Below are 504,071 nucleotides of genomic sequence, written 5' to 3' on the forward strand. Positions count from 1 at the left end.
CATTGGTGGGAACCCATTTACTAATCAACACATTCAGTTAAAAATATAAAACTAATGAAAAGGGGGAAAAATGATAAAAAAAATCACTCCGAACTGATTTAAGCATTTTTACATTGGGCTTAAAAATGAAGTGGTACCTATTCTTATTTATTAAAGGAAACTCTTTAAATATCAGTGTACTACTACAAATTCCAGGTAAATACTGCCTATGTATTTTGCTTTGACTGTTGTTCAAAAATCTGATTTAAAGGGACCTTAATGTAATTAAATCATGTTTGTTTTCTTTGAAAGCGGGTGTTTTTTGTTTGGATTACATTTTTCATTCATCTCTTACAGATCCAGGGTATCCTTTATTGAATTACCTGCACAGAAACAAGCAGGTAGGTCACTTTAAAAAAAGGTGCTACTGGTGACAGAGCCAAGACATACAGGGTTGTGTCTGTCAACCATCCACCTGCAGCTCTGCAAATAAAACCCAAGCAGCACTAACATATTCCCACTCAAAGTTTATCCAGCCTGCTCCTTGCTTTTCCATCTTTACCTCCATGTGAACAAATAAGGGGGGGGGGGGGGGGGGGGGTCCTCTGCTCAGGCACAGATTTTCCCATGTTTTTGTTTGTGGAAGAGGTCTACATGTATCCATAAGTGGCTCAGTTAGACCATGAAATAAGGTTTTCAGCTAGAGGAAAGTTACCAATTCGTTAAATAAATACATGAATTACACTGAAAAGAACCAGCGATAAAAAATATGTTTTCTGGGCCTCTAATAAATGCTTTTGAAAGTGCAGATCGGAGGCAAAAAACAGATCATTAAAGACGGGCTGCCCATGAAATCCGGGAGTTACTTATGAGGTGAGAGAAACCAAAAGTGTGTGCACCTTAAGTTCTTCACTCGTTGGGCAAAACACCTGCAGCATATATTGTGTTTGCATCCCCCCCAGCACAGCTCCTTCTCCCCTTTGTATCTAATACTGTTTTTTCTGAAAGGCTTGCCCTCTTTCTTTCTCCCTTTTTTTTCTTCTTTTTCTTCCCCCCACCTCGTTTGTGCTGCACATCAGCCTAGATTTTCTCCTTTTGGGTCCCCCCAATTTTTTTTGAACGAGGATTGTGCGTGTTCTGGGTGAATGTGTGTGGCTGTGTCAACGGGGTACAGCTGGATGTTACAGGGGAACAGAGAGGTAAGAGGGGAAACAGGGAGGGGGGTGATGCGTATGAAAGGAGAGGGAAAAACAGGGGGGCAGGCCGAGAGCGGGCCTCAGGGTTGTTGAGGTCAAGACGGACAAACTCAGATGAAGGATAATCTGTGGAGGTCCTTTGCAGTGGGGGGTGAGGCCCCGGAGGAGCCCGCCCATTCAGCCGCTCACACTCTTCCAGACACCACACACTCCTCTATCCTTCTCCACCTCTTTTTCACCTCGGTTTCTACACCCAAGCCCTCTCCCCCATCCTAGTTTCCCTTGTTTTGTTTTTCCACCAACATAGTTACAGCTGGATTTCAAAGTTGGCCAGCAGAGAATGCTTAGCAGGCAGACGCCACAGTCTGGCAGAGTGGAATTATGGAATTCCTGCCTTCCACCTTTTAGGAACCGTTTTTTGCCCCTTCAGGGGCCCCTACCATAACTGTCAGCGGCCTCCTCCTCCAGCCTGGGCCTTGTTTGCAAATTGAGGCTGACAAAAAAAAAAGAGAGCAAAAGATGAGGACAACTTTCTTATGCTGTGGAACATCTTCTCTCCTAATCCTCCTGTTTTTGTCGTCTTAAATGCGCTTTATTCCAATAATGATCAATTAGAAGATGAAGTGTCATTGATAAGCGAACACAAAGCCTTGTTTATGAGTTAAATGCAAAATGGAATGAAGCTAAACAACACTGTAGATGCCAAATAATGTCATTTTTTTGGATTATGAAGGTCAGAACTAACTTCGTCTGTATGGAAACATCACAAATACATCAATGTCTTTCCAATTCGACTTTTTGCCAAGTGCATTTTTTTTTCTATTTGCTAAACATTTGCCAATAAAATGCAGAGATAAGGAAGGAAAAAACCAGGCAGGGTCTTCAGACGGCTCTGCAGTCCTACAAAGGTGAAACAGAACAATGTGTAAGGTTCTAGGGAGGCATTGCTCTGCATTCACTTCCTGGCATGGGGAAAATTTCAGAAATGCCAGCTATATGACAATGGTAAAATCCTAACAAAACTTTAACACAGACCAAAAAGAGTCATTTTTCTTTCCTTCTCTTGACAGATGTGACAGATAGATAGTTATTTATTGCCGTAGCCACTTGTACAGAGAAATAAAAAGTGCTTTTTTGGTTTGTGCAACACTCATACACCAAAACAACAATTTGCTATGATAAAATTTACGATTAAAATAATAAAACATGCATAAAAATATCTTCAAGTGCACGAGTCAATAAAAACAGGATGCACAAAAAAACGAAAAAATACCACAATGATATATAAATATAAAAGAAAACACCACATGATGGTAACATTTCTGACAGTGATCATTAATTCTGTAAAGTCCAAAACATCAAAGAATAGTCAGATAATTTTGGGAATTACAATGGTAAAATCCACCAAACAAAAAAATCACTTTTTGTGTGAGATATAGAACAACAATGTTAGTTTAGAATGGAAAATAATTCAAATGAGAGTTCAGGGGGGAAAAAGGCCCTTTTTAAGCCACTGTCTCGAAGTTTAACCCACATGGTGACTGTATTATAAAGAATAAATTATCAGTAAATGTTGTATTATTTCAATACAACCAGTAGCCATTTTTAAAAATGAATACCAACAGATGAGGTTTTTTTCGCTATACAGTTTTAAAAATTAGCACCAAAAAGTTCCAAAAGTTTTTTTGAGATTTCATGGAGGCAACCATCTTAAAATGAGCTTGAAGGGCCCTTCTACTGCCCCTAGTGGATTGATGTTGAACTACAGGGCAGAAAGTGTTGACCTCCTAGTTATATCCCTCGTGCTATCTTAGATGACACCACCCTAACATAGACGTGTTCTCCCTACCATGACAAAGGTGGATAAAGGTGGAAAGATTTCATGTAATCCATGAAAACCAGTGAGGTTCACAAATCATTGAAGAAAACGGTTCAGCGCACTGTCTAGTGGGTCTAGATGACCCAACTCCCAACGTTAAAGTGCCTAGAATAGCACAAGGGTTAAACAATGGAATTTTTAAGGACCATTTTGATCATGCTAATGAGGTAGGGGACTCAGAAATGTGTGTATTAAACATGACATGGATGGTTATGTAGGGTTAATTATGCTAAGAGTTGCAATGTGCAGAATTGAATCCATTGAGACAACCTCACTGAACCTTTTAGATTACATTAAGTGTGAATCAATAAAACAGAACCCAAAAATGAATTTGGGGCATGCTCTCTTTCACTTTCCTGTTACCTGCTGCTTCCTCTCCCTGCCTGGCTCTTCTCTCAGCCTTGGCTTGGCTCAAGGAGGATCTCCGCACTAGACAGGTAACATATTTTGAGAGGTCCACTTTCATGTGCAAGGCAGATGTTGCGCCTGTCTGTGCCTCACCAGCATTTAGACCCAGAGATGAAGCGAGGCAGACAGATAGATTAAGTAAATAGCAGGCAAGAGGTAAAATATGAAAGGTAAACAGCAGGAGATGGGGTTATTCAAACTTTCTCTATATTACTTTGGAGCTGCACATGCATCCATACGCGTGTGAATGGGAGGAAGCCAGACGGAGGACTTGCGAAGGGGAGATCAAACACATTTCTCTTGCTGTCCTAGGTGCAAACCCTCCTCTTCCGACCTCCATCCCAGAGACCCCCCCCCCCCCCCCCCCAAGACATTCAGATTAGAATCAAAGCCTTTTATCCTAATTTGCACTCAAGAACACTACAGAGGATGTTTCTTTTTTTCCTTCTTCTTAATGGAAGCTTCACTAGTGTGAATTTTTAAGCACAAATAAAGAAAAGCAGCTCCACCTTTACCAAAGGACCCCAAAAAACCAACACTAGAATGGAAATACAATTTAAAAAAATTGATTTTTATGCTCATGTGTCTGGAAATTATTTCTATTTATTCATTTGAGTGTGATCGACAGATACCACTTTGTTTGAAAAGAACCTATTAGAAGTAAAATCTGGATATAAAAAGCATGAAGAATAGCAATCTGAGACCCCCCTCCCAAAAAAAACGGAAAAAAAAACAATACCGGGATGAGACTACATTTAAAAATGTAGATTTCTATGCTCACGTGGAGTCAGTTTGTTAGGAAATGATTTTTATTTATTCATTTGAGTGTGATCGACAGATACCACTTTGTTTGAAAAGAACCTATTAGAAGTAAAATCTGGATGTAAACTAGGAAAAGCATGAAGAACAGCAATCTGAGACCCCCCTCCCAAAAAAAACGGAAAAAAAAACAATACCGGGATGAGAATACATTTAAAAATGTAGATTTCTATGCTCACGTGGAGTCAGTTTGTTAGGAAATGATTTTTATTTATTCATTTACATATGATTGACTGTTGGCACTTTGTTTGAAAAGAAAATAATGCACCTAAAATCTTTTTATAAAAGCAAACAAAAAGCAAAATCTATCAAACAGACATTTATTAAAAAGAATGTATGGATGTAAACTGTGAAAAGCAAAAAGAAGACCAACCTTAGAACCCCCCCCCCCCAAAGAATGCTGGGATGGAAACGCATTTTAAAATGTAGATATCTATGCTCACATGTGGTCAGTTTGTCTGTAAATTGTTTTTAATTATTCATTTATTTAAGGTTCCCCATTGCCACTTTTTTTTTTATTAAAAGGTATCTAAAAGCTTCACATAGGGGCAAACGTAAATCAAAATTTGTAAAATAGACCCTATTTATTAGAAAGAATGATGTGAAGTATAAAAGGCAAAGAGAGGAGCAATCAAAGACCAAAACGTCTTCTGCACAAAATGTCCATTTGACGGAGCTTAAGAAGCTCTATGATGTTGTTTCCATGCAGTCTTCTGACAGGACACTGTTCTGCCTCTTTGACTTCAGTCAGTCAGGTAAGCTGGATGTTTCTTCCCCCTGGTGCTGACAGAGGGATGGGTGGATGGATGAGGTCAGGAGCGGCTGGAGAGCTGCGTAAATAAACTTTACAACCTTTTTCCTGTCTTCCTCACTGAATCACAGCGATGCACAGACGCTTGCAGGACTTGGGCAGTGAGGGGAGAGGAGAGAAGAGGATTTCCCTCAAACTCAAAAAGTGTGAAGCAAGGACAGGCAACCCCCCCCCCCCCCCCCCGTCCTCCTTTACACCCCCACCCCTTACCTCCACCACCACCACCACCACACTTCCTTTACTGGTGATGTCAGGGCGGGCAGGGGCTCCCTGATAAAAACCTTTGGACTTAGGGGGAAGGAGAGAAAAGGGAGGGAAGGAGAGATGGAGGACTGAATGGAGGAGGATTTTACTACTGCATGGGCCGGTGCAGAGCAGCAGCAGCAGCAAAGAGGAGACGCTCTCTGAACGCACACAGACGCAAAAAAGAGGAGCAGACCAGCAGATGTGACTTCATGGACTGAAAGCATTCCCCTTCTTTCAGAGATTTACCTTCTGTTCTTCAAGTTGGGCATCTGTTTTAGGGCTGGCACTTTGCACTACCTCTGGAGCTTGTTGATCTGAATCACCTTGCAGCCCTGTTGTGGAATAGGACGTTCTAAATGATGCCACAATGGTCAGGTAAAAACTTGTGCAAAGTTCCTTTAGAGTAAAATCAAATCAAATTGTCAAAATAATTGAAAAACTTCTTCCATAACTATCTAAAGCAGACCTCTATTTTATTTTGAAAGTTGAAAATCAATCAAAAACTTTGATTTTTACACTTGGAGTGAGTTCAAAGGACCACACAAGAAGTAAGATAATTTTTCCAAAGGAAATCCAAGTTAGACACTTTGGATTTTTTTTTTGTGCAAGAAGAAAAAGGAGGCAAAATACTATTGCTTCTTTTAAATCAGATGCAGATAATCCGAGATGTGCCAAAAAAGGACATGGGATTAAATTGATAATTTAAATGTTTTTCCCCTTACATTTCAAATATTTCCAGTCATACGTTTATTAGATAGGCGACAGGGTACTAAACCAACAGTTATTAAGTGTAAAAAGGCAAATTTTATTGTGTGAGGGGCTTTTATTTTATCAAATTATTTTGACCATATTCATTGCACTGAATTATATCTGATAGTTGTTTTAAAAAAAATCACAATTTTTAGTTTTTTGTCAAGTAAATGTGCACACACTCGTAGTTTTGATGTGAACACTTGCTGCTGATCTTTGAGTTTTAAATGTTTTAATCTGAGAACGATGTTGTTCATCAGACTACTGGCAGTATTCCTCATCCTCATCACAAACACGTGGCTGCTATTCCCGGTTCGCTCCAATGCCCTCTACCGATACAAGCGCTCTTTGGCCCGGCGGGCGGACTCTGAGCTCTCCCGGATAGCAGGTGAACCCTGCACCGTCTCCGGCGTCTCGCTGTCCCGACGCCAGCCAAGCTTGTCGGCTCAACACCGCCCTTCAGCGGCCAGCCCGAGAACTGCAACGAGTCGGAGAGCGCCGTACACTGTCGCGAGCGATCCGGCGGGTTGCGCCGGTGGTTGTCGGTTTGACGCGCCGGAGGAGAAGGGGAACCGGGGCAACGCCGGAAACGGGGTGGTCAAGGAGGGGGGCGAATATCTTTTCCCCGAGAAAGGCTCCAGAAACCACGCGAGACCCTCAAACCACATTTTTGAAAAGTACGCCGGGAGGCGCGAGCCCGAAGCAGCAGGACACGGGGCTCCTGGGGGACACGCGCGCTCCAGGTTTGCCCGCAGCCTCGCGGGGAGGCTCCGCTCCGACGAACAGGGCAACTCCAGCTCGAGGAAAGTTTTCCTCGAGCGCTCAGCGGACGCCGGTGGGGTCCTCCGCGGAGCCCAGCGGGGAGATGAAGACAAGCAGTCTTCGAATGACACCCAGCAGGAGGAGGAGGCGGCGGAGGACTACTCCGGGGAGGTGGAGCAGGCGGAAGGAGACAGCTGGGAAAACCCCGTGCCCAGGGTCCCCCCATCATGGATGACAGCTCTGTACTTCAACAGGCGGCAAGAGCATCTCCAGGTGAAGCTGCGCCCGGGAGCAGACCTCCCAAAAGCCCAGTTCAGCCTGGAGCTGTGGGTGAAGCCGGAGGGCGGCCAGAGTAACCCAGCAGTCATAGCAGGTGGGTGTAGTCTGCCTATTACCACAGTATAAACACAGCTGGAGAACACCTCTTCAGTCACAGAAGCATCTCTGCTAAACTGAAGGGCCTTTACGTCATCACCAGCCTCAGTCAGTTGTTTGTATGTCAGGTTGGAGGAGTTTCCTCTGCTTTATATTGGATTTGAGCAGGTTATTAAGCCCCAAATAAACCTCCGAGTTATGGCATAGCAATAGTTATGACCATGACCAATTTTGATGCAAATAGTGCTTGGATTATTTTACAAATGACTACGTCAAAAGGGTTAATGGAAGGTTTAAACATGTGATACAAGAAGAAAGTGCAGCTTTAGATGTGATTTGATCATATTTTTGGTTATGAAGCTCATCGTCTTCATCTATCTGATTTAGGAATGTAACGATTCATTTAAACAATGATTCGATTCATATCATAGTTTGCGGTTGACAATTCATTTTATAGTGATTTTGGTTCATTTTGAGTGATCCGATTTGATCCGATTCACTGACGTAAAATCGATCCAGGACATCTTTAGCTAAAAATTCAACCAGTGTGACTCAAAGACCTGGGTACCGAACAAGGCAGGTGAAGCTTCTAGATTTTTTGTACTTCTTGCAAGATAATCAAGTGTCAATTAAATATGCGTAAAAACACACAAGTAAACAAGAATTACATTTTAGTTTCCCTAGTACGCTGTTGTTTTTCCACATAGAAATAATACAATGTTAGAACATTCTACCACACTGTTTGGTCACACATCGTTGCTAAATTCAAAGTGTTTCCAAGCATTGGACTGTAATGATGGACTGACCTTTTTTGTGTGCCATCACACGTATGTTGTTCGCTGTTATACCATGGTCCGGGTGAATACTCGATTCTGATTGGCTGCTGGGTATGCGTTAAAACCTGATAACCTCACGGTGAAAAAAGAAGTTCCGGTCGGCTAGCTTAAATGATTTGTATCACTGCGCCGGCTTCTGTAAAACAACCTTTTGCTTCATCATCTGGGCAAAAACAAGCGGTAAGCGATTAACTTTCCCTCTGAATTGATGCTTTATTCAACCCATCGGGACGATCAGCATATATATATTGCCGAATCTTGACTGCAGCGGTGGTGCTGCGCGACGCGGACTATATGTTATATATATGTACTATATGTACGCAACATATAGTACGCTGTTTATGAGAAAAGTGATCCAAATCGAAAAAAAAAAAACAAGAATTAAGGAATAAAACCTGGTTAATATGTATTGCTTTTGTAAGTGACCATGGTATAAGCGGGTTAATGGCCTTCGAAGTGTGCAGTTACTACTTTTTAACGCACTTCGCGGAAGCAACCGTCCGACGCGGTTCAGGCTTCCACGGCGTGCGTTAAAAAGTAGTAACTGCACACTTTGTCGGCCATTAACCCTTACTTATATAGCGCTTGGTCATTTTTCGTTCGACTGGAATAAGCTTACTGTCCCCTCTGTCCAAATGGTGTTTTCTATTGATATATAATCAGTAAAATTGGTATAGGTCAATTAAGTTCGATTCGATGAACAACTTGCCTCAGACAGATCGATCTGGTTGGATTGTAGAAATATAAATCGATTAAGTTGATTAATCATTACAAATTTGATGCATGAATCATGTTGGGTGTATCTCATAGCTCTCTTTCAGTGTGTGTCAAATTTGATGCTGGACGCTTGTCCACAAAATGTGTTCATAAACTAGAAGCTACAGGTTAATTTGATTTAAAAAGCACTGCAAAGGCATCAGTAATTATGCCTCCATGTCTGGGTTCATGAGATCATTCAGAGACTCTCGGAGTGCGGCGAGCTTCACCATCTACTGCAGGAGCTGCGTCTGAATGACGGCCGCTTTCAACGGTACCTCCACCTCTCTTTGACCCAGTTTGCCGACTTGTTGTCCTGCAATAGTCCAAAGATGAAATTAGAGGAACTTTTTATGATTGTCTCGATGAAAAAAGAAAAACGACCAGTTTCTTCTTCTCCATGTTTAGTTTTGGACTCCTATCACATCAGCAGCAAGTGACGGGACAAAGCTGAGTCCCTAATTAGTTGACAGTACACGACTTTTTTGCTGAAGTTCAAATATTTGAGCCCTCAATGCACTGCGACATCCAAACGCACCTCGCCCGACAGTCCAATCACACTGCAGAACCTCTGATCGCATCTGTACAGTGACTTTACAGTGCGCGCATTGCGTTTAGTGTGAACGCAGTTTAACTTCATGAGATGCTTATTTAGCTTCATGGAGTATAAGAGGAATTTAGTATATTAGCGCAACATACTAACAATTATTCAGAAAACATAGCATTTGGAACGTGCAAATGAGTCAACTAAACTCTTAAATCCACTGAGCAACTCTTCTTCTGCATTGCTGTCATTAGCAAAAACTGAACACAAATCTGCAGTGCCCTCTAGTGGCTGTAGCTATTTAATTTTTTGAAACCATCTGTTACTTGAGAGTAAGTCTCACCTCCGGCCAAGCTATGCAAAAACTCTGTAAAATGTGGGTAATTACAAAAAAACCCCCTTTATTATTGCTTTATGTGCCCGCTCTACAACACAGCAATTCTTGACTTTTTCAAAGCTGCACACGTGTCAGAACAACACATACATCAAATAAATAGAAAAGGATCAAAGCGCCGTAGGGTGTATCGCAGCCACAACCGTTCAGATTGAGACAAAGAATTCAGACAGCTCACATTTACTTGAATCAAATATCGGCCTGTAACTTTAGCCCCCCCCTCAATTGCTTCCTTGTGTGAGGACAGCATTTCGTGGCACGGGCCCTTGTCTTTATAGTGTCCTACAGGGATTTGACAAGTCAGTAAAAAAACAAAAAAAAACACTCTTATTGTTTCTGCAAGACTCTGACATCTGTTTGAGTTCTAAAGATTTTTGGTTTGTTGATTTTTGTTGCATATCCACTTTAATGTGGTAAACAGTGCCGCATCGGTAGCCAAACAAACTATTTTACCAGAGATTGAATTTATTTAACCAAAGCTCCACTCTGAATTGTTTTAAATGAATGGAAAGGACACAGGCACACACAGGCATTCACATCACATACACATCATCTGTGTCCAATGATGTAAATATATGTTGCAGCTTGTTTGCGAGACTTTGACATATGCATCAGGTTCATCAAAATTGATTATAGAATGGAAAAAAAGAGACATTTAAAAAAAAAGATTCTCATGGGTTTCTGTTAAAAAAAGATCATGTTTTGAACTTATATGTGCTCTTAGAGACTACATACATGACAAAATTAAACCATATCATTATGTAATGGCATGACGAGACACTTTCCCTTCTTTCAAATATTATGTGTTGTGCAGAATGCGAAACATTTATATATATATACAGTACACACCTTCTCATTCAAAGTGTTTTCTTTATTTTCATGACTATAAAAATCGTAGATTCACACTGAAGGCATCAAAACTGTGAATTAACACATGTGGAATTATATACATAACATACAAGTGTGAAACATTAAAAAATATTTCATATTGTAGGTTCTTCATAGTAGCCACCTTTTGCTTTGATTACTGCTTTGCACACTCTTGACATTCTCTTGATGAGCTTCAAGAGGTGGTCACCTGAAATGGTCTTCCAACAGTCTCGAGGGAGTTCCCAGAGATGCTTAGCACTTGTTGGCCCTGTTTGCCTTCACTCTGCAGTCCAGCTCACCCCAAACCCATCTCAATTGGATTCAGTTTCGGTGACTGTGGAGGCCAGGTCATCTGGTGCAGCACCCCATCACTCTCCTTCTTGGTCAAATAGCCCTTACACAGCCTGGAGGTGTGTCTGGGGTCATTGTCCTGTTGAAAAATAAATGATGGTCCAACTAAACCCAAACCACATGGAATAGCATGCCGCTGCAAGATGCTGTGGTAGCCATAATGCTTCAGTATGCCTTCAATTTGTAATAAATCCCCAACAGTGTCACCAGCAAAGCACCCCCACACTACCACACCTCCTCCTCCATGCTTCACGGCGGGAACCAGGCATGTAGAGTCCATCCGTTCACCTTTTCTGCGTCGCACAAAGACACGGTGGTTGGAACCAAAAATCTCCAATTTGGATTCATCAGACCCAAGCACAGATTTCCACTGGTCTAATGTCCATTCCTTGTGTTCTTTAGTCCAAACAAGTCTCTTCTGCTTGTTGCCTTTCTTTAGCAGTGGTTTCCTAGCAGATATTCTACCATGAATCCCTGTTTCACACAGTCTCCTTTGAACAGATGTTGTAGAGATGTGTCTGCTGCTAGAACTCTGTGTGCCATTGACCTGCTCTCTAATCTGGGCTGCTGTTAACCTGCCATTTCTGAGGCTGGTGACTTGGATGGACTTATACTCAACAGCAGAGGTGACTCTTGGTCTTCCTCTCCTAGGGTGGTTCGCATGTGAGCCAGTTTCTTTGCAGCACTTGATGGTTTTTGTGACTGCACATGGGGACACTTTCAAAGTTTTCCCAGTTTTTCCGACTGACTGACCTTCATTTCTTAAAGTAATGATGGCCACTCGTTTTTCTGTACTTAGCTGCTTTCTTCTTGCCTTAATACAAATTCTAACAGTCTATTCAGTAGGAATATCAGCTGTGTTTCCACCTGACTTCTACACAACACAACTGATGGTCCCAACCCCATTTATAAGGCAAGAAATCACATTAATAAACCTGACAGGGCACACCTGTGAAGTGAAAAACATTTCAGGTGACTACCTCTGGAAGCTCATCAAGAGAATGCCAAGAGTGTGCTAAGCAGTAATCAAGGCAGAAGGTGGCTACTTTGAAGAACCTACAATATGACATTGTTTCAGTTGTTTCACACTTTTGTTATGTATGTAATTCCACATGTGTTGATTCACAGTTTTGATGCCTTCAGTGTGAATCTACAATTTGAATGAGAAGGTGTGTCCAAACTTTTGGTCTGTACTGTATATATATATATATATAATATATATTTATAACATATATAATCTGCAAATGTAAGCCCTTCTGTATATTCTTTTGTCTTCTGGATAGGACATTTTTGGGGGTCCAAGACTAAAACAAGCAGATAGCCCTTCAGTAAAAATATAAATTAATTCATTTATAGATGTTCTACTTCACCAATAACGATAATATTTAGATTTTTAAATCGTTACTTAACTCTTTTCCAAAATTGAAGTACACGCCTCTTGATGTTAATTTGAACGTGTAAAATATTTATCGTCATCAATGGTTTTTGTTTTCCAGCAGGACATTTGTTGGAAGCTGACGATGAGCGTATTAATTATATAAAAATTAAATTCTAAAGAATCTTATGTTATAACCAAAGGCAACAAAACATTTTTTTGCAAACAATATGAGCAATTTTCAGTTCCCATTTAGTGACTTTTAAAAATGACCAGACCATTATTGCATACACCAATTATTTACAAGATTGTTTATCACCTCCAAACCTAACTGGACAGGTTGCTCACAAAATACTAATCGATTGTTTTCATTGTGACCTCTTGATTATTTTTAGTTTTTATTCCTTTTTCCTTTTATTTTTAATCTTCTAAATTTCAATGTATTTGGGTCAAGTCAATAATTATTATGGTGGTAATTATTGAGGTCAATTTGGTTTCGTTGAAAGGAAAACATTTATCCTAGGCACAAATATTAGTCTTAGATTTTAAAAATAGTTATTTTAATTTGCTTAAGGTCATTTTGAAGGCCAAAATTCACAAGTGTCCCATTGTTGCAGTGTGTTTTTGTGGCAGTACTTTGCATTTTGCTGGTCTGAAATGATGATTGATGCACACATTCAGATTGACAATTACAAAGAAAAAAATGTAAAATTTAATTACTCATTTATTAAATTTTAAATTATTTATTATCATTATTGTAAGAAAAGCTTTGTTTGAGGAAAATTAAGACAATTCTGTTAGTAATTAAACTTTGATTTGACATTAACCCACTTTCAAAGCCCTGATTTTGAAAAATGATCCTTTATAACTGATATTTAGATTTGTTTTACTTCAATTAGCCTCAAACTTCTGTTTATTTTTGGTGTCAAAAACAATTTCACAATTTCAGGAATTGGAAAAACTCAGTACAGTTATTTTCTTGGGTGCTGGGGTTTGTTTTGAATTTGCTGTGCAGACTAATTTCTGCACATTTAGTTGACATTTAATAAAAACAATACACAATATAGTGTGTAAAAATTCTATCAACCAAAAACTATGATAATATCAGTAGAAAAAAACAACAGAAACAATCAGCATTTCTACAAACTATGATTTTGTGTGATAAAATGATTTAAACTAACAAACTTAAAGACTTTGAACCAATGGAAAAATATATTTTCTCAACAAGAAGGGATCCTCTTCAGTATATCTCTGATACAGATGCTAACAGTCCTACAACAGCTGACAGATTACATTAGAGCCAAGTTGAAGAACACACCATTCACAGATTTAAGAGCCAAATGTTCTCATCCAGAGTTGGAGCAGTTGAAATTCTGGGTAATGATGAAGCATTAGCCAAACCATGGGCTTTGCCAATGTTGTATGGCCCACGTTCAAAATAAATACAGCTTCAAAACATCAGCATCTAATTACACTCAGCACAATCCTCATGCTAATGTGCGGTAGTGCAAATGTCGGACAGAATTAGGACCACATTTACCATTAACTTTGTTGTTTGGCATTGCAAACAAAAATGTTCTCATCGGGTGTCGAAGGAACCACTAAAAACAACAATGGCTTCCTGTTATGTTCCGTTAAATAATGTATTCACCACACCAGTGGATTTTCCCACAAGATGACACACACGTCCAGCAATGTCATAAAAAAAGGCTTCTCATCTTCATGGTATGTCGTCTTTGAAATTCTGATTTAATAGTTTTCATGAGCACAAATAGATTATTGTCCTTTTTTTTTTACAACATGTGCAAACATTTTTTTTATTACAGTAGCACGCAAACAAAAGTTTTACATTTGAATTGTACTGTTATGGGGCTTCTATATTTCAGTTTTTTTCCCATGTAAAATCCTCTAAATATTTATATAAATGAACACATGCTTGGAAGTTTGATCCTATGCATGCAAGCATGCAGCTCTGAGGATGGTAAAGGGGTTCCCTGACCTTCAGCTGTCCTAGTGTTTCACATCTGCGGAGCAGATGTTGGTCTGTGTGTGTCTTTGCAGATGGAAACATCAGGGCCTTGCCTTGGCTTGGTGAAATACCTTTATCCTCTCTGTTCCTCTCCTGCTGTCTTTGGCTCTTTGTATTCCTAACTCTAGCCCCATTCACATTGCCTGTTCACTGCACCTCTCTAGCCCCCTTTTCCGCTGTGGACTGCTGTGGGAATCACAGCAGAATTCTGTGTAGCATTTTTTTTAAAAACACCATTTTAAGCCCTGTAATGTCGTGATTTTTTTTTTTCTAAAAGAGGATTGCTATTTTATCAAAAAATGGTAAAAAAAATGGCCCTTTTTTCTCGTTCGGTCATTCACACAGAGCACAGAGACATTACAGTACTCAACTGCTGTGTGTTTTACACACCGGAAGCACAGAATACAGGTTCAGTAAACTGACAGCACCCCAATTATGTATGTTTTTGCAAATGACCGAAGGTAATAGAAAACATTTATTAACTAATTAACTGCCGTGATGCAATCATTGACTGTTTAAGAGAACAGGACCGACGTTTCCCTTAGAAAATGGCTTTCAGGTAGTGGCTTAAACAAAATGAAGTCAATTCAGTCGCCATCTTTTCCCAATACGAACGTCTCCACGTTGGACCCAGAAAACGCCAGTTAGCAGTAACTGGTCCGTGTCGGTCTGAGTCAACATTTCACCAGTCATGAAAGAGCTTGTTGGAAGTCCACGCCTCTACCACTTTAGAGTGGGCTCAGGAGAATCTGTCAATCATACGTTTCTAATGTTTGATGTGAGACAACAAACTTTCATTGAGGCATCTGATTGGCCAGTTCATAACTTTGATAACTTGAACTACAGAAAATAATCTTTAAAAAAAGGTATCACAAGAATTGTTATTCTGAGAAATAGAATGACTGAGTAAAAGCTGTTTATTTCTTTATAGTAGTCTATGGGATTTTGGCTTCTTGGAGCCAGGACATATTTCCTACTTGGATTGCGGGGGAGGAGGGGCTGCTCAGTCCAGTTCTCATACAGTCAATGAATACAATGTACTCAACAGAAGTAACAAAAGCACCAGTGAACAGACAATTTAAATAAAGTATTTGATGTAGGTGATTGCTATAAAGGAACATCAGCACTTTAGAAAGTATTTTTAGCCAGTATTTGAACTCTATCTTGTTAGTAACCGGCAGGATAAGTCTGTTTGCTTTAACAATGTCCTCTTATTTCCATATGGAACTTTGTTTTGTCCCAGGTGTATTTGACAACTGTTCCCATTCACTCAATGAGAAGGGCTGGTCAGTTGGCATTCGGACCGTGGAACCCGACGGCAACAAAGACGCCCGCTTTTACTTTACCCTTCGAACAGACAGGGCTGTGAAGTCAACCACTGTCTATAGCCACCAGCGGTACAGGACAAATGACTGGACTCACTTAATGGCTACTTACAATGGACACAACATTACCCTGTATGTAGATGGAGCCAAGGTGTGTATCATCCATAATTGTTGGAAATTTCAAATTTTATGGTAGCATTTTAATGACAATCACAACACTTTACTAGAATATATATTGTTAAACGTCTGAGTTTTAAGCCTTTTGACCTATATAGCTTTTCTTAAGCTTCAAAATAACAAACTAGAAAAATCTGACAGTATTACCCATCACGCCATAAAAATGACTGTGCTTTCACAGTCTCTGTTAGATTGGAATGGAAATTGTGTGAAAAAAGAAAAGATGCAGATGAACTTTGAAACATCTAGCCATCCATTACATTTTTCTAAAGTGGTGTGCGGTCATGCAGTGGCGGCGCTACAACATTTTGTATTGGGGGCCGGCATGGGGGCAGAAGACATTGCAAGGGTGGAAAATAAAAACATCCAAATTGAAACCAATTACAAATGAAATAATCAAAAACATATATATGTAAAAAGAAAACACATGAAATACATAATTTGAAGGGCTTTGAAGGACTAAAAATATAGCTTTTGTTCTTTAAAGGAGCTTGTATGGATAATTTCTTTATCTTTGTCAATGATGACACTAATTACTGTCTGTACATACTTGTGCCAAACTCCATGCTACTGTGACAAGGAAATTTCCCATTCGTGGGATTAATAAACAAATCTATTGTCTATTGTCTAATATTGATTGAAACATCGAAAGGCAAATGGAGCATTTCTTTTTACTGGGTGGGGGGGGGGGGGGGTCAGTATGTGCAGTTAGTTATAAGTTATGTAGATTTATGCATTTAATTTTTCAAATGAAAAAAAATTAACATTTTGGCTGAAAAGAAACCTTTTATTGCGTGATGACAGCTGGTAAACAGCTGAGTGTTGTGAATGCTTTCTAGGCCTTGAAGATTCAGGTTTATTTGTAATTGGAGTTTCTTTCCTCATTATCTAGTCTTACAGTGCATCATTCCAGTCTTTTAGATTTAGATTTTCATCGGATTCGACAAAATATCAGTTTAGGCTGTTTGACTGTTAGCTAACAGAAAGTAATTTAATTGAAGGACTTGTGGATGCCTTGAAATACAAAAGTCTGCCTGTAGAGGGGATGCTAGTCCGCCATGTGTTTGTCTGATTTCCTTTTTCTTTGCCTTAGGTTGGAGAAAGTAGTCTTCAGTCAGGCGATCTCTACAGTGACTTCATGAAAACCTGCAGAACCCTGTTTCTTGGTAGCAAACCTTCAGATCAAGGACACAGCTTCAGGGGCTACATTGGAGGTGTGATCTTGTGGGGTTACGCCCGCTCCCATGAGGACCTCCTGAAAGGACCACTTCAGATTGACCTGAATGAGCCAGTGCTGGCCATGTGGGCGGATCTTACAAATGTAAATGTCTTTTTTTAAACTTTCATCTGTAAAAAGTCAAACCCTTCAAAATCACATTATTAGAGATTACGCCTGGCAATTCGTATATTTACTGTATTTTTCTGCACTATAAGGCACACTTAAAAGTATTATTTTTTTTCAATAATGCCTTACAATGCGGAGGATAATGCCTGGATAAAATATAGGGTTGTGTCAGGAAGGGCATCCGGTGTAAAATTCTCTGCCAAACCACCTGTGTGAACCAGTGAAAGCTGATTCGCTGTGGCGACCCCTGCAGGGATATGCCAAAAGGTGAACAACAACAACAACCGTTAATTGACGGTGTATATAATAATCTGGTGTGCCCTACAGTGCGAAAAGTAAGGCATTTGAAATTGTTTTAAACGTCATCTAAAATAATATTTGTTATCACCACCAAACTGTGATGTCAAACTTTATTTTGTTATCCAAATGACAATTTTTGCTTTTAAGGTAAAACGGCTTTGGACTCCATACAAAATGGGCCTTCATCCAAGTGTGGTCACCACTCCTGTCCCTGAACAAGAGCTTGTGTCTTCTTTCCTGCCTCCACCTTGTGGTATGACTCAGTGCGACAACACGGACATCATCTTCGGCTACAATAACCACTGGCAGCTCCGTGCCCCCAAGAGAGTTCGCTACCGAATTGTCAACCTGGCTAACGACGATGGTGGAAACCCAACAGTGAACCCCTTGCAGATTCTGGTCCAGCATCAAGCTCTGAATGACGCTTTCCGACCTTACAACATTTCCTTGGATCTGACCGTGCACACAGTGAAAAACACCAGCCTCCGACAGCGGTTTATCCTCAGCAACTGTCGAATTGGAAAGATCGGGAACCGCCAATGCGATCCTGAGTGCGACCATCCGAGGACAGGCCACGATGGAGGAGACTGCCATAGGGTGGGGCCCTGCTACAACTGGAGGAGGCAGGATGGAGTTTGTGACATGGAGTGCAACAGCATTTATTACGACTATGATGATGGCGACTGCTGCGATCCAGAGATCACAGATGTCCTTAAGACCTGCTTTGATCCTGAATCTCCTGACAGGTGAGATTTATCACCAGTTATATAGAACAACTTACTGTAAGTAAGCCAGATAGGAGTGTTTAGTGGATCTATGTCATTTCTATCATTTTATGGGGTGATAGGTCATGCTGCTGGGTGGAAATAAAAAAGAAAGGATCTTTGCCAAAAAGAACAGCACTTTTTCCACAAGAACATTTTTTGGAAGCCTGTAGGATGCAACTACTCGATATATGTTAGCTTGCTGCATTTTAGAAGAAGTTAAGTGAACTGCTTAACATGCTACGAATGCACATTGCTGCTTTTTTATGTTTTTTTGGGAAGGCTCTGTGAGGTGGGAACGATGGGCTGTGAAGCCAAAGCCACACTTATTCTATTCTAAATACCTCGATCAGCCACTTGCTGCTTTCCATTTTGTCTGACAGACAGGTTCACACTGAGCTCCAAACAACTTGCATAAAGTCTTGCCATGAGGTCACAGACCCAGCGTCTAAAGACTTCTTAAAGACCTCAGTCCAAGTTTTTTCTTTTAATCCGCTGTGTAAAAATGGACTAGTCCAATCTTATTTTATTGTTTCCATCTTAATGGAAAGCATTGCATAGATATGAGTGATTTCATGCAAAAGCACCAAAAATTGAATTCAGTAATTTGTATTTATTCACACTTTCTAAGTTAACTTCAAGTTTTAGGAACTAAACAAACACATTTTTTCTTAATTTCTTTCCTCAAAAATGTTGAAAATCATAATAAAAAGTAGTCACTGCACTGTTGTCAATGTTATAATGTCGCCATGCTAATAGGAACTTATTTATTTTACCTACTGACCCAACTTAAGGGGTTATTTTATCATCTAAAAGACTGGCAACGTAACATAGAGCTCAAGTATGAATAAATCACTCAAACACATGTTCCGAAACACTCTCAAAACTGTTAAAAAGCAAAACCCAAGGTTCAGCATACTAAAAAACATTTCTGGAGCCCTATTAACACTGTCATGAAAAGCAGTCATACAGACGTTCACTTTGGGAACACATCGCTTTTAGAAGAGCTCAGCAGGTTTGTGTAATCACCGACAGCGGGGTGAGTGCTGTTAAAAGCCGGTAGAACTTGGAATAACTGGATCAGACAGGCATGCTTTGGCAACCTCCTGGACTTTGCTCAAATATGTGCTATTGTTAACTTTAATGAAGAAAAAGCCACGACTTTATCCCAAAAAACTCAAATAACACAAAAAAAGTTCTCCCCACCAAGCTAGTGAAAATAGTGTCCTATTGTAGTCCTTAGTACAGTTATTTGGCTTTGAATCAGGCTTGGAGAAAACCGTCTGAACGTGTTACATCTCTTAAAGGACACAAGTGAACAGTTATTTAACCTTAATGTGTGAGGTTTCTTGTTGTTTGGCCATATTGCTGTGGGCCTACAAGTCAATGTTAAGTCGGGCTTTTCCGTTTTCAAGCTTGGTGAGAGAGACACTGCAAGAAAAAGAAGAAAAATATGTGGCTGGTAGTTGTTACGGTCAAATGCACAAGACTTCATCCTGAAACCTCCGTCTTGCAGAGAGGAGATTTGCACACACACACAAAAAAAAGTGCAAATAGCATTTTTCAGAATAAAGGCTCATCATTGAAGAGCTAAAATCTTCTAATCGGTAAATGTTTTATGCTGTAGTACTTTTTTTAAAATGAAAAATTAATCTTTATCCTCCCTTACATTGTCTGGTGTTAAGATACCAAAAAAAACCTCCAAACTGTGTGTGGACTTAAAATACAGCAATGGAACCCTTAAAAAGTCCAGCCCTTAACTAGAAGAAACTCACTTGGGCCTGGAAAGTTGTAAAAATTTGGCCCCAATGGGCCAACAGTAGTGTAGGTCTTCTTGAATGGTTTTGACCCAAACGTTGTGGAAAAGCTTGTGCGTGAGAGCATCCACATCCCGGCATGCATGTGTGCATCTGCGTTCCTGGATCGAGACCCAGGCGGAGAGAGAATTAATGTGAAGATGACATTTCACTGGCATTTGTGGAGCATTGGAGCAGTTTTATGTTTGGGATCTGGGTTTTTTGATATCTTCCCTCCCCTGAGCTCCTGGACAGCTATTCAGATCGCAGGACCCTATGTGAGTGCAGCTGCTTCTGGCGAGTGAAGGGGCCAGAGATTTTGTTTTTTTGGAGCATACTGCTTTCATGACACTAATTTGTTGTTTTGAGTGAGTTCAACAGCAATAGCCAGGTACGCTGCAAATCCTGGCAACACAATAAACCTAAAGGTGGGAAGGGAGAAGATGGAGGGGAAAAAGGGAATGCCAATCATGGAGTACATCATTTAAGATCATTACATGTCCAAGACTTGCACATACTGTTTTTGGTCAGTTTAACCTGGGCAGATCATTTGTGTATGATGACATTCTCTTAAAGTCCCACTCCAATCATCTTTTGATCTATTTTAAGTCTTCCCAGTGGTCTTTTAATTATGATTATGCAGGTTTTAGCCAAAATAAAGTGTCTGAAGAGCAGCAGGAGTTCATCAGAAATTCATCTCTTAGTTATGGGCGGGACTATTGGTGCAGAGCAACCCCGCCGCCTTCTCTTTATCCATAACTGAGTTATCTGTTTACACGCTCTCCTGCTAGCTTACAGGCCCTCACAACAATAACACTACCACTGCAACAAAAAGGGTGTGCCATATCAGAGTTACAGCCAGATGCCAGCTTGGACAAAAATGTTCATGGATCTAGTCGTAGCTTTTTCCAACTGCATTTCTTCATCTGCTCTTGATTCACCGCCATTTGAATAAAGAATTACTCAGAAATTCAATTTTAAGCTTCATTTTCTTAATATATGTCCTCCATCATGAGAAAAATGGCACAAGAACATGTTAAAAACACAAATGTTTGCTCATTAGATACAGCTCATAAAAGAATTTGACAGATTGCTACATTATGCCCAATCAGCAGTTTACCTTAAATACCGCTGTATGTAATTGGAAAGTAGGCAAAGAAATTGGAATATCCACAAAAAAGTTTAATAAACTCTTGTGGATCCATTTATTATTATTGTTATTATTTTCCCGTTTGGCAGCTTTTTCTTTAAAGGAATTCTCTCAGTCTCAGTACTTAAAATAGTCAACTCTGCTGCGGTCAACTTTCTGTCATCTGTAGTCGTGTTGCCTATGATGATGGACTCTGGAAACAGCCTCAGTTGAACCCTTGAGTTACTGTATGTAGTGAGAGCAGGGTTTCCCTGAAGCATCCTAAATCTTAAGCATTATTTATCCAGGCAAAGTGCCTTAGACAACATGTTCTTATTTACTGTGCAACACTTGCACTAGAAGACGGAAAGAACTGGATTGAGGAATACCCATAAGCAGGGATCTTAGGCTGCATTTAGAATATTGAATTTATTTAAAAGTGAAGGACCTTTGTCAAGTCCGGATTTTAAAATTGTAGAATTTGTATGGAGCAAAATCTAAAAAACCTGTTTGATGAATTCATATAGAAAGAAAGAAAGCATTTTTCAATTTTTAAAGGATATAGATCTCTCTTTTCTTGAATAAAAAAAAGTTAACTTTAAAAGCATTGTTTTTAAATAAAAAAACTAAACAAGGAAAGAATTAGTTATGGGGATTTTATTTTCTTAGAGTTAAAGCTCCTCTAAAACGCAACTAAAAGTTTTGCAAAAAAAGAGAAAAATTTCATTTGACATCATTCATCTGAAGAAGACCAAATTTGGCCTCTCACATCAAAGTGCATCTGGGTCATTTATCACTGACAGAGCTGGTAAGATGTGAGAATAGTGAGAATGAAAGGAGCTGCAGTGATGAGATGTATGAAGGCAGAGATGGATGATGACAGACTGCAGATTTGCCCCACATTAAGCATACAACACATGTTCCAATGTGCAACATGTTGGAGTGGAGTATATTTCTGCATTCTTGAGAGACCAAACATTTTTTTTAAATAGACTTAAATGGGGAAAAGAACTTTTTTTGTTATGGAATCTTAGTTTAAAGTCAAATATTTTAGCATTGTAATCAATTTACTCTTAAAAAAACAGAACTAACTTGTCTTTATTCAGGTCTAACTTAGTGTTGCTTACATGGAATTCCTTTTTATTCAGGGAAAGATTTTAAAATGTCAAAATGATGTCCCACTTTTTCCCCTTTTTCTTCTGTAGAGCTTACATGAGTGTGAAAGAGCTGAAAGAGGAATTGAACCTGAGTGGGACGGACATGCTCAATGTTTTCTTTGCCAGCAACTCGGTGCGAGAAGAGCTGGCAGGAGCTGCAACATGGCCTTGGGCAAAGGAGGCTTTAACTCATCAAGGTTAGATTATATCAATTTGTTAAGAAGTTTTTGTCTTAGCTGTGTGTTCTGGGGGTTTTTGTTCTCTTTCTCTTCCTTAGCTTTCATTGTAGAATAGAAGAAGAAAGTGTATGATTGGTTGGAGTAGTTTTTGTATTTTCTGTAAAAGATACCAAGGGTATAGGAATTTCAATAAACTTGACAGTATTGACCTTTCCTGCTTCCATTCCCTGTCACTTTTGAAATCTTTTGTTTCTTGACTTCTTTTGAATTTTGTAATGTTTTTGCAAGATATATATAGTGGCATTTTCATGTCACTATTGTTTTCAATTTCAAGTGCAAATTTACAAAAAGTGATCAATAAATTATTTTGACTATTGTCCCATCAGGGCTCAATCAAAAAATGCAAAACAAATGAATAATAATGCACCACCATCAATCATGTTTTTTTAGGTGGGATGGTCCTAAATCCATCCTATTTTGGCACAATGGGCCACCACAACACAATGATCCATGAGATGGGACACATTTTTGGCTTGTACCATGTTTTCAAAGGCGTGAGTGAGCGTGACTCTTGTGATGATCCGTGTCAGGTGGGACTGATTTAATCTGCTTTTTATTTTTATTATTTTTAGGAGTTTTGTACTTTCATTTCACCTTCAAATAAAATGCAAACATCACCTGAGATCTATAATATGCATTTATAGGAGACTACACCTTCTATGGAGACTGGAGATCTGTGTGCTGACACTGCTCCAACAACTAAATCTAAAGCCTGCCATGACCCTGGAGCTGTCAATGACACATGCGGATTCAACACCTACAAAGACACCCCATACAGCAATTACATGAGCTACACAGGTATTGATCCCTCATTTCATTTTGATCAAAATACTTTGTATTGCACTTTATTATTAACAATAAAAAGTTATTTGCATATCCTATTACTCTTTAGATATTGTTAGTCATTTTACATCATCCAAATCATTAAATAAAACAAACCAACAGTTCTACAATGACATCTGTTTGAATCCCACCAGATGACAACTGCACCAACCACTTCACCCCGAATCAAGTCGCCAGGATGCATTGTTACCTGGACTTGGTATACCAGAAGTGGCTGACAGACCGTCAGCCTTCCCCCATCCCTGTCGCCCCCATCGTGACAGACCAAAATGCCAATTCTGTCTCCATATACTGGCTTCCACCTGTAAGAGGGCCACTGTATCAAAGGTATGATTGCATGGGTACATACAAAAATGTGTGCTAATATTGGAAACAGGTATAAGTAAAAAATCCATATCAGGCTCTATTTATTTTGGTGAAGCCAATTCCAGTTGGACTTTCAATTGCCTAGTATACTGGTATAGTATTACTTTATTTTTTATCAAAAAGCAATAACCCAATGTAAAACACAGCTAGCAAAAAAGGCAGTTTAGTAGACACAAAGGATGGTGTTAAACATTTCTTGTGGGTGATGCTAAGGATGGCCGCTAAAGTTAAAAGTTACTAAATCACCATATCGAATGGACTGATCCTTCAATGGAGATGTTTTTAGAATATAGAAGTCTGGACCTTTTTCTGGTATTTTTAAAGAAGAGCCTTGAATTGTCAAGAGTAGGTCAGACTCATTCCTTGTTTCTGTTGGACTTACAAGGCTGCTCTTTGCCATTGATTCTATGGTAAAGCCAGAGAATCAAGGATTTGATGGTGTGCTCCTCCTTTCTTCATCAGGTGGCTTCCAACAGGCTATGAAAAGATTTATAGCAGCAAAGCTGCCATTGTAATCCATCTCTAAGTCCTTAGATGTGGTTTCAAATAATAAAAAATGTATTTTAGATGGGAACTATTTAATGTCTTAAATATTAGCTGAAGTTTTGATAGAAAGACTGAGTTGTTTAGGACTGTTATAGTCACCTGTGCATGTTGACATTTACCTTCACCATTTCAAAGTCATGTTAATATTGTCCTCACGTGTCTTCTTTTCTGAGAATGGATGTAACGAGCTGCCTTATCTTGGAAGGTTTTCATTTTATTTAGTTTTTAGGTAGCTGCAGTCTGTGAGAACTGTTTAAAACACAGACAGACATGCACATGTACTTCTTTTTCTCAAAAAACAAAACAAAAACAAAATAATCCTTAAAACCAAATGAAAAATGATTCTATCTTAGACACTGTAAAGTGAGAATGATTAGAAAACTGAGTCTACAGACCTTTTTTAGATGTTTTTACAGTTTATGCTTTTTGCTTTCAAAATGCTATTTGTGCCTAAACGGTTTGTGGAACCTTCCTTTTGTATGTCCTTCATTTGTGGCTTTTTCTGCAGAATTTCCAGTTGACTCATGATGTTTGGCTGGCGCAACTAACTTTTCTTCTGCGCCCATTTATTTTTCTCTTTTGTCTATTTCCCTTATTTTTTTGCCTAACCTTTTAAGAAACTAGCGCCTTTTTTGCCTTGACGGACAATTTCTGCTTTTTTCCATTTATTTGCTCCAACTTGGTGTTTGCCAGGTAACCCTTGTGCTATCCTAGGCACTTTAACATTGGGAGTTGGGTCATCTAGAACCACTAGACAGTGCGCTGAACCTTTTTTCTTCGATGATTTGTGATCTTCACTGGTGTCCATGGATTACATGAAATCTTTCCACATTTGTCCACCTTTGTCATGGTAGGAATAACATGTCAATGTAAGGGTGGGGTCATCTAAGATAGCACAAGAGATAAATAAATTGTGACACCTTTTCAGGCTTCATTAAAACCACCTATTGTAAAAATCTGTATTTGGTCACTATTGGTTTCTTCCTACTCATTCCTCTGCTCAACTGTGGACCAATTTAGTTTTGCTCCATTTAATCTGGTTCCCCATCTTTGTGGGTGTGCAGGCTTTTCTGTTTCCTTGCTTGTGCTGCCCCTCCCTCAGCATCACACTTGGGGAATGAACATTTAAAATGTGTGTACATTATTATTAAAACACCTTATTTAAGGTGAAAGAAAGCAAAGGGATCTGTTTTAACTTTAATGGAACACTATTTCTTATCTGTAAAGTGCTTTTTATATTAGCTATCTGTAAGTGAATCTTGTGTAAACTTTGTAGAATTTGATTTGACAGTTTTCTTTGGTTTAATGATCTTTTTTTTTGGTTCCAGCTCTTCGTTCCATGGGTCTGGCATCAGTTGTGGAGACTGTGAAAAAGATGGTGTCTTCCACCAGTATGCCTATGAGGCGTCCTCACCTCGCATCTGTGATACGTCAGGCTACTGGACCCCCGAGGAGGCAACTGGTCAGTCCAAACTTTGGTTTGAAAATTTGTGTCTGAAAGAGGGATTCATACAATTTCATTTTTAGTATTTGCAAGTGTTTTTTTTTTCAAATAAGACAATTTTAAATTAATATTTGGTTTTCAGAAAATTAAACTTAAAGTCAAATGTGTATATTATCTACATATTAAACAAAGTTGAGATTTTTTTAAAATAAAAAGATGGATATTGAAGATTTGAGTTTAATGAAACTTTGATCAACATTGAAGAAGAATAAAATAATCTAATTAATGTTTGTTTTATTAATCTCCCTTGTTAAAAAAAAGTTGCAAAATCTCCAGTTTACAAAGTTCCCCTATCACAATTTTCTGTCACTAAATTTTGGAGGGGGTAGAATGATGAAAATATATTTTCCATCCTATTTTTGTTTTTCGTCAACAGAAAATGTAAAATTCCCCAATCTCATTCATTTTAAGGTGTGTGCAAGGTTAACAGATTTTTTTCTTTTGAAATATGTTTTAATTCTATAATGGAGCACTTTGTCTTACATTTGTATGAAAAGTGCTTTATAAATAAAGTTTTATTTGATTGAATTTACAAACAGAAACTCATTAACTGATAATAAAGCTCTGTGACAAACCTTTGTCCAAAAGTGAGAAAAGAATCAATATTGTAAGCGTGTACTCTGGCTCATGCTTAGGTGCTGCTCATGCAACAGCTATCATAAACTAAAAAGCATATCCTGATACCCTTTCCCTTTGAACATTACACTTTATGTGCACCACATGGTCCTTGTTATTCCAGATCATTTCTGGGGAAGTGAAGTTTGTTTTGACATGACATATGGAGTGAGATGACAGAAACAAGAAAGACAAAAGTACACAATTCAGGAGGCACAATCATGAGGGGTACAAGAAAGGGATGGAGAGATGTAAAAAAAAAAAAATTAAAAATTGTGTAAACATCAGAACACTGTCTGAGTCTGTTGTGGAAAATCTACCAAAATATGTGGAAATCCTGCTCTGGAATTTAAGCTTTGAAAATAAGCGGCAAAGGAAAAGGAAGGATTACGGCTACTTCATTCGCTTTGGGATCATAATGATGATAAAGAGTCAATTACAGACTTACTCTAAACAGTGGTATGCACCTTAGAGGAGACAGCAAGTCTGCTGGCTTCCCTCTGCCCCTTCTCACTGTGTCCCCATTGTAAAGACCATGATGAGCAGGTTACTTCATCCACAAAAGAGTTGTGCAACATCATCTTCAGCAGTTCTGCTAAAGCTTGGCTTTCTGAAACCAACTTGCTCCTGAACGGATCAGAGTTCATTTTTCTTCAATGTCTCGCATACATTCAAATTTGCTTCAAATGTGCATGCTATAAAGCTAAAATGTCTTGCCAATAGATTTCTGAAAAATAGGGTCATGAGTCCGCCTTTCAAAAATAGATTTCCATTTTAGATGAGTTGAATCATTATTTTGGCATTGTTCCGTCTACAACATGTATCTTCATGCACACAGGTTTTTAAGATTCTATTACTTCCTCCAACGAGATAATCTCGTTTCTAGGTCTTTTCACCATTAAAAAAGGAGATTTATACTTGTCTTCACTGCTCATGCCTTGGTTTAGTGGTCCAACCACAGACCTTCACTACTAGACTAAGAGCCGTTGCAGTTGAAAGAGCATAATTTATGTGTGAGTGGTTTATGGTGAGGCCTGAAAGGCTAATTAGTCATCAGTTTATTTAGTAGTTTTCAGAACTTTGTTTCAGCGGTTTGTGAATTGAAACCGCTGCATTCCCTAACTTCTCTGTATTGTTTGTTTTGTTGGATCCATCCAGGTCCACCTGATGTGGAGCAGCCCTGTGAGCCCAGTCTGCAGGCATGGAGTCCTGAGCTTAGTCTTTATGATACTAACTTGACGTCGCCGTGCCCTGACACAGAGGGCTGCACGCTCACTCTGAGATTCCTGCATCACGTCGTTCCACATGCACTCACGCTCTGGGTCACCTACATCTCATCTAGTAAGTGTCAATCCAGGACGAATGTGTGCATCACTTATAGCAAACCTAAAAGCAAATTTAACAAATCAACAGATATGTTAATGCCATTTGAGTGTGTGTGTGGACAGGCCCCACCCCTTCTAGATTTGTATTACATCTGAACCCAACTGTAATGATTACAAACATCCAGCAACTTGGTGCTTTATGCTGTTTCATGGTCTTACCCCCCCCCCCCCCCCCATTTTTTTTGATTTTACAATCCCCCTCCTATCCCCCCCTCTTCTTCCCTCCTTTCCTTTTCCATCCGGTCCAACACAAAAATGTTACAAATATTATTAAGATGAATAAAGTTTGGCCTAGATTACAAAAGGGGTTTATTCAGACATACCTCTATTGTAAAAGTAAAATATTTCCAACACAAGAGGCCTTCGGCTCTCATCTGTTTGCTCGGCTGTTGGACAGGACAAGTTAGAAAAAAAACTTTAAAAGGTTATGTTACTTTCTGCACATACAGGTTTAGACCTATTGACTGTAAATGAGGACTGGATGGGACTGAGTGAGTGTGACGTCAATCATAGACTTACTTCCTGCTCCAGTGAAAAGAAGTCAATTCAGTCACAATGTTTTTGCAATACAGACAACGCTGGGTTGGAACCAGAAATAGTCAGTAAGCAGTGATTGAATCAACGTTTCTATGGCAACCACTCCAGTAAATCAGAGTAAGGTTGTTGGAAGGCCACACCCCTACTGATTGAAATTAGGCTCAGGAGAATCAGTCAAACATTTTGAACGTTCCACTACGGAACAAAAAAAACCCTAAAAATAATTAGGATCAACTATAACATGTTAAAAAAAGACAAATAGAATGAGTAATTTGTATTTGTCAATAGAAGTCTATGGGATTTTGACTACTTGGAGCCAGCAGGTACTTCCTATTTAGAATGTGAGGGGGGGGAGAGGTCACACCGTCCAGTTTTCACATATAGTCAGTGTTTAGACCCCAGTATTGCTTATAAATCATTTTAAGGAGAATACATCTAACTGCAGTGACAAGAAGTCCTCGTCAGTAGGTTTATTTATTATATCTAGTGATGACTGTATCATATTTTCTATATTTGAATAAAATCTTTAAAAAAATTAAATAAACATAGAAATAAAGCTAGAATTCTAACATGCAATAAAAAAAACAGCTGATGGTATTTTCATGCTTCCTTCTTTGCTTTCTTTTAGAAAACCCAGCCATAGCCAACGTTGAGTTGATTACAGAGACTGGGGAAAGTATCAAGCTTGGACCGCAACATGTCTTCTGCGACGTGCCCCTTACCATGCGCCTTAACACCCATAATGCTGCCATAGAGGCCATTAAACTCAGCACCTTCGATGAGAAAATGGAGATTGATGCAGTCATGCTGTCTTCGGATCCCAGGAGCCCTCTTTGCTCTGGTTGCCAACCTCTGTTGTATCAGGTTCAGCGCCAGCCGCCTTTCACCAGTAAATTCCACTCACCTCAAACCAAGCAAACGTTCACAGACAGGTAAGATCTTATTTTAAAATCCAAGATTGTTCTTTTTTTTCAGGACTGATAAAGCCTGAACTGTTTTTGTCCTCAGTTTTTTATGCCAGTGAAGCAATAACTGATTAACCTTTTGATTAAATCTGTGCCTCTTAAGGTAAACTTAGAAAATGACCTGTGTGACCTAAAAAAATTATCTATACATTTATTTTAGTTGAGAATTCTTATGTAGGCGAAAACTACAGATGTGTTATTTTAATGCTCGAGTCACCCAAAAAAAACCTTGGATGACTCTTCACTCCAGTTCTCAAGCGTGTCTTGTTGAGCCAAGATGAGAACCTCTCTAAAGACCATGTGCTTGTCTGTGTGTTTGAGATCCAGCAAATCTGTTGTGTCTTTTAAAAAGTGTGGACCTATTCTCTTTGCAGTGGTCAGAACTTAAACTTGGGGGTTCAGGGAGTGTAGCTGATCCAAATCGGTTTCAACAGCCATATACTTAATCAGAGCTTTGCTGGAGTTTTCTTGGCTATCTAAAATCAGGTTTTTATCCTGTGTGGTGTTATGGAGTAACCAAATGATTACTGGAACGCAAAGCCACGAGCTGCCTTTTTATTCTCATTCTCAGCAAAAAACGGCCAAAGTTTGATGTCTTTATTCAAACTTTTTTTTTTTTAAAAGACCAAAAGATGACAACAACCTGGCAGGTTTATGACATGTCTATTACATGTTTGCAGATCATTTGGGACCACTTTCAGATGTCACTGTTTGGTGGACGCAGCTTCAAAAACAGCAAATTTTTCAAGGAACACGTCTTCTATGTTACACAAGCTGTGTCTAAGTGCAAAAAGATACATGAACCAGTGGGACTTAAGTTATGTGGGGACTAACGAGGGCAACGGTGGGGGAGGCCGATATGAGAGCAGAGAGGCTGGAAAAAAAAGCCTCTGGTTGTGAGATCGCAGCAGATAATAAAGAAGAGGGGAGAAGAAAACAGCAGTAATTGGAAAAGACATGACAGCAAGCACATGAAAAAAAGGTGCAGACAGAGAAGTGGCTTGAAAAGAAGAAATTTAAATGAATATGGATGATAGTAGTCGTGGAGGAGGGAAAAGACAAAGGTTTGGAAAAATAAGAGGTCCAGAGGTAAAGTGGGGTGAACAGAGAAAGTAATTCTTCTTTTTCTTTTATTTGAACTAAAAGATGAACATTTTCAAACTGTTCTCATTGTTTAAAGTTCAAATCCAGTATTATAGAATGAAAACAAAGATCTGCTAGCAGTTGGAGATTAATGTGGATTTGGCAAACTGAACGGATTCTGTACAAGAGACACAGCACAGAGGAGATTAACTGACAATGGTCTACAGCCAATCAGGATGCAGTACACAGTGCGCTGTCAAAAAAAACAAAAAAAAAAACAAACAGCAGGCAAGATAGAACCAAAAAAGTTTTTTGCGGTTCACTGCGAAAGGTCAACCGCAAAATACCACTGTATAGTTATCATACAGTAGGTCAAACATTACATGAGAAACATCATTTAAGACATAAAAAAGTAATTACATTTTTAAATTTGTCATCTCGTTTTTTGTGCCAACAATCAAAAGTTTTCCTCCAGGTCATGTGTCTGAGGGCTTCTCCTGAATTTCAGGTGGGTATTTGTGCCATCAAGAGCCCAAAGCTGTTGTACAAACTGATCATATTGAAGCAGATCGTTCTCATAACTAACAGGGATTGTTTGATATCAAGTGTCTGTTACAGAGCAGTAAAAGTTCCCATTCAAGCAAACGAAGCTGGTGTGTTTGACATTGTAATCTAAAAACTATATTAATTTGCATTATGTTTCTGTTTTCCTCTTTAGCTCAGTTATAGTGGGAGTCAAGTATAGGTATACAGTCCAGGTTGAAGCAGATGGTCTCCTCAGTGAACCCTCACCTCCTCTCATGTACACTCACAGGCAGCCCTACTGTGGAGACGGACGGGTTCAGGGGTGAGTACTAGCATTTCTGATGCTCATGTGTCACGCGCTTTAACACAGAGTTTGAAACGAAGTTGCTTTATGATGATGATGATCCTCTTTTCTGTAGGATGGAGGAATGTGACGACAGCAACCTCTTAGATGGTGATGGGTGCTCTAAGAAATGCCGACAGGAGCCAGGGTTTAACTGTAACGGTGAGTTGCAGGAGCTTGGAAACTGAACCAGTCTGCAAGCCAGACAATTGATTTAAAGTAAAAGCAATAAAAGAGAGTAAAAATTATATAAAAGTATAAACGTTTTTCAGAAATCATTTCAAATTATTGCGTTTTTTTCAGAGTGGCTAATATCACAAATACAAAGCCAAATGCACAAAATGGATGTGTGTGTTAGCCTGGGGGAATGCCCAGAGAAGCATGAATGGAGCAAAATACCACTTAGGGGTTGTTCTTTGTGAAGACTTAACATTATAATACACTTCAAAACTCAAAAATTTGATTTGGCACGCTATAGGTCCTTTAAGTGTGTTATACAATCTGATGCCTGCATAGAAAATAACGTGCATGAACATTTTCACTCAACTGCCTCACCAAGTGGCCCTGTTCAGGTATGCCCATTTTTTGCGCACAGACAGCCTGTATCCACCCGTAAGGTCAGTTGTGACTAAGGCATTTGATGTCCAAGCAGAAAAAGCATTATTATCCAAAGATTAAAAGCACTTATAGTGATGATAGCGACAAGATGAAAGCAGAAGCCCTGAGAGGAACTCTTTAGTAAGACTCAATGAAATTCTACTTTCATCCAAAAAAGAGTAGACATTGGTCTGAATGAAAAATCTCAGCAAGTCTATTGTTGTGGCTTGTTGTTTTACAACAACCCTAAAATTTCTCCTCTGCACAAAATATTCTCTCTTTTACTGCAGCTTTGCTGAAAAGCTGTGGCAGGTCAGCCCTAGTGAAACATTACATTGCTTTCTTCTCCGGCTGTGCATTGTTTCCACTGGCAGCTCCGTGGTTGTTATTCATGTGTGGTGGAAGGGCTTGGGTTACAAGGGCTTGTTACAAAACCGAAGTTTCCATCATCCAGCCAATTTATTATTTAGGGGGTCTTCACCAGGACTCACCATGCCGTGACGGAGGCTATTACGTCTCTTGTTTTACAATAAAACACATCAAGATGAGGAAAACATTTAGGCAAAAACAGCTTCTTACAAATTGCAATTCTTAAAACCAATTATTCCGTTTTCCTTTTGAGTCATAGATGGAACATTTGTTTAGCTTCTCGGGCCACATTTGCTCGACCCAGTTAGCCTTTGCGAACCCTGCTTTAGGAATTCAACATCCTCTGTGAATTCACACCAGCAGCTGCTTGAATCAAACACAGACAAAACACACTTTTAGAGTTTTCCTTTGCTATTCCTCAAAGTTCTGCTCACTTAGTTTGACAGATTTTATTGATGGCTTGATTAAATAAAGGTTAGGTTGCACAGTTTAGCACCACAGAGACACCAAACAAAACACAGGTGCCTAAGATTTTTAACGTTGAGTTCACTCACTGTAGTCTGGCCAAATGAACTCAGCAATACAATATGAAATTGAGTTGTCTCAGCCTGACTTGTGTTTGAAAACACATTTCTGTTGAGTAATTGGAGTCATTTGTGCAGTATTTGACTGACTGTCTTTTTAATCTCTCCAGCTGTTCGGATGTTAAGGTGGCCCAGTGTTTACAACACATGGTGGTTGCTGCTTTTTGTTCTCTGTTTTTCTAATACCGCCAATTTATATCAGGTTTCCTTTTGCTCCTTTTGTGGTGCATCTGTACTTTTACACAAAAAACTCAATTCAATATAGTCCGGGAGCAACTTTATGCTACCCTTTAATCAAACTCCTCCTGTATTATTTATTTGGCCACTTTATGGGAGTTAATAGCAGAAGCAGACATTTGATTTTCTCTCACTGCCCCCAGATAAGTTCATATGGGAGTTTTTATTATCTTGATGAAAATACTTCAACTTTGAATAAGCACAAAACAAAAACAAGTATTTTTATTCATAATTTAGATATCATGTTCAATTTAATACAATTTAAGCCCAGATGCAGTCATAATTGTTCATAAAATTTCATGGTGGGAGTGATTGCTGTGCTGGACCTGTTTGACTGGAACTAAAGCTTAGATCACAAGTCCTTTCAGTGAACATTGTGGACTTTCTTTAACTGAGGGGTACCAACAATTTTATATATATATATTCAATGAGAAACGAAATGGAGAGACGCAGTGAAATAGCTACCAAGTGACTTTCTATCTACAAAGTGCAAGCTCAGGGAAAAAGTGACCAAAAAAATAAAACAAATTGTTTCAAAAGCAAGCAAAAACAAAAAAGGTTCAATTGATATAAGCTAGTCATGAATACTCATCATCATATTTATGCAACGGCAACAATCTTAAAAGAAAATCATCATTAATGTAGATATAAATTACACATCAGCAGCCCCTCAAAATTAAATGACTGAATTGGATCAGGGCCAGCAAAATCTGATCGGGACGTCGGGACACACTGTTTGCGCTGCTGCTGGACAGTTTAAATAGGAAAACAAGAAAAAAATACAGGAGTTAATACCCTGGAATTTCTGAGGTTGCAGACATACAGTGGCCAGCTACCGCATTTCCATATGGATTGTTTAGACTTTGAAAAAAAAAGTGTTTTTTTGGCAAAAGAACCACATTTGCAGGCTAGTTGTGGAGAGTACCAAATGACTGGAAATACACCAACAAGAAAAAGAAAACACTTTCAGACTTGAAATGTCATATATCCATTTTTTAAATTGAATATGCAAAATGCAAGCTGTGACATCTATAGTATCAAAAGGCAATGATATCGAAAAATAACCATGTAGATTATACCCAATAAAAAAGGGACCATTTCAGTTACCGTACTTTTTAAATGATATTTTTTAGCATCAGTTTTTTTTAATAATCTTGAAATTAGGGGAAAAATGATTTTGACCGCCAAAAAACAGAATCTAAATTCATTTAGAAATGATTTGTTTCTTTCTATTTCCAAAGGTGAGCCCAGCCAGTGTTATGTTTTTGACGGCGATGGTGTTTGTGAGGAGTTTGAGCAGGGCTCCAGCATTCAGGACTGTGGCTTCTTCACACCATTGGGCTACTTAGACCAGTGGGCCACTGCTGCTAGCGCTTCTCACCAGGATCCCCACCACTGTCCTGCCAGTGCCGTCACAGGAGAGCCACCTCATACCAAGGTATGAACCCTGATGCATACTTTTTATTCATACATCTGAAAGGGTAAAATCATAAATTAAAGTAACATGTAAAACCAGAAATCAAGTAAATTGGTATCAGAAATTATGAAAATTAATGTTTTGCATTATAAAATGGCATGGCCCTGTAAGTGATGACAATTAAAACAAATGAAAACATGCAATCACAAGGTGTAAATGGGCCAATTAGTTGTAAATTAAATAATTGCATGCAACACATAAAAAAAGCCCTATTGGTCCTTTTTCTTATCCCTTTGTCTTAAAAATGCTCAAAAACACATGCAAATGGAAGAATTCCAATTTGGAAACCTTCTAAAGACTGCTTGAAGATTTTTGTGTTGTTGTATAATATTTTAGATTTTTGTCAACACACAGTTGACTCAGACTCTTTTGTTTCGTCACTCTGCATCGTCTGCAGCCTCATTTGATCCAAGCAATTGTTGAAATAGAACCAGAAGAGAATATTTTGGGCAAAATATTTCTTAAGTTTTTAAATCTTATTTCTTACCTTTTTTTTTTTTTAAAGCTCTGCAGATATCAACACCTGGAAGTGAGTGAGAGATTACCCCCGGATACCTGGTTCCCATGCACGGCTCAGTCTGACACAAATAATGGCCTGGAACATTCATTTTGGCTGAAGGTTTGAGTGTGTGTGTGTGTATATACGTCTGTGTGTGTGTGTACACATTGTATCTGTTTTTCCCTCTGCTGTGCGACTGTGGGTGGCGAGCGTCTTTAACAGATTCCAGCTCTTTCCAGTATTTCTTTAAGTACAGATGAAGGGCCTCCCAAACAGACTGCTGGCTCAAAGCTCCCCACACGCACACATCCCAGACTTTCTAAAAATTGCATGATTCATACAATAAATTAGTTACTGTAATTACTCATTTTCTAGATCAATAATAAATTGTGAGGTCCAATGATTACGAATCATGACTAACCCGGTACTTATCCTTTATTTACATTTTGTGCTTTTATTTTGTACCTAATAGGCATTAATCATCAGAATGCTTGAATAGCAATCACTGCCAGTGCATTAATAGTAGGAAACCAAATTTTATGTAATGAATTAATTCCTCATAGCTAAATACTTCAAAGGTTCATGTGTTGCTGAAATGCTGGCATCTGAAGGAATAATATTAGTGGAAAACAGAGTTTGAAGTAGATCTCTTAATCATAATTATTTCAGAACTCATAATTAAAATGACCGTTTTAAACACACAGCAATGATAAATGGATTACAAACAAGCATTGCATTATTTAAAAATTAAACTGTTTAGATTACTAAACAGTATTTAATATCTTTAGAACTGTTCTTCTTTTTTTTAGGAAGGATAAAGTTGTATTTGTTTTGCTAATGAACTGAGTTGCAGTCTTGATTTCAACCCAATTCAAGTGCCTTGTACAGATGATAAGATCTATGTATGAACCTGAGTTCTGACACCTTAGACCGATGTCTGGTTCTTATGTTTTGGGTATCTCTCCAGAGCCACAGTTCCCAAAATCAGATCAGCAGATCCAGACTAAAAGTAGTCCAGCTGTTGAACTGACAGATGTTTCCACAACTTTGCCTGTCATCTTTAAGATTATAAGCTCCTTCACAATTATGAGCGTTCTTCCTTCTATCTCATTGTTTCCACTTTGGCGTTAAGCTACTTATCCTTCCACCCCCTAATTTTTTTTTAGGCTCCCTCTGCAAAAACTTTCATAAAACTCCCACCATGTTTGTGAAACATCTCTTTCACTTCTCTTTGAATCCCCTCTCATAGTGGCAAACCTTGTCATTCTACAGTCTTTTTTTACGCCTGGACTGTGTGTGGACTGTGCACCGTCATTCTGCAATGTTATAAGCCTTGGTTGCTTCTCGGATCTTCCTCTAGATGTAGTCTGAGAGACGAATCAGAGAAGGGAAAGGGTGCATCATGACTGGGTTAAATAGCTGCAACACCCGAGTGAGGCTGCAGAAAGAGACAATGCTTTGATCACTGTCTGCTCAGAAATACTGTTTCATTTGCATTTAAGCTTTTTTCTGCGATTTTATGTTTGTTTTCTTTTCACAGTGTGCATACGATTGCAGAGGGATTTTTAGAAAAGAAAGCAAAAAACAAAAACAAAAAACAAGATCAACGCAACTTGATATAAAATAGAATTAAATTAATAATTTTCAAGAATACAAAACATCTGAGAGATCAACACAAACACACACATAATGATAATTTCCCATGATGCAGCACAAGGACAGTTGAAGTTAGTCTGATCCAGTTTTAGAGCTTTCAATTTTTTTTCTTCCCAACAACCTGACGTTCACGTCTCCACTCTCAGGTCTGCTCACATCCTCGTCCTTGCGCTCTTCTTGAAAATTATCAAGACTGATCGTAGACATCAGGATAACACCCCCTTGGTTTAGCATTAGGGTAGCGCACTATGAACGCACAAACAATGAATTGAGTTTTTTTGTTTTGTTTTTGGCCCCGGGGTTGTCAGTATAAATCAGCCAGAGAAGGAGCAAGGACAGATCTTAATTGCACGTTTATTACGCAACAGCACTATGAAATGGACTCACGTTTCAGAGACCTCGCTCCTAAATATTCTAGTTTCCAGCTCACTGAAAAGCAGCTGTTTTTATTATTTCCCCATTTTGTCCCGTGTCTTCCTTTTTCCAACTTTGAACGTGTTTAAAATTTCTTGTAATTGCTCAAAAAATATTTTCTCTGCCTTTTTGCTCATTTAGTAGACCACACAGGTGGCTGCAAAGACTTTAGGGTACCTCTCTGTGGTCTTGCAAACAATAATGAACTGGCCCATTGCCCATTAGAGCTCATGTACGTAAGTACTCGCCACAGAGACAGCTTCTTCCCCCAAGCTGTCACTCTAATGAACTCCTGACTCCAGACCACTCAAGAACACGGAACAAACCACAGAAACTGTCACACCTAAACTACTGCTACATTTTTTACTTTGACTGTTGCATTTTTATCTAGTTGTGTTTAAATATTCCTATATCCACCTCATAGGACTTCTTTTGTTATTTATCCTCTCTTGTCTTACTCTTTTAAACTTTTTTTCATATATTTTGAGTTTGCACGAGAGCACAAGACACTGAAGCCAAATTCCTTGTACATGCACTGTACTTGGCCAATAAAGCTGATTCTGATTCTGATTTTTTTCCATGGAAACAGGTGGGGTTTGCTCATCCTGGAGTAGCAGCCTCAGTGATGGTGCACCTGGCTTCAGAGGGTTTATTGCCAGGGGAGCAGTGTCGGCCCACAGTCACCGTCCTCCTGTCTGATGTTAATGGCAAGAATCACTCCCTAGGTAATTTGACCTCTTCTGCTGCTGTTTTTGAATATAACTGTGAATATAATTTTTTGTGAACTGCATACTAAGCACAAGACACTCAACACCAACTGTGACAGCTTAAAGTTTAAGAGCTGCCTTTCTCTCTTTCTTTGTTCAGGAACTCATGATGTCTCGTGCCTTCAAAACCCTCTCGTGGTGAACGTGACCCATGACCTCACTCAACCCTTCTTCCTCACGTCTTTTGTCATCCTCCTCTTTTCTTCCCCCTCGGTGGCAGTGAGAGGGGTGGCTCTGAGGACCTCCTGCCACTTCAGCACCTTCGCCCTGACCGGGTGCGCATCACAGGGTGGGCTCTCCCACAGCTAACTCATTTAATTTGTTTTTTAAAAAAAAAATTCAAAAATTGCAGACGAGTAGTTGTAAACAAAATGCACAACAAACATTTTGACTTTTTTAGAAAGAAAAAATAATACTAAAATTGTCATTTATTATTGGACTTACTCTCCATTAATTTATGTCATCGATGTTAACTACAAAACAATGACATTGTAAAATTTGGAAATGTTTTAAACAGGAGTAAACCACCTGTAGTTAAAAAACAAGACTCAAAAAGGATCTTTCTTTTAAACTTATACTCGTGTTTCCCTTTAAATCTGTCACATCTGCCATAGCTGTTTGCGGCAGCCATGTCAGCTGGATAGCTGCAGTCCTCCACAGATAAAGCACGCCTCTGTCAGGTAGGCTCTCCAGATCACAACACGAGAATACCAAAGCAGCAAACAAAAGAACTTTCTACACATCCGTGTGTTTTCGTAGGTGTACCGGAGGAGGGGAGACTTCTCACTGCTCTGTTCAGTGTCACCATGGTTACAGCATCTCTGTGCTCAATAGAAAGGCCAACTCATCCCACCAGGTAAACATCATGTCGTACTACACCTCCAAAGCAACAGCAACTATTGCTACCCTGGGAACTTACACGAGTAAAGGGGTTAAAAATAAACTATTAAAAAATAAATAAAGGACAAACAGGTCATCAAAAGGCTGGCAGACACGACAAATGCCTTTGGCCTGTTTATTCTATAACTTTTTTATTCATATAACAGTGAGGATCAAATGTGCTTTGTTACAGTCTGTAAAAAGTACAAAAATTTGGTTTTGGTAGATCTGTTTACCTTTGAAAATCCCAACTTTTATTATCTTTAACTAGTGCTACATTTGTGTTGGATAAGCATCAGACAAAGTGGGTTAGCTCCTCTGCCAATACCATAAGTCTTTTTTATTATTATTTTGTATTTGGATATTTAAATTTCGAAGAAAAAAGTCATATTGGTGATTAAACAATGTATTCAATTACAAAAAAGGAACCTCAGCAGCATGAAAAAAAAAACGATACCCAGCCACGACAGCCTGCCTCCTCTTTTGTTGCAAGTCAACATCATTTTAATGGTGACTTTGGACTGAGCAGCACGGCCCTTTTCCACAAATGTTCAATAGGTTTTAAAAAAGGACCATCATAAAAAAAGTAAATAAACACTCTCTGACAGTTTAGGACTTTTTGCCAAGTAACAATATTTAAACAAAGATGTAAATCAACCAAACTAACAAACAAACTCCCTTACTTATCTCTCTTTAATTGTATATTTATAGTGAGGCAAAAAACTATTTGGTATTTATGCATTCTGCAAGTTGTCCCACTCAAAAAATGAAAATGGTCTGTAGTATTCATCTTAGAACAACTTTAAATGTGTGAGACAGAATAGAAGAAGAATTAGCCAGGAAATCATGTGGTATAATTTCTGAAGACTGTATTTGTTAAATGGTGGAGACGATCAGTATTTGGTCCGTAACTTAATACTTTGTAGCAGTTATTTTGGATAACAAACACTTTTTTGCCCCATTTTATATACCCTTAAGCAAGTTTTGATATGCACAGCTACACATATGTTTTGGATAAAACAAATCTTTTCCGTCTCCTTATCCTGACAAAAATCACACTTTCCTAACTTGTGTTTTTCTATCAATCTACCAGAGAATGACAGAGCTCGAGTGTTTTCATGGATCGTGGGATCGTGTGGTGACCTGTCAACCTGTAGACTGTGGCTTCCCTGATCAGTCTCATGTCTACCACGCTATATTCAGCTGTCCCTGGGGAACAACTTTTGGCAAACAATGTTCCTTCACCTGTGGGCCGCCTGCCATTCTTCAAGGTAACTCATAGTTTTATCGCATCAACTCTGTTTTGGTGAACTGGAATCTTGTCTCCGAAAGTCTCTAGTGAATAATAAACAGTCTGAAGAGTTTTTTTATTTTATTTTTAATTTATCACTAGATGTCTCTGGAATACGGTTCATAAAAGGTCACAGTGAAAACCACATTTCCAGTGAGCTGTACATTTTAGTTTAAGTCAGAATGGGATGCTAGTGGAGTGTTGATTTGCCTCACGTCTCCACTGCCAGGTGTGCTGGCCAGTGGGAAGCTATGCAATGAGAGTGACATCATACTTGGATGGCATCTACTATTCATAATTTTAATTAAGAAAATAATATAGACAAGGCAAACAAAAGGTAGGACATGCTATAATCAATTTTGTTTATGCTCAACATTTGGATAACCACAGACATTAAGTTAAATGAATTTTGGATGTAATCACAATATATAAAATACTGTAGGTTATAAACCATAGCACACACTAGATCAGAGAGTGCATTAAAACAAAAACAGGCACATTTTGTGGGATGACTACACTTCCCAAAACTCCTAGAGAGGCTTAGAGCCGATTGGTCAGATGGGTTGATTGGAGGTTCTGTCCATTTTTAAGCTAACTGTACTGTCAGTCATGTGCTGTGATGCTCAAGCGGTGTGGCTTTGTAGGAAAAGATTTTTACAGATTATTTCTGTGCACCGTGTACCACATAAAATCTGTTTGGAGTTGGCAAGCATGACCAAAATTCTCACATAATTCACACTAGATTATAATTGTTGATGTTCATCGATTTTAGAAATGTAGGAGTGCACTGTGTGATCTGAATATCTTAGAATGCTAAAATGTTTTTGATGGGCCTCATTGCACAGAAGCAACATTTCTCACACAGAAACATTTCATGAGGTCTGGAATTTAAGCTTCAAACTAAAAAGATTCTTTTTTTTTTTTTAAACACTGGAAAGGGCAAAAGATTCAAGTTCCACTGTATGTGTTTTTCAAAAAAAATGTGTCCCCACTTATTCTTAATAGCCATTTGAGTTTCAAGTATGGGTTTTTGTCGCTGAGATTCCACCCGAATCCATAATTCCACAGACATGCGTGTAAATATTCCCTTCCCCTGCACATGTTCACAAAAAAACATGTTCCAGTTTCTCTCCACTCAGATGTCGACCGTGTTTTTAAAAGAACAAATATGGCCTGCTGCATGCGTAACTTGAGGGATCACAGTACGCACATAAGTGAAAAATCATTACTCTACTTTGGTGATCCTGGTTATGCACTGCCATAGATGTCTCCTGAGGCAGAACAGGCACAGGGTCCACAAACTTGTGTTAGCGGTTGGAAAGCCACAACGAAATGTCACAGCAGAGTCAGCAGTCAGAACCACATACTCCAATATTTAAAAGCACAAATATAATTCTATTTGTGGCTTTGATTCAGAGAACTATATTTTAAGGCCGTCATGCAACACTCAGCAGTGAAGGCACGCTCAGAGACGTGCTCGACACACATCGGCAGCTGCAACAGATTTTAATAAGCTCAACATCGCTCTGATTTTTAAGTATCACATAAAATATCCAGCGCCACGGTAAAAAGGATTTACTTTAAATAGACATTATAAAAATTGTAAAGGGGTTAAAAGTGTTAGGATTCAATCTATACTTAGATATGTAGTTTTAAGTTTAAATACTTTTATACGTGACCTCTATCATGAGAAAAATGCAACAAGAAAATGTTAAAAATCAACAAAAACACAATTTTTACTGGAGTGGGTCTTAACTTGCCTTAGACAGATGGATCTGAGTGAATTGCATGAATATAAAATGATGATCGATTAAGTTGATTAATCGTTGCACCCCTAAATTACTTTATAGAAAAGTTGCTAACATCCTCATTGTGTGAACGCTTTGAGGCATACACACACGAAGGGGGCGAGCGAGCGAGAAGAGGTTCGTTTTGCCACTTTTCACATGTTTTTAGGACATACTTAACTCTTCATGTCCTTCACCGATTTACCTCATTCAACTACCAAAACGTTCAGCTCTTTTGGGAGATTGGTGCTGAAAAGTTTCAATTTTGTAAATCTTAAATGTTGGAATTTATCCGAACAAAATGTTTTTTCAACTCCATTAAAAAGGAATGGCGGAACCTTCAAATCCCCCTAATTGGACTAAATGTTTTGAGCTCTGGAGACCATAAAACCCCAAGAAGTTGTTCAGCTAGAAATACCTGTCAACTTTTAAACAACTCAGACATTGGGTCCTTGAGGTTTTTTTAAGTTCCTACCATCTTTTTATTGGTTTTCTGATGGAAGTCAATGGAGTGAAACATCCAGGAGCTAGAATAGTGACATTAAAGCCATGTCACACAGCCACACAGTCACACAGCGCAGTTTCCTCGTATGAAATGTCGGCCTTTTGTGATACATGCGTGGCATGAGTAATTCACAACTGTTTCATGCATTTGTCGTTCGTTGATGTACACACATGCCTGTCGAGGGTTTCGGTGACCCGGCTGGTCATGAGCTGTTTTGATTGTTTGAGAATTACGCAGTTTACGTGCATTTTACGTAGTTTATATGCAACTTTTACATAAGTCTTACGCAATTTTGCAATTGTGACTGAAAGTCAAGATGCACACCCAAACTTATGGCTTTCCACGACAGTTCCACGTATGTCCAACTGGCTTTTCACGCATGTGGTTTCAATGTGGTTCATTCGTGATACATCTGAACATTTCACACAACTTTTCTCACCTTTTCCACGTATATATTAGTGTATAACCAATTTTCATCCTTTCAATATGTGTAAAATGTACATAGTGGCTGTTACCACGGCCTTTAGAGCTGAATGAGGGAATTTTTTAAAACAATTTTTTTCTAATAAACTGCCAACAAAACAATTCAGTCATACTCAAAAGAAAAAAATTACACACTTGCATTATCATAAATAAAGACTTGTATACACACACATGCAATATACAATTTTGATGCATCTTATTATTCTAAAATTGTGTCTCTTTCCCCTCCATATAGGTGACAATGACAGGTTGGTGTGTATGGAAGACGGGTTGTGGTCTTTCCCAGAGGCCTACTGCAAGATAGAGTGTCCAGAGGCTCCGAACGTACCTAACGCCAAACTACTTGGTACAAACTGTCTGGCTTCAGGGCACAATGTTGGCTCCCTTTGCCACTATAGATGCAAACCAGGGTTCTATGTACTAGGAAGCCTGAAAGAGGATACACCAAGGTAGGTGTCTGTGGGAACTCAGACAGTACTTTTCAGGTTGTGGGAATTCGCATTAGAAGTATTTTAGCTGGTCCTCTACCACTATTCTGTATGCACAGCATAGCAAAGTGTTTTATTATACTTACCTCCTTGCTTAATGGAGGAAATACCTTCTTTTCTTAATTTTACAAGGTTTGTACTACTTACTACCCAGTAGAATTTGGATCTTTGATTTAGATACTTTACTCAGAGGTGAAAAAATGCCTTATATGAACAGCCAACCCCCCTAAGGCCAAAGTTTTAAATATCAATAGGTAGAGTTTTAAGAGGTATTTCTCAGCCTGTCAGCCGCATAACTATATCCAGTTTCGGAACAAACTCCCATTAGGGTCCAATAAAATATGTACCTCTCCTAACACGGCCTTCCTCAACACTTTGCCAAATTGTATTCACCGAATAACTGCTCATTACTGAGCACATTTCCTATGTTAGTAAAGAGATGGAGGTTTCCCAATATTAGACACAGCCTCTGGGGCAGTTTATATTCTCCTTAATATGGAGTCAACAGCAAACAGTTTTACCTCAAACATTTGATTGAGTAGAAACTGTGGAGTCGTTTAGATCATGCTTAACATGTCATACATATGGACCATACCATTACATTGTGGATTAGCTAACACGTGCTGCCATGAGAAGCCAGTAAAAAAAGAGCATATTTTATGGCTTTACATTAAATTTCCATCCAACAAGGTGAAAAACAGCCAGGTATCTTTATGAGCTACACCTTCTCAAACATATATTGTGAAACACTGTAATAACCCCTGATGCTTTATTAGTACAGCATGTGCATGAGCATAACAGCAGCTATTAAAGAGCCTTAAACAGGCTATTTAGGCTCACCTTCGAACTATGCACCAGTTTGAATAATTATTATAAAAAGTCATTTCGCCTCGACACACTGTGTCTCACATGGAGATCCTTCAAATGTATACTTAGAATTCAGTGGTTTTCTTTTATTAAAATACTAAGCTAACAGTAGAGAAGTATCTTTGTTTTTACATTAACAACTACCAATTGTCCAAATCATGTCCATCATGAATACCCTGTAGTACTAGTATGCCATTTTATCAGAACTTCTTCTAGTGCAATGTGTCCAGTTCTTATGTTGGGGAAAAGAATATCTGTGGTAACTTCTCAAATGAGTCAACCATCCTCTCATGATCTGCATGTTTTTATTTAACCAGTCTCTTTGCCTTGTTATTTTAATTAACACAAATACAGTTAGATCTGAGCAGTTCGTGGAAATACATCTGCATTTTTGATTGAAGAGATTGTGGATACAACATTTTTTCTTTCTTGAAGCATTTTTGCCCATTCTTTTATCTTAAAGCCTTGGCTCAATTTATGACCCAACGTGCGTCAGACTGGGTTTAATGGCAGGAGCATTAAATATTTCATTAACACATTTAAACATGCAAACCCAAACACAAAGGAGAGCAACACAAGCAGAAGCCCTGAACATCAGACACTTAAATACACTGAAGATCATTAAGTCAAATGAAAACAGCCGTGGATAATTACCAACCTGAACCTGGTGTGACTGACAAAAGGGAAACCTGAAAACAGAGCACGATAAGAACCAAGTAAACAGACATGAAATGAAAATTAAAGGACACCATACTCACAAGTTCATGGAGATTTTGGAACATAGATAAACATACAACTTATCTCAGGCTCAATCAAAGAATTTAAAATGATTCTTTTGGGTATTTATTTTAGCCATCCTAATGTATGGCTGAATCAGAGCTGAATGACAATCTTCATTGTCAAGAGTCATCCTAATTGAAATTTGCTGTAGCTGCTTCATAGATTCTTGTTCTTTATGCATCTATCCAATTAAAATGCCCGAACTAATACTAAGACCTGATCCTTCTTTGAATATAATAAGGAATTTATGATTTATCCGTTGGCTTTTAAATCCAATATATATAGATGTATGTGTTCAGTAACTGAATGACAATTTTGTCTTCTGTAAATTGATGTGAGCACTGACAAATGTGTCAAAGTTTCAACTTTAGTCACAGACAGGACAGGACAGTTCCCATCCGTTTGGTAAATAAATGTGGAAAATATCAACAGTTACATAACAAAACTTTTTTGAAACTTTTCTACCTTGATTGAGGCCCGAAAGGTTTTACAGTCAAAGGTCCCACTCACCCATGCGCATTCACAGTGATGCTGCATTCACACTTAGCACAAGAGTGCGTCAAGAGCGGCCAGTTTCAATATTAAGTCAATGGGACAGACGCGATCTGGGGTCAGGTGGCATTTTGGTCCTGCAATAGCGGGATTTAGGAAGCTCCGTATGCATGGTTCAAATATCTCAACTTTGGACATAGGATGTGTTCAGTGACTTGATCAGCTCTTAGGATCAGCTATGCCGACCCCGGGAGGCTAGCTGGCGGGCAGGGACAGGGGAGCAGCTGGGGCATTGGGGAGGCAACCTGCTCGGGTCTCCTGAACTTTATTATATTTTTCCTCATTTTCATCAAGACAATGATAATTCTTTAAAAAGTTCTTTCTAATTTTATTCTTGTTTTTATTTTTTCCTCGGGTAATGCGAGACAGACAGTGAGTCTTCAAACTGGGTCACAGAGAGACATTGCGGAAGCAGCTGTCATTCAGATGCAGCTCCTGCAGCCGGAGTGTGCCGGGAGAATCACTGCATGATCCCATAAACCAAGACATGAGACATGATTACGATGTTTTTGTAGAGCTTTTTTCAATAACTAATCCTGATCTCACGACAATTATTTTTCTTCCATGAAATGGAAATTAAATATATACAGACACCACTCCATGCAGCGATCAAGCTGAAAACATTTGTTGTCATCTGTTATGATTAATTCTTTCTGGAGAAAAGATGTTTTCTTCTCCAAATTCCTTCAAATAAACCAGCCAATTTCTAAACCTGCCAAATCCCTTTTTGGGGTCACTGGGTTGCTGGAGCCTATCCCACCCATTTTTGAGACGGGGCACATCATGGACCGGTTGCCAGTCTGTTGCAGACTGTCATTTATTTTAACATTGAAACACAGATCCAGTGAACAAAAAAATAAAATAACTTCTGCTAGGTTTCTGTAAGAATTGAAACATCAAAAGCAATTTTATATAAAATGGGGATTAATGCACAGCAAAAGCTACTTTCCTTATGTCTCTTTGGTTGGCTAATTAAAATGTGGAATATGCTTGAATCTCTTGGTTTTTAACATTTTAATCAAGCACTGATGTTTATCAAGCTGCAGTTTCTTTAATAACATGACTTTTAAGTTGTCTGATTGTATTATTAAGAGCCTCTGGTGCCATACGACGATTTTTACAGCTTGTAGTCGTAGCAAATTATGTGAGATGCATGTGTTTATTTTTGTCGTCTCTAGGAAGTTTTTCCAACTGGAATGCTTGGAGGGAGGCCAGTGGGAGGAAAACGGCTGTGAGCCGATATCCTGCCCGGCCTTGCCTGACGTATTCCAGGGCATGTACAGTTGCACCAATGAGCTTTACTTTGACACCCTCTGCACCCTGCAGTGCCCGGACGTCACAGAAAATGTGAGATTTCCACACACTTAGTGACGTAAAACTAAATTCTGAAGAGAGGTTAAGTTTTTGTTTAGATAGATGGACAGAAAATACCTAAACAGACATAAATTATCGAAATACATTTTTAATTGATCAAATGTTTGAGATCTGGTATGATGGTGATTCAGTTTAGCGGGGATTGTATTGGGGCTGTAAAAGGAGGGCTTTAGAAATATATTATTTTAGGCACAAAAAGTTGAAATTCACTTTTACTTGTTATACATTTTCGTTTAGTTACCAGAGAAATACTGGAAAAGTTGATTTCTCCTTTTTATTTTACTATTTATTTTATGTGCTAAAATATGTAGAAGAGTCACATGAAGTCTCAGCTGTAAATAGATAAAACCATTAAGTTGTGGATAAACTGAGCAGGAAGAGTGTGGACAGAGCACAGAAAATGATAGACTCCCATTTCTTTTTCTCTCTAGACTGAAATTCGCTGCAGTAAGGATGGTGAATGGACGGCAGAGTTTACCATGTGTTCCGCGCTTCGGGGTTCTTGTTCTGCACCGTCAGATCTCAATTCTGTGGAGTACAGCTGTGACCAGGGAATGGATATCGGTGAGTGACATTATTATTCCTCTTCCTGTCTCTCAAACTAAAGAGATGGAAAAAAAAATCTTCAACCAGATCTGACAATATCTGATCTTTAAAATCAGATTTGTTTGGGTGTGTTCCAAATACCAGGAAGGTATTATTGTCTCATTTATCACAGTAACAAGTCCATGAAGCTACAGGAGTTTCTTCTCCCAAAAGGAAATTATGCTCCATACTAAACCAAAAGAAGAAATATGGAAAGATGTTTTCATAGAGAAATATAATTTAGCCTATTCTCTATTGCATGAATTTCTTTAATACTGGTTGGAACAAAGACTTTTTTTCTTTCAATTTAATATTTTGAATGCAACACAACCACAGAGTGAGGCGTAAGGTAAAACCAGGACCTCACCTTATTATTAATAGAATATTTGAAACTTTAAGGTGGTGGGAACTAAAACTAAAGCTGTAAAAGTCATTGCATGTCATTGTGGACAAACCTTTTTTGTTTTGTTTTAATTTTTGTTGCAGGTGCTATGTGCTACCCAACATGCATTTTCGCTCAGGATGTGGATTTGTATGACGCGGTAGTCCTGCCTAATGGCACCACAGCTGACACTTTAAAATATTGGACTCTGCCGACCACAGTCCAGGTAAGACGACCACGAAAACCAGCCGGGTGTGTCATTAAAGCCTGGACACCCGCACGGCGGGTCAACTCTTGCCATGTGGCGATGCAGCGGCAGATAGGACTCAATTAGGGCGATTACAGCAGATATGAACCATCCAAAAAATAGTATTGCGTGGAAGTCAGACATTGGGATTTGCGCTGCTGCAGCTGAGCAGCGTAGCAGAGACAGAACATCAGGAGAAAGTAGAGAACATCTTCATTATCTTAAAAAGAAATGTGTACATTTCTACGATTAACAGTTGAGCTGCTGATAGAGCAATTTGATTTGAGTCTTTGTGATCCAGACAGAACAAAAACCTTTGGTATTGGACAGTATAGCAGTAAAAAAAAAAACTTTTTCAAGTTTTTTGTGCCACATTTTTAGTAGTTGTTTCAAGTCCTTTCACCTCAACTCGTCATTCGGCTTGGTTTTGTTTATTTTTCATTCCACTTAAATGGCACTTCAATGTTGGTGGCCTCGTTGTAGCATAGCGGGCCAAACACTAACACCTACCGCTGTCTCACGCTGGTTTTTGGCATCATGGCAGAATTCGGACCACTGGTCCTCCCGTAACGACCATGAATGAACTTGAAACCACAGGTGAAGAGGCATTAAAAATTGTGGCTGCTTTGTGGTACGCCACCTAGTGATAAAACAGTCCAGGCATCATTCGGCTCCAAAAGAAATGAGCATATCATTGCAGTCTAATATGTGGAAATGCAAAGACATGTGACCATACAGTGTGGTCGAATTTTCTGATAATGTTCCCTTTGGATTATTTTGATGTGGAAAACCAATAATGGGCTGAACTTTAGGAAGCTAAAATGTGAATGGATTTGTCATTAATTCTTGTTTGTTTGTTTGTACACATATTTAATTTAGACTTGATTATCTTACAAGAAATACAAAGAATATATAAAACTTCAACTACACTGTTTAGTACCCATATATTTATTTCTGAGTCTCACTGGTTGAATTTTTGGCAAAAGATGTTCTGGATCAATTTTAGGTCAGTCAATCGGATCAAATCTGATCGTTCGAAATGAACCAAAAATGACTATGAATTGTATCAAATTAGGATATGAATAGAATTGTTCTGAAAATGAATTGTTAGACCCCTACTTTTTTACTAGGCAAACATTACAATTTGCTCTTCTTTTTTTTTTTTTTTTTTTTTTACTTTATCAAACTTAAACTTGAAATTGTTTCCATAAACATTATGTCTCTTCGGTTGGAATGATTTATGGTTGACATGAATAATCAGTTTGTATAAAAATCCGATTAAAATGGTCCAAATTCTACACTTTTATTTCTATCTTTTTATGGACTTTTAGTGCAGTTTTTATATAAAACTCAAAGCCTTAACCAACATCTCACATTTAAAATAATTTGCATTTATTTTTTGGGTTAATCTGGAATATGTTTTAGAGTATGGGGGGTGCATCTGATTAGCCTTTTGTAATAATGGGGAAATCCATATTTGGTATGAATGAACAAAACACTTAAATGACCTCAAAGACCTTATTGAACCTTATTTGCGATGATGGGTTTGAAACGGTTGCAGTGCTGCAGTTGTGCTCTTTAAAGGTCGCTATGGGTTTAGTATTTCACCAGATGTCCCCATCATTAAAGTCTTGAAGCTTTGAATCTTTTTCGACATAATTGCGAGGAAAGCCTCAGTGCTTCGTGAAGCCTCGCTTCTCCACGCACACCAGAGCAGAATCTGAACCCGCATTCTGTCAATCAGAGGTCAGCCATTCTACCTTTGTGCTACAGCAATTTTGCTCATTTTAGAAACTAAATAGGCAATCAAGAAAGTGAAACTGCAATGTTTCAGAGTGCATACCCTTTTAGATAGGACTTTTTCCATCTCATTAACTTTAAGGATTCACTTTTTGGCCACTAAAATGATCTGGTTGTTCTTACACAGAAACGATGATTAAACATAAGCAGGTTTTTAGACTTTAGTGAACTAGAAAGTGTTTCTGCTGAGGATATATTTTTTAAAGGTTACCAGAAAAATATGACATGCTTTCTAAGATGTTGGTAGATGCATTATTCAGGCACCTGGTGGAAGCGCTGCTTGAGCTGATGCCCCAGGGATGACCCAGGACTTCTTGGGCAATTTTATCGCCCGCCTTGAGTGGGTGCAGCTGGGGACCCCCCATGATTATGTGGAGGAAGCTGGAGAAAGCAGGGAGCCGTGAGCCTCCCGTGTGCTACCACGGCTCTAAAACCTGCTGATGCTTAAAGAATAGATGGCCAGATGAAAGCGCAAATGTTTCTCATATCGGATAATACCTGACCTCTACCAAGTTAGTGTTTTTTTAAGGTTATCTGGAATTTTTTTTCTTCTTATATGGGTCAACTAATAGTCCTACAAAATCAAATAGTGAGCGTGTGTTTGTTATCATTCGAGTGTTTTTACATTGCAAAGAATCACAGGGAGATAGCAGGACTAAAGGTTCAGATTGACGTCAAGCCTTCTAGGAACTGCTCTCATATCTCTCACACACTGTGTTTACACATCAGTAAAAAAGAAAAAAAACAGGAATGGCAGATCTTGGATCAGACTACCTGTGCTGTTGTTTTCCCTAAAAGATGGATAATGTTTCTCAATATCGTATCTTAGGAAATGCGCTTGCGTTAATGATGTGGCAAACAGCGCGTCAGTTTTGCCTTAACGTTGGGTGGTCAGTCAGTCTGCTCTTGCCAAAGTCAAATAGTTGGGCTGATCTCTTATTATTCACAACATATCTTTGACGATACTTTGTGAATTGTGTTATCTCAAATTCTTACAAATCCCTGGACCTAATCCACTTTCAACAATTTAACTTTTTTTCTGTAAATTCTAATCAAAATAATGTTGCTCAAGTAAAAAATGGTTTGCCTTAAAAGTACAGTTTTTGTCTGTAAATCATGATTTTCTTCAGCTGTTTTCCTTTTTCTTTGCGGTTTTTTCTCCTAAAAGATGTGCTCTTTTCTTTGCTTCTTAGAGCATAGTTTGCACCGGGAAGCTGAAGTGGTATCCCAACCCTCAGAACATCCACTGCATCCAGTCTTGTGAGGTAGGAAAAGCGAGGCATTTGCAGACATTTGAATGGTACCGTTTTGGTTTTCCCTTTATTCTATTCATCTTTCCAAGGAGGCTGACACAGGAGGATTATCCACAGAGATATCAGTCTCACCCGGATCTTGTCAGCTGTCAGTGAAGTGTTTTAGTGGTGAATGATACCGTTTTGGCCAGAAACTAGTAAATCCCTCACAGGTGTTGAGAGGCCATGAAATTTGAAGTTGAAGTTTTCCATGACCCAGATGGTTTTTTTTCTCTATAAATTTGGAAAAGACCATTTATTTCCTTTAATATTTGACCTAATTGCTACATTTAGAGTGGCCTCCAACTCATGAATGTCTTTTGGTTGTATGCAATTATAATTGTGTTCTTTCACACAACAAAGTGCATTAAGTTAGCTTTTATAATGCAAAATGACCATATCTGGTAAAAATCCATTTAGGATTTATTTTTGGAGAGCACTAGGCAAAAAATAAATCTTGTGGCATCTTTATTTTTATCTTTTCTTAAAAAATACCTGTCCGTCTGCATTTTTTTCATAAACACAAATCTCCGGCAGAAACGCATATTCCGTCAAAGGAGCTTCTGTTTCTTTCTTTTTTCTTGCTTTCCAGAAACGGTGCTGGAAATGTCAACCGATTCTAACGAAGTATCCAACAGACATTTGTGGTTACTTATTTTATTTGACAGAAAAGACAAACAAATGAAAGCTCACAAGGTAATGAAAGGTCTTACCCTGCTGTACGGTCATTTCAAATGATCATTATCTGTAAACGTCTTAGTGTGTTTCTCTCAAAACTAGAGTGATAATTTAGGTTCATAAAATGTCAGCATAAAACATAAACAAAAAAAACATGTTTTTGCTATGAAAAATCATTTAGTAAGTAGGCTTTATGCCCTAAATTTAGAGTAAGTTGTATGGGTCATCCTTACATCTCTTTACATAAACACAGCTTTAGACATTTTACTAGAGGCTTGTACTTGTTTGCTTGTTACTGGAGTGTTCACTTGTATCCAAAAAGTGTGTATTCATTTTTGGTGAATGAACACATTGAAGCTGTGGTTAGTATTGTTTATTTGTTTTAATGTACCCCATCGTAGTTCATTTTGAGTATGGTGACAACATACTAGTGCAATAAGTTGAAATGAATTTTAGAAAAAAAATTGGAATACGATCCTAGTTCTAATTGGCCCATCTTAATGAATCCTCACAAAAGAACTAGCACTTATTCTTAGAACATAAATCTAAATTTTGGTTTCCAAAATAAGGACAATACATTTATTGATAATAAACTAGTCAGTATTTATTGGACTTTAAAATAACATGCTTAAAATCAAACCAAAAATTACAGTGCAATTTGAGTTTAATTTGAGTCTTAAATTAGGATGTTCTTTCATCAAGAGTTTGGAGCAAAAGGATCTTGACTCATATTAAGAATAATTTCCTTAGCTTGGAAAAATGAGGAGCAAAGAAAATTTAAAAAATAATTTAAAACCTGCTGAAATTTCTTGAACGCCAAAAAACAAGGTTTTAAATGTTTGAAGTATCTTTTTGTATAGCTTTGACGTTTGCAGTGTTTCCCTTCTTGACTAAAAGCAACAAAAATCACAACTTGTCTGTTATTGGCCGTGCCAGAGAAGTGTTGACTGATCCTGAGGATTGTCCCTAAAGTCACCCGCTTTTAGGATGACCATTGACGTGTTCTCCCTACCATGACAAAGGGGGATAAAGGTGGAAAGATTTCACGTAATCCATGGACACCAGTGAAGATCACAAATCATTGAAGAAAAAAGGTTCAGCGCCCTGTCTAGTGGGTCTAGATGACCCAACTCCCAATGTTAAAGTGCCTAGGATAGCACAAGGGTTAAGGCAGACCCATGGAGGGCTTTGTTTTTTGGAGAAAGCGCTTGATAGATGTGGAACAGCATGACATACAGATCTCAGTTTATGCTTTTTGGGACTAAAAACGACACCTTTCATCAAATCTTACATTCATAGTTCACAGTTGAGCACTCAGTTTCATATTTTGATATGTTTATATAATATATGTAATCAATGGGAGTTCTAAGTTTTGAGATAAAAAGGCTCCAATATGAGAGAAACACATCTATTATTTCTCTAAATAAGTCTACAAATTCTATTCAGAAGCTATACAAGTGCGACTTTGCTCGTAATATTAAAGACAGTAACATAATCTGACATTAAACTTTTAATGGAGCCCTGCGATAGACCATCAGTCTTTTTAGGAGGAAGCCTTCTTCCTGGCCAGCGACACCTGCGATGAGCCTTGGAGATCCTGAAACAGATGTTGCGGGTATCAAAAAATCTGTATGCACATTTTAACGCCAACAGTAAATCATCTCAAACCGCAAACGCCGTTAGATTTGATATGACATTCACCCTCCGGGTTCAGAGAAAAAGGCTGGAACTGCCGATGGAACACATAAACTGTTGATGGCTCACAGTATTCAAATATTCGCTCCGACCTGCCAGCACTACATTTTCCCCCTCCACTTTGCCGTGGCTGCTGCTAGGCAAAACAGTTGCTTGTGACCCACTCCTCCACTACAACTCTGTAAATTATACTAGACCACATGTGTTGCTTGTGATCTGTGCCAGATTTCCTCCAGATGTCATTGCTTCCCTCTCCGTATCGAACCATGCATCCCTTTCCGGGTTGACAGTGTGAGTTGGCTAAAACATCTACCTTGGACTCCTGTCCAGCAAAGAATACTTTTTAAATGTTTTTATCTCACCTTTAGTGCTAGAAAGTAAATGCTTCCTACTAGAAGCTTCTTCATAGAAGTGTCAAGCTTAATTACTAGATATAAGACTGGACCACTAGCCAATTAAATGCATTAAATTATGCATCGTTTGATTTGAGGTATTTTGGCAGAAATGATTAAAACAAAAAAAAAAGTAAACTCTGCTGTTCTGATTTGCTCGATCCCACGGTGAAGCTTTTAGCCTGAATCAAATTAAAACTGAGCGAGTATTAATTGTACAAAAATGCAGAAGAAAAGCAAAACGTTTGATTACAATCTTTGTTCCACAAAACTGATACCGCTGTGACACACAGCCGACACCTCCGATCGGGACTCACGGAGGGTTGTTATGTCTGACAAACACCTGCTGCGACTTAAAGGTTGGAGCGTGAGAAAACGTTTCAAAAATGTTTGCTTTTGAAAAACAAAAATATGCAAATAAAAATGTGGGGGTTCAATTAAGGCCACTCATTTACCCAACCTGAGCCTTTTTTTGCACGACTGTAGACTAAACATAAGAGGCTGATTAAACGTCATTGCTCTGCTGATGATATCTTTCCTGGATTTTTATTTGATCAAGTTCTCCTCCATGTGTCCACCTTTTTTCGTTTGGAGCTCAGTGAAGATAACCTCCCGGCACGCATGCCTCTGGAAACACTTTCTCCACCACTTTGAAGGCGGAATGGCTCACTGTCTGCTGGTGAAGGTGTGCACATCCAGGGCTCTTGGCTCCTCACTGCAGGACACGCTCTCCCTTTTGGGCGTTTGATGCTGCAGGTTTTATGGGAACAGCGAGATCTGACTGCTTTACAGCTCATAACCACCCACTGCCGTAGTGACAGTTATAACAACAGAACATACAGTTCTTCTAAATAGGTGTTTAAATTGGATTCCGATTAGACCTGAATTGCGATAAACTGAACTGTATTTGATCGGCCTTGGACTTTCCGACATTTCCCCATAAAGTGCTTTTGTTGTGAGCTGCAAAAATACATACAGAAATAATTTGAAAAGTATTAAAAGTATGCCACCAAAAAGAGAAAATTTAGAAGGATGACACTGTTACATTTTGTAGTGAGGAGTTGAGGTGGTAGATAAGTGGTGGAAATAAAATAAAACTAAAAAAAGAAGAATTGGGTGTTAGTAGGAAAAAAGTGTATTTTCATGTTTAAACAAAAGAATTCAGTTTTCTTTAAAAGACTCATGACAGTACACCAGCTTAAAGTCCCATTCCGATCTTCTTTTGATCTATTTTAAAAGAGTTTATATAAATCTTTTATTTATGATTATTTCGTTTTTAGCCAAAGTAAAAAATAAAAACTTTTTGTAGGGGGATCCAAATCTACAATTCCAAAATTTAGTGCACTAGAAATTTTCTAGAAGTCTGCAAAAAACCAGTATACATTGATGCTCACTAGATTGGTGAATATAGACCATTGCGTTTGAACAAGTTAAAAAAAAAGTATTTTAAGGGGCCTATATCATGCCTTTCTTACCCCGTCAGGGTAAACTATATCCACATGTATGATAGTATTTTACCTTTGGCACACTAAAGAACAATTTTTTAAATATTTTTTAAATTATTTTCACAGCTCCTTTTTTCTACTTGGAAGTAAAATGACTACATCTCTGAGGCACTGCCTTTCATTACTCCAACCTAGATTAAACTGCATTTCTGCAATTCGCCCACGAAAAAAACAACATCATCCAAACTTTTGCAAAGACGGATTTTCTTATTGTGCAAATAAAATGAAAGGTTTTTGCCAATCACTGCTAGCTCGGTGGAGAAAGCGGGTGTGTGTGTTGGCCCTGGGGCGGTGCTGGCCACACAGACTCTTCCTGGAAGGGGCCGGTGACATCACAATGTGAGAATCTGCTCTTTTTTGTGGAATGGGTGGGGCTGGTGCTCAGAGCACAGGTTTTTAGAAGAATACTCAGAATACTTTGAATGGATCAAAATACCACTAATAGTGAGGAATTAATATAAAAAAGTAGACTTTGCATTATGTAGGCTCTTTAAAGTATTTTTGTGCATTTTGTATGAAGTTTTCATCTTCAGAACACAGTGGATTCATAAATAGTCTTTGTAAAATGCTAATATTTATTTGTTTTTTTTGAGTAGTGAGCATGGTTTGTAGACTTCTAAGTAGGGACCCATTGTATTTTCAATGTAACAAATACAATCTTTTTCAAACTGCTTTTTTTTTTAACTTGTCCTGTCCAACAGCTGGGCAAACAGATGAGAGCTGAAGGCCTCTTGTGTTGGACATATTTTACTTTAAAAACAGGGGTTATGTATCTTCTGACAAACCAGAGGTATGACTGAATAAACCCCTTTTGTAATCGAGGCCAAACTTTATTCATATTAATCATATTTGAAAATACACTCAAATATACTCATTACGGTGAGGTTTAGATGTAGTACTATAAGGGCGGGGCCTGTCCACACATACACTCAATTGTTATAAACACACCTGTTGGCTCAAAAAATGTTCACATGTCAACATGTACACTACACAAATAATGTTCACACATGCATACTTATGCCTTCAAACCAACTAGTGTGAAATATTTCATTCAGTCATGCTAACTAGGTGAGCTAACACCTGTACTCAAGTGAGTGTTTATGTTCTTCTAAAATGGATGATGGAATGCAAAAAGAAGGAGGGAGAGTTCCCAGCCATCCCCACACCAAGACCCCCGCCACAGCAGCAGCAGCAGCCAGAAACCCCCCCCCAACACCCGCATGTCAGCAGATAGAGAACAACCGCCCCCCGGGTGATCACATCCGCCACCCAGTCCAGGGCCAGCAGGACCGCCACGGGGGCCCCCAAACTGCATTTTTTGTTTGCTCCTGATTCCCCACGATTTGCATAAAGCAATAATACGCTTCACTTTCTTTATATATGTTCTCCATCATCAGGAAAATGCTAAAAAATAAGTTAAAAACAGCAAAAACACCCTTTTCATTGGAGTAGGTCTTTAAAGAGTCAGCACCAGAAGGGTGCCTGTCAGGAGCTGCAAGTGGATGACCCAAAATTCAGGAGACCAGGCTTGGTGACACAAAATAAAACATTTCATAAACAAATTGAAAAAGCCAAAACCCATGGAGCAACAAAAAGGTGACACAACAGAGCAAATGACCTCAAAAGCAGACACTAAATAGGCTGAGTGCAACTAACTAAAATGATGACAGCTGTGGATCATGATGGACCGGGAAACCGTGTGACTGAGGGAAACTCAGAACATGACCAAAAACCACAAAAACCAAACAAAACCACAGAACCCTTACAGTGCCTCGTTGGCCTGCGATTTGTTTCTCTGTGTTTTTCTTTGTTGTTGTTTTTTTATTTTTGCTCTGATTTAAGGGCAAGTCACCGCTCAAAGATAACAGACAAACCAGCTGAACTTTTAATTATCCGTTTGAGACTGAGGTGTGCAGCCAACTCTGGCTGCTCCAATCTTCTTGGTTGGATGCATGTCTCTGAAGAGTTATGTATATGCAGCCTGGAGGGGAATGAAAATGCTAATTAACCTCAACATGGACCTTAGCCTTTCAATTAACCTCAGAAAAGAGAGGGGGGCAAAAAATTTAAAAGGCTTATCCTAATTTGCAGAGATTTGACCAAGAGGCAAAATGCATGTATTGCTGGGATAAAGGCCATTTCTGGAAATGTTTCCAATCATTCAATGGGTTTTGAGGCTAGTGAAAGTTAGTGCTTTGTGCAGGTATTCATAAATGTACACACAAGAAGTGATTTGTTTGAAGCTTGTGTTGTAGTCGCTGGTAAAGTATTTACTCAGACACAGAGCGATTAAATGGATTTATCCATGCCACGGCCATTTAGTTGGGAAAGGTAGGGGGTTTCTTCAACCAGGGAGTTCTTTGAAGAGAGGAGAAAGCTGGAGAAATCTTCTCAGCAGCTGCTCTTTCCTTCTGCACAGGTTCAGGCCTTTGAAGTGTCTCCATCAGCCCATCGGATGAAGCCAAAACTAAAACTGACATTCTGCACTCATTTCAAATTGTTGGCACCTCGGGGAAAAACCTTTAGGGTTTTCCCCTTTAGTCTCAACATTCTGCGCGAGTTAAATTCCGCAAACGTGCGTGCCACTCCTGTCTTCCCCCAAAGGGAACCTGCTTTGGCCAAAGCATTACACAAAAGTCAGGGACCACCAATAACCCCCTACATAAAACACGTTTAAACAGTTATCAAGTGATAAGTGCATCTGCTCTTTTTCTTTTTGATCAAGTCATTTTTTTCGGGGGGGGGGGGTGTTAAGGCTTTCTTGTTAAATCACATTGAATTCATCGATTTCCTTCCTCAGTCAGGCTGGGTTTGCCAAAGCAAACAGTCATTACTCTAAATCCTCACAGACACACTCCAAAGGCAGAGGCAGATTTAACTTCTACACCAGGGCCCGGGTCGTTCATCAGTACACTGGATGTGATGTTTCCGTCCACTTCAGACTTTAAACACATACCTCTATCTGAATGACCACAGCAGGAAACATCAGGCTACGTAGCCATCATTCTTAAGTGCCAGAGCCGGTCACACTCACCTCTTACCGACTCCACGTCTGCATTTTTTTGCTCCTTTTTTTGGCTATTTATTCTCTGTCGGGCCACAGTTCAGAGGATTCTGTTACTGAGGTCATTAGCAGGTGCCGGGCAGAGCTGATACCTCATCAGTAGATCGGCTCCATCTCTGGATCTTCCTTAGAAAAGGAGGGAACTCTTATCTTTGGAGTGAAGACAGACAAAGCACTTGCTGTAACTCTTTCAAAGAGCAGCAAAACACTTCTCAGCATAATAGTTTTTGGACTTAGCTACCTCAAAACTGCAGGGTTTTTTGTGCAGGGAAGTTTACAATAGCTTTATGTAAAATAAATGAATTGTAAGTTAAAATGGAAAAAAAAGGTTGTAGCAGGTAGTATTAAAATATTTTAAGGATACCAACTATAAAAACAAAGATCCTTCAGGAATTAGAAGAAACAATTTAAATGTCTGCCTGAAAACCCTATAGCTTTAATACTCTGTATTTAGGTTTCTGTACTGTAAAATATTGTCAGCAGTACTTTCCCACAATAGAATTACAATAATTGAGAAAGCCATTGGTAGGATTCTAGTAAAGGGGTCTGCAACATGCGGCTTTAGAGCCACATATGGCCTTTTTGCCCTTTCTATGTGGCTTTCTGGTTAAAGAAAATGTATTTTAAAAAGTAACTGTAGAGTCAAATGTAAGCAAGGAGTGGAGTAAAAAAACCTCAAACTTTATTCAACAGTTGAAGGACAGTATAAATCAAAGTGGAACTAAAACATGTTGACAGATTTGTGTGCAGTGTAACACATAAAATCAATTGGAGGTCAGTAAGTACAACCAGAATTAAGGATTTTTAGAAGGATTTTCTATTATTGAACACATTCAAGGATTTCAAGTGCGTCTACAGTTAAAAAAATCCAGTATGGGTCACTTCATTTGCTCTGATTTGATTTTCGTTTGTTTGATCTATGAATTTTTCGCAGAAAAAAAAGTGAAATAAACGTTTTTTTTTTTAAATCACTGCTGCCATTACGGTTCCTACTACTACATTCCAGATAATCCTATGTGGTAAAGGGTGTCATTTATTGTGAAAGTAAGTCATGTGAACCTCTGTCAAGTTAGAAACATTCATATTTTGGGAAAAAAAGTTATTTTCTCTTTGTTAATGTTTTATTTTTGCCAATAAAAACAGTAGTTAATTTAAATTTATCATGATAGTGACGATAACATAGATACAAATGGGTGTCTTCTTTTTCTAAAGGGGGAAGTTGTTGTCAGTGAGAAATGGACCCAAATGGCTCTTTAAGCCTGAAAGGCTCCAGACCCCTGTTTTAGAAAAAGTAACTTTGAATTTAACAGCAGCATCTCTTGCAATTTAGCATTGATGTCTGTCATGAATGGTAATTCATAAAACCTAAATGTAAAAAGCTGACAGATTGACATCAAGTTAAGTAAATAGATGAACATTAAAAATGTTAAACACAAATTAAATTGAGAGAAAAAATGAAAAATCCCCATTCACAAAACAATAAAAGTATTGTATTGATTTTTAAATGTATATCTACTTTTCCATTTAGGATTGGAAGAATGCATTTTTTTTCAGAAGCAATAGCACTTCTCCTGTTACTGAAGCAAACTTGTCAGCGCTGATGAAAAGTTTCCCTCATAATTAACAGTTTTTCAGGCTGGCCCCGTGAAAAAAGAGAGAGCGAGGAACCCAGATGAAAGGAGCAGCGGTTAAGAGTGGAGTTTATGGAGCTGAAATGTGACGGAGAGCTTACAAAGTGCTGTTTTTTACTGCTGTTTTCCTTGCTGGCTGTTACGTCATTTCAACATTCCAGCGTTTTAACAACCTGGAGCAGTTCAGTGGCAACAACACGAGCTCTAGCAGGAGGATCAATAACAACAGTCTCAAATGACCTGCCTTCTTTAAAACTGTCTTAACTGCAGGAAGCTTTTTTTTTATCATCAGCATGTTGATGTTTTACAGACAATTATAGTGTGGCTTAATTTTACAACTGCTAATTACTTTTATCCTATATTAGGTCACAGATTGAATGCTTTTGAATCATTACAATTTGCCTTACCTTCTTTTTGGGCTCTGCAGACTAAATAAAAAGTGTTATATCTGCCACCATGACACGGTTTCTTGTTTACATCTTGCTCCTAGCCTTTTGGAGGGGACGGCTGGTGCGACACCAACAACAACAGGGCTTACTGCCAGTATGACGGAGGGGACTGCTGTCCGTCCACACTCTCCACCAAGGAGGTAAACACCCCAATGCAGATTTCACTCTACTTTGGATTTTAGAGTCTTTTCCGATCGTCTCATGGCCGACCGAGCTCCTACATTCAGATTCCTCGTGTTTGCAGCGGCAGAAAACGGTCCGTTTTGGCCCGAGCCCTGCACCACATTGCAGGAGACTTCTGCTACGTAAACAAACACTGATCCCTCTTAGCTTCCCCTCTCCGCTGTTAGCGGCCGTGCCTATTTAGTTTCCCTCATCTGTACTTAAAATAACATGGGAAACTTGTGCCTTCCAGAGTTTCCACTCAGGCTGTAAATAAGCAGCTTTTCATCACCCCAGACCACTCTACGGTTTCTCGCCTTTCCCGCTCAACTGTCGCATCTTGCAGAACTTGCAAACCTGTTGAGGTGGCGGCCGTGACGTTAAAAACAACCTTTTTTTTTTTGTTGTTGAAAAAAAAAAATCCAATCCATTTTAAGGATTAAGTGGGATATGTTGTGTTTTTCTACCCCGGCGTACTCGCCCATGATGACAGCCGGTTCGTGCTCGCTGCAAGTTGCAAACATATCACATTACGCTAATTGCCTAAATAATTGCTCCATATATCTGCTGGCTAAGAGGAATGGTATGAATAATAATGAGCGGGCCCAGGTCACGCCGCGGTGGAAAACAGGCCCTCAACTGCTTCTGGGTAAACACATCTTTTTTTTCCTATTTTTCCATGCTTTCATGAGAACCTCCATCCCGTGTAGACACTGGGGAAGGGCCCCCCTTCTCAGCCTCCAATATACCCTATTTGGCATCCGTACAGCCATTTATTCTTTACACCCATTCAAGAGGCCCTATGTCTTCATTTCTATGGCCCACATTTGGCTGGATCCTCGCTGTCTCCTGCATGTCCTGCGACACGCCATGAGTCACAGGCAGCTCCCGCCACAACAGAGAGAGAGTTCAGCAAGTCTACCACTGCCGTCATAATAAACGAGCTGCCAGACGGCCACCACTTCTCTTTTACAGGGGAAGGGGGAGCAGAGAGGTGTCTGACGGTCTGCGGTTTGCTCGGCCACCGTAAAAACCGGGAGCTGAGCGAGCCGGGCTTTGAGGAAGTGAAGTAAAGCGGAGTGAGAGTCAGCATCCTGACTGCCACCGTGGCTCCCGCTGGGATGAAGCTGGCGGGGGGCAGTAATGGAGCCTTGTTTGTAGACCGCTCAGTTTGGATGGGACTCTACTAATCCAGGTGGAGAAATTATTGCCAGTCCAGTTGTTTTGGAAAAGTAACACACTGATATTCCTTCTAGTTTGCCACAAATCCAGAATTGAAACAAAACGAGGTGATGTTTTCTGTTTAGTTTGACAGTTTTTCGGATATAATCCCAAATTAGGTTTTAGTCACATGCACCCGTACAGGGGATGGAACCGTATGGGTCCGGCAGATTTTTGGGCAGCCAGGAGCTGCTGCAATCTCATGCCTTAGTCCCAACTGCCCTTTCTGGTGGGTATGCGCTTTGGGCACGGACACCCCAAAAACCCGTTTGGGGTTTACCACTACGCATGCGGCTCTTTCATTCCTGTGCTGTGGCTCTCTGTGTTTTTGTAAAGTAACGATCATGTTCTAAAATTGCCGTGGTGCCTTTAACACCGTCAGGTAGTGAGAGCAGCGTAAACGCGCGGAGGGGCCGTGTCTGCAGCTGTGCACGCCGACCAGAGTCTGTTATGAGATGGAAAGTTCTTCTGAAAAGACAGTCAGCGGTGATCTCGTAGGGTCACATGAACGCCCAAAAAAAAGGCTTTTTTCCCCCCTAGACTTAACCCTTGTGCTATCTTATATGACCCCACCCTTACATTGACGGGTTCTCCCTACCATGACAAAGGTGGATAAAGGTGGAGAGGATTTCATGTAATCCATGGAGACCAGTGAAGATCACAAATCATTGAAGAAAAAAGGTTCAGCGCACTGTCTAGTGGGTCTAGATGACCCAACTCCCAATGTTAAAGTGCATAGGATAGCACAAGGGTTACACCACCCATTTCCGCGTAAAATTAATTAAATTTGCGTTAGGATGCTCCCACTATCCTGTCACCTGTCTGCTATGATGAACGCATGTTGCGCTATCTGTGTAGAACACGCTGGAGGGGGGGTTGCACGCGGGGGAAAACAATGAACAGGTAGAGAGGCGGGGGCGGGGCTTAGACTCACCGCTCATGATTCCAGACCCGCAACAAAACAGCTGCTTCCTAATAAAAAATAGTTGTCATCCATAAAAAAAGAATTAATATAATTTATTGGGTTTACTGAATTTAAAGAAAAGAAATAAATAGAAAGGAGTCTGCATCAAAGTGAATTTGTTTTGAAAGACCGAAAAGTCTATTCAAGGTTGTGGAAATTGGACAAAAGATCAAAGGAAACATGACGCTCATAAAGAATAAAAATAATTAAAATAAATAATTAAATAAATATCCTGACAGTATTTTGAATCAATACAAGTATTGCCAAATTAACTATTGCGATATGTTGGCAAAAGAATTTTTTCTAACACCTCTACTGTTGCGGCTTTAGTCTTTAAAATGGCTCTTTGAGAGGTCCAGGTTGCCGACCCCTGGACTAAGGCATTAAAAGGAGAGCAGGTGTGTCTTACAGTTTCCAGTGACGTCATGAAAATGGAACGTATGATTGTCGTGCGTGTGGTATGTGAATCACTTCACGATACGAATCACCCATACGAGTGATGCTTCCACGCTGTGTCCTTACGCCGCACACTAGCCTTTAGTCAGGTGCGCATACTGGCACCTCACTGATCACGTTCAAATGCTGCATTCATGTAGTGTGCCTACAGGGCGCCCGTAGGATGCCCACATAAACTATTCTCTCTAAAAGTCAGCATTCATGCCAGGTGCCTGCCCTTATGTGACACACTGGCGTCTCACCCACTTCACCCTTACTTTACCCTTGGGTGTTGTATAAATGTTCTGCAGACTGCCCATTGATAAAAATATGCATGCACATTTTTGCAACGGTCTACAACTCCAGGCTTTGAGGGCCAGCCTCCTGCTGGTTTTCCAGAAATCCTGTCTTATCTGCCTGGATCCGGTGTGTCCGGCCAGTAAGGAGCTTCAGTGAAAGGACACCGACCCTCGAAGTCTGGATTCTGACATCCCTGGTCTATAACCTTGCGTGGATCACTAGGGTGACCCATGCAGGTTTGCCCATTTTTGCCTGCTGACAGCCCGTATCCAGTCATGAGGGCAGTTGTGACTAAGGCTTTAAGGCATATTTGCATGTTTGGGTTGGTCTTTTCCTCACGGGGGGTTTGTTCCTAGCAGCCCCTCAATAATGATGGGATTCCCTCAATGACTAAAATGGAAAAGCAATAAAAGCAGCATTTGCAAAACTCGCTACTTTAATTATCAGCCAACCAGGGATGAGGAGATGATGCAGGAAAATCAGGGAAGCTGCTCTTCGCTGCTCCACAGATGGAGGAGGATTTTGTTGCTTTTCATTGCATGCATGGCTGAAAACATCATCTTAAAGTTTCCTCTTTCCGTGCATTCTGTTCTGCAGCGTGCTGCGTAAAACAGCAGGGAGTGAGCAGCCGGGAATCTTGGCTTTTGTTTTCAAAGGAATGTTTTGCAGTGGGTTGTGTGTAGCCTTTAAAGATGGAATATTCCATTGAAATGCCATCAGCGAATCAGGAATCAGCCTTTTAGGTAAAGGTTAAGCCATGGTGCCAGTTCTTCTGACTGTGGAGGCAGGCCTTCTGCTGCTTCTGCCGCCGCAGTCCCCTCTCGCTCCAAAAGCGAGTGCAATGGTCGTCAGGCCGCTGCTTCCCACTTGTCTTCTCGCTGCTCTCAACCTTTATTTTCCCTTCTCCTCTTCACACTCTCTGTTCTTTCTCCCGGCCTCGCTCTCACTCGGGGAGCGAATGTTTACATTTCTTGCAGCAGACTGCTTTGCGGGGCACCAGAGTTTATTTTGCAACCTGTGGTGATGGCTTGCTTCCTAGACAAGAGCTGGCAGCCTCTTGTTGTTGATTCTTAACATGTGTTCATCCGCTCACCTCCACGGTGGTGTGATCCTCCTCCTCCCTCCTCCTCCTCTTCCCTCTTACCCCAGAACACCAACAAGACTTTTTTTTTCAAATTTTGCCCTTTAAATGCCACGTTGAAGTGTTTGACGTGTGCTTTATTGCCGTACGGGGAACTCCCCAAAACTTGGAGTAGAGAACACGTACTAAGAAATGAATCGCTTTCCGCTCAAACACAACACGACTCATTCCGGTCAAACAAATGCGTTTTTATCGTCTGGTTTTGTCATTTAAGTTGATCCCAAAACGAGAAGTTCCACTCCATTTTTCCCAAACTCTATTTAATCTGTTTTCTCCACTTAAATGTCCGTCGTCTGACGTTTCTTTGAAATTTCCATCCTCAGGTGATTCCGTTTGGCGTGGACTGCAGCGAGGATGAGTGCGCGTGCCGTGATCCGGAAGCAAAGGAGAACAAGAGCAAACTCTCCGACGGGAGGGGCGGAGCTGCAGGAGGATCGCATTAAAGACGGAAAACATGTGTTAAACTACACAAAAATAGATCCTATTTTAACATTTTGTAATACAAAGTCAACTAAACCTAAACTCTGTACAATCAAAGGTCATTTCTATTCCACTGTTAGATCTTTTTATTGTTAGAATGCATCAAATTATCAGTCTTGATGGTGTGAAACTTTGATTTCTGCATTCAGCCGAGTTGCATAAGAACCTAAGATCGCAGACGGACAGAGCGTAGGCGCTGCTGAGGAGTCGGAAAACGTTACCAAGAAGAGAGCCTAACTGACTGCAGCTCCTTTTCCTGGGAAATCCCGTCAGAATAACTGGAATCACTAGTACGCACGTACTTTTCATGGACCAGATTTGTCGGGGGAGGGGCAGACAATCGGGGCAACTGTTCTCACTCTGAAGGCCACACGGGGCAGATATTATCACCATTATTATCGCCATTCTGAAGTTGGACGTACCAAAGACACCCCCCCCCCCCCCCCCAAAACATTCGTTAGTTTCAAAGACTCGTCACTGTTAAGAATTCTAGGTCACATCTGTAAAAACTAACATATATAGATAATATATTTGGATTATCTAACATATCGTCTGCAGTATCCACAAGTTAAATGTGTTATTTTTTGTTAACAATGATCACATATTAGAGACGTTGAAAAGCAAGCGCTAGGTTTCTGAGATTAATTATTATTTGTGATTAAATCCAAGATTACATTGAAATTTGAATTGGGTTAAAGGTTAAGTCCTCTCTGAGACGAATGTTTATACCAAACTTGTGTGCAGCCAAAAAAAAAAAAGAAGAAGAAGAACCCCACCAGGCCTATCCGTGATTGTATAGAATTTAAAGATGGTATTATCCTGTTCTATGTGATACCTTTCTGTGCTTTATACTCTATGAAATAAATATGTACTTTATATTGATTGATTGTTTTTCTTTTTTTACAGAAAATACGTGAATTTCCTTGCATTATTGATTATGCTGATTTTGACCAAAATCCCCAAAATCGGTGTCGCATTCTAGGACATAGTTTCTGCAGAGTGGGGCCATTTGCAAGGAGCATACCCCACCCCCCTTCCCGTCTAAAACTAAACCATTCTAAATCGTTTAGTCATTTTGAAACTACACCATGTGATTCAGTCAGTACTTAAGAGCAGGAAAATAACAAAAATAATCTAAAGATGTGATGCTGAAATCTGACAGAGAACAGTTTTTATTTACAGACTAAATAATCTAAGGAAGCAGCTGTAATAATGAAACAAGATCCTAGCAAAATGAGACACCTAAGAAAAACTAAGAATTAAAGATAACTACAAACCTAAATCTAAAATGATAAAATTGGAACAAAGAAACCAAAAGATAGAAAACCTTACCATTTTTGAGGTGAAATGTTTCTGCTCGTATTGCCTTTTTTATACCAGGAAATCCTATTTAAAATGCATTAAGTTTAATCTCAGAAGGGATAATTTTCCATTCAAGGCAGCAAGAAAATAGGGTTTGTAAAACAACTTGTGCCGGTCATGACGACAGCCTTTCTTCCTTAAAGACTCACTCTGACAAAAATCCTATTTTTGGTGTTTTTAAGATGTTCTTGTAGCACTTTTCTCATGATAGAGGAGTGAGAATTTAAATATCATGAACTTCTCTCTAGACGGGTATTTTCCCGCCGGCTTTTAAAATGGCAGTGGTGAAACTCTTACTAAAGAAATCCAATTTAGACCCTTCAGTTTTTAATAACTACAGACCTGTGTCCAACATGGCATTTTTAAGTAAGATTTTATAAAAACTTCTTTTTATTCAGCTGAATGAGTTTCACTTACAAAACAACATTTTTGAGGTAAACCAGTCTGGCTTTGGAACGAATCACATTGAGACAGCCTTGTTAAAAATCGTTAATGATGTCAGGTGTGCCTTGGATTCAGGTCAGATCTCAGTACTAGTTCTACTAGATCTAAGCGCAGCTTTTGATACTATTGATCACCTGATCCTTGTAAACAGACATAAAAATCTTGGCCTTTCAGGAACTGTTCTCAAGTGGTTCGAATCGTATCCCGTGGAGGGAAACTTTATGGTTAGCATGGTCACACATTTTTCTGGGGTCCATGAAATTAAATGTGGTGTGCCTCAATGTTGGTTGATGATAGCGTACAAGTCACGGATCAGAGGAAGCGGCATCAAATATTCTCCAACTTCTTCAGTCAGTGTGATGGGCTGTACTTCTGCAACGATGTTGCCGGTCTATTCCAGGCTATAGGTATCGCATGTAATCCTATTGAATGGTGCCTATTCATAGACAGTTCATCCCGGAGCCTCAAAGCCATGTTGCTTCACAATGGAAACAACTACCCGTCTCTCCCGATGGCCCACTCTGTGCATCTCAAAGAGGACAACACCAGTGTCAAGATGTTGCTGAGTGCATTAAAGTATGACGACTACGGATGGGAGGTCATCTGTGACTTCAAAATGGTATCATCGCTCATGGGTTTTCAAGGAGGTTTCACGAAACGTCCTTGTTTCCTCTGTCTCTGGGACAGCCGTGAGACTAAGGCGCATTATCGCAAAAAGGACTGGCCACAACGGACTGAGTTTTCTGTTGGGAAGAGCAATGTGAAGTGGGAGCCGCTGATACAACCTCATAAAGTGCTTATGCCACCGCTGCACATCAAGTTAGGCCCCACTAACCCTTGTGCTATCCTAGGCATTTTACCATTGGGAGTTGGGTCATCTAGACCCACTAGACAGTGCGCTGAACCTTTTTTCTTTAATGATTTGTGATCTTCACTGGTGTCCATGATTAAATGAAATTTTTCCACCTTTATCCACCTTTGTCATGGTAGGGAGAACACGTCAATGTAAGGGTGGGGTCATCTAAGATAGCACAAGGGTTAAGCAATTTGTCACTGCTCTTGACAAGGAGTCAGCAGCATTTAAATACCTCCAAGATCTTTTTCCAAAGCTGTCCGAGGCTAAGGTCAGGGCTCAATAAGATCATAGAATGTGAAGATCATAGAATGTGAGGATTTCACAAAGCTATTGAACAGGATGGAGAGAGCAGCTTGGAGCAGTTTCGTTGCAGTTGTTCATGACTTCCTAGCTAATCACAAAGCTGAAAACTATGTGGAGTTGGTGCAGGCTCTCATAGAGAATTACGCCAAAATAGGATGCAGAATGTCTCTGAAAGTCCATTGATCCTGGATTCGCATCTCGACAAATTCAAGGAGAACACGGGAGCTTACTCTGAGGAGCTAGGCGAGCGCTTTCATCAAGATATATTGGACTTGAAACGTCGTTACCGAGGACAGTATGATGAAAACATGACTGGGACTACATTTGGGGGCTACTTCGAGAAAGTGATTCACAGTACAATCGTAAACCTAGAAAATCAGAAAATCTACACATTTCTGAACCTTGTTGAGTGGCTTCCGACTGTGTTTGTCTGCTCCTTGTGCAATTTTTGTTTTTACCTGATCATATGACGAAAATGAATAAAAATCGTTGAAAGCAAAGTTTGTGCTTAATGAAGTCATTTTTTCACATACTTTAGACATAAGCAATCGAAATATAACACTTAGAAGCCAGGAACAAAAATTGTGTTACATATCGTTTCCAACATCTTGTTTTCGTGCTCAGCCTATTTCTCATTGTCTTTCCCCATCAGTTAGGGGGTGGGATGTGTAAAAAGAGTAGGGGGCTGTGTGTAGGTACGGGGAGGGGGCAGTAGTTTTTTTATTTAAAATGTTGTGCTTGTTTTTATATTATTTGGTTTTGTTTTAATGTAAAGCACTTTGTGTTATGCTTTTATATGAAAAGTGCTTTATAAAATTTGTTTGATTAACTGATTGATTGATATATATAAACAAAATTAAGCTTAAAAGCGCATTTCTGAGTATTTCTTTATTCAAATCGTGAATCAAAACCACACTGCTGCTTTCCCCAAACAGTATGGAGATGTAATCCTTCCTTCCTTCCTTCCTTCCTTCCTTCCTTCCTTCCTTCCTTCCTTCCTTCCTTCCTTCCTTCCTTCCTTCCTTCCTTCCTTCCTTCCTTCCTTCCTTCCTTCCCTCCCTCCCTCCCTCCCTCCCTCCCTCCCTCCCTCCCTCCTTCCTTCCTTCCTTCCTTCCTTCCTTCCTTCCTTCCTTCCTTCCTTCCTTCCTTCCTCCCTCCCTCCCTCCCTCCCTCCCTCCTTCCTTCCTTCCTTCCTTCCTTCTTCCCTCCCTCCCTCCCTCCCTCACTCCCTCCCTCCCTCCTTCCTTCCTTCCTTTCCTTCCTTCCTTCCTTCCTTCCTTGCGTACAGACAGACAGACAGAGATAAACTTTAATGATCCCGAATGAAATTTCAAGTGGCCAGCTGCCCACACTTAAAAAACATAATCATTCGTAAAACAAATAAAAACACATAAATAGATCAAAAGATAAAAGGATAAGATAAAAAGCAAATATGAACAATCACCTAAAATCAAGTCAAGTATCCCAGAATTTCAGTCTAATCAAAAAATAAAGTAAAAGAGTAATAGTAAAAGTAAAACTAAAGTAAAAGTAAAAGAGTGTTGTGCAGTCTGATGGCTCGTGGGACCAAAAAATTGCAGGAACTTCTTCAGGCGATTCTGTTGTCGGACGTTTGTTCGTGGCTTTTGCTGCCTAAAGATTAAATCTACAGTCGGTTTGGTGGGGATTATAAACACACTCATTAAAATGTTGAGCAGCGAACTTACGTCAGAAGCTTTTTCATTTTCTGTCATCAGAGGACAAACATTATGACTATTATCATGATGTTAACAGGCGTGCTGTCAGTTAACCCAATTTTCAGTACTTTAGAGGCCCAGTTTCCATGACCTATCTCTACACAGCACTGTGATGATGCAATCGGGAAGTCGGTCAACTTTGAAGTTTAAGTACCTCTAACATCGAATAGTAAATGTAAACTTTCACAAGTTTTGGTGTGTGTGTGTTTTCCTCATTAGCATCAATCAGAAAAGATATTTTAACGGCAAGCACAAAGGAAACATTTCTACCAAAACTAAAACCATTTTGAAAAATAGTGGAACAGCAGACAGAATATTTACTTCTCATTTTTGCCAAAGTCAATGCTTTTTTAAATCTATATTTCTTTATGGCAGTTGTCACGTTTTGGCTGATGTACGGGGTTTCTTCTGATCCACCTGTGGATATTATAGTTTATTTTTAATGAACACTAAAAGAAGAATACATGTTTACATTTAATTTTCTTTTCTTCATATGGAATAAAAATCTTGGGTCAGGAAAGGGATTTTTCCTTAAGTTATGGAGGCGTTTTGATTCCACTGAATCTAAAGTGAAGATCGGACAGAAAAAAAAACAGGTCAAACGTGTCCATTAGTACACTTTTATTATGCATTTCTGAATGTGGACAGCAGTGCAGACCTTTCACAATGCTCAGTAACTTCACTCCTTGCATTTTCGTAGAGAAACAACACTAAGACAGCAGAAATGAAGTCATTCAAGAAGCAAATATTAAGAAACAAACAAGATCAAAACTTTCAGAGACTCAGAAATTGGTGGAAACCATCAAGTTCATATTATTTTAATTTTAGCAAAGTGAAAAAGTTTAGTAATGCCACAAATATTACACAATAAAGATCGTGCAGATTAAAGAAGCTTGCTTACAGTTTTTTCCCCCCAAAAGAGTCTGCTGTTTGTTGCTTTTACTAAACTTCAGTTGGAGTTGAAAGTTGATCTCCGTCCATTAAGCCCCCAAAGCGTACGACTTCAGCAGCAAGATTATTACAAATATTACAGTGTCTATCGTAGCACAAGCAGATATTGCAATATATAACAAGTTTTGTAATAATATACAGGATAATAAAAACACTAATATAATGTGTTTATGTTCTGCATCTACAAGCATTTATTATTCACATTAGGGATTGTTATTTCAAATCGAATCAAGAAAGAAAACAGGCGTGTATTTTTATTGACACTTACCATCGATGTGGCAGCTGCACAAATAAGTGAACGTAGTTGAGTTAAAGAAAGGCAAAGAAATCCTCATTATAGACAGTTTTTGGGGGGAAAAGTTAGACATTAAATAGTAAAAGATGCAGTTAGTTGCAGTTGTACAATAAATCCTTACTTTGTACTGCCTAAAAAAGACACAAGCTTTAGATAACATTCTCTCCAAAAGGTGAAACGCAACCACTGTAAACTGGAAATTTGTTATTTAGTACAAATGTTTACAACTACGTCAAGTCTAAACTATCCACACTACATTCAGCAGGTTATAGCGGTAAAATATTTTATTAATGCTATGTACAGGAATTTACAGAGCTCCTGACGGAAACATACAAGTAAAAAATATTAGAATTGGTTTCTCACGCACACAAGAAAATAACTGGTGCATACACAGGAAACTGAGTTGTGTGCTCGAGAAACGACCAGATACTTTCTCACGAGCACAACAAACCAGGACTAACTTTTCTTTACGTCTATGTTCCCTTTGGGGACTCCGTAATAATTCTTTCTAGTCTTTATAGTAAAATAAAATCCCGTAAACTGTATTTTTTGTGTGGAACATTGACGTTTGATCTGCTTACAAGTGTCGATCTGGAAAACGAGGACACTTTGTGACGATCTCTCTGTTTTTTTTTTTTTCCTGGACTGCTTTTATTTCTGCTTATAGAAGACAGCAGAACAGGAACTTTTGTGTTTTTTTACTCACTAAAGCGGCTGAAACAGAGCAGAGGTATCCACAGCAAAATGATGCATCTTGATGAGAAAACAAAGTGCACAGCTGATATAAATATTACCATGCTTGAAACGTCACACGGATCTGAGGCTGGCGGGCTGCAGCTAGCATCACTTTTGTGTATTTGGCCAGCTGTTTAACATCAGTAAAATATGACGGACGTTTTATTATTTGAATTTAAACAGGCAGGTTTGCTGGAGATGGCAAATCTGCTTTTTAATGTTTGGTGAAATGAAAGCATTTCTGAATATAAGTCATGCTGGATATTAAAAAAGAAAGATTTCACATCAAATTTTCCAAAACTATAATTTTTTTTTATTTTTTCCCATTTTTTTGGGTTGTGTTTTAATCAATTGCAGTATAATCCAAAGACAGCAGCTGTAATCCAGATTTTTTTTCATCTTTAATGCTTCTTGCCATGAGCTACTCTTGAAATGTGATCAAACTCGACAAATGCAGCGTCCCGGATTGGAGTTGTGCTCTGAAAGTGCTCAAATCTGTCCAGTTCCTGCTTGTTAGAAACCCAACAGGGTTGATCCATGCAGGATTCTCCTGACATTTGGGACAATGTGTTCCCGTCTAGCAATATTTCACACAAATCGTCAGATCTTGGACACACAGGCCTCGGCTGTGTGAAGCTGCTTCATAAATGATGACTCCCAGCAGTGCTGATGTGTATGAAGGGAAATATATCTCATTACATTATAGTCGAACACAAATCACCAAGCAGAGACAACTTTGACTTTCTGCCGTTCAAAGGCTGGGACGGATTTACGGCGGGAAAAAGACACTTTTGTGTTACGACGACTATTTTTTTTTTTTTTTTTACTTCTGGAACAACCAGACATACAACACAGAGATAAGACTGTAAATGTAAAGTCTAATAACAATAATACGTTAGCTCAGAAGTTAAGGTAAACAGAGTAACCAGCATTTCATAGCATTAAAGAGGGAATTCTTCCCAGACTTCCCCACAACTTCCTAAATCTATGAAAATGACATTTTTAAAAAATGTTTATGAAATCTCTTTGTGCAAATCCCCTCGAAAAAAACAAAAAACAAAAAAAACAAAGAAAAAAGCTCAAACCTTTAAAGCTCCCTGGCCTCGCCGTAGTCATTGTACATGACTGTCAGCGTCTGCTCGTCGCAGGCCTTGTGAATGTCCTGGCCCATGTCGGACCAATGGAGCCCGAAGGCTTTAGTGTCAGTGTAACGGCACGAGAGGAACTTCAGGGACATCCTGCGAAGGCCAATCTTTGGCTCCTGCAGGAGGCCTTTGCACCACGGCGACAGCTCATCCAGCTGGGAGAGAATCAGTCCAGCTTTCCTGCAGAGGAGAGAGGGCGGGGTTAAAGTATTGTCCTGCACGTCCACTTCAGTGACTTTGGTTCAAAACCAATGCATGTGGCGATCACTGACAGAGAACTGGACTGAGTGACCCCTCCCCCTTTGCGTTCCTAATAGGAAGTACCAGATAGTCCCAAAAAATCCCGAAGACTTTACTGAGAAATAAAACAGCTATTAGGACTGTGGATGATAACTTAGACGGTGATCCGATTCTATTCATGAATCAAGATAAAAAACATACAGATCGAACCGGGATTCTTACTATTTAATCCAACTACCGTATTTTCCGGATAAGTCGCTCTTTTTTTCATAGTTTGGCAAGGGGTGCGACTTATACTCTGCAGCGAATTATATTAGAAATAAATTGAAATAAATACATTGTTGACCCTCCTGTTATGTTCATTTGTGAGGAACAGAGATGATGGTCCTGGGTCAATTTGATGTATGAGGTATGTTAAGTGTTAAGAGTATTATGAGTGACTCAGAGAATCAGCAAACTTTTTTTTACAGTAAGATCTTGAAGGTTAAAAACATAATATTCTATTTTCCAATGATTTCATAGATTCAGAAATGCTATAAAAATGACAACTGTTTCTACAAATACAGCATGAAAACAGAGTATTAGTTGGCCAATGATGCTTCATGAAAGGAATAAATAAGTATGAGAAAGAATTACTGTGAAATTATGAGATAAACAGTCTGCTATGATTGTGTCATATGAGGTTTGTGAAAGTTATTAGTTCTTGGTTTCAGATTTTGTCAAATAAATTTCCCGTCAAAATGCGACTTATAGTCCAGTGCGACTTATCTGTGTTTTTTTCTACTTTATAATGCATTTTTGGGCTGGTGCGACTTATACTCCGGAGCGACTTATAGTCCGGAAAATATATAGGTCTTAAGAGCTTCCATAGGTGTGTCTTTTAAATGATGTAATTAATCCCCATCTTTATTTAGAACAGGAGATCAGAATCAATAAAATGTAACAGATGAAAACACAAAGATTGTGAAAGAAAAAAGTGATATTTATCATTTTTAACAATGTCGTCAAACTCAAACATTTTTTCTGGTTGACTTCAGCTGTAAACAAAACATAAACATCTCTGTTGCTTAGGATCATTTGACAACTAAGCCTGAAAAGGTTTTTCCATCCTCAAAGTTTTGCTGACTGCAGTTACAAGTGACAACTGACAAGAAGATCGTAAATGAAGACCCAGCAACGCCTGAATGAGTATGTAAAAACTAGAAAACACAACCTTTTCCTCTAAACTGACGACAGTGTTTCCAACAGACGTGCTTTACAAACTGATTTGTTTTCTCTTTTGAGGAAATTGTAAGATTTTTGCAATATTCTTAAATTCATATAGATTTTTTTTCTATTTGACTATTTCCTGTTTTTAAACTCAAAACTATTTCTTTTTTTCAATATAATTTAAATAAATACAATTTTACAGAACTTATCTGCAGTCTCTTTTTTTTTAATCTAGGAAAAATCACTCGATAGTTTTACTTTGAAAACAAGAAGCTTCGCCAATTCTTTAGTCGAGCATTTGGTTTGTTTGATTTATGACCTAGAATTCAACATTATTCAGCATTTTAGAGTGTTTAATGGCTGAAGTGTATTTTTACTGCACTCCATTAGACTTATAAAGGTTACGACTCAGCGATCTTAGACTGCGTGAATATTTGTTCACATAATTTTGGGAACAGATCACGAATGTTTTACGTATTCGGATACTCACTACAGCATACAGCCCTAGCTATTACGCAGTCGTATTTGTCAGAATGACCATTCTTGCTCTGCTACCTTTTTTCACGTGTTCTTGCTAATTCTAACTTTTTTCACAATATTTTTTTGTTTTCGGAGTTCAAATTAGAAACTGACCAATCTTGAAAAGCACCTGATCTCACATTCTTCACAGACGTTCAAACCATTTGATAGACAGATTCTCATAACTCTGCTTTCAGAGGTAGAGGTGTGGACTTTCAACAAGCTCAATCCTTATTGGGTAAGAGTGGTTGCCATAAAAATGGTGACTCTGACTAATCACTGCTTACTGATGATTTGTTGTTCCAACATGGCAATGTCCATATCCCCCCAAAAAATGGCGACTGAATTGACTTCCTTTGGTTAGAACAGTCGAGGGTGGTGATTTAATCTGGGATGAACCAAAACGAACATCTTTCCAAAAGGATGAGGTGGTCCAAAAAGTGGTTTCCACAGTAAGGCCATCATCTGACATCACATGACATTAAAGTAACTTCTTACTTCAGCTGACAGCTGAGATTGACCGCTCAGTGGCAACAAACCCAGATGAAGTGGCGAGTAAAATGGACATCAAGCTTTTTCACATTCTTTCTGACAAAGAATAAACAGACACAGGTGGTACTAATGACGCTAATGATGCTCTGGTCCTATTTGAGGTGCAAGCTGCAATTAACATGATTAATGCCACCTGTGTTGACCCACTAAATCATGAGAAAACGGCTGCTGGGAGAATGGACAGAAAACGCAGAGGTGGTGCATGCCGGTGGAGTTCAAATGGAAGCCTACGGTTTTTCCAACCGTTGCCCCTGGCTTCCTTTGGGCCAGCTTTGACTCAGAGTGCACCTCAATGAGACATGGGGACAAAACGGGTTTTTGTCAATGACGTGACAAATTCCCTGCACTGTTGCCAAAAGGTAGCGACTGGAGCTGCAAAAAAACATCATACATGCACAGACACAACAAAAGACGGGAAACTGTTGGATGAAGAGAACTACACAAATTAAAAGTCCACCCATGGAGTATTTTGTGGTTAAAAATTGATGTTCAAGTTTTCCATCTGCAAACAAAAATTACACATTTTTTAATGCATAATTATGCCCTTTACAATGATGTTTTATCCTTATGTGGCTGTGAGAAAAAATGTTTCGTGCTTTTAGAAATCCTTTATTTCAGGACACACACAGAACTACACAAATAAACACAAATTCAAAAAACGATTCCTTCTGTGCTGATCAACCTACTGGCCTTTTTTATGTCAGCAGCCAATTGGTGTGTTGCATCTCACAGGCCAATCAAATGGCAAAATGTTAAGGTGGACGCTTTTATAGTTCACTTGTGGTAGATCTTCTGATGGGTGGGAACTCCTAAACATTAAAAAACAAGCCCCTAAGATTTACATTTATCTATTCAGGGATTGTTGTTTAGTGATTGCACGGTGCCTAATTGGCACAAACAGCAGTATCTAAATGGGAATTCAGTGTAAACTGGAGTTTGTGCACATTAAATCAAGGCAATGGAGAGTAGAGAAGGAAAGCAATGTTTGGGCTGCTCCTTTAGCAGATGAAACAGTCTACAGTGCACAAAGTCTTTTGCAATGGGAGCACTAAGCCGTGGCAGTGCACACTCAGCAGCTGGTCGGGCTGAATCTATACTGATGATGGCCAATAATTTCACTGCTGGGATCTAAAATGGAGTGCAGGCCATAGTGCAGAGGGGCAGAGAGAGTGTGGCTGGGTCCAGTTCCCGCCTTGCCTGCCCATCTGTTGAAGTTACCCTGGGCAGGACACTTGAGGTTGAATGTGTCAAGTGTTTGGTTGAATGAGACTGTAAAGAACTTTTAGCCTTAACCCCTTTAACGCCACTTCAGCTCCAGTGTTGACATTCTTTCGACTAACACAACTCCTCAACCGTTTATGCGGTTAACGTAATTCCAGTGGATTCTGAAGCGGAAAAAAGCAACCCTGAGCTGATATGCAACACATTGCAATGGTACAAAGTTTACACAACCAATGTAAAGCTGATTCTGTTGAGGAGAAAAGCGTTGTGCAACATTTTGTTAGTTATAATGTGTTGTATATCGGTACAACTCTATGTTCTCTTCTAGTGTCTACCGTTCTTTCTCCCACCAATGACTGCAACCACTAGTGTAAAAATTGTGTTGTTCTTTTAGACCACATGTGTCAAACTCAAGGCCCGGGGGCCAAATGTGGCCCTCCATGTCATTTTATGTGGCCTTCGAGAGCATAAAAGTTTGTAATTTCTTAAAAGAAAAGAAAAAAAAATGGTGTGTATTTATTCATATCTAGGGGGAATCAGACTTGAAATATTTGATTGGGCTACTATACATTAGGACTTAAACATTGTCCATATAACCTACACTGACAGAATCAAATTTAAAGGGATTTATGCTAGAGTAACAAGCAAACATATGCTTCTATGCAACTGTAATTGTCACTTTAAAAAGTTATAATAAATAAATAAATGAGTTATTTAACATTAAGGAGTAGTTACATTTATTTTTCATTACATTTAGTTACATGTATAGGTTTTGTCTGGCCCTTTGAGGACAGCCGCTATGCTGATGTGGCCCTCGGTGAAAATGAGTTTGAGACCCCTTTTTTAGACATACCAAGTAAAGACGCAAAACAGGGGCTGCAATCTTGCTTCACATTTCTGAAACCCTATTTACTGCATCATGGTCCACTAATTTATTTGTATCCTCCCAATTTTTCATATATTCTGCCACAAATCCCCACATTGAATATTCATGAAAAGCAAATGCACATTTCAGATTTACCTCTCACAAACAAGCCAGTCGACGGCCTACATAAAACTTATTTTACACCCATGCAAGCCTTTAGTAAATGAGGCCTTAAATATTGTCACATTTTAGTTGTTGGAAAGGAAAATAAAGTTAGCAAGATGTGTTCATGCTGAGCTTCAACTGTTTGTTCTATAATGCCACCATTTTTTAAAGGTAACCAAAAACCAACACTGCTTTCTAACCAAATGAGCTCGCAGTGCAAAGGTGCAACAGTACTGACACGTTCTAACTTGGACCCAAAGTGTGCAGTAGCTATGGAAGGTCCCTGATGGGAGGAGTGACAGATAATGATTGGAAAATAAGTGAAAAGAGAAAGTTAACGGCTGTGGGAAACAAATAGCTGCTTCTATGAAAGAAAGCACATTTAAAGCCATAGAGAAACAAAAGAGAAGCTGCTGAATGCTTGAACTTAAGTCGTCAGCCAAACCAGGCCACCTGAAAAATCATTTTCACCAGTAACACAAGGCCCAGAGTCCAAATAAAGATGTCTCACAGGGACTTCGGGCGCAATAAATAACCATTAACCTTCATGTGGTCCATTTATCCTTTGCAGTGAGATCTTGTCAAGAATTTGTCTAAAGACTGACACTGGCAGTGGGGGATAATTATTCATTCTTTCCCATTTTTTAAAACTAAAATCTCTACACCAGCATGGCAACACTTTCTGTTAACTGGTTTATGTTACAGGAAAAAATCTGCTACTAAAAGGTGGGAATGTTAAATTATGATCCAAAATGCCTTAATATTTTAATTACTTCTTCTTTAGGGTCACTTCACAAACATAAATTTGCAGCAGAGTCTTTATATTCTCCTCTGTCCACTTTTTTTTTTTTCAAAAGAAGTAAACCAGCCCAACTGGATTATACTCCCACCACCATGTTCTCATGTAGTTTCAGGGCCTGAGGAATCCTCTCCCAAACCAGTTCTTTAAATGTAAAACCACAAGTTGGGTCTTAAAAGATAAAAAGGCAAAGAAAACAAGCTTCACGTAGCCTCGATACAAGCATGTGACATGCCCTCTAGAATATGGTGATCTTGGACGCTTCTTTTTCTACTCTTTACCAGCGCATGTCTACCACCTATAGTTGAAGGATTGGTGTGAAATGTCAAAGCGGTGTAAATCTTGTTTCTTCTTTCACAGCTCAATTCTGATATTTGAAGACTTGGTATCATACAATTCTGGTCTGGCACAGACCACAGTTATTCATTTCTCCTCTGTGATCAATTTCGGTTGGTTGGTTGGTCGTAAGTAGAGCGTAAAAATGGTCGTAGAAACTTGCGTAGCTACATGTGAAAGCGAGAGTTTATTAACGCAGATGCCCAAAACACGCTTTTACATAAACTTGAACTGGCTGCTTGAACTCGCGTTGCTAAGATTACATATGATTTTATTGATTTAATTGACTTTACTGATTGTATCGATTTTATTGATTTTTAACCACTATCACTGTTTCGTGTGTGTGCTGGGTTTTATTTCTACATACTGTAAACGGTTTTTAATCCTGATTTTGTCTCGTATTATTTGTACAGCACTTTGTAATCTCGATTTTGAAAAGTGCTATAAATAAAGTTTATTATTAATATTATTATAAGGGGAACATAGCTTGATAGTAAAGGTCACAATCACCCATGCACACACACATTCACACAATAATGCTCCGTCCACTACCAAACCCTAGACCAACCTGTAATCGCCAGGAGCAATGTGAGGGTTAGTGTCTTGCCTAAGGACACTTTGACACATAGATGGACAAGGGGGGAACCAAACCTTTTACCCTCCGATCGGATGTCGACCGCTCTACCTCAGCAGCACCTGTTCAAACAATATGATAAGATTCCAATGTTTCTTAAGGGATAATACATTTGTCCTTTTCTGTAGGTGAGCTCATTTTATAGAAATGATGATAAAAGCAATTCAATTGGAAAACAGATGCAGTTCAATCTGCAGGTAATGACAACACTTAGCACGTTGTTTGGACTCATACACAATGGGATGTAAATCTGAGCATTCTTCTCAGCCGTTCAGTGAAAACAAAAGCAGAATTTGTGGGTTCCGGTCAGCATGGCATGTTCTTTTTTATCTAATCACTTCTGATTTGTCTGATAAGCCCCAGTTTCTAGTCTGTTTTGAACCAACTGACACACTAGAAAAACACAGACACTGTGGCTGGTGGGTTCTCCAGTTTGTCATCTCCACATTAGTTCCGGGAACATATAGCAGACCACCCAACATTGAAAAATGCAATCATGTTATTCCTGCAGAAGGAGTGCACTCTTTACCCCTTTGGATGCTAAAAGTAGGTACAAAATAATAATAAACCATATTCGTGTCAATCATGTTTTGTTTTCAGAACGTACTCTGAGATGTTACCAAACTATTTTCAGATTAGGATTATTATCATTGAGAGCATATAGACAGATTTGAGCTTTAAAAAGAGAAATCGTGGCCAGAAAAGATCCCCCTGTCTGCTGTGACATGGGTTCTGTCATTTATATCATATTTCCCCCCAGAAAAAGCTTCATTATTTTGCCACAGTTTTTTGTGGTTTAAAAAAAGGGACATATTTTGTTTAAATAAATATATAAAAAAATGGGGTTGTTGGCCATACTTTCATAGCTTAGGAAAGCTGAGGAACATAACTAACTGGCAACCACTGTCACCATAAATCTCAGCGCTGGGGTAGCGATCAGATGTCCATTAGTTTGGATTCAGTTTGAGACGACTGAAACAAAAAAAAAACCAAACAAACAAAAGAAACCCATAACCACTGTAATGGTGTTACTGGCCTGTGTTCTGGCGTGTGGTGTTTACTGACTGTTTTATGGCGTGTTTGTGATGTTGAATCTGACAGATCATTTCCTAGACATCCAGCGGTACTTAAACTGAAGTTTCCAATTTCTGAGCAATGCTTCTAATTTATATCTGCATTTAAAGCACGATTTAGAGAAGTGGATCAAAGTTTGATCAAATGGAGGCCGGCAAACTGTTAGAAATGTGTTTTAGTGCGGTAGAAGTTCATTCTGACAGAATTACAGAAGACGCAGTCGTATTGGCACCCAGGATGTCCCTTGGTGACACAGAAGAAGCATTATTAGGTATATTAAAAGCTATGTGTCTTCGTGTTGACATGTTTTTAGTGGGGCTTTCTAACAAGTGTAAAAATATTTATATTGTGCTGTTCACACTCACAGAAATGAATAAATCAGTGCTGGACTAATAACCAAAAGGCACTTCTCCTTTAAGCTCTGTTGCCTTCTTGTCCTTCACTTAGCTACAGAAAGTCAGAGAGCAAAGTAAACACTCTTCTCTGATTATGATTATGACTTCCTGACAGAAATTCCAACCATAACAACACTTATTATCACAAGCACTTGCCTGATTACAGACTGTCAACTGAAAAGAGAGAGAGAGGGGGGGTCAGAAAATGATTCAGTATTTTTCATTTCATCAAAGGGCACAGAGTCAAACCAAGGCCACAGTCCAGCCAGAATCGACGATTTTCTTTTAGTCCAGCCAAAACATCTAGCATTTCAAAGTCAACAGTGGAGCAGTGTGACTGGAATGATGGGTACTCCCTTGGCGATGACAGGGTCTGGGCCTCGGGAGGAGACGTGTCGAGCCTCGAACAGAAACTATGGTTTGAGTTAAGACATCACGCGATGTTGCTTCAACTCAGGAACAGAAATGTCCTGAGTATCCAAAAGGCTTGTCAGGGAGATTTAATATGTTTGTAAAAAAACAAAAAAACAAAAACAAAAAAAAAATCACAAAAAGTAAGAGAGATAAAGCTTCATTTGCTGCTTCATTTGTATACTTGGCAGAAATATTTACACCAAACAAATATTAGCTTTTGTTATCTATATTTTCCTAATGAAAGTCCCAGTTTATTTGGCCCTTACTGTTCCATCGTAGAATCAGCCAAATCACAAAGATAGGCAAACACACGCAGTACAACATACTGGCACTAAAGGGATTCAGATGTGCAGGACATGTGTGAGATCTGTAAGACAGTGGTGAGATGTGCTGTTTAAGGTGGAGGTGGGACTACATCAAGGATCAGCTTTGAGATCCTTCTGGTCAGACTATTAGATGATGTCAGACAGGAATCTCTGTGGATTATGATGTTTGCAGATGACATTGTGATCGGAAGTGAGAGGAACATCTAGAGAGCTGGAGGTTTGTTCTGGGAAGGAGAAGAATGAAGGTCAGTCGCAGGGAGCCGAGGGGAAGACGGTGGAGGAGTTAAAAGACTAATGGTACCTTCAAACCGGGCTCAGAAACACGCGTTCAAGCAACCACTTTCAATGAAAAGCATTTTAGGCATCCACGGTCAAAACTGTGACTGAATACCTGGAGTTGTCTGCCATGTTGGATCGAATTGGGAGCTTTTTGTTTCTCCTTTCACATTATTATGTCATTTGACCTGGCCTGTTGGATATTTTCCTTTCTGGTCCCAAGATTTTTGGATTATCTGAATTCCTTTTTTGGATTTATGGGGTTGCTTCTTAAATCTTGTGTGAGCGAAGAGGATTGAGTTTGCCTGGAACTTTACCTGTTATTGGAGTTTCTTCTTTGACTTCTAACCCTCCCCCACTTCCCCAGAGGACGACTTCTGAGGCATCTCATTCCACGTTCTGCTCCTGCAACTCGTACAGTACGGAGCGGCCAGCGGTGGTTCCTAGTGTCTATTAGCCATTCTCATTCTTCTCATATTTACTTAACTTATGACATTTCTGTTATCACTTCCTCCTGTGTTTGGACTGTTTTGAATTTTCCTCACAAGAACCTTGCATGGATACAATCAGGAATGTTGATGTTTGGGTAGTAAAGTGAAAGAAGCCAGAAAACCCTTTTGGACACCTTCAGAGGAGGGACAGTGGACATGTTTGGTAAAAAGATGCTGAGATCGGAGCTACCAGGAAAGAAGCCTAAAGGAAGACCAAAGAGGAGGTTCATGTCAGGATGGCTGCTGTGAGAGGAGGATGGAGAGGATAGATGGAGGCAGATGATTCGCTGTGGCAAGAAGAAATAATCTTCCATTTTAAAACTATACATTTACTACAGGGAAGAAGCAGTTACTTTTTCTGTTTTGCTCTCTTTTAGCAACAAAAACTACAAAAAATAAAAACATTTAAATTTTTAGATTTAGATTCCTGGCTTTTTCTTTTTTTCAAATTAGTGCTCAGTACCTGGGATGAGTGAAGATCCTGGCAACAAAGAGACCAAACATGAAATGAGTCTGTCAAAAATGTTTGCAACAACTAGTGAAAGACAAAAAAGTTCTTTAAATTTAGTTAGAATAATGCTAAATAAAACTAAGAGAATAACAGCTCTTTCTTTGGGAGCTAGAGCTCTTTTTTGAAATATAAAATTGGAAAATTTATAGAAACCAGAAATGCACATTTTTCAAAAATGTAATGGTTTAGGGGCTGCACAGTGGTATAGTGGTTAGCACTTTTTCCTCCTGTTTTAAATCCCAGCTGAGACTCTTCTGTGTGGAGTCTGCATGCTTGGGTTTCTCTTAATGATTCCAATTTGTCCCTAGGTGTGAATATGTGTGTGGGTGTGTAATTGTGTGGCACTGCGACAGGCTGGCGACCTGTCTAGGGTGTACCCCGCCCTCACCCGACAGCAGCATAGCTAAAAGGGACCCAGCGGGTTCAGAAAATGGATGGAATTTGGATAAAAGGTTTTTAAACATGATCAATTAATGGCAGAAAAAACTTTTCTAGGAGAAGGAGCATCGACTTTAATGTTAAGATGACCAATAATGGCAGCCATTTCATTCTTAGAATAGAACAAATGCTTCTCAAAATTAAAGGAAAACTGGTCTGGTCTAGATGCAAACATAGTAGAAATCAGAGACTGATAACTAAGGTTGCATGAGAAGAACTTTTGCAAAGAAGAAGAAAAATAAAAAATTATGGAAGGAAGACGGTGACTTACAAAAAATCACAACGATTTAAAAAAACATGGCTAAGTATTCTGATTGGATTAAAAATAGAAACCGAGTCTTTATCCTGATATTTTCACAATGGGTCTGGGGTGGAGGAGGTTCATATTGTCCTGACTTTAGAGCCAGCTTTGGTTCAGCTGAATGACAATGATCCATGCTGATCTTCAGAGCAGAACCGGGCCAACGTCAATACTGGATGCCTGAGCAGCCAAAAACTTAGCATGGCCGTTATTTTTGCTTTGCTAAAAATGATATCAGGAGTATTTCTGTCCTGGCTGCAGAACTACCATTTGCTTCCTCTAGGTTCTTTACCCAGAGGTGGAATAGTGACATTTTCTCTGTGGGCTCGGAGCTGTGAGCCCGTTCACATCTCTGCGTGATCGTTACAGTAGACTATGCCAGAAAGTGCAACACTAACTTACTGACATAGCTTTAAACCAAACTGGTTTACACTTCCTTTTCCTGGTTGCTAGGCCTCACCTCGAATGCACTTTTCTGCTACGCTTCCAACTCAGAGGTGCTTTTATTAACAGTACCTCCCCCTCCCTTTAACTAAATTGGGGTGTTGTTAATCTAAGTGTATTTTAATGGAACACTTCAGAAGCAACTCCCCCAATTACATCAACTATTTTCAGCTTGGTCCCTATTAAAAAACAACCTTTTCATTCAGGGGGGGGGGGGCAGAGACAGGCAGGGTGGGGGTGGAAATAAAGGGAGCCTCGGCTAATTATTTTCACCTGTTGAAATGAAAGCCTGCACCAGTGGATGCTGTTTATGAGTATATTTTATATCCGACATGTGGCTCTGTTTAGGAAACATTAAACTACAGTCGTACAAAATCTGCATTTTAGATTGGGGGGTGGGGGTGGGACTCCACCATGGCACAGGAGGTGTGACTTACTGTTTTCCAATAGCTTGCACTAAAGCACATGATGTCCAGGGTATGTTTGGGAATTATTTTTAAATGCTCAACGCTTCAAAAAAGTGGAAACATTTCTGCAAAATCCAATTTTTACAGTAAATTAGGTTCAACTTTGCAACTGTTTCCCTAACAACAGTTTTAAAGGTCCTGTGATAGTTGAATCATCATGCTTTTCCTAAGAAGTTGGTTGTAATCTACAAATTATACTACTGAATGGAGTTAATTTCTACACACTGATGCTTAACACAAGTTTTCCAAAGTCAATAAGACTTACATTTAAAATAGCATTTTGGAAAAACGGGGAACAATTTAAGCACTAAGTGGGACTTTTTGAGGCCTTCCTAGTATTTCTAGTTATTTTGTAAAATAGAGCTTTTTAAATCAATACAATCATGTTTGAAAAAAATAGCAAAAATCTGCTTCATGAAATCTAAGTCTTCTTTTTATTAAAGTTTTTTTATCACATTGTTACAATTGGAATAAAATAAAAATGTTTCAAACAATCTGGGTTATAAGTTCGATGTATTACTATTGATAAAAGTGGAGCCTGTTTAAATCTAAAGGGACAAAATCTGCTACTTTAAACGTTTTGTTATCATAATCAAAAAAAGTAACCTGTAAAGAAATTGTATTTCATTTTTCTAGCTTTAATGTTTGTTCAATGCAATGCCTTCGAGGGAATAAAGTGAACAAAGTTAGAATTAATTAAAAAAACATTTTTTTATAGAACAAAATGCAGAACAGAAAAAGCGTTTTCTGTTCATTAAGTTATTGAAAAAAAAATTATTTTCTTTAATTGTCATAATTGAACATTGGAATCAAAGATGTCTATTTTTGAGTCATGTGACTTTCTTACAAGTTTGATCATAATTTGAAGACTGTATTTTTGGTTTTCCACTCTTAAAAAAAATTATTGAATGTCTCAAACTAAAGATAAAAGAAACGTTAAAAGAGCCCCATAAGGTTAAGTTTACCTTGGTCCCAGCTCATCCTCACACCTCCAGGTGAACTCCCCGAAGCTTTCGTAGCGCTGGTTGTAGTGGTAGAGCACGCGGTGCAGGGTGGGAGCCCCCAAATCCATCAGAGTGTTGTAAGCTGTCTGCTGCTCTTTCCCGCTGGTGTAGCCGTTGAACAAGTTATAAATCTTGTCTGCGATTTCTGAAAGACCAAAAGTTGAGAAGTCAGCGTTAAGCTGGTCTGCCAAAGCACACAAGTTCCCACAAGAGATCTACGTTTACAAGAAAATTTACCACACAAAACATCTATCTAGCTACTACTCATCAACTTAAAATGACCAGAGAAAAGGATTTAGCTTGTTCTCTAGACTCCATTATGGATTCCCTAGTCCAAAAAGACCAAACATTTGATCTTATTACCAATTTTGTAGGCAGCTGAGACCTAACTTTCTACTTTAAACTCAGCAGTACGCTTTAAATTTATTGAGCAATGTAGTCTAATCGTGTTTCAAACCCTTATTTTTCCTTAGATAGTTAAATGATTATTTATTTCCTTTTTTATGTTTTTCTAACTTGTCATATGCTTATATTTCAGGCTGTCAGGAAGAAATACAAAAAGAAAAGGGAGAAAATAAAAAACTAAAGTAGAATAAACTAGAAAAAAAACACGGTAACCTCCTGCCAAAGCCATTTCTGTATCAACATTTTTATCTTAGGGAGGATTTTTAACGTGTTGAGTGAAAGTTTGCAGGTCTGTGGGCGAAAGTCAGTGTTTATTTTCAATACTGTAAGAAACGTTCTGCTCAAGAGTTTTTAGGTCACATAACTTTCTTTGTTGATGACTGCTTTTTCTACAATTACCCAGACACACAACAAAGTGCAGTTTTCTTCTGCTATCAGCTCCACACATTTAGAGTGAGTGACGGGTATGAGGATGTCAGTCCTATCAACAGCCCATGAGCGCATATCTGCTGCTTTTTTTGCAACTACTAATTCTAAAAGCCCTTCAAGATAAACCACAGTTTCAAGTTTTTTTTTTAAACTGGGCAAATCAAAAGTAAAAAATCCTTCAATATGCATTTTTCCAGGATTTCTCAAGTTTCACTAAATTAACTATTAGAAAAAAAACAATTTCATTTATTTAATAAACAATTAAAAATCTCTTTTTTATTCAAGTAGGCCAACAATACCAACTGAAAGCTACTTTTGCTAACAGTGAACATTTTGCTGTTGGTTAGAGCAAATACAGACCTTTAACTTTGTGTTTGACATTAAAATGACATCACAAACATTAAAGTTAAGAGAATTTTAACCGTTCCATTATCCACTGAAAAGCTTATTTTCTTCAAATTGCAGTGGTGCTTCAGTAACAGCCTGCTTCTTGAAACCATCTAAATCCCATTCCTTCAGTAGAAAAATGTTAAAAGTCTAAGTTCTTTATGCTGCACCATAAAGAAAATATGTCAAATATGTCATATGACCGAATGTCAAAATAATGTTTCTTCAATGAATGTTTTAATTGCATTTTCTGTATAAAACAATTACTTCAAGAGTCTCTTTCAGAAAGTGGCTACCAAGAACAACTTGGCTTTATGTTCATTAAAAAAAAACTCTTTTGTGAGGGTTAAAATCTGCAACATTTAAATTTTATATCAACAATTTGGGTCAGGGTCAGCTGTCCGATCCCAGTCAACTGTCGTTGTGAGAATACAAGTTAAATAACAAAAACTAGATTTTCAATAATGTGAATACGTAAAAAGGACCGGAAAGAGTTTTTTTTCCGGTGATTCATTTATGAATGTCTGGCAATTATGCATTGCTAATTGAAGTTATTAAAAAAAATGGGTTCTTAGACATGAAAAAAATCGAGGAATGAACATTATTATACGCTTAAATCTCCAAAAAGTTGATTTTGCATGAAATTAAATCCTGAACCAACACCAAAAAAAAAAATCTTTTTTGTCTTTCTTACTTTTAAGGCTGATAGACTTAAAGCAAAACTCACAGGAATTTTACTTTGGTTCTGCAAATGGATTTTCCACCATTCAAGTCCTCATATTAGTGCTCTTTGCTTTTTTTTTATACTGTTTTCTCACTTTTAAATGACTAGCACAGATGCAATTTTTACGTGCATATCTTGGTATAAGTACTATTTTACAAAGAATAAATCATCCTCAAATAAGAGACGAGAGAATCTTTTAGACGGAAAATGTCAAAGAGCTTTTCATGGATCATCAGGTTAGGAACGTCTCTCTGTTTTTCTGGATAATAAAGTCAGTTCAGTACACTGGAAGTATTCTATTTAAAACCAGGCATTAGAAAGAACAACATAAACCCAGTCCACTTCACCGAATAGAGTGTTTTTGTGATAGTTGATTCAAATCAGTGGGGTACTTTGCACTGATGCTGAAGGTAACCAGAGATTTCAACTCCTAGACTTTTCTTTTCTAAATGATATCCTTTTAGGGTCAGTATCCTGGTGGAGTTGTATTGTATGGTGTCCATAAACAGTCCTGTTGCACAGAGGAAAACTATCTGCCTCTGATTTTATGACTCACTCCATGAACTCATCTGACATCTATTTTGTGAGGTTTGGAAACAGAACCAGCAAACTTCTGTCCTGTAAATGAATTCTTCACACAGTTTTAAGAACTCAATGACAGACTTTAACATCCCCCTTGATCCAACTATGCTCCTGCGATTCAAAACAACCATGATGTATGAACGTGGCCTAAAGTCAGGTCATTATTTTTTTTTCTTGTATTACATTTTGCCTGCAGGTCTAGTCAAAAAAAAAAAAAAAAAAGAACCCAACCGCAGAGCAGACATTCTGTGTGTCTTTCCCCACCTTGTGCTTTGACATCATCCACAGTTGGACATGGAGTTTTGATTGTGACCTCACTTGGACTGGAGCGGCGTCCTGTATTGTCTACAGCCCACAGCCGGAACCTACACACAAACACACACAGACACGCACACACAAACTGCTTCAATGACAGAGCAACAAAACTCTTGAGGCACCAGTTGGAGCGATTGCATATCCCCACCTAGTGGTCAAAATGCAAGACACATTTTAACCAAAAATATGCACATTCTTTTGGTCATTAGCCAATGTCTTTATTTTTATATCCTTTTTTTTAACGTCGTTTATATCAATAATTTCATTCAAAAGTTAAATAAACATTTTGATTGAGAAACTTGACAGCACAAGGTCATACAGAGAGAGATGGTCTTATTAGAATAGCATGCAGTTGTATTTTCTTCCATATGCATACAGATATAGCGTTCTCCATCTTCCATTTTCCTCCTCCATCTTTTTTTCTTCAACATTTTTTTATTTGTTTCTCTATGTAGCACTTATCCCTCATTTTTTCCCTCCTCTCCACCATGATGTTCCACTAAAATGTGTGTGGCTTTCCCTCTGGCGAGCTTTCTGTGAGATAAGTGTGAGTTCGCTTATGAGAGCATTTAGGCATCCGGTCTTGATCACAACATCACATCTTTACTTTGCGGGCATTTTCATTAAACGGTAGTGAAAAGAGTGTTTAGACGTAACATAGGAAATAATGTTTTTATTGCTTTTTGATTTCCGTCTATTTCTTCCACGGATTTTTTTCTTCCCTCAATATAAAAGTCAATCTTTCACCTAAGCTGTAGCCCGGCTCTAACACGGTTTTTGTATTGTTTTGTGACTTAGAATAACTAAAGACTCATAGACTATAAGACAAATGCTTTCTTAAGTGATGATTTTAGCATTTATAGTGCTTTTTCTTAAAATGACATGGCAAAAAAGATGATTCTGAAGCTTCTATCAAGGCCAACTTTTAAGGTGTATGTAAGAAAAGAAATTATAAACCAATTAATCTCTTTATGAAACTTTTTCCATATGTAATTTGTCTCAAAATTGAAACATTAAATCAGTGATATCAAATGTAAATAACAAAAAAATGTTTAAAAAGCTGAAAATTGTGTCAGTTTATAAAAAAATTAGAACAGAAAAAAACCAGTTTTTCTAAAAACTAGGTTGTTTTTTTCTTTTATTTTGAAAAGCCATTAGAACAGGAACAAATTGAAACATCTAAAATCTTTTGAATTTCCCATTTTGCTTTTAATTATAAAATTCCAAAGCTATGTGTGTTGCTTGTTAGGGCCAACATCTGTAAGTATATCTGACTTTTTTTTCTTTCTATACAGTAAGAAGTAGTTTACTTTCAAGTAGAAAGTAAATCATTAATTTTAAATCTCCTGTAAATCAAACATTATAGCAATTAAAAAAAAGTACATATTTGTTTTTGTTTTGCCCTAACGCAGGGGTATTAAACTCAATTTACCTTGGGGCCACTGAATGCAGGGTCTAGCTAAGGCTGGGCTGCAACTTTAGCGCACACACATGCGCAACTTATGAGTGTCTGAGAGCCATAAATTTGTATGGAACATGTACTATACTATTAACTGTTTTCTGTCTCGCATTCAAATAAAATAAAATACTCAAATAAAAAAAATCATTAAGTAAATAAATCAATAATACATTTATGTTTATTAAGTCTTCTATATTTGCTGTTTTCTGATTTAAATGTCCTTATTAAATATAAAATATATAAATATAACTATTAAACACTAAAGAAAACTCAAATTTTACAGTTCCGTATCCTCTATCAATGGGTTTTTCTGAACGTGGCTTCTCTTGTCTACTTCTTACTGCTGGACACTGGCAGCACTTCCTCCCATACAGCTGTGACCCTCAGTATGGCTTGAAGATGATTGTCAGTAAATCTGGACTGGACTTGGACTTATTGATATTTAAGGGGAAGAAGTCAGAGAGTATGTGCTCCCAACTTTGAGTGTGTGTTGAATGTTTTTTTTTTTTAAGTTTGCTCTTTAAAACACAAATCAGTGAAAGAAAAAGAAACAAAAGAAGAAAGTAAATTCCATTTTGGGATTTTCTTTCTTAAAACTTTTTGCTCATTTAAACCCCGGTCACAAGTTATTGTAGAGCAGCCGGTCAGTCACTCCTATGTTTTCTAGTTGCATTCAAACTGTGGTTCGTAAAAGAACGGGCGTTGTTCACTGGAGATCAGAACAATCGATACAGATACCTGAGATCAAAGAGGCTCAAAAACGGATGGAAATTCATGTTGGCTACACCAAATAGGTGCAGCCAAGATGCACAATAAGCGTGTTTGAGATCACCCAGGTGGACGCAACACTGCGCAGATCACCTGGTGTGTGACGTATGTTTTTGTTTTTGCTCCAACATCACCTGTCAATCATCACAAAAATATCACGAGAAAGGGGTGGGAGCAAGGCGCCAACCTACGCAAATGCAGCTGGAATATGTTGTACTGCGCTGACTGCAAGCCGCCTGCATGACTACAAAACAATGCATTATGTGAAACGTATCCTGACGGTTTTTGTAGTTGCGAGATCAATTAAAATAATTAAAAATACCTATTGATAAAAAAAAAGGCTGCCGGTACATACATTACAAAACATTAAAATAATTATAAAAGATACAATAACACAGATCATACTAAGGGGGAGAGGCATATTAAAACTAAATAAAATGTTAAAGACAACTCCAAGTTCTCGTTCAGTCTTGCTGCAGCTTCGCCTTCATCTCAAACACGTCTATCGTTGCATTTTCTCCACGTGTTTTAAGTGTGTCTAAGACTAAATCTTGTTGTCGCTCGCATGTGTTTAATGTTAAAGCCCCGTTAGCTGTCACGCATGTAGGTGTGTGACATTTATTCTCCTCAGCTGGCGCACCTCCTGCTGGAGCGGTGAGCTGCAGTCACAGCCGTGCATGAGAACCGTTTGGTTGGGGTTAATACGCTGTCGCACGTAACCGTAATCATAACCTTAACCTTTCTCCAGGTCTGTGCATCCTAGAAAGAAGTTCACCACCTGCTGCATGTATTTAGAAAATGAATAGACGCTCTCTAAAAAGGAAAGTAAGGAATTCTTTAATGTGGTCTGGGGAGGGGGCTGTCAGGTTTCCTGACTTACATGTCCCCCTGCTTTCAAGCCCGGTCAATGTCACGCCCCCAAGAGTCAGATACCCCACTGTGAGTGGTTGGTTCGTCAGCTCCACGCACAACATTGAAAAAGTATCATTTATAAAAAACTGGCGAGACACATTAATATTAAACTTTTATATTAAGGCGGGGGCCGTAAATTATCATCTTGGGGGCTGCAAGTAGCCCGGGACTGTGAGTTTAAGACCCCTGCCCGAAAGGGAAGACCAAGACTTGCCACCTGATTTGTGGATTATACTGAGCAGCAAAATGTCTACTAGAACACAGATCTCCAACATGCACTTTACCTTATTTTTAAAACCGTTTCCAATTTTTGTTTGCTCTGCCAAATAAACATAAGAGGAATCGTAACAGTTTATTATCTTGAAAGGTTTGACATTGATCTAAAGCAGAATGAGCTCCTGCATCACTTTAAAAATGTACTAAATATAAACAGATTCATTGTAAAAAACCAACCCTCAGCATAAGAAACTGGCATTTTTATTTTTCGGTGGTTGGTTTATAAAGCTTAATATCCTAAGATCTTAAAAGATTGGGGATAAACTTACATGTATGTGGCGTCAGGCTCCAAACAGCGAATGATCATACTGATGGAAGAGGACAGCAGGTTAGGAACGTCCCCCAACATCACACATGGAGACCGGGCGCCAGACAGGATGTCATCCACAAAGCTCAGTAGGGTTTCTGCAACAAGACAAACAAGGTTTAATGGTTCGTACCAATATAAAAGGTGAGAAAAGGCTTTTTTGGGAGGTAAATACATGAGAGTTACTGTTGAAACCCGTTTTAGGGTTTCTTTAAAAAAATATATACATCAGAAAAGTGCAGTAGTTATAAGGTTTTTTACATATTTTTTTCTTTTTTACATCTTATATGTATATAAAAAGTTATTTTGCAACCTTAAAATTCTTTTAAGCACCTGAAGCATCACAATTTTCATTGAGCATAAAATGGCAATAATCTGATTCTTGTGCAGTTGATATTTTATTTTTATAGATATTTATCTGTTTTGTGACTACTATGAAAATTAATAATTGACAAACATTTTGTGTTTGATTTTTAATTTAAAAAAAACCTTAATAGGACTTAAATACATGCATTTTGACACAACAATCATTAATGTCATTTGACAATGAAAAATGTGTTGTCCGTTAAAAAAATAATCTAAAACAGCCTTTAAAAATGCACAGTCGTCAAAATTTGGATTAAGAAACAGATCTTTGTTGTTGTAGTTATAAAATACTGACTTTTGGTTTGAAACAATAAACAAAAAAAACTTAATTACCATATATATGTGTGGGCTGATATGTTCATAAGCTAGGAAAATATTAATACCGGTCAAATTACCTATCTAACCAACTCAAGCAATCAATCAACCACCTAACCAGCCACCAATGTATCAGGAAAATGGAAAGAAAAAAAAATCCAATCAGTTGATCAAAATAGGCACCCCGGCTCCCAATGTTTTGTCAGTAGGTGCTTTCATTTTCACATTTCTAGTCTACAGGCTTCATGGACGTCCTTTATCAAACACAGAATCCCCCCCCCCCTGGTTTTTTTTTTAAATTTACCTGTAACGTGTCTGTCAAACCAGTGAAATTTTAAAACAAATAAGAATAACTCTTTTTTTTCTTTTTTTTTTTTTTAACAGCGCACAGATAATGAAGGCTGTAATGTGTATCAGTGAAAGGTGATGTGTTATCTTAAAGAACTGCAGTGCAGATGATGAAAACCAAAGAGCAATAGAATGAACCATTACACTGGGCCCAAAGAAGGTCCTACCATCAGTGAGATAGATGGCAAACATGTGTGACAAGGAGGCTTTATTGACTCCATGATGCAACACATGCATTGTAAGGTACATCTGAGATGGATCACACCTGCTCACAGGCAGGGAAATGGGTTGAGATTATAGCAAATGTACTTAAATCGTTGTTTAAACTTTATTTCTTTGAATGCTTGAAGTTTGAGACACAGAATATTTTGGCAAAGTTAAAAAGGCCTAAACAAGCAATCTGGCAGTGCAAGCATGCAGTTTTAACACCATCTTCCTATGCAAGGCGTGTAACAAATAATCGACTTCTTCAATTTATATTCATACACTCCAACCAGATTACAACGGATTATATCAATATTAAAAAATACCATTTGGACTGAGGTACAATAAGTTTATTTGACGATAAAATAAAACGACCAAGTTACATCACAGTGGAAAACACACATGTGATGTCAGCAAAAAAGGATCAATCCATCATTACAGTCTAATATATGGAAACACTAATCCTAACCCTAACCATACAGTGTGGTAGAATGTTCTAACATTGCGTAATTTCTATGTGGAAAAACTACAGTGGACTAAGGAAACTAAAATGTGATTGGATTCGCCGTTAATTCTCGTTTGTTTGTACACATATTTAATTTACACTTGATTTTCTTGCAAGAAACACAATGAATCTGGAAAATTTCACCTGCAATCTTCAGTACCAAGGTGTTTACCTCTGAGTCTCACTGGTTGCATTTCTGGCTAAAGGTGAGCTGGACTGATTTTAGGTCAGTGAATCGGATCGAATCAGATCGTTCAAAAGGAACCAAAATCGACTATGAATTGCCTCATCAACCACAAATTATAATATGAATCAAATTGTTAAAATAAATTGTTACACCCCTTCTAGCCACTGACCTGATGCTATAGAATGGTATCCCATGCTTCAACTAATGTTGGTTGTAAGTCAACAAACATGGTTTGGGGTTTCTGGCACAAAACCCAAGTTTCATGTCAAGAAATGGGTACAACTATCAAGCCATACCATCATGGCCACTGTTGGCCCACAGCTGGCACTCTTGAAGAGTTTGGACTAAGACAGGGAGCCATGTGATCTCCTCAAAGGATGCTGATACTTTGTTTCTTGATAGGGAAATGCTGGCCCACACCATCACACTCCCACTTATCACACACCAGGATGTGTTCCTCAATTAGACAGTCCCTCCAGGAATTCACGATATTGTGATGGCAACTATTTGCACACATTCAAGGAAATCCTGCAAATTGTTGCTCACCCTGCAACCTTACATCCGCTTTGACCTATCACCTGTAACAACAGTCATGGGTGACGACGTAGCTTCGCGAACATTGCTCCTTCCTGGGAGCCGTGCTCTGAACAAAACACAAAAACGCCACATGTGAAAGGTCATTACATACGTATTTGCGCTGAGTGCGCACGCGGGGGGTTGAACTGAGCGCAAAGCTGGGCGGAGGGGTCTGTTACACGCCCAGCAGCAACAAAACATGAAATGAGTAGGAGGGAAAGACGGAGAGAGCGCCAGGTGCAACAACAAAAAACTACATCAACACAAAAACGTAAAGAAATTGAGGGACACTGGAAGAAGAAGCAAAATCTGGAACTATTTCCCTGTTATTGACAATACAAAGAAGAATGTAGAGTCTGCAGGAAAATAATTCCACAACAAACCTGTACAGACACCGGAGAGAACCTTCTCCAAAACAGGGCAGTAGTAACCAGAATAACTCACTTTAAAGTCTTGTTTTTCCTCTACCACCACCAGTGATTCACCAGTGGTGCTTTTGAAATGAATAAAGAGGAAGATTGTGTGGAGGACATGTAGATCTGAGGCTTCATCTGCTTTTTGTCCCTCAAGTATTTTTAAACCAATTCAAAACTATTTGGGTTATTGTAAGCAGGGAAGACCTAAAGTTCATTTTTTGTTTTTACAGTTCTAATAATGTTAAATGAAAGCACAGCAATGTTGTATATGGTGCGCACAATGCCAAACGTCAAAGCAAAAAGTTAGAATATGAAAATTAAATTTAGGATTTACATTTTTGAGGTGCTTTTTGAAAAAATTATTTAAAAATCATGGCAACTTTTCACAAAAGCCAAATCAGGCGTTTTGGGCCGCAACTATCATAAATAACTGCAGCAAAATCCTGGAGGGTCTGATAGTGTAGCTTCGAAGATAATGAATGGCATGTGGTTCATTCCAGAATTTAAATGTGGAACTGTTTAATAATGAGAATAATGAGCCTTCGACTTTTAACAGCTGCAGATAAATAATGTGTTTTTAGATTCAGGGGGACAAAAACACAGCTTTGTGACCTCCAGCTTCTTCGTCATCTCCTCTGTTTGGTGGTGAAATGCAGTGAATAGCTGTTTTCCCAGCTGGTAGAAGGCACATCAAAAGGGCAGTAGGCCAGCGGGATGTTTCTCTGTAAAGAGGAAAAACCCCTTCTACCTGGAAAAGGCGAGCCTGTGTGCGTGCAAAACTGTGTGAAGTGATGGGTGCTCTGGGGTGGTCATCTGTGACCCTCTTCTGCACAAGCAGAGCCTGTCTGTGTGTTTATCCAATATTTGTGAGTGTGTGTGAGATGAAGTGATGGACGGCCCGCGCTGGGCACGCATGCCTTTCCTAGGCAGCGGCTTATGTATGTTGGTGAGTGACGAGGGCTCGGAGGTGGTCACCCCATCAACCCCCACCCCCCAGCCCCCACCCCCGTGTCACCAGCTGGCAAACAAGTGCCATGGAATCAGTGTGAGAATTTAGAGATATAAAAAATGTGTGTGGCTGCTGAAAGAAATAAACATTTGGAAGGCAAGTAAATGAAAAGTGACATTGTGAAGCTTTCCACTTCTTAGCTTTTTAATTGGAGAAGTGGTTGGAAGATTTTCAGAATGTGTCAAACTTGTGTTTTAAGGGGTGCACTTGAGAGCTCCATTTGAAAAAAGTCTTAGGTAATTCTTGATAAGATAGAGAAATACACAATTTCCCCCATATATTTTCCAAAGTATTCTTTTTTTAACCTAAAAACAACAATCTGGAAAATAGCTTTATTTTCATTTTGGAATAGGTTCAAAATAACCAGTCACTATAACTAAAAAACTTCTAAAGAACACTTTTAAACATGAATTCTGCTTTCCAAAAATAATGTCCAGCATTTGTTTTTAATTATGTGCAGCCACAAGAGGGCCCCACGTCTGGGTGTCCCTGTGCCGGGCCCCAGCCCGGATAAAATACAGAATTGTGTCAGGAAGGGCATCCGGCGTAAAAATCTCGGCCAAACCATCTGTGCGGAACAGTGAAAGCTGATTCGCAGTGGCGACCCCTAAAGGGATATGCCGAAAGGTGAACAACTTTTTTTGATAATGTCAAGCAAACCCCCAAACCACACCACAGGTTCTGTGTTAAAATTAACAAAATGGTTTTAACCAGCTTGCCAAGTCATGGTCAGGTCTTTTGTGGGGAAAAATTACTCTGTTCAATTTTGAAGCACTCACACAAATATAGACAAACTCAAATGAATTGCAAGTTCGACTGCACCAAACTAAGTTGCGTTAAAGTGGAATTATCCCCAGCATTATCCTCCTCAGTCTGGGAAATCCATTATATTGCTCCCTTGAACCCCACTGCACACTTGGCCTTCCCTCAATCACTGATCTTTAGGTGTGTACTTTTCCTCTGGCAGTGTCAAATGCACTATGATTGGAAAATTGTTAGCAAAGTACAGATGGATAATCCATTCTCACAAACTGACATACCTTGCTGCTGGCTCTCCAGAACTGTCTTTCTTACATGCTGTAAATCTGTGCAGAGGAATGAGGAGATTGACTTCAGACTTGTTGTATTTGTGTCTTTCCATAAGGTTTTATTAGAATAAAAATAATAAAGAAACAGAGCAGTGGGGAAGATTTCAAAATATACTTGTAGACTGAGTTTACTATTTTCGTCTTTCAGGCATTGTTGTGACGATTTGTCGTTTTTACCTGTAGTTTTTCTGCTGTAAATCATAAATTTATGCTGTGATTCGCATGAAGTAGCAAGACAACAGAGCGGCTCTTAATAAAGTTTATCGATCTCAACAAGCTGCAGTAGTAATGAGTACAAAACCTTGATGTGGGTGGTCCACAAGCTAAAAGAACTGAGAGTTCACATAAATTGTTCTAAAAACATGTCTCATTTAAAGCTTAGAGATAGCCGAACACTGTGTACTGCCACAGCATTTATGTGCATGATTTAACTCAAAGGGATAATCATCAAAAAACCCAAAATGTTCTAATCAATATTAGATAACTAGAAATTATAATATTTGATTTGTTTTGGAACTTTCTTGAATTGTTTCAAGCTGGTACTCCATTATTAGGATTCCACATCCTTTGACCACCTTTATAAATCCTTCCAGCTTAAATAGAAGATAACTTTGATTTACTTCGGGCAACAGTACATGAAATAAATCCCATCTACATTATGCAACTGTTTCCAAGTCACTGTCACTCCTGATTTGGATTTCCAAAACTAACCCTTAGAAAATTCCCCTTAAAAACCTGGACCTTTTAAAAACATTTTAATGTTTTGTAATAATATCAAGAAACATGAAAATAAGCAAATTAATTTGAGTTGCCAGTCAAAGTGAAATCCTCTACTAGAAGTCTGTTTTATTATACAGAGGAAATGGCAGCTGACTCAAAAGGGGGAAGCATGATATAATAAAAAGATTATGCATTTGGCCAAACCGGCGTCGGACAATAATGTGAAATTGTAAATGATTGAAACAAATTTATGCCATCAGGGAAAAAGACAAGAAATTACGAGCAAATTTTGACTTACTTAAGCTTTTCAGAATGAAAGTGAATGTGTTTGAAATGTGTTTAGTAGCAAATTGGTGCATATTCTAATGATCATGAGCATATACTTATTATTATACCATCTCTGGCTCTGCTTATTCCTTATGCACAACTGCCCTTAAGGGTGAATACGGGCAAATCTGTACGCAGGTGGCCTGTACAAAATTTAAAGATCCTAGACCGCTTGGTAAGCCTGTAGAGCAACATTTTTAATGCACATTTTTTTCCACCGCCATTTTTTTTAAACCCCTCGAACCTTATGCATTGTGCAAGGGGCCCGTAAGTGCAGTTCAAGTGATAAGTGCATTTTCTTTGTGCGCCTGTTTGCTCGTTTCACACTTAGAATATCAGAATGAAGTTTGTGTGGGGATCCCAAAGGGAAAATCACCACATGTGCGCAGCATTGGGGCACAGTTAATAAGTGACCAGTAAGCGCTCCTTACTAAAGAAACAGAGTGCAGCCTTAGGGCATTGTACAACAGCATCATATCATAAGTGCATGTATCTTACTTTAGGATTACTTATTGATACGCGACAATGGTATGTTCCCTTTTTTTTTTTAAAGTTTTTTTTAACGTTTTTTTTTATTCAGGCCAAACTCCAGGGCTCTTATCGCAACCGGGAGGTTTTTGAAAAAAATTCCAGTGAAATGGCCGAGCGTGGTGTTGAACCTTCCCCGTGATGACTTTTCTTCCTGTCCTACCGTGGTCAGGAGCGGGGGGGAGACCTTCTCCAGGGCCGAAGGCGGATCCTCCTTCGGGGTTCACTTTCCGGTTCGGACCCTCAAATTCTCCAGAGTGGGTTAATAAAGAGTCAATAGTATTTATTCTGGGGGAAGCCTTCTTTTATTATCGTTCTCCTTCCTCCGTTACACACAGCATGAATGCGAGCCCCCAACACATTTCCGCTGCCCCTTCTTACTCTCTCCTGCGCTGCACACGCTCTCTCCTCTCTCTTATACACACATGCGCGACCCCAACACACACACATCCCCATTCCACAACAGTGGGTACAGACGATCCTGTCTCCAATGCCTTCTTAAAATGAGAAGATTGTTATTGTGCTGGCTCCTTTGTAAAAATAAAAGAGAGCTCTGCTGTTGATGACACTGTTGTTGACATCCATTGTTAACGTTGGCTAATTCCGCAAACAACGAGTGACGTCGTTCACCGTTGAGTAGTCTTCTGCGTATGCGGGTCACTTCTAGGTCATTTCACGTTCACACAGGAGATCACAAAAGTTAGCATTTAATTGGAAATTAGAACGGCCTTGCAAAAAGATTGAATTTTTTTAAAAGATCGGAATTGAGCATTAAGTCCTGCAGTGTGAACGTAGCCTAAGGTCTTAGTGACGGAGATTAGATGAGATCAAGCGTGTCTAGAGTGGCACATTAAAATAAGCATTTGAAATTTGAAGAGCAGAACGAATGTAGAGACAAACTGATGAAATAGTTTCAGTTCAACACAAAAAAGCTGTTCAAAACAAAAGGCTATAGAGCTTTGACCATTTTACCCATGATGCTGAGGCAGACAGAGAGCACAGCAAAGAGGATGGAGGATGAAGATCCAAAGGATTGGGTGAATGTTGCGATATGTTAGAGGTCAGACAAATATAGAGGAGAGATGAATGGCTATGAAAGGGCACAGGAGGATTTTGAATTGAAGTCTGAAGTGAAGAGGGAGCCAAAGGGTTCTTCCAGGATGGGAACAGAATGACAGAGTGCTGTCTGGGGTGACCCTCATGACCCAAAAATCATGGCGGTCCAGGTCTCCTTTGACTGAGATATATCTCTAGTGTTGGATTTTTTAACTAAGGTGCTCAGTTTAAGTCCTATAAAAAAGCCAGGGATAATAGTAAACACAGAAACATATTTGTTGGAGGTTATCTTAAGCCAAGACTTAAATCAAAAAGAAAATTGTTTTCTAAGTGGAGCGCACGCCACAGAGACTGTGGAGGTCAAGTTTTAGAAGGGATCAAGAACAAACTTGTCATTCAGCTGGAGATGTTTACTCTCTGCATTCTTAAAGTATGATTGGTTGGAAAAGTCACAATTGCCAAGAGAGTGATTTGAGTTATGGAACAACTTTTGAAGTCTTGCCTGCTGTTGTCAGTTCACTTAGCAAGGCCTCTGTGTGGGTGTGTCTGTTTTTGTGTAGCACTGTTGTTTTTCTCCACGTCTTAATGGAAAGGACAGGTGCTCCAAAGATGATAATGTTTTTGCTGTGAGATCTGAGTGTGTACCAGACATGGGATACTTTTAATGAGGGATAAAAAAGTCACAAGTAATTTCAGTCACTTTCATGTGTGTGTTGTTTCACAAGTGGTTCTCATATCTCACATTTTGCTTTTGTAGTCTGCAAGAGGTCACACCATTTAAAAAACATAAAACACCTTGTCAAGATTTTGAACCAAAGAGTTAGACTTGCTCTTCAAAACCCAGGCCAACAAAAAATAAACTTTCTTCTTCAGAAAAGGGCTGTTTTTGGACCATTTGATGTTATGCTCAACACTTTGGCAAATTCAGAAAGATTACCTTTGGTAGTGAAAAGACTGGGGTGTGAAAAGCTTTCCTTAGTAAAAGCTTAAGCAGCAGAGGGAAACAATTACAGCTGACAAACTATGTCCAAAGTCCATGAAGTCTTTAAGAAGAGATGTATCTTGAATGCAAACTCACTATTTTGTCGTATTCACGAGTAGGGGTATTAATGTCAATTCCAAACAGCAATCATTAATTTCTCCTACATGATCAAAGTTTAAGCAGTTGGCACTTAATAGGGGCGCCATCAATTGGTCATTGCCAAATCTAGTTCCTGATTGGTCAGTTTGACCTGGTTTAACTTTCAATGCGCACTCAATTGCCACGAGTTTTGTACGTAGAGCCCAAAAACGGTCTTGAAAATTTGCGTAGCTAAGCGTGAATTTTGAGTTTGAATGTGGAAGCCCAAAACGCGCAATTACAAATATTTACATTGACTTTTCATTGAAAGTTGTTGCTTAAACATGTGTTACTGAGGGTGATATGAACATAGATTTACTCTCACTAACTGTAGTTTTTAAGCAGAACATTTGTACTTACGGTACCTTAAACATTAACACGTTTATTTCATTGTAGAAATGTCTCAGACTTAAATACTTACAAAACATGACAATACAATAATGCAGAAACCAATTAAACTCTGTAGCAATAAACATCTCTACAGTGTTTTTTGTGTTTTCAGGAGGTAATAATTGAAAGGCCTCGGTTGACAGACTGCTTTTGTTTTGCTGGACGGCTGTCCTACTTTTACACACAATCACAGCTGGGATGGAAATGGTGGATGGTGGTGCGTGAGACGCTACTCATGTTGGACTTGTTGCAAAGCTGCCGAGAGCACACTTTTTTTTTTTAGCATTAGCTGGCAGCACTAGCACTAATTTCTGCTGCTTTGGAGGAGGGCAAGATAGTGATTGGATAGTTTCTTGAAGGGAGGGGAAATTCTCTGTATCCGACTGGTGTAGTTAATAGAGCGATAGCAAAAGGCAAACGATACACAGAGTAGCAAAAACGTCTTGTTCTGAAAATAATAAAAAGAACAAAATAGTTCTTTTAAAAAGCATGTTGCTCATGATGGCATATTGAACTGTGGAGGACTCCGTTGTAAGATTTGGTTTTATAACTAGTATTTTTCATCTCTAGCCCCTCATTAAACAAAAATTGTGACAAATAACTAATTTAAAAGTCACACCTTAGTTTTCTTATATTCACTTTTCCACAGTCTTCCACATGTTGAAATGCTACCAACCAATACGCTAAACTCCTAAGCTAACTTGTTTTTGCTAAGAGGTCTTTACAAAACAGCTTTATGATATGCTAATTGGGATTATTTTGGCCCGATAAGCATACAAATGTAACCATAAAAACAAGATTTGAACTTGTAAATGTGTTGGTAAATAAGCCAAGCTTGTTTTTTCTACTGCTATGTCTTTAAATCAAGCTCGGCTGACCACAACCCAATTTGGGCTTCTTAGCTAAGTACACTATAAACAGCAGCTATGGAAGTGATGTAAGTTTACTTATTACACTCATTTTACAATGAAACCAGTCAAGCATGTAAATGGAGGAAAATATATCCTGAACCTGTTGAACTGGGAGGTAACAGTGTGGTAATTAGTTGGGGTAGGAGGCAAAGACAAAGAGGTGGAAACGACCAAACGGGAAGTTTACTATCTTTCATTAATGCAGAGACACACATTTGTGCACACACATTCTTTCTATGAATGCTACAGCTTGTTTTTTTGTTGTTGTTTTTTTTGGCTGGTTTGTCTCCTCATTATACCAGGTCTACCCTTCCACTAAAAAGACATTCACAAATGTACTCGCAAGCACAACTTGTAACAAAGCTTTATTACCATCTGGTCCCAGTTTAGACCATTAACACAGTATCACAGCCAAAAAGCCAGTGCTAATCTTTACAGCTGTTTTTGGATTTGTACCACCCTTAACTGATGAAGGAGGAAGCATGGAATCCTGCGTTATAAAGTAGGCTATGGTACAGTCTATTGCTCTAAAAAAATAAAAATAAATAAATAATGAATGCTGATCAATAGTCAAATGTTTTTTGATAGATGTTTTACAAAGCATCAGAAATGTTTCAGAAGAGTTTTTGATGAGTAAAGATCGGTGACGGACATTCTTTGACCACTGGGGTGGAGGTGGTTCTCCATATTTGTGTACTCGGGGGTGTCTCTGGTCCCTAACCTCCGCGAATAAGGGGGGAATACTGTATATATTTAATCTGTGTGAAAAAAAATTGGGAACAGCCCTAAAGTTTCTTTGTACTTCCTTTCGAATTTGGTGTTTGGAACACATGTTTTGGAGATCCATTTACATCAGCGCAGTGCAATTTATGTCTTCAGAGGGCCGACAAATTATTTCATAACCAACTGATACCGTGAGAGACGCTGCACGCTAAGGATATATTCAGCCAAGTACGTCAATCAGCCAATGAAGCCCTTCAGACAAAACAACGCACAGAAACACATCTTGAATAAATGTTGCTCGCCTGTCAACCGAAAAATAGTTGTATCTCCGTGTTTGCCCAATTAGTTTCAATTATGAACAATTCCCATTTACGACATCCTTAAGTGCTTCTGGAGAGCTCAAGCAGCCTGTCAGGTGTTTATCTCATACAACACATATGCTTCCACATCTACCATTTAGCCAGTTAACCAACGTGGTCCAGATGTTCCACTTCCTTGCGTGCCTTTTAGTGCAAAATAGTTATAGCACATTATTCAGGTCACGAAAACGCCCCATTTTTGTGAGCTTGTGGAGAAAACACATCCATGGTTATAAACGTCGTATTGTCTACACCTATTCTCAACTACTCTTTTTGAGCATAAAGTCACTTAACAGATGTTTTAACCCTAAAGCAAAGTGTTCAAAATGTGAAGCTTCATAAAGCTCCACATGTTCCAAAAGTGATTGTTTTGGTTTCACATTTGAACTCGAGTGCTTTTAAAGCAGCAAATGTTTGGTATAGTCCCAAAACAAAATTAGTGTAGTGATGCATTTGCCATTGCAAAAAACATTTTAAACACATTTTTTTATTTATAGCAAAAGCTTCATATTCATAGTCTGAAAGTTACATAATTTTTAAGATGTAAAATAATAAACTTTTATTTACTTTTCAAGGTATTTTTGCTATGGTAAAACCACTTTTTCTTTAACTAATAAGTGGTAGTTTACCCGGAATTCTGGAAGATTTGCAGCTTAAAATTCAGGAAACAAAGTCGATACAGTAAATAGAATATAGTAACCATTTTGATGCAATTTTTTAAATAAATTGTGTTAATAATCCCACATTTTAACCACAAAACTAACAACTGCTCACAATTATAAAAAAATATTTAGCATTGTAACTTTCTTGTATACATGTAATAAATTTCTACTGCTCATGAAATCTGTCACTCCGCCTTATTTCTAAAGGATTGACAAAATATATGTGGATAAAAAAGGAAACAATCTAGTTTTGTCTTGTAATGAGCACTTCCATTCTTTCTCGGGAGTCGATTTAAAAGAATCCGCTCTTTCAACTTTCAACTCTAGACTCTTTACGAAGTATTTTTTGTGTATTTTTATTTTACCACATGTGTTCAAATATTATTGGTTTGTATGTAAAAAGCAAAGCTTTAATGTGTAGTGTATTAATGTGAATGTTTTTGCATTTATTCCATTATAAACCATCCTTTATATATATCAATAAAAAAATTGAATAAAATGTTTTTTTGCTAAGATTAATTTGCTAAGATTAATTTTGATTACTTAAGGTTTTTATTTTTTGTTTTAAAGACTTAAACGACAGGGGCAGATAAAAAAAAGCAGCCTCCTGCATGCTGTAGCTACATTCCCATGAGCCTTGCAGAACCTGTCCAGGATGTACCCCGCCTTTGCCCAACAGGAGCTGGGACATGCTTTGGCCCTGAAAGGGATATAGCCGGTTAAGATAATAGATGACAGTTCAGGATAAGACCGCTTGGATTGATCCTCCATCTACTCCACCCGCTGATCAAATCACTCAACGTGTCCCTGTTTAGTTTATGCGGTGCTGAGACCTCGACAACGTTCTGATATTAAACTCTGGCCGCACATTTCAAATCTTGCTGCTGCAGACTTGCTGCGCCCGGCACTCAAACTGTGCCACAGGATCTCAGATCGCGTCTTAACATTGAAACTCGACGCCCCTGACATGGAGATACTGTGTGAACAAGCAGACAGAGAGAATGCAGCAAAAAAAAAAGTAAAGAATCGGCTCCCATCTTTTGAAAGTTGACTCTTTCAACTCCCAACCAGGCAGCGATTCTTAAAATCGTTGCTTTTGAGCATGACGCATCACTAGTTTTCAATCTTACTAGGAACATTATCACAATAAAATGGTGATCATTTGCTGAATAAAACGTTTTATCACCTACAACAAGTGATGCACTGTGACCCAAAGAAACAGGATTCAAATGACAGCATAAACCTAAAACCACAATACAATGACACAGGTAAATATTGTACAAATTAAATTAAAGTTTGCACTTTATGAGGATTATTTGTTTTCTTCAGTTGTACTATCATAGTCTCAGTGTGTACTATTGTAAATGTAAATATAAATGAATCTGGGAAATCAGAGATGGATCCAAATCCTTCAAAAATCAAACTGCCTGCAGATAAAAAAGGAATAAAAAAGTTTTAAAGACCCACTTCAATGAAAAATTGTGTTTTCAACATGTTCTTGTGACATTTTTCTCATCAGAGGGACTTATATAAAGAAATTTTTTTAAATAATATAAATAATAATAATATAATAAAATAATTTTTATTCTTTTACTTGTCCTGTCCAATAGCTGGGCAAACAGATGAGAGCTGAAGGCCTCTTGTGTTGGACATATTTTACTTTAACTACAGGGGTTATGAATCTTCTGACAAACCAGAGGTTTGTCTGAATAAACCCCTTTTGTACTCTAGGCCAAACTTTATTCATTTTAATCATATTGGAAAATCTTTTGTGTTGGACCGGACACAGGAGGAAAAGAGGGAGGAAGAGAGAGGGATATTAGAGACGGGGGGATAGGAAGGTGATTATAGAGGGGGGGGTAAAATCATGAAGCAGCATAAAGCAACAAGTTTCTGGATGGTTATACTCATTACGGTGAGGTGAGATGTTATACATGTCTATGAGGGCGGGGCCTGTCCACACACACTCAAATGTTATAAACACACCTGTTGGCTCCAAAAATGTTCACATGTCAACATGTACACAACACAAATATTGTTCACACACGCATACTTATGCCTTCAAACCAACTAGTGTGAAATATTTCATTCAAACACGCAAAATATTAGTGCAAAGGTGAGCTAACACCTGTGCTCAAGTGAGTGTTTATGTTCTTCTAAAATGGATGATGGAATGTAAAAAGAAGGAGGGAGAGTGCCCAGTCATCCCCACACCAAGACCCCCGCTGCAGCAGCAGCAGCGGCAAGAACCCCCCAACACCCGCACGGGAGCATATCGAGATCAACCACCCCCCGGATGATCACATCCGCCACCCAGGCCAGGGCCAGCAGGACCGCCACGGGGGCCCCCAGAGCCAGAAAGCAGGGAGGCATGGGGGGACAGAGAGTGCAGTTCCGGCCCAACCAGGAGAGCAGCCTCCCCCGCCGCACCGGGAGGGCCCAAAGCAGGGCCCCCCAGAAGAGCGCCCACAGCCCCAGACGAGCACCCCACCACCACCCAGGAGTTCTGGGCATCCCCCCGCCCCAACCCTAGGCACGAGCCAGGACCCCCCAAGGGAGACCCGCCCCACGCTCCAGGTAGCCACCCACCCGGCCCACGGTTGGTCCAGGAGAGAGCATGGCAGGGGCCAGCCCTCCCCGCCCAGGAGGAGGACACCCAGGGGAAGAAGAAATTTTAACTTAAAAGAGCATTTTTGATTGTTTCTTTATCTAAATCGTGGTGAATCAGGAGGAAACAAAATATGCTGTTTAAAAAGCCTGTAGCTGTGACGTAGAGGCTACAGTTGGCGGGCCACAACTGAAAGGGCGAATTTCAAACCCCTACCACTCTGAAGAAACTATATCCTAGAAAACGTTTATAGATTTTGGCTAAAAACACATCAATCATACTTAAAAAAACACTGGGAGCACTTTAACAATAGATCAAAATGATCAGAGTGGGACTTAAATACTCTTTTGAATATAAAAATGCACTGATTTATTGTTATTCTGTGTGAAGTGATTGCTGAGGAACTGTCAGCCAACTGTGAGTTGGCCTCTGTTTAAATTGTAAAATTATTTGTTATGGCAACACTCATTAGCTCCTTGAAAGGTTTTGACATACTATAGTAGAAGATGAGCACCAGTTGTTATCTGTGCAAATCAAACGTAAGATGTGTGCAACCACAGAGAATTGAAAGGGGACTTTTATTTAGCATCTGAAGTTCTACGATCATCAAAGGAAAAAGTGAGCAGGTGGGAATGGTTAAGCAGTGGCAGATCAGAGGAAGTGTCTGGTTTTAAAATGAACTCAGGCTGCTGCAGGTTTAGACTCCACCACACATGTCCTGCCCGTTCACCCTGTTGTCTGTGTGCGCGCCATGTAAATAGGTGAGTAATGCGTGTGCTGATTGCATTCTGAGTTTTGCTGACCCCTGAGCAAACGTTGCCCTCGTCAGGTGATGAAAGCGGTTACATCACTGGGTGGCTTCCAGCTCAGGGGATGTTTGCTTTCACTGCGAGTCTGGTCCGGCTAAACGGTGCCCTGACTAAAAGCAGACTCTCTAACTGTGAAGCGTCCACACATCTGCTGGGGATCCAGCGCGTTCGTGAGTGAATGTCTGCACTTACACTATGATCTCACCTTGTGTGCATGAAACTTGTTAAGGGGGAGATGACTGAACAAACAAGCTGTTGTCAGCACCAGGATCCAGCTGAGTGCTGGATCCTTTGGGACTCAACTGTATCTTTGTAGATTTATCAGACCTTCCATTAAAAAAAAAAAGTAATTGTCAGTGCATTCATTGCCTTGTGTATCAACAACACAACTCTCAGAATGTTTTATCAGAAAAATGTGTTTTAAAATAACCCTCAGAGCCAGTTAATAATGTTGCTCTTTTGTTTTTTTTTCTCCTTTTTTTCATTTAATTAGCAGAGTCTGCATAAATTCTTTACTGTACATGGGCGCTCATGTTTCATGGTGCTACTGGCACTTGTTATTTATAATTTATATATCATCAAAGATCAAAAATGGATTCAATTGTAGAGCAAAATGTTTACAATTCTGTTTTGGAGGTGCAAACAGAATATAACAGGTTACAATCTAAAAAGAAAGAAGTCTAAAGGCTTAAGAAAATAGGGGAAAAAAACAATTGCTTATACAATTTGTTTATACAATTTGACACCTTGGACATTCACAAAATCCACCTAAAAAACCCCACATTGCCCTAAATTGAACAATTTATTTTTAAAGACCCACTCCACTCCAATCCTCTTTTGATCTGTTTTCTGTTTAGCAATCCAAAAACCTGTCTGGTTTAGAGTGGCAGGAGTTCTTAGAAACTTGCCTTTTGATTTGTGGATGGTTGACGTGGAGCAACCCCCCCCCCCCCCCCCCCCCCCTTCCTTTCCTGTTGCGGAGTGGAGTAGATCAGAGCTTTTGCCGTATTTTCTGTGTCACAAATACGTTCTTTTTCAAACATTTATTTGAAGAAATCTCTTAATTAGAGCTTATTTTTCTTTATATATTCTCTATTATGAGAAAATGCCACAAGAACATGTTAAAAACACTAAATGAAGATCCAAGAATGTCGATTTCACAGTCAATTACAAAATCTCTCCATGTATCTTTGCCATAAGAAGACTTGGAATAAAAATGCCTTTAAAAACCATACTTTACCAACAAAGTTTTCTAACTACAGCATCTGATGTCAAAAATAAAATAAGGCTACATGCAGTTAAAGCCTCCAACTAGCTGAACACAGGATTATTATTATTATTATTTTGTGGGGGAAGTAATACTTTCTTTGAGGTTGAGTTTAGACTTAAATCTTATTTTTAGTTCACCACACATTTATTCCTAACTAAAAAAGGTCAAATCAGTACAATGCAGGACATACTGTATGATAAATAAAGAAAACGTCCAAGGTGGAAGAAGGAAGAAAAATAAAACGTTTATTCTAAAAGTATTGTCTATTTAAAGACTTTTTAAGCATATTTTACTAAACGAAAAGCACATATACCCTATTAAATGTCCTTAAAATAAATTAGAACATGCATTTGATCTAATGTTACACAATTGGATCAATGCGTGTTGGAGTCAAAAAAGTTAGTTCAATGCACCCATCACAAGTCTTATCTTATTAGGTTGTAAAATGTCATAAATACTTCATCCACTCAGAGAGGTGAGGTTTATGCAGTATCATGCCTTTTTCGTAAGGGGTAACCTTAATTGCTCAAGCTCCTAATCGACTCCACATGATCTCAGAGGAACGCCAGGAAGTGCAGGGGCAACTTCTATAGCTGAGGAATTTACATCCAGCAATGACAGTGTGAACGGTGTCTTTTCACACCTTTAATGAAAGCAAAGAAATTTCCATAATTGGAACACAAAATAGAGAAAAATAGAACATGCATTAAAAAAAAAGGAGGCCAGATTGTGGAAGTTAATTTGATTTTGTCTATTCATAAAGTATATAAAGTAATAAAGAAAAAAAAGGACTAAAGATCATTAGCTAAGTCACATTCCATTTTAACAATGATTTATTAGGGCTACCATAAAAATAAAATAAATAAATATGTATATGAAAATAAAGTCATGAAACTATGAGAAAAAAGTTGTAAATATATAAAAACAAGTAAAAAAATGTACAACAATAAAGTTGTAAAATTATTTGAAAAGAATTCTTAAACCTTTCCAAGAATAATTTCATAAAATGAAGAGAGAGAAAAAATCTTACAGACTTATAAACTCTTAGAATTATAAGTAAAAGAGTCAATATTTTTTGATAATAAAGTATAAGAGATTGAAGTCTTTATGTAATTTATGAGGCAATAGTCTGTTTCCTAAGAAAATATAAACAACTGAAAAAAGAACCAATATTGTGTTTCAGTATTAGAGAGTTAGAGTGCATTCTCCTTCATTCATTGCTTTCACAAATAGGAAAATACTAAATATTTCAGGGAGTTTTAGACACAAGGGGGGGCCCTAAGTCTGGGTCCCCCTGTGCCTGTCCCCAGCCTAGAAAATTACAGGGTTGTGTCAGGAAGGGTATCTCTGCCAACAGAACACTGGAAATAATTTGCAGAACACTGGGCCTCTGCAGACGAAGATTCTTGACCCACAAGTAGTGGATTTCAGGGCGAGCCGTTTACGCCGTCGGCAGCATATTAGCAGGGGTTAAAGGATTTGTGACACATAGATTCCTATGAAAAATAAAACAGAACAGGCTGCCTTGTGCGTTTAGTCTGCATGAAATGTGGATGGAGGCTTACACAACCCACTGTATTTTCCCGTGTAAAATTATTTTCTCATAATTGTATGACTTTTTTTTTGTAAAATTACGACTTTAACGACTTTATTCTTGGAATTTTTTTAAAAAAAACGCTTTTTTGCTGAAAAAGCGCTACTGTAAATGGTATTGGACTTGCTGGCTGGGTGGTGTCCTTTTGTGGTGCTTTTTTATGTAACACTTTGCAAAAAAAAATCAAATAAATAAAAAAATACACCTAAACTCCTTAAAAAACAATTAAATGTCTAAACTGACAGTTGATTTATAACAAATTTCCCAAGCGCTTTAGGGATAATAAAAACAGTGTAATAGATGTGTAACAAACGAATACTCCCAAATGTAAATGGTGTTTTTTAAATTGAAGTAAAGATTTCCTTACAGGAATTCACAAAAGTGCCTTAAACAGATGAAAAATGAATAAGCAAAAGGAAGACAAGATTAAAAATAAGACTTGACAATAGAGAGCTGCAGAACTGTCCAAAAGGAGGTTTGATTATAAAAAGTAAAAGAAAAAGATGTGAGAAAAACCATCTCGTGCCAGAACACTTCTCTGAAATGACAGACTGTCAGCTGAAAGTGAAACCACCCTGCACAAGGGGGCTCTCCAGATCTTAAAATCCCCCCAACCTAATCCAGTTTCCCCCCACTTTCTCTTTATTTTTGACCCTGTTTTGTTTTTCTAGTTAATTTCACTGTTTCTTTTTTCATCCCCCCTCTTTGTCATTGTGTTCTACCTTGTAAGTCCCACGCAACAAATGCGGTGCATAAATAGAAATTTGTAATGAAACCACTTTATCTGTGTTTGCCTGTCATTTTTTTAATACAACTCTGCACCAAGCAGAGCTGGATGGCTTTCACTCAGTGCAATTAGAGGTGCTCTGTGCAATCTCTGTGCAATTTCACACATGAGAGAGTCCAAATGGAAGCGAGGGGGGAGCTGCTGAAGGTTTTGACAACCTCAACACCCTTGAGATATGAAATGTTATTTTGGTAAACTGTGTAATTCTCTGACTAATACATTATCCTGGCAGTGTGAAGTTGCTGTGAATAGGGTCAAATGTTAAATGCGTTAGCAAGTTAAACTTTCTTTAAACAGGGAGACTCGGCATGTCGGTTTTTGAAGACGGCAATGTTCAGATACTTTGATCGGTTTTCTTGTATTGGAAAACTTCATGCAAACGTTTGCGTTTCAGTTTTGTTATTGTGGAAAAAGTGTGAAACGTACTTTGACATACACTGTTTTTTCTTTTTTTCTTTTTCCTTTCCATTTCTATTTTATGTAGCAAATAAAAGTTTTACCGTATTTCTTGATTAAAAGGTGCACCATTATGAAGCCTGTGTCCTGACATTAAAAAATTAAAATATATCTCGTTCGCACAGATTAATATCTTGTTCCCACGAAATACTACTATACTATTCCAGAGAGCATATCCGTGTTTATGAACGACTTATGACGTGAATAATTATTGCGTTGGAACAAATTAATTATTTTGTTCGCACGAGTTAATCATTTCGAGGGAACGAAATAGTATTTCGAGGGAACACAATATTATCTTGTGGGAACGCAATTTTATCTTGTGGGAATGGAATAGCATTTAGTGCGAACAAGATATTAATTTGTGGGAACCATATATATATTAATTTTTTAATGTCAGGACACGGGCTCCGTACACCATCAAGGAATGGTCTATTTTTATATTTTTAACTGCATTCACTCTAGAACTTATTTGTAACACGCTACACGTTAGCCACGTTAGACTATTCACAATACTAACTCTCAACTATGTTGGTAACATTACATGTTAGCCATGTTAGTGTATTCACCATACACTCAACCTTATTTGCGACACGTAATATAAACGGTCTGATACTTTGACTATGCTAACTCTCAACCTGGTTAGTCACTTTGAAAAAAAAAAGTCTGACATCACCAAACATTAGCCCTGGCATCGTATGTACAATAACACCCGTGTTTATTCTAAACACGCTTGATTTTGTATTTTGTTTTAGTATTTCTGAAAGCTGGTTGTTTTAGGTTTTCAAATAACTATATATTTTTTAAATGCTTGAAAATATAAAATAAGTTGAAAAGCTGCTTCAAAACATCTGATTGTATTTTCTTAGTTTGGAAAAGTTTAAAAACTTTAGTCAAAATATGTGCCTTACTGTAGATTTCGGTTTAGTACTGCAAAAACATTGCATTTTGAGAAAACCATAATTGTATTCACTCTGTAACCAGCAGCGCAACAATTAAGTCTTTGTGATCCTAAAGTCAAGGTTGAATCCACTTACAGAATAAAGCAGATGGGATTCAATGGAAACACCAGTTATACATCACAGTAGGCAAATGGTTATTTGCATGCTACATCTTTCCACAAAAAATAGTTTTGTTTAATAAAAAAAGCTTAGTGCCCTTCATCTATTGATTCCCAACTGCTTAGCATTTCCGCCTGACAGTCAATCTGTTACAGAAATGTATGCGAAGTGTAGTTAATTTGGCTAACATTTAACAAATGTTCTGACCAGAAATTGTTGCCTCATGTAACTCAAAGTGCGTTTGACTGTTTCCAGAGTGGCTAATTACCATAGAGGACTTTAAAAATTCTAATCTATTAAGATGTAGCAGAGGCAAAAGCTACGAAAAAGGACTTTATATAGTGCTGATAAATTCACTGTCTGATAAACTCTCACAGTGATGGATGATACCGGCAAGGCAAGGGCTTTATTTTGGAGTTTGTTCCTAAAAAGTTCGCAAAGGTAGAAAAAGGTTTAGTTTCAAGCAAAACACCCTGTCATCCCATCTTTAAGAGCCTTTGAGCCCTTCTATTGTCAACTTTGAGCCTCGCTTTGGACAACTGTCATGGTCGGTAGAAACTATTCTAAAGCTAAGGTGTGCTAGTGAATCTGCAAAATAAGCTCCAATGATCACCACTTCATCACGGCGGCCATCTGTACAAATCTGTTGTGTTTGGTCTTCACAAAGTATGAATAACAAGGATAAATATCACATTAAAAACAGTCTGACTTGCAGCCTAAGCTAAACCTAAAACCAATAAAGTGCTTCCTGAAAGTAGTCATGTACCAGGGGTATAAATACTTGCAGGGAGCTCAAATCTCGACACCGGTACAATGATAGCTTTAATGAGAAATAAAGGCATGGAAAGGAACTTAGAAGCAAAGAAAAAGGGACTTCTGTATTTTTTTTCATTATTTGCTGGGAAAATCAGTTTGGTTTGCATCAACACTGTCCTCCACATATCTGCATTAAGATCTGTACTCAGGAATAACAATAAGTTGTCAATTGGTATGATCTGTTTATCATCTCTTTATGTTTTGTCTGGAAATTGCAGCACCCGTATGGGTTGACCTGAACTGGTGCTGTGGGTTTTTGTGTTGTTCGGCCCAGTGAAAGGTTGTAGGCAGGAGCTGCTGCATCTTCCGGTATATAAACAACTCCCTCTGCAACATTCATTCAAGCCATCACTTTCAATAAAAAGTCTAAGAAAACGTGCGCATTTCGGGCTTCCATGATAAAAACTCTTGCGTTCATGCATGGCTACGCTAGTTTTAAGCCCATTTTCAGACTTAACGTACAAAACGCTTGGCCATTAAACACAGGTTGAAAGTTAAATCAGTTGAACTTTGACCAATCAGGGACTCAAGTTTGGCAGCTTCTTGAATGTACGACGCATGCCTGGTGTGAACGCACCATTAAGGGGAGTGCAGGTGCGTCTTGCACTCCCCTTTGACTCGAGCTGCCACCTTAAGGACGAATACACAAAGGAACGATTGTCGTGCATGTGATAAATGTATTGTCAAGTGATGTTATAAGTTGCATGCACTTATGACATACAAATGATGCCATTCAATGGTACACTTATGTTAAACTCTAGTCATTAGTAGGGTGAGCGGACTGACTCAATGCTGACAATGCGTCATGGTGTGCAGGGGATCCGTAGGTACCCGGAGGACGCCAATAGGATGTTCACACAAACTATGCTCTGATAGTCTCATTTTCACGTTTCTAGCAGCCAGGCTGTGCACAAGGAGTGTGCACTTATCATGTCAACTGCAACAATGGCAACAACAGCAACTACAGGCTCACCAAGAAGTCTACAACCTTAATATTTGGAGCAGACAACCTACTGTGTGTCCTGCAATTCCTCCAATTTTTGTCTGTAGACAGCTCGTACCAACCCATATAGGCCGTTTTGACTAAGGCTGTAAATCTAGAGCTGATGTATTTATTTCTGTTGTATTTACATTTAAATACAACAATTCAGATTTGCTTTTGAAAAAGGGAAAATACTCTGAAAAGTCCGTTTCTTTTCAACGTTTTTGTAGCTTTAGTAAATAAGACACTCCAAGCTCAATCCTTCCATTCACCCAAAATCCTGCATCTGGATTTTTTTGTCATTCCAAAGGATAAAAGCACATTTCTATCGGTAATAGGAAGCTGACAAAAAACAATTTATTTTAAAGAGTGCATAAAAAGAGATTTATTTTAATATTCAAGAAATAAAAGTAATGTTATATTTGTCCTTAAGCTTATAAAAGGACAAAGAGACAGTACTCAAAAGGCCTTAAAGTTTTTACTATCATTCTGAAGTTGCAGAGGCATAAATTTGTTTAACTGTAATTCTGAAACCGAGTCTGTATTTTCTATTCTCTTCTATTCATTTCAAAGGACAGGAACAAAAGTAAGATGGGGTTTCTGACTTAAAAAAAAAAAAAGTATATTTGCTGGCACTCCTAGCTGTGACAAACTCAAACGCATACAGTATGAGTGGACAAATAGTATTTGTGTTATCATTTATATTTTTTTTAAAGATTTAGGGACCTGGATTTGGTAGTGACGTATGGAGAAGTGATCGTTGGGGAAAAAGGAATGGTTGTGGTTCGTCCTCGGATGGAATCATGTGACACCAAGGTGTATTTTGGAATAGAGCTGAGAAAGGAAAAGCCTGGAGTGAGATTCATAAGATTTGCACCGCTTCAACATTTTGCACTAAAACTCTCTCAATCGTGGGCACTGTGCTAGTATCAGGTGACGTGATGCCATGTGAAAACCACCAATAGTCCTTTAAAGCAGGTTCCTGGGAAATAATTATCTTCTTTAGTCAATGCAGCATCTCTTTGCATAAAGAGCAGAAATGTGGATGACTCTTTAATAAAGTTTGTTTAGAAAGAAAGTTGGACTGTTAAGTGGGCTTTAGACTAACTGTGGACCAAATGCTATAATTATGATTCAGAGCGAACACTGAGTCTTCAGTCACACTCAGCATTTATATTACAGTAAAGAAAAAGAACAACAACTTCTCTGCTTTTCTAATTTGGTTTTCCCTCGTATCTAAATCTTTAGTATTGATTCATAATTCCAAGAGCTCAGACAAATAACACTTTACTTTCTCATTATGCTACAACAAACTTTGGAACTCACGGGGACCCGTAACTGTCTCCATTATAGATTGGGTCATTACTACAAAAATAAACTGGCTCTGTTTTGCCAGCTTGTACTCATATGGAGCCAGCTGAATAATCAGACCCCTCTGTCATGGGTATTTACACACACGGCTGCTGCTCATGCGGCGTGCTATATGACTTGCTCAATGTAGTGCAAACATGAGCAAAAAAATACCTTAATGGCAAAATCCATACAGAATAAGAGGGAATAAAACACAGGAGTCCGTTTAATGAACAGGTGCAAGCTGCTCTAACATCAAGGACCAAATGTTACCTGTAAAAGTTTTAAGAGGGTCTTTGATCAGGTGTGTTTTTAGTAAAAGGAAAAATGCTCATTAAAGGGGAAGATTCATGTTTGTCTTTAGTCATTCTTAACAAGACATATAAAGATTTCTCTGCTATTAAGATCATTAAAAAATAGAGTTTTTTTATGATTTTAATGTTTTGTAAAATGTGCCACAATATTTCTATTATTATAAGCCTTATTGGTCTACACCATCTTGTGGCAGCCTTAAAAACTGCATTTAAATCAAGTTGAAGCTGTATGGTTTTAACTAAATGATGAATAAAAAACAAATAAAATTAGTTCAATTTTAGTTTGTCAATAAATAAAGAATAAACAATGATGATGATGATGGAATGCTATGGGCATCAAAGGGGATGGAGAAATGTATTTATTATCACTATTAATGTAAAATGTTTCTCTTTCCTGAAGTCTAGCCTTTCAGAAAACAGTTCTTAATTGACCCCGACCCATATTTATACCTTAATCAGCAAACAAAACTTTAACAGTAAAAGAATAATAATTGTGCTTGTAAAAATTTGTAAAAATTTTGACTCAATGTCTCTCCCAATTATTATAATTAAGTAGTTACTTAAATATGGGTTGCTTGGCAACTGTCACACAGCTGGGAGACTTTACAGTCCAAAAGTTAACAGTGATACCTGTCTCAACTTTGGAGTGGTCGCTCCTCTCTGTCACCTTCTCCTGGCTGATGAGGTAATCGACTATCCGCACTCCGATTGGTGGCTCGGTGTGATTCCACTCCATGATGACCAATGAGCTGCTGGGCTCGTAGGTGTAAGACAGCTTCAGGCTGGCAACAAGGTGATAGAATTGCAATGTAAAGCACAATGAAAAACACCACTATGATGTTGTTATGAGCAGCTAAATGCAGAAATACATTAAATAGAAATTAATATAACATCTAAAAAGTGACATTAGAGAATTGATTTGTGCACACATGACTGGGATCTTCATTCCAGCCAATCAACATGCAGCTGCCCATTCAACTGCTTCGCATCAAGCACAAAAGCAACCTATTGATCCCTGGAGGATTTGATCAACATTGAATGTCGCATTCTTACGGAGCCTGATGGCACAGCGCCGGAGATGCCAGAAGCACAGGATGGATTAAAAAAAATGTAAACATTGTTTTTTTGTATTCATCACTGAACAAAACACTTGTGTTATTTTACTGACACAGGCTGAGGAAGTGGGGCGCAAGTGGGCAGCCCGTCCGTGCCGAAGGCGCTGGAATCACATCGACACCAGTCGTCAATAACATCGCCTTTGCCTGAGCACCACAGCATGCTCATCATTGCCTCCTGGAGAGCCTACGAAGAAAATTAGAGGGAATTATAACAGCGGACAACCATTGGAAAAAAACAAAAAAAACTTCTCAGTTTATTAATGAATCATGCAGAACTCATGTTTTCTCTAAACATAATTTTACATTTCTTTTTGACTGGTTATAATACAAAAACAAAAGAGGCATCCACCAACTGTTTTTGGCAAGTAATATGAATGTGTAGTGCAGTTACAGCAGTGTATTGCAGTATTATCACTGCATTGCACAGAAAGTGAGCAATTATTTGCAGCTCTAAATGCACTGATGTGATGATAAAAACACTGCAACCCCAAGCGACTGTTGGTAAGTCTCAGAATCGCACACAATTGTGGGATAGATGCAGTAATGACAGGCTGAAAAACCAAATTGCTCCAACACAACGCAACACCCTGATCAGCCTTAAAATTTAGATTTATAAATGGCCATTTAGAATTGACATCCTCGTATAAATCTTCTATTAAAATAAGAGGTTACAAGAGTTTAATCGGAGGAGGAAAAAAGTTTAAAAACATATTTATTCATGGTGTTGCCTTTACATCGTGTCTACATGCTTATCTATCTGCACAGTGGAGAAACAGCCGCAGCCTTAGAGCAGCTTCTGTCAATACCAGCAGCTGCTTCTGTTTGACCAAGCTTAAGGATGAAAGGCCCGGGAGGGTGGACAGCTGTGTATCGACCCTGTCTTTTTTTTTTTTCTGCTGCAGGACCAGAAGCTTTATCGATGTCGAGTATTGATGGAGTCAAATAAGCCGCAGCACAGTGCAGCAATTTATGGCAAAGCGCGTTTCCTGCAGAGACAGGCGTGACACTCTGAGGGAGCAAAGACTTTGCTCTTCTGCTGCTTGCGTCTGCCTTCGCAATGGGATTTGGAATCGCTCGCATTCTCCGTAATCCTCACGTTCAACGCTTCACAGCAGGATGTCCGCTCGCACAGAGCGACCACATAAACAAACATATGTTTGCAGCATTATCTGCCGTCTGCACATGAGATTACAGCGTTGACAGAAAAGAAAAAACAAGATGACCAATTCAAACAATGTAATGGAAAAGTCGCATCAATGTGAGATGAGTAAAATACACACACACAAAAGAAAAGCTCACCTGATAGGTCTCATTGTTGGACACCAGCTCGTAGATGGGAGCAGCCTTGGTGATTTTCAGGAGGACGGGTTCGGACTGCTGCCGGCCCTGCGCCGCTCTTGGGCTCATGTGGCAGAGGTGGCAGGAGCGGGGGCACTGACCCTGGCTGCTGCAGTCCATTCGGACGCCGGCGGTCATACGTTTAGCGCCTGTATCCAGCAGGCTGGCTATGTAGGCAGGATAGGTGAGAGTCCTGGGCTCTTTGTCTCGCTCTTCTGACTCCTCTGAAGGCGAGTTACCTGCATTTGAGAAAGTAAAATAGTTTGCAAGGCTCAGAAAAGCATCGTGAAAATCACGTTTTTAATATGTTCTTGTTGCATTTTTACCATGATGGAGGACATATACAAAGAGAATCAATCCTAAAATACCATTTTTGAGTACTTTTCTTTATAGAAATCATTGTGAATCATGAGTTGAGGAAAAATGCAGTTTGAAATAGATTGTATTTGTAGCTGAAAATACACTGGGAAGAATACAAGCTTATTCTGACCCATCCAATGGTAGAAAACTAGATTTATGCATCTTTGTTGTCCTCGTCTGAGCTGGCATCTGGGTCAACATCGTACGCCTGGATAACTCCAATATTGCTCACTATTTTGTTGCATATGTAATGTTAGGTTGGGGTGTGAGGGGCTGTCAGTTAGCAGGAAAGCCTGCAAACAGATAACTCAGCTATGGGTGGCGGAAAAGGGGGTGGGGTTGCTCCGCACCAACAGTCCCATCCACAACTTCGAATGAAGTCTGCCTCTTTGCAGAAAAAGTTTTTGGATTTAGGCTAAAAAACGGCATAATCGTAATTATGATCACTAGGATTGCTGTCAAAATAATGTAAAAGGTGATCAGAGTGGGACATTAAACTAAAGGATTAAAATGGTGTAAGTAAGGAAAAACATTGTTTCTGCAGATTTTTCTCTTCTTTCCCTTTTCTCATTACAAGAGAATAGTGGGGGATGAAAAAAAGCTGAGCAGAAGCAATATTATTCTTCCACAGGAGCACAGCATACCATCAAACTCCCATATCTTACTCTTGGAGACATTTCAGCTACTGCAGCGAATTGTAAAGTGTAAATATTTGAGCCTTTGTGATGAAAGCTCCGTTATGCTTGTGCCAAACAATAAAACTTTTACATTGCATTGATGTTTCAGTTGCTTTAATAGGTTTTATTGATCCGCTTTTTTATTTTTTGCTCTAGACAATGGATTATGACAAAAAAGAAAACATAAGACCAAGCATTGCTCAAAACTGATGAAACTTTTGCTCTGAGAAAATGTTGAGGCACCCTTGAAAACACTAATGATCTTAGCGTATGTTTAGGAGGCCTAATCATATCAAATTTGTATCCTGCTAAAATCTTTACGCCTGACGTCTGGCTGCAAACCTGCAAGGAGTTCAGAGAAATACAATGCTATACAAAAAGTACGAAGTTTAGGTTGAAAATGTAGTAGTAGGAACCTCCTTTTAAACTCAATTCATATTTATTTGGGCTTTTCCATGCCACAACAGAATACATTTCACATTAAATCTACCTTAAAAATAATATACACAGGTTCAAGAGAACTCACATAAGCAAGAATGCTGTAATTTCTTTTTATTGATTTAGTACTATAGTACTAAACCTTAATATATATATACTATATCATATAGCACTAAAGCTTAATAGCCAATGTTATTAAATATAGTATTTCTTTGACACAAATTGCATTTTTTATGAGCTTTGATTATATCGTTAGTCTTAATTAAATGCTTCTTTTCTTGCTGACTAAGTAGGGAATCCATTTGTAATGGAAGCCAGACTGCAGTGGGATAGGGAGCCGTGCTTAAGGCAGAACATTGTTATTTTTCTTTTTTTTGTTTTTTTATATTGAAAGCCAGAATTTTCTAGTTAAGCCTTCAGGGATTGTGCCTGCATGCGAGCAAACACAAGCAATTTAAAAGCTCAAGCACCAATTAGGGAATAGACTTGTTGTGTAAGGTAACTGTGATGAAATACAGCTCATTTCTTTAGCTATGGGACAAAAGGAGCAAAATTTGTTCAAACAAACTCAGGGTCCACATGTATAGGTATGAAAGCAAAGGGTAAACAATTAATTTCATGAATGTAAAATGTAAGTAAAGTTTGAGTTTTGCAGTTGTTTGGACATTTAAAAAATAAGACTTCTTTTTCAAAAAATTGACTTATTTCTTTGACTAATGACAATACATGCAATGCTACCGGGCATATGACGCTGGTTATTGAACGTGCATTCTTAAACGCATCCAATATTTGTATCTTCTTAATTTCCAGTATTCAAACAGGTGGCACTTCCGTGAATTAAAAGGGATGCCTTCCATACGTCCCTACCAAATCAGAGACCCTGACTGGTCAAAGTTCAACTCTGTCTAACTCTCAACGTGTTGTGTTTGTATAAACTTGGCCGTAGAAACTGGCCGTAGAAACTGGTCGTGGAAACTTGCGTAGTAACGCGTGAACGTGAGAGTTCTGCACTCAATACAAACAGAAACCTAATCTTTCTCTGTGCTGCCGAAAACGCACATTCACGCACGTTTGTCGACTTTTCATTGGAACTGGTCGCTATAACGTGCTTTGCCGAGGGAAATGTGAATGTAGCTAAATGCACGATTATAAGTCATCCAAGTTGCTCCAATTTTATGCCTTTACAGTGGTTTTTACATTTTCTTTTCTAGATTAATAAATAAAAGCAGTCCAGTGAGAAAATGACAGTTTTGTTTGTAAAATATATCTCTGTATTGTCAAAAATTCTGTTTCTGTCACAAATGGAATCTTGATAGTCTCATGATTTATGGGTGAGACTATGGGAGCTTTCTTAACCCTTATGCTATCCTATGGGGTCAAGATGACCATTGACGTGTTATCCCTACCATGACAAAGGTGGATAAAGGGGAAGAGGATTTCATGTAATCCATAAACACCAGTAAAGATCACATAACATTAGAGAAAAAAGCTTTAGCGCACTGTCTAGTGGGGTCTAGATGACCCAACTCCCAATGTTAAAGTGCCTAGGATAGACGATTTTGAAATAAATCCCTCTCTAATAGAAAATTTTATTTTTTGAGAAACAAAACACAGATTAAACAACTGGTATATCAAAATTTGTTTCAGAACCGCAGACTTACATTCAGGCAGATCATTTTGCTCTCTACCTTTGTTAGCTACAAAAGAGAATGGCATTTCCCTCAGGAGTTGATCCGAACACAAAGCTAGGGTAGAAAAAGTGTTGGGTCAACCTTGCCAGGTGGCCAGGAACAGATGCCACCCGTGTTCATAATGTTGCTCCATTAATTCTTTATGTGCTTTTACAGCCAGCGAGTGCCAGCATGTCCACTATACTCAATTATAAGATGTGACTCTAACTTGTTTTTGCTGTCAGTAAAGAATATTTAAGAGTTGTTGGATTTAAAGTGGTTACACCCTGAAAATAAAAGAACATGAATTTAGAAGAAACATTCTATTCTCTTATTCTTGTATTAATTATTGTACAAAAGGTACAAACAGGAATCCCTGGAAAGTAACATACTGACTCAGAAGAGGTAAAGGGGTAGACAGAAAAGCACAATACCCTTTTAAGGCAGAAAGTTACACCTAATTGCAAACAGATTGGTGAGTTCAATTCCATCTTAAAAGAAAATCAGCAGATGTTCAAATAAATTGACCCGTATCAGCATTGAGCGATCCACTTTAGCAATGATATCACCTGACTAATCAAAGGCAACACAAAGAAGGATTAGGTTTCTGTTTGTATTGAGTGCAACAGACTGCAGAGATTGATCACTGAGCAATATAACAAAAAAGATAGACGGCAGCATTCAGAAGAAATATCCCTAACCCCTGCCTGGAGAGCCTCATCAAAACTTTGAATTCATTGTTTTCCACGTGGCGGCGGTGGCGGCGGCGGCTGCCAAGGATGAATCCCGTGTCCTTGCATTCCTGATCAGCCAAACTTTAATTTATCCTTTCAAGCTGGCTCACTTCCTGCTAATCAGCTCTCATCACTCCGTCTTCACTTGCCACCTTTTGGCAGATGGAAATTAAATGTGGCAGTTATATTAGGCCAGGCGGCTGCCTTTTAGGGCAAAGAAAATTGGCAATAATGAGTTCACTTTAGTTGGGCTTTGGCTCAGCAGTGTTCACTGTCAACTGAGACGACTCAGGGACATTCAAACGGACGACTGGTCCAGCCTCAAGACACTCACTAGTCAATACACACAATCATGTCATAACTCAAGTTTGAGTATAGTAGGACAAGATTTAGCAATATTATTATAGATGACACATTAACATAAACATAATAAGGGTGGGATTATAAATACGCTTGCTTTCTCCTACAAGCAATTAATTAAACTCTATTTGACAAAGTTAATAATCAATAAATTCAATGTGTTATGTAATATATTATAAGTGCAAATGTGTCTGTTATGATTTTTGTAGTGATTATAATGACATAATTTACATGTGTGTGTGGAGGTGTATAGGGAGATGTTAATACATGCATGTATACATTTATCAGATTTATATATGGATATACTTATACGTGTATATTTCTATATCTTCTTTTACTTTATTATTTGTTTTTCTCATATTCCATTTGATTCATGATTGTCCTAAGTTTGATATTTATATGTACAGATATATATTTATTTGTTTTTTTCTTCTTTAGATTTTGTTTGATTCTTTGAAATAAAATAATTAGAATTCTTCTTGAGATATATATGGAAATATATATATATATATAGATATATACAGCTTTTAAGCTGAAGTTTTTTTTTTTTTTACTTTAAGTAGCTTTAATTGAAGATTTTCAAACTACAGAATTTTTTGATTGATTGACAAGAATAAATACATTTAATTTGTAGACCACAAGTGATATTTCAAATCTCCAAACACACATGACATATCATAAAACACAAAGATACAGACTAGTAAAAAAAAAAAAAAAGTACCATATACGTAAAAGGGCCATGGTCCAGGTCAGTCCGTGATTCTGATTGGCAGCCGGGTTGTGGATCAAAAATGATTATGGACACTTAAAAAGGAGTTCCGGTAATGTTTCTGCCTCATCGTCTGGACAAAAACAAGCTGTAAACAAGCTCTGAAATGATGTTTTGCATAACTTTTCATGATGCTCAGCACATACCACTTTGACGCTGCAGAGCAAAGTCAGTGCAGATTCTGTAGCTGTTGCCATGACAACGTGCCGCATCACGTATCTATTTGTCAGTTTTTTGTAAATAACGATTTTAACCTAAAAGATAACAAAATTACAGTAATAATACATAATTATTATTATTTTTTTTAATAAGTGACCATTTTATAAGTGACATAACACCCTCCACTTTGTGTCAGACGGTTCAGGCTTACGCATCATCCATTAATTTCTAATAGTGCACACCTCGTCCGGCATTATCCATCACAAAAACAAAACATACTTATGTTAAAAACACACACGGGGACATCGTCAAAACAAGACTGGCAGTAAAAGGACAAATGGAAATGTTGTAGTAATGTGAATTTTAGGACATCTGTCCTAAATATTATTTGTACTGAAAGCAAAGGTGACTCGACTAGTTTATTATTATTATTCCTGCTGTTCAATTAATTTTCCAAAATTGAATTTGATTGAATAAATAACATTGAATTTAGATGAAACACGTTCCCACCCTTGACTTTCTTGTCAGAACGCTTTGAGCCTTGTTACCAAATGCTTGGTGCTCCACTTGAATGCATATGAAAAATGGCTGCATTTCCATGAGAAGGGAAACTTTCCACACGCCGGGAAGTGAACCAAGTCCCCTATCGCTGAACATTTAGTCAGAAAGGTTGGTATTCAGGGATACCAGGTGCATCTGCTGGCATTTTGCACTATTGTTTAGGTAGCTGTGACGGTGTGGCACCGTCAGATGACGAGGGGGGGCCACACCGTGTTTTATTGTTTGTGCATTTATGTATTTTATGTTTAAAATTATTACCTGTGGTGCCACCTGGGTGAGGATTAAGAGCCACGCCCCATGGGAGGGGCTCCTCATTTAAAAGGAGCATCACAGGTTAGAGAGAAGGGGAGTGACAGAGAGTGCTGCATGCTGCATGGCCCTGCGTGGTGCTCACCGGGTCTTTAATAAAAACAGATCCTCCTCACCTTGGCTCCTCTGCATCCTTTCTCGGCGGGACCCCGCCACATATGGTGTCAGAAGTGGGATCGCAGAGGGGCCACAAAAAGGTGAGGACGCAGCGGCGTGGTGGGGACAACGATTCCCCGGCAGCTCAGCGCCTCCTCAGAGCAGTCCATCCTCTGAGGAAGAGGGGGTGGATCCGGGTCGCCTCGCCGGAGCGTCAGGCCTGGCCAGGGGCCCGGAAAGAACTACGGCATCCAGATCGGCGTCCATGACGAGCGGAGGACCTCGCGGGCAGCAGGGGCGGACCGCCGGAGCGCGGGGACAGCCGGAGGCGGGACGGCACACCGCCTGGTTCCACTGCCGCGGATGCGGGCGTTGGAGGCCTGCGCGGAGCGGGACAAGGGGCGGACCGACGTCTACCGGGCCGTCAGGGGAGTGCTCCGGGAGAGGCGCATCATCTCGCCTGTAACCTGCTGTCGGCGGCTCCGATCAGCGGAGGTGCCATCCGGAAGGGGACCAGCGGGGGCGTGTTGCCGTTTGAAGGGCCTTTGCCGGGGCTGGGACCGACCGGAGCGGCACCGAGGAGCAGATCGGAGGGGTCGCCGTCGTGGAGCAGCAGTCCATGCAACCATCCGACGCGACGCAAGGACGTGTTTCTGGCGGATCGGCGTGGGGAATGCACGGCGGCGGACTGCGGAGGGGATTGCCGCACATCGTCAATCCCTCAGAGGAGGGGGATGGTGTGACGGTGTGGCACCGTCAGATGACGAGGGGGGGCCACACCGTGTTTTATTGTTTGTGCATTTATGTATTTTATGTTTAAAATTATTACCTGTGGTGCCACCTGGGTGAGGATTAAGAGCCACGCCCCATGGGAGGGGCTCCTCATTTAAAAGGAGCATCACAGGTTAGAGAGAAGGGGAGTGACAGAGAGTGCTGCATGCTGCATGGCCCTGCGTGGTGCTCACCGGGTCTTTAATAAAAACAGATCCTCCTCACCTTGGCTCCTCTGCATCCTTTCTCGGCGGGACCCCGCCACAGTAGCACAATATTTTTTGGGGGGAAAACCTTTTTGTCAAAATTTAGGTCACTTTGGGGCACAGAGAGGAGCAGCAAGAGAACCAAAGCTTCGGCGACAAGCTGACACTCACTTATTAACAGCAATTTGTGCGATAGAAAGTGGAGCATTTCATAGATGCATTACCTGAGTAAATGAAATAAATTTGGCAAACTGTTAATAGCCACAAAAAATACAAAGACAATGACATGAATTAATAAGAGAAAGCTAAGCTCTGACCTTTATCTGCACAAATAAAATTTCTCGTCTTCAGGGATACAATTCTTTTGGGGAACTATCGTTTATAAATCTAAAAATGTTCTTTTTTTTTTCTTTGTTAGGCACACCTGCCTAACAAAAAGCCTTAAACAAGCACATTGACTCCTCTCACTGACAGCATGTTTACCATCAGTGCTGAGGGCGGAATTCACAAAGCTACCCTGTGTGGGACAAACCTGTCAGCTATGACAAATCTAATGTTACGACTTAAATGATATTATGCTGTACCCTGCAGGCGGTGTTGGCAAACATTTTCATAATATGCCTCTTTTCTTTTTTTTTTCTCCTGACAAAGCAAAACTGAGAAGAAAGGATGTTTTTTTGTGAGATGTCAGATTAAAAACATCCATGTTTTCATCAGAAAAGTTATCTTCTATGTTCTAAGCAAAGGGGAGACTTTCACCGGTGATGCTGTCCAGGCGTTTGGCTTCCAGCAATCTCATTGTGGTTATTGCAGACTAAATGCAAACAAGATAGAAAGCAAATTAAGCAGTTTTTATATCAAACTGCTGTGTGAAAGGCAGCTTTAAAATGTAAAAAAACAACAACATTCATGCGTAAACAGCAAAACTGCTCAAAGCTCATAAAATGTATGTGTCAGATAAATGTGCGTCTCAAAGGACAGTGATGACAAGGCAAAATAGAGATAAAGGACCTTCATATCTTCTCCCTCTGCCTCCGTCTCTCCAAAACATAATTTTGGATCCAATTTGTGCAGAGCTGCTGCTAATTTGATCAGTTTCTGACCACAAGGGCTAAGTGTGTGCACTATCCTGTGTGTAGCTGTGTGCTGCTTTTCCAAAGACAGTTCAGGAGTCGTGCAAAGGTGATTGAAGAAGAGGAAAGGTTGAGCAGAGCGGACAGAACGTTGTTAGCAGAGGCAAAGCTTTGCAAAAAATGTACTTCTGAGTAGACAAGCTGTTTTTTTTTTTTATTATGCTTAGTAAACACCGTGTTCACAGAGGCAGTGCCGTCGTCTGATAACAATGTGAGAGTTTGTTTACTCTTTCTATGCAGCGACAAAGACGGAATACATTATTTAAAGATATTTATTCAGACCAAAAGTCTGAGAAAAATACCCCCCCCCCAAAAAAAAAAAATCACTGATATGTTTGTTTCGACAAGTAGTCGCGCAGGAACTAATCAAAACCACAAACAAGCGAATGTTTGGATCTGTTTCTGCGACTGTGTGGATACGGAGCTGGGGGATTTTCGGGTTTCTTTGACCCACGCTATATCAGGCCAAATGACTCATCCTCTCTGCAGCACACCGCAGATGGAGCTCTGAGCGATTCAGATTCATATCCAGCAATACCACTCCAACCAGGCGCCCCTTCCTCCCACAGTCTCCAGTGAAACGTATCTCTTGTTCAGACGCCACCGACTGACTCCGCTCCGTCCTTCTGTTTACAAAAATATGCCTTCATGTCTGCTGAAAATGTTTGCAGAACAGAAAAAGAATGGGACAGAAGGATAAAAAAGATAATAAGAAAATTCATATTTGAGCGTGTATTCATACTGTGTTGTTTGGCGTTAATGCATATTTGGAGGGAAAGTCTTCATTTCCTGCCTCCTGCAGATCTTCATTATATCCCACTGTCTAATCTAGTCATCATTAATCTTTGCTGTCAAAGTACCCCGAAGTCTGACTTTAGACTATTTAAACTGCCTTTCCGATCCCAAAAGTCTTTATTCCTGCATGTGCACACAAATGACTCCATTTCCATTTCTGCTTTCACCCACTAGATGACGCTAGTGACCCATTTACTCTAAACCATGCTGTGGAGGGGGAAACCAAACCACATACCCCACTGTTCGGTAGACTAAAGTAGAGCAAATCATACCTAACCTTTCAAATGTGCTTGGCCCAGACGAACATTACATGGATATGGGACGTAATCATGAGCTCGCGCTGATCTGAAAATGTGGGAAATTAGAGAAGGCAGTGGCTTAGCAAATGAAAAAGCAGCGAAATGGAAAACCACATTAGAAAGGGAGTTTTGGACAGATCTCAGCTCGTGGTAAATATTAAGAGAAGCCATGACTTCTTAGAGGAAACAGTAAAGAGAAAAATGCACAAACAATGCTGCGGGGAGGCTGCATGTCAGCCGCCGAACAACACGCTTAACTCCGCAAAACCTGCAAAACGGAAAGCATCTGAGCGCTTGAAGAAATCTGGATGACTGGCACATCTTGTCAGATGTGCGGTGAAGTTTTTATGCTCAGGCTGTGTGCAGAAATGTGTGGGCAGGCAAAGACACTTTCCCCGGGCTTACCACGAGCTGCCTGCAATGGATATTACACAGCAAAGGGGCAGGGCTATGCAGCTAAAGCTGAGGGGGACAACAAAGTGTGTACGTTTCCATGGCTAAGGTACGATGAAGAATTATTGTCTCTGCTAAGAAATCATGAGAAAGAGGTGTCGGGGGGGTACAGTCCTTTGAACAAAAGGAAGAAAGCGTAAGAGCAGGGCTGTTGGGCATATTTTCTGAATATCAGTTTGACTCTCAGGTATGTGTTTGAGCTGTTGGAGAGCATTTGGATGGTCTGATAGTCCAACAACACTAAAAGTTGACTTTAGATCCAGCTGGCACAATCAGGCAGCTCAACACAACAATCAGCCACAGAAAAACGAAACCAAATTTAAGTTCTGACACAAAGGCAATCACCGGATTTTCCCTAAACTCTCAAACAATGTGATCAACTGAAATTCAGGCAGAAATTTAGGCACCATTTATAAACTGAATTTTTTTTTTCCCCACCAAAATACATCAACCTTTCAATATATATTATATTTCCAACTTACAATTAATCCTTTTAAACTCGAGCTAAATGTGTTACTTTTCTTGGTGAAGTGCAAAAAACAGTACCAACCAAGCAAACACAAAGATTGTTTGGCAGATTGTAGGTGAGAAAAAAGAAAAATTATTTCAGGAATGAGTGGAAAATAGATATATTTAATATGATTTTGAATGAAAAGATATAGGAGAGAAGTGTTCACACAGGGGAAAAGGATTCTTCCTTCCAAAATGCTGCAGTCTTACATTCGCCTTTATAGCTGTAGAGCATCTTCAATAGGTTCCCTCAGGGTTGCTCAAAAGATGCAGTGCAGTTGGCAGAGGCTTTATGTGTGGACGCTGCTGACTGATGTGTTGCACACCAACGGGAGGTCCAGTGTGTTTGCTGCAGGCCAGATATACAAAGTGCTCCTCTCAGCTCGATGCAGAGCCGTGTGAACAGACGCAACTCTTAAAGTAAGCCTCTCTTTATTTGTGAAGGCGTCTCATTTAGGCAGAAAAAGAGACATACCTGAATGTTTGTTATGAAACCATATGTCTCTTGTATCTTATCTCATTGATGACTAAGTCTCTCTTCAAAAAAAGTAAAAAATGACGTTGCGCAAAAGCCACACCCGCAAGGAGCATGCACTTATCACTTGAATAGCACTAACTTACCTGTACATGTTGTGTAAGTGTTCGCTCCGAGCTGTCGCTTGCAGGATAACTTTAGCAATAAATGTGCATCAACATTTTCGCTCAATGGGCTCACCAAGTGATCTTAACATTTTGTGTGGGCCATCTGCACAGGTTTGCCCATTTTTCACCTGCAGACAGTGTGTATCCACCTGTAAGGACAGTTGTGACTATGGCTTCAGTAGGTGGAAAATTGATGCCATGGGTAATCACCACACAGCTTGGCAAGCTTTTAGGATCTTTCAATCGGCTAAAACTGTTCTAGAGTCCAAAAAAAAAGAAGAAAAAAGAGTTTATCTGTATTTTAATAAAAGCTTTAAAGTCAGAAGTCTTAAAAGTTGACCCTCCGTCTACTCAGTAGCATCTGACAGTTGCAGTAGGTCTCCAATCGACACTCTGGATGTGGTGAAATCAAGTGAATCGGCGAAGGTCATCGGGCGAGTGCAAAAGCGGCACCTCAATTCATTCCCCATCCCCATCTAAACTGTATAAATTTGACTGCTCCGCTCCGTATCAGGCCCATTGTCAAAGAGCTTCATATAGAGCTGATATCAGAAGCTGCAAATGCATTTGTAAAGATTGCTCTGGGGATGGGTATGAATGAATGGGTAATTCCCTTTTAGATGTTAGCTTTTTATTCAGACCAGATGAAGAAATGCTATGATTTTTGCCATTACAGTAAATGACATTGACTTAAGAATGTTTCTCTGATCCCTGCAACAGACTGGCAACCTGCTCAGGGTGTACCCCCTTCACCCAACAGTAGTTGGATTGGCCTCAGCAAAGGATAAAGAGGGTTTATTTTTTTATTAGAAAAATAAATACAAAATAAGACACATAAAAATGAACAACTATAAGCTATTTGGATGAAAATGATTTCTCATTTTTTAAACCACTAACAACATGTGATTCACCACAACATGTGGTGAATGACCTCGCCACTTTTCCAGAGCGATTTGGCAAACAAGAGCCATCAGTCTGCTCATCCAACGAGCCAACATGATCAGTTATTCACACTCACACAAAAGTCATCCAAACCAGCTTCTGAGACTTTTTCTGGATAGAAACTTTGTCCAAATCAGCATATGTGGCACAAAGTGAAGCATTAGCAAGAGCTGTTTGTCCAAGTGCTGATTAGGGCTGCTGACCGCAGCCTGACAAGCCCATTAGTGACATTGGCTTCATGGGAGCTGAGGGGCCCATTGACACTGTCTGTTTCTCTGCCTACTCTCTGTGCGTGTTCAGCCGCCTGCCTCTTATTCTGCCTCCTTCTTCACACATTCTGACACTGAGACTTCCTTGAAATGAGCCTCAAGTCCACTCTGAGAATGGAAATTCAGTGGCTGGATCTGCCCGGGATGGAATGGTAAGAAAGCGGTTGGAAACATCGAAAATGGGGAGAAATGTGCCAGTGAGCTCCAGTTGGTGTCAACCCCTACTGCTGCTCACCGGGTGCAAACCTCACATTTCCAAATTCTAAACAGTAATTTAGTTGGGAAAAAAAAATCAAACAAAACATGTTTACCACACAAGGTGTTGCAACTCATGAGTGTAAATTGAGAGCAACAAACTTTCTGAGATTCTTTTGTAACGTTGCTGTGTTTGTATTAAACTTCAACTTATCCTCGTTTTTGCTTATTTTATTTTGAAATTCTGGCAAAAACGTAAATAGCCTTGAAAATGGTTTAAAATGCATCTCGGAACTGTATAACACCTTAAGGCCCGTTCACACCGGGACGAATTTCGCCGGCGATTTTCGCCGACGTTTAACGCCTCGTGACTAAACAAAGGGCACCAATGAGAGTGTGCACACCGACGCGAAAAAACGCCACGCGTCAAAGCGTCAAAAAAAAAAAAACGCCTCGGGTTTTTTTTTTTTTATATCTATTCAACCAATGAGAATGGCGCGTTTGCACACGTGTCTGGAGCTTCTGAAGTTACAGCAAAACACAACTTGGGGGCGCTCAAACACAAAACTGCCTTGCTGAGCACACATACCAGCGAAGAAGATAGACGCCGAGTAGCGTCTACACTGCCGCGAAGAAATAATGACGGACATTCTAAAATATCCCCGAACCAAGCACCAGTTGGAGCTACTGGTGCTTGAAATAGTCATTTTTTCTTCGTATTATTCTGACAAGCGCGTAAATACTTGCTCTCTTCTTCTGAGTGAAAAGCGACTTTAAGAAGCGCAGCGCCACCTTGTGTACAGGAGTATTTCTGTTTACATTATGCGCCATCTAATGTCAGGGAAGGAAATTGCATGTTCGCTCGGCTCATCGTCAGCGAAAATCGCCTGGGTTTGAACACAAAAAACGTGGCGAAAAACGCTGGCGAATAACGCCTGGTGAATATTCGTCCCGGTGTGTACGGGCCTTTACAGTGTGATTCCTCTGAATGGCATTATCTAGATTTTTAGCTCCTCTTTGAGTGAGAATAGAGGTATGTCCATAACACTCCCTTTACCTCTGACATAAATCGCGTAAGATGTGGAGCTTTTTTTAATCAATGTTCTCTTTAATGTCTATCACTGCTGCAAAAGTTAGACAAACTTCTATGCCGAATGTCTGCACAAACAGTGTTAAGTGAAACTGTGAGGCTACACTCTGCTGTTGTCCATGCAATTGTAACATAAATATTTGATATTGTGAGCAGCATCAATTGTTAAATGTGTGCTATAATCAGATCCACGCCGTGGGTGCGTCCTCAACGCGCAGCTTCACTTCTGCAGGAGAATTTTTTTTTCTCTGTCTTTCCTGCATTCTGACTATGTCCTGTAGCTTTTGTCTTCTGCATTCTCTCCTCATCTGCTCTATTTGTTGTTCAGCCCAAACCCATTGAGGGTTTACAGAGACGTTAAGAGCCAACAGCCATTTATTAAGTTTCCTCCTGCATGATTCCCCATCAAACATCACAGCATTTGCTCATTTTTCTCACAGATTTCTGAATCATAGGGAGGTATAATTCAGAGCAATGTGCTCGCCCGCTACCAAAGACGACTAGTGTAATGTAGTGTAGCAAAAAGCCTGTTAGCTGCTTGCTCTCTTGTCTGTTTCTGTTGCATCTCTGTGTGAAAGAATACCTGGTGGGCTTTAATGACTCTGAGATCCAGGAGGAAGACAACTAAAAAGGTGTAACTGCTGGTGGTTGAGCAATAATCTGAAGCACGAGTGGAAAAAGCCAGCTTCACATTAGCGGAGCGCTGCTGCTTTGAAACCCATAAGCCTGATTCATCTCACTGGCAAAAAAAAAAGTTTTGGTGGTGCTTTCTTTTACAGTGCAGTGGTACAAGTGGTAACTACATGGTACTTACAGGGTATTTAAGTTGTAATTAAATGGTACTTTTGTTGTTCCTACTGGTTACTAACAAGGTACTTGCTGTGCATATAGGTGGTACTATTTGGATCATACTTACGTGGTACCTACTAGATATTTATGCAGTACTAACAGGCAAACTATGTTGTACCCACTGGGTACTTAAGTTTTGAGTTAATGCGTCTCTTGTGGTACTTACCACATGTTAGGACAGGGTAAGAACAAATAAAGTACCTTGAATTGTAGGGGTGGAATTATCCCTTGTGCTGTCTTAGATGACCCCACTTTTACATTGACGTGTTATTTCTACCATGACAAAGGTGGATAAAGGTGGAAAGATTTCATGTAATCCATGGACACCAGTGAAGATCACAAATCATTGAAGAAAAAGGTTCAGAGCACTGCCTAGTGGGTCTAGATGACCCAACACCCAACGTTAAAGTGCCTAGGATAGCACAAGGGTTAAATAAGTGTGTTTCTTCCCACTCCTTTTCACACAATAAATGTAGTTCATGCATAAATGCAAAAATCTCTATATATGATTATTGGACAAAATCATTTATTTCGTACATTTACGTTGTCCTTTGCAATGGTTTTTCTTATTTATGTATTGAGTTAGATATCTCTGTGTGGTTGTGTTATATTGCGTACAATCAAATCAAATCAAATAAATCAAATTCACTTGTTAATTTTTGTATGTTTCATGATATTTCCTTGGTGTGACAAGATAGTAAGTAAACAGAAACTAACAAGAGCCCAGAGTTTAGTACGTAGTAAATTTACGTAAATGTTCCTTTTACATAGGTATTTGTAAAGAGTGTAGTCACACAGAAAGTACTTTTTAATTGCAACAAAAGTACCACGTAATTACCTGTAAGTACTTTACATTAAAATAAAAGTGTTACCACAGTTTTTCATTAGGCAGAAAACTCTTCGCTGGGGTTACTTACAGAAGAGCTCCAGATGTTTATGATAAGACACAGAAAACATGCACTAAACCTCTTTATAGAAAAATCTGGGTAAAGTTCATGACCTTCATGATTTATTTTTGTTAGCAAATTCTCTCCTTCAATTTTCATATAGAATGGCAACATATTTATACTAAAAGAAAGCAATACGTGCAAATTAATTATGCTAGAAAATGTACAACTTCTCTGTAAAAAGACTCATTGCTTCATCAATAAACACACTTTTACAACACTACAACAAAGCTTATTTCAGATAAAATGGTGCGATTGTCTCCCCCCCCACACAGATTTTTCTTTAATTTCTTTTGCAACGTTCATTTTCTAATGCAAGCAGCCTCTTTACTTTTAAAATGGGAAGATGACATTGTTCCGTCTGTTTTTATCATCATACCTAAAGCAAGTAGCTGGCAGCCAAAGACTGTAATTTGTATTAATTAATGTTCATTATCATAAATGCATGGCGCAGATTGTAGCCAGCTGGACGTCTTCAGATCTTGCAACACTTGTGAAAATCCAGCTGCCTAGCTCGCAGGGTAATAATAGAGCTGCTGACAAACTAAAAAAGTGAGTTTTTGAGTGCTGCTTCACTTAAAGCTCCTTTGCTTTGAAGTTATGTGTGCCTGGGATTTGCTCGTCATCCCATTTGCTTGTTATTTTAGTTTTTTTTTTAGAATACAAAGAATTCAAAATCCCTCTGAAAGTTCTTCAACAACAAAAGTAGGGACCGTTTTGGCCAATTATTTCTCCATCCAAATTTGTACTTATAGTAATACATTTTGAATTTTCATTCTAAATATATAAATAAAAGGAAAAAAATACTCTTAATAAGAACTGTAAAATAAAAGATTAACAACTTAGAAAAACTCTAAAAAGTGAAAAAAGATTGAAAAAAAGTTGAAAAAGTGACTAAAGAGAAACATAAGCTGTTCCTCAAAGGCCTTTTACTCGATAATAGAAGTACATCAGAAGTTTAACACCTGCAAGTCTATATATTTTTTTATTCTTCATTTCTGTTTGAACTGCAATGGAAAAAAACAAAAAAAAATGTATTTTATGTTTGTTAGCACTTGCAGCTCTTTTCCCCCTGGACTGAACCAACATGTAGCATTTTCAGATTACACAAGCACACTACCCTAACAAGGTGCCATGTTCCAGACGGTTATATAACTCTGTTGGCAGGGATGAGATAAAAAAAGAAAAACTAAAGAGAAGATGAAAAGAGGACAACTCTTCATCTTGCATTTGCCGTGAGTGGAAAATCTGAACGCGTAGAGCTAAGAGTCAGACGTTTAAAGAGCATAATTGCCACATTTATAATATTTACCGTGGCCACTTAGTAGTGGTAAAGGACCTTTGACAACTCAGCTAAAGCATTTCGATGCTTTTTCAGATTAAGAGACGGAGATAAAAAATTAACATTCAAGTAAATGAAAAAACTAATAAAAGTAATTTTTTACATTTATATAAAGTTGCACTTCTTAAAGATAATGTAGAAAAACACCTACTCCACCTGACTTAAAAGAAAAATCCAACAGACAGCAGCTCATTAAAAAGGGATTTGTTTTTTATAGAAACAGATGAGAAAGCACTTCTCATTATCCGTGAGATACGTTTTTGGTTAATAAGTTCTTAGTGCCAAGTCTTGAAGCTTTGGTCCATGTCCTGTTTGGTAATCAGATAATGAATTATTATCCCACATGAGCTAAAAGAGACAAGTAAGATTACATGAGAAGACTGGGCTGATTTGGACACTTATTTCCTGAAGGGAGAAGTATTTTTATGAGAAAGTCAAAAGAAGGGTTTTAAAGAGAAAACCTGGACATGCGAGTCAAATGTGTTTCTCTGTTTGCATCAGTTATTGATAAAAACATGAATTCGAATAAAAAGGTATTTTAGACTATCTCTTTGCCTGTACATAGAGGCAGAGGGGATTTTTGTTTATGTTTTTCTTGTTTCTTAACATTACGTTTCAGACCTGACAGACCTAACAGCCAGATGGCTTGTTTGGCCCGTTGTGTCTACCATAAACTAGACAGCGTGATCTTTTATTTGTGCTTCTGCCTTGTGCTGACTGAACGGGGTTTCTTTTCTTGTGCTTATGTTGCATGAATGGGCACAAGTAAGTGTTTTCATCTGAGCGAATGATTACACTTTTTAAATTCTGAAGCTTATTTCTTTATTTAAACCTAAAAAATGTTGCATTATTAACTTTAACTTTTTTTTTTTACTGAGATACAATCTGCATAAATATGTTTTCCTTTGACACAAAACAAGATTGTTTGTTAAGCTTAGCACCATCCATGCATCCACATCCACCCACCCACCCATCATCTTAGCATCCATCCAGTTATTAATTCATCCACATTCATACTTCCCTTCATCATCCCATTCAAGCATCCATCTATCCATACATCCATCATTCAGTTCACGCGCCCATCCATTCAAGCATCCATCCATCATTTCATTCAAAGCATCCATCCATCTATCAAAACAACCAACCATTCATTATTCCAGACCAGCTTCCATCTATCTTTCATTCCATTCAGGCATGCATCCATGAAATCATTCATATCCATCCATCCATCCATCCATCCATCCATCCATCCACCCATCCATCCATCCATCCATCCATCCATCCATCATTCAGTCCACGCGCCCATCCATTCAAGCATACATCCATCATTTCATTCAAGCATCCATCCATCTATCAAAACAACCATCCATTCATTATTCCAGACAAGCTTCAATCTATCTTTCATTCCATTCAGGCAACCATCCATGAAATCATTCTTTTCCATCCATCCATCCAAGCATCCATCTAAACATCCATCCATCCATCCATCCATAAAATCATTCATATCCATCCATCCATCCATCCATCCATCCATCCATCCATCCATCCAAGCATCCATCTAAACATCCATCCAACATTCTTTTCAATTATCCATTAATCTATCAATTATTTCAATCATCCATTCATCCATGTATTCATTCGTATCCATTCATCCTATCATTATTTCTTCAAGCACAACCATCCATCCATTGTTCCATTCAACCATCCATCTATCAGCTTCTAATCCATTCATTCATTCATTCATTCATTCATTCATTCATTCATTCATTCATTCATTCATTCATTCATTCATTCATTCATTCATTCATTCATTCATTCATTCATTCTCTAAACCTGTTTTTGATCCTTTATGGGTCACAGGGCTGCTGGAGCCTATCCCAGTCACTCGTGGATAAAGGCAAGGTACACCCTGGAGAGGTTGCCAGTGTGATGCAGGGCCACAGTCACACTCACACACCCATACACACTCGCATTCACACCTAGGGACAATTTAGAGTAGCCAGTTAACCTATGAAGCATGTTTTTGGACGGTGGGAGAAAACCCACACATGCATGGGGAGCACATGCAAACTGATTCTGTTTCAGGACTTAAACTGGGGCCTTCTTGCTGTGACGTAAGAGCGCTAACCACTGCGCCACCGCGCAGCCCAGCTTCTAATCCAAGTGTCCAGAAATCAGTTCAAGTTTGATATTTTCAAGTGCTGTAAAGGCCTTTCTGTATTTGTTTTATATTTCAGATTTTTATAACCAATGTTTGAAGTACATTTCTACACTTGGACCTTTAAGGTTTCTGCATTCCTGTGACATTCCACGTGGAAGAAAGAAAAATATAAATAAAAAGAAAGCATCACTATTTGATGCCCAGTAAATTTAGTATTATGAAACATCCGGCTTTTCAAAAAACTGACAACATTCTGAGAGCTTGTAGAGGGGATCTGTCAACACTGAATAGCTATGAGCTTCAACCTGTGAAAGAAGTATCCCTCCCACTCATCACCATTCCCCCAAAATAAACTCTCTACCAGGAGAAGCACTATTTATCCTCTTGAGTGATTAAGAGCCTGCAGCAGTGACATTATATGTATCTTTATAGAAGATTCTTGCAGGCAACACACTTTAGCCAGACGCAGCAGCAGAGGATCATACTTTATTTATTATTTTTGATGGAAAAAAATCATTTTCAGATATCCACCAAATAGTTGGAGTGCTTCTTGGGGAGTTTTGCTTTGCTACTCACTGGGTTGACCAGCCCCCCCTGACAATGGACTGGTCAGGGATTTAAACACAAAGGTATGACACCCATTGTACCTTGAGCAAGAAAACTTCAACAAAAGTGTCTTGCTGGTTATAGGCATTGGATAAATACAATGTAATGTTATGTATAAAACACTGTGTCAGCCTCCACATGGGAAAATATTCCCCAATGAAAAGTGAAGACCATAAATGTCGATTTTGTCTTTTTTTCTTCTTCACACAATAAAGATCAAAAGGAGCATCCGAGGCTGTTGGTGATTAGATGTAAGATGGTATAAGGAATACGAAAGGGCTTTCTAGAAATCAATTAAAAAAGCCATCTTTTTTCAACTGGGAGTTAGACGGATTACCAGATATTATGTTTTTGCAGACAATGTCATTGGGGTATTGTAGTGACACCTATTGAATCTAGACCTTAACGAGTTTATGTCTAACCCTAACCTTAATCTAACCCCCTCTACATTTTGCACTTCCAATAAGGTTTTACGGTCATTATGGGGTCAATGTCTGCCATGAATGGTCTTTATAAAATGTGAACATGAGAGAAGTCCCATGTAAGTGTTAAAACATTGTCAGTTATGGTTCTGCCTGTGAACAACCTGGTTTGATTTCCTACACATTTATTTCCCCCTACAAATGTGATGCTGCAGCCCTTATCTGTCCAAATGAGATGGGCAGCTGGTGTTTTCTGCGCTCTGTGATTTCACAGGAAGCCATGCAGAAAGAAAAAGAAAAAAAAAGTTTCCTTCACACTACTTTTATCGGGTACTATGCCGACCTTCACAGCAGAGCCCTCGGTCTGCTCCGAGCTCTCATTCACAGGTCATGGAGGAAATTGAAAATGGCCGGCAAAAGCCAAGCGAAAGGTAATGAAACCTTTTGCTCCTTGGTGCCATCATCAGTGTTTCCCACCCTATTGTTCTTGGACAGAGCAAATGTCAAACTACTGCCACTGTGTACTGTGAGGAACGTTCTATCTGGAAATGTCAGATAATCTTACAGCTTGAGTATAAGTGTTGGACAGGCCACGCCATATCTGGTCGCACTTACACCTGTACGTTTTTGCACAGAAGCCACAAAAGAGAAACTGATTTGCAAGAAGAAAAAACATTTAATAAGTAGTTCAGGTTTATACTTATCTCAATAGATTTAGTTGTGCTTTTCTTTTCTACCACTATCAGTTAGAATAACACTGTAAAAATACAAGATTAAAGGCATTTTACAAGAATGAGCTCTGGGCTGAGACCCAGTTTTACAACAAACAGTAAGAAAATGGAACAAAAAGTTAGATGGCAGTGTGTAAAAGACGCAGGCTATAAAAAAAGGGGGGAAGAGTAGAAAATATTAAATTATTGAGTGGGTAATCTTACAGCTCATATAGAGTAATACTTGTGTAAAGTTCATGGAAGATAAAGCGAGAGGCGCAGCATTTATAACGAGAATATGTTTCAATCGCTTTTCATTACAGAGACCCTGAAGAGGAGGCTTGTTGAAGGCTGTTGACTAGCTATGGGGCTTAACATAAAATCTCTGGCTGTGGAGGTAGAATCAAAGCGATGAGAAAACACACCTCCCAGAGGAGGCTGCTTCTCCAGCAATTATCCTCCAACAGCTCCCGTCACCTCAGATATTGTACAACCTGAGAAAAATGGATTCAGTGTCCATACTGTTACTATCACAAAAACTGAACCACGGTGAGTCGAAATCAATTACTCGCACTTGATGCCACCTTTAATTTGTGTGTTTGAATGGATTCGCAAATAAAGAATTCAGCAGTGTCTCATTTTGCTTTCAGTCAGCATTCTATAGTGATTCACCCCCCCCCCCTTTTTACTCTAGTTTGGCCTAATCTATCTTTGTCATTCTTTTAATTCTACTTTGATTACCCGTCTCGTCAGAGACCTCGTATGAGGAGGCCCGGGTCAAGTGTGGGAGTCAACTTGAGGTGCCATTCATCATGATTCCCAGCAGTATTTTGCCTATCGATCCAGTGCATTAGCACAGTTTGACCATTCTGGCACTTTGACTAGAAAGTTGTTAAAATGCAAGTCATTAAATATTTACAGAAAAATTATGTGCAAAAAAGGTTTTTCAAAGCTTTCCCAATGATGTTTTTTAGTTTTTCTTTTAGAAGTGTTTTGAATCAAAGTAGAAATCCCCCAAAAATAAGTCAAAGTTGTTTCAAGTTTGTGCAGTTGTCCCTGTATGTTAAAAAATTTGGTATTTAGCATCTGATGGTAAACACCGGGTATGTGAGGCGCATTTAAAAACATGTCTTTAATGTGTTCACACTGCCGTTCCTAGCTTATGTACTCAAAGTTGGAAGAGACTTGGTGTGAAATGTTGAATGGGTACACATCGTGAATCTTTCTCCAGTCTTTGTCTTTCACAGCACTTTTCTGACATATGAAAGACTTGGTGTCAAAGAATTTCGTCCGGCTACAAACCCAGTTTGTCCATTTTTTCCTTTGTGATCAATGTTTAAACTGTTGGCTCTTCCATGCATTGGAAAGGTTGCCATCTATACGTCAGTATACGTTCAACTGGTTTCATTTCAATGTGCGTTCAATGGAGGCACGTTTTGCACATAGAGCTTGAAAACTGACATAAAGACACAAGAGTTTTGAACGCAGAAGCCCGAAACCCACATTTACACAAGTTTACATAGATACCTTTCATTGAAAGCGGCCGCTGGAACATACGTTTCCGAGCCTGGTGTGAACGTAGCATTAAACGCTCTCAGCCGAGACACTGGTTGGTCATTTTACAGTCATTCCGCACTTCATAATCTCACACTTTGGCTCTGCTCTTTCAGTTTCTCCTCCACTGTCTCTCCCTTCAACAAATTTCCTTTGTCTCTCTCCCCGCTCTCTATCTCTGCCGCTCTCTGCCATTTCCTAGTCATTATAAATAACCTATGAGAGGCATTTTAGAGAGTGCAGCTCTGCCGCAGGAGTTGTCTCAGCAAATGGAAAATAATAGCCTACGCACCCCCCCCCCCCCCCCAACACACACACACACACCTAACCTCCATATGCTGCCGGTCCAATCGGTGCGGCAGGAAATATCAGTAATTAGGCCGAGAGCACAGTATCCCTGCAATTACTCCCTGATATCTGAGACATTTGTTAAGCTTGTTAGCAGGGATTGGTGGCTTTATTAGGAGAGATGCAAGTGGTGGGAACAAGAGTGAAGTTGTTTTATATCTACAGTGTCTGTAACTTTCTCTTACACCTCCGTTTCTAGAGGAAACATTGGTTCTTTGGTGAAAAGTCCAAACATGCTTTATCAAATACAACTGATGTTTTTTTTTATGGAAAAATGAAATGAACAATAACAAATACCAACCAGTTGTAGACACAAAATGGTCAACATTACAATTTGTAATGGTTGCTAAACCAATAAGACTCAATTCTTCAATAAAAAATCTTAGACTTTGGTTTTTACAAGTTTTTAATTAAAATATCCCCTAAAAATTAAAATGTGGATTTGTAACGTAGATCATTTTGTCAAAAAGTCAGAAGTTTGCAAACTAATTAACAAAGAGCCTTCTACCATATAATTTCCTAGCCTTTTGTACAACTCATTTAATGACATCTAGCATAGAAATTCTTCCATGTATCTTTAAAAATCTTAAAAAGATTTCCCAAAAATAATGCAAATCTGGTCAAATCAGCCAACAGAATACAAATGAGTCTAGAAAATGATCTTAAAACTTTATAAATTTTGATAAATGTGCCCTGCAAAAGTGCAGATCAGTTGGAAAAAAAAAGTATTTTCCTTTTGTTTTGTGGCTTGTTGAAACAAAGACCTGTTCATTAAATTAAAAAAAAGTGGATTTTCTTAATTTTTTTATTATCAGTTTAACTTCTTATCAAAAAATCTTGATGATGAAATTTATACAAAAAAGCGACAAATTCTCAGGTGATAAGATTTAAAGAAATGTAAAAAAAAAAGTTTATTTAGTTCTAAACGTGTACAAAGGGGATTATGCTTGGAGCTTGATGGGACTGAGAGCTGAGTCAGAGGTAAATCTATCAAATACATGCGTAACTGAATGAATCGTGAGACCTAAATCTCAGGAGATATACGTGAAACATTAGCTGGAGAAGTTTTGGAAGCTTCCTGCATCCATCAGGCCTCATATTTTCTGTCCAGAGTTGACAGATCATATGAATGTTTTCTACATGGTTGATAAAGCCTGCAGTTTCTCCAAGACTGCCGCAGAGCCCGTCACTGTCAGTCAAGCTCCAGAGTGCTAAAAAAGGGAAGCCAGCAGTTTTCCTATTTCAACTATGATTTCTATTGACTTCTTCAGTGCATAATTTTAACATTTGGTATGCCTACTTATCAGAAAAAGGCAATGCTTAAATTGATAAAAATATAATTTAAAAGAATTACTTATATTTGCTTATAAATTATTTGTGCTTAGTGTTTATCCTATGAAGATCGACACTTTGAGGCAGTAATGTTTTTTTTTCTTCTTTTAACCTTTTGATGAAATCCACAAATAAATGAATAAAAGCAGTAGAATATTTTATGAGATATAGATAGCAACAATGATGTTACATTGGGGGATTTGGTCAGTTTTTGCTCACGACATTGTTAGTTTAAGTTGCAAAAATATTGACATGAGTGTTCAGGACAATATTTATCGTGTCAGATTGGATCCACACATTTTTAACATGGTGTAACTGAATTATGTAAGGGATAATTCCCAAAGAGGTGCATGTTATCAGAAATTAACAGACGACGCAGAAGCCTGAACCATTCGGCACAAAGCGAAAGACTGTTGCTTCCATGAAGCCCATTAATACCTGGTAATGGACACTTCCAAGGCATTATACCCCTTATACTTTTTAGTAATCTTGTTATTTTTTTAGCTTTTAGCTTTAACTCGCTTTTTTTCTACAAAAAGTTGATTATTCTATGTGTGGTGCAACGCATTGTCATGGTAACAGGTACAGAGCCTGCACAAACCTTGACTGCAGTACCAAATTAACCAAAGAAGTTAAAAGAAACTATAAAATCACTTATCTTTTCTACTGACTTGCTGTTGTGAATAAATAACAACAGATGAGTTATTCTTACCACAAAGTTTTGAGATGTCGAGGAAGCACCCATTTTTAATGATAATTTTTAATGCCCCCCAGTGGAATGATGATGAACTACAGGGCAGGAAACGGACCAAGTTAATTACAATTATAAAATTCTGTTTATAATAATGAGTCAGGGGTCTCAACAATATGTGTATCAAATACGAAACGAATGGCTGTATCTGTTTATGTTTTTTTAATTCGAATTTGAAATGAATTAAACTTTTTTGCAAATTTACACCTACTTAGTTGTTCTGGTTGATGGTAGATATATAAGATGAATGGCTAGATTATATTTAACCTCATAGTTTTACAGGGGAAAAAATGATTATCTCAAGACTCTCTCTATTTCATATACTTTTTTTCAATCAGTCTTCCGATGTATCCGTCTCTGCCGGGCCTAGTATTGGAACTCCGCCGGCTGAAAACAGGTTGGACAGAGTCTCAGAGAGGGAATCCCTTATGGCTGTATTTGTGTTTCGAGGTCAACTCAACACAATATTTCTGTCTCCATTAAACCCAGCTTTTATGGGATTGACTACAGCTGAAAATCCCTACCTGGTATACTAATCCTGACATGAAGACATAAGTCATTTGTCTTCACGTTTATCATCACATCAGGTTGCCATCAGATTACTAAAAAGAGCAGCCCAAGGGCAAAACCGGCCATATTAATGCATTATTCTGCACTGTGTCTTCCAAAGCGCCGAACATTTTTTATGACAGAACATTGTCGTTCAGTGGAGCTGCTCTGCGGCCATGATCAGAATGCTCGAGCTGTGCACTGCAGGTCATGAATTTTAAAAGAGGGCTTTGGGGCCTGTCTGAGGTTTACAGAGCACACACACTCTGAAAAAACAGGATTTCACTTGAGGACTTAAAGAGCAGCGACATTCATCATATTCCTTGTAAATACAGATGGCGGTGAGAAGGGTGCACTAAGTCCTTGTGGCTCAAAAAAGACAAACTGGTGGAGAGATCGGGGTGCTTTACTTTGGCTCTTAAATATTTTCATTGCTGTTTCAAACGCAGTGATGAGGCCTGTGAGTGATTCCGTGAGAAGGTCGATTCGTGGAGAATATCCATGGGATGAGATGCTGAAGGGGTACACTAAGACGCTGTACAAGCAATGTTTTCCTGGGAAAAAGAAGAAACATGGACTTGCATTCATGTGGAAAACTCTCAAACTCCCCTGTGCTCAAACTCACAAAACTGTTTGTGGAGAACCAACATGCATTCATATTTCATCCCATCCTCCAACCTGTATTCGTTTTCTATATTTCCCAAGACTTAACTGTCAGAGTTTTATCAATGTCCATGTTTACCCCTCTGCTGTGTAACTGTTTTATAAGGTCTTCACTTTTTTGATGCGTGAAAATTCGTCATTGTTGCTATCAGCTGTAATCCACTGTTGGCTGGGACAGGAGCAACAGCCTCAAGGGTTATCTCCTGCGTGCACACACACGTTTACACACACATGGTTGGAAGCCAAACTAGGAATGAGTGACTATAGCTGTTATCTCAGACATATCTCCAGACAGTGGTTATCCAAATCTGTACACTCGGCTTGGCACAGCATCCCCAAGCCTTTTAGACACACTAGTCTGGACAGATGGATAGGAGTGAGGAGGGCGGGGAGAGCGACACAGAGGAAGAGTCAATTTTAATGCATTATCAATGAGAGATGGATGGAGCAAAGGTGGAGGGCAGGAAATTGTAAAAGAGTGGGGTGAGATGGCGGGATAGATGCCGAGACTCTGACCATTTAGATGTGCCAGGATGGCGAAAGAACGAGGGAGAGAGCTGGGACAAATGAAAGAAAATAGACTGATGTTGTTGCTTGATGGAGGAGTAGGCAGAGAGCAAAGAGGACCAGAGAGATGATGGCCTGTCTGTATTAAGCTACTCTGTGTCAGGAAATTGCTGTCGCTCACACAACTTGAGATCGTCTGCCCTATTATCCAACATACAGCAACACAGTGGAGTTTGAAGCCGGTATAAACTGCTGGTGTGTGAATGGGAGTGTTCCTCGTGATTGGCTGAAAGAACACGCAGACCGAACAATCGCCTAAATGAGTTTTTTTGCAGGGATATGGTGTCTAGAGACCAATGAGTTTTAGTTGAGAATCTTTGTTTTTTATGAGACAAAACTTTTACTTAATTTAATAAAGTTGTCTCACATGATACGATACGCATTTCAATATACAGTCCACCAATAGATAAAATAAACATTCAACTACTTTGTGACATTACATTAAAGTCCAATTTCTTTACCTTAATAGAAATAATCTAGATATCTAATATTCATTTGGTATTTATTAGTATAAATATCTTTCCCCTCATCAGAGCGCTGCATCTTTAATCTGTCAATGGCAAAAACCCAAAACATTATCATGTTTTTAGGCTGTTTTTGTTATGATATTATGTAAAAATCAATCAACTGGAGGCAGAATTCAGAAAAAAGTGCTTTTTCTGTCAAGCTGCTCCCTTTTAGTAAGTCTGTCCTTGTTTTCTCAGCAGGTCTGAATTTGACTTTCCAGTTAGTTCAGACCGAAACCCCTCTTCTCATGGGGGTGTTTCTCAGCAGGAAAACAGAAAAAAACTCATTTGTGATTGAAAATAAAACATTTCACAGACGCCAAAAGCAGAAAGCAAAGATTAATTAGAAATCAATACAGGAGTTACTTAAAAAGAAAAAAAAAGTTGTTTTTATCTGATGTTTTCATTATGTTGTGACTTCTCTGTTTGCATTTAACATAATATCATATTTGATAACACCTTTAGTTTTCTTTAGTAAAACAAAAGAATCTTTCCGGTTAGTAACATTTTTTTTCTCTACCAGCCATCTTGTCTGGTGAGTCAAAAAGGAGATTTTGGTCTCTGGTTTGTGACTTCAAACTTGCAGCATCAAACCAAACGCAGAAATATCCGTTTCAAGGCTGTTGCTACCAAAAATGCTCTGCTGAGGGCGTTCCAGTATTTCTCTTTATGAGATGCTCAAGCTAGCGGTAGCTCACGAAACATGTGTTGCTTTGTTCTGCAAACGTTTTTACAGCTTGTATTTCGTTAAACTTTATGTTAAAGCAATTTCCAAAGAAGATGTTAAAAATAAAATAGTTTTTGTTAAATATATTTCATCATTTCTCATTTTTGTTAAAGAAAGTAAAAGCAAGGAGAAAAAAAACAAATTAATTAAAATCAAAAATCAAATTTGCCATGTAAAAATCGGAGATTTAAATTTTTGATGTCGCCGAGTTCTAGCTACCATTTTGGCCTCTGCAGCTATGATTTATTTTGAATATATTGGATAGTTATATAACAAAATATGTACAAAATCTTCTGTCTCTTGGCAGAAAGTTTTTCATGAATATAAAACACATAAATTCACTGAAAGTGTTGCTTCAGGTCTGAATACATGGGAGTCATGAGAAATTAATGAGCGTCTGGCCTGATCCAGCAAACAGGTGGTGTGGAAAAGGTGTGATGCTGGGGAGGAAGGATGCTGGCTGACAGCAGACTTGCTTCAGCAGCAGTTCCCTTTTTTAGAAAGTTTTTCTGACTCTCAGAACACAGACAAATGTCATTTGCATATTTGACAGAACATGGTGAGTCCTATTTGTGTTCAAGCTTCGAGCTATTAGACAAAAAAACGGTTTAACAACTCGCATTTTTTAAAGTTTGTTTTATTCATTTTTTTCTCTGATTGAATTAATGCAAAACAATCTGGCAATGTTTCATTCAGATTCCCCCCCCCAAAAAAAAAAAAAAAAAATAATATATGTTTTTTTTCTTTACTGCCACAGGTCTCCAAATAGAATCGTTTCACTTTTTCAAAATAGTTTAAAGTCATCTGGACATCAAGACTTCCTTACTGCAAGTTTTAATCTTCTAATGGAACTGTGAATTACTGTTTTCTGACAGACTTTGAAAATTTAATTCTGGGCTTTGTTTTATTAATTGTAGTTGATATAATCTTACTGATATAGTGTCACCTGGGTGCCTGGATTCCAAAGATATTCAAAGAAAAATGTTTTTGACCCTGCACACAGAGAGTTTTTCACTTTTGTCTATTTATTTTAACAAATTCCTGCACTGCGAATGGCAGAAGTTTAAAGTCTTTGTAAATTGATGTTAAAAAATACAGAGTAAGCACGCATAGTCCCTCTGCTAGTTTTTAAGTCTGTTTTCGGGCTGCACGTACAAAACACACGGCCATTGAGCACACATTGAAAGTTAAACCGGTTAAACTTTCACCAATCACAGACTAACATTTGGTGGTGACTTACCGATAGCATCCCCTTTTCATGGAAGTGCCTACTGTGTTAAAATTGATCATGAATGAGAAATTAAAAATTGGGGTTTGTTACCGACCGGAACACCAAGTCTTTTCATTTATCGGAATAGAAAGAAAAAGCCCAGAGCAAGATTTGTGCGATCTGCACCGCTTTGACATTTCACACCCAACCTCTTCTAACTGTGATTGCATGTGCTAGTATCAGTTAGTGGCAGACCAGTGTGAACAGCATATGCTAAAAGCTGAATGCAGGTTCTTGAATCTGCAGGTTTTTGCTTGTCAAACGCCTGGTGTGTAAGTAGAATCAAAAGGAGCTGCAGTCCAGTTGTTAGTAAGGTGCCCATACTAGCCCCTTAGTGAGTGTGCGTGATGCCCACACAAACTATGTTCTGATTGTTTCATTTCCTCATTTCTCAGTCAGGCTGGCCACAAGAAGTGCACTCTTATCACTTGAAAAGCCCGAATGGGTCCCTTGCGCAGTGCGCAGGGTTTGAGGAGTGATGGAAAAAAGGAGAATCCGTACAACATGACCACGTCTCCCCTACTACACCCTTACTTATCCTTGCGTGTTTTATAGGTGTTCTCCACCACCTAACACCCAAACACAAAGCACGTCCATAAAAAAACATTGAACATTTTTGCTCTGCAGGCTCACAGAGCGATCTAAGATCTTAACATTTCAAACAGTTATGCTCATTTTTTGCTCGCAGAAGGCCATATCCACCTGTAAGGCCAGTTGTGACTAAGGTATTCATAACCAATTGTAGTGTATTAGACAAACAGCAGAACCTTCACAGATCTTTTTCCTCATCTATGCTAAATATTGAACTAAACCCTAGTATCAGTAAGGCAGACTACTTCTGCACAATATAACTACATCTCATCTGTACGACGAAGTTTTAATGCCACCAAGAAAAATAATAATCATAAATTTACGAGATAAAAACTCGTAAATTAAAAAAAAAAAATTTAATCTCGTAATTTAACAGTTCTGACTTTCTTTCTTGTAAATTTACGATTTAAAAGTCTAAATTAAAAAAACATTTTTTGTAAACTGGCCCTAAAACTTCATCGTCCTTCTGTGCTGATGGACAACCTTTTTTTTTTGTCAATTTCAAGCAACCCATTAACCTGACTGTCCTCTCAAGAGTCAAACATTTGTCAATCTGTCCTCTTCAGAACAAAGTCCCCGCTTTAATGATTTTTCTTGTCTTTCAGAACCATTCAGACCCCATCCTTTCAACTTCCTAATTTGTTTGAAAGTGTTTTAACTCTTTATTTCCTTCCTTTACATATTGTCATTTGTCTCCACCTCGACATTATTACCTATGACTCTTTGACCTCTTCATCATTCACATCTCATCTTTCACCGTGATTTCACCGCACTGGGCCAGACACAGTAATGTATTTCAGTCATGGAATACAGAGATCCATAATGCATCTAAGGCTGGCTGGAAACTTTCCTCTTGTCAAAGCGAGGCAGACACTGGAATGGTAATGGGTTCACACAAACAACTGAACGGGACTCGGACGCGCACGTACCTGCTGCACCAGTAATGATACAGCTGTCTCTCTGGTTCAGTGTGGAGGCAGATGAGCTGACATGTTTCAGAGCACCGTTACAGATGGATGGACTTTTTGACACTTGCAGCTTGTGCACGTGTGTGTTTCTACACTTTTGTTTGTGTATGAGTCAGAGACTTGGCAGAAAAGGGAAAAGTAAAAAAAAATTAAAAGGTCTTTAGCAAATTAATAATTCACTGTTTTAAGTATGCCTCAAATATTACGCACTGCATTCCTTAAAGAAACACATTTGCATATTTTGGAACATTATGAACGCTTTATTGCATCTTTTGTGATAACAGCTCAACTACAAATTGTCAGAAAATACTGACAAGTGAGATCTGATTTACTCTCACATGCACAACACACACACACACACATAGAAACAGACAAGGTGAAAATCAGAGGGTAGTGTACATGCCTGGACTTCTGAAATCCATTTTCAGTTTTCATCTTCTTTTCCTTCCCGTCATCTATCTGTCCTGTCTGTCCTGTCACCATCACTCCCCACAAATCCACTCACTGATTCCCTCCCGTCCCAGGGGGAGCCGGGCATATGTGTGCACCTGTGAGTACATCTGAAGATGAGAAATGGACGCTGGTGAATGCATGAGGGGGGATGTTGTATGGGTGACACATAAATACGCCCCCCTAAATACAGATAAGAACGACTTTGACGTCAACATGCCTTTCCTTGTATGTCGGCGGTCACAGGCCAGCAAAGTTTCATGATCACACATATTTGCATCTAATCTATTTTTATCCAGGAATTCAGATGAAAGACGGACGACAAACCTGCAGGTAATGTGGTCATTTCTTTTGGTTAGAGAAGTGGATGGGATGGAGCACTGAAATAAACTTAACAGTTGCTTATTTGCAAAGATAAAGATGGTAATAATAGAAGTCACAATATACCAATATACATATAGTATATATTTTAAAAAAATAAATACTGTATCACTATATTTACTATATTTTAACAAGTATATATATATATATATATATATATATATATATATATATATATATATATATATATATATATATATATATATATATATATATATATATATATATATATGTGTGTGTGTGGCAAGAGTACTTTAACCTTAGTCTCTGAACTCACTGGTGAGTTTCCCGATCACATCAACTGTTTCAAAACCATTGAACGCACGTTGAAAGTTAAACCAGTTAAACGTTGGCCAATCAGGATATTGGATTTGGTTGTGGAGCATGAATGGTGTCCTTTTCAAAACATGGAAGTACTAACTAATTCAAATTTGATCATAAAGGAGAAATTAATAATTGCTTGCAACTAGATTTGCACCACTTCAACTTTTCACACCAAGCCTCTTTCAACTGGGAGAACACGCACTAGCATTGGGTAGCTTATTTTAGTTTGAGTCACACATAAAAAAATAAACAAACTTTCATCTTTAAAAGATGAAAATGTCAAAAATAAAGCTTTTTTTTTTACAGAACAAACCTTTGGTTTCTATTTTTAATAACATTCTGAACTTTAGCATCTATCACTGTATTATAACTTTACAAGCATTGTGCAAAACCTATGATTACCTAATGCATAATTTTATGTAATAGTACCAGTTACAGTTTTTTGTTGTATTGGATTTTTGCGAGTAAAAAAACGGAAAATTCAATGATTTTTTTTTTTTTTTTTTAAGAGCAGCATTCAGTAATCCTGGACTGCTGAACTGGAAAGTTAGGCATAGGAGTTCAGATCTGTTCAAACCTCATTAAGGCCTCATTAATTATCAGCAAAGGCCACAACGCTTCAGTAATGACAGAAAGCAGAATAAGCAGAAAAATATTGTATTCATTTCTGAAAAAAAAGGGAAAAAAAGACAAAAAAGCTTTTGATGGCTGCTGTGGAGTCACTTAAAAAAAAGTCAACAGTTATTTTGTGAGTTGTTGATTCAAACTTTATAACTTAGCCTTGGATTGGTTGGGCTACACACACTGTATGTGTTATTTATAATTTTCCCCTCGGAATAATGACATCTCAGTGGCAGCCTAGAACAGCTTGTACCTCTGAGGCTCACAGATAAGCTTCTTGGTGTATGAGAGATCATCATCCTCAAAGGTTAACCACAAGGGTGATAAAAGCTTTGTTATTTGGGTCATGCAGCAGGGTGGGGGCAGCCACCCAAGAGCTGTCAGTCAGGAAGCTGCAGAAGGTTAAGAACTGGCTGAAAGGGTGAGAAGTGTTTAATGCAGTGCTGGGACAAAAAACTCCCATGATTTCATCTTGAAATTTTTAGGAATTATTAGCAGTCTAAGTGCTCCAGATATGATGTAAAAATAAGCAAAAAATAGAACTTCAAAATGATCATTTATACAAATGGAATTATCAAAAAGTGGATTCATAAGCTAATACATAAAGTAGTTCATAAATAACGCATAAGGTTTGCACCATGATGTATTAAAGCAGATGTCTTTAAAAAAAAGCAATAAGTAAAAAAAAGGAACAAACAAGCGTGACATCAGATATGGAGGTTTAGGCTTGTTTAGCAGCAACATGATCTCCACACCTCAAAGTAGCAAAGAAGGCCGTGACTGTAAATTATTTTCAGGTGTCTGAAGACAAACGAGAAACTTTCAAACAGTTAAACCTCTGGTAAAGTTCAAAACCCATTAGCAAATCTCTTTCAGAAAGGATTAAAAGCTTAAAAGACTCACTCCGATGAAAATTGGTGTTTTTGGAGTTTTTAACATATTCTTGTGTCATTTTTATCCTGATGGAAGATATAAATGCACTATATTTGCATTTCTAAGTATTTCTTGGTTTAAATTGTTGTGAGTCAGGAGCACACGAAAATAATTCAGTTAGAAAAAGATTGTTGGTATCTGTGGAAAATATGATGGGTCAGATCCAAGCTCCCTAATCCGCTCCGTTCTGATACATCCACTTCTAGATGACTAGATCCATGTATGTCTTAGTTTTCCTCGTCTGACCTGGTATCTGGCTCAACATTGTCTGTATAGCTCCAATTTTTTTAAACCATTTTTGTTGCATCGGTAGTATTAGGGTGGTGGTGTGCGGGACACAGATTTCTCAGTTCTGGGTGATGGTAAGGTGCCAATGTTCAATGTGCTGCAGAAACTTTGTCCTAGAAAATGACACAGGTTTTGGATTTTAGCCTAAAACGTCGTGATCCTAATTAAAAGCTTGATATTTTCAAAAAGATCAAACAATGATCAGATTGGGACTTTAAAACGCCTTATTTAAAGTTCAGGCTGCAGCCTGACAGTGAATCTACAAGCTACGGAATTTTTTTTTTTTCTAAAATAAACACACTTGTGAAGAATGAATTTGCAAAAAAATATAATAATTATTCATGACATAGAGGTAAAGGAGTTTTTTTCTAAACTATTTTTCAATTGGTAAAGTCTATGACGGGATGTTGACTTGTAAGCACAGTTGAAGAGTCTTACAGTTGAAGATTAGCAGTAATCTCCGACAGGTATCGCTATAAAAGCAAAGCTGAGTGAATCTGCTGTCAGTCACAGATTGGATTTTGTTCGTGATGGACACCAGCCATTTGCTGAGTGACCTCTGGTGCTTCAGCAGCTCCTACTCCAAAGCTCTATCTAATGATAACGCACACAGTGCATATGTTATCTGTCGTCAGCGTTTGCCAAGACGTTCTGCACTGCTGTACTGTAATGGAAATAGTGATTGGCTCGCTTAAATGGCACAAGAGACCTGCAGTGCCTTCGGGTGAATTGTTCCACCATAATTTCTTTGTTAATTGCTTCTCTGGGGAGGTTTGGGGTAACTAAATCTGCCACACTTACACACTGGCCTGCTTTAGGGTAACATTCACTGCCCCTCCTTTTATTCCGTAATGTCTTTATTCTATTGGATTTCTTTCACCTGCTCCTCTGTGCTCCTCATATCTCCATTGCAGTTTCTTTGTTTGCATCTATACGACTCTATAATGCTGTCTAGATACAGAGGAAGGGGGAAGCTGAAATACCAAGAGCACCTTTTTCTTTTATCTGATCTTGTCTTGATGTATATGCATTCATGCTTTACTGCTCTTTTATCAAAGTGCAGCAAACTGACAGGTACTCAATCTCAAAACACTCTAAAACTTGTAACAATAATTTATCTATCTGAACATACAAACAAGTCTTTGAACCAAAACTGATCAGTCACTAGGATTAGCATTGCAAATGCTGCTGTTTCCAGATGTTATGAATGTTCCAGCCATTTTCATTGTAAAATGGATTTTTATTCAGAAAACATTTTACAATAAATCTTAAAGTTAAACTATAGTTCATTTTTACTTTTTTTTTTTTTACTTTATTATGTAAAAGTCCATCTGTTTTAAGTAAATTAAGTTAATTTCAAATAATTATTTAAAAAAAATACTGAAGTATTTATAGGTGTAATTTTGTGGTGGGTTAATTTATTTTTTACTTCTACTCGACCTTCATAAGTGACCATCCAACTATATCAACAAAATCATTAATTGGAAATAGTAGTTTTTTATTTTATATATTTATATAAATATATCATTTTGTTTAATTTGGATTTCTTTTTGTTTATTTCATTGTTGTATTGTTGTTTTAATAAATATATTTGTATAGATATATGAGGGTAAATGTCCTGCGTTTTTTAAAGCATTTCTTCTGTCAATTATTGTACAACTGTTGTTATTGTTGTTATTCTATTAGTTTTAGTATAGGCTATTTTAGTATTTAATTTCATTTTATGCATCTTATTCTCAATTTTATGTTTTTATATACATCTTCTGTCTTTAATTTTAGTATCTTATCATGATTTTAGCCCCGGTGTTTCTTGTGGGGATCTTTTCTTCCAGGGCTTGGCCGGCTTGGTCGGTGGTTGTTGCTGCAATTCTTGCCCTTGCTGGGGCGGCTGGAGTCTAACTTTGCAGCTTCGCGGCTGTGAAGTGGACCCCGTTGCTGTCCCAGTCTGGGTGGGCGCTGTGGCGATGCTCCCATGGCCAGGCTGGCTCCTGGTATAGAGATTCCCAAATACTGTTCCCTCACAGCAGAGCCAAGCCGTACTAGTTTGTTTGTTTGCTTATTTATTCATTTCTTTTTATTTAAAGTTCCATAGTCATTATTCTTTATACGTTGGGGCCATGGGTCATGTGTTTTAACAGAGGTGAGTGGGAAGGGTGAAGGGTGGGTTGGGTTTTTACTGTAATATTGTGTGTTTTCTGTTTTTAATGTTAAAGCGCTTCGAGCTGCGCAAATGCATGAGAGGCGCTATTTTATAAATAAAGTTTGATTTGATTTGAACTGTTGTGTTGAATGAAAAACAGAGAAGAGGTTTTACATGCGAGCTCCTAACTACAGTGTGAGGTGTTAAAAAAATGTCTGAAAACCAGCAAGTGTGCTTGATCAAACTATCCCATGCAGAAACAAACAAACCAAAAGGGGTTGGTCCCATGTCCTCGACCAATTTGTTTGGCCTTTAGCGCCTGAGTAGGTGGTATGGGAATTCCTCTCTGACACCGTTGGTAAATTTTTCACACTCCAAAAGGTCTGGAACAAAAAGTGTGAACCGAAAGGGCTAATAAAGACCAGCTCATCTGCCCTGATGTTAATGCCCCAGAAGAAGTTGTCAGAACTGTTACCTCTGGCATTTTCCAAGAAAGGATGAATGCTATGTGACATGGTTGCTGTGGCGATAACCTTCTGTGGTTCCCTCTACCCAATAGTAAATTTCTAATACATTTAAATCAGGGACCTTTTAATTATGCAGTTATGTACACAGCACTAAGTGACCTTTGGTAAGAGTAGCTGCTGTTGAGTTAGATAGCACTGACCTTTACTGGTTACAGAGGAAGAAGAACTGTGTGCAGTGAAGAAATGCTGAGGGGAAGACAGAGCATTTACACATGTTTAATGTTAAACACTGAGATTTATGAGATGTCAAAGTTTTTGTGCTCAGGATCTGCAGGAAAGGCTGGCGCTAGCCGCTTGCTTAATGTACGTGCCATTTATTATTATTCCATACTTGTAGAAACACATTTCAAGCTCACACAATGATTGTGATTTGCTAGCTTCGATGGTCGTTTCCGATAAACACCGGGTTTGAAGACATGTCACAGACAGGTCTCCTTTAATCATTGGTCCATAGTAAATGCCAATGTTTGATGACCTGCAACTTTTTCCATTTTGTCATTGGTATTACCATGCACTGCTTTAGCAATTCTGTACAGCTGTACTGATTAATTCATTAAAGCCTGAACTGTTCTTCAGGTGTTGTTGTCTACAAAGGAATCCCGTTGACGCATCACCATACTGTCTGCGTGGTAAAAAGTAAATGGTCTTTATTAATGTCTGTATCATTTTTTTAACTAAATCCTGAGGCTACTTTTGGTAGGTAAACAATATCAAGAGTGTGTAATTTTGTGTTTTCTTCTTTTTTGATTTTTTTGTTCCTGGTGTTGTTCCTCATACCTGGTTTAATATTTTGATCATTGTGGCTGCGTTTTTGTTTGATATATATCCCTCATAGTATCCAATTCATGGCAGATCATGCCTCATCAGGCCTCTCTGGGTCTCTTTACTTGTGGTTCAGCTCCAATATGTAATTTTTTAAATTGTTATTGTGTTTACGGTGATACATTAAGCCTTAGTCACATGCACCTACACGGGGGTTGCTGGTTTTTGAGTTGTCCTGGCCCATGGAGGGTCATAGATAGGAGTGTAGGTGTGTCTATCAGTTTCCTTGAGGCTCTTACAGCTTTGGGTTGCCATAGAAATGGAACGTATCAAACATGTGGTAAATGTATCGTGAAGGATTTGTAAGTTGATCGCACGTACAGGTGATCATGTCGTATAGTGCCTTAGAGCCGCACTCTAATCATTAATAGGGTGTGCGTACTGGCTCCTTGCTGACCACGCGCAAATGCTCCATGCACGGGTGTGCGGATGATATGTAAGTGCCTGCAGGATCCCCACACAAACAATGCTCTTCAAACTTTAAACTTTCTTTATTTACTTCTATAGCGCCTTTCATTCAGGTTGAAAACACAAAGCGCTTTACATAAAAGCAAATAAAACAGTCAGGCTGTGCGTAAAGAGCGTGCTTTTTTGATGGGGTTTCTCAGCAGTCTGCAGGTTTTTTTACCCATGCGTTTTGTGTACATGTTTGACACAACCTGTCGCTAGCAGCATGGCCATAGAAAAAAAAAAACGCTAAATTTTTGCTTTAAGAGCTCACTGACCTCTCCACAACCTTGCTACCTTGTGTGGTGCACCTGGTTAGCCTATTTTTCGATCGCACCTAGAAGTAAGGGCAGTTGTGACTAAGGCATTATGCATCTATCATTTCTGCCATCCTTCCCCTGGTCTTCCACATCTAAATCCACCACAATCTGCACTTTATAACACAAAACTGTTCAATGTTATCAAAAAATTGCAAAGGCAACATAGAACATGAACAGAAACAGAGTAAGGTAAAGCTAGCGTTCAATGAATCCAGCCATCTGATACTTGACAAATGCACCGTTGTCAATATCACCTTAAGACCTTTCCACCTACTTGACCTTTTTAAGTCAGATTATCAGTCACGTGTGGCTGTTATGCACATGATAATTCTATTTTAGGCTACAATGGTGTTATGAAATAAGACCTGAGGTGGTCATAGATGAGACTCTAATTAAGAAATAATGAACAGGACACAAAAGTTGGATCTCATCATGCAGAGTTGTGTCAATACAGTTGACATACTCTTTAGCCTCCTCTTTTGTCTGGCTTGCACTATTTTGCAAACACAAATTGTATTCCGTAATTCTGTAATAGTTTTTTCTAAAAATAAGAAAAAAATAAAAATGGAAAATTACTGATCTGTGCTTCAATGAGCAAATGTATCTCTGAAAGCAAAGAGCAGAATTGATTTGGATAAACAGATAAAAAGAGCATGCAGAGTTTAATTAAGGTGTTCAGCTCATGCTTTTCTGTCTGTGTCCATTTATCTTTGTATTCTGGCAATGTCTGCTGCCAGAGTTATTGCTTTTTTCCCAGTCTGCAAATGAACTTTCATGATGCTTTAATATAGTCATACAAAGAAATCCACTTATCAAACCTGTATATGCCTCCGAACAACAGCTCTGCCAGAAAGAAGGTAAAAGCGGAGACACCCCCCCCCCCCCCCCCCCATAGCTGCCGCTTCCGATTTTTCCATCATTGTACAAGCTGAAGAAGCAGCTCTCAGCCCTCCTGACATCCTCCTCCAGAACAAATATCTGCATTCTAATTAAACCCAATCAAACCAATTACTTCTATCATTTACACTAAGCAAGGCTCTATAAATAAAATGGAAATCTTCTAATTTAGGAACCCGGGAAAGCATGAAAGGCTTGGCAGCCGCACCTGAACTCTTTTCCACCTTCGTGGAAGAAACAAACAAATTAGTCAACTCGTATTAAATTAGACCTGCTGTGCGCGACAGGAAGCTATTTTCAGGTTGAAGTTTTGTCTCTGATCTAAGGGCTTCAGATGGCATCTATCAAAGAAGTTGTGCAGGTATTATTTGGCTGTTGAGCCTGGTCGGTTTCTCTTTAACTCACATAATATTTTTTGGCACGACTTTAAGCCCAGTTGTAATTTTTTGCTTTATTTAAGCAAACCTTGATCCACTGTCAAATATGAAAGACTGCATATGAATCTTAAACTAAAGGGTCTTATAAAATGGCTTTAAAAGGGCAGCCTAATTGGAACAAATCTACATATTTGTGCTTTCTGCACTCCAAATACAGTTTTCTCCAATAAAAGTTTAAAACAATAAAAGTACAACAGATATCCGACAGAATGACCGATACAATACGTATTTAGCAAATCCTAGTTTATCAGCATGTTTGTGATCACACCTCAGTTTTTACATAGTATGTGCGGCATCCTGAAGACTTGTGGTGTGAAACGGCAGACTCAGTTTGGCAGTTTCCCTTCCTGAGAGGCACACATGAAAATGGGGGAAAAAAACACACCAGACTCCTGCTAATAAAAGCTTTTTTTTTTAAACTAGTGAAAAAAGTTTTTGTACAAAAGCGTAAAAGGTGTTTAGTTTATTTGCACAAAAATTACTAAGTTTTCTGAAACTTTTGCACTAAAATATATATCTCAGGCAATATGTCTTCAAAATTCGTTCTTACTCACTCCTTAATTTGAAACAGAACAGTCTTTTTGTGTGCTGATGATGACGGCCTTTTAAACATCCACAATGGTCAAAAGTCAATTAATAAGCTGCCTTTACACAACCCTCGGAAAAACAGTTCAAGCGGTTACTTTCAATCAAAAGCTTATGTAAACAAATGTTAATGCTCATTTGGGGCTTCCACAGTTAGAACGTTCACACGTCGCACATTTTTAAGACTGTTTTTGGGCTATATGTACAAAACGTGTGGCCATTTAATGTGCGTTGAAAGTTAAACCAAGTTGAACTTTGTCCAATCAGGGACTCGCATTTGGTAATGACGTACAGTGTGAATGGCTTTCCTTTTAATTCACAGAAGTACCAACCTTTACATGGAGAGGAAATAAATGATTGCGGTTTTGGGCCTGGCTGGAGTTATATGACATAAGGTTATTCATATATAGGAATAGAGCTGTGAAAGAGAAAACCTGGGGCAAGATTTGTGGATTTGCACCGCTACAACAGTTCACACCAAGCTTCTTGCAACTGCAGCTACAACATGCGCTACTAAAGAGTAGAAAAAAGAAGAAAAAGGAGAGGAATCCACTCCTTGCTACTTTAGTATGAACACCGTTGGATAAACCCACATTCAAGAATGCGCGTTGAACGTGTTCTTGAACGCACTTGACATGCCTGATGTGAGCGTTGCACAATAAGGCTTCAACAGTTGAACCGCTTTTTCACCAGAGTTGTTAAAGCCATAGGGTCCCCTGCAGGATAAGGCCCGAAACGCATAAATGTCATGGACAACCCCAACACCTGAATCCCCTTCAACTGCTTTTTTCCTTTAGTCTGTTTTTTTAATACGTTTATTTATTTCTTTTAAATGTAGTTAAACCGAAGATCTTTTGATGACATTAAAGCCTTTTGAATCTTTAACAAGAATAAGATCAAGCTGAACACATTACGTTTCTGTAGCTGCGTTCGGAAGTGATCAGATGTCGCATTGTTTTGTGCGAGATCATGAAATCCTCATGCTTCAGCGTTGCAGGATGCGAATCACAAATTTGCACATCATGATGCCATTCTTGCTTTAACAGCAGCTTCATAAATACAAAGCATTTCAATTAATCTAACTGAATTCAGAAAGATTAAAGGATGCTTTCAGGCTGATGGACTACAAGAGCTTCCTCTTGTGCTTTTAGCAGACTTCAAAATGGTAGCAGCTGCTATGAATATATGTGTTATTCAATCACAGCATATTTAACTTCCAGTCATTTAATTCATCCGTCTTGATCTTCATGCACATTTACAAATTAGTCTCTTCTAAGGCTTATACTTCATCTTACTTTGTCTCTAAAAGAGGGCACTACTTTAGATTTGCTTTTACCTTCTCTAAGTCCAAGATTGGAAAACTATTTGGCTCTCTCAAGGGCACAATCCTCTTGAAACCCGAAACAACAGTTTCATTGTAAATGTATAAAACTTTTTAAACCTTATTTCTCATCTTGACTAGGGATTGAATAGTTGAATCACAAGTCTGTAAACCGTGGCGTCTTCTGATTGAAGCGGGTTGTTTCCAAATGAAAGCAGAGACCGGTTTTCCCTCCATCCATCTTCTTCATCCATCCTTGTTACAAAAACCCCCACTAGCCTCCGAGGCGCCCCGCACCTCAACATTACTCCAGCCTTGTAACCAGCTGGTATTAAGACTGACTCTTCAATCCCAGACGATCGATGCCGTCACTTACCGACAGAGTCACACTGCTGATTACAGCGTCTATCAATTTACAGTGCTGTTGGTGGAAGTAAGGGAGGAGAGGGAGGAAGGGAAGAAGGACGGGGGGGGCTGGATGGGGTGGACTCCCCACTGGGCTGATGTGCGGGTACGATTACCTTCTGCAGTCTCCTAGTGCAGATGGGTTGTCATTGCCCTTTTATTTTTAGATTATTTATTTCGAGAACACAGAGGCTGGTATACTATATATACCATAACATGTTGGTTAATGTTTTTTTTTTTTTTTTTGCTATTAATCACAAACAGATGTGCATTTCTGCCTTCTAAATAATGATGTAAAGTGGACAGCTGGTTACATAAGCACAAAATAACTTTTTTTAAATTATTTCTTTAATTAAAAAAAGGTGTACCAGTGAATAAAAAGAATATCTCAAAATAATTTTTGGGTCAGTTCCTTTTTTGAAGTACATTTTTATTCTACCTGAGCTTTAGGAGGGCTGCTAAAAAAAGATTCGTGCATTTTGACCCATCAGTTTCTATCATAAACATAAATATACTGCTCCAATTATCTCTAATGACACTCGTACGATTCTGAATAACAACAATAAAGCTGAAATGGGACGTTCACTTTTACCAAGGTTTACTCCCCCCACCTTAACTGCAGAAAGTGGCAGAGTCATTTGAGTCCAACCATCGATTTGTCTACCGATCTGTCAAAAACAACTCTAATGAGGCACAAATTTGACCTCTAATCAAATCAAAACAATGTATTTATAAAATAAAATAAATAGGCCCCATCTGTTGTCATCCATAGAAAAAAGAAAACTACATATAAAAAAGGCTTTGTTGCACCAATTGGAAGTGTTCTAGCTGATCACTAATCTTTAAAAAGCCTGACCAGTTGTTTTTTGTTTTTTTTTGGCCTTTAGGCCATGAACTCATTGCAGCTCTGGTCTTTTCTCTGCTCATGAGGGCCAGCTGCTGGCCTCCGATTTTCCCTTTTGTTTGGCTTTAGCTTTGGGTTTTTGGCTGGCTCCAAATGCTGCATTTTCACCTTTCTGGTGGTTTTTTAAACGCTGAATAAGGTTTATAGTACTTTATGTTTATCCATACCTTTCAAAAATCATCCGAGCAATTTTGTTGTACCTGTATTTGTAGTTGTAGCAATCATTTGTTCATTCAGTTGCCAAAATTGCAATTCATTGCTTATTCTCTTTGTAATGATGACATCACAGATTGAACTCTGGCTATCCCAGATTATCCCAGATCGATTTCACCCAGCCGATCACAGACTCAACAAAATTATGGAAAACAATGCTAATTAATAAGTGAACCAGGAGTCATGACGGTTTATACTGTTTTTTTTTTTTTATGCAAAATTTTGATTTTTGAACTGCCTTCACAGCCTCCAGTGGTAATTTGAGTAATTGCAACATTTGATAAAGGTTTCTAAAATGTAAGGCCTGTTTCTCAGCTCCACGGTTTTTGCCATCTGGTCTATCCACAGTACCAAGAGTATTCTGTAAAGTGGAAAACAGTCAGAAAAAGTATCAGACAGTTCCTTGACATTGGTTTGTTGATATAAATTTGCCTTAGAAAATACCCCATCTTGTACAATTTCTAAATTATAAAACAGAGATTTACATGAATTGACCTTCAAACACATTGTCATTCAATCTAGTCACAAAGGCGAAAAAAGCTTATTAAATGAGATGCAATGAGAGCACTTACCATTGAAATGAATTGCTTTTGTAGAAAAGAATTAGAAAAGGTTAGGTCATTCTTTAGCATGCTGATGAGCTTGCTGTTTCACAATGTCAATTTCCACTCAAAAAGGAGAAAAACACTCAGAAAAACTGACTAAACCTAGCCTTTAACTAAAATGCCAAAGTCTGATTTCATACTGACTTGTTTGGTCCAGAAGTTTGCTTTCTCAGAAAGGCAGCATAGTTTCACAGCTACGTAAGCTCAAGTCAATTCTGAGCAAACAAGAAACAACGAAACCAGCTCACTTGAACGTTAACCCTGATAGAGCAGCGAAGAGAAAGTAAACCACTGAGAATGAGGCACATAAGTGGTTGGGATTTTTAGCTTTAATGGTCACAGCATAAGGCCAGAATGGATAAATTACAACAAGTTCAGACCATATTCTATAGGTGAACATGGTAGAATTGGTTGTTTTTTATTCCTTTTCTAGCTTTTTTTTTTCTTCCTTCTACATTATCAGACGATTTGGTATGTTCAACCAAGCCAAATGACGTGAAAAATTGCCAGCATTCCCACTCCTGTTGGAAAACAGTCCGCCGGGGACTCCTGGAGTAAAGAAATGCCCCATAATAATAGAAAGACTTTTGACTGTAGGAATGGATTTTCCTCCATTTGACAATTTTAACCAACAGAAAAGCCTCCTCTGTGAAATCGTTTCTTCGAAACATTGACAAGAATTGACAGAAGGTTCATTTTCTTTTTTTCATGTGGCAGAACATATTTGTCTTGTTACTCTACTTTTGGCTTTGATTGCACATTAAAAGCAGAAACCTGTCAAAGTTTAAAGACAAAAGGCAGCCAATTTATGACAGTTTTTATTTTTACCTGACTCAAGAGAAGACAGCAGAACCTTAACAGAGAAATAGAACAAGTGATTGGTTTTTGTGCACATGGTAAACCAAACAAGTAAATAAATACAATCAGTAGAAGCCCTCAAACTAAATAAGAAAATAAAAAAAATAAAAAAGTTTTCACATCTAATTTCTGAAACATCCATCCATCAAACCCCCTCCCCTAATTCTATGTTGTTGTCTGGGCCCATCTTCATTAGCCATCATAACGAGTTCCATTTTGAGCTCAATTGAAGCTGTGATTAGATTTGTGCTAATAAATTATGTGTTCACAGCAGGCTGCAGGATTAGAATGGGCCACAGGCCTCTACATGAAGGCACAGCAGAAATGTGAGCGAGAGCAGCGAATAGTTTTTGGCTTTGTGTAAACTAAAAATTGTCCAATTAATGAGAAAATTCTTTTAAGCTACCCTCTGAAAGATACTACAGGCATTTTTTTTGATAATTATACCCAGTCATTAAGAGCACTTGGTAAAGCTTCAGAGAAAAAAATATAATAGTTTTATTATTATTTTATTCACCACATACCTATACAAGTTGTTTTACTAAATAAATTCTCACAACTTGATTTGGATCATAAGCCAGGAGTGAAAGACATTTTCCATATCCAGATCCAAGGCTCACTCAAAAGTGTTAAAAAAACAAAAAGAAAACATTAAATCAGAAAAAAAAACCATTCTCTAGGCATATAAGTACAACAAGGTTTCTAGGGTGTTTTTATTTTTTCAAATGATTTTTTTCTTTTTATGTTTGTGGGGATGTAATATATGGGTTAACGAATGGGGCGGGATTCAAAATTGATTCGTCTTAGGCACGCTCCAAGAAGATGGGTAGCAAGAATACTTTTCATAGGGACATAACTGTACAAATACATTTATAATCAAAACAATGTATACATAAATATAAAAAAACAAATCTAAGAAAAATAAACAAAATTATTAATTTCATATAAGAACTTCATTGTACGTGTGACAATGACTATCTATCTATCTATCTATCTATCTATCTATCTATCTATCTATCTATCTATCTATCTATCTATCTATCTATCTATCTATCTATCTATCTATCTATCTATCTATCTATCTATCTATCTATCTATCTATCTATCTATCTATCTATCTATCCCTCCATCCCTCCCTCCCTCCCTCCATCCATCAAATAATACAATCAAATCAAATAATAATGTATTTGACTGGAAATGTTTAATTTAAAAAACTATCAGAATACAATCACAACCTAACAGGCATCTTCTGAGCAACAAGATGTTATCATTTAATATTCACTTTTGTTTATTCAACAATATAGGACCTACAATTTTTTTTTCTTGTATCAGGGAAAAGCAGAAACAGCTCACAATCAATGATTTAGTGTCCCTGTTAGTGGTAAAAAAAAAACCCACAGAAATTCATCTTCACTAAATTTAAAAACATTAATAAATAAAATTACAGCTAAAATTTTATTTACATGAAAATTGTAATCTGTCCATGTGTTACATATGGTAGACGACTCACCATATATGCAGATGCAAGAGATATAGCCAAACAATTGATTTTGAATACAAAGTTGACATCTCCCAATTTCTGTACATCCTAAGTTTAAAGAACAGCATTACCCAGTTTGAAACTTTAAAAGGTCAACTGCAGCAGTATGTTACATAGGATAGGATATAGGATAGACAACTTTATTTCTCCCTTTGGGAGGTTCCCGCATGGAAATGACATCTCCATGGCATACAGCACTATTAGAAAATATATGCTGAAATATATGCTAAATTATATGCTGAAAAGTGAAAGTTTAGTTGATACAAAACACTGTGTTTGAGACAAATTTAGGTGAACAAATATAATTTAGATGGAGCTTAAATTTGAGCCTTAATGGCTTTACTAATGCTTACGACAGGGAACATTAGTTTGACAAAACTTGGGAAAAACAACAAAATAGGAAGAGATCATTTTTCTTTTTCACATTTTTTTTTCTTTTGTCCTCACAACCACCAACCGAACAATACCAGTGCAACAAAAATGTTGAGCAAAATTGGAGCTATCCGGCCATAAAGTTTTAAGGCCAGACTCCAGCTCGGACAAGGAAAATAAAAACATACATGGATCTATTTGTCTGCGGGGGCTTGTGGCCCACAGATTGCGCTCTATTTCAAACTGGATTTTATTTGTCCGCTCCTGATTCACAGTGATTTGAGTAAAGAAATACCCAGAAATGCAATTTTGAGCTTATTTTCTCCATCATAAGAAAAATTGCACTAAAACATGTTAAAAGCACTATATTAATTGTAGTGGGTGTTTAACTGAAACAAAGTCATAGTACTTAAAAAAGTACATGCTTCAATCAGAATTAGCATCCCTTAAATAACCTCCAAAAAGGTCAACTCTTCAGACTACCACCCAGAGAGCAAAAGAACATGGTCTGTCTGCAATGTGGATACAGCTCACACTGTAACATTTTCTAAAGGAAAATAGGAGATGGGGTTGAAGAGTAGGATGTTAAGACAGAAGCCCAATTAATTTGATTGAGATTAAACTGCTGGCATCTTTCAAATGGTCCATATGCTCCTTTTTCCTGTTCTCAAACATTTGTGAAGCCACGCAGAAACAAGCCAGCATCCCTCAGAAAAGCTTCAAAGACGTTCCTAACGTCATCCTAATGAATGAGTGTATATAAATACAGTTCTACAACAGCAACGCTCAAGGCTTGACCTTATCACGATTCTTTATTCTAACATCAAACACAGATTAAAGAGGGACTTGAATCCTCTCACACTGTCTTACTGAGATGCGGTAATATAAAAGAAAAGAAAAAAATGACAAGACATGACAACTCTGCATGTTTGCATGACCGGATGTCTAATGATCACAGGCTGTGAAAGCATAAATGGAAACGACAGAACCACTTTTTTTTGTGCCTGTGGACACAAAGACGGACAATAGCAAAACTCATGAGTTGGTGGCATGTCAGCGCTGTCTGTGACAGGCAGGCAAATGAGCAACAGTCTGATATGAAGGCTATGGGACCCAAGGATGCAGCCTGGCAATTTGTACTCTTTTGAGGGAGGATGATGTGTGTGTGGCAGAAGTGGAATTGTGTTGCTATGTTTTCAGTCATGTACACATTTCAGCACTGCATTTCTGAATAACATGGCAGCAACAAAAGAGCTGGGACCATTTCTTCTTAGCAAAGTAACTAAACCAAAGCCTCATGAGACACATGCCACGTGTATTAAAGTCTATTGGAGTCTCAATCATTGTAGGATATTTGCACTGGATCTCCAGTCAACATTACATCCTTAAATAATATAATAGATGTCCAGTATTAGGCATTTTTTTTATTGTTGTTGGTTAGATAAACAAAAATTCAAGCTAAGTTGCCATAGACTGTGATTACTTATCTGCTTTCAAGCAATTGAATATTGCAGACAAGTGATTGTAGACACAACATTTCACTGATGATGCTCTTATACCCAACAAAACTTTAAGGCCATGTCACACAGCTACTACATTTTCAACTTGTGAAATGTCTTTCTTTTGTTAGACATGCATAATAGATTATTTAGTTTCCCGGTACCTAAGTGATGTTCTTGAATCCTATTCTATTCATCTGTTGCTTACTAATGTTTCCCAGGAAAAATGTACTGATGATAAACTGAAAGGGATCACGATTTAAACCATCAGGAATCTAGTCCCTCTACAACATTTTCCCAGTTTTTTTGTCTGAAATAATGGAAACAAACCTGTCCATCAGTGTCAACTTCAATATAAATGTGTTTGGCTGTCAATCACTAACCTCAAAGGTTTTGGTTTCTTTCCCATAAGCAAAGACAAAAACTTGGTTTCCATTCTCCCTTCTTCATTTTTCTCAAGAGGCTGTTTAAATTTGTAATATAATCATTTTCTGCCTGTCTTCTGCTCACTCGCACCACTCCCCTCTCTTCACCCCCCTGATGAGAATATCGAATGCTGCCGTGCTGGGTGCGTTAGGAAAACCTCAATAAAAAGAAAAAGAAAAACACTGAAGAACAATCCACCTCCAACTGCAAATGGACCAATTATAATTTTTCGGAAGGTTGTATTGACTGATCACGCAGTAAAAGAACCTGCTGCATCTTTACAAATCCTGCTTTGAAAGTTAAATCATAAAAAAAGAAGATAAAAAGCTTTTCCAGATTCATCTCTCTTGCTCCCAACATCTCCAAGCAACCCTTGTGGTGATAAGCACGCCGCATTCATGCACACATCAGTGTTATCAATATTTAATAGAGACAGAGCCCAGTGCACAGCTGGTTAGGAAGACCCTAATGTGGCTCAGCGGGGTTTGAGACGGAATGAAACAGAGTTCATCAGAGTTTTTTTACTTATTCATTTCAATAAAGCCAGAATTTTTTATTTGTTTTGAATGTCTTGCATTAGTTTCCCCGTCCCCCACACATGTGACATCAGGAATGAGATGGGGCCACATGCAATATGAATGCGAGCTCTGTTCATATCAGTGGGCACAAAGAGACACATTCCCGGGAGCCACAGTGAGATTCCAGATACAATTTTCAAGCTACAATAGCAATCAGGAGACGAGCTACAGCGAGCTGGTAGACAGGAGGCTTTTCTTCAATAAAAGGCTTTGGCAACATGATTATCAGTGCTGTCCTGGGTTTATACGCAGTGTTGAACTAACACTTCTTTTGTAGGTTTATTGTTAATTCTATCAAAGTACAACTGAATCAATGTTATAAACAGAATTACTGTATATTTCGCCTTCAAAATGAATATATGAGATAAAATGTCCAGCTGTGCAACAACAGTATGGAGGAACATTACTGTCCAAAAGGAAATGTAGTTGTCTAATTTGAATATGAGACTTAATTGTTTTACATTTTCCCGTGGTGGAGCTAGAACATTCTATATGGAGGCGTGGTAGGGGGGCAGAAGACTTTGGAAAGGTGGCAAATGGACAGCAAAGTAGACGGCTATTACAATTAAAAGAATCAAAAATATGCATTTCAAATGCATTTATTTTAGGCATTGCAAATGCTTGCATCAATGATTTCTTCAGCTTTTTCAATAGTGAAACTAATATTGACTCAAAAATTGGGGGAAAGTTGGTCTGCAACCCCCCCCCCCCGGCTCCGCCCCTGGACTTCCTTTTCATTTGGATACAAAATGTCCCCTGTTAAATTACGGTCATCATTGTGTCACAGGCCTTTTTTATTAAGTTATTAAACATGTATTCATTAAAGTATTAGTTCGTGCACTACTTCGTTTACATGCAAACATTTCCTTTATCTTACTGTTATCTTACCCCATCCAACACCTTTTGACTTATTGCTCACACAAAAGAAAATCCAAATTCTTCCCCTACCCTTCTGGCTTTAGCCAACCATTTAGTTCTCCATAGTCCTATAGAGAGTTATGGAAAAATAGTGTCTTCGAATTTGGAAGTCACTCCCACTATATGGCGTCATCAATAGTCGTGGGACAGCTACGTTTCATAACTTTAAACAGGTCGTGTTAAAACAAGAAGTCATACTTACATTTAAATGTAAACTTCTGTGCTGCAGAGCACACCCACGAGAAGAAAAGGGCTTCTCCTCCGCGAAACAGTGGGACGCGAAACACCCTTCTAGAGGAAGGCTGGGCATCCCTCCACCGAGGGGGTTTGTTACCCCCCAAAAAAACTATTTCGGACAACCCTACCCCTCCAAATGCCCCTGCAATAGGAGGAGGAGGGAGGAGCCGGAGGGGTAGGGGAAGATTTCAGATTGACCCAAACAATACAGAGAGTTTGCGTCTCCAAAACCAATAAATGATTTAGAGTGTACAGTACATTTCCACTCGAGAACACTTTTTTTTTTGCTTATCTTTTAGAAGAAAGGATTTAAAATTATTTATCAAGATGTTCCCATAAAGTCTGGCGTTTCTTTGTGTTTCATGCTCTTTGTAACAAATGCATCCCCCACAGTGCATTTGAGTCTTGATTAACCAACTGATCCGTCTTGCAAGCTGTTGCATGACTCCGACTCTCCTTCTGAAGTTTGAAAATATGCCAATATTTTTTCTGATTGCCTATATAAAAGAAAAACAAACATTGCTCTGCTCATCTTAGCAATTTTTCAGATTTCATATCTCTAAAGTTTTGTTCTTTTCCCTCAAGAAAAGTCAAGAAAAGATACTTTTTTAACCACTTTTCTGATTTTTTCTGAGGTTTCTCCGCTGTAACTACAGTCGCTCAATTTTTAAACAATGACCCACAGCCATTTATCAAAGACCCACTCTGATCCTCCTTTGAGCCATTTTAAAAGCGTTCCCAGTGGTCTTTTATTTATGATTTTGTTATTTTTAGGCAAATTCCAAAAACCTGTGTCGTTTTCTGGGACGTAGTTTCTGCAGAGCGACAGTAGTTTGTTAGAAATTCCCCTCTGAGTTGTGGGAGGGTCTGTTGGTGCAAAGCAACTCCGACCCCCTTCCCGAGACTGATCTGTTTACACGCTCTCCTGCTAACTTACAGCCCCTTACACCCTAACGTTAAACACAAAAATGGCAAAAATGTTTTTTTCTGATTATTCCACGCCTATTTAAGTGTTAAAGTGACAAATCCGAGGGGTAAAAAATTGCTGCCAGTGAGTTTCTGCAGTATTCTAGGTTTGATGTGTTTTTAGGTTTATGTTATTTATCCCTTTCTTTTGTACATGCAGATATATTTTAGTAAGTACAATTCTGCAGGAAATCCTGAAAAAGTACACTTTTAATGTTTTGGTTAGGATCGGGTCCAAACCATATTTGTCATTTGTATTCTCAACACTTTTTACAAGAGCACTGAATATTGTGAACAGAGGCATGGGTGGGACAACTGATACACCTATTGGCCAAATGAGGGTGGGGCTGGTGTACTGCTCATAGTGTTGAGATAGGAATTCTTTTGTTACTTTGCAAATGTGTGTAAAAGGTCAAGTGCAGCTGTTACCAAATCATTTTCTTCAAGTTCTTCACGTTGTTTTGCACCTTAACAATGTCACACAATGAAGTTTTTCAAGTTTGTCCACCACAGGCATTTGTCTTTGTCGTCAGCAGAACTTCAACTCTTGCTTTCTGCATTTTGTACCTTTATGTCAGTGTGTGCAAAGAGTTTTATTTGAACACAGCATTGTTCTGGAGTTCTTTTTGCCAAACATGAAAAATACAAAAGCGTTACTGTGCGTTTTGTAGCAGCTGTGTTGTGTGTGTGTGTGTGTGCTTCTGCCCAAATATCAAGAAGGCGCAGTGTCTCCTTGTTGCTCCGGGTTTGTAAACTAAAAAATCAAACAAGATAAACAAAAAACATGTTTTATTTCAGTAAAACTGTATTAATCTGGCAGTATTTTTTTGAAGAATTTCATCTTGTTTTTCTAAAATTTGTCCCCAATTACCTGACACAGCAGAGTCTGGCATCACTTCATGGTCACAACAGTGACTCACAGAAGGTTGGTAGAATCTGGACACTAAAATTAAATAAATGTGTGGCTTTTCAGAGATTTTTTGTAAAGAATAAATATCTTCAGAGGAAGTGCACCAGCTCTTAGAAATGTATTTATGCTTGTCTTAAGGATGGAGGTATAATACAGGAGCACAGGCATCAGGCAGCCCTGAAGCTGATTTAGCAGCAAAGAATACAAAAAAATAAATAAATAATAATAAATCAGAGCAACTCTAATCATTTTTTTAAATTACACAGACAAGCCTGTGTCCAGCTCAAAACAAATGGTAATTGTTCATGTTTCTCATAAACTAAAAAGGAATGTGTGAAAAGAATAGATACATATTATTTGAGGGCCCCCAAATTTTATTTAAAAATATGTGGTAAGAATAACATTTAGCAACATTAAAAAATAATTACATAAAAATAAAAGATGTATAGAATTCTTTTTTAAGCCGTTATGTTTTTGTATTTAGTGTACTTCATGTGTCACACCTGGTTTCTGCTTGCAATCACCACAGCTGCTTCCCGTTTCTTTGATTATCCCTCATGCGTTGCTTTGTGGGTCTTTTTTTTTCTTCATCCTCTTGTTGCTTTTTTGCTTCCATCTGTCATATTACAATATTTTCACGTCATTTTCCAGTTTTAGTTTTTTTTTTCTGTTTCTGTTCATGCATTCCAAAAATCAACAGCTGGTTTTGGAACAAATGCTTTGCTGCTAACAAGGCTCCATTTTATCACCTTCTGGCTTAAAAGATGACATCGCAAAAAACAAAAAGAAGCAGATAAAGAGCCAGACTTAGTTCCTTACTACTAAACGATGCATTTAACACTTGACAATGAGTTGAATCATATATTGTGCCACGTTAAAACTGATGCACAAAGGGCTAAAAACATCCTTTTTGTCATTGCATTGGGTCACATATTATATCATTCCCTTTCAGTTAAGGGTACTTGTGCATTAGCAGTACTTTGCGAGTCTTTTATTGTTTACACGTCCATGCATACTAAGTTCCACACAATTTAAAAACAATAAGCAAAAGAAATGCAATGGCAAACATTTCTGCATAACTTTGTGAGACTCTAACACCTTTTGCAGAACAATAACGCACAACGACCAAATTCAGAAGATGACTAGAGAACATAGTACTGCACAAATGTTTAGACCATTTGATCTGATTTAGGTTTGGAGCTTCAACGTGGGGCTGCTGGCAGCAGCTGGCAGCAGGTGTGCACTCTCATATTGCAGAAAAATGAGAGTGGGACAAAAGCAGCTGGTTTCAGGTGAAGCCAACCTCCTTCATCAAACCATTTGTGGTCTGTGGTGGTAAACGGGGATTTCCTCCTGAAGGCATGTTAAATTCGTATAAAAAAAGCACACTTTTTCTTACTTTATCTTTCTTACTTTTTATTTTTCCAAATTTCATTTTTTTCTCACAATTATTTGATCTTTTCACCCTATACCCTACACTCTCCCAAACATTCTTAGCTCACTAAATTGAAAAATTCACACGGATGTTTTTGAAATCCTTTAATGAAATCCACAGTAAAAAAAAATTGTAATATTCTGTTTGTATGAGATATAAATAGTATCAATAACTATACGTTGGGTGGTAAAAAAATAACTTAAACAAATAGCGGAGCCGGTTTGAAAACATTTAAAAAAAGGCCATTTTTATGGTAAAGGCACCAATTTTGATATGGATCTACCTTAGGATTCCCTCTTTAAGAAAACGACATTTGCCACACACACAAAAAAAAAAATTATATATTGAAAAATATAAAATATGCATGTAATAGTACTCTGTAAGTACCCCTACAGTTTAAAGACTACATTTTGTGCACAAACAGCCCATATCGTTGAGATTGGGGCAAATGGACTTTCAATATTTTTACAACATTTGAGTCTATGGCCACTCTCTTTGCAAATGGACGCCATTTTGGATTTTTCTCCGGCTCCACTTAAAGTATATGTGAGGTACAATCTTTGCCAATGATCAATATATAATGGATATATGAATCTTTTCCATTCGTAACTCTTGGTGAAAATCTAAGAAAGTTAAGGTTCATAAAAGGGATTTTGAATTCCTTATATAGTTTTTTGTCTGCTTCAATTACGTTACTTGAAGCAACATGGAATTTCATGCCTTCTTAAGATCAAAGAAGATAGAAAAAGACGAAAGGAGGCCAAAGACAACGACTGGCTGCAGATTCAATCACTGACCCCATCAGGGGCGGACAAGCTGCCCTGCCACCTACAACACAACCAGAGGTAGGATAAATTAGAGAGGATGGTTTGACTGGCAGTCCTCGTTGTAGAGTGACATTTTTAGAGATCGCAGAGTTCATGGTTGAAAAAGATGGTGACATGGATGAAAAGTCAGGGGATTAGTAGAATGATTGGGATTTAGGCTCCAGGGAAACTTGTATCCCTGAAGCCAAGCTCACAGACTCAAGACGCTTTCAATTTGAAAGCACCGTATTTTTCAGAGTATAAGTTGTAGTTTTTTTTTTTGTGTCCATAGTTTGGCCGAAGGCTGTGATTTGTCAGTGTTGTAAAAAAAAAAAAAAGCACCAACCGCTAGAGGGCACTGTAGGTGTGTGCATTGTTTACAAAGTGACACAGAGGGTAAAGAATTCAAGATATTTAGTGATTTAAAGCGATATTCAGAGTTTAGTTTTCTTGCTAACACGTTTTTTATGCTCTGGTTATCTTAATAATATGTTGCGTTAATATGCTCGTATGCTGTTCCAGTAATGAAGTGTGCAAATATTCACTATATTATTGTTATCTATTCTGTTTTTATGATTTGTCCAGAAATGTCTGTTCTTGGTCCCGTATTTTGCTAAATGCATTTCTACCAAAACTGCGACTTATATATGATCTTTTCTTCTTTATTACGCATTTATTTTGTTGACTTGAGAAAAAGGAGGATATGTTTTTCAATGTTCTCTGCTTGTAGAATCCAGTTGGGTATGTTCATGCCATTCGAAACAACCAGTTGCTTACAATACTCCAGAAAAAAGAACCAGTTGGTACGAGTTATGTAAATGTGTTTACAAGAATGATTTTTCAGGGAGCTGTGGACCAGTACTTTCTGAAAATTGGTCTTTGGTGAAGATGTTTAGGGATTGGTAACATACAAAAACTGCAGAGCACCCTGATGAAAATTATTAAACACCCAAACAATATGACTTACATGTGCCACAATTAATCTTCGCTCATTAATCTTTGTTATTGGGGGTTAAATGAGGCATTCAAGGTCGGGGCAAAAGCTAATTTTTGACATCTGTTTGTATTATCCAGTGGGAGATCGACAGTTCACGAGAATTCACTGGATGTTTAATGGCTGAATTCAGAGTTTGCCCTTCTGAGACAGAACACTCAGAAGTCAGGGATAATTAGGGAACACTGACAGGGTCTATGGAGTAATTAAGCAGAATATACTGATATTATTTTCCCAGGTGGGAGTACAAAAAAAAAAAAAGTGGCAAGAAGTGCTTTCTATTACAGCATTAAAAATCCTTATTGAGGGGCGGATGTGTGAGCGCAGAGTGAGACAGAGGTGACACAGACGGCAGCAGAGCACGACGCGAGCCCTTTGGGCTCCTCGCTGTCTTATTTGTCATGCCTATTTGCTCCCATGTTAGAGCTGCTTCTTGCAACCTCCAAGCAGCGCTGCCCTCTTCAGCTCCGATACTTTATGATGCTATAATAGTTAGCCATGACAATATGCATCCAATTAACAGGCTTTATGCGATTAGTAAGCCTATCCATTCATCTAATGTGATTCACATCATTACCAGATGACTTCATGGGGAAGATGATCTGACTGCAGACACTCAGAAAAGAGAGGTGTGTGAGGGCGATGATGAAAGCTCATTTAATCAAAGGGCCAATTCCATGTGATGAGGGAACTAAATGTTTCCTCCTCTCCATGATAATGATTTGAAAGGGTAAAGCCATCCAGACAGATTAGACGGAATGCAAAAAGCTCCTTATAGTGTATGGAATACATAAAATTGTCAGTTCAAGTAGGGATGGACAGGAAAGATCGGGAACAGAGAGCCTTTAGGCAGTAAAACGCATGACAGTTAGTGTTTATTTCAGCTCGTAAATGACAAGTACAGTCAACAACAATCTTTTTTAGTTTTATGAAAGGAGCATTTCTAAGAAAAGACAAAAGTCTCAAAAAATAAAGTTTTGGGATTTGGTACACTTATACTAAAAATGTGTTTAGAAATTGATATAGTGTTATCACCCCCCCCCCCCCCCCCCTTCTTCTGTGCCCTTACCCCACCTTCTATCTCTTCTTCTTTTCCGTCTGGTCCAACAAAAAAAGGATACATATATGGTACCTGGCAGGTTCGGAACACAGAAGGATAACCAGTCTCTACTACAAATTTAGCTCAGCAAACTAGCTAACTAAGATTTCTAGTAAAGTTACCAGAAAGGTTTCTACTGAGGTAACAAACCGAAGTACAGACCCACATGCAGAAACCCGAGAATCAACACTCTTTCTAGTTCCAGCCTTTCCGTTCACTCTGTGGTGTTTTTGCCCGCACGTTAAAGCTTGTGGTCGTGTTAAACGAGTCCAGTCCAGCTCTGCCCTTCACCATGTGTCACTCGCACTCCTGTTCCTTTTGTCTGTCTCTAACAACTGTCTTTTCTTCTGTGTCATCTGTCTCTCTGTGGAAGCTGAAGCTCAGTCCTGCTGTTGTAGTTTTACTTTATATTTTTTTCCCTTTCCTATCCCTCCACAGCCTTCAGGCGTGTCTATGTGCCAGCTATTGGAAGACATTTACAGATAAATATTCATTCACACCCCCACTCTCCTCTCAAGCCCCCAAACCTCACTGTATCTGTTTGAATGCTAATCAATTTCTCTGAAATTTTTACTGGCCTACTTATGATTTTAAAAGCTGCTCCTCTCTCCCAAAACTCCTCCTCTGGCTCTTTTTTTTTAATCTGCTTATCAGTGTTTACACCTCATTCCCTCCTAATTTTTCTTTCTTTTGTTTTTGCTTTCTCAACTTTCCCTACCTTCATTGTTTTCCTTTTTTCCTTTGTTTTGGGCAACACCTCCTTCTTTTTTGCCCACTTTTCATTGCTCTTTTACCACATTTTCCCCCATTCCCTTTCCTAATCTTCCGTCTTCTTTTCCACACCAGTACACCCATTTCCTACTTTTCCCGCACCGCTTTTTTTCCTCTCCAATCACCTCAGCCACACACAGGTGAAGGAAGACATAACCCTCTACCTTTCTCACCTTACTCACTTTCTGTCCCACCCTTGGCATTCAGATGTAATCACTCCGCGGACGGGAGCGGATGGGAATAGCGAGGAATATGAGGAAGGTTAGAGCATCTCAGAAAGCATCTGTAGGAGTACAGGTAGAATGACAAACAGCCCAAAGGGGAGGGGGTGTAGTAGTAACACTTGATTCAAATCAGCCGTGTGAGAGAATATTCTAGCCAGCTGTTGAAACAGCACATTGCTAGTCGCATGTCATCTCTCTCAGGCTCCTAATGCCTAGAATACAGCAATGTCGGAAAATAGCAGCATGTGGGAGGAATGGCATTAGAATGGGGGGGGGGGAGGCCAAGGGAAATCATGGCGGTTACAATACAAATGTTTAAAAAGGAATTCTAAACGAAGAGGGGGAAAGAGGGTAAAAGCAATCTGAAGAGCCAACATACCTGTGATCCACAAAGAGGTGAGAGGTTGAACAGTATGAGACAAAAAAACGATTCCTTCAGAAAAAAAGCAAAAATGGAAATAATCCCTCAGAGGACAACGGCTTCACTCGGTGAAAAGGTGAGAAAAGGCAAAAGCTTTGGGTGTACTCAGATGGAATCTGTTTGGATGGAAGTTATCGACAAGAGGATAGAGTTATTGCGAAGATCGGAGCCTCTTTTGTTTAGTTTTCATGCTGTTAGATAAAGCTTTTGAGTTCACGTTGTGCTCTGTTAGCTTTTGTGTTTTCCCTTTCCAGTCACAGTCACACCAGGTTGCTGCTATAATCATCCACAGATGCTTCTATTTCACTTAATTAGTCCCTGAGTCTATTAAGGTCATGGTTTTTGGTTTGTCTGTGCCAGATCACCTGGTTTTCCGCCCTTTTATTCTCCCTTGCTGTTTAGCATTTACATTTGTTTGTCATGATTAAGTCTGGTTGTTTTTATTGTGTTTTACTTCATTAAATAGAGTTTTTAAGGTACATCCACAAGCTGATCCTCCATATCAATCAAATTATTCAACAAACAAAGTTATTTTAAAAATATTTTCAAGAATATACCGTTAGCCCATGGTGTTCACACTGGAAAAGCAGGTCTTTCTCAATGTTTTCTAGCACATGTCCCCATCTGCAGATGGAAGAGTCTTGGTGCAAAATGTCAAAACGTTGCAAATCTCAGTATTTAGACAGTTAATGGAAATGGATTGGTTCATTGCATCCTTGCAATGGCAGATATGAATTACCATGATGTAGATAGAATGGCCTTAGTTGAACATTTGAAAAAAAACGCTTTCTAAAGACCCCAAATTGGTCAAAGTTTGACCTAGTTTACCTGGTAAAGTCTGTTCAGTGGCCAAGCGGTTTGCACGTTGAGCCCAAAAACGTTCATAAATCACGAGAGTTTGAATGTGGAAATGCACCTTTACGTAGACTTTTCATTGGAACTGGCTGCTTGAACACCTGTTGCAGACGCCATTGTGCAAGCTAGCAGGGGGAGCATTTAAACAGAGAGCTCTCAGCAATGTGGAGGGTAAGGCAAAATGGGCCCGCCCACAACTCTCAGGGGGAATTTCTAATGAACTACAGCACTCTGCAGAAACTCCAATGGGATAAACTTGTCGTCATCTATAGACAAGTTTATCAATTTTAGCTAAAAACTGCATCACTATAATTAAAAAACCACTGGAATGCTTTAACAGTAAATCAAAAGAGGATCAGATTACGTCTTTAAAAAAAAAAAAAATATATATATATATATATATATATATATATATATATATAGGAATTGCTACTTACATTTAAAAATATACTAATTTCTTTTAATTCTTTTAAGTTAAAACAATTGATTAAAAAGTTTTTAGATGATAAATATGTATTTCTACAAATATGTGAAACTTCTGGAGGTGTTTATGTATTACGACCTCATTGACATGCATTATAAATTAGCATGATTATTCAAATTTTGCAGCCCTGTCATCTAAAAATCTCCCGCCACCTTTTCAGAGGTCATTAAACGCCAATTTTACCCCTCTTTTCCGGGAACTCCTACAAACCGTATCAAGATGCACACATCATAATGCAAAAGTGGGCTTGCTGAGAACAAAGGAGAAAGCAAAGGTTAATAGAAGAGTTTGTGCTATAATCTGAAGACATGAGATTGTGATTGTGCATTTTAATGAAAGTCTGGAAATGTGGAACTCGAGGAGGCAGCGCCAAAGACGCTCAGACAGAATATAAGGACAGAGCCCCAGATTTCCTGAATATAAGTGGAAAGTAAGAGGTAAAGGCGAGGAGTTTTGCTTCTGATGCTCAGAGGAAATAGCTGCTCAGGCCCTGAACGAGACATGAGCTTGTCATCATGCAGTCCTCAGCCAAGCACATGTTTTTGAATCCGCACGGAGTGTGCATATCACTGCCTGGGTGATGTTGTCTTTATTCTCCATCTCATTTTCATTCCCCTCATAAGTAGGCAGGTATCAAGGCTGGCAGCTGCTTTGCTCATTAACATTCCCATCTATCCTCCTCCAGCTTTGTCCAATCTGTGGCCCTGTAGCTGTGATCAGATTCAGGAGCTGGCACACTGGTGTGAGAACGCAATTAATCACACTGCTTAATAAGCGAGATGTGGTAGATGAGCTCAAGGTGTAAGTTTCCATGTTACACCAACTGATGATTAGATAATTTAAGAAACTGATGTACTTCCTTGTGAAGCCAAGATGCTCAAATAAAAAAAAAAATACTGACTTTTCACTGAGGGAATGTATCATTACTGGTCCTTGTTTTTATCAAATATTTAGTCTTTTCAAATATTTATTTGAAACCTTATACATGTTCATAAATGGTGAAATCCACAGGATGTGCACTTATGTCCTTTTCTAGCTTTGTTATTGAGCTTAATATTTTAAGGCAGTTTCTTTTAAACAACACATTTTGTGTGGTCAACACTGAGTCAGAGGTTGCGTTTAAGTTTGTACTATGAAAAATACTGACGGTGCAAAAATGCAGAAAAATGTCAAAGACCATGAAAACTCGTTAGAAAGTGCAAAACTTCTAGAATTTCTCCTCAACAGTGAATAATTGGAGGAAAAAATGGGAGAAAACACAAATACTCACAAAAATAAATGGAAAAACAACAAGATCCCTTTTATACTGTAATTAAGTTACTTTATCTAAGGGGTTAGATGGTCCCAGAACATCTTCATGTTTTTTCTACTGCCATAAGCTGTGTTTACTTAATACTTTACTTTGCTTTTCAGGTAGGGTTATTTAACTTATTTAACCCAGTAAAGCCCACAACATCAAAGAATTGACATAATATTTTTTCTTAAATTAAGATGTTTTTTAACCCTTTGATGAAATTCAGACAACAATATTTTGTTATTATTATTTTTTAATGAGACATAGATAGTATCAGCAATGATATGTTGGGTGATTTGCTAAGTTTTTGCTCAAAGTGATGTTTGTTTACGATGCTAAAGCAATGATGTGAGTGTTCTTATTTTTACCCATTGTCTCAAATTTGATCCACACATTTAAAACATGGTGTTACTGTTCTAAAAAAATTAATTATTAAAAAAAGTTGCATTCTTTCACTACACATAAAATAAATGAAAACCAATAGATGAGTTATTCTCATCCTGGAGTTTAAAAATTAGCAAAACCTTTCCCACCAAAAGTATTTTGGGGATTTCATGGAAGTGGCCATTTTGAAATGAGCAAGAAAAGCCCTTCTACTGCCCCTAGTGGAAGGATGATGCACAACGGGGTTCTTGGAAATGGATGTATCACAAATGATGTAAGAGGTTATGAAGGGTTAATACCCTCTCTGATGTTTCTTCAGTAACTCTATTCTCATTAATTCTGTAGTTTTTTCAAACTTATACATGAAACTTCATGTGTGGATCTTTTTCTTTCTGGGTTAACAATAAAATACTAAGCATCATAAATTATAACTTAATAAAAGGAAACAAATTTATCACTTTGCATTTGGCTCAGACTTTATGTTGCTGTAGACCCGCTAACTCATTTTATTTTTAGAGATTGTAAAAAGAACACAAAATTTGAACTATGATTAATTATATGGGTTGCCTAAAGTAATGCACAAAAATGAGCATTTCCACTTTATTTGCATTTAAACTTTACAAGGAAGTCTTTAAAAAATAAAAAATAATTTGGAAAAGAAAGAATGGCTTTAAGTATTTACTTTGTTTCACACAAACACAAAATTATGTCTTAAAAACCTGAAAAAATTGATTCAATTTGCAAAAATAATTGCAAAACCTACAATTAATACAAGAAATGAAGATCCTTTTTATAAATTAATCAAATTAAAAGCTATATATTTTAGCTACTGATACAATTGATTCTGATTTATTTTCTAAACTGTCTATTGTTAAGAAGCTTTTTTATTACATGAAATGTTTCTAAAATGAGGCCAAAACAGCGATGAATAATTTAAACTTGGCTTACCGTTATGTAAACAAAGAAAATTACAATAAATAGAAAATACATTTTTCAAATGAAGCATATTTTTTTGATAATGGATGAATATTTTCTCACAGTATTAGGTACTATTAAGAATTCAAAAAAATCATGGATTAAAGTTAAATATAAATGTATCAATAACTACTTTTTTTGTACATTTGTATTTAAAAGACATACAGAATTTCAGTGACTTTTCTTCTGTGCGTTTGATTAAATCCAGTCTAAAATAAGCCCTTATAGAATAATAATTGAAAAATGTCTATATGAAAAAAAAGCTTATGCAAACAGAAAGCTGAACACAATGATGTAAATGTACATCTTGGCTGCCATCTCTGTGATTATGGTTAGAGTCTTCTGTTCAAGGCCAGACAGCTTTTATAAATTCAGTACGAATCCAAAACAGATAAAGAATACAAAATTTGGCTTCTAGGTTGAACAGAATTGAAGACACTGCAAGATGCAGATACATTTATTTTTATGTGATATCCAAAGCCCTCGTAGAATAAAATACTGATGATTCACAAAGAGGTAGGATACAATAATATGAGACCATTTGGAGAGCTCATGTTTCCTGCAGTTCTACGTGCGCATTCATTTTTTCAGACATGTATAAAGTAATAAGAGGGGACAACATGCAGACAGACCATCACTGTCAAACTGAAGAAATTTCCTCTTTAGAGGAAGTTCTATAAAGATTTGTCATTTTAAACATGCTAATAGAGGAAGAAGATGAAGATTGGCTATTATAAAAGTAAAATCTTAGGCTAAAAAAAAAAGACTGAAAAAACACTGCTAAGAACTAAAAAAATAGGTTTTAAGAGTGATCCACAACCTTTTTAGGGCCACAGACAGTTTAATGTCAGACAACATTTTCATTGAATGGCCTGTATGAGGTGGGGGGATCATCTGTTTCCTCACTGGCTCTTTTTTGCATATATATAAAAAAAAAACTTTCCTAAAACGTTTGTTTTTGCTTACTTTACTAGCTTGGGGGTTTCAATTAATGGTCGGCACAACCATTTTAAGAAAGTAGTGGATTTTTGACAAGCGACTTGACATGCCTCAAGAATAAGTTAGATATGGTGGAGAGAATCCAGTAGTTTTTCTCTAAAAATATATTAAAATATAAATATTTATATTAAGAATCAAATTAAAAATAAAACAGAAAAAATAGTGATGGTGTTTTTTTTTTCCTCTTCAGCCTGGTACTTTTAAGAAAATAGCTAAAGGATAAAATACTCATCTGTAAAGACATATTTTCTGCAGAGCGGCAGACATTTATTAAAAATTTGCCTCTGAGTTGTAGGCGGGATTGTTGGCACGGAAGTAACCCTTCCATCATCTTGTTTACACTCTCTCCTGCTAGCTTACAACCTCTCACAACCCCAAGATAACATTAGCGGTGCAACTAAAACGGTAAGCAATGTCAAAGCTATCCAGCCATAAATGCCACAGATGCCAGCTCAGACGAGCAAAATGAAGCTATTAATGGATCTATTTGTCTGCAAGTGGATGCATCAGAATGGGGCGGAGCAGGGAGACTTTAGCCCGGCCACTTCAGCCATTTCAGTTGCGTCACAACTATGAGTTTTGCAAACAGCAAGATATGAAATAAGAACAAAGAAATACTCAGAAGCACAGTTTTAATTTTCTTTATATTTGTCCTCCATTATGAGAAAAATGCCACAAGAAAATGTTAAAACCCCCCCAAACAGGATTTTCATTGGAGTGGGTCTTTGAGATTAATTTTGTCTGTAGGGTTGTTTTACATTTCCAAAAGATGGAGAATCTGATTTAAGTATAAGTAGGACTACTTTGTGACATATTAAAATTCAATATTAATTTGAGAGAATTGTGAAGGTTTTATGAAAGGCTAAATACGCGGTACGGTGAATTTTAGTAAAGGAATTTAAAATATAAGTTCCTGTACCTAAAATATTGTTTTGTTAAGTAGCTTTTTTGATCCCATAACATTGTCAAATAACGGTAAGATTTCAAAAAAGATCTTTTTGTTTTTAAATTAACTGTCATGTATTACATATTTATTATTTTATTAGTAAGTATAGTCCAGTGGGACTGCTCATTCTGAATAGCATTCAGTTATTTTGATTGGACAATGTTTAGCCACAAATTCTGCAGGTTCTGATTCTGATGACAGAAAACATCCCTTGGTTGTCTGATTAGCAGCATTCTCTTTTTTGTAGTATCTGTGAAGCTACACTAATGAAATGTCCGCCCAATGACCACCATGCATCCCAAGACACCTTATAGGATACATGTTGTTTGATCAATCTGTCAGAGGAATTCTTCTGTAGGATTTGAAAGGAGCCTAAAACCTGTCAGACCTCATTTTTAAGTCTTTGTCTCCCGTCTTTGACTTTTCTCTTTTCTTTGAAACTTAAATCTCAATTATGTTTTGTTTTTGGGTTTCATTGTCTTTCCGTCAATGATAATTGGTGTCAGAAACCCAAACGTTTGTGTAAATGTCAAGACAGTCATAAAAAGTCAAAAACCTTTGTCTTTATATAAGAGTAAAACTACATAGACCGATGGTTCGCATGGCAAGTAACAGAAGAAAAAAAACAAAGGATTAATATTCATAACCCCACTGAAGGGGATTCATGAATATATACCCCTTCGGGCAATTTGGGGATACAGACAAACTGCACAGATTCCAGCTCTTCCTTTACTAGAGCTGCTTTTGAGCTCTCTGCCTCTAGGGGGCAATTTAGCTGCACGACACCTCTCGGGGTAAAAGGATCCGCTTTTCCTCTGCATCTGTGTGCGTAAGACAACATAGGTGTCTGTGATCTTGGGAGCTCTTCTTTTCAATCTAAAATCCTTTGATTTCAAGTATATTTCCTCCAAAATGCAGGTGCTGAGCAGCTTTTGACAAGAGGGGGGTTGATGTATCCAGCCTAACAGGAAATAATTACAGACGAACGGATTTTCATCAACAAATTAATTGCTGCCTCAATTAACATTTGAAAGTGTCTGTTAATTTACTACTTTGGTAGTGGGTGTGTGCGTGCATGAGGAAACCTTTTTTTTCTCCTTCATTGCCAACTCATGGTGAGTACCAGCAGTGGTAGTCTTATTGAGTGTTTTAATCAAAAGGATGGGCTGGATGTATCAATCACACATTTAACCCCCATGAAAGGGATTGCTGGGCTCACATGGATACATGCTCCCTTTGATGCAAAAAGAAAAAGAAGAATTACGGACAACTTTAAGGCAATGCTGCATCTCCCGTGGTAACGACAGAGCAGCTGCAGGAACAAAGAGGTTATGATGGAATGCAGCCCTTCAAAGAGATTCTACCACCAAGCGTCCTGCTGGGAGATTTTTTGGGAATTCTTCTCCTTGCATGTTTTCATGCCATTAAAATGAACTAACAGAATTATGCATACCCTTTACCTTGAAAATACACCCTCAGCTCAGGACTTTTGAGTTTGCCCCCTCATGTTGGTGGAATTAGCTACCCTCCACAGAGCGTGGATAAGTAGAGAAGGAGATAAATAATTTTCAGCGGTTTGTCGGCTTAAGCAAAACTATTTGGTGGTACTATCTTCTTGCATCAGACTTTGCCCCGAAGCAGTTAGGTATTTATTTTGATTTAAGTTATTTATTTCAGGTATCTATCAAACCTTAGATAACGCCAGTTTTTTATTGCATTGATCAGTATTGCCTTAGTCACAACTGCCCAAAAATTGGCAAACCTGTATGGGACACGATGAAATCTCAGCATTGCATAGATCATTCAGTGAACCAGTAGGGTGAAAATGCACAATCTCTTTTACGTGCATGTTGCGAGTGACAGGTTGTAGCAAACACTTAGACCTAATCCGAATTGCTTCACTATCCAATAGCTTCTCCCTATCTCTACTTTTATCCCTCCAAGTGCAAGGATATGGAAAAAATGTGTCTTCCGATTCAAATGTTACTACCACTTGATGGCGTCATCAAAAGTCGCTGGTCATCTACAGGTAGCCCGAAGCTGCCAGTGCTAGGAAAATACAGAATTTTTTTATAAAAAGTCATGAAAAAACAAAAAATAGTTACTTATATTTAACTCTAAACGTCTGTGCTTCAGAAATGCATTTCTCCTCTCCACCGAACCATCCACCTCCTTGAAAAAAAGCCTTCTGACACCATTGCAGCTTCAAATGCCCGTACAATTGGAGCAATAGGGAGGAGCCAGAGAAGCCATTTGGATTTGGTCTTAAAAACACGTAAGGCTAAGTATGGGGTAAGTAGGTGAGACACAGGTGTATTGTACACATTTCTTTATCCATTCCTTTGATTCTACACACAGCCCAAGGAGCTCATTGGTGCTGTTCAAGTTAAAGTGTGCGCTTCTTCAGAACACACTTTTGTGCACTCCGTGCTTGCAGCCTGACTGTTAGACATGAGGAAATTAGACAATCAGAGTGTAGTTTGTGTGGGTCTCCCAGCCATCCTACCAGAAAGCAACATTTGCGATCTGCATTTAACCCATAAGAACCCAGATCCATTTTTCCCGAAAAAGGAAATAATGTAGAATACACCACCATCCAAATGGACCACTAAACACATTTCTGATATTTTTCTTTTACACTGATGTCACCATGCCCTTGCCAGTGTGCGCCCCTTAATATCAACTGGAGTGCTGCATATACAACACCATCTCCCATATGTCACAAGTGCAATAAACTTACATTATCCTTACAGATACCTCGCGATACATTTACCACACGCACAATTCATTTTTGTACGTATATAAAATCGTATTGTACATTTCATTTTCATGAGATGGCCGTATGAGCCTCAGGGGGACTGCAAGTCATACCTACGTATTAGGCTTAAGATCCCTCCTCTCCACGAGCCTTCACGGGCCCGGACAAGCCAAAAACCCTGTACGGGTGCATGTGACCAAGGGAGAATAAAGAGAGGAAAAGACTGGCAAGGTGTTCAGCCCATATAATGAAAAATAATTGATTATAATTTATCCTTTGAAAATGAAATAACTGTATTTGCAAATGATCAAACAAGGATTTAAACTGCATACACAGTCCTATTCTAACATGTTTACGACATGTGACACTAGCTGCAGCTCATATCAAGGGTGTGTGCAAGACAGACCACTTGTTAAAAAGAGTTGAAACTGCTTTGATTTTATTTTCTTTTGTATTAAGAGTGCCTCAGGCTTTTCTGTTGTTCTTCCCACATTTGTTAGTTTTATATTACTAAACATACTTGACAAGACAAAGAGCATTTTTTTATTAGCTTTCAAAAAAGTTGGGCATGGTTAAACAAAGTTCTTAGACTCACAAACGAAATAGTAGGATCCCTTTGACTTCTGGATTTAAACAAGTACTTGAGTCCTGTTAGTTTATGGAGTTGTCAATTTCACACACATCTTCTACAATGAAAAGAAGTCTGACTTTATAACACAAACATACTTCAATCCTCGTCTAAAAAAGGTGATTTTTTTTTCATATTTGTGGCCAAATTTAATTAGGCTAATAAGTTTACTTAGGGTAATAGGCCTTCTTTAATTTTGCATTTGACTTGGACATTACGCATAGACATTTGACGGAAAGGGTCAACTCCTCTGAAGTAGAACAACTTTACTGGACATGTCTAAACTGTTGCCAAGCTTGTTATTTCCCCTAAGATTCTTCATTTTCAGAAAAGGCAGGGTTTGTTGATGTATTATCCTGTCTAGAAAAATACATCATTACAGTCAGTAGATGCATTACCATACACTAGCAGAATGACATGTTGTTTACAATGATTAGCTAACACCCACGGTAATGTAATGCCTTTTTTTTGTCATTAAGTATGAAAAGATTTAGGTCTTTTGTTCCCCTAGTTTATGTTAAACTTACCAAACTCAACTCTGTGTTAGCATAAACCTGTGCTGGACCATAGGTTGTCAAACTGGAAATGTATCAGCCTTAACAGGTTTAATTGTGAGTATGAAAAGATCATTTCAGGTTATCTCTGCTCTGCTAGCATTTTTGGAATTGTCTGCTACGCAAACTAAAGATGAAAATATAAAAAGAGAATGATGAAACATGAAAAAAAAATATCGAAAGAGGAATCAAAGACAAAGGCTAAAAAACATGATTGAAGAAGTGACAGACCATTTTTCAGAACTGCATTGTATCTCTTTTCTTTTGAAGTTTAGTTTGCTTTGGTCTGTTCAAGTGATAAATGTGTACACCCTGCATGCTCCTTGCGTGCAGCTTGACTGTTAGAATTTAGAATATAGGACAATGAGAGAGTAGTTTGTGTTGGCATCGTACAGGTGTCCTATGGGTGACTTGTGTATCACTTGTGTACAGCTGTTGTGCGCGTTTAATAAGGAGCCAGTACCCACACCTTACGAAGAGCTATGGTGTGGTGTAAGTGCACCATACAACAGCAAGTACTTCAAAGTACATTTACCACATGCAGAACAATCCTAGGTTCCATTTTTATGGCTTCCATCTAGGTGGCCATAAGTGAACCGCAAGACACACATGCGCTCAACCTCAGGGAGACTGTTCCAGATTTTAGCTGCATAAGATTGAAACGCTGATTCCTCTTGTTTGGTCCTCACTCTGGACATCTGCAGGAGGCCGGTCCCTGAGGTCCTCAGAGTCCGTCAGAGATGTACTTTGGTGCGCGGCCATGGAGAGACTTGTAAACAAGCAGAGCTGCTTTAAAGTCTATTCTTAGAGCCACAGGGAGCCAGTGCAGAGACTGGAGCACAGGACTGATGTGATAGTACTTCCTGGTTCTAGTCAGGACTCGAGAAGCAGCACTATGGAAGTACTGAAGCAGTTTTACAGCTCGTTTGGGGAGGCCAGTGAGCAGGCCGTTACAGTAATTTAACCTACTGGAGACAAATGCATGAATAAGTATCTCCAGGTCTGGCTTTGATACTATGTTTTTGATTTTGGTAAAATGCTGCTGATGTCACTGACTTGAAATAGCGGTTAAAGTTCAGGTCCGAGTCCGTCCGTCCGTCCGCCCATCCATCCATCCATCCAATTTACATATATACATAATAGCCAGCTGTTGCGTGATGGCACCTCGTGTTCAAATTCTGATAAAGACTTGTTTAACTGCAAGTTGAGTAAACTTTTGCCAAAGCATGCTTGAATAATTACTAAATTTTGTGAAGTCACATTACAATAACTGTATATCACTTTGACTGGAAGGAATTCACTATGTTCTTGTTCAACTGAAAAAAGGTTTTCTTATTATTCCCCAAGTAAAACCATCACAGGTGTGAAATTTCCTAAACAGATTAAAGATGGAGCTAACAAAGCAGCCAGATGTCAGGCATTCCTCCTAAATGGATGAAACCTCCACATCTGCAAAGAGGCCTGGATCCACTAAGCCTTCACATTGAAACAGATTCTTTCTGAGTGTGTGTTAAGCATCACGGTCCACTTCCATGTGGTGCAGAAGCTCCTACCTGATGCCGTCACGCTCAGCTTACTTCACAACACAGCATGGGATGAAATAAACTCTGGCTGTGTGTGAGCGTGCTGCGAAACATGCGAAACCACCCAGATGTCACAGACGTGCCCGCACACATGCAGACACACGTGCTAAGCTAAAGCGAGCCTGTCACTTTAAAGCTCTGAGGTTCTCTCCCTCTGTAATACAAAGTCAGTCAGTCAGTCTCCAGGGCAGAATGCTAATTCACACATTTTATTCAAAAGCGTAACAGGAAACATAATTTGTCCCTTCTTAAAGGTAAAAGTGATTTACTTAAACAGGGCTAAACCTAAAAGTCCAATTAGACAAGTATACATATTTATGTTAAACACTTTAAAGATATGAAAAGACATTACAGAGAACGGTAACACAAGAGGAAAAAGTATATAAAGGACTTGCAATGGCCTGAATGAGCTAACACACACACACGCTGTCACTCCTCATTTAGTCTGAGCGGCTGCTAATGCTGCCGCACACATCCACACAAAAGCTGCAAACACACACATCATCATGATCTGCAATCTCGTCCTCATTCCATGCAATTCATCCATTATACTGCATTTCAGAGCTTCAGCAATTTTTCATCCATGACCATCTCAATCTTCGGCAACAAAAACACCCCTGAAGCGTGAAGCTGGTGCCATATGAGCTGTAATTAAAAAACATAAAGCGCCGATCTGCTTCTCTGAATTTTACTTACAATTTGAGGAGAAAGAAAGGTAAAGAAAAAATAAAAAGGTAGCAAAACACGTTTAATTAGCAGGTCGCCTAGATGGAGAACGTTTTTGGCGTGTTTAAAATATCTACGCTCATTGTCACAAAATCGGTTGATGTCAGCAGGAATTGAAATAAATTAGTGCAGAGGGAGGAAGTGTGAATAAAAGAAATGAGCTCGTGTGTGAGTAAGACGGAGTAAGACTTTGAAGCTGTTAAGGAAAAGATCCACAACAGCTAAATATAGAGCTAAGGAAGGACAAACCCTGCACATCCCAGCTCATTATAAAAATATATGATTCATAGAAAGCTGAACTATTCTTTCAGCACCTGGAAGTTTTGTTTACGGAAATGGAGCTTGGTGACAGACAGACAAAAAGAAAGGAAGTTAGACAGCATAGTGGGCCTATAAGGCAGCTACTTAACAAGAAAAGGAGCAGATGGATTTGTTGATGAAAGAGAAATGTCTTGTTTCAAGTGATAAACATGTACATCTGAATGATCAAGTCAACATGGAATATGCTACACAGATGTTCAAACAGACTGCAACTCAAAGAGCAGACATAAAGTCTATATATATATATATATATATATATATATATATATATATATATATATATATATACACAGTTCAGATCAAAAGTTTGGACACACCTTCTCATTCAAATGAATGGTAAGATGTGTCCAAACTTTTGGTCTGTACTATATATATATATACATATATATCTATACATATATATAGTCAAAAACATTGATCGAAATGTGTTTGCAGCCCTTTAACTTACTACTTCTATGTTAATACTTAAAAAAAGTGCTTTTACAAGCTTTTTTCTCTTCTCTTTTTTTTTTTATTTTTAATAAACTTTATCATCATTGTTGTTCACTTTTTGACCCATCCCTGAAGGGGTCGCCACACTTTTTTCTCTGTTTAGCACTGGTGGTTTTGGCAGAGATTTTTACACCTGATGCCCTTCCTGACACAACTCTGTGTTGTATTCAGGCTGGGGACCGGCACAGGGGGGCCCCTTGTGGCTGTAAAGGAAATACTGATGATAAACAACTTCATCATTGTTTTCTTTTCATCTATTTTCTATTTTTTAGAAGAGCAGACTATGCAAAATTAAAGTATTGACAAAGAAGTATTAAAAATGATGAAACACAAGTTTCGTCAGTGAAAAAAAATGAATTTCTTTTGAACAACTCCGCCGAGGCCAGTGCAAGACTGATTAGCGCTTTTTCTGTGTTGCTGTCAGTAGCAAATACTGATTCATACAACTACAGTGCCCTCTAGTGGTTGTTAGTGGGAAAATAACAAACACATTTGCCTAAGTATTAAAAAAATAAAAATAAATAATATAAGTTACATCTAAGAACAAGCTGCACCCTCTGGGCAAATTATGCAAAAAATTGCAACTACTATGAAACAACCGTAACTGCGTTTTCGAGGTCTTTTTAAATTATTTTATTAACAATACAGATAAAGTGTGTGTGTGGTTTTTTTAATATTTGTTTTCATTTACGTTCTAATGGTTTATATATTAAAAAATACTGAAATAGTTGGCTACAATTAGAACATCATTTCAAGAAGCTCTTGGTGTGATCATGGCTTAAGATGCAAAAAGCTATAAGAGTCACGGCCATTTATTGCTACTGTAATCAGCAACAAAAAAAAACAAAGCGTAATAAATAACCATCATGGATGAAAATACCCAATTTGCAATCACTGTCTTCCACAAAACAATAACAGTATAATGGCAAATGAATGTAGCAAAATTTGGGCTTGATCAAGCAAGTCTATTTTTTACTCAGGTTTTCCATACAAGTGGGACAATTTAAAGTTGAGGTCCATACAGCAGCCAGAGTGACAATCGGTGTGAACTTTTGGTGTGTTACTGTGTGTTTCACAAACAATATCGTCAACAAAATCCTATCTAACACCAACTCCTCACAGGCAATAGCATTTAACAAAAACATCAATGAAGTCAATGTAAATTCAGATTTAAAAAAAATATCAAATTGGTAAAGGAATTTGAGTAATTTTATGATTCTAAAAGGCTATTTTTCTGTTTACCAGAATTATACGTTGACTATATGTTGACTCAAAACTCTGACTAGTTGGTTACTATAGCAACCAAGATGCCGTCAAGGCCTTGTTAGTAACATTTACCAGGGCTACAAGCTCACACATAATTAGGTACTAATGAGTGACTCTGTCAGTCCTATTCTCATAACAACACAGGAAAGCTACGTTATTTATAAAATGCAGTATAAGATTTACCTCCAGTAGGCTGTTTCCATGGCATAAAAATGGCAAATTATAGCAATTCTTTGTTAAACTAAATTGTGTTGAGATGAAAACTCCATTGGAATGAACTGTCAACAAGTCATGCAAAGCACATACTCTTGTTTTGTTCAAATTTCAAAGGTTGGAGTGATAGTTTCCAAACGTGTATGCATAATCCAGAATCTTTTAGAAAAATCCGGATGTACTTCTAATGTCTTATAAATCAATAACTGACTGCTATTGTTTCATTCCTTTCTGCCAATGGATGCACCTCAAGTGAGGTCTACATTGACTCCACCTGTGAGAGCGCCTGCAGGTGTACGCCGAAAAACCTGAAGAGTCCAGCCAACCTCACTTTTCAAGTGTTGAAAGAAAATGACAGATGGGAGATAAAACATAATTCACCTGATATGCATAAAACCTTGGCCTGCCAAGCGCATTCACTGAACACACAGAATATGCTGATAACGGAAAAAAATAAATAAAAAATCGAAAAAAAAAGAAGATAAAACCAGATTTTAAAAAAAAACAAAAAACAGAGAAATGTTTATTTAGATTCTCCCTTTGTGTGGGGCATATTTCGTCTAAGAAGGGTGTCCGAGAGATTCTTCCAGCTCCATTTGTTTGGGATCTCCTTCCAAACCATTTCCACTGTCGTGTTTGCACACACAACCAAAATGGAGAGCTACTCCAGATCTGCCAAGCAGTGGCTCTGATTCATACGCAGTGCATGGAACACAGGCGAATTAATCTGAGTCGCCCAACTGTTTGCATTTCAGAGTCCTCTGTCTGATCACACATACTGAGAGCTGCTAAAACTCTAAAAACATTTGACCATACATCCACAAATAACCAATCAGTTGCAATCAAAAAATGAAATATTAAAATTAATAATATTAAGTCATGTATAGCTGGATGAACAAAGTCATAAATAAAATAGTCAAAAGGAGGTTTGGGTGCCCTAAACATCTACTTATTATACATATAAAGGTTACGGTTACTGTTCAAGTTTAAGGAATTGGAACATTACTATAACATGAGATGAATAGGATTCTCATCTTTGCATTAAGCTGCAAAAGCCAAAATGCTCAGTGGCATGGGTTGATGTTGCATGTAATTCCCAACAGACATGCTGAGTCATGCACAGATGTGATTTCATTCAGGAACAGTATGAAAGCAAAATGGATTTGGTTGAGACAAGCAAATAAATAAATGAAACTCTGGGTTGCTTGAAAGCGATAAACCTGTCTTGTCTGGGGTTGTATTAAAAAAAACATGTCTGAAAATGCAACATTTAGCAGTAGTTTTGTTACTTGTCCAAAACTTCCTTTTTGGTGCACCAAAAAAATAAAACCACTTACTGCTGAGATTTTTTTTTTCCATATTTAGGTGTAAAATCTATTAGGTTCACTGATATGGTAGATATGCACAAATTAAATCAGTGAGATCTAACCCTACTTACTGATTGGACAGCTACATGATACACCCAGATATGTCTGTTTTAATGAGGAGATCAAAGGCAGGCATTTTGATATTCATGCAGGTATTTCTCGCCATCAAAGCAGGAAGTGACCGTGGCTGCAAATGGCACAAGACATTTTAGAGACCCACTCTGATGAAAATGGTGTTCTTAGTGTTTTAATATTTTCAAATTGCTGTAGCATTTTTGAGATAATGGAGAACATTAATACAAACAAATTTAAGCTCAAAATGACATTTCCGAATTTGTTTTTCTTCAAATCACTGGGAATCAGGACCAGACAATATGAAATTGAGCTCATGTGGCTCAAAACTGTACGGCCGGATAGTTCCAATATCACTCGGCATTTATGTTGGGGGTTTGAGGGAAAATAAGCGGGTGGGAGAACTGGCAAACAGATGGGTGACGGGAAGTGGGGCGAGCATTCACTGTGTCAACAGTCCCTGCAACAACTCAGAGGACAAATTCTTATGAACGGCTAACGCTGTGTAGAAATGATGTCCTAGAAAACAACACAGGCTTTTTTGATTTAGGACAAAAACAGCATAATCATATGTAAAACACCACTGGGAAGACTTTACAATAGATCAAAAGATGATCGGAGTGGGATTTTAAACAATGGGGCACCGCTAACTAAGCGGTGTCTAACCAATAATCTTTTCTGCTGATAATTACTCTGTAAAATATACATTGACAACTTTTAATTTCTTACCTGGAAAATGTTTGTCAGTCCTAATGATTTCATATGTCTATAAAAGCTAAAAGGTCTTTGAGGTTTGTGACTATAATTTTTTTATTCTTCAATTTTTTTCTTCCTACTATTGTCCTATTTTTCTTTATATGTCTAAAAATATAAAGTGATATTAAACCTTAAGTCTATGGGAAGGCCTCATGTACTGACAACAATGTTGCTGTTTGCTTGATGTGGGGGCTTTTTTTGATATGAGATTATCATTACAAGGAGAAACTAAAGGAAGCAATCATACGCCAAGGTTTATTTAGACGCAAACACACAAATCTCTTTCAAAAACACACAACTCATTATAGTTCCTTGATTGGAATTAGAAAAAAGGGACTCTGCAAATGCAGCCGATTTCAAAGCTAAGAGCTGCTGCTTTCAAACATTTGTGAAGATGCTGGGAAATGGTCCTGGATGTGTCGCAAAAATCATCCCACATGACTTCCCAGATACTTTTCCAAGCATCCTTGATACCCCCCCACACACATACACACACACTTTCCTTCTCGCTTCCTGTCTCTCTGTGGAAAAGATATTTCTGTCACATGTCCTCATTAAATCACAGAGCAGATAGTTGAGGAAATGCCTTCAAAGCACACACACATATTTACACAGACACTATTGTAAGTGAACAAGCAGTGTGGACACAATGGGGAGGAATGCTTAATCCCTTGTTAATGAAAAGAAGATGAGACTGAGTCCAGCAAACTTACAGTTCGCCAGCCGGTAAAAGTCCCATGAGAAATTAATATTTGTAGAGAATGCCAAATGCACAACGAGACTGCTTTTTATCAACAGGCCTTCTGATAATGGCAACAACATAATGACAAAATATGATGTGTGAAAGAGCTGAACTTGATGAAGTGGTACTGACAACAAAAAAAAGAATTCTGTTTATGGCTGTCAAAAGACCAACAGCAAGAAAGAACCAGATGAATTTCTTTGAGTTTCTTAACTAGATCAAGTGAAGGGCAGCTGACTGTAAATATACACCAATTGAGCACTGCCAGCCACACAAACATGGCGGTAATAAGAGGTGAAAGAGGGGTTAGACGCTTTCTGTCAGGACAAATGGTCCACTGGCTCATCAATAACAAATAACAGAAAGAAGCAACTGGTTTCAAGAACTGGACTAATGGGATGGCTTTAGTGTGATAATGGACCAGAACTCCAGATTAAAGACCCACATCGATCATCTTTTGATCTATTTTCAAAGTGTTCCCAGTGGTCTTTTATTATGATTATGCAGTTACCCCCCCCCAAAAAAACCCCAAAAAACCTGTTTTTTTTTCTAGGACATAATTTCTGCAGAGCGGCAGTAGTTCAATAGAAATTCGCCTCTGGGTTATGGGTGGAACTCTTGGTGTGAAGCAACCTCGCCCCCCTTCCCTCTCCCTGTTGCTAATGTATGTCCTCCATCGTCACAAGAATATGTAAAAAACATCAAAATCCATATTTTCCTTAAAGTGGGTCTTGAAAGTTTTTTTCATCACTAGAATATATATATATAAAAAAGTTTCTTTTTATTTTTGTTTCTTAAAAAAAGGAACTGCGTGGCATTTTAAAATGGCTAAATAAATCTACTTTTAGCAGTGCAGACCTCCAGAATAAGCAGAGTCCTCCAATAATTCTGTGTTTTGTGTCACTGAACTGTAAAGCAACATAAGGAGAGAGGCTGAGACTGCAATTTGAACCTTTGCACAATATTGAATTTGTGTCGACACAGAAGGAGCACAAGCGTGGCTGAAAAGAAGTAAAGGCATCTGAGGCACTGAGAGGCATCAAGCTCTACTTTGGCTGAAATCGGCCGATCCAGGTTAGATGTATACATGCAGAATTATACTCTGACTTACTAAAAAAAAAAATGGCAGCATGGACAAAATATTTACTTAAAAACTTAGCAGTCTTAGCAACTTCTTTGAATTTAATGCTATTTAAAAGATTTTTTTTTTTGCATTTTGCAATCTTTTCAGAATTTATTTTATTTTATAAAACAAGATTTCACTCAAAAAAATTTTCACTACTTGTTAAAAAAAGAACAACACATCCAGCTTGTTGGTCAAACACTGCAAATTTTTACTTTATAAGATTTTAAGAAAATATGTAAGCTATTTTAATTAAATAAATATGCACTCTTGCATATTTTTAGGTTTTCTAAATGCAATTTACAATTAATAAATAGACAAAAGTATGGAAATTTGACCTATCAAATGGGAGTACATAGTTTAGTTCTTCAAATATTTTTAATTACAAATTTGTGGCATATCTTGCTTACATTTTTTAAATATGTGCGGAGTCTAAGCACAGTATTCAGGAAAGCAATATTTTCATTTTTCAATTTTGGAATAAATATTAAAGGTGACAGAGAGACAGACTGTGCATGACAGTAAAAGTGGTAAACAATAAAGGCTAAGAGGAAAATCAACAACAAAACAAAAAATTGATTGCTTGAAAATGAACAGTCAATGAAAAAAATACTTATTAGAATTTTAATAGTTGTAATTAAGCAACACTTTAATGTGAAAACATAAGAAAAAAAGTTTATAGAAAATGACTGATACTCTGAAAGTTTCATCACAAAAACTGATCTGAGAAAAGAAAAAGGCTTTTGCTGCTAATCTAATTTGGAAACTGGCTTGACAACAGAGAAACAAATGAATAAATAAAAACACATACACGGGTACATTTTTTACAAATGCTGGAAAATGCAGGTATGTATGAAAAAGTGGACCTAATATAAAATTCCCTGAGGAAAAAAGGGTGAAAAGATGTAAGGATTCCATGAAAAAAAAAGTAAATTATGGGTTAGTTCTTGGAAAAAGAAAAATTGCATATAGGTTGGAAACATTTTCTTTCTAACAAGTAAAAAAAAAACGGCGTAGGAGGAAAGAGAGGGGGAGTGATAAAAAGAGGAAGAATGATGATGATAGCCGGGTGACTAACCCTGTGCCCCCCCCCTTCAACTGTTCCCACCGAGGAGAATAAAATGTTTAAATTTCATCTGCAGGATGACCTCGACTCGCTGCAAGCGGGATTACATTTCTGTGGAGAAGAGTTGCTGTTCGAACTGAGCAGTCCGTGAAGACCTGATGTCAAAATACGGAAAAACAGTAAGAGGCTGAAACACACGACTTATCAAGACTGAGGCTCCACCCATACATCAGTCAGGTATGAGTGTTATTGTAAAAATGTAAAAAAAAACAAAAAACTTCGAGTCAAAGGTTCAAATAAAAGTACAATAATAAAGATAACATCTTGTTTCAAATAATGACACATTTTTAAATATTTTGATCAAATGTTTCTTTTTTCTCGTCTCCACACACATTTTCACGCTGACGGTAGAAACTATTCAACCTAAATTCCAACCTGTTTGCTGAAAGGTGTTGCAGTTTTGTGTTTTACACTTTGAGGGCACAACAACTGCAGCTTTAGGCAGAGTTGGGTGGAAATGAATGCCTTGGTGATCACATCCTGTAGCTCAACATCTCACTGATTAATGAATTTAAAAACAAGGCCGATCCATAAAGAAAAGAAAAAAAGTGTTACCATAACGATAACATTTAGACTTGATCACTTTCAAATAGTTGCTCCCAAGGATAAAAAAAAGTATTTTCACAACTTGAAAGTCTGAGATATGTGTGTTATCTTTCCACATCTTTCCACAGATTGTCACCAGATAGGCTTTACTCTGATGTAGCTTATGCTTAACAAGATACGACATATAATGGAAAAAGTATGGAGCCCAGGATTCAAAGGTTCCTGTTTTTCTTATTTTATTTTTTTTTTCTTGTTTGTGAGTGTATGGTTTTTGTATGTTTGTTTGTAACATGACAATCCATTTTATTCTGTCTATCTTAAAAAAGTTTTGCTTTAGAAATGGGAAATACAAGGACCCTGGCTGCACTGTAACAACATGGAGATAAATGAAACTTGCTGTTGCAATTAACGGTTATGTGAGCTGTACATTGAATAAATACCAAAATTACCAATTCATTTCTGAAAAAACAAAAAAAACATGTGAGTTGAAGACCAAGAAAGACAAATTTTGGGTTGATTCCATGTCTAATTTTACACCCTAAAACATGTCTTAGCATTCAGGCACTTTTTTCACCCACTTATGCATTAAGATAGAATAAACAGTAAATATTCATATATTTCTATTTTATTGTGCTGTTTAACTAAATCTCCATATTCCTGTCTTGTCAAACTCTTTCTGTCAAACTGCTATGAAAGGTTTTTTAAACACCTTACCTACCTTATGGCAACTTAAGGTTGCGTGTGGTTCACGATCCACTGTTTCAAAAAAGGACAGGAACCCAACCGACTGCTCAGTAAATCTGGCGTATCATAATCAAGATCTGTTGGTTCTCAACTCTATAGTGCGAGGAGCAATCATTGTAAAACATTAATGTACACAAAAGAGAGAAGATTTGACAACGCATGAGGAACCATTCAGAATTACACGAAGAAAAAAAAAAAAAAATATATATATATATATATATATATATATATATATATATATATATATATATATATATATATATATCATTCAGCATCATTCAGCATCACCTACAATCAGCCACAACACAATGCAAATGTGATTGGCCCGGGTGATTTCTCCACCATTGACACTGTGATTTATTTGATCACAAAACCTCACAATCCTAACAACCCCCGCACAAGAGTCCTGCAGCGTTCAGAGGGAAACTTTTTTTTCTTAGATTTTCTGCCAGATATTCAAAGAATTTTTTTAAGGGATGAGAAGTTTGTGCCAATATTAATATTCACAGATTATATACATATAAACTGCATATACTCCGTATCAAGTAGTATGAAAGTCGAGGGAAGGGTTCAATTTTAGTTTAAGGATTTTTGAATTTCAGAAAAGCTCAATGTGAATTTTGGGCACGGTCGTAAGAATTACTAATTAATACTTAACAAATTAAAACTATACTATTCTCAGCGTCATATAGCCATAAAGTGATCATGTATGACTAAAAGAATATATCACAGTTAGGCAGGGGATTATAGAAGTGGAAACACTTTGGCGGCTGTGGTGCAGCGTGATGGTTGACTTCCCCAACTTGCCTCTGGTGGAAGGTTGGCGCCAGTGTTCGGCAGTGGAGCCGCCATCAGTGTGTGAACGTGTTTGTGAATGGGTGAATGGGACAGGGACTGTAAATGTAATTGAGGCCAAACTTTATTATTTTCAATCATATTTGAAAATCTTTGGTGTTGGACCGGACGGAAAAGGAAAGGAGGGAAGAAGAGAGAGGGATGTTAGAGAGAAGGGGGGGATAGGAGGGTGATAATAGGAGGGGGTGGGGGGGGGTAAAACCATGAAGCAGCATAAAGCAACATGTTTACTGGATGTTTATCATAACGGTAAGGTTCAAATGTAGAACAAATCTCTATGGGCGGGGCCTGTCCACACACACACTCAACTGTTATCAACACGCCTAGGAAACTGCAAAAATGTCCACATCTCAACATGTACACAAAACAGATAGTGTTCACACATGCATACTTTTGCCTTCAAACCAACTAGTGTGAAATATTTCATTCAATGACACAAACTATTAGTGCAAAGGTGAGCTAACACCTGTGCTCAATTGAGTGTTTATGTTCTTCTAAAATGGATGATGGAATGTGAAAAGAACGAGGGAGAGTGCCCAGCCATCCCCAAACCAAAACCCCCACCGCAGCAGCTGCGGCAGCCAGAACCCCCCAACGTCACACGGCAGCAGGCAGAGAACAACCACCCCCCGGGCGATCACATACGCCACCCAGGCCAGGGCTAGCAGGACCGCTGCGAGGCCCCCAGAGCCAGAGAGCAGGGAGGCACGGGGGGAAAGAGAGTGCCGCCCCAGCCCAACCAGGAAAGCAGCCCCCCCGCCGCGCCGGGAGGGCCCAACGCAGGGCCCCACCCGAGAGGGGTGCCCACAGCCCCAGACGAGCACCCCATCACCACCCAGGAGTTCTGGGCATCCCCCTGCCCCAGGACCCCCCAAGGGAGACCCGCTCCACACTCCAGGCAGCCACCCACCCGGCCTACGGTTGGTCTAGGAAGGAGCAAGGCAGGGGCCAGCCATCCCCACCCAGGAGGGGGGCACCCCGGGGAAAAGGGGGGCCCACGAGGGGTGTTGTAAACATGGCCCGACCAGGCTCGGCCACAGTTGGAAATTTGGCGGGGCCCAGCACTCAGGGACAAGGGCCAGAACCCACCCCACAGGGATACGGACACCCCCAGCTCAGGTGTAATGTGAACCCTCTCCCTGCGCAGAGAGAGCACCGCCGGGCCCAGGAAACCGGCACCCAGGGGACACAGCCGACATTGCCAAGGGTCCCGTACCCCCACCAGGGATGGGGTAGGGGACAGATGGTCCTAGGTCCCACCTTCGTTGCAAAATGCGTGTGCGTGTGTGTTTGTGAGGGTGTGTGGGTGCATGTGTGTGTGTGTTTATGTTTGAATGTATATTTTGAGGAGTAAAGGGTGTGTGTACTAAGGGGGCGCAGTTAAAATTAGCAGGTAGGGCACTGAAGGGACATCTCCTGATTACTCACAGTGATGTCCCCTCACCCTCCCCACCAAGGGGCCCTAAATGTCTAAGGTGCGGTTAAAATTGGCGGGTAGGGTGCTGGGAGGACATCTGCTGCTTGCTGGCAGTGATGTCCAAGCACCCCCCCCTACAAAGGGCCCTACATGTCTAAGGTGCAAATAAAACCGAGAGAGGGGGGCCCATTCCATACGGCAACCATGGGAGGGGGACCACTGCCAAGTAGCCCCCCCCCCCCCCCCCCCCCCCCCCCCAGGTGCATCGAAGGCTAAACCCCCCACCCCCTCACCCTAATATGAGATTATATGAGGAAGGGGGTAAGTTGCACACTGTCTAATAGGGTGGTGTCAGGCCAAAAACTGGTTTAATATCAGACAATATTTTCTAGGATTGACCAATATGAGTCTGAAGTGGGTATACACTTCTTTTCTTTTTGCCTCCTATTTTCCTCAACTTTTGAGGGTGAAGTTTATCTATATCCTCTAAAATATCTGCAGCTGGTTTAAACTGTATTTGTACACTGGATTTCTTGTAGGAACCAATAAAATGTGATTTAGATTTTCCCATAACCCAGGGCTGTCAAAGTGGAAGATAAAAAATTGGACACCAACTTCAACCTTGTAAAACTCTTAGTGGGTGCGATATGTCACTTTTTTCTAAGTATAATAACAAACATGAATCCACAGTTTGAGCAAATTTATTAGAAGCATCCTTATTAGACAGTCGGTTGCTGAATATTCTGCATTATTATTATAGTGTGGGAACTGTCGCAGTAAATCTATATTTTGAGTAAAAATTCCAGATATTTGTCTGTTAAATGCAACTTTCTTTTACTTTGAAGTCTAAGGCTCTACTTTTGTTTCCTCACAGACTACACACAAAAAGAAACTTTGCAAATATGTTCGTTTTTTGTTTTACTAGCTTGGAGGTTTCAGTTTTGCGGTCGTTGAGCTGCTTTAAGAAAGTAGAGGATGGATTTTCGATACGTAACCGAGTAAGTCGGATGTGGTGAGAAGAATCCGGTAGTTTTCCAAAATAAAACTTCTCTGAGAATCAGATTATGAAAAAAAACTGAAAAAATGTAGGTAGTTTTGGTCTTTTCCTCTGCGGCGCGGTACCAACTGTCCTATGGACCGCTTGGGGACCACTGTAATAGGGTAAGTGTCTCCTGATCTCAAGATCTTACACGTGTTTAAAATAAACTATGAGCAAAACACAACTTTGATGTGAGAACAATGTTTCATGTCAAAGAGCGTTTGTGTTTTTATCTGCAAGAGAGCTCCAATCATCGACATCTTTGTTCAGCACGAACTATACATGTGTGGTTGTGTCTGCTCAACAAATCAGCTCTCTGAATCAATAAACATCAGGTCTCTGGCTGGCCTGTTGTTACACGTGCAAAACCATCTTTAAGGAAGACAAAATAAGAAATGAAGCTGTGTGTTTGCATGTTGTATCAACCCACCTCAACCTCATTCCTTGACTAAAAGTATATGCAATTTAAAATGATATTTTTTTTAAGCAAAGTGCAATCTTTGCTAAAGCAATTTGCTATCCTGTTGCATGTAAAGTGATCTGCTCTTGGCTTGCTTTATTCTCATGAGGCAATATGTCTGGGGTTGTGCTGACAAGGCTCTATATCAGTATTTTCATGACAAAGCAAATCACCAACCTTTTTTTTAGAGCCAGGAAGTTAAATGAGTTTTCAGGCCTCAGCCGTCAACCTGAGTAAACAAGCGGTACAATGTGTTCAGTAAAAGACGTTGGAGACGTTGCAGCATGTAGGCAGACTTAGACTTGAAAAATGGACATTATTAAGTTCACAAACACCTGCTTCATGTCTTCATGTAATTGTGTGACGTGGGACCAAGCACTAGGCATTCATCCCCTTGCTTTCTCTTCAGAGACATCCTCAACACCTCCACCCACACCTCCTGAGATCGTCCAGGCTCCCTCCATATGACAGCTTCTCCAGTGTTCACCTTCTAGCACCCTCAGTGTTTAGTCTTCTTGTCATGCCCATTCTCTGCTTTTTATAATTTGCTCCTCTCACCTTTTTTCCACAGTCACACCAATTTTCCATTTCAGAAAGTGTGCTCCTGTACCATGCTTCTGTTTTTTTTTTGTTTTTTTGTTATAATGACTCTTCCAACAACAGACACCAGACTTTTTTCACCTCCTCCTCTTTCAACCATCCTCTTTTCCCCTCTTTTGTATTTAGTAAATCACTGGATCCCTCAGTTTTTCTTCATGCGTGATGGGACTGTTAACAAAAATCCAGTTTTTAACAATTTCCATGAAATTGTTTGTCTATCACCAATTGTACAAATGACACTTATCTTTTAATCATATGCACTCTGTTATATTATTAGGGTCTAACATTAACACTGGGGTCCCCAACCCCCCTGCAACAGTTGCTACCAGGCCACAAAGAAAAAAAAAGATTTTGGAAAACTACTGGATTTTCCCGACAACATTCAACTCATTGTTTCTGCGTATCAAGTTGCTCAGTAAAATGCTGTAAATAAATTCCCTACTTTCTTACAGTGGCTGTCCCGCTAGCGAAGTAAAAAAAAAGAAAACTTGTTTGGAAAGTTTATTATCCCAGAAAAGAGACAGTGAGGAAACAGAAGAAGAGCTTTTGACTTTCAGTTTCATATAGACCCCAGGATGTCGAAAGTTTAAATAAAAGAACAAAATTGTATATTTTTTTTGTTTAAAAAAATAGGCAATTCCAGATTTTTTTTTAGATTAAAATCTCAGGGTATTAAAGGTGATAGAAAAACATAAAACCATTTTCTTCCAGGTTTGTAAGATAGTGGATTTATACTATAAAAAAAAGAGGTGTCATTGTTATTTTTGGATGTAAATCTCATTATAATTTTATTATTTGAATATATTTTTTGTAAATTCAATTTAAGGGACACCTTAATGCAGATGCAACACAGACCGTTTAATTCAAAATGTGCTCTGTTTTGACAAAATAAGGCATCATAAATAACTAAAGTAGTTCAAAAGGTACCTTTTACAATCCAAACTGCAACCATAATAAAAATGTATTGCATAATAAATATAGTTTTCTTTCTGCTCAAAATGAAACTGAACAAAACAAAACAACAAAAAGTATGAATAAAAAGTAAACCAATGTATTTAAATAAAGAGTTACATAGTAAATTATATTAATAGTTAATAAAGAAGTACTAAACTTGACGATGTTTTAAAAGCTTCCCTGTATCAATCAAAATTCAGCTTTTTTTTTTAATAGAAGTAAAGGACAGTTCCCTTCTTAAGAAATAGAATTACTGGCAACAAAGTTTATGCTGCATGAAAGGAAAATGATTTTGAAATATCTGCTGAAGCTGCAATCAGGATGAGCCAAAGTATTATATCTTGAACCATATAATATACATTAATTTTGAACTATATTCTGTTTTCTGCAGGATGCAGGGCATTTAATAAGTTCAAATTATTCAAGTTTTTAAAAGTTTTCTACCCAATGCTTGTTTTTATTTATTTTTTTTAATGTCAGTTTGGGAAAATAGAAAACTTTCTCTCAATAGATGTTTTCTATAAAAAACAGCTGTTGGCAGAGAAAGAAATATTTGCAAATGTATTTAAATAGAAAAGAAAAAACAATTGTGGCGTGATTTAAATATAACAGTACTATAATATTTAAACAATATAAACGACAAAGACTATTGCCAAATATTCATGTACTTGAGCACACATACATTGAATATTTACAGGAACTGTAAATAGCCAAGGGCTGAAGGCTGAATGGATGACATTTTCGAAGAAAACATTCCACATTCTGTTAGAGTTGTGTCTAGGTTAGCTTGAGGGAAAACACAATAAACAAAATATATATTGCAGCACTCGAACAGTCAGGACTTGTGGCACCTATACTGCTCACAATATACCGCATTTCTTTAACGCTAAAAAAAGATTTTAATTGTTTTTTCGTAATGCCTCCAGCTTAATTTAAGCTATGTAAAAACACATTCCTCTGTTTATCCAAAAGGCAACTAAAAAAAAACTGTATTTGATTGATTTAATAAAATATATAAATATATATGCTTTATTTTTATTCATTTTTTGTTGTGCTTAACAGTGACTTTGTCAGTGATGTATTATCTTGTTGTGTCAGGGATTTATTGCGAGTTCCCTCAATTTGTCATGTCTACTGCTGCATGCAGCCCAGTATACAAGCAGAGATTTTAACAATAAAAAACCTCAGTTTGATCACTTAAAAAAATAGAAGGTTTGACGTTGCTCCTCATCAACAGAACCAAAGAAAAAAAAAAAAAGATGAACGCCTTTGCTGTTGAGCAGGAAATTATCTTATTGAAAACCAATGCAGTATTTATGAACCAAATCTAATCAAAGAGACCTACATGTTCCTTTGTGGATTTGCTTCTGACCGATTCTGCAATCAATGAGACTTGAACCCGAAACAACCATATAGTAGTAGCCCTGCGGCTACAGCTTATAGACGTGGAAGTCCAAAGCAGTGAAAAGCCAACAAGCGGCTTAAATAAATTTTAAAGAATTTCGACTGTCAGATTAAAGGACCAACTTTGATTAAAGTTGTGTTTCTACTGAGTCCTTGTGGCATTTTTTTTTCATGATGCGCATTTAATGAAAAAAAAATGTAAGCTCAAAGTTGCATATTAAAGTATTTCTTTATTCAAATAGTTGTGAATCAGGATCCGACAAAAGAAATGCAGTTGAATAAGAGCTTACTTGTGATGTAGAAAATCCAGAAACATTTGCAACGGGGAGGGGAAGAGGGGTGGGGTTATTCTGCACTAAAGGTCTCACCCACAACTCAGAGGCAAATCTTTAATGAACAACTGCCGCTCTGCAGAAAAGGTTTTTTTTTATATTGTCTAAACAAAATAATCAAAAGACGAGTAGGCATGCTTTTATAATAGATGAAAGGATAATCGGAGTGGAACTTAAAATCACAGTGTTTGAAGGAATAGTATAATTTGAATATAAAATCCCCAATATTATTTAACACAAATTATACTACACAACAAACTAAATCTGAATAAAAATGACACCATATAAACATTTAGATAAAAAACATAAAAACAGTTGATGCTGATACAAGAAAAGACATTTTTCTTCTACGCCATTTTTACAATATTTTTCTAATTTGTAAAAACATCTTAGAGCGTAGGTGGGATAAAAAATGTAGCAGTTAACTTCCTTATTCTTTCAAAAGTGTAAAAAAGGTGAGTGAGAAGTGAGTTGTTGGTTTTTCCCATTTAATCTTTTATATAATTTTAGTCTTGCATTTAAAAGAAAAAAGAGCCAACTACTTAGAAGACAAACATTCTTCCTGCCTTTTCTGTTTTGCAGCATTCAAAAATATCTTGAATGTATCCTATCTGGACAATTAGCACAACCATATCAAGCAGTTGTATATTTAGAGAGAGAAAAAAACAAAAAAGAAAGATAATGAAGTACATTTAGAGAGGCATGCTGTCAAAGAACAGCAGTGGGTGTTGAGTAATTCCCAGCCAGTAACCCAGCAGGGCAGTTGCTGCTAATCTGCGGTGTGCATGTTGTGTGTGCTGGTGGAAGGGGTCACGCAGGTCAGGGCTGGTCCTAAATAATTCCTTGCATGCCTTCCCTGCTGTTCTTCACCATCTCTTCCTGCTCTCCTTCTCTTTCCTTTAAGCAAGATTTCTCCAACCGGCACTTTGCTAAAATGACAGACTCTTAGCACAATAAATAAGCCGCCTATTTTTACCTGCAGTTTCTGGCAGGGGGATCGGACTTAACAGCACGTATGGGAACACAAAGCTGTACTGGAGAATGGTTAAGAGCTGACACCTCAGTAGGGGGGCTAGCTAAGGTTAACTAAGAGGTCACAGTGACTTAAAACAAAAAGTAGGAAGTCTAAAGTTAAAAACAAAAGGAAGAAATTACATTTGATCACAATTATAAAATTTGCTGCAGATATATTTTTGTTTGTTTTGATTTTTAATTTTTCTTACATGCATAGCAAAGCAAATTCATTTTTAGCATTTTGGATATAGAGTTTTGTAATTGTTATTGATAAACATTTTTCAAGCCATTTATTTCAAAACTATTGTAAAGTAAAGATGGACCTCAGCTGCTCAATAAATAAGATAAGAAATAAATTTAAACAAGAAACCTCATGTTATTTACTAAACAAGCAAACCTGTACTGTATTTTCCGCACTTTAGGGAACACTGTATTAACATTAAACTTTGAAGTGACGTCAATAAAGTTATCATAGTAAAGTTTTTATTTTAAGGTTTATTATCTTTCATTCTATTCAACATTTGCAAACTTTCCCCCTCAGTTACATGTTGTTTTACCTAACTATGCTATAGTTAAAAAATGAAGAAAAAACTGACTGTTTATTTTGAATTGTTGTTTTACTCCACAGGGAATTAAGGTTCAACAATTAGCAGTGGAATGCAGAATTTCTAAGCTGTTATTGTTTATTTGAAACTCTGTAGAGTATATGATTCAAGGATCATTAGGTCTTTACATATCCATGCTAATTAGAGACATAAATAGTAACATTTCAAGCCCACAAATGGGCTATTTTTCCTGCACAGCGGACTTATTGCTTGAGTAGCGAAAAGTTCATCAAAGCAAACCGGGATTACTTTTTGATAGCTTATTTCAAGAAAAATTAGAAGTATAATAAAGAAAAAGTGAAAGTGTTTTCAAAGAGGAGTTCAACCATTCTGTATCTGTCTGTAACAGTAAGTCGGTCAAAATCCGGCGGCTCCTCTGCCTCTCTGATGCAATGGATGTTGGAGCTCACTCCAACAGGAGATGAAGAGCTGCAGCCAGGAGCTCCTGACACACCTTTGTTTGATTGCAAAATCAATCGTGGTGGATAAACTCTCCAAGTCAGCTCGCCATCTCTCCTCTCTGCTCGTCTGCTTTTTGTCACTGGTAGAGTAAGTGAACCATAAAAGAGGCTGTATTTTTTAGTTCAGATGGTTCCCCTCGCTGCTTTCATGTAGACAATCTTATTCCTAAATTCTTGTAACAAATAAACATAACTGAAGTGTATATGGAGTCCTGCAATATGCCCTTAAAGAGAATACCGTGTGTCTCAATGTACAATAACACTTCCATCACAGAGGAAGGTGTCAAAACAACCTGGCTCGGTGAACTCCAACATACTAACGGCTTCAAGAAAAAAAATCACTTTCAAATCAAACCCATTTTTCTTGATGGAATAAATGGTCACGGCATGACTTGAACATCAGTGGCTTTCATGCTGTTCGTGTCTGATCTCTGCAGTGGTAATTGAGGTCATGAGTCTGACAATAGAAAACTCACATCAAAAGCTAGTACTAGGAAGAAAGTGCTATTAATCAGCCTGACAAGGCATTATGACCACACAGGCACACGCCGACTGACCGTGGTTAATGAGCTTTGTCTGTGTCTATACAAGCCTAACCCGTTCAGCACCAGAGCTCTGGCAATGCGTCCGTGGACATATGCATTGAGTGTGTTGTTTTCAGCTTCCTGGATCATTAGGAAACAAGCGATGTAAGTTTTAGGTGAACTCCACTAACCGTGATGCTCGGTGAGTCGCTCGGCAATTGATGTTTGTTCAGTTCTAGGTCACAGAGCTGTAGAGTTGCAACTAAATATTAGCTGAAAAATGATGTGATATTTCATTGTTTTGTTCATTGTTAAAAATATTCAACTGAAATAATATTATTTTTGAAATTTTTAAAGTAGGTTTCTGCAGGTTGTTCCAACAGCCCAAATTGCATCCACATATAGACATTTTAAAGCTATCCAAAGGCAAAATAATTTTAAATTAGGCCTTAAAGAAGCTAACACCATCCAAGGGGCGATCAACAAAAAAAGCAGCTACCTGGCTGCAGAGAGGCTCATCGTGAATTTGGAGCTGAGGGTGAACACATGGATCATCGGACTCTCTTGTGAGCTCATTACTTCCTTCGAAAGGGCAAAATGTGTAGCTAAGAAGCCAGAAGGAGATTAAGAAAAATGACTCTGATTTTAAGTTTTTGCCAGTGGAGTCAATATCTTTTTTCTGCAAATAGAGGAACTGGGACTAAACTGAAACAGTTACCCACTATCAACTCAATCGCTTCAGATCTGCAGCCTACGGCTGTCACTGTGCAGACGATCAGATTTTTAAATCTTCAGCTTCATTTGAACAGTAGGATGGATATTACTACATCCAGTGGAAAGAAAATACTAGAAATTGGTAAACTAGATTTATGATTTGTTGCACTTTCTGATTTAGATAGCAAAAATGAAATAACTGAAAAAGTAAAAATTAAAAGTTTTGAATTATTACCTTTAATAGTTGAGACATCAAGTAGTCATAATATGTCAAAACTTTTGCTTTAAATTCATGTCTTTTTTGTGCCTAAATTAAGAGTACTAGTGACTCCAGCTGCAGTGACGATGATCTTGCTTTTATGTAATACTTTTGCAACAAGTTTCAAGTGGTGGTAACCTAATTGTCACGTATATGCCGCACATGTGATGCATGTTCATGGCAGATTCTTGAATGCGCCTTTAGCATACGGGGTTGACTGCCACTACCCGATTTGTATGCGGAACTCATTTGGTTTCACCGCTCATCCTGCAAGCGCAAATCATGCATCACTTCCACTAAAGCATTTACGGTAGCTATGATTCAAAAATGTTTGATACATGGTATAGTGAGAATTATGTTAAAAATAATAGGTTTCTCTTGAAATTTGGACAGCTCATGTGCAAATTATTTCTGCTTCTTTTGTGTCGTTTAACTGCGGTTTACACGCCGATGTATGAGGATCCCATCAAGGCGGCCGTGGTGCAGTGGTAGGCCGGTCGACCAGTAAAGCCTGACGGTAAAGTGCTATGGGTGTGCATGTTTGTTTTTAGTTTAGTGATATTCAAATTGGCAAAGAAAGGCAGAGGCATAGGGTTCGTGAATGCAGGGTGAGCGGTGAAACTGATAAGAGTTCAGAATAAAGATCAGGTAGTGACAGTCTCTACCTGATACTAGCATGCACTCACAGTTGGAAGACGCTTTGAGCAAAATGTCAAAGTGATGCAAATCTTGCTTCACAGCTCTATTCCGACATATGAAGTCCCTGATTAGTCAACTTTCAACTGGTTAAACTTTCAACGCGCGTTTAATGGTCACACATCTTGTCTTTAGAACCTGAAAACGGACTTAAAAACTTGCATAGCAACACATGAACGCAGGAGTTTTGAACGCAGAAGCTCGAAATGTGCATATACTCATATTTACATTGACTTTACATTGAAAGTAGTCACTTAAACACGCGTTGCAAATTGCTGTATGAACATAGCAAAAAAGGCATCCCTTTCCCTTGCGGTTTGAGCCCAATTACCGGAAAAACTACATAACTACTGATAAAAAGCAAGGTTTGTCTCAATTTTTTAACATGACATGATATTTAAACCTCCATAATGGTATCTCAACACTGTTGATAAAAGATTGTCTTTAAAATAGAAATAGTTCTTAGATGAACCTTAAAAAGAAGCAACAAAGCATTTCTTTTTATTGTGTTGAATTGTGTAACAATTTCCAACCAGCATGTCAGTGGTTGTAAAATGAAGAGCAATGAACCCCTTTAAAAGAGTATGGGAACTCGGTCATTTCATCTTATCTATCAGCACAGAGATAACGCAGAGTGAAAAGTCAAGTGCAGCAGAAGTACTCTTGGACAACTAAAAGAAAAAAAAACTAAAAGAAAAAAACAAATCTGGAAGAAAAAGTGGACATTTTAAAGCTACTGGTGTGCAACGATGTGGTAAGTGGGGACATTTTTTATTTCTGCTGTGGTTTGCTGAAATTACTTGTATGAGAAAGAAAGAGATAGATGACCGACATATTCATAAATTTGAGGCAAAAAAAGCAAAATATTAGGGTTTGGTATCTTTGTTTGACACAAAAATGCGGAATAATACAATATCATACAAGTATTATAATATCCTTACTCAGTGTAAGTTACATAAAATCGTACAGAAGACATATTAATAAGAATATAATTTTGACCACAAAAATTGTGAGTTCCAACCTTTTTTTCATTTGTATAAGAGGTACAAAATTTTGATCTTATCTCCCCAAAAAGTGAAAATTAATACTCAGAAAGGGAGCTTTTAAAAAATGAACCACTTATTTTATTATTTCATATTATTTGTATGACAAATTGTGTGGTTTAAACAATTGAAACTGTTAAAAATCCCTTTGATACATATATAAGAAAACAGGACAGAAAAACGTGTTAAGCCACCTTACATAAATCACCAAAATCCCATGGAATTTTGTTTAGATACAGGAAGGAATTTGTAGATTGGAAGATGTCCCTTACCTTTGCTAATGTCCTGGTACTCCAGCCAAAGCTGCCTCTGGACCTGTTTGTTGGGGTACCAGATGGTACAGGACTCCTGGAAGCCATAGACTGCCTCCTGCACATAATGGTTCCCAAACTCCTTGAGTATAGCGACAAAGTCGCTCCGCTGCGTTGCCCCGTCTAGAGAATGGATGGCTGAGCTAAAAGCTGAAAAGATGAATTTGAGAAAGTTACTTTAAGTGGTAGTAACCATTCTTCCAATTTTACTTTTGCATTTAGTAGATTAAAACAGACGACTAAGTCACATTATTAACTGATACCGGAACTGTGAATGAAAATTAAAGGCATTAAAAGTACAGCATGACTGATTTCAATAGTGAGAAGAATTCTAGAGCAAAGTTTAATATAATGTATGAAACTAGTGTGAAAACATTAAACTAAAAGAAATTTTTTTATTTATGGCAGTGAAGTAGAACTCTAACTGTCATTTTACTTCTGGTAAAACCTGGGCAAAAACACAAAATGCCAGCAGACCGATGTGTTTTACACACATAAGCATATAAAAGGTCTATTACTTTTCATTTTCTTCTTAGCTGCCCATTAAATTCTATGATCCCTTCCTCTGTCTTCAAAAGTTGTCACTAATCCTTCCCAGCATTTCACCTCATTACACTTCAGTCCATCTGCTCTGTATCCTCATGAGACAGGTCTAGATCAATGTGAGGCAATGTCTCACTACATCATGTAACTAAGTTTAGTGTCATCAGCGTAGAAATGATCATTTTAGTTGGAAAATGTGGCTTTCTCTGCTAAAGTACTTGCACAAGTAATCTATTGCCCTATTAAGCTCTTGACAAGAGCTTTAATATGCACCCTGTTGATGTAGAGTTCAAAGTATGACCAAATTACAAAATTATTTGTCTGAAATTGCAGACTTCAATGACTTCATGTTTGGTAGCCTACATGTATCTATCTATGATCGTGTTTTGCAGCAGGAATATCAACATTTAGCTCATCACTGTAGTGCATCAGATGTGAAGGTCTTGTTGCATTTCTCTGTAAGTTATTTTTTAATTGCGCCTTTTTTCTTTCTGTTAAATTTGCCTGGATTTTTGCTTTCGGCATATTAACCGCTGTCCGCTGGTCTAAAATAAGAGTATGGCAACTAATGGCCCACAATATGTTTTTCAGTTCCGGCCCTGAGACAATTCAGATTGTGACAAACAACTAAACAAAAGGACAAAAATGTCAGAGAGTTCTGAATCTGGAGCAAAAACTGAGTCATTGTTGGACATTGTTGAAAAAAGCCCACAAACATAATTGGTCATACATGAGTGATGTAAGGAAGCAAATACACGAGTCCCATAACTGACAAATGGAGTATATACTGCTATCTACTCAATGCAGTATGTAGTAGCAGCAGCCAACAAATGAATGGTAAAGGAGTGTATCCCATAGCAGTGACCATCATGTTTCTGTCTACACTAAATACTGCGCTTAATCCCCTTAAAGACTGCAACATATTGTTGGAATATGCACTCATGCAAGATAGATACTTTCTAACTGAAATTGCTGATTTTTTTTTTCAATACTTAACTTAATCAAGACACAAGCAGAGATTATTTCTTCTTTAAAGTAAAAATGCTGGAGTAAAAAACCTGATGTCTATTTTTCATCAATTTAGACTGCTCATCTCACATGGTAACTTCACTTTACCAAAATACCAGGGTTTTATGCATCACCTTTCAAAGAATGGAGAGTATATTGAGGAATATGGTAATGCCACATTTCATGAAAGTAATAAAGTTTCTAAATGTAATTTTAGGAAGTTTTGTGAGTTAGCAGAACAAGGACCTAAAATGTCACAAGGATATACTGTATGTTTGATATGACTCACTGATCTGGCTGTAAAGTAACATCCAAATGCTCGGTGAGATTCTCACTCAGCAAGTATTGAAAAGTAAAACTGTGATAGTAGTTTATCATTATGATTTCCAGAACAAGTGGTATTAATATCTCAGCTTTCATGGTTCACTGGTTCTTACATCTTCGCCTAAATTAAATTAGGTGGCCGCTGAAGTGTGAGAGAGAAAGAATATAGCGAGGATGAGAAATGGCGGCTTTGCTATCAGATGTAGAAATCAGTCCCTTTACCCCTTCAGTGGTCGCTGAAATATGATGAGCCAATATAGGAAAGATATTAAAAAAGGTGACTGTTGAAACGCTTCAGAGGAAAGAAAAAACAGAAAGCACACCCTTAGTTGAGGTGGTAGCCTTATAACCATGCCAACTTCAGTGGGAATGCAATAAGCTATGTACACACCGAGTATTTGACGCATGCCAGTGAGCTAAACGTGCGTAAAAGCCCATTGGTCCTTTATCTACTGTTTACTAGCCCGTGTATGTCACCTATTGTTGAAATGGGCTTGGTACGAAATGTTGAAGCGGTGCAAATCTTGTGACTTGGGCAGGAAAAGGAAACAGTTCAATTCATTGCTAGCATCCTTCCAATGGCAGGAGTGTGGTTTGGTTCTGGTGTTGGTTTATCTTTATTTGAAAAACAAGTGCAGACGTTATCAGCCCCTTCTTCTTCATGATTAGACTATTTTTAAATGATTGGCCTCTATTTAGGGAATTAATAGAGACATTATCCATACGTACCAAATATCCACTACCAAATCCATGTCCAAATTGGCCCAAGTTTGACCTGGTTTAGCTGGCAACTTTTGTTCAAAAGCCATGCATTTTGTGCGCAAAGCCCAAAAATGGTTGTAAAAACTTGTGTAGCAACATCTGGACGCAGGAGTTTGAAATGCCTATGCTTGAAATGCAGATTTACATAGACTTGTCATTAAAAAGTGCGTTACCAAAGGCAGTGTGTACGCAGTATTGGAATTGTTACGTCTGTGTTTACAGAGGGGTACTTGTACTTAACATTATAATGCATTCATTTCCAACATGACAGCATGACAAAAAATAAGAAATATTTAATTATAATCACAGCCGCCAGAATGACGGAACACCATATTTCAAGAGACTTTACCACTTTAAAGACTTACAATCGAAATAGCTTTTCCTTTACTTATATCATGAAAGGATACCTCAGTAGGAAGAAACCTGTCAGTGAGTATTAAATATAATCTTTGATGCGCTGACAGCTGTGAGGAGTCCTCAGTGGATGTAGCGATTTGCTAAATACCTATCCAGTAATCTCACTCTGTGAAGTTTCCAAGGTGTGCGCTGACAGGAGGCTTTTGTCTCAACGTGGATTAAAAACTTTTGTGATATGTGACAAGCAGTTGCAGGGAAAGTGAACAAAACAAGAAAAGTTAAAGAAAATGCATTTTCTTTTTAAATAAATTCCTTTATACACGTGGGTGTGTGTGTGTGGGTGGTGTGTGCTGCATAATTTACCTTGAGACAAGACCCACTGATTGAGCTTGACATGGTATAGGACGGAACGGATATTCCAGTGCTGAACGAGGGGATAGCCAGACACCTCGCTGTAGTTCACCATGCCTGTGAAAAGGTAAAAAGAAACACAAAAAAACTTGCTTTGTTGTGGATGAAGATATCCCAAGACACAGTTCACAATTAGCCCCCTTTTTTTCAATCCATACCGGATTAACTAAAGCATTTATGTGCTTTTTACACGTCTGTCAAGGGGAAATATTTCTGTGTTAGATCAAAGCCTGGCACTATATTTAAATCCTGTTTACTTTTACCAAGGACTAGGGAAAGGAAAAAAAAAACAACCTAAAAGACATTAATAGTATATTAGATGACATGAGAGAGGCACACATAATGTTTCTGCTGTTAGATCAAAGGGGAGCTCAATCTGAAGTCCGTCTGCCACCAGCGAGTATAAACACAGGAGAAGGCAGTGGTAATATCAAATCTATTCAGAGATAGCAATAGAGCAGAGTAAAGGGCAGCTTGCAAGACTGAGATTTAAGATGAAACACCAACATTTACTTTGAATACCAAATGCATTTCTATAAATTATAGGTGTCTTGCTTAAAGTGACACAACTCGACAGTTTGGAAAGATTAACATTTATTTCATTTATTGACTAACACAACAAATATTAAACATATCTAAAAAGCATTTGGCGATGTACCATGTAATTAATAACGAATTCAGGAAACATGCAAAAATAAATCAAACACAAAAATGTATTATTATTTATATTTATGTAATTGTATTATAATAAAAAAACCTCCTTTTTAGAAATAAAATATCTAAAAAAACACATTATAGTCCTATAATCCTGCGTTCCGTAAAAATATATGTTCAAATTTTTTCAAAAGCTATATATTTAGTGGCATGTTCTTAGGTTAGGTGAATTGCATTGCTGTGATAACAGCCGCCAACAAGTGTTTAACAAGAAAACAGAAAGAAAATTGTTTTTGTTTTTCTTTGTTTTACAAGATATGTCAGATTTTGTCAACCGACCCCTCTTTTTTTATTTATTTTTTTAGAAGGTTACTTACTACACACTAGATCAGATTACCACACCAGAGAGGCAAACCAGATTTTAATCCACTAGAAACACAGCCGACCCCAAAGCATCACCACACACTCAGTGAACATCGTTCAGGCTGTGTTGTGTTTGAAGTGTGTTCATAAATATAACGTAATGTGTACAGGCTTCTAAACATTTTTGACTTACATAAATAGTCCTACACAACTGATGGATTACTAGTCTGACAATGGAATTAAATTAATGGAGTAAATTATTTATTGTTTTAATATTTTTGAAACTACTTCAAAAGCAGAAACTGTCAAAGGCTTCTCATCCATGCCTATTTTCCCCAGCATTTTCTAATTGTTTTTAGTAAGTAAAACTACTTAAAAAAGAAAGAAAGAAAAAAACAAATATCTTTCTAAAAGTAATTTAATTGGAAAGCAAAAAATAAACTACTTCTATGTAAAAAAGGATGCCTAACATGCTTAAAAATATGTTAAAGAAATCGCTAAACCCCCACTACATTGCTTTTTAGAGTCTCATCCCTATTATGTCTCAGACCGGGATATTTCTGGGTCATTTCACTCAGTTTGGGCTCTTTTAAATCCAAAAAGCACTTTTTTTTTAAAGCTCTCACACTACATAATCCTCTAGGTTTCTTTTGTGCATCACTTAATCCTAATATTTCCTCGCCTTTAGCTCTTTTACGACTACTCTTTTTTGCCATTGTCCCTGATCCTTGTTTTTTATGTTAGAATTCCATATCTTAGAATGACAAAGTATTTTGGGCCACCATAAAAATAAAAAAATAAAAAATAACGGGAGAAAAAGTTATAAAATTAAGAGAACATGTAATTTTAAAAGAATAAAGTCATAATAATATTAGAAAAAAAGTAAAAAAAAAAAAGTAAGAACAAAGTAAAACTATGAGACAAAAAGTCAAAATTTCTATAAATTGAAATAGTAAAATTTAGAATAAAAGTCGTTATTTTACGAGAATAAAGTTAGAATTTTACATGCTATAAATTGACAATTTACGAGAATAAAGTCATAAGTTTAAGAGGCAAAAGTCTGTTGACTAAGAAAAATATAAACAACAACAAAAAGAAAGAACCAATTTTGAACTTCAGTTAGAGATGTAAAGAGCTTTGTAAGTGGTCACTCAGCATTGGTTTGTTTCATTAGTCTTTTAGCAAGCCAACGTTGACTTATTATAAGTATAAGGACATAGAAAATAATAAGCAGAAAACTGGGTCTCTTCTGAAGAAGATTCTTGACCCACAAGGAGTGGATTTCTGGCAGATGGGCTATTTATGCCTTGACTACCGTACTCATTGATGGATTTCGTCGGCACGTAAGATGTAGGCTTATACAACAACTATAATTTTATTTATTTATTTTTTATCTCAGTATAGGAAAACTTATGACATCTTTTTAAGAACATTCAAAAAACAAACACATATCGTATTGACCTTTTTTATTGCCCAACAGGAAGTATGCCATTTGAAAGAGGAAAATGACACACAGATGTTTTAGTAAGCATTCAATAAAGAATTTGCAGGTCAGATATCAACTGTCTTCAACAAAGGCATATTTCACATTTTCCTTCTGGGCTGACGTTCAAAAAAATGTAACACTCCACTCGTCTGTATGGATACACAATGGTGTGGTAATAGTTTCCCTTTGCTTTTAACACAGCGTTCCTTTCAAGCCCAATATTTTATAGGCATTGATTTTCTCTTGTTTGACAGACGTTTCACTGCTGAAATCAATAATGCCCTTCTCTGCTGTCTCAAGTAGTTACGCATATGCAAAAGGTTTCTTTTTTCATTTCTGCTGTGCACTTCTCAGTATGTTAAACTTTACACAGGCTTTGTGCCGCACTAACAATCTTGCTTTGTATTTAGACGATCAAAGTCTGCGACAGATAAGGTGCGACACGCGGCAGCGTACATTGAGGGGAGGTAACATTCATCACTTGCGAGAATAGCTGAGACCCAGCTGTGTTGAGAGGTTGTTAAAAGGACCAATCTGCCTCCTTTTTTTAACAGATCAATTATAGATACAGCAAGTGACGGAACGCAGATTCTCGCTGCATACCGTGCGCATCGAATCCATAAACTCAGCCTCTTCTCCTTTGGGGAAAGCTGTGGATATTAAATGCTTTTTATACAATATTTTTCCTTGTGAATAAAGTCTCTGTCAAATCAGTGACACAACCTCGTCAATTTTGCATAATATTGCAAAGTCAGGCCTTTGACATTACTTATATCAAGCTATGTGAAGAGCAACGGAATATAAATCATGCAGTCTCCCATGGCAACTGACAGGCGTGTCATGCTGCAGCAGTGGGATTACAGCCATATATCACTGTTACTACCCCCACCGTCTTAACGGGTACATCTGGTACATCTGGAAATGGCATTTGGATAGCACGAGTGAAAAGGTAAGAGCAAAAAATAAAAATAAAAACTCAGTTAGGGGGATGGCTTTTGTGAGACCAATATGAACATTTGTCACTATTTAGCATTTTTAGGAATAAATGTTTGTTTTGGATTGGAGTTTAAAGAAAATATTCAAGTCAAAGATTTTTAAATTTCTGATCAAATTAAACCAACTGTAATTGCATCTGACAGACAGCCACTTTCAGCTGTACTTCAGTTTCTCTGTGAACTATTTTGATGACTTCTTGTCCCACAATTAGAGGACCCTTTTATTATTTTCTCTATACAAATGAGAAAAAATAGCAAAAGGTCAGAAGGAGAATGATCAGATTGTCCTCCAAAGTGGTTTCAATTTTATTTATACAGCCCAATATTGCAACAATAGTCATCTCAATGGGCTTCACACCGGTAGTTGTAAAATAAACATGAAATCATAAAGAGTATTAAGTCATAGAATTAAATAGGTAATGGCTAAACCAAACTAAACAAAACAGACTAGGCTAAACTGGGCATCCCTGCCCTTAGACCCTCCTTCTCAATAAGGCAAAACTCCTAAAAAAATGGATGAATAAACAATGAAAAAACATTTTTTTTGTCTCTTTGCAAAACTACATGCAATTTTACAGTTTTAATCAAGATATCAAAATAACAATTTTATTAAAAAAAAACTTTGATACAGATGCATAAGAAAATGTATCACATGTTCATCAAGATCAGAGATGCTTTCACAAAAGAATAGCCCTTCACAAGGCAATGAATGCCCTTAATTTTTACACATTTTTTTAGGTTTGCATTGATTTAACAAGGAGCTGACCAAACAACCTGTAGATGACAAATAAAAGAGTAAATAAACTCATGAATCAACCCGCACATATTAACTGGACTGATGGTGTCTGAGGATAAGGGACCCTATAGTGGATTTGTTATGTTGACCAAAATTTACTCAAAAACAGTCCAAAACTCGTCAATTGGGTAGGACAACTGATAGAGGATTCACATCCTGAACTGTGATCATGAATCAAAAATAAACAACCGTTATCGTCTATACAGACATTTTTTGGGGGGTTCTTAGTTGAACATTTTAACGAAGGGACTAATGGGGAATCGTTTCACCCTCCAGTGGTCATTTTTGGAAGTGCAACATTTGATTCTTCGAGCGGCTAGATTAGTTGGCTGTGTGTAGGCCTGGCGGATGGTAAACTCAGGTTTGTTTCCTAAGGAGTTGCAATGAGCCTAATCCAGTTGGGGTCTTTAAGGAAGACTTATTACGCTACTGCCTAACTATGTAGTCACAAGAGGGACCAAGCCTGAGTATACAGCCCTGAGGAAATACGGGTTGTGTCAGGAAAGGCATCACGCATAAAAATCCCTCCCAAACCAAATGTTCAGATCAGTAAAAAGGAAATTTGCTGTAGCGACCCCAGACGGGATATGCCGAAAGATGAACAATAACATCCACATTTGGTCCTTTGGGGCTTTAAATGAAACGTGATGGCTTGAATCAAACCAGCTACACTAACTAGTTCTCTAATAATCACTTATTGATAGATGCCTTTGACTCCTCAATAAATCGTGCACGTCTACCCTCAAAAGATTGTTCAACCATCAGGGTTGACATGTGGTACTTACACTACTCAGTCGCTTTGGCTTATTTTGACTGTTTGGTCTGCTGAATGTATTTCTTCTTATTCACCGTATCATTTATTAGTGTTACCTTCGGAAGGAGTTTGTAAAAAACATGAACACTGAAATTAAAGTTTTGGAGTCTCAGTTCAAACTACAGAGGAATTGTCATTGTGTCTCTGGCAGTCTCTCAGACTCCCCCCTCCCTTCTCTCCTCTGCCTTCCTGATTGGAGCCAGCTGTGGATACTCACCTTATCACCTGCCAGCTCTATTTAAGAGGATTCTTCACCAGCATTCATAACCAGTTCGTTGCCCCTCTATGGTGCATTACCTGGTCTCATGCCAAGTTTCTTGTTCTGTTTTTTTTTTGGCTTCTACTAACGGCTTCTTCTCCACCTCGTCTCCACAGGACACATTGCTACGAGTATCTACCTGGGTCCTACTTACTCACGAGCAGATGGTTCCCTCATCAAAGATCCAAAGCCTCCAGCCACACCACAACCCAAGCCACGCCACGTCTCAACTCAAGTCTCGGTCCCTCTCCACGCCTCGACCACGAATCCAGGCCACGTCACCCACAGCCACTTCGCCAGAATCATCACCCAATCGTATATTCACCAACTATACTCACTCACTGGTCCTCGACCGTAATAATAAACCCGTTAATTCTTCATCTCATTCTCCTGTGGTCCTTTGGGTTCCAGCATCTGGGTCTGCTCAGCCTAGCTGATCATGACAGGAATAACACAAAGCTAAAGCAGCAAATGCAACTGTGCTTGTTCTCTTATAGCCTTTAAAACGTGGGTGCAAATGGCAAGTGGCGTTCAAGTATTAAGGGAACAACAAGGGCTGTAACAGCATGTTTACAATGGTGCTGTGAAGATGCAGCATTTGGCCGAGGCCTGACATCGTCTCTGAACTTGATGAATAATCCTCTAAATGTGATGTTCCTGCTTTGTCCTCACCTTCAGCTTCATCCATTTATCCCCTCTTATGGGAAATGGCTTCTCTACACTCTAGCCATATTCAGTGGCATCAAGAGAGTGAGAGCACTACACTACACAAGTTCCCCATTCCCATCTCTGTCTCCTTTAGTGAAAATGAACAACAACCCCGAAAACATATACTGTAGCGCAGCATATTCTTCTTCCAGCTGAAAGGCCTTGTCTCCCTTTTAGCCCTGGGGTGCTCTGCTCTCATTGTCTGACAAAGTGATTAATTTGAGAGAACTTCACTTTGCAAACATCCTAAGTTTAGGCCTGTTCCCCGTGCAGCTGGTGCCAGAGTTTTCCCGAGAAAAGGCTCTGGTCGGAGCTGAGCTGATATCCTTTGTGAAAATACAAGGAAATTCCTTGTCAGAACCACACAGCAAAAAAGAAAGAGAAAAAAAAGAAGCTAAAAAACAGTAAAAACATAAAGCTTTATTTGCTTTAAGGTGCCTGAAGGCCTACAGCAAAATATGGCTGCCATATAACATTGCCATGCTTCTTATTGTACTTTGGCAAAGCTCTTGACAGAACAAGCAATGGGGAGATGCAGATCTGTGCAGGAAGTTATTTGAGTACTTTCAGAGTCAGGGTTTAGAAACATTATGGCTATGGCTTATGAAAGCCTTTGACCCTTCCATTGCATGTTTGTATAATTTATTGTGTATTTAACTGTTAAAATCTCAGCATGCCCCACCCATTTTTACTCATACGTGGCTCATTCAGAGTGTTACTTCATTCTAGATACCATAATAATAATCAAATTAAATCTTATTCTGATTTTAAGCTTGGTCAAAGGTAAGGTTGGAATATTGGCCTAAATGTGAACATCACTGTCAAAGCTGAGTAGATCTAACGCTTTTTTTATTAATAAAAAATATACAACTGGCACACATTTGTTTCCATTCTTTTCTTTTATACTGAGTAAAAAGATCTATAATTTGCAAAATGTCCAACTCAAAGAGGAAGAATAATTACCCCGTAATATGTGTTTTTCTAATTGGTCTTTGCCAGCTTCTTTTGGTTCATCCTTTTCTGAAAACAGAACATTCTTTTCTCCATCTACTACAAGAAAAGACTCATTAGCAAGTTGATAATTTTATAATAAAAAATGGGACCTTGCAGTTTTCGTTTTATACTCTTACAATTCCTTTTGTGGAAAAACCCCTGTGCTCCAATTAGTCAATTATAGTCAATTATTACTACACTAATAAAAATAACATGTTTCTAGAAAAACTGGTAATAATACACCACCTTTATTTTCATGACTGACATATCTTTGTAGATATATTTAGGACAGTAAATAGTGCCTTTTTTCATTAGGTAAGTTTCCACAGACTACAGAGATACAGGTAATACATGCATGGGGAAGAAGATGAAAAATATTTTGCAGGTAAAGAGATAAAAAAAAAAGAAACTGATTCATCTAAGAAGGGAAATAGGACAACAAAAATGGCAGATTAGATGTTGCAAAACCAAAACTAGGAGCTAGGACTTTGAAGAGAGCTGCAAAATGGACCACAGAATGTAAAATTAGACATCATGGTCCCCATTTTGTTTAAAAAACATAAAAATATGTTGGGTTTTTTTGTGGAGTGCTTTAATGCAATAAAGTGGTTAGTGCTCTATTATGAAAATTTGAGTCTTACATTACTCTATTCACTTATTTTTGCTTTGCTACATAGAGAATCAAACCAAGTATTTGTTTCTTGAGAAATTTCCCAAGACAAAAATAAATCATTACAAGAAGGAAATACAAGAGTCAACAGTAAGAAAGGAGGTTTTTGTGTATAAACTTCACTTTTTCTTTAACTCAAAGCTCTGGGACAGTTTAGCTCTGGGTTGAACCGGCAGTTACATAAATCAAAATAAAGACAAATCAATATTTCCAAAGTCTGAAATTCAGTAGAGAATCTATTGGGAAGTAAATCAGGAAATGTGGATCAGTTCCTTTCCCCCACTAGTGTAGTTTTTGAAGTGTGATTAATCTTTGTACACATATCTGGCATATACATATTACATCCTGACCCATACTCCTACTATTATAGGTCAATGCCTAAACCTGTTTATAACGTATTTTTCAGTCTTACCTTAGCCCTAAACCCTTATCAGGAGTCTTGGAATTCATTGCTTTTCCCATTAGGACTGAAGACCAACTCCTTACCATGAGCTGTGGCCTCCATCAACCCCCCTACAATACCACTTTCCTATTTCAATCACCCACCTACTGCAATGACCCAGAATGATAATGCACCATGTGAAAACTGTTCATATAAAGTTTTTTTTTTTTATTTTGTACTGCCCCTCGACTCTACCTGGAAGTTAACTCTATTTATCTTAAATATACAATATATATATATATTGTTTATCAGATTTGTAGTCAGACCAGTCTTGGGTCACAAGTTGTTGGGCTTTTAGAATCAAATTAAATGTGCCCTTAATTCCCTTTTTTGCATGTTTCTTACAAAAAAATAAAGATTTTAACTTGCCATTTTTATTCTAGGCACATTCGGCCACAAAAAAAGGCTACATAAATGAAATCCCTATATTGTGGTATGAACGCTCAATTTAAAAACATTGAGTCCTCTTGTTAACGTTTGTAACTCTGTCCCACTGGGCCCAAGAGTGTGAGACAGAGGCAGAGCTTGTTGATTTCTGACAATAAAACTGCAGCTTACCTAAACAGTTCAGGTTTGTTGGAAAGTAGTTTGTTATTTTAAGCGCTTCTTCTAAAGAAGATTCATAGGAAAGAACTGGGGTAGGAAAGTAATCTTACGGCTCACAGAACCCCATTAACTAGTCCCACCTGTGGTCCATTTTGCTCTTGAATCGGTCCGGGCGCTAATGATTTAGTGGGAAACTCAGCGGAAAAGAAAAAGAACAGAAATCTAAATGGAAAACACCAAAAGCTTTCAGACGACAAAATGTTAGACTTCAAAAGAAGGTAATTAGGCACCACGTGTGATCGTTCCATTAAGTAAGGCCAAAACGTTTTATGCTTTACCACAGATTAAAATTACTTATAAAAATAATAATAATAATGGAGATTTCTTATCCTCAAGGCAATCATGTAATAAGGTTTAGTGCTTAGCTGCCACTGGAGTTATGTTTCAGTATAATTTAAAAAGGCACAAGGCTCTATTATTCGTCAAATGCCCACATAGGCCTTAATATTGTGCATTCTCTCTGATAAAAAAACACTAGTGGAGGAATCTTGCAGCTGGTAAGACGATGTGTTGCTGACACAATCAATATTTTTGATAAAAGTTCTATTTCTCAAAGTTAGATATCTCAAGGTTTAGTAAAGAAAAAGTTGGAATCTGATATGGAAAGTTACATTAAAATCTCAATCTTTGACATGGCGTAAAGTTGAACAAACATAACAGTATAGTTACTATATTTTTCACACTTTAAGGCACACTTAAAAGCCTTAATTTTTCAATTGAGCGCCTTTTAATTCAAAGCGCCTTCTTTATGAATTAATTCTGGCTGTGGTTTTTGCTGTCGAAGCATTTTTAAAGGTTCACGGTGTCTGTCAAAATAACGTATTACAAACGAGACTAGTAACTGTGACTGCAGTTTTGCTTAATCCACCTAACAGTTCGGTGTACACTATATTTGATATAAATTTGAAAATTAACCAGTTATTTATGTGCAGGTTATAATCTGGTGCGCCCCACAGTCCGTTAATACGCTACACTGAAAAGCAAGGAGACCCACAAATGTGGAGGCCAATTCTTAACAGTAAACAAGCTCATTTACAGGCAAACACAGGAAATGTTCAGAAAAATTCCTATTAACTAAAAGGCAAACCTTAAAGGCAACTATGTCAAATAAGATATCAAAAAAGTTCATCAGATAGCTCAGTGCTTATGTGGTCAGAACGCCATATGCTTCAACCTTAATTATGAGGGACTTTGGGAGACGGGGACTTTGGGCTGAACTATGAATCACTGCCACTCTGCCTGACCCAAGAGGCCTTTTTTTGTTGGATTTCAGGGGGAGTGATACTTTTGTCTATAAATACACCACAGGTCTTAAAAAAAACACATCACAACCCGTTCTCATTATAGACTTTTATCTAAGCAAATAACACAATATAGTGTTTTTGCTGTGAGTGACTAAAGGTGATTTTTGGCCGATTGTTCACAAAAAGCCATATTAAAACTTTATTTAAAATATTCATCACACATGAGCCTTTTCAGACATATTCGGGTTAAATTCACACTTGACACGACTTACTTGTAAAATGAAAAATAAAAGGTCAAAATAGCCCAGAGATAAACTTAAACCTTACATTACTTATATTTTATGCCTATATCTCAATGATAAATTTGATATTTTTTAGTAAATGATCGTTTTAATTTTTTGATGCAATGACTTAAAGACCCGGAGTATATACAGCTTAAATAAGGTAAGGTATAGTTTTTAAATATGGCATAAAAATAAAAGAAAACAAATCAGAAGACAAAGCTTGAAAAAATGGATATGACAAAAAAATTAGGCTCATACACATGTGTGCCACAGTATGAAATAAAGCTTTAATTGTAAGAGACAGAACAGTGTGTGAGCCTCTGTTGGTGTATGGAGGGGAATAAATGTCAGGGTACAGTAAGTGATGAGCAGCAGATGCCCTTCAACTCCCTCTAAAGACAGACAACTCAAACTCCACAGCTTCTGACAGAGACGTTTTATCCGCAATAGATCACATGTGTTGTGATTTATCCACTCAGCGCTGCCCTTTACAGTCACATGAGCGATCGCTTTGTTCTAATTCTTTTTCAAATATCAATAAAACTTGGCCTTAGATGGAACAACACGACTTTGTCCTTGAAGTCTAGTTTTAAAGCAATCCTGTTGCTGGTACGAAACCGAACGAAGCAAGTTACATTTGGCTGGTCCCAACTCTGTGCTTCCCCCTGTGGTACCATGTCATTACCCACAGCTTTATTGATTGTTCCATCCAATGTTCTCAGCTAATTAACTGACGTTTAACACAGGAAGTGGCTGGAGCAATTCCATGCACTTAATCAGTGTAGATGAATAAATTAAAACCTTTCCTTAAATGTGATTACCATAGCAAACCTGTTTTAAAAATGGTACGTTAATTGAGCTTCAAATGTTATATTTGACTCATGGCTACAAAAAAGTGGCTGTTGGAAAAAAAAAAGTATTTTGTTTACACTGCCAGCATTTTTAATAGAATTCCTGCAAATGAAAGCAGATAAGAGACTGGATTCAGACCTGCCAGCAGAAAATGTAATTAATTTGTAAAGGGCAAATGTTATAAAGGGCATCACGGGCATCTTCAATGAACATGAATAAAGAAATCAGTCTTTTAAATTAGAATCTGCCATTAATGAAAAGAAATGTCTATCTGGCATTAAAAGGCAACATGATTGGATTCATACTTTTTTTTTCTTATTGCTGGAGGGTCCACAAAGTTAAAAAGTTAAAAGTACAAAACAATTAGATTTTTACTAATGTATTTTCCACACTATAGGGCAGACAGGATTATAAGAAGCGCCGTATAGTTTTGAACATTTGTCATATATAAGCTGCACCGAACTATGAGGAGCATTAAGTCAGACAAAATAGTCAGAGATGAAAGTCAGACTTTAATAACTGTGTTCACAGTAATTTTAATGCTACACGTTAGCCATGTTAGAAGGGTTAGAAGCGTTTGCATGTTCACAATACCTGTAGCTCATAATCTTGTTTGTAATACTTAAAAACACAGACCGACACTGCTGAGTCAAAAGTTACTGTGACAAAGCCAACTCCCAACCTTGTTAGTAACACGTAAAAAAATACAGTTCAACACAGAAACACCATTTTTGACCTTGTACCTCCCACAATCACTTTGACATCAGTAAACACAACTAGAGTTAAGGCACCTCAGACTACAAGGCGCGCTGTTTTTTTTTTGTCTAGAATAATAATAATAAAAAAAAAATCTGCACACAATTGTAAATTTATGAAGATTCAGCAAACTGAACGCATTCTGTACAGGAGACTTGGCACGAAAGAGAATTGTTTGACAAGGTCAACAGCCAATCAGGACGCAGAGCACAGTGCGCTAGCTGTAACAAAAAAAAAAAAGAAATCCATGCAAAATTGCAGTGAAAACAACCTGTGAAAACAGCGAGGTTGTGACAGGCGAATCGCAATCTAGAGAGGGAACATTGTAATTGTGTTATTTTACTCCTGGAAGAAATCTAAAATAATAAATACATACATAATATTTGTCAGTCCGCATTTTAACAAATGACCATCTAGTTTCTGTGTCTTATTACCTATTTAAGACTAAATGCTAAACAGAAAAGAAAATTGAATTCATTTAGTGAATCTAAGCAAACCCTTGCAGTATATTATGGGACTTAAAGCAGGCGCGAAAAATAAAACTGCACACTTCCATGTAGAACATCAAAGCTCCATGTACTCCATGTATTTAAAAGCATCAATTCCTGTTGAACATCATTGTCGACATGCAGAGGAACTCCAAGAGAAACTGACGGATGGAGGGAAGAGGAAGACAGAGCAGCACTTAGGGAAAAGAGACCCACTCAGAATGACAGGGCTGAAACTGAGTTCTATGTAGAAGATGAAGTGACAGTGGAAGTCACAAGGTTGCAACCCTCTTAGAGGGAGAAGAGTAGTTAAAGTGCAGGAACATCATTGGGTCAAAGCCGGGTGCAGTCAGAGTCTGATGGTTACAGCTTGTTGGATATTTTCTTTTTTTTTTTAACTCCAGAGTGAAACGCGTGGAAGAGGAGCGTGCACCGCAGTGCGTGCAAGTGGGGCTGATTGATAACACTGAAAAAAGGACAAAGGTATAGAAGCTTCCATGTCAGCATTAACTGGTCCTCCTCCCAGGAGACAAAGAAGAGAGGAGGGAGAGGAGGTGATGACAAAACTGGTGAAATGATGGTCTGTAGATGTCCTTCACCAACCTCTAAGTGATGAAAAACTCAGTCTAAAATTGCTGATAGTCACAGGGTGCAGAAGATCATAAAGGTATTTCATTCTTTATTCTCCATCCACCCTGAATAAGTAATGCATGAGGACTGATGTGGTCATCATAAAGACTTAAGCACACTTGTCTTAATGCTACAATTCATTTGTAAAAGATTTTCTAACGAAACACAAAATTGATCTGCAAATGTTTATATTATTAATTTTTCTATGATTTTATCAGAGACTTATGGGAATTGAATTTCATGCACTGAAAGGTATCCGATAATTATGAGTTTTTAATTATTTTCTACTGATAATAATTAATTATATTATACTAACTTAATTTGATCATGCTGACAATAAAACAATAAAATAAAAGGTATGCTGGGATTAATGCCATAAAAAAAATCAATGAAAGATAGAGAAAATAGCTTGATCTTTTAATCTAACTTGCATTTAGGCAGATAAACAAATTTGCTTCTGTTTTAAATTATACAATTTTATTATAACCCAAGGCTTTCATCATTTGATTTTGCAAGATTGATGTCAATAAAAACTCATTGAAGCTGCTGTGAATTGGGGCATAGAATTGGGACAAAAAAAATTCCTGGAGCAGGAGTCACCATTTCTACAAGACAGAAATGAATGGAAGTGGTTCTGAAAAATGAAAATGAAAAAACAGACAATATCATGCACACTTAATTGAAAAACCGCAAAATAAAATATCAAAATCCCAAACTTTGAAGAATAGTCGTTCAAAGAATTAACTCACTGAAAGCTTGTCCGTTTACAAGAGTAACAGTACTTCACTATTGTGACACTGCCTATAACTCCTGTCTGTGCTTACAAATTCCCAAGCTTTATTCACTCCGCCCTTGTTCAAGCAGCCACTTCCAATGAAAAGTCTATGTAAACATACGTAGATGCGGGTTTTGGGCATCTGCATTAAAAAAAACTCTTGCGTTCATGCGTAGCTATGCAAGTTTCTGCGACTTTTTTTCTTCTCTACGTACAAAACGCATGGCCATTAAACGCACATTGAAAGTTAAACCAGTTGAACTTTGACCAATCAGAGACTCGTATTTGGTTGTTACGTTTGGGTGCTGCCTAGGGTTGTGCCGATGGACGATATCATCGTCCATCGTGATGGGTGACTGACATCCCGATGGAGAGACCACCATAGTGATGCCACGCCCCCGCCACGTTGCGAGTCAACACCATAAGCCGCGGTTACATGTACAAAATATCTTGATGGGATCAATGGTCGGATTAGAATCCAACCGTGTACATGGGCCCAGAAAAATGTTTTCAGAATATAAAAACGTTCACTAAGGTCACACTTTCCGTCGGAATAAATCATTCGCACATGCGCAGTAGGGTTTGAAAACCGGAAGTATATAAATTCCGCCAGCGGCTTTTTTTTTTCAAACTTTATTGAATGTAACAATTCAATACAAAACCATGTTAAACAGCGCCGAGCGGCTATATACATTGACATGTCAGCTCGGTAAAATACGAGATGATCTTCTAAACGTGCTTTTAATAATGTTACGGTTATTATGAAACACCTGTTCGCTCATCATTTGAATTTTAATACGTATGGTCAGTGCTTTTTCTGAACGAAGCCAGGATTAGCAGTATGCTAACTCGGGCTAACAACATTAGCTTTGGGTGGTGCTGCTTGCTGTGAATAACATCAGCCTTTATTTAGTCGGGACACGACTGGAAACACAAATCCACGTGATTGTTTGAATGTTTTCTAAGGACTGAGCGACATTTCTGCTTTGATGCTCAAACCGCTGTGTGTCTGCTGACGATCCGAGCTGTGCTCAGCTCAGACACACACTTTTAGACCCGGTTCTGATTTCGGTTGCTTGTACCCCTAGAGCTGCAGGACGGATCGCAGTCTTAAATCTCCCACATATACCGCTCATGTAACCCCCCCCTCCCCCCTCCCATCAAACAAAAACCTGTAAATCCGCACTCCGCCGGTCCACTTCGCTAGTTAAGTGCGGGAGCAGACTACACTTCTTTTCTATTTTGTTTGTTACTTTTTTTGTTAAAGTCACTTCCCTCAGTTTATACTGGATCATCGCGGATTAGTCATTAGTTGGGAAATAAAATGAAAAAAGCAAAATAACGAATAGCAGTTATATAAGAACGAAAAATGTAAAAATACCCCCCCCCCCCCCCAACCCACCCCCCAGGCGATGTCATCGTCCATCCCGATGGTTGACAGCAAACATCGTCAACGGCCAATTTACGGGACATCGCCCAACCTTAGTGCTGCCCTATTCATTCACAGAAGTGTCAATTGTTTGAAAATTGATCATGGAGGAGAAATAAATAAATGAGGTTTGTGTCCGGCCAAAATTCTATGACACAATATCCTTTATATATCGGAATAGAGCAGGGAAAGATAAAGCCTGGATCAAGATTCCTGAGATCTGCACCGTTTGACATTTCACACCAATGCTCTGCAGGTAGCAGACATGTGCCAGTAAACATTAATAAAACAAAAGAGAATAAGAAGCCTATCCCTGCTTATCCAGAGTGGACACCGTGTGCTAAATGCACGTTCAAGAAACCACGTTTACCGTACTCTCAAAAAAACAAAACAAGCGTCACATGTCCAGGGTGTCCGTAGCTTGAGTCTCTGGCCGAATATGAATTGCTTCCCTCTGACTCCCCCTCACTGCTCCAATATGTAGGGGCAATTGCAGCTGTAGTGGTGTTTGAAAGGGATCTTCTTGTGGAGGAGCCATAGTGACTTTGGGCTGGCTATCCCTCTGCCAGTAGGATGTGGCGCGTAGGAGAAAAGCATTTTCTCACATGGGTGTCCTCTGAAGCGCAAAAGTTTACACTTAAATGAGCTTTTGTTTTTACATGACTTTTTAAAATGATAAAAAAACGATGTTTCCGAGCGCTGGCAGCTACCCGCTAATGTAAATGACCGGCAACTATCGATAAAGTCATCAAGCGGTAGTCATGTCCGAATTTAAAAACAATAATTTTTCCATATCTCTCCGAATGGAGGGATAACTGTAGGGATAGGGAGAATCCTGAAGGGGGGGGGACGGAAATTCCGATTCAGCCTCTGTGTTGCATAAATCAAAGCTTTCCACATAAATACATACTCAATGATTGCGCGACTTCAGCGAACTCTGCTCCACTTTAAATAGTGACCCTGTTACAGACCACCAAAGCTCCATCATCACCCTCATCCGCATTCCTGACGAGACGAGTGTCTGAGGATTTCAGCTTGGAAAACATTGGGGAAAAGAGCAAAAGTCCCTGAAGGCATGACCTTCTCACACTGCCACCAATTATATCAAGGCCTAATAAAATATAGATTATGTGCAATCTTGGTGCTGACATATCTAAGGCTGGTAGCATGGGGGATGGGTGAAGAGGACACAGCAGGAACCTAAGGGGACGGCAAGTTGATAAATACAAGATGAGGACTACAGTTAAACAAAGGATGACCTTAATGCTTAACACCTTCCTCTGGCTAAGGCAAGCTGGATAAATACACAGGATTCATTGCAAGGGACTTTGTGATCAATTTCAATCAAGGTTGTAAATATTAAAATACACTAATGACAGAGCTATTCATTAGCCTAAATTGCAATATGGACATCCATGTTTTATTAATGGATAGGAGCTGAGTTTTGAACAATTGGCATTTAAACTTGTTTCTTAACCTTTCAGTATAAATGTCAAGTCAAATTCTAATAGAAAAAGTTTGAAGTTCACCCAACAGTGATTTCATACATTTCAAGTCAAGTTTGGGTCCTGCAAACATATCTTGAAAGCCTGAAATGCAGTGTGAAAGACGATCAGAAATTAGATTTACAAACATCGGTTGCAAGATTTCATATTTCACGGTGGTGGATGACGGAGCGAGCCAAGGCTTTGAACCTCTCTCCTTTACTTTTCTTCACTTACACACACTCAAGGGCATACCAAGCACTGAGTAATCTGAGGGAGGAAAAAAATACCAGAGGCTGGATGCTTAAGCGATGGAATCAGTTGGAAGATAAAATTTACTGACAAAGGGGGAGCCTTACTTCAAGGAATTGGATTTTACCTGTGGGTTTCTGTCTAGTGCAAGGTGTTGCGATCAGCATTTAATCTTGTGTGGGGTTGCACATCACTCCTGCAAAGCACCTGTGGTATGTGGGACTGCTTCTCACGTTAAATCAATTACCATATGCATCAACACAGTACAAAACAAACACCATTAGGTCTTGAAACAGCCAAGTCACAGTTGGAGTGAGCAGGTACTACCTTGTTCACCAAAAAGCTTGTAGTCCTAGCTTTTTTAATTGTATTTGAACTTTATTTGAAACCCACTAAAATTTAAATATAAGCAATTTTGCAAACATAAATAGTTATGAATGTACCATTAAAAGCCAAATTTGTTTTGATTTGTTAGGGCAATTTTTTAAAATTATTGTAGACGTGAAAAATTGGCTACTGTTAGAGGCTATCGAGAACATATGATACTATAATTTGATACAGTATCAAATTGGTAGAGTTGCCAGTACTGGGACAATACGCCGAATAAGCGAATACCACCCCCTGTGGCCAAAGAATTACTGTCACAGAGCCTTACTCATTATAAACGCTTCGGAAATATTTCTGATGCTGAAGCACGTCAGTCCGGAGGGGAAACAAATTCTGGCAGGGAAACATATCTTGGCGCAACACTGGTTTCATCCATCATCATCTATCAACCCATAATTTTTCTCCGCGATTACCTTCTTCAGCGAATCAGGATATTTCTGAGTCAGCTAATGCCGTTTCTCCATCCAGGAGTACAAACTTCGGTCGTAGCAGTTCAGGAAACTGGTGGAATTAGCTAGTGCAGGTTCTGTAGCCTTTACCGTGGGAACACGCAACACTATTTTAAAAAAGTTTACTTTTTGGGAAACACAATTCAAATCTAAAAAACAACATTATCAAAATACTGATTAGTGATTTAATATACAGTTTTTTCAAACGTTTTTTTTTTTCAAAATTAATACATTTCGCTGAAGCGAATTGGGCCTCTGCGTCATCCATTCATTTATGATAACGGCAACCTTCTTGAGCATTGTCCATTACATAATAATTAATAGTTATAGATTAAAAAGGAGAATAATGCCATAAAAAATGCCAATCTGTCTGTCTGTCTCTAATATTTATACCTATATAGGACGTGTGGTGTTTGTGTTGTTAAAGTTGTAGAAATTTCTCAAACTTAAACAAAAAAACAAGGCGTCAACTTAAGGAGGTTATGAAAGCGATGAAAATTGAGTCAACCGAGCTCTAAAGCCTCTGTGGGTTTGAGAGTAAAAGGCAACCCTCCTTGATTAACAAAGCAGAATTCAGTGAAGTCATGGATATTTAGCCCTATATGACTTTTAACATTTAAATAAAACTCGTTGAAATGTAAATGCCTCTTCTGATAAAAAAAAGTTCCCAGCAGCACTTTCCAGCCCTGTCTTTTCATTTCAGAGCTTCTCCTTTGAGCTCGACTCTCTTGTGTCAGCCGTTCCTCTAAACCTATCTGCATAAATCCATGCCTTTGTGGACAACTGACGGAAAAATCCGCTGCAGAGGCATCATGACTGATTGAGGCTACAATTTCACCTTTAGCACTCTGTTGCTTTACATCTTTCCGAATGTACACAGGGATGAATAGATGTTCATTCAGAGACAAGGCAATGTTATGCAAGCTTCGCATTGTGAAGGCAGTGTCATAATATATAGCTGCTAAGAGTGTGAGGCCCTTTTGCTACTCTTTTAACCTCTATCAACAGATTCCTTTGTTGGGACTCTGCTTTTCTCCTGCCTGGAGACTCTATGGGAAATAAGTGTCATTCACTTCTTTGCTTTGTTTTTTATACACTGAAATGTTGTCCTTCTTCCCTTCTGTATTTCTTGTTGTTGTCTTTTCCTTTCCCTCCGTTTTCTTTGTTTATCATCTCTCTCGTTCAATTATTGCTCCAGCTCCATCTTTGGGGAAATCTGCATCAAAGTCTTGGAAGTCAAACAGTATTTGCCTTTCAAAAGCTTTTTTTTTTCCTCCCGTCTTTTCCCCATTGAAATAAATGATGGAGGTCTCTGGCCCTTAGGATGAATGGTTTCCAAGTCTCGAGATGAATAGGACGATCAATGATTTTACCCCTTTGGGGGCTGGAGAGGGGTAAAATAAAGTGTGCTGACAATGTGACAAATATCCTTACTGCGGCGGCCAGACCTGGATGAATCAGCAAGGGATTCAGGTGTGGCAGGTGCAAATCCGAACCCAACAGACGTTCCTCTCGCCAAGGCCGTCTCTGCATGTCTGTCTACCCCGCGGACAATTACTTCAGCCTTGCAATTAACTGCAGGCGCTCTGATAATGCTGGTGCCCAGCCATTGAGAGGAGGTGGGGTGGCATCGATCCAGCTAATGGGGTGGAGAGCACTGCGTCGCACACTTATGTTTGTTCACTCTGTTGAAAGTGAAGGCCAAGAGAACAGGTGGAGTAAGGTGAGAAGATTCCCCAAGTGGCTTCGTACGCGCTGCCTTTTACATGCCCAGCCAGCGTTTCCAAGCTGAATCAGATTTTTTCTGCAGCTTTAATGAAATTTATCAGCATTTATCTGCCGATGATTCATCAAGGAAATGATCTGCTTTACGATTCCAGCCATGAGGTAGACATCTACAGCACCGAGCAATGTCTTAAAGCATCCTGACCGGTATGACTGTGATTCAACATCACTAGTTCATTGAGGCAACGCAGAAACACTCTTATAAATGTAGTAGGGTAGTTTAGGGTAGTCATGAAATCACTGCTGTTATGTCTCAAACAGCTGCATCACACCAGCTATTGTTATTCACTTAAGTGAACTGGTGATGTCCAAAGTCTTCCAGATGTGCCCCGTATGTCCAAAATATAGTAACTGCTTCTGTTTAATATAAGGCATGAACAAGACAGTATTAGAAAGATTTTTTTTTTTTTTAAAAGCAGGAAAAACAAATTAAAAATTCAACAAAAACAAGGAGAGGAAACCTGCTCAAGCATTGGTCTGAGAACCTCAGTTGAGATTTTACTGATTGATGAGGAGAGACTCGTTTTGGAATCTGGTCAGAGCTTAAAGGGGAAAAAAAGTTGAATGGTTCTAATTAAGAATGCAGATTAACAGAGAAGTTTGCTCGGTCTTCAAATCTCTGGGCAAATTTAGAACCTCTTAAATGCACCTAAAGAGGAAGCACTCGCGAACTTATGCTTATGTTATCGGCAAAACCTGCAGCCCGGCTGAAAACCACAGGTAACTAGACTGCAACATTTGTTGAATTATACCTAGTTTCACCATGGCGTTACTATTATCTACATAGGTCAATGTGTATGCCAATCTGTTTTTAACCTAAAAAGTTAGATTCGGTTTAATGTTTTCTATTCATACTAAGCAGTTTTGCTTCTGTAGTTAGATTTGTCTTTTACACAACGTGAGTTTCATGTAGTTAACAGCAGCTTACTGCCAATTTAAAATCACCTCTCAATTATGTTCCTTATCCTCCTGCTACACCTCATTTTCCATTTTTTTTTTCATGCAGGTTTCCTATTTACTACATCATGCAATTAGTTGATTTAGGGAAATCAAATGAAATAGACTGTCGATAGACACGACAAATAGAATATTTAGTGAAAGGAGTTTGACTGTGTGGTTGTCTGGATTCCGTTCTAAGTTTCAGAGTTCTTGAACGCATCAGGCAGGGACACTGATTGGCCCTCAGTTCTGTTGTTCAGTCTGTCGTTGTGGGTTTGGGCTAACGGGGTTCAGCTATTGGCTGAATAGGGTAAAAGGGAGGGCTGGTGCAGGAGCAAGGGAATTAAAGATGGGAGCGTTTTCTCTGTTTTTGAGAGATATGACTTTTGGGGGAAGCTGTATGACGTTAGTTAAGGCCTACGGTAACCAAAATGAAGAACCTTCAAAGGAATTTAAGTCTACGTGTCTCAGGATGGAAAGGGAAAAGCACTAATGTAGTAAAATAAATAAAATTGGAAAGCAACAAACACAGCTAATATTGTAATATTTCTATCAAAGATTTTTCCCAGCCAAATATAATAATTTATCTTGTTGCTTGTATTTTAAAATCTATTTTTATGGGTTTTGTTTTTATTTATTTTGTTTTTCTCTAGGTGGGAACCTTTTTTATATAAAAAATATCAATGATTACTTACTGTAAATCCTTTTTTAAATGTAATAGCATTTTTTTAGTTTCATTTTAACATATGCTTCAATTGCATGACAAATCACATAAAACTTGCATAATCTGGTTAAGGTTAAGAAAAAGCAGTTCAAGTTCTGTAACATGTGATAGTAAAAATGACCTGCAAATTAAGTTTTTCTTAAGTTATTCATAAATCATAAAGGTGCAAGGAAAAATTGCATAATTTGTTAGTCTAATAAAATCAGATTTAAGTAAGTAAACAGTCTAAATATGAACTATGCAGGTTTTTGCTTTGCCTGGAGTAGTTGCTTGTCATCTTCCATGAGACATTCCAGTGACTTTTTTTATTCTTACTGACAAGGTGACGGTGCAGTGCCAGTTTATTGAGAAAAATCTTCAATGAAAGGACCTCAAGGGTTATGCCTTCTTTTCCCAGCGACTTATGACACTACTGTCACAATACAGTTAATGCACCAGTGTTACAATTATTTGTGGAATTACTTATTTTTTTCCCCATTTAGATCAATTTTGATCTATAATTTGATCAATAAATAGTATTTCAAGCAATAGCTGAATTTTAGAAGTACTTATTTTCAACATAAAGTCAGTACACCATGACAATAAATGATTAATTTTTTTAAGAAGTAGTAGCTTTAAACAGTGACTTATATTTAAAATGTACATTTATCAATAGTTCTTTCCCCGGATCATGGGAACAAAAAATAAAATAAAATGCAATACTGATTTAAGATCCCTTTTTAAAACTTCTGGTCAAACAGACTGGTTTAAAAACCCACATTAAATTGATGCATTGAAGAGAAGAGAAAGCTAAACTTTGCACAAAAGGAAAAGATGACAATAGAAAATAAGGTTACATCTAAAGTTATAATTAGTGTCAGCTTTAATTATCATGATCAGTTCCATTTCAGCCTTAAACCTAACCAGGAGCTCAAAGACTGCATTGTTGGATATATATAGCCAATGTCCCAACAATATTTGCTACCGGCATTCCAAAGTATCTCCATGAGCAGAAAAAATTCACTCTATTTGTCACCTTTCATTGTATCGATGTTTTCTCTTATAAATAACGAATGCAGGGATTTTTTTTTAAAAAGGCTTGCCAGTTGCCACCTGCCTTTCAAGCTACGCACACACTGGTCTGTCACTACCAGATAACAGTGGATGTCCATCACATGTAGTTGAATAAGGCTTGGTGCAAAAGGTCCAAGTAGGGCAAATCTTCCTCCAGGCGCTTTCTTTCACAGTATTTCCAAATCTGAGTTTGGTAGTGAAATTTGACCTGGTTAAATTTCCACGCGTGTTCAGTGGCTACGCATCTCATATGTAGAGGCCAAAAACAGTTGTTGAAAGTTCAATAGCCATGCGTGAACAGGAGAGTTTTGAACGTGGGGGCCCAAAACATCCATTTCTGTATATATACAGGTACATCGACTTTTCACATTGAGCGTGCGTTACTGAGGGCAGTGTGAAAGTAGCTTTAGACGTACACCATTTCCTTCATAAATAATTTTGAAAATGCAGTGTTCTACACATTGGTCAGAAACACTTGCATTGCATAGTCATCTATGACATACTTGTAAAATAGATTTATGTGTACAATTAAAATTTCATCTTCCTAAATAATGATGGTCATTTTATGTAATTTCTTCTTCTTTGAACCTCGGTATCAGACTTTCTATGTCACATCCAGCATCAGTCTGATTCTATCATCACTGGAGAAAAAAAAATAAATAAAAGAAAAACCACTGTGCCCAAAAATGTTCTGAGTGCCCTACTGGAAGCTTTGAAAGGGTATTTCTATTCAGGCTATCACTCCTGAGTGAGGAAAAGAGAGGTCCAAAGAGAGAAGTGTGTCTGTACTGTTCTCTGTTCTGGGTCATGTTCACGGCAATCCCAGGGGCGATATGGGGATGGCAAAAAAGGTTTGTGTACAGAAAGCAAAAAGGGTGCACATAGGACACATATTTGGAATGATGAGGACAAAGGCTTAAGGAGGTGACAGCAAGACGTCCATTGAAATTATCCTTTTTTCACATTTTCTCTAATTTTCCCCAAAATATGCTTAAAATTGTTGCTGTGCTGTGTTTCCGCCTGCATTTAAGTCTAAGTTTGGAGCTGTTGCCAAGGTGATATCATATTGTACATCAATAGCAGGCTATGAAAGCCCTCCCAACAGTCATGTGCTCTAAGGTACAGCCAAACTGACCAACGAAAAGCCTTGGAAGCTTTCCCAACAGGCCATAAGACGTTTGGACCAACCAGTGTTCTAGTTTGGAAAGAAAACAAAAACATAAGGCAAAGGAAAAAACAAATGCAAATCACCTTCTCATCTGCTCACACTAAGCTACTGCTCCCTCTATAATTGTCTAGAGAGCCTTTATCACAGCACACATTTGAAATAAAACGTATATTTTTTCAAGCGACGGACACACCGGGTATATGATGGATCAAGAAGGCGGCAAACGTGGGTCCTTGAATACGAGTTTAGCCTATAGATGTCACACTGGACAAGCAGGGAGGGGCTTTCTCGTCTTTTTCTTCTGCTGCTGTTTACTAGACTTGGTGCGAAATGTCAAAGCGATGAAAATCTTGTAAATCTTCCTGCAGACTTTTTCTTCCGCCGCTCTGTTCTGATATATGAACGTAGAACCAAAAATAAGTCATAGAATTTTGCGTAGCTATGCATGAACATGACAGTGTTGAATGCAGAAGCCTGAAACGTGCGTTTATGTGCATTTAAATAGACTCTTCTATGAAAGTATTCCCTTGAACACACGTTGAGGGTAGTGTGAACATACAGTAGCTTCAGAAGTTAAAAATTTACTTTAAAACTGAGGAAAAAAAGCAGAAGAGCAATTGTTAACTAGACTAAACAAAACAACAGAGTATAACTACGTGAAACATAAGTATCTAAACAAAAGTTTTGTTTCAAGGCAATGAAAACTATGAATGTCTTTTTTCCTTACAATATTAATCTGATTATATTTGGAAAGTATACTATAATAGACCTTAGTTTTGAAATTCCAGTTCACTTGCTATTCTTCTGAAAACTTTGGGATCTAGACTAGTCCAGATGGTCAACTGTGTCAACATAAAAGTCATTTGTTTTTGTGCTGTGTAGTAGTGTGTTCTTTAAATTTGCCCCCATGTGCTGTATTATTAAAGGGGGAGAATGGTGAGAGTGTAAGAAAAAACAAACTGAAAATTGTTTTTCTAGATGATTTGTGCTCTCATTCCATCCATCTCTTTGGGGTGCTTAGGTTTTTTTAATTTTTATTTTTTAGGAGCATTTTTTTCTTCAAAGTTTTGATTTTGTAAAGGTTTAAAACTCGCTTGGAAATGTAGATAACCCCTGAAGGCATCAGCATTTCAAATAATTTAATAGTATGTTTTTCTAGCCTCATATCTATCATCATATTAATGGTTTGACCCATTGTTTCTTGGTTTTCGTTTAAAGTAACAATGTAAAATAAAACCCAGTATTTCCGAGCATTCAGATGTCATATTCCTGTTATGATGTTTGATTTTTGCTATCTGTTTTCTTAGAATTAAACTGAAAAAAAGTCATAGCTCCTAAATGTCTTTCAAAAAGAGATAATCTATTCATCCTTGTCGGACTTGACCTTTCTGAAAACAAGTTTGACAGCAACACAGTAATTATTAGCAAAGGCTTTTACAGATCATCAGCTGAAGTGCATAAATCATTTTTAAAAAGCATTTTAAAATTGTGAGGAAAAGTTTACTTCTAGTTATATAACTAAGGTAAAGGTAAAATGTCAGCTCTTTCAAAACAAATTGTGCCTTGTCCAAGAGTGAAGATCAGGACAAAATAAAATCAACAAATGTTTTATTTGCAACTATTTTCTCTCTGTTAGTTCTGCAAGTTAACACTGTTTAACATTGCTGCCTTGTAACAAAAACGATCATGGTACAAATATCTTCGCCCTTCCTTTTTGAGGAACATTAATGTTGTCTGTAAGTTTTCTGGGTTAACTAAAATCTTCATAATCCAAAAAAGAATTCCTTTTGACAACTTATCGCACATGCATTGATTCTTGAAGACATTTCAACAAAGTATTTTCAGAATATTCAATTATTGGCGTCACCGGGGCCCGACTCTGGAGCCAGGCCCGGGGTTGGGGCTCGCAGGCGAGCGCCTGGTGACCGGGGCTCTTCTACAGGCCCCGGTCGGGCACAGCTCGAAGGAGCGACGTGGGACCACTTTCCCATGGGCCCACCACCTTTAGAAGACCTCAAAAGGGGCCGGTGCATTGTGGTTTGGGCGGCAGTCGAGGGTGGATGCCTCGGCGACCCAAACCCTGGTCATGGAACTTGGCTTTTGGGACATGGAACATCACCTCTCTGGGAGGGAAGGAGCCTGAGCTAGTGCAAGAGGTTGAGAGATACCGTCTAGATATAGTCGGGCTCACTTCCACACATAGCCTGGGCTCTGAAACTTAGTCCTTAGAGAGGGGTTGGACTCTCTACCAATTTGGAGTTGCTCAAGGTGAGAGGCGGCGGGCTGGTGTGGGCTTACTCGTGAGCCCCCAGCTCAGCCGCCAAGTGTTAAAGTTCACCCCGGTGGACGAGAGGGTCATGTCCCTCAGCCTCCAGGTGGGGGACAGGTCTCTAACTGTGGTTTCGGCTTATGGGCCGAACAGCAGTTTGGAGTACCAGGCCTTCTTGGTGTCCCTCGAAGGGGTACTGGAAAGTGCCCACTCTATTGTCCTCCTGGGGGACTTCAATGCCCACGTGTAGATTTTGTAGTTGTTTCAGGCGACCTTCGGCCTTGGGTCTTGGACACTCGGGTGAAGAGAGGGGCGGAGCTGTCCACCGATTACTACCTGGTGGTGAGTTGGATTCGCTGGCGGGGAAGGAGGCCGGAAAGACTTGGAAGACCAAAACGTACTGTGAGGGTCTGCTGGTAACGTCTGGCTGAGTCCTCCGTTAGGGAAGTCTTTAACTCTCACATCCGGGAGAACTTCAAACAGGTACCGAGGGAGGTTGGGGACATTCAGTCCGAGTGGACCATGTTTTCCACTTCCATTGTCTCTGCTGCTGCTCGGAGCTGTGGTCTCAAGATCTCTGGTGCCTGTCGTGGCGGTAACCCCAGAACCCAGTGGTGGACACTGGAAGTAAGGGATGCCGTCAAGCTGAAGAAGGAGTCCTACCAGGCCTGGCTGGCTTGTGGGACTCCAGAGGCAGCTGACGGGTATCGGCAGTCTAAGCGAGCTGCGGCCCGGGTTGTTGCGAAGGCAAAAACTCGGGCCTGGGAGGAGTTAGGTGAGGCCATGGAGAAGGACTATCGGTTGGCCTCGAAGAAATTCTGGCAAACCATCCGGCGCCTCAGGAGGGGAAAGCAATTCTCCACAGGAACCGTCTTCAGTGCAGGTGGGGGGCTGTTGACTTCGACTGGGGACATTGTCGGGCGCTGGAAGGCACAGGATAAAGTCACTGAGGTCAATGAGCTCCTCAGTGGCAAGGCCCCAGGAGTGGATGAAGTCCGCCCTGAGTACCTCAAGTCTCTGGATGCTGTGGGAGTGTCTTGGCTGACACGTCTCTGCAGCGTCGAGTGGCAGTCGGGAACTGTACCACTGGACTGGCAGACAGGGGTGGTGGTTCCCCTCTTTAGGAAGGGGGACCGGAGGGTGTGTTCCAACTACAGGGGAATTACACTCCTCAGCCTCCCTGGGAAAGTCTATGCCAGGGTACTGGAGAGGAGAGTCCTTCCGATAGTTGAACCTCGGATTCAGGAACAACAGTGCGGTTTCCGTCCTGGTCGTGGAACAGTGGACCAGCTTTATACCCTATCTAGGGTGCTGGAGGGATTGTGGGAGTTCGCTTACCCAGTCCATATGTGTTTTGTGGATTTGGAGAAGGCGTTCGACCGTGTCCCCCGTGGTATCCTGTGGAGGGTGCTCTGGGAGTATGGAGTCCGAGGAGCCTTACTGAGGGCTGTCCGGTCTCTGTATGACCGGAGTAGGAGCTTGGTTCGCATAGCCGGCAGAAAGTCACACCTGTTCCTGGTCCAGGTTGGACTCCGGCAGGTCTGCCCTTTATCACTGGTTCTGTTCATAGTTTTTATAGACAGAATTTCTAGGCGCAGCCAGGGGCTGGAGGGGATCTGGTTTGGGGACCACAGGATGATCCAATCATTTGTGTCAAAATGATATCATAAATCAGGGATGTCTTACATGTGTGTTCTGTAATAGCTTAAATATATAACATATGATAAAGAAATGACCTTTTAAAAAACAACAAATGTTAGTCAAAAGGACTTCAAGGTTTTTGAGAAGCAGGGAACTTTCTCATTGCCTACTAAGAACAGTGCTCAGGTATTACAACGCAAAAGAACAGTTTAAATGGCAGAATGACTAAACATAAATCTTGGTTCACCATACACTGCACCTCTTTCGTGGCTTCCATGCTTAGGGAATTACAGACAGGAACATAATAAAGCACTGTTGTGCCTTCCTGGCTCTCATACGTGACTAAATATGAAATATGGTTTCATACCTGTGAGGTATTCAGGGTCAGGCACGGGGTCTGACAGCTCCTCGTGGCACTGAACCTCTGTTGGCACTGATGCTACCACCATACCATCTGGGAGCTGCTGCTCAATGCCTCTGGCAAAGTTCTTCTGCCTGGCAAGAAGAAAAATGAAGGGAGGGCCCAATTTAATTTCAGCTCACTAACACAGTGCTAGAAAGAAAACAGGGCAATACCATAATAAAGATGGAGGAGAGTGATGGGAGTGAAGAGAGAAAATCACAAGTTTACAGGTAACATGGTTTTTCCCATTCTAACCATTTTGTAAGGATGAGTAAATTGTTACATCCTTAACCTCAAGGTATTTTTTTATATGAAAAAAAGATAATGTTTAATTAAGTCCACCATTCATATATATATTTGTACAAAGATGTCTAAGACCATAAAAGTTTGAAAAAACACTAAAAGGGACATATTTTTAGAGTGACAAAATAAACGTGTGCATGGAAAGCCCAGAACATAAAATTCATTGGTCATATAGGTTAATATTCAATAATTATCATGCAAAGGTAAAGTAGTCAACTGCAGCAATCAAGAGCAACCGGTGTGAGGAGAAAAAAAAGACAAAGAAATGAAAACGGACTGTAAGATACATAAATTTCAATTTCATGTGACTAATCAATACAAACAAATCAATAGAAGAAAAAAATTAAGTAATTATCAGAGAAAACTGGGTAAACTGAGATTGGAGTTGCAATAAACACATTTGTTTTCATTTAATTGATTTTTCTACAGCACATTGACTTTTTGATACAAGAGTTTACAGAATTTTTGTATTATTATCATTAATATTCAGGCACATATTCTGCTTTAACATTTTTCCCACTTTATTACAACTCATTGTTATTTCGGGATATTGTCAACTTCTAATTATTTCCATTTTTAGGGGAACTTAAATTAGGAGCTGAGGAGCTGTAATAATTAATTGATTTAAATACTTGTTTATGCATATGTGTAGAAAGCAAATGCATTTTATGAGTAAAACAAAACACCAGCTCTAAATATATTGAACTGTTGGAGACTTTGTTTGAAAAAAAAAAAAAAAAGTATTATGGGTATATTAGGGTGTCTATTTCAAATAACAACCCAGGAGAGTGTGCAGAAAAGATGGAAGGAGTATTTTGAGGAGCTGATGAACGAGGAAAATGACAGGGAAAGAAGGGAGGAAGATGTGGTTGTTGTGGAGCAGGAAGTAGCAGAGATTGGAAAGGATGAGGTTAGGAAGGCTCTGAAAAGGATGAAGAGCGGAAAGGCCGTTGGTCCTGATGACGTACCTGTGGAGGTATGGAAGTGCTTAGGAGAGACAGCAGTGGAATTTCTAACGAGTTTGTTCAATAGGATTCTAGAGAGTGAGAAGATGCCTGAGGAATGGAGGAGAAGCGTTCTGGTCCCGATCTTTAAGAACAAGGGTGACACGCAGAACTGCAGCAACTATAGAGGAATAAAGTTGATGAGCCACACAATGAAGCTGTGGGAAAGAGTAATGGAAGCCAGGCTTAGGAAGAAGGTGGAGATTTGTGAGCAGCAGTATGGTTTCATGCCCCGTAAGAGCACCACTGATGCCATTTTTGCTTTGAGAATGTTGATGGAAAAGTACAGAGATGGTCAGAAGGAGCTGCATTGTGTGTTCGTAGATTTAGAGAAGGCGTATGACAGGGTGCCGAGGGAGGAGCTGTGGTACTGTATGAGGTCGTCTGGAGTGGCAGAGAAGTATGTCAGAGTAGTTCAGGACATGTATGAGAGAAGTATGACGATGGTGAGATGTGCTGTAGGTCAGACAGAGGAGTTCAAGGTGGAGGTGGGACTACACCAAGGATCAGCTTTGAGTCCCTTTTTGTTTGCTATGTTGATGGACAGGCTGACAGACGGGGTAAGACAGGAATCTCCCTGGACAATGATGTTTGCGGATGACATCGTAATTTGCAGTGAGAGTAGAGAGCAGGTGGAGGAACAGCTAGAGAGGTGGAGGTTTGCTCTGGAAAGAAGAGGCATGAAGGTCAGTCGTAGTAAGACAGAATACATGTGTCTGAACGAGAGGGACCAAGGTAGAAGCGTTAGGTTACAGGGGGCTGAGGTGAAGAAGGTGCAGGAGTTTAAGTACTTGGGGTCAACAGTTCAGTGTGATGGAGAGTGTGGAAAAGAGGTGAAGAGGCGAGTGCAGGCAGGTTGGAGCGGTTGGAGGAAAGTGTCAGGAGTGTTGTGTGACAGAAGAGTGCCAGCAAGACTCAAAGGAAAGGTGTACAAGACAGTGGTGAGACCAGCTCTGCTCTATGGGTTAGAGACGGTAGCAGTGAGACAGAGACAAGAGGCTGAGATGGAGGTAGCGGAGATGAAGATGTTGAGGTTCTCCTTGGGAGTGACCAGGTTAGACAGGATAAGGAACGAGTACATCAGAGGGACGGCTCATGTTGCCTGTGTTAGCGACAAAGTCAGAGAAGCCAGACTGAGATGGTTTGGACATGTTCAGAGGAGGGATAGTGGATATATTGGTAGAAGGATGTTGGAGATGGAGCTGCCTGGCAGGAGGGCAAGAGGACGGCCAAAGAGGAGATATATGGATGTCTTAACAGAGGACATGAAGTTGGCTAATGTTAGGGTAGAAGATGTCCATGACAGAGTGAGGTGGAAAACGATGATTCGCTGTGGCGACCCCTGATGGGAAAAGCCGAAAGACAAAGAAGAAGGGTGTCTATTTCAAATAGGACATGTTGCTACTTGGAAAAACTGAACCGGAAACTAAATATAAAGATTTACAGCAATTAAAGACATAATATTTTCTTAAAAGAGCCTATATTTATCAACTTTAATGATCATATACCTAAAGAATACCCACCTTCCCACTAATAAAATACTAATTAAACTCGATTATCCATGTCAGAGATAAAACTAAATGTGTATGGATAAATATAATACATGTAAAGTTAACTAAAAAGAAAGGTTGAGGCTTTCTTCCTGCGAAGTTTGGATTTGTGTGCGCTGACTCTTACAACACTGTCAGCGCACACAAATGCTGACTGTGATGAGCTCCAATAACCTTTGTGGCCAGGAAAAAAAAAATCAAGTAACATGAGCCTGTATGTCCTTCAAAGAGTCTCATTGGGATAGCTTATTTGAAACCCAATGCAACCTATTTGGTTAAAAAATGTATTAAAAGCTGGCTAATAGTTTTTTACATTTTAAACATGTGTTTGAATGACTACAATCCCTCATGAGAGTTTCTCGAGAAATCTCTGCTGCCGGTTTTCCTGTTGATATGCAAGATAGGGAATCCACTGTTTGATCCGTGCGGGTTTGGGGTTGGGCCATGGCGATAAAGAGGATGCACAAATATTTACAAATCACCAACTGCCGCCTTTGGGAAAGTCACAGCTTCAGAACAACAGACGCCAATGGCAGGAGAAGAGCCGCTGCTGATGTGGTTGTGTCAAACCCAGCATTACAAAGACATTTCCTTTGCTTTGACATGGCCAAAGGAAATAGTTTTACAGCAGCAACATTTTAAAATGCCCAACACTTCTCTATTTAACCCAAAGGAATGGAGTAAAAACAGAGAAAGTGAAAATATGTGAAATTGAATGTAGGACTAATCAGGGCATTTTGAATTTCTCAAACTTCAGACTTCTTCTCACTCAAACTGAGTTGAGGTTCAAAAGAAAGCTCGGGGGAAAGAAGCTTTTTTTCTCTTTTTGCACCAAAGCTGTGGACCATTTCTCCACTGAGTGTTTGTCAAACACCCACACTGTCCAAACAAAAACACATTTTACAACCTATTTTCAACAAAAAAGCTCTTGACCCAGGACAGGAACTCCACTTTGCTGTTTTCTTTTGTTGCATTACCTATACTTTTAAACCATTTCAAAGGTATTTTTATCAGAAAGTTTTAATAGCTTTAAATAAAAATACATTGTGTATAGCATATTCTTTCCCATTTGAATTTATGTTTAAACCATATTGAGCCTGTTTAATGAGCTTTCTGATCAACTTGATTGCCTCGTCAAGCTTATTTCTGGTAACAGAAAAAGCTGGTTGGTGTCATTCATGTATTTGCAAACGCTTTTGGATTCTATAAAGATCTAGTGATTTTACTTTTGAAAATATGACTAGTAACTAGGGATGCACGATATGAGGAAAACTTGTGATATGCGATATTAGAGATTAATATTGCGATAACGATATAATTTGCGGTATATAAAAAAAATAGAAAAATGCCAAAACCATCATTCCCATTTCATTGCAACAGTTTAAAATTATACTCCAAATGACCCTCATCGACATAGGTGACAAACATCTAACATAATAGGCCTCCATCTGATTGGTAAACAATGGGAAGGCGTCCATCTGATTGGTCAAAGCATAAAGGGATTTATTTGATTCGTTAAAAGCGTCAAGCTGCCATAAGATTGTTTCAACACATTTTGGGTTTACGATTTATTGCGATATTCGCAGTCTTTTGCGATATGCCTATTGCAGAGCTGGATATTGCGATAACGATAAATTTGCGGTATATTGTGCAGGCCTACTAGTATCATTGTTTTTTTAATTTATTTAACAATTCTTACAACAAATGTCAAAAGCTAAATAAACTCAAGGCAGTTAAAATAAGGGACTCGGGTCTTGAGTATGCTTATAGAAAGACTGTTTGAATTTTATTGCAAAATATGTGTTTGGTTTCAATTTCAAAGTCCATTGCAGTTGCATTTAAAGACCCACTCCAATACAAATAGTATTTTGGTGTTTTTAACATGCTCTCCATACATTCTTCTGATTATTGTTGGGTTAATTCAACCTGCAACATCAGAAGAATTAAGTGAGGAAAGAAAGACAACAGACCAAAGGTACCTTTATGAGGAGAACAGACAGAGATGATACCCAACAATCTCTCTCCGCTCAGGCGCATTTTCTGTCGCCTCTTCTTTTATTAAGTTTGTTAGGTTTTCCCTAAATTACACATGCGCTGTGCTCTAAAGGGAGGGGGAAACAGAAAAAGCACAGCTGCAGCGCGATCAGAAAACATTAATTGCAACATGTCTGTCTTATCACATCCTTCCCACATCATCTTTGGACATGCAAAGCCTTTTCTCACGGATAACTAACACAGAGCGTCCTTCGATTCAGGTCTAGACACAAATAACACAAATAATAAAATTCTCATGCTGATGCTGGGAAGACGCAGAGATAGTTGGTTTCCCCCCAAGAGTTTCACCTCCACCTTCCTGTGAAACAGAGTTGGACACACCCTTCTGCAAACATGACTATATCACCTATATAGCTAGGTAATGCATAAAAGCAAATATGAGTCAACTTATATACATTATTCCAACAATTATGGAGGACATGTTTAAGGCAAACTAAGTTTAAAATTGAATTTCTTAGTATTTTCTTTATTCAAATCATTGTGAAAAGGAGCAGAAGAAAAAAATGCCTTTATGAAAAAGAGCTTAGCATATTTTTCGGACTACACGTTGCTTTGGAGTATAAGACGCAGACAGTCGCCAAAAAATGCTTATTAAAGAAGAAAAAAAATGTTTAAAAGTAGCGCTGGAGTATAAGTTGAACTTTTGTGAGAAATGTATTCAACAAAATATGGAAAACTGACATTTCATCCTGAAAGGCAAATCACATTAATGGAGTTGTTGACAATAATAGTGAAAGTGATTCAATTCAATTCAATTTTATTTGTATAGCCCAAAATCACAACAACAGTCGTCTCGATGGGCTTCGAAGTAAAACATGAAATCAAAAGGATCATGAATACAAAGAGTTCAATAAGAAAATACTAAAATAAACTAACAAACTGACTAAGCTACACTGGACATCCCTGCCCTTAGACCCCCCTTCACGGTAAGGAAAAACTCCTAAAAAAAACGGATTCCGGAAAAAACGAAGAAAGCTCAGGGGTGCCCACATGAAGGAGGGATCCTCCCCCAGGACGGACAGGCGATTTAACAGAACTCTTAGAGAAGAATTAACTACTCTAAATCTACAACTACATATATAAAGTCCAGCAGACGAGCTTCATCCAGCCGTGGTTGGGGGGGCAGTCATGGACAGGAGTCGAGCCGGAGACAGGAACCACAGCCAGGTGTAGGAGCGGTAGCAGAGACGACAAAAAAAACAACTTATACTCCAAAAAATACAGTTTATGACATAGAAAATACACTAAGCTCCCTGCTGTGCTTAAACAGAGAGCTTTCGGTACTGGGGAGAGGGAGGGGTGGTGGGGTTGCTCTGTGCTAATGGTCCTGCCCACAAATCACAGGCAAATTTTTAATGAACTACTGCAACTCTGCAGAAACTATGTCCTCAAAAACGACAGATTTATTTATTTTGGCTAAACATTGCACAATCGCAATTAAAAGACAACTGGTAACACTTAAAAGAGTTTGAAAAAAGGATTTGAGTGGAACTTTAAAGACTTCTGTTATCACTGACCGTTTTGCACTGGAGTTTTGAAATGCTATAGCTTTCATTGGAACACAACTCATGTGCTGCCACATAAAAAAACAAAAAACTTCTGGGACTTCTGACGGCACAAGCATCTGTCATTTCCAACTGAAAGTAATTATGCATGATTTCAGCTGTCAGTTTAACAAAGCACACAAATGTAATGACTGACTCTCGGATGCTTTCCTGAAGACGGGGCTCTCTCTTTTTGAAGCTTGCAAAGTGGGACATGAGCCCGGTTCTCTTTGTACGCATAAATGTCTGACAATCTTCAAAGTTAAAATTGTTAGACGATGACATGTAACATTTAACAGCCATCTGGCTCTGGAAGGATGTCATTTTTCATCTTAAAGTCCAAGAACTTTTTTGTTAAACTTCCAGAACTTGGTGACTTTCTTTGGGGAAAAAAGGTGAGTTGAGGCGCTGCAGTCACCTGTTTGATGAATTATTGAAGAGCGAAATGTGACAAAACATTTGGACGCTTCTGCTTCGCTTTCGCAGGACTCCTTCATTTTCGTCCTCCCCTCTCACAGGGATCCTCTTGACTGTGACACTCGGTAAACTCACGGCTATGAATAAAAGACAACAACAGCCCACTCCCACTCTGCCGCCTCTCTGTCAGTCTGAAGGGAACACGTTTCATCTTTTAATTAACCAAGTCATTAAACGTATTCCTCTTGAGGGCATTGTATTGAGGGGTGTGGTGTAGGAAGGTGAACTGAGCCAAAAATATGAGATAATGAAAAAAGAAAAGAAAAAAATAGAAAGATGCTTGAACAAAGTATCAGGGAAGGAGGAGGGGGGGTTGTTAGGTAGAAGTGTGGTCTTAATCATTGATCCCAAGCAGCAAGCAGGATGAGAACAAAGGCCACTAAAATATTCATTAAAACCTGCACTGAGCTTGTTGAGTGAAATAGGAAGAAAAGTGGGGTGGGGGTGGGGGGTGGTAAAGAGTAATGAGTGGCGGTTAGCTTTTTAACATCTCATTGCTGGAGTCCACTGTCTCCCACAGAGACAGGGAGATAGAGACCCTGTTACAGAGCTCTGTAATTCGAAGCCAGATCACATTGAGCCCGTTCCTCCTGAGATGCCGCTCTGATTAGGACTTCCTCCCCAGGCATGAGTGCATCATGTCTCCAATTGCTTTGTAACAAGAATCATCCTGTGTCCCGCCAGCCTGCTGCCAATGGCAGGAAACTGAATAAATAAATCCTATTTGTGTTTTGTTTTTGTTTTTTTTTTCAAATGAAAGCAGCTTTCCTGGACGGGGCGGCTGGGCTGTTTCCCTTTTCCAAAAAAAAATAAAAAATAAAATAAACAGTAGAAGCATTCCATGGCTGCTGAGCTTAAAGGGAAGACCACGAGGGAGCCGTGCTGGGCAGCGCAGATTGAACCAGATCTGAGAGTGTGAGCCGTGGCTCTCCGGAGACGGAAAGGACGGAATGTGCGAGGATTGATGTGCATACCTAAAGATTGCCTATTTTAGTTCTTGTTTGTGTGTTATGATGTTGACCACCTGCACACACCACTTGCTGCTTATGTCTCTTATTCGTTATCTTGATTGCTGCCCAAAGCAGTAAGAAAAAAAAAATAAATAAATAAAAAACCCTGCAGGGGCAACAGCGCCCCCCTCACACACACACACACACACACTTGCAACCTGGATCAATCAAACATAAGCTGCACAAAAAATTGCATTTGTGCAATGCTTTGGATTTATTTTTAGCTCTGACTCAAAAAGTTTTTTTTATTTCATTTTATCTGGTAAAAACATGATTTTGTAGATAAATGGAACAAAAATTTAATTCTAATCATAATGGGAGAACCTAATTTGTGCAAAAAACATGAAACTCTGCTGGTGGCTAAACTATTTTAAATGCTGACTTCTTCTTTGACTGAATGATGAAAACAGATGCTTGGTGCCGGTCCAGCACGGAGGGTTTTTGATGAGGTGCCAGTGAACATCACATAGAGCCTTTCTTTCCTCCCTCCCTCAGTCTCCACTGCTCTTCTCAAAGGCAAACAGGACTTCTAATCAGGATGTTTCAGCATGTGGGTCACAGTTATGTTTCAGCTGTAATGACTGACTTGATATCTTTTTCTTACAAGAGCATTTTTATAACTACAGGTGGCGGCTGGTTAGGTTGAAAAAGTTAGGACAAAAAAGAAATTACGAGCTATTTAGCTGCAGTGAGCAAATTTTGCACTTGCACTAGTTTGCATTAGGGCTTCGGGTTAATATTGGCTGTTCATCGGGTGCTGAGGAACTCAGAGGAGTCAAATAATTTATGAACTTGCCTTGAACTTTGCCAGGACACGATTGTTTACCCCTTCCAACTCCTTCCAGGCCTGCAGGAATGTATTGGAGCAAGGCAACATTTGAGACATTTGGCCTTTGAAGGACAACTAACGATCTATCACCAGTTCAATGTAGAGGTTTTCCAGGAGCATGGGTGTTTGTGTGTGTGTGTCCCATTCTGTACATGGTCTGTACAGTATATATTCATTCATCTTTCGTTTATTCCTTTTCGGGGTCACGGGGCTGCCGGAGCCTATCCCGCTCACTTGTGGGCAAAGGCAGAGGGCACCCTGGACAGGTCGCATGTCTGTTGCAGGGTAGAATGTCCACAATCACACACCCACGCACATTCACACCTAGGGACAATTTAGACTAACCAATTAACCTATAAAGCATGTTTTTGCACAGTGGGAGGAAGCCGGAGTAGGAGTTGTAAGATTGTTGAAAAATTAGGATGTACTGATCTGACTCTCCTGAATGAACACACATGAAGTCGCATAAAACCACAGTGGTCATTTTGTATCTAGTAAATGTTTAAGTTCTGTAATTGACATCTTAATTTGTCCAAACATAAGATGGCTTCAGGCAAATGTGTAGGAGGCCTTTATATGTGAATATATTTCAGAACACTATTGGCAGACCTCTAATGGCGTAATAAAATTGAGTTGTCAAAATTGTGCAGTGGACATCTACAGTAGATGTTTATTAGTTATGAAATAGAAATCTCGTGCCCTGTGGATTCAGAGGCAATAAGTTAAAGTGAATCAATGCAATATTCAGATACTTTTTAAACAAAAATTAAAGTCTGCAAAAATGTAACCTGTTTTTAAAGTGTTAGCAATGACTGATTTATTCTTAGACATAACTGCTTGAATCTAAACTGTAATTGGTGCACTACATATGGAAGTTCTTAATCTCACTCTTCCCAAATATTGTTTCTTACATCCAATCCCTTATATCAACCAATCAAAATGAACTCCTACAGACACCCTACCTCCATATGTCTCTGTATCTGCATAATCAAGCCGTGCATTAAGCCCCCCCGTGCAGTCATCCTCCTTCTCTATCCACTTTATCTGCACAGGAAGCATTTGGTGTTTGTCAAAGTCAGGCTCATACGACACTCTCCATTCATAAGCACACTCAAATGAGATCAGAGCATTTGAGATTTCGACTCTTGATGTTATTAACTTTCCTGCCACGCCCATCCCTTCCTCTTTTAGACTCTAACGGTGAATCCCTAAGTGGGTGTGTTGCCTCGGGCAGAGTCCATGCTCTGCCCAAATTCAATTCCTGAGCCACAGAAGCCTTTGCTGACCTTCTGACTTCCTGATTCCGGTCTAGATGATTGCAGCATGCATAAAGAAATAATTAAGTACACTGAAAAACATGAGAAATTTTCATCAATGCACCTTGTAAATTCACAAAAAGGTCATGCCTCAACATGTCCACAAATACATACCTGGAGTCAAATGGCTCAACGTTGACAGATTTTGCAACCGTTCTTTACAAAATGTGGACATAAAATTGATTTCAGAATCCCTGATCCATGTTGGGAAACTGATCTATAATTAAACTGACATACATGAACAGCTTGTGTAATGCATTGCCAATTTCTGACATTATTTTCTACAGCAAGCTCATGCGTGAGGTTGATCCGGAGCACTTTGGAAACCTATGTAATCAACAGTCTATCAACAAATGTGCTGTTATTTCCCTATGATATCTACCTTTATTACTGTATTTTTTCTTTGAGTTTTTCATGTTTTTTTCTTGCATTTTTGCACATAAACCATGTGTAATTATCTTGGATGTTTTAACCACTAACATTTTCAGTCTTGATTTGAAAATGTTACATTTATTGAAATGTGTCTTGAAATGTTTACTGAAATGTCTAAGTGAGCTCATGAAAGGAAATGTGTTTCTTTTGTACTTTGTGCTTAAGAAGAATTATTGTAGGATTTATGATGCTACCACCAATCCCTTGCTGGATACAGTGTGACAGTTGGTAACAGAGTCTGAATTTTAACTGACACATTTACTGCTCAGGCAAGACCACTGAAAAATACAGATTGAGGAACTCAGTCTAATTACTGATCTTGGATTTAAATTCTAGGCATAAATGAAATGAAATCACAGCAACATAAGATCATATGTCATATTATAAAAAGCTTAGTTATTTTAAACTTCTTGATGTTAGCAGTACTGATAATAAAGCTTAATTTTTTCTAATGTATGGAAGTGTCACAAGCAAAAGTATTGTAGATTAGATTAGATTAGATAGAGATTGTGGGATAATGTCTGAAGGATTGTTTTCAAGGGGAACATGTAACCTGCTGAGTTATCCAAGATGTGGGACCATTGAGGCAGTAGTCAAACTGTGGGGCCAGCCCCCATTCAGGGAGGAGCATCTAAATTCCGTGTTTCCACCTTTCAGGACAAAATCCTACTTTTGAAAGACAATTTTTTTTGCAGCAAGACCATGTTGTTACCACGGTGATTCAATGTTTCTTGATTAATGGTGCTAATAGAAAGCGAAGCACGCCTTCTTAAATTAAACGCTAAAATCTAAAGACAGAAAACATGATAGCTAGCGCCTTAGATTTAAATCCATCAATTTACCAATAGTCTGCAGCTGATCCTAAACACTACCTGCAGATTGTAATGTAACCTGGAGGTAGATGTCATGTTTCTTTAAATGGACTCTCTTTGAAACCAGAATAGATTTTAAAAGTCTTTCCGTCTAATATAAATCTTTCAATAGACCAGGCTCCATCATATCTTAAGAATCTCATGTCTCGTATTTTCTCAATAAAAGACACAATTTAAAATGCAGAGTTACTTTTGTTTCTTTAAGGTTTCGACAGCAGAATGAAAGATGGTCCCTTCAGTTATCAGGCTCCTTTCCTGTGGAATTAGATTCTTGTTTGGATTTATAAAGCAGCCGTCCTTTCCAACTTTACAAGAAGTCTATCCTTTCAGATAAGCACCTGCAGTCAAGCTGTTATTAACTTACCGTACTACTTTCCGCACTGTGAGGCATACTTAAAAGCCTTAATTTTTCTGAAATTACAGTATGCCTTATAGTCCAAAGCACTTTTTATATAAATTCCTTCTGGATGTGCTTATTCTGATGTTGAAGTGATTTTGAGAGGTAAAAATGTCAGTTTATTCTGTTTACGAGTTGCTGATGTCAGGGTTGGATGTCATTGTAAATACCCTAACATGGCCGGTGTGTAGCAGTGTCGGACTGTTTTTAGATGGAGTTATGTTAGGAGTTAGCGTGAAATTATAAAACATTTGTTTAAGCGTTATAAGTCTGTTTTTTTACAACAAGTTTGGGAGTTAAAGGTATAGTGAATAAGCTAACATGGCTAACATTTCATTCACTTACGTGATGAAATGCGTTTCTCCGCAACACAGCGCCACGTATAACACCCTCGCGGCGGAGGGATACAGAGCCCTCCGCCAAGAGGGATTCCCATTCAAAAATAACAAACAACAAACAAACGACAATACACCGGAAAAACAGTTCTGACAAAAAAAGACAACTACCAATACTAACACACAAAAACAGGAGGTAAGTAAATAAAAAAATAAATTAAAGGAACAGTGTGTGTGTGTTTGATGTAAGGTTAACTAGAGTGAATTCCATCCACTAGCTTGAACTAACCATCATGCATTCTGCTAATTATAGATACAGTATTTAGGGATACATTATCAGAGATTCATATAGATAGATAGGAAAGGCTAGAGACATATATTAACTATGCATTCATTATAATATTGATACTAGAAAAGTCAATAGCAGTAACCATCATGAAACTCACACTAGAAATAATCATCTTGTCATTATTACAAAAAAAAATTATAATAAATAAAAATAAAATTATTGAGAGTAATAACTCATAACTATGAAACACCTGCAAATGAGATGAATAGGGTTTGTAGAGAGAAAAAAGGCGGGGAGACAACACCCCATAGAGGCCAAGACAGTCACGTATTTGGTTCTCAGATGAAACTAGATTCCGTCTAACAAACGTACAGTTATTTCGTATTCATTTGTTTCGCCTAATACGCCTTATAGCTCGGTCTGCCTTATACATGACATCAATTTAAAAATAGACCATTTATTGGCGATGTGCCCCTTTTACTGAATCACTATGTTCTCATAATTTTTTTTTTAATGTATGTATGTATCATTGCAGCCATTGACTCTTCTTCTTTTTAACTTGGCATCAGCTCTGTCATTTTTGTCGATCTTACTGCTCATGTTGTGACCGGTAACTAGAACCGATTTAGTGCAATGATGTCAAAACTGTGGGAGCCAGATGCCGTAACACTCCGTCACAGTTCCCCTGCTGGGACACAAATGGCACAGCAATATTCCACGAGGCCCTGCATCACCAACAGCCTGTGTGTTTACCTGAAAGTGGCCTTTAGGATCTGTCCAGGGGTGCTCTCTCTGGTGTGGTTGTTGTATCCGTAGAAAAGGTCTCCGAAGACAGTCTGGTTAGCTGGGATGTCTGCTGCTTCGCCACAGTCTATCCCCTCAGTGCAGGCTTCAGACAGCGGCAGGCAGGACCTCCCATCAGGGCCGCGCTTGTAGTCCTCAATGCACCTAGGGTGACAAGGATTTTACTCATTGAACGTGATTTATCATTTTCCTTCATTCTTAAATATTTGTAGGGACTTAGCATTGCTTAACTGCTACTTATCTTCATTTGTTGCCTTGATCTGACTGCTGAAACCCATATACAGAATAAAACCAGAAAAGGGCTTCATCTGTTTTTGTCACGTGGCCATTTAAAGACTGTAGATTCATGCAACCATTGAGGTTTAAAAAATGGCTTAAAGTAAAACTCTTGGCTAAACCAGTTAGGTCTAATTACACTGCACATGTACTAATGTGAACCCAAACATTAAATCTTTAATGGCAAATCTATAAGCACTTACCACAAAGCAGCTTTGCGCCACACACTACATTTTTAATCAACTTATCCTGACATCATTACAGTTACTACAGTTCACATTATGTCAACTACTAAACACAACTTAACTTAAAACGACTAGAGGGCTCCAAACTCTTGTTGACACAAAAATACTCGACCAAATGATGCAACAAGGCCCCAAAATGATAAAAAGGGGGCATCTGTTCCACCACCATTTAAAATGGAGAATGTGTCTTATCCGTTTAGCCATTTATGTCTGCAGCTTTCCCTGTCACGACAAAGCATACGCGTGGAATTTATTTTTTCCCTCTTTCCCTGGAATAACAAACGAAGGGATCTATTCTGTTCTGTGACATTGTGCTCTAGAGGTAATGCTTCAGAATGCAGAAATCCTTTACATGCTCTACTTCTATTGTGCAGGATGACAAATTGTGCATGCCAGTCTTTTAATGTGATATGTGCAGCTAGAGCAAATAACTATCCAGTTCCTACCTACTGCCATTTTTTTCCCAGTTTTTCAACAAAACCTTTTTCTCTATCCTTTATACATTTTTCAGCTGAAAAACAGGTTTCTACTCACTGGAATTATTACTATTATTACTTAAATGGAGCAGCAACTCATTTAAAGATTATTCTGGGAACAATCATTTCTGTTGCATCAATTTTTGGCTGCTTTTATTGGAGCTCAACAAAAGTCAAGATGTCTTTGTGTGTTGATCTAAATATTATTTTTTTAAGGCATTAAGAAGATAAATTCTTTGCAGTGTCATTTTAACCCAATCATAACTTCTTATTTTCTTCTCTTAAGAGAAAAAGTAATTGTGTTTGCATAACAGGATTTTTAAACAGTGGCATATTTCTCCAAACAAATATCTATGGTAGCCTACAGGTTCTAATACAAAACAATATATTAATGCAATATTGAAACCACATAGTATAATTGAACTAGAACATCATTGGATATTGTTTTGCTTTTATTTATGAAAATGGTGTTCCAGTCAGGTTCTTGAAGAGTTACTCTTATTCATTTATGCATCTGAAAATTGTCAAATTGATTGACTTTTAATTATATTACTTCACTTGTTTAAAAAAAAAATGATAGGCTGATTCATGAATTTTTCCTAATGATACATAATTTTGTACATATTTTTAAGTTTTGATACTTGACCAATCTTTTTATGGAAATTCCTGAAACAGTGTTTTGTCTATTTTACTGATACAGTATTATTATAATTTTTTTTTATCATATCAATGACTTTTAAAAGTAACATAATCTGCATATATTTTGGATACTTTATTGCCATGTTGTTTTCTAAAATTTATTTTTTACAAAATAATTTAAGTAATTCATCTTTGTCATGTGCTTTCTATGAACCGGATATTGATAAATCATGTAATAAAATGGTTACAGTAGAACAGGGGTGGGATTATGTAAGTTCGATTCCTTCCACTCCCTTTCAAGCAATACTTAATTATATGTCTAATTATACTAAATAGGATTAGTTATTGTATGAATGTATAACTGATGATTGTGTTCTTTTTGTGTACTATTCCTATTTGATTGCTTGAAATAAACCATTTCAAACCAAAAATCCAACCAAATCTGATTTTTTAGTTGAGATCTGATTTCTACATGAGAAATAAATGTAACCCAGATGGGACTCATTCTACTCATCACTAATTTTGGTTTCCTGTAAAATATGTCAGTTAGGGTCTCTATTTTTTGGTTTTCTTATCTAACCCTCAGTTGAATTTTCTTCTGCACTTTGCTTCTTAATACTGACAGTGCATTTCCTACTGACTGGATGCTAACTGTTAGCTAACAGGATTTCCATCCATCCATCCATCCATCCATCCATCCATCCATCCATCCATCCATCCATCCATCCATCCATCCATCCTCCATATCCGCTGAATCCCTTTCAGGTTCTATCCCAGCTACGCAAGCACTTGGGGAAGGCAGGGAACACCCTGGACAGGTAGCTAACATTACCTGAATATCTATTAATGAGTTTCGACCTGTTGGTAAATATGTATAAATACATTTATTGATAATGTTAAGCTACGTTCATACCACCCTCAGCAACACTTGTTCAAGCAGCCACTTTTAATTAAAAGTCTATGCAAATCCACGTTAATGCCCATTTCGGGCTTCCGTTTTCTGGCTCTGTGTAGAAAATGCGCGGCCACTGAACGCACGTTGAAAGTGAAACCAGATCGAACTGTGTCCAATCAGGGATTTACATTTGGGGTGATGTGTGACGTTCCTATAAATTTACGGAAGTGCCACACGTTTGAAAACTGAGGTCAAGGAGGACAAATTAATAATTGAGGTTTGCGTCCAGCCGGATTATATGACACCAAGTCGTTTATATATCAGAACAGAACAGTGAAAGAAAAAGCCTGGAGAAATGTATTCAAGAGATTTGCACCGCTTTGACATTTTGCACCAAACCTCTTCCAACTGTAGGTGGCGGACATGCGCTAGACCAGAGGTGGGCACTGAGGGCCGCATTCCTGCATGTTTTCCAGCATACCCTGCTCTGGCATGTTCTAATTGGCTGGACACACCTGAACCAGGTAATCAGCCATGAGTAGGGCAAGATTATTGGCTGGACACACCTGAACCAGGTAATCAATCATGAGTAGGGCAAGACTATCTGGAAATCATGCAGACACACCGGCCCTCGAGGCCTGGAATTGCCCACCCCTGCGCTAGACAGTAGTTAAAGAAGAAGCCCATCCCTGCTTGTCCAGCGTAAACACCATGCGCTATATGCGTTACTGCTACAATTTTGTTTGGTTAAAATGCACCGTAGAAATAAACTGAAGTACTTGAACAAACTCATATTACACATTTACATTTTCTTACTTAAGCTCAAGCTTTGTCCCCTGGGTTCCATTCTCCTGTTTAGGAGTAAAACAAACCTAAGGCCAAAGAAGCACAGATGTGAACTGAAAGCAGGCAAAATAAGGGAGAGGAACTTGGGTATTGAGTGGGCTGATAAGAAGATAATTATTCAAGGTTTTTCAATCCAGAGACATTTTCCCATGAATGCCAAAATATCACAGGGCTAATGCCAATTTCTGATGGGAAGGATTAGCCACATTTGCATTATAAGAAGGGGTAACAATACAATGCTGTTGTTGGCATTAAATAAAGCGGCATTTTTATCACACTCTTGTAAATCTAGCATGAATTATGGCGCTGGAAAACAGGAGTGATGAAAAGATAACTATTAGAAAAAGGCTTTTAAAGAGAGAGGCTCTTGTTTCACATTCAAAAGTAATCGGATTGGCTTCGAAACCCACAAATCTCAACACGTCTTTAGTTTACTTTTTTGCTCTCTTTAACCTTCTGCAACTCGGCTTCTCGGCATGTCCCCTTAACCAAACGTAACAGAAAGAGCCGGTTACACTACACACCATGTTTGCTGACAACTCCAAGGTAACTCACTGAATTTTTCTCCATGAAGAAACTGTCAAATATAAAGAAAAAGAGTTTGAACTTGCCCTTCACACTCACGCATCTGTTCCATTTCTCTTCAACACATCATGATGACGAATGAATTTCTCACTCAACCCATATATTTTTCCCCGACAGAATTCCTAGGGGTATTTTCTATCCAATAATGACTTTCCTGTGCAGTGCTACCAAGACACTGATGCAATGTTTATGTGGCTTCTTAGTTTGAGGCTTGATTTGATTTTTTTTCCCTTTTTTTGTTCTCAACAAAGAAAGTATTTTGTTGATTTCTAGAGGGCTTTTGTTACTAATCGTTTTACAGACTGCTATCATTGTTTGTTAGTTTGTTTTTAATAATTCGTATCACATAGGTCAAAGGCTAAATATAAATGGGAACGCTTTAAAAATAGTTCAAAAAATGATTAAAGTGGGTCTTTTTAGAGCCTTTGTACCATAACGGACATAGATCATTAATCATAAACAATAATGTGACTAGAGATAGCAAAACAAGATGTTTTTCCCTTCTGGAACTCCAAAACTGTGAGGGAGAGCTCGACAATCGTCCACGGAGAGAGTTTCAATTATGGACTCAAAGATGAACTAACGTTAAGACTTGAATAATTCAGAATTGACACAGAGATGTCAATATGTTCTAAAGCGAAAACCTGGAGTGAAAAATATGTCAGATAAATGCTAGAGGCAGTTGTTCAAAAACTTTTGCAATTAAAATCGCAACAGTTATCTTATTTTTTAGAAAAGCAGCATTCTGTGAAAAAGGCTTTAGACCCCACCTACTTCATCTGTATTCTGCTTCAAAGGAGCCAGACATTCTCAATAATTCCTATTAATCTTTTTAAAAGTAGACTGGAGTACTGGCTATGCCTTCTGAAAGCTTTACAAAGTTTTTTTTATTGGATTTTTGTTTTTTGTTTTTTTCCATTTTAAGTCCAACAACCATCTACTATTTATTGGACTCCATTCACATTTATGCACAGGAACATGTGAATCACTCCTAAATAGAGAGTACGTCATTCACAAAAGGTAAATGAAACGTTTTGGAAGACTTTCTCAACCGTTTTTTAAAATGTGTTTTGTCTGCATTTTTTTCTGAAGATACCCTGATAATATTTGAAAAATTAAGATGTGATCTAAGCTTTGTATATAAATTAAACATTTGGGTAAAGACTGGCTTGGTGCCCAGATTTAATGTCTGCAATCGCAGATGAATGCTGAGCTGCAGAAGTGCATTTTAACCCAGGTTTACGGAAGCTAATGCCTCATTTTTCTTATTGTGCTACTCTGACACACATGTTACAAATGACTACCAGGCCTGAATGTGGTCTATGGGAGACTGGTGACAAGAAAATATAGATTCTGAGGACAGAGACACATAAAAAAATTATTAGTTAAAGCAGACATGTCCAAAGTCTGGCCCTTGTGGCATGCATTCGCACTTCCACCAGCACACAGGCTCTCTAAATTTCGAAATTGGCTAATTTCCTAACAAGGTGTTGTAATCCATCCATTGTGAAATACAAAAGAAGTGTCTGTGGTTTGTACTTTTGAATAAGATAACCACTTATTTCTTGTTCACATGATTTAAATCTGGAAGCTTACAGAGAGCATTTAATAAGGAATTATATGATTTATTATGTATGAACCCACATTTAATATTGCTGAAAGTTTTTTTTTTTTTTTCCAGACTCTTCATTTTTTTTCTGGTCTACAAATGAGAAATTTACAGTAAATTTGAGAAAAATGTATTTAGATGTATTTTTGTTTCGTGTGAAAAAACAAAAAGTATCCCATTGCAATAGAATTTCCATAAAATAGTAAATTGGCATTACATTTAATTTTTATGCTACGTTCACTCCGGGTTCAGCAAAGTGCGTTCAAGCAGCCACTTCCAACGACATTTGCGCGTTTCAGGCTTTCATTTTTCTAAATCTTTCATGTTCAACCATCACTTGGCAAGATTTTAGGTCCGTTTTTGGGCTCGACGTACAAAACGTGCGACTGTTGACCGCAAATCAAAAGTTTGAATCAGTTGACCAATCAGGGACTGGGATTTGGTAGTACGTATGGGTAACATCCTTTTCAAAACACGAAAGTGCTAACCGTTTGGTTGATCATGGAGGAGAAATATATAATCATTTTTTTGCCAAACCAGAATTATATGACTCCAAGTCTTTCATATATCAAATAAAGAAAGAAAAAGTCGCGGCAAGACTTGCAAGATTTGCACCACTTTGACATTTTGCACTCACTAACTCTGAGTACATGCGCTATAGTGTTGTGTAGCGACAGTCCAGTGTGGACACCGTTTTCTAAAAGCGCGTTCAAGAAATCATGTTTAGGGCATTTTTGAACTCCCATCACATTTCCGATGTGTACGTGGCATTAGGGTGTAACCCTTGTGCTATCCTTGGCAATTTAACATTGGGAGTTGGGTCATCTAGACCCACTAGACAGTGCACTGAACCTTTTTTCTTCAATGATTTGTGATCTTCACTGGTGTCCATGGATTACATGAAATCTTTCCACCTTTATCCACCTTTGTCATGGTAGGGATAACACGTCAATGCAAGGGTGGGGTCATCTAAGATTGCACAAGGGTTAAAGAATGCAGGCCGACTGGTTAACGCTCACACAGTTTCACCTCACAAAAACTTACCCTCTTACCAAAAAATTTAAAGGTTAAAGTAATATTACTTAAACACGTCTCGGTCTCTTATACCAAAGAGAGAATTAAAGACTATGATGTAGTTTTGAAAAACATTCTATGTTACTGAAGAGATGTAAAGTTACAGAACAGATGTTTTAAAAGACCTGAAGAAGTACGTAAACCCATTAGTCCACACTTTATGTTGACAGCAGCTATGGGAATTATTTCCCCAACTAATGAACGCGTTGCTTTAAACCGCTTGTTAATTAGCAAAATCCCCAGGTTATCTGACGAGGGCTGACAGGTTGCTAGGAAGACTTCTATATCTTTATCTTATCGTGTCTGACAGACTGTCAAGTTAATTATGACAGGACTGCATGTGCTAGTGCTATTAGATATAATGATTACATTAATTATGGATTAAACTGCTGAATGTGTGCTTTCTTACCCGCAGAACATCTGGATGTTGTAGAGCGTCGGGTCATCCTCTAGAGGGGCCAGCTGTTGGAGACACAGCTGCTCACATCCGCCATTAAAGCCATCCGAGCAGTCGATGCCAATGTGGTGGTCATAGCACCCGGTCCCATCCTTCATTGGACTCAGCCCTGGAGGGCACTGAGGGAGGAACAAGTGTTTTGAAATGACTGATGTTAGCAATTACAGGTTCTTCTTTCACTAAAGTCCACTTTCTGAAAGCTCTCTAAGCTGAAGGGAGGCAGCCACGTTAATATTAAGTCCTTCTGGGACGAGTAAACAGAGCCCAAAACATCTGTGCCTCAGTGTGCAAACAGCAAGTTTTCATTAGAGAAGCCTTTTTGGGTAATCAGTTCCCACCTTTTGAAGTCAGACAAGGGGACAGTTCTGTAATAAAACGATCATGTTATCAGCATGAAAAACAATTTAAGGTAGTGACCATAAGAAAAAAGTGTGCCAATAAAAAAGGTCAGAGAATAAAGAAGAAAAGAAAAAAACCAGAAGGCTTCATGTTAGTGTTTCACAGTGTTAGAGATTGATTCCTGATATCATTTAAACTGCTCCTGTGGTTTCTGAGTGTTTCGTCTCTGTCTGCACTGTGTTTAAACCTGTTTCGCACAGGTCTATCGAGTTTTAGATTAAAAAAAAATGTGAACGGCAGCCTGGCCGTGTAGACAGAACTCAACTCCTGGAGCAGAAATCAAATCTAAGACATGACCTTAAAAAGCCAGATCTCATGTGTCCACATGAAGGAGAAGACCTGGCTGTAGAAAACAAGATGGGGCCAAACATAATCGATCAAAAGCGGAAATTACACAACTTTAAAATGAAGCAGGAGTTTGAATATTTGATTTTTTATTCTGAATTAATAATAAGAAAGTCCAAAGATGATCTGGTTAAATAAACTCTTTTGTATTTTTTTTTTTTATTATTACAATCTTGAAACAGCAAATGTACAAAATCTACAAATCATAACAAAAACATACAGGAATAGGAAATAAAACACCAACAAAAAAGGATTTATGGAACCAGATGTCGCAAACTTTAATGATGAAATGCTACTTTATTCTCTAGAGGACTCATCGAGCTTGCAGTGGGATTTCTTGTCGCTTTACCCTTTGCCCCTAAATACAGCACATTTTAAAATTAATTTTCAAACCAAAATTATTCAGAAATGTAACACTTAAATAAAAGGAAAATGGAAACCCTTTCCAATTTGACATTTAAAAAGTTTTCAGAATTCTTAAGGCTTATAAATGTGAACAACCGTGGCAAATATGATCTCCAGTTTAAAAGAAAGTTTCAGTGAGGAAGATGGGCTTAAAATGGCGGCAAAGACAGTAATTGCTTTTATTGTCTGCTCAGAAGTGTAAAAAACATTTATTTAGGCTTAAAATGAAAAAAACTGTAACCGTTGGAGTTGCAAGTTAAAAAAACAGTTATTTTCGAGCGAAATGGGGGGCCTTCGAGTTCCGGTCAACAATGTCTGCTGCCAGGTCCTCTTGACATTAAGGCTTAATTCATTTTTTTAAATAAATTACAATGTTAAGTTTACACATGCTTTGTTATTTATTTGTGATACACCAGTGACATTCTGATCAGGTTAAAGTCTCTTCTAGATCAGTCGTTCCCAAAGATTTTTGCTTTGTGTGACATTGCATTGGATGTACTATGAGTGAAGTGTCTTCATCAGTCCCTTACCACTGATGAGGCCACTCGGATGAGCGTAAAAATATTTCCAGGAAGAAGATTTTAGGTCCAGTTGCCAAGACTCAACTTCAAGACATTGCTGTCTATGTGAAACACAAAGAAATGGCTCCTTCATGTATAATCTATGAGTGGCACGAGATGGAAAAGATGCCCGGATGCCAGATAAATGTTACTCCAGCAAATGTGGAAAAAAGTCATTTTTATTTTATGATATGAAAAACAAAACCCACATTGGTTCGTTCTGTAATAGTTGCCAAGTCCTTTAGGTCTTCCGGTACTGGCCTCTTAGTTGTTCCCAAGGTGAGGACCAAAACTTATGGTGAGGCTTCGTTCTGCCATTATGGTCCTCGCCTGTGGAACGGCCTTCCGGAGAGACTCAGGGCCACAGAGACAGTAGAGGTTTTTAAGAAGAGGCTCAAGACCCACCTTTTTAATTTAGCTTTTAGTTGATTTTAACTGCTAATTTATTCTATTAGTTTTAGTATAGGCTATTTTATTTATGTATTTATTTTAATTTTATGCATCTTATTTTCAATTTTATGTTTTTTTCTTTTTTATGTTTTTAATTTTAGCATCTTATGATTTTAGCCCCAGTGTTTCTTGAGGGGATCTTTTCCTCCAGGGATTGCCGGCTTGGTCAGCGGTTGTTGCTGCAGTTGTTGCCCTTGCTGGGGCGGCTGGGGTCTAATTTTACAGCTTTTGGCTGTGAGGGGGACCCCGGTGTTGTTCCGGTCTGGGTGGGCACTGTGGCGATGTTCCGGTGGCCGGGCTGGCTCCTGGTATGAAAGGATTCCCAGATACTGTTTCCTCACAGCAGAGCTAAGCCATACTTGTTTATTTATTTATTTATTTATTTATTTATTTATTCTTTTACAGTTACATAGTCATATTTCATTGTACGTGGGAGCCATGGGTCATGTGGTTTAATGGAGGGGAGTGGGAAGGGTGAAGGGTGGGTTGGGGTTTTCATTGTAATGTTGTGTGTTTACTGTTTTTAGTGTTAAAGCGCTTCGAGCTGCACAAAGTGCATGAGAAGCGCTATTTTATAAATAAAATAAAGTTTGATTTAGACAGTAGATGAAAAGATGGAGAAGGTCTCTGCTGATTTCTTGCCCGGATAACTACATGTTGGCACCTAAACCTGTGTTGCCCTTGATGTGCGTGTAGCTGTCAGTCTTGAAAAGCCCCAAAAATGCAGAAAAGAAAGATAAACTGTATTTTTAGCAAAATACTATTTTTGAAGGATTTTTAATTTTTTTTTAAGTTTTTGTTTTGCTTTTTTATTTTATTTGACCCAATTGTGTTTAGTTTTTGTATTTTTTAAGACCTATTTCTTCATTGTTTAGTGAATGCATTAATATATTTATTGCTGAGATTTTGCTACATTAAAAATATTTAAAATGTATAATTCTAGTCTTATTTTATTAGTCTAGAATTAAGAATAGTTGGACTGTTGTACCAATTAAAATAGGATATTTTTGGGGGCGCAGGGGTGTGTAAACTAGATTTGCATAAAACACGCTTTTTTTAGGACATAATTATCAGAGCAGTTTATATAAATATGAGTGTTTATTGGGGATGCAACATATCACTTTCTCCATGGTTTTGGGTTATGGTTTTGTTTCAGTTTGTTATATGACTTGTGTGTGATAAAACAACAAAGAAGTAAAAATGTAGAAATAGCTTCTTTTTTTAATTTGCTAATAAGCGAGTAACCTTTTAGTTAGCTTTTACTAAGCCTGGTTTAATGAAATAAAAAATTGAATAATACATCTTTCTTAATTTTAGCACAACACGGGAAATACTTACTTTCAACGCCAATTCAATTCAGTGGTGAAAAATATGGTTTTAAACTGAGAACTGAGGCAACCATTCTGTTTTTAGCTAAGTTCAAGATTGCATTTTGTCTTTAAAAAGCAGGACATCACAACTTATTTTAAGAAATCTTCCCAAGACAAATTCTTTAGTGCAGATGGACGATTTTTCCACCTGTCACAAGATAAAAACATCTTGTATTGTTCTTTTTTTTTAACTCGGACATATTTTTTAGTGTGGAGACTAAAGCGAAAGCAGAAGGATGGCTTCGTTAGCTACCTCAATACCTGATAATGTTTTGCAAATATGTGCAAAATAAGATTAGCCAGAGAAAAAAAATACAATTGCTTTGCACAACGCTACTTTGTGTGATTAAAACAAATGTTATTGCTAATTCCCTTTTACAGACTGTTGGCATTTCATGCCAACTCACTTGAAAGTGGAAGCAGTAAATGCTTTTGCAGTCAGAAACAGCAGGCCACTCTGCATGAGCAGCCGCTGACTTGTTGTCATGTAAATTCTGGCTCCTGTTGGGTTACTTGGGTTTCGGCACTTCACCACAACTATCCATTTGTAAAAAGTCGCTGTACAGAATGGGGCCACATGGTGAATGAGTGATGTCTGGTCCTGCTTCCTTGATAAACTGTTATTGATTTTGTCACCCTCAAAGAGAACATGGTGATAAATGATTTATTACTGGTAACGCAAAGAGCACATGAGAAATTGAATTCTCGAACACATCTGTGGCACAGTCTTTAAATCACTGGAACTTACTGAAGTCAGAGTGAATATGTGGTTCAGGCAGAAGCGAATGCGTATTGATGAGTCGCTGCAGAGCAGCTTGATAACCACAGATTGCTTTGGTTATTGACCGCCATAATAGGCTTCCGACAAGCCGGAAAAGTGATAACTCTGGGCTATTGTCCAGTTATTTCTAGGACAATAATCATTAGGAATATGTGGCAGCTGAAGTCTTTGCTGTGCATTGTTATCACTTTAGAGTTTCACAGGGTCGGTCGATAATCCTGGGTGAATCATACGTAATCCTCTGCATAAAACCACTCCTCTTCCAAACAGTCCCCGGAGCCCATAAACTTTGATCAGAACAGCTCATTCACTTCTTTGTTGTGTTTGGAAAAGGTCTTTGGTTATTTTAGATGGAAATCATTTAATGATGCAACATGATTCATAAGAGAATAAGAGGAGGGAGATTTTACCAAAAGACTGAAATAGAACAGAGGAAAAAGGAGCTTTTAGGCAAATCAATTCCTCGTACAACAGAAATGCAGTGTCTCTGTGTTTTCTTTTATTACATCTGTTATTACATTCTTAGCTTCAAGCAAATTTTGTTTGTAAAAATATTCTAAAATAGTCTAGACAAGGCACAGACCTTGCCTACTAACATGACAAAACTTCATTTATCTTTGATATATTTACTTTAGCAACGTCTTTGTTGTTTCGTGTAAGTGCTGTGGCGGTAGAATTGTAAAGAACTTAAATGATGTAAGAAAAGAGTTGTTTTTTTTTAAAAATATATTTGGAACTTCTCTCTTAACTTTTTTTTTTACAGCCTTTAACACCGGAGTGGTCACTGGCCACACCTAAAAACCTCACGCCTTTTTGACGGTTAACACGATCAACGAGAATCAGCCAATTCTGACGAAAAGAAAAGTAGCTTATCATACTGGCTTTGCACCGATTTGGAACACATTACTAACGTAAAGTGTTGCATAATGGGGCAATCTCTGTTTCTCTATGACAAAATCAGCTCACTTTTGATAGACGTTGATAGAAAAAAAATGTCTTCAGAAATTGTTTGTAGCTGTGAGGTAGATGCCACAATCAACCTGCTTCGCTCCATTATGATGCATGGACTTGCTGACAGTTAGATCCATGCATGTCTTCGTTTTCCAAGCTGGCATTTTAGCTGGTGTAAAGGATGACGGGGTGTGAAGGTGGGCTGACTGTGCAGTGATAAGCCCACCCACAATTTAGAGATGATCTTCCAATGAACTACTGCCACCCTGCAGAAATTATGTCCTAAAAGATAAGTTTGTTTGTTTGAGCTAAAAATAGGATAATCATAGCTAAAAGACCACCGGAAACGCTTTGTCAAGACATCAAAAGCCGATCGGGGTGGGACTGTAAAGGGTTAAAGCCCTACTTTTCTAAAGTTTAACTGTATTCTGACTTAAAAAACGTGGAATTTTTGCCATTATAAAAGGTCAACTGGGTGGCTTATAATTCATCAGCAATTATACATTTTTCATATCACCTAATTGTGATTGAAACACGCAGCTATTCAAGTAAAAGAACCCCATCTAATTGTTTGGCATTTGTAGTTTATGGCTGAATCTAAGTGGAGCGAGCGGGTTTCCTCACAAAGTAATGTGCAGGTCACTGGATAATGATCATCCACTGACACTAACAAGAGTCTTAGAAGGGAAAGTAAATCAACCATTGATCTTGTATCATTTAATAATAGGACAGTGAGTGAAAGTCCTGTCTTCTCCACTGTGGAAGAAGCTAGCTCTACATAGTTTTTTTTGTTGTTTTTTTTTTTTTTTTTCAGAAGGGCCCCTTGAACCTCCATGGCATTTAATCCTGTTTCCTAATGGAGATAAATTCCTGCTGTGCTTTGTGGGCTTAAGGGAATCAGGCCTGTGGTGTTGTGTAACGGCAACAAATCCCTGTGAGATGAGTTGGATAAGCCATTCACTTCAAATTTGTCTGACAGGTAGATCAATAGGGAGGAACAATTAAAGAGAATTTACAAGATAAGGTCAAGCATTTCAAAGAAATACTAATTCTTGAAGAGTTTCACATAAAAAATGATTGTTTTTTTTGGCAAATGTTTCTACGAAATACCTAATTAAACTTAGATCAGTTAATCCAACTAGTGGACTGCAGCCCCCACATTTTACTTTTTAGCATACACCGGTGTGAGGATCGGTGTTTTAGGTTTATCGACTAGTTTTTCACTTCAATTATTGCTTCTCCTTTGTTAATTGTCATTTAAAGGAATGGTTTCCTTTTGTCTCATTTCATGTTTGTTGCCTTGGTCTTTGTTCTGTTTGCGTTGAGTAAAGACTGAAGGTTTGAAATCTTGGAGGTAAAAGCCACTTTTTAGTGTATTTAAAAGTGTCAGGTTGGGAGGGCTGGTGGGCATGAAGGACCCAAAATGCAGAGACACACAGTTCCAGGGAAAGTGGTTTTTTAAACTAAAAAAAAGTGCTGCAGAGCAAGGAAACAAAACTAAGTGGGTAAAACAGGAAAACATGGCAGAAGACAGTCAGGGAAGAGGCGGTAATGGACCAGCACAAGAGGAAGGCAGAGACAAAGACAGACACACAGACAGCACTGACAAGAAACAGGTGACAACGATCAAGAGAGATTGGAACCAGGAAACTCAAAACCCTGACATAACAGTAAACCTTTCAAAATAAAACAGGAGACAGAACCCAAACCATGACAAAAAGTCTGGTGTCTCCCATGTTTAGGTCCTACAAAGGACTTTTTCTGTTTTCCCATCATGGACTTGGCAGGAGAGTCTTTCTTATGACCTGCCATTTTTGTCCAAACTTAAGTTCAGGGCAAACAGCCAATTACCCATCTACCTGTTGCAAGCAGGATGAAGGAATGCTTATCTTCCTTCCAGAAGAATCAAATGAGAATCTTTGGACACCACTTATCCTGTCTGTCCATCTTAAATTGGGACAGTTACACAATATTTAGAATAAAAACTATACCATGAGATAATTTTAAATAGATCACAACAATGATTTATCTCTTTTTTTACTGTTCTGCATAAAGTCTTTTATTTCTGTGTGTGTAAATGTTGAACTGACAAAAAAGTAAAAAACTAAACCATAGGTTCACCTTCAAAAGGAAAATTATTTATATTTATAAAAGATTTGCACTGTTTTCAGCCATCTTGTCTGTGTTTATTTTTAGTGTACAAAGCGGTTATTTTAGCTGGTTTATATTATTTTTTATTAAGTTTAATTAAAGGACACATTCTAATCAAACTTTTAGAATTTTTCAACCTTCTAATCTCTTTGTATTTCATCTTTTTTGATCCAATGATAATTCATTTTATTTTATAACAAGCACGTTTTGCAAAAATGTTCTGTATTCTTTTCCAACCTGCACTAATGCTTATAGTCCAGTTTACCTTCTTTTTAACAACAATGGCTTCCATCTCTTATATAATTATTTATTTTTAACATTTTTTTTTTTTAACTTTTCTTACTTAAACACACTGTTTACACTCCAACCTACATGTTTATATTATGAATGCCGGTCTACTGTTTTACTGCGAGGACTATGGTGACGGCTTTTAATCTCATTGTACACGTGGACAGTGACAATAAAGGCCTTCTTTCTATCCATCTGGTAACTTGATAAAATTACATTCATAGGTTTATGTATTGGTGAACATAAAGTAAAAAAAAGCAGAATAATAATCTGTTTAGTGGGATATAAGTACGAAAATATAGATTTTATAGAGGTTATTGTTTCACTCTGCAGTTAAAAGAGGTTTTATATAAAAACATTTTTTTATTTAAAATATCTATCCTTTTTGACAAGATAAGCGCTATGTGGCATGGGTCATTTCTCAGTTTTTCTCATGGGGTTTCAAACTCACAGAAAAGTATGTAGATAAATAAAAATAAAGTATATGTTATGAGACCTACCTTCTCTCTCAGACAGATCACTTTTTCTGGTTAAAGATTTTAACACAAAAAAGTTAAAGTCGATTCATTACAACAAGCTTAAACTCATATTTCAAATTAAAAATAAGAACTGTCGTCTTTAAAGAAATAATAGTCTTCAATGTGCAGCAAAAACAATTTGCAGCAAACATCCACCACAAACATTTCTTTTAAAAAGAAGCCATTATTTTTACTCTTCTTGAAGAAGTCTACTGAAGTCACATTTAAAACTAATGAGATAAGTGTTGATTTTCTCAGCTTTTCTGAAGTCTTTCTCTTTCTTCTGAGAAGTCGGTCTGACAAAACTGTTCGAGGATGCTAAACTATAGTTAAAAGCAGCTCATTAACTGCAATTGGATGTCGAAAAAATATTAATTGATGTTCTTTTTTTAACGCATTTCTATAAGTTGTACCAACAGGATGAACCTTTACATCCAGTTACGTTTCGGTGAACTGGCATCATTTTATATTTTAAAATCAACGCTTTGAGCTCATAAATTCACCATATTTTCCACATTATAAGGGGCATTTGAAAGCTTGTTGGTGTATTATTAAAATATTTTAGGAAGTTCAATTCCAGAAACCGCCATGGTTAAGGGTCTAAACACCCAGAGTACCGGGTAGATTTTTTTTTCTTAAGGAGAGACTTTACTGCAGTGACTTTACCAAATGTAATCATTTATTACCTCTATTGTCCAAAGGCAAAATTTTTAAGACAATTATTAAGACAAATTATTATCTCTACTTGGCTTTTTTTTTTCCAAAGTTGAATATAAAACAAAAAAAAGAAAAGCATTAACTTCTGTGTTTTTGATGCAAGACGCAGAAATGTGCTATTAAGTTAAACAAGACAGACTTTATTTATGTGAAATATGTGCCCTTACCCTTGCTCTAGTAGCTAGGAATTTAATATATACATTTAAAAAAAGATCTTGATATCAGGAAGAAGGGTTTTATGTAAAGTATTTTGTTTTTACTATTTCATTTTATTTTTTGAAGGCTGGAGGCAAATTTTGGAGGGGAGTCTTCACCTTGTACCCATAAGTGACGAGGCTATTTCAAAGAATTTATTTTAATAATCTGTTGAGTCTATAATCCTTCCAATGATCGCAGGAATTAGGCTTTAAAAAATCTTGTAGATTGTTTTGTATGTATGTGTACTTTGTTAGTCTATACTTTTAGTGATTTTGTCAGTAAGTTTTGGCAAAATTATTTATTTTTAGCCCTCACATAAGTAATTTATTTAGATAAAAATGTTTAAAAACCACAGGAACAAAATATCCTTGAAATACCAAATATTTAATCTTAACAACTATATTAAAAATGATGCATAAATGCTTAAAGTTAAAAAATTTGAGCATAGTGTTACGACGGGGGATGAGGGAGTACCCAGGCGCAGAGAGTAGGAGGAGGCAGAAGGTTCCAGGAACAGGCTTTAATAACCTAAACAAAAAACTACAAACCAAAACCACTGCTGAACAGGCTAGAAAACCTCGAAGCTTGAGACACTTGAAAAGGAGGGACATCAAGCTATGGAGCAGCACAAGAGGAAGGGAAAGACAGGACTGAAATACATACAGAACAGACAAAACACAGGTGGAAACAATCGGGACAGATGGGGACCAAAAGTAAAACTCAAAACAACAACATAACAGGAAACCTTTCAAAATAAAACAGGAAACTGAATTTAAAACCAGACAGAACAAAAAGGGAAGCCAAACACAAAAGCAAAGAAACTAAAACCATAACACAAAGGGACCCAAAAACAATTAGATAACATTATTTTACTTTTTTTTTTTATTCATATTAAATGCTCAACAACAATACTTTTTAAAGTGAAAAAAAAGATAGTTGCATTACAATTATGACAATAAATTGAACGATTTTTTTGTTCTGAGGTCAGATGTTCAGCAGTTCCTGGTGAACTTCCATCACAGAGGAGTGTCACGCTTTGTGTGTTTTTTTGTTTTTGTTGCTGTTTATGCCCTTATTCACATATATTCAATCCTTTCCCTAAAGATGTTTTTATCACAAAATCAACAGCATAAAATTTCTATTCAAAAGTACACTTATGAGATGTTTTTAGTATATATGTCTTCTCAAGAGCCAGAAAATTCAGAATATTCCTGAATTCTCTTTAAAATAAATTTTCCTAACCTTTTAAGTCTAAACATGCATTCCTAGGAAGCAGATAAAGTAGTGACGATATATAGATTTTCATTGCCATCCTTATTGGAACTATATTTTCGTTATATCTCTGGCAGGTATTGACTACAGTCAACACTGCTTACTGTCCTGATATGTCATCCACTTTAAGATTGCTTTCTGCTGCCTCAGGGAGAAGACTGGCAATAAACCGCTTCAGCCAGCAGCAAAGAGTTCCATATGGTCTTCTCAGGCCAGGGATTAACTTCACAATATCTCAGTACTTCCTGGTAGAGCAATGATTTGGACAGACGAGTGAGGACTCCTTCAGTCTGGAGCTTACAGCCTCAAGTGCACCAGTTTGTAACAGGAAGTTCGTTTTTGATCTTTCTCATTATTCCTATGTCTTCTTTCTGAAGTTCAGGGTTGTAAAGCCATCACTACAACCTTTCTTTTCTTGTTTTACATCACAACCACCTCTGCTCAGTTAAACCCCTTAGTTTGCGTTTACTAGTTTCAGAAAACCTCAAGGTTAATATTTGCCTCATTTCATTTGAATATCTCGCCTTAACCATGGAATTTAAACTCATACTGGACTGCTCCTGCAAACCAGTTAGTCACCTGATTTTGACACTACATGCAAGCTTTTTCCGCTAGCATCTTACCCCCAACTTTTAGGTGCGCAACTAGATCCAGGATCTTAGACCTCAGAACTGCCCTTCTAGGTGAAAACGGGCTGTCTGTGGGTGCAAAATGGGCAAACTTGTAAGGGGGATGACATATTAAAGCAGTAGACCACTGGGTGAGACTGTAGGGAGAAAATGTTCATGCACAGTTTTTTTCTGCGAGCATGCTGCAGGCGTCAGGGCGTAACAAACTATAACAAGTGTAAGTAAGGATAAAGAAGGTGAGACGCAGGCACATCGGGGAGATTTTTTCAATCCTGCACACTGTGCAAGGAGCCTGTTAGTGCTAGTCAAGTGAAAAGTGGCCGCTCCTTGCACCCATGTGCAGTTTTTGGACACGGCCAGTAAGGAGCCAGTACGCGCAGCTAACTAATAGAGTGCTGCGTAAAGGCCATCATTTGACGCCGTTACCCACACTTCATAAGTGTGTGTAACTTCCATTATCCTTACAAATACTTCACAATACATTTACCACAACAGTCGTACGTTCCATTTTTATGGTGTCCTGTAAGGTGGCAATACGAGGCTCAAGGGTATACTGCAAGAAACACCTGTGCTTCTGATAGATGTACCCGCTGCTCTCTATGACCCCCCTAAGGGCCTAGACAACTGAAAAACCTGCAGCACCCGTACGGATCAACTCCCGTATGGAGGTGCTTATGTGTGGCCATGATCAACGTTTTCGGGATTTCCCAAAACTTCAGCAAAAGCTCTCAAGGTTCTTTTACAAAGAACTTTCTGGTCTTAAAATAGCTTACATTTCCTATATTGGTCAGTTTTCATCACAGCTGAAGGTATTTAATAATGATTATAGCTGATGATAGCCTAGATTGCTACTTTCCTTTGGGCTGATTTTCTCAAAACCTACCTCAGTCTCTGAAGCCATGGAAAAAGGTTGCCTTTTTCCATGGCTTCTTGATGGTTGCTATTTGCTTGTGGAACATTGAGGTCCTTGTGAGTGTCCTCCACATCAGACATGTTGCCTTCTGGTAGTTCAATTCCCTCACTTCTCCAAGTTTGTCTCTCCTTGTAACCATCCCTTCACACATTTCAAGTCTGAATGTCATCCCAGTGTCATTGCTGTCCATCCCATCAGTGTGAGTTACAGAATCAATGTCTCTCGCTGAAGGAAAATAGAGGGCATTGATACATGTATCAACACATTCAAACAGTAACAACCTCCACTGTTTTTTTCTGGGATTACATATTAAGTGCTCAGCTAAACTCATCACTCCATCTCGGTTGCAATCTGTTCCTGTAACTTTTTTTTTTCAACGTTTTGTTGTGGAGACAAGTGACAAGATGGAACTAATTAATCTCAGCCCCATCCTGTGATTATTACACTTTTGCCGCCGTGCGTGTCACATGCTGCTTCCCCCCAGGAGTCCAATACATCACTGAGCCAGAGCGAGTCGGTCAGTATGCACAATTCGCCGTCAACTGACGTTCTCATACGTGAAGATATTAAACGCAGACAAGACAGCAACTGGCAGCACGGAGTCGGACAAGGTGTTAATTGATTAGGGTAAAATGACGTCGCTGGGGCCCAGCCAGTTTAGCAACCTGATTAGACGGATGAAAGGCTCATTTATAAGCTCGACAGTCACAAGATAATTACTAAAACCCACATTAATATATGGAGCGGTGGCGGAAAGCAGCTCTGTGCTATGATGGACAGTGGTATGATGCATGTTAGTGTGGGAGAGAATCTATAATTTTGTTAACAAAAGTAGATTTTTTTTTTTTCGTTCAAAAAATGTACATGGAACATGCATAAACACCTATCAATAAACAAAAAATATATAATTGTTTCATTGAACTATGGAAGACAGACTACAAACAGTTTTAAGCTAATATGATTTATTTTATCATTAACTGTGGGATACATTTTAAGACAGCTTTAAATAAACAAAAGTCCAGGGCAAATTCACGCCGCCTCTTTAATTCAATTTGTGCTAGCAACCTCTGTGTAATTAGCATCGTAATTAAACAAGGCAGCAACTGTATGGCATGCGACTGACTTCCAAACATGAAAGCAAGCTCTAGAATACAAATTAGAGGCGGGCTTAAGTTAGATGTTAAAAAGCTGTCCATGTAAAGTAATGAAGCAATGAGATAAAAAAGTTAAGCCTAAGATATTAAACCAACTCTAAGATACTTGTGTGTTGGAATAATGCTCCATGTTGTGTCCATTATCAGAAATAATTGGACGACATGAAAGAGTGAACCGTCCAACGTGAGGCAAAGGATGGTTGCTTCTGCAAAGTCCATTAATTTATGATAATGGACATCCCGCTTATACCAAGGCGAAAGAAATATCAAATCAAATATTAGTACTTTATCTTTGTTATTTCTTAGGTTTTTCATAAGAAGTGGACAATTAGATATGCAATTGTCAAAGTAACGGCTACCGAGTTTGCCCCAACCATGCTCTGGATTCAGGCGATGTGACCGGAACTTCTTTCTTGGTTGTCCAATATTGGTTTTTAAAAGGCAAACCTGTGGCCAATCAGAATCAATCACTGAAATAATGGGTCTCTTTTAAAAAAAAAGTTTTATCATTTATTGAAGTTGTTAGTGGGAGTAGAGGTTCAGCAGAGGTGGTGGATATCTGCAATTTTTGTTCATTGTTACTGATCACTTAATTATAGTATAATCTAGTAAACTCATGATATTGGAGTCAAATTTAAGTTGATTTGAAATTCAGAACAACGTGAAAACCATTTATCACCATTTAACCTTTTTTTTTATTGTTCTAAATTGTGTTTACTTGGATTTTTAAAATGTGTTTGAACTTTGATTTGAACACTTTTCAAATACTCAACATGAATGATGATTATATTAATTATAATACCCTTGAACCATTTTGAAGATTTTAATCTGCTACGGTTTTAATCTGTCATTGTTCATTTTTGTGCCAATGTTTGTTTAAAAACTACAACTGTTGCCAAATATTCTCAGCTAATTACACAGAACTGTCACTTGATATCCACATGCAATAGAAATGTTTCAACTTTATCTTTTGCCATATTGCCAAACCACTCATTTCTGTATTCAAAGCATGCGGTAGTCGTCTTAACTCCAGAAAGGGTACTATTTTTCCATTCAGCTTTCTGAGATGTCAGATGATCTCACGAGGGTTTAATTGTGCTGTAGTGACAGCATGGCTGCTATCAACTCAAAAAACACAATCTGTGACTTCACCTGAGGAGAGACACTCTCCTGCATACTGTTTCTCAGATGAGAAGCTCTACCATCACGCCAAGCTGTGCCGGTCCTTCAAGAGCTTCAGCATGAAACCAAGGGAAAACCTATTTATGCACAAAGTGAAACTTTTTTCGCGCAATCTCCCCAGCCAGAAAATCAGAACTTTAGCGCTTTGAAGTGGCACTGCTAACCACCACAGCACCATGCAGTTCCATCACAATTCATATCCGGATAATAAGCACAATGAATTAGGTCCAACAGTGGAGGTGGAAGAAAGGTCGTTCAGAGGGTAAAAGCTTCAACTGAAAGAAAACACTTTCAAAAGTGCAAGTCACAAGCTGTTCTGTCCTCAAATTACATCATATCTGGGGTGTTCAATGTAGAAGTTCAAATGGTTCAAATTAATTCACAGTTTTGTCAGATTTAGCCAACTTTTCTCACATTTACTGAATTTTTATCACACTAAAAAAGTACTGCAATGAACAGAGTAATGTGTTAGTAAAAGCATGCAGATTGAATGGTAAACATGAATTAAGACATGAAGATTAAACATGAATACTTAGCATGCATATATACCTTAATGTAAAAATTAAAGAGTAAAAATTGGATTTAAAATGATAAATACACAACTGTATGTAAATCTTAATGAACTACAGTGTTCCCTGCTCAATCGCAGGAATTGTGTTCTAAAAACAATCTGCAATGGCAAAACAATGGTAAGTAGTTGGCTTTATTTTTAGGTAAAGGACAATGGCAGATGAGGTGTCCATTATCCAAAATTAACAGGCAACGCGGAAGCCAAGGACGGTTGCTTTTGTGAAGTCTGTTAGTCCATGGTCACTTACAAAATAAATAAATCTCCAATCAATTTTGTGTACTTTCTTTGTGGTTTTTTTTTTTTTTTTTTGGTTCAAATAGATTTTTGAAAAAGCTGACTATTTGATACACGGTGTGGTGTGCTGCAATGACAAACCACTTACACAAGTGTCCATCAAATGTGGGATATATCAAGGGGATGCTCTGTCCCCACTGCTGTTCTGCATAGGTCTGAACCCCCTCAGCCAAATAATCAACAAGACTGGCTATGGATACCGACTCAGAAATGAGGCCACCATCAGTCACCTCCTCTACATGGATGGCATCATGCTATATTCTAAGAATGACATTGACTCCCTGATCCACATCACCAGGATCTACAGTACTGACATTGGGATGTCATTCGGGCTCGAGAAATGCAACCGGATGGTGACAAAGAGAGGCAAGATAGTCCACACAGGAGGAACAATAGCAGACATTGAGGACAGTTACAAGTACCTTGGAATTCCGCAGGCAAATGGCAACCTGGAGCAGGCAACAAGGAAAGCTGCAACAGCTAAATACCTCCAACGAGTAAGGCAAGTCCTGAGAAGCCAGCTCAATGACAAGAACCAGACCCGGAAAATAAACAGCTACGCACTGCCAGTTATCAGATACCCTGCAGGAATAATAAGATGGCCAAAGGAAGAGATACAGACCATGGATGTTTTGGCACAATAAAACATCCAAGATCCAATGGAGAATAGAGGATGCGGTGCTGGAAGACCCTCATGGGAGAACAAACCCCTGCATGGGATGTACCACCGGACCATAACTGAAGTGGCTGATACACTGTCAGAAAAAAGGGTACGGTTGGGGTACGTTTGTGAACACTTAGGGTACAAATGGTGAATTTGTACCCTAAGTGAGTCATAATTACACCTTAAGGGAACTCATATGTACCATTTAAGGATAAAAAAGGTACAAATATGTTTCAAACCATCAGAGGGCCCATATTTGGACCCTTTATTCCACAAACAAAGGTACAATCACTTGTGTGACAAAAGTAATAATTCAAAGTGTATGAAACGTCACCCAAAATCATTTAATACGTTGTTGGTTATTTATTTAAATAACCAAATATATTTAAGAGACCACACATCTTTTATGACTAGTTCTGAACAGTACACAAGCAAATTATATTTTATTGATTGTGCAGAGCATCAAGATAATAACTTTTAAACATGTATTAGTGTGAGCCTGTTTTTTTTTTACTTATATATAAGTAAAAATATACTTATAGTTAATTTAGAGCAAAAGCACAATGTAGACAAAATTATTTGATGTTTTTCACCTTATATGGTGTACTTTAACTTGGCCTAAGTTCAATTTAAATTTCTAGTTTTTGAGCTGTTAATTTAAGTTATTTTTTTTCTAATCATGCATTCTCATAAAAAAGTAAATTTCTCTGTTACTACGATACATTAAGTGTACATATTAGTACCTTTTAGCTTTTGTACCTACACAGGAAAAATGAGAGAGTACTTTTTTCGGAGTTACCATCAGTAATTTTTATTTAAGTAGGTGTAAAAACGTAGAGGAAATATGTTGGAGTAAACCAGCGAGACCACGCCCACTCTACTTTCTCAAGTTTCGTTTCTTCCGCCATTTTGTTATCCCGCAGCGGCCGGAGGAAGATAGAGGCTGTGACTGAGGTAAGTCTGCTAATTGCTCAAGAATAAGTTGGAAACTTGTTTTAAGCGGGTTCGGTTATTTTATCTGTAAGGAATAACTTTTGTGTAGAGGAATGCTGCTATTCCACCGTGTATGTGCCTGTGAGGAGATTGCAAACTACGAGCAGGAGTTTGCTAACGGTTAGCCTCAGCCGTTTGAAGTTCAGCTAAATGCAGCCATTAAATAAATTAAGCTGTTGTTTTTATTGGTGTTGTACCGCATTCCGTTAAATACATTGAAATATATACATTTTTTCACAAGATAATTCTGTCGCCGTTTTACCGATGTATGTACGCTGTCGTTGATGCACCGGTTGTTGTTGCCTACCCCCCCCCCCCCCCCTTTTTTTTCTTTCTGTCTTTCTTAGTAAGGAAGCCAGCTACTTTTGAAACGACCAGCTCCATAATTCCTACTGATATTTATCAGGTCCGTCGAATTCAATGCGTTAATCATTTTAATCTGTAATGTGTAGGAGTCCAATAACGTGTTGTTGTTTTTTTTGCACCGCAGTATGGCGGTCCTTCCCATTTATATGTCAGCCTGCCTTAACTGCTGTGCGCGCGCAGCCACCATTTCTCGAATGCAAGACAGTGACAGAGACTGTTTAGGTTGTCATGATCGCTCATTGTTGGTCAAGCGAAGTTTACACTGTGTTGTTGATTTTGAACATTCTCCTGCAGAGATTATTTTTTTTAAATGGAGGTCCGTGATTCTAGATACTCGTCACGATTTCCCATACCAAAAACTCATCTATAAACCAGGAAAAAATAAAAAATTTTAAATGAACTTCCAAGAAATAAATCTGTAGGTCCTTAGAAGCCAGTGCATTGTCGTCAGTGTTTTTTTTAGCAGTTCTGCAAATTCTGCAACATTGCTGTGGCAGCTAGTGTGAACTGTATATTTGCCATTACTATTTTAAAATGTATACATTTATTTGGAACAGGGCTTAGATCTGAATAAATGCTGTGTTGGTACCTTTTGGTGTTGTAATGTTTTTTCTTTTTTGTAATATATTATTTTTTTTCCCACCAGGAAAGATGCAAGCTGTGCGTGAACATGTCGAACGCCAAAAAAAAAAATGTTTTTAAGTTCAGCTGACCTTCAAATCCTTTTGGGAATGCGGTGAGTGGAAACATCACAATTTCCAGCATTTTCTTTACAGGAATCAGTCAACTTTGTGGATAAACTGTCAGCTGTGATGCAAACAGATTTTTTTAATTGCTTTTTAATTTAAAGATAATTTCTGTGCTGTATTCTAAACATAATTTTGCTGTGTTCACAGCTGTCCAAAAGTTCAACATCACAACCTTGGACTTGAAAGTGTTTGATGACTCAAAGACAGAAGTTGATGATGAGGTTTTTGATCTCCTGTTGAAAACCCAAACCTTGATGTGTTGGAAATTTGTCTGGCCGAAGATACAAATCCAGAAGGTGAAGTTTTTCTTTTAAATTGTAATTTATCTATTTTGTTTTGAATGGTTTTGGGTAAATTCCCCTTTGATGCCTGAATTTATTTCCAAGGGAAATAATCTGTGTTTTTGCTTTCAAGTACATGCTAAATTAAGAACATTTTTGAGCTGAAGAGTTTTGATTGTATATTTGCATCAATAGGAGTCTGAGGGTTAATGATTTATTTGACAGGATAGTGTGGGGAACAAAACACGGGCAAATAAGTATGAGTTTTATATCCTATTGCTGTCTTAGACAAGATAATAAATCGGCTAAACTGTTAAGTCGGTCAGTATTTAAAAATCTTTGTTTTTACTTTTTTTGTTTTTGCTATCATACTAATTAAAATATTACAGTAACTGAAAGCTTTAATACTTTGACAGATCAGCCGAGTTGTCTTGCATAGAGCTGCAATACCAGTTCAAGTGGAGATACTGAAGTAGACTCAGATGACACAATAATATTACAACACAGTCCTACAACAAGACGAAGAGTTGAAGACACCTCTCTTGCCAAAGTAAGTAAATAATCTTTTCACAAAGTCATTTCAAGCATTCAAAGTCAGGCTGTCTTTCCAATTCAGTTTAGTTGTCAAACAGTGCAGTGAGGCAGATCATCCAAACTAGTTTAAAGTTTTCTAGGGAAACAGCAGATTGCACCGAGTAAGTCACAACACATTGAATACATTCTGGAATACTGTCCTCATCATACAAACATATAATTCTTCTGTATTTCCTTCAACAAAGCTCTGCATAATTAACAAGATATTGACTATACGGGCGACAGTGGCTCAGGTGGTTGAGCGGGTCGTCCAATGACCGAAGGGTTGGCGGTTCGATCCCCGCTCCCACCAGCCAAAAAATGTTGTTGTGTCCTTGGGGAAGACACTTCACCCTCCTTCACTTCACATTCCTTGTGTGAATGTGCATGAATGATCCCGGTGATGGTCAGAGGGGCCGTAGGCGCGAACTGGCAGCCACGCCTCTGTCAGTCTGCCCCAGGGCAGCTGTGGCTACAACCATAGCTTACCATCACCATGTATGAATGAGGAGTGAATGAATAATGGACACACTGTAAGCGCTTTGAGTGTCTTGAAAAGCGCAGATAAATCCAATCCATTATTATTATACAAAGACAGACATTGATTATGCAGTTTTTTGAGGGGGAAAAATGTTTTCTGGGACATGGTTTCTGCAGTTCAATTGGAATTCACCTTCAAGTTCTCGACAGGACTGTTTTGCAGAGTTAACCGGCCTTAACTTCCCATCATGCCATTGTTTACGCTCCCGATACCTTACAGTCCCTCACAACCCCCAAGCAACAGAATTGGCGTGCAATATTGGAGCTATCCAGCCTTATAGATGTGAGCCAGATGCCAACTCAGACGAGGAGAATGAAGACAAGCGGAGCAGGGAGCTTGTGGCCTGCCAAATGTAGCTTGTACGTAACAACTACAAGCTTTCTCAAATTACATCTTTTCATCTGCTCCTGATTCATCCCAATTTGAGAAAATAAATATTCAGAAACACAGTTTTATTCTTAAATCTTATAACAATATGTCATCATAAAAATGCTACATTTTAAAAAATAACTTTCATTGGAGTGGGTCCCCCATTTTTAACATGTCGCAGTATTTTTCTCATGATGGGCACGTTTAAAAGAACACGTTTGAAACTGCACATCTGAGTATTCACTCAAATTGGGATGAATCAGGAACAGACAAAATAAATGCAGTTTGAGGAAGCTCTCTATTGTGACGCACCACATGAAATGAGGTGGGTCCGAGTCCCTCTGCTCTGCTCTATTCTGATGCGTCCACTTGCAGACAAACAGATCCATTAACATCTTCATCATACTTGTCTGAGCTTGATCTAAACTATGGCCGGAAAGCTTCAATATTGGTCACCATTTTGCTTTCACCACTAATGTTAGTTTTAGGTTGGAAGGACTGTAAGCTAGAGGGAGAGGGCGTAAACAAAGGGATGTTCGGACATCAGCAGAGGGTGACTACTGTGTCAATAGCCCCGCCTACAACTCAGAAGTTAATTTCTTATCAACTCCAAACCACTCTGCACAAACTGTCTTTAAACATCATCTCAAAGTGCTTCAACCCCAGTAAACTTTGCTTGCAGTTGTATTTTTTATTATTAGTATGGACTTTTAAATTTGATCCAATAGGTGGTTGCTGTCATTGGTGAGGATGCATCATCCGTTGAAGGTCATGTGAATGTCCTGCATATCCAGTACAGCAAGGTGCGAGAGGATATACTAAAGAAGTACCCTTTCTTGAAGACAACCTCAGGGGTCAGTGACATTTTAAATCAGTTCTCAGCTTAAAATACATTTTGAATGTTAATATAAGCTGAGACATCTGCTAAAATGATCATTAACAGCTTTAACTCAATTGTAAAAACATTGTAATTTTCTAAACCCATATATAAATATATAGTCATTCAAGCCAAGTAATATTTATACAATGAGATCACTAAAGGGAAATGGTAACAAAGAATATTAGAATGTTTTATGTCTTTTGTTTGTTTTAGTTAAAGTGAATGATTAATTTTCTAATTTTTTTCAATTTTCAGTTGTTTGATGTTGACCGAATGCATCCATCACCTGTCAGTTTAAGCCAGCGCTTCAAGGACGGCGTTTACCAGTATTGTGCCAAAGGTGCTTGAGCTTGTTCAAAGAAAAGCTCCATTAGCCAAAGTCTCCAAAGAAGCAAGAGAAGAGATGCTTGCAGAGGATCTACTAGGTATTGACATAAACGTAATCCTTGGTAATCTTTAGTGTGTTTTATAGTTCTTCTTTTTAGAATTCGTATCAATATTATCTTATCACATTTATGCATTTTATTATTTAAATTATGCATTTAAACTTGGTTCTGAGTTTACTTTTTTATTATCTATTTTTAGAAAATGTAGAATGCAGTAGAAAGATGTACTTAAAATGAGGTCTAGTGCTTCTTTTGTTAATGTCACAAGTTTTATTTCATGGTTTAAAAATGGTAACTGAAGTGCTATGTGCTGTTTACAATTGATCAAATGTTAAGGTTATAGTTACAATGAATGCAATGTGAACTGAAGGAAAAATATAGATTTTTCATTATTGTAAAATTGCTAATAATTGTAAATATATGCATCCTGTTGTGACACTGTACATACTGTGAAATGTCAGATTTGTAATTGTTTTGAATGTTTAATAAATGATATAAACAGTATACTGGTCTTTTAATGTGCTGTATCTGGTACAAATTTGCCATCAAAGGGTACAAAAGGCTTGTCACTGGGGCAGTACCCTTAAAAGAACAAATTTGTACCTTTTTTAAAGGTACATTATGGTACCATAGCACTATAAGGTACAATTTAGTCCACAGAGGTACATATTTGCCTTTGAAAGGTACACACTGAAAGGGTACAGATACGCACCTATATAAAAGGGTACAACATTTGTACCCTTGAGGGTACTGCCCCAGTGACAAGCCATTGTACCTCTAAAGGTACAAATTTTGCACATTTTTTCTGACAGTGTATCAAGAAGCCCTACCAACTTCTACATTTTGTTTAAGATTTGATATTTAGGTTGAGAAATGAATCTGATTTATTTTATACCTACAACATTTACACGGCTCCATACTGCAACCATGGTCGCATTTTGCGTCCAAAATTTGAGAGTGTGCGACTGAATTTTACATTCAGTCGCACATGTGCTACCAGTAAATTTGCCTCCCCCACCCTCCATATTTTTTGATACATTAAACGTGGAAGGGGCACGTCAATGACCAATGAAATGAGCAATGAAATAAACAATGAGAAGCGAGCGCACACGCACACAAACATTCGCACAAATACTCATGAGACGCGAGCACACACTCGCGTTTCACTAGGTGATGCCTGTCTAGGAGGCAGCCAATGCGTGTGAGAAGAATAGGAAATGGCCACTGTAAGTGGCTAAAATGCGTGGAGGAGGAGGGGCCTAGAGATAATCGAGCGCGCGTAAACATCTGTGGGAAGGAAACGGAGACAAATATCATCACAACCTGATATGGGTGCGTCTGAGCTATGAGCAAGCGAACTATTGATTCGTTCTTCCGACCTGCGGCTACTGTACCAGTGCCAGAGTCTACAGCAGGGGTCTCAAACTCGCGGCCAGCGGGCTATATGAAGCCCCCAAGATGATATTTTGCGGCCCCCGCCTTAATATGAAAATTTTATGTTAATGCGGCCCGCCAGTTTGTATGAATGACACTTTTTCTGTGTCGTGCGCGGAGCTGTCAAAGCAACCAATCACAGTGGGGTAAATGACTCTTGGGGGCGTGGCAATGACCAGGCTTGAAAGCAGGAGAACATTTAAGGCAGGAGACCTGACAGCCCCCTCCTCAGACCACATTAAGGAGTTCCTTACTTTCCTTTTTAGAACGTATTTATTCGCTCGTAATTTTCTAAATACATGCAGTCCGTGCTGAACTTTTCTCTGGGCCGCACAGACCCGGACTGCAGCACACCGCCCCTGCGGGAGATGAGCCAGCTGAGGAGAATAACTGTCCCACACCTACATGCATGACAGCTAATGGGGCTTTAACATTAAACACATGCGAGCGACAACAAGATTTAGTCTTAGACACACTTAAAACACGTGCAGAAAATGCAACGACAGATGTGTTTGAGATGAACCAGTGCCTCGCATGGATCGTTGGGGAGATGGGGGGGGGGGGGGGGGAATCTGCAGCGAGACTGAACGAGAAAAGGTAGTTGGAGATGTCCTTAACATTCAATTTAGTTTTAGTATGCCGCTCCCCCTTAGTATGATCTGTGTTATTATATCTTTTATATTTATTTGAATGTTTTGTAATGTATGTAGCCTTTATGTTAATCAAATGGTATTTTAAATTTTTTTAATTGTTCACTCAACTACAAAAACCCATCAGGATACATGTCCCATAATGCATTGTTTTGTAGTCATCTGGGCGGCTTGCAGTCAGCGCAGTACTAAATTTCCAGCTGTGTTCGCTAGGTTGGCGCCTTGCTCCCGCCCCTTTCTCGTGATATTTTTGTGATGATTGACAGGTGATGTTGGAGCAAAAACAAAAATATAGGTCACACACCAGGTGATCTGTGCAGCGTTGCGTCCACCTGGGTGATCTCAAACATGCTTATTGTGCATCTTGGCTGCACCTATTTGGTGTCGCCAACATGAATTTCCATCCGTTTTTGGAGCCTTTCTCTGATCTCAGTTATCTGTATCGATTGTTCTGATCTCCAGTGAACAACGCCCGTTCTTTTACAAACCACAGTTTGAATTCCGCTATGAAAATATAGGAGTGGGTGACTGGCTGCTCTACAATAACTTGTGACCGGGGTTTAAATGTGCAAAAAGTCATAAGAAAGAAAATCCAAAAATGGTAACTGAATTTTGTTTCTCCTGTACTGATTTGTGGTTTAAAGAGTAAACAAAAAAAACAAAATTCAACACAGAATCAAAATTGGGAGCACATACTCCCTGAATTCTCCACCTTAAATATCAATAAGTCCAAGTCCAGTCCAGATTTAATGACAATCATCTTCAAGCCATACTGAGGGTCTCAGCTGTTTGGGAGGAAATGCTGCCAAGTGTCCAGCAGTAAATGGTAGACAAGAGAAGCCGTGTTCAGAAAGGCGCCTTATAAATAAAATGTATTATTTATTTTTATTATTATTCAGGAGATCCCATTGATGGAGGTTACAGAACTGTAGAATTTGAGTCTTCTTTTGTGTTTACTAGTTATAACTCAACAGTGTTAACCGAACCTTATTAATAAGGATGTTTAAATGAGAAAACAGCAGATATAGAAGACTGAATAAAACAAGAGTTGATGCCAAGGAAGCTGTGCAAACATGGTTCAGTCAGGATAAAAGGTCTAGGGGGCCAAATTACAAGGGCTGGCCTTCTGAGCCTCCTAGTGGAACACAGGAGGATCTGCTCTAAGGGGGAGTGAGTAAAGGCTCAAGTTGTTTAGACCTACATGTTCTAGTGGAATGTCATTGGCCAGTGCCCCTACTGTTTACATACATTTAAGTATTGTTTGTAACTGTGAAATGACCGAAAGGTTATTACTGTAATCACTTTGTTAGTAAGCACTTTTTTAAATTCTGAATGTATGGTATTTTGTTTACTATTTGTACTGTCATGACAGCGATGGTGCTGTCAGTTTATCTTGTTGCATCTTCAAAAGTGCAGAATAAAATGTGACACTGAATTGTAAACAGCACATTGTAATTTCTGCATCTATTATTTAAGTATTTATTAGTAATACAGTGGAAATTAGTAGATCTGTTTAGCATGTTGATTTACGGTATGCGCCCCTAAATTTTCTGGTTGTGCCCCTTACATTTTCAGTTGGGGGCCAAAGTGCTCCTAGTGAAAAAAGATTCAAATTTAACATTTAGATTTCCAATAAACTTTTAAAGTTGAATATGAAGACATTTTATGTATAATTATCTTTTGGTTTAAAACAATTATAAATGTAATTTTTGTAACTGACACAAAAATGCTTTGAATTATAACCAGATTGAATAAAATATGATTACAATTGCAGGGAATATTAGAGAAGTTGACAAAATCTGATAAATCAGAGAGCTAATTTGAAAAAGATCAACCTTATATTTGGGCATTGTGTGCTTCAAAGTAAAACTAATCACTATGTTAAAAAAATAAAACATTTGCATAGTTTCACAGCTTAAATAAAAAAAATACATTAAAGTGCAAAAAATAGAAGAGTAGCTCTGATTCAAAGCTATGTTAATCACCGAGAGGAGTAAGGTAACTGAATTCATGTAACTGCAACAGTCGAGAACAGAATTCTGAAGATGTGATTATTTAAGTGTATTTGGCTTTTGCTTTAAAAAAAAGCAACAATTAAATACTAAAGCAATTTAAAAAAAATCACATCATGCTAAAATCAAATTAAAAAGCCATTCAATAGTTAAAAAAAATGCCAAAGTGACTTCAAAAGCCCGGCTGAACATTATGCAGTAAGTCATCTCCCTGTGCAAGATTGAAAGTGGTGAAAATGTCACTCCTGATATTTCTGTGCAATGTTGCTGCAACTTACAGAAATCCTCACTATCCTTTCCAATTGAATTAAGCCCCAGGTCAAACTATACACACGTGTGCCCACACACAATATGTTGCATCAGGTCTAAAAAAAGTTTCAAGGTAGCTCCAAGCAAAAGTACACCAAAATCACAAACCTCAATTGTTTGGCAACTAAGGAAAAATCTGTTTTAGGCTCTGATGGCTTCAGTTTGGTGATTGGAGGAACATTCAGGTTTTTAAAAGAATCTCTAGTAAGGCCTTTCTGATCAAATTTAAAAATGGACATAAATGACTTTTCCCCACAAACACCCTTATCATATTTCAAACTTAAAAGGAAATGGGTTTAACGTTTTCTTTTTTTTATAAAAAAAATGTAGTTTGACATTTGGTAAGGTGTAGGTGCGTAAATCTTTAAAAATAACACAAGACACAAGTAAAATACCATAACGTGCCAAAACATCAAAGAAAAAAACATGATGTAATGGAGATTTTCAGGTCAAAATTATTGTGATTGCAGCAATATTACTACCCATAATAATAGTTTGTATGCTTCTCCTTTTGATGGTTTATCTGGGTTTTCTATTAAAAACATTTAAATAAAAACTGTCATAATTCTAAAGTTAAAATTCTGATGTCCTATTATAGAAGGAAGATTTCTGTCTTCTTTTTTAAATACCGTATTTTCCGGACTATAAGTCGCTGCGGAGTATAAGTCGCACCAGCCCAAAAATTATAATATCATTATAATACGTTGCATTATAAAGTAGAAAAAAACACAGATAAGTCGCATTTTGACGGGAAATTTATTTGACAAAATCTGAGACCAAGAACTAATAACTTTTACAAACCTCATATGACACAATAATAGCAGACTGTTTATCTCATAATTTCACAGTAATTCTTTCTCATAGTTATTTATTTATTCCTTTCATGAAGCATCATTGGCCAACTAATACTCTGTTTTCATCCTGTATTTGTAGAAACAGTTGTCATTTTGCATTTCTGAATCTATGAAATCATTGGAAAATAGAATATTATGTTGTTAGCCTTCAAGATCTTACTGTAAAAAAAAAGGTTTGCTGATTCTCTGAGTCACTTAACATACTCTTAACACTTAACATACCTCATACATCAAATTGACCCAGGAACATCATCTCTGTTCCTCACAAATGAACATAACAGGAGGGTCAACAATGTATTTATTTCAATTTATTTCTAATATAAGTCGCTGCAGAGTATAAGTCGCATCCCTTGCCAAACTATGAAAAAAAGGGCAACTTATAGTCCAGAAAATACGGTAAATAAAATGTGAAGATTTTGGATCACAGCTAAGAACATAGCAATGGTTATGAGGATCTTCAAGCTGTTCTTCTGAAGACTCATGGATTTGTGAAGTTACAGATATTTTAATCACTGCCAAAGAGCAGCATCTTTGATGATCTCCTATAAAACAATGCCAAAGCTGGAAAGCTACATAGTCTGGCTATTTGGGTCTGAGCCCCCCTGCTACTGCCCTTTAACATCAAATTCAGTGGCATCATATTAGAGTCAGAGGAAAAGAGTAAGAAGTTACACATACTTTAAATTGTTGTCAATAGAATTGCTTTACTGCTCTGCACTTTTTACTTTTACTAAGTTGTGTTTTTGAAATTGGATTCATATTCACTTTTATTTTGCTGAACTGAAATTTAATTTTTTTTTTTACTTTTTATTTTTAAGTTTCACAACAATTGGTATATAACAAAACAAAATACACATACCAAACTAAATTGTACTGAAATAACTTGTAATGATTTATTCTGAGCATTGTTAAAACTTTTCCTCGCCAAAGTGACTACGATATTTACCGTGGTACAAGTCGTTTTTTTTTTCTTTTTTTCCCCTTTTTAACTGAAATGTTATTGTACTAATTTAATTTACTGTTATTTTACTTATTTTACTACAACTAATGTGTACTAATGCAGAGGAACCCATAGGAGACACTGTGTGCTTCTACTTTATTATGGCAACAACTGTAATAAATAATTTAGATTCTGACTGATGCTGTCTGATGAATAGGATGAGATTCATGTCCGCCATTCAGATAAAGATGGACGATTGGGGTAAAAGAAATGCCAGTAAACAAACTCCAGCATGGTATGAAAGTTGTTTTTGTGTCACGTATTCTTACTCTAATCTATATACCTGATTCAAATCATCCCACAAGCTGCTTCTCTGTGCTTGAGATGCATCAAAAATAAGATAAGCGCAGCGGATTGCATAAACATCATCTTCCTAGATCACCTGAAAAGCTCTACTCAAGTACATCAAAGCTCCTGAAAAGAAATTAAATTGCTTGGTGGATGGAGCGGCCATTGAGGGGGGTTGGGGGGGGATCAGGGGATGTAAAGAGAAGGAAAACACTGGCAGACAGCTTTAAAATTCTGCAAATAACAAGAATGGTATTGCGGGAGTCTTGGACAGATGGAGAAGACAACAAAGTTTGTTGCTACATTTTGTGGTTGCTAAGCAGCACCTGAAGGCGATGAATATGTTGTCGGACTAAAAGGAATGAAGCGTTGTTAGAAACCTTAGAAATTGTATTTGCTGTGTGTCCTTGATGTGGGTCACTGTGCCCCGGAGAAATGTGCATGAATATTTATGGAGGCACACAGATTGAAGAACTGTTGACCACAACAGGATATCTATGAAACATTACAGTTTTATAACCTCCTCTGAAGTCAGTTTGTATCTGGGCATGAGTTCAAAACTTCCCGAAGGTTTAGATCCCCCGGTCCACAGTGTCATGAACAGGCATCAGAAGATAGAGTGTGCATACTGCTATAATGTTCAGGGATGCTTTGAATTAGATTTTTCTTTCTTTGAAGTCAGGGAAGGTCATATTCTGAAAGGTGAAGTTGACATATAGTGGCTTGCAGGGGGATTTGCAAGTGGCGACTGACTCACCACACATCCAGTGGAATCCAGCTTTCGGTCGGAAATGCAGCGGAAGTTGCGGCTGCAGCCTCCGTTGTCTTTGGAGCAGTCTCTGACAGGTCCAAAAGAGTCCAGGAGGACTTCCAAAGAGTCAAAGGAGGAACTGATCATCAACTCTTCTCTGCAAATATGTTAAAGTGACAGCGAGGAGGAAATGTTAGTTCTTACACACAAAAAAAGAATCACTCCAATCCCCTCTTAATCTATTGCTAAAGCCTTCCTAGTGGCCTTTTAATCATGATTATACCTTTTTGAGCCAACAAAAAAAAAAACTGTGTCATTTTCTATGACATAGTTTCTGCAGGGCGGCAGTAGTTCATTAGAAATTTGCCTCGGAGTTGTGGGAAGGACCTTTGACGCAGTCAACTATACATGATCTGTTTATTTGCTCTCCAGCAAGTTTGCAGCCCCTCATACACCCAATCCAACATTACAGGTGCAACAAAAATGGCAAGCATTATTGGCGCTATCCAGCCGTACAGTTCTGAGCCAGATGTCAGCTCAAACGAGAAAAACAAAGACGTACATGGATCTATTTGTCTGCAAGTGAATGACTCAGAATGGAACGGAGAGGAATGTGGCCACTCAGCATACTGTATAATGTACGTCAAATGTACAAGCTTTTTCAAACTGCATTTTTTCGTCTGCTACTGATTCCCATATTTAAATAAATAAAACTAAAAAAAAAAACGATTTTAAGCGGAATTTTCAAGTGTCCTCTAATCATCATCTTCATCTACCAGCATATATTAAATGCTCCAAGAACATCGTAAGAAATTAAAAACACTAATTAACATTAAATGGTCTTTAACCAATTATCCCAGTAAAGTTTAACACGCAGAACGTTAACTTTTAGGTCTTTTTAGCAATTGCCTTTGAAAAAATGCAGTCAGTTAGAATTATCTGTCATGTACTTCCTGTCATGAACCCTGATGTGTATAAAATATTTCTTAGATCGTGTTTCAGTGAGTCAGTGTTTCCGCCTCCTGCTCTGGAAGATGAGTCACCTCGCTTTCAGAGGGCTGTTTTGTTAAAATGACATTTTTATAAATTAGCTCAGCCTGCGTGTTTGAATTCTTTAGGTGTAATCATCACCAATAAAGCTACGATTCAAGGCGAAACCACTTTGCGCAATTAAGAAGTAAACTTTTGAGATAAAATGCAGAAGTTCGTCACTCGAGTCTTGCAGTGAGCAGTCGCTTCGCCCGGCATCTGCTTATTTATTTATTTATTTGTCTTCATCTCTACACCTCTTGAAATCTCACTAAGTGATCATCATACAGAGAGACGGTACTATAAATACATTAAATTGGTGTCAAAGGAAAAATGTATTTTCTGCACAAGTCTAAACCCCATTATTGTCAAGGAATTACTGGGTCTTATAAGCTAGAGGGGATACAATGACATTGCTGCAAACTCGGCCCTGAAACATGGCCTCTTTGTCAGAATCACAAAAGAAAATGAAGCCGCAAAAAAGTTTTTTTCCCCTTCCCTTTTATAAAAAGACTTGATGTTATCCTTTAAACCAGTTTTTCTTAAATAATTCGGTATTGTTTTGTAGCCGTTTATTCTGAAGGGAACTATTAAAAAATGAGTATCAGCAAATGATGAAATGTAAAGCAAGTGTGAATATTAAATCACTGAGACAGTGTAATTAAATCCAAAGTGTCATTAACCAAAAGAAGAACAAGTGTTGTTAAGTTCTTTATTAAATACCAAAATACACAAGACAAAGCTGTTGAACACAAATAATAAGAACTGTATTTTTTATAATATTTACAGAAACATTGCTATTCAAAATAAAAAACTTAGGTTGTAGCACAACTTTATTTTACCTGTTAAAAAGACCTAGCAGTTAGACAAACAAAGGAAAATCAACAAAAGTTAATATTTCTATAAATGTATAAGATATTTTGCTACTAGTGTTCAAGAAATCAGCAGGAAAAAGTGTATATATCTATATAGCAGCAATTGAAGTCTTTGAATTGCATCAAATTTTAAAATATGGTACAACAAAATCCTTAAAACCCTGCATGACTCCTCTTTTAGCTGATTAGAGACCCACTCTGATCATCTGATCTATTGTAAAAGCTCTCCAAATTGTAATTATGATTATGCCGTTTTTAACCAGAATCCAAAAACCGGTGTCGTTTTTTTAGGGCATAATTTCAGCAGAGTGGCCGGGGTTAACCTCAGAGTTGCAGGTGGGGTGCCTCCCTCCCTTTCCTGTTGTTGAGAGCTCTCTGTTTACACGCTTTTCTGGTAGGTTACAGCCCCTCATGCCCCCCTAAAGTAGTGCGCAATATTGGGGAGCTATTCAGCCGTGGCGTTTTGAGCCAGATATCAGCTCAGACGAGGAAAACTAAGACGTACATGGATCTAGTCATCCATGGCAGCAGGGAGCTTGTGTCCCACTCAGCGTGTTTTCTATGTAACAAATAGAATCTTGTTCAAATGGCATGTTTTCATCTCCTCCCGATTCACAAAAATTTGAGTAAAGAAATACTCAGAAATGCAATGTGGATCAATAATTTCCCTCCATCATCAGAAAAAATGCCACAAGCACATGTTAAAAATACCCTAAAACATCAGAGTTAGTCTTTCTTCTCGATATACTGAATTATTACCAGAAAACAAAGCTACCAAAAGTGACGAGAAGGGAAGGCAGCTCGACTCACGGGGAACTCAACATACATCCAGAAAGTGGGAACACTGTTTTCTCATGGCCCCGGGGGGAAAACTGAGGAGAATGTTCATAGGATCATATATCAGAGGGAAATTAGATGTTTACACAACATTTTAAGATTGTGAGAGCTGCCAAATGGAAAAACCAAAAGAGAAAAAAAACTGACACTGCAATAAATACAGAGACAGGGAGGAGTCAATTTCATAAATAGGGTTTAAAAAATAAAAAGATTCATGTAACTGTAATGTGTAAAAGGATGAACCTTACTGCAGTAAAATAAAAAGAAACACCAAAACACTAAAATTGTTTTCATTATATTGTAACAATTTGAAAGTTTTAATAATGTTCTGACATTTCATTCCAAAAATCCATCAAAATATTAGATACACAGTGTTCCCTCATTTGCTGCAGGGGATACAGCGGCCAATCAAGTGTGTGTGTAAAAAAAAAGCAAATGCATGCGAAATTCCACTGAAAAAAATCAAGGAAACAGCGAGAAGGCAAAAAGTGAACTGGGATCTAACGGGAAAGCACCGTAACGGCAAAATACATAGGAAAGTTTGTAATCTTTTTATTTTTTTCTTCTCCCATCAGGGCTACTTAATTTTTAGCAAGTTTGCCAAGTTGCAAGTTTGCAAGTTATTGCACATAATCTTTACAATTTTAGTGTTATCTTTGAGAGACAAACTAGTTTAAAACACACAGTTTGTACATGGAAATCTTGCAAAAAACACATTGTCATCAGTATTTTCAACATTAAACTTCTATAATATATTTTAATTGAACAGTTTAAAACTTATAATATAATATAAATATAAATATATATTTTTTTACATTTCTGATCTTTTTGTCCAACACTCATGACTACACATAAATTTGATATTCACTTGTCCCCTTCGTGCAAATTTGAAAAGAAACAAAAGGTAGAATGCAATCGAAAATATTTCAGACACACTTAAAGTGTTTATATTTAAAGCATCAGAAAGAATGTTGCCTTGTGGTTTCTCTTTTTTACATAGGCTAAAAATACAAAAACTATTACTGCACTGAGAGTCAGAGGTTTGTAGTATCTGTGGCCCAAACTGCTGCTTTTATAAGTATGAGGATCAGCTGGAGCCTCAAATGTGCATGCATCTCTTACTCAAAAGTCATTAAAGTCAAACGGATGCACCGCCATCAACATGCACACGGCAGTCTGATTGGATCGTGAAGCCTTTTTACACGTTTGGATTTCTGTGTGATGCCCGCTCAGAGAAAGGCTGATGAATAACAGTCACTCTGAATATCTTGCAGCATCATGACGTAAGTAAAAAAGTTTAAAGAGAAATAATTCCATCTGAAAATAACTCAGTGAGCAACACACATATACATAGATAGATAGATAGATGTATAGATGTATAGATAGATGTATAGATGTATAGATAGATGTATAGATGTATAGATGTATAGATAGATGTATAGATGTATAGATGTATAGATAGATGTATAGATGTATAGATAGATGTATAGATGTATAGATGTATAGATGTATAGATGTATAGATAGATGTATAGATGTATAGATGTATAGATAGATAGATAGATAGATAGATGTATAGATAGATAGATAGATAGATAGATAGATAGATAGATAGATAGATAGATAGATAGATAGATAGATAGATAGATAGATAGATAGATAGATAGATAGATAGATAGATAGATAGATAGATAGATAGATAGATAGATAGATAGATAGATAGATAGATAGATAGATAGATAGATAGATAGATCAAACAAGAGTTATGACCTTCCCTCAGTGGGATTCAAGCTCTTCAGGCACTCGTTCTCATCTCTCAACGGAGGAACTCCTAATACGAAGCGCTCCGTCAAAAGTTCAAAACGGGTCATTGTTTTGTCTTTTATTTGTCAGACATTCCACTCACTTCTGTTCACATCCAACGTTGGTATGACAGACTATAGGGAGCTTCGAGGGATGTTCATGAGTTCAGGCGGTGCAATTCACAAACTGTCAATTAAAGTCAGTCCACAGCTTCAAGCACAAAGTCCCAAGATCATGTTTATCACATTTGTATTGCATCAGCCTAAAAAAAGAAAAAAGGAAAAAAAAAAATACAGTGGTGTTCATTGATGCTATCCATATGCCTTGCAAAGTTGCATAGTATAAATAACCCGGCTAACCTTAAAGACCCTTCCGTTCATGTCACAAAAATCAATATGTTGTATTGATCGGTTTGTTCAATCTGTGCACACGAATGAAGGAACCCCGAAAATGACCAGAGGCTAATCGAATAAACAATTTTAAAACTCTAAAAGCTCCCAAAACAAATATAGATTACTTTTCCTGGAGCGTGTATTTTTCAGAAAACATTTACGGCTGTGGCAAAATGCAGCAAAAATGTAATATTTTTAAGGTTTACACATCAGTCATTGAGACCATTGTTTCAAACAAACTCCTTCAGGATCCAACCTTGTTAGAAATGTTGTTTTATTTATTTATTTATTTTTGAAATATAAAAAAATAAAAACATAATGTAGTACTGAAACTCATAAATGAAAACTTTCAGGGGCAAATGTTTTTATTTTAATTTGTAAAAACTTACATTTATTTTTCCAAATTAAAAGTACATGTAACTATGAAAATAAAGTTTACAGATTTTTTTTTTTTGAAGAGCAAAACGTTAATTATTTCTCATCTAATAATGCCAATGAAGTAGCACATTTAACTTAAAGGGGTTTTATTTAATAAAAAGGACTATTTTATTTTGAAATCCTTCAAGGTATTTTGGAGCACAAATAGTTGTTTATTTGTCACTTTTGGACATCAGAATGTTTTTTTTTTTAAATTCACCAGAATATAAAATAATATAACTTGTAAACATGTGAGTATTTCTTTTAGCACCACCACCACATTCCAAAGCATCACTCTCTACTTGTCATTTGATTCCTCTGGCACATTGTTTCAAAGTGAAAATGAAACACAGCTGTTCCTGGACTGCACCTGAATTGTGAACATCCATTGGGGGGCCCACATCGAAAAAAAGTCTGATTTTTTCCAAGGTGCCTCTTTTGATGCATCACTCTTTTTCTGTGGTTTCAAAAAAATAAAAACACAAACTACTAGATGTTGAATGGGTTGTACGTGACAGTGAAGCCTTTGCTTGTTTTTGTCAAAATGACTATGTTGGGGCACAAAAAGGTGCATATGCTGTTTCTGCACCATAACGTAACACAAAAACACGAAAAAAACAGAAAACAGAAATTGTTAGCTCGATCTGACATCTTTATTTTAAAGTAAAAAAAAAAAAAAGGTTAATTCAAGTTTCAAGTCTTTTTGTGTGGTTCTGAAGTATGACCCATGGAACCATCTCTGGTAGAGGGACCATCGAATTAATAGCCACCTTCATTCAAGTAAATCAAACATGCAGGTTATATAAGTGTGAAATGCTGCTCACATTACCAGACTGTAGTGATTGGTTTCAGCCTACTTGATTTACTTCAGACGGCATCAGTAAGAAGTGATTGGTCCAAGTCAGGCTGAGTCATGACTTCTAAGGCAACTACTCTTGTCAATCAGGAGTGAGCTTGTTGGAACCCCAAACCCCTACCACTTAAATCTGGGCTCGGGATCAAACGTTTCTAATGTTTGATGTAAGACCACCTACTTTTATTAAAGCATCTAATTGGTCAGTTTATAAGTTGCGATAATAAATGTTGTTGTTTATCTTACGGCTTTTCCCATCAGGGGTCGCCACAGCGAATGAGTCGCATGGTAAACTTGGCAAAGTTTCACGCCGGATGCCCTTCGTGACGCAACCCTCTCAAAGCAACCGGGCTTGGGACCGGCACAGAAGTAGAGAAGGGAACAGGGAGCAGCCCGGAGTCGAACCCTGGTTTCATGGACGGAAGGCGCCGCAAACCAGCACGAGCTGAACTCCCAAGTTGCGATAATAAATATATCCTAAAAATTTGATTCGCGAGAACAAGTTAAAAACAGGTAGCAGAGGAAGAATGGGTATTCTGACAAATATAATTACTGAGTACCAGCTGTTACTAGTCTACGGGTACTTCTTCTTTATAACAAGGGGGGAGGGGATATACTGTATTGTGAAAAGTCTATAAATTCAATTTAAATCCATTGCTTTTAAATTCTAGGAGGACCTTTCTTTGCACAAAACAACCAAAGCTAGTTTATAAATGAATGAATGACTGATTGTTTGCTAAGTAAACTCATTCTGTAGGTTCTGTTACGTTTTTTTTGTATACTGGTGGGCCGGGGGTGCGTCTTATATTCAGGTGCAACTTATATGCGATTTAAAAGAAAAAACAACAACCACAAGAGGGCACTGTGAGTGTGTGTATCAGAATTCGAAGAGTCGCTCAGTCTTATGCTGGGCTTGGTGGAGTTGTTCCAAACTGACACAGAAGATGAAGAATTTAACAGATTTAGTGAATTGAAATGATATAAAGAGTTTAGCTGACCTGCTAGAATGTTTTTTTATGCTGTGGTTATCTGAATAATTGTAAGTATGTTGCACTGATATACTAGATTCCTTCAGTATTCCATGAAGCTAAATAAGCATCAATGTGTGCCAGTAGTGAAGGGTGCAGAAATTCCGTTCTAATTCCCGTATTTTAATTCTTTATTTTGTATCTTTTTTGGAATCTGCACCTTATACTCCGGAACGACTAAATGTCTGAAAAATACCATTTTTATTTATTGCATTAGATTTGTTTTCATGCAGTTCGAGGGGTTTCAGGAAGACGGAGCTTCTTGCGAAACTGTTTTTTTTTTTTAACCATCGAAATAAAATCCTAAAATGAACAATCGTATTGTGAAATATTTCAAATAAGATTTCCAACTGTAAGTAAACATGAATTAATTCCAAAGATTGTGTTGTCTGTTAGATACATAATTGCTCATCAAAAGCGAAATGCTTCCCAGCAGATATGTTAAAACCAAGTTAAATTATAATAATACTAGTAATAAAATTAGCTTTTAAAATCATAATTTTAATAATGTGGCCTTGTTTTGGGTGAGCAACTCAAACTCAAATAAAACCCAAATGCAAAAGAACATAAAAAGGCTTTTTTTTATCAGCTTGTTGTTCCGACTCTCAGTTTTTTGATGTGCTTCTGGCCTTCTGCTAATTTGCCTGATCTGTTTGTTTCTAATTACCGTTTTACTTTAAACTTTAAGTCTTAATTTTCTCACATTCTTCACCGCAAAGAACGCTCCATCTACTTTCCATCAAATATCAATGGACTTTAGAGAAAATAGTCTGCAACAATAGTAAATAAAAGGCAAAAACAAATGAAGCTTAAAAATAGAAGATCATTCTGAAGGGAAATTGATTAAAAAGTGTCTCTCTTCAAAAAATTATTTCCATTCCATCATATAAAATTCAGCTATGGCCCAGCTGCAGCTTTGAGCATTTTCATTTTGTGCCTTATCTGGTGCTTTATCTCTATAATTGCAGCCTCTTGTTACATGTCTACAAACCATGAGAGGTGTCACCATCACATGTCTCTCACCTTACATCTACCGCGTCCTCCATCACTGTCATATCCGTTTTGCATTTGGCTGATGGGTTGATGGCGAGCTCAGCTGGGGGGATGACAAAGCTTTTACTCAATGGGAGCCACATTCCTTCCCCGAGAGTGTACGTGAATCTGCAGGGAGATGAGGAAATGTCATGGTTGGGGAAGGGAAAAGAGATGGCAAGTTAACAACAGCCACCCTTAGATGGAATATAGATTAAACGTAACAACAGATGAAATAAAAAAACATTTCTTTCTCTTGTAATGGCCAAACAATTTTTTGAGGCATAATCCCAAAGAAGTATGAACCGGATGTTGCATCTTTCAAAAAAAATATATATATATATCTATATTACAGCCAGTGCTTCATTTTGTTTTAGATTTGTATGTAGTTAAATATTTATAAGGAGTATTTGGAGCATTAATAAGATGAAATGTTTAATGATTTAAAAAAGTGTCAAGATTCCAACTAGGTTATATGCCCATTCCAAAAAATATATATATATCGTGTTTTTGGTGTTTTTAAGTATACATTTTTTTTCTATTTTAAAAGTGTTCCCTTCCCAGTGGTCCTTTAACTTTGAGTATGTAGTTTTTATTAAGACATATTTTCTGTTCATTAGAAATTCACCTCTGGGTTGTGGGCCGGTCAGTTGGTGCAGAGCAACCCCACCCCTTTCCCCTCCCCATCCATGAGAACCCTATCTGCACGCTCCTGCGCCCCAAGCTGACATTAGTGTTCCACAAAAAACATGGCGGGCAATATTGCTTGCAGGCCGTACAATTTTTTTTCATCCGCTCCTGATCTGTATCAATTTGAAAAAAGACATATGTAGAAATGCAGGTTTAATCCTCAATCATTTTATATATGTCTTCCACCATGTTGAAAATGACCATTGGTGTTTTTACCATGTCCACCATATTCTCGTGGTATTTTTCTCATGATGAAAGACATGAATGAAGAAAATTATGCCTAAACTGCATTTTTGAGTATTGAGGATTATTGTCAGGAAAAGTGCAGAGCATATTTGTGACACAGAAAATACACTGGGTGGGCCACAAGCTCTCTGCTACGGTCTATTTTGATGCATCCACTTGTAGACGACTGGAACCATGTTCGTCTACGTTTTTCTTGTCCGAACTAGCACCTGCTCAAAACTGTACGTCTGGATAGCTCCTATATTGCACTTTAGTTTTTTTGCACCGGTAATGTTAAGTTGGGGTTGTGCCACTCTGCAGAAACTAGAAGACAACATTTTTTATTTAGACTAAAAATGGCATAATCCTAATTAAAACGTTTTCTATCTTAGATGACCCCAACCTTACTTTGACGTGTTCTCCCTACCATGACAAAGGTGGATAAAGGTGGAAAGATTTCATGTAATCCACGGACACCAGTGAAGATCACAAATCATTGAAGAAAAAAGGTTCAGAGCACTGTCTAGTGGGTCTAGATGACCCAACTCCTAACGTTAAAGTGCCTAGGATAGCATAAGGGTTAAAATCGCTCAAAAGTTCATTGGAGTGGATCTTCAAGGCTTTTCTTTATATTTCATATTTTGCTAAATTTAGAGATCCATCTTTTTACCAATGTTTAAAGTTAAAAAATGAAGTCAAATTATTGTCAGTTGACTCTTTTACAAAGGTTTGATTTGAGGTTCTAGAGATATGCACTCTAACCCAAAGGAAAATAAATCTTTCACTGCACAGGGAATTAAAGATTTTTTTAAACTTTTGTTTAATATTGTGTTGTTTTCCTGGCCAAAGAGGCGTGTGTTAACGGAAGTAATAGACACCAAATGAGTAGAATTGGATTAAAAATAAAAACAAAAATGGCTGGTGAGAGATTCCTTGGAGACTGAGCATGGCGATGAAACTGTAAACAGCAGATGTCTGGAACAAAGGCTTTTAAGCACTTTATATTTGCAATACAATGAGTAGCATTAATCTTTAAACGCTCTGAAGATGAAATATAATTCTTCAAGCTGTAAGTGAGGCAGTGCATGCTGATTAGCATCAAACGCATTATTAGCACTGATGAATAATACATATTTGACTTGGAATAAAGCAAAAAAAGAGAGGAAATCGTTGAGTATTTCGTTAACGACCACTTTTATTGGAGACTAAACATATTTCTTCATTTTCACTTGTTCCATTACCAGTTAATGAACTTAGCATATGAAAGGGCAGTGAATTTTGAGCAGGGTTCATGCACTTACAGACACTTTGAGAAATAGGTGATTAAACCACGGCAGATATTAAACATTCGGATACATCAAGCTAATTAGAGCTTTTGTGTCAAAGTCAAAATACTCATTGCCGCTCCTCTTCACTTAAAAAACTCAGGGTTCCAGCAAGTTGCTAATAAATGGAAATACCATTAAATAGTACATTTTTTTCTGTCAATCCTTGGGAAACTGTTGCTGCAGCTCCCTTCAGCAGGTCTTGTGGGAGCATGTTTAACAGCAGTGATGATAATCCCAGTGATGCTGTGTGACGTACATTGGTGACCACAAGACACATTAGCATCCATTTAACAAGGGTTTTTTTGTAATCGACAACTGGAGACTTGAATCCAGCCAGATGACTTATTTGGTTCATAGGAGAAATATGGGTAGAAAACACAACGAGGCGTCCCACGAGAGACCGACTTCTCAGAGAAAAACATTTCCCGGGTCCTCAGAGGAAGCCTCTGTGGCGGTTATTGTGTGAACGCCAAGCCGCTCCTAAATTTTACATGCAACCACCTGTGTTTCGCATGACACTATCTGCTTAAGCAAACAAAAGGTTGGCTGTGTTGTTTGTTGTGCATTTGTCTTATTTAGCAGAAGGGTGTCCTCTGAAGTTGAGTACAGATGGAAATACTTGGACAGATATCTGAGAAAGATCTTGCATCTTAGAAACCTTCAGCTGTGCAGAGAAAAGGCTTCTCCTTTAGTACCAGAGGATACAGTTTTCTTTGGAGATCAAAATGCAGCCTCCTGTCTGCTCCCCAAAGTCTGATCTGTGGACTAAATTCAGAGTAATCCAAAATGCTCACAGTAGCACATTTACTGCAGTTTGTAGGGGAGTAACGGTTTACTTGAATTTGATTCATATCATTATTTGTGGCTTGACGACACAATTCCTAGTCGATACTGGTTTATTTTTAATTGATCTGATTCGATCCAATTCACTGACCTAAGATCGAACCAGGACATCTTTAGCAAACAATTAAAACCAGTGATATTAATTTTTGATATTGCGCTTTTACCAGGGGTATGGGAAAGCTCGATAAATCCCTGTGAACAGAAAAGTGACAGAGCTTAGGCATATGGAGAAGAATTCAAGAGACTCCTTATGTCATGTCACCAACTGCATTCTGCTTCATCTTATTGGCTGAGCATGTTGGTGATAATGGGCGGGAAGAAAGATTGATAAAAAGAGACTGTTGTGTACCACGGATCTTAATTGAAAAAAACAACAACATTCTGTTGTCGTTCTTCTGAGCCAGTCAGGGGATTTTCTTTGCAATATCTAAGCACTATTTTATATTTAAATCTCTATTTGATGGAGAATAAAATTCATACTAACAAACTACAAGCAAATCTTTGCAGTTTTACAGCTTGTTTTCTAACAAAGAATAGATCAACATGAATAAATTATAGACATCCCCATGCTTTGCTTTAAAAAAAATAAATCTTGAGAAACCGTTTCCTTGACTATACTAAAAGTAGTAGCCTTTCTTTTCACTAAATCTAAGATTGTCATTAATCAATCTAACCGTAGGTTAAACTGAGGTTAGAATGAAGGGTAAATTCACATCTTACAGGCACCTTCTATTACCAATATTTAGCACAAACTGATGGAATAAGTATGATCTTCAATAGGAAAATTTAGAAAGTTAGTAGGCTTTCTCACCATATGTCACTAATTTCATAAGATACACTTAAATCCAGGGCTCCAGTTAATTTTGCCTTACCTTGAACAGAAAAAATAATAATTAAGAGTATATATTTTTTTTTATCATTGGATATAAATTCAGGCATGAAGGGTTTAAAATGAGTAGGTCAAGGGCTCCATTCAGACTTTTTTTGAGGTGTTGTGAATGGAATAAGTACGGGTCACATTGACAAATCTTTAAATGTTTTGATTTTAGAGATTAATTTTACCTTTTAGAAGTAAAATGAAAGAAAAAGAGAAGAGCATCAATGAATTCTAATATTAAAAATTATTGTTATATTTCATGTTTAAACAGAATTTTTTTATGGTCCCACTCCAATCATAATTTGATCTATTGTAAAAGCGTTCATTTATGATTTTGCCTTTTTTAGCCAAAATCCAGAAACCTGTGTTGTTTTCTAGAACATAGTTTCTGCAGAGAGACAGTAGTTTATAAGAAATTTACCTCTGAATTGTGGGCAGAACCTTTGGTGTTGAGTAAGCTCTGCACAACCTCCCATCATCCATTTGTTTACACACACTCCTGCTAGCTTACAGGCTCTCACAACCCCAACCTAATACTTCCCATACAACAAATGTAGATGGATCTATTCGTCTACAAGGGCATGCATCAGAATGGAGTGAAACAGCATGCTGTTGTAGGTTCTACGCCACGCCTACTTGCATTTTTTTCATCTGTTCCTGATTCACATCAATTTGAATGAAGAAACACCAAGAGATTTTCTTTATACATGTCCTCCATCATGTAAAAGACAAAATGCCTGAGGAATATGTTATAAACACCAAAAACACAATTTCTATCACAGTGGGTCTTTAAAGATTTAAGGTTTTTTATTTTTGCATCAATCTACTTTAAAAGTGTGGAATCTTTGTGGAAAAAGACCTTGTTTGAGCTAATTTTTGAAAAAATATCTCATAGGTGGAATTAAAAAAGGCGAAATCCTGTACGTGTCCTATTAAATTCTACTTTTGAGGTTTCACCACAGCAAGTTATCTGCCTCCATCTAATCATATCCTTACTCACACCAACCAACCTTATGACCTCCTTCACTACAACCACAAACATTCACTTTGGTCTTCCTCTAGGCCTAAAAGCCCAAAGAGAACCTCATTATCTTAGAAAAATGAAAACCCAGTGTGTCTTCTTACATTTTTGGAAGTAAAAGAGTTAATCATCTGCATAAATAATTCCACATATTGAATGCTGGCTCACATTCCTCTAAAAATAAAGACAATCAAAGGTGTTTATTGCAGTTCTAACAAGTCGTTTGACTGCGGGGTTGGGGAAAAAAAGCATTATACTTGAATGAAATGAAGTTTTATGAAGTTTTCCTTACCTGAAAATGCGATCAGACGGTTGCTCTCCCATTACAAGATCAAAACCACGTTGGAAGATGGTGTAAGGCCAAGGCCTTGCATGAAAAAAAAACAAGAGATCAGAGTAGAAGACAAAAAAAGAGGAGAGAATAAAACTGAGCATTAGAATCAAAGCCAGAGAAGTGTTCAATTTTTTAGAGCACCCATCCTCCTAAACAAAACAATCCGAAACCAAAAAGCATGTCTCAAAATCTACCTTTGTCTTTCTTTCAAAGCTTCACAAATCACAAGAAACATTACAATGTGTGCTGTGTCTAAACATGCTGATTGAAAAATGTGTTTTGCTCCACTTGACATCCAATTTGACTTTGGCTCACATCTCATATTTTGCGGAGGCGGGGATAAGAGAGGATAACAGGATGAGCCCGAGTGGAAAGAAAAAGAGATGCGGAAAAAGTCTGAATAACAGATACTGATGAGACGTGCCGACGCTTGGTGAGGGGGACAAAAGGAGGAGCAAGAAAAACATCAGGGAACGATTTCGGTGAAAAGCGGCACAAGTAAGCGGGAGAATGATAGAGATTAATGGAAAGTGGCAGCTGTGGGACTAAACAGTCTGCAGAGTGAAAGTGTAAAGAGGAGAAGTGACAGGGGCCCGATGTCAGTCTAAATAACTGCGGCTCTACTGTAAGCACAAAGAACATCCAGAAGAGGAGAGACACATTCACGCCGTGCATTGAAGTCATTAAACTTTTAGGTCATTCGAGGATGTTCCCTCTGGTATACAGCAACAGAGTGGGTCAGGAAAAACACTACATACAAAGGTGTGTGTTTGAAAACGCATGGAAATACACCATTAGATGCTGAAAGCCTATCTTTAACAAAGGTACTGATTTTTCAATCGTCCATTTCTCTGATTGGATTTAGCTTACTTAATGTGCTGTTAGTGGTTCCACTAAGCTGATAGTGCTTGTCTTTTACACTTGAATTGATAGAATAAAAAAGGGCTAATTCCATTAGAGCTTTATTCAATTTAATGCCCCATAAGACCTTATTTTAGGTCTGTTAGTTTAAGAAATGTTAAAACTTTTTGGAACTTTTTCGAACCAGTTCACCCCCAAATAGAAACAGTTCCTCAGACTGATCCAGACCACTATTTATTGAAGACGTGTGGTTCCAACACGTTGTTGTCCATATTGCAAAAAATTGGCGATGGAATTGACTCCATTTGGAGCCGGACGTAACTCATTTTCTATGGGGGATGTCAACCTCACTCAGTCAAGTTCTCATCTACTGTCGGTGGCGTTAACCCAGGATTGTCACTTCTATCCTGAAGGGTTTTCCTTTATCAACAGTGTTACTTTTTCTTTTTGTGTTGCTATAGCAGCCCTTCCACACTTCGTGCATTTGTGGTGCATGAGGTTTGAAAATGCCTGACTGAGCTGGCTTGAGCTTTTTCAACCACTTCAATCCGCAACTTATCCCAAAGTGACATTTGGTCAAAAAGCCTTCGTGCCAGTTTTGATTAAACAGTGAAGGCCTTTACCATGACTTTTCAAGGTACAAAAGGCTGCTGTGATTGTTACATTTGGGAAAATAGTAAAGAGAGAATTGTGCAATATTTATAACTTTCAGTTCTAAGAGACGATAGAGCATAAGCAACATGAACATTCAGGGCACATTTTCCTTTCATAACATGTACTTTATGAAAAAGAGCTTGGCCATTTTCAAGACTTTACAACATGGCTTCTGACCAAGTGCACAAGCTGACTTTTGAAATAAAGCATAGCTCCCTCAATAAAATAAATGATTTCCATTAGCTATTATACTATCTATTATTCTTTTTATGCTCTCTAAGTACTTGATGCTATCTATCCAAAGAAACTTGATCTTAATGCTTTTGAAAACTAAAATCAGTTAAAATTTTCAGGTTTACGAGGATTGCTATTGTTCAAGGAGTGTAATATCAAAGCTATGTTGGAGGGGATAATGACATTTACATAAAGCAATTATGAATTATCTTTTGTCAAAAAATAGTTTGTATTTGGTGGAGTAGAACACGTAGAGGTGACACAATGTGAAAATTTCAGCAAAAAAGCCAAACATACGTACGTTACGTATAGGGTTGGGCGATGTCCCTTAAATTGGCCGTTGACGATGTTTGCTGTCAACCATCGGGATGGACGATGACATCGTGGGGGGGGGGGGGGGGGGGGGGTATTTCTACATTTTTCCTTCTTATATAACTGCTATTCGTTTTTTTGCTTTTTTCATTTTATTTCCCAACTAATGACTAATCCGCGATGATCCAGTATAAACTGAGGGAAGTGACTTTAACAAAAAAAGTAACAAACAAAATAGAAAAGAAGTGGTCCACTCCCGCACTTTACTAGTGAAGTGGACCGGCGGAGCGCGGACTTACAGCTTTGTGTTTGAGGGGAAGGGGGGGGGTGCTTTGTTACATGAGCGCTATGTGTGGGAGATTTAAGACTGCGATCCGTCCCGCAGCTCTAGGGGAACGGGCTACAGAACTCAGAACCGGGTCTAAAAGTGTGTGTCTGAGCACAGCTCGGATCGTCAGCACACACAGCGGTTTGAGCTTCAAAGCAGAAATGTCGCTCAGTCCTTAGAAAACATTCAAACAATCACGCGGATTTGTGTTTCCAGTCGTGTCCCAACTAAATAAAGGCTGATGTTATTCTTACATGTTTACGTGCAGCCAGCAAGCAGCACCACCCAAAGCTAATGTTGTTAGCCGTGTTAGCATACTGCTAATCCTGGCTTCGTTCAGAAAAAGCACTGACCACACGGATTAAAATTCAAATGATGAGCGAACAGGTGTTTCATAATAACCGTAACATTATTAAAAGCATGTTTAGAAGATCATCTCGTATTTTACCGAGCTGACATGTCAATGTATATAGCCGCTCGGCGCTGTTTAACATTGTTTTGTATTGAATTATTACATTCAATAAAGTTTGAAAAAAAAAAAGCCGCTCGGCGGAATTTATATCCTTCCGGTTTTCAAACCCTACTGCACATGTGCGAATGATTTATTCCGACGGAAAGTGTGACCTTAGTGAACGTTTTTATATTCTGAAAACATTTTTCTGGGCCCATCTACACGGTTGGATTCTAATCCGACCATTGATCCCATCAAGATATTTTGTACATGTAACCGCGGCTTATGGTGTCGACGCGCAACGTGGCGGGGGCGTGGCATCACGATGGTGGTCTCTCCATCGGGATGTCAGTCACCCATCACGATGGACGATGATATCGTCCATCGGCACAACCCTAGTTACGTACTTTACGTAGCAAAATCATTATTTTTTTAACGAATATGACCAAACTAAATATCACCACTTTTTTTCGTCCTGTCCAGCAAAGGAACACTTGCAGCTAAGTGCAAAAACAACATAACCACATGTCATATTATTATAATCAAATATAGGTTTTCTACCAAATCCTTTGAGTATTTCTAAAAAAATTAAAAGTCAAGCGATGTAAAATGTCTTTGTGATAAAATAACGGGCCAGAACATTCAGGTTAGTGCTTTATTAATTGAATTTTATATTGGGTATAAGAACTAGATAGCAAATAATAAAACAAAACAAAAAAAATAGCAATCCTCAGGCCATCTGTTTCTTTTTTGACTTTAGGCACTGAGGTCAAATATTTGTGAAATCCTACTTTTCACATCATAATCATAGTGAGATAAAACAAGTATTTTTCAGAAAGTGCTTACTGAATGTGAATGAAGGTTAAACAGAAAATAACAGTAACTGTAATAACGTTACAATCTGACCTAGGGTAAAGCATTTTTTATTAAGTTACATTGCGATGTGGAGTTTAGTTAAGTTAAAAAGCTGTACTCTTTTTTTTCTTTTTTAATAAAGAAGGGTAAAACTTTTATTTTAGAAAGTAAATTGAACCATGATTGTAACTAAAGTCAAAGGTCAAGGCCTTTTGAGGCGAGTCAAGTCAAAAGAAAACTTCAGATCACCATAATCAAATTGCACTTTATTTTTTTTTACACAAGGAAATCAAGTTAGGCATCAGACTCAATCCCATTAAAGCAACTTTCATTCAGTTTTGAAATATAAAGTGCTCTTCAAATCAACTTTTTATATTTACCACAGATCAAAAAAGCTATTGGCTAGCAGCTGCTTTTTTGGGTGATTTTTTATTTTTAGTTTAGTTGAATCCAAATGACTATTGTGTGGCGAAAAAAAGTTAATTTAAATTATGAAAAACATTTTTCAAAGAAAAATTATACTAGTTAGAAAAACAAAATGAGTATCTGGTAAAACATGTCCAATTTTTTAATTTATTTTATGTTTTTTTTCCAATCTAAAGTTTTAATAGCAAATGAAGCTCTTAAGTTAGATGTGTTGTCAGTCTTGGTTGAAGACACATTAGTGGTTTTAGAGCCAGAGGTAAATGTTTAATGAGTGAAGCCATTGAGTGACCATTAAACCTAAAGCATTCTGATGTTCTACGTTGTAAAATTATTGTGTAAAGCACAACTTTGCGAAAAACTGATACATATTTATTTAATGACCCATTGCGATCACTGAACAAATATGAAATTAGATTTCAAGGAGTTTACCAATTTGAATTATCCCAACTAATCCTTTAATTTGTGATTTCATATTTCAACAACAATAAAAAAAAATGTATTTTGACACTGCTGTGGCACAATAAATTATTGCACAACATCATGAGGTAGTTATAACTTACCCTTGATTAGGTCCCCACTCACTGCGGATGCAGAGATGCTTGTGGACTGGATCCTTCATGTAACCGTCTAGACACAGGCATTCCCCTGCAAGCAGAAATGACAACTCATTGTTGGTAAACTGCTTCTGCTTTGAGCACCATTCTTGGACTTTTTTCTGAAGAATTTCTGACATTCTGTCCCTGTTTTTGTATGTCCAAAAGCCAACAAAGATAAAACACTTCCAAACTATTTAAAGCTCTAAAAACTCAAATATTTAACCACACAGTTGTGAGTTTTCTCACAAAAGCCTAATACACATGCTTTGCAGCAGAAGGTGTATTTTCCTTAAATCTTACTGAAAAAATCCTAAATGACCCACCACTGATTGTCAACTTGGACAACTGAAAAGTAGGGAAGATGTAATAATTTGGCACAATGTGTCAGCCGATGGGTAGTCATCAGAAAATACTTCTGTGCTTCTTCAGATGCAGTCTTTATTTCCCACCTTTCTAATGATAATACAGCTTTTCTGCATCAACTTCCATTGGAGAAAGTATTAAAACAAATGTGTTTATATGGTAGCATTGCAGTCAGAATATGATTTTATTTAGGATAACATTGAAATAGTAGTATTAAAGCAAAGTCCTCTCAAGTATAGAAACTACTAGCTTCATGGAAAAATCTGCCAAAAAAGAGTAGTAATAAGATCAACCATAATTTAAGTATCTTATGCTACGATGAGTAAAGATATCTAAAAATTGACAAATCCAAATAGACGGCAGCATTGGCTTAAACCGAAGCATGCAGTCACGAAAACACCTGTTTGTCCCTTCATTTAGAACTCCATGTGGGATTGTCAGATTGTACATGCAGATACAAAGAACACTCAACTCTCCAAGGTCCAAAACCTCACCAGCATTACAAAAGCAACACTCGTGGTCCTGTGTTTGCCTCGTGCCGATAAGTGTAGCCTGTTATTAACAAACACTAGCATCAGCTCATTGTTCTGCTGTCAGCTCCCAGGAGAAATGTCAGGCCTGACTTTGCTCAAAATGATTGATGGGGTTGTACCTTTGGTTCAGAGGGTTACTCTGCGGTAACATGTATAACATGTTCGCCTAATGCTTCATGGGAGACAAGTGAAGAGCACAGGCCCGAGGCTTTATGCCCACTTGTTAATGGAAAAGGTCAACTGTCACTATCTGCCAGGTTAGGAGATATCACATTCAATAGTCTTCTTGTGAATGATGTACAATTTGCTTGCACCATTTCTTCCTTTATAGCTCATTACTTGCTATTATAGTAAGGTTAAGAATCTCTCAGCTTCCAAATAGGGGTTGGAGAGGGGCAAAAAGTATTTGGCAGTCACCAATTCTGCAAGTCGTCTTACTTAAAAAGATGAAGACTGTAGTGATTATCATGGGTACACTTCAAAAAAAGAATCCAGGATATCACACTTTTTGATAACAGTACAGTAATCCCCCGCCCATTCGCGGTTTAATATTTGCGCCCCGCCCATTCGCGGGTGGGCGCAGATGACGTGACGTCACAAGCGTGAGACGCAGAACGGCGCTCATTCCGCGAATTTTTAAAAATGATTTACTCTGTACTTTACTGTAAAGTATTGTTTAGGCGTTTAAGATGCCATCCAAACGCCCTGCATCATCTTCAGCTTCTGGAAATGAACCCAAACGGCAGAAAAAGGTTCTGACTCTGTGTGAAAACTTTTTTTTCGTTATTCGCGGGGGGGTGAGGAACGTAACCCCCGCGAATACGGGGGGATTACTGTACACCTTAATTATTTTGTAATGTAACCCTGGTTGGCAAAATAGCAGTCACATTTTTCCTGCATGTTTTTCACCAGGTTTGGTATGTGGAGCCATGTTGGTGCATTCTTTCATGAACTGTGATGTTTTAGTGCTATCGTTGGGCAACATGGGCTTTCAGTTTCCTCCACAGATTCTTGTTGGGATCAAAATCCAGTGACTGGTTAGGCCACTTCAAAACTTTAAAAATATTTTTAGTCCGTTCTCAAGATCATTTGTACCACTTGAGGCAAGATTTTTGCATATGCATTCCATCTATTTTCAAAACAAAAAAAGCTTTTATAACACATTCTTACCTCTTATGGCCAACTCTTTAAAGAGAATTTTATATTATTGATTTGATAAAATCACATTAACTGCATTCCAAAAAAAGGAGGGGAAAAAAGGCTTCCTGGGCAGCAAATGAGATTTGCTATGCAGCTGCAGAGCAATACTAAATGACTCGTCTTGCTTTAATTGCTTTCTCACTGCACTCTCAGGTCATTGCACTCAGCTCAAACTTGTTTTACACTTTCAAGGTGTTACCTTTTCTAATTGCTCAATATCCAGGCACGGAGCCAGACACTAAACTTCACACTTTATTGTCCTGGCATTTCGGCTACATTTTCGCCACTTTACAAGCCTCGTAGTTTATTTAGGTCTACTAGGCTGCGGCTAAATGCACAGATTAGTTTTAAAAGCTTGCAACCCATAACATTTTGTGTAGACAGCTTTTTTTCCCCATGTAAAAGTCTGGATTTCTTTTTGTATTTGCCGTCTTGTGTCATTCTGCACAAAATTATTCAGCTCATCAAGCAGACATCCTTACATTGATCTATTATGCAGTCACATTAATCAAACCAACATGTTTTGATGTGGGAACATGCATCTCCAGAGGGACAACATGTCTGTCTTTCTGCATCTTATTAAAGTCCCACACAACCTCCATAGCAGACACATGGCAGTGAGAGAAGGTGGTGAACACAGCCTGCAAACATCAGCGCTCGCCCAGTCCACCTTTAGAGCTGGGAAGGAAGGGAAGTACTGTGTGCAATGGCATCTGCTGCCCCTCTTTAATGTCTCGCACGAGCACCACTGATACTGTCACAGCCCATCTCAGTTTTCATCAGTATCTGCCTTTAGCTGGGAAAAAAAAGGCCGATTGGATTTAAGCTATCTATAGCCCCTTCGCAATATCCTCCAACCCACATACTCATTTTCCGTCGCCCCCATGTGTGTGCTACACCCTTGACAAAACTGAACATTATTATCACGCAAATAATTTATGGCTATCGAATAACAAGATCCCTATATTTTAACTGTGATGAATGAAGTTTATATTTTTTTTGTTTCTTCTTGTGTACTGTGTCTTCTGTTGAAAGGGATAAAATCACATGATGAAACCAGAATTATATATATATATATATATATATATATATATATATATATATATATATATATATATATATATATATATATATATATATGTATACCAGTGCACGCTATACTGCGGAATATGCTTTCCTACTTTTTTTTTGTTTTGTTGTTGTCATAGTTGAATGGGCCTGCAGGAGTAAGTAGGCTTAATTTATAACTCCAGAGCTGTCGCCAGTGACACCTAAATAACAGTCTCTTTGTCTCTTTGCCATATCTCAATCTTTGTTTAGGGGATCTATGTTGAAACATTTTGCATCTGTAAAGTGTTCCATTACAGCGCAAAGCGGCTTTTCTCTGCAACAAAATCAGCTGAGTTATGTCTCCAAGTAGTTCAATGTGTTTACTGTAAAACCAGAATCTTCAACAACCTGTAAGCATTGTGTGCTCACCACGGGTTGAGAGACAAGATGACCTCTTAGTTTAGAAGAAGCTGAACACTCTGAAAGTTTTTGTTCAAAGGTTTCTAAGAATTTTATTTTGGTTTCTTCTTAAGTTGAAAATTTTTTCATATTTTAAATGTTTTCTTTTTGTAATGACAGTCCAATTCTAACAGAGCTTTGAACCTCTTTGGTGAAGAGAACTTGACCTGATCTGCCCTATCTGATAGTGGCAGTAATGAGATAATGAACTATCAGAGTAACTAGCCTTTTTTTTTCCTCAGAAAAGCAGAGAGTTCTTAACATTTTTTATTCATTTAGTTGATATATTTTTGTAGTTTTACATAAGTTCATATGAAAACCAAATGCAGGAGACAGAAGTTACTTGGAACACCAGAATAGTGTTGGTCATGCAACAAAACTGCAGTTTCTTCCACACAAATGACAGAGACCAGCAGCAACATGTCGATTTTGCATTCACTTTAGTTTCCCCTTTAGTAAAGCTAAGGCTGTAATTGTTGGGGTCGTGATGTTTACCAAGACCAGACAAATAAAAGCTCTGAAAGTACCAGGAGGCTTTTCAGGAAATGTTATTATGTACGAATGTGGATCTCTAAAATAAATCAGGTTAGAAAACCATGTTGACCATGATTTTCTGATTATTTCAATCATTTTCAATCTTTATTTATGTTGCCTTTTTTATAACAGGTAATACAAAGTGCTGTATACCAGAATAAATAATAGACAATATGCAAATATCCAACTAGTCTCAGTTATCTGACTGTTGTTGGCATGTAAACAGGCTCAGAGAGGCAGTTCGAGAAATGAATCAGAGTTCTTATTCGTTCTCTTTTCAGGAAAGCGTGCAACGGCAATTTTTTTTCTCCTTTTAATTAAAACTTTAACAGATATGTTTGCTTTCAACAACTTTAGCAGTATGACTAATACATAATGAGGAATTAGCAGACAACAAAGTCTCAAATGTGGCAAGACATTCCAGTATAAACACACAGCTTTTTTCCAAAAACATCCCGATCCAGAGGAGAAAAAAAGTAGTTTGTGGACATAAATCTATTGGAGAAGCAGGATTAACTGCTTGTTAATTACGACATATTTGCTAGTTTTGTGGCCTCGCAGGAAATAGGTTGTTCTCATTGGAACCCAATGAAATGACAGAGGATCCAAAAAAGTTACCATCTCTTCACGAACTTTAAAAACGAGTGAAATTATGCAATCCACTAGAAACACCGGGTTTTCCAACGGGTGTTGCGGCCCTCTGTGTTTTACTTTCTGTGGGAAACTGATCCAAATGGCTTTTTGGGTGGTAAAGATTGACAACCCCTGGTTTTTCAAGCTTTCATGGGATTGTTTTGGGGTTTTTGCTGGGAAAAATGCATGGCCAATAAGCACCACAGGCTGCTTGTTTAAAAAGTACACAGATAGTCATCAATATATTGGATGTATGCTACACAACTCATTCAAGTGTGGTAGATGTTTTCTCATTAAAATTAAATTACAATATAAGTAACATCAGTGGGAGCATAAAAAAAATAACAACATTTACTTTGATTGCATCTGAATATTTTTTGAAAAACACGGCTTTCTGATGCTGCAGCTCCACATAAATCATTCGAAGGAGTGGGCAGAGTGAAGGCTTGGTTGTGTGTGGGAGAAAGAATTCCAGCAAGAGCTGGCATTAGACACACTTGTCCAACTTTTGAAACATATAAAGGTCTTAGAAGTTTCTGTGCATGGCCCAGGGGAGAGCCGAGCTTCTAAATAATGGATTGAAAACAAGGGAAGCTTTTCCACTGCTGTGAATGTAAGGTTTTTCTTCCTGCACTAATTATCTTTTTGACATACTAGAAGAGACTTTTTAATTAAAATGAGGTAAAATTACAGTTTTTCATGTCAACCTTTTTGCTATCTGTATTTTTAGATAAAAGAATATTTACCTGAAAAAAGCAGTTTCTGATAAAATGACTTACTTTTCCTTGAAACAGCCCTAGATCCTATTATAGGAACTGAAGTAAGTTTGTAGTTTCCGAAAAAACACAGCCACAATGTTATCTTTTAAGAAATCTGTGAGGTATGGTGCGCAAACGATTGAAAAACATAGATTTACTTTGTAAAATAACTTCCAAACAGTCCCACTTATTAAAGATGTACATCCATATAGGGTTAGAAAACAAAACTCAAAACAAATCCTCAAAAGTGCGCTGCACTTTTATTATTTCACAAACCATACATCCATTTTTTCTCCTAGTTTGTGCTGTGCAGGATCACAAGGGGATGCTGGAGCTTGTCCCAACTACTTCAGGGCGAAGGCCTATATTGTGAAAGCATAATTTATAGTTCTCAAATGTATCTAGTTAAACACAAATGTTTAATGAACACCAGATTTTAAAATGAATCAGACACATATTCTGAAGATTACAACATGCTAGAAGTTCCTCTGTCATTGTTCCTTTAACAGTTTGTTGTATTGGACCTGTGTGGTCGTAGTTGTCATGACGATGGCAGGCGCAGCATACGGTGTGCCGACAATAGTGAAGCGATCTGTTCTAGGTTCTTTTCTTGTGACTGACCATGTGACGGTCGAGAAAAAATAGGACATATTAGCAGCTACATCCACAGTTAGAAGTCTGACGTTCATATCTCTCTGATGTTTACGAGGAAGAAAAAGTCCATATCTGCTCGCTCAGTTTAGTGGTGGTTCTGCATGTCAATCAAGTGATGTACTTGATGACGAGGATCGGCTGTTGGTATTAAAAAAAAGAAAGAATCCCATAAATGATTTTTTTTTTTTTTTGACGGCCTGCAATCAACCTTAACCTTGTTGGACCGGTCCATTCCAATTAACATGTAGGGCACCTCTAGCCAAAAGGCATTACAAGTTTCATAAACATTTTCTTCTCTTCTTTGTGAATTTGTGGATTATTTAAAAAAGTCAACGTTTAAACAACAGGATTTGAACACACACATGGGGCCGGTTTTGGTGTTTACCTCATAATGTGCCTTTTCTCCTGTGTGCTCTTCCACTTTAATTAAAAAAAGGTAATGATTATGAATGGGTGCACAAAATGTAATTCTCAACCATTTTTGCGTCAAGGTAGGCTGGAGTCTATCCTAACTGTCATTTCATGACATGACTGGATCCAGTGTGAGCCCAGGGTAATAAAATGATCATACCACGTCAAAAAAAGACCTCAGACTACAATTTCCTCGACTACCTGCAAAACGTAACTTATAAACACAATATAGAGCTGAAAAGGTAAAATAAATGTCTGTCAATAGGAAATATCATCAGCAGAATTCTCTGGTTATGAAGGAGCAAGAAAGCATGTGGGAAACTAAAATTAAAGTCCATACTCTGATTGGTTGTAAAACTAGAAAGATGATTGGCATTCTAGGGCCTTCTTTGTTCATGTTAATATTAGGAAATCAACAATTTCCATGTATTTTTGCAGGTATACCATTATAACTAATCCCCAATGCAATATGTGTCTTGTTATTTTAGAATAAGTTATTTTTTTAGAAACTAATTTTGCAAAATATTTAAACAAATCAGATGCCAACAGCCTGAAATCCATAACCTGTTGTTAAATCTATTTTAATAAAAAAACAGCAATCTGAATTATTTTACATCTTCTACAGACTAGTTTTTAATCCTCTTTTTATTGGGAAACTAGAGAAAAGCAGTTTTGATTTCACTGAAAAGAATTTTAAATAAAACCAACCTCTGAGACAGAGATCAGACATGCTTCACAGCGCTGTGCCTGCACCTGTTATCAAAGGTGCGAAGCAATCTGAAGGTAACCTTTGATAACATCATAACATCATTTTGTAAAGTAAATGAAGTGGTCAGGTTCAGTCCACAGTTGGATCAGATCTAATCTTAAAGGTTTAGGTTAGGTGTTCCTATAACAGCCTGTGTTACACGGAGTACCCCAGGGTTTACATCTTGGACCTTTTCTTTTCAGTTTGTTGAACATAAACCCACATTATAAATCCATAAATCCCAACTTAAAACATAGCCTTTTCTGATGTTTCTAAGGATTTACTCTAGTGTTGTGCTGAACTAGTATGCATAATGTGCTTACCTGTCTCTGGCTCACACTGGTGCTCACAGGGATCAAGCAGGCGACGTCCACACAACTCGTTAACCCAAGGTCCGCTAGCATTCTGCTGGTAATACAACAAGATCTGGGCCGGGTTGAGCCAGTCTGAGGCATCCAACTGACTGCCTTGCAGCAAAATGAACCTGGATCCTGAGGAGAACAAAAAAAAGGATTATTGTTGCCGTAAATGCCTGTCCGGCATATTGGATATGGTTCCTCCACTGGTTGTTTAAATATTAACAAACTATAAGCTAATTTTAATAGCCGTTTCTTGTTTTTCATCTAATCATCTGAATGGTGTTTCTGTGGATTGATGTCCCCATGCCTCTATAAATGCAAGTGTTATTGGCTCTTGGCTTGTCTAAACCTGTCAATATGAAGGTGACACATCGCAGTATAGAAGCTGGAGTGAGGTGGAGATGACCATTGCATCTTTAACAATCATTCATTCATGCATTCATTCATGCATTCATTCATTCATTCATTCATTCATTCATTCATTCATTCATTCATTCATTCATTCATTCATTCATTCATTCATTCATTCATTCATTCATCTTCTAATCCGTTAGTTCAATTTCAGAGTCACAGGGCTGCCGGAGTGTATCCCGGCCACTTGCGGGCGAAGGCTGGGGACACCCTATACAGGTCGCCAGTTTATTGCAGGGCCACATCTTTAACATATTGGACGCAGACTTTTTCATTATATCATCAAAAAAATATTTAAGTGAACCCCTAGGCCTGCAGCACTAAGCATACCTTTAAAACCCACACCGATGAATAGTGTGGTTTTGGTGTTTTTGCATGTTCTTGTGGCTTTTTTGTGATGATGGAGAACATATAAAAAAAGATTAAAATCAAATTTGCATTTCTGAGTATTTTTTATTCAAAACATGGTGATTCAGGAGCAGGCGAAACATTTTCGTTGAAGAAAGAGCTTATTTGTGACGTAGAAAATACACTTGGTGGGCCACAACCTCCTTTGTTTTGCTCTGTAGTAGGGAGGAGAAGGGGTGGTGGCTTCCAGTTCTGTCAAAAACTGCATAATGATAATTAAAAGACCACTGAGATAACTTTTAAAAAAGATGATCGGAGTGTGTTTTATATGGAATGTTAACTGTCATGACATTTACTGATCATCGCCACTTGTCTTTTTATTCCACTGGTACTGGAACCCTGTGCTTTGCTTTTATGGCAACATTATTGGCATTAAAGAAGCAAAAGATGATGCAACCTTTGTGACTTTTTTCTGCTTTGAGTCCAAGATTGCACATTTTTGCTATATTTGAACATAAAAGTGATAGTTTTATAATAGTAGGCTAAAACACGGTCCTTGCTTCATCAGGTCAGCTATGTGTGTGCCAAATAATTTATCACTTTGGCTGTTGTTGTTGCTTTTTTTGCCAAATAATTTATCACTTTGGCTGTTGTTGTTTTTCTTGCAATTTGCTGGTTCTTACTTTTTTTCTGTATTCTTTTTGTATGTATTTATTGTTAATATATTTGGTGTTTTGTAAACCAAGGCTTTAGTGCTCACCTTGATATAAATAAATTAAAAAAAAAGAAAATTTAACCTTGAAAGAAAAATATAGACACCAAAAAGGTTTTGTTAACCTGTGGGTTAAATACAAAACAGAAAAAGAAAAAAGAGCAAATATCTAGAGAACTGCAATAATATTACGCTATATTGATGTAATAGCCTTAAATCTAGGGAATTTGACAGAAAAAAACTAAATATGTCATTAATTAAATTGGAAAAATAACAATAATAATACTTTAATCGTGTCATCATTGCCTTCAAAATTTCAAAGAGCTTTTTATTTCAAAAATTGTGTTTGTCGTGGTATTTTTTGATAAAGCATCTTAAATAAAACACTTGAAAGAATCTTAATCTTAAAATTGCATTTCTAAGGATTTCTTTAATTCAAATTGTTGTTTGAAAAAGCCCTTATTTGTCTTTTTTTATTATTTTACACAGGATTATTAATAATTCAATTTAATATTCCTCATTTCACATTTTTTGTTAATTGTCTATTTATTTAGCTAATTAGGTTTCGTTTTATGTTCACTTTTATTTTAAATTTTATTTCCAGAACTTCCTCAGTTGGATCCTCTCCCTCTGGGTCGACTCTAGAAGGGGACCTGCATCGCCACCTTGCTGTGGTGTCGCTGGGTCCCCGTATGTGATGCTGCATCTGGCTGTCTATGCAGTTATCCGCAGAAAGGGAGGTCCCAACGATTAACATTTGCACCAACAAACTTTTTCCGTGCTCAGCTTCTTTGCCAAATGTTTACATCCATCATTTAAGGGGGTGGGAGGCGTGAATGGCATCAGGGGCTCTGTGTAGGGGTTGGGTTCGGGGGGGGTATTTTTGTATTGTTGTGCTTGTTTTATATTATGTGTTTGATTGATTTGACTTGGTTTGATGTTTTTGTTTTCCTAATTTGAGCTTGTATCTGGTTTAAAACTGACTTGCTGGATAGCCCTTTTATTGCTCACAGTAAGCTATTAAGCTAGTGGAAGACAGTGTAAACAGATAGCTCTCAGTTATGGGTGAAAGGAAAGAGGGGCGGGGGTTCCTCTGCAGCAACAGTTCGCCCACAACCACCCACAACTCATCAGAGGTAAATTTCTAATGGACTACTGCTGCTCTGCAGAAACTGTCATAGAAAATGACACATGTTTTTTTTTATTATTATTTTGGCCAAAAATCATATTTAAAAGTCCACAGGGAACTTTTTAAAATAGATTTAAAAAATGATCAGAGCAAATAACACATTACAAGAACAATGTTGTCTATATTATAGTCAAATTTATGAGCAGGTACTTCCTAATTTCATAAGCACAAATTGGTGTAGATTGGTGGAGGAAAGCACTAAATCCTGTGGTGCAATACTATAAATCCTTAAAAATGGTATCCTATCAACACAACAGAGTGTGCTTTTCAAATGCTTCATGTGTGATACCGTTATAGAAATGAAAGCTGCAGATCAATGTTTTTTTCACAGCTAATAAATGTTCTTGAACTACGGTGGAAGCATACTGGCATAATAAACCTCAGCGTAAAGCAATCTAACAAGATCACCACCACAAGTAAGTTAGACAGTATTAATTCATGCCACTCCAACTCTGTTTGCTTTCCCGTGTACGTTTCAGCTGTTGGTGATTAGCGCAGGAAAGTCGTTGAGCCTCAGGGTAACATTCTGTTGCTGTGATTGTGGATAATCAAGGCGGATTGCCATCGTTGAAATGTTTCATTCTAATTTGAAACTAATCTCATAGTGCTTTAGTTGAGTTGATGCTGAAAAGGAGCAAGCAACAGGGTTTTTGCTTCTTTCTTTTAAAGACACAGTCAAATAGTTTTGTCAACCTATCCAAAAACTCAACGATTGACGGTAGAAATGGTGATATTTAGGAAGAAATGAAAGTGGTTTTGTTGTTTAACTTCTTTAATATAACAGCAAAGTTCACAACCCAGTCATTGTGAAAGTCGTGATTCACTGTTTCTTTGCTAATGACTTCTCACAGGCTTTCCATTTGCTTGTGCTAGCCCTTTTTGATGATCGCTTTAATGCAGCACAGAACTCCATTATCATGGCTTCTATAAATACATCTGTAAGCCAGTATATATTACATAAGTCTAAAAATCCTCTTTTTAGTTTAAAAAGAGGATTTTAAAAACGAATAGTTTTATGAAATAAACTCAAATGTGCTAATGTGCAGACAGATATGGTCTGTAATCAATGCAGAAATGCATCAGAAATGTTGTCTCCCAAAACTAACTTTGTTCATAGATTACAGTTAACTGGAAAAGCCGACAGAATGGACAGTGAATTTCTATTAAAACGTATGTTATATTTAATCATGAACACAGCAGTACCTTCAGAGCATCTTTGCTCTCATGCAGTGTGTGCTCTGTGCTCTATTCTTCAAGCATCTTCAGCTCCAAGGGAGCATTGGTCTATCTGTAGTTGCTGGCACACCATGCTTGCTGTTCATTGTTTGTTGTCTTTCTTAGTCATGCTGTTCTTCCCTCTCTACAGCTGACCCCAAAGCCAGACCAGTCTTCTAGATGTGTTTTTTTTTCTTTTTTTATCTATCTGTCTTGTGAATCATGGTGTGTCTTTACAGGCAAAACTACAGAAGCTGCAAATGGCCGATCTTTTTTCTTTTTTTCTTTGCCCGTTTCCAAGTGACATTTACTATCACAAGAAAACACGTTATTTTTCTCTGGATAACAAGAAAGTAGATTTTGTTATGAAAAGTTTCATTCTGCTATGTTGTGATAATGAAACGAAGCAGTTTGTCAGAGAAATTGACAAACACTAAAAGAACTGATCAATTTATTATTGATTACTTTATTCATAGTCTAACTTGGGCAGAGGATGTGCTGATGTTGTCGGTCATGAACAACGTCCAAATCAGTGGTCGTCATTGGAGGAGAAGGTTGGCTCGGCTGCAGCTGCGCAGGCAGCTACTGTTCAGGGATCCTTAACTTGTTATCAAGTTCATCAGTGACCAGACCGACACAGGGGACCAGACCGTCCACATTAGGGGGTCTACCGTCTCTTATTTTCTGTGGAAACTATGATTCTTTAACATACTAATCAATAGGAAATAGCTACTTTCTGCAACCTGCCTCCACTGGTTTTTGGAGAAACTGCAACATTCAAAATGTGGGGGGTTGGTTCTAATTTGTATTTGTTGCAAAATGACTCAATGGTCTCTATCTGCAGTCACTCTAAGTCTATTCTGAGATTTTTTTGTATTGTCTTTAAAACCCATTCTAATGAAAAGCATGTTTTAGGTGTTTGTAACAGCTTCTTGTGGCAATTTTTCTCATGATGGAGGACATATACTGTATAAAGGCCGTGTACAATTTGCACATTGTCCACATCAGAAATTTCGATCTTTCATGCTATTTGTGTGATATACATCATTTATAAGTGCTTCTTGCGGTCGTCATTTGTTGATGTGTGCAGATCGAGGGTTTCAGCCGACGGGTCTTTATGTTAATTTGGTTTTGAGCTGTTCAAATTTTGGTCGGTTGAGACTGGAGTTCATGCTTAATGAACTGCATGAACAGGTCTCCCCAGCTGCAGCTCCCGTCAAGGGTCCCACATCACGGCGGGTTTCCCCTACGGGCTGCCTTGGCTGGCACCTTGCAGCTGACTTAGAGCTGGTGCGGACAGGGGATTCTTACTGTCTAAATAAAATGAAGCAACGGCAGGTGCTGACATGGTCCTAGCGCAATGTGATTTCTGTTCAGTGCTCTTCAAGTGAAGACATTTAATGAAGAGCAGGTTCACCTGCTCTTTGTGTGGTTTATTCATACTTCTTCCATGGTTTTAATATGGTTAATTCGTGAAACATCTGTAAAAATCTCACATAAAAAACCACAACCTTTCTCACTTTTCATATGCATATTCTTTTAGATATAGTTTTCATCTATGCAATATGCCCAACATGTACATAGTGACTATGGTGACATGGCCTTTAGGAACATTAAACAAAAAATTGCATTTCTGAGTATTTCTTTATTCAAATTGTTGTGAATCAGGAGCGGACAAAAAAATGCTGTTGGAAAAAGCTTGTAGGTGTGACGTAGAAGCAACAATTGGCAGGTCACATGCTCCCTGTTCCGCTCCATTCTGATGTATCTAGTTGTAGACAAATATATCCATGTAAGTCTTTGCTTTCCTTGTCAGAGCTGGAATCTTACTCAAAACTGTACGGCTGGATAGCTCCAATATTCCTCGCCGTTTTTTTTTGCACTGGTAATGTTAGGTTACGGTTGTGAGAGCCTGTAAGCTAGCGGTAGTGCATGAAATGGATGGATGACGGCTTAAAAACAGCATAATCATAATTGAAAGACAACTGGATATATTTTTACAATAGATCAAAAGATGATCAGAGTAGGACAAACTTTAAGGTTATTACCTTGTTTTTGGTATTGGTATTTTCATCTTCATGTTTTTCTTTTAAAATGTCATAGTCTCATAAAAGGCCATTAGTGCTGCCAAAAAAGTAAACATTTAGTATGCACACTGTTTACAAATGCAGTACTGTTGTTCTGCCTTACGCAAACCTCAACCAAATTAGCCTTCCTAATTTGACAACAGTGTAAACGTACACAAGCAGGACTTACGTCTCCACAAGAATCTGAATGCAGATGCACAGCTGTTGGCATCTTTCAACAATAGACAAATCTAAATTTTAATTTTTCTCAGCGTGACAAGAAATCAAGTCTGATGAGACTGTGAAGATATTTAAGCAAATGGTGTAGATCAAACAGTTTCCTAGTTTAGAAAAAAATATCGCAATCTTTACTATGCCTATCCAAACCCCTCCCCCATAATCAGTGGGAAAGACTGCAATGTTCGGAACTGAATTATGAAAGATCAGTGAACCTTATCACACTGCAACATTTCTACAAGGCCGGTTAGTTACTGCGACGCCTCAAAATATCACATCACTAGCCTGATGCATTGAAATTCTGGTTCAACATAAACAAGTATGGTGAAAAATGTAACAGAGTGGTGTCTCTCTAGCAGAGCGGAAATATGCTTTGATGCCTTGAGGGCACATCTGTGTGGTAGGGGGAAAAAAAAGCCTAACGAAATGGTGGTCAACCTGGCATTTACCCTTGACTTTAAAAGAAAACTAAATCAAAAGCTCAGCTACAAAGAGAGCTCACTTAACAAAATGGAAGTATGGTGACCTGAAACACCCTGGGGAGCAGCAGGAGAACACCAGCTTAGCACCCCGGGGGTCTGAGAATGCAAGCAGTACAGATAGGAAAGGCCTTATCCACAGCTGGAGATTGTTGGTGGAGGAGTACCGTCAGCGATGAGGTGCTCCGGCACATGGAGAATTACTCGAACCGAGAGGTTGCAGGACAGGTGGGATGAGTACACCAGGCCGGTCACGCAGCTAATGACGCTGATCAGAGTCAAGGTGGTCTTATTGATGGGACTCCGTGGAGATCCTGCTGCTGGGGACAAACACAAAAGAGGGAAGGGGCGCATGGGAAGGAAAAAAAAAGGCAGAAATCTGTCATGTAGAAATCTTGCATTTGTCCCCACTCAACCCCAGCATACAATACTGCACAACATTCCACAAAACAATAAAATCAAATGAAAAAGCTTTGGACAAACATCAATACTTTAGAATTTATAGCAATCATGACTCAGTTGTGGTCACATAAAATTTAACTTTAAAGACCCACTTCGATGAAAATCATGTTTTCAAATGTTCTTGTGCCCTTATTCTCATGACAGAGGACATATGGGAAGAAAATTAAACCTAAAATTGCACTTTTTAGTGTTTTCTTATGCGTCGCTCAGACAACTAGATCCATTTTCATCTTTGTTTTCCACGTCTGAGCTGACAGCTGGCTAAAAACCATACAGCTGAATATTGCTCGCCATTTTTGTTGCACCAGTAATGTTAGGTTGGGGGCGTGGGAAGCTTTGGGCTTTCAGGAGAGAGTGTAAATGCATGGATGTTGGGAAGTAGGGGTAGACCTACTCCGTGCCAACAGCCTCGCCCACAACTCAAAGGAAAATTTCTAACCAACTACTGCTTCTCTGCAGAAACTATGTTCAAGAAAACAACACAGTTTCTTTTACTTGGGCCAAAACTGCACAATCATAATTAAAAGATCACTGGAAACACTTTAAAATAACTCAAAAGATAATCGTAGTGGGACTTTAAACAGGGTCTTAATATCCTTACTAAGGTGTGTATGAAAAATAAAGACATGGACAAACATTAAAGTTACAGCATTCCTTCTTTTCTTCACTCCTCTCTTTGCTTGACTAAAAATTGTTCACTTATCTCTTTTACTCCAGAGGAAGTCTTATATGTGACCTCATACCTGGAGGGGCATGCATACATGCGCACACGCGTGCATGCTCATAGAAACACACTGACCTTGACTGCAGACACACATGATTGTGCTCACTTTTACATTAGAGAAAGGAAAATACATAAAAAGTTTGCTTTAGAGTTATACTCAAAGAAATTTCCTAAAAAAATACCCCAAGGTTATTTTACAGACAAGAGTCATGAAGAAAGCTGACTTTTTGTGTTACTTTAAAAGTATGTTTGTCTAATCGAGCAAATAAGCCCTCTATGTGGACTATTGACCTTTTTGTTCTCAATTTTTCACATTTTTAACCATTAATTTTTGCTTTTTTTTTTCTACTTCACAAAATATCCCAACAAAATTTTTCATCTCGCTCATTTCCTTTAGAGATAAATGACAAGAAATAACTTTGCCAGGCGGCATGAATCATTCTTTCCTCCGGATCTAAACAACACGGTTAAGGTTTTGTTGCAACTGCCGTATTCTATTCTTCAACGCGGTTCCAATTAAAGGTGTTGGCTACACTTCTGGAGGCTTTGCCATGTTTGTGACACCTGTGCACATGACGGAGGGATAATTGGCTTGGAGGCTTTGTAGAGGCCTGTAACGCTTTATGACAGCAGCTATTATTTTGAAGGCTTTTTTTCTTTCTTTAAAATTGTTGTGTTTTTGCTGTATCTCCCTTTCACATTACTGCATATCAAAGCTGCGAAGATGTGGTATGATGACAGATAAAACGTGCAACACAGTTTTTTCTTTGACAGCAATAGCATAGCGGCCATCCATCCATCAATCTTCTATTCCCGCTTTATCCATAGCAGGATCACAGAGGTTGCTGGAAGGTATCCCAGCCATTTTAGGGCAAAGGTTGGGTGCCCTCGTGGATGGACCATTGCCCACAACCACATACAGACATCAACACACTCCTAAGAAACAATTTAGAGTTACCAATTACCCAGTAAAGTGTGTTCCTGCACTGTGAGAGGAAGCCGGAGTGCCCGGAGAAAAAAACTCATGCACAAGGAAAACATGCAAACTCCACAGAGAAAGGACCCAAGCGGGACTCGATCCAGGGCCTTCTCGCTGTGAAGCAACTGTACTAACCACCAGACCACCATACAGCCCTCTTTAGAAATAATATTTTTATATTATTTCCAGATCTTCATAGCACAAGATGCAACAAATATTGTGTTTCCAACCTCTGATCTCCGATCTTGTTTGATGTCACTCAACAAGATTGTATGCAGATGTGCTGAGATCAGTTAACATGCTCACCAGCAGTCTGCACACACCTTTACACTTTGCCATAGAATATATAGTCTATGTGTTTCCATATTAAGCCAAAAACATGAGCCCACAATCACCACCAAATGGTTGTACGAGCTTGTCATTGGTGGAAATGACAGAGCCATCGGCGGGATAAATTCTCCGTAGGTGTAGAGTCCTCCTTACCCCCAGAGCCCCAAGCGCTGTTGGCGTTACCATTTCTCATACCTCGACTCCGGCGCCGACTGCGGTTTGGATCGGTGTAAAAGGCCAGCTGAGGCTCGCTGTCTGCCTCCGTCCCAGAGTCCCCATCTGGGTTCAAGAAAGTTGAACCCGCTGTTGGATTCACACAAAAATACACCTCCAGTGAAGACAAAAGGTATGGGCACTTTGCCCTCTAATTAGTAAGGACAGTGCTGGGGGGGGAGAAATGAGGACAAAACTGGCTTCGCGATTCAATGCAACCAGACTGGAGTACCAAAGCTCATGGCAACTTGAGGGAATTATTGGTTTTCTTTCTTTAAATCTGAGGCTAAAGTTCTCCTAACTTGGACTCAAACTGATGGACATCCTGCTAGTATTACCAAACACTCTTAAAATGTATCGCCCACTCACTATACTGAACTGTGGATTCAGAAGACAAGCAGTTAAAATCTCAAAAAAATTATCTCTAGTCAATAATTTCCCAAAATCCTGAATTCCATTTTATTTAGGTTTTGCTTTGGAACATGGTAGTGCAGTTAGATTAAGCATTCAATAGGTTAAAGACCAATATCCACAGCTTTTTTCAACCTTTAATACTGAATTAATACTGAAAATGCTTCACGAATGTAGCTATTTTGCTTGTGGACTAAGCATTAATTTGGAGTGAATTCATAAACTTTGAAGCGATATATAAATAACATCAATTTAAGTATGACTGTCAGAACCAAATTAGCTTTTTGTCTTTTTTTTAAAGCTTTTATTGCATAACTTTAAAGTTCTTCATAAAGTCTGTGTTAAATGTTAGTTCTAATTGCCAATTGGCATCGATGTAGTTGTATGCAATTAAGTGACCTAGAACATGATGCATGCTGAGACTTCTGATCATATTACAGTTCGCATGGCTCAAACAAAAATAAAAGATAGTAGTACTAAAAGTTTAACAAACACAATCCCTTACAGAAGAGTTCAAAATCAAAATATTACAGAGTTCTAGAATGATATATGAAAGAGGCATGAACCAAATGCAGTGGGCTAATAAAATCAAGCTGTTTCCACTAATGAAGCATACTTAAAAGTAAAAACCTTTTAACTAAACATTAATAATAATTGCATTTAAGCACAGCTTACGGCCAGATCCCTGAAACACCCCATGAAGTTTTCAAAAGAACAGATCAGCTGATCTTGGTTAAAAAAAAAGACAGTAAGATGATAAGTGAAGATCCATCTCACTCGCAGGTACTCTGTAACATTACAATTGTTACATTACAATTCATTGCAATACCTTGTCACATTTTAATACACACTACCATCAATTACGCCTTTGCTTTAAACAACACCTAAATGGCCCTTGGCCACCATACACAACTGGGTCTGGGGTTAATTTACCTATGGCTACGGAAGACACCATTGGCCCAGGGCCTAACTACCAAAGGTTATGGACCCTTTTTTATGGTCATCTTTTTGTAAACAGATCTTTACATGCCAAAGATCATTTCCTATTGAAATTCAATAAGATAGAACAGCCAATCTTGAAACACACCTGTGTCACAGCAACAATGCAGCAGATGTTTATTCAAAAGAGCTTGTATATGAGTGTGGAAAAATACTGTTAAAGAAAAGAAAGAAAAAGTTTGGAAAATCAATGGAAACAGACTTCAGAGGAAGGCACTCGTCTACTAATATTCTAAAATCGCATATATCTTTTTTACTCTTACTTTTTCCTAATTTAGGATTTCAAATTAAAATGTAAAAAAAAAAATAATAAAGTGAGAAGGAAAATTACCTCATCCTCATCACTCCTAAATAAGAATAAGATGTGTGTTATACCATGCATGAAAGTGCTATCACTTATCTCTCTGGTATCTAAATGGCTTATAAATATAGTACAGGGAGTAATATGATGACGACAGTATAAACTCTGATAAACAAACACCCGCTACCGTCCCGATAATGGATCTCAGTTGACTGTGATTTAGCTTTGGCTTTTGCCATTTTTAGAGGGCATGTATCGAAGCCAATCTTACAAGTGTTAGCGGATTGAGCATCACCAACTAAATGGGACGGCGGGGTCTGCTGCCTCAGCTGGATACATGCAAGTTGTAATAAAGCACTGTTGTGAGAAGAGAGCTTCAAAAATCCCCAACCAAGAGGCTGTGAGTGATTAAACTGGAGACAATCCCTTAGAAACAAAGGGGGGATGGAAATAGTTGGCAGGAAAGTCGCTGAGACAGACTGAGAGTTTTTTTTTTCTAACACAGCAGCTTCATCCGCTTTTCATGTTGATGGCTTCACAACAACATGAACTAAAGATATAAATATGTTGTGTAAATATAATTGGCAGCCATGACTATCTGTCAGCGCAGATGTTAGCATCGCTTTACTTCACAAGTGGGAGGCCCTTTCTATTTTTTGGTTGACACCATTGTTTCAAATGCATTTTGTACGTCTGATTTAATAACTAAGCACAATTCAATTCACAGGTTCAGGTTGTGTTTCTTGGCAGGGAACAAAGTCTTTTAAAACATGGCTATCTCCCATTTATGTGTCAATGAGGAAAAGAGAGAAAAAAAAGGACAAATACTTTAATCAAACAAGAGGAACAAATTAAACAGATCCAATAATAATAAAATAAAATAATAATTTTTCACATGCATTCAATTCTGAGAGTTGTCCAAGATTACTCACCAATAAAGAGGAGTGTTTATCAAACATTGAAGTATAGATTCACTCATTCAGCATTTCCAATTGCCATATTTTTCAGAGTATAAGTTGCGGTGTTCACATAGTTTGGCCAGGGGTGGGACTTATGCTATGTTCACACCCGGCTTGGCAAAGCGTGTTCAAGCTTCCACTTCCAAAGAAAAGACTATGCAAACATGTGTATATGTTATATGCCGGCAAAGACGATAATCCACCCATAAAAAGGATCCCACACTCAATCTTTCTCTCTGATGTGAACGAAAAGGAGCTGATATCAATTGTAAATAAATTCAAGAGTAAAAACTAAAAAGACTGTGAGGACGTAGATATGACAGTGGTGAAAAAGGTCATTAATAGTATCTCCAAGTATCTAACGTACATATGTAACTTATAACGAACTGGAAGATTCCCAAACCAAATGAAAATCGCAAAATTGATTCATATCTATAAAAGCGGAGACAAACACCAATTTACAAACTATAGACCTGTTTCTTTTCTTCCACAATTGTCAAAAATTCTAGAAAAAATATTCAATGACAAATTAGTTACATTTATTGATAAATATAACATTATAAATGAAAACCAATATGGTTTTAGAGAAAACAGATCAACGTCATTGGCTATCATTGATGCTGTGGAGGAAATCACAAATGCTCTGGAGGAAAAGAAAAATGCAGCTGAAATTTTCATTGACTTAAAAAAAGCATTTGACACTCTCAATCATGACATCCTACTTGACAAACTGGAAGTGTATGGGATAAGAGGACTAGCGCTAACTTGGGTCAAAAGCTATTTAACGGGAAGAAAACAATTTGTCAAGATTAATCAATTTACATCAGAAACCATAGATACTTTGTGGTATCCCACAAGGATCAATTCTGGGCCCGCTGCTATTCAATATATACAATATATACATAAATGATATATTCAAGGAAACTTATCAATGTTGTAAACATAGAGTTAAACAAAATAAAATCGTGGATAAATTATAACAAATTATCTTTGAAACTAGATAAAACCAAAGTGATGTTTTTTGGCAACTACAACGCCAATACCGAGCTCTCAATTGAAATAAATAATGTCCTAAATGAAAGTGTTACAGAAATCCGATTCTTAGGGGTTGTTGTCAATGACAAACTAAGTTGGAAGCCACACATCAGACACATACAAACTAAAGTCTCAAAAAGTATTTCAATCATAAATAAATCTAAACATATATTAGAATACAACAGTAGATGTTTACTGAACTGCTCCTTAATATTACCATATTTGACCTACTGTACAAAAATTTGGGGGAATAATTATAAGAGCTCACTACATCCTCTCTTTTTACTTCAAAAATGAGCCGTCAGAATTGTACATAAAGCCGGATATCTTGATCATACAAACAATTTATTTTATCAAGCTAGACCTTTAAAACTGTATGACCTTGTGGATTTTGACACGGTGCAACTTTTATACAGAGTCAGTGGGAAATCGTTACCATTCAATATACTAAAACAATTCTTGGAAAATGAAGGAGGCTACAAACTGAGGGGGTGTAGGAACTTTGGAACGGGTTAAGTAATGAGCTCAAAAAATGTTCAAATATCCAAATATTCAAAAATAGGTATAAAGAAACTCTGATTTCACAATATAAAGATAAAAGGGAGTTAAGGATCAACAGGTGTTTGAATAATTCCAAATGATTTCCAAAAATGTGTAAACTTGATTGTGGTGAAATAATCAAAGCTCTTTTAATTACAATCAATGAATATTACATTGTAATGTGTAATAATGATTACTGAAATGTTTAAATTACAATCAATAAGCTATTGTTATTTTTTACTTGATCTGCAATGTGTAGCAATAATTACAGGTTTATTGTGATAATGTGTTCTAATAATAATCAATGATTATTACATATGGGTTAACCGTTACCGTTTACTGAAATCATAAATGAATGTTTTCCAAAGATAATCAATCATTTTGTTACTTGAAAAGAATCTATCGGATCAGAACCGAATTACAAAAACTGTGAAACTATAAAATAAATTAGTTCAGTAGGGGTGGGACTATATAAATTCGCTTCTTCCCACTCCTTTTTAAGCAATACATCAAGCTCTATTTGACTTTAGTTCATGATCACTGTATTATATCTTAGATGACGCCACCCTTCCATTGACGTGTTCTCCCTACCATGACAAAGGTGGATAAAGGTGGAAAGATTTCATGTAATCCATGGACATCAGTGAAGATCACAAATCATTGAAGAAAAAAGGTTCAGAGCACTGTCTAGTGGGTCTAGATCAGTGTTTTTCAACCTTTTTTGAGCCACGGCACACTTTAACCTTGACAAAAATCCCGCGGCACACCAGCATCCAAAAAAAAAAAAAAAACAGAAATTCATGGTCTGTATTGATCGATCCCATGTTCACGAGTTGCTACGCAGCTGTAGATTGCTCTTCCAACTGTAGGTACATGTGATAGTATCAGGTAGCAACATTCCAGTGTGAACACCATATGCTAAAAGCTCGTTCACATTCAGCGTGTTCTTGAACCTGTGACACGTCCAGTTGGTACGTAGTATTATACTGAGGTGCAACTTACATGAGGTTAAATTTTAAAAAAAAATTGACAAATATGTAAGTAATAGATAACAAATAGTGTTTGTTGTTTTCCCACTGACAACCACTAGAGGGCCCTGTAGCTGTGTGTCAGTATTTGCAGAAGAAAACCACCGGCCTCGGTGCAGTTGTTCAAAACTTGACACAAACAATGAGGAATTTAACAGATTTAGGGAAATAAAGTATTATATAGAGTTTAGTTGACTTGTAAGATTGTTCTGCGTGCCATGGTTACCTGAATAATTGTTCATATATTGTGCTATTATATTAGACAGTAATTCAATTCCCACTACGATTCAAGCTAAATATAGTTTCAGCCTATTATGTATTCAGTTCATGTGATTTGCCTTTCAAGATGAAATGTTTGTTCTTGGTCCCATATATTGTTAAATACATTTTTCCCAAAAGTGCGAGTTATAATCCAGAGCACTGATATGTCATTATTCTTCTTTTTTATGCATTTTCTTGGCATCTGCGACTTATACTCCACAGCGACTTATAGTCCAAAATATACTGTACATACACTGCTTTTCACATGGACCAGTTTGGATGAGTTCTGTTGAAATATTTCATCTGTTTTCTATCTTTTCATGTGGAGTAATTAAAAGATTGTTCCTTCTAAGCTCACAGTACAAGTCAACAGAAAGTTTTTAAATGTGGAATATGAACAGATCAAAAGTCTAACAATCTAAAATTAAAACCAACAAGAAAATCTAAAAATGGATTTTGGTTTTCCAAACAAGATGCTCAGAAGGTCAGAAAGTGTGGTGGTGTTGTGGAGAACAAGAGAAAAAGGTCATGCCCACACTAGTTTGTTTGAGTTCTAAAAGACGAGAATCAACACTATGCCAGAAATACCAAAGTGAACTTTCGAACTCAGGCCTGCAGATTCTTCAGCAGCGCTAAGAAAGAACGACAAACTTAGAAAACAGATTTCAAAGTTTTTGTGTTTGTCTTTGCTGCAATTACTCACCTTCTCCTATTATCTACAAGATACGTGAAATCAGAGAGGGATACGTGCAGATCAGAGGAAGCAATCAAGGAGTGAATGTGAATCACTTGAAAAGTCTCCTTTTCAAAAAATTTGAATTTGGGTTCCATTTTGTTGCTATGTAGTGTAAAAGTGGTATTAACACATAAACATTAAGAAAATTGCACAGATGTGTATATAAGTCTAGTGAGGGTAAAATGCCATCAAAACATGTCAAGGTGAGTGCCCTATTTTTATTTAACAAGTAAATAAGCACCTTTATTCTTTAATCCCAAAATAGAAAGGTTACATATGAAATATTCTTAATTTATATCAGCTGATTTTTCCAAAATAATGTTTATTTTGTTAAACTTTACCCTTCCCTTTGGTTCCAGAGAAGACATGATTAATTTTAATAACAGTTTAGTTGACTGCTAAATTATACATTATGATAACAACTGGGTATGCAGAGTTTCATTATGGTCACCTTCAGCACTAACAATCAGCAGTTTTCTGGCTTTGTTACTCTGATTTCTTCGACAACAAACTCCCGACACAATTAAATTTGCCAGCATGTAGAGTAAAAACAAGCAGTGAAAAGAAAAGGTGGCACTTGTTTCCATGTTTGCTGCAGACAATGATCTCGCTGTGGGAGGATTTTCTGACAAATTCTAAAAGTGTGGATCGGAAAAACCCAACAGAAACTCCACAAAACAGCGTAAAGATAACTTAATTGCCCGCTCTGCCACCTCTTTCCTGTAAAGCTTGCTATGTAGAATGCAGATTTGTAGCAGAAAGGTCGTTAAGTTAAAAGGTGTGAATGTGTGTGTGGGTGTTTGTGTTTAGCACCAGCGGAAGAAAAACCTACAGTTTTTGTCAGATAAGATATTAGATAAGATAAGAAATAAGATTTCCCAACATGGAGGATATGCTATATTAATACAGTGAACATGAAAAATAAAAGACTAAATGTTAATAATTTAATGAGATAATTTTTGGGGGGGATTTTGAAAGTTGTAAACAAACTAACTCACAAAGCTACAAACAACAAACCAAAAAAGATTTATAGTTAGTTTCTATACACATTTCTCTAACACTATGAGTGTATTTATAAGCTGAATTCCTAAAAAAAATACAAATAAAGATAAAGAAACAAAAAATTGCTTGTGTAGTTTAATCCCAGGTTTTCTTTTTACTTGTCACTCGGTCAATTGTAATGTGTTTGGAACCTAAACTTCTGTTGATAGCATTGAACGTATATGAGAACTGGACTGAGATACCCTTCCCATAGACTCCTACTGGGAAATAACAGCTAAGACTCAGTCATTGTATTTGTCTGAATAATCATTCTTGCTCTACTACCATTTTTTTTTAAACATCTTCTAATCCTAAAACATAAAAAGCCAAAAATACATTCCTGTCTTTTAAGTTCCTATTGCAAAGAAAGACGCTTTGCTTTTTGGCCCATTCTTTGATTTCCCGATCCAAATTTTGGTTAAACTTCAACAATATCAAAGCAGCTTGGTTAAACAGTTAATTTCTTAAAAAGCCATAGCAATAAAAGCAATTTTGGTGTTTTTCACTAGTTCTTGTGGCCTTTTTCTGATGATGGAGGACGTATATTAAGGAAGTTAAGCTTAGAATTGCATGTCTTTATTTAAATCACTGTGATTCAGGAGCAGACAAAAAATACCTTTTAATTTTTTTTTTATTAGTTATGTATAAAATTTGCCACAAGCTTGTTGCTCCACATGAATTCATTTGTAGATGACTAGATCCATGTACGTCTTTATTTTCCTCGTCCTAGTTGGCATCTGGCTCAAAACTGTATGGCTGGATGGCTCCATTATTGCTCGCCATTTTTGTTTTGGCAATGTTAGGCTGTTATGTGAGAGGCTGTAAGCTTGAGGGAGAGCATGTTAACAGAGAGCAATGGGGAGGAGAAGGGGAGGCGGACTGGCTCTACGCCAAAAGTCCCTCCCACAACTCAGAGTCAAGCGTTTTATGAATTCCTGCAAAAACTAAAAAGCGGCAGGTTTTTGATTTGGCTAAAAATGGCATAATCATAATTAAAAGACCACTGGAAACACTTTTACCATAGATTAAAAGATGATTTAAATAGGTCTTTAAGTAAATGTCGTGATTAAGAAGGATATTTCACCCAGATAGTCCAAAAAACATGGGTACCGGTTATATTTCCTTAAAAGAATCACCCACAGTGAAGTTTGTCGCAATTAACTGAAGTGAGATTTAACAATAACACTCATGGGAACCAGACAGACAAAAACACATGTCTTTAAGCTCTTCCAAGATACAATTTATTCAGAGGAAATACAATAAAAAAGATTCCACATCTTTTTGGAAAAGATTTAGTTAATGATCCAAATGTTAAGACTCCATTCTGTTGACACAATGAATTCTGTTAACTATGTTAAAAATAGCTTATAATGCATGATATTGTTACTTTCTTTTCTGTGCTTCACTGATAACAACTAACTTTTGTTCTTTGAGAAATATACTGGTAAATCCACCCCAACTTTTTCTATTCTTTTTGCTATAGAATTGCTTTAATTGGGCTGAAACCAAAAGCATCTGTGCAACCGAGTGTGAACCAAAGTGAATTACGATCAGAGGTCAAAAGAAAATTTCCAAGATGACATTTTCAAAATGTCGCTGCCTTCTTTTTTTCTGTTTATCATCATGGGCTAATATCTCTTTCTGATTTAGAGGCTGCCTACTCCTCCTTTATTTCCCATGTTTCTCTGTTATCGGTGTTTGAGTTTCAAACTTCAACAGAGGTACACACAAGAACAACACACAGGTTAATGACGATGATGACAGAAAATATGGATTCATAACAGTCAACCTGGGAAAAACTATATTTAATGACAGTTTCAACCAAAATTATGAAGTTATATAAGGAAAAGTAACATTGAAATTCATTAGTTATTTGAAATTCATAATTGAATGAATTTTAATTTACTGTAGCAATAGTATTATTTCTACAGAAATGATGCAAAGCACTGCACTTAATGGAAAATGATGAAAAGACAACACTGACCGATGGAACTAAAATCTAATACTATTCATTCTTTATTGCTCTAAATATTGAGATAGAAGTACCAAAAATAAAACATCTTTGATTTATTTAGGCAAAATTAGGAAAACAAACTAAACTATTCATCAATTATACATCTACCTTTCATTTATTTAATATTCCCTTTACTAATAAAAGCCTACTATCTGCATGTATTGAGCTATATATTTGTACTTTGGCATTTATTACCTGACATCATGGCTGCCATTGCCATTAATGCCAACAGGAGTAAAATAACATTTTTACTAGTTCTTTAGTACTTTGAGTCTAAAGCCTTGATGGTGCTGCTAAACTACTGCAAAGACAACTGCACATTCTAAATTCCTCCCCTCTTCCTTTTACTTTGGCAAGCTGCAAAATGACTTTTTGTAAAATATGCATGTGCAATAACAATATATTTTAATCTAATCCCATATAATCTTATCTAATCCAACTGAATAAAAGATGATAAAAACTGAAAAAAAATGTTTTTTGTACTTGTGCTTTGGCTGAATTTAACATAGTGTTTTATTAAGAAAATGTGTATTAATGGCTTTTTTTGGAGTAAACAAGTGCCAAAAACTCCTTACAGTTGAATGTAAAGGTTAAAAAAATAATATGTACAATATTTTTACCAGTGTTTATAGATTTGGTAACAAATGTCCTTGTCGTTTTCTTCAACACATCTGTCAATGAATGCCGTGTTCCCTTTCAAGAAAGAAAATAAAAACACCTCTTTAGTCATTTACATTTCTTAAAATCGCTGAATGATTGAAGTTCCTAAAACAAACGTTGTCATCCTGCAAACAAATTATGGTAGTGAGAGTGTTTTGTTTTTGTGTGTGTTCTGCGCCGCTTACCACGGGTGTTGCTGGAGAGGCGTTTCCGCTGGCTGGTGGAGGTGTTGTGGGGAAGCAGTGTGTTCTGCTGGTGGTTGCTGTCGATGGGGCTCATGGCGATGATGTTGTCCTTGTATTTGTTCATCAGGGCCAGTTTGGTGTTGTCAGTCACTGTACAGTATTAGGAGATAAACATTGTAAATGGCGTGTACTTGTATAGCGCTTTACTAGCTTCTTAGAAGACCCAAGGCGCTCTGCAGTCACAGTCCCATTCACCCACGCATACACGCATTCACACACTGATGGTGGCTCGACTGCCAAACACTGGCACCAAATGATAACCGTGAGGAGAAATGTGGGGTTCAGTGTCTTGCCCAAGGACATTTTGACACAGGGCAGAAACTGAACCTGCAATATCCCGACTAGAGGTCGATCACTCCACCTCTGCACCATGGCCAAGGAAGTGGAAGTCAGAAAACAAAGTGAATGTTGTGAAGTGACCAGGTTAAACAAAAATGGGGAAAATTTTTTTTTAAACCCAATGGCACAAATGTTTGTACTACTAAAAAAAAAGAATGACCGTAATTTACGCACTAAAAGGCACACTTAAAAGCCTTCATGTTTTTCAAAAAATGATATTGCACCTTATAAAGCGATCCGTGGATTTTTCCCGATCCCCCCCCCACTTAAGGAAAGCAATAGGTACAAACGGCAGACAACTTAAAGCAAATTTTACTTTTATTTAATCAAACGCAGGACAAATGTAACCCCCATTTCTATAGAATAATAAATAAATGAACACACTCTTGGAATCAAAGTCCCAGCTGTGTTTTAAGTTACACTTTGTAGTCTAGACTAAAAGGAGACAAACATTCACCTTGAGAGTCGCACCATTTTCTAAAGGATTAACAATACAGCTCATATCTGGGGTCTAAGTTTTTAATCAAATGAATAAACCCCGTCTTTTCCACGGTATATAAGGGTACCATGTCTCTGGCTATATGCAAAGCGACCGCTTCAGTGATTGTTCTCCACCGTGCCCCTTTTCTAGGGATGGGTACAGAGCCCCAGTATTGAACGAGCCCCGGGCCAATACTCTATCAACATGCTATCGGTACTGGAGAAGACACTTGAGGTGTGGGATTTTTGATCACCGGTCCGCGCTGATGAAGCAGCAGGAGTCGCGGTCAACCGCACCCCCCGCCGAACACAAAATCTATTGGTGGCCGCGTCGCAAATGAATACAATTTCATAATTGCAACGCAGTATTCTTTATTAACAAATAACAGTAACAACTAACTACTAACTAACTATATAGGTGTTGTAGAATGACTATGTGTCAGCGCTCCTTGTGTAAGAGGAAAGAGCGCGTGCCGGAATAAGTTTGTGGTGCTGCTGCCTTTGACTGCGATGGGCTTTAGGCAAATGTTGCAGCGTGGGGTCCTTTTTGGGGAACAAACCTCCCACTCTCACCGGTAGCTATGCTGTCGCTTGCTGATTCCTGCGTGCTATGATGTTGTTAGTCGCTTGCCATACTGCCGTGTGAAACTGACGCTACTGAAGCTCTGGGGAGCCAAAAATGTGCCATTACACAAAAACTCGTAAAAAAAACAGTTGAATTAATTCATTAAATTGATTTTTCGCCCAAGCCTATTTAAAAGGTTTCCTGTTTTGTTGTTGTAACGAGTTTTACTTTGGTCCCCCTTCGGTATGTTTTAAGTCCTGTCTTTCCCTTCCTCTTGTGCTAATCCATAGTCTGATTTAGTCTGTTGTGGTCTGATGTTAGTCTCATGTCTCCCTAGTTTCCATTGCATTTGGAATTTCGAGTTTCAAATTTGCCTTCCTGCTGGCTTGATGTTTATTTTGGTTTTTGTACTTTAAGTTATTAAAGAAATTGGCTACTCCCTCAACTTCCTTCGTGACAATTAACGATGAGTTTACAATGCTGTGCGAGCTATAGTGTGGAAAATACAGTCATCATTAGCTGTTTTGTTCACTGAAAAAAGGGTTTCTAAATTAAAAAGAAAAAAAGCTTTTGAAAATGAAAACTAATTAAGGAAATAAGAAGTGTACTTGTAGGACAGAGAAGTCCTTAATCTATGAAATGTCAAGTGTAAACATTAAAAACTAAAACGGGGACATGCTGATAAAGTAAGAAAGATACTAAACTGCTTGTTTTTCCTTCATTTTTTCTAATTTCTTTGTGATTCAAAGACATTCGTGGTAATTTTAGAAGTACTTTAAAAGTGAGAGCAAAGTCAACCCAACCTCCACTGTCAGCACATCCTCCTCTGTTCAAACTGAAATGCAAATACATTCAGAATTTTCATCAGATTTCATTCCTGGTGCCTTTAGATGGAATCTTTTTTCTGTTCTTGTACAGAATTAATCCCTGCACACGTTTGTACGTCACTGCTGAAGAACTGGGATGTGTGAACATAAACAGCATGCTATATTCTTAGTGCCTTCAGGCATTATAATGAGAGTATTATCATTTAGCTTACAGCAACATTTGGCCTAAATTAGAACTCCTGTTTTGTTTTTGGTGCGTCTTCATTTTTAAAAGATATAGGTGGAAAAGCCAAACTAAAACGTTCTACTGACTGATAATAGTTACTTTGTGTCTTCAGAAAACAAATAAATTTGGAATTTAATAAGTATTCATGATTCTGTTGTCTTTTTATGCCTTTTAAAAAAATCAAAGCTAAAAAAATGTCTTGCAATGATAAAATAACAATTATGTCAATTAAAAAAAGCTTTTTTTAAAGATCGTTTTAATCTGATCACTGAATCTGCTGTTTTAAAAAAAAGAATACCAACATTAAAACATCTCTTCATACAACCTTATTCTATAAAAAAATAAAAAATACATAACTCTGAGACATTTGTATTTGCAGAAAGACATTTTGTACTATCTAGGTTGTTCCAGCCTTCATGTGATTGCAGGCCAGTTATCCTTTCATTTCTGTCCCTTAAAAAAATGTTTTGCCTATAGAAAAATATTACACAAGATATTTCATTATAGGGACAAAAAGCACCTGTAGCTTTATTTTATTTAGTTTATTTACCCTCCTATTTTGGCTATTTTCCCTTTGTAATAACAATTTTAAAATTGGAACAAATTCAACCTATTTGGAAAGCTCTCTTCTAACTCTGTAAATTTTCAAATCTCATGGCAAAACAATCCTTTTTTAATGAGATTAACAAGACACTGGGCCATTAAACTGATACAATTTATGAATGAACACAAATTTAATAGTGCTATTAGAATAATATGCATCTTTGACGGACTAAATTTGAAAAAGGTTTGTTAGATTTAAGGTAAACCACATTTTGCAATGATGGAAATTAGGGAGTTCGGCCATGTTGGATATCAATGGATCAAAGTAAGTGGTAATTATTTAGATAAACTGCAAATGAAAAATCAGATGGATATAACCAAAGTGTCAGTGTCAAAGTGTTTTTCATACTGACGTCCAGATTCCACTGTTCCTTATGAATAATTTCATTCCTGTTGGTTCTTCTCCTGTCTCCAACTCAGCAAAGAAGAAAAGGGATTCAGCACCCCCCACCCCCATCTCACCCCCTGAGATTGCTGCCCAGAACACTAAAAGAAGAAGACAGGAGAACCCAAATGCACAACTGTTGCCAAGCAAAGGGAGGAGTGATGAAAAGCCTGTATTCTTTCTCCACAGAGATTTCCGGGGTGGGTCGCAGTGTGTCCTTGGGCAGTTTGCCCTCCCGCCAAGACACAAAAAAGCAAACCTGCCAAAACCCCAAACAGTTTACTGTTTGTATTTGGGGTTGTTTTTCTGCAATTTTTCTTTTGTTTTTCCAACAAAAATAGTTTTAAACTAAAAAGTTTCAAATCCAAAAGATTCATAAAGTAAAAGTGAAAAAAATATGACTTTTTTCTCAACTTGGAAACCTATAGAAGTGCAACTTGTCGAGCATGGGACACGCATTTACCCCATGACGTTCACACTGAACAAGCAGGGAGGGGCTTATTCTTATCCCTTATGCTATCCTATGGGGTCAAGATGACCATTGACGTGTTCTCCCTACCATGACAAAGGTGGATAAAGGTGGAGAGGAAACCAGTGAACATTACAAATCATTGAAGAAAAAAGTTCAGCGCACTGTCTAGTGGGTCTAGATGACCCCACTCCCAATGTCAAAGTGCCTAAGATAGAACAAGGGTCACTACTGTATTTTCTTTTGCTATTGTTTGCTAGCACATGTCAGCTAGCTGAAGTTGGAAGAGACTTGGTGCGAAATGTCAAAGCAGTGCAGATATCTCAAATCTTGCTCCAGGCTTTTTCTTTCACGGTTCTGTTCTGATTTATGAAAGACTTGGTGTCAGGTAATTTAAGCCGGGCAAACCGTTATAGTTAATTTATCCTTAGTGATCAATTTTCAAACAGTTGGCACTTCAGTGTATTAAAAAGGGGCTCCTTTCATACGTCACTACCAAATCCGGGTCCCTGATTGGTCAAAGTTCAACCTGGTTTAACGTTCAGTGGATACACGTTTTTTTTTTCCTAGAGCCTAAACACAGTCGTAGAAAGTTCTGTAGCGACGCATTAATGCAAGAGTTCTGAATGTGGAAGCCCAAAATGCACATATATTCAAATTTACATAACTTTTTCTTGATGTGGTGGCTTAAACGGGTGTTGCAGAGGGTGATGTGAACATAGTTGAACACCGACAATCTCTCCTAATAATCCTCTACTCAGTAGGTAGTTCCAGTTTTAAGGCTTTCCAGTCTTATTCAATACATGTTTTTTCTTTCATCCTTTGCCCATCTGAACCGCAGGCTTACCTGGAGTAAGGTCCATATTATTCTTGTCGTTACAGCCCTGCAGGGAGTCCAGGGTGCGGGTGACCTGGCTGGAAAACTCCTCTCCACCATTCATACACTCCCGCTGAAGATGGTGGCGCAGGTCAGTAATGTCATATTCATACCTGCAAAGGCAGTGGAAAGAAATTGGCTTCACGTAATGGTGACTTGTCTTAATTACAGTAAATGTCAGAGTGGTTAATGAAGGAAATACAGATTCCACGTGTGATAGGAGTTTATGGTAAGTTGATAAGTTTAAGCCTTAAAATTCATGTCAGACAGGAACAAAAACACTAAAGGATAATAGTACAAAAACTGAAAAAAGGTTTGTTTAGTTGGTTGCTTGGAATCATCATTGCCAGGTTTCAGGGGATTTACATAACATTTAAAATCTTACTGCTACCCCAAAAACCCAACCATTCATCTCTTACCCGTCCAGAATTGGTGTCTCTCGAATGCTGAGGGTGCCACTGGAGTTCGGCCCTTGACCCCGAGAATTCCTTAAGCTTTCGCGGGCCTGACCTCCCATCAGCACCGATGGGATATAGTGAATCTCATTGGCTGCCTCAGCGCTGGCACTCTTCTGAGGCTGAGGGATGCGGCGGCGTTTACACCACCGCCTGCGAGTATACAGGATCAGGACAAGGCACAGGACTGACAGCAGAAGGGCGATCATTCCACCCTGAAGCGGGGGGGGACGACAGCGTTTGGAGCAGAGACAGAAAACAGGGTGACAGGAGAAAAGGGAGGGAGAGAGGGAGCACAGTGTCAAAGACAGAAACAGAGTCATAGTCTTTGCCAAGTAGAGTTTAGATCAAAGTCCAAGTCTTGATGCCAAAAGCGGGATTTCAAAACAGTTGCTAGTAGAATTTGGCAAATAATGTCACGGGTGCTTGGAGGGACAGTATCTACTATGCCATTTCATCTTCAAACTACCTATAGGAAGGTTTAGAATATGGATTTGAATGTGTTTTTTGTCACTGTCAGCCATATAAAAATGGAAAGCAAATGTAAGTAATACTAAAGGCTCAAGTGAAAAGGAGAACTCTAAAGGTTATGACCATTTTTCTAGGTTAAGTAGTTGACAAACAGATAATTAATATTCAATACATACAGGTTTTTATATCAAAGATTTTTAATAAACAGCATTTGGTGTCTATTAGGCAGTTTGACCAATTTGAAAACCTTAAAGATGTAACAAAGAGAACAAATTATTGGATCGTCGATCTTTTATTTGTCTATTAAACTGTTCAACAAAAATCCAAAGCTCGGAAGGTCACGCTTCCAGAACTCACAAATGTTCAATTTTAATCCTCTAAAAGAATGTTTCAAAGTTTTTAAGAAGGTTTGTTTTATTATTTGCGGGCAAACTAAATAAACCAAAATATTTTCTAATTAAATGGAGATTAAAAAAAATACTTAAAAGCCAAATGGGTTTACACTTTAGTCTATTTTATCAGAGCAATAAGAAGCAAAAACAAATATATTTTTTGTATTGTTTTATGAATTATAATAGTTTATCGAATATTTTTCAAATGAGCATTAATCATCTGATTAATTCCCATCAACCAATATTAAATATCTATTTAATATAGATATTCGGTCGATGCCAGAAAAAACAGCTGTAAGGAGTGTCTGAAACTATTTATTTAGAGGTTGCGCAGGGGTAGAGTGGTCGACCTGTATTGACTGTATGCCTTGGCCACCCGAAGTGGCGAAGTGAAGACACTGAACTCCCCATTGTTTCTGGTGGTTTTGGATGGCGCCAGTGTTCGGCAGCAGAGCAGCCATCAGCGGGTGAATGTGTGTGTGCATGAGTGAATGGGACTGTGACAGTAAAGCATTAGAAAAGAACAATATAAGTATACCTTTGTATATATGTATGATGCGATGAGCACTAAACAGTCTTATCAGGTTGGGTGTGCAGAATTTGTATTTAAACTTCAGCAGGACAAAAGCAAAAGAGATGAAGCCAACTTGTACAATGCCAGTTCTGAGATACAGAATTTTGTTCTGACAACAAAAGCTACAGAAAAAATTTGAAAAGCATAAAAAAAATTCCCAGAACAAAATGACAGCATGACAAGCCAGCTTTTGTCATTAGCAATGTCACAATTTATAGACTCATGGGGCACATGGAGCTGAGGTACATGTCACCAAACCGCTATTTTACTTTACATCTTTAAAATGCACCAAAAAAATGCATATCTTTTTTTCAACCTGTTTGAAAAGATTCCCATTGTTGTTTTTTTAAAAGACATTCTGTGTTCAAATGTGCATTTGATGTCCTGAGTCTGACGGCACAGAAGATTGATTCAGTTCAAGCAAGGCTGGAAGGAAAACAAGTTTCCCAGATTCTATACTGGAGAGGCTTTTGCTACTGAACTGATGCTGAATGCTGAACTGACTCATGCTGAAGTCCTGGAAAATTTATAAGAACAAACTACTTACAATTCTAAACATTGGTGCCAGCAATGTCATCAAAACAATAGATCACCTTGGACGTCCTAGTTTCGGATGCTTTGCACTTTGTCTTCCCCTTAATGAAGTACAGCTAACTCAGGGTCGCAGGAGTGACGCTGTGTCCATTGGACATTTCAAACATTCCAGGCACTATCATGCTTGGAGGACATTCAAAAGGAACCAAACATGCAACCCAAATGTCATCAGCAAGAAGTGGTTCTGTGGTAAAAAAGCACTTTTTTCCTCATCCAGTGCACAGCGTGCCTTGTACAGTATGTATAAGTGATGTGTTACACCATTCATTCCATCAAAACTAAAGCTTTTCTTCAGAAAGTAGCACTGAAAATCAGACACAAAATCAAGTAAGAATCAACTAGGCTTGCAATCAATTGAAATGAAACAGAAGGTATTTGCCTTGTTTCTTCAGTTCATGTGTTCCAGGAGACAGAAATACCCCTTGACTGGGTCAGCTAGCATGAACTCCTTCATTCTGCTTTTTTTCTTCTCTGATTTTTAATGACTTATGAAATGTTCCATGGGGTAAAGAGATACGGCAGCGTCTACTCCCACAGAGAGCTGGGGGATTGGCACAAGATTGACAGATGAAGGGCGATGAGGCTGCCCCGAGGACAGGTTAGTAGGGGACAGAGCAGCGACAAAATCAGACAGAAACTGGAGAGCGCGAAAGCCAGCGTGATGGGAGAGTCAAAGAGGGAGCAGAAAAAGGCAAAAGTGGAGTCAGATGATCCTGCCAAGAAGCTGGACATGGATCAAAATGAAGGCAAGTCAAAAGTACACAGCCTGCAGAAACATAAAAGACTACAAGACTACAGAGTTGAATATCTTTTCTGCATTTTTAGGCAATTAAACTGTAAAAGGTGCCTTATTTGACCTATTCCAAAGATAATGATGAAAAGTTGAAATTGCCATGTTTTCCGCACTCTAGGGCACACTGGATTATAAACCACATTGCCAATAAATGGTCTATTTTTTAACTTATATCATATATAAGGTACACCAAATTTGAAGGTAGACATGTTAGACATGTTAGGACCGCTAGAAGCGTTAGGCACTTCACATAGCATATTCACAATACCTGTAACTCCCAACATTGTTTGCAACACATAAAAAAAAGCAGACTAATACTGCTAAAACAAATGTTGCTGTGACTTTGGTTAACTCCCAACCTCGTTTGTGAAACGTAAAATCTAAACACAGTCCAACAACACCACACCTTAGCGTACTCACAATAACACCTAATGTCATGCATGTCCATATACAAGTCTCAGTGGATTACTGTCAGTTGAAAAAAAAGAATTCAGGCTTTTAAGTGTGCCCGATAGTGCGAAAAATGCAGTATGAGAAAACTGTTTTAAAATAGACTAGAAAGTGACTAGAAATCCTGTCTGGATTTTAGGGCCAACAGACTAATTTTTAACTTCCATACTCTGTGATATTACTACTGCACACGTGTGCGGTTGTGTTTGTGTGTGTGTGTGTGTGGGGGGGGGGGGGGGGGGTTGCGTGCATGTGTGTGTGTAGAGCCACAAAAAAGACAGAGAAATTTATATTTTATTGTTGAAGAGTTGTTTTTAAAATAACTTGCAACTTTATTTTATTTTAAACAGATTGTAGTGGTGGATTTGTTTTTATGAAAACACATCTGATTCATTAAAAAATTCACACACACAAAAAAGTCGTGACGTAAAAAGCAAAACTGACAGTTTGAGTAATTTGCCTGAAACATCTCTTGCCTAAAATGTTCTGAAATTAGAACAAAATGGATCTCAGTTGCTCGTGTTACTTTAACTTGTGAGAAAAACAAAGGAAGTAAAAGCTTATTTGCATGAATTGTTTGCTTAATTTACAAAGTCAAGGACATTAACCAAGGGCACAGTGACATAAGCCACTTGTGCAGTCATTCAGCATTCAAAGTGGTCACAAAGAAAACCTGAATTACTTAGTTTGCCATGATTAGGTTTTTAGCATTTGAAAGTCAGCAATCATGAGCTCTATTCACACACAAAACAGTAATAAAAACCCTGAACACAACAGTTGCTTGTCAAAACTAAAAGGCCATTTCTATCCATGATGAGTTTGAACTTTAATGTGTTCTTAGTCGATAAAAATAACGACCTATGAAGTTTCCTGTGATTGATCGATTGTGTTATTTAGGGTAATAAAAGCGCTACAGTTGCTCAATCAACATCTTTACTTTGGGAAATATCCTAGTTAGCTTCCGTTTTGCAAAAGCTGAACAAAAAAACACAACCAGCCAACACATAATCTGCAGCAGACAGTCTGGGAAATGACTATTTTTTTAAACCAAAATCTAAAACATGCAATTCTAGTAGTGGGTATACCACATTTCATTACATTTCCAAACCCCCCATGTTTGTTATTGTGCAGTTGAGAAAAGTTGTTGCCTTTTTTTTGCACTGTGGCATATGTGTTCATCATCAACCCTTTGACATCAGAGATTTAGCTCCAGGGTTTCCATTCTTTTGACATACTGTAACTCTTCAACCTTTGATGCAAATAATGTAAATCAGCAAAGCAAAAATGCACGGCCGCTTCTCTGCGTCAGAATCAGCAGATTTGCGTAAATGATCGAAGACTAACGGTATATCAAAGAGGGTCGGTTATTTAGGCATCGTCTGCGACATCTCCTGTGTTTAAAGGCTTAACCACAGGACACCCAAATAGGCATAACTCTATAACATTTTTAGCACAGCAAAATATTGCCTATGTGACAGCACCTTAATACAGAAAGAAGTTAAAATCTGTGTAGTACAAGAGGTTTGATATACAGTACCTCTTGAGCTACTTAATATAACCAAACATTTAGAAGGAAAAAATGCAGCTTTTTAATGTAATAATCTAATGTTAAGCATTTGCATGATAATTATGGTTAGATTTACTGTGAAATTATTTGAGAAGTAAGTTGAATGTAGAGTGAAGCTTTGATGTACCATTAGGATCCCTCACTGTTTCATTCATCCTCCACTAAACTACAGTGAGACGCCAAATGTCAAGTACTTCAAGAGGTTTTCAATCAAATAAGCTTGAGTGACAAATGTAATTTAAGCCCATCAACCAACATTAGCGACCACATGCAGAGGGAGCTAATAAAGGCTATTCAGAAAGGAAAAAAAACGGCTTTATGCCAACATTACTTTGAATCAAAGTGGGGACTAAGTGGACTGTGTTCCTTCATATTGGCAATAAAATCGAACCACACATCAAAGCATGCCAGCGATCTAGCAGCGTAATCCAATTGCTAATGGATGGGGGTTGGTGTTATAATGGTAGCAGGGCTACATATGACTTCCACTCCTTTCATGACAACGGAGGACAGAAGACATGGTCTTTTGTCAGACTGGCGGTGCGAGCACGCCTCTAAAAACTAAACTATCAATCTGTCACTTAATCTATGGACATTAAGAATCAAGAAGGCGGAAAGATCTGTAAAATCTGACAGCTACAAGATAGCAGGAGGAAGTTTCTGGTTGAGAATATAATAAAGTTTATCTGTGCGGCGGGGCCACTGATTGAATTTGATGTGAGGTCACCACGCTAACAGGAAACTGACAGTGTTCACATACTGAATCTATGCTTTCACGGATTTCTTATCTCAACAGGGTCTGAATCCAGGACAGAAGTATACGAGTGAATAAAAGGGGGGGACGACATGAAGCTGTAGGGAATTTTGAGAGCTAGCTTTTAAAAATGGAACTGTTCAATGACATTGGACAACTGTGAAAGTCAAAAGCTCACCAGTCACACAAGATTTCCTCCCCTGGAAATGCTGGAAATGAGAATTAATAGTAGAGCTGAAATATCTGATTTAATTCACCAGGTCTTATAAGGACTAACACTGAAAAAAGGACACAATGCTAAAATTCTGGAAGTGAAATTGAATAAAAAACTGTTACTATATTTTTTATTCTTTTGGAACCAAAACTGCAGACAGAAATACTTAACAATCAGGGTAAAAAAAAATGCAGGGAAACATCAAAGTAATTAATTTCCTTCAACTCCAATCCAGTATCTTTAATAACCCAGACATATACAGTTAATTTTAAGAGAAATTATAATTTCCAAATCTCCATTGGTCATGTAACAAGAGGCTTTAAATACCTGTACCAAGTGTGGAGATGCCATTTAGCTTACATAGCTGTTATAGTATTTTTGGACAACAAATAACATAACTAATTACTGTTGTGGTGCAGAGATTAACCGGTTAACCTCTGATAGTCACAGGTTTGGTTCCCACCTTGCCCACCATGTGTTAAAAGTGTTCTTGCGCAAGACACTAAACCCATATTGCTCTTGGTTGTTAAAGGGTTGGCACCAGTGTAAGGTAGCAGTGCCACCATCGGTGTGTGAAAGCGTGTGTGCATGGTATTGTAACTTTTATGCTATGTTCACTTCAGGCATGTGACATGCATTCAAGAATGTGTTAAAAGCACAATCTTTATTTAGCATATAGTATTTACAATGGACAATCGCTACCCAATACTACTGAATGCCCGCAACCTACAGTTGGAAGAGGTACGATGCGAAATGTCCAAGTCAATTTTCCATGGTTGATACTTCCGTGAATTGAAAGAGACACTGTCCATACGTCACTACCAAATCAAAGTCCCTGAGTGGTCAAGGTTCAGTCGGGTTTAACTTGCAGTGCACATTCAGTGAACACACTGAGGCAAGGTGGGGTTCAGCGTGTCAAAACTGAATGCTGAAAAAACAGTTTAGCTGTCCTCTAAAATCTCAGGTTTAACATTTTAATAAAGACAATAGCAAATATGTTGTTGTTGTTTTTCTTTATTGATATATCAGATCCAGTTTTGTTGGTATTTCTAAAGCATAACTGTTATTTTAAGTTGTCAATAAACAGTCCTGTGCTGATGGTAGTCTGCACTTACATTATGGCATATTCATAGTTTGTTAGCGTGTTATAAGCTTGTTTTACTCAATTCATCCTCTTCAAAAAACTTGTTTTCAATAGGACACAGTTTCACACTGCAGATTATCCAGGTTTCTGCATTCATCTTTTGTTTTTAGTTTGTGCAGTTACTCATGCATCTCTTTGGCACAAATGCTTAACTGCTTCAAAAATGAATCCTAAAGGTTTATTGAATCAAATCCAAAACTCATTTTTATACTTGCTCATCTGTGACTAGTTCTATTTGGTATCAGAGAATAAGAAGTAGTGACTCACTGTGTTTGGCCAAATATCCCACAAGTAAAACTTTATGCTAGAATCCAAAATATCCAACTGCGTAGGTGTTCTCCATAAAACCTGTAGGATTAAGTCAACATAGGAACGGTGATGATTGCTCGGCTCACATTAGATCAACCGCTTCGTTTTATGGAATATGAAGGCAGGAGATTGCTATACCTGTCATACATTTTTCCACAGAACCAAAAAGGATTTTTTTCCCATATATGAGACCACTTCTATCAGTTTAGCCTTTTCAAATAAGCAAATGTGAATATGGTAAATGGTATTTATATGCGCTTTAGAATTTCCTTAGAAGGCCCAAAACACTTTGAAGTCACAGCCCCAATCACACATTCACACACTGATGGTGGCTCTGTTGCCATACAGTGGCACCAACCTATAACCATCAGTGGCAATGTGGGGCTCAGTGTCTTGCCCAAGGACACCCCAACGCATGGACAGGCTAGGTAGAAATCAAACCTGCAATCCTTTACCACTGCAGCACGACCACCCCAATATTGCATATGCAATATGTGAAATGGTAAATTGTCTGTTCTCCTTTACTCTGTAACACCAAACATGAACGCGCACTGTTAGAGTGGGATGAATATCACTACATGTTTTGTTTTGGAACTATTTTGTGCAGCACAAAGTTACGTGTCTGTATAAACAAAGACGGAGCCTCCTGCCCCACGTTCCTCATGGGTGTCAGGCTTCACGGCTACCAGAAAGGTGACAAAGTGTCTGCAGTCTCGATTATTACTGGGCAATATATAATATTCTGAGAAGATGTCTGTACCAGAGAGCACAGGTGAAGGCTCAAATGCAGCTCGAGAGCAGTCCGCTGCAGAAGAATCAACACGCACCCCCAACACACTTGTGTGCGCTCCTTCCTCGTACACATGTAGCGCGCTGACACACACACACATAGTCATTCTACAACACCTATATTGCTAGTTCATTAGTTAGATAGTTAGTTGTTACTGTAATTATTATTATTTTTTTACTTGTCCTGTCCAACAGCTGGGCAAACAGATGATAGCTGAAGGGTCTCTTGTGTTGGACATCTTTTACTTTAACAACAGGGGTTATTAATTTTTTCTCACACACCAGAGGTATGTCTGAATAAACCCCTTTTGTAATCAAGGCTGGTTAATCACCGCAGTGATCAAAAATCCCAGACTGTCACAGCTCTAGCTGCGGTAGATGTATAAGTTTTAATAAATCAAACTGTGGTTTAAAAGAGACAGAAATATCTACTGAGTGTGAAAATGGTTCAAGTCTGGCTCATTATTCTTGTGCACTAATCTAGATGTACATTCAACACACAGGAGCTGAGAAAAGGTGCACATTTAAAAACAAATAAACTACATGAGTAGTTTTAATGCTTTCATTGGTTTGGCCTTGTGTTTCTCCAAATGATACAAATTGGCAGCTGGATGCGCTGTGACTATAAAGAGATTTACTAATGAGCAAAAAGATGAGAAGCTATAGAACAAAAGACACAAGGTCAGAGGGCTGACATTCAAACGTATTTGTTTAAGTCTGAAGCTATATTATCTCACTATCCAAAATAATTAAAGTACACATGTCAGCCTGATTGTATTAAATGCTTTTAATTTAGCAATTCAGTTTGAACAAAATCTACAAAAACATTAAAATATGCCAATTTTTAATGCTTTAAAGATATAAATTTCAACAGCTGGGATAAAAATTCCTGCCTTTCTAATAACTGGATTCTTTGTGTTTGTTGGAAAGCTCGCAACAGAGATTGAGAAGTACTACAAAGAAGCCCAGTATTGGACTGTTTGCTGTTCTTCATCCCATAGGGAAACCATGGATTAGCTTGGCTCATTCAACTGGCTTTTCAAAAACTCGCCATGCTGTGATGATGCGATGCTGTGGGTGCAGTTTTGAAGGTTGGGAGCTGCTGCCATTATTACCATGATTGTTGGAGAAAGTACACAATGTTCACATGCCACATGCTAAGTAGTGTCACTGCTCTAACACCACATAATGGAAGAAGAACTCCAGGGATGTTTTACATATTTTTCCTTTTCATCATGTGGATTTTATCTTTCTTCAAATTAGGTTTCTGCAGTTGAAATTAACATATAGAATATAGAATGAGCTGATCCTTTAAATGCATATTTGTGCAGAGAAATGGTGAATGACCAAAAAAAAAAAGGAGGCACTGTGTGGTGACCTCCAGGCTATTGAAGCACCTGAGAGACAGCAAAGCAAAATCATCAGAAATATGAAAATAAAGACCGTCAGGATATTATGTACTCTTGTGTTTCCTGTTCCTGTCATGTCGATGGATTAATTTATTTTTTTTCCTTCTCAAATAACCTATCTGATTTGAAAGTCCTTCTCCATCTGTCATCACAGCTTTAGTAGGATTACTATCTTAGGCTGGGCTGCTCGTCATCACGTGTATTTCCAGATAAGCGTTCTTCTTTGTTTGCTCTTACTTCAGCCAACATAAAGCAGACAAAAACACAAGTGAAGCCCGGCATCTGCTGTCATTAACATCAAACACCATACGTGTCTGACAGGCTAGACTGCTTCTCACGCTCGGGGTTGATTGGGCACAGCAAGGGTTTGTTTTTTTTTGTTTTTTTCCCTGTCACACTTTGGAATTTAAAGACAGGGAGAACCTTAAGGGCTTTGGCACAGATGAGGCCAAATATGTCCATCCTGCCAGCTGTACACCATAAAGGGAAAAAAAAGATGCCAGCATGTAGAAAGCTGCAAACTGAAACCTTTTTTATAAAGCATAATACTTTATCCTAATATTTGGAAACTTTTATGATAAATCAGCATTTTATTTTCATAACTTGTATTATTATATTGCATACTAACGTTTATTGTCTGCTGGGGAAAAAAACAATTGATTCAAAAAAGACTCACAAGGGAAAAAAGCTAAAGATCTAACCCGTGAGCGTGAAAATATTAGGCAATCAAGTCATGAAATTGGATCGGTTTGGTTTGGACGCTTTCATACTAAATCTGCTGATTGGATTGATCCATTGAGGCCCTGTAGCAATACAACAACTGATTAAAAATAAGGAAATTAAAAAAGTAGTGAGTACAGCAATGATACAACTGAGCTCAAGAGCTTTCCACAAATAAACGGATGAAGACTGAGGGTGTGATCCTGTTTAAAATGTAGTGTTTATTTATTTTTACTTTTTGTAATTCTGCCTGAGTTTGGGGACTTATCTGGTCTCTGCCTGGGTCTGTTGGGTTAAAGCTGAAAGTTTGAGATGCCAGTGTCTCACCTGGTGTTGCTACACCCATAGACAAGGTTAGTCATCTATTATGGATGACCAGCTGCAGCCAGTGGAGGACACCATGGTCACCTTGTTTGTCTGACTCCGAGGGGACAAGCTTTGAACCCTCTATGAGGGAAGCAACAACTTTAGAAAACCAAACTTCAAAAACAGACTGGCTGAGCAAGAGGGAATTGGGAGTTCTTTGCTTTTCCCTCCTTTTTTGACCCAAAAATTACATTGTTCAAAAATACCTCAGAAAAACATGTCAATTAATTTTCAAAAAAACAAACAAACAGGGACCATCACGTGAAAAAGATCATGGTCGCACACACAGAGCAGTGAGAATAGACACAAATGTTTTCTGGTAGGTTTGGTCACACTTCTCAATAAGTGAGCACAAATATATCCATGCAGCTCTGTAAAAAAGAGAAACATCCTATTTGTTCCACAAGATCTCCCATTTGTTAAGTAAAAACCAGCTTACAGTCTCAAACAAACACTTCCTGCTTGAATCTGATTCTAACTGTAGTTTGGTCAGTTCAACAGGTAAGTAAGCCATTTAAAAAAGGGACATCACTACTTTTTTAATTTCCTTATTTTTAATCAGTTGTTGTGTTGCTACAGGGCCTCAATATTTCTTTATCTTTCTATTCCTTTCATTGTATAAATGACAATAAAACTGTTAAAGCTCATAATGGAACAGTCTTTAGATAGACAGGTGAACGGTTATTTATCAAGTTTAAAACAGCCTTACTGACAACTGCCAGGTTATTTCCCACTTTTAAGAAAGCTTGACCGAGAGAGTGACACTAGGTAGTAGCAAAATAGTGGATTACAAATCAGCCCAAAGATTAAAATTAAAAAGACATCCAAGCCCCGTTGTCCATCTCATTTTAAATGTCTGTTCAAAAGTAGTTTGAGTTCTATTTAATAAAAGGAGGTTCTAAGGGCAGGGATGCCCAGTTTAGTTTAGTCTGTTTAGTTAAAGTTTAGTATCTCCTGTTGAATTCTATGCATCTATGATTCTTTTGATGGTATGTTCACTTTACAATTACCGGTACGAAACCCATTGAGACAACTGTTGTTGTGAATTTGGGCTATACAAATAAAATTGAATTGAAATTGAATTGAATAAAAATGTAATGAAGTAGATGGGATGCTGGCGCGTTGTACAGATTATTCATATTTTTAACCCTTATTGAACCAAGCAGACTGTGAAATGAGTGTGCACCCGTTGTACAAGCTTAGAAAAAAAGAAATCGTACAATTACAGAGTAGTTTGTTTCGGCATCCTATAGGCTTTCATGCAGCACTTGCACATGTTCAGTAAGGAGCTAACGCATGCACCTTACTAAGCGCAAGGGAACTGTACGACAGCACTGTACATGCAACTTACATTAGCCTTACAAATACTTAGCAATACATGCACGCATGACAATCGAACCTTCCATTTTCATGACGACCCTAAAAGTGGCTGGACGAGCCTCAAGGGAATTGCAAGACAACCTTTGAAGATGCAGACGCTCCTGTCTACGTCCTTCCATGGGCCCAGACAACCCAAAAATCAAAGGTGTAATGCACCAAAAGGGACCATTACTGAATGTTTTTTGATGAGACATAGACATTGTTTAAACTATTTTACTTGATCTCTTGCCTTGAGTTTTCACAGCTTCACTTGCCTGTTTGCTTCCTTATGTTTGTTAGTATATGACCTTTTGCTTCCTCATGTCCAGTAGTATTTACTGCCACAAAGGAAAAAAACCGCTCCAGTGACATTTGTGCGCTTGAGCTAAAAGCCCATAATGCGTACTTCACAGGACCATTTCTGTATCCACAAGGTGCTGAGCAAGTAACATGGCTTTGGATTTATAGGTCAAGGCCTCCAACTGGGTGGCAATCTGCAGTGGGGCCTGGGTGGCCCAGTGGCGAGACCACTTCCATCTGCTGTGGGGTCTGCTTGTGTTGGCATGCTCACCTTCTATCTTTATGAAAGCCCCATTTGTGGAGGCGCTTTCTCAGAAGCACCAATGGGGTGAAAAATGAGAAACAAGGACTTTCACCTAAACTGGAGGGTGAGTGTAATGCAGCCAGTACTGGGAGTAAACTGTATGATCTGTGCAAAAACAATGAGATCATGATAAGGAGCTCCTTCTTGTCATTTAAAAAAATGTCTACTCCATAATATAAGCTTGCTGAAATTACCCGATGTTTGCTAATAAATCCAGAGGACAGGGCAAGGCAAAGTGTTTATTACCAAGTTCTGAAAATGCCAAAGCATGTCTCCTGTGTTCAGTACAATGCATTTGCTCGTTTAAGTGGTCTCAAGCTGACTAATCATTAGTGTTTGCAGCTCTAATATCCTTTCAAAGTCTGAAAATACATATCATCCATCAAAGCCTGCTTGCAATATCTTTGGGCAGAAAGAAAGGGCATGAGGAGAGTGTGCGGTGTGTTCACAGCCTGCCAGTAGTCCGACTGAAAAAGATGAGGAGGTTCTTGGGGTAACCTGGCCAGTCCCCTGGGCAGTAAAGGTGCTGCAGATCTTTGGTCCAGTGGACACAAGGGGTGCCAGAGGGCACTAAGGAGGGTCAAAATAGCCCTCCATGAGGAACTGCCTCCTTACACTCCAAGCTTATTTTTTTTCCTGTCATATTCCAAACTGATGCTTTAGACAAAGTGCTGTTGTCTCAGGCGTTTTGTGTAAAAAAAATCAAATTGTGGTCAGCACAGTACAAGTGCCCTGCACACTGCAGTTAAAAGCAGTTTAACTCTGTGAAATTCAACCATTCTTTTTCGATACCCACTATAAATGATAAGTGATAATGGGTTACACTGCCCAACACTAGCACCATCGTCAACCACCAGGAGCAATGTGGGGTTCATTGTCTTGCCCAAGGACACTTCGACACACACTATTGTGTTCTGTGTCCTGATTGGCTGTAGACTTGTTATCTCCTCCCTGTATAGAATGCTCTTAGCTGTCAAATTTCCATAAATCTTGGATGTGAGCTAATTTTTGTTTTCATTTAAATTGTTCTACAAAAGTTTTAACTCTGAGAGTTGAAACAAGAAAGAAAACTGTTAACATGTTCATACCTGTCTAAGTAAAGTGTATAAAGTGTGTAGTCAGGGGTTTTACAGCCTTAAAACATGTAAAATGTTACTTTGCAGATGTCCTCTATTGCAAGTTTTTTTTTTGACAAACCGCTCACGCAATAAATGAGGGAACGCTTTATATTTAAAATACAAAAAAAATAAAAAAATCGTTTGTTTTGTTTGATAGTCCGCACGTCAAAAAAGAATTAAAAAATTGTCAAGGTCAGTGTTTTTCAACCAGTGTGAGGCAGCACAGTAACCACGGGAAATGATTCATTTTCACTGATCTAAAGACATTTATCATCACCACATCACGCTGCGGAAGTGTCAGATTTGTAGACACACTTTTGGACATGCGTGGAGCAGCGACTTTGAAGCATGTTAAAATAAAGGCGGAGAACGCGAATTTAATGCGTGAATAGCTTTCGATGTGAATGGACAAATGATAGGAGGGGAGGGAGGAAGGGGGAGGGGTCCGCGGCAAACGTCTGTGCAGAATCTGGGCTACCGGGGCTAGTGATCTGTTTAAAATATGAATAAAATAATGAAGGTCATAGATGTGAGTCTGTCCGGCATAAGCACCACTGCTTTCACTACAACTCCCATGATGCATTTGGGTTAAATGTGAATACTATCACAGCTTTTGTTGCCACTTTTAGGAAAAAGAGTTGCAACTTCCTATTTTTTGTGCCTCAATTATCACAAAAACTAAACGCGAGATCTATAGTTTCACTTTTTGGTTTGGTCTAAGTCCACTTTTATATCTCCTCCATATTTTTACAGGTAAATCAGGCCATTATTGTTTAGTAAACAGCAAGTAAGATTAGATGTAAAACATTTGAAATGTGCTGGAATAAATCTGTAAGTTGAGACAAAAAGAAATGACAAAAACTTAAATTAAAATATCATATACTTTTACAATCTTTTTTGTTGTTTTTGTTGACGCACTGCAGCTTTAATTTGAAAAGCTTCAAATAAATTGCTATGCTTTGTAATTGATTTTTTTTTTCCTCTCCAAAGCATCCATTGTACTCTGACAGACATTTGCAAGATTTATCTGCTCGCTAAAACCTTTAGTCAGGAAAAAAAAGAAAACGTGTTCTGTCAGCTGTTTCGTTTGAAAAGCACATGGAAACAAAAAACAAGAACATGAAATGAAGATGTGCCAGCCTAAGGCAGGACAACTCAACCGTATGAAAAAAGAAAAAAAAAAAACTCCAGCAATTTAAACTGCCGTGGGTTTTTTGCAAAGAATGGGAAGATTTTGTCTAATTAAAAGTCCTTGTGAGTAAATGTCAAAAAAATACAAACAGCAATTGGAGACGGAGTTCTTGCTCTGTGAACATTCAGAGCAGATAAGAATGCCTACCATCACAGAGATGTGCAGAATGCGCAGCTCTTCTTTTGTAGAGTCATTTGCCGGGTCTTCAGTGGGCTCTGGCAGGCTCAGGCTGCCATCCTGATGGTGGATGTGGAAGAGCAGAGTGCCGTTCTCCAGCCACTGCTGACGCCAGCGCACGAGAGGGATGTCTTCTGAGTTCCCAGAGATCTCTGTCATAAAGGCAAGACAATATGGGAAAAAAATGTTTTGGTTATAGTGAAAGAATAGCAGAAAAAAACAGCAAACATACTTAGAAATATCCAGTGAAGGTCCAAGAAAATGTTTTACTGTTTATTGCTTTAAAGTCTCACTCTGATCATATTTTGTTTGTTTTTTTACACTTGCTCTTCAATAATTATGATTATACTATTTTTAGCCAAAATTAAAAAAAAACTGTGTTGATTTACAACTGCAAACAATCACAGCGCATATTTTTGGCTCTGCTTCAGTCAGTGAGAAACTCAAAAAAACCCGCGCACTACTTTTTGCACGCAAAAAAACCCCAAACATTTTGGCTCAGTAACTCAGTATAGGCTTTCAAGCACATGGTTTCAGCTGCATGACTTTTCTCTAACGTATTAAATATTTGTGTGTTCTCCAAAAGAAAAAAAAGGTAGCAACTGTTTTCTTTTTTTTTCTTTTTTTCATTTTGACAGTCATTCAACCAAGAAGCTTCTTTTTCTTTCTTTTGTTCGTCTTGTCCTTTTGTTTTTAAATGTGATTATATTTTTTGAGTGACCTGAGTTGTAAAAGTGCTATATAAATAAAGCTTGATTTGATTTATCGTTCATCAGAAACTTGCCTTAAACTTATGGGGGGGACTGTTGGCAGAGAGCAACCCACCCCCATTTCCCATTATCCATCTGTTTACACTTTCTCCCACTAGCTTACAGCCCCTCACAACCCCAACATAACATTACGGGTGCAACAAAAATGGTGAGCAATATTGGAGTCATCCAGCTACAGTTTTTAGCCAGATACCAACTGGAACAAGGAAAATGAAGACGTACGGATCTTACTGGATTATCAAAAAATGACACAAGAACATGTTAAAAGCACCCAAAATGCAATTTTCATCAGAGTGGGTTTTTAAATGCTAAAAGTTCTCATTTTCGTAAAAATAAATGGTAAAACAATTCCAATGTCCTGAAACATACAGTACATTGTGGGAAAAACACAATAAAAGTGGACAAATAACCTGAACACTCCAGAGAAATACAAACTAGTGAATTCAAGAAAAGCATTTCCAGTTCATTGTGGATCACATAAAATAATAAAAGCTACGTCCAGTCACCTTTACATTGGAACATGAAAATCTATCATCTCCACTTTTAAAAAAGGATACAAAGCAGTGCCATAATTTACCATTCTGACAGCAAGAACAACGGAGAGCTCCAACTGCAGAGATAACTGTGAGTAAACATTGAGTTTATGAAAGCAACTGAGCGTGAGAAACGTTGTGCCCTCGTCTTACCTCGGCTCCCAAGACAATCACTCCCAATCTGCCCGAATATAACTGATGTTAGCCGAAACGTAGTGCAGAGATGCAAGAGATGAATGCATGAGAAAAGCTTTATGGGTGAGTTTCTCTTTTGTAAATATGACCTGCAGCAAAAGATGCATCAGACTCAAGTCAGAAAAGGTACACAGAGAATCTAGGAGGAAGACATTTCAATTCCTATTTTTCAACTGCCTTTTTCCATAAATGTACACTCACACATAAAATTCAGCTGTTTTTAGTGAGTTTGGGATGAATCACAGAGATAGTTTGAACTGATATAGATTAAAAGTGAAATAAATTAGTCCTACATTTAAGTGTTTACCTAATACTCCTTAGCTATTTGCCAATGCAGTGTTTCTCTGAATAAATAAATAAATAAATATATATATATATATGTATTTTTTCTTTCTTTCTTTTTTTAACCCAGATTAGAATCATCTAGATTATTTTCAGGGATGCTAATCTGGCGTTCTTTCGCCAAAATTAAAATATTTTAAGTCTTTAAAAACGTCGCAAAGAGCTGCTGCCAGACGGCCACGCTCAACATTTAAAACGCTCCAGACGACCTCTGATCGCATCTGTACATTGACTTAGCATTGAAACTGGACGCCCCTGGCGCTTGAATTGTGTTTGACATAAAGTTGTTTGAGTGACCACTATCAGTATGGTCAGCCTTCATGGAGTTCCTAGAGGAACATTAAGTTTCATCTGAGAATCAAATATGTGACTGTCTTGTGTCCTCACCTTTTTCTCTCTATAATGTCCTATTCGCTTCATTTGCAGTCGTCTGTCTGATGGGTATGTGTAATTACTCTCAACTTTGTTTGTTTGTTTGTTTGTTTTATCTATTTATTTATTTTTGAAACAATGACAAGATGATTATTTACAGAGTGGGCTTCAGGAGGGATACCGCTACTGTTTTTCCAGTATCAAGAATCCAATGAATGCATAATTATAGGTGTCTCCAGCTTTTCCTGTCTATCTATATGATTCTATAATAATGTACCCATAAATATATATAGTTAACACAATGTGTGACGGTTAGTTCAAGCTTGGGGATGGAATTGTCTCTCGTTGTCCTTACATCACACATACACTCACACTTTATGTGTTAGTCTTGGTAGTTGTCTGTGTTTGTCAGATCTGTTTTTTCAAGTGTTAGTTGTTTTGTTTCGTTTTGTTGTTCTGTTGTCTCACTTAAAAAAAAAAAGTTATTTGAGTGTTTGCAATGGCAAACACCATCTAATGCCCTTGTTTAGAAATGCTAACATACATTTAAGTACAGGTTGCGTTTTATGTAAAGAATGATTCAAAAGTGTGCATCCTAACTCTGTTGGTGGATCATTTTACCTCACCAAATAAAAAAAAACAATGACACAAATCAGGAGCTGATCTACTGCAGCTCACTAAACTGTTGCTCAAATATACTCTGTTAGCTGTACTGGTATGTGGTGCAAACTAACAGATATTTGGTCGATTTAAACACAGAAACCACAAAAAACAGAGCAGAAATAATCACAACGCGAAGCAGAGATAAATGGTTTCAGGCACAATGATAAGACCCAGTCCATTAGAAAATAGTCCATATAAGATCAAAGTCCGTACCATGTGATGTTTTATGTGTGCGGCTGAGCAGCGATGGCTGCAGGGAGAAACCGCTGTCTGTTAATAAAAATGAGGATGGGGTCTGATCAAACGGGGAAAAAAAGCCCAGAAATGAGTGATTAAAGCAGTATGTTGCAGCACTTGCACATTGATAGGGTGATTTAAGAAGCAAAAAAAAAGAAAAAAAACGGGGTCTGGAAAAGAAGATGGAAAGCCACAAACCAGAGCAGATGTAAGGCATGAAAGCGCCACAGAACCTCCTTGTTGGTGTAAACATCTTCTTGGGATCTATATATAAAGGCGCGCTAACCCCACACCACACAACAGCATTACTCAGATTGCTCTGGATCAAAAACTTTTACACACAGTCTAAAATTTTTTTGAAAAACTGATTACGTTTTAGGCACAGCCTCTGCACCTTCATTTTGTGACTATCGAGTAATTCAGAGCTGTAATTTTTTTCAACGTTTAATCTTTTTCCTGCAGCACAAAGATACACCCAGGACCTGAGTATAAATACAAAGCCTCTTTTTTTTTCTTTTATAAGAACAGACTCCTTGAGTTAATTGAACTAGAATTTGCAAGTGCTCCAAGCCGAAAGGAAAAGAGTTTTTTGCAGAATAAGATTTTTTCAGCAACACAGACAGTACGGTAATTCTTTTAGTGTCATATTGCTAAAAAATGTTTTAAACTTGTTATTATGATGGTTGGATTGCATTTTGAATATTTTTGAGTTTGACCTCAGTAACATAAAATGCATAGTCATCAATGAACTGCACTGTGAATGCCAGTGTTCTACGGTCAAATGACTGATTCTAACCTTTTTTTTTACAGCACTGAAATGCAATGCTTAATGAAGACATTAGTTTTTTTTTATCTACTTAGTGTTGTACCTACCCAAGAGCTAAACGTACCAAAATATTTTCTTCCTTTTGTTATTAGATATTGTAAAAAAAAATAAAATAGTGCAGAAACAATAGCTGCAATATTACACTTTGTTTCTAAGTGACAGATTAATATTTTCTTTGTCCATGAAACCAAATCAAATGATAAATGCTATTCCTAAATGAATTATTCTTGTTTTTTTAGTTTGTTTAATCACAAATATTATACCTTAGCATTAGCATAAAAAAATTATTTTTCGACATATTTTACAATTAGGTTGTGTGTAATATATATGGATTAATTCTTGTGCATACTGATGTCAAAGTGATTTTAAGACATACGCCGCCCTCTGTCAATGTTTTACTGTGAATACACAAATGCAGCTAACGTGTACTGGTATTGAATTATTTTTTTAAAAACATATTTTAGTTGTACAAGTCTATTTCTTGTTGCAAATAAGGTTTGGAGTTACAGGTATTGTGAAGATGCTAATGTGGGTAACGCCTCTAATGTGTAGCTGACGTTAAGATATTATCAGCTGATGTTGTATAACAAACAAGTTCCATAGTTACTATATACGCTAGGGGTGTACGATAAGAGGAAAACTCGCCATTTTCAATATTAGTAATAAATAATGCAATGACAATTTAACTTGGGATATATGAACAAATAGAAAAACATCTAAATACATAATTTCCATTTCATTGCAACAGTGTAATTTAAGTAAAAGTCAACATAACTCAACATACACTCCAAATGACCCTCGTCTATATAGGAGGCCGGCATCCAACATCACCCATCCGATTGGTCAACATGCAGCGGTCCACCCGATTTGTCAAATGCATAAATAGATTTATTTGATTCATTAAATAATTCAAACTGCCATAATATTGTTATTGCAATTTACGCTGACTTTGCGATTTGCGCATTCCACAGCTTGATATAGCGATAGCGCTAAGTTTGTTAAGTTTATTATGCAAGCCTAGTATGCGCAGCTAATAAAGTCTGACTGATGGACTTATCTCTGACTCTTTTGTCTCACCTAAAATGCCATATAGTTTATTGGGCCTCATATATGGTATAATTTTGAAAATAGACAATGTCTCTTGGTGCGCCTTATAATCCAGTGCACCCTATAGTGCAATACATTCGGTCCTCTGGGGTTGTTGTCATCGATGTTGAACATGACCCTTTACTTTTATCTTTTTCAATTATTTAACTAGGCAAAGCCAAAGGGTCATAGGTTTTGGTTTGAAATGAAACACAAAAAATATTTCTAGTTTAAAAAAAAAAAAAGTTTATAAAACACCTGACTTCAGAAGCGCACAGAAGTTTTTGGTCACTTCAGCAAATTTTCGATATCCTTTATGTTGGTCAGAAGGTGTGACATGTGGTCTTTCACACATTATGACATATATCTAAGCAAAGCAATGCTCAAGTTCAAATAGTTTTATTGTTCTCCTCAACACGTTGAAGTGTATGAACCGGTAATTCAAAAATTTCTAAAAACGCCTTACCCATTTAAGGTAAATGAAGTTAAAGTTCAGACTTTGAATGTTCTCTGACAATTTAGCTGCTGGAAAATTTAAACACTTTTAAAATAATTCTGTTATGTACATGATGGCAAACTTAATTTATCTAATAGGAAAAATCCCTCCAAAACAAAGAGATGTAATGATTTAGAACTAACTACTCCCCATTCTAAATCTATATAAGCACCTAAACTATTTATGATAAGAGCTTTTAGTGTTAACATTGAGTTCTAATGTTGTGTATGTAAAAAAAGAATATAATGTAGTTTTTAATGCACGCCTGAATGAGGGTCCATCCTCTTTGTCAGACAGCCCATTACACTGATTACTAGCTAAAGTAGCACTTGCATACCAGATAATAGCCACAAGCCTTGTATGGATTATAACTTGTATACGAATCAGAAACGCTTGATGCTTTTACTGCAAAAACAGCAGTGTGCAGTTCTGTGTAATTGAGGGAGTAAAGTAAGGCTGGCGCAACAGAAACCAAAGCTGCACTGCTGCAACAAAGAGGGAGCTCCCTTTTGTCCATAAACAAGATTTAAGGGTCTTGTCTGGTTTTAACCTAAATGCAAATCACCAGTCACTGTGTGACAGGGCACTTTTTAAAAAGTGCGCTCCACCTCCCCGAGGAGTAGTTTGCCATGAGAGCTTGAGTAATGAGGCCACTGCTCTGTGGGACCATATCCAGTACCACCCAGCGAAGAAGAAGAGGAAGGCGAAGATGAGGAAAAAAAGAAAGAGAGGAGGGCTGACAGAAAATGACAGGGGGGCGTGGCAACAAAAGTGCCTACTTATTAGCATTTAAAGAAATCACTGTAATCTGATTGTGCTGCATTACTAGTTTACATCCCCTGATTGCGTATTTGCTGAAGCATTTAGCTTCAGTGTGTAGCGTTGGCATTTCAAAAGCTCAACCTTTAATCAAAGCAGAGCAAATGGACAGTACCACCAAAGAGCACTGCAGCGCAGGCATCTTAAAACACCCGACATGATTGATTGGACATTTGGAAAGTTAGAAAATGATTACTTAAGAGTTACAAATGAGCTTTTTTGAGATGGCTATCAAGGACGAATTCATCAGAGGCTTTTTGGAACATTGGAAATGTTTGCAGAAAGTCAAAGTGGTCGATAATTGGTGAAAAACTGAAAGTGCTGCTGTATATCCTGTACCAGCTTATTCTGACAGAAATTCACAAGAGATAGAACTTGCTTCTTTAGAATTACTTAATGTCTTTAATACAAACATTATCTATACTTTCAATGTACTCTGTGCATTGACAATGAAGGATTCTGGTTTTAGCCTGATATTGATTTCATACTACCCTCAGCAAACAGTAGTACACATGAAGTTTATTTTATTAAGTACCCTTGAGTATTAGCACAGCAAATATATAGACCATGTACATACTTTTCCAGACTAAATTGGAATATTTTAAATGAAATATACTGCTACTTAAGTTTACTGCCTCATTTTTAGTATAGACTAGGTACACTTGGGGTGTAGCAAATAATTTTAACAATTTGATTTATATCGTAATTTGTGGTTCCCAATCTAATTCAAAATCCGTATTGGTTCATTTTGAACGAGCCGATTGGCTGACCTAAAATTGATCCAGGACCTCTTTAGCCAAAAATTCATGCAGTGTGACTCAAATACCTGGGTACTGAACAGTGCAGGTGAAGTTTTCTAGATTCCTTGTACTTCTTGCAAGATAATCAAGTGTAAATTAAATATGGGTACAAACAAAATCCATTCACATTTTAGATCAGCCCACTGTTTTTTTTCTACATCAAAATAATACAAAAGGAACATTATTAAAACATTCTACCACAATGTATGGTCACATGTCTATAGAATTCAAAGTGTTTCCACACATTGGACTGTAATGATTTTTCTGCTATGATGGTCATTTTTTCGATATAGTATACGCCTCAATTCAATGGTATTTCCAATAGAAAGTATAATCACTTTATTTCATTTTTAAATTTTAAATTTTTTTATTGGTATGGGTCATATTGATGATCTGCTTGGATTACATAGGAAAATAAATCAATTAATCAATTAACTTAATTTATTAATTGATTCGACAGTAATTGTTATACCCTTAATAAATAGACTACTTTTTGCTAAGGGGCCGATATTGCAAATTGTTTATTTCCTTCCTGTAGTCACCACATGTATGGAACTTGAGCTTCACAGTTTTTTCAGAGTGTCTTGACTTTTCAATTTAGTGTGCAGTCTGCCTTGGCTCTGGTCTTTTATCTTGTCAACTGCCTTCCAACATTAAACATGGCAAACTACAGCAGTGGCCCAGTTACACGTGACTCAATCCCCAACAGCAAACAACAAAGAAACAGACATACTCTCTGCCTTTCAGATGATATGAGACACAATCAAAAAAGTCCTGTGGAAGGATGATGAAAATAAAACTGGAAACATGGTTGATAAGAAACATGCTGTCTATACCAAACCCTCAAAGTTGAACTTAAATTAAAGAAAAAAAGTCCTCTTGCTTTCTGTTGATCACATGGGTCTCCTAAATCCTTTACATTCCACACACACCTCACAATCTAAGAGCTCCTCCCTTTTGTGGGTGTGCGCCATAGCCAGATTATGTTGCTGACTCTGGCAATAGAACATTGCTTCTCACTTTTAATATTGTCAGGAACTTCCATGATCTAACCTTTTCTAAAAGTCCGATAAAATAAATAAATAAACTGTTTAATGTGTGTTTTGCTTTAAGTGTGCCTGCAGCTAAAACAGTGTGTTACAATATCTTTTTAATACTTTCAAAGATGCTTTTACCGTGCTAGGTATTTGATTTTGAAAAGTCCAATGGAGGCCACTTAACGCTAAAAGAAATTGGAGTGATAGTGGGGCTGTAGTAAATGAAAAGTGATGGAGAGATGGTGTTTATTCAACTCATTTTGCATAAGCAGCAGGAAATTAAGATATTTTTTAGTCAGCACGGGCTAACTTGGGATGCGACACTTGCAGAAGAGTTTAACGATTTTAAAAAAGGAGAATAGGGTGGATTTCATGAAGAGTGCAAAAGTGGCCAACGTCTTTATCAGTTTGAATGCACAAACCATTTCCACTTAAATGGCATGTCAAATCTGTCTCTGCTGATTTGTCCTGAGCACCAGAGAAGTCATCATGACACAGAAGTGACCCAAAATCCTCAGGGTTCTCAGGAAGAAGATTCTGGGTCAAAGGCTGCTGGTGAGCTTGTGTGACACCACCAAGCGTGAGTGTTGACAGACTGTACCACAAGGTGACAAAAGAACAAGCAGACGAGAGGATGCTTGAGTAAATCATCAATGCAGCTCAGAAGATCATCGGCTCATCTCTGCCCTCTATACAGAACTAGTACACCTCCCAATAACCCAGCAGGGTAAAGAACGGTCTGGAAAACCCTTAACTTTCCGGCTTAGACTTGTTTGACCTCCGCTGGACATGACAGTTCCACTAAATTAAGGGCAAAGATTTTGGATTAGCTTCTGGTGCAGAATGATGACAACACTGTTAGTCTCTTTCTCTCCATCTCTTTCTCACTTTCCCTCCTGTTTTTCTTTGCCTGATTCATCTGTTCAGCTCTGAGAAAACAATGTACTGACTGCACTATTTGGAGATGCATCCAAGGTTTTAAAAAAAATACGAAAAATACAACTAATTAAATATAACATTAAATATGCTGAGCAAAGAATAGGACTTAAACTCTGTCTTCCAATGCTTTAATACATTAGATAACAGCCGCCTGAAAAAGCCTACTTTTCATCAAGCATTTGTCCTCTGCTCAGGGGGCATGCATTACTCTCATTTTCAAAGTGAGGTAGCTGCATGGAAATCAGTTTCCATTATATTTACTCATGTCAGGTATCCATGGAGTAGAAATGGGGAATAAGTCGATGGATTCAGGCATCTGCACGTGCAGAGAAAATTCAAAACACAGTTTAAAAAACAATTATTCACTCAGAAATTCTACTAAATAAATTGTTTTAAACTAAAAATACTGTACTTTTGGGGCACCAGATTACAAGGCGCACCATCAATGAATAGTTCATTTGAAAAATTATGTCATATAAGGCACAGTAAGCGAGACAAAAGAATCAGAGATAAGTCCTTCAGTCAGTGAGACTTTATTAACTGTGTTCACAGTAAATCTGGAACGTTTGTAACACACTACACATTAGCCACGCTAGATATGTTAGCCATGTTAGCATATTATTAATACCTGTAATTCCCAACCTTGTTAGTGTGGTCCAGTCTCTAAGGCGCACTGTCGTTTTTTGAAAAATGTAAGACTCCTAGGAGCGCCTCATAGTGCAGAAAATACAAAATAATGTACTTGTAAAGCAAGAGTTATAACTCATGAAGCCCAGGCATCATGAATATACATTTAATTTGTAGTTTGATGTGATAGAAACTTTTATAAAGCACAAGACTGTCATGAAAAAGCATAATGCACATATCCAAATGTAACTCACATCTGGCGTGAACATGTCAAGCCAAACGTGTGCTCTATGTTTGTGCTCTGTGCTTCAGAGACTATGATAACAATTGTCACAGTTGCACGGTCACCGGAGGGCATGGCGATAAGCAGAAACCGCTCCGGTGACTGTTGATTCTGAATTCTCAATAACTTAGCTGTAATAAAGCCCTGTTCAAAAGAACATGACTTTCTCATGCTGATGGACTGATAGAGTTTTGAAGAAAAGAGACTTGCAACTAATTTCTACTTCATTTTCCAGAGTTAATCCATGGGAGCTGTTAATCAAGCTTGTCCACAAACTACAGAAAAGAAAAGAGATTTCTGGTAAAGTTATGAAGGACACACTTAAGCTATTGAGTTAGGGGACATGTTTGGAGCAAAAAAAAGCCTTCAAGTTTAATGTCTGTAACCTCACTTGCAACGCTGTCTTTATAGCCTCTCTGTCTTTCAAGCGGTGTGTGCGGCATTGATGGAATGATGCTGGAAACCATGGAGGCAAAGATTATGGATCATGAAAACCATCACATTAAAAAAACTCCAAAACGTGATATCACTTCATCTTTTATTTTTATTTTTTGTCCTCTGAACTGGAAATGAGATTGTTCACTTTATGGAAATGTGGTAAGTGATAGAGAACCGGCGCCAATTTTCATCCAACTAAAGAGTTTACTGTGAGTACGATGATTCTGTTGAGAGAGAAAAATTGAAACAAAAAAGCAAAAAGTTTTAATTAATTACCAAACCATTTATGAAAGTAGAACATATAAAAATTAGGTGTATTATAATTTTAAGGAATATCCTCAGATTTTAATGTCACGCAGTAGACGCAACTAGATAAAAGCATATCTAGCATAACAGGCTTGACGCATGTTTGTGTTACATTAATGTGTTTTAGTCCAATCCCAGTAAGTAACAGTGTGTCTAAATGTTATTTTGCAGTTAACATAGAGCACATCAATTATGCCAATAGGAAATTGGATGAAAGATTTGTTCAGCTTTTCATACTATTAAACATTTTGATCTAATGCTAATTCATAAATGTGTTTCTTAGTCTGTGTTTATGCAACCAACCACCATTTACTGGGCTGTGACTTCCAGTAAGAATCTTGACATCTGAAATAAGCATACATTAAACAGTTATTCCTCAGGTATTATATTTGACAGAATAACCAATCTTGCTCTACTACCTGTTTTCACATGTTCTTGTTAATCCTAACTATTTTTCAACACTTTTTCTTTGTTAGAAGTTACTCAAGTTATAAACTGACCAACCAGATGCCTGTATCCAAGTATGTGGTGGTCGCTGGCCCCATGTCGAACATTTGAAATGTTTGAGTGACAGATTTTAAAAAGTCAGGTAGTAGGTGTGGAGTTCCAACAAGCTCACTCCTGATTAGTGATAGTGGTTGCCGCAGAAATGTTGACCTGGACCAATCACTACTTACTGACATCGTTTGACTCCAACATGGTGTCTGAATTAACCTCATTTCGTTGGAAAGGGAAGTAAGTGATTTTCTATCAGTCAATGCTCTGACCAAAATGATAATCAATTATTATTGACCTATTTTCAGAGAAACCTTTAACATATGTTAATATGTTATTTGGACAAATATTTTCTTCTCAAATATGTGTTTAGTTAGAAGGATTATCTATTAGGTGTTACTATGTTTATGTAAGTTTTAGTTTCAATTAAGATAGACCAAATTTTTTAAACCATTTAATTTAAGAAAAAAGACAATTTTATTATCAGTTTTTTTTCAAAATAAGTTTATAAAACTTTATGGTTTATAAAACTTTTTATAAAAATAGAACTTATATCCACCCTTTCCATTTTAGATATATTTTTTTAATAAATAAATTCAATGGTTACAGATTGCCTTAGTGTTTTTTTTTAAACAGAAAATTACAATATTAGATCGTGTTTTGTTTTAAATTTGCTTGAACAAGTGCAGCTAAGACTTTAATGTGAAAATATTGATCCAGGAATTTAGAACTAATAAGACAGGCAAGAAGCTGTGTTTAGAGGAGATCAGGAGCTTAACAGGCATCTGAGAGGACTGCTGTTATCTCAGGCCTGTTTACCCAGTGGGACGGAGGAGATGTGGGGAGGGGACCATATGGCCCCACAGCTCTGTGCTTGTACTGGGATTTGACAGCACAGCAGAGGTGTGAGTGTGTATGTTTTAGAGGGGGAAAAAGTAGAGATGGCTCAAGAAATTCTGCTCACATCCTCCTGCAGTGTCAGGGCGAGATGCCCTGTCTTACTTATCCTTTCAGAATCATAGTGGGAATCTATGATACTGGGTAGGAGAGGGGGAGTAAAAAGTTGGCGCAGAGTGGCGCAATAGCAGAGGAGCAGAGGCTGCATGAAATTGAGAGTCAGATTAGGAAAAATATGTAAAAGAGGGCGGGAAAAAACTCTTTTTGAAAGAAGGTCAACTCAAAATTCAGGTTTCAGGGCACAGAGTCACCACTTCTGCTATTAACCCTGTAGTGTCTCTTCACACTTGTACCTGTGAACCCCCCTGGAACTTATAAGTAGAATCTTAAATAGATCTCATTTCTGTATGTTCTTACAAATACCTCTGAAATTATAGCTGAGGCTGCTTGCATGTTTGCAAAGAAATACCACTGTTCTCCCTACCACGGGGTGGCTGTGGTGCAGTGGTAAGGTGGTCGACCCCTGATATATTGCAGGTTCTATTCCCACCTTGCCCGCCCACGTGTTGAAGTGTCCTTGGGCAAGGCACTGAACCCCACCTTGCCTCTGGTGGAAGGTTGGACCAGTGTTCTGCAGCAGAGCATCAGTGTGTGGATGTGTGTGTAAATGGGTGAATGGGACTGTAAAGCGTTTTGGGCCTTCAAAGAAGGTTGAAAAGCGCAATATAAGTACCGTATACGGCATTTAGCAGTTACACAAGTTATACAAGTTTTTACTTGAACTTTACAGAATAAAAGGAGTAAAAACAAGCAGTTCTCGTATTTTTTAAACAAAGTACGAAGTAAAAAGACTGTGAAAGTCATTTACAGAATAATAAAAAAAAAAAAATTGAAAACCAAATTTTTACTTGTCCTCTGTGCTGAAGAGATTTGCCAAAGCTCAAGATTTACTGGTTATTTAACCTCCACAAGAGCTATGAGCTATTGGTTTGAACCATTGAGTGTATAGAAAGAACATGGTTTACTTCCAGCTCCAACAAAATAAAGTTATGTTATTCGCCATTTTTTCGCAATGCATTCCTTCACCATGTTAGAGCAGATGATGTCGGTAAGCAGTAATCAGTCTGAATCGGTCTGAGTCATTATTTCTATGGCAACCACTCTCGCCAATCAGGAGTGAGCTTGTTGGAAGTCCACACCCCAACCAATTGAAGGCAGGCTCGGAAGAATCTGTCATCGAAACATTTCAAACGTTTGATGTCAGAGCACATGGTTTTACTGAGCCATCTAATAGGGGGCTGCACAGTGGCGCAGTGGTTAGCGCGCTTGCCTCACAGCAAGAAGGCCCCCGGTTCAAGTCCCGGCTGGGGGACATGAAAAACACAACATTAATGGGGAACCTTTCTGTGTGGAGTTTGCATGTTCTCCCCGTGCATGCATGGGTTTTCTCCAGGATCTCCGGCTTCCTCCCACCGTCCAAAAGCATGCTGCATAGGTTGATTGGCAACTCTAAATTGTCCATAGGTGTGAGTGTGAGAGTGAATGGATGTGTGATTGAGGATATTCTACCCTGCGACAGACTGGCAACCAGTCCAGGGCATCCCTTGCCTACGCCCAAGTGGCCGGAATAGGCTCCGGCAACCCCGTGACCCCGAAAGGGAATAAACGGTAAAGAAGATGAATGAATGAATGAATCTAATAGGCTAGAATATAACTTGAATAACTTTCACTACAGAGAAAATATCATAAAAAAGTTGTATTAACAAGAACATGTAAAAAAAGATAGAAGACCAGGAATGGTTATTCTGACAAATATAATAACTGAGTAACAGCTGTTTATTTCTCAATAAAATTCTATTAGACTTTAGCTTCTTGGGGCTAGCGGTTACTTCCCGTTTGGAATGCAAGGGGTGATGGGTCACTCAGTCCAGTTCTTGTATACACCCAATGGTTTAAACAAGGTTGAGATCTCAGTAACAAGTCCCGGAAATTAACTCCCTTACCAAAGTGGCTGGACTTTTCATTAAGACAGTGTCCAAAGATTAGCTCTCAGGGAATGATGAAGACAAGTCAGTTGTGGTGTTTGGAAATCTTCCTGGAAAAACTTCCTCTTCCAACCAGCAAAACCTGAGATTACATTACTTGGCTAGCGTGGAATCACCTTACATATCCTCCTTGAGGAGCAGGAGGACAAAGCCAGGGATAGAGGTATCTAAAACATAAACCCCAGTTATGAGGATGAATGGATGGACTGGTGGATGGATGGGGGGAATGAATGGGCAAACCCTTATTTTGTTCTTTTGAAACATTGCTAGCTTTATTTTAATGGAAAGTCACCCTTGCAATTTTCAGCATTATTATATTTGCATTGAAAAACACAGTAATCATTTAAGAGGAGCGACCCAACATGGGACCTGTAACACTTTGAAAGGTTCTCCTTTAAAACTTTTATGTGAAAGAGAATGTATGGGACACAGCTAAGAGGAAAGAGGGAAAGGTGCACTTCAAGGTGAGGCCAGATCACAGGAGTTTCTGACAGAAGCTTCTGTCAAAAACATGGCGAGCTGTTTGATGGGATTCAAGAATACTGACCCAGCTTGGCTGCATTAGAAAATTCCAGTCCAGGAACGTCACAAATCGCACAGAATTTCTTCAATTGTGATCAAACAGATAAATCCCATCAAAAGTGAGGCACATCAGATGGAACGTATTATTGCCAATATTGAAGGCTTCAAAACAGTTACTTATGTCTTTAATGAAAAGCACTGAGGCTTTTTGCATTTAAAATAGTTGTTGGTGTTTTGGGTTAACATACTGCAAAAACTGACTCGTAAAAGAGTAAAAATACTTTATTTCAAGAGAAAAATGTCAAAAAAAAATCTTGCTAGAAAAATTATCTAATCGAGAAGGCGTTTCCGTTGAAAAATAATTTTAGTTTGAGAAAACGTCTTTTTTCTTAAAACAGGAATTTTGGCTAGACCATTTTTCTTACCCCATTGGCAAATTAGTTATTTATTTTTTTAGTTATTTGAAGCTAATCTACCAATGAGGTAAGAATTTTTGACTTATATTAATAGGCTTGTTGTTGCAGTGCACTTAATTGAAAAAAAGAACACCTTGTTCCACAAAATGGACTCGATAAATATACGAATGAGCCTCAATGTTGAGCCAAAAAGAACAATAGAAAATTTAGCTTTTTAATGCTTAAATGTTATTGTCAAATCCTTGAATTCAAATAAAACATTTCACCATCTTGTTCCCGCATCAAATATCCGCGTTCTGACCTATCTTAATCATAGAATATTCCTAAGAAAACAATTCATTTGTAGGATGATCCCACTGTATTATTTGAAAGGGGACGACAAATTTATAAATGACGAGTAAGTTCTTTCATTTTGCAGAGAACTGGTGTAGCACAAAATCCAATCGTTGCCTGCATGTAAAATAAGATTACGAGGACTGCCACTCTCCTGTTTCACCGTCCCTGGTCTCGGTACTGACTTAATTCAACATGCACGTCAGCCCTCGCGTAGCAGCCACTTGCTGTGCAATGAACCAAACAAACAGCAGTCATTTGCCTTCCTGAGATGAATAGCAATTACGATTTCTGTTATGTCTTTTTGGCTAACCCATTTGTTCTTTTGTGGAGCAACAGACATGGAAAATCATCTTAATCGCGATGTGCTGCAGTTATGTTGATGGTGGAAAATATCCAAGTCCAACATTTCACTTTAAAACTACACACAATTGTTCAAAGTTTTGGTAAGCAAATGTGGCAGTTTTTTATTACATTGGCTTCCAACTGTTTATGTCTTTAATATCTTTTTCTTTAAAAGATCCCTTCAAGGTCTTAGTCTGTCAGTTTACCGGTTCTTTTCCCGTCAGGTCAACTGACAAAAGGCCCCTGCAGTAAGGGGGAAAAGAGAAAAAGTTTAATGACAAAAAGAAAATGTTTAAAGTGACCCTGCTGCTGAAGTCACCTTGAATACTTCTACATGATGTGGGGATTGCTTGGCTCTCCCCATAGGCAATTTAGCATGCCTGCCAAGTAGCCCAGGTACCTTTGCACCACATGAATAACAAATTGTTCATCTGCATGTCGAAAAGTAGATCCATTTGGAAAAAGAGATTGATGCCTTACTAGTCTTTTTTAGTTCGCCAACAATCAGCTCAATGGGCAGGTCAATATAACTTAGAGATCAACACAAACATAAGGTTTTCGGTATTCTGAAGTGAGTCAACAAACAGCAATAGGAAAAATACCTTGCAAACATTGACCCAATAGACTCAGTGTTGCTGAATGAAAGCTGATGGGACCAGATAAAGCAAGTCCTGCCAGTCAGACTCAGCTTCATTTGGTTTGCGATTTATACAGAGATTTTTTCCTTCTTTCACATAAGCTAGGATGCGAGCTGTGAATGGAAACAGCCCCAGTACTGAAAAGGAGTAAGGTGCTTTTCTATTTTCTTGCAAAAGCCCCCGAACCTCATGAATGTAAATCGTCCCCTAATTTTGCTTGAACACAGTCTCAAAAACATTCCTGGCTGTATGCACATGTTTGATGGAGGGTGGAAAGATAAAGCTCCGGCTGATAAGAAAAAGGAATGGTCTAACCTTGAACAAAGAGGCAAACAGAACATACATAAAACATAGATGTTTATTTATTTAATTTTATGTAAGGTATAGTATTAGGAAAATAAACAGATATATGGACAAAAGCTTATGTAGACAGAGAGTCAAAGAACTTCACTTTCAACACATGGTTGTAAATTCACTCAGCACCATTTGGTTTAGAGAATGATTGGGTGAATTTTGTCATCATGTGATAGACCTGTAGGAAATGTGAGGTGTTATACCCTCTTATTAAACCCTGAATAGATTGGTCAACTCCAGGGGTGTAACGATTTTTATTGACAATGATTCGATTCATATTTTAACTTGTGGTTGACGATAATAATCATAGTCAAAATTAGTTCTTTTTGAACGATCCAATTCGATCCGATTGACTGACCTAAAATCGATCCAGGACATCTTTAGCCATAAATTCAACCAGCGAGACTCAGAGATAAATATCTGGGTACTGAACAGTGCAAGTGAGGTTTTCCAGATTTAATAGCAAATCCATTCACATTTTAGATTCCTAAAGTTCAGCCCACTGTTGATTTTCCTCATCAAGATAATACAAAAGAAATATTATTAGAACGTTCTACCACACTGTATGGTCACGTCTTTGCTGAATTCAAAATGTTTCATCACATTGTACTGTAATGATGGCTTGATCATTTTTTTGTCTGCCATCAAGTGTGATGTCCCCTGTGATGGTACTTCGTCGTTTCCACATTATAGCAAAATAAACCAACCGTCCCTCAATCCGAATGGTATTTTCCAATAGCTATTTATAATCGATTTCTTTCATTTTGAAATGATTTTATATTGGTGTGGGTCCATTTGATTACCAACTTGGCTCAGACAGATTGATCTGCTTAGATCGTAGGAATAGAAATCAATTCAACGATTAAGCTAATTATTCGTTACACCCCTAGTCCAATGAGATGGCTTTTTACATCTGTTTATAATTCTATGGATCAATTTATTTGCTGTCTTACTTTAGAGTTTATTTACCGTTTTCATTTTATTAGAGCTTAACCTTGTGCTTAATAGTGTGAGGGGTTCTTTTACTGGAAGGTTGGTGCATCCATTGGTTGACTCATTGTTCTTAAAGTCCTCTAATAATTGTTTAATAGCTCCTGTACAGTACAGCTGCTGTAAATGTAACTAGAAGACCCTTTGTAAGCATAGAGGAATTTATATTACTTTAGGATGATAGCAAAGGAGATCTGACCTTTACCATGGCTGAATGAGGAAAAGATGTAAAAGCATGGAATTGGCTCCTAAAACTTTACATACATTTTATAGAAGGTTCACATGGTGCATCATGGCTGAAGTCAGTAACAAAATATAGTCCAAACAGCAATATTTAAAGCGCAAATGGCTGTAAGGGAATCCAACCCAAGATTCAAACACCAGATTTCCTTTCAAATTATTAGTATTGATTTATTACCAACGTTTAGCATCTCAATGAGATGTAACCCTTGTGCTATCCTAGGCACTTTAACATTGGGAGTGGGGTCATCTAGACCCACTAGACAGTGTGCTGAACCTTTTTTCTTCAATGATTTGTGATCTTCGCTGGTGTCCATGGATTACATGAAATCTTTCCACCTTTATCCACCTTTGTCATGGTAGGGAGAACACGTCAATGTAAGGGTGGAGTCATTTAAGACAGCACAAGGGTTAAAAATGGATGTGACATTTCCCCACAAAGTCCTAAGCTTCCACAGAAGATGTGCAATAAACCGGGTGTAAAAATGTATCACTAATTCTAGTGAGACGAGAGATGGGTATCAAACTTTTCGGAAGATAAGACAATGCGCTGCCTACAAGGAGAACAGAATATAGGACCCTTGTTCCAAAGTGCTTTTCCATCGTTTGCACCACAGTTTCTGTATTCTGTTTTATCCCAGTAAAGAGCAAAGACATTAAAAAGCATTGAGATTTCTGTAATCCAGGACTTTGCATTCAGCTGAGACCTTACAAAGAAGTTAGGCATGGCCATCCACTGGAAGGCTGGCTTTAAACAAAACATCAATGCTGTATGGATCGAACAGCAATGTGAGATGCTGGGTGTTGAAAGCTTTACACTCAAATATTAAGGCCGACCATTGCTAGCACTACTATAAGAGAAATGTAGGTTTTAGCATTTATCGATTGTGATTCAAAATTTAAAGATGTAGACAGATTATTATTTCTCTCAAAAGTGCGATCATTATTTTCAAGATTTAATTTTTGATCTGATGTTCTTTCACATACATTTATTTTTTGTATGAAGCACCAACTTGGAAAAGTGAATACAGAAATAGAGGATATATATGTTCCCATTGAATCACAATAGTTCTAATGCTCAATAATGAAATAAGGAATAAAAGCGGATACAAGAAGTGGATTCAAAATAACAGTTGTTAAAACACCTCTTTGTGATTTATTCAAAGTTTTTTATCCTTTAGTTAAAATGTTTGTGTTTGTGTATGTAACTATAAAGTTTTTTTCAGTTATTTAAACAATGATTTTTTTATTTGAAAATAAAAAAAATATAAAAACTGCAGTTTAAATTATCAATTTGACTTACTCTCGATCTTGCATCAACTTTAAGTTTGGGGTTTAGGCTTTTTAGGTTTTACTGAGTGATACAACTAAACAGGCACAACATAAAAAAGATTTTAAAATTAGAAAAAAGAAAAAAAAAGTATATTGACATGTTTATCCAGACTTGTCCCGTGTTGGCACTATGGTTTTTCACAATCCCAAAAAATTTGGAAAATTATGCTTCACATGTTACTCTGCATTAATAAGGAAACATGTTCTTATACCAGTGACTTGGGCCAAACACCCACAACCCTAGTCTGTCAGTCCACTTCAGTGATTGCTGCCTCTGTTTAAGGTTCCAAATGAACTCTGAACACTCTATAAACAAGGTTCTTGCTAAGTACAACACATCGGTGCTCTGCGCTTTGAAGATTTGGTGTAGATCTGGGAAATCCACCTTAAATAGGAATGTTGGCTTTTGGAGCACATCATTGGTCTCAGAACAGTGTGATTAACAGTATGTATTATACTATTTATGGAATAGCCAGAACCATCTCAGAGGATTTCTTTGTTGGGCTAATATAAAGCTTGGAAAGAGGGAACGTAAGATTGTTGTATTGTAACAGTAGTCACAACCAACATTGTTACCACTGGATGTCTAGAAAATCAAGAACCCGGCCCTTCTCAGGGTAAGATCAATGATCAGATCCTCTATTTTTCTTACTACGACTGTTCCACAGGCTTATGGTTCTTTGTCCAAAAGGACAAATGGCAGCAAAGCCTGTCAAACTTTTCAAGTAGTGTATGCTAAATGTAGCCAAATCTTTAGTGGAAAAAAACCTTTAAGAGTGAAATATGTTGATGAAGATTCTCATCCAAGTGACAATCTCTTGAAGTTGAGCCATGGCATATGTACTAAAGTTCTTTTTTCTTAAATTGTTTCACCACTCATCCGAGTGGCTTCATCAGCCTCTCACACTTTCACCTCATGTTTGATTTAACTACTGTGGTAATTCATCCCACAATCTGCTTTTTACCCATGTGGACGCCAGGTCTTAAGAGGTTAAGGTTAAATTTTGGCAGTTTGTCACCAGTACCCCAAGAGCTACAGGTGACACTGGTTTCGTCATTCCATCACCAACAGATGCATGCAGGGTGTAGCTCCAACCCTGCAATGAAGGGCCAAACATGCACCAGCCTCACTTCCCTGGTATCATGCACACAAGCAGAAGCTGATAAAGGGACATAGAGCATTTCAAACAGCAGACTATAACTTAAAACAGAAGGCAGAAGGGGGGAAAAATGTTTTGCCAGGTAATCTAAAAAAAAGTTGAAGGTTCAATAACTTTGTAGGGACCTTAACGCCTGGCATGTCAACTAGCAACCACAGTTTTTATTTATATCTATATTTCCCCCTTTTTTTCTCTTTGCAGCTGAATCAGTAGCAGTGCCACAAGAATACATAAAATTTTTACGAGGGTGGTTGAGGGGTCAAAGCAGAAAACCAACTCTGCAGCACAAAACTATGCTCCCAACACAGATGAGCCTCAGCCCGACTGTAAAAGCAGACAAGGTGCAAGAGTGAAAATGAAGAAGCAATACCTCATGGCAGCGTGTAAACTCATTCCAGGTGCAGGCTAACAAAACAAGAGGGTCGCATTAATATTCTGACAGATGCATTACACTCTGTCTCAGACACTGTTATTGATATTATTATCATTTCACGCTCAGTGCTGAGAAAATGGCACGATCATTTGGGCTCCATTGTATGAGACACATCAAAGCCATTTAAAATCCTTATATGGGCCAATTCTTTGTTTTATTCTTTCAATCTTATGTCCATTTATAAAATCAATGGTTAATAAAATTGTGTCAATTTTTTTTGCACACCAGCGTACATAGTAATGTTCCTTTCAGAAAGACAGCCATGGTATCTGACCTCCGCTATTTTACTATTTTAGCCATTCACTTTTTTCTCAAATACTTGAGGGTTTCTGTCTTGTGGAGAGGAAATACGGCAACTTTACATCAAACAAAGCGCAGGGACTTGCGACTGCACAATCTCAATATCTGAAGCAAATTGAAGGTGATTTTTTAGTTCCTGTGCAGACTATCAATGATGGAAGGATCACAGTAATTCTGTCCATCTGACAAGCTTTGATAAAAGAGAAGATCTGATGCTTTTCATGTTTCACATTGATCATAGTTTCATTTACACCGTTTCCTTCAAGAGCTTTTAACAGGCGAGACAATGGAGGTGTGATGTGTGTTCTGATACCAACTGTCTGTCAGATTGACCCTTTTTTTCACGTAATATTTCTTGAGTCAACAGCAAAAAATGTTTTAATATTTATTAGCTACAAAAACTTATCTATTATGTATCATTTGATGGTTTATATTTCCCTTTATTTTATATAAGCAATCAAGCAGAAACGTTTTTGTTCTACTTTTTTGTAAAATTAACATAATATAATTGATTCAGATATTATTCAAAGGCCCGTTTGGTTGTATAGTTGTTCTTGTTGGATGTGTCCTAAAAAGATGATACAAAATTCAAACACTGCCCAGATATAATTCTTTTTAAATGATTGTTTGTAGTACTTTATGGGAAAGGTTAATTTTGTTCTTTTGGGAAAAAAATAAAATTAAAGTTTGTTGGTTTAAGTTAAACAGTGTTAACAAGTACTAGTTTAAAAGAGTGGTCTGATTGGTGGACGTCCATTTTTTCCTCAACATTTGGGTGCCCCAACTCAACAATATCTATAAAATCTGACTTACCTTGGAATGAACAAGATGTTGTTTTGGTCAAACATTATATGGTAGATATAATGTTTAAAGTTATAGCATTTGACTAACCTTTTGGTGTTGAGACCATATGTGTCCAGGGAAGGTATGACTCGTACTGTGAAATTTATATTACGAAATACCAGAAAATCTGCAATAGCAACAATGTTTTTAATAAAACTCTATTTTGCTGAAAGCCATTAATAACTTTAACACAAAATTGTGTTAAAGTTAAAGTTCTGCTATAATTTTCTACAATGTTTCACAGTCAGTTTGGACCAAACATGTCCAAACAAAAAAATTAAAATATAAAATAATGAAGGCACAGGCTGCTCTATGCTATGACAAATTGCCAAGCAGCTTGTATCTGATGTTTGCCTTCTGTTTGCCAAACTAGTTTTGGCCAGGAACATGGCAGTAACAAAGGCTGCCTGGTGGGATACTGCTGCTGTAAGGGCTTGCTCACAAAAACCACACGCTGCGTCAAAGTCATACACGCAACATGCTTAACCATATTTAGACAGCAACAAAAACAAGTTTAATTTCGCTATTGCAATAACATTTTTATTATATAGTTCATTTGCATTTAATATTGTTATAAGAGTTCAAATAATTCAGTGTGACTGGTCGGCCCTTGTACATTTTTTATACCTCACCAAGCCTGGCCCTGTTAGCAAAAGGTTTGGACAACCCTGCTTGAAAGCCGATTGTCAATAAAATGCTGCCCATCAGTTCAAAATCAAAATGTATAAAAATAACACAAATGAATTTATAGTGTGTAACAGTTTTCAGTTTCTTTGCCTTTGTGTTTGGTTCCTTGATTTTCTGTATAGGTTTGAGTTACTTCCAGTTTTATTTTGGATGGAGCCTTTTTATGTTAGATGTTTGTCCCCTATGCAGACGAGGGTGTTTTGGAGTTTTGGTGTTTGGAGTATAATTTTTAAACTGCTGCAGTGAAATGGAAATGATGTTTTTGGTTGTTTTGCTATTTGTTCATGTACCGCAAGTTATATCGTCACTGCAATACTGATCACTAATATCGCATTTTGCAAGTTTTTCTCATATTGTGCAGCCCTAATTCTGACTTAAATCGTTCAAAGCTTTATTTTGGTAAAGCTTTTCGTCAATATATAAAAGTCTGGTCAGCAATATTTAGACAAGGTCAGTAATGCCTTGTTGGACTGACTGCACGCACATATTTTGCTATTAACAGTCTTTTAAAGTGAAGGCCACATTTGTCTGTGTGAATGTTAATAGGATGGAACAAAACTGACTTGAAGGATGTCTTAATTGAGGAAAGAAAAGTTGGTGTAGGGCAATCCACTCATTAACTGCTTAAAATGTTCCCCTCCAGTCTGCTGAAAGTGTTTAGTCTTTATCAGCATGTTCTTGAGAGTTTTTCAGCTTTTCATTACCTTAAGCCTTAGTCTTAAGTTGTACAGTTAGCCAGTGGCATTTTTGAAAACTAAGTATGTTAAAAAAAAGAAAGAAAAATTGTTTTGCCATCAGCCTTTGTTGTGCTTTGTGCCAAAAAAATCCATCAAGCTAAAATTAAATTAAATTAATTTTAAAACTTAATTTAGTGATTCCAAATAAAAAGCCCAAGAACTCTCATAAATTATAACATTATCCATTTGCTGTGTAAACTTACTGCATTAAGTTTTTCATGTTGTCAGAAATTACCCACTATGTCGGTTTTTGTCAGTTGAGTATTTTATCAAATGAGCTCAAAGTAAAGCCAACATCTTTAGAAAGTTACACTTCAGAGCTTAGTGAACCACCAAGTCTTATGACAATTTAACAGTGTCTTTGTTGACATCTGTGTGTAATGCTCCGGTCGGCTGAGTTGGCCTGGTTTTATTTATATATTCATTTTTCTATCTTTCATTTTAACAAAATAAATCATTTTATGGCCTAGGCTGACCTCAGACTCAGGGGAAGAATGCTGTTTGAGGTTCTGTTTTCTGGTCATGGAAAGCTGATTTTAGAGGATGAATGGAAGTTTGGCTTAGTGGTCTTTGTGCATTTTGTGGCCTTGATGAAAGCCCACAACACATTTCTTTGAGGCAGCTCAAGAGTGGTGCTTTAAATGTTGTATTGGGACTTTTAGTGCATCTTCTTCAGCTTTCTAAAATTAGATTTATTTTTCATTTTTGTGGTTTTTAAACTACAACCAGGTTTCCTTTAAAAGCCCTTCCAGTTTAGTCAGAACATGCATGTTTTTTCTTTGTTTTTTTTTTTGCAAACAGTTTTGCTTTAAAAATTGTCTTGAAAATTGTCTTTTTGGTGTTTTTAGCATGTTATTGTGGCATTCTTCTCATGGATGATGACGGACATATAAAAAGAAAACAAGGCTTAAAATTGCATTTCTGATTGTCTTTATTCAACGAAAAATGCTATTGGAAAAAGCTTGCAAGTTTGACATAGAAGCTACTAAGACAAGCCGCAATCCACCTGTAGACAAGTTGATCCATGTACAGCTTTTATAATGCTCGCCATTTTTGTTGCACCAGTAATGTTAGGTTGGGGTTGTGAGCGGCTGTGAGCTAGTGGGAGAGCACGTAAACAGGCGGATGATGGGAAGGGGGTGGGCTTACTCCCAACCAACAGTCCCACCCAAAAATCTGAGGCAAAAAATCCAATGAGAATGCTTTTACAATAGATCAACATATGATTGGAGTGGGACTTTAAATAACTAATGTCTTTCTAGTTGACTCCAGCAGAAAACTAAAACATTTCAACTAATTACCAAACCAACATTGTTCCTTAAGAAACATCAAACAGCAGCAATCTTCAGGAAGTTTTATTATGTTAAATTTAGATCCCCATTTTGTTTACACACTTACAGGGATTGCATGCTTTAGGTATCAACGTCTTTTATTACGAATTGCATTGAAAGCTTTGCGAGACCTTGAATGTTGTTTTCTAGCTGCCTCAAGTTCACACTTTCCTGCTTTTGTGGACTGACACGAAGCCAGACGTGTTTCCTCTCAGCAAACAGAGCAGTCTCCCCTCATTGTGTTGAATTAAAGGAAAGCTAATCTTAATTGATGCTAATGAAAGTCAATGACAACCGTGAGATACAAGTGCAAATGTGCTTGAGCAATTAACCTAATATTTACTGGCTGTGACTCTCAGGAGCAGGCCCATATCCGTCATGTCACTCCTTCTGCTCTGCTATGATGTGCAACTCAGTTGCAAAGAGAGAGGATAAAAAATCTGATTATTTGTGAACAATAACAATCAGAATATACATGGAGATCAATATGGAAGGTGAAATCACAAAAGCATTTCATCGTCAATTTCATTCAGTCAGACAATGAATGAACGCCGGGACTACTTTCGGAAGATATGCACCGTCTTATTTATCTGAGAGGATTTACATAGGCAGTGATACGATTATCAAAGTTTGTGATACTTTTACAATCCTCATTGGTCTGTTCCTCATCAAAATAATGAAGGCTTGACGACGTAGTTTTAGACTTGTTAATTTGCGAACTAATACACAGAGGTAAATATGTCGCTACAGGGTTTACATTTTTGTGTGTTTTGTGACACACATGAAGTGTGAAACTGTGACTTCATTTTAAAGTCACAAAAACTGAATAGTCACACATGGGATTTTTGTGTCAAAATGGCAGATGCTGAGTCACGTAATCAGAAACTCACAGGCATTTCACAATCATGAAGAAAGCAGCTTAAAAATATCTTCACAAATGCTGCATATTTTTGTTACAGCCACATGAATACCTTTAATCAGATGCACAAGTCTGCAACAGGAGGTAGGGGAATGGGAGGACACTACATGCACCAAAGCAGGACATTAAAAACACACTGATCCAATCATGAAGCCAAGAGGCTTTGACCTGCAGGAAACAAATGTCAACCAGCTAATCACATAGTAAAAAAATAGCTTTAATTGAGAAAAGGCAATATTAAAAAAAGAATGTACTATTTTATTAACAAACAAAAGAATGAATTTTTTTAATTTTGACCAACATACCAGAATTGCATTACTATGTTATTTCATTCAAACATTTACTTTTTACTTTTAAAATTTTTAAATAGGAAGTGGAGTAATAATTTGCAAACTGTAGAAGGATCTGTGGGCCATATAAAAGTGTTTCCATATGTCCACCATTGTTCCATCATCTCTCACTCCCACAAAATGCTTCTTTTTACAGAATCACTGCTCACTGGGAGTCTTTTCTAGTCAACTTAGGTCCAGAGCTGTTATGCTAAAAGTCAAGGAGGTCAGCAATACTAAAATGCTCAAATTAGAGGATATGCCACCAAGGGTTATGCAGCGATCAAAGCCCTTGGAGATTTATGAGGACAAAAAGTAAAAAACAAAAAAAAAACAACAATGACACTTGAATCGCAAAGTCAAGAGAAAAAGTGAGGTTGCATTTAATTATTAATACTTCAGCATGGAAAGGCAAAAGAGACAAAAAGGAAAAAAACTTTGATCTCAGTCAGGAGTACCTGTAATTAGACAGATGTACCATATTTCTTTTAGTATAAGTCGAATCTTTTTTGTACAGTTTGGTGAAATGGGGTGCGACTTGTATGTGATTTTCTTTTTAAATAAATGACAACAACCAATAGAGGGCACTGTAGGTGTGTTGATCAGTATTAGCTACTGACAGCAAACTGTAAAAACTGCATCAATCTTGATCAGAAAATATAAATAAATTACTGATTTTAGGCATTTAAAACAGTCTATTCTTCTGAAACAAAAGCCAACGACATAAATTTAGACAGCATTAAACAAAAAATTGCTTTTGATGCTGTTCGTTAATAAAGCAAATGCACAATTTAACAGACAACTATACAGTCATTCTATTAAATTCAAATGGCTCTATTATACTGGCATCACAGTTTGCTAACTGAAGAAGGATCCGTTGTTATTCTGTCACTTTCGGCTATATGTTCGCGGATGTCCACTATTCCTTTAATTACTGTGTGGGAGTCTTTTCTAGTCAACTTAGGTCCAGAGCTGTTATGCTAAAAGTTAAGGAGGTCAGCAATTTTGAAATGCTCAAAGTAGAGCATATGCCACCAACGGTTATGCAGCGATCAAAGTCCCTAATGATTTATGAGGACGACAATAACAAAAACAAAGACGACACTTAAATCGCAAAGTCAAGAGAAACAGCGAGTTTGGATTGAAAAATTAATACTGCAGGATAGAAAGCAAGAAAAAGACAAAAAGTCCTACCCGTCTTTAATCTCAGTTGTGAGCACAAACATACTTGTATTCACCGAGCACTGCAGCACTGACATGAGTTCAGAGACAATGGGAGTTTAAAATTGAAGCTACTAAAGATAACCTTGAATGATCCTGCTTTTAATGAATAGCTAAACCTGGATGAAACACAAACAAATGAAATGAAAAGAAAAAAAACACTGAAAGCACATTTTCAATGAGACAAGTCTTTGTTCGGTTAAGTTCTACTTTGCTGGAGGAGATCAGATAAGGAGCAGGAAGTTAAAGTTTGAAGAAAAACTAAGAATTGTTTCAGAGTTATGTGCCACATTATCAAACAGGTAATTTCCTCCAATTATGTCTCATGTCAAGAAAATGGGATTAAAGTGATAAAAAAGCAATAAAGAAAGATCTTTCTGTAAAATGTTTTCTTGAAAATCTATCATTTTAAAAACGTCTGAGACCCAAGACATTTTTGTACTAATTTAATTTTTTTGAGGTTCTTACTGATCTCTGGGATCAAACAAAGAACTACTGAAGGCTTTCAAACTATCAACCATGTCTAATTTAGAGCTATATGAGGAAAAGGGGAAAAATCCAAGAAACTCAAACATTATTTCTATTTTAAGCAAATAGAAAGGATTTATAAACCATTGCTATTCATGTTTTTTTTTTCTTTTTTGGTGCACTTATTTTCACAATGTAACTTTTTTTTCTAAGAAAGAATTACAAGGAAAATAATCTATAGGTTAACTATAGGTTAACAGGAACAGGAAATAAATAATAGATTAAAAATTCCTGTTTAAAAGTTAACTATTGATGCAAAGAAAAATCCCATCCAAATATTGACAAAAGTTATTTTTAATAGTTTTTAATAATGAGTATCTGCTGATATTGAGTCCCAATCTTATACTTTTGTAACATATTTAAGTAAATAACATATTTAATGAACCTATACATCTTATCCACAAATTGTCCTATTATTTTATCATTTAACACTTAAACAGCGTACTTATATAAAGTAGCTTAAACAAGAACTAAAAATAGCACAACTAATTAACAAGATAAAGTAGCTAACTATAACTAGAAAAACAGGTGATAATTAGTCAACTAAGACAGTTTGGTGGCTGTATAGCTTTAGTATCTTCAAAACTATTTAACATTTTTGATCAGGTGTGATTCATATCTCCATTAAAACTTCTTCAAAATTAAAAAGGAATTTCTTTCAGAATCATTGTTGTAGCATAAATATGATGATGATTATTCACGACCAGCTTATGCCAATGGAACTATTTCTTTGTGTTGTCCATTTTTATAAGATAATGGATTATTGTATTGGTCACTTCTTCCAGTATGCACTTTGTAGCCAATCATTTGTGAGCTGTCTCTGTTTAAGAGAAAACAAAAGACAAAAAAAAACCATGACTAATATTTTTTAAATTACTTTAATAGTTGGTATCTTTGTTCAGAAAAAAACAATAAATACACTTGCTGTCAGTTTGAGATATGTTTAAAAGAGTTATTGAGCCCAGAAGTCTAAATCTGTGAATATTTTGTTAACTTTAGCTACCTTTTTTGTCCGACTGCTGTTTAAAGTAGTGCCGTATTCTGCTGCCTTCTACGACAGTAAAATGCTGTGGTCTGTTCATGAAATGCAGACTTCTAACAGAGTATTTATCTGTAGCAATATTTAGCACTGATCATAATGATAAAGTTAAAAAATATCTAGATGCTCATCAGGATGCAACATCCGATTTTACAGAGACAGAAACTATGTAATCGGGCCTGATTTCCAATTACGTGATTGGATCGAGACATCCCTGTTAATAACATACAAGTATTTGTGTAAACTGGTCAAAAAGTATTAGAAACTAAATGTTAGTTTTCCTTTTATTTAAAAACATTAAAATAAAAATGGATAAATATTTTGAACATATTTAGTTAATCTATATATCTATTTGCACTACCCATTGAATAATTTGTTGAAAATAATCAGTTTTTGTATTCATCTTTTCATATTTGTTAGAATGAATACTTCTCATTTTTTTCACAGAAAAAATACCAATAATTCAAAAAGCTACAGATGATGTCCAATCAAAATATAAATTAAAAAAAGAATTGGTTAAAAGCTGAAAAGCAATCTTATAACTTGCATATCCGCAAATCTCCCACCCAGGACCTAATACAAAGAAATAATAACATAGCATTTTTTTTAGTCAAAGAAGAAAACAGTATGGAAAATAATATTTACGTGAAATTTGATTAGCCTGGTAACTTGTGGACTAAACTGCCTTTTTTGTTTTGAAATTATGATCTTCTAATCTTAATAACTTCCAGAAAAAATACTTACCCCCATATGAAAATCCCGGTGAAGTTGTAGCAGCCCTAACTTGTGGGAACTCTCATTCATATTATGTCCTACAATCATATGTTTGTTTGCGTTTGGACTGTCCAATGTTTATTCCTAGAACTCTAAAGTACTGCCACAGCAGGAGCTTTTTAGTCATTTTGATCAAGCTGCATGATGCAAGTCATAATAGAGTTTTTTCTTTGTTGCTTGGCTACTATATGTTCCATTTGGAAAACAGCGAGAAAGGAAAAGCAAAAAAGTAATGATGCTGTCAAAGATGCAACAAAAATATTAACTATGATCACATTGTTGTCATGCTTTGTTAGAGAATCTATGACTGTAAATAACAGACCTGAAGAAAAATAAAATCATATTTCTCGTGTTTGAACTTTGTTTCGGCAATTCAGCTTCATTTTAAAAGAAATAATTCGGTTTGGTGCCTGTTCATTACATTCAAGTCGTGTCATTGTCACTTGTCGTTGTTGCTCTTCACATTTGTTAGTTGATTTTTCATCCACAGATGTTTTTTTTTTTTTACTTTACTCTGGTCCTGTAGGATTACCTTAATCTACTTAATGGCTTCCTGATTGCATGTCGAGTTCCTCTGTTAATTTATTTAAAATTTCATTTCTGCAGTAATTAGGCAAAGCAGCACATCCTTACATGAAGGGTGCTTGGGATGTTGAATTGTTGGCATATTAATTAAATGTGATGGTCTTGTAAATAACGCAAGCTGTGGTTTAATTGCAATGTTGGCATAGTGTCCAGAAAGAACGTAGGGAGATGATGGTGTGTTAACACATCTCTGCAGAGACCTGATGAACTGTTTCTTATGTCTAATCATTTGATCTATAAAAATAGCAACTATAAAGGTCCCCTTTGAGTTTCACTTTTAATGCATTGACTACAGGGATTAGAACTTTTGTGTTTGTTGCTGTGGGGTTTCTATAGTTTTTTTTTTTTCCCTTTTTTCCTTTTAGAGCTCAAATTTATGCTCAATAGTGGCATGTTTTTTTTTTTTTTAATTTAATTAAATGTAATATGTTGTTCATATTGGAAAGTGTTTAGACCTATGCACTCAAGATAACTTGTCTTGCCCAATCGGCCATGTTTGGCAGGTTGAATTTCATACCAACATGAGCCTCCAAGTTCTTCAGAATGCTGTGAGTGACATCAGAAGTGGTCCATCCATTCAACATATGTCTATGATTTTTTTTCTCACTGCTGGTAGCTGTTGTGGGGTCATTCCTTACTTTGCAGGGTCCTTTGTTTTTTGTCATTGTTTTCTAAGGTTCTGTCTGACACCTTCAGTGGGAGTACATACAGATAAAGTAAACCCAGGCAAAGGGTTTAAAGAAAACTCAGAAACAACCATAGACTTTCAAAAGTCCAAAATTGCCCAAAACTGGGGCTTAATTTAACTGTCCAATAGAATAGAGTAGATTACCAGGAAGTAAAAAGCTGTAAAAAAGAAAAACAAAAAAAAGGTGTAGTGTTGATTGTTCATAATGACATTTTCTCCTTTTATGTCTTGACTGAAGTTCACTATAAGCCTATTTGTAGATTAAATACAATTATTTGAAACAGATGTGTTTGTTTTGCTTAGTGCTGATTAATTTTTGAGAGGTCCCAAACTAAAATTTTGAGATCTTTCTTGACTTGGACAAATATTTTGAGCAAATGTTGCAAATGAGATGGAACGACAATGTGGTTATATGAACTTATTTTGACAGTTGCCCTGTCTGGCAGCTGAGCAAACAGAATCTGAAAGTTTGTTTCAAATCTTTTATTATTTAGATGTATCTGAAATAGGATTCTGGCTAGTTTTATTAGAATAAATAAGAATCATGGCTGCATTTTAAAAAGAAACTAGCTGTGTGCGTATTATTGTGTGCATGTTGTTATGCAGATCCCTCCATACTTTCCTTTGAGGTAAAAATCTTCCCAAAAATCTTCCTCTAGAGTAATATTGAAAGTCCCTGGATATAAAAATATGTTTTTCTTGTCTGATGCAGTTGTAGGTTTTTGTTTTTGTTTTGCTCTGTCACCAACATCAGGTTCAATTTTCTTTAATTAGTATTGCTGTCGTGATTTAAGTTAATCATGTATTTAAGTGTCTCTGTATTCTTACTTTTTTGTTTCTGCCTTTGTTTCAGGATTTTGTCACGCTTAAAGTCTTATTTTAAAAGTCTTAGCCCGTGCCATCAAGCCTGGTCTTCTGCATTTTGGGTCCTTCAGCAGTTCTGACACATCCATGTGAAGCTATATTTAGCTAAGAATCAGAAGTTGTGTCCAGGTGCATGAAAAACATCTGCATATTTTGTTACTGAAAAGTCCTTTTAATCAGGATTCCTGGCTTCCACTCTCCGCAATAAATTCTGCAGACAGGTTATATAATGAGGACCTGTTAGATAAATAGTTTTTGGCCTACACTGGCCACTTTGCGATGGCTCTCAAACAGCCTAATAGCCATATGTTCAGAGACCAACAGATGCTGACCTAACCGTCATCTGATAAGCCACAGATTCCCAAGTCCATCAAAGCCAAATAACTCATGATAAGGGATGTTCCTCTTAACCACCCAAATATTCAGCCTGATGTGACGTCCAAAAGAAAAGAACACCTCATTTGCACGGTATTGAGGGTAGGACACTGATGTATAAAAAAAAAAAAAGTTGGAAGCAGGGTTCGTGTAACCTCAGATAAACAACACAACATTATTTTTTTTTCTTTATCAATTTCCAAAAATTAAGCTAAACTTCTGTCAAAATGTTGTTTCAATATAGAAATATTCTTGCAGTTTCCATTTAAACCTAAATTTTTGTCGATGTTTGTATCAGTGATTCAGTGTCAGCCAGATATTTTAAACAGACTTGGTTTATGTTGGGAATATGGTAAATGCTGTATACTTGTATCGCGCTTTACTACTTTCTTTAGAAAGCGCTTTATAGTCACAGTCCCATTTACACACACACATTCACACACACACACACACACACAATGATGGCAGATGGCGGTTATATATTGGGGCCAAACACTGGCCCTAGCCTATAACCACCAAAACCAATGTGGGGTTCGGTGTTTTGCACAAGATATGTTGATAATGTGTTTTAAAAAATAACTGTAAGTTAACTTGTGGAGAATTCAAGAGAACTGCAAATTGATTCAGTTTGTGCAAAATATATTCCTATAGTGCAAACCAACTGGGATGTCAATTGGATGGAATTCCTCAGTAAAATACAATAGAAAAACATAAATACTCTCACATTAAAAACAAATGCAAAATCTTGGGAATCAATAATACATTTTTTTTAGTCTAATTTGCAGCAGTGCTTTCCTGGTTTGTTTAATTCAGTTGGCTATAAATAAAAGGACCCTATTATTGGTTATTTGAGATTATGGCTCTACCTCCTTGAAACCAAATTTTTTTTTATTTGGTGCTAAGGTATGTTAAAATTTAGGACCCAAAGATGCCGTGCTTTTTGTCTTTAAATAAAGAAAGATGCTGTTTCAAAGTGCTGACCTAAACAAACATGAGCCAGTCGGAAGACTGCTAATTCTCTGGTTTAATGCTTCAGGCTCATTGACACAGAAGAAATAAATAAAAGTACTTGGATATTGAGGATATCCCCATTGTTAAGCTAATGAAATTTCCAAACACTAAACAAAGCCAAGCTTCCTCAGCAACAACGCTCAACTTTAATTTATGGCCACTGAACGAATTAAATGTTTCCTCCTGAAAAGAGACATGTGCAACCTATCACAAAAGTTTAGAAAAATTGTTCATTTTAATAACTTTGACTATTTAAAAGTAATAATTTATTGCATATTTGTTATTTACTCACTACAACCCTCCACGGGTCAGAACATCACAAAAAACCAACAGCATCCATTTGGGTTAACCCCCTAATGGCTAGATGTGACGATACCTTTAATTACAATTTGCAAAACAAAAAAATGAGCTTGATCTTTTTGTCTATTTTTTACTGCCTTTTTAATTGTTATAAAAATAGTGTTGTTGCTTTTTTTCTTAATTTGAGACATCTACATTAATTTCCAAAACGGAACAAGAAATAGATCTATGCTCATATTATAATATTATGGTTAGTAAAAGACATAAATAGGTTTACCAAACTTTATTTCTAAAAATTGATCATTGCATTGGGATAATTTCACCTTTTCTATGTTTTACTCATAAAAACAATGTTTTAAGTCCTGCTTGCTGTAATTTTTCATTGATAATTGTGTTTCCTTTTTTTCTATTTATAACTAAATAAGACGTCAAATTTTCCCTCAACTGCTTAATTACTAACTGCTGCTTTCTTGGCTAACACAAGACAGCTGCTTCCTTCTTTGGTTGGGCGCTTTACTGTCTGTTGACACAGTCAGTCGCAATAAACAAGAAATGTTTTAGCACTTGGCTATTGGGGATGACTATGAAGCTTAAAACTAATTAAATTTCCACACATCAGACAAAGTCAAGCTTCATCAGCAGCAGCCCTCACACTTACAGAGAATTATGGCCACTCAGATAATAATATTAACTGGCTCTTCTCTTGCTTTTGTTCAAAGCAAACATGTCTCTTCTAGGAAGTTTTGCTATTTTAATCTCTGTGACCTCTCTTTTCCTTTGTAAAGTTTTCTCACCTTTCTTATTTTATCCCCTTTGTTAATTGCCACTGACGTTACAAGAGAACAAGACCGAGTGAGTATGATGTTACCTATTGAAAATCATTTGCTTCCAGTTGCAACAAAATGATTTCAGTCGCCATTTTTTCACGATTTGTCGCCATGTTGGAACCAGAAATACTCCGTAAGCCGTGACTCAGTCTGAGTCTACTTTTCTATGGCAACCACTCTCCAGTCAGGAGTGAGCAGTACATTACAGTAGAAAACCACACCTCTACCACTTAAAAGGAGGTTTTATTTCTCTAAAGAAGTCTATGGGACTTTGGCTTCTTGGGACCAGCAGATACTTCCTATTTGGAACACGAGGGGGAAGGGGGCCACTCAGTCCAGGTCTTTTATACAGTTAATGCCTTTTACTAAAAAATGTTCAGGCTTACCTCAACTGTCACCCTCAAGCGTTTTCATGATCCCACACCTTATATGTATATATATATATATATATATATATGTATATATATACATATATATATATATATATATATATATATATATATATATATATATATATATATATATATATATATATATATATATATATATATATATATACATATATACATATATATATATTAATCCCATAGCTGCTGTCAACTTTCATTTTTGAGACAATGGTAAGCTGTGTATAACAAACTGAAATACTATTAAGCCCTCAAAAACATACAATTATTAGACTGATGTATAAACTGTGCCCCTCTGTTGCTATGATCGCTTGTGTATAGATGAGTGACAGATAAGCGTAAAGCTGACACTTGTGCTGTATTTTGAGACAACACTGGCATGGAGGTCAGGGAGTAGTTAGAATAAAGACTGATGGATGGAAAATGTGACAATGACAATTGTGCTCAGGGACAAAGAGAGAACATGGAGTCAAACATTCATATTTCAGAGGCAGAGGTGCCTCGAGAATAAAAACGAAGTTGGCAGATATCAGCAGTGGGAAACATAGAGATACAAGCACTAAGACACAGAGCATTATGGTCAAAACTAAACATAATTGTTATTGTAGCACTGGGATAGCACAAGCGAGCAATTTAAGCAGTCTGAAGAAAATCAACATGCTTGAGTGCTGCTAGTGAGGCAGTTGGCAACTATGTAATACTCCTATTAATAGGAACAGCCCTCAACATCTTTGGGCCTATTTTTCCACAAGTTGGTTCTTGGTAGAGTAAATGTGTTCTTTTCTACCACTGCATCACACTGCCTTTTAACAATGGCCTTCAGCTTTAGTGACAGGAGTGTCAGGTGGAAAATAGTGCATTTCCAGGAAAATCATGGGAACAAAGTGACTGGGCTATTGGCAATCAAAAATCTGTGGTCAATAGTCAAATAATCCCTGCAGGTCAGAGGACAGTTTTGACTGGGTTCTAATGTCAGGGAAAGCTGGAGAACTGAAGTACCTTGAAATAAAATAAAAGACATGGCATAAAGACCTTAGAACTGAACTTAAATGTAAAAAAAAGAAGAAAAAAAAACTAAAACTAAACAGGACACAAAAACAAACAAAAGCCACTAGGATGTGACTGATAAAAACTAAAACAAAGGATTTTTACAAACCCTGAAGCTACGTTCACGCCATCCTGTGCCACGTGTATTCATTCGGCCACTACCGATGAAGTTTATGTGAACCCGTGTTCAAAACTCTCGCGTTCACACATAGATACACCAGTTTCTACGACCGTTTTTGGGGTCTACGTACAAAACCTGTGGCCAACAAATGTGTGTTAAAGTTAAACCAGGTTGAACTTTGACCAATAAGAGACTCATATTTGGTAGTGATGTATGGATGGCATCTCTTTTATTTCGCTGAAACTGTTTGAAAATTGATCATGGAGGAGAAATTCATAATTCCGGTTTGTGCTCGGATGGAATTATAAGACACCAAGATTTCACATTACTGAATAAAGCTGTGAAAGAAAAAGCCTGGAGCAAGATTTGTGAGATTTGCACCACTTTGACATTTCGCACCAAGCCTCTTCCAACTGTAGACATGCCTTGGTAAACAGTAGAAAAAGAAATAGAAGCCCCTCCCTATTTGTCCAGTGTGAACACAAATGGCTAAGTGTGCATTAAAGAACCTTCATTTAGTGCATTTTTGGATGCACGTTACAAAGCCGGAGTGTCCGTAGCTTAAGACTCCAATAAAGGAAGCTGTGGTGATTACAAAAAATGTCAGATGTGGTTATGATCAAGAGACTGAGTGGAAAATGAACCCAAACAACGACTTGAATAAAGAACTGCAAACGGAACTAAAATTAATGAATCAAATAATTTAAAGTTCTTCTAGTTGACCGCTGTTAATTTAAACAGTAAACATTTTATAGCATTTTTATCTTTTCAAGGTGCTTTTACACTGCTTTGCATCTAGCTAACATGTCGCAAAGGCACTCCCTCACCAATGGCTGTGCCACTTAACCTAACTTATCAGAAGCAACTAAAAGTTATTTTACCAATCTTCAAAGGTGACATATTTCATACCTGACATTTTTGAAAAAGGTCTGCCATTATGATAAAACTCTGCCGAACACTTAAAATCAAAGGTTACACACTGAATATAGTTCAATCTTAAAAGCCCTGGTTTAATGGGGTGATTGAAGACTATCTTCTAGCAGCTTGGGACAGGTGAATGAACTAATTCCCCACTTAAAAAACGTGCTCAAATCCTACTTGCGCTGATACAAATCCTCGAAACACCTTTAAGGTGTTAACTAAAGAAAAAACTATTAAACTACATGTCAAAAATAATGGTTGAATCATAATATATATATAGGTCTCATACAGGACAATTTTTAAGAGACACTTTTCTTTTTCTGAATAAAGATTAAAAAAAATGTATTTTTTGGGTAAATAACCAAGAAATACCCTGTTTTACTGGACATACCCACACGCTGCCATACCTAACACACATACACAAAAGCAGGAAGTCAACTCTAACCTAAAACATTGAAAATTCATGACCACATACATATTTCACCAGCCAAACTCATGTAGCATGCACCCCACATTCTGACCTATCTATGGCAGTTAAAGTCTTGGCCCCCTGGCTAAATTTGAGATCATGTTTCAACTGGAAAAAAAAAAGTTTCCTCCTTAATCGACCAGACTGAATAATCCAGATGCCATATATGCCTCTTGACATGGCCTGCAAGAGGATTTGAAAAGATATCTTACTAGAATATTACTGTGAAAGAACAAAAAGAAAAAGCATTCTAGATATACTGCCTGATTATTTTTATTATATGTAAATAACACAAGTACATGAAATAGAATAGAAAAAAATTGCTATATAGAGCAATGCAAAAATGAGAGCCAGACTCTGCAAATTGAGGCTAGAAACTAATACCCGACTCCAGTATCATATAATCATATATATATATATATATATATATATATATATATATATATATATATATTTTTTTTTTTTTTTATCAAATGTGAGATACAGGTGGAAGAATGCTGTTGTACTAATTTAGGGTCTGGTTGATAAAATAAATGTGCATACATTCCTTTAGTTCATACAGAGAAACTGACATAACAAGGTCAGGAAGGGCCAAAAGAAGAAGACAACCTGTCGGTAGGTAGCCACGAACACAATGTATGTAAATACACAGAGAAGAAAAAAAGCATATATTTACTTATACAAGTACAAACTTTGTATGAACCAAGAGAAGAAAGGAAGATATTTATTCAGAGTTCCTTTCATTTTTGGGAGAGTATACATCCCTATTAATGTTAGGAAAAATCTTTCAACACGTTAGTAATGCTGGAGAACATCCTAGAAGCCACTTAAACCTCTAAGTGACCAGTTCACCAAACAAACGATAGCTAGAATGTCATATTGCCTTTGAACCTGCGTCCTTCCTGAGTGTTACACCTCTCCCTTTGGTTAAGAAACTGACAGATTGGGGCCAGCCGGTGGTGACAGCAGCAAATTAAGATGTATTGCTTTTAGAGAGATGATGAAACCAGGACATCATGAAGGGAAACCAGTGAGCTACTCTGATCTTTTTTACCTTAAGAACATGGACCGATCATGAAATCTTTGAAGACCTCAGATTTTTTTATAATGTAGTTAATGTGCACACAGGGTTCTTGAATCCTGTTGTGCATCCATGGGAACTTATAAAGATAGTGAGCCAAGGTGTCATTTTTGATGACTGTATTGCCAAGCTATAGCAAAGCTGAAAAAATATCTTTGTCTCATTTGAGAGAATATTAAATATATTCTGTGCTATCAAATTAAAATGAATAACAGCACAAACAGAAACCGTTGCTGTAAAAGTCAATGATTTAATAAGAGGGGTATTTTATACAGATGTTGGTGTCAGTTATTGGTTCACAGTACTAGTTCTTGATGGGTATCCTGGGAATTTTCTCAGGAGGCCAACTGCAGTTAGCTTTTGAATAGAGACAGCTCTTCATGGGGGCCTATAGGGTTTTCTTAAATGACAACATAAAACCAATTATCAGAGGTGTCACAACAAAGAAGGTGAGCAATTAATGCAATTGGCAAGGTCATGAAAATAGAGAGTTGTGTGGATGACAAATTAAACTGATTTAAAACTACAAGACAGATTCTAAATGAAGGGCAGAAAACACCTATTATATTATACGGTTCACTGCAACAAGGGCGACAATTGAGATCCAGTTTTCTAATTAAAGCAAAATTTGTTTTTAAACTAAAACGTATAGTTTAATATATACTCACTCCGATAAACTTAAAAAAGCATTAGTGTTCTTTATATGTTCTAATTCTTCTGCATGTTCTACATTAGACAAGGCCCAATTTAAACAAATGTTGGATTTCTCATTGGCTATGACTCTATAACTATTAGGGGCTTTTTGGCTTTTAAAGCCTAAGTATCTCGCCTGCGTGTTTCATAGATGATGTGTTTTTTTTTTTCTTTTTTCTTTTTGGTCACCTCAAATCATGACCTTTTACAGGTAAGGTTAAGGCAGGAAATGAAGCTTATGGTGTATGATGGACCACGAAATTGATGCAGTAACCAGTCTTTGTATCAGTCCATTAATATAGGAGAGTTGACTCAATAGGCATACCTCAATTCCCTCTATGTTCCTACTATCCAGTATGACCATGGGCTGAGGGCTGTAAACAAACGGATAAGATCACAAATACAAGTGGTTGAAATAAGCCTTCGCAGGGTGGCTCGATTCTCAGCAAGATAGTATTTGAAGCTCGGTCATTCAAAAAGACCTCGGAGTAGAGCTGCTACTTCCCACACTGAGGGGAGCCAGTTGAGTTGGTTTGGGAACACTGAGGCAAGAATCACACCTGGATGTCTTTCTTGTGAGGCAATATTATCTGTGGAGAGATAATGGGATTCGGCTTGGCTAGAAACAGTGTCTTCCTCGAACAGTATAAGGTCACGTCAGTGATACAAAAAGTCTGGACATACTGGCTTAGACTGCTGCCACCAAATTCTAATTAGTATGAAAAGGAAGAATGAACAAGAGTGTAACGATTTATTGACTTAATCAAATTATCTTACTACGATCCAAGCAAATCAATCTGTCTGAGGCAAGTTGGTAATCAAATTAAACTAAACTATTATAAATCCTTTTAAAATTAAACAAATTGAGTATATTGACATTGAAAAAAAACATTTGGATTAAATCGGGGAATCAGATTGAATCAGATCGATAAAAAAGATCCAATATTGACTATGAATAGTATCGTCAACCACAGGTTATGATATGAATCAAATCATTGATAAAATGAATCATTACAACCCTACGGATGGATGAATGGATGGAAAGGTGGAGTAATGCAAACATTAGAAAAAGCTAAACCAAACATTCACGCTACTGTCTATGTACAAAGAAGCTCAAAAGACTGCTTTGAGAGTATTCTAAAGCTCACACCAGGTTTGAACTATACTTATGCTTCTTTGTTTAATACATTTCTTTGCAAGATGTAACAAAAAAACCCATTCCAGTTTAAGCTGTGATTTTTAGTTATGTTGTGTATAAACTGCCAGTCGGGCGGCCTAAAAGGTGCAGATATGCTCTCTTTTATCTTTGCTTCTTCAGCTTTGAAGAATCCTTGACTTGATTCTTGCATCACACAGACAGAACAAAACAGGAAAAACTGTGAAAAGCGGAAAAAAAGAGAAAATGTTTTCAAACTCAGCTGTGTCTTAAAGCTTGCTTTTGTTCATGAGAGTTAGGACCTTTATTTTTTAGGTTTTAGTGAGTAAAGAAAAGGTAAAGGTGCCACCTCTACTGCTTTTTTTTTTGTTTGTTTTGTTGCGGTGGTGATAAAAAATGCCAGCACTCTTAAAACTCCTGCCTAAGTGCGCACTCTCATGTCACCATGGCAACCGATCACCCAGCAATTATGTTATCGTAATCTGTTTCCTACTCGTTTTATCCTTATCTCCAGCTCTTTCTAATACCTCCTTGAATGCTCTCTTCCACCATTTTCAGTCCGTGTCTTGTGCAATCCCTTCCACAATTCTTGATCTGTTCCTGGTATTAGAAGCAGATTTAGCCTTTTTAATGTCGACATGGTAAAACGTGTCTGATAAATCTTTCTAAAAACCTAAGAGCTCTGGATAATATGAGCAAAAAGGATCTAAACTTTTAGACAAAATATTTAGGAAGAATGTATGTCATAAATATCAATAAACAAATTGTTAACAGTTTCTGTTTTTAAAATATTTGTGGACGATTCCTAAAATTTGAAAGCAAGAAAATGTGTCAATATTACTTTATATGGACATATAGTGACTGCAATATTTTTTAGAGGTCCTAAATCTTAAATTATATCATAAACATATTAAATTACAGGCAACACCGGATTATCAATGAATGGTCTATTTTCGAAATTATGTCATATAATGTACAGCAATCTATAAGGCACATTAAGTGAGGCAAGAGTCAGAGTTTAATCCGTCAGTAAGACTTTATTGACTTCACAGTGACTCTAGAACTTGTTTGCTACACCTTAGCCATGTTAGAAGTTTGCCTTATAGTGTGGAAAATAAGATATATTAATGTTTTCAGTACAACAGGACAAGACAAACTAAGGACATTTAAATCGTCTTTTCACAAGTACATTGTGTCAACACTAGAGCCACATGTTCCTACAAAGTGTCAACCCTGTGTTACAGGATTCAAAGTCCACCAGAATTTACCAAATATTGCAGTTTCTATAGGGGCCACAATAGGCAGGTTTCACACCGTTAAATGGTAAAAATTCATATTTTACACTAGTGTTGTGCCGATAGACGGTGATGGCTGACTGATAATATGATGGAGAGACACCATCGTGATGCCAAGCCCCCGCCACGCTGCGAGTCGACACCATAAGCCGTGTTTGCATGTGCAAACTATCTTGATCGGATCAATGGTCGGATTAGAATTCAACCGTGTTCATGAGCCCAGAAAACCTTTTTCCGATTATAACAAACGTTCAAATGGGGCACACTTTCAGTCGGAATAAATCATTCGCACATGCGCAGTAGTGTTTGAAATACCGGAAGAAGAAATGAGTTCCAATGAGAGGCTACATACATAGCCATAGCAGCTCCGTAATATACTAGATGATCTTCTAAACTTGCTTTTATTAATGTTACGGTTATTATGAAGCGCCTGTTTGCTCATCATTTTAATTTTGATCCGTGTGGTCAGTGCTTTTTCTGTTGAAGAACGGAGATGGAATAAGCCAGGACTAAGAGAGGCTAACATGCTATGACAACATTTAGCCTTTGATGAACATAAAATCCATGCAGGAAATGCTGCAATCTGCATCCTGGCTGCACGTTAATATGTGGGAATAACATCAGCCTTTATTTTGTCGGGACACACACAAACACAAATCAACATGATTGTTTGAACGGTTTTTAAGGACTCGGTGGCATTTCTGCTTTGAAAAGCTTACACACCGCCCCAAAGCCGCTGAGAGCTGGCGGCCCGAGCTCTGCCCGGACACACACTTTTACCGGAAGACCCGGTTCTCCTGAGTTCGTTAGCTCGTTCACCTAGAGCTGCGGGACGGATCGCAGTCCGAAGTCTCCATTACATAGCGCACACGTAACAAAGCATCCTCCCTTCCCTTTCATCGATCCACTTGACTAATCAAGTGCAGGAGTGGACACTTCTTTTCTATTTTGTTTGTCATTTTTTTTTTTTTTTTTTGCTAAAGTCACTTCCCTCAGTTTATACTGGATCATCGCGTATGAGTCATTAGTTGGAAAATAAAATAAATGAAGTAATAAAGTCAAATAACGAATGACAATTATATAATAACGAAAAATTAAAAATACCCCCCCCCCCCCCCTCCCGACAATATCATCGTCCATCCCGATGGTTTACTGCAAACATCGTTCAGCTGCCAATTTAAGGGACATTGCCCAAGCCTATTTTACACAGTCTGGTTCACAAATCTATTTTATGTTTATTGATGTTTTTTCCTAATCACGACAAAGGTTTGAGGAAGGTGTCGTTGTTTTTCAGATTGTAATTTTTTTTATTAGATCTCAAATTTGAGCAATATAAAGGGACATTTAAGGGACATCGTTTTGGTTGGCAGATGGGTCTCAACAAAACTCTCACCATGCTTTGTCTTGTTCAATCATTCTTTCTTGTTATGTTGTTGAGGTGGGTGTAGTCAATTTTGTTCAAGTTGTTCCACTAGATTTCAATACAATTTGTATGAGATTACTTCTCTAATGTATTTATGTCTATGGTTCTAACTGTGAAACTACTTAACAGAACTTCCAATAAAAGGGGAATATAAAACTTTCATTTTAAAAGACTAAACTCGTACTTTTGCAGCCCTGAAAGTTACAAATTTGGCAATCTACCTACCATTTAAAATGTTGTATTTTTATATTTACAAATTTTATTTTTTTTGTTAGCATCTCCAATATTATGGCCCCAAAATAATTTGTTTTTAAAGCAAAAAACAATACAGTACTGCAACGTTGGGTTTTATTGTAATACAAAAGTTATCCTTGTGCTAACCACTTTCATCTATGGAAAGCTCATTATTCACTCCAAAACCCCAATTAGTTATGTGCTCATTAAAATCAGCAATGTGTCTCATTTGCAGCATTTTGATTAAAGCAGAAATTTAAATTGTGCAGAAACATTTTCATTCTACGAGCTCACCAAGTTGTGTACAACCTTGCTTTTTTGTGCAGGCCACCTCCATGCCCCTCAAAGGTTTGCCCATTTTTCACCCACAGACAGCCCATTTCCACCCGCAAGGGCAGTTGTGATTAAAGGTTTACTGTTAGCTAAAAAACACAACTACGTTGAATCATCATACAAGCCAAAGAGACACTTCCAAGACATTCAAGATAGAAAAGATAGAAGCCTTTCACATACATTTTTAATACTATTAATCACTCTTTTTTTGTCTTTTCATTAGTATTATATGAGTGTCGATGTTTAAACTATGTCTATCTCAGCTGGATATTGACAATAACGATTTATCTCATCCTAGTTATTACAGACCCACTCCGATCATCTTTTAATCTATTTTAAAAACGTTCCCAGTGGTCATTTAATCATAATTATTATGTTTTTAGCCCTAATCAAAAAACCTGCGTCATTTTCTAGGACATATTTTCTGGCGAGCAGTAGTGGTTCATTAGAAATTTGCCTCTGGATTGTGAGTGCTACTGTTGGAGTACAGTAAGCCTGCCAACACTTCCCATTATCCCTCCCGTTACACTGTATCCAGCACCCTCACTACCCCAACCTAACATAAGCGCTGCAACAAAAATGTCGAGCAATATCGGAGCTTTCCAGTTGTACAGTTTAGAGCCAGCTCTGACGAGGAAAACAAAGGCGTTCGTGGATCTATTTGTCTGCAAGTAGATGGCCCAGAATGGAGCAGAGGAGGAAGCTTTTGACCTGCCGACTGTGGTAAATAAGCCACAGCTACAAGCTGCTTTAAACAGTATTTTTTTTGTCTGCTCCTGATTCACCACAATTTGAATAAAGAAATACTCAGAAATGCTGTTTTAAGCTTCATTTTCTTTATATAATGTCCTCCGTCATTACCAAAAAGCAATAAAAACATGTTAAAAACATCCAATCATATTAAGTTTTGTGTGATTATAGTTTTTTTTGTAATTTTGCTTCATGGTAACTAGTCAAGCAATTGGAACTGAATAATGATAACTCAATCATTGATACATAATAAAAAAAATAGATGACCTTGTTTTTAGACAATGCTTTTTAGTGAAAAGTTATGATAAAATAATGTGGTAGAAATACATAGCATATTATTTTTGCAATCAAGACAAAAATAAACTTGACAAAAAATGCTTAGAGCATTTTTCTATTTATTTCAGTAGCACAAGTATTGGCATGAAAAGAATTGTCCAAAAGACTGTTCCCAAAAGGAGCAGGTCTGAATGAGAATCTGTGTAAAGTGGTTTCTAGTCCTTATGTGCAGCTCACTGTCAGAGAAAATAAAGCTCCTCCAGACTCTCCAAGAGGGCAACTTTATTACCTCCCTCCCATACAATTTATGACACAACACCAAAAGGGTAAACTTCTAATAACACTGCCAGGCATCTCTGACACTAACGAGTGGCTGCAGGCTTGCTGCTGGAATTATCTGTCAGTAGTTGAAATCCCTTCTCTTCAGAAAGCTTCTCACAAACTTAACAGAGGCAATTTGGCAAGAAAAATGCGAGAGACAGTAACACAACCCTTATTGTACTGACAAACAACAGTATCGTTTTCAAATGTTCCTACCAGGGTAATCCAACTTTAAAACAGCATGAATGACTTAAAACACCTTCCCAATACTTAATTTCAAAAGATTTTTACAGTCGTACTGCCTCGGGATCTTTAACTAGTGGCAGACATTACCTCAGCAAACAGGCAGCACAAGATGGAGAACCACAAATGCAAGCAGGCCTTTTCTTTGCTGCTATGAAAGTCAGTGTGTAATCATGTCAAATTGTATCTTAAACAAACCAAAGAGGTTAGGGGTCTTCATTTCTTCTACTATACTGCTTGGCCTAAATAAGAAAAAACAAAAGAGTTTGTCCGCACAAAACTCCAGCTCGGAACCATTCTTTACATTTGAATTACTTACAAACCCACAGAGGTTCTAAAATTTCCATACACTGGCCCTTGAGGCCTGGATTAAGGGAGCCCTGATCTAGAAGGACCTGCTGTGTGACCTAAATGATAAAGGACGAAAGATTAGTAGTAGTTTTGATTTGATTTGATTTGAAATGGTTTATTTCAAGCAATCACAGAATAATGCACATAACAATACAATAAGCATTCATTCATTCAAAGACGTATCAAACTTAGGATAATTAGATAATAAATCAAAGATTGCTTGAGAAGGAGTGGAAGGAAGCAAATTTTTCCCACCTCTGTTCTACCGTAACCATTTTATTAAATGATTTATCATTATCCGGTTCATAACTTTTCTTCTGTTATCAATGTCTTACCAACACAGTTTCAGGTCATTACGTATGCTTAAGTATCAATAAATCACATGACAATGATGAATTACTTCCTACTTATGTAAAGTAGTTATAACTATTTTGTATAATAACATACCATATACAGATCAGTTATCTAAAATATTATATATATTCAGATTATTTTCATTAGAAAAATCATGTTCATGATTGATCATGTTTATGATTTTTTTTAAATAGTAAGGTAATGCTGTGAAATAAAAAAGGGTCCATATTCTGTCGAACGTCATAGGTTGGTAGTCCTTCTGCTGATTAACAGCCGTTCTTTTGGGTTAAAACATAGTTTATAGTTCTCTTCGCTGCTATGTCTGCAGACATTAGATTAAAGTACTTTTCCTTATGCGGCTGTTATCAGCGGCGCTGAAAGTTAAGGTCAAATTGTCTGCAGGTCAGAACTCTCTGCTGAAAATCAGGGTCACTTCAGACTTTTCAAGTAAGCGATGAATCCAGGCGCCATATTTCGTGAAATTATATTTGACTCTTTGATTTATTACTGCATGTTGGTTCAGACGTCTGTGATCAAACACTTCTCAAAATCCTTAATGGTGTTAAAAACCAGAACCTTTGGACCAGTCCGATGTACAGAGTGGTTTGACGTAAATCCTGCAGCTTTTAACCCAAGTGTTTTCAATCTGTATACGCTTCCTGTGAAGCCTGGCATGTTTGGCGATTTCAGCATTCCTTCTGGTCAGATGGTCGTTCAGATAAGCAGCAGATTTTTTCAGAGTCTTCCTTTGATTCATCAGAGCTAGCTTGTGTTTTTGATTCACAAACCTGATGAGGATTGCTGGTTTATCTGTCTCCTTTCTCCTGGGGAGTGGGTGGCAGGTCGCGATGGTGTTGAGATCCAGGGAAATCCCTTTAGACGTGAGAAATGATTCCACTTGGTGTTCCAGAGACACTCCATTGCTCCCCGTTTCAGAAGAACTGCTAGGAATGCTAGCATTGCGTTTAGCATTAGCAATGATAGCTCCAGCTGCATTTAGCTTTGCCGGAGGTTTGATCTGTAATTTAGTGAGAATGACATTATTCATCCTTGCTTGTTGTTCCATGTCGTCCACTCGTCTCGAACCGATTATCTCGTTGCTTGTTTTGAGCTCAGAGTCTTCGAAAATCTTCAACTAACTCCATGAGAGGAGCTAGCTTAGCATGGAGAGTCGAGTGCAGCTTTAATGTCATCACCATTAATTGTTGCTTGGTTTTTCTTCAGGGCCATGGTCGGCTGTCTTTCTCAGAGATGATCAGCTCTTAAGTCGATTGGCAATCGTTGAAACAACTTTTAAGTTGCTTGAAAATCTTTTGAGAGAGCAGCCACCATGCCACGCGTGTCCGTTCGTTTATCCGATACCGGAAAGCTACATAGTTCTTGATGTAGACGTCTTAGTTTTCCTCATCTAAACTGACATCTTATGGTCAAGTAACCACAGGTTTTTGCTATGCGTTTACAACGGCTCATACTGTAATTTAGTCCATTACAATTAGGGTACTGTAAGCACAGTACCCTAAGGATAATATTGATTATTTCTGACTGGAGCTTGCACACGATCCCAATTTGGCTCACGGGCAGGACTTTGGTCATGCCAGATCTAGAAGAAGCTGCTGTGCGACTTAAATGATGGAGCAAAAATTGTTGGTACTTCTTGATGTGGTCGCCCACAGAAGTACTTTTACATGGCTTCATACTTGTGCAAACTCCTATAGTGCCTCAAAAGTACAATATAAGTAAAGTAACTTTAGTTACTCAGCATATGAAAGATTCTGCTTCCTTTATCAAGAAGTAGAAAGCCAAATGACGGGCTGGTGCAGTTTACACAAAGGTCAGAGCACACTCCAAAATTTCAGGCTTGTTAAACCACAAAGAAGTGAATGTCAAGTCATTAAGGCTCCACTGACAGAATGCAACTGTTGCAATTTCACCTTCAAAATGAAGACTTTTGTGGGATAATGGGCCTGTAGTTGGTTATCTCAATTCAGTTTAACTACAGTCACTTATGTGCTCAAGATAACAATTGAAAAACAATTATATCTCTGGCTAATATTTTAAGCCATCATATTTCACAAACGCTACATTGTGATAGGAGTACCAGCATGAATTCAACTGAATATTCAGAAAAAACAAAAATTCAGAAAAAACAATTACATTACATTGTATCAATTGAGAGTATGAATGCACATCAGCAGTCATTAGCAATCGTTTTAGCTCACATTGAATTAACTGTTGTCTAAATTAGGGCTTTAAATTGACTATTTAAACTGGACACTTGCAGTGCTTGATACCTCTGCTGTGGGGATCAATGAACGCCTTTGTATGTTCTAAAATTATTAGCTCCCGGTTTGTAACGTTAAATTATGTGTAGGGTAGAAATGCTCATATTTATTGGAAGAACAAGTATTTGTTTGTCAGTGCATTTTTTCCGCTGTACTTTTTCTGCATTTAGTTCAGCTGTTTTACTTTCTGTTATAAGAATTAGAGATTTATTTTATTTTATTTTATTCTTAACAGTATTTTTTTTTTTAGATAGAATCTTTCTCTGGGTTTTTCTTGTTCCCTTTGTCTGATTACTTGGTTGCCATCGCATTTCCAACGTTAGTGTATGTTTAAGCTATTCACCTTTTCTTCATAGGAAAGAAGAAAAAAGAACATTACATTTTATAGACACTCAAATATGCCCCATAAGGCCTGTGACTATACTGTCTCTTTTTTAGGTCTGAATCACAACTGTCCTTATGGCAAGATAAGGACTGTGTCCACGACCTAAAACGACCCAAAAACCCGCAGCATAGGGTTGTGCCGATGGACGATACCATCGTCCATCGTGATGGGTGACTGACATCCCGATGGAGAGACACCATCGTGATGCCACGCCCCCGCCACGCTGCGAGTCGACACCATAAGCCGCGGTTACATTTGAAAAATATCTTGACCGGATCAATGGTCGGATTAGAATCCAACCGTGTACATGGTTCCAGAAAAATGTTTTCAGAATATAAAAAACGTTCACATGGGTCACACTTTCGGTCGGAATAAATCATTCGCACATGCGCAGTAGGGTTTGAAAAAGCGGAAGCGGATATCAGTTCCGCCGAGCGGCTATTTTTTTCTCAAACTTTATTGAATGTAACAATTCCATACAAAATGTTGCCGAGCAGCTTTATTCATTGATATGTCAGCTCGGTAATACACGAGACGATCTTCTAAACGCGCTTTTAATAATGTTACGATTATTATGAAACGCCTGTTCGCTCATCGGTTTATTTTTAATCCGTGTGGTCATTGCTTTTTCTGTTGAAAAACGGAGCCGGAAAGAAGCCAGAATTAGCAGATTGCTAACACGGGCTAACAGCATTAGCTTTGGGTGGTGCTGCAAACTGCATCTTGGCTGCATTTAAACATTTGGGAATAACATCAGCCTTTATTTAGTCGGGACACGACTGGAAACACAAATCCACGTGATTGTTTGAACGATTTCTAAGGACTGAGCGGCCTTTCTGCTTTGAAGCTCACACCGCCCCAAAGCGCTGTGTGTGTGCTCACGATCCTCTGCTCAGACACACACTTTTAGACCCGGTTCTGAGTTCGGTAACCCGTTCCCCTAGAGCTGCGGAACGGATCGCAGTTCTAAATCTCCATACCGCTCATGTAACAAAGCACCCCCCTTCCACTCAAACACAAAGCTGTCAGTCCGGGCTCCGCCGGTCCACTTGACTGATTAAGTGCGGGAGCGGACTACTTCTTTTCTAGTTTGTTTGTTACTTTTTTTGTTAAAGTCACTTCCCTCAGTTTATACTGCGGATGAGTCATTAGTTGGGAGATAAAATACATAAAGTAATAAAGTAAAATAACGAATAGCAATTATATAAGACCGAAATATTAAAAATAGCCCCCCCCCACGACGATATCATCGTCCATCCCGATGGTTGACAGCAAACATCGTCAACGGCCAATTTAAGGGACATCGCCCAACCCTACCGCAGCACCTATTCAAGTCAAACCCCCCATCCAGGTGTATGTGACTAAGGCTATAGCGAGACTCCATACAATGGTTCCATACTATAGGTATCAAATAATGGCTCTTTAAGACTTGTTTTGCATTGCGTGGTGTAAAGTTGTAAATGGGCTACTCTGCGGTATAGTAAACTGCTGAGACGGCAGCTCACTGCTCCCGGGTCAAAGTTTTGGCAAAGATGTGTGACAACTGACGGTACTTTAACTTTCAACATACTCAGAAAAGTTTTTTAAAAAGATAGACATCTTAGAAGGTGAGTCAGTTCAGAAGAGAAGTCTAATTCAACTTTGGAAACTTTATAGATTCATTAACTTCCCGAAAGGTGTGATCAAACAAAGGCTCCCAAACAAAAGAGCACGAGTTACAGAGATTTGTGAAAGCTGGTCAAAGTGCCTGGTTCTATGAATACATAAAAAAAGCCAACTGTTTTAGAGAAAGTAATAAGCCTGGAAAAGAAAATAACTTAAATTAAGCTATTTAATCTATATACAACAGGGCGTTCTCAGGTGGCATCACAGATCACAGATGACTTCTCAGCTAAGAACATTATAAATAATTTGGGCTGCAGGAATGACAATGTTCTGTCCCCAGACTTTTTGCCATCAGTCGTCTCCCATTTAACTTTCCCTTGAACAAAAAACATTGAAAAAAACAACCATGAGAATGTTTAAGCTTTCTTCTGCAATTTATAGCAAAGGGAAAATCAACTGGAACCAAAACATGATCCAGACTTCTTGTAAGTCTTCAGGTCCTGAAACCTACAGGATATTGATTCATGTCATCATAATCTGCATTGGATTTCAGATTGTTTCAGCAGTAAATATGGGTCACTGGGTCCAACTCAATTAACCTTTAACATCATCTTTTTTTTTTTTTTTTTTTTTTTTTTAACTTGTCCTGTCCAACAGCTAGGCAAACAGATGAGAGCTGAGGGCCTCTTGTGTTGGACATATTTTATTTTAACAAGAGGGGTTATTCATCTTCAGACAAACCAAAGGTATGTCTGAATAAACCCCTTTTGTAATTGAGGCCAAAATTTATTAATTTCAATCATGTTTGAAAATCTTTGGTGTTGGACCGGACGGAAAAGGAAAGAGGGGAAGAAGAGAGAGGGACGTTAGAGAGAGGGGGGGGTAGGAGGGTGATAATAGGAGGGGAAGGGGGGTAAGACCATGAAGCAGCATAGAGCAGACAGGTTTACTGGTTGTTTATCGTTACGGTACGGTTCAAATGTAGTACAAAAAGGGCGGGGCCTGTTCACACACACTCAAATATTATCAACACACCTGCTAGCCGCAAAAATGTCCACATGTCAACATGCACACAAAACAGATAGTGTTCACGAACGCATACCTATGCCTTTAAACCAACTAGTGTGAAATCTTTCATTCATTCAATCATGCAAACTATTAGTGCAAAGGTGAGCTAACACCTGTGCTCAGGTGAGTGTTTATGTTCTTCTAAAATGGATGGTGGAATGTGAAAAGAAGGAGGAGGAGCGCCCAGCCACCCCCACACCCATACCCCCGCCGCAGCAGCAGCGGCAGCCGGAATTCCCCCAACGCCACACGGGAACAGGCAGGGAACAACCGCCCCCCGGGCGACCAAGACCGCCACCCAGGCCAGGGCCAGCCGGACCGCCGCGAGGCCCCCAGAGCCAGAGAGCAGGGAGGCGCAGAGGGAAAGAGAGCGCCGCCCCAGCCCAGCCAGGAAAGCAGCCCCCCGCCGCGCCGGAAGAGCCCAACGCAGGGCCCCACCGGAGAGGGACGCCCACAGCCCCAGACGAGCACCCCACCACCACCCAGGAGTTCCGGGCATCCCCCCGCCCCGACCCCAGGTACGAGCCAGGACCCCCCAAGGGAGACCCGCTCCGCACTCCAGGCAGCCACCCACCTGGCCCACGGTTGGTCCAGGTAGGAGCAAGGCAGGGGCCCGCCGCCCCCGCCCAGGAGGGGGGAACCCCGGGGAAAAAAGGGCGGCCCACAAGGGATGTTATAAATATGGCCCGACCAGGCTCGGCCATGTTGGAAGTTTGGCGGGGCCCAGCGCCCAGGGGCAAGGACCAGGACCCACCCCCCAGGGACACGAACACCCCCGGCTCAGGTGTAATATGAACATCATCTTTTACAATGGCAGCTTATTGAAATTGGTGTAAATCACTAAGTTTACAGACATCTTGATCAGTTTTCCACTCAGCCAATAAGTGAAGGTATACAAAAATAACTTGAGTCTGATTATGTCAGTTAAAATGCCCCTGAGTTGGACATTGTAGTCATTTTGTCACAAAATTTGATATAATGTGTGATATTAGATAAGAATGGGGTGGAGTTAACTTGGTATGATAACAATGACATTCCTTACTTCTTCTAAAAAGTCTTCCTTTAAATAATTCCTTTTTTTGCCATTTTCCATCTCCTTCCATCGCTTGTGCCACAAAAATTTCAATTAAAACAAACATTTATGAACTGTTTCATTGTAGTAATTGTAATACTAATTGTAGTAATTGTAATACTAATTGTAGTATTTCATCTCAAACTCCATTTCCTCAAACTGCATTCTCAGCAGCTTCATTCTCTTCTCTTTTTATTTTTAACATCCTCTCTTTGTGCTGTCTAACACAGAAATGTCACCAAATGTAGTATAGCCGCACAATACACTGGGTGTTCTATTATTAAAAGTTGTCTGTTTCTCACCTGAAGCCATTTCTGTTTTTGTTAAAAGCAATAGAATATTCATTCAAGTAAGGACAAATGGTTTTTTTCTGAAAATATTTTAATCCACTCGCCAAACATGTGGTTCAATGTTACTGCCCAGAAAAATGTTCAGTGGGACCAAATCTTTATCATTTTCATGCACATCCGGGCTGAATATTCGTAACAAAAAAGTTGTCGAAGACCCACTCTGATAAATATGGTGTTTTTAACATGTTCTTATCTTTCTCATGATGGTGGACATATATAACGAAAATTAAGCACAAAATTGAGTATTTCATTAATATTGTTTTTAAAATAGGAGTGGTAACTGTACGGTGGTGCAGTGGTTAGAGTTATTGCTTCACGGCAAGAAAGCCCTTGGTTCAAGTCCCAGCTGGGGACCTAAGATTGTGTGGAGTTTGTATGTTCTCCCCATCCATCCAGCGACTCTGGCTTCATAGGTTAAATGGTCTAACTTGTCCCTATGTGTGTGGGATAAGTTACTAGTTTTGAACTACGTGTATATGGATTTGATTTGAGGCCCTGCGACAGACTGGCGACCTGTCCAGGATGTCCCCTGCCTTTGAATCAAACAAACAATTGCCAAAACAGGTTTAGAAGATGACTGTTTGTATATCAGACTTTTAGCAAAAACCAAGTAATGTCACAATTCTGTTACAGTCCCACTCCAATCATCCAATCATGTTTTGAGCTTTTTTACTAGTGATCTTTTCTGATTGTGCAGCTTTTAGCCCAAAAAAAAACAAAAAACAAAAAATCAGTGTGTTTATACCCTTTCCCGCGCTTTACCACTAGCTTCCAGCCACTTACACCCAACACTGGAGCTTTCTATCCGTATAGTTTTGAAGCAGATGCCAGCTTGGACAAGGAAAACGAAGACGTACATGGATCTAGTTGTGGATGCATCCGAATGGAGCGGAGCAGGGAGATGGCTGCTTGCCGATTGTAGCTTCCATCACTGCTACAAGATTTTTCCAGTAGCATTTTAAATTTGTCTGCTTCTGATTCACAACAATTTGAATAAAGAAATACTTAATCTCAATTTTACGCTTAATTTTCTTTACATATTTCCTCCATCATGAGAAAAATGCTACAAAAACATGGTAAAAAAAAAACAATTTTCATCAGAGGGTTTTATGGGATTGTGCACAAATGACACTATCCTCTTTAGAGAAAAAAAAACAAAAATACCTAAACAACTCCACTTTTGATCTGAGTCAAAAGTTAAGACAAAATCAAACAAAAATGTAAAAATACTGACTATATGAATGCAGCTGTTCAAGCTAATAGCACTGAAGAGGGAACTGCAAGCCCCAGCTGCAACTTGAAATGTTCAGCAGAGATTCAGCACCATGGACAGGGACAGGTCCATTTTTTGGCTTCACTTCAAATAACCTTTCCAGACAAATAACTTTATCTAATTTAATAATTCAAAAAAAGGACATGACAAAAGTATAAAAAGTTTTCCTTAGTATCCTAATTGGTTAACAACCATCTTATTTTTTATTTTATCTGTTTACTGGTTGAACCTAAAACTAGAGCAACAATATCAACTATTATTTGTTTAGCTAAATTTGACTTGTTTAAATGAAAGGACAGTAAACAGTTGATGAATGTGTCCTAACGTTTGAAGGCTATGTGGTCTATTGTTGTGGTTCCAAATACCATACAATTGCTTCATTAGAAAATGTGTTGGGGTAATTTTTTAGCCACCTTTGGCTCTTTAAAAGCGGGTTTTACTCGTTCTTGGTGATGTTACTGTCTGTATTGTATCAAAACACAACAATCCCGCCTTGTAGCCCGGCTCAAGCTAATCTACAGCTGTTCAGTGTCATCATAGCAAGCACGCTGGGAAGGCTTCATTAGCGCTAATTGAACACCACCGACATCAAAGGACCAAACTTACCCAGGACAAAAAATGGCAGCTCGGTGTTTTCCAGGTCGTCCACAACCACCACGTCCCCGGGAAAGTCGTTCCTGACCGAGAACAGCAGCTTGGGCTCGGAGGCCGACGGACTGTGCATGATGCTCAGGTCGTTTTCCCTCAGAAACGGCAGCGCCGACACGGTGACGCTCTTCATCTTGCAGTCGGTGTCCTGGGTCTGGTCCTCGTCGCCGTTGAGGCTCCGGACAGGAGCCGCGTGGAAAGCCACCAGAGCCCACGCGAGCCACAGCAGCGTCGGGTCCATGTTGGTGCTCCGTTCCTTCTCGTCGTCTCGCTGCTCCTCTTTCAGGCTTCTCTCAGCCCGGCGGAGGAGAGAACACCGAGTGAGAAGCAGCGCCGCGCGATGCCGGGCTGTCTCCGTGTCGAAAACAAACGCCTCTTTTTCCTTCCTTTCTCTGATCAGTCATGTGGTGTTTTGCAGATGTGCAGTGTGGATATTTTAATGTCATTGACCCCTTTTTTTCGGTGAATGATCGATAAACTGTCTAAATAGCTCTGTAATGGCTAAGAATTGATTTCTCACAACCAAACTGGCCTCAGGGTCCCTAATCTGTTTTTGTTTAACTTAGTCTTTGCTTTTTTCACACATTTGCACATAATTTCTAAGAGACAGCTTTGCCCATCTTTAATAGCTTGTCACTTTGATTTAAAGACACACTACTATGAAGCATTTTTATTTTATTTTTTTCCACATCCTTGTCGTTTTTCTGATGAGGGAGGACTTAAAGAAAATTGAAATTGCATTTCTGATATATTTATTTTTTTCAAATCGTGAATCGAGAGCAGATGATAACGTGCTGTTGGAAAAAGTTTGTAGGTGGGATGCAGAAGCTACTACAGCAAGCCACAAGCTCCCTGCTCTGCTCCATTCCAATGCATCTAATTATAGACAAATAGATCCATTTACGTCTTTGTTTTCCTCGTCTGATGGGATTTAAAACTGTAGAGCTAGATAGCTCCACCATTATTGTTGCACTGATGTTCGGTTGGGGTTGTGAGGGGCTATAAGCTAGCAAAAGTGGAAAATGAGCTTCAGATCACAACGTCCTGACTCTTAAACTACATGCAAGCACACACATTACCCTTAAACTAAAAAACGTACAAGATAGCAGAGCATCCACCAGGTTCAAAAGAAAAATATGTCAAAAATTAATCCAAATCAAATTGTTTTTTAATACAATATCTTGAACTAATATCAGGTAAACAAAAAGGTGACATTTGGATGTTTAATTTTTAAACTGTTAAATAGTAAGTTGCCTTTTTTTGTGTGTAACTCTCTTATGTATAGCTAGTAACTTTATAACAGTCTTTTATAACTTAGCAAAATGTATTTTCAAATAGAAAGTTGACAAAATATCAATATTGAATTGAGTTTGTTTGATTCTAAGGCTGAATATAGAGAACGTGTGAAATGAATTTGCATCAGTTCCATTTTTTAGCAGTAATGCTTTCAGACCTGCTGGCATAGCTAACCCCCCAGGGTACTGTGATGGACAAAAAAACTAGATATAGTTATTCAAAGCTACCACAGCAGCCAGAAGCACAAAAACAAGCCTGAAAAAAAACAGAGACTCAAAGAAGATGTAGAAAAAGTAGATGCTAAAGACAAAACAGGGTTTTTAAGAACAATCTTAGAACGTGCAGCCCCAGAAGAAAACATCTAAGATCTTGTGTAGAACCCTTAGGCTCTCTGACTGCTGCTAAATTTGTCTGTGTATCAAAGTCTTGATGGTTTTAATTTTCAGTTTGCTGCATTCCAACTTTCTCTGTGACTTCTTGGAGGAGTGAAGGCACTCATTTGTTGATTAAACACATTTACAAATCATGTTTCATAAAACTGCTAACCCTTTTAAATATTTCTGTTTCTTAGCAGTAGGGGTAGTCAATCTGCAGTTTTACAGCAAACGACAAAGACAACAAGCACAGAGACAAACTCACTTTAAATTGCTCTGGGACTTATGTTTGCAGCAGACTTTCTGACGCTAAATCCCTGGACTGCTTTGTTGATCACACAATTGCAATTTGGATTTGGATGCAAAGCCATAAGAAAAGAAGATTGCGTTTTTCTGTGCCACTACCGTCCATCCATTTAATATTTAAGCAGCTCTTTGGCCTCCGATTAGCTGCCACATCTTCCAGAATCTCTAGAATAGGACAACACTCTGGCTTAGAGTATTCCATAATATAAAGGGAAATGACTGGCCCTAAGTGTTTTTCAATGAAATATTTAAGACTTGATTACATACTATAAAAGAGGTAAGTTGTGGGTGTTCATTATTCATTAAGGGTTGATTGTTCTTTTAAACATACAGTAGATGTAAGAAGAATATATAAGTACCTAAATGTCATAGAGCTTTGACTTAAAGGTTATGCTGCTCGATTTATTTGTCCTTTTAAAATATGACTGTTCCAATTATATGTAGGAACCGCTTTTAGCAATGGGCGACCCTTAAGTTAAAGATTTGAATTCTCAGCTCGTCAAAATTAATTAGAAAATGCTTGTTTTATAGGAAATAAGACAGAAAGAGAAACATATTTTGTCGTTTATGTGATTACACTGTCATTCTAATACCCCATGTTATATTAAAAAACAACAACAATATGACTCACATGGTTCTTATCAATCACCAACAATCAAATAAAATATCTAAGTCTGCTTCTTTGGGTGCTCTTTATAAAGGTGGCAACTGAAAACAACAACATTTCTGTTTTTTTAGGTCACTAGTTTTCCGGGACATGTTAGCCACGTTAGAAGCATTAGCTACGTTAAGGTATTCACAATCAAGGCTCTAAATGACCTGTTTTGGTCACTAGCCAAGGTGGCCGGTAACTTCCAAAGTCTACCAGCCAAATTGGATTTCTACAAGCCAAACATTTCTCTTGAAAAATAATCGATTTTCTTTTTCCCCACATTCTTTTTATTGCATATTGCCTATTCATAGTCTTATTTTAACCCCCACCCCACCCAAGGAACAAGAGTGCCTTTCCTTAGACCTTGACAAAACTATGATTCTAAACTGGGCAAACGTCAGAGTAAAAACAGAGGTCTGTTATACCATCCAAAAAATGATCAACACTCTATTCTAAAGGGTCAATATTCTTTACATGTATAAAATGTTACCATATATGTTTAAATTCTTCTTCTTTGCCTTTTAAAATATATGTAATTCTTTCTAAAGGGACACTTGATGACATTTGTTGTAACCATTGGATTATGCTTGGACGTGTGGCGTATTCACAATATCCAACCTTGTTTACAACTCATACAAAAAAACAAACTGTCATTTTGACAGAGTGCTGTGTACCTCACAACATCATTGTAACATCAATAAGCCCAGCCAGAAATAATCCATATATACATTGCTCCAGATTATGAGGTGCAGTGTGCTTTTTTTTATCAAGACTTTTAAGAGTGGGAAAAAAGAGGTACCAAAAAGAGGTACATCTTGATTTCTTGTATAATTGTTGGTAATTTGATGTTTCATCTTTGTAATTTTCATCAACTTTATTAAAAATGCTGGTACACATATATACACCTATAGGAACTGATGCTAATCAGCCAGCTAGCATTATACAACACAAACCTAAACTGCCTACGAAAGAGACTTCTAATGGATTGTATGTTTGTTCTTCTCAATTCTCTTGTGGATTATCGATCTCGTTCAAGTGGAATGAGCCTTTCAGATAACCAGAGACCTTCTTCAGGAACATTTTTCCCTGTGGGCACTTTATCATTGATCAGAAAACCTGTGGAAGTTAAACACAAAACCCCGGCTAACAGGTCAGAAAGCCATCAGGACAAAGAGAATGTGACATAACGGGGAAGACGGACAAAGAAAGGTGGCACTGAAGAAAAGGGGAAGGGCAAACAACAAACATTTCCCTCTGAGACTCTTGCAAATGTTTGCTTACGTACAATAAAACTGACTGATAATTTTTTTTAATTCTTGCTTTTATGAAGACATGCTCAATAGGAATGATAAAAGTGAAATCTGACTGTAGATGGCTTTAGACTTCAGCTGACAGAAAAACAACATGGCAGAGGTGTTTGCCACTACGTCAGTCCTTGCAGGTGTAAGAGAGTCGTCAGGTAGTTTCTGACATCAACTAGCTGCAGCCTCCCTACCTTTCCAGAAAATGTCTTTTCCTGGCTTACATCCATTCTAAGGCAAAGATTTTTACAGAGCATATCAAAGACATTCTGGATAAATAGGAATTGTTATCTTCTGATGCCCCTCTATTTATCACGGGTGATTTCAAGAATTCCATCATCAGTCGGTTGGTTGCTCCTTCTATCAGGAAAGAAGATTGAACAACGGTGGTCTCAGATGTGCACAGAGCTGTGTCCCTCTTGGCTCTTTGGGCCACAACGGCATTCTTTTAACTCCTACATACTCATCAGTTGTTAAGAGAGTGAGAAAAAAAAACGGCTCATTGCACACCAGACGGTTTAAAAACAGCAATAGCGTTTTGAAATCACCCACGGAAGTAGCCTCATATTTTTCTTCCTCCAACAGCAAAGAGAAGGTGTAGGATAAACTTGTTTAATTTTTTTGCGGAGTCCATGGTACCCAGAGGATTACTATTTTCACTAATAAAGATAGAGGTTACTAAAAAATTCAACATTCTTTAAAAAAAAGTAATAGGAAGCCTACCATATTTTTCGGAATGTAAGTCACTTGAAAGTATAAGTAGCAGATGCCAAAAACAAGGGAAAAAACATAGTAAATAGGAAAAATCATAAATGAGTCGCACCTTTGTGAGAAATTTATTTAATAAGAACAGATATTTGATCTTGACAGGCAAATCCTAATAGAATTGGTGACAATAATAGACAGAATACATGCACGCTTTAGCGGTTGTTGCTGTTTTTAAATTTTTTTAAAATCACATATAAGTTGCACCTCTCGCCAAACAAAATGCGACATGTGCACGAAAAAATATGGTAGGGAAACAGCGAGGGAAATCAAGAGGAAGGTAAAAAGAGACAAAGAGACGCAAGAGCAGCAAAACACAACAATTAGTAGAACAGATGTTTGCAAAGGGTAATGTGTGTGCTTGCATGGCAGGGTTCAAAAAATGTACTCTATCATCAGGAAACTGTCTTAACAGACTGAAATCCATCCAGGTTTGGATCACAAAGTTGTTAAATTTGCTGATGACACAGTTATTTTATCCTTTCACTTCGACAGCTCAGCTCTGTAAGACTTCTTGGAGTGGTTTGTGAAATCGTGTCCTGAACTCAACAACACACACGGTTGTGACCTTTTCCTGGCAGGCAGAGACAAAATTCTGTGTTAGTCAGCAGCATTGCACGGTACTTTTACAGGAGTAAAAGTACCTGGGGACTACATTTTTACAACCCGTTAAAGTTCTCCTCTAACACAGAGGAAATCTTAAAGAAATGCAGCCATAGACAGTTCTTCTTCCAAAATATTGAAATCACTTAGAACGAAGATGGACATTCACTCCAATTTTCTAATATGCTTTTATTGAAAATGTAATAACGTTCTTTTTCACTTGCTCTCTCCCCACACAGAACCATGAATCTCTCCTGAGAATTTAAAACATCTGCACTATAATTATTGGGCTGCTTCTTTGATCTCTGACCACTTTGTGTCATCAGCAGACTCTCAGAACAGCACAGAGATATTTAGGTTTTCTCCCACAAGTCCCACAACTCGCGTTTTGGGCTTCTGTATTCAAAACTCTCTCCTTCACATGATGCTATGCAAGCCTCTACGCCTGTATTTACGCTTTACGTGTCACAAGAACAGGCAGATGCCTGGGTTCAATTGCAGCAGGTTTATTAGCTCAGCTAAAAGTCCACAAAGCTAAACCAGGGTCAGGCAGGCAGGGGTCAATAACAGGCATGAGATCATCAGAGGAGAGAAGGGGTAGTCAAGATCCAGGCAGGGCGGCAGGCAAACTGAGTCAGACACAGGGTCAGGAAAGAGAAGAACAGGTCCAAATACAACACTGTAATGAAGGCAGAGTGACACAAACAATACTTCACACTTAGTTTCACTCAGTTAAGCACAGAATACACATCAACCACAACTTAAGAAAGTTGTGGTTGATGAATGAATGCGGGTCAGGTGTGCAGCATCCAGGAAGTGTGCACTGGGGTTGCTGGGAGCTCTGGTGTGGCTAGAACTCTAGGGACGGCTCCCGCCGGTGACCAGAGGGGGAGACAGAGCTCTTATTTCTGACATTACATATAAAATGTGCGGCCAATCAGAGAGTAAGATGTGGTAGCGGTTTGTGGACGTATGATGTCTTTCAAATCACAGAAGTGCCAACTGTTTGAAAATTCATCATGGAGAAGAAATTAATAATCGCAATTTGTGACCGAGCGGAATTTTTTGACACCAAGACTTTCATATATTGAAATATAGCTTTGAAAGGAGCAAGTTTTGCAAGATTTAAACCGATTCGACTTTTCTTCCTACTGTAGGTAGTAAACAATAGAAAAAGAGGTAGAAGCCCCTCCCTGCTTGTCCAGTGTGAACAGCATGGACTAAATGCACCTTCACACTAAACTTGCATTCCCATTGTGGCCAAAGCTTAACACATAGCATGTAAAATTATATTTAGCAATCTCTATTATAATTTTTTTTTATAATTTCTAATATATTTTTTTTTTTATCAAACATAATTACTTCAGACGGAAAGCAATGGGAACCATAACAAATGTGATCATTTTATCTTCTTTAATTCCCTAAATGTAATATATAAAGTAATGTAATACCATGCTCTATGCTCTATTATAATCATGACACTACATTTAATTTAAAAGGCAGTTTGATAAATGATGGATGGCCATTTTTAAATTTTACGAACCCCCCCCCGTTTTTGTTTCAAAAATAGTTCACGTCCAGCACATTATGTCCATATACTTGATCATGACACAGTCAACATCTCTTTTGCATAACAGGGACTTGGCAAAAACCTGCTTTCTGCTGGTTAAGGATGCAGTCCTTTTTTTGCCATCTTGCATCAGCAGAGTGTCTGTTATTTACCTGAACAGCAGAGTGTCTGTTATTTACCTAAACAGACTCACCTGCTGGGGCAAAATCAACGGAATGCTGCACACTAATGAGACACCAAGATAAATGGGCATGGAGATAGAATCATATGTGATATGTGTTTTTCATGAGAATTTACTGAAGGATTGATTGGATAAAATTTACCACACAGGTAGATGACCATTAAAAAAACCAAGTAAGGTCAATAAATTATATATTTAGAATTAGGCTAAAGTAAACAAAACTGAAAATACTTTGAGTCTTTGAGTTATATTTTCCTCTCAAATAGTAGAAACAAAAATGTTTCAAAAACCCCTAGAGGCTGAAATATCCTCGGCCCCAACTTTTAGTTCTTCCAACTAGCTGCTGGGATGTTTTTAAGGTGGAAGTATATAAAAGAAAAACACCTCATCTTATGAAATTGACAGCACAGCCCTGACTTCAGAGGGGAGTTCATTCTGCCAAAAGCCTTGGCCAGAATGAACTAAGTGGGGTCCTCAGAGTGATGGCACAGACGTTATCTAGAAAAAAAGAAGTGTAATGATCTTACCGTGGCACTGGGCTTCACAGGTGAGGTTGAGAATTACCTTAATGTGGTTTCAACGTTAGATACACTTATTTACAGTAAGTACTGGCAAATTTTGCTTTTCTGACAACCGTTAAAGTTCTTTCACTCAAGTTTAAAAAAATAATTCTAGCAATAAGGAGGAAATGTCATTACATTTGGCTGCAAGGACGAAATATTTGTGTTTCTGTACTTTATCCTTTTGTACTTCATTATTCATTAAGAGAAGAGACTGGCCTTCTGAAATACAGTCAGCCTTTTTTGTTTAACTTATCTATATTCTGAAAGTAATATGAAGTAGCCCAATACAGTAATGATAAAACTGCCTCTCAAGATCTCCCTGTCCTAAAAACCTGCACTTTTACACTCTTTAAGTTAATTTTGTGCACTTCGACAATTAGTTCATTTATCTACAGAGGCTAAAACCGGCCTAATCTTCTTATTTTTTTAACAGTTTTTTCCGTGATAATGACGTCTACAGCACTATCTCGTTATCATAAGAAAACCAATTTGTCCTGATAATGAAAACAAATAATTCTTACAGTTATCAGTGCAACTGAATAAGTTGAGATCAAGTTGTCTACAGGTCTGTTCTTTGCTAAAAGTTAGGGTCACTGTTGACTTTCAGAGATCCCAGGCACCATGATATTCTTGAAATTATTTGACGGTTCTATTTATTACTGCATTTGCTTTACTCAGACGTCTGTGATCAAGCACTTCTCAAAGACTTTAATGTAATTGACAACCAGAACCTTGGACCGGTTCTGTGGACCGAGTGGTTTAACGAAGATTCTGCAGGCTTTTCCCAAGTGTTTTGAATTTGATTTTGATGCTTGAGAATACCTTCATGTATGGAAAGAAATTAGACTCAGTCGGATTTGTGCGTGCGTAATTCTTTATTTGTGCGTAAATTAGGATTTGTGTTTGCATATTCTTGCTTTGTGCGTGCGTAAATTAGGATTTGTGCATACATTTGGATTTGTGCGTGATTTGTTACTCACATAATACGTTTTGTGTATAAGTAAAAAAAATATATATGAAGAAAATACAAAATGCAACTTACATATGCACAAAGTAAGATTACAACAGCTTGAAACTACTTACACACACACATCTTTAAAAAACACGCACGAATCCGTTGTACGCACACACGAAGCCAAAGTTATGCACGGATCGACCGTGAGACTGTTTTCACATCTCACAAATTCGTCCATAAGTGCTGCGTTTAAATAATAATAAATGTATCCAGACAATGACTCAATCAATACATGAAGACAGTAGATGTTAGTGTTGAACATAGAGGCTACTTACTTCGGGGCGCTGAACACCGAGATGGGCCGCCATTCTTCCCGTGACTCTCTCAGTCTGACTGCCTTTGATTTTTCCGGAAGAAAAAAAACAGTACCCCCTACTGGTCGCTCCTGTTACGCGTTTTGTATCAATTGGGTGTCTCAGAGAATAATATACTTTTAATATATATATTAGCGTTTAAAAGTGAACGTCATATTCTCAAATAATAATTTTTATTTTCCTTTACAGTTTTTTTAAGCCCTGCTACACCCACTGAAGGAAATACGTTTAGAAGGGAAGGCTGATAGGAAAATTCTAATGACCGAGCATTCCACTGGTATTTAAACGCAGCACTTACGGACGAATTTGTGAGACGTGAAAACAGTGTCACGGTAGATCCGTGCGTAACTTTGGCTTCGTGTGTGCGTAACAAGGGATTCGTGCGTGTTTTTTAAAGATGTGTGTGTGTGTAAGTAGTTTCAAGCTGTTGTAAACTTAATTTGTGGATACGTTAATTGCATTTTTTATTTTTTATTTTTATATTTTTTTTTGAACTTATACACAAAACGTATTATGTGAGTAACAAATCACGCACAAATCCAAATGTATGCACAAATCCTAATTTACACACGCACAAAGCAAGAATATGCATACACAAATCCTAATTTGTGTATGCGTAATCAAGAATTACGCACGCACAAATCCGACTGAGTCTAATTTCTCTCCATATTCATGTTTGGTAGTTTCAACATTCCTTCAGGTAAGACGGTCATTCATTTTTCCTTTGCTTCATCAGAGCTGGTTTGTGTTTTTTTAAATCACAAACCTGATGATGACCTCTGGTCTATCCATCTGCTTTCTCCTGGGAAGCAGGTGGCAGATCACGATGGTATTCAAATCCAGGAAAATCCCTGTATGCTTGAAAAACTGGAAGCGCGTGTCGGCTGACGTGCGCTGTGTGAGCATGATCACACCAAAACTTTAGCACCAACAGCCCCTCCAAACATCTCTGCAAGTCCCCGTTTACCAACATGATGAGCCTCACAAATGTAGGGTATTGGACTGTGGTCTAGGTTACAGCGATCTGTGTATTTTACAGAGCTCACAAGAGATTGTATTTTCTTAGTAAAACAATGAAAAGAAAAAAGAAAACTATTCGCTTGCTAACTTAGTGCAAAATCTCTTTTCACCCCGCCAACCCAGGTGTTAAAAGAAATAGCCTAAAGCAGGTGATAAAATAAAATGGAAGCTCTACAGCAGGTAGGTGTTATGAGTTCCCATGGAAACAGAGTAAGTGGGTTTGGGATAGTGTTGGGTGAAAGGCATAGACATGTCCTTCATATGGGTACTGGTTAGGGATGCGTACCGAGCCTGGTATTGAATGAGCTCCGGGGCAACATTCTTCAAGACCGCAGTATCGTTAAGATCTGACCTCAAGGGTTCTGCTATCGGTACTGGAACAGTCGCATTTTTTTAGTGTCCCTCAAGATTTAATCTACCATATTTAACTCACCAAGTTAGTCAATTTTCCGTTAATTAATGATTATATTAATTTCACAATTCTCGCTGAAGAGGATGAGGTCTGTCTGGCTATTTGTGTGTACAGGGCTGTTGTTCAGACAGAGCGTAAAATTAGTTAAATCTGCGCCAGAGCGCCCCGACTATCGTGTCAACCTGCTGCTATGATGACCGTATTTTGCGCTCTCTGTATAAAATATACTGAGGAGCGCGGGGAAACAACTCTCAACTGTCAGAGAGATGGAAACACAGGCGTCAGATTTAGACTCAGCTTTAACTGCAGGAGTTGAAGCAGAGACTCTCTCTGGGATGATCTCATGAACTCTACCATTTATTTAATTTGTTTTATATTTACATCATGACAGCAATATGTCAAAACATTGCTGTTTATTTTTCTTTAAATAAATAATTTTTTCATGTATATTACTTTTCAAGTTGGAAAAATGTATAAAGTAAAAGGTTTTGTTAAAGAAAAAAAAAGTTGCATAATGAGGAAATAAAATACTTTATGTTCTTAATTTGTTATTTATTTATTTATTTATTTTTCATCCTCAAAAAGTATCGATAAGAGTATTGTTAAAATACCGGATCGATATGCAGAATCAATAAGAGTAGTAATACTGTTAAAACCTAAACGATACCCATCCCTAGTACTGGTATTGAAGAGCTTGTAAAAAACAACAACAGCAACAACAACAAAAACCAGGCAGGATTACTAGCTTTGTGGCTAACCCCAATTTTGTTACGATTTTTAATCTGATAATAACCTTTTCTGGTATGTATTGGTGCATTTTGGGGTGGGGCTTGGGTAATGGTAGTGATTTATTTCTTTAACACCTCAAATGTTGATGAGCAGTTCAAGAAAAACCAATAACCAGCAAACTTGCATCATGACACTTCTTCCCGGGCAAGCCTGTCATTTTTCTGACTTTACTATAATTTATTTCTATTAATACATTTAGCAATTTGGTCTACATTAAGGGTCTGCCACCTTAAGCTCCATAGCAACATGTGGCTCTTTTTACACCTCCATTGTGGCTCCCTGATTAAAAATTTTTTTTTTAAGTAACTTTAAAGTGAGAAACTAAGTAAGTAGTAAAGTAACAAAAAAACTAAACAAACTCAGAAGTTTCTATTTTTTAACAAATTCAAAAAACTATAAGTTTGACTTATGATAAGAGTCATTCAGCTCAGCTCAGATTTAATTTTGTTAGGTTTATCTCACTAGCTTCTACTTCATCTGAGATATGTGACACAGGGTGTCTTATTTTTAAAAGGAATTCATATGAAACTCTTTCAAAAGTTATAAATGTTTTCATATTTTGGAAAAAAAAGCAGTTTTCTTTGTGTTTATGTTTTTTTTGCCCCTCAAAACAAAAAATCAGTCATGTTTATCAGGAACAATAAATGCAAAGCAGTGTCCTGTTTTTCCAAAATGTGAAGTGATACTTCGTGGCTCCTGCTGGGCTGTGGTTAGCGTGAAATCAAAATAGTTCTTTAAGTGTTGAAGGTTGCAGACCCCTGGTCAACATGAAGGCACCACAACCCTGATCCTCAAGATCTATCACCCTGCCTTAATTCAGCTCTCTCTGTACATTTTTTCTGCTGATTATTATCAGGTGTGTTCCGTCAGACACCTGAGTCAGCCAATCAACACAAAGCAGTGCAGAGAGAACTGAAAAAGAAGCAGGGTTTGCGATAGATTCAGCTGGATTGGTGTTGCTTAGGTTCCCAAATCCTCACAGATTTCTGACTCATCACAGCCTGATCTCTTTCACTGAGCCCCATCAAAAGGTCAGAATGTTTTTAAGAAATAACATTAAGCTCAGAATTGCATTAGTGAGTATTTTGTTTATTCAAATTGTTGTGAATCAGGAGCAGACAAAAAAATTGTATTCTGAAAAAAAAAATATATATATTAGAAAATACGGTGGGCGAGCCTAAAACTCCCTGCTCAGGGATGCTTTGTGCCAAAGGGTCTGCCACCTTAGGCCCACAATTGTGAAGCTCTAATGAACTAATGCCACTCTGCTGAAACTATGTCCCGTTTTCGACATTTTAACGACTATTAAAGACCACTGGGAATATTTTGAAAATAGCTCCAAAAAAAAATGCTCAAAAGGTGATCAGATTGGGACTTTAATGGTGCTATGTCCCTATACAGAAGCTAGTCATTATATTCTGCTTTAAAGAGTAAGATGAGGAAAATTCCCCTGGAATAGTGTAGTGTTGGTTCTTTCTTTTCAAGGTTCTATCTATGTTGTATGTCAGATTGCTTTTAGCCAGTGATCCAGTCCTCACTTTTATGATCAATTACTCTACCTTGTTGCATTCCAAGTTGTAAATCAAGCTGTGAAAAAGAGAAAAAGGAGACAGATTTCATGTAGACTATACTCAGAATAACATAATGGCCCACTGGGAATATTAGTGGAGAGTTGTGAGAGATGGACACTGGAAAATGAATGAAAGAGGAGGGATTACAAGGGTGTGCACGTCTGGAAAAAGACAGCAAGCCATGCAGACATGAAATTGTGACAGATTTGTGCATTCAAGTTCTGAGTCGCAGACGACAATCAAAAGCAGAGGAAAGGGTGGGGGTGGCGGACTGAGGAAGTGGAAGAAAAATAGTCAGCAGCAGTTGAGATGCAGTAAGGGTGGGGAGAAAATAACACATGCATCAGGGGGCTGTGAGGAGCAGGTGCAGAGATGGTGGGGAGGGCAGGCCGGGAGACTGATCAAGAGAAAGATCTCATTGTTTAATCTTTAGACCCCTGCTCCTGCCAAACGAGCAAGAGTTTGGCCTGCTGTATGGCTTGTTCTGTGATCAGGAGCAAACAGATTCATCTTTTCAGTTTCCTCTCCCCTCACCCTCTGCGTGGGCAGCAAAGTTGATTACAGCCAAGAAAAAGGTCTTTGTCGTCATGCTGCTGAGCTCCAGCAACTGGTTCAAATCATCCTGCAGCAGATCACTTATAACCTCTTCACATGCACTGTGGAAGATAGAAACATGCCACTTCAGACAAACGGGGAGATTACACAGAGCCTTTTTAACCTGCTTTGTGAGGGATTGTTAAGCTGGAAAATGGATGGTTACACCATCCTGTCCGTAAATGTGTATGTGCAGTTGTTGCTGATTCAACCTAATCCCCTGCTGTCATCTTTGCTTTTGTACCTCTGTGGTCAAAAACATTTGCATATGTATCAAGACGCTGTTGTGTTTTAACTTCAGATGTGGGAAGAGAATGATCTTGGCTGCAGACAATGCTGTGGGTGACTCCAGCCTGTTAACTGTGCTTACGCAGGGCAGTTAAAAGCCATTCAGAGAACTGCAGGCTTTATCACAAATCAAAGATGGCGGTGTGGTTGTTGATAAATTCACAGCTGCATCACTGATCAGTTTTCTCTTAACAGCTGTTCAAAGAAGTGTGTCAAGAAAAAACCAAGGGAATGAAGTACGGAAAAAGCTTTGGCCTTCAACACATACATCACCGTACAGTTGTTGCTGTTTTTTTTTTGGGTTGTCCGGGTCTTTGGAGGGTTGTAGACAGGAGGGGCTGTGTCTAAAGGGGAGCGCAGGTGTGTTACAGTTCCACTGAGGCCCGTGCAGCTATCTTGAGGGACATCACCAAAGTAGAACGTACAACTGTGGTACGTGCAGTTGGGTTGCTTTTGAGAATTCTCTATCTATGCTTTATGACAGTCAGCATTTTATTATAACTTCAACTTAATATGATGTCAGTAGTGGTTCAAAGTTCCTGATAGGTTCTTGGTGATTCTTTGTGGTCATTGACTGAAAGTTTTCTTTTTGCATTAATACCTTCTAGCCATAAATAGGAAACAAAACTTAAATGAGCTACGGTAAATAGGTTCACTGATAGCTGCATCTTGATTGAACCTTGGTACCCCCATCTTCAGGTGTATTCTTCATGATTAAAATCACAGTATGCTGCTCCAAAAAAAAAAAAAAAAGAACTCACACATAGAAAATGAGAATAGTAACTACCAGCTCTTTTAATGTTGTGAAATTGGCTTTTGACAGTGTAGATCTTTAATAATGAGTTCCCAGCGTGGTCCTACAGATAAGTAATATTTGCTACAGTGTCTCCGTTTTCACTTTGATTAAGGTACTGATTCAGAGCAACTAGTTACCGCTAAGACAGACGTGAACCTGATAGCAGAGAAGTCAGTGTGGATGACCTGAATGATGGTGCGAAGAAAAGACGCAAACTTTGGCCACAAGGACATAAATTCCTTTTTATGCATCATATTTTCATTTTATTTATTGAATAATTTAATGTTTTATTGAGTTAAGTATCTTGCTATGACATTAGCTGACATTAAACATGGTCTGGTGTTGAAAATTTGAATGTGGCTTAGCAACAGTTGCTTTACCCGCACCCTTTTAAAAGTAATCTTAGCAGGAAATAGTACCTTTCTTCCAAGGGATGTCCTGTACCCTGATGTCATGAAAATGTCTGCCAACTGGTTTATTCAAATAGGAAGAGAGATCATAGTTAAGAGTTATCCTTTTCAACTATTTACAAGCTGAGCCAGAAACCTATAAATAAAACCCTAAATATTATCATAAGTATCAGACACTAGTTAGCAGCTTGAATGGCAGCAGAGTCGCCAGTATAAGAATATGCTATTTAAGTGTGCGTCACATTATCTTAATACCTTGCAAAGGAAATGTAAGGACACACAGTGAGAAACTAAAGCATTTTTTTGGGGGGGCAGCTGCAACCTCAGCACATTGTTGATGTAAATCCAGCCTCTTTATCAAGGTAAAGTCTCTTTCATCATGTTTCATTTAATCAAAGCATCATTTCTAAGTATGTGTCTGCTTTCACATTGACGCTGAGCTCACAGGCCATTGTGATTTGTATTTTACCATAATCATCTTTGATATTTAGCTCCAACTTGTTGAATTTATTTAAAATTTAAATTGAAAGCTCATTTTGTTTTAGGGTTTTACTGATTTGTAGCATGACAGTTATTACAGTGTGGAATAACTGACTTCTTGTTGCTAGGTGACCAGATGTCAAACAGCACATTTTCAAAAGCGAGGCATTGTTAAGTGTGTTGTTTGTGTCTGAATTGCTAATCTTCTTTTTTGTTATAGTGAGCTCTTTATTGTGCTTTAGAGTCATTATTCCAAAGGTTTAGTGGGTTTATGTAATGTCGTTTTCTTTTATCCTGAGACCGTCGGGTCAAAATGCCACAAAATCTTTTGTACCGCGAAAATGCTTATTAAAAAAACAAAAGAAATCCAACATCAGCTCTTACAAAAAAGTGACAAAGAAATTTTTTCAGGCATTGCAGGAATAAAAAATGAAAGTCATAATGTTTATGGCTTCATCTTTTGTTTTAGCACCAACTTTCAGAGGGGAACTTTGTCTCTCTAACATTTAGTTACCATATTTTCAGCGCTAAAGAGCGCACAGGATTATATGTCGCACTGTCAATGTGACGGGGTTCTTTTTGGGGTGAATGAATCACTCCGGAAGAAGATGACCAAGGCAGCAGACTTCAAACAATGAGGTTTTATTGTTCCCAAAACCAAAGAATACAACCTATTCTTTGAGAGCCAAGACTGCTCTCTGTCTCTCTCCCTCATGAACCAACATTCACATGCCCCTCCCTTGGGCCAGCTGGTTCCACTTCAGCCTAATTGTCTGAATTTTGGTCATGCGCTACTAAAGCCTACCAAACCCAGAGTTCGGGTCCTTGTGTGGAGTTTCAGTTAGGGGAAACTCCCACAGTCAATGATTGTTTTTTTTTTTTTTTGCACATATGTCATATATAAGGTACACTGAACTATAAGGCACATTACGTGACACAAGAGTGAGAGATAAGTCTGTCAGGCAGACTTTAAATGTGTTTACAGTATCTCTACAATTTGCTTGTGACTCACAAGGCCTACATGTTAGCAATGTTAGAAGCATTAGTCCTGTCAGTGTAGTCACAAGACATCCAACTCCCAACCTTGTTTGTAATATGTACAAAAAAAAAAAAAAAAAAAAGACTACCTCTAAAACAAGTGTTACTGTGACTATCATAGCAACCAATCTTGTTGGTAACGTGTAAAAAAAAAAAAACACAGTCCGGCAGCAATACACATTAACCGCAATAGCCGCATAAACGTAATTACAATAACACCCAACCTAGTTTGCAACATGTAAAAACAGACTGATACGTTAAAAACAAACGTTACTGTGAGTATACGAACTCCGAAACTTTTTAGTAACATGTAAAAAAAAAAAAAAAAAAAAACAGTCCAACACTGCCGCTTGTTAGCTGTTTTGGCGTACAGTATACCCAACAACACACAACCAAAAATTTTCTGTACCTACCAAAATCTCCTCTATATTAGTAAGCACAACCAGAATAATCTATAGATGTAGCGCACTGTTGTTTTTTGAAAAAAAAAAAAAAGATTGTGAGTGCCCAAAGACAGCAGAAAATAAGGTAAACTCACACAATCAATGTCAGTATAGTAAACAGCTTTGCCTAATAAGGGTAATGCTTTTGCCATACTCTTTTCATCCTTCAGATTTTGTAAATGTTTAAATTATTCATTGCGATAATCAAATAATAAACACATTGCTGAACAATGTAGCAAATATTATTTAATATTAGCAATCTAATGAGCTATGTGATTTATTTATGATCCCTGTTGATGAGGCCGTTTTACCCCACTTACATCTTTAGCAGCCACACAAATGATGTGCCCAGAATAAATAATTTAAGAATTTGTACAATGTTGAACCAATACTTGTATTTTAAAGTACTGGAGGAATTGTGTTTTTGAGAATGGATATGTCCATATTTAATATTTAAAGACGTCCTGATGTAAGAGTTCCACAGATGCAATGCATTGAGAATTTGCAGATTTAGAGAAAATTGCTGTGACTTTTCACAAAAAAAAAGTCAGGAGTGGCACAGGATTATGTTCAACATGTGCAGGGCATGTGAGAGAGCTGTAAGACAAAGGCGAGGTGTGTTGTAGATGTGACAGAAGAGTTCAAGGTGGAGGTGGGACTGCACCCAGGATTGGCTCTAAGCCCGTTCTTCTTAGATGTGGTGATGGACAGACTGACAGGGGAAGTCAGGCAGAAAGTGGAATGGTGAGTTCACAGGGAGCAAAGAGAGAAGGTGGAGGATTTTAACCACTCTGGGTCGTCCAGAGCTGCTGAGAGCTGCTGAGAGTGTGGAAGGAGGTGAAGAGGCGTGTGCAAACAGGTTGGAGTTTCAGGTGCGATGTGTGACGAAGATGTTGAAGACTGTGGTGAGAGCAGCTTGTTGTTGAGTTAGAGAAAGTGGTTCTGAGAAAGAGAAAGGAAGCAGAGATGAAGATGATGTGGTTCTCTTAGGGAATAGAGAGAATGGTATGATCAGGTATGAAGACATCAGAGCAACAGCTCATGTTCAACGTTTTACAGATACAGTAAATTCTAGGAAACCAGATTGTAATAGTTTGAACAACTATTGTTGTGTAAGTGTATATGTTTTCTTTCTGCATTGTGGGTGTTTTGTATTTTTCTTTTTCTTTAGGTTGTCATGGAGTGAGATTTCTGTCCATTGACTGTATAGAAGAACTGGATTAAGTGACCCCTCACCCTTTGCCTTCGCAAGAAGAATTACCCTCCCTTTTCCAAGAAGCCAAAATCCCAATAAAAAGCTATTACTAAGTCATTGTGTTTGCCAGAAAAAAACATTTTTGGTCTACTACCATTTATGGAACTTATTCCCGCTAATCCTAATTTTTTTAATGATATGTTGTCTTTATTGCAAGTTATTCAAGTTATCAATAACTTGCAAAAGTAGGTTGTGCCTGCTGGCTCCCACTTCCAATGTTTGACGCCTTTTGGTAGGGTGATATTTTGTGAGAATGGTTGCCATAGAGATGTTGACTCAGACCGACTTGGACCAATCACTTCTTAATGATGTTGTCTGGCTCCAACACGGTGGCGTCCGTATTGCAAAGAAATGGTGACTGAATTGACTTCATTTCGCTAGAGCTGGTCATTTTCTATGGATGTCTTCAGACTTAGACAGTCCGGTTCTACTCAATGGTTCTGTCTGTTGTGTAGGTTCTTTTGGTTGACCCAAGTGACCAGGTTTAGAGGATGAATTTGCTCTGGATTGGAGGATGAGGACTTTAAATACCATTTGTTTTCTGACAGAGAATGTGTTGGTAAAAGGATGCTGAGTTTGGAGCTACAAGGAAAGAGGTCTAGCGGAAGATCAAAGAGGGAGGTTCATGGATGCTGGGCAGGACAACATAAGGGTGGTTGCTGTGAGAAGAGGATGAAGATACTCAAGTTGCAGAGGCTGATGATCTGCTGCAGCAACCCGGAAAAGGCAGCAGCTGTAAGGCGAATATTTACTAAAATAAGAATATTGGGTGAGACATGAATTTGTCTTCCTCCTTCCAGGTGCTCCTTTGATTCACAACATCTTATTTACTTTTTTACTTTGTAGTATCATAATCTGATTATATTTTAAGTGATAAAGACATTCAATGAAGAAAATATTTGTTAAAAATGCTAGAAGAATTGTGCATATGTAGCACAAAAACCTACAATCCTTTTCATGAAGAAAATCATATGATTGAGACAAGAAAATATTGACATGAGGAATAGGAATCCACACCTAAATATGTGCCTTTTAATGCAAAGATCATATAATTAAAGTTAGATTGTTTAAAGAATCCATGATGTGCTTCTGAAAATGAGGAGCAGACTCAGTCAGAGGCCCTGCAGTGCAGTCAAGAACAAAAAAATGTTGTGTATGGCAGAATCCTGAACCCCAGAAATAATATGTATTACAGCAAAGCTACAAACCATGGTTGCTATCTGCCAGGCCCTATAAACTGTCAAATGTCCAGGTTTCCTCTCATGGCTAAAATTAGACCCGCGGCTCCTCTGTCAAGCAGTGTGAATCCCCTCCAGGGTTCCCCTGTCAACCTAAAGCATGCATCTATGCTGCAGGCACTTACAGCGATGCTAACAGCCCCTCTATCTGTGTTTATCCCAGTGGATCCTGACTTTGATGGACAGGAGCAGGAAACATGTCCTCTGTGTTTGTGGTCAGTCGGCACAAAAATACTCAGTACAGAAAAAAACATGAGAAAAATCAAGTGTAGTACAACAACCTCTTATACCCGGGTTTAATTTGGACCCAAATCCAAAACAAGCTTCCAAGACAGAAACGTTTGAGGACAAAAAAAGCAAATCAAAAGAATCCATCAAAGGGCCAAAAGCAAAAGGAAACTGCACCTCATAATAAAAAAAATAAAAAAACTGCACTGCCAGACAGCAAACACATTAAAATAAATTTAGATTTATGTGCTACTCAATCAACAACTGCTTTCAGTCTTCAAGCAAGCCAACCCAGCATTGTCTGGAAATCAGCATGACGAGCGTGTTACATGACAAGAATGAGTCCGGTCTTTTTCAGGTAAACTTATTGTTGATGATGGAACCATTCAAACCGACAGCTTCTTCCTGTGAGGCGAAGGTGCTAACCACTGTACCACCATGTGGCCTTAAACCAAATTCAATCACATTTGGCTTTTAAGATGCCTTTTTTACATTTGAATTCAAGTTTAGAGTGCTGCTAAAGAATAAAAGCCCTTGTGTCCCTTTGTGAATATGTATTTTTTTAATTTTCCCATTTGGTTAACTTAGATCTCAACTCAAAGAATGTCACAAAGTTGAAAACAGAGGTAGCTTTGACATGGGTACATTATTGTCATTTGAAATGCAATAAAAATCATGTTGGGTTGTAATTTGAAACAAGCACAGCTAACTCAAAATTTAAGTCTTTGCATTTTTTGCTCATGCCTGCACTAAATACAAAACAGGCTCTTGGATGTTTTTTTTTGTTTGTTTTTGGTGCAGCTGGATGAAAAAAAGAATAGCAGAATGAGGTTTGGACACACCTCCTTACTCCTGAGAGCCTGTGCAGTGATGCAGTGATGAGATCATAATTAGTTTCTTGGCTCATCTGATTCGTAAAGAATCAAGTTTCTGATAATTGAACACAACACATAGCAAGGTAACTACAAAGTTTAAAATCATCATGGTACATATAGGTAACTAAAAAAAAAAGTCGCACCTAAGTGGGGAAAAACATCGAAAATCAAGTTAAACATATATGACGTTAAAAGGCAAAACTAATTAGTAAAACGCCCTGCATGGACGAAGTGTTTGAGCTTTACATTTCCTGATATGGGTTTATTCATTGGTTTTGTGATCATTATATTCATCGTGCTACAATGAACTGTCTTCCTAATTGTCATCTGACAATTGTGTGACTCTGTGGTGGCCTGGCAAACTGTCAAATGTGTACCCTGCCTTTACCCACTGGAGTTGGGTCCAGAAAACCTCTGCAGTCCTGCAATGGATAAATTGGAATAAACGGGACTGGAATTAAAGATGACGTTTTATACATTTATGTCTAGCATCTACCTAATGCTGTCCAGCCACAGTCATATATTTGCAAACAAATCATAGTCTTTTCAAGCTAAACTTGGATGCATGTTTATCATTGAACATGATTAAACAGCAGGACCTCTTTAATGTGAAACTGGAAAATACTTCCCCACATCTAACAATCTCTTTCCAAACGCTCTTTGCATCAAGTATCAGCTTCATTAAAGTCTCAAAAGTGATCAGTTAGGACAATTTGCAAAATGCTCACACACACAAAGCACAGACAGACAAAAACATAGGATTAGGGGATAAATTGTAACAATTTGTACTCAATGTACACACATATTTGATTTAAAGGTTTATCAGAGTGCTGCATTGGAAGATTTAGTTTACTCTGTAATCTCCACTAAAGATGCACTTTGGAGAAGAGTGAAGTGAAGGCCATTCCCAAGGACACATCAACATGCAGATTCCCAAAGCCAGTCCCTGACCCACTTCCTTTCATTTTGACAGCATCCCTCTTAGTCCTTTTAGCCAAAGTGGCTCTCAACTTAACAGTAAACCTCCTACTTTTGACGATGTCACAGTTTGAGCATTTTTGCTTTAAAACCTTTTTTAAGTACTTGTATTTTAATTTGTCTTAAGTTGTATTTTTACAATATGAATGATTTTCTATCATTTTTAAGCTTCATTGCCTCCCATTAGTTTCTTGTGACTTTTACGAGTGAGACTACACTATCCAGTACGCTCATTTACATTTATCCCCATCTGCTTCATGCTCGTTGCCACACTGCTCCAACCTTCAGCTCACTCACAAACACTCTTCACCTTCAGCCATCTTCTGTCCTCACCTCTTGCCCACCAACCCAATAACATCCTCACTCCATCTCAATAATTCTGCAATAAGCCCGGATCAACCCTTCACCCTGGAGTGTGTCTTCGCATCCATCTAACTCATTGGAATTGTTGCTACGTATTAACTGCTTCTCAAAGATGCTCCGCTGTTAAAAGATGTTCAGAGTTTCACTGGTTAACCTTTGCAATTGATGCAAGTTTTAAACACTGATGGATCCCTTATTTGATGACAGATTTTACAGAACAGAAACATTTGTGATCTTGTGACATGCGTGGTATTTTTTTAAAAGAGATTCTTTTTGTTATATTTGTGACGTTGGGTGTAACGTTCAATCAACTTAATTGATGAATCGATTTCTATTCCTATTATCCAACCAGTTCAGTCGGTCTGAGGCAAGTTGTTAAAAGAATCGACCTATACTATTATAAAATAATTTCAAATCAATTGTGACGATATGGATGACCATGTGGATTTAGGCTCGATAGGATTATTTTTCTAAAACAAAAATGGCCATCACAGTGAACAAAACATGGCAAAAAATGGTCAAGCCATCTTTACAGTCAGATGTGTGGAAACCCTCTGAATTTGGCAAAGTCATGTGACCATAAAGTGTGGTAGAATGCTCTAATAATATTAATTTTGTATAATGTTTTTGTGGAAAAAACAGCAGTTGGATGAACTACAGGAAACTAGAGCCACACAATATTATTGGGTTTCACTGGTCAGGTTTTTGGCTGAAGATCTCCTGGATCAAGTGGATCGGATTGCTCAAAGTAAACCAACAGCTACTATCAAGCATATCGTCAACCACAAATTATGATATGAATCAAATTGTAGCTAAAATGAATCATTACACCCCTATATTTGACATGTTTATTTTTGCTCAGTGGTTATTGTAACTCTTACAAATCAAAGTAGGCCAGAACAGTTTTTAGAAAGTGTTTCATGCTGTTCTGCCCTTTCCACAAACTTGCTTACTCCCAACAGAAGCATTTACCAGAGAACGCAAGAACAAATAGCTAGGTTGAACTAATTACTGTCGGAAACCAGCCAAAAAGCTTCACTTAGTTTGGACTCTTTCTCTTTGTTTTGCATTCACTTTCTCTGCTAACAGCGTCCTTTCCTTGAATTGAGCCAGTCCCTTGAGATGCGCCTTCAGAGCATTCTTCTGTATCAGCTATTGGAAGACGGATGGTCGACATCTGCCACGAGCCTCTCTGGACATATTACCTGAGACACCAAATGATAACCTTTACACAAACACATAAAAACACTATAAAGTATAGCCTTGTCTGACCTAAATGGCCAGCCAAGACCTGACCTTTTACTTACAACCATGATCACCCCCCCGGGTAAAGGTGACATCTGGCTAGGTAATAACTATGTGTGTATGTGCGCGCGGCGTGTGTTCTGCATCATGCCTGCTTGTATGCCTGCTTCCCTGCATGATAGCCTGAGTTCCGTGTGTTTTTCTCCGTATATCCTTGCCTGACTGTGTTGGCGTGAAGTAAGGTGCCATAAGGAGCCCAGGCGGCATCAGAAGAGTTTGTGTGCCCCCAATGTTTGACCATCTGTACATTATTGGTTGTCATTAAGGTTTCTAATTTGGAGGTGTCTTGGGGATTAGCCAAACGAGGGCACAAAATGTCATTACGCTCTTCTTCCTGCAGAGCTGCCGTGACCATATTTACATATTTATACACCTTAATTGTCTTTGCCTCACTGCCGTGACATTGAGACAGTGGAGGCTTACTGTGAGGGGCAGAATAAGACAGTTAAGAGGACAGAGTAGAAGAGAGCAATGGAAACTGTCAAATCACATTTTCTTCTGAGTCAGATATGGATTAGTAAAACTTAAAAAAAAAGAAACAACAAAAGAACAATAAAAGACAAAAACAGAGGAAAACCGAAGAAACTATGAGCCTTTTTTTGCAATGCAGTTTGTCTTCTGTAGCTCATGAACCTTCTTAGAAGATTATACATCCTTTTATTTTGGTAAAAACTGGTTCCTTTTATATATTTGAGACATTTTGAAAATAGTAAGCTGCTGTGTTGCTTCCTGAGAGCGCATTATCTTCAAGCGAAGAGCTATGGCTGCCGACAAAAACACTATTTTTTTTGTAATGAGGACAATTTTGCAAGAAAAAAATAGTTAATAGCTGTTATGATTTCTAATATCTAACAGTATTTATTTAGCTATGAGGTATGTAAACGTTCAGCAAATGCAGCCAAATTTTTTTTAATATTTGTTGTATTTTTAATTATTTTTATATTAAAATCTACAAACAAATTAGGCATGTGTGAGATTCAAAAACATGCTGATTAAAAACTAAATATAAAACACCTCATTTTAAAAGTCTGTTAAATATAAACCTCAATAATAAGCACTCCTTCAATAAAACTCAAGGTCACAAAGATATTTATTGATGGCTTTATTTTACTGTGATCTGAAAGAAAAGCTATTATGAAAGAGTTAACGAAAACATAGACCCTCTGATGACAGTTGTGTTTTTAGTGTGTTCTTGATGGAGGGCAATTGTTAAGAAAATTTTATTTTTGATTATTTTTTTATTTGAATTGGATCATATAAAAAACTGTTTTAAAAAGATTGTTTTTGTTATGTCGGAAATACACTGGGCGAGCCACAAGCCCCCCTTCTCCACATTAACAAATAGCTCTCAGCTCTGGGTAGGGGGAAAGGGGGCGGGGTTCTACACACCAAGGGTACCGCCCACAACTCGGAGGCAATTTCGAATGAACCGCTGCTGCCTTAAAGGACATATTTCAACATGCAATATTGGGAATGGATACTGATTTTCTTTTTTTGTTGTTGAATAAAATACGTTAAGACATGTTATAAACACCTGATTGGATAAGTCATGCTTCAGGCTTATGTTGCTGCCGGCAACGCAATCAGCTGGAGGAAAGAAAGAAGGAATTAAATTAACTGTGGGGAAAAAAATCAGTTTTTCAAAAAACCCACCTGTATGAAAGTGATATAAACCAAGAATAGATGTGAAAACATGAAAGACATTAAAAATAAGACACACATATATAGTTGAGTGGATCAAAAGGTGAAAGCTTTATGGCACTCAAATCACCTGTGTACGTATATATGTGCATACTTTAGGTTTATTTTGATCTTTTTTCTTCTTTTGTGTATTTTTTTTGGTTCTTAAACATTTTCCATTATCAAGCCAGATGTTTATTACTATTTTTATTCATGTATTTATTGCATGTTTTATAATGTGGATGTCATGGGGGTCAGGGGGTTGATGGTATCATCAGTGTTTTTTTTTTTTAAAGTCTTTGTTCTTGAAGTTAGAAAGTTATTTTTTACTCTACAAAACTTCTGAGAAGTGCTTTATAAATAAAGTTTGATTTTTACAGTATCTGGGAAGTCGGGTAAAGCATTTTCTCTGCTATAACAGCAAGATAGTTGTTCTTAGTTTTAGAGTTACACAATATAGGCTACCATAATTCATGGTACAGATGCATCAACAATGCACCAGAAACTTGAACTTGAATAACTTGCAGTGAAGAAGAAATATAAAAAAAGGATTTACAAGAACATGTTAGAAAAAACAGTATTGGAGCAAGAATGGTTATTCTGACGAATCTAATAACTGAGTAACAGCTGTTTATTTCTCAGTAAAAGTCGGCTATGTTCACATTGCAGGCTGAAACAACCTGTATCTGACCTTTTCATGACAGTCTGAACGACACAGATCCGATCTTTTCAAATGCGACCCAGGCCACTTGGGTATGTGGTCCTGAATCCGATACGTTTCCGATCTTTTGAAATGCGACCTCCGTCTGAACGGCCAGGCCACATTTTTCCGACCAGTACGTCATCGATACGCTACAAACGTCATAATTCTGCGTTGAAGTAGGCGGGAAAGAGAACATAAACATGTACCGAAGTCGTCTTTTATTATCGTTCTCCTTCCTCCATAACACACAACATGAATGCACGGACCCAACACACTTCCGCTGCCTCCTCTCACTCCCTCCTGGGCTGCACGTGCTCTCTCCTCTCTCTTACACACATACGTGCGGCCCCAACACACACATATCCCCATTCCACAACAGTGGGTACAGACCATCCTGGCTCTAATGCCTTCTTAAAATGAGAAGATTGCAATTGTGCTGGCTCCTTTGCGAAAATAAATGTAATAATGCAAAAAGAGCTCCGCTGTTGACAACACTGTTGTTGACATTCATTATTAACGTTAGCTACTTCCGCGAACAACGAGTGACGTTGTTCACCATTGAGTACTCTTCTGCGCATGCGGGTCACATCTAGGTCATTTCACGGTTACACAGGAGATCACAAAAGTTTACATTTAATGTGAACGGCCTTGCCAAAAAAAAAGCAATTTAAAAAAAAAAATCAGAATTGAGCATTAAGCCCTGCAGTACGAACGCAGCCTAAGACTTTGGCTTTTTAGCCCCTTCCTGTTTGGAACACCAGCGGGAAGGGGCCACTCGGTCCAGAAATGTTATCTTCTCAGACATGACCCAAAGCTCATGAGGATAGGCTCATTGACTGACCGGAAAACCAGGAACGTAGTTTTTTGGGTCAGATCCTTCCTCGTGAATGCATGTAGTAGATCCAAGGAAATTGACTCTAACCATCAGGACAGAACAAATCCATGTTTAATAAATATTTAAGTACCTCAAATGTACTGAAATGTACCTTAAATCCCCCAAAATCTGATCAATAAATATCCTGAGCCGCCTTTTCATCAAAAGGCGGCTTTAAAATAAACTTCCACTATTTTGGATCGACAGTGGTGATGTAATGTGCATCTCCCTTAACATTGCCTTATCTAGTCTGCCCAAAGATTGTATGAATGGCTCTGATTTGTAATCAGATCCACACACTTCCATTAGGCAGACTGGCAGAGTAGACTTGTGCCTTTTGAATTATATATTCCACTGTTAGAGAGATGCCGCATAAGTATGAAGACAAATATATCAAGAGAAAGTGAATCCAGGCCAAATGAGCACCCAGATTTTCCCCTACAGCATTACCTTCTTACGATGAGTTACCATCAAGAATAACTAATTTGTGTCGGCCTAATGAAACAGGACTGGAAACATATTTACTCACTTGGCACAATAAATCTACCAAAGTACTGGACATTATTATCTTTTTTCTTCCCACTTCCCCCACTGCTGTCAACTATTAATCCTCGCCTGAGTGGGTGTACCTGAGTGCAAACCATGCAATAACTGATTATTGTTGCCCCTGCCTGCTACCCCTCTACAGAAATAACATTTTTAACAGAACCAAAGGTCAGAAAAAAAGTTGTAAAGTTTTTTTTTCCAACTTATCTAAGCTTTTGCTTCAAAGACAACTTAAAAAAAGGAGTTTGCTGGTTTTGACACTTCAATATTTCAAGCTCTATAAGTTTCTTAAAGGTAACATTAAGTTAACATTTTTGTACTGTAATAACTATAAGATTGTAGTTTATGTATGGGTGAGTCTTATGTAATGCAGAGCAGGAAGTGCTGAAAAACTGTTTTAAACTGAGTCACGACCAACCAACCAACCAACCAACCAACCAACCAACCAACCAACCAAGATTCATCAACTCAACTATTTCTAATTCGTCTTAAGATATTTCGGTTCAAATAAAATTCTCAATGTTGCATGTTGGAATATATCCCTTCAGATATTTTTCTGATAATGGAGGACATATAATAGAAAATTCAGATTAAAACTGCATTTCTGAGTATTTATTCCAATCGTTGTAAATCAGGATTAGAAGAAAAAATGCCATTCAATCAGCGAGCCACAAGCTGCCTGCTTTGATGCATCATTTGCAGGCAAATAGATCCATACTTGTTTTCCTCGCCTGTGGCTCAAGTATGTATGTCTGGATACATGGCTCCAATATTGCTCGCCATTTTGTTTCAAAGCTAATGTTAGGTAAGAGGCTGTAAGATCGTCAAAAACCACAATTTTCATAGGAGTGGGTGTTTGGTTTTTGAAAGACCCCCTTCAGACACACAAGTTGAATATTTGCATAAGCCCATTTTGTATTTGAGGCAAAACTTTATTAAAAGCTCAGGTTTGTGTCGCAGCAACTGCCATAGGCGAGCGAAAGTCTCCCTGCTCTGCTCCAATTCCAAATCTTCAACTTGAAGACAAATAGATACACTGATGTCTTTATTTTTCTCGTCTAAGCTCTCTATTAGCCGATGTTAGCTTGAGGTTGTGAGGATCTGTAAGCCCAGCGGGAGAGAGTGTAAAGAAAGGCATGCTGGGACATCAACATAGGGAACTTCGGCATCAAGTTTACCGTCCACAACCCAGAGCCGAATTTCTGATAAATTGCCGTTGCTCAGCAAAAAGTATTTCTTAGAAAATAACAAACGTTGTTTTGATTTTAGCTAAAAACTGCATTATCATAAAGAAAGACCACTGGGACCACTTTTCAAAAATATATAAAAATATAGTTAGAGCCAAAACTCAAACTGTTTCAAAGCTGAAAAACTGTGTTGTTGCAATAACAGTTGAAGAAAAGAATGGCAATGATAACTCAGTTTGAAGTAATTATAACGAAAGTCAATGTCTGTTTACAGGGAAGGTTGTCAGTGAACACATCGTTATGCCCCCTTTTGAGTCTAGGGGTACCTAGGGGGGCATAACATAAAAAATAATTGTTTTTGGTACCAAGTTTAAATAAACAAAAACACCAAACAAATGTATCCATACAAAATTTAACAGATTTATTTACAAATAAATAAACAACAACCAAAAATAACTAAAAGTGAAGCAAAAAGGCTTCAGGGTGAACCAAGGCCAAAATAAAAAACAAAACCCCAACTAACTGAAACATGTAATCTTACCTGTAAGTGAAAGAAGAGGGAAATCAATGACAAAACACTAACCTCCCTAGACTAGCAGAAACAGGAGAAAACAAGTACTAAAGAAAATGGCAGTTCACCCCTACAGCTTCACTTAACACAACTACAAACCAGAAGTCAAAACAGAGTGGGCACAAAACCACAAAAACTACAAAATACTAGAAAACACTAAGTGCAACACACAACAAAACAGGTGGAGAACTACAAAAACAAAATGGAGAAGAGATCCAAGCTGCAGTGGAGACCAGTTGCAGCGAAGCTCCCTTCTCGCAGGCTGGAGGTTTCTATTGGTGCTTTTGAAGGCTGCCTCCACCAGCTTGGGTCCAATGGGAGCCACGCCTTCATGCACCACACCTGAAAATAATCAGACATACAAACACACACAAAGATCCACAAAAATATTGAGGTCCCCCTCTGATGCAAAAATACCATACACAAAATACAGAACAAAAAGAAATCCAAAATCAAATACAGCCACAGCCGTAACACACATTCCCTTTCTTTGAAGTGAGAATATCTGCAGAATTGTGCAGCTTTGACGTCAACTCTGTAAAAGTCTGGACTGAGATATGTAACCGATAGGCTGTACACACACCTTCACCAACGGCCTTGGCTGTTACCTCGAGCAAAGCTCTTCGTATAAAGAGAAGCCGAGACCTTGTCTGGAGAAGCTTTCTTTTAATTCACTCTGTCAGCCCCTTGACATACAAGTATAAGGGAAGCGAGAATGAATTTTATAGTTTGGCAAATAATAGGCTACCTTACATAGAAAGTTGATTACATATTAGGAAGTGTTTGACTGCCTTTCACGATGGAGACGGAGTGAAACGGCTGGGCTCCTGGAGGCCCAGACTGAAGAGGTGACTTCAGGGGGCTTTGCGATCACAGCCTCGGGGTGAAACCATGCTCTGCCTGAGGCTCAAGGACTCAAAGACTCAATGAACTTTATAAATTACTACAAGACCTGTGCAGGCAAACACCACGTTTCACTCTTTTCCCTAGTTTTCTCATAAATGTTTGTTAAAGTCCCCATCCAATGAAAATCATGTTTTAACTCAGTGTCAATCAAACAAAGACGTTTGAATTAATGTTATGATGTCACAACAGCCTAGTAGCGCATGCGTAAGCTCCCTGATCTGCCCTGTTCAGCGTGCAGAAGCTCAGGTGCAGGTGAAGAGAAGATGGTACATTGACCGAGTTTGAAAGCTTGCTGTCCCGCATTAACCAGAAAGGGTAAAAATATTATTGCCGGGTCCTCATCCCGCAGCAGGTCTGCCCGCCAGCTTGCCTCCCAGGAGCCGGTGTTCTAATGATCTGTCCTATCTCCTGAGATTTTCCTACCCGTAGCACAAAATGATAGACATAGACATCCATTTGTCCTACCTTATCAGGTAATACAATCTACTGTGTGTGCACAAATGCACAGTTTTCATGTTAGTTGTTAACACTGTAGGGTACAGCACAGATTCATGGGGGGGGAGACTCTCGGGGTAGGGGAGGTAGGAAACATAGTTGTTGTATGCAGGAAGAGTGGAAGAACGTGTGCTGCTGTTATTAATGAGCTGAATGGAGATGATCCAGAAATTCTGCGGCAGATCCGTGTCTATAGTGCCTCTCTGTCCGCCCAGTAAATGACTTTCGAACCGAAGGCTGCGGGTGCAGCGCAGAGTATGAATTTACACTGGAATTTATGCTCACGTCGTTCGGTTCAAAAGACGTCAGTGCAGATTTTGAAACGTTCAATGCGGACAGAGAGGTACCATACACGCGGATCTGCCGCAGAATAGCGGTGCGGTGTTAAAACAATGAAGGAATCTCAGAAGTTAAACAGTGAGCTAAGTTGACAAGTGTAACATTGCATTAGTTGCATTTTGTATACAATTAAATGGAACCTAAAGTCACAAAAAAGGCAAAAAACTGTAGAGAAACTACAAGATTAAAGAGATAGCCCAGAGTTGTGCGCAGTTCGCTAAAAAAAAGAATTATGAGGTCATTTCAGACTACACATGTGCTACACAAGACTTCTACAAGTAAGAAGGATTAATAGTTCAGCGGCGCAGTGATCAAGATCGCTGCAGCTCCATGTGTCCAGTGTTCCCGCCTTCGCCCAACATCTGCCGGGACAGGTACGATTGGGCAATTTGGTTCAGATGGTTCAGACGGGTCCCAAATTTGCATCACACCTCTTGCTGAAATGGCAAAGCAGAGAAAAGCAGCCTTGCGCTGATATGCAACACTTTTCGTGAATAATGTGTTGGATATCGGTGAAAAGCCGCTTTTCTCCTTGTCAGAATCAGCTTATTCCCGTTATGTCAAAGAGCTTGTGTTATTTAGTCGTCAGTGACATCTCTGGTGTTAAAATGTTAAAGATTTCATGGATCATTTAACTAAGCTGTATGAAGCTCATTATGGATTACTTTGAATAATAAATGTACTGCAGTACTGGCTGATCAAAGGCTTACAAGCCAGCTAAAGTGTTAAGAGGAATTTGAAAATTTTCAACATGTGGTTTTGAATGAAAATCAATTATTTATCCCCCAAAACAACATTTGTGTCATTAAAGATGAATTAAGGGGATTCTGTGAGGAAAAGTTTGAAAATTCAATGTTCAGCTGATACGATTTCCCATCCCAGTGGTGACAGTGGTGCTGAAGTAGAGCGGTCAACCTCTGATCAATCAATCAATCACAGGTTTGGTTCCCGCCTTTCCTGTCCATGTTTGAAAGTGTCCTGGTGGTTAAAGGTTGGCACCAGTGTTAGGTAGTGGAGCTGCCATCAGTGTGTGAATGTGTGTGTGAATGGGACTGGGACTGTAAACTGCTTTGGTTCCTCTAAGACCCCAAGGTTAGAAAACATAAAACGTTGTCTTTTAACACTCAATTTCTTCTTAGGTTATTTGAACTAAGATGAATTAATCGGAAATGAATCAGTTTTCATTATAGAATTCAAGCTTTTTTTAAATTCCATTTTTTAGGAATGTTGTCACTTTCATTTTTATTTTGTTTATTTTTTAATGCCTTTTCTAGTTGCATTGTAATATTTCTTGTTTATTGTGTGTTAGGTTCAGTTAGTTTTATGTTTGTTTGTTTTCCTTTTACAAGAATTGAAACAGTTGAATCCTTAACTGTATTTCTAACGTTAATAGAATTGTAAGCATTTTACGGTAAAGAATATAACTCACTGAAATTATTCTCCACTGTTTGAAGCTTTTTTTCAATGTTATCCAGACATTTTATTTTTATTTTTAAATGGTTTCTTGAAAAAAGCTCTGCTGTGTATTTGAAGTTTTTATTTTTTATTCTTGTCTTCTTTTGTCATTTTATTTTCTTTGTTTTTTTTTTTCACCAAACATGTATTCTTGTGTTCTTGCAGCTGGATATACATAAAAGAAACATGTTCAGGCTTTTGTAGATACGAGTAGAACACACAGTCCTGTCCACTAGACGCCCCATAAAAGCGGCGGTACAAAAAAAAGGAAGGATTAAACGCAGCTACACGGTGGGTGTTTTCATTTCCGTCTTTAGACAAAAGGGAGACTTATTCAGTTGTTTACATCGGGCCAATTTCAGGGTTGTCCTACTCAATTCCCAGTACTGCCGCTGTTTTAATCCCCTATTTATTTCATGTGTGCAGTGGTAAAGTTACGACAAGAGCAGGAATGAATAATCCCACAACCACTTCACTGATAAGGAGACACACAAAGGCACACTTGGCTTTCACTGCGACACCAAATGCGACTCCTTTTGTGCTTATGATGCTCGTTCTGCAAACAAATGCTCTTGTGGAGTGTAACTGTCAGCAGATGTTTCTAAAAATCCCGTTTTGCTGCAATATCAGTGGCTTTCTTATTCACCATTCACTATTTATATATGCTTTTTTTTCTTTCTTTTTTAACTTGAACTAATATTGTTGTCAGACATGAACTGTTCCAAAACAGCAGAAAATGAATTCATCCAATTCTGTTTGCTGTCCAATGTGCTTCTGCTGACCTTTTTTGTCTTGACAGCCTTGCAGAGGAGAGGCACAGATGTAATTAATCACATCAGCAATGACAGGCTTCCATTTAGCTGTCCCACTTCCAACACTCAGACATTATTCTTTCTGCTTTACAGAAAATGCATTCTGGGTCACCAAACAAGGGACAGAACAGAAGCGTTTGCCTTCTCATTGGAACACAAGTAAACTTTTAGGATCACTTATGTGTGGTTATTGGTTTGTAACTCCAAGAAAATTATACAGGTTTGTCAAAACGTGTCAGGAAACATGGCTGAAGAAGCTTTAGAGTAGTATGACATCCAGGCCAGACACAAGAAGAGGATTGCTTAAAGACCCACTCTGATCCTCTTTTGATCTACTTTAAAAGCCCAATTTAAAAAAAAAAAAATCTGTTTTCTAGGACATAGTTTCTGCATAGCGGCAGTGCTTCTTTAGAAATTTAACATTGACTTGTGGGGAGAGGCATTAGTGAGGAGCAACACCCTTCCCTCCATGTTGCTTAGGTGGAGCAGGGAGTTTGTGGACCAGCCCAACATATTTTCAACGTCACAAATACGATCTTTTTCAAACAAAATTTTTCCGACAGCTAATGATTCATTATGATTTGAATACAAAAAATAGTCATACATGCTATTTTAATTTCATACAACTTTATAAATATCCTCTATCATGAGAAAAATGCCAAAGAACATGTTAAAAAAATTGTTTTTTTTTTTGTATCTTTAATGAAAAGTTGACTAAAGCCAACTACTTAACTAACTTTTTTCCAAGTCTAGTTCATTCAATTTTTTATACAAGAATCATGTGAAAAACAAAGCAGGTTAAAAGAGAACATTTGTAAAAAGAAAAAAAGTAGAGATGTGTTTTAAAATGCCAGTGAGGCAGGACCACTTCCCTTCTTTACTTTAAAATCTTTTCCCTTTAAAAAAAATCTGTCTGGCATAGCTTTTGGTGATGACTTGTTTTTCTCTTGTCTTTTTAAGTTCTTGCACTAAGCTCCGTCTTCTCTTGGACTTGTAGGGACTGTTTGCAGTTTACTTGTTTTAGCAAGAATTTTTATTTCAAGAAAATCATTCTAGTCACAAAAAAGTGTTTTCTCAAACTAACATTATTATACTTTTGAAAAACTTTCTAGGTGAGATCATTTTTTCTTGCAAGGCAGAGGATAAGGTTTTTTAAACAAGGGTCTTTTTACTTTCTTAAGATTCAGTTTTTGCAGTGATTTTACTGGCTAACCAACTTATTTTAAATATTTAGACTTGGTCAAAACAATGTGAGCCTTTAAATATCTGTTCACTCTTAACTGGGTAAAGATTTTAATTATTTCCTAATAAAAAAATATTACTGACTCAGTAAAACACAGTGATTAACAACCAAACCGTAATCAGTGGAATGTCTGGAAAAAGTAATTCTATCTATAGTTTAATTGTCATTTACAGTCAAAGTGTCATTTAACTCACAAAACTAGCAACACCTCCCTCTTTAACCATAAGAGTCCAATTTAACAAAAACGTCACTTTTTCTTTTACTGAATATGTAAATCTAAACTTCTCAACTTTTTAGAAGTTTTTCTTTTACATCAACTTCAGACCCTCTTCAATTTTCTTCTACTGAATCATTAAGACGACTTTTTCTTTTCTAAAAGAAAGAAAGATGTTTTTAAATTTCTATATTCACTCTTAAAATTTCAAACATAATCCCCAAAATGGCAAAGAAAAAGCAGTTTCGACAGTTGATTCTTTCTGATGACTTCCATCTCTGATAAATGGGCAAGAATTGATCAATTATTTTGCCCTAAAAAAACACACAGATTGAGTTCAAATTCCTTCACTACTCACTGCTTAGTGCACTTCCCATTACTTTTGCCATTTTTTTGTGCTGTTAATATAAAATTCCAAAATCCAGTGCCTTAAAATCTTCCCAGAAGTCTGTTTGAAAAAATAAATAAAAAAATAAGTAGGGAGTACGGTGTCAGAATTTCTTTTTAAAATCCGGGCACTAGATAGACCCGCACTGTGTAATTTTTTAGTGGTTAGGGTACAAGGGAGTAAGCCTCGAGGAAAAATTTTGCAACGAGTCCCTAAGGCAGTTCGACGCTGCTTGCAGCCTCGCTCTGGCAACTCCTGCAACGGCGCCGATGCCAAAATGTAGCAGTCTTGCTGTTCCTTTGGATCCATTGACGATGTGGAGAGGGGGGACCCGCTACGTGGGCAATAGCCTGTCCTCGCTACTATATCGCACAGGACACTCCAGCCTCGCTAGTACCACTTTTGCGGCTAACACGAACCAAGACTAGATTAGAGCTAGGATACGTCATCCATGGTCCAACATGACTGAAAAAGGGTGGAGGGAGGGACTTTGGACACAACAAACTCCACAAACTTAAGATATGCTCCAAAATCGTCTAAATATTATTGTCCTAAAAAATTATTTCAAGCAAAATTACTATTTAAATGTTGGTCACATCCAAAAATCCCTATTTTCCTTATTGACAAGAACTTTTTTAATGAAGCTGTAAACTGTGAATATTTGGCTCTTTTTTTAATCATCTTTCAGATCAAGTCAAGATAATTTGTGTTTATTTTTAAAATATGCATTATACTGCATTTGGAGTACTGTAATGTACGCTGTGTGCTCATTCTTGAGCATCGTTTATCCCAAAATGCCACTTTACTATCTTGTTGCTGAGGCTACAATTTGAACAAGTTGCAGATTTGTTCACCTTAAAATAGCTGCAGAAACCTGCCACACCTGTGAAGATGCTCCCTAAGTGCTTTTTCTTCCTAAATAAAATGCTACCTGGCTGGCACTGAGCATCTCTCTCTAGTATGGCAGCCAGTGATGAATGCTTCGCGTAGCTCCAAGTTAACCAAGTTCATATTGAAAGACTCCCTGGAGCGTTACCATCAATCAAAAGCTCTCCCAGGAGCTGTCAGGCGATGTTACCTGCCGTCTTCTGCTTCTGTGTGCGGTTGTGCCACAACAATATCGGGCTCACCTTATTTGCTCCTATCACAAAGGTGGTTTTGAAGTTCTTTTTACCCAAGACCCCTTTGGGCAGTACCATTCACTCCAGTTTCCCCTCTACCAACGCTCGTATTCATCATAGACCCACCAAGGATTCTGCTTCTCTGACAGACGGCACATTTTCCAAAACGAATGATTCCGAGTGTGTGAGTGGGGGGACAGTGTCAGCAGGAATTCACTTTTGCCGGGAGTCAAAGCAGATTTGCAGCAAATGGAGTTGGCTGCAGAACTGAGTGAGAGGATTTAAAAAGAAAAGCTTTTTCTCTGTCATTAGCCAATGCGTTCCTTCAGGCTCAAACACATGTGAATACTCCACCCAGCGTGCTCAAAAAACACCCTCCTCTATTGGTCAACACTCCCTCTGCCTTCACTTTTCTGCAACCCACATCTTTCATCCCCCTCTCCTCTCATCTGACTTCCACTCTCAGCTCACAGTCCCATCTCCCTGCTCTCTATTTCCCCCCTCCTCTGTGTGCATCATTGCTGCCCTCAACTCCATCCCTCTCTGGTTTTTTAGCCAATAGCTGCCGAGAGAGGTGTGGTTCCCCGAGACCAGGACGACCGACTCTTGGTGAGAAGAGGAGACAAGGAGAGGAGAGGAAGAGAGAGCGCATGTGGAAAGAGACGCGTTTTTCCCCCACCCCCCCTTAGCTTCACGGAGCAGCAACGATCAGCTTGACAGTGAGTGATGGACGTGGCGCAAGCAGTCTGGGATTAAAAAATAAATTAAAAATAGAGAAAACGCTAAATAGAAGAGGAGGAGGAGGAGGGTGTTCGGGTAGTGGATACCTGCGCGTTTTCGCTGTGGACTCAGTTGCGCACAGCTTCTCCAGAAGGGATTTGTTTGGCGTGAGAGGAAAAGTGACAGAAGAAGAGTTCCTTTGGGATTATTCCACATTAAAGGCCCTTTTAATATTTTTTTTTTTTATCAGATTCATCGCCTCATTGTTAGCCTTATCCCGTCAGAACTCAAAAGCTTCGAAATTCACCCACTCCTCCATCATCTTTAGCGCGCGGGCTGCGCCGGACCACATCCCCAACCAAACGGAAAAATTCCTCTGAACTTCCAACTTGTGTACTAAAGCGCCACCTCCTCTAGACCACTTTTTCTTTTTTTTTTCTTTTTTTTTTGGACGTGCTAATGAAAGGAACAATGCCTGGAATAACGTATCTGCTTTTTAACCCGCCCCGGGAACGCAACGGAGAGTGAGAAGCACAGATATAGAAAAAAGTCAAGAGCAGGAAGAGGTGAAGAGCTGAGCCAGTAAAGTCGGGGGCTTTGGCTGATGTCCACTCGTTCTATTGCGCATTTGCTGCTCAACTATCTTTTTTTTTGTATTATCGGATACACGGACAGGCATCGAGAGGCGCACGGGGAGGGCTGTGTTCACACCCTGGGTGAGTTATCATGTTTTGAGGATGCAAAGAAAACGAAATAAATAAATAAATAAATAAATAAATAAGAGTTTTGATCGTTGCGCTGGGTTTCTGTGCCATGCGCGTTTTTACGCGCAGCGCAGTGCCGGTGTGGAGGAGACGTGGCGAGCTTATAGGACCAGTGACGCATCATCAATCATTCATCAATCAGGCAGAATGACAGCAGGGACAGACGACACAAACTCCCATTTCTCACAGATGAGGATTGGAGGCACGTTTTCACACCGGATGTTTGGGTGGGAAGAATTTGGCAAACGGCCGCACGTGGGACTCTGAGCTCACATGCAGGTGTTGCTTTATTGCAAACATTTTTCATAGGAAGCTTACACTTGATAAAATGTGTGATTTTGGGCGTGGGTGCCTGGAATTGTCAGCCGAACTTCAGATTGTGTGTGTTCACATCCATCACCCCCTCTTTTCACCACTCACCAAATTTCAGACTGACTTGTCCTTCAACGTCTGCTTTAGCGGCGTGTGCTCCTTCTGCCTCCCCTAACTGATGAGTGCCTTCCTGCCCGCCTGCTTCCTGCTTGAATGTCTCTCTCTGCCTTTGTGTGGGAGTAATGATGTTGCTCCATCAGTCACCCTGAATGCCTCTGCAAAATTTCTCACAAATTCTCTGGACCATGTAAGCACAGCGTTTACTTGTCAGCCACTTTGTCGACTTCCACAAAGCCCAGGGAGAAGACCAGGATATGCTTCAGATACTCATCACTCACTGACACAGACCTCTTACCCTCTAAAGAGGACACTTTAGAAAGAGTTACTCAGTAGAAAAAAAGGTGTTATCTAACACTCCAAATGCATAATTATTATTAAAGCTACGAATGGCAATCAAATCCGAGCACATGCCCACCTCCCAGGGTCCTTCACATTCACCAGGAGAGCTCTTTGCATCCTCATTCCATGCACTTTAGAGTCTAGAGATGTGCTGACGATGGACATTTCTGTAACATACTGTGGTTTGGAGAGCATGTAAATGAAGAGTGCATGGCACCCAGGGCTCTACTGACACATTGTTTAATGGTGTACATTCATACCAACACCAGAACTGTATTGAAAGGTGGAGCGAGGGGTGAATGCAGAGGAAGTATCCATTAGAGGAGGTGGGGAAGGTTGATAAACACAGTAAAGCCCATACATTGGCAGCTATTTGTTGTAAAAATGATTTTTTTTTAAAGCGTGTGTATTCACAGCACACTGTAGGATTTTATGAGACAAGGGCCTTGTGACTTCTTAGCTAATGCTTTAAAATTATTCTCATTGCAATTCGGCTAATAGCAGCTGTCTGGCAAATGCTTTTAATGTGAAAAACCTCAAGCTCTAGGTCTGCTAAATCTGTGTCATCTGCAAACATAAAGTAAACTATCCTGATTATGTCACTTGATAGCTCTTTACCTCAGACACCTTGCAAGAGCCACCGAAGACTTCCCATCTTTCATTTAAATCTTCCTGGTGACCCACACAGTGAATGTTTCAAAACATAGTGCTACTTAATGTTAAACCAAACGTGTGCTTTTAAAAGCACAGAGTGATGCAGGAAGCAAACAGTGAGTGCTTGTTGAAGGATTTGCTTTTAATAAAGGATAGAGTATCACATTTCCATGACATCACTGCAAGTGGAGGCTGTTCTAATCATATTGGAGGCACTGAAAAGGATTCGTAATAAATAGTTAATGTTGTATCATCTCAGTTTTAACTAAGTAAAAACATTTCTCTGCTTCCTGTTTGCACCAAACCTGCTAAGTAGCATATTTTCCTATACTATTTAAGGAAAATGGTGCACTTACCTTAGCACTAAAGCTCAGTTTTGATCTGCTGAGCTACAGTGTAATAAAATACTCAGACCCAATACCATTTTGCTGGTTTGAGCTTGTTATGGAATATTTTAGTTAGTGCAAGACCATTCTCTAAAAGGGTCATTCCAAAATTGAAGCATATTTTACGTCCCACCCACCATATTTCAAATAGTCCACATACAAAATAATAAAATGTGTAGTTTCTGACTAAATGTATTTGTCCTGAAAGCAAATCTACATAAACTAAGATAAAATACACTTAAAAGCAGTTTTAAAAATGCCAAATAAATCTGGAGTAACCCCTAAAATGTCATTTTTTTTCCCCTTATCAAACTCTCCTAATCTCGAAACTAAATCTTAAATAAAACAGTTAAAATTAAATTTAAAACAATTTTTCTTTTTTTATTTGTGTCTTCTGTCACTTTAGGAACATAAAAAAATCTAACATATTAATTAAAAAAATATTTTCCATGTCTGGCAATATGCACACAACCTGGTTATCGAAATGTTTTTAGCTGAGCTGATTAAGCATTTGACTGTTTATAACCTATTATTGATGTATATGTAGCATAGAATCAGAAAAGTGAAGGTTTACTTTTCATGAGTTGTGAAACCCAAATATCTTCCAATTCTGGCTGGAATGAGCCACAAACCAAATACTACAGAGGATTTAATGATCTGTACGAATGAGGAATGATGCTAGAGTGAACAGCTAAAGCCAGGCCTGCACAAAAAGAGGGCAAATTTACCATGCAATGCGTGCATCGCAGAAGATGGCGTAAAATAATATAAATGGTTACCTTAAATGATTCATATGATAAAACAATCTTATGGCAGTTTGAATTATTGACAAATCAAATAGAGCCCTTTATGCATTTGACCAATTGGACGGCCCCTCCCCCCTCCAATGTAGACCTTGGAGTATAATTTGAGATATGTTGACTTTAATTTAAATAAAACTGTTGCAGGGAAATGTAAATGATGTATTAGTCGCTTTTTGTTCATGTATTGGAAGTCGTATATATCGATCGCTGATAATCCAGAAAACTCGTCTTGTGGAATATTAGCGATCAATATTGCGATGACAAATGGACTTCTGATACATGAACAAAAAGCTCCTAATACATCATTTTTATTTGGCTGCAACAGTTTAATTTAAATAAAAGTCAACATATCTTGAATTATACTCTAATGTCTACAAAGCTAGCATGTCATAAAAAACTTAGTGGAACAAAACTTAGAACTTAAAAAAACAAAAAAAAACAAAGAGAAGCTTTCAAAGAACAAAAGTAGACAGTTTCACCCAGAATAATGAGTGCTTTGTAAATTTCATTTTCGGCCTCCCGTGTTTCTCAGTTTAAATCTATCCCAGAGCTCTTATATAACACCCAGCCTGCATACTGAATCACAGCCTACAGCCATGCATTAGACCACACATTACACTGGGCTTTAAGTGTAGACGTGAAAAGGCTTGTTTTTCTGATTGAATTATCTTGTTTTTTTTAGTGGAGAATCATAACTCTTACAGTGGGTAGGATCGAACCTGTTATTTGCTACAGAGATATGTATTCTCTCAGCATAGAAACATTCGGCTAGCCATTCAAATGAGAGCAGGAATCCATGAGCTGTGGGATCCATTTAAAAGCCTTTGATGGCCCCCCCCTTCCCTCGTCTGCACCCTTAGAACTGATCCAGGCATGCAAAACTATGTTCCTCTGTACTGAAATGACTTTATATACTTATGGTAATGCAAGAGTGAATTAGAAAGGTCTCGGCAGACCTGTTTGATGGCTAACGGCTTCATATTAGACTCTTCGAAGTTGCCCGTTTTACATTATTCATTCTGTTGGTGCATTGTTGCAAATTGCCACTCGAAGCACATTCTGTGAAAAAGAAAATGGTCCAACTTTTGAATAAAATAGTAATTTAATCAATCTATTAGCCAAGTTCCTTTTGCTTGGCTCCATCTTTTAGTACTTCCTAAAATGACATCATTCAAGTAAACCACATTCTTTATTTGTTCTACTGAGTGATCGGAAAATTGGAGTTCTGTCTACCGTTTATGTTAGGACTGCAATAATGTGCATCGGTTGAATCCCTGCATATAAATGTAAATACGTGTACAAAGTTCTCCTGCTCTTTACTGATTGGCTGCACCATATAATACAGCTCTGTCCTTCCAAGGACATTAAGAATTACTATCAGAAAAAAAAAAAAACCTTTTCAAGGATCCATCCTGTTTTGTTCTCTCAGATTGGCCAGCGATCTTCACTGAAAGCATTGCTAGCTTTGTATTTCAAGAGAAGAAAAGCAGCTGTAGGCACATGAAGAATCATAAATGTACAAATACCCCTCTTTCTTTGGGCTGCATCACAGCCTGCCTTCACTGTGACAATACAATCTGTTGAGGGTGAGCTCAAAGAAAATCAATTTCCTTGATGCGGTCACCTCTGAACCTCAACACATTGCGTATTTGAAAAAGGTATTTTTATAATTGTTGCAAAATACATAGTTTTTCATGAACTATACAGTAAGCTGATGATCTTGCTTACAACTATGATAGATAACCCAACTGTTTTGCAGCAAAAGTTGAGTAGATTAGAACTAGATCTGAGGCATGATATTGCAATAAACAAATCTCTCATTTCCCCCTCAAGATATCTGATAAGAGCGAGTGGGAGGAATTGGTCTCAAAAACAGCTCTGCCCTGAGTCATTGCATTAAGATATGCTAGATATTCAGTAACTGCATCATTTTTTTATTTAAGGAAGATACTATATCCTTATATTATTTTTTTTGTAGACAGCCATCATTTGAAGTCCACATGAACACAATTCAATATAGATTTGTAAATTATCTGGCACTTTGTAATAAGGAACGTAGTTTGACAATGGAAAGCTACATTCACACCAGGCTTGGCAACCCAGATTCAAGCGGCCACTTCCAATGAAGCGCCAACCATTTGAAAATTCATCCTTGACAAAAATTTAACATTTGTAGTTTGTGCCCCGGCCAGAATTATGACACCAAGGCCTTCATATAAATATTAATATAAACATAGCCGTAAAAGAAAAATCCTCGAGTAAGGTTCACGAGATTTGCACTGTCAACATTTTGCACCAAGCCTCTTCCAACTATGGATGGTGGATGTGCGCTAGTAAACAATGGAAAAAGAAAAAGCCTCTCCTAACTTGTCCAGTGTGAACAGCATGTGTGAACAGCATGGGTGAAACAACATGCGTTTCAAATGCCCAGTGTGAACGTAGCTGAAAATCAGCTGTCACATTCAATAAGTTCATTTTCAAAATAATAAAATCGAGTGGCAATTGTTTTTTGTTTTTAAAATGATGGTGAAGATGATAACATTTCATTTCGAACGTATACTTTAAAAACAAAAGCTTGGATCAGAAAGGAAGTGAGAAGAAGTCAAAGCCTTCTCACCCCCATACCCTAGACCAATTTTAATACTTGTCCACCTTTCGGCATAGCTCATCAGGGGTCGCCACAGTGAATCAGCTTTCAGTGATTCGCACAGGTGGTTTTGGAGTTTTTATGCCGGATGTCCTTCCTGACACAACCCTGTGTTTTCAAGGCACAGTAGGTAGATAGGCAGTAGTACGAGTGGTCTTGCCTAAGGACCCACTTTGAAATTTTTAGCCCATTAGACGCCCTGGAAAGCAAACGCTAGGTTTCCCCCGCGCCAGTCGATACTATCTATTATATCCCTATTACCTCTCTAACATGTGCACGTTCAGTTTCTGATACCAATAACCACACATATAACAACACATATAGATAAATATACACACACATATGTCCAAAAATAAAAAAAAGTTTAAAAACTCGGTGCCTACCTATAATAAAACACTCATGACTTAGAAAAAAATGTTAAATGGTCTGTTTATTACTTTAAGGCAGATGTCAGTTACATTGTTGCAGGAAATTTATGTATAAATCTCTTTCTATATATATACACATACATATAGTGTCAAATATATATCAAATTGATTTGAAAGAAAATCTTTAGGTAATGTTTTCAGGCAGAACAGGCAGGAGCTCTTCTTCAGTGTAGGTCCTCAGTAACTGCTTATTGATTGTTGGAGGTACAACGCTTCTATATCAACTCTGCACAAATACCGTTTGCTGAGGATTTCTACGAGACAACATTTTCAAGTGTGCATTGCTGGAGGGCTACGACCTGCAGCGTTTCACACGCTGAGATGTATCCTACAAATAAACACTCCAACAGTCCTTTCCTACAGGCGGAAATTTGGCTCTCAAGCACAACTTTAATACAGATGCAATTGTGATAGAATAGAAAACATCAATGAAAATATCGCAGAACACTACATTTCAGGAAAATTGCATCTTTTTCATTTTGGAAACTAACTATTCAAACCATATCAAAAATGTGGTATAGTGGTATCATTCGTAGGTCGAGTTTATTTCTATTTTTTTTTAAATGTTTAAGTTATCAGACTAATGCTATCACAATGACTTTGATTAGAGCACTAGATGTATGAATGATAACTCAGATTTTGACATAGAATATGTCACCAACAACACCTTAGTAACACAGGCTCTTTGATATACCATAACTCTTTCACCACTAAAGTCATTAAAGCAGCTTTTCATTTCAGCTTTGCATCGAGATTGAGGGGTGTAACGATTAATCAACTTAATCAATAAATCGATTTATATTCCTACAATCCAACCAGATTGATCAATCTGAGACAAGCTATCAATCGAATCGACCTACACCATTATAAAACGATCAAAATTGAAGAAATCGATTATATCAATTGTGGACATTACTAACGTTATTTACTTACATTACTTAATGTTGTAAAACAATACAGGACTTAGTTATTACGACATTACTAATCTAAAGTGTTGCATAATGATGCAAAGCCGCTTTTCACTGTGACAGAATCAGCTACGTTGATAAGCGCTTCACTACTGTAAAGTGTTGCATATCAGTTTGAGGTTGCTTTCGTCCGCTTCAGAATCTGCTGGAATTACATTACTTGCATCAAAGGTTGAAGGGTTATAAAAAAAAGCTTAAAGCTCAAGTGTTAAAGAGTTAAAAATAGTGATTGAGCCAGTCTGACTTGCAACATTTATAATTGGGACGCTCACTGCCTTTTCACGGCCACATTTATTTAGCATGCAGCACTCAGTTCTGCCAAGGCCAAACTTTGAGGACATTCCTGGCTTTATTGGCTTTTTCTAAGCAAAACTGCTTTGGAGTGAAAGCATGGACAGACACGGTAGACTCGTTCTCTGTCCCATCTCCTCTTTTGACATCAAAGTTGTTTCTCATCTAAAGGATGAACCTCACGCAGCCCACTCCAGTTATAGGAGGAGTGGATGTGAACAATCGGCCTGAGTGAACAGCATGAACGCTCAATTGTTCTCCATATGTACATTAATTCTGAGCTGGACTCCTTTGTGAACTGCAGCATTCCAAAGCCTTGCTGACATTTCAATCTGCACAGGGGGTAGGGACAGTCACGGGGCATTTGTGTGTAATGTTTGTGGGTGGGTTGTCTTTAACACCCTTTTTAACGTGGAACAGTGAAAAGGAAACATCCCGTTTTATTTATTCCAGCAGGGATTTGCTTCCTATAAGCATCTTTGAAATGTTTTAAGTAGTTTAGCAGGATGTCAACTTTCCTTTCCTTTTTAAAACCATCTGAAGCACATCTTCAAGCCAATAAACCTTAAAAAAATAACAACAAATATCTTTCTTAAAAAAAGCAAAAATGCCCATGAGATGCTTTTCGTCGTTAATGTAATGTAATTTATGCGAATATTTTATTTAATACTTTACCTAAGAATAGCTGTTTCCTTTAAAAAATGCCTTTTTTTTAATTTCCCCCTTTGTATTCGAATGGATAAACTCCAGAATTTAATTATTGCATTTTTTATACTTTCCTGCCCAAGCATGGATAATGTGATCTAATAGAAACTGTTGTCTGCTTAAACAGATTTTTCTCTGTCAGTTGTGGGAATGCTGCAGATAAGTGGGCAGGGATGATTTATGGCGTTGTCTGATCAAAAAGATCATTTTCATCGTTGTGTAAATTTTTTATGGATTTTCATGTCTTTGGTCTAAAAATGACTATCCAATAAAGTTGCATTGATGGCATTTCTAAAAAGTATGATATCATTAAAATCCTTTAACGGTACGCCCCCTAATTATTGATTATGACCTAGAATGTTTGTGGCACTAATGACCTTCAGATAAAAACGTCCACCATGTTAAAATAATACTTTTTAGGACTTTTATTAGTTAACATTTCGATGATGGTTTTTTTTTATAACTTTTGTTTGTTCTAAATTTGACTTTGCAGGGTCTTTCCGCTCCAGGTTGACGTTTTGATGATTTTAACGTTTGGAATTTGGATTTTCACTTACTGAAATGGAATCGTTTAGACCTGTGGTCCCCAACCTTTCTCAGGCCGTCTAATGTTGGACAATATTTTCATGGACCGGCCTGCATACGCAGCTGAAGTGGGGTTTTTTTTTTGGTAACCCTGGGGATTGGAACCCAAATTTTAGATCACTATTTGTCTTTCAACTCTCTCATTGTCTTTGTAAATTCAATTTGCATTTGAGCACTGTAGCCAAAACACATTGTTACTCTTGTCAGATAAAATAACTACACATTCTATCCATGTGGAGGAAACGGCCTCACATTTCACAATGATTTCTGCTTTTGTGCTGCTAACACAACCTTTCATGGATTGCTATTTAAGTCCGTTTAAGTATGCTATGGATCAGTGGTATCTAACCGCCCGGGCCGCGGACCAGTACCAGTCCATGTTGGTACCGGGTCACAGGGTAAAAAAATACACAATCTTTTGTTGTTTAATCTGTATCTAAATGCAGTTTATTTTGGAAAACTACTGGACTCTCCAAACCACATATGACTCATTCCTGCTGCATATTAATTTGCAAAGTCCTACGTATCCACTACTTTCTTGCTACTCTGACCGCTAAATTAAAAAGCCTTAAGCTAGCAAAGTTACCCAAAAAAAGTGTATTTGGAAAGTATCTTTTTGCAGACACCAACCAGTAAGGAAACAAAAGAAGAACCTTCAACTTCAAAGTAAAGGAAATCTGCATCTAACAGAGAAAAACCAGGAGTCTTAACTCAAAATATGGATTTAATGCGACAATTGTTCCCTCACACCATTACAAAAACACATAATGTTCATCAACTGGCTGTCTAACGTTACAAAGATGCTGCTTATAAAGTTGCTCAAATGGTGGATTGATTCATTACATTTATGAAATCCCAGTTTTACTGTTGTTTTTCTTTTTGTATTTATACATCACACCTTTACAATTTAAAGTTTTAAGGTATTAATGCCCTGGACTGCAATTTACAGTTGGAAGTTTAAAATATATGTGTATGTTCATAAATATATATATATTTTAGCTTCCACTTTGACAGTCATGGGTTATAAAGGAAAATCTAGATAACATTTTGATGGTTCCATCAGGAAATCTAAAGTACAAATAAAGCTTAAAATGCTGGAAAAATTTCACAACTGGAAACTGGAAAACATACAAAAAAAAGAAATGGACGCCCTATTCAGCCTCATACAGGCCGGTCCGTGAAAATATTATCTGACAATAAAGCAGTTCATGGGCCTAAATACAACTGCTGTAGATGGGTGAACTTCACAAAAGAGCCACACCCTACATCAAAATATCAGATAAGTGAGCAAAACATATGTTGTAACTTTATATGGACTGTTAAAAAAAAGTCTTTAAACCCCTTTTGGTGAGTTATTATTGTTCAGGAGGAAGCCCTGAAGGTTCAGAGGTGCCTAGTTGGTCCGTATGTTATGATTGAGCTCAGAGTGCTGCGCTGTTTTTCACTTCCTGGTAACTCCGATCTGGTGATTACAAGGGCCTGCCTGCTCAGACAGTGACATTCACCTTTCTCTTTCCCACCATAATTAATTTGATTCCCTTAAATACTCGTGGTCTTGGTGATCTAACCCAAGGATGATTGTTCTTCTTTTACACTTGACCCCAATGAATGGCTCAATTCTTGGTCGGGCTCTGTGGAGGGCGGATAATGACCCATTCATTTGAAGCAGGTGTGCCAGAGCCGGGAGTCGCGCAAACATGCAGGGGGGGGGAGTGTTTGGAAATGCTGATCTGAAGCAGTTTTAAAAATAAGTGTTTCTGCTGCAAAGCTAGAAAAAAAAAGCAGAAAAAAATGTCATTACTTAGTTTCACAAACACGCAGCCGCGTTTTTATCTAATCACCACGTTCTTCTTTTCTAGTAAAAAAAGCAAACAAACCCACAGGATGTATACATTTGCATAAAAATATTGCGCCCTGTGCTGCTGTGTTAAAGTGCATCTCTCTGGTCCCTGCCAAAAGGTGGAGCTAACACCTCTAAAAGCAACACTTGACACCCTCGATTCTAAATTATCATATATTTTTAAGGAATACTCCCACAGCATCACACTTCTACCGCTTTTGCTTTCAGCCTCTTCTCAGCTTTCCGCAATGATTAGGAAAGACATTTAGTAGCGAGAAATACAATGATTATATGTTGCGGCATTGATCCCCGTATTGAGCTATATCATTTGGATTCATTGGCTCTGACATCCTCACTCCCCACATTGATTTTTACTGTTGCCGTTAAAGGAGATTCAACACCTCGCTCGCCCTCCACCACCGCCTCCCGCTCCGTCTTACACACTTACATCCTGCTGTAGGCCAAACAGATTATGCTGCAGAAAATTGTACTATAGTGACCCACATCTTCTGAATTGATGTGTTCGGTGCTACTTTTGATAATAGAAAAAAAAAAGGAGCTGCAGGAAGTCAGGGAGTATGGTCACTTTGACATTGTAAAAAAAATCTGGCAAAGGAGGAGGCCATATCTAACCATAGAGTTTCACCTTGTCTTTGGCATCAAAACAATGTTCCTGTCCACACTGTCGTGCCTTCAGACTGGCAGTTTTTCTTGAAGAATTCAATGTCCACATTAAGTACGGATTTCCTTTGTCCTGTAAAGCACAGAATCAGCGAGGATGTGGTAATAGCTTTTTTGGCCATTTCAACTTGCGTCCTCATCCTTTTTGTAAGTTTGTGTCACCATGGTTACACACTGTATTTTGCAACAAGCAGGTTAAAACTGGAAAAAAAAAAATATTGACAATATTTATCGTCCAGCATTAGGTCTCCAGAAGCCTATTTCCGTCGGGCGACCGCTTGAATGTGCATAGCTGAGGGCGGTGTGAACTCAGCTGAACAATTAGGGCTTTAGGCAGAATCTATATCACATTTTAATGGTTCCTGCAAAAAAATCTAGTTTACAAGGAAATCTTAAAGCAGCAGCTGTTATTTGACAAAGGATGAAGAAAAACGTCATATTCGAAAATTAGGGGAAACTGGAAGCTAAAATAAAAAAATTTAAAAAAGAGTTGAATTTGAGCTTGGCACAGGCCGATCCATGAAAATATTGTCTGACACTGAATTGATCCATGGCCTTAAAAAGGTTCGGGACCACTAGTTTAAAGGAAACTTTATTATAACTATAAAATATACAAGACAAGGATTGGGAATTTCGGACAGATACAAGGTATTGAATTTAAGGGCAACTTGGTATTGAATGTAAACTGTTTTGTCTTCTTTGACTTCTGTTGAGGATTTTACTTGCCTAATTGATCAAATTCCTAAAGCTAAACCACATTGTGACTCCCTCCGCTGTATGCTTTTTTTCAAATTCACTCCAGTTGATCATTTTATGATAAATATATGAGTATAAATGTATAAATAGTGCTGGGCTTGAAAAAACATCACAGTGTCACAAAGTGTAGCTGCTACATAACATTGTATGAACAGCCAGGATGAGTTTGAGCAGAAAAACAACAAAGGTTTTCTGTTCATTAAAATCTCTACTGAACACTGAATGCCAGCAATAGTTCATCAGCCTTTTTGTCTTGCTGTTATGGTGAAATGTGATACTTAACTAGCTGAAACTCCTCCAAGTGAAGGGAAGGAAATGAGTTCCAAATTGCCATGCCTCTAATAATGCTAATTTATGCTGTGAAGAGGCATTTTTCTTCTTTTATTGGCTTGGTTTCAGAGAAGTTAAAACTCCAAATTTGTCTGGCTCAGTTTGCATGCCTGATTGCATATTAAATTCATAAAAAGGCGTTCCAAAATGCTATTACTAACCCCCACCAGGCCAACGCTCACTCGCCGAGTTTTGGCTGTGTAACCCAACGCGGGCTTTGAACTTACTCGTGTATGAGGTGTTAAGAAATGGCTTACATGGATACGCCTTTGCATTTTACAACCCCAAAGGCACCCAGATGTATTTTCATTCAGCATGGGGGATGAATAAAATGCAACGGGGTGCATGTGTGCACGCTTGTTCATACATAAGCTGTAGTTTTCATAAATAATATAGAAGCTAAGGGCATAAATACAAGCTAATACTGGAGATAAGTATAGTTAAAAGCAGCAGAAAGAAGTCAAAGAAGGAAAATTACAGACAGGATGTTTATCATAAAGGGAGAAAAACAGCTTAAGTCATAAGTGATGTGTTCTAGAAATACACAGGTTTATATTAGTTTTTATGATAGAGTAATTCAATTCATGAGCTGTATATGACCTTATTGAAAAGATGCAATGGATCAAGTACAGCGTTTGAATGAAGATGGGAATCCTCCTTGTGTTGATTGCAGTGCAGCGCTTTCAATATCCAGGTGTCCCTAGGTGTCCCTTAGTGAAGAACTCCTGAACTGCCATCATGGCAGTTCAGGAGTTTTGTCTGTCATACCAAGACAAAAGATTTTAAATGTTTTCTGTCATCACACTGCTACAATTGAAAAGGTTATACATTTATATTGAAAAAACAAAATACAACTGTAATTGGATTAACAGCAAAAATAAAAATAAAATAAAAATGTATAAAACAATTGTTATTATCATTAGTTTTTTAGTAGTTTGGGCGGGGGTGTGGCTTATACTCAGGTGCGACTTTTATGTGGTTTAAATACAGCAACAACCACTAGAGGACACTGTAGGACACTTCTAACAGCAACGCAGAAGAAAAAGAGCCGTTCAGTCTTACACCGGGCTCCGCAGCTTGTTAGCATGTTCTTTATGCTATGGTTATTGTAATAATTGTTCACATGGTTATGTAATCGACTGGATTCCTTCATTGTGTCATGAAGCTAAATAAGCATTGATTTACACCCAATGTTTATGTTGAGCCCATGGTGTTCACACTGGATGAGCAGGGAAAGGCTTCTTTTCTTTTTCTACTGTTTACTAGTGCATGACCGCCACCTACAGTTGGAGGAGGGCTTTGTGCGACTTGTGGAAGTGGTGCAAATCTCTCAAAACTTACTCCAGGCTTTTTTTCCCCAGCTCTTTTCCAATATATGAAAGAATTGGTGTGATAGAAATCTGTCCAGGCACAAACCCCAATTATTATTTTTTCCTCTATGATCAATGTTCAAACCGATGGTACTTCGGTGAATTTAAAAGGGACGTTCTACATCACTACCAAAGCTAGTCATAGTTCGACGCATCCAGTGGCTGTGTGTTTTGTACATAAAGCTCAAAAACGGTTGTAGGTACTTGCTTAGCTACAGATGAGTTTTAAATGCAGAAATACGCATTTTCACATCTTAACATCGACTTTTCATTGGAAGTGGTTGCTTGAACACGCGTTGCCAAGGGCAATGTGAATGTAGCTTTATGGTAGTAAGGAATTCATATATTTAGTCTTCTATTGTTATCTATTCTGTTATTATGGTTTACAGGTGTTCCATTATTTGGTTTAATACATTTCTCCCCAAAGTGCGACTTATAATCCAAAGAATACAGTACTTGTTTTTTTAAGATACTCCAGTACTGTTCTGAGACCAATACCTTTTATACATAGATGTGTTGTAATTGTCATTTGTGTTTCAGTTGACTGTAAATTTGGGTAAGGTAAGCTAGGATAGGATGTTAAAAAACTGCTTGCATTGTGCAAGAATAAGCGAACAACGTGCTAAATACTGCAGTTCCTCAAGTGACTACAGAAGGGAGGTTTCAGAAGAGTTTCTAATAGACTTCATTTCAAAATCAAACTTGACAACTGATCTTTACCTTCGATTTTATTTTAGCTAAGATTTTTGTATTGTCCTGATAATTGCTATTCTGATGTTTTGATTGGGTGGTGGTTAGACCCATGTGTGGGCTCAACAATACTCTGACTTCACATTTACCCTAATCTCCCATTTTTGTTACATCGCTGAGAGGGACAGAGTAAACTCCTGTCACAATGTCAACACTGAAGACTTTACTTTTGCTTCTCTGAGTTCCATGGGTGAAACTGGAGATCATCCAACCAGTGTATATTTTTCTATGGGTCAAACCTAAATTTAGATAAAACAGAGAGTTGGGCCATAGTTGTGTAAAGTCTGTAAAAACAGACAAAACAAAAAAAACAGATTAACAACAAATTGACCTTAACTCTAGATAAGGCCGTATCAAAATAAAGGGTCTTGGTGTTCTTCACTCTGTTGTCGCTTATTTCCCTGTATTGCTATAGTGTGTATGGCAGCAGTTCTTGACACTGAGCATGGAGTGACATTGTCAATTATCGTTTACAACTTTATTTATAAGCTGCATTTGCAAACACTTTTTCGAATGGATGTCAGATGTTTTCATATCACCAGCTGGCGTTTATAGATCCCTCTCAAAGAAGCCCGTAAAAATGCCAGTGGCAGCATAGTTCATAAATACTGATCAGCGGTTTCAAATGCCAGCAGACATTGCATAGAGCTGAGGTTCTAAACAGACTAGGAAGAGGAGGGAATTAAGACTGTGGAAAGTAGAAGGAGCATCTTGGCATGACTGGTTTAGCTAAAAAAAAGACTTTAAAAAAATATTTTTATGATATTCCCAGCAGTTTGGCTGGGCTTTACATAAAAGAGAGAAAATGTAATAAAAAAAAGGAAATATTTTGTCTTGGCCCAAAGTGGGTTTTCTGGTGTTATTTGGTTTGGGGAAATGTCTTAAAAATGTCTGTCTAATGTTTTGGTGACCTGGGCAATTTCAAGACTTTTCCCTCAGTTAGGGTTGGAGCAAACATTCTACCTTTTATAGCAATAGAAAAAAAATCTTCAGAGGCGATGATCTCCTTTGAATACACTTCAAGCACAGATTTTCTTCCTATGAATATGGAAATTCTGTGTGTGTGCAATGTTAATGAAATCTTTAAAATAGTTGAATGCCTATAGGGTTATGCATCTTATATGGGAGTCTGGAGGTTCAGCTCCAACTCTTGTCAAATAATCATGTGAGCGCTCGCAGTGGGACTGAATCCACACCGGTGGGAGTTTCTGTGCAATCTTGGCAGTTTACACCCATTCCCCCCTAGACGATGGCATCATCCACCTCATGGCAGCAGTCCTGCAGTATATCTTAGAAAAGGCTGGAAGCTCTTTGTGCTCTTTGTTCATTTTTCTGTTTTAGTGTTTATCTGTGTTTGTTTTAGACTTAATATTTACACAAATAAAACGTACAAAAATATATAACTTTATAATCATGAAACAGAACCATATATATTCTATATCTATATCTATATATCTATATCTATATCTATATCTATATCTATATCTATATACACACACACACACAATGTATTTGTATTTAAATGCAAGAACTGAACCAAAAAGTAAATCAATAGAAAAACAACTGAGCTCTCCTTTTACTTGAAATGAGTGATGCTGCACCACAAAAATTACACTTTTATGGGGTTTAATTTTAATTATCTAGTCATTTTTTAATAAAACAAGTTTTCATCATAAAATATTTTTGCTATTTTTCTACACCACTAACAAAATTTCACTTGGGAGTTTGATTTCTCACATTAAATTTGCCTCTAGTGCTCTGAAAATCCTCAAGTATAAACACAGCAAACACTTTCAGTAAGAATTGGTTTTAGAATCCTACAAATTTGAGAGTAAAAAAAGATCGGAAAAAAAAAGCTCAGCTAATAATCATTGCAGAAATGATTTTAGTATTGGCCATGCTTTTCCTAAAAGCCGTTTTTCTTCACAGGGCAGCAGATTCTTTCCTTCAGGCTCAGCAGGTGTTGGGTGATTCAAATCTTGGCAAATGCACTTTAAAGTGAAATGTCCTTGAGAAAGTCCCTGAATTCAAATTGCTTTGGATAAAAGCATTTGTCAGATGAATATAAAGTCAAACAAGCTAATAAACATTATACAAAGGCGTTTCAGTCGGATTTAATTGTAGCATAGCAAGGTTAATGGTGTCTTAAGGCAGATGTAAGTTAATCACACTATTTCCAATATGTTACTGTAGTACTAATCTGACATTACCTTGGACCCACTATTCAAGGAAATCTTTGCTCTATTTTAGAAAGTCTTTGATTTTGGACCATCGCTTCCACCCACGTTCTGCAGAGCAGATTTGACATGATTTGAGCTGCAACTTGACAAGGCCAAGTCAGTCGTGGTCTCAACAGATCGAGACCTCTGTCTTAATGAAGTCCTAAATCACATTCAGCATATGGTTCAATTAAACGTTTGACTGAGATTATTTAGATTATATTATTCCAGTGCATTCATTAGCTAAGGTTGAATAGTCTCCTATCTGATTAAAAAGCTATGAGAGGATTAGCTCCTATTGACTGGGAGTTAGTTGTGCATGGGGGGAGTCGGCAGCACAGGAATGGGGAGGAAGTATCTTGGATTTTGGATAGGTGCGACCTTAATTGTGTAAATACATTATAAATATAAAGAACTGAAACTGAACTAATTTGTTAGTGAGAATAAAAGTAGAAATATTGAGATTACTGTATTTTCTGTACAATAGGGCGCACCGCATGTTAAGGCGCACTGTTAATGACTGGTCTGTTTTCAACTTAATGTCTTATTCGAGGTTCATCGAGCTATAAAGGGCATAAAGCAAGGCAAAATATTTAAAATCAGTCTGATTTGATTGACTGCTTTCACTGAAACTCAAAGTTTTTTTTGACACGCTACACATTGGCCATATTAGAAGCTCTAGCTGCGGTAGCGTATTCACAAAACCTGTAAGTCCCAACCGTGTTTGCAACATATAAAAAAACAGACGGATACCACTAAGACAAACTTTACTTTGACTACGCTAACTCCTAACCTTGTTAGTAACACATAAAAAACTCCAGACTATCATTTAAAGAAACATTACTGCACCTATGCTGCTTTCTGACCTTGTTAGTAACACGTAAGAAAAAAAAACACTGACTGATAAAGCTAATTAAATGTTACAGAGACTACGCTAATTCCCAACGTTGTCAGTAACATAAAAAAAAAAAAAAAAACAGTTGGACACCGCTACATGTCGGCATGGATTGCCTTTTCACAATAACACCCGGTCAAACATTTTGACAGAACGTCTCAAAATCGCTTCAACATCAGTTAGCAGTACCAGAAATAATCCACATATAAGGCGTACTTTCATTTTTGGAAAAAGAACTAGGACTTTTAAGTACGCCTTATAGTGCGGAAAGTTTGGTAATGTGGATTTGGTCCATCAAATCCATGTCAAAAAGTATTAACTGTGATTTGATGACATAGTAAGTGATTGCTTATGAATATTTCTGTCTTTTTAATTTAGTTTTGCCTCATTTGAATGCTGAATCTTTAACACAAATCAATGCAAACATTTGACTTATTTTTCCGTCTAACCTCAGAAAAAAAAAAGCAGAGATTTGTGCATAAATGGCATAAATGTTGAGAAGTGATAATAGAGACAGATCAACACAAAGCCTGCACAAGTAAAAAAAATATTTTATTGCATGTTAACTCAGTGCAATTCTTCATATGCAAAGATTTGGTCAAGTTGGTGTTGTGTTTAAATGCCGTGATGGTTATATAATACCTAAAGCAATACCATGAGAGCTAACATTAAAAATGGACCTACAGCTAAAGTTAAAGAAGTAAAACAATACATGTCAATTAAAACAAATATCCTACTTATTCTCTGAGCAAAGCTTCTAACAACATTTCCCACAAGTCTGTGTAGCGTACTTTAAGCAGGATTCGGGTCATGACTGAAAAGTTTAAAATGTTTTCATGCTTTTTCAACGACATAAAAAAATTAAGGCCAGTATAGTGGTTAGCATTCTCACCTTAAAAAGGCCTTGGTTCAAATCCCAGCTGGGTCCTTCCTGCAGTTTTCCTGTTCTTCATGTGCATTTGCTGGTTCTTTCAGGCACTTTGGCTTCCTACCACAATCCAGACCCATTTTTTCTTGATTAGTTTGTGGCTTAAGTTCCCCTTATCAGTGTGTCTTTCTGTGTATCCGTTAATGATTGGTGATTGGTCCATGGTGTACTCAACCAACAACTTGAAGTAGATAGGCTCCAGCAGCCCCCATTACCCTGAATATGACAAAGGAGAAATATAAGATGTAATGAAAAACACTAAGACATGACATGTTGTTTTGGTGTTTTTAATATGTTCTTGGGATATTTTTCTGAGGACATTCACAAATTGTGAATTAGGAACAGATGAAAAAGCGTGATTTCATTCTGCAAAAACTGTCCAAGGAAACAAAAGTTTTTTTGATTTCTCTTAAAAACGGCATAATCATAATAGGATGATGATGGAAACGCTTTTACAGTAAATCAAAAGACGATTGAAGAAATTTTTTCTATTTGAGTTCCACTGTAAGCCTATTTTTAGGAGATGAAGTTTCTACAGTTACCTTAAGTTTTCTTGTAGATGTTTTTTTTTCCTGTAATTTACTGTGTAAGAGTCTCATGGTTATGTGTCAAAAGTTAAACATACTGTATAGAGTCGGAGCTCAGTCTTCACCCAATCTCTAAAGAAAAAAGGGAGCAGCTCTCTTGGTTGGATTCAATCTCTTTCACAGTCGTGCTGCTCGCCTATCAGGCATGCAAATCAGAGAAATCTGGAAATCTTTGAAAGCGCTGTAAAATCCTAGCTAATCTTTGTGTCACAGGTGTGCCTGCATGTGGAAGTCTGTTTTCTTCCCTGTGATTGCACCCCACCCTGGGTCTCTTCCTTCCCCTTGCACGCGCATGAATAAATCACATCCGCCTCGGCTCACCAGGCGAGCCGTCTTATCGCCGGGTCATCTCACAATTGCCGTTTAATGTTTAACGGTGAGGTTGGCTTTGATATCAGCGGCAGATAAAGCTGAATTTCTTGATTGCTGTAGTCAAAGAGGATCCTGACGCGGCAGGGGTGGGGGGTGATTTATTGGACACGGGGAAGTCGATGGAGATCAAAGGAGACGGACTAGCCTCCGACTCGCACAGTAGGCCAGGAACGGGCCGAGGCTCGTCCAATCACTCGCACCGGTGGGGCCCTTGTCACTGCTGTCACTGCTTTTTAATTGGCAGTAAAGAGAAAGACAGAGTAGTGGAATGAGATAGAGAGGAAAGAGAGGACATCAGGCTTCTGTAGGTCACCAGAAAGCTCCGATCGGAGCCCATTACTCAGGGAGAAAATGAGAAGAGTTTGGTGGAGTGGAGGGTCAACAGGACGCTGATTGCACTTGCAGGAGAAAGTTCTGTTGGAGTGCATGAAGATTACCCCTCTGTTTTCTCCTCTTGATCACAAGGAGGCCGACATGATTCAGTAGAGGCAACTGCAGAGGCAACAAAGGACAATTTGAATCCCGTTAAAGGGAAAAGAAGTATTGATTTTAAACATGAGAGGATTTGCTTCCTAGTCTGAGCAATATCATTGTAAACACTGCTGCCGGCCAAGAGTGAGAAAATAAAGCTTGTAAATCTCTCCTTCCGTTCTTTTTTTTTTTTTATTTGATTTTTTCCAGCTTTTTTCTAATAACTTGCATCCTAAACTCTAGCACTGGAGAATTACAGCTTGTGAAATAATTGGAAAACCATCAGAATGTGAGTGCTTGGTTAGCAGCGGCGTTCACATTATTCATAAGCTGTTGCCCAAGTATTATTACAAGCAGGGTTGATGCTGTTAAAATAAAAGCTGACCTCGTGGTAAATGGTCAACATAATGCAAAAATCAATGCCGGGTTGATAAATACTCATCAAAGGATTTCTGGGCTCCCAGTTTTAAAACACTTAGAATGATGGATTCACTGTGGGAGGGGTGTTTTGCAGGAAACAAACTGTTACTGTTTAAATATGGACAATTCAGCAGTGAGCTAAGGATGGCGCCTGTCTTGCGGCTGGAAAATCCAGCACATTAAGATGCATTAGTCATGTTGGAAATGAGGAAAAAACTTGGGACATAACCTTAGTTTTTATTGTAATTTCATGTAATTTACTGAATGCTGTACAAATAAAGAAATCTTTATACTTTTATCCCAATAAAAAAGCAAGAACCTTAGAAATGAACTTCCTTTGTTTAGATTCTCGTATATTAAAGGGCACCTCATCGATGACTTTTCAAACTGATGTTACATATAAGGCGAGAACAAAAGAGTCAGAGATAAATCCATCAGTCAGTCAGACTTTATTAACTACATTCACAGTAAATCCAAAACTTGTTTGTGACACGCTACATGTCAGGATAAAAGCATTTTGCTTTACACAATACCTGTAAAGCTACGTTCACACCGGGCTTGGAAAAGTCTGCTTGAGCAGACTTTCAATAAAAAGTCCATGTAAATGTGAGCATAAGCGTTTCTGGCTTCCTCGATCAAAACTCTGGCATTCATTTGTCGCTATGCTGGTTTTTAAGTCATTTTGCGGGCTCTACGTACAAAACGCACAACAATTGAATGCGTTGAACTTTGACCAATTGGGGACTAGGCTTTGGTAGTGAATTATGGGTAGCGTCACTTGCAGTTCACAGAAGTACCAACCGTTTGAGGATCAATCAGGAATTATTAATCCCAGTTTGTTCCCGGACGAAATTATATGACACCAAGTCTTTCAAAAAGATGTGAAAGACAAAGCCTGGAGAGAGATTCACAATATTTGTACCGCTTCAGAATTTCGCACCAATTTACTTCCAACTGTGCCTATATACGCCAGTATCTGGTTGCAGCAGACCTGTGTGAACTGAAAGGGCGCTCAAGAACCCGCACACAGCTCGTTTTTAACACTTCACACATGGGTCATGTGTACGTAGCTTCACTTTAACCTTGTTTGCAGCTCGTAAAAAAATAGAAACTCACACATGACCCAAGAGAACAATAAAAAGTCACCAATCCACCTATTTTGGATGCTATATAGTTTATAAGAGTTGAAAAGAAAAAAAAAGCTAAACAGATAAAAATAATCCCTCTATTCAACAAAGCTAAAGACTTTTTGGTATATAGAATATTCAATAGGACAATATTGCTGATTTATTTACTGATACCTTAAGGAAGATGAATGACTTATGATTGCAAAATTAAAAAAAAGCTTTGCACTGATGCCAGGCAACTCATATATACTTAAATAAATCCCATTACTGCTGCACATCTGTTCCGCTTTTATGCACAGCATAAGCCGTCTGCATCTCTTTAAATTTGCATGAAGTTGGTACATTGAAAAGTTAGCTCGCTATTCACTCCAGCATTTTGATTTATTTTACTTTTGCATGTCTGATTAAGCCCTTGATATAGAAAACTTGCACGGCCAGTTAGAAAGGCTGTACGTACATATGAGGTGATTTATAATTAATTCATTTGCTCCTTCAACAGTGCTGTTTTGCATCATTTTAATCTGTCTTGTTACAGCGCACAACGTATTGGAAAGGCCTTTTGGGTAGACATTAGCAGCTCAGAATGTGGCGGAATAGTGATTGCGTTGGAAGAACATCACAGAGGTAATATGATATCACAGCTGTGTGCTGAAACTAATGCAGCAAAAGATTTTGTTTGCATCGCCTCTGGATTTTTCGTTTTTTCTGCAATCTCACTGATTAAGCTTGTGGAGTGTAAAGCAGGACAGCAAAGAAACGAGGGGGAAAATGAAGATTTATAGCATAAGCTTAATTGAAATTTCTCGAAATTAATGGTAGGAAAATTGAAATGTTCCTCAGAGATTACATTTCTTACTGGTGCCGTGGTTTTACAAAACTGGGAAGCAGACTGTGACCAAGACTATGATCTCCTGTATAATAGTTTCTTCCATGTAATTGGAAAGTTGAAGCAGTCTGAAAGTTGACAGCTTTTTATGACACTGAGAGCTCTGTAACCTTGATGTTCTACTTCAATTGTCGCGTCAAATTCTTTAAAAAGATGGAGCAAAAGAGCTTTAATGCATTTGAACACTAAAAATAAGGACTTATTTGTTTTTTTTCCAATATATAGAAAACGATTAACAAAAGGTTTTAATGAGAATGTCTTTTTACTAATTAAAAAGGACTGCAAATATAGCTTCTTCCAGGTTCTTATGATAGAAAATGTATACATACACGCTCTTGTTAATAGAAAATGCTCTATTTTGTATATAAAACAACAATGACCATCCATTAAGCCGGCGAGCGACACACTTTCCCAACATAAATAATGTATTCATTATGATTAGCTCATTTCTGTTGCAGGAGAGGTGAGTTCTATGGACGAAAGCATGAAAGAAAATTAACAGAAAGAAGAAGAATTAATAGAAGTTGCTTCACTTAATGACTTGTTTTCCATGCACATTTTATCTTAAAGAACATGTAAAACTGTTCCCGGTAGTCTTGTTGTTGTGATCATATCAGATTAAGGCAAATTACAAAAAAACTGTGTTTCTGCAGAGTTCCTTCGAAATTCACCTCTGAGGTGTGGGAGGGGTTACTACGTTACTAGTCTGTATCTCTACATTGTTTTTTCTATCCTGCATGCGGGGGATTAGCTGTAGAATGTGAAGGCGTAGAGAGCAAATAACTCAAAATCATGAAAATGAATAAAGGACCAGAAAAGAAAAAATTGTGAGGCCAAATAATTGAAAAAAAAAAAAGTCAAAGACTATTTAATTTTCCATGTCACATAACATTATAAAGTAGGCATTTGCTGAAAAGCATTAGGATACAAAGGTTTGGAATTTCAAATTCAATGCCATTTGACTTAATTTAACAAGAGGGTTTAGGCTTTCACCTAATAAAAGCAGTAATATCTAAGTGGCACTAAGTCAAACTGGTTTAAGCGGAGAAATGATACTAAATTTAAAAACAGCGGAATGGGCCATAATAGAAGATGTCATTTTTCTTTTTACTTCACTAAACCTTCTTCACTTTCTACTGTGTATTAAAAGAGATAATTGAAACAGTCCTAACCTGACCCTAGGCTCCTTTAAAAGTGGTATTGTTACAGCTGAACTTTAAGTTCTAAGTTTTAAAATATTCTTTAATTACTCATTAAAGATTTCTACATAAATGTAAATATCTTCAAATATTAAAGCCGCAAGTGGCGTTGTGCAGCCTGCAGGCACTGCCCGTCTCGCCACCTCCCGCTGACCCGCTGTCATTGGCTGAGCATCTGCTACTAGTGTCTTACTGTCCCCCTTTGCCCTCTGGCAACATGGTCAGAGCTGAAAAATGCTCACAATGTCCACAATTTCTTTTTTCCTGGGTAATAGGTGCGTGCAAATTTCGGTGAGTTTTTGAGTACACAGGGGCAATATTTCTAGTCAAACACGCATTAAGAAAACATTGCAAAAACAATACGGTCCTTGCTGTCTAGGACTGCTGTGGGCCATGAAGATTTGCTACTGAAAAACACCCCAACAGCACTGTGAGATCACACCATTACAGATTGGGAACTCGTAAGGAATCTGACATAGCGACCACGAGCAGCTGCGAAGCTACGTTCACAATTTCCTCGGCAACAATGTTCAAGTGGCCACGTTCAATGATAAGTCTGTGTAAACGCTCTTAAAATGCATAATTCGGGCTTCTGCGTTCAAAACTCTTGTGTTCACCCATAGATACGCAAGTTTCTAAAACAGTACAAAACGTGCGGCCAATTGAACTTGCATGGAAAGTTAGACCAGGTTGAGTTTTGATCAATCATCCATACTCAACTACCATGTTATTGGAAGTTGAGTATGGATGGCAAATCTTTTAATTCTCGGAAGTGCCAACTGTTTGAAAATTGATCATGGAAGAGAAATTAATTATTGTGGTTTGTGCCCGGCCGGAATTTTATGATACCAAGTCTTTCATATATCAGAATAGAGCTGTGAAAGAAAAAGCCTGGAGCAAGATTTATGAGATTTACATTGCTTCAATATTTCGCACCAAGCCTCCTCCAGCTGTAGGTGGTGGTCATGCGCTAGTAAACAGTAGAAAAGGAGAAGCCCCTTCCTGCTTGTCCAGTGTGAACACCATACGCTGAAAGCAAGTACAAGAATGCGAGTCACCCTCAGTGTGCACGAAGCTTAAAAACGCCCTCAAAAAAACAAACATAATTTTAGTGTTTTTAACATATTCTTGTACCATTTTTCTTTATCCAGATCAATGTGAATCATGAGCAGAAAAATAATTTTCATTGGAAAAAGCTCTGAGCTATGACACAGCAACTGAAATGGGTGGGCCAATAACTCCCTGCTCTATTCCGTTTTGATGCATCCACTTGCAAACAAATTGATCCATTATTGTCGTCCTTTTCCTCGTTTGTGATGGCATCTGACTATAAAACTGTACGGCTGGATTGCTCCAGTATTGCTCTCCATTATTGTTGTTCTGCTAGTGTTAGAGTGGGCTTGTGAGGGGCTGTTAGCTAGTGGGAGAGAGTGTAAACAAAGCAGAGGTTTACTTCTGGTCCTGCCCACATCTCAGAGGCACATTTCTGATGATCTCCTAATGACCTCTGATGACAACAGTTTTTTTGCCTAAAATTTTGGCTAAAAATGGCGTAATCATTATAAAAGACCACTGGAATGGGAGTTTCAGAGTAAGAGCAGCAGTTTAAGAAATTGAGATCTCAATATATATCCACTTCAGCTTCTCCATACGTACTCCATGTCCAGATGGATGTTTGTTATTATCTGTGACTGACTGAGAGGTCAGTGACCTTTTGTGTCTGTAGCCATCACGGACTACCTATTGATCAAACACTCAATGTGTGCAAACTACGTATACCCCCTATACAGACAAGGGCAGCGTGAGGGTGTGAAAGTTATCGGGTGCACAGTGGAGGGGTCCTCATCTTCTCGACTGAGGTAATGAGCATATTAAACATCAATATGTGTGTGTGTGTGTGTGTGTGTAAGTGTCACCTTGACCAGGTTAAATGGTGCACATGCTCACAGAGGATATTAAGGCTGATGAGGTGATTTAAAATGAGCAAAACGAGCAATGGGCTGAAGAATAGGCTTCAAATTAGACCAAAAACTCCCACTTTGTCAGCCTGATACAAACAAGTTAGAGTTTTAATGAAGAGACTGTGCTGAGATTGATTGGAAATATGTGTCTTATCTCTTATTTATGAAGCCATTTCTTCATTATTGAGCTGCTAATTCTAACTTGCGAGGTCACTCTTGGGTTGCTCTCCAGCCGAGGATCTAAATATGTCTGAAGATGGATGATGTGATCATGCTGCTGTTTGTCAGTGAGTTAAGCAGCAGTGTTTGGAGACTGTCTTCTGGAATTGCCCTTATTGATGCATAAATCTTCCTTTCACATTCCCGAAATTAAGTACGGCCTGAAGTATCTGGTGTAATGATTTACAGCACGAGGTCATCTGTGTCACGCTGGGATTGGCTGCCACGTGTTCAGAGACGCCACAGTTTTCCGCACCTGAGAGTTACTGCACTGTTGATTGATGAAACCCAGTAGCAAGTCAAATTCCATCTTGTCATGGATTTCAATTGCACTGCTGCACTGGAGGCTCTGACTGTAGAGGGTGGCAGTGAAAGCTAACACCAGTGTTGAATAAGCACATCTGGCACAAAATAAACTCAATTTTTTACATTTTATAGTCAAATTGAAAGGGAATCGAGTAATATTTGACGATAAAAGTAATTCAGGACTACGCTTCACCCAAAAAGATGGGATCAACGAGGCTTTTAGTCTCCATCATTGCCTAGTGGATGGACTTTGTCTCTTTAGTTTCTGTTGTCTCTGAATCCATGGCAACACATTCCTTTCTAGAGCTTGAACTTCTCCGTTCAGACATCAACCTTTTTTCCCCCAAACAAGTGATTTGTGCTGCTTTTCTTCAGAGTGGAGACCCATTCACGCCAGCCTGTTTGGCCCACATCCGTTTGTTTTCTTTGCTCGTCCATCTTGTCTGGCTAGTGTGAAATCTCATCTGAACTCTGGCACGGAGCAGCCAATAGAACGCCTGGAAACAAGGGTTCAGTTCACTGACTGAGGTGAACCCTTGTACAAGTAAGACAGACTCTTCTGTGAGCAAAGAGCAAAGAAAGGTTGATTTATGTAAGTGCATTGGGAGAAAATAGAAAGAAAAAAAACCCTGCCTTTTAACTTTGTTCTAAAACTCAAATAAAAAGAAAGTTTGCTCAATGTTTCTATGGTAAATGTGGTGTAGAAATGAAAAAGTGCTCATCAGTAATCTACAGGACAGTCAAAGGACAAAATGTCTTTCTTCTTTGGGCTTTTTTATTCCTGTTTTTTTTTTGTCAAACCGCACAAAAAAACAGCCATGTTTTGAATGAATGAATAGCTTTTATTGTCACATGTACAGCTTTTACACTGACATACGAGATGAGTTTTAGATAGTTTTGAGTTTTTAAAAAGATCTGAGTTTGTTTTTAGAAACTTTCTGTGTAAATTATAAAGAAAATGGCAGTTGTTTTTCCTAATACAGGGGTCCTTCACTACATCGTGGTTTGGCTGATGTTTTTCCATGCAATTTTATATAGATTTTTCGTGTTCTGAATCTTGATTGGCTGTAGATTATTGTCAATCCTTTACCTCTATGCTGTGTCTCCTGTTCAGTTCAGTTGGCAAATCTACATGAATCTTTGTTTGCAAGCAGATCTTTGGTTTTATTCCACAATACTAAATTAATTTTTCCATAAAAGTTTGAACTTTGAGAGTTTAAACAAGAGAAAAAAGTGTGAAAATGTTCATGTCTTTCTGAGAAACGTGTATAAGTTTGTAGTGAGGGGGTTAACAGCCTTAAAACATCTATAACAGGGGTGTCCAAACGTTTGGAATATGGTATACTTTACTTTTTCTTCACAAAAAAGAGAAATACATTTTACTACAGTTTTACCATGTTTACTGTGACTTTCTGATTTGAAGATGGCATTGTTGCAGAGAGTTTACAACGGCTTATAACATAATTCAGCCAGTTAGAATGAAGAAATAAGACACGCAGGAGGCAAATCTACAGGGGCAGGTTTTGCCTCCCACTTGTCCCCCCAATTTGTGAGTCAATATTAGTATCAGTATTGACAGAGAAATCATTAATACAAGCTTAATTAAGCATTGCAAAAATTACAAAAGCGAAATTTCAAAATGAAACTATGATCTTAATCTTAATAACAAGGACCAGAATAAAACTGTTTGAAAAAGCCTTTTATGTGTAATGGCCTTCCACTCCACATCTCCCATATAAAATTTCTAGCCCCCCCACAGAGATTTAATGACACGAGCCTGCAGGCGGTTAGAAATTTAAATGCAGGTCTCATTTGGCTCACGGGCCGGACTTTGGACATGCCCAGTCTATAGTAATACTCAAAGATGACTGCTTAGTGGATTTGCCTTATTTCAGGTTATGTTTAGAGTGCAACTACTGCAAAAACATATTTACCCCTGTTTCTCTCTCTTGTATTTTTCAAGTGAGCTACTGAATATCTGACAGTCCTACCAACTTTTTTCTATGTGCCAAAAACACAATTTTTTACATTATAAAAAATGAGCAGAAAAGGTCAGTGTGGTGGACATCAGACTGGCTATGTGTGTCAAATGTCAGCTGAATTTGATCTACTGTGTGCTGACCTTTTGAATATTGCAACATCTGCTTGAATTAAATGTGTTCCCTTAAGCCAAGTCAGATATTTTTTTGCACGTCTGCATTAGTTTGAGACAGTTCATGAATCAATGGACTAATAATTGAGATTTACAAAACGTTACAAAATAAGTTGTTCTGCATTTTTACTCTACTTCTAGTTTAAACACTTGATAAGAATAAATTCTTGGCTTCCTGCGTGTGTCTCCCGCTTTTAGTCGCCTGGATGCTTTCCACCACTCCTCCTCGGTCTCCTCGCCTTTCTCCTGCCATTTCTGTCTGTCTATCCACATGGGATGTGTCACACAGACGCCGGGTCTGTTTTGACGGCTTCGCGTTCAGCCACAGGGACGTCAACTTTAGTGTTTCCCCCCGTCTATCACCGCCTGCAGCAGTACCTATATGCATTAAATATTATGCTTTGTGGAACGGAGAAGTCACAGAATGTCTTGGGCTCGGTGGGTCTAAAGGGAGTCTGCTCCCATCTGGTGATTAAGCTCACTTCTCACTCTTTGTACGCTGGAACAGTGGTGCATAGAGGAATCTTAATATCTTTCTCTGGTGAACGCGCCATGGGAATATTGCGTTTAAGCGTGGTGGCTTCAAGCTGCCAATGCAGATACAAGCGCTCTTCCGTACACTAGTTCCTTTAAGTTGTGTTAATTTTGTGCATCCAGTGTCTAACATTAACCTTACCTCCACTCATACCTTAACCCTAATCATTATTAGAACATAAGAAATTACGTTCTGCCTAATTAGGTCTTTTAAATACTCGTCAGGAAGTGAGACGATCATTATACCAGGAAGGGTCCTAACAATAACCCCACTTACTCGTTTTAATCACATCCACATTTGCACATAGTACATCCCCAAAACACACACCTAGAAGGCAAAATGATTAGCATTTTCTGTTCCTGGAAAACTTATATTATACAGAATGGAATGAAATTATAAAAAAATATAAAATTCCCGTTGGAACATGGATGAAACACTTTTTAGATTGCAGTTAGATGGCTTCAAATAAAAGGTTATTTAATAATCAGGGAGGGTGTAGAAATGTAGGCCTTTTATTTTGAAACATGGCATCAGTTGTTCTTCGATGGTGTTACCAGTTCTGCTGGAAGTCAGCCGGACTTGACATTTGAGCTATCGGGTTGCGTATACATCCAGGCTGATGCAACAGGGCGACAAACTGTTGACACCTTTTGCAAATCCCCCGTCTCCCATGAATACCACGGTGACATCCTGTCGATTTTAAAATAGTCCGAACTTCCTGTGCTTGCCTAGAAATACTGTTGTTGTTGTTGGGTTTGTTTTTTCCCTGACAGTTTCATGATAAATATTTAGAGACCTGGCAGAGTCCCAGGGTCATAAAGTAATTCTACGAGGACAATCTCAACTGTCAAGTGGTGCAAAAAAAAAAAAAAAACGTAAAACTGACAGTTGTGGAGAAATTGCCCCTCTGCAGATTATGAACAGGTGTCTTTTACAACCACAACAGATGTAGCAACTGCATTGAGTTGATGTTCACCACCTACGTTGACATAGTTACTGCTACGTCTTAAAAAACAATAACAATGTATTGTGCATCCCGTTCTTTAGGCAATTATGAGTTGCATAGGAGATGACACGTGCAATAGAAGCTGCTGCAGGATAGATGCTAAATCCACGCATGATGGCTACATCAACCCCATCTGATTCTCAATCACTGTGACACGACCCATTCAATCCTGATTAAAACATGAGCTCCTGCATATTTGGTGGCACTTTAGTGTTGGAACGTCATAAATAATTGCTGTATTGATGGCTTCATTATACAAGTAACAAGCATCGAGCCCTTTAAGCCATAAAGCCTCCTTGCAGGTTTTCCTCTTGATTCCTTTTTAACGTTGCACCTTGAGGTTTGTACGAGTTTGACATGCATTGATTTAAGTTACACCATAGTTTACTTAATATAAGGGCAGGAGTAAAAAGCAGTCATGGTAAAAATGGTAAATGGTAAATGGCGTATACTTATATAGCGCTTTCTACCTCCTTAAGAAAGCCCAAAGCGCTTTACAGTCACAGTCTCATTCACCCATGCACACACACATTCACATACACTGATGGCGGCTCCGCTGCCAAACACTGGCGCCAACCTCCCACCAGAGGCAAGTTGGGGTTCAGTCTCTTGCCCAAGGACACTTCGACACATGGGCTTGCAAGGCGGGAATCGAACCTGCAATCTTACGATCATGGGTCGACCGCCCTACCGCTGCACCACGGCCTCCCCAGCTAATTCTTTTCCTTAAAAACAAAAATGTGGTACTATTGCATTAGTATCGGGTTCAACTCTGTGGGTTTTTGGGTTTTCTACCACACCTTAAATAAAGCACGGGTTGGTTTTTCGCTGTTCCCTTGTGGCTTGTACGGTTGAAAATCACGTATTTGGAACGTACAGATTTTCCCATTTCTGACCCCCCCCCCCAAAAAGGGCAGTTGTGACTATGGCCTAAATTATGGCATGGTTCTCTCTGGTGTCATCATCAAACGCCAAGCACAGCATGATAATGTGGATACGTGGCATTTTGACGGAGAAGCTGATTTGAGCTGAAAATGTCAGATGGCAAAGAAAGAATGACCTGATGTCTTTAGCAGTTGCATGTGACATTACATTTTGTTTGAGCAGCTGTTGACTGAAGGTCAGAAGTGGAAGTTGGTCCACCTTTCGATTTTGCCCTATACAAAAAAAAAAAAAGATATTTTCCACAATTCCAACTATGGAACCCTGGACATGACAAAGAAAAAGATTGTTTCCTGAAAGTAATAATTTGTGGCCTCAAAATAGTGGTAATTGCAGTGTGGTGCAATTATTACTACAGGCCACTAATTGGTGCCTGCATGATTCAAACCACAAAAGACTAATTTGTACACCTTAAGTACTCATTTTTGACCAGAAAGTACTCATTTGTGCTCGGAAAATACAAAGTTTTGCATAAAATGTAAATGTATTTGCACAAGCTTTTAATTTGTGCCTGTATGATACTAATTTTGTGCACACAAAATGCAAAGTTGTGCACACTAAATGCAGATTTTTGCACATAAAATGGTCATTTGTGTGCACAAAATGCAAAATTATGTGCACAAGCTTCTAATTTGTGCCTGCATGATTCTATTTTATGCCCACAACATACTAACCTGTGACCAGAATATAGGCAAGGCAAGGCAAGGCAAGGCAAGTTTATTTGTATAGCACAATTCGTACACAAAGTAATTCAAGGTGCTTCACAAAACAGAAAAATGCATTAAAATCACAATACATCATTGAAATCAACGTAAAATTTACTTTAAAAGAAAAGAAAAAATTTGAAAAATGATTTAAAAATAAAGGAAGGAAAGGAAAGAAAAGTGCAGATAGGACCTTTCAGTCATATACACGGCTAAACAGAAATGTTTTAAGTCTAGATTTGAACATGAACACAGAAGAGGCCTGTCTTACGCCTTCAGGGAGGCTGTTCCAGATTTTAGCTGCAGAATATTGAAACGCTGATTCCCCTTGTTTAGTTCTGACTCTGGGAATCAACAGGAGGCCGGCCCCTGAGGTCCTCAGAGTACGAGATGGTTCATATGGCACTAACATGTCAGAGATGTACTTTGGTGCTCGGCCATGGAGAGACTTGTACACAAGCAGAGCTGCTTTGAAGTCTATTCTTTGAGGTACAGGGAGCCAGTGCAAAGACCTGAGCACAGGACTAATGTGATCATACTTCCTGGTTCTGGTCAGGACTCGAGCAGCAGCATTCTGGATGTACTGAAGCTGTTTTACAGCTCGTTTGGAGAGGCCGGTGAGCAGGCCGTTACAGTAGTCTAACCTGCTGGAGACAAATGCATGAATAAGTATCTCCAGGTCTGGTTTTGACACTATGTTTTTGATTTTGACAATGTTTTTCAGATGGTAAAATGCCGCTGATGTTACTGACTTGATATGGCTGTTAAAGTTCAGGTCAGAGTCCATGATTACCCCTAGGTTTCTGACTTGATTTGAGGGTTTAAGAGACAGAGAATGAAGGTAGCTACTGACTCTTTCTCTTTGTTTCTGTGGGCCAAAAATAATAACTTCGGTCTTGTTTGAGTTTAGCTGTAGAAAGTTGCTCTGCATCCACGCACTGATCTGTTGGAGGCAGTGGCTGAGTGAATCCACCGGCCCATATTCACCTGTTGTCAGTGACACATAGATCTGAGTATCATCTGCATAGTTGTGATAAGATATGTTATTACTGCGTATTAACTGCCCTAGTGGTAGCATGTAGAGGTTGAACAGAAGGGGTCCCAGGATCGATCCCTGGGGCACACCACTAGTCAAGGCCATGTAGTCTGAGACACAACTCCCAATTTCAACAAAATATTTCCTGTCTTCTAGATAAGACTTGAGCCAACTTAGGGCAGATCCAGAGATGCCAACCCAGTCTTGGAGTCTGTGCAAAAGGATCCCATGATCAACAGTATCAAAGGCAGCACTCAGGTCTAGCAGGATTAAGACAGAGACTTTGCCATCATCAGTGTTCAGGCGGATGTCGTTGGTTACCTTGATAAGAGCAGTTTCTGTGCTATGATGGGGTCTAAAACCTGACTGGAAAACATCAAATGAATTGTTTAATAAGAGAAAATCAGTGAGCTGTTGGTAGACAACTTTTTCAAGGACTTTTCCTAAAAATGGCAGATTAGAGATAGGTCTGTAATTATTCAGTACAGTGGGATCAAGACCGCTCTTCTTCAAGAGAGGTTTAATGACTGCAGTTTTTAAGGCCTCTGGAAATATTCCAGATTGAAGAGACATGTTAACTATTTGAGTAATTGATGGCAACACACTGTTCAGGACAGACTTTAGAAATCTAGTGGGTAACACATCAAGGCAGCATGTAGACGAGCTCAGACGGGTGATGGTCTCTTGGACAGTTTGGTCAGTGACAGGTACAAAGTGAGTCAGCTTAGAGTGAGTAGGTGGCCGTTCGATAGTTATATGTGTTGTGGAGTTGATGGCTTTTTTAATGCCCTGAACCTTGTCATTAAAAAATACAGCAAACTCATTACATTTAGGTGTGCAAACTAGTTCTATTGGTAGCTGGGTTGGAGGGTTAGTTAATCTGTTAACTGTTGTGAACAGGACACGAGAGTTGCTGCTGCAACTTCCAATGATTTCAGAGAAGTACCTTTCCCTTGTTCTGCATAAGATCTGGTTGTAAGCGTACAACTCCCCCTTATACATTTCATAATGAACCTGGAGTTTTGACTTGCGCCACTGTCGTTCAGCTCCGCGGCACTGTTGTTTCTGTGCCCTGACTAGATCATCGTTCCTCCAGGGAGCTTTCTGTCTATGTTTTCTCAATTTAACCTTCATAGGGGCAATGGTATCCAGAACATTCAAGATGCTAGAAGTAACAGAATTCAGCATTTCATCAACATTGGCACCAGAGGCGTTTTCAAGGTCTACCATTTCTACAAACTGTGCCCTAGTGCTCTCATTTATTTGTCTCCTTTGGACAACTGCAGGGCCAGGCGGTGGTTTGGGAGAAATAGACAGGTCAAAGAATACACAGAAATGATCAGAGAGGGCGACATCAACCACACTGACATTGTGAATATTAACCCCCTTTGTGATGAGCAGGTCCAGAGTGTGCCCTCTGCTGTGGGTGGGGCAACTCACATGCTGAATTAGATCAAAGGTTTCAAGGACACCATTGAGCTCTTTTGCATTTTTGTCATTGACATTGTCAACATGAACATTAAAATCACCTGTAATGACTAGACCATCAAAGTCTGTGCACACAACTGAGAGCATTTCAGTGAAATCATCAATGAAACTTTGGCTGTGCTGAGGAGGTTTGTACATAACTATGCAGAGTAAGGGAGGAGTTTGTTTTAACTCAATCTTAAAGGACACATACTCAAATGATGAAAACACACCAAATGATAGTCTGCGGGTTGCAATATTATCTCTAAACAGTGCAGAAACGCCTCCACCCTTTTTATTTTCTCGTATTTCCGATTCATGTTTGTAGTTTGGGGGAGTTGATTCAACTAGAACTATGTTTCCTGTGTTTTTGTCAAGCCATGTTTCAGTTAAAAACATAAAATCAAGATTAAAAGAAGAGATAAGATTATTGATTAAAAATGATTTGTTGCATAAAGATCTGACATTGAGTGCAGCAAGTTTAAGATTAGTTTCCTTGGGACTGGTCAAAACCTTGCAAGGGATATCAACTAGATTTCTGTGATTGGACAGTCTAACTGCCCTTTTTTGCATTCTACGTGGTGCAACTACAGGTATAGCACCAGAAGGAAGCTGTTCATCACAGGGCCCCAGTTTGACATAACCTTTCCTAGGACACTGGGGGCCCGTTTCATCCTAGCTCTGGGGGATAGCACGTCTAGAGGCGCGCAGGGGAGGTCGAGTTGAGGGTAGTTTGGGTGATGGACCAGGAGGAGCGGGAGCTGGACGGGATTTGGGTGAACGACGGAGGGGGCGTGTTGGAGGGGCTTTGGATGAAGGACGTGTTGGAGGGACTTTGGGTGAAGGATGTGGAGGGGGCGCTGGAGGGGTAGGAGAGCTCCTGTGTGGTGTGAGGCTCACAGGTGTTAGGGGAGCCATCTTAATTCCTGACTTAATCAGGCTATCAAAATGGCTAGGTAGGGCCATGGGTGAAAGTGGGGGGGATGAAAAGGAAAGTGAGTCTTCACTGGGAGTAGATGTAGCAGGGGGCGCCCAGAGCTGGTCAGATGGTGGTATTTCTGGGGCCAAATCTGGTGGTTGTTGTTGTGGTTCTGCGATTGGGTCCTTAGCTGGCGGTGGTTGTTGTGATGCTGGTGCAGCTGAGTCCTTAGATGGAGGTGGTTGTGGTGCTGGTGCTGCCGGATCCAAGTCTTTGACCGGTGGTGGTAGTGGAGGTAGTTGTTGTTGCCGTTGTGCTGTGGTTCCTGGGACACTGGCTCGGTCCTTCCTTACTGCCTTTTCAGGGCCTTGGCCTCTATGCCCCAGAGCGTGGAGGAGGTTCTTTACTAACTCTCTTGCTCCACCTCTGTTCAGGTGTGGGCCTCTTCCCATGAATAGGTCCTTTCGTTTCCAGAATGTATTGAAGTTCTCAATGTAATGGAATCCTCTGGAAGCACACTCTCTGGAGAGCCAATTGTTCAGCTGAAACAGACGGCTGAACTTGAGTGACACCCCATCGATGTTAGGAAGAGGTCCACTGATGAATGCTTCAACCTCTACTTTGTCGATCTCTTCAAATAACTTGATGAAGTCTTTTTTCAGACGTTCAGATTGTTCTTTTTTGATATCGACAGCACCTACATGGATGATTATTCGTTTAACTCCTTGGTACAAGACTTTAGATAAGAGTCCTGTAATCACTGGAACAGTAGAACTTGGGCAACTTAAAGTTTGCATTCTTCTGTGGCTGACTCCACTGATAGCGCCATCTCCAAGCAGCAGCGTATCTCTGACCTTGACGTTTGGCACAGATTTTCTTTCTGCGTGTTCTTTGTTTCCAACATTATGACTCCTATTCTGTGGTCCAATTTCACTGTGTTCTTCAATATCACATTGTGTTAGGGGTAAAAATCTGTTTGTGAGCTTTATTTCGGATGTTTTGTCATCTTTTCGCTTTGGCTTAACACAGAGTTCCTCCGCACAAAGTTTCGGAAAAGACACAACATCACTCAGGTCTATGTCACTGTTATTCTTCTCGTTTGTAGTAAGAGTGGGCTTCTTACCACCCGATGTCACTGGAAGGGTCTTGTGAAGTCCATTTTCAGTTTCCAAAGTAAATATCCGTGTTTGTAGCTCTTTTATTTCTTGTTGGTAGATCCGACAGCGTTCACAGTGGGAGTTTGTTTTTCTTCCTCCTCCGGACATGTCGCTGGCTTGTCAGACGTAAAAATATTGATTTGTATAGGTGGAAGTCACAAAAAAGGATGACCAGTCTGATATTCCAGGAGTTGTGGATGAGGTAAAATAATTAAAAATGATTAATTAAATGATTAAAAAGCAAATAAAGCAGGAAGCGGCAGGAGCAGGGGAAAAAGCGTCTGCACTCTTTTGCAGGGGGAGGAGCAAAAAGATTTGTGCTTGGATAATGCACATTTTTGCACATAAAATGGTAATTTGTGTGCACAAAATGCAGATTTGTGTGCACAAGTTACTAATTTGTGCCTGCGTGATACTAATTTGTGCACACAATATTCTTTTTTGTGCCCAGAAAATACACATTTTTGCACAGATAATGGGGATTTTTAAGCCCGAATTGCAAATTTTTGTGCACAAGCTTGTGATTCTAATTTGTGGCCAAGAAATACTAAATTGTAGCCAACATTTGTTTAATTTGAGGACATTTTATTTTAACGTCGTGTCCATGACTCCGTAGTAAACAGAAAATGTGAAACAGCAAAAACCTTTGTCAACACAAAAACAAAGAATAGTATATTTTCAAGTTTGAGGAAGTTGCACCAAGGATTTCGCAGCAGGAGTAGAGAAGGCAATATGCTGGTAAACAAACTGCAGCAATCTCAATCAACTTCCATCAACTAAAAAAAAGGCTCCCTTTTATGTTAAGTGGAAGGGTTTTGAAAGCACATTTGGAGAGTTGTTTTACAACCACACCTTCCTTTGCACTGTTTAGCTAATCAGCCCCTTGCTGTCCCCTCTAAGATCGTTCCCAACTGTTAAGGCATCAATCTGTACAAATAAAATTAGGAGTCCTCAGATGAGCCCGCCCCATCTTTTAGCTCTCTGCAATTAACTTATTCAAAGTAAACAGTTTTCTCATAACAGCACATAAACTTTAAACTCGTTGCTGCAAAAACAATAACACTTTAATTTCTCAACCTAATTAGATCTTATTCCCCACACTACATCTTTTATTTAGACTTTTTTTTTTAAATCAAGTATTCAATGCCAGTATTCAGATTGATAAAAGGTTGTTGCCATTGTTATAGTTAATGAAATTTGTGCCATTAACTGCCTAGCTGACAAAACAACTGTCATGTTAGGAGAGTACACTCAAATGACTTTGTGCATCCCAGCTTGAATAACATTAAAGATGATAATTGTGATAAAATTATCCTTTATCCATACAACATTGTTTTTTTGTATTTAATCTTTGAGAACTTTGGGTTTACACATAAAGCCTAAATGTGTTTTCATCAAGCTCCCCCGCCTATTCCTTAAACCTTGAAGAATCAAATATTGTAGTTCTTCTAAAGACCACTAGAGGCTGGTGTCAGAGGGGAGCATTAAAAAAAAACATGTTGGTATATAGATATATATATATGTCTATATACTGTATATAGGGGCTATGTGTGTGTGTGATATCAAAGGCTTTCTTGATGTTTGGTGCAATTTTCTCTTATTATTTGAAAAGCAAAAAGGTAAGACAAAGAAATGACAGGGAAGAAACAGAAAATAGGGAAAAACATGAAAGTTTAAAAAAAAGATTTAAAAAAGTAGTGAGAAATGAGGGAAAGAAAAAAGAGGAAAAAAGAAAGTAGAAAAGAAAAAGAAAAAAAGAGAACATGAGAGAAAAAAAAAAGGAAAAAAAGCAAAAAGCTTTTGACGCATTAGATATGTTAGTGTATTTATAATTAGTTCCAAATTTGTTTGTAAAAAACAAACAGACTGATAACACAACAAAACAAACGTTACTGTAACTGTGCTAACTTTAAACCTAACATGTCAAAAAACAAGTTTGATTATACTCAATGTTTGCCTCAATAGGATAATATTGTGGCAGTCGTTTTTCTTTTTCTTTTTAATGTAAAGTCCGTCCTATTGTGCGGAAAATGTGCTTGTCATATTTCAGCCTTTTTTCTTAGCAATAATATTAACATTTATGGTTTCAATGCTTATTTTAGTTTAGTCTTTTGTTTCCCGTTTACCCCAAAGTTCCAAAGTCTATTAGTTAAAGATAACGTGTCCATACTCACACAGGCTGAGCTGTAATAACTCAATTAACTGTTTTTGACCCAGAAAGAAAAGCAAAGGATGTAATTGATTTTTTAAGCTTTACTGGCATAGGTATTGATAACCCCGTTTTCAAGTTGCTTGTATGGGCCTTTTTTCCAGTTGACCTGTTACTAACTTAACAAAATAATTAACAAACACTTTGGCTGGAGGCAAATGGGTTAAGCATCCAACTGGAAAATCTTGCTTTGGGTTTAATATAAGCTTAAAGCTGTAGTGTTTGCAGCTAAAATGACTATGTCTGACATTTTTGTTATTAATTTTCGCTGTTAACAACCTGTTTAAAAATGTGCTTAGTCACTGACATTATTGTCCTGTTTTTCGACAAAATGCTAGCTACAGAGTTATTTAAATGTTTGAATTTGGCTGAGTTTTTAGGCTAAAAATGTTGTACACAACCTAAACTCAACTTCCACGTCAAGACGATGTTAAAGAAATATATTACTTTTGGGAAGTGTGGCCTCCATTTTTCTAGTTTTTAGTTATGTGATTTTCATAAAAAACATGTTTAAAAGTACTTTAACGTACTTTAAAATGCGGCAGCAGTAAACTTCAAAACATCTTTTATCCTCCATCAGGGTGACACTTTTTTTAGGAGTCGCATGTTTCATTTGGGTCTGTCACACTGTTGCACTTCACTGATGCACTTAATATCTTTGCAGGGGAGAATTTGGCTTTAATAGAGTCTACTATTGAGTTGTTGTTTCATATAATTTTCCAGCTCCCCTTTGGAAAACCAGCTCATTACAATTCATTGTTATCTATGATGTTCTTGTAATTGGAAACTAAATTGTTCTCACCTACTGTAAAAATTGTATTAAAGTCTGACTGGATTTTATTATCGTGGGATGCTTGGCAGTGATATTGAAACTTAATAGGGTTAAAATTAAAAAGAAAAAACAACAACAACAACAACAAAAAAGTTGGCTATTAGCAGAAAGGTTCTGCTCGCAGACATTAATATACTTTATTTTCTATAAAGCTGTGCAGTAATATCTTATTTAGGAGTTGAAAAATGTTAATTTGGAACATTTCTGGGTAAATATCACATACATTGTTGCTTGTCAAAAAACAATGAACATAGTTTTTGCTAAAATTAAACCGTATTTTGTTTTTGATGCTAATAGGACTTTGTGAATCAACTCAATAACCTAGTGGTGGAGTGTCTGCCCTAAAATTGGATGGTGGTGGGTTCAAATCCATGACAGAGTCATGCCAAAGACTCTTCAAAATGGTATACTGCTTGTCACTCAGCTTTACGGGTTTGGATTTAGGGGGTTAAACCACCAAATGGTTCCTGGATGTTTTGTCTGCAGCTCACCGCTCCCCCTGCAAGGGATGGAGCTGAACGAAAGTTCAACTTTAAAACTTAAAAGTCACACATCCAAAAACACTTGTGACTTCACAAGGTATTTTCTTCTTGGCTACTTATAAGTTTTTATATTTCTGTAGTATGGAGTCCTATACTGTTCATAACCAAATAAATAAATATGACCTTGTGCAAATACACAATCAACCAATAAATCTCTCATAAATACATAAAAAGATCATGAAATTGTGAAAAACCTGCACACAAATTTTAAATTAGCCATTATATTGTTAAATATATTTCATTTTGCTTTAAAAACCTGTTCATTATTTTAAAACAGCATTTTAAAATATTCCTTTTTAATCAAGTTGAATATTATTAGAATTCTATGGCTTTTTTCAGAACCTCGGATTTCAAAATCCAAAATTTCCAAAGTAGCTTTGTTTTTATTTCACATTGCTGTTTTTCAGAATGACTTATTTATTTCATAATGAGCTTTTTCAGCAGAATGACAATCAGTGAAAGTGGGTGATCCCTGGAAATCGACTCGTATTCCTAGATACCTGCTCTGCGGTGGGCCAGTCAGAGACATATTTCTGCGACATCTGCACGGCTTTGCTGACATAAGAGGATCAAATGGAGACAAACAATCTGTATGCTGCAGAAGATGCAAACACGACTATGCGACTGTTTTTGCTAGTTTGAGGGTTCGTGTGGACCACAGAGGAGCTTTCTTTAAGCGCCGGTCATCCACATCTTGAAGTTCCTGTTGAAATACTCCCGACTCTCGTTCTCTGTGCAGGATTGCCAGATAGTGTCCCAGTTTTCAAGCCCAAAAGTCACCTGAAAACCATCAGACCCAACAAAAAACCGCCCGATCCTTCTATGACCCCGGACAATGGGGGTTCTTAAATGAAAATGCAAAATTGTGCATGGAAAAATGCATTGGTTTTATCCGAAAATCCTCACGGCAGATTTCTTCTCTGCTCTGTACCTGACAGAGCTCCACTATCTGTGCTCACAGATCCAGTCGTCACATCAAGCTTTCCCTTACACGTGATCACAGGCGGCCAGGCAGAGACCTGAAAGCGGAACCAGCCTGCTCGGGTCTCCTGAAACTTATGATATTTTTTTTTATTTTTATGGAGACAATAATTATAAATCAGGTCCTCTGGTTGTATTTTCCCCTCTCGGGTAAACACGGGACAGCAAGCTTTCAAACTCAGTCAGAGAGAGAGATGGAAAAAACGCTGAAGCGGCCGTCATCAAAGGAGCTGAAGCTTGAATGATCTCATGAATTCAGACATGGAAACAGGATTACCATGTAGAACTCTTCAACATTAAAACCTGATCTCTGAACATTCTCAGTGCATTCTTCCATACATGTAAATGAGATAAACACAGACACCGCTCCATGTAGCCATCAGGCTAAAAACATTGGCTGGTAGCACCTCCCACACGTGGCCTGGTGCGTTCACGGAACTTCAGTACATAGAAGATTAGCCGTAATCCAACAGCCACCCAGCCTAACTCAGTCCGCTACTATATTTTCATGAGAAAATAAAAAACGCAGAACCGACCCTAAAACTGCCCAAAGCCATTGTTACCCGCAAATTTAGAATCAAAACAGCCAGATCTGGCAACACTGTGGATGTGTTGAGGTGCATACTCCCCCCTAGTGTTGAGGGGTGTGCATTGCGCCGTCGTGTTTGCTTAGGCATCTTCGATCGATGTAGTTAGGGTGCTGCTGCTTATGTTTGAGGAAAGGAGTAGCCAATCACAAAAGTCTCTCCGCCTTGTCTGATTTGATTGACAGACAGACTCATTCTGCTGAAAAAGCTCATTATGAGATACATAATCCATTCTGAAAAACAGCAATGTGAAATAAAAACAAAGCTACTTCGTAAAATACTGCTTTTGAAATCCGAAGGTTCAGAGAAAATTTTAATAACATTCAACATGATTAAAAATGAATATTTTAAAATGCTGTTTTAAAATAATGAACAGGTTTTTAAAGCAAAATGAAATATAATTAATAATATAATGGCTAATTTAAAATCTTTGTGCAGGTTTTTCCCAATTTCATGATCTTTTTATATATTTATGAGAGATTTATTTGTTGACTGTGTATTTGCACGAGGTCATATTTATTTATTTAATTATGAACAGTTTAGGACTCCATACTGCAGGTCTCTTTTCCATTTAAATTATGTCCTTCTTAAGAAACACCTTTTTCTAACGAAGGTGCTATTTGTTTAAGATAATCGAGTTGACCTCATTTACCTCATAACAACCTAGTCCCATCTTTCCTTAAAATTAAAAATGATGTAGGATGCACCACAGACCAAGTGGACCACATTTCTGATGTTTTTCTGTTACACTGATGTCACCATGGGGTCTTATGGGTTAAAAATTAAATCTGCTCCTTCATACCTTCGTCGCTCGCAACCATACGGGTGCCGTAGGTTTTTGGGTCATCCCAGGCCATGGAGGGACATGAAGGTGCGGCTGCATCTTAAGGGGAGTGCAGGTGTGTCTTGAGGTTCCCTTTAGGCTCGTAGGGCCACCTTAAGGGACGTCGTGAGAATTGAATGTACCATTGTTGTGCATGTGGTAAATGTATGCCCATATGCCACACTCCAGTCCAAAGGTGCCCAAATTCTGGCCTTGGGGGGCCGGCCTCCTATGGGTTTTCCAGAAATCCTATCTTATCTGCTGCTGATTACCTGGATCAGGTGTGTTTAGCCATTAGAAAGAGCTTCAATGGCAGGTTGGTTGGAAACCTTGTAGGTAACCGGGTCTCGTGGCCTAGGACTTGGCACCCCTGCTCTAGTCAACAGAAAGGTGGCTCCTTGCTGATGTCGTGCAAAGGCTGTGCAGCTGCTATGTACCATTCCGTAGGATGCTGTAATGTCCACAAGTTGTGCAAAGGCAACAAGAGCTTGGTAGAGAGAAAAAGTCCAGATAGCAGGAGAAAAAAAATAAAAATAAAACTCACAAATTCACAGATTCTGGGGCTCCAACAATGTTTTTCCATGTATTGATACTGACCATCAGCCCTATAAAACCCTGTTGGACGCTGTTGGATGGCTCAATAAAGCAGAAGCTGTACAACCCAAGTGTCACAATCACAAAAAAAGGAAGCAAACTTAGGGTGCGCTTCAGTCACGTGAGGCAAACCTTTAATGCACTGCTCCACCACTTTGACTGTCACAACGGCAACACAAACCACCCTCCTGTCTAATTTGTCATAGTCAGAGTTTAAGCAAGGAGCACGCAACAGGCACGCTCTAACCAGGTTTGGAGGTGTTGAAAAAATAAAAAGTTCATCTGCATCTTACCTACTTCACCCCTACTTACCACTAGGTGTTGTGTAAGTGTTCGTTGTGACCAGTCGGCCGCAGCATGCCCAAAGAAAATGTTTATGCTCTATGGCAGGGGTGGCGAACAAGTTTGACACCAAGAGCCGAATTTTTTCACTGTGAGAGTCAAAGAGCCAACCCAACACACTGACCTGCCAAGACATACACACACAAACACGCAATTAAAGCTGTATTATTTTCCATAGCACATTAAATACATTACATTTCAGTTTTGTGTAACTTAAATACATTTTTACCTTCATATCTTGCTTTCATATGTTTTTTTATTTAAAATTGAAATGACTGACTTTTTGCATCAAAAGCAAATAATTTATTAGATGTTAATACATTGCAATGATTCAGTTCATTCTTCAATGTAGTAAGCAAACAAGTGCTAAGTTACCATTAAACTGGCTACGTTATTCGCGACTAATATGTCCACATTTAAAACCCAGTAACTTACACACAAACACATACAGCCAAACGGCATGCAAGTCACTTCTGCTCATTGCTCCCTGGCTCATGGTTTTACACTGAAGATTTCCCACTTCCCATGAGCCTTAGGGGCTGAAGGCGGGGCTAATCCCCAGCCCAGTTGTAGCCTCTCTGATCTGTTCCTATACGTGAGTGTCAGTCAGAACGGACCAATGCCTTGATTTCACGTGTTTCAAGCTAATAAACAGGCACTCGCAGACATATGTTGAGGAGACCATCGACAGCAGATTGAGAGCAGCTCTTTCACACACGGGTATTTCTCCGTTCTCCAAAACGTAACAGGGCCTTCTTTCAAAGAGATTTCAGCTCATTTATCTCCGGTTCCCTCGCTGTCTCATCAGTGACAAGCGGGGATCAGTCAGTCTCTGCATTAAAGGATCGATGAGAAAAGTGATCTGCGGTCGTTTCCGTCCAGTTGCACAAGCAGCGTCAAGTTCTGTGCTTTATTCATTCATTGCAGCTTCTGCTGTGAGCTCCGCAAAGAAGGAGAGTGGAATGATGGCCGTTTTGAATGTGCACTATGAAAAGCTTCAACTTGTTCATAAAGGAGAAAATTTGTGTCAGATCAGGAAGAGTTTTTGATATTCTCTGGGATATGTTTTGTTATTTTCTGCCATGAACCATTTTACTGCTTCCAAAAGCTCATAATAATAATCATAGTGACGCCATTCTGTTCAGTGAAAAAGTAAGAATCTTCCAGAAACGTCCTGTGTTTTTCTTTATACTCTGAATTTCACCATTTTGACCATGAGGATAACAGTCTGCACGCACATCAAATCTTCATTTGTGTGTTCCGGTGTGGGTACCGGATGTTCTCGGGTTGCCGGATGTTCTCGGGGTCCTTCGGGGTCCTTCGACCAATGATGACGTCACACTATTTGATTGGCTGTAAGTTGCCACGACCAATGAGTTAACGTCGCTAAGTTTTTTTAAAAAACTTTATTGACAATTGCGGTATCGTACATTAACAATGACATAAACGTTAACAACGAACAATAACGATGTAATCAATATTGCCTCGAAGATCAGTCACCATTGCAGAATATAACATATTGACATAGAAAATATAGAAAAAAAAGAATAGAGGGGAAAAAAAGAAACAATGAACATAACACACAAATAAATAAGAACATAAGTAAAATAAAATAAAGGAACATAGAAAAAATCTAAGTAGTCTAATACTAGTTAAGTTAGGGGTACTCGTGAAGTTTTTATTTCTGAACAAAACTAAGCAATTTCAAGCCATTCTTCTTTTTCAGATAATTAAGTGATTGAAAGCAAAAACAGAGCTCTTTATTAAATGTTATAAAAGTGGTTTGGTCTTCAAAACTTGACCTCACCAAGATGGCGGTGCTCTCCTCCCATGAGGAACCACGTGATGTCTCCTCTAGTGATATAACTCATTGGAAGGACCCTGAAGGACCCCGAGAACATCCAGCAACCCGAGAACATCCGGTACCTACACCGGCATTGGGCGTAACCTGCGCAAATGAGAGAGCCGCATGTTCGCCACCCCTGCTCTATGGCCTCTCGAGTGGCCTACAATCATAAAATGACATCGGGGCCACTTGCCCTGGCAGATCTGTCTATGTTTTGACCTGCAGACAAAACCAATAAGGGCAGCTTCCATTTTCTCCTTTTGATCTGAATTGTAAAAACATTTCATCGCTGACATGTTTTCCAGAGGTAGATGGTAAAATTGGAATCACTTTAAGTTTGTGCAGTCCAACCTGGCAGTGCAGGATATTATATGTCTGTAATAACGCAGCTGAAAACCCTGCAGCAGACCTGCCTGCAGTGCTGCATTTTTCTCTTATTTATTATGTGCGACTCATTTCCCATTCTGTTTCTTGCTCCTTACGTCTATTTATCCCCCTCTTGTTCTCTCGTTATGCTTCATCATCTCTCATTTATTCCTTCCCTTCTATCAACCCCTTTTTTTTAATCTTTTTGCCCATCCCTTTTGCTTAATACCCCTGCCCTCTATTTCAGCATGTCTTAACGGTGGCCCCTGGGCCTTCATTATCCTGTTGTGCAGTAGCCACTCCTTTCAACCTGCCGCCACTTTGGGATTAACGCTATCTCCATCTCTGTCACTTGCTTATCTATTTTCTAGACTCTTGAAATAAAGCTCGGCCAGACGTGTGATGTACTTCAGATTACTGGAAGCGGGAGGCAGGTATGAAAATCTCTCGCCGATTAGACGCCCTTCCTCAGACTGTGTGGTGCTGGTGGTGGTGGTTGGGGGGGGGGGGGGGGGGGGTGCTGTGTGTGTGTGTGTGCACAGACTGCTGCCAAGCTTCTTAGAGATCCACTGATACACTTCAAATCTTAAATCCCAAAAAGGTGAGGGAAAGTTTACCTTTGTGTTTTGCCTCTTCGCCATAGACCATTCTTCTTGAAAAACGCCACTAATCCTTCATAGTGTGGACTATCTTGACAGAAATAAAGTCCCAAAAAAATGTATTCTGAGCCTTAACCTTGCAAATAAATTTTCACCATAACCCCTTATAATTCCTCAGACATTAACCATAGCAATAGGACCAATGAAAAAAGGAAAGAATCATAGAACAATGCGAAATACATGCTTCACTTTAAAACTAGGGCTGTAATGTCAATAATTTTTTGTAATTAATTCATCGTGACCTGTGATTAATTAACCTATTTTAATCAAACCTTGTAATTGCTTTTAAAAAGCCTCATTTTGAGATATTTTTATTTAAATTCATGAAATTCTAGCCTCAGTAAAAGATCAAATTACAACCACAAAAGTGTTTTTTTGACTTTTTTAAAAATTTTATTATAACAGACATCCAACCTTTAACTTTTACGACAACATGGGGGATTTTTGTCAAACGTATGACACAAAAGCAAAACATCGGGTCCAGAGTGTTCTAATATAACACATTATTAATAATAATAATTAATTGATACTTTATTTATCCTACAATAGGGAAATTTTTCTCCGCAATTGACCCCTCCCCTGGGTGAGCTACCCAGCCTAAAACAGTAGGAACACTTTTCTAAATAATCAAAAACATATTGACCGCATACTTCTTATTAAAACCATAATATACAGTATGTTGACATACCTTATTTCCCAGTTAACTGTCCCATGTATCCTCCATTGATTTACGGTGAGGAACACCTTGTTGGGCTTTATTCATTACATCACAGATACAGTAATAGCTGTGGCGTTGTGGCTTTGCGTTAGTTCTGTTAAGAACTACAAAGTCACACATCAACAACGTCACAGCAGTGGACAACAAGTTGGAGTTCCAATAAAATGTTCAAGCAAATAAATGGTCGGACCTTTGTTTTTTATATTTGAGACAATGACAATAGTTGAAAAACCAAAATGTGATTATTCATTTGTTTGTAAATAATTATTCGCAATTAATGCAGCAATTTGACACCCCTATTTAAAACGTTGAGTATAGTTTGTCCCAATCCCACAGTGTTGACAGAAGGTGTCAACTTTTTTTTCACTCTATATACTATATACTGTCGAGTTGGCTTGGTGACTCTCGTGATGCTTTTTAAAGTAAGTTAAACTGTATTGAATGGATGTGGTTTACTTGTAATGAGTCAAATGGTTCATTATAAAATAGTTTTATTACCAATATGACATCAACTATTTTCCAAATGCCTTTAGTAACATTGGAAAACAATAAATCAGCAAATTAGTTTTAAAAACACTTTTCTAAGTCCTATTTTCTTGCCTTTGAAAATTCATTTTAATAATTTCTGATACATTTTTGATCAATTTTCAAACTGTTGGCACTTCTGTGAATTGAAATGGACGCCATCCATACGTCACTATCAAATCTGAGTCTCTGATTGGTCAAAGTTTATACCAGCCGTAGTTTACTTTCAAAATACATTCAATGGCCTTACAAAAAGTTGTAGAAATGCCTGAAAGCGAGTTTTAAACACCGAAGTCTGAAATTCGCTACCTTTTATTGAAAGTACGGTAGTTGCATGAACACACGAGTTTCCCATTCGTAGAGTCTTTGGTGAGAATTACTCATGGATTTCAACTCACGGTCAGGCCGCACACTCTCCCACAAAACCACTCCAAACTTTCACTGTGTGTGGACAATCTTACAGATCATCTTATGTACTTGTCGGATACATTTTGTGATTTTGTATCAAAAAACATTATTTTAAGTTAGTTAAGTAAAAATGTGGGGAAGAAATGAGCACTGAAGAGATAAAGAAGAGTAAAAACAACATGGTTTCTTTTTTTTATTTGAAATTTTTAAAAATAAGACAGTAACAAATATTAATTTTGACATTGCCAACTAACAAATTAATTTAAGTTGAGTAAATGTAGTTCTCTGCAGCAGCATTTATGCTACAGTTTTGCAGAGCAAATTCATTGTTTTTTCTCTCTTAACAACAATTATCCCATCAATAATTCTTCCCCTGCAGGTAGTTAGCCTCTTAGAGAAGCATAGGCACCTGTATGTGACAAATGAGGAGTCTCTGAGGTAATGAACGCTTGCATGCTTGGCTTAGAAGTTCCTGAAGATATAATTTACTGCAGATCAAAGTGATATTTCACAAACAGTGGTATAAAATGCTATCAGGATCTGTGAGGAGAAAGTGCAAATTATGGCACGGAAACATCTGTTGGGCATATTGGAATCATTTCCTGGGTGTTCTTCATCAAAATTTAAAGCACATTTCAGGAACTTTATCCACAGGTGTTCTGCCTCTGCCGTGCTCCGTTTCTGCCTCGTAGATCATGCAAATTTATGGTTACGGCGGTTGCCTCCCCTAAAGGTCTTTGGCAAGATTTATGCATGCTGTTTTGTCCTGGCTATGATTACCCAAAAAAAGAAAAGAAAAGACAAACATGCCTGTGGAATCAAAGAGACAGCAGGACGTAAGTGAGAGGTGACAGAAAGGTTTTGTATCTAAATTTAGGGCCCAAGTTAGCAATGTTTCCTCATGCAAATGTCTGTTCACATATTTCAGACTGACAACAGAGTGATTGTCACTTTTTTGTGTTATTTACTTTTTTAACCCCCTATTTCTACTTGTTGATGGCTTTCTGAACCATCTGCTTGCCATGCATCACCTGACATGTATGTTATTTGAATGTGTGCGCCACACACGCAATATGAAAGTTATACATCGGTGGTACACGCTTGAAAAGTCTGCTAGACATACGTAGAAAGGTCGTGGAAAGCAACAATTATGCGTATGATCTTGCAAAAATCACGCACAGCTGCATAAGATTTATGTAATAATTTTGTACAAACTACGTGAAATATGCGCAAACTGTGTAGTTCTCAACTGACCAAATATTTTGAATATCTGCACACATCAAGAAACACTTATGAGTTACGTATATCACACACGTCACGAAATTTCATACGTGGAAAATGCGCAAAATGTAGGCCAAAACAATTTGACTGTTTCCTGTGCCGTGTCACGGGAAACAGTCAAATTGCTTTGGCAACCACCTCCCAACCCAATGTTTACATCTAATTTACAAAGTTGTTGTTAAGCTTCTGAAACATAAAGCCAAAAATACAGAGATCTAGCCAAAAACAATTATTTTCAAGATGACATTTGCATATTTACCGGTTGTTTACAAAGAGTTTTATTTCAGGAGTCCCTTGCAACACTTGTCTTTCTTATGAAGAAAAAAGTAGTTTTTTTTCTTTCTCCTAGTAATGAAAGTGTTTGTTTGCAAATTTCTGCATTGTTTTACAGTTTTTTTTATGTTTTTAACTTATTTACACCACACACCATATATTTTTTTAGGTTTTTACACTCCTGGAAAATATTCGTAGGAACTACTAATTTATGCACTTATTTTTAAACTAACCCTTTTTAGGATGCTTAGGATAAACTTTTTTTAAATATGATGTCATAAGATCCATATTTTATTGAGATACAAAGATAACAAATAATATTAATCTTTTAAAGCTTTTTTCAGAAAAACCTTGTGTTTAGGTCATCTCAAAATACACACGTACATCTAATGCATAAAAAATTGTCTCTCTCTCCCTCTCTCTCCATATATATATATATATATATATATATATATATATATATATATATATATATATATATATATATATATATATATATATATGAAAGGTTTGTCTAAATTGACAAGTGGGTTACTGCACTTATGGCTACAGCAGAGCAGATAATACAGTCGAGTGAGGACAAGCAAAAAATGGCTCCGCTTTATGCTAATCCTTAAGCTTCTACTCTGGTCCTCTCAAAGAAACTGCTGAGGGAAGTCAATTGAGCAGATTGCTGTAATCATTTCAGCACACAGACATTCGCCTTTAAAGTCACAAAAGGGTAAAAAATGTCAAAGTTTTATGAAAAACTAAAAGACTAAAAACATGATCTTTGTCTAAGCAAATAGAAAAACAAACACACCAATCATTTCTCATTCATGGCTAAATTCAAACTGAGATCTGATTATGTGTGCTTTGTGTCATCTGTCATGCACGAGGTGCCCCTTTTGCCTACATGGATTGACAGCAACACTCATAACCGTTTCACAGTGTCAATTATTGCGCTGCACAGTCATTGATGGAATGGCTACACCGAAACTCTTAAAGACGGCTAACCCCCAACACAACAATCAAAAGACTTCAGGAGCAGGCCAAAGGCAGTGAGTCACTGCATGAACAATTTCAAACTTAGAAAAAAAAACACAACAATTACTCTCTGGAATAAAGAAACGGGTTTGATTGTGGAATGCAGTGGTCTCCATTTCCACAGAGGGTACACACTGGCACCCTCTTGATTTTCAGCCTTACGTGTTGTTGCCAAATTCAGTCAGTGTGAGTTTGTGAGTTTGCTGTGTGACACTAAGCCCAAATGAAAATAATTGAGTTGAAAAACGCCAATCTTCCTAAAATGTTGCCAAATCTTTTCAAAACTAATAATTATATATATATTTTTGTGATTGACACAGGGGTTGCTCACTAAATGAATAAATGTACATTTAAAAAGTATTTTTTCAGATTAAACATAGTAATGGGTCACTTTTTACCCACAAGACACCAGTAGGAAAAGAAAGAGCAGATATTCTGCTAATGGTTCAAAGTCAAAGTGTGTAGTATTTTGCAATTCAAGTTTGAAAACCTAATTCATGTAGAAAATTATTCTCACTTAAGAAATGTTTAAAAAACAAAGGGTCAATGCATTTTTTCTGCATAACCTTGGCAATAAGTATTGCATTCACAGTGTATCGAAAAGATGAAAAAAGGTTTTTTTAATGTATTAGTTGGAGTCAGGGTGCAGAATGTGAGTGGAGATGGGATCAGTTGTCCCAGAGACTTACAGGAGCAGTTGGTCTGATTATGAAGGGCAGTTGGCGGACTAATTCCGAGGACTCACTGCTTCAGGGATAAAAGGCATTTCTCAGTTGGAAGCATGGATATTTGAAAGCCTTGTTCTGGGTGCCAGGTGGACAGAATTCAAACAAATGATGGCTTGGGTGTGTGAAGTCCATGCAGATGCTACAGATTTTCTGAGGCGGCCTGGTCTGAAGATAGGTTTCAGGAAAGTGGACTGAATCCCAGTGACTCTCGGGTTGCTGGCGTGACCGGAGCGGTGAGCCAAAAGGTTCTAGAGGAGTTCTTTTATGTCTACTGACATTTAAACAAATGTTAGGAAATAGAACTTTGATTATTATTGAAACTAATCAGATGCTGCGCATGAAAATGTGTAATTTAAGACTGTTCAGCCATGGAGAAATATCAGTAACAGTTCTAAAGCTTGAAGAAATCTCCCCTTCAATTTACCACTGCAGCCTACAAAGTCCTGTAGAGGCTCAGCACAGCCCATTCACATGTTTAAAATTGGGTGAAGAAGAAAAAAATAGGATTAAAAAATAATTTAAAAAATACATTTAAAAGAGGAAAAAAGGGAACAGGATGACATAGTTAATGTGTGAAATTATCTGATAACTACTGAAAAAGGAAAAAAGCTGCTGGGGTCTTTTGTGTTATGGAACAAGTGTGTTCTTGTGCTCGTTTGAACTTTTTTTTTTAACATATTCTTAAAGCGATTTGTCCATATTCTAGTCTATTCTCACACTATAGGGCTCACCAGATTATAAGGCTCTCCGTCAATAAATGGTCAATTTTCGAACGTATGTCTTATATAAGTCGTACCCAACTTTAATCCTTGCGCTATCTTGTGGGGCCAAAATGACCCCACCCTTTGACGTGTTATCCCTACCATGACAAAGGTGGATAGGATTTCATGTAATCCATGGACACCAATGAAGATCACATATTGAAGAAGAAAGGTTCAGGACACTGTCTGGTGGGGGCCAGATGACCCCACTCCCTCGTTAAAGTGCCTTCGATAGCACAAGGGATAAGGTGCATTAAGCGAGACAAAACAGTCAGATATAAGTCTGTCAGTCAGACTTTATTGACTACGTTCACAGTAACTCTACAACTTATTTGTAACACGCTACACATTAGCCACGCTAGCACGAGCCTTGTTTGCGTATGTATAATGCCTGTAACTCCAAACCTTGTTGGCAACATGTAAAAAAACAGACTAGTATCGTTAAAACAAATGTTACTGCGACTACAATAACTCCCTGCTTTGTAAGTACCATGTAAAAAACACAGTCTGACACTGCTACACGTTAGCCTTATTAGCGTATTCCCAATATTACCTGAACTATTTTGCAACATGTAAAAAGACAGACTAATAGCCTATTGCTAAAACAAGTGTTACTGTGACTATGCTAACTCCAAACCTTGTTAGTAACTTGTAGAAAATTCCAACTTCAAAACACTGCGTAGGTGTGTACAAATTTGAGGGCTGCATCAGTGGCGGTTCTACACCAACTTACTCCCTGGGCGAGTAACCCCACAGCCCCCCCCCCCCCTGCACATATACAAAATTTGACAACATCCTGTTGTTTCCCCTATCAATTTTCTATATTCGTATTACAGGGGGGTTATACTCAGTCACACAGGGGGCCTAAATTAAAAACACGCTTAAGGTTTTGGGCCGAAGAAGATAAACATTAACTGAACTACACACTAAAGCTAAACTTTTAAAACTTTTAAACTGAACTTTTTAACATAAATATGAATAAAAACAGGAACACAAGTTAACTTAAACCCTAAATAATTTTTAATATTTTGCTCTCCATAGAAATATATTCTATCAAAATTATACAAATATGAACATGCTGCAGAACAAAACAAAGAAAGCCTGGAAATATTAATAAGAAATTACAAATCAAATATTTCCGTTTTTTTTTTTTTTTTGCTCTTTTATCATTTTTTAGAGCATTTCTTTTAGAGCTGGACTCCTGCTACATTTTTAGCAATAATTTCTTAATGTGTGATGTCCTGTGTGTGTCTTTGTGAAACATATCAGAGGGATTAGATCTAATAAAAAACTTATTGTGATTAATATTTTTATGTCTTATAAAACATTAAAGACTAAATCATAGAATTCATCAGTGGGATTACTCCAAAAATATTTGGCATTTCCCTAAATTTGTGCAACACCAACAGTAGAAATCCTCCCAAAAAACTCAATCCATAAAAAATGGTGTGCACCCACCACCCCTGTTACGGTTTCTGTTTCTTTGCCCTTGTGGTTTGTTTCCTTTTTGTTCTGGCATGTTTTGACTTTAACTTCCTGTTTTATTTTGTAGGGTTTCCTGTTTTGTTTTTGTTGTGAGTTTTACTTTGGTTCCCCATCCTTCCTGATTGTGTTCACCTGTGTCTCGGTTGTCTGTATGTATTTAAGTCTTGTCATTCCCTTCTAGTCCCTTGTTAGTCTGCTCTCCCCGTTTCGAGTGTTTCGAGTTTCTAGCCTGCCGTCTGCAGTGGTTTTGGTTTTGTGTCCTTAGTTTTGTTTATTAAAGCCCCCGTTCCCCTGCAACCTCCTGCCTCCTCTCGCTCTCTGCGCCTGGGTGCTTCCTCCCTTCTCCTCCCGTAACAACCCCTCCCCCTCCCCTTCCCTCTGACACACGCGGCTCCGTCTCTATGACGGGAGGCACAGCAGCGGGTCAGAGTTGATTGTCAGATAGAAAAAGACTCCCAATCACCTGTTAGTGTGATTCAGCCACCGGCGAGTTGCGCTCCCCTCTCGAGTTTTTTGACTTGTGTTCCAAAGACTACCGCAAAGAGGTGTGGCCGCAAGCGTCTTGCAGCAGAGGGCGGTGCTCACGTGCGCGTCGGGTCTGCTGTGTCGGAGCAAGTAATTGTGGGAAATAATCCCCATTGCCTGCTTTTGTCAAAATTGGGTTGAGCACGGGTGTTTGTTCTGCCTAATTCCTTTTCATGTGCCTGTTTTACGTTGTTTCACTCTGAGTTATTTCATTTTTTTTTCTTTTTTTTTTGCACCATAAGTGTGAAGAGGAAACAGGATGAAGACATTCTTAAGAGTCTGATGTGTAAATCTCAAAGTGTTAAGTGTCGGCAGCTGAAGCAATTTCAAATTAAAAGCGCAAAGCGTCCTCCTTGAATATTGTAGCACATTATATGTAACGCAGGGCACGGCAAATGCCGCCCCCTACGAAGTGCCGCCCTGGGCGACCGCCCACATCGCCCATATCAAAAACCGCCACTGGGCTGCATCACTGGGCTGCATCATTCAAAGGCGGTGGCGTTCCTGATTTATTAGCAGGGTCCTTCATCAAATGGATAGGCTGGACGTTAATAGCTGTGAATTCGGATGAGTCTAGCCTTTATATCCAGCCGTTCAAATATTCCTGGCTGATTTGATCCAACTTTTAATTTTGGAGGTGCAATTATAAAAAAAGGTGTAATTATTTTTAACTCCGGGTCCCGCTTCACAGCCCGCCATTGTTATCAGAAAATGTCTGGGTTCGGCTGTAGTGCATCTTGGGATTTGTACAGCATAGAAGAATAAACCAGTACAATCCTCGAAATCTGGAAAAAGACGGCGGCATTCGTTGGTCGCATTCAAAGGAGTCATTGAATTAGGACAACGCTTGTCGCAGCGTTGTAATGTAAGCAGCCAACCAAAGCAACCCAGGGAGAACACAGCCCACGAATTTGGACACACCCCATTATAGCCACATTAGCATTAGCCATGTTAGCGTATTCACAATGCCTGTAACTCCAAACCTTGTCTGCAACATGTAAAAAACAGAACGATTTAGCTAAAACAAAAGTTACTGTGGCTATGCTAACTCCCAACTTTGTTAGTAACAGCTTAAAAAAAAAAAACGCATTCCGACACTGTTACATGTTAGCCATGTTAGTGTATATACAATAACACCCAAGATTGTTCTCGTAAACAAAAACAGACAGTATTTTTTACAGAGGGCTGTGTACGATGTAAATTTTTCAACATCAATAAGCACAACCAGAATTAATTCAAAAATAAGACACTTCAGATTATAAGTGCATTGTTGTTTTTTGATGAAAATTTATAATTTTAAGTGTCCCTTGTAGTGCGAAAAATACAGTACTTTTGATTGATTTTTAGTTTCAGAGGCGTATTTAGGGTGGGTCTTTTGGAGTCTTAAGAAGAATCTAAGGCTAATGAGCTCTTACCATTTTCTTATTCTTACTGCAATGAAGAGAGATGTCAACCCTCAAAAAGAATCTTCAGAAAGGCAAAAGAAACCTTAGAGCCACTACATCTGCAGAGCGACAGTAGTTCATTACAAATTAAGTGAGTTGTGGCACGGAGCAACCCCGCCCCACTTCCCCTCTCCGTTGTGGAGTGGAGTGGGGATTTTGTGGCAACCCAGCATATAAGCTTTTTTTAAGTCTGTTCCTGATTCACAACAATTTGAATAAAAATATAGTCAGAAAGGCAATTTTAAGCTTTATGTTCTTTACACGTCTTCCATCAAAAACATGTTAAGAACAACAAAAACCTGTTTTTCATCAGAATTGGTTCTTTAAAAATGAAAATGATTTTTTTCTGTTCTTTTAATATTGGATGTAAAAAAAAAATCTGTTCAGAAATCAGAATTTCAAAGCAGGTGCGCCAAATTAAAAGCAGAAATTATTTATTAAAAAAAATATTATATGTAAAATAACTTTTCAAATGCTAAACAATTGGGTGGGTTGGGGAGGAAGTAATAATAGAGAATATAATTGCAGTCCTCTCTGTCATCTGCTGGCAGGATAAAGCAGCATTGTTGCACCAAAGATCTTTAACTAGCTGCATGTCTGCGTCAGACTTGCTTAAAGGTCAGGCTATTGTGTGAAATTAGCAAAGACAGAAAGGTCATTGAGATTGTTTCTGGCTAATAGATAAGACCTGGGGCCTTAATGGGTTCATGTTTCATTCTTTTTTTTTTCTTTTTCCATCAGCAGAGGATAATGCACCAGAGCTCTGCTTTGACTGAACTTCTTCTCTCTCTCACACACATACTCACACACACTGAGGCACAAAGAATGGCATTCACACATGAATGTAAATTCAAAAAACACGGATGATGAGGTTTAAAATGGGAGGTTGAGAAAAGTCAACGAACAAGATATGAGACGCAAATGGCTGCATAAGAGTTTGTGTCAGTTCTTCTGCCAGGGTTTGTACACTTCTCTTTGTAATCTCACAGTTTAAGCAGAAACTGATAAAAGAGGTGCGTTCAGGAAGTCCTGTTAAATCCTAAAAAAGCTGAGGTGCGTGTCTGAATAATAAATAAGAGTAAAAAGAGCGTACCAAGTGACAAGAGTATAAGGAAAGATCAAATATGAATTTTATCTGCCTGCAAATGAAAACAATCCCACATAAAGAAAAATGCTCTTGTCAAATTATCTTTTCTTTAAGTATTAGCAGATACTCTTTTTTTACTTTTACTCTCCTGCCAGCTCAGTCTCTAGTTTATCTATTAAATAAAAACTTGTTCCAAGACTTAAAAAACGGATATTTTTCACTTCATATTTTTTTTCTTTTCGCTTTAGTGCATCTGTGACTTTCCTTAACCTAGATAAATCAGTAAAGGCTGATATCACAAATATTAAATTCAAGAAACAGTTTGGACCCATTATGTTTAAAGTAAAACACCTTTAAATCAAAATGTATTTCCAGCATAGTTAAATGCAAAGAAGATAAAACCAGTAAGTGCTAAAAGTTTGGGCAGCTGGCTCAAAAGCACATAAAGTGGACAGTGTATAGAGCAAAAATGAGAGTAGTGCAAGAATATGAGCCAAACTGTGGGTTTCAGTGCTGAATACACAGGATTTTTATGACACTTTCATTTTTGGACAAAAAATAATCAGTATTAGCCATGAGATGTCCCTTTAAGCTGCCCAAAAACAATTAAATGCGGTAAACTAATAGGTAGAACTGATCAGGGTATCTGCACAACTTTAACAAAAAACACAACTTTATGTTAATGTATCCACTGCACAGGCAATATAACATTAAGAATGGATATGTTAATCTAACTCATAAGGAAAATTGCTAAAATAATTCAGTACTATCACTTTAGGCTTAAAAAGTGGAGACATTAGCCATATTTAATTCTTTCCTGTTTGTGACCTTTTGAATAAAATCAGCAAAAAGTAAAACTAAACTGTTTTTTTTATTTTTTTTATTAGATAATAAAACATTTGGCTTGGATTGCTTCACTTTAGGGCACTACAACACAAGGAAACTTGAAATAAAATGACAACTGCTTCTTGTTTAGTAGTAGAATGGCCCACAACACTACTTTACCTTTACCTGCTAATGTTCAATTATTTTGTCCACAGCAGAAAAAAAATAATAAAATAAATTAAATAATAATAATTAAAGTCTGACTCATAATTTGTTGAAAAAGAAGTTAGCAAGTGGGCGATCATTTACTGTCATTTACTTTTTAAAAGCATTTTGTTTTTTGTTAGAAAGATAAGGCATAAAGTGTGAAATGATCGTGCATTGCATTTTATGCATTTTCCTGTTTTGTGAAGCACTTTGAATAGCTTTGTGTACGAATCGTGCTATACAAATAAACTTGCCTTGCCTAAAATATATAGTAGTTTGTAGATTTTATAAATATTTTTAGGTTGTTTAAGTTTAAAACTGTCTCTCAACAATTCAAGTGAACAATTTCAGCCCTATAGACACGAGTAGGTTGAATAAATATAGAATAAATCTGGTGCTATTGAGTAGGTAGTAAGTTTATTTTACTGAAAAAAATAAGATTATTTTTTAAATTATCACAATGAAATAAGTGTAAATTGGCATCTAATTGTAGTTAAAAAAAAATCTGTGTGACACATGAACTCAAGATGTGTCAAGTATTTTCAGTTGAGTCATTTTTAAGTGTAAGACATGATCTCAGCAGCTCCTCCGGGTGCCTACACCCTCTGGTTCTTATACAAGGATCACAGCAGGACTGCTAGATACTTCCTGAGAAATGTATTCATCTCCATTAATGCAATTTTTTTCATTAATTGGTTAAAACAATCTATTTTTCAGGGTAAATGGAACTAAAAAAAAGTACTACCAGTAATAACTTTTAGAATTTGTGACCAAAAATACTTCAAGTCCTTCAAAATTCAGTAATATTCTAATTCTAAATTATAATGTGTTGCATCTACTTGTGTTTGTCGTTCGTTGATGTGCGCAGGTGTCTGAGGGTTTTGGCCAATGGGTCTTCATGTTAATTTGATTTTGAGCTGTTCAAAATTTTTCGTCGGTTGAGAATGACTCATTTTATATGTATTTCATGTAGTTTATATGCAATCATTGCATAAATACATACGCAAAGTTGTGGCTTTTCACGACTATTCCACATTTGTACAGTATAACAGA

General features: G+C 38.0%; 3 protein-coding genes and 2 long non-coding RNA genes across 17 annotated transcripts in view; 4 read left to right on the top strand and 1 right to left on the bottom strand.

Annotated features, from left to right (window-relative positions):
- The first annotated feature begins 5,391 nt into the window (after window positions 1-5,391).
- Window positions 5,392-66,235, top strand: pappa2 (pappalysin 2). Of its 4 annotated transcripts, XM_023965190.2 has the most exons (28): window positions 5,392-5,713; window positions 6,349-7,223; window positions 15,624-15,856; window positions 16,976-17,203; window positions 17,675-18,273; window positions 22,422-22,570; window positions 23,003-23,142; window positions 23,257-23,410; window positions 23,590-23,782; window positions 25,696-25,829; window positions 27,645-27,827; window positions 29,037-29,340; window positions 31,175-31,303; window positions 31,401-31,486; window positions 34,353-34,549; window positions 35,094-35,207; window positions 37,747-37,882; window positions 38,025-38,199; window positions 38,539-38,604; window positions 38,684-38,780; window positions 39,897-40,074; window positions 43,105-43,318; window positions 46,735-46,903; window positions 47,362-47,494; window positions 48,002-48,123; window positions 51,138-51,209; window positions 60,692-60,790; window positions 65,197-66,235. In XM_023965190.2, the coding sequence occupies exons 1-28, from the start codon at window positions 5,706-5,708 to the stop codon at window positions 65,314-65,316; spliced, it is 5,307 nt and encodes a 1,768-aa protein (XP_023820958.1). In that variant the 5' UTR covers window positions 5,392-5,705; the 3' UTR covers window positions 65,317-66,235. The 4 variants fall into 4 exon arrangements, with proteins under 4 accessions (XP_023820958.1, XP_023820959.1, XP_023820957.1 ...); XM_023965189.2 differs by lacking the exon at window positions 5,392-5,713 and having other exon boundaries at window positions 6,190-7,223; XM_078935571.1 differs by lacking the exon at window positions 5,392-5,713 and having other exon boundaries at window positions 6,190-7,223; window positions 35,094-35,117.
- Window positions 66,236-70,660: 4,425 nt separating this feature from the next.
- On the bottom strand, window positions 70,661-409,825 carry astn1 (astrotactin 1). 6 transcript variants are annotated; one of them, XM_020710964.3, is made up of 24 exons: window positions 409,388-409,825; window positions 354,915-355,096; window positions 339,913-340,163; window positions 339,464-339,606; window positions 334,663-334,812; window positions 324,433-324,582; window positions 321,952-322,104; window positions 315,092-315,259; window positions 307,390-307,474; window positions 302,667-302,741; window positions 297,382-297,519; window positions 289,132-289,282; window positions 260,830-260,996; window positions 253,725-253,919; window positions 240,523-240,650; window positions 212,713-212,817; window positions 209,317-209,505; window positions 118,700-118,977; window positions 117,451-117,584; window positions 116,913-117,064; window positions 92,388-92,523; window positions 88,653-88,753; window positions 85,823-86,006; window positions 70,661-73,360 (listed from the first exon to the last, which is right to left on the bottom strand). In XM_020710964.3, exons 1-24 carry the CDS (start codon window positions 409,668-409,670, stop codon window positions 73,123-73,125), a joined length of 3,936 nt encoding a protein of 1,311 aa, XP_020566623.1. In that variant the 5' UTR covers window positions 409,671-409,825; the 3' UTR covers window positions 70,661-73,122. The 6 variants fall into 6 exon arrangements, with proteins under 6 accessions (XP_020566623.1, XP_004079188.1, XP_011484892.1 ...); XM_004079140.5 differs by having other exon boundaries at window positions 321,952-322,101; window positions 324,475-324,582; window positions 409,388-409,818; XM_011486590.4 differs by having other exon boundaries at window positions 324,475-324,582; window positions 409,388-409,818.
- Window positions 277,516-279,081, top strand: LOC144986799 (uncharacterized). The gene is made up of 3 exons (XR_013650640.1): window positions 277,516-277,643; window positions 278,695-278,784; window positions 278,945-279,081. It is a non-coding gene; the product is annotated as an uncharacterized LOC144986799 (long non-coding RNA).
- Window positions 279,494-282,267, top strand: LOC144986798 (uncharacterized). Of its 3 annotated transcripts, none has more exons than XR_013650637.1 (3): window positions 279,494-279,628; window positions 281,290-281,415; window positions 281,697-282,267. It is a non-coding gene; the product is annotated as an uncharacterized LOC144986798 (long non-coding RNA). The 3 variants fall into 3 exon arrangements; XR_013650638.1 differs by lacking the exon at window positions 279,494-279,628 and adding an exon at window positions 280,414-280,551; XR_013650639.1 differs by lacking the exon at window positions 279,494-279,628 and adding an exon at window positions 280,989-281,114.
- Window positions 409,826-421,510: 11,685 nt separating the features above from the next.
- brinp2 (bone morphogenetic protein/retinoic acid inducible neural-specific 2) overlaps window positions 421,511-504,071 on the top strand; it is a 281,900-nt gene continuing 199,339 nt past the window's right edge. Inside the window, exons 1-2 of one of the 3 annotated variants that reach the window (XM_078934943.1) lie at window positions 445,603-446,422; window positions 491,437-491,499. The gene's annotated coding sequence lies outside the window, so the exon portion shown is untranslated. Of the gene's footprint in view, window positions 421,622-445,601; window positions 446,423-491,436; window positions 491,500-504,071 lie in introns of those variants that run through there. The other 2 variants (XM_078934944.1, XM_078934942.1) reach the window with 2 other exon arrangements.

Source organism: Oryzias latipes, chromosome 17, assembly GCF_053564925.1.
Source record: "Oryzias latipes strain Hd-rR chromosome 17, Olatipes_Hd-rR_3.1".
Lineage (NCBI taxonomy): Eukaryota > Metazoa > Chordata > Actinopteri > Beloniformes > Adrianichthyidae > Oryzias > Oryzias latipes.

Coding starts and splice junctions, on each gene's coding strand:
- astn1 (XM_020710964.3), bottom strand. CDS start 409,670: ATGGACCCGACGCTGCTGTGGCTCGCGTGGGCTCTGGTGGCTTTCCAC. Junction 334,813..339,463: donor TAATATGGACCTTACTCCAG/GTAAGCCTGCGG, acceptor AATACTGTACAG/TGACTGACAACACCAAACTG. Junction 117,065..117,450: donor GCCCCACTTCCTCAGCCTGT/GTCAGTAAAATA, acceptor CCTTGTTGCCAG/CCTGAAGCTGTCTTACACCT.
- pappa2 (XM_023965189.2), top strand. CDS start 6,335: ATGTTGTTCATCAGACTACTGGCAGTATTCCTCATCCTCATCACAAAC. Junction 23,411..23,589: donor CAATTACATGAGCTACACAG/GTATTGATCCCT, acceptor GAATCCCACCAG/ATGACAACTGCACCAACCAC. Junction 34,550..35,093: donor GAGAGCCACCTCATACCAAG/GTATGAACCCTG, acceptor TTTTTTTTAAAG/CTCTGCAGATATCAACACCT.